General features: G+C 43.6%; 1 protein-coding gene and 2 pseudogenes across 5 annotated transcripts; 2 read left to right on the top strand and 1 right to left on the bottom strand.

Annotated features, from left to right (window-relative positions):
* Positions 1-106529: 106529 nt before the first annotated feature.
* Positions 106530-106646, top strand: LOC126261462 (5S ribosomal RNA; annotated as a pseudogene).
* Positions 106647-125725: 19079 nt separating this feature from the next.
* Positions 125726-544880, top strand: LOC126259776 (nocturnin). Of its 5 annotated transcripts, XM_049956780.1 has the most exons (7): positions 125776-125912; positions 347779-348124; positions 528688-528869; positions 532785-532850; positions 532960-533081; positions 538800-539006; positions 544111-544880. In XM_049956780.1, the coding sequence occupies exons 2-7, from the start codon at positions 347937-347939 to the stop codon at positions 544621-544623; spliced, it is 1278 nt and encodes a 425-aa protein (XP_049812737.1). In that variant the 5' UTR covers positions 125776-125912; positions 347779-347936; the 3' UTR covers positions 544624-544880. The 5 variants fall into 5 exon arrangements, with proteins under 5 accessions (XP_049812738.1, XP_049812737.1, XP_049812739.1 ...); XM_049956781.1 differs by lacking the exon at positions 347779-348124 and having other exon boundaries at positions 125726-125912; XM_049956782.1 differs by lacking the exons at positions 125776-125912; positions 347779-348124 and adding an exon at positions 371775-372048.
* Positions 256941-257058, bottom strand: LOC126261205 (5S ribosomal RNA; annotated as a pseudogene).
* Positions 544881-576716: the final 31836 nt, after the last annotated feature.

Raw genomic sequence — 576716 nt, 5'->3', positions numbered from 1 at the left:
ACATAAGGCTACTGGCCTCCCTTTTGTTGCTATTCCTTTGATATATGTTTATTTCATTTGTTTATGTATTTAATAATGTGTGTTAGAGCGTGTTTATGGTCCAGCCGTAGGAATATTTATTTAAATTAAAGTTACTTAAATGAAAATCTAGTATTTTGTACGTGTTTCAATATGTTGTGAGTGCATGTTGGCTTGCAGACATGGAGGGAGCGCCCTAGCCAATCACAGCACTCGATACTAAGAGAGATGTATGGGGGTTGGGGAGGAGTATCGTCTCCGCAGAGGACTCAGCAGTATTTGGCCTGTAATGCGGCAACTACGAATCCCAGCCCCTAGACAACGAAACCAGCCAAAACTTTTAATAGTGCAACTCCGAGCCGGAGCGTACGTAGTTGAGAGCCACCACAATCTTCATCAGTATTTTGATATCCCACAAGATGTATCTTGTTGTCAGTACTTCCGAGTCACCCTGTGCGACTGGTTTCGAGTTGGTGGAGGCTTCTGTTTCCTCGAATAATGTCCTAACTGTTTCCTCATCTACTAGCGATTTACCCAACACCTTCCTCAGGCAGTGTTTCGTTGTTTTTAACATAAGAATCCGAATAATCTTTCTAGGTAAACCTCGATTATTTCTTGTATTTTAGTCAAACACAATCAGGAATTGTTTGTGGAGTACCGATTTGAAGACTATTTCTCAGAACCTTTGAAGAGATTGTTATGTAACTTCGATTGGTGAAATATTATCTTGATTCTCTTATTAAAATTTGCTGAAAGCCTAAAATCCGGGTTCGAGCCCGGTCAGGTACAACTTTTTATCATCGTCATTCTGTTCCACAGCTGATGGTTGTCTGTATTCGTAATTTGCGAATGTTCAATGTAGTCCATACCGGAGGTAGTCGCCACAGTACCTGATGCCTCCATGTCCAAAGGAACACTGCATCGTAATTCGGAATAACACAGGCACTACAATATCGTATTTTTTACTGTTTGTCTTGACTTCAGGGCCCAAAATACGTTACGAAATTCAGACAGTACTATGACAGTTCCTAGGCTGCGTAACGGTACGTAGCCTACGTATGGAGAATGCGTAGTTTTGTGAATAGATGGAAAGCCACTTCGAGTAGTGGGTGTTTTTCTTGTACATTACATTCCGCAGGGAGGTGTCGTCCTCTGAGTCGATTAAGTCCATTCAACGAACGGGGTGTAACGTTGAACTTTAGATTTCGTTGGATACTTGGTGTTGTTACTGAGCGCGTAGTATTCTACCGGCAGCCTTTCCTGTTGGGCCATCCGTTTCGCTGATTCTAAATCATGGACAACTGATTTGTCGTTAGCCTCTTCTGGACATCGAAAATTACGAATAAAACGCAGAATACATGCCATTACGTGCAGTATTTTCCAGTAAGAACTATATTTTGACGCATCAGTGGGACATTAATAGCCACAGCTTCCTAGTACACTGGTCAGCCAGAACATCATGACCAAAAACATACACTATTGGCCATTAAAATTGCTACACCAAGAAGAAATGCAGATGATAAACGGGTATTCATTGGACAAATATACTAGAACTGACATGTGATTACATTTTCACGCAATTTGGGTGCATAGATCCTGAGAAATCAGTACCCAGAAAAACCACCTCTGGCCGTAATAACGGCCTTGATACGCCTGGGCATTTAGTCAAACAGAGCTTGGATAGCGTGTACACGAGGCATCACAACAACGTTTCACCAGGCAACGTCGGTCAACTGCTGTTTGTGTATGAGAAATCGGTTGGAAACTTTCCTCATGTCAGCAGGTTGTAGGTGTCGCCACCGGCGCCAACCTTGTGTGAATGCTCTGAAAAGCTAATCATTTGCATATCACAGCATCTTCTTCCTGTCGGTTAAATTTCGCGTCTGTAGCACGTCATTTTAATGGACAGTAGTGTACTACCAATATAAACCGGTGTAGGTGACAGCGGCGTCATATGAGGAGGAATGCCTGCTAGACACACGCACGGTGCCTTTAGTTTCAGTGAGCGTGCTGTCCGTCGATGGAATGGAGAAGGCACGCGATCTATCTGAGTTTGACCGAGGGCAGATTGTGATGGCCTGGAGGCTTGGCACGAGCATTTCGGAAACTGCATGATTTATCGGATGTTAGAGGAGTGGTGTGATGAGTGTCTTCAACACGTGGCCAAACCAAGGTGAAACTTATAACGATATGTTTACGTAATGTGTATACATAAACATACAGTTATAAATGTCCCCGTTCGTAGTCTCTAATTATAACAATATGTTACTTTTGTGCTGTAACATATAGCTATAATCAGCGGTGGAAACATATTTGCGAACGCCGACCGTGTGCGGCTGTTTCTTGTTGGATCGTCTGATCAGTCGGAAGTTGCATTGCAGAGGAGAGTAAATGCCTATTCAAAATATAATTATTTTGGATAGCTCAACATGAATTTCCTAAGGGACCGTAGTTTATCATGCATTTACCAATAGAATATGGCGCGGAGAAAATATTTCGCCGCATGCAACTTCCGTCCGAACTCGACGAAAGAATTCGTGACTGTGAACTCTCTATTTGGCAGAAACATAAAGAAAATTAAATAATTTCATGAAGAAGTGAGACATAGATTCTATAGTAAATGAATAGTCCATACACCAGCTCCATTTAACTCTGAATTTATGGCAAGTAATAGACAAACTTACACTGCAATGACGGATTTAACATGGATGCCGTTTTGACTGGCACTTCTCTTAATGAAAACAATTCCTTTGACGTTTTCACATACACGTCGCACAATAAATGTACTGCTAGGCACTTTTAGTATTACACATTTACTTTACACTAGAACAATATTAATTTTGACAATAATAATACGGCGGCAAGGCATGCGCGTCCGACACAAGTTACAGGAGACAAGAGAAAAATGAGTAACTGTTCATCGAGAATATCTCGTACATCTAAACAAAATGTGTAAAAATGTTCTTCTTCTGTCCGTTTTTCGCGCCGCGGTTTTCAAAGTCAATAACTCACAGCATCTCTGACGGCGCTTCGACAATAAACAAGTTACATCACAGGTCGTTCACCTTTTACATTTTCGCAACATTATTTGCTAACTGTAGCTGTTGCCGAGCGACTGCTCGATTAATGAATGATTTAAAATGATAAGGCAATCACATAATGTTACAAACTACGCCCATATGTCGTGGGTTTGGGCGTCCATCCCACATTACAATATCGGACGTCGTAGACTGGGCAGACTGGTAAGACAGGACAGGCCGCGACTATGGCCGAACTTACATTTGACATTAATGCGGACGGAGTACAAGTGTGTCTGAACACACAGTGCGCCAAACGCTCCTAACGATGGTCCTCCGCATCCGGCGACCTGTGCAGGTGCCAATGTTAACACCACGACTCCTGCAACTACCACTGAAACGGGCACGGGACCATCGGCATTGGACGTTGGCGTAGTGATAGTGCGTTGCGTGGTCTGATAAATACCGATACCTTCTTCATCGTGCCGATGGGAGGGCGCGAATCCGTCGTTTTTCAAGGGACAGGTTTCTTGACACCTGTACTGCGGAACAGAGACAAGCTGGCGGCGGCTCTATTATCCTCTGGGGAACGTTCACATAGGAATCCATGCATCCAGCAGAGCAGGTGCACTACACCATGATGGCCAAGGGGTTTCGTGCACTGGTTGCAAACCACGTACACCCCTTCGTGACGATCATGTTTTCCGACTGCAGTGACATTTTTCAGTAAGATAATACTCCATGTCACAAGGCCAGGAGTGTGATGGAGTGGTTCGAGGAACACAGTAGCGAGTTCCAGTTGATGTGCTGACCTTTCAACTTGCCAAATCTGAACCCGATCGAACACATCTGGGATGTGATTGAACGTGGCGTCAGAGTTCATCGCCCCTCTCCCCGGAATTCACGGGAATTAGGTGATTTGTGTGTACAGATGTGGTGCCAACTCCCTCCGGCGACCTACCAGGGCCTCTTTGCTTCCATGCCACGATGCGTCGCTCCTGCTGTAGGTGTCCAAGGTGGACACACCGGCTATTAGATAGGTGGTCATAATGTTCTGGCTAATCAGTTTATATCTTTGGTGTCTCTGGAAGGTAATCGTCAGAGACTTCTTGTTGAGGCTAAAGATCAGTTGGTTAACCATGGAAGTCCATTCCGCTGTAGCATGGAAGACTTAATTTCCCCATTGATGATCCACGTGATACCAAATCTGATGGATTAGTTCCGGCAAGGCAATGTCGCCATTGCGATGGTGCCAAATGTTTTTGATGTTAATTACTCTATTACCGACAAACGTATTCCATTGAGCTGGATCGATTCGTATCCAGCTCTTCCCCACCATGGAACCGCTCCACTCATTTGCGTCTGCGATGTCAAATTCAAACGAGTCGTAGAAATATTTTACAAGTTGCGGAAGTAAAGCTGTGAGGACGGGGCGTGAGTCGTGCTTGGGTAGCTCAGATGTTAGAGCACTTCCCGCGAAAGGCAAAGATTCCGATTCCGAGTTCGAGTCTCGGTCCGGCACACAGTTTTAATCTGCCAGGAAGTTTCATATCAGCGCACACTCCGCTGCAGAGTGAAAATCTCATTCTGGTTAAGCCATGTCTCCGCAATATCCTTTCTTCCAGGAGTGCTAGTTCTGCAAGGTTCGCAGGAGAGCTTCTGTAAAGTTTGGAAGGTAGGAGACGAGGTACTGGCGGAAGTGAAGCTGTGAGGACGGGTCGTGAGTCGTGCTTGGGTAGCTCAGTTGGTAGAGCACTTGCCCGCGAAAGGCAAAGGTCCCGATTTCGAGTCACGGTCCGGCATACAATTTTAATCTGCCAGGAAGTTTCATATCAGCACACACTCCGCTGCAGAGGGAAAATCTCATTCTGGATTTTCGACATTTCTTAGTATTTCCAGATTCCAGTTCTTTGCGTATTGGTTCTTCCCAACTAGTCTCTTAAATTTCAGCCTATTCTTCATCATTGCTGATTGTGCTCTGAGTATATCTGCTCCTGTGCACACTCACATTCCAATGTCTGATTCCACAATCTCTATCTGACCACGATGTAATCTCGCCATATCTCCAGGCGTTTTTCCAAGTATACCTCCTTCTCTTGTGATTCTTAAAAGAGTAATCGCTATAACCATCTGAAGTTTATTGCAGAACTCAATTATTCTTTCTCCTGTCTCATTCCTACTGCCAGGTCCATATTCTCCCGTAACCCTTTCTTTTAATCCCTCTCCTACTACCGCATTCGAATCCCCCATGACTATTAGAATTTCATCTCCGTTTACGTACTAAAATACTCTTTCGGCATCCTCAAAGACTTTCTCTATCTCTTCATCATCTGATTGCGACATCAGCATTTATAGCTGAACTGTTGTTGTCGGTACTGGTTTGATGTCGATTCTGATGAGGACTGAACTGTCAACAGTACCTCGCTCTCTTCTCTACTTTTCTATTCGTAACGAATCCTACTCCCATTTCAACATTTTACGCTGCTGTAGGCATTACATTATACTATTCTCGCCAGGAATAGTTATATTCTTTCCATTTCACTTCACTGACCCCACAACATCTAGACTATTAGCACTTCCTTTTTCAAATTTTCTACCTTCCCTAAAAGGTTCAAACTCCTGACATTCCACGCTCCGACTCGTGGAACGTTAGCCTTTCGTCGGTTATTCAGTCTTTTTCTCATGCTCACTTCCCCCTTGGCACGCCCCCTCGTAGATACGACTGGGAGACTTGTCCCGAATCTTTTGCCAATGGAGAGATAATTACGACACTTTTTCAAATACAGGCTACATGTAATGTGGATATACATTATGTGTTTTAATGCAATGGTTTCCATTTCCTTCTGCATCCTTATGCCGCTGATCATTGCTGAGTCTTCCGCCTTCTAGGGGCAGTTTCCACCAGCGGCAAGAGTGCACCCTTAACGTCTATCCGCTCCTCCGCCCTCTTTGACAAGATCGTTGGCGGAATGAGGGTAACTTCTTATACCGGAGATCTTCGAGCGTCATATTTACTGGTTTTTATTCAAAATTTAAGCGGTGGCAGGTTCGACCACTGGACTGGGGGACGCATTACTAATCAAAGACTCTACATATATTACAAGTGAATAATAGCTCGTATCGACCTGTGAATGTAGTGGTAGGATAGCAGCTCTCATAGCATACCTGCCTCATTCCTTCAGTCGCGAACTAACAGCCAGTGTATTACGATACAGAAACTGACTATCAATAAATTTTTTACAAGGATAAACGAAAGGCCTAAATAACACAGTTCAGAGAAATCATGAATAGCAGCCTGATAACCATCAAAATTGGCTAATACCTTCTACAGGAATTTCCATTACCTAAAAACCAAAATTAACGCGAAACTGGTGAAACAATGATGGCATAATGAGCAACATGAAAGCGTTAAATGTTTTTGTGATGTCTAGTTCCGTTGGATACAGCATTCCATGCTCATCTACCCTGTGTAGGTCTACTCATCAACGGGAAACTACTGCAGCCTACGTCCTTTTGAATCTGCTTTCAGTAGGCAGGCCTTGGTCTCCAGCTACAATTTTTCCCCTTGTACTATCCTCCGTTACCTAACTGACAATTCTTTGATGCCCCAAGATGTGTCCTATGAACTAATCTCTTCCTTTAGTCAAGTTCTGCCCAAAATTCCTTCTCTCCCCATTTAGAATCACTACCGCTTCATTAGTAATCCGATTTATCTATTTAATCTTCAGCCCTCTCTAGTAGCATGGCATATCAGGGTAACTCTCTTCTTGTCTGAATTATGTATCGTCCACGTTTCAGGTCCTCACAAGGCTACACACCAGACATAGATGTTAACATTCCTCTTTTTCAGACATCTTTTTTCTAATGTTTCTAGCCTCCATTTTATATCAACTTCTGCCATCATCATCGGCTGCCCAAATAGCAAAACTCGTCTAATAGTTTTAGAGTATTATTTGCTAATCTAATCCCTTTCGCGTCGTGGAGTGACCAATCTTACAGGAAAATATATTTGTTAGTGTCATAAATTACCTTAAAATTACAGTAGTTTTAGAGGCAGCAGGTTTAGGCCACAGAACTGTCATGTACAATAAAATATTGAAATTACTGTGAAGTATGATTATCAGCTGTGAGGTTCTTTCACATAATTTACATGAAAATGTTACCTGACTGATCTGACTAGAGGAAGCTGTGAATCTGCATATCTGGAAAAGGACGAAATTAATTAATTGGTGGTTGCTAGGAGTTGCTGCCAGTGCTTGACTAGCCCCATGAGCAAAGAGCATTTAAAATTGTGGGTGAATAAACTCCAAACAATAACACCGAGAAATGTACTCGACATCATAATTACTATGAGCATGAGTCAACAGACGTAACAAACGAAATCTGCTAACAATTTGTATAGTGGCTGTACTTGAGACAGTGTCCTTGTAGCGTTAGGCAACTTAAATTTGAGCATAACCCTTCCCCTGCTTACAAAAAATTATTTCTAATGCTCTGCACTAGATACGGCTGAAGCGCCCTGCTAAACCCGCAGGACAGGACAAGTAGTAGGAATTGTGGAAGGGGGCCAGAATGAGCGGCTGTCAGTTACACTCCAAACATAACACTTTATTTAGTTGTCCAAACATTACAGCGCAACTTCTAAGCTTGACTATCGACAGAAAAAGTCTTCAATTCTAAAACGGCTGAAGGCCCATGAATTATATACAACTGCTTTTTTTTAAACCTTAAATAGTGTTTAAGGCCAAGCGATGTAAGACTTGACTAGTCAGACAGATTAAGTTTTTAAAAGCGGCTGAAGGCCCATAAATTTAAAACAACATAACTACAATAACCTTTCAAATAGGTAGAAGGCCCAAGCTTTACGATCAATAAGAAACCTTATTTCGAACGGCTAAAGGCCTTTGTTTACAAAAACTGCTACCAATTTTCCAAGGCAGAAGGCCCAAAGTTTTTAACCTTAAATAGTATTTAAGCCCAAGTGATGTAAGACCTGATAAGTAAGAATCCAAAATTTTAAATCGGCTGAAGGCCCATCATTTTAAGAACAACACAACTACAATAAATTTTCACCAGGCAGAAGGTCCACAGCTTTATCTTGAAAGAATGTAATACTTGATAAATAAGAGCCTTAAAAGTTAAAGCGGCTGAAGACCGATGCTTTTAAAAGCAATACAATAAGTTTTCAACAGACAGATGGCCCAAGCTTTATCTTCACAACGTAAGACTTACCCAACTTAGAAAAACTTACTTTTAAAACGGCTGAAGGCCTTTGTTTTTAAAAACACAATTACAAGCAAACAAATTCCAACCTTCGGCTATGAGCCATTAAAAACACACAATTAAACGCTAATAAGAAGGCAGTATAGGCAACGGCGCTCAGAAGTTTCCAGAGGGCTCGGTCTGCCCTTGAAATCTTAACGTTCGCTTAGGTGAGACAAGAAGTCGGCCCAGCAATACTCGATCCGCCAGCAACACAACCGAGGGACTGTCAGGGACCCACTGACAAGACGACTTGCTAACCACTGACCAGTACACGATAATTCCAAAGCCAAAACGTTACAGACATAGCCGCCCACAACCAAATATACATTAAGCTGTCAAAACTTACACGCCATGTTGGACAGCGACAACAGGTGAGGAAAGGACACTGCCTGAATTTACCTCAGCGACCAGGGCAGGTAACCGGAACACTAACGGCCACAAGGCAGAAAATTCTGCTGGTGCACTTAAATTTCAAATCGACAAATATAATTAATTCCACCACACAGCGGCTAAATCTTCACTAACTCGAACACTCGCTGTTGCTCCCAGGAATACCAACAACAACGAACCACCAAGAAACGGGACAACGTGACCAGACGTGGCCAACTTTCATGTCCAGGGTCGATGAGCCACGAACCTCGCAGCACTCGGAACAGCAAGATGGTATACAGTGCAAATATCAATACACACCGCTGCTGCCACACGCAGAAAGAGGAAGAACAACGGCATCACCGCAATAACCGCGGGAAACCAAACGCAGAGTAACAGACAATTTTTAAAGCAACGCATAAGCCGGGATCAGCACAGCTTAACGGCTATGTGGTTTGTTGCAAATGGTAGCTTAATTCATAGCTATTTTTACTGATACGCTTCCTGACAAGTTCGAATTGTTTCCTTTTGAACGTCTAGGCGACACTCATTTTCTCTCCATGTCTTCTCTCACCGCAAGCGTATTCTTCCCGTAAGAGTTCGCACATCATAAATGAACCGAAAAAACTTTATCCTTAACGAAACTCCACAGAAAACCAAGAGTGTTTATTTCTGGCGACAGTGTCGGCCATAATTTGAATCATCTTACCGATCCATCTGTCTGGAAAGATTTCATCCGAGGACTGGTGAACAAATAACCCCAGTGCGGCGGTGCACCATATTGCTGAAGTTCCTGTAACTGAGGTGCAACGTAAAATTCCACCTCGTCCACGTAAACGGTTGCAGTAACGGTAGGCTCAGCGAAAAAGGGCGGCCTAATACGAGAATTTTGTTATGCGTTAAAGTCATACTACTGATATGGCGCGCGCCGCTATCCTGTGATCTTGTTCAGAGCACGCACTGTAATCGATTATAGTTCGCTGTCCTAGTGCGGGTGGCGCTCCAGTGGCGATTGGCGTGTGTTTGTGGTGGCCGGCGAAAAGCGAGAGGGTAGTTGGTTTCCGGGTATTGCACGGAACGTGAAGTTCGCTCTGCCTGACCTGCTAGTGACTAGCGCTAAGGCTGTTGTGCCTCGCAACATGAGCAGAGTAGTCTGGGGCGGAGGCGACTCGCCGCTGTGCTGGCCATGCGGTGGTGATTAATTGGAGTCGGCGTACTCGTTCTTCCTGCCTGTCTGATGTGGAGGTCCGGTGGGGTCCTGTGATACTCTGGCCCGGAGACGAATAGTTGCTGAATTTTGGAGTCTGCCAGGTTAGGGTGTGAGCTCGGTTGGCTCGTCAAATTTTCCCCTGGAAGCTCCAGCAGTGGTTTCTGAACTTCATTCTGATGTGGAACGGCGTTGTTGGAACTTTTTGCTTTGTGTGTGTGTGTGCGTGTGTGTGTGTGTGTGTGTGTGTGTGTGTGTGTGTGTGTCGAGTTGCGTTCATGTATGGTATATTTGGCATTCGATGTGTTAGGTAAAGTCTGCCTAAGAAGGGCGGTTTTGTACAGTATATACATAGCGAATTACTGCTGCTTGGTATATGTGGTCTTCTGGGACCTGAACAACACGATCTCGTCAATTTGGTTGTGTAACAGCATTTAGTGGTTCAAATGGCTCTGAGCACTATGGGACTTAACATCTGTGGTCATCAGTCCCCTAGAACTTAGAACTACTTAAACCTAACTAACCTAAGGACATCACACACATCCATGCCCGAGGCAGGATTCGAACCTGCGACCGTAGCAGCCGCGCGGTACCGGACTGAGCGCCTAGAACCGCTAGACCACCGCGGCCGGCCAGCATTTAGTGGTATGTTCTGTATTTTTCTCAGTGTGTTGTTATTAACTTGGTGAAATAGTCGCGTTTGGTGTCGTTAAGGCACTTCTAAGACTGTGGTTTGACTATTCATGTTCGCTTGGCATTTTATTGTTTCGTTGTGAGAAGCGAGAATTGTTTGAGATTTGCGTGTGTTGGCTTCCGGCACTTATTAAGAGCGCCCGAGTTAACGGCGCCGTGGTTATCATGAGCTGTCGGGATGTTATACAGTATTTTTGAATTTTATCTTGTGTTGATATTATCTGTCGTGTGTTACAGAACATAACCAAGGTGCGTAAGTGATGGGCAGCTGTGGGAGGCATGTCGGCGAGCTCTCAGCGGTTTATTTCGGGGGCCGTTTCTAGTGGGAAGTCTACGAAGTGTTGAGAGCTCGCTCGTCTGTGATTGCGTTGGTAGTTGCCCTCGCCATTTGGTTGTATCAAATTATTATTTTGTTATTATATTTATTGGTGTGTTGCGCTTCTTTCATTTTATGGTGCCAAGCGCCGTTATCTTCCTCAAGGTTTTTTATATAAATCATTTTAAACTGTAATGCCAAGTTAATCTATTATTGGATTTTGTCTTTTGGGTAAACTCTAAAAGCACTATTGTAAAAGGTTCTTTGATTTTATGGTGGCAAGCAGCCGTTATCGTTTTAAAGCTCACTCTCTTAACCATTTGTTAAGTTCTGTAAGTTGTATAAATTTGTTGTTATTTAAAAGAGTTTAGTGTTGGCAATTTAATAAATTGTGTACAGAGTCTGCTGTTTGGATATTATTGGGTGGAACTCCTTGGACCATTGCCCTATAAGAATACACATTTCACTACAGATTCAGTTTCGGTCTGTCCCCTACCTGCTATACCACGATATGTGGGTTCTCTGACCCCCGGCCCCAGACATTATGCCTCTTTACATGTGAAAAGTCACTTCATCGGGAAACACACTTTATTTAGGCAGTCATGATCAGCATTGATCCCTCTGTGTGATGCATCGATTTCCGCTCACTGGCTTAAAATGATGTCCGCCCAGTATGAAGAGTTTCTTCACTCACTGCAAGGGTTACCTCTTCTTGGCTTGACGCAGCCAGTATATTTTAACTTCGATGCTCTTCACATCTGGTGTATCTCGACCGTAGGCACTCTGGAGTTGTCGCTGAAATGTAATAGGCGACAATGTTTCATGAAACAACAAAACACATTGTGAGTTCTCCCGCATAGACGCCACTGTGACTGCAGCACTCTTAAATTCTCCTGCCTATAATAAGAGAGACACAAAAGAAACCGAAGTACATTTAGAACTGTATCTGTATACCATTTGCAATTCTATGGCTTTAGCTAGTACAACTCATCAGAAATACGTTTTTGTTATCAGCTGTGTTACCTATACTCTGCGGTGATGTAATGGCTAGCACACCTGTTTAGTAAGTAAGGATACCCGGGTTCAAGTCCCAGCTGTCGCATAAATTTTAATTCATTTCTTCAGCTTCACTTATTATCGTAACTTTATGTTCACCTTGTACGTGCAGAGCCTCTTCAAGCGTGGCTGGCTGCACTGCTACATGCTGACAACTCCCCCCTCCCCCCTCCCCTTCCCATCACTCCGACCTGTCAACTATGAGGTAATTTCATTCGAGCTGCAATGAACAGCCTTCAGCAAGTACTGTTAGGTGCGTCTTTGCACCATGCTGGGGGTAGAGTATCGCCAGTTAGCGACGCTGACGAAAGGCTGACTAACGGCGTCGACTCAAACGCTGAATTTAGGATCCGCGCTATCGCACGTCGGTGATTGACAAACTGACAGTAAATCATAGAAGACATCACTCTCCAGCGTCCGTCAGCAAACAGGCAGCAAATTGACCGCAAGACCATGAAATTAACAAGGTAGAAATAAAACTGTCAGGCTTCAAGCATATAATGGAATAAAGCTACAGGTAAGCATAAAATACTGTAGTATTTCCAATACAGTTTGCACATACTGAAGTCTCGGGCCTGAATTTTCCTAGTTTAACGGGACGCTCAGAATCTCTGTGGCAATAAGTGACATCGTTACTCATTCTTTTCGTTAATCTTAGTTCTCTCCCATGTGTCTTTACTCTTCTTCTTGCTTTGTGAAACTATTTCGAAGACAAAGCATCTCGGGTCTCATACCAGGAGAAGAAAACAAACATTTAATACTGTTTTTAGGCTATCACAGTCCTTCAAAGGCTAGAAACAAAGAACCGTCCGAACGTATGCTCAAGGAAACCTATTAAAGTACTGTTTAGCGAATGGGTGTTACTGTGAATCGTCAAAATCTGGCTAACGTATGACCCCCCCCCCCCCCTCCCTCTGAAGCGTGTCTCCGACGAATTGTTTTTCGAGTAGGCAGCCCAAGGAAAGCTGTTACTTCGGTTCTGTGGTGTTCTGTTTTTCTAAGCGCGCTTGCCGGAAAAATTCTCGTATAGTCGTTCCACGATTCTTCCTTGTCAAAGAATGAAATGAATTCATGCATCGGCGAACGATTCAGTATAAAAGGGAAATAAAGTTACTGGAAAAGATGAGTACTGGAGACGAATAAATGAATCCCAAATGACTGCATCAAAATTTGCATCTTTGACATTCTCTAAAATCAAGAGCATCTTTTGGAGAACTACATTGCGATTCCAACCTCTCAGATGAAAGTGAAAAAACTATGTCCTGGTCGAATTATGGGCACAAGCGTAAAGGAAGCAATTTTTGAAGCGTATGGGTCCTTTTTCTCCCACCCACCGAATCATCCCTTGCTTTGATGTATTCTTGTGCCAAAATGGCAGGGAAACCTTCCAACTGGAAGTTTACTGTAAAGGCCACTTTCCATCGTAAATAAATCACCCTTTCCGGTTATAGTAGCTGGATGTAAACTAGTTCATAGTTGAATCAATGTATGTACAATCGGGTTATATTGTTCTTTGTTCTCGCTGCATGCATGGAGACACGTAAATTTGCAATTGAAGTATGATGAGTTAAAAATATTTGCATTATAAAATTTCGAACACCTAACAGACATTATCATAGATGAATACAACAAAACTCAATGTTTACATACGCGTGTCATTGTTATATACACAAGCACTGGCGAAAATGGAAGTGACAAAGTTAGCTTGGTCAGACAGATTGGAGAATTCACTGCCTATAGCCTTTCTGAAGGCAACAGTCTCGTACTCGCCAAAAAAGAAGAGCTTTAACCTCGTATTGAGCAAATACAGAAATATTACGAAGACAAAATGCTAAGTTACTTAAATTATATGTATATGGTCACGTGAACAACTTTACGTGCATTTTGCCGGCCGCGGCGGCCGAGCGGTCCTAGTCGCTTCAGTCTGGAACCGCGCGACTGCTACGGTCGCAGGTTCGAATCTTGCCTGGGGCATGGATGTGTGTGATGTCCTTAGGTTAGTTAGGTTTAAGTAGTTCTAAGTTCTAGGGGCCTGATGACTTCAGATGTTAAGTCCCATAGTGCTCAGAGCCATTTGAACCATTTTACGTGCATTTTACAATATACAGTATGTTGCTTTTAAGCATCATCGTTCGTAAAATACTGAATTGTTTCTCCTCTGCTGAAAAAAGGTTTAATTTCGTACTATTGTTGTTATGGTCTTCAGTCCTGAGACTGGTTTGATGCAGCTCTCCATGCTACTCTATCCTGTGCAAGCTTCTTCATCTCCCAGTACCTACTGCAACCTACATACTTCTGAATCTGCTTAGTGTATTCATCTCTTGGTCTCCCTCTACGATTTTTACCCTTCACGCTGCCCTCCAATACTAAATTGTTGATCCCCTGATGCCTCAGAACATGTCCTACCAACCGATCCCTTCTTCTAGTCAAGTTGTGCCACAAACTCCTCTTCACCCCAATTCTATTCAATACCTCCTCATTAGTTATGTGATCTACCCATCTAATCTTCAGCATTCTTCTGTAGCACCACATTTCGAAAGCTTCTATTCTCTTCTTGTCCTAACTATTTATCGTGAATGTTTCACTTCCATACATGGCTACACTCCACACAAATACTTTCAGAAACGACTTCCTGACACTTAAATCTTTACTCAATGTTAACAAATTTCTCTTCTTCAGAAATGCTTTCCTCGCCATTGCGAGTCTACATTTTATATCCTCTCTACTTCGACCATCATCAGTTATTTTGCTCCCCAAATAGCAAAACTCATTTACTACTTTAAGTGTCTCATTTCCTAATCTAATTCCCTCAGTATCACCCGACTTATTTCGACTACAGTCCATTATCATCGTTTTGCTTTTGTTGATGTTCATCTTATATCCTCCTTTCTAGACACTGTCCATTCCATTCAACTGCTCTTCCAAGTCCTTTGCTGTCTCTGACAGAATTACAATGTCATCGGCGAACCGCAAAGTTTTTATTTATTCTCAATGGATTTTAATACCTACTCCGAATTTTTCTTTTGTTCCTTTTACTGCTTGCTCAATATACAGATCGAATAACATCGGGGAGAGGCTACAACCCTGTCTCACTCCTTTCCCAACCAGTGCTTCCCTTTCTGGTTTCTGTACAAATTGTAAATAGCCTTTCGCTCCCTGTATTTTACCCCTGCCACCTTCGTAATTTGAAACGCATTAAACAGTTTCTTGTTGGTACAAAGCATCTAACAGTTCCAAATTTTACAGTCGAATACTCTGAGGACAAAACCTTCATCTCCCCTTCGGTCGATATTCCGGCCAGTGACCAAACCTGTCATATTGTACATCATTCAGTGTCACAGGAGCTGCTATTTTCTTCTTCTAGAATGCTTTTCCCTCCAGTTATGGCCTGCCACTCTTCCTCTTTCCACAAGACTGCAGTGCGTTTGCAGTGTCCATGGCTAGAATTCGCTAAAACATTTGTATAGTAACTTACCTTCAAGACTTACTCTTCCGTTCATAAGCAGTATTCGTTGACCAGAATAAAACTGAAATTACAATTAATTTAATACCTTAAGCTGCTGACGGGTGATTATATCTATCAACGGGGACAGGTGAAAATGTGTGCCCCGACCGGGACTCGAATCCGGGATCTCCTGCTTACATGGCAGACGCTCTACCTATCTTTTTTTATTTAGCTGATCCCATTTTGTTCGTTATAGTTCGTTCTCGAGCACGCTAAGGTACCGCGCCGGCAATCCATCTGAGCCACCGAAGGCACAGAGAATAGCGCGACTGCAGGGACTATCCCGCCCACGCCTCCCGCGAGCCCCACATCCTCACCTTTTATGTCCTCATACTACATTCGTAGTGTCCCACCCCAACGCACTCATTACTCGTGGAAGACATTCTTACCAAGTCCCGTAAGACTTTGGGGAATATGTGTGCATCCGCACAGAAGAAGAAGGTCATGGCCGGTATTGCCAGAGCTATATACGTATATGGATATGGTGTACACCGCAAACTTACGCTCACATACCCTAACATGGTGTCTGCCGAAGGTACACACTATTCATAAACTCGCCACGAATTCCCCTCCCGTGCCAACCTCTTCATCTCATATTTGCAGCCAAAGTCCTAAATTATTTGTTGGATGTATTCCAATCCCTGTTTCCCTCTAGAGTTTTCACCGTGTACACTTCCCTGTTGTCTCATCACGTGTCCTATCATCCTGTCCCTTCTTCTCGTCAGCGTTTTGCATACGATGAACCATTCTTCGCCTCAGATTCTGCATTAAGCCTCCGCATTCTTTACCTTATCAGTCCACCTAATTTTGAACATTCTGCTGTAGCTACACATCTCAGACGCTCCGATCATCTTCTGTTCCAAGCGTGCATTCTCAGGAATTTCTTTCTCAAAGTGATTCCCATTTTTTTTGGCCAAGGACTCCCTCTTTACATGTAGTAGTCGACCTTGTATGTCCCCCTTGCTTGGCTGTTTTTTCTCTTTCCAGGATAGCAGAATTCCTAACTTTGTCTGCTTCGTGGTTATCAGTTTTCATGTTAAGTTTCTCGTTGTTCTCATTTCTGCTGTTTTTTATTACTTTTGTTTTTCTTCGGTTTTCTCAATCCATACCGTGTACTCCTTACATCGTTTATTCCATTCAACAGATTATGTGAATCTACTTCACCTTCACTGAGGATAGAAAATCTTAACACTGATATCTTTTCAACCCGAATTTTCATCCCACTCGTGAAGCTTTCTTTTATTTCCTTCCTTGCATCTTCTGTGTGTAGATTTCGGGACGGAAGACGTTACAGTCCGAAATTTTATTCTTGGTCATCCAGTATTATTGTCCTCTCTTCGCTCTTGTACATATCGTGTAATGTCAGTCGTCCTCTGTAGGATAAATGAGCTTAAAAGTTGCTTGCAAGCATCACTGCTCATCCAGCAACGAAACTTGAAATGTGTTGCAGATTCTGCAGAAATCATAACTTGTCTGACATCTTTATGTGGTAGGTAGTGGGTATGACGTGGAGTAGACCCCGAGCAGTTCATGTACCTCATAGGAGCTGAATTCAAACCCGTACACAAAAGAATTTATATTTGCTGTATTTTCCTTGACATATTCCTAGAGAATTGTGGTATGATACCTGACAGAGACAAGACCACTAGTCTTCACAGTAATTATATGCTCTGATTGCAGTTAATTTCATCCATCAGAAACGATGGTTTTCGAAATCGTGAACTTGTACCAGTTTATTCCCATTTTTAAGTGCTGTGGGAATTTAGATTAATATAGCATGTGATGTCTGCGCTTCTGTTGTTCTGCTTATCTTGTCCTGCGGTTATTTTATGGTTTTAAGTACAATGCCTCCTTCATTACGCAGAAATTCACACCCAAGCAGACAGTGAGAGTATCTCAAGAACATAAAATGATGACTGCTGGATACGAGAAGCAGAACAAAACGGACGCAGACATTACATACAATACTAACCTAAACTTCCTGAGCACTTGAAAATGGGAATAAATTCCTGAAACGCGTAGTGCCACATACGAAAAAAACGGAAGTGATTACTTAAGTTTTTAAATCACTCTGATTATCGACTGTGTTTTGTCAGTTCGCCTTGAATATTACTTTTATTTTGAGATTTTGGGTTCGAATTTCCACTACCGCTAACAGTAACCGGCTGCCCGTGGCATAATTTCGGAAACCTGAGCAAGCTTACCTTCAGACACTGTACGCACACTGCTCTGGCTGTAAACAACTGGTGCCACGTCCTTGGGCGCGCTCGCGCTTCAGTACGATCCCAGGGCGCTGACAGTAGGGCAGACCGGAAGCGGAAGTGAGTCGCCGGAGCCCGCGGCGCATGCGCAGTTGATTCCCACAAGGCGCTCTTGGTGAGACTGCGTTCCGCACCCAGAGGGAAGGCTGGCGGCAATTGTGTCCCACGGCGATGTTTACGGAACACGGCAAGCTCTGCCAAGGGCCGCTATCAAGGACCCTCGCGACGGAACCCTTCAACTGCGACTGCTTTGTCTGAGCCAGTCTCGTGCTCCGATTACGTGTAGTGTAACAACAAAGCCGGGACGAACTTTCAGGAAACATTTATCACACGTACAGAAAGAAACTGTATTATATGCAAATGGATCCGATAACGTTTTGTATCTACACTACTGGCCATTAAAATTGCTACACCACGAAGATGACGTGCTACAGACGCGAAATTTAACCAACAGGAAGAAGATGCTATGACGTGCAAATGATTAGCTTTTCAGAGCATTCACACAAGGTTGGCGCCGGTGGCGACACCTACAACGTGCTCATACGAGGAAAGTTTCCAACCGATTTCTCATACACAAACAGGAGTTGACCGCGTTGCCTGGTGAAACGTTGATGTGATGCCTCGCGTAAGGAGGAGAAATGCGTACCATCCCGTTTCCGACTTTCATAAAGGTCGGACTGCGGTTTATCGTATCGCTACATTGCTGCTCGCGTTGGTCGAGATCCAATGACTGTTAGCAGAATATGGAACCCGTAGGTTCAGGAGGGTAATACGAAACGCCGTGCTGAATCCCAACGGCCTCGTATCACTAGCAGTTGAGATGACAGGCATCTTATCCGCATGGCTGTAACGGAACGTAACCACGTCTCGATCCCTGAGTTAACAGATGGGGACGTTTGCAAGACAACATCCATCTGCACGAACAATTCGACGACGTTTGCAGCAGCATGCACTATCAGCTCGGACCATGGCTGCGGTTACCCTTGACGCCGCATCACAGACAGGAGCGCTTGCGATGGTGTACTCAACGACGAACCTGTGTGCACGAATGGCAAAACGTCATTTTTTCGGATGAATCCAGGTTCTGTTTACAGCATCATGATGGTCGCACCCATGTTTGGCGTCATAGCGGTTAACGCACGTTGGAAGCGTGTATCCATCATCGCCATACTGGCGTATCACCCGGTGTGATGGTATGAGGTGCCATCTCGGTCACCTCTTGTTCGCACTGACGGCACTTTGAACAGTGGACGTTACATTTCAGCTGTGTTACGTGGCTCTACCCTTCATTCGATCCCTGCGAAACCCTACATTTCAGTAGGATAATGCACGAGCGCATGTTGCAGGTCCTGTACGGGCCTTTCTGGATACAGAAAATGTTCGACTGCTGCCCTGGCCAGTACATTCACCAATTGAAAACGTCTGGTCAATGGTCGCCGAGCAACGGACTCGTCACATCACGCCAATCACTACTCTTGATGAACTGTGGTATCGTGTTGAAGCTGCATGAGCAGCTGTACCTGTACACGCCATCCAAGCTCTGTTTGACTCAATGCCCAGGCGTATCAAGGCCGTTATTACGGCCAGAGGTGGTTGTTCTGGGCACTGATTTCTCAGGATCACTTAAGACTCAAAAACAAGAATTTGAATTTTAAAAGGCAGAAGGCTCATCTTAAAACATTTCTCTAAATTAGGCTGAAGGCCCAAACAATCTCACGCCTTAAGGGAAAAACAACTTTAACTTAAAATCCGCTGAAGGCCAATAACTTAAGGCTCAAACCAAGAATTTGAATTTTAAAACGCAGAAGGCCTTATCCTAAAATTTCTTTAAATCAGGCTGAAGGCCCGAACACTCTCACGCCTTAAGGGAAAAACAACTTTAATTTAAAATCGGCTAGAGGCCATACATAAACAAACACCAAGGACAAATAAGAAAAGGTAGCACATCAAACGGCGCTCAGAAGTTTCCAAGGGATGGCCTGGAATTCAAACATTAACGCTCGCTTAGGTGAGACAGGCAGTCGGCCCAGCAATTCTCGATCCGACGGCAACCCAACCGACAGACAGTCTACGAATCGAGCAACAGGATAACTTCTGCTCCACCCGACCAGCACATAACAGGGAGTTCAATGGAACAACGGAGAAGGTATCGGCGCCCACAACGAATTACACATTCGGCTGTCAAGCTACAAGCCATGCTGGACAGCCACAACACGACGAGGAAAATACGCTGCCTGAATTTACGTCAACGGCCACGGCAGGTAACCGAAACGTTAACGGCCACAAGGTAGAAGATTCCGCTTGTTCACTTCAATTCCAAAATAATCAAGTTAAGTTCAACTCCACAGGAGGGCGGCTAGAATTTCGCCAACTTGAAAACACGTTGTTGCTCGCGGGAATGACACAACAGCCCACAACGAAATCCAAACGACACAATGTGAACAGTTGGGGCTGGCTGGTAGATTAAGTAAAGACTCAATTTTCGTGTCCGAGATCGATGAGCCTGGGACCTCGTAACAATAGGAACAGCCCCTCACACTCCAACCACGTGTGGACGCCGCCAGCGGCGCCGTCCAGACACTCGCCACGGAGACTTCCTCGCTGCTCCACGCCAACCGACCGGACAGTTCATGTGTGTCGCCAGCGGTCGGCGAGCACTGGCTGTCCGCAACTCACCGGTGCTCCGCCCCCTCCCCTCCCCCCCCCCCCCCTCCCACCTTCCGACGTCACAGCTGCAGCGTCACGACTCTGCACTGTTGGTCCGTCCCGAACTACACTCCTGGAAATGGAAAAAAGAACACATTGACACCGGTGTGTCAGACCCACCATACTTGCTCCGGACACTGCGAGAGGGCTATACAAGCAATTATCACACGCACGGCACAGCGGACACACCAGGAACCGCGGTGTTGGCCGTCGAATGGCGCTAGCTGCGCAGCATTTGTGCACCGCCGCCGTCAGTGTCAGCCAGTTTGCCGTGGCATACGGAGCTCCATCGCAGTCTTTAACACTGGTAGCATGCCGCGACAGCGTGGACGTGAACCGTATGTGCAGTTGACGGACTTTGAGCGAAGGCGTATAGTGGGCATGCGGGAGGCCGGGTGGACGTACCGCCGAATTGCTCAACACGTGGGGCGTGAGGTCTCCACAGTACATCGATGTTGTCGCCAGTGGTCGGCGGAAGGTGCACGTGCCCGTCGACCTGGGACCGGACCGCAGCGACGCACGGATGCACGCCAAGACCGTAGGATCCTACGCAGTGCCGTAGGGGTCCGCACCGCCACTTCCCAGCAAATTAGGGACACTGTTGCTCCTGGGGTATCGGCGAGGACCATTCGCAACCGTCTTCATGAAGCTGGGCTACGGTCCCGCACACCGTTAGGCCGTCTTCCGCTCACGCCCCAACATCGTGCAGCCCGCCTCCAGTGGTGTCGCGACAGGCGTGAATGGAGGGACGAATGGAGACGTGTCGTCTTCAGCGATGAGAGTCGCTTCTGCCTTGGTGCCAATGATGGTCGTATGCGTGTTTGGCGCCGTGCAGGTGAGCGCCACAATCAGGACTGCATACGACCGAGGCACACAGGGCCAACACCCGGCATCATGGTGTGGGGAGCGATCTCCTACACTGGCCGTACACCACTGGTGATCGTCGAGGGGACACTGAATAGTGCACGGTACATCCAAACCGTCATCGAACCCATCGTTCTACCATGCCTAGACCGGCAAGGGAACTTGCTGTTCCAACAGGACAATGCACGTCCGCATGTATCCCGTGCCACCCAACGTGCTCTAGAAGGTGTACGTCAACTACCCTGGCCAGCAAGATCTCCGGATCTGTCCCCCATTGAGCATGTTTGGGACTGGATGAAGCGTCGTCTCACGCGGTCTGCACGTCCAGCACGAACGCTGGTCCAACTGAGGCGCCAGGTGGAAATGGCATGGCAAGCCGTTCCACAGGACTACATCCAGCATCCCTACGATCGTCTCCATGGGAGAATAGCAGCCTGCATTGCTGCGAAAGGTGGATATACACTGTACTAGTGCCGACATTGTGCATGCTCTGTTGCCTGTGTCTATGTGCCTGTGGTTCTGTCAGTGTGATCATGTGATGTATCTGACCCCAGGAATGTGTCAATAAAGTTTCCCCTTCCTGGGACAATGAATTCACGGTGTTCTTATTTCAATTTCCAGGAGTGTAGTTCTCACAAGGGGAGGCCGCCAATTGTGATATTCAGATTCGATTCACACTGCGCATAATAAAATACTAACATAATTGAGCATACAGCATAGCATCACAGAAAACGTAATATGTCAAAAACATAGACAGTGTTCAGAAGCAAAAATGTACACAGTGTAAAGTAGTCACGATGTTGAGATATCATATGGCAAAAATGTTAAAGTCAACTGGTGTTTGTTATATCTTAACTAATTCATAGTGCATACAAACAAAACAGGAAAACAATCATACATACGTAAAAAAATGGAAAATATGCACGGTCTGATGTGTAACGACAAGAAAAGCGACCTGCTAACCTTACCTTCTCGGGCACTTGCCAAGAAAAAATACGACAATCATCAGTAAGTAGTCACATAAATATAATTGCATAAGTGGTCAAAAAATTTTAGGAAATGGCATTACAGTGTGATAAATCATAAAGTATGTTCATTCAATAAAAGGTTTGATGTTCGACATGTGGTGGTTCCCTTTGGTTTTTCTGGTTCTCAAAGTTTCGACGTGTTCTACATTGGGGTGAGGAATGCTGCGAATTCGATATGGACCTGCATATAGAAGCTCAAATTTACCTTTTCCTCTATTGGATAAATAGTGTGTACGTACTAGTATCTTCTGTCCAATGTGAAAGTCACGGCGTGTACAAACCCGGTTTTGCTGTCTTCTCCGGCGCTCTGCGGCACGTTTCATGTTGTTCCGCGCAATATCTATTATTTCATGGTGTCGTAGTCGACGAGATGTAGGAAAGGTTACTAATTCTTTAATTTTGTTAGGTGGCTCAACATTTTTCAGTATAACAGACGGAGATAGCATAGTAGATTCATTTGGTATGGAATTAATTACATCTTGGAATGAGAGTATGTGTGTGTCCCAATCAATATGTTTTTTATGGCAGTATATTCTACAGTTTACCAATTTCTTTCATTAATCGTTCACAAGGGTTCGAAGAAGCATTGTACCTGGATATATAGATCGGAGAAATGTTTCTAGCTCGTAACATACGTGTCCATATAGCAGATCGAAACTGTGGACCATTGTCGGAAATTACTTTCAACACATGCCCTACATGAAATAGAAAATGTTTTACAAATGCTTTCGAAACAGTTTTAGCAGTAGCTTTGCGTAACGGAGTGAAGGTAACAAATTTTTAAGTGAGTTCAACAGCGACAAAGATGTAGCAAAGACCTCTATTAGTTCTGGGAATCGGACCAAAAATGTCTACAGCGGCCATATGTCTCAATTTAACAGGTACAATGGGATGTAATGGAGGAATATGTGAAGTCGTGTCTGATTTAGCTTTCTGGCAGATTTTACTTGACGCTAAAACTCGTCGAATACGTTTCTCCATGTTGGTAAAATAACAGTTCTGTCTCAGTATAAGAAAACATTTTCTAGCTCCGTAATGTGCGTAACTTAAATGAGTATACCAGATTAATTTGTTTACAAGTTCGTCAGGAATGCATAATAACCAATTGTTGCTGTCAGGGTGAGAGCGGCGAAACAGAATGTTATTGCATACTGTGTAATGATTTCTAATGGTAACATTATTCCTATCTTGCCAAAGGTGTTTAATTTCTTTCCACACGTTGTCTTTACTCTGCTCTTGTGCTATGTCTTGTAATGACGACGAAATGAAATTTTCAAATGCAACTGGTTGAATGTACATGACGCTGAAATTTGCTTTGCAGAAGTTGGTTGCGATGTCTTGCTGATTGTTGCTAAGAGAACGGGATAGTGCGTCTGCTACAATATTTTGTGTACCGGGAATGTGAACAATTGTAAAATTAAATTCTTGTAAATAAAGTTTCCACCTGCTTAATCTGTCGTGTGTAAATTTAGCCGAAAGTAGAAACTGTATCGCTCTATGGTCTGTGTAAACGGTGGTATGTCTTCCATTAAGAAAATGCCGAAATCTCGTAAATGCCCGTACAACACATAATGTTTCAAGTTCTGTAACAGAATAATTTCGTTCAGCAGGTGACAGAATGCGACTCGCAAAGGCTATGTTTTTAATTACTGTAGAACCATCTTCTTCAATTTCCTGAAAAGTATGTATGCCTAAAGCGGTGTTAGAACTGTCGGTGGCAATTGAAAAATTTCTGGTAAGATCTGGGTGCGATAAAAGTGGTGCATTCAACAAAGCTTGTTTCAGGTTCACAAATTCAGAATGTGCTTGCCTATTCCAGGACCAAATAGTGTTTTTACCTGTCAGTTGACATAATCTAGGGGTGTCTAAAGCAGAGTAATGAATAAATTTACGAAAAAAGTTAATTAGACCCAAAAAACTGCGTAGTTGTTTCCTCGTCGTAGGAACAGTAATGTCACGTAAAGCTTGAAGTTTTTCCGGGTCAGGCGTAATGCCCTCTGCTGAAATTATATGTCCAAGAAATTTTATAGAAGTTTTACCAAAGTGCGATTTACTGAGATTAACTGTGAGTCCTTGTGCACGAAAAGTTTGCAACAGTCGTTCAAGAATCAGATTGTGTTCAGACCAGTTAGCTTCTGCAATAAGAATGTCGTCTACATACGTTGTGATTCTGTCTTTATGTTCTGTCGGAAGTATTGTATTCAGACCGCGAATAAAATCTGCTGAAGAAATTGTTAAACCGAACGCTAATTTACAAAATTGATAACAGTCACCAAAACAGAGAAATGCTGTGTACTTTCTGCAGTTCGGATGGAGCTGAATTTGACAAAATCCCGATTTCAAATCTAATGTGGAATAAATAGAAGTACCATGAAATTTCTGTAGAAGTTCTTCTAGTGTCTGTGGGCGATCTGTTTCATTAATAATAATGTCATTGATGTGACGCGAATCAAGTACGAGGCGAAGTGAACCATCCTTTTTCTTAACAATATGGAGCGGGTTTATGTACGGACTAACTGCCGGTTCAATATTACCTTGGTCAAGCATAGCTTGCAATTCTTTCTTAACTTGTTCTCTGTTAATATACGGAATGGGATAATGCTTGGCTTTAAATGTGTCGTGCTGTTTAACTTGAAATTCATACATAAAACCGGACATAGTACCAGGAACGTTGTCAAAAACTGGAGCTTGCTGTAAAAGAATTTTGTGTAGTTGCGTGCGTTCGTCGTCTGTATTTGCACTGTTCTGTTTAACTTTATCAGAAATTATCTGTATAACGTCATAGTCGGCTTCGTCTGGAGTATTATAGTTGTGTACGTACGTATCTGTGAACAATGTGGAATTACAGTCTATGTTACGTGATGCGGAAATGACCTCTGTACGATTAATTGTTTGTTCTTCCGCAGATAAAGAGTACTGAAATTCTAAAGCCAGTTGTACATTTTCATCCTTCAACATTAAATAGGAATTTTGAAAGCCAATAATGGCATCGTGTTGTACCAGAAAATTCGTACCTAAAATAACGTCTGTTGTCAATAAGGGAACAATCCAAAAATTTCAGTGAAATGTATGACCTGCAATACAAAATGATAAATGTGTCTGTAATTTTACATATACTCCTTTACTAGATACTGCTCCTTTTACTTTCGTTTTGCCTAATGGTAACGTAGGATAGGTATTCTCTTTGTTACATTCGTTTCTTCATTTATAACTGACATAGGAGATCCAGAATCGATTACTGCTGAAAATTTCGGTGATCCAATTTTAACTTTGATGACAGGGTGTGAAAAGGGTTTTTGAATAACTGGTCTTTCCTGCAAAAGAGTGTCTCGGATGTCGTCAAAAGTAATAACATTTTCATGAACAACATTCTGCGTGTCAAAAGTAGTGCTTGCGTTGCTGGAAGATGCGACCTGTAGAGTATCTAGTCAAATTCCATCTGACGTGTCATTATTTTCGGGAGGATGCTGTGGCATTTCCACTATTTGTACTGTTCTGTTATTTCTTCCTAACGTATTACGTTCTGGATGATACCTACTGTCTGGTTCATTCATGATAATATGTTGTTGCTGATGTTCTTGCTGCTGATAAGATAGACTGTTATAAAATGTACGCTGAAAATTGTGCTCATTATTTTTACGTCTGTCGTGATAATCATTTCTATACGGCGCGTTGCGATAGGAATTGAAATAGTGTGTTTTCTGTATCTACTGATTTCCTTGTTGCTGTACGTTACTATTTGTTGGAGCTGACGCTATACGCGTACGCGGCGAAACATTAAAGCTTGGTTGACTTTGCCCATTACATTGTTCGTTAGGTATGCTAACCGGCTGGCTTTCATGCTGTTACGGTGAAAAACGTCTATTGTTACCAAAATGTGTTTCCTGTTGCTGACAATTTTGTACATACTGATGATTACAATTTCATCTGTTATTAATATTACGTCGATAGTTGTCATTTCGGGAGTGTTTAAAGAGAACTGTCACTTTCGGTAAAATTTGTCATATCGGGTTTTCTTTACTCATTTCTTAATCCTAGATAGAGCAATAGTTGAAGAGCCGTTTTGATAGATATAAAGGATAGTAGAAGAGAAGACAGCAGTGCAGAAAACTAAAGATGAAACAGCACTACTACGGCTCGGGGCCCTGTGCACGCTAGGGCACATATTCATTAAAGCGTAATGAATCCCCTGAGGTCTATTACGCGCTGCAAATAAATTTTATCTTTTGCGTTACAGGCAATGCCGGTGAAAATTCAAATGCAAATTGTTGTATCCATGCCAATTCTAGTTTCTGCATTGCAGCCAATGCCGGTGAAAATTCAAAAATAAATCGACATATCCAGTTCAAAGCGTGTACCTGTGCTCTGTCGTTTTCAATTACCTTAGATTTTCTTACGGATAAAAATTGCTTATAATCAACGTTATCGTCACTGAATGTGTGAACAGGTTCACGATTGCATAAGAATCTGTTTGTCTGTGTCTTTTCGGATTTTAAGTCGCGTACTCTCTGTAAATTATCCAAGTTACACTGGCTGTGTGAGTGTGACAAATGATCGGAATGTGCCGTATGCTGTGACGTGTTAGTGACTGAAACATTTTTCATTTCTGTCACTTTGATACGTTCGTCAATTTGCTTGTTCTGTTGTTCACATTTCTTATCGACTTCCACATCCAGAGTGTGTGAAAGTTCTGGTGACTTTAAATTAAACTCGTCGCGTATCTGTGTCGCGTTTTCTGAACATTGTTCAGTGACTGCATTAATTTCGTCTCTATGTGATTCTGTTGTGGCTGCATGTGTATTACTTAATTCTTGAGCAACAGATATAATTTCTTCACTACTTTTCCTAGCACAAGCCTCAATTTCCACACGTAATTGTTCTTTAGTATCATGACATTGCACGGCAACGGCTGTAATCTGTTCACTAAGCTGTCTGGAAATGTTGTCTAGTTTTTTATTAAGGTTGTCATGTTTTTCATTAAGTTGTTTGAAATTTTCATTAAGGTTGTCTTGTTTTTCATTAAGTTGTTTGAAATTTTCATTAAGGTTGTCTTGTTTTTCATTCAACTGTTTGTAACTGTTGTCTAGTTTTTCATTCAGGTTGTCATATTTTTCATTAAGTTGTTTGAAATTGTTTTCTTGTCTTTCATTCTGTTGTTTGGAATTTTCATTCTGTTGTAGCAATATTGCCATAATTTGATCCAAGCCAATATTACCTACTCTATTCTCTGTGCTGTGTGATGGTGTATCTGCAATTGTCACGTTTTGTGTATCCATTTGGATATTCTGTGATTCTTGAAAATGTTTGCTAATCGGATGTGCACTGTTAGTCACTACCTCGGAATCAAATAAATCTGTCCTACTTTGAGTATACTGTTCATTTTCGTTAGAAAAATTTGTCTGTTCATTACATAAATTTTGCAAACCGGGTGTGTCAAGCTGGGCAGCGTTCATTGTAACAGAACGTCCCGCGTCATCAATAGTCGTTAAATTAACAGACGACACAATTGAATTTATCTGCTCATTACTAGGATCAAAATCAATATTAGTGGTCGGTACGCACTGATTGTCTGTAAACGGAAGATTGTCATCATTACACCGAGTGTCGCAAATATTATCGGTCAAATTATTAGAGTCGGCTAATTCGCTCATTGCACATCGCGGTGTACTGTTAACAGTTTTTCGCGGCATATTTACACAAATCAAAATTATTCACAAATGAAACAAGGACAATGCAAAATATAACAAACGCAAATACAACAAAGAGCAACAAATTGCCGATGATCTGTGAAAGCAAGAATGACAAATTAGTAAATGCGTAGCGCCAGATGCAAACTACATTTAAGTAAATAAGAGCAGATATATGACTACTTCTCAGAAGATTCACAAAGAAATACGATCCTGGCCGGATGTCGCCAAGTGTAACCTCCCCACAAAAATTATTTTAAATGTTAAATGGAAATGTGCCAAGCGTAGCCTCGCCACAAAAAATAATGATTAAATGAATTTTTCTAATATTATGACCTCTGAACAAAATCCCCCCCATGAACCATGGACCTTGCCGTTGGTGGGGAGGCTTGCGTGCCTCAGCGATACAGATAGCCGTACCGTAGGTACAACCACAACGGAGGGGTATCTGTTGAGAGGCCAGACAAACATGTGGTTCCTGAAGAGGGGCAGCAGCCTTTTCAGTAGTTGCAAGGGCAACAGTCTGGATGATTGACTGATCTGGCCTTGTAACAATAACCAAAACGGCCTAGCTGTGCTGGTACTGCGAACGGCTGAAAGCAAGGGGAAACTACGGCCGTAATTTTTGCCGAGGGCATACAGCTTTACTGTATGATTAAATGATGATGGCGTCCTCTTGGGTAAAATATTCCGGAGGTAAAATAGTCCCCCATTCGGATCTCCGGGCGGGGACTACTCAAGAGGATGTCGTTATCAGGAGAAAGAAAACTGGCGTCCTACGGATCGGAGCGTGGAACATCAGGTCCCTTAATCGGGCAGGTAGGTTAGAACATTTGAAAAGGGAAATGGATAGGTTAAAGTTAGATATAGTGGGAATTAGTGAAGTTCGGTGGCAGGAGGAACAAGACTTCTGTTCAGGTGACTACAGGGTTATAAATACAAAATCAAATAGGGGTAATGCAGGAGTAGGTTTAATAATGAATAGGAAAATAGGAACGCGGGTAAGCTACTACAAACAGCTTAGTGAACGCATTATTCTGGCCAAGATAGATACGAAGCCCACACCTACTACAGTAGTACATGTTTATATGCCAACTAGCTCTGCAGATGACGAAGAAATTGAAGAAATGTATGATGAAATAAAAGAAATTATTCAGATAGTGAAGGGAGACGAAAATTTAATAGTCATGGGTGACTGGAATTCAAGTGTAGGAAAAGGGAGAGAAGGAAACGCAGTAGGAGAATATGGATTGGGGCTAAGAAATGAAAGAGGAAGCCGCCTGGTAGAATTTTGCACAGAGCACAACTTAATCATAGCTAACACTTGGTTTAAGAACCATGATAGAAGGTTGTATACATGGAAGAACCCTGGAGATACTAAAAGGTATCAGATAGATTATATAATGGTAAGACAGAGATTTAGGAACCAGGTTTTAAATTGTAAGACATTTCCAGGGGCAGATGTGGACTCTGACCACAATCTATTGGTTATGAACTGTAGATTAAAACTGAAGAAACCGCAAAAAGGTGGGAATTTAAGGAGATGGGACCTGGATAAACTAAAGGAACCAGATGTTGTACAGAGTTTCAGGGAGAGCATAAGGGAGCAATTGACAGGAATGGGGGAAAGAAATACAGTAGCAGAAGAATGGGTAGCTTTGACGGATGAAGTAGTGAAGGCAGCAGACGATCAAGTAGGTAAAAAGACGAGGGCTAGTAGAAATCCTTGGGTAACAGAAGAAATATTGAATTTAATTGATCAAAGGAGAGAATATAAAAATGCAGTAAATGAAGCAGGCAAAAAGGAATACAAACGTCTCAAAAATGAGATCGACAGGAAGTGCAAAATGGCTAAGCAGGGATGGCTAGAGGACAAATGTAAGGATGTAGAGGCTTGTCTCACTAGGGGTAAGATAGATACTGCCTACAGGAAAATTAAAGAGACCTTTAGAGAAAAGAGAACCACTTGCATGAACATCAAGAGCTCAGATGGCAACCCAGTTCTAAGCAAAGAAGGGAAAGCAGAAAGGTGGAAGGAGTATATAGAGGGTCTATACAAGGGCGATGTACTTGAGGACAATATTATGGAAATGGAAGAGGATGTAGGTGAAGATGAAATGGGAGATACGATACTGCGTGAAGAGTTTGACAGAGCACTGAAAGACCTGAGTCGAAACAAGGCCCCCGGAGTAGACAACATTCCATTAGAACTACTGATAGCCTTGGGAGAGCCAGTCATGACAAAACTCTACCATCTGGTGAGCAAGATGTATGAGACAGGCGAAATACCCACAGACTTCAAGAAGAATATAATAATTCCAATCCCAAAGAAAGCAGGTGTTGACAGATGTGAAAATTATCGAACAATCAGTTTAATAAGCCACAGCTGCAAAATACTAACGCGAATTATTTACAGACGAATGGAAAAACTAGTAGAAGCCGACCTCGGGGAAGATCAGTTTGGATTCCGTAGAAATACTGGAACACGTGAGGCAATACTGACCTTACGACTTATCTTAGAAGAAAGATTAAGGAAAGGCAAACCTACGTTTCTAGCATTTGTAGACTTAGAGAAAGCTTTTGACAATGTTGACTGGAATACTCTCTTTCAAATTCTAAAGGTGGCAGGGGTAAAATACAGGGAGCGAAAGGCTATTTACAATTTGTACAGAAACCAGATGGCAGTTATAAGAGTCGAGGGACATGAAAGGGAAGCAGTGGTTGGGAAAGGAGTGAGACAGGGTTGTAGCCTCTCCCCGATGTTATTCAATCTGTATATTGAGCAAGCAGTAAAGGAAACAAATGAAAAATTCGGAGTAGGTATTAAAATCCATGGAGAAGAAATAAAAACTTTGAGGTTCGCCGATGACATTGTAATTCTGTCAGAGACAGCAAAGGACTTGGAAGAGCAGTTGAACGGAATGGATGGTTTGTTGAAGGGAGGATATAAGATGAACATCAACAAAAGCAAAACGAGGATAATGGAATGTAGTCGAATGGCTCAAATGGCTCTGAGCACTATGGTACTCAACTGCTGTGGTCATAAGTCCCCTAGAACTTAGAACTACTTAAACCTAACTAACCTAAGGACAGCACACAACATCCAGCCATCACGAGGCAGAGAAAATCCCTGACCCCGCCGGGAATCGAACCCGGGAACCCGGGCGTGGGAAGCGAGAACGCTACCGCACGACCACGGGATGCGGGCGAATGTAGTCGAATTAAGTCGGGTGATGCTGAGGGTATTAGATTAGGAAATGAGACACTTAAAGCAGTAAAGGAGTTTTGCTATTTGGGGAGCAAAATAACTGATGATGGTCGAAGTAGAGAGGATATAAAATGTAGACTGGCAATGGCAAGGAAAGCGTTTCTGAAGAAGGGAAATTTGTTAACATCGAGTATAGATTTAAGTGTCAGGAAGTCATTTCTGAAAGTATTTGTATGGAGTGTAGCCATGAATGGAAGTGAAACATGGACGGTAAATAGTTTGGACAAAAAGAGAATAGAAGCTTTCGAAATGTGGTGCTTCAGAAGAATGTTGAAGATTAGATGGGTAGATCACATAACTAATGAGGAGGTACTGAATAGGATTGGGGAGATGAGGAGTTTGTGGCACAACTTTACCAGAAGAAGGGATCGGTTGGTAGGGCATGTTCTGAGGCATCAAGGGATCAGAAATTTAGTATTGGATTGCAGCGTGGAGGGTAAAAATCGTAGAGGGAGACCAAGAGATGAATACACTAAGCAGATTCAGAAGGATGTAGGTTGCAGTAGGTACTGGGAGATGAAGAAGCTGGCACAGGATAGAGTAGCGTGGAGAGCTGCATCAAACCAGTCTCAGGACTGAAGACCACAACAACAACAACTGAACAAAATTGGCTCCCATTTATTGTCTGTGTGCAGAAATGCATTCACATTTAATGTTACCACAAAATTCTTTTCTCATTTAATGTCAAGTTCGAAACAGAAAAATTCCTAAACACCAAAATAATAAAAAAGTTTTGTAACCTGATGAATTTTATGAGGACAGCAGCGCTAACCTTCAGCCCTATATTCTGAATAAAAAAAGCAAAAATTCTTACCTCAATAAAACTGCAATTATATCTGCTCTTAATTAGTCATTTTTCGACACAGCTTTGTGCAATGCTGGCGTATTCTTTTTTTTTTTTATTCTTGGAAGCAATGATAATGCATTGGAAAAATTCTTTAAATTGAAATTAATGCTTTTCTTTAAAAGAGTTACTTTATATTATAAAAATTATTATTGGAGCATTTCTTAGAACAAATTAAATTACAATTAACATACATTATTAAATATGCGCAAGGCTGCTTCTTTACCTTCTACAACAATACTCATCCTCCAGAATCCTGACCAGAGTCGCGAGCAGAGCACATAGCCGACGCATGCCGACTCCCGCCGACTCACGCAGATTACTACCGACTCGCTACTACTGTCGACTCGCGCAGACAAGCGCAGACTCGCGACAAGCAACAACTAACTATAAACTACTCTCTGGTCAGAGCTTCTGTCATGCCTCGCCCATCGCCGGCAAAGCATACGTCTTACAACGTGATCAGGACATGTGGTCCCTTTGGAATTCCATGATGAACTGGTTGTCGCTGCGTCTTCAGTACTCAACATCTGACCAGTCCATCTTCACTCGAATGTGAGTGGCGGACAGTGATTGGTTCGTGCGTCACCGGTCGGAAGCCGAAAGAGGGAACGGATCGCACGGCTGGCTCCATACGCCTTAGCAACAGGCAAAAGGTGCTACCCAATGTTGATAATACTGCCGCACGGAGTGGGCGCGCGGTTAGAGGCGCCATGTCACGGATTCCGTGTCCCTCCCGCTGGAGGTTCGAGTCCTCCCTCGGGCATGAGTGTGTGTGTGTGTGTTGTTCTTAGCATAAGTTAGTTTAAGTAGTGTGTAAGTCTAGGGACCGAAGACCTCAGCAGTTTGGTCCCTTAGAAATTCACACACATTTGAACTTTTTTCCTTGTTGATTAAACTTCTTTTCCTGCCCAGTCCGGTCTGTTGCTCCAACGTTAGGCAAGTTATTGACTCCTCCAGGGGAATAGCTTGCAGGGTGAAAAAAAATGTCAGTGTGCATTCTGTGTGTTTGCCGGGAGGGTCTCGTCCAAGACATGTAGGAGACCCTGGCGGTGGTTTTCGAGCACACTGGGTGTAACCGGCTGCAAACAGTGGCACATGTCACCAAGAATGACGCAAGAATTTCCGGTTCTGAGGCCATCCTCAGTTCCTTTCGGGGGATGGATGATTTAGTGAAGGCAACCAACATCGCACGCGAGGTCCAGGCTAAGCTGACTACCACTCATCCAAAGTCGATCGTGGTCTTCCGATTTGCAGCGGAGTGGAATGTCTTAACTAGAGGCTGAGACCATTGAACGACGGTGTCGGATGCGTATTTCTCTACCTCCGCTATCAGGTGGGAAATTCTAGGGTTCCCCTTAATAGGTCGGCGTGCACTACACGCAGTAAGTGGCTACTAGGGTAGAGCACTTGTCCACGAAAGGCAAACGTCGTGTGTTCGAGTTCCGGTCTGGCATACGGTTTTAATTTGCAAGGTTTTTTAATATAACGACATCTCGCAAAACGCTTTAACAATGTATCATGGTTAAGTTACTTAACGGGATGAAACAGGTCACGATACAAATACGATTTCTCAGGATGTAAAGTCACACGCATAGGTTTTCTACTCTTTTAGCAGCTAAGCGACGGCAGAAGTAATTTTTCTGTAACATCTAGATGTTGCGGCGATGGCGTGACGACGCAAAAAATAGCAAACAGATCCGAATTCCTTGGATGAAAACGAGGACCGGCAGTTGCCAAGTAGGTCGCGTAGAGTCTCCTTCCCTTTTTCCTATTTTTCCTCCTCGTTCTCAGCCCGCGACACCACTGGCGTCTTCACAGTTAACACCAACTCTGCACCTTGTTCAAGAATATTATGAAATCAGGCAAGTGTCACACAGTACGCAAATACAAGTTATTAACCTACTCTTATATGCGTTAGGAAATACTTTACTGTAAGACTAAGCCATGATCAAATTTTTCATATGTGGAACATATCAGCAACAGTCGACGCTACAATAATTACTGCATTTTAGTACGAGTGTATTCGCTGCCGTCGGCTTATGCCGCTTCGCATCTGGTTAACACGAAATCAATTAGATTACTGTTAAATTTCTGGAGGGGCTATTAAGGATAGGAGTCTAGTTCTCTGGGGGGTGTTGAACAGGCTTCGGTATGTCTGCTAGTGTATGCCTTTTTCAGCAAGATTCAAATTTGAGAAGCACGGTCATTTGGAAATCGAGTAATATTCTAATGCCATCACACATCGTCCAGCTCCTGATCTTTTTGTGAACAACATCGTCTCCCACGAAAGAGGAATAACCGGCAGTGGTTGCTGCACCCGTTAGAAGAAATGACAAACGTTCTTAACCTACTACGAGACGGTACAAATAAGGCCTCGGGTTTTCCTACTTAAAATGACTGTAGATAAATTACGATTTTTGGCTTTAAACCTTGTTCTTTGCAATTTATGTTACAGTAATTGCGTGGTAGTAATAATGGCTATTCTTCTTCTGTGCAGGCTTGAAATGAACATGGTGCAAGAAAATGGAGAAATCATAGTGCAAGACTCTGGCACTGTGATAAAGTGTCCTTTTTATAAAAAATGGAAAACGATTGAACAAATTTATGATGATATATACGGTATACTGGGTGATTACTGTCTTTAGTACTCCACTGTCAACAATTGCGTTGCTGCATTTAAAACATGGCATTTGTGAACCGAAGATAAAGAGCGTCCTGAAGTTCAAGTAGCATACCCGGAAACGGGGGATGCTGTTTATTCCATGAGCCTGGATGATCAGAATATAACTGCTAAAAATATAGGAGAGGCCCTGGGCATATCTCGAGAACGTGTGGGTCATATTCTTGGGATTTTGGACATGAGAAAGCTCCCAGACAAATGGGTTCGCAGATGTCTCAATGCAGACCAAACACATGAACGTGTGGTTGCTTCACAGTCCATTCTGGTCCAGTTTCGCCGGAATATTGGGAGATTTTTGGATTGTGTCGCAACATGGATGAAACATGGATTTGATCCAAAGACCCAATAACAGCCCAAACAATGCAGAGACAGTGGTCTTCCACATCCAAAGAAGCTTAAAAGACTAGCTGGCATGGAGGTGGAATACTACTTACTAACTACTTATAAACGGTGAAACTATCACGACAAAGTGCTGCGTTGAACTTCTTGTCAGACTGAAGCAACAATTGCTCTCCAAACGTCGAGTAGAGCTGAGAAACGAAATCTTGTATCTGCGACACACTGCCCGCCTCACAAGGCGGCCTTGAACGCATCAAAAACTGGCAGATCTTTACTTTCAAATCATCAAACATCCTCCCTCTTTACCTGACTTGGCTCCCTCAGTCTACTACCAGTTCCCAAACCTCAAGAAACATTACAAGGGGAGACGAGTTTTGAACCACGAGGAAGCCAGAAAGGCTGCAGACGAGCAGTTTTCAGTACAATCGCTTTTTCGTAATGGGATTAAGAAGCTGGGCCGAAGATGTCATCAATGTGTTGAGCTGAGGCGGTCAAATATTGCGTAAGTAAACTTTTCAAACCCATAACAGCAGTTTATGTTTATAAAACAAAGGACTTACCAGCATCCTCCAATCAGTCGTCATGCAATCATGCAATTTGACTTAGTAAAGTGTTTCTTGCATCTGAAACGGTAAATAAAATATGTTCACTGAAAAACCTAGATGGAGTAGTTGTGAAATAAGATGCCCGAAACATCGACAACAATGAAGTCTGAACACGATCACTGTAACAAGATAGAAAAAATCATTTATACTTCTGACTCACATAATTTTATGTCATGCGTAAGGAATCAATTGATGTTCGAAATAATGCAACAAATATTCGAGGTGCTCTGAGTCATTTAACAAAATGCTTATGCCGCAAAGCGAAAGACATCAAAATTCTGATTCGAAATTTGCGGATGTCCACCTCTATTCCTAGGGCTAATGTTGGTTTCTATCCATACTATAAATTCGTTTTCACTATTGAGTAATTTCTTGAGCAAATTAAGGCTTGGTCTTACGGCTTATCTTAGTAGATAGATTTAAGAAAGGCACATCTACATTTATAGAAGTTTTATATCTAGAAAAAGATTCTGAAACTCTTGGCTGGAGTAAACTGTGTGACATTCTGAAATTATCGAGGGTATAATACAGAAAGCGAAACGCTACCTGCAACTCAGTTCATCAGCCTGCACCTAGAGCAAACAGTAAACGAAACGAATGAGAAATTTGAAAAGGAAATTAAAGTTCAAGAAGAAGAAATGAAATTTAAAGATTTTCTGATGACATTATTTCTATCAAAGAGGGCAAAACATTTGGAAATTAAGTTAGACGGAACTGATAATGTCTTGTAAAGGGCTTATAAGATGAAAATCAAAAATATTTTTTAAAAAAGGGAAAGGAATGTAATCGCATTAAATGAGGCGATGCTTAGGGAATCGGATTACGAAATAAGACGTTGAAGAAGTAGATAAATTTCGCTGTTTGAGCAGCAAAATACTTGACAACGGTAGAAGTAGAGAGATAGAAAATGCGTACTACCAATAGCATGAAAAGTATTTTTGAGAGAGAGAAAAATTTTAATGTTAGAAAATATTTTCTGAAAGTACTGTGTGGAGTGTGCCATTATATACCAGTGAAAAGTTGCCGATACAGAGTAAAAACAAGTGAATAACAGAAACTTTTAAATATGATGTTACAGAAGAATGCTCAGTTAGATGGGTAGCTGAAGTAACTAATGAAGGGATACTACGCCGAACGTGATAGAAAATAACTTTATGGTACAACTTGATCAAGAGAAGGGTTAGGTGATAGGACACATCCAGAGGTTTCAACGAATTTTCAATTTGGCAATGGAGGACTGTGTAGCTATGACTGCGGGGAGGGGTGGGATTCAAAAAATGCAGAGTTAGGCCAAAGGATGAACTACAGTGAACATGTTCAGATGGATGTAGGTTGGGGTAGTCATGCAGAGATGGACAGGCCTGCACATGACACAGTACCACGGAGAGCTGTATAAACCAACCTGAAGACTACAATGTCATTCATTCCGCGTTATTCGAGAAGAAGAAGGAACACTGATTGGGGTTTAGCGCACCGTAGAAGGTGAAGAAAGTAAAAACGGAGCACAATCTATGATTGTAAGAGGATGGCGAATGAAAACTGTCTTGACCTTTTGAAAGGAGCCATCCCCGCATTCGCAGTACGACGATTTGAGAAATCAAGGAAAATGTAAATCCCGATGGTAGCATGGGGCTTCGAGCCCCTTTGTACTTGACTGTTAGCTCAATGGGTTAACTACTTTTTTGTCTCTGCTCTCGTATGTTACAAATTTTATCACGAATATTCAGAGAAAGAAGGCATAATTCCGTCGATGAGCCTCCCTGTGCAACGTAAACTCGCATGAAGTCGACGGCCACAACAGAAATGTTTTTCAGGCGACGAACACGAGCGTTCGCGCGTACAGCGCAGTTTCGCAAACTACATTTACCTACATACGGTGCATGACGGAGGGTACCTTGTACCACTACTAATCATTCCCTTTCTTGTTCTACTCGCAAAATAGACGAGGTAGAAAACAACTGCCTAGATATTTCTGTACTAGCTCTGTTCTCTTACCTTGTCTTCACTATCCTTACACTATATGTATGTTGGCGGCAACAGGATAGTTCTGCAGTCTGTCGAAAATGCCGGTTCCCTAAATTTTCTCAATAGTCATTGACTATTTCGTGAAAAGAACGTCTTATTTCAGGGATTCCCAATTGAGTTGACGCAGCATTTCCGTGTATTCGCATGTTGATCGAACCTAACTTAACAAATCGAGCACCTGCGATGCTACCATTTCTTTTCAAGTAATTAGTCCTTACCTAATTGGAAGTGACCTGCATTTGATCGTACGGTATCGGACTTTGCAGCACTAACGATCGCGTGCAGTAATTAACCACTGAAACTTTTTACCACAGTGCACCTCGTTAAACGGCTGTTCACGCAAACTACCACAAAAATAGATTTGATTAATTTGCAATTTTTGGTTGCGTAGAGAAAGGAATACTATCTCAGCTGTTAACCGATTCATCACTTTGAAATAACAGTTTTTTAAGGATCCTTAACATGTACCATGAAACAAAATACTTGAGTCTGTTTGCACTTAAGGACATAAAGCAATAAATCTTCAAAAATACAAGAAGCTATGGATCGGGTTTAAATATTTTTGCTGCCAGAAATTGATCGACGTCTCAAATGTAATTAAATCCTACTGAAATGCGGTGAAACCTGTTATATTTTGCTTTTGTTTTGACCTAAGTGTCTGAGTTTTGAATGTACATAGCATTCATTCATTCACTGCCGCGATATTTATTTACATTTTATTCGCGTATGATTGCAGGCATTTAAATGTTTATTTGTTTAACCTGGCAACATTGGAGGCCATTAGGCTCTCTCTTGCATCCAACCATTAATTCTACATTCTACATATTTTGCATTACATACATTGCAGTAAGTATGTTATTAGTTACATTTAGAAACACAGAAATTACAACCCAAGATAGATGATCCATGAAACAGCTGTCTGATGCACCACAGCCTCTTGCTGCCTACATAACCCCCTGAACAATCATGGTCAGTTTGTGTAAGGTAATATAGTTCTAACACAATAAAATTTAAAGCCCAAACTCGTTGACAACTTAAGGGGCTCCGGAAAGGCTCAAAATCATGAAAAGTTCAGTTTTTACTTTCTTGCGTTTTCTGAATCTGCAGACTATTACCTTTTAATAGATATATAATTTATTCAATTCCGAAGACTACAACTATTTTTAAATTTTTTTTAAATGTGTTCTGCATGGGCGTGACCCACTGTGGCGCTGTTAAACTGCTGTCAAATGGTGTTATTATTAACGTCCGTGTTCATCAGGTACATTTTAGTGATGTGAGATAAAGTATGTGTTGTGGCTAACCTGTGATGGTTCAATACATATCGCTGGTGTGATTGTCGATTGTTTCATGTTTATTTACTCTGTCGTTATCTCGAAAATATTCGTAATTAATTCTGTTTCTTGAGTCTCTGTTTTGTTGAAGTATAATAATGAGTAAAATTAAAGTTATTAGAAATCCTCTGAAGGCTTTTAAGAAAAGGAGAAATGTTGGAAAGCCAAAGGTATGTGTTATTACTGTAAACAATAAAGACGATAACCAAGTGAGTGAACCTAACCTCTCAAGTACACCTGCCCATAGCAGTCAAAGTGGGAAAGAAAATACTTCACAGAAGAAGCTTGGTTCAATGAGTGAAAACTATGAATGTTTTATGGGCGAATCGGATGTGAATGAAATATTTGATATGTCGGTTCTCAAAGGAATTTTTTCAAACTGTGTAAGATGTATTCATTGTAGTGAAGTTGGTCTGGAACTCTCCATAATAAAGCACGTAGGACTTGCTAGTGAAATACAACTGAAATGTGATAAGTGTGCATACATGACCACCTTTTGGAACAGTGTTGCAGTAACTGCAACTGAAGAAAATCGTAGCAAAATCTACGAACACAACATTAGATTTGTTTATTCCTTGCGTTCAGTTAGTAAGGGTGCCACTGAAGGTGCAATTTTCTGTGGCATCATGAATCTTCCAAATCTCCCAACCAAGTTTACGACCTATAATAAATTAATAGGGTCTAAAGTAGAAGATGTCTGTATAGAATCTATGAAGAACGCTGTGGAAGAGGCAGTAATGGAAAATAATGGTAACAGAGATTTGACTGCAGCGTTCGATGGTACCTGGCATAAACGGGGACACACATCTCTTCATGGTGTAGTATCTGCCACCAGTATGTATACAGGGAAAGTTTTAGATGTAGCAGTAATATCAAAGTATTGTAGATGTCCACAAAAATATAAAGGTACACATGAAAATAATTGCAAAGCTAACTATAGTGGCAGTAGTGGAGGAATGGAAGTGGCTGGTGTTGCCAGTATATTCCAGCGTTCTGAGGCGTGTGATAAAGTGCGATATGTTAATTACCTTGGTGACGGTGATTCTAAAAGTTTCAAACATGTTCAAGGACTGAAGCCCTATGGTGATGATGTTGTAGTGCAGAAATTTGAGTGTATTGGACACGTACAGAAGCGAATGGGAACAAGACTTCGGCGACTGAAAGCTTCGTACAAAAAACAAAAACTCAGTGATGGTAAAGGGTTGGATGGGAAGGGAAGGTTAACTGACAGTGTAACTGACAAAATACAGAACTATTATGGAATGGCTATTAGGCAAAATACACAAAGTGTCGACGAAATGAAGAAGACTGTTTGGGCTCTTTTTTTTCATACTTCTTCAACCGATGAAAATCCCCAACATAGCTTGTGTCCCAAAGAAGAAGACAGTTGGTGTAAATATAACAAAGGATTGCTAACTGGTGAAGTGTACACTCATAAGCATAGTCTGCCTCATGCAATAATGGAGGTGATAAAACCTATTTTCAGAGACTTAGCAGCACCTGAACTGTTGAAAAAGTGTATTCACAGAGAAACTCAAAACCCCAATGAAAGTGTAAATAGTGTTATATGGTCGAGAATCCCCGAGACTGTATTTGTTGGAATAGAAACACTTCACTTTGGTGTGTATGGTGCTGTTGCGACTTTCAATGATGGCAACATTGTAAGGTGCAACGTATTTAGAAATATGGGAATGAAGATAGGTTCTAACATGGTACGAGCGATGCTTGCTTTAGACAAGGAACGCCTTCGAGCTGCAGACAGGGCTGTAAAGAGTCTAGAAATACAAGCAAGAGTAAACAGGAGGAAGAACAAGAGGAAGCTGGAGGAGGAGTTTGCACAGGATGAAGATAATCCGTCCTATGGACCTGGAATGCACTAAAAAGTTAATCCAATCTTTGTCGCTCGATTCCCAAAACTTTTATTTTCTCATACTAATTACATGTTTTCTAAGGATCTTCCAAACATATTTGTTTCAAACTTTCAGTAAATGTTACACAGTACCTTCTGCATAATTTAACACAGCCTTTTTCCAAAAAACTGTATATTTTTGAATATATAAATAAAACATTGCAAAAAAATGTTGTGAATTTTCATTACAATTGAAAAAAATAATCTTTAATAACTGAACTAAAATTTTGTAAAATCCCTGTGTTAAGTTGTAGCCCATATTCCAATAAAAAATCTGTAAAAAGTTCAACTTCCTACCTCAAATACTTTGTGAGGAAAGATGTAATTTATAAGCGTTATTTTAACATTGCAAGTATAGGGCGTTCCGGAGCCCCTTAAGGCATTTTGCCAGATTTTGTAATTCACAGGAAGACTAACTAAGCTGAACATTAAGAAAATCAATATATTGAAAAAATTACATTTTAAATTCAATTTAGAGTCACAAATACGTGTTGCAGAGGAAAATAGCTTACAGATCATTCTCTGCTCCTTTCACGTCTGTATAAACAAAATAAAATGAGATTCAATGAAAAATTACCCTACTGAATTAAATATTAATGTTAATGAAGTATGGAAACATTATTCCATTTGAGTCCATAAACGTATCACAGCACTGCACTGAACAGGTATTTGAATGTTTTGTAGAGGCAGTTGCGTTTAGATTCCGTAAATTTCTAGTTGTTGTTTATAGGGCCCCTAGCTCTGACTTCAGAGAATTTCTGCTCAAGCTAAAGAGGGTTCTTGGTTCACTTTATAGGAAGTACTAAAAATTAGCTGTATGTGGTGACTTCAACATTAATTTTGTATATGATTGTGCAAGAAAAAGGATGTTGGTAGGTCTCCTAAACTCATATCATCTGATGCAGACTGTTTTTTCCAACCAGGGTCCAGGGGAATAGCAGCACAGCCAAAGACAGTATTTATATTCATTCTTCACTACTAGATGGGCATTTTGTTAGTAAAAGGGTGAATGATCTTTCAGACCATGATGCACAAATTTTGACAGTGAAAGGCCTTTGTACTCAAACAAATGTTACATATAATTACAAAATATGTAGGAAAACCAATACAATGGCAATAGAGAGTTTTTTAAACCTCTTTAAGGAACAAGAGTGGCTGGATGATATATTGCTGGTAACATAGATGACAAATATAACGCTTTCCTTAACACATTTCTCATGCTCTTTGAGAGTTTCTTTCCATCACAACGTTCTAAACGGAGTATTAGCAGCAAAAGGCAGCCTTGGTGGCTGACTAGTGGGATAAGGAATCATGTAGATTAAAGCGGGAATTATATCAAAATGTTAGAAGTAGTTACAATCAAGCTATAGTAGCCCATTACAAACAGTATTGGAAAGTGCTTAAAAGCGTTATTAGGAAGGCGAAGAGTATGTGGTACGTGAATAGAACAGCTAGTTCACAGGATAAAATTAAAACCATATGGCCAGTTGTGAAGGAAGTGTGTAGTCAGCAACACAAGGTCGACGATATAAAGTTAGTTTGTAGCAAAAATATTTCTGTTGCTGACAAGTCAGATATATATACAGTATTCAACAAACATTTTCTGAGAATTGCTGGTGAATTATATAAAAATTTATTTTCTGCAGGGAATCATAACTCTCTTAGAAAATGCCTTTCCGAGATTGATCTCTGAAATACTCTAATGCAATACTGACAAGGGAGATGAGTCGATGATTAAATCATTGAAGACTAAGGACTCTCATGGATATGGTGGAGTGCCTATCAGAAAATTAAAGTACTGTGCTGCACGTGTTGGCTCTGTATTTAGCCATATGTGTAATTTTTCCTTTAAAAATGGTCAGTTTCCTGAACGATTAAAGTACTCGGGAGTAAAAAGGGAGAAAGCGACAATGTAGACAATTTTAGACCTATTTCTATGCCATCAGTGTTTGCTAAAGTTATTGAAAATGTTGTTTATATAAAGATAACTGATCTTTTATATCACGTAATTTGCTCTCAAGTGTACAGTTCGGCTTTAGAAGTGGTTTAAGAATTGAAAATGCTGTATTCTCTTTTCTCTGTGAGGTACTGAATTGATTAAAGAAAAGGTTTCGAACACTAGGCATCTTTTTTGATTTAACTAAGGCGTTTTATTGTGTTGATCACACAATATTGCTCCAGAAGTTGGACCATTATGGAATATGGGGAGTAGCTCACCCTTTGGTTCACCTCTCTCTTTTACAACAGACAGCAAAAGGTCGTTATTCACAATGTTGAGAATGGCTGTGAAGTGGGGTCTGAGCAGAGCACGGTCATACATGGGGTGCCCCAGGGATCAGTGTTGGGGCTACTCCAGTTCCTTACTTATATAAATGACATATCTTCTGGTATTACAGGTAGTTCTAAAATATTTCTGTTTGATAGTAAAGGATGTTGTGTGCACCAATGGCACTGGTTTAAATAGTGCAGTTCACGACGTAAGTTCATGGCTTGTAATAAATAAACCAACGCTAAATCACAGTAAGACTCAGTTTCTACAGTTTCTAACACAATACAACGAAAGCCGACTCTTTAATTTCACAGAATGGGCATATGATTAGTGAAACTGAACAGTTCAAATTTCTAAGTGTTCAGATAGATAGGAAACTGTCGTGGAAAGGCCACGTTCAGGATGTTGTTCAAAGACTTAATGCTGCCATTTTTTCTAGTTGAACGGTATCTGGAATAAGTGACAGTTCGATACGAAAATTAGTCTACTTTTCTTATTTTCATTCGCTTATGTCATATGGTATTATGTTTTGGGGTATCTCTTCCCATTATCAAAGGATGTTTTCGGCTCAGAAACGGGCAGTTCGGGCAGTAAGTGGTGTATGTTCGCGAATCTCTTGTCGACCCCTGCTCAATAGTCTGGGTATTCTGAAATTGCCCCCTCAATATATATATTCTTTACTGTCGTTTCTTGTTAACAATATCATCTTATTCCCAAGAATTAGCAGCTTTCACTCAGTTAATACTTGGCAGAAATCCAATCTGCATTTGGATCTCACTTCCTTAACTCTTTTGCAGAAAGGTGTGCAGTATACTGTTGCACTCATTATCAATAAGCTACCACAATAGTTCAAAAATCTTAGCACGAATCCTCGGGATTTCAAATCGAAACTGAAGAGTTTCCTCATGGGCCACTCCTTCTATCCTGTTGAGCAATTTCTTGAAAAATTAAGCTGATTCTTATGTTAAATTGTTAACTGCGTTTACTTAAACTTATGGCTTGACTTTTTTTGGGTTCATAAACATTTTAATTTATCTGTTATTACTTTTATGTTGTAATGTCATGTACTGACACGTTCCATGACTTGAGATTTGATCCTCAATTTGGTCCTACCGAACTAGACGTGTAAACAAATAAAATAATAAATGAATAACAGTCTATTCATGTTAGAGTGTATTCATAATTATTTGCGATGTCCTATTCTAATTCTTGTTAAATTGTCTTAAAAGTGACATCATAAAATACGCCAGATGCCTGTACGATTGAGTTGCACTTTTTAAGCATGCTAGATCTCATTTAAGAAACCTGCCTTCTTCGAAGCCTTTTATTTCATCTGATCAATATACATGCAACATACCACATATAATGTAAGTTTTATGAGGGATTTTCAGCAAAAAAAATCGTTGATTGTTACTGTGAAAAATAAAAAGCTAACGTCATTGAATTGCGAGAAAACACAAGATACAGAGCTTCCATTGTAGGGAAAAAAAGGAAAAAAGTAGACTGAATAAATAGAAAAAAACCATTAGAAGTAAATACAGAATAATTACCAATAATACAGACCTATAATATTACAAAATTTTATTGGTTAGCTATAGTTTTGCTTTTTATCAGGACATGATGAAGAGTAGTTCGCTTAATCGCAATCCATTACATCGTTTCTCAAACGCCAAATACCCCCAGCTCCCGAAAGTATACGAAACAAAGACCCGTGTACACACAAATACAAATGTAAAGTAAAGAAATCGCTGCAGACTGCGATTTTCACTGTGAGTCACCCATTTTAGCTCAGATTCAAAATGTGAATAGTGTATCTTAAACAGCGGAAAAACGAATATGTGTGCGTAACATCAGTGATCACCACAGCGTACTCATGATGCGGACGGCATTTTGTTGCCCTTCTATGGCTCAATATATGGATATCTAGCGATTAAAATGGAAACTGAATGATGTTTCAAATTTGTCTTTTTTCGTAAATAAAGCTTTACGAATGTTGACTCAGCGTAACTCATGAAAAAGTCCCAAGATCAATGACACATCGAAAGCGGGATCTTGAGAAAGGAAGGTCCTAGCGTCCCGTTGACGAGGAGGTAATTATAGAGACCAGACAAGAGGTACAAAGGTACAGCTGGTTACTTCTAAATGCCACCAGCCTCGTCTACATAAGAAACTAAGGATTCTGGTAAAAACATTCCAGCAGTTCCTATGTTCTTATAGTAGGAAAACTTTAATTTCATATGTAACAGACAAGAATAAACTTTTTGCAAAATACTTATAAAAGTTTTCTCTGTTTCGATGACGGATATGAATCAGACTTGTTGGTAGCAACGTTTCGTCGATATTATCGAAATATCTGTGCCAGGCCGTGATAGTTTTTATCTTTGCTCTCGTATATTTACACCAGACGCATCGCTAGTTTTATCCGCCAAAATATCAGCAGTGGTCCGAAATGGTGCTATAATCAAATATATGCTGCTTCTCGTATTTTACATGAGCTTTTGCAGACGTTTGTTATCTTTTAGTCTTGAAGCTGTTCCTTTGATTTTTAATGAATGAAAATATTTAGACACTTATGAAGATTCTTCTGAAACTTTTTGATTTGCACTCTACCCAGTTCATCCAATCTTCCTGTGCATGCCACACCCCTTCCCCCAACCCCAGCTACCACCCACCATCCCAACATCGTATGCTAGCAACCCGGCACATGGTGCCACAACATAAGTAGCAAGAAGATTTTGAATAAAAACCACGACAGTTTTAATGAATATTACAGACATTTTTCTTGGAGTTTCTACGAATACAGATTTCTACTGTAGTCAAACAAGAATACGATGTTCAAACGACATATGGCAATGTAGCCGGCTGACGTGTTGAATTAACGATAATATTTCGACAGGTGCTCGCAACGCGTTTTCCTGCCACAAATGCAATGAGAGAGCAGTGCAAGGGAATGTAAACCACCGATGGCGGGGCTACGCCGACCAAAAACGTAATATGGCAATTGCAAAAAGACAGCACACAAGGGACGAAACACACACACACACACCGTAAACAACCAGCACCATCACATAATCAGAGGTGACCAACGTCAGAAGTTATCAGTAGTGAATATTAATCACCAACGGGTGGGAAAGTAGTGTTATTTACGTATCCCTGTTGTTTGACCAGGGAGGGAGCAAGATACCACCCAGGAATTAATCAAAAACCTCTGTCTTTGTTTATAATATCACGTGGTAATTTATTCTCAGCTGCTTCCTTACTATCTCTATAGCTGAAAGGGCACACCAGAATCTGTGTTGTTAACCCATAAGATGACAGGTGGAAAGGAAATATTCTGCAGTTAGATTTCTTTGTATCTTGAATATGTGAGGTACCTACGCTCGATACATCGGTCCTACACGATCCTGATTGACCAGTAAACGATATGCCAGAACTAAAAGACATAACATGCTAAACATTTGTATGGCATATAGTTGCGTGCATGTTTACCAATGCGGACCAGTAGGACGCATCGAACATATGTACAGAAAAAGGGTGATGCGAGTGGCCATGACATTGCTTCACTAGGAAGGGAATGTAACGGAAATGTTGCAAAATTTTACCTGGCAGACATTCGGTGAAACATGCCGTACATTTCTAGAATACCCGTTTACAATACTCCAATAACTGTGATTCACGGCAGAAACCGGAATACGAGTATACTCCTACATCAATCTCTGTAGATACCGCGCATAACGAATTGGGCAAACAACAGTTTTAATTTAACCGCCTGTCATCTTCTCTCTAAGTGAATCTTCGTAAAACTATCTACCAAAACATCTCAGAAATGATTACCAAACCAACTAATTCCTAACAAGCTCATGTACTGTGAAAACCGTGACTATTCTGAATTATACAAAGACCTAATATGATTTCCCAACATGGTCTACAAATTGAAGGTAACTATTTTCAGTGCTACCCTGAATGTAATATGACTGCTAAAATAAATGCCCAACTAAAGTTACAAAGAAATTTCTGGCCCTAGATTGTATTTTCACTTACTTCCTGTCTTGATAAATATCTTTACAGATTTCTCGAAAGCAGTGCACAGCAAGCAACATTATAACCTGTGGCTGAAAATTCCGTACCACGAAGTGCAATGTGTGTGCGTATATAATAAACTGAATGAAGGATGAAAATTTTAGCTGTTAAGTAATGACTTGTGAAAAAATTCAAATGAAACTCTAGATTCACAAGTAAGCTTTAAAAATCAATTGAATGATCAGAATAGTATTTACATACCATAACTTTAAGAATTAACTTTAAGCGAGGGGAATCTCATCTTCCCATCAGAGCAATCTGTGTGATAGTTCTACTATCTGAGCTTCGCTACTACAGTGCTATGCACTTGCGTGCTTACCTTCATTTCTTAACATTTCATAAAAACTCACAAATAACCTCATTAGCTTCTCTGCACATAATTACATCAAAACTATTCATACACGTAATTCCATTTATCTCATATCACATTTATAAATAAAATTTCCTTGGCATTTTTCAAACTACACCTCTGCTGCTCTACACTGCTCAACTAAGAATGTGTGTAACTTTGCTAGCGCCCTCAGGCAGAGGCGGTGTAGCAACACAAAGTTATTGAAGCAATAGTCAGAGATTACTAAGCAACATAGTTTTGCTCTGTGAGATATGTATATAGATATTTACTTAAGAAACAAAATTTACAGAGTGGCCAAAATAATATGCATACCTCACACAGTTTAAACGGAGGCTACAAGTTGTTTTACTGGAGAATGGGCTGGGATAAACCTTTTGCATAGTACAATAAAAAATAGCATAACACGCACTTCCCAGCAGCATGCAGCGTGTAGACGTGGAATATGTCATCCATCTTTGTAGTGGAACAACAGATTAGATTAGATTAGTTTTTCGTTCCATAGATCCGTGCTGAGGAGATCCTCGTGGATGTGGAACATGCCAATTCTTTTTTAAGCTGAAATAACAATACTAATAGTATGAATATGTACAATACATCATTTGTTTCTATTAAAAAATTCGTCAATGGAGTAGAAGGAGTTGGCCACTAGTAAGTCTTTCAGGCTCCTTTTAAACTGATATTTATTTGTAACTAAATTTTTTATGTTTACTGGCAAATTATTGAAGATGAGTGTTCCTGAGTAGTGGACCCCTTTTTGAACTAAAGTAAGTGCTTTTAAATCCTTGTGCAGATCATTTTTGTTCCTGGTATTGTATGTATGAACTGAGCTGTTTGTTGGAAAAAGAGATATATTATTTAGAACAAATTTCATTAATGAGTAAATATACTGAGAGGCAGTAGTTAGTATACCCAGTTCTTTGAAGAGGTTTCTACAGGACGTCCGTGAATTTACTCCGCAAATAATACGTATTACACGCTTTTGGACTCTAAAAACTTTTGTTTGACTTGAAGAGTTACCCCAAAATATTATACCATATGACATTATGGAATGAAAGTAGGCAAAGTATGCAAGCTTTTTCATTTTTATGTCGCCTATGTCTGCTGACATTCGAATTGCAAATACAGATTTGTTAAGGCGTTTCTGCAGTTCTGTGGTGTGCTCTTCCCAACTGAATTTATTATCAAGTTGTAATCCCAGCAATTTAAGACTGTCAACCTCTTCTATCTGCTCTTCTTCGTATTTTATGCATATGCTGGGTGGAAACCTCTTACAGGTTCTGAATTGCATATAGTGAGTCTTTTCGAAGTTTAATGTTAATGAGTTGGCTTTAAACCATTTATTAATATCCATGAAAATATCATTAGCAGATCTTTCTAGAACTACACTTGACATACTATTTATTGCAATACTTGTGTCATCTGCAAACAAAACGAACTCTGCTTCTGGCAGCGTAAGTGATGAGAGATCATTAATGTACACAAGAAAAAGCAATGGCCCTAAGATGGATCCTTGTGGGACACCACATGTAATTTCTTCCCATTCTGATGATGACTGATGATTTAATTCACTAGTCCCTTGCACTGACACCCTTTGTTTCCTGTTAGTGAGGTATGACTTGAACCATTTTGCATCACTGCCCGTGACACCATAGAATTCTAATTTACTTAAAAGGATGTTGTGGTTCAAACAATCAAATGCCTTTGACAAATCACAGAAAATACCTGCTGCTTGTAATTTGTTATTTAATGAATTAAGTACAATAAACAAACAGCGAATACAAAAGACACTAATCATGTTTGCCATGATTCCTGTAGGCTATGTGTCTGACTTATCAGTGTAATGAAATGTGAAATGATTTGGGTGAAGGTCACGGTTAAAGCAGGCTCAGACATGGTAATTGGATGTCTGGCTCAGCAGCTGTTGTGGCTGAGCACCTGAAGGATAATTTGGAAAATATTTCGAGTAGATTTCCCCACTATGTTATAGTTCTGGGTGGAGATTTTAATTTGCGGGATATAGACTGGGAGGCTCAAACGTTCATAACGGGTGGCAGGGACAAAGAATCCAGTGAAATTTTTTTAAGTGCTTTATCTGAAAACTACCTTGAGCAGTTAAACAGAGAACCGACCCGTGGCGATAACATATTAGACCTTCTGGTGACAAACAGGTGGCTTGCGGAGTATGGATGTAGATGTAGATGTAATTAACCCATGAATTTCTAGTCATAGATCGACATCGAGGGAAGGCAGTTAGAATGTAACAGCGAGTCGACAATGAGTTCATATGAGGTGCAGAATAATGAGTTCAGAATGACGTTCCCGTGCAAACCAACATGGATTTTGAAAATGTCGGTCATGCGGAAGCCAAAGAGCAATTTTCACGCTTGACATCCCGAAAGAGACGGAACAAGACAATTACGTATATGCATTAACACACTGTCAAAAGAGAGTACATGTTCTTTGTTTCGTGCAGACATCTTTCTTTTGCGGTACAGATAACAGGTGCGTCACAGTAGGCGATTGAAATGGTGCGGCAACTGGAAACATACTTCAAATTGAAATACGACGGTTAGTACGCTTCTTGTGGACGAAAAGTCTAAGCTGCACACAGATTCATCGTGAAATTCTATGGACTAAATTCGGTGTCACGTATGCCCTTAGTGAAATGATCCCTACGATTTGACGAGGCCCCACAGACGTGCTTGATGCCGATCTGGAAGTACAGAACATGCACCATGAGATTACGGTTTCTCCAGCAAGCTGGAAGAATACCTGGACGGGAAACAAATTTTACAGCGATGAGGACAGTGGCTCACCAATGACACAGTGGCCTAGTTGAGGATTTCTGGCGTCATGAAACTGAACGACAAATTGAAAGCTGCGGCCACTGTTTACAGAGTCTTGGTGAATATGTACAATGATAGTGTAATAATAGCTCTGTCAATTCGGAGCATTAAATAAGAGTTTCTTGGCCTGTAATAATAATGTGTGACTTATTTTTTGAAGTACGATCATATGGGGAACAAACAAAATTTGTTACTGTACTGGGAATTTATGGTGGTGAGGATGCTTGAATGGACAGTCGTCACACGTGTAGCTGTAACATTAGGGGTGCCCCAGGTTGATTCAAATGGCTCTGAGCACTATTGGACTTAACTTCTGAGGTCATCAGTCCCCTAGAACTTAGAACTACTTAAACCTAACTAACCTAAGGACATCACACACATTGATGCCCGAGGCAGGATTCGAACCTGCGACCGTAGCGGTCGCGCGGTTCCAGGCTGAAGCGCCTAGAACAGCTCGGACAAACCTCTAAGAAAATATTACATAACAGTAACCTCAGATTTTTACAGATTATTTAGTTATCTATAACGAAATATTCCACACTAGTGTGCAGAACTTAGGTATGAAAGTAACTTGCGCGTAGTGTATCACTGCCAAGTAAGATAACTCGATGAAATCTCTGGATCATACACAGAAAGAACCATTACACTGTAGTACAGAAAGGAACTGAAAGAAACACGCAACGAGACGGACAGGAATGACACTTTTATTCAAAGGCAATAATTACATAGAAGTCATCGCGATTTATGATGATCCCCAGACGTGACAAAAGGCAGGAATGGTTCATAATAGGGTGTGTGATCACCATGGACGGCAGTGCATGCTCTCTAACGTGCTCAGATGCTGGCTTCACGGATGGTAAGGAGTTGTTGTGGTAGGGCGCTCCATTCCTCCACCAGTGCCGTTGGTAATTCCTGGATGGACGTTGCTGTAAGTGAACGTGCTGCAGTACGTGTTCCCAACACATCCCCCACGTGCTCGATGTAAATTTAAGTCGAGGAACCGGGAAACAAGTTCATTCAGTGAACATCCTCTTGTTCCAAAAGTTCCTCCACTTGAGCTGTTCGATGTGGTCGCGCATTGTCAGCCACAAAACAGAAGTCAGGGCTTAATGCCCAGTAACAGTGCAAAAATGCCCCCAGCAGAAATTCTGTACAACACGGACGTCAAACGAAGGCAGTTTGGCAACACTGCAGTCACCTCTCTGACAAGTCTGTTCATTCAGTACTCAGTCCGTGTGCTGCCCGGTTACTGAACAGGATAGAATTTTGTGCTCCAGAACTCGAGTCTGAGTCTACATATACTTTTGTTTTCTTTTCTAATTTTAGACTGTGTGATTTCCTACCTGACTTTGAAATACACCAATGAGCTAATACTTAATACTACCACAAAAATGAGGGTATAATTGTATTTATCGGTCCACTTTGGAGGATCTTGTGTACAACATCGTACACAATGCTAAGGAGAGGTGGGCAATTCTCGTCGTAGGTAAGATGCACAGGAGTGTAATTGACTAGCGAACAAAATATCACAGTAAACAGAAGATTTACTTACCTTAGATCTCTCCAAGTGTATCAGCATTCGTTACAAATAATGCAGCAAGAAACAGAGTCCATGTATTACAATGTCAACAAGGAAGAGTCTCTCTGTAGTAAGCACAAACTATGGTGTTGGAAATGAAATGATCGTATGGCCTTCATTGGCCGGGATATCCCTTCGGGGTTCGGCCGCCGTATTGTAAGTCTTTTTAGTTGACGCCACTTCGGCGACTTGCGTGTCAATGATAATGAAAATGATGATGAAGGACATACAACACCCAGTCCCCTGCCGGGAAGCGAGCCCGGGCCCCCTTGCGAGGTACGCGGTAACATTACCGCTGTCCTATTTTTTTTAATTTCATTTTGTTCTTTTTCGTTCGTTGCATCTGCTAGTGGCAGACGTCGCAAGACACCCGTTCCAGTTCGTCATTGATCCATTAACTCTGTTGTTTTTATTACAGAGAGCAGCTAACCCTCTGGCCGAACACGCTGAGTTACCGTGCCGGCAACGCTGCTTTGGCGGCGTATGGGGTTGGAGCCGCTACTAGACTTCGTCTGCGTAGCGTCACGTGGCGAAGTGGCTCCGAGAGCAAGTGGGCAGAGCGGCTGCCCATGGCCGTCTTACATTGCAGCGGTTGAGACCGCTTGTTGTATAGAGCCACTGGAGGCGTGACTCACAAGGGCTCAAATTTGGCAGGTCGCTTGTGTACAACCTAAAACGAAGGAATCTAAGTTATTTTGGGTCAACACCCCCGCAATTTTGAGAAAATCACCCCTAAAGGTTATGATGAGCAATCGACTCAAAATTGGCAGGATCGATAGATAATTGTATACAGAGCATTTTTCATCATCAGGTAAGGGATCCGAAAACGCATACTTTTCCAGAAATCGAGGTAAGAATCTTTTACAACTGCCGCTTCTGTACCCACATGGTAAATGCTTTTGCCGACAGTACCGGTAGCTCAGCGTGTTCGGTCAGAGGGTTAGCTGCCCTCTGTAATCAAAAAACTGAGTGAATGGATCAATAACGAACTTCAACGGGCGTCGGGTGACGTCCGCCACGAACAATTGAAACGAAAAATAACGAACGAAAAGAGATTACAAAAAAAAAAAAAAAAAAAAAAAGATAGCGCAACGGCCAAGGTAACTGGCTGGGAAGCGGAGAACCCGGGTTCGAATCTCGAAGAAACTTAGCGGGTATTCTTCCTTTCATTTGTATTTTTCCATATCTCAATTGATAGGGATGTTTGCTGTTGTGGTCTTCAGTCCTGAGACTGGTTTGATGCAGCTCTCCATGCTACTCTATCCTGTGCAAGCTTCTTCATCTCCCATTACCTACTGAAACCTACATCCTTGTGAATCTGCTTAGTGTAGTCATCTCTTGGTCTCCCTCTACGATTTTTACCCTCCACGTTGCCCTCCAATACTAAATTGGTGATCCCTTGATGCCTCAGAACATGTCCTACCAACCGATCCCTTCTTCTGGTCAAGTTGTGCCACAAACTTCTCTTCACCCCAATCCTATTCGATACCTCCTCATTAGTTATGTGATCTACCCATCTAATTTTCAGCATTCTTCTGTAGCACCACATTTCGAAAGCTTCTATTCTCTTCTAGTCCAAACTATTTATCGTCCATGTTTCACTTCCATACATGGCTACACTCCATACAAATGACTTCCTGACACTTAAATCTATACTCGATGTTAACAAATTTCTCTTCTTCAGAAACGCTTTCCTTGCCATTGCCAGTCTACATTTCCTTTACTACTTCAAGTGTCTCATTTCCTAGTCTAATTCCCTCAGCATCACTCGACTTAATTCGACTATATTCCATTATCCTCGTTTTGCTTATGTTGATGTTCATCTTATATCCTCCTTTCAAGACACTATCCATTCCGTTCAACTGCTCTTCCAAGTCCTTTGCTGTCTCTGACAGAATTACGATGCATGCTCAATATACAGATTGAATAACATCGGGGAGAGACTACAACCCTGTCTCACTCCCTTCCCAACCACTGCTTCCCTTTCATGTCCCTCGACTCTTATAACTGCCATCTGGTTTCTGTACAAATTGTAAATAGCCTTTCGCTCCCTGTATTTTACCCCTGCCACCTTCAGAATTTGAAAGAGCGTATTCCAGTCAACATTTTCAAAAGCTTTCTCTAAGTCTACAAATGCTAGAAACGTAGGTTTGCCCTTCCTTAATCGAGCTTCTAAGATAAGTGGAAGGTCAGTATTGCCTCACGCGTTCCAACATTTCTACGGAATCCAAACTGATCTTCCCCGAGTTCGGCTTCTACTAGTTTTTCCATTCGTCTGTAGAGAATTCGCGTTAGTATTTTGCAGCTGTGACTTATTAGACTGATAGTTCGGTAATTTTCACATCTGTCAACACCTGCTTTCTTTGGGATTTGAATTATTATATTCTTCTTGAAGTCTGAGGGTATTTCGCCTGTTTCATACATCTTGCTCACCAGATGGTAGAGTTTTGTCAGGACTGGCTCTCCCAAGGCCAGTTCCAATGGAATGTTGTCTACTCCGGGGGCCTTGTTTCGACTCAGGTCTTTCAGTGCTCTGTCAAACTCTTCACGCAGTATCGTATCTCCCATTTCATCTTTATCTACATCCTCTTCCATTTCCATAATATTGTCCTCAAGTACATCGCCCTTGTATACTCCTTCCACCTTTCTGCTTTCCCTTCTTTGCTTAGAACTGGGTTTCCATCTGAGTTCTTGATGTTCATACAAGTGGTTCCATTATCTCCAAAGGTCTCTTTAATTTTCCTGTAGGCAGTATCTATCTTACCCCTAGTGAGATAAGCTTCTACATCCTTACATTTGTCCTCTAGCCATCCCTGCTTAGCCATTTTGCACTTCCTGTCGATCTCATTTTTGAGACGTCTGTATTCCTGTTTGCCTGCTTCATTTACTGCATTTTTATATTTTCTCCTTTCATCAATTAAATTCAATATTTCTTCTGTTACCCAAGGATTTCTACTAGCCCTCGTCTTTTTACCTACTTGATCGTCTGCTGCCTTCACTACTTCATCCGTCAAAGCTATCCATTCTTCTACTACTGTATTTCTTTCCCCCATTCCTGTCAATTGCTCCCTTATGCTCTCCCTGAAACTCTGTACAACCTCTGGTTCTTTTAGTTTATCCAGGTCCCATCTCCTTAAATTCCCACCTTTTTGCAGTTTCTTCAGTTTTAATCTACAGGTCATAACCAATAGATTGTGGTCAGAGTCCACATCTGCCCCTGGAAATGTCTTACAACTTAAAACCTGGTTCCTAAATCTCTGCCTTACCATTATATAATCTGTCTGAAACCTGGCAGTATCTCCAGGCTTCTTCCATGTATGCAGTCTTCTTTTATGATTCTTGAACCAAGTGTTAGCTAAGATTAGGTCATGCTCTGTGCAAAATTCTACCAGGCAGCTTTCTCTTTCTTTTCTTAGCCGCAGTCCATATTCACCTACTACGTTTCCTTCTCTCCCTTTTCCTACTACCGAATTCCAGTCACCCATGACTATTAAATTTTCGTCACCCTTCACTATCTGAATAATTTCTTTTATTTCATCATATATTTCTTCAATTTCTTCGTCATCTGCAGAGCTAGTTGGCATATAAACTTGTACTACTGTAGTAGGTGTGGGCTTCGTATCTGTCTTGGCCACAATAATGCGTTCACTATGCAGTTTGTAGTAGCTTACCCGCATTCCTATTTTCCTATTCATTATTAAACCTACTCCTGCATTACCCATATTTTATTTTGTGTTTATAACCCTGTAGTCACCTGACCAGAAGTATTGTTCCTCCTGCCACCGAACTTCACTAATTCCCACTACATCTAACCTTAACCTATCCATTTCCCTTTTTAAATTTCTAACCTACCTGCCCGATTAAGGAATCTGACATTCCACGCTCCGTTTCGTAGAACGCCAGTTTTCTTTCTCCTGATAACGACATCCTCTTGAGTAGTCCCCGCCCGAAGATCCGAATGGGGGACTATTTTACCTCCGGAATATTTTACCCAATAGGACGCCATCATCATTTAATCATACAGTAAAGCCGCATGCCCTCGGGAAAAATTACGGCCGTAGTTTCCCCTTGCTTTCAGCCGTTCGCAGTACCAGCACAGCAAGGCCGTTTTGGTTATTGTTATAAGGCCAGATCAGTCAATCATCCAGACTGTTGCCCCTGCAACTGCTGATAGGGATAGGAGGGTTAATAAGGTAAGTAAGTCAATAAGGAATAATGATAATAATAAGGTAGGTAATCTAACTTTCCAACGCCGTGAGTTAGTAAAGTATTAAACTTTTAATCCTTGTCACATGAAAACAACTCCGAGTAAGAGTGCTGCGAATTCCTCACGAGAGATCACAGATAGCCAACCGCGCGACGCTTGTTTACAGCGAGGCACCGGACAGAATGCACGCGGGGAGAGTTAGGTTGTCCCCGTTGCCACTTCGTCATATCATAGTTGTGAACCTGGAAGAGTGAAAGTGACCAGCACGAGCCTTATACAGGGTGTTACAAAAAGGCACGGCCAAACTTTCAGGAAACATTCCTTACACACAAATAAAGAAAAGATGTTATGTGGACATGTGTCCGGAAACGCTTAATTTCCATGTTAGAGCTCATTTCAGTTTCGTCAGTATGTACTGTACTTCCTCGATTCACCGCCAGTTGGCCCAAATGAAGGAAGGTAATGTTGACTTCGGTGCTTGTGTTGACATGCGACTCATTGCTCTACATTTCAGTCGAAGTGTTCGTACGCTTGTCAACAACAGATTCGGTGCCCGATGGATTGGTAGCGGCGGACCAATTCCATGGCCTCCACGCTCTCCTAACCTCAACCCTCTTGACTTTCATTTATGGGGGCATTTGAAAGCTCTTGTCTACGAAAACCCGGTACCAAATGTAGAGACTCTTCGTGCTCGTATTGTGGACAGCTGTGACACAATATGCCATTCTCCAGGGCTGTATCAGCGCATCAGGGATTCCATGCAACGGAGGGTGGATGCATGTATCCTCGTTAACGGAGGACATTTTGAACATTTCCTGTAACAAAGTGTTTGAAGTCACGCTGGTACGTTCTGTTGCTGTGTGTTTCCATTCCATGATTAATGTGATTTGAAGAGAAGTAATAAAATGAGCTCTAACATGGAAAGTAAGCGTTTCCGGACACATGTCCACATAACATATTTTCTTTCTTTGTGTTTGAGGAATGTTTCCTGAAAATTTGGCCGTACCTTTTTGTAACACCCTGTAGAAGTCCATCGGAAAGAGTTGTTTTCCGTCATTAGGCTGCCGCGAACCTCGCGGATGCATATAGTGATTTTTTCATTGTTAATGCGCCGAAGAAACATATGACGAGTACTGTATGTAGTTTGTAGTAAGTAGCTCGTCTGTTTTGCCGTATTAACCAGTTATTGTTTGTTGTGTCATATCTTTCAGGTGCATAATCTGAATAATGGAGGATGTACACCCTTCGACTAGCGTTGTAATATATATTTGGGAGCCTGTCACAGTATTACCGACGCTGTGTTTTGGTTTGTAAAAGTGTTGCAAGACAGATGCATTATCAATGCACTACTGGAAGCAGGCAGTTCTGTTTCTCGGCGTTCCAGATTGATATGAGCGGTTATCTTCGAGCGATTTTTGGAGCTGACGAACGACGTGACTTTTGTTGATACTGAAGTACTATACCATGAAGGTTTCTAGGAAATTTGAACCCGGGTTTACCGATTCCCAGCGAGTTACCTTAGCCGTTGCGCCATCGGCGCTGTCGCCAAAAAGCGTTTACCATGTGGGTACAGAAGCGGCAGTTGTAAAAGTTTCTTTCCTCGATTTCTGAAAAAGTTTGCATTTGCGGACCCCATGCCTGATGATGAAAAATGCTCTATTTACAATTATCTATGGATCCCTCCAATTTTGATTGCTCGTCATAACCTTTAGGGGTGATTTTCTCAAAATTTCGGGGGTGTTCACCCAAAATATCTTGGAGTCCTTCGTTTTAGGTTGTACTCAAGCGACCTGCCAAATTTGAGACCAGTCGGTTGGCCGTGTCTGAGGCCTTCCCCCTGTCAGTAGGCGCGCACCATTGGGTCCGCCAGACCCTGCGCGACCGCTGTCGTCATCAGACAGGAGAGCAGGAGAGCTTCTGTAAAGTTTGGAAGGTAGGAGACGAGATACTGGCAGAAGTAAAGCTGTGAGTACCGGGCGTGAGTCGTGCTTCGGTAGCTCAGATGGTAGAGCACTTGCCTGCGAAAGGCAAAGGTCCCGAGTTCGAGTCTCGGTCGGGCACACAGTTTTAATCTGCCAGGAAGTTTCATTTGTACTGTTGTCAGTTCTGCCCAATGACAGGTAACAGGAGGGATGGAAAGACCCACCTCAGTTGGACAGCTGTGTTAGAAAACTATTATGAAATCGTGCAAATTTAAATTAACCAAAACTTCACAGATGAACAAAAATTAAACGAAGCCAAAATTAGTGTAAGGAGAGCCATACATGAAGCGTTTAACGAATTCGAAAGTAAAATTCTGTCTTCCGACTGGATAGAAAATCCTAATCAGTTTTGATCTTTTGTTAAATCATTAAATGGATCGAAGTCCTATACTCAGACACTATGTGACCATAATTGTATTGAAATGAAGGATGGTACACAAAACACGGAAACATTAAACGTCTTTTCTTTCAAAAGCATTTCACAGAGGAGGATCGCACAGTAATTCCTTCTTTAAATTGTCGCGCGAACGACAGAATAGCTGGTATCGAAATAATTGACCAAGGGATAGTAAAACAACTGAGGTCGCTCAGCAGAGGAAAGGGCACTGGATTTGATGGGATACCAGTACGAATCATAAAAAAATATGGCAAATAACTTGCCTCTCTTTTAACAGCACTGTGCTGTAGATCTCTGGGGCAGCGAGATGTTTCTCATGACTAGAAATTAACTAAAGGTCATTCACGTTTTGCAGAAAGTTCGTCGAACAGCCACATAAACCTATAAGCCTACATTAGTCTGTTGTTGAATTTTGGAAGATGATTTATACTCGCGTATTGCGACATTTGTGGAGACGGAAAACTTCCTCTGTAGGATCAAAATGTGTTCCGAAAAGAATGGTCGTGTGATACCCAGCCCTCTCTGTTCGTCCACGAGACTCAGAGGGCGGTGGAAGCCGGCCGCCAGGTGGATGCGGCTTTGCTTTCCTTCCGCAAGCGGTTCCGCACACTGCCGCCTGTCGAACACAAGAGGAAGTAATGAATATAAGACCAACTGTTTGTCTCGCCTAAGGGGATTCTAGCAAGCGGGACATGACTGGTGTGGTAGGTGCCAACTGGCAATCGGCAAAGGCAAACGAAGCGTATTCCATACAAATAGACAGATATACTTATTATTTTATGGTGTTGCAGTTGCGGAGCGATTGCTGGAAGTGATTGCTTTGTGGCGCCGGGTGATGGGGCAGCGGCGTTTGTTTAGCACTCCCGCCGCCGCGATATGCGGCTACGCTTGCGCCAATGTAGACGCGCCTGATTTGTTAACATGCGAATATCGAGAGCGCCGGCCGCGGTGACCGAGCGGTTCTAGGCGCTTCAGTCCGGAACCGCACGACTGCTATGGTCGCAGGTTCGAATCCTGCTTCGGGCATGGATGTGTGTGATGTCCTTAGGTTAGTTAGGTTTAAGTAGTTTCTACGTTCTAGGGGACTGATGACCTCAGATATTAAGTCCCATAGTGCTCAGAGTAGTTTGAACCATTTGTGTAGTGAGAGCACGGTAGGAGTAGACAGGCGAAGGAAGCTCCGGGCGAAGGAAGCTCCAACGATTGCCTGTCCTATAATTATATGTGGCTCTGGAGGCGACTAGGGGTTATTCTCATAGAACAGCCGCAGCATCAACAACGGCAGCTCAACATTGTCGTCGGCTGCATTCTTCGTCGGTCGCACAGTTACAACATCGTAAGACTGTGACTGTTAACTGACAAATATAGTAATGTAGAGGCTTTACCCAGCAACATTTCTTGCACATATTATGAATAACTTGAATAACTTGAATAATAACTTGCAATATTTAAAAATTGTAGGGCACCTGCGTTGTCATTATCCTCAGGCATTATTACCAAGCAAGGTGCCTTTCCTTCTCATGCAGTCACTGAGTGTCGTAAGAATATGAAAAGTGATTAACTATTTACTGCCAGTTTGTGTGTTTGCTAAAAAAACCAGTTTCAGTCTAAATTTTCTGCCGCAGTAACTGTTCACTCTTGTAGTGCGCAACCGAGGCTACTTAAAGAAAAGTAAAATTTCACTGGCAAAACTAATAACTAAAGATACAGCACAAATTAAGGGTGCGCAATTTCATTTAATCTGTATTTAGTTTAGCGAGTGACTTCTGCTGACCTGGTACGTATTTTATTGTTATTTTAAAAGTAAGACCTATAACTCATTTTCTTAAAGTAAATTCAGTTCAAAATATTTCAAGAATAAAAATTAAAGTTGCTTGTCTTTTTCTAAACTTGGCGTTACGTTACACTGAGGTTACTGAAAGTTATTTATTTATTTGTCCATTTTACATAACGAAGTTCAAGTTATTTAACTAGTAATTCCATTGAAACCTCCTTAAAAATTTAGAATTTCAGAATAAGTTAACTACAGACTCATTGCTTTCTGATTCATTTATTTTCTCGTGAACTGTTGTGTTGTGGAAAAGCGTGACAACCTTCCGTTGGCACTCCGGTCATTATTTGCTTGAATTTCTTTGCCATTACCTTTCTTAAGATTCTGGAGATTCATTGCCCTAGCGGGCTGGCGACCGTATAATTATCTCTTTTTTTAGCTAATCAGTGTTTTATTTGTATTATTAGTGATTTTTGTAGTAAACATTACGTGATATCCTTTTCCCTCCCTGTGCGGTTCGTGAGCGATTGCAATATATTCCACCCATTTCAAAATTATTGTCAGTATTTAACTTAAATTTAGAATAGATTCTTCCTTCAGAAGAGTTTGTTGTACACTTTCCTCAAACCAATCGGCGTTATTTTCCTTCCGTAACGATACCGGTACTCACTGTGAAATTTCATTAGGCATATGCGATCACGATCAATTACATCGCAATCCAGTAGATCGATTAGGAAGGGGGAGGCTACAAGTTCCACAAAATATTTAAGAGTATACGTGAGGAGAGTCAACAAATACATAGCTTCCAGCTGCGGGAATCTCGCAAAAAGACCATGAAGATAAAATTAGAAAGTCGAGCTCACATGGAGGCGCAATCTTTCTGCTCCCGAACCATTCACCACTGGGACAGGAACGAGGGGAAGAGACAATGGTGTACATAGTACCCTCCTCTACACACTGCAGGGTGCCTTGCGTTGCATAGATTTAGATTAGATGTAATTTATTTTTAGCTCACTGATTATTTCTGTCACATCTGTCCAGCTGAGTTGAAGGATAAGTCATCATCATTAGTCTTCTGCTATTTAACAGGTCCTTTGTGTCTTCATTTCGTGCAACCCATTGCCTCCTTCTTAACGTCGATGTATATGCTGCCATCCATCACATCATCCATGATTTTAAATCTCTTCCTCCCTCGCCTCTTTATCCTTTCACATACTCTTCTAAGACAGTTTATACAAGTCCCCTTCTTCGTTCTTAGTATGTGTCCAGTCCAATTTTGTTTCCTCCTTTTTATTACATCCAGAAATTGTCTTTGCTCTCCAACTATTCTCAATACCTCTTCATTTTTCACTCTATCCATCCAACTTAATCCTTCCATCCTCCGCTATGCCCACTTTTCAGAAGCCTCCTCCCTCGCTCCGTCTTTCTTCCCCAGTGTCCAGGTTTCAGCGCCATACAAGAGGACACTCCATACAAAAAAATTTTGTTAACCTTTTCCTTAAGTCTTTGTCCACATTGCTGCATAAAATTCTCCTTTCCTTACAACGTGCCTCACTCTCCGAGGCTATTCTGGTTTTAATTTCTGTCCAGTCCGCTTCTATTCTGCTTCCAAGGTATCAAAGCTTTGCACATGTTGTAATACTTTTCCATTCAGCATTCTCTGTAACTTTTTCCTTCATCCTAATACCATTGCTTTTGTATTTATTTTCATTCCATAAATCTTTCCTGTAGCTTGAATGGTATCCACTATATCCTTAAATGTTTTTGATCTGTTGCTAGGAGGACCATGTCATCCGCAAACCTCAAATACCATATTCTCCTTCCTCTCATTTTTACCACCTTCTCATCTAGTGAACAGTGATCAATAATGTTTTCTACGTACAGACTGAAAAGGTCTGGAGACAGGCAGTAGCCTTGTCTGAATCCGTTTACTAGTACCATATAATTCATACATTTTTCTCTCATTTTTCACTGCAGTTTTTCGATTTAAACATAATGAGTTTACAAGTCGTCTGATTTTCCTGTCTACTCTCATTTCCCTCATTATAGTTGCACGCTTATCCCAAGCCACATTATCGAAAGCTTTTCTCAAGCCTATAAACTACATATATATGTCTCTTCCCTTTCCACTTATCCTGTCTCGCAAGAGCCCTGTAGCATCTCTTATGCCTGTATTCCATCTAAAGTAAAATTTTTCTTCGACTAGATTCTGTTCCTTTACATTTCCCAGCCTTTCATTAATGATTCTTAATGTAATTTACACTGCATGTGAAATGAGGCTAATTGTCTTGTGCTGACTGCATTTCATGGTTTCTTGCTTCCGTGGTATTGGTATAATTACTGTTGTCAGGAAGTCCTCCGTCCATTCAACACTATATATGTATTTTGTTACGTAGCATCAACATCTGTCTTACACGTTCTTGGTTCAAATATTTTAGTATTTCGGCTTGAACTGTACGTGTATCTATTGCTTACAGCTGTTGCACTATTTCTTCTTCCATTTATTGATCCTTTCCCGTCATCATTTGCACTGTTCACAGATTCAAGTGCCACAGTTGTTGGTTTGTGATCTGTGTTATATAGCTCTTTTAAACAGTCTTCCGAGATCTGTAGGATATCATGCCGATCTTTGTATAGTAAATTTCGTCTATAGTGAGAATTTCCATAGTAGCACTTCCTGACCTTTTTTTATCCCATGTTGTAGTCTTTACTCTGATGTACAGTGAATCATATCTTCGTTTCCTCTCCAGTTCTTCAACTGAGTCACATTCCTCTTTAAGCCACTTTTCCCAAGTCTGCTCTATTTCTCTACACAATTCGTTATACAGTCGTCGGTACATTCTTATTTTATCTTCATTGTTTTATTTTTGAATTTTCTTCTCTTGTCCATCTTCGAAACCATTTCCTCAAGTGATAGCCTTTCCGTAATTCTTACTCTCCCAGATCTTATCTCCTCCAGGTCCCACTTCTTCACCGTGGCAGCCTTTTTCAGTTTATTCGTGTTCATTTCCGTATCTGACGAAAGTAATTAATGGTTGCTGATAATGCGCGCAACTTCTTGATTCCATTTCTGTACCCTTCTCCCTCCAGTATAAAATTAATTTGGGTTCTATATTTACCTCCTGGTGATTTCCAAGTGTAGAAGCTTTTCCCGTGATTTCTAAACCCTGTATTAGTCACTACCAGCTGTCTTTCCCTGCACAATTCAATAAGCCGTTCACCTCTATCATTCCTTCTTCCAAGACAATGACAGCTTACTACGAAGGATATGTGCTGTTTCCTAATATGAGTTGTTTAATAAACTTTGAACTAGGACATTATTAGGTAGATCAAAATTAGAAAGTAAAAAAAAATTTACCCCTATACCCACAATTCAACTCTGGAACTTGGTTACTCTAATGTAAAACTCTACTCATTGCGCTAACTGAGCAGCACACCTACAGGGTACTGAATGAAGATACTTGGCTCATATGTGACTGCAGTGTTGCCATATTGCCTGCATTTGACGTCCATTTTGTACAGAAGATATACAGACTACGTAATTTTGATAGCGTTCGACCTTGCTCATTTTGGTTTTTCTGGTACACAAGGTGCCACAAACCTTTTGGGTCAAATTGTAAATGGTGATAGTGGGTGCACACCCGAATGTATTGAGATAGGGAACCAATGGTCGGAAATGCATATTGATCGTGTTATGGACATACACAGCGTATAGCGCATAACAACAACGTAGCTCATCGTGGTAGTCCAAAGCGACGCTCTCTAGTCTCAATGCACATATTACAACAGTGCATGCAGTTCTGCCGCTTTCTCGCAAAGATCCCTGGTGTCAACGTATGGGCAGGCGTTGTCCAAGACCACTTAATTGGAACTTATTTGCTGCTGGTCCACGTTACTTGATGTACCTGCGAGACGTGCTGCCACAGGTCTAGGAGACTGTACCCTTTGTTTTACGCGAACGGATGCGGTTTCAACACGACCGTGCTCCAGCCCACTTCGATTTTATTTTCGGCGTTGGATGGAAAGGGGACGTCCTGTCTCGTGGCAAGCGCGATCACCAGGTATCGCACCTCCGGACTTTTTCCTCTGTGGTTACGTCAAGATGTTGTTGTATGAAACCCCTGTAGAACGCATGAAGACGTGCTTGCTACAGTCCAATCTGTCTGTCTCCCGGTAGACACCAGGGATCTTCGAGAGGATACGGCGGAACCTCATGCACCTTTACCATGCGTGCATTGAGACTGCAGGTAGTCACTTTGAACAATCTACGAGCTGCATTATTGTTATGCGGTGTAAACGGTGTTTCACCATAACACAATAAATACACTACTGGCCATGAAAATTGCTACACCACGAAGATGACGTGCTACAGACGCGAAATTTAACCGACAGGAAGAAGATGCTGTGATATGCAAATCCTTTTCAGAGCATTCACACATGGTTCGCGCCGGTGGTGACACCTACAACGTGCTGACATGAGGAAAGTTTCCAACCGAATTCTCATACACAAAAAGCAGATGACCAGCGTTGCCTGGTGAAACGTTGTTGTGATGCCTCGTGTAACGAGGAGAAATGCATACCATCACGTTTCCGACTTTGATAAAGGTCAGATTGTAGCCTATCGCGATTGCGGTTTATAGTATCGCGACATTGCTGCTCGCGTTGGTCGAGATATAATGACTGTTAGCAGAATATGGAATCGGTGAGTTCAGGAGGATAATACGGAACGACGTGCTGGATACCAACGGCCTCGTGTCACTAGCAGTCGAGATGCCAGGCGTCTTATCCGCATGGCTGTAACGGATCGTGCAGCCACGTCTCGATCCCTGAGTCAACAGATGGGGACGTTTGCAAGACAACAACCATCTGCACGAACAGTTCGAAGACGTTTGCAGCAGCATTGGCTATCAGCTCGGAGACCATGGCTGCCGTTACCCTTGACACTGCATCACAGACAGGAGCGGCTGCGATGGTGTACTCAACTGAGGTTCTGTTCACAGCATCATGATGGTCGCATCCGTGTTTGGCGACATCGCGGTGAACGCACATTGGAAGCGTGTATTCGTCATCGCCATACTGGCGTATCACCCGGCGTGATGGTATGGTTACACGTTATGGTTACACGTCTCGCTCACCTCTTGTTCGCATTGACGGCACTTTGGACAGTGGACGCTACATTTCAGATGTGTTACGACCCGTGGCTGTACCCTTCATTCGATCCCTGCGAAACCGTACATTTCAGCAGGATAATGCACAACCGCATGTTGCAGGTCCTGTGCGGGCCTTTCTGGATACAGAAAATGTTCGACTGCTGCCATGGCCAGCACATTCTCCAGATCTCTCACCAATTGAAAACGTCTGGTATATGGTGGCCGAGCAACTGGCTCGTCACAATATGCCAGTCACTACTCTTGATGAACTGTGGTATCGTGTTGAAGCTGCATGGGCAACTGTACCTGTACACGCCATCCAAGCTTTGTTTGACCCAATGCCCAGGCGTATCAAGGCCGTTATTACGGTCAGAGGTACTGATTTCTCAGGATCTATGCACCCAAATTGCGTGAAAATGTAATCACATGTCAGTTCTAGTGTAATATATTTGTCCGATGAATACCCGTTTATCATCTGCATTTCTTCTTGGTGTAGCTATTTTAATGGCCAGTAGTGTATTCATTTCCGACCATTGGTTCCCTATTTCAATATAATCGGTTGTGGACCCACTATCACCAGTTTCAATTTGACCCAAAAGGCCTGGGACACTCTGTAAATAGAAGGTAGAACAGGCAAGATACAGGAAGGAAATGTTCCGCATCCATTTGAAAGGAAGCGTCCCTACATTCGCTTTAAACGGTATGGGGATCAGCAATAAACCTAAACCTCGGTGACGGGACGGGGATTTGAAGCGCGCCCCTCCCAGACATCTGGCCGATATCTCGTCCGAGCGTCAGCTCGGTCAGTCCGAGTTCAAGTTCCTTGTAGGCGGCAGCTCCTATCTGCCGCCTCGGTCAGTTCAGGGGCCGTCAGCCGGGGGTTATCAGCTTCACGCAGGCCCCTGATGTGCAAAAGTGTAAGTGATCCTCGAGTGGCAGCGTTCCCACGTGTTATTTACAGCCAGCACATTACTTAGAAAGCAAGCCACACTTGTCGGCCCGCGCTAAGACCATTACGCAACGAGAGTAGAGTATTGTCAAAAGACACCACTATTCCGCGTGCTCTGCAGACACATTTCTGCTGCGGTACTGATAACTGGTGCGTCACTGTGTGGTAAATCATGTGCTGTATCTTTTCATCCGTGCTATTTTCAATGTCTTCTATATCGTTGCTTAGCTTTCGTATTCCACTTGCTATGTTTTGTCATTCTTTGTTACTGCATTTATCGACTGACTGAATCCCATCAAAGATCTCTATACTTCCTGAATGTAGAAGTCTGGGCCCTGAGCATAGAACTGCAGCTTGTCTGCAGATTCATGTGCTCTGCATCGTCCGCCACATTTTAGTTTGGCAAACATATTTCCATCGGTTTGTACGTGACAAAATATTGCATACTGATTTCTTGTTTTGAACTTTATGTTCAAATGGCTCTGACCACTATGGGACTTAACATCTGTGGTCATCAGTCCCCTAGAACTTAGAACTACCTAAACCTAACTAACCTAAGGACATCACACACATCCATGCCCGAGGCAGGATTCGAACCTGCGACTGTAGCAGTCGCGCGGTTCCGGACTGAGCACCTGAACCGCTAGACCAGCGCGGCCGGCGAACTTTATGTCAATATTTGATGTAATAGACTGATGTAGGAACGGAATCGAAAAGTATTTTATTTTCATTTTCTAGAGATACAGGGTGTTTCAAAAATGACCGGTATATTTGAATCGGCAATAAAAACTAAACGAGCAGCGATAGAAATACACCGTTTGTAGCAATATGCTTGGGACAACAGTACATTTTCAGGCAGAGAAACTTTCGAAATTACAGTAGTTACAATTTTCAACAACAGATGGCGCTGCAAGTGATGTGAAAGATATAGACGACAACGCAGTCTGTGGGTGCGCCATTCTGTACGTCGTCTTTCTGCTGTAAGCGTGTGCTGTTCACAACGTGCAAGTGTGCTGTAGACAACATGGTTTATTCCTTAGAACAGAGGATTTTTCTGGTGTTGGAATTCCACCGCCTAGAACACAGTGTTGTTGCAACAAGACGAAATTTTCAACGGAGGTTTAATGTAACCAAAGGACCGAAAAGCGATACAATAAAGGATCTGTTTGAAAAATTTCAACGGACTGGGAACGTGACGGATGAACGTGCTGGAAAGGTAGGGCGACCGCGTACAGCAACCACAGAAGGCAACGCGCAGCTAGTGCAGCAGGTGATCCAACAGCGGCCTCGGGTTTCCGTTCGCCGTGTTGCAGCTGCGGTCCAAATGACGCCAACGTCCACGTATCGTCTCATGCGCCAGAGTTTACACCTCTATCCATACAAAATTCAAACGCGGCAACCCCTCAGCGCCGCTACCATTGCTGGACGAGAGACATTCGCTAACGATATAGTGCACAGGATTGATGACGGCGATATGCATGTGGGCAGCATTTGGTTTACTGACGAAGCTTATTTTTACCTGGACGGCTTCGTCAATAAACAGAACTGGCGCATATGGGGAACCGAAAAGCCCCATGTTGCAGTCCCATCGTCCCTGCATCCTCAAAAAGTACTGGTCTGGGCCGCCATTTCTTCCAAAGAAATCATTGGCCCATTTTTCAGATCCGAAACGATTACTGCATCACGCTATCTGGACATTCTTCGTGAATTTGTGGCGGTACAAACTGCCTTAGACGACACTGCGAACACCTCGTGGTTTATGCAAGATGGTGCCCGGCCACATCGCACGGCCGACGTCTTTAATTTCCTGAATGAATATTTCGATCGATGATCGTGTGATTGCTTTGGGCTATCCGAAACATACAGGAGGCGGCGTGGATTGGCCTCCCTATTCGCCAGACATGAACCCCTGTGACTTCTTTCTGTGGGGACACTTGAAAGACCAGGTGTACCGCCAGAATCCAGAAACAATTGAACAGCTGAAGCAGTACATCTCATCTGCATGTGAAGCCATTCCGTCAGACACGTTGTCAAAGGTTTCGGGTAATTTCATTCAGAGACTACGCCATATTATTGCTACGCATGGTGGATATGTGGAAAATATCGTACTATAGAGTTTCCCAGACCGCAGCGCCATCTGTTGTTGAAAATTGTAACTACTGTAATTTCGAAAGTTTGTCTGCCTGAAAATGTACTGTTGTCCCAAGCATATTGCAACAAACGGTGTATTTCTATCGCTGCTCGTTTAGTTTTTATTGCCGTTTCAAATATACCGGTCATTTTTGAAACACCCTGTAATTTATAGCAATCATATTGTAGTTTGGCAAAAAACGAAATATGAGCATCTATGGCTGGCACAATTAGACAGCTGAAATTTGGAAATTTGTGGTAAGGTCTTATGGGACCAAACTGCTGAGGTCGTCTGTCCCTCAACCTACACACCTCTTAATTTAACTTAAACTAACTTATGCTATGAACAACACACACACCCATGCCCGAGGGAGAACTCGAACCTCCGACGGGGGCAGCCGCCCGGACCGTGGCGATTTCTCAAACTGGGGAACAATCAAGAATGAGGTGCCGCAAGGTTCGGTTTTGGGTCCTCTGCTGTTCTTAATATATATTAATGACTTGCCATTCTATATCCACGAAGATGCAAAGCTGGTACTTTTTGCAGATGATAAAAGTATAGCTGTCACACCCAACAGACAAGAATTAACTGGTGAAATTGTAAACGATGTTTTTCAGAAAATCATTAAGTGGTTCTCTGCAAATGTGCTCTCATTAAACTTTGACAAAACACAGCACATACAGTTAAACACTGTAAATGGAATGACACTATTAACAAGTATAGACTTCGATCAGAAATCGGTAGCTAAAGTAGAATATTCAAAATTTCGAGGTGTATGCATTGATGAGGGGTTGAACTGGAAAAAACACACAGAAGATCTGCTGAAACGTTTGAGTTCAGCTACTTATGCTATTGGGGTCACTACAAATTTTGGTGATATTCATCTCAGTAAATTAGCTTACCACGCCTATTTTCATTCTCTGCTTTCGTATGGCATCATATTCTGGGGTAACTCATCACTGATTAAAAGAGAGTTCATTGCACAAAAGCGTGTAATCAGAATAATTGCTGGAGCTCATCCAAGGTCATCCTGCAGACACTTACTTAAAGAGCTAGGGATCTTCACTGTAGCCTCAAAATATATATATTCACTTATGAAACTTGTTATTAACAATCCGAACGAATTCAAAAGTAATAGCAGTGTACATGGCTACTACACTAGAAGAAAGGATGATCTTCACTACTCAAGGTTAAATCTAACTTTGGCTCAGAAGGGGGTAAATTATGCTGTCACAAAAGTCTTTGGTCACTTACCTAATAGCATCAAAAGTCTGACAGATAGCCATATAGCATTTAAAAGGAAATTAAAGAATTTCTTGATGGCAACTCCTTCTACTCATTAGATGAATATTTGAATGTAGTGGGTAATTTACCTAGGCCCCACAAAAAAATTAAAATATTAAGTGTCATGTAATATTTTGTGTAATATAATATCTTGTACAGACACCTTTTATTAACCTGACACGTTCCGAATCATTACGAAGTGTCGTATTCATGATATATGGATCAAGTACTAATCTAATCCTCAGACCGCTCGGCTACTGCGCGCAGCAGACAGCTGAAGTTCAGCACCCAGGCAGTATAGAGATCACTGGTGTGAAACGACACGGCTACTGGAATCATGCTCCAAAGTTTAAGTACACGGGACAGTACGATTCTTGTGAACAAATGGTCTAAATTACACCCAGATTCGACGTGAAACTCTGGCGTCCCTCTGTAGAGAAATGGCGCTGACAGGGTGACAAAATGAGCACAGACATGGATGATCCTGATACACTATCCAGTCCACATCTTGCAGCATGCACCATCTGTCACGCAAGCAAGAGGTCTTCTAACGATGAATACTTTCACACGGCAGTTCTCGAATGGACCCAGTACCAAGGAGTGTATTTCTATCGTCGGGCAATTGAACAATTCGTAGAACGTTCCAAGTGTTGTTTACAGAGACTTGGTCACTATGCTGAAAAATAGTGTCAAGACATTGTGTCACTTTGGAGTGCAGTGTAGCATTCAATAAAAGTTACCTGGCCTTTAGTGATTATATAAAACTTACTTTTTGACGTCCCCTCGCAACAGGAAATTTAGGTCGCACGCTCTGTTACTGACTCATTCTCTCTGTCGACAAACGCTATCTGAGTGGGCTAAAAAAAAACTAGGTTGCTTCGTGACGATGAGCGTGGGGAGAGAAAGAAGGCTGACCTCTTTACTCTTATTGCCAAGTGTCTGGATTATTTCGTAATTCCAAATATATACCGCCGACGTAGGTACTATTTCCACTTCATTCAATATGTGAAACAGCCAATATATCGGAAATATCTTGCAAGTTCTCCTCTGGTTAATTGCTGACCATTTACAAAATTGTATTAGCTCTGTGATTATGATATTCAACTTAATTACAGACATTTCATATGTACACATTGTATAAAATATTAAGGAATTATTCAGTGATGAAGAAAGAGTTGCCGATTAATAAGATTTTCGTCTGTTAGATACTCGAGCGCCGTATCACTGACCAAGTAGTACAAGATTTTTGTGACCATACTTTTCTATGCGCAGATCTCAAATTGTGCAATGGACAATGTATTTTATTCTTCCCCTCCGCAGTTTTCTAGCTGTGACTGTTGCTTCAAAATAATCTTCACAATAAAATAAACATACTCTCGTGTTGTTATTAGTACAAGCTGCTGCCTAAACAGTTGTCTAGAGATGCGCTGACGACACAGTAACTTATTTCTTTTATCTGATTCTAATCAGCGTATACGTGATTCAGGGGTTTCATAAAATATCATTAACGGTGTCATAACAGTAATCAAAGACGACTTGTCGTACACTTCGATACTTGGTGTTGGAGTGTGGCATCTTGGCTGCGAAAACTTACTGACTAGTAATGACAGTTGTCAAACCGAAAGGAACGTTAATATATTTTTGTATGGCTGATCTTCAAAAAGGGCATTAGCTTTAAGGAGTATGTTACCGTAGTCACAGTAACATAAGTGGTCACCCTTATTGGTTTGACTGTAGCGATAGCCGGCTTCAAACACGAGAAAAAACATCATCTGGCTAGCGCAATTGAAAGGTGCAAAAATGATTTACCAGAAACGAGATGACAACATGCCAAATAACATCTGAAATTAACACACATCTGCAGCAAAATATATCATCAGAAACTATCTACCACGAACCGCATACTACAAATATTCGTGATATAACGATTATTTCAAAACCGTTGACTCCATGACTGTTAAGACACCACGGAGTAACTTCGATGGTACTAGAGGGAGCTCTAAGGGAAAAGACTGTAGAGGAAGACCGAGATTGGAATACATCGAGCAAATAATTGCGAACGTAGGTGGCAAGGGCTACTTGTAACGGATACATCGGTGTCACGAGTAACAGTATTTTTTTTTTTGCAGGCATTAGTAATGGAAAAAGTCCTGCGGCTACTACAATTGTGGGTTACTTATTGAATACCTTTTTTTAGTCATCAATCTTCTCACTGAACTGATGCGGCCCGCAACGAATTCCTTTCGTGCACCAACCTTTTCATCCCAGACATCCCAGAGTAGCATTTGCAAACTACGTCCTCAATTATTTGGCCGATGCATTCAAATCTCTGTCTTCCTCTACAGTTTTTTCTCTTAGAGGTCCCTCTAGTACCATGGAGCTGCCTCTAGTACCATGGAAGTTATTTCGTGTTGTCTTAACAGACGTCCTACTATCCTGTCCCTTCTTATTGCCAGTGTTTTCGACGTATTCCGTTTCTCGCCTATTCTCCAGAGAACCGCCTTGCTGCACACCTTATCAGTCCACCTAATTTTCATCATTCTTCTGTAGCACCACATCTCAAATGCTTCGATTCTCTTCTGTTTAGCGGTTCCCACAGTTCATGTTTCACTACTATACAATGCTGTGCTCCAAACGTACATTCTCAGCATTCTCAGATTTTTCTTCCTCACATTAAGGCCCATCAGGGTGTATACGAGGACAAGGAGAAAAAATTCCCGGATTTTTCCCGGATCTCCCGGTTAAAAATACATTTTCTCCCAGGTGAAAATACGCTTTTGCCATGTTAAGTGACAGTATAATTTCCCTCGGAACTGTAAAACTTATCCTTCGATAGAATGTGGTTTTATACAGCAGCGTAGAATTTCCCGGCACTTTAGAAAACGATACTCGGGGAAAAAACACGTTTTGGAAAGATATTTGATGTGCAGCAGCATGTACGCTGCATATGTTCGTATTACGAAAGTATAAAGTCGAATTCCACCAACAGGAAAAGTTAATGGTTTAAATTAAAATACATAGTGTTGCTACAAGAAAAGCAAAGCTTTCGCATATAATATTTGTCTCGAAGATTAATAAGCTACAAGAGAAGCTAAGCTTTTACTTATAATGTTGATCTACTTAGCGGATGCTACACTTAAAGATACATCACACAAATACGCCAGCAAAATTTTTAATACAGGCATAAATCTCTGATCTTCTGGGCTCGAAATTCTTCCAAATGGCCCGTCATCAAAGAGTTGATTTTAAAAGAGACCAAACACTCTGTGATTTAAGAAATCCATCGTACATTCTCGCACATAGTTCATCTTGCGTAAAAGGAAATTTACTTTGAAAATAACGCTTTCCGAACAATAATTCGCAATATTTTCCCATGACCTGTTAGAAATAGATTCATTTCAGAAGTTGTCAGAGAGCGCCAGATAAGAGGCGTCACCGCGCTTGCGCAGCTACGGTGACGTAGGAAGCTCGTATGTTCGTACGGGTAAAACATTAAAACATCTTACATTATGTCATACGAGAAACAAGACATCAGAGGATACGCCAAGAGCGTCAGAATTTCGTGAACCATACCAAAATGCATAGTTCGCCTTACAGTGCACATTCGTATGTCCAGATTCTCAATGACGTAGGCATCGACCACATACGAAGCTTTTCAGTGTGGTTTTCGGGACGTAAATTTTCTTCGAGTACCAGTACTGTATTATCTCATGTTTGGTTCTTTACTATGGCATAATACCATACGTGCTAGAAGATGAAAACGTGCACCTGAAATGCAGCGGACAGTTGAAACTAGCCAATAGTGTGGAATAAATTGACTGCCTCAGGAGGAAAGCTTAATAAAAGCCAAATTTATTTATCAAACCGACAAAAATAACTTCATTGTTCTGCAAGGTGATTAATGCTTGACTGTTACAAAGGTGGAAATGAAATATAATCTGAAACTCTTTATTGCCTATTAGCTAATAACTTGCTTTTCTGTGTGACATAAAATTAAATATAGGACACCTAAAACCAGTAAAGACAAGAGACAGGCAAGACAGTACACATTTCTTCAATCCTTAGGTCCCAGCGATCTTTCTCTCTAATCTTGCTACAGCTTTACGTGGCGTGCTTTCCTTTCTACGAAAGGACTGTTACCTTATCAAAGTTCGTCAAACGTTTTGCTACATGAAAAATAGAAATGTCGTTGTCTAATACTGAAAAAGCTGTTAATACAAATCGTACCAAAGACTGGTTTGGTTTCTCGATCTGATTACGTCTATTTTGTCACTGTGTGCTGGAGAAAACAAAATAGGCCTTTCTAATATTTCAGCAATTGTAACACATACCATATAAGCGAGACTATTTTGGCAATAATGATAATTTTTATAATACGTCAGAATATGATTCACGAAGTACCAATACGAAACACCTATTTGGCCTACTACAAGGAAAAAGCTTTACGTTAGGAAATAGTTTCACATTTCATTCATACGCGCCAGTTTGTCATGCACGAGATCGAAAAGTAGTAGAAAGAAATTTTTGTATAAATTTGGAATCGTCATATTCTTCCATAATTTGTGTGATGTCCCCGTTTCTTGTCCTTCTTCGTTCTAACAAACAGTCTTGTCATCACTAATTTTGTAACTATTCCTACCACTGTCAAAACTAATTCCCCGGTTAACTTCACTAACCCTGCCACAATCACCGGTTTAGTTATCCAGCGATTATTCTCCGGTTAGGCGTTATTACGTGTTCGTACAATCCGTTTTCCGCGCTACTCCCAGAATGGAACATAAGCGGCTGCTAGCCAGGGACTACAACTGGCCCTGTCTCATGTAGCGATCTGGCCAAAAGATTTCTGTCAAAATTTCGTTTTCTTGGATACACCGAGAAGATAATATGTAATCTTTCATACCTGTTAGTCGTTTATTTCCACTCTGGTAGTCTGAATCTACGGATTTCGCTAGTAATCATAACAACGCTGGACATTCGGAAACCGAATCAACCACATAAACAAGCAGCACTTGGCATTGACCGGTTCGGCTTTATTCCGCTCAGCTCGTATAGCCCCCTCCCGTTTTGTCTGCAGGAAAGTTTATTTCTAGATGTGACGAGGATTCCCCTGGCAGAGACATCACGTATACTATGCACGCATTCAAAAATCAGCTTATAATTCATTCAGAAGTCAACTTACAAGGGAACCTCCCCATCGCCCCCCCCCCCCCTTCAGATTTAGTTATAAGTTGGCACAGTGGATAGACCTTGAAAAACTGAACACAGATCAATCGATAAAACAGGAAGAAGTTGTGTGGAACTATGAAAAAAATTAGTAAAATATACAAACTTAGTAGTCCATGCGAAGATAGGCAACATCAAGGACAATGGGACTCAAGGTGCGCCGTGGTCCCGTGGTTAGCGAGAGCAGCTACGGAACGAGAGGTCCTAGGTTCGAGTCTTCCTTCGAGTGAGAAGTTTAATTTTTTATTTTCAGTTTATGGGACAAACTCTTATGATTTCATCACTATTTTGGGAGTGATTATCACATCTACAAGAAAACCTAAATCGGACAAGGTAGAAGAATCTTTTTACCCATTCGCTAAGTGTACAAGTTAGGTGGGTAGACAACATATTCCTGTCATGTGACGCACATGCCGTCACCAGTGTCGTATAGAATATATCAGACGTGTTTTCCCGTGGAGGAATCGGTTGACCTATGACCTTGCGATCAAATGTTTGCGGTTCCCATTGGAGAGGCACGTCCTTTCGTCTACTAATCGCACGGTTTTGCGGTGCGGTCGCAAAACACAGACATTAAACTTATTGCAGTGAACAGAAACGTCAATGAACGAACGGACAGATCATAATTTTGCGAAAATAAAGAAAGTAAAATTTTCAGTCGCGGGAAGACTTGAACCAAGGACCTCTTGTTCTGTAGCTACTGACGCTAACGACGGGACCACGGCGCTGCTGAGCTCGCATTTTCCTTGATGTTGGTTCAAATGGCTCTGAGCACTATGGGACTCAACATCTTAGGTCATAAGTCCCCTAGAACTTAGAACTACTTAAACCTAACTAACCTAAGGACACCACACACACCCATGCCCGAGACAGGATTCGAACCTGCGACCGTAGCAGTCCCGCGGTTCCGGACTGCAGCGGCAGAACCGCTAGACCACCGCGGCCGTCCCTTGATGTTGCCTATCTTGCATATGGACTACTCAGTTTGTACATTTTACTATTTTTTTTCACGGTTCCATACAACTTCTTCCTGTTTTATCGATTGATCTGTGTTCAGTTTTTCAAGGCCTATCCACTGTGCCAACTTATAACTAAATTTGAGGGGGGTGCGATGGGGAGGTTCCCTTGTTAGAATGTGTTCAAAAATCAGCAGGGGTGCGTTTCAAAATCATACGAATAATCGATACACCGACGTGCGCTGGATGCTAGGTGCTTTGTGAAACAAGGTTTTTTTTTTTTTTTACCTCCAGAATATGAATTTGCCCCCTCCCCCCGTAATAGCCGCACGGTTCAGATACCCCTGTTTGCCCGACTCCCCACTAGATCCGGGCCTGCTGCACACACGTGAATCTGGCAGCTTGGTCGCGCCAGTAAAATTTTTCCGGGTACCATGTGGATGGTTGCTGCTACTGCTGCTTTCACAGCCAACAGCCACATTTCTGTAGCCAGAAGAGGGAGAAGGTACTACTCACACGCCACTCAACTGCGCGTGTGCACGAGCCCGCTCGTAACTGATTAAATAAGTCTAATGTAAACAGTTGTGACGCCACGGTCATCGAAGGCAATTTTTTTGTTATGAAGCATTGCATTGTCTTCCGAAAGCCTTTGACACATTTTGCTGTTGGCAGACGCTTGTACGATAATTTTGTTATTTTATATGGCGCACTTCCTTCGCAATTTAAGTTTTATTTTCGTTTTTTTCTCTCATTCATATTTTGTTGCTGCAGTATTATTCTGCAGTAGAGGGATACAGTAATATCCTTTGTTAGAGTAACGGTTCTTACCAGTCAAAATTACAAAAATTTAACTGAAAACTAAAACAACGAAAAATTCCCGGAATTCTAAAAAATTCCCGTATTCTTCCCGGTTTTCTCCTGGATGAAAAAATTCCCGGGTTTTTCCCGGATTTCCCGTTTGTCCCGGGTCGTAGACACCCTGCGGTTATGTTTTATACTAGTAGACTTCTCTTGGCCAGGAATACCCTTTTCGCCAGCTCTAGTCCGCTTTCTATGTCTTCCTTGCTCGGTCCGTCACGTGCGATTTTTCTGCCAAGATACGAGAATTCTTTAACGTCATCCGTTCCGTGATCAGCAATCATGATGTTAAGTTTCTCGCTGTTCTCATTTCTGCTACTTCTCATTACTTTCGTCTTTCTTCGATTTACTCTCGTTCCATATTCTGTACACGTTAGGCTGTTCATTCCATTCAGATGATCCTGCAATTCCTCGTAACTTTCACTGAGATAGCAATGTCTTCAGTGAACCTTATCATTCTTAATTACACTCTTGAACCTTTGTTTTATTTCCGTCATTGTTTCCTCGGTGAATACACTCCTGGAAATTGAAATAAAAACACCGTGAATTCATTGTCCCAGGAAGGGGAAACTTTATTGACACATTCCTGGGGTCAGATACATCACATGATCACACTGACAGAACCACAGGCACATAGACACAGGCAACAGAGCATGCACAATGTCGGCACTAGTACAGTGTATATCCACCTTTCGCAGCAATGCAGGCTGCTATTCTCCCATGGAGACGATCGTAGAGATGCTGGATGTAGTCCTGTGGAACGGCTTGCCATGCCATTTCCACCTGACGCCTCAGTTGGACCAGCGTTCGTGCTGGACGTGCAGACCGCGTGAGACGACGCTTCATCCAGTCCCAAACATGCTCAATGGGGGACAGATCCGGAGATCTTGCTGGCCAGGGTAGTTGACTTACACCTTCTAGAGCACGTTGGGTGGCACGGGATACATGCGGACGTGCATTGTCCTGTTGGAACAGCAAGTTCCCTTGCCGGTCTAGGAATGGTAGAACGATGGGTTCGATGACGGTTTGGCTGTACCGTGCACTATTCAGTGTCCCCTCGACGATCACCAGTGGTGTACGGCCAGTGTAGGAGATCGCTCCCCACACCATGATGCCGGGTGTTGGCCCTGTGTGCCTCGGTCGTATGCAGTCCTGATTGTGGCGCTCACCTGCACGGCGCCAAACACGCATACGACCATCATTGGCACCAAGGCAGAAGCGACTCTCATCGCTGAAGACGACACGTCTCCATTCGTCCCTCCATTCACGCCTGTCGCGACACCACTGGAGGCGGGCTGCACGATGTTGGGGCGTGAGCGGAAGACGGCCTAACGGTGTGCGGGACCGTAGCCCAGCTTCATGGAGACGGTTGCGAATGGTCCTCGCCGATACCCCAGGAGCAACAGTGTCCCTAATTTGCTGGGAAGTGGCGGTGCGGTCCCCTACGGCACTGCGTAGGATCCTACGGTCTTGGCGTGCATCCGTGCGTCGCTGCGGTCCGGTCCCAGGTCGACGGGCACGTGCACCTTCCGCCGACCACTGGCGACAACATCGATGTACTGTGGAGACCTCACGCCCCCCGTGTTGAGCAATTCGGCGGTACGTCCACCCGGCCTCCCGCAGGCCCACTATACGCCCTCGCTCAAAGTCCGTCAACTGCACATACGGTTCACGTCCACGCTGTCGCGGCATGCTACCAGTGTTAAAGACTGCGATGGAGCTCCGTATGCCACGGCAAACTGGCTGACACTGACGGCGGCGGTGCACAAATGCTGCGCAGCTAGCGCCATTCGACGGCCAACACCGCGGTTCTTGGTGTGTCCGCTGTGCCGTGCGTGTGATCATTGCTTGTACAGCCCTCTCGCAGTGTCCGGAGCAAGTGTGGTGGGTCTGACACACCGGTGTCAATGTGTTCTTTTTTCCATTTCCAGGAGTGTAGATTGAATAGTAAGGGTGAAAGACTAAATCCCTGTCTTACACCCTTTTTAACTGAATACCAATAGACATAAATATGTTTGAATAGATCCAGAAGAAGCATGTAAATGTGAAGCACGGCAGCGTTCCTGTGATGTGGTGCGCGATGTTGCACGATGGTGCTGGGCCATTTGGTTAGGCTATAGGATGGAACTGCGTCAACATTCTGGGTGATCATCTTCACCCAGTGCTGAAAAGTGTGTTCCCTGGTGAACGGCCCGTGTACCAAGACGATAATGCTTCATTCACACTGATGAAATAGTCCGAAACAAGTTCAGTGAACATGATAATTAAGTAAAATTCGTCGTGTGATACTATTAATCCTCTAACTGAACCTGTGTTCTGTCGATTTCCTCCTCCAAGCACATGACGAGCTTTTCCATCCCACTTCGGCTAGAAGCTACAATTTATTCAAAGAGACGGCCGAAAATCTGACAACAATTTTTTCGGAAGTGCTCGGTTTATTTTTGTGCAACAACTATGTTAACTAAAGGAGAATGTCTCTGGGCCACCGACCACACTTTATGCAAACGAATATCAAAAGGCAGCATAGTTTTGTTTCTTTCTTTTAACAGGTTTTCAGATTATGCCTTGCGGTTCTAGGCGCTACAGTCTGGAACCGAGTGACCGCTACGGTCGCAGGTTCGAATCCTGACTCAGGCATGGATGTGTGTGATGTCCTTAGGTTAGTTAGGTTTAATTAATTCTAAGTTCTAGGCGACTGATGATCTCAGAAGTTAAGTCGCATAGTGCTCAGAGCCATCTGAAACATTTTTTTTTTTTTTTTCAGATTATGTTGTCCAATCACTGCACGAGAAATGTATGTAGACAACATCTTGCATTTTATAGTAACATTTCATTTTTTTGTTTTCACTAAAGGCTACTGGAATAACTATTCAAGAACCAGCATTACCACGTGGCAAATTTGTAAATGCCAATAATCATTGAATTCTTTTTCCTCCTTAAACCTACTTCGGTACTGATATGTCCCGGTGTCTACTACATTTAGTATTTGGAAGGCGTTAGGAATGATTCTGCATAGTCACCTAACGAATTAAATAGATGTGCACGGAATTCCTGGCCGACTTCAAGACTGGTTTGAAGAGTTCCTAGTAAACAGGATGCAGCATGTCATTCGTACAATGAAACCGTCTTTGCTTTTATAGGAATTTTCCCCAAACCTCGCTGGAGCTTCCTGACATATTAGACAGGGTTACAGAGTGCGACTCGGTTGCGAAGATTAGTCTGTCGAAAGAAGACTCAGACATATGAGTCGAGAGGGCTCGCCTCACGTCACAATACAAACCTTTCGTTTCTCAAGGCGTCGCTCCTATTTTCAAAGCTCCTTGGAATCCAGAAATTCTAAAAATCGTATCCAGTGCAGGGGGAAGGTTAACCATACTTCTCTCCCGTACTCACATATTTCAAAAAAAAGGCGAAGGTCAGCCTCGAGAGCACTCACGACTCAGGAAGATCTTGGCAATCTACCTGCGAAAAGAAAAGAAATGCTATATTAAAAACCTGTAATTAGGCCAGCGAGTGGCATATCACCAAGTAGAGGAGTATTTTTTTTTCCTCTCTGCGCCTACAAGCGAGACTGTTACGCCGAAGTTCACTAAAATGAGGAAGCTTGGTCGTTTTACGTACTACATTCACTAATACCGGGGCAAGTGTCTCACATATTGTCATAAGACTAATTAAAGAGATAAAATGCAGGCGAGTTTCTTGTTAAGTATAGTGTTATTCCAGACGACCACGTGATTTTCTACCTACTTCTTCCAAATGAGTTGCAATTCAACGAATGCCTGGGAACACGGTTTTTTTTTATCATAGTTACAAAAGTTTTGTCGTTCTCAAAGGGAATGCCTTCTTCACGCTAAGAGGAGTGTTGAAAGGTGCAGTGGTCGTCTCCACGGCATTTCTGGAGACCGAATATCTCCTCTGTAGGATTCAACGTTGCTTCTGGAAACAACGATCTTGCGAAACCTAGCTTGATCTGTTCGTCCGAGACACCCGGAATGTAGCAGATAACGGCTCCCAGGGCGATCCTGCGTGTCTTGACTCCCTGAAGACATTACATGTCGTCCTGCACTGTCACCTAATGAATAAAATACGAGCGTATGGGATGTGAGGCCAGCTGTCTGACTAGATTAAAGAGTTCCTAGCAAACAGAACACAGAGTTGACACGTAACAGCAAGTTCGGCCATACTCCAAGGGAGATGGCATGTAGAGTTCAGATCTAGATGTGGATTATTGAGAAGTGATTTTGGAACAATGCTTATGTCGACTTGCATAAACATATAAAACAAACAATTCTATATTGAAATCCAACACTCAGTTCTTTCGATGTATGAAAGATCTCACCTACCCAGGAAGCCGCGAGCGCTAGCAACCCTCTTGCGGGATTCGGGGAGGCGCACCGGGAAGGGGTGGTTACAGGCAGGGCATCAGACCATCATTTACCACTAACACTGGCAAATCCATAATAGTAGCCGTTCCCGTAAGAACAACCGGTTGAGGCCACCAACAAGGGCGGTCAAATAAAAAGTGAGAAAAAAAGTAAGCTGTTTAGTATCTCAAAAGTAACCACCATAACAGTTAATACGTGAGAGACAAGACCGTCAATGCCGTAACGGAAAAATGACAACCAAGGCAGGCATCTCTTCGTCCGAAGCTATTCGATACCCACGAATGTCTTTCTTCATGGCTTCAGAAATGTGGATATCGCGTGGGGAGAGGTCGGAACTGTATGGAGGATATGTTAAAAGCTTCCCACCGGACCTTCTGCAGCGTAGTAACATTGGCAACGTGAGGGACCGTCCACATGTTGTTAAGGTTGTTTTGACTCCAATGCAGTTTTTGCTGGGAAACTCTTGCACATCCTCCATACACTCTCGAACTCTCTCCACGCGACCTCCACGTTTCTGAAGCCTTGAAGAAATACATGCTTGGTTGTCGATTTGCTTCGGACGAAGACATGCATGCCTGTGGACAGTCATGGTTCCATAGGCAACTGTAACCGTTTTGTCAGAAAGGCATTGGCCATCTTGTCTTGCAGTAGGATAATTGTATTACCAATTATAATAAACGGCTCTCTTACTTCTTTTCCATCTGTCTCGTTTTAATTTGACTGCCCCTTATTCATCTACATCTACATCTACACGGATACTCTGGCAATCACATTTAAGTGTCTGGCAGAGGGTTCATCGAACCATCTTCACAATTCTTAATCATTCCAATCTCGTATAGTGCACGGAAATGGTTCAAAATGGCTCTGAGCACTATGGGACTTAACTTCTGAGGTCATCAGTCCCCTAGGACTTAGAACTACGTAAACCTAACTAACCTAAGGACATCATACACACCCATGCCCGAGGCAGGATTCGAACCTGAGACCGTAGCGGTCGCGCGGTTCCAGACTGTAGCGCCTAGAACCGCTCGGCCACCCCGGCCGGCAGTGCATGGAAATGACGAACACATATATCTTTTCGTACGAGCTCTGATTTCCCTTATTTTATCATGGTAATTGTTGTTCCCTATGTAGGTAAGCGTCAACAAAATATTTTCGCATTCGGAGGAGAAAGTTGGTGACTGGAAATTCGTGAGATGATTCATCCGCAATGAGAAACGCCTTTATTTTAATGATGGCCATCCCAAATCATGTATCATTTCAGTGACACTCTCTTCCCTATTTCGCGATAAAAGAATACGTGCTGCTCTTCTTTGAACTTCCTCGCTGTACTCCGTCAGTCCTATCTGGTAAGAATTCAAAATGGTTCAAATGGCTCTGAGCATTGTGGGACTTAACATCTGAGATCATCAGTCCCCTAGAACTTAGAACTACTTAAACCTAATTAACCTAAGGACATCACACACATCCATGCCCGAGGCAGGATTCGAATCTGCGACCGTAGTGGTCGCCTGATTCCAGACTGAAGCAAGCGCCTAGAACCGCTCGGCTACAGAGGCCGGCTGGTAAGGATCCCACACCGCGCAGCAGTATTCTAAAAGAGGACGGACAAGCGTAGTGCTGGCAGTCTCCTTAGTTGATCGGTTACATTTCCGAAGGGTCCTGCCAATAACACGCACTCTTTGGTTAGCCTTCCCCACACATATTCTATATGTTCATTCCAATTTAAGTTGTCCGTAATTATACACTCCTGGAAATGGAAAAAAGAACACATTGACACCGGTGTGTCAGACCCACCATACTTGCTCCGGACACTGCGAGAGGGCTGTACAAGCAATGATCACACGCACGGCACAGCGGACACACCAGGAACCGCGGTGTTGGCCGTCGAATGGCGCTAGCTGCGCAGCATTTGTGCACCGCCGCCGTCAGTGTCAGCCAGTTTGCCGTGGCATGCGGAGCTCCGTCGCAGTCTTTAACACTGGTAGCATGCCGCGACAGCGTGGACGTGAACCGTATGTGCAGTTGACGGACTTTGAGCGAGGGCGTATAGTGGGCATGCGGGAGGCCGGGTGGACGTACCGCCGAATTGCTCAACACGTGGGGCGTGAGGTCTCCACAGTACATCGATGTTGTCGCCAGTGGTCGGCGGAAGGTGCACGTGCCCGTCGACCTGGGACCGGACCCCAGCGACGCACGGATGCACGCCAAGACCGTAGGATCCTACGCAGTGCCGTAGGGGACCGCACCGCCACTTCCCAGCAAATTAGGGACACTGTTGCTCCTGGGGTATCGGCGAGGACCATTCGCAACCGTCTCCATGAAGCTGGGCTACGGTCCCGCACACCGTTAGGCCGTCTTCCGCTCACGCCCCAACATCGTGCAGCCCGCCTCCAGTGGTGTCGCGACAGGCGTGAATGGAGGGACGAATGGAGACGTGTCGTCTTCAGCGATGAGAGTCGCTTCTGCCTTGGTGCCAATGATGGTCGTATGCGTGTTTGGCGCCGTGCAGGTGAGCGCCACAATCAGGACTGCATACGACCGAGGCACACAGGGCCAACACCTGGCATCATGGTGTGGGGAGCGATCTCCTACACTGGCCGTACACCACTGGTGATCGTCGAGGGGACACTGAATAGTGCACGGTACATCCAAACCGTCATCGAACCCATCGTTCTACCATTCCTAGACCGGCAAGGGAACTTGCTGTTCCAACAGGACAATGCACGTCCGCATGTATCCCGTGCCACCCAACGTGCTCTAGAAGGTGTAAGTCAACTACCCTGGCCAGCAAGATCTCCGGATCTGTCCCCCATTGAGCATGTTTGGGACTGGATGAAGCGTCGTCTCACGCGGTCTGCACGTCCGGCACGAACGCTGGTCCAACTGAGGCGCCAGGTGGAAATGGCATGGCAAGCCGTTCCACAGGACTACATCCAGCATCTCTACGATCGTCTCCATGGGAGAATAGCAGCCTGCATTGCTGCGAAAGGAGGATATACACTGTACTAGTGCCGACATTGTGCATGCTCTGTTGCCTGTGTCTATGTGCCTGTGGTTCTGTCAGTGTGATCATGTGATGTATCTGACCCCAGGAATGTGTCAATAAAGTTTCCCCTTCCTGGGACAATGAATTCACGGTGTTCTTATTTCAATTTCCAGGAGTGTAATTCCTAGATATTTAGTTGAATTTACGGCCTATAGAAGAAGAAAAAGAAAAGCAGAAAAGAAGAAGCAGCGTAGAAGATATATGAAGGATGTTACGAAAACGTTTATTTTGAGAAGATGAAACGGGGTTATTGCTAAAGTATGCAGCTGTCAAATATTCTTTGGAATTGAAAGGCCTAAAACATCTGTTAAAAAACTGAGGTAAGAAAGCTCTCACAAGGAAGCAGGTTAGGGAGACAGACCTTTTTCTTTTATAAATGCACAAATCAAAGTACAGAAAAAAAATTTTACACAGTCGAATCTAACTGCCGGTTTATGGTTATGTTGTTTTTCCTCTGTCTCCAGTCTTATGACATGGAATATTAAGGATTTGTTCTAGTTTTGGTGGTTTCTGTTTTCTTTCATAAACTTCTACAAATAATAAACGAAGTTCCATTCGTACGACTTTCCTCCAGCCTTAATCCTTTCTTTCAAACTCCGTGACCTCCTGCTGCCTCTCTCTCTTCTTTACAAGTCACGTAGCTTTTTACACCTCATGTGGGATTATGTCCGGTATATCATTGTAAATAATCCTTATTTGATTACGCATTTCCAACAATGATTTTCTCTTAGTTTCCTTACAACATTGTGCTTGGAAGTCGAGCGGTGAAACAACTACGTTCTCAGTAGCTGTAGATACACTTGCCGGATTTGAGACTGTGGACGACAATGCACTAGAGATGGGCAAACTCGTTCATCCTTGGGAACTAGTTCACTGCTGATCGTTTTTTTTTTGGGAACCGTTCATTTTTACTCGTTCACCGTTCATTTGTGCTTCGTGTATGGTTCTTACGAAAAACTGAAAACTAGTAGTGTAGGTGACTGAAGGATGGAGGGCACCAAGAGGGGGCACTTGCCTCCCCCCTGGAGAGTAGAGTTTTTATTCATTACAGAATTCTTACACAGTTTTAGAAGTAATTTCTGTGATTCTGCAGAACCTCTCGTTTAGCAAACCGTAGCCTTGCGTGGCTGATCGCAGGGGAATGATATAGGGTGGCGCATGGAAAACCGGCCTCGGGTACAGACTGCTCGCCAATTACGGACGATGTGTTGCCCGTTGCGAGCAGATAGAACAAACACACAAACGTGTAATAACTAGTCAGTGAAGAAATAACAAGCTAATGCAAGCAACAATTGCGAAACAATCGATGACGACGTGTAGAGAGCTGGAGAAGAGAACATGAAAATCTCACGCGACGCGCATGGGCTATAGCTCATGTAGTCTTGTAAACCTGTTGGTGGCTGTTTCCCAACTTAATAGACCACAAGTGTCTTGTATAAAATTCTTCGTTTCGACTTCCACTACATAGCTACGCTACGTTGTAAACAATAATCGTTTACACCCTAAGTATACTTCACGTTGTCTCTGAGTTCGTAGGTGAAGTAGAGACTTTATGGAAGCACAAAATAAGATGTAGTTTTCTCATACTTGCGTCACAAGCTTAGTAAAAATTAGACTTTTATGTTGCATTATTAAAGTTAATGCACCAATAATAATTATTGTTATTATTAAGCTCGCAGTAATAAAGTTTTTGGTTTGAAAGCTCCTTCTGAACAAATGTTTTTGAGATAATAAGTAAATACGATTTTAAGGCAATCTATGTCTTTTCAAATGGAGAGGCACCGCTTTTCCTACTGAGCCAAAATGACCCACAACCCACTTTTTTTTTCAAAGAAACCAAAGTAGCAGGTAATGCAAATTGGAAACAACCGCGTTACATTATCAGGGGAAAACGAACTGTTTCACAACTGGGTAAGAGTTTGATTAAAAAGGTTTCTGGAAATTAGATGTATGTATATTTCTGTATCAAACACTAAGACCTGACTGGAATTGGAACAAAAGTTTCTTCTCAGTCACTTTAACAATCGCCCACCTTGCTTTGTGTTCTCCATCTTGCTACAATTAAGCAGCCGTGGGAGCTTCTGAAAACGTGGCATCGTAGCTTATGAAAGTATAGGGCAAATGTTTGTCCTCTGCTGCAGAATTGGAACTCGCAGACAATGTGTGAGGCTGACTGAAAATTTTATGGTCTTTGTTGAAATAACGCTGCACGTGCCAAGGTTATCTTTCCATTAGGAACGCAGCCGACGGATTACACAGTTAAGGTTGAGTACCACTTGCATTGCAGAGCTCCCGTACCCAGTAAAGTATCCAGCGAATAGTATTAGCGAAAATTTTACTGATTATTCACTGCCGGCTCAGTATTTTCTCCTGCCCGTCAGATATTTCAATCAGACACGGTTCATGTTTTGCAGTTAATGTGTCGACCAGCAATAACATTTTATGGTGCTCATTTAATAGAATACAGAGAGATCAGCAGCAAAGCTACGTGCACCCAGCAGAATTCAGTGATGAATAAAACTCACCTTAAAAAATGTTTGCTGTTCAAAATGGTTCAAATGGCTCTGAGCACTATGGGACTCAACTGCTGAGGTCATTAGTCCCCTAGAACTTAGAACTACTTAAACCTAACTAACCTAAGGACATCACAAACATCCATGCCCGAGGCAGGATTCGAACCTGCGACCGCAGCGGTCTTGCGGTTACAGACTGCAGCGCCTTTAACCGCACGGCCACTTCGGCCGGCTAATGTTTGCTGTTATTAATGTGCAACGCATTTTGAACCATGCAAGGTTGATCTTCAGATGCTGCTTATTGCCACATATACTTTGATGTTTGTTCTTTCTGCGCCAGCTCCGTAATTTTAAACTCACTTTTAAGATACTTTTATAGCTGGAAGTATAATCATATTATAGTTCCGTTTTTATTTATTCACACATCGCTTAAATTATCACACAGACTTTTTTAACCTAACGGCTGATAAACACAAAGAACATAACAAAGATGTACAACACAACAAGATACCGCAAAGAGCTGCTGCCTATTTCAGAAACCATATGTTTTCGTTGGCTTGTTACAAGTAATAATGTATACAGCTTGCTGTGGCAAAATATTTTTGTAAAACTGCTGGAAAATTAGTAATTATGAAACTCAATTATTTTTCAAGAAATGTTTCCGCTGTTGCAAATACGCACAACCATCAGCTCTTTAAAGGAATGACGACAGTGAAAATTTGTGCCGGCACGGGGACACGAACCCGGATACGCTTTACGCGAGCGGTCGCCTTAAAGGTTTTGGCTATCCATACACGACTCACGGCCATACCCAAACTTCGGTATGTCATCACTCATGCGTCACAGCCTGTACTCGTACACTTATTGTAAATCCCGTACAGGGGGAAGACGTTTTAATTGAAATAAAATGTCATATAAAAAACACCTTGAGCCGTCTATACTTCCAATTTTATTTTATTTTTGCTACTAGTTTCGGCGTTACATTGTGCCATCTACAGACCCCCTGCCGACGTGTAGGAAGAATCCCACTTCTTGTATAATCTTGTTGGACCTACAATGGGATTCTTCCTACACGTCGGTTAGGCGGCCTTACGATAGCGCAGGGTAACACTGAACCTGGTAGCAAAAATAAAATAAAATTGGAAATATAGGCGGCTAAAGGTGTTTTTGATTTGATATATTACATTAAACACCTCAGATCTCGCAACCATCCTGTATAAAAATGGACTTACAGAGTTTTAATCGACAGTCGCTGTCTTGTATCGGCGTATAAACATGATAATCAGTGCTTATGTTGTTAAGAAGTACGACGCAATGCTCCTTCAAACATGCATGTATGCATGCATAGTCCAAGGAACATTGCACTGTGCTTCTTAAAAACACAGGCACTGCAATAACATACAATTGTTTTATCCCTAAATATGTCATGCAATGCTTTTAGGGAGTGTAAATAAATTTCCAGTTCTAACAAAACATCGAGGTTGTTCTCCTCACTTCTCGTCTATAAAAACTGTCTTGATTCTCATTTGTGTCATTTACTGTATGTCCAGAAGTGTGTATATAGTTAGCCACTGCTGGTTTATCAAGATGGTTCAGACGAACTGCAACTATGTACTACTTTAAATGTATGAGAAAGCTCTCGTCTGCCGGGCCACTGTGCTAACTTGTTTCTTAAGCCAGAAGACATCACGACGTCGATATATCTAAACGAGGTGACTATTTTGTGGAGGAGCAGTTCCTAGATGTTGTATACTGTCGTACTTCTTTGTTGAAGTTTCTTTCATTACTGTGCTGCTATGAGCTTTTTCCTAGTTTTAAATTAGCTGATCAATCAGATTCTCTTAATAACTACTGTTGTTTAAGTTTTTAAATAAGTTGGTTATAGGTATCTCTAGAATATGATTGTAATGTCAAGATAATTTATGAAGTATTCATCTTCGTATTCAGTTATGATCAACATAGCCCTGTGTAATATTTTGAATATACAGAAAATCCGCTTCATTTGTACATATATAAATATCCTTACGCGACAAACGTAGTGTTTTAAGGATGTTTTTGTAACAGGCACTAAAATGATCAAAATCGTATGGAAGAATATGTTGTGACTGAAATAAGAACCCAGCTGCGTTAGAAATAATAAAGATACTGAGCCGGAAAGTGGCTTTCGTTTATCAGTGAACATTCGGACAAAGCCGCGGGAATAACAGTTTCCATCAACGAGGAGATTCTTCATCTTAACTCACTGAGAAGTTTCATTCGTTCCTTTGACATTACACTGAGGTGAAAAAAGTTGTGGATATCTCCTAATATCGTGTCACACCTGTTGCCCGGCGCACAGCAGCAACTCGTCGTGGCGTGAACTCAACATTCCGTTGGAAATACCCAGCAGAAATATTGAGCCATGTTGCCTTTAGGGTCGTGGTCGTCCATAATAACGAAAATTTTTACCAGTTCAGGGTGTTGTGCAGGAACTGACCTCTCGCATATGTCTCATAAATGTTCGATGGCATTCATGTCGGGCGATCTAGGTGGCCAAATCATTCGCCCGAATTGTCCACAACATTCTTCACAGCAGTCGCGAACAAATCTGGCCCGGTACCATGACTTCGTTGTTCGGAAACCTGAATTCCATGAATGGTCTCCAATACTAAACGTCACCTCGTTTAATAGTCTCCAAGTAGCTAGGTATTGCCGTTTTCAGTCAATGAGCGGCTAAGTTGGACCAGAGGACCCAGTGCATTGGATGTAAGCACAGCCCACACCATTGCGGAGCTACCACCAGCTTGCACAGTGCCTTGTTGACAGCTTGAGTCCATGGGTTCGAGGGATCTGAGCCACACTCAAACCCTATCAAAAGCTTTTAACAACCGAAACAGTCACTCATCTAACCAAGCCACTATTTTCCAGTCGTGTAGGATCCAAGCGATATAGTGATAAACCCAGAAGAGGCACTGCAGGCGATACCGTGTTGGTTCAGATGCTTCAAATGGCTCTGAGCACTATGGGACTTAACATCTGAGGTCATCAGTCCCATAGAACTTAGAAGTACTTAAACCTAACTAACCTAATGACGTCACACATATCCATGCCCGAGGCAGGATTCAAACCTGCGACCGTAGCGGTCGCGCGATTCCAGACTGAAGCGCCTGGAACCACTCGGGCACAACGGCCGGCTTCTTGGAGTTAGTTTTATTTATTTTTCCTTGCCGAAGCTATGGAAAACTGTAACTGTTTAGTATAGACATGCCCAGAATATGGTAAAAATCTAATACTAGTTGCAAATTTCTTTCAGGTTGTTCTTACGATTTTGAAAACAAGTAAGTACATAGTAAAAACTATTTCATTCAGGAAGACACACTGCATGAATTCTCAGGCTGAGCAGTTTCCTTGGCTTCAGCCGTGTCATTGACTACGTGAAAAAGACAAAAGTGGCTGCGTGTAGCACCTCCGGACAGGGAGATAGTGAAGATATTTTATGGACTACTCGTGAAAGTGAGGGTCATGGCTGTTTAACCAGGAGAAAGATGAGCAAAGAATAGAATCTGCACTATGTAAACTCTGCAGTAATCTTGTCATTCGTGTTACTGGCCTCATAAGGTTACGCAATGAGTTGCCAACGGCGTTTCTGCTACAGGATGTAGTCGTAATAAGATACAGTGCCTGTAGCAAATTTCTTAAATTATTCCATTAAAAATACGATGTTATGTCCAGACTACTAGCAAACGTCTGTGCACCTTCCGTAAATTGTTGGCTTGTTGACACACCCGTAACTAAACTGCATAGCTATTTTCAAATGAAAGCAATCGCAGCGGTCGCCAGGATATGCCACATAAATTACAAATGAAGTTCAAAAATCAGTTTTTAGTTAATCGAATACTAGCTTCTTATCTGTGTTCGCCGGCGTTCGAGTATGTCACATATATTGGAAAAGTGTTACCTGATTATCTGCTGTTTTAAACTATACTGTAGGGAAGCAGCCTACTCACGCCGCAGTAAATTCACAGCAGTCTTTCCATTGTGTGCCAGCCAGTCCGCTGTAACTAGCTCTGACGTCATAAATGTTGCGCAGTACTTTAAAAATCAAGTAAATAATCTAAAATGTTTCTAGCATGTCAGGAGTAATACTAAATTAATATGTGTTGAATATCAGTTCGATAACTTTAACCATTTTCGAAATTTGGACGTTTTTCTGTAAAAATCATTGGCGCAACAGAAAAGAGCTAGAGACTTCAAAATTTATAATTAGATTCCTCTTTCATAATAATTTAATAAAAACAGTACTTTGGATTTCACAAATTAAAATTTTAGTTGAAATTCAATATTTTCTGGCTTTTGTCTTAAAACTTAAGGAAGCAAGATAGATTAAGTAGGCTAATAAATAAGGCTAGGATGTTTATATTTAAGTAGATTGGAGATCCGCTACAACTATGAAGATGTGAGAAGTTTCATTTGAATACCTATAAAACTATAGCGATAGCGTATCTCCAAAGGGCCAGTTCAGAGCTCGTCTACTGCGTGCAGTGTAATTAAATTAATTCTCTCGCCCAAAATATTTAACTTAGCCACGTCAAAATTTTATTATCAATACTTACCTGTGTGCTGAATGCACATTTAAATTAAGAGCTTCATCGGCCATCAGCAAAAGAAGCTATGATTTATTCGGTAACCTAAAGTGGTGCATTACTAGCCCAGCGGCTAGTCGGGAGAGCCGATTTGATCAGGCGTTCCCTTAGCCGTCCGCACCGCGGCTTTATACAGGGTGTTTCAAAAATGACCGGTATATTTGAAACGGCAATAAAAACTAAACGAGCAGCGATAGAAATACACCGTTTGTTGCAATATGCTTGGGACAACAGTACATTTTCAGGCGGACAAACTTTCGAAATTACAGTAGTTACAATTTTCAACAACAGATGGCGCTGCAAGTGATGTGAAAGATATAGAAGGCAACGCAGTCTGTGGGTGGGCCATTCTGTACGTCGTCTTTCTGCTGTAAGCGTGTGCTGTTCACAACGTGCAAGTGTGCTGTAGACAACATGGTTTATTCCTTAGAACAGAGGATTTTTCTGGTGTTGGAATTCCACCGCCTAGAACACAGTGTTGTTGCAACAAGACGAAGTTTTCAACGGAGGTTTAATGTAACCAAAGGACCGAAAAGCGATACAATAAAGGATCTGTTTGAAAAATTTCAACGGACTGGGAACGTGACGGATGAATGTGCTGGAAAGGTAGGGCGACTGCGTACGGCAACCACAGACGGCAACGCGCAGCTAGTGCAGCAGGTGATCCAACAGCGGCCTCGGGTTTCCAATCGCCGTGTTGCAGCTGCGGTCCAAATGACGCCAACGTCCACGTATCGTCTCATGCGCCAGAGTTTACACCTCTATCCATACAAAATTCAAACGCGGCAACCCCTCAGCGCCGCTACCATTGCTGCACGAGAGACATTCGCTAACGATATAGTGCACAGGATTGATGACGGCGATATGCATGTGGGCAGCATTTCGTTTACTGACGAAGCTTATTTTTACCTGGACGGCTTCGTCAATAAACAGAACTGGCGCATATGGGGAACCGAAAAGCCCCATGTTGCAGTCCCATCGTCCCTGCATCCTCAAAAAGTACTGGTCTGGGCCGCCATTTCTTCCAAAGGAATCATTGGCCCATTTTTCAGATCCGAAACGATTACTGCATCACGCTATCTGGACATTCTTCGTGAATTTGTGGCGGTACAAACTGCCTTAGACGACACTGCGAACACCTCGTGGTTTATGCAAGATGGTGCCCGGCCACATCGCACGGCCGACGTCATTAATTTCCTGAATGAATATTTCGATGATTGTGTGATTGCTTTGGGCTATCCGAAACATACGGGAGGCGGCGTGGATTGGCCTCCCTATTCGCCAGACATGAACCCCTGTGACTTCTTTCTGTGGGGACACTTGAAAGACCAGGTGTACCGCCAGAATCCAGAAACAATTGAACAGCTGAAGCAGTACATCTCATCTGCATGTGAAGCCATTCCGCAAGACACGTTGTCAAAGGTTTCGGGTAATTTCATTCAGAGACTACGCCATATTATTGCTACGCGTGGTGGATATGTGGAAAATATCGTACTATAGAGTTTCCCAGACCGCAGCGCCATCTGTTGTTGAAAATTGTAACTACTGTAATTTCGAAAGTTTGTCTGCCTGAAAATGTACTGTTGTCCCAAGCATATTGCAACAAACGGTGTATTTCTATCGCTGCTCGTTTAGTTTGTATTGCCGTTTCAAATATACCGGTCATTTTTGAAACACCCTGTATATAAGAACGCTGCGCGAGGAAGGAAGGCCCCAGTTCTCTCCAGACGCTGAATAGCACGCCATCTGTGTAGGGAGTCGCGTCGCGTCGGTATCATTGCTACAAACAGCCTCGGATGCCGTATTAAGTTACTCGAGATACGCGTAACCATGAAATCATTTTCGAGTGAAGTGTTAATTCTGGGTTGACTTTAATTATCGATCTTCAGTTTGCGTATTGTCGTATTTTCACGTGCCGCCGCGGGACAGACATTCTACCATTATTTAGCGTGGCGTTTGATGAACATTATCATCAAATTATGGCGAGCATTCATTTAAACATTTAATTTGGACATTTATAATTGCATCAGCGCATTAGACTCTGAACTGATCTGTTAGTTAGATGGTGTGGATTCTTTTGTTTTCATCTGTGACTTTCAGAATACAGAACGATTTTTCAAGACCGTTTTTGATTATAAATCCCGGACAATCTCCTAATTCCTCAGAGCTATAAGCTGTAACTATAAGTGTATTCTCAGATGAAGTGGGCACTAGGAATTCCAATTACAGGCTTCACGTTTTGCTAATCACTTTCTGGTTGCCAATATTGTAGTTAGAGAGCCAGTGTTGAGAACGGCGAAAGACAGCATAAATAACATTCTAAATAATAGGAAATGCAGTGTTTCTACATTTTACAGAATTTTTAAACAGCGACATATTTTCCTACCGCCGCCCCACATATGGTGCAATAATAGGAACATTTTTAACAACAATAATTCCACCCGCCGCCGCACATATGGTTAAAACGGCAGGGAATGCAGTGTTTCAAACATATTCAAAGAATTATATATACAGCAATTATTTTCCTACCGCCGCCCCACAATACGTTCCCAGGGAGTATGTTCAGTTTATCTGTGGTATTCAGCCGTGTGACATATCTTAGGTCCAGAAACACGGTGACAAAATAATAGGCGCCCTGCACTGCTCATTCTCATGAGATGGTTGGACACAATGACCAGCTCACATAAGAGACAAATTTCACTTCATACTTTCGAAGTATTCCAAATTAACTAAATACAGGAAAGGAATACCAACAGGTCGTTTCAGAACATTTTTAAATATCACCTTCTCATCCCTTGTCGATCCCCATCCCTACGAGTAGTAAAAGGAAGGAAGAACTGAAAACTTTCTACAGGATTGAAACTTTGTGCCGGACTGGGATTCAAACCCGGGACTTTTGCCTTTCGTGGTGCTCTACCAATTAATCTACTTGAGCACAACGCACGACCGACCACCGCAGCTGTACTTCCACCAATACCTCCTTTCCTATCTTCTAAACTCCACAGAAGCACTCCTCTCTAACATGCAGAACCCAGTACGAGTCCCGGTCTGTCAAACAGTTTTAATCTGTCAGGAATTTTCAAATCAGCGCACAGTCCCCAGCTGCACTGCCACGTCTGATGCCTGCAACGCGTTGAGGACATTGCGCAGGCGCCGCTCGTGATCAAATACAACAGCACACCCGGAAGGTTTGGCTAGCATCTGCGTTTATATCCTAGCATGCATTTCTCGCGTTGTTTCCATGTTTTTGGCCAACCCCTGTACGCTCAGTATCGTTGATTCATACAGGATGGGGCAAATAAAAGTGTCCCTGACGACTGGATAAGATTGAGCAAGAATGTATGCACATAACCACACACCCATGCCCGAGGCAGGCTTAGAACCTGCGACCGTAGCAGTCGCGCGGATCCGGACTGAAGCGCCTAGAACCGCTCGGCCACCACGGCCGGCAGCAGCACGGTGGTACTCACAGTGGAACAGCGGGTGTCCGTTGTGGAAAGTTATGGAAACAGGGTGGTCAGTTGTTTGCTGAGAAGTTTAATAGTGCCAAAGTGCCAGCTAAGAGCGCCCTGCAACACTTAGTCCGAAAACGGCGTCAGACAGAATCTGTTTTGAACAAGTCAAAATACGTTCCTAAACGTGCCCGCACACCAGAAAACGTGGCTGCAGTTCACCAGAAAAATGCATCAGAATCCTAGCAAAACAATACGACGCCTTTCGCAAGAGACTGACATATCACGTCGATCATGCGGACGAATACACGTGGACTTTCAGTCTGGTCGCGGCCGTAGCTGACCACCCAGGTCACCTGATCTGTCAGTCAGCGATTACTTTGTGTGGGCAGCCCTCAAGTCTAAGGTATATCGCAACAATCCTGGCAGTCTTCGAGAAAAGCAGCAGAACATTTCGGATGAGACTGCAGAAATTCCAGCAGTCCAGCTTCGATCCGCCTTCAGCAGCCTTTTGACCAGGGCCCAAAAGTGCGAAGAAATGAATGGTGGTCTCTTTCAACATCTGCTGTATTTCCTTTCCTCTGCTGCATTTCTTTGTACCCTGGAACTCTGTCCTCCAGGTCACTTTTGTTTGCCCATCCCGTGTGATCGAAGGCTTTTACGGCCGGAGTTAATTTCATTTACATTCATCTGGGTGCGTGACCCCGTCAGAAAGCTCTAAAAGCTACTGACATCGCCTATTATTGTAGGCAGAAGTCACCTGTGTGGCTAATTGCTGGCTTCTGGTTGCAGCATTAGACAGAGTTATGTTGCTGAAGGGGGACAAACTGCAAGAAACGATCCCTGAGAGCATAAGGAGCAAAAAAGTCCATATATACGAGGGTTGTTTTTTAAGTAAGGGCCGTTTTTATTTTTTAAAAAAGATACAAATACTTTTGTAAAAAAACTTTTATTTTCTGATTCTACACACTTTTACCTATTTTTCAACATAGTTGCCTTGTTTATTTAAGCACTTGTCATACCGTACAACAAAGTTTTTAATTCCCTCTTCAAAGAATTCGGCCGCCTGCTCCGACAGCCGAGAGTTCACGGCCGCTTTCACTTCATCGTCGTCATTGAAGCGCTGCCCGCCAAGATGGTGTTTCAGGTACCGGAAAAGGTGAAAATCGCTAGGAGCGAGGTCGGGGCTGTATGGTGCATGGTCCAAAACTTCCCAGCCAAAAGAATCAATTCCGAGTCTTTTGAGAGGTGTGAGGCCTAGCGTTATCGTGCAGGAGCAAAAATCCTTTTGTCAGCATGCCGCGCCTTTTGTTTTGAATTGCTCTGCGGAGCTTCTTTAGAGTTGCACAGTAGGCATCTGAGTTGATTGTCGTTCCTCGTGGCATAAAGTCCACTAGCAAATCACCGCGCCGGTCCCAGAACACAGTTGCCATAATCTTGCGCTTTGACAGCGTCTGTTTGGCTTTGACCGTGACGGGTGAGGTTGTGTGTCGCCATTCCGTCGATTGTCGCTTGCTTTCTGGAGTGATATGGGATACCCATGTTTCATCTCCAGTGACAATTTGACTCAACATGTCATCCCCTTCTTCCTCGTAACGAATCAAAGAGTCCAATGAAGTGGCAAATCTCTCCTCTGTGAGGAGTCTGGGTACCCGCCGAGAACACAGTTTCTTAAAGTTTAGGTTTTCAGACACAATTTTGTACAAAACCGATCTTGAAACTTGTGGAAATTCCAAAGAAAGAGTGGAAATTGTGAATCTTCTGTCCTCACAAATCTTTGTTTCGACTGCAGCCACCAAATCATCAGTGATCACAGAGGGCCGGCCTGAGCGTTCTTCGTCACGGACGTTTTGACAGCCATTTTTAAACTCTCTAACCCACTGACGCACTTTACCTTCACTCACTGCATTCAAGCCATAAACGACTGTTAACTGACGATGAATTTCTGCAGCTGATAGGCTTCTCGCGGTCAAAAAACGTATCACTGACCGTATCTCACACGCGGCGGGCGATTCAATAATCGTAAACATTATAAAGTAGCACAGCGCTGCGTACACGTCAGCTACGGAGCTGCAACTTGCATCAGTGTGAACGGGAAGAATGCCGGCAAGTGGCGCGGTGGCTTGTTGCGGCGTCCGCGCTAACTACGGGACTATACGCGCGAACGGCCCTTACTTAAAAAACAACCCTCGTAGATGCATTTCAAGGGAGGTACACCCCCTCGAAAGTGGAGAAAAAAGACCTTTGACAGTGTAGGCTTCAGTGGTAGAAAGCGCACATGAGAACATATCAGGCTAGTGGAGTGTTCTGTCTGTGCTATTGTTTTAGCTCCGTACTCAAGAAGGCAGTAAGCTGGAGCACCGTCACGTGTTAGCCCAGCAGCCACATTACCCTTCGTACGAGAAAGGTACGTATTGGATCAGGAAGGAAGGTCACCCGAGGAAGTGCACATACGCCTCATCTGTTGAGGCACCACGTCACTCTCCACTGGCTGGATAGAGGCTCATGAATATAAACACAGTATCAATCAAAAGCCCCAAATATCACTCCGATGAAGTTTGCTGTGATAATAGCTGAAACATCGACAGTTTGTATCACGTTGTGCCGTTCACACACCCACAAGAATTGTATTTAAATTGTTACAATGGCGTTTACATAAATTTTTGGACAACATGGTTGTGGAGAGAAGCAGCGATTAGTATGATTAATCAATAATTCAAGAACAGTTTTAATCGCATTTATTATGCAGTCGACCAATGGTGTAAACGCCCAGAAGATGACCCCTACGTCGGGTTGAAACCGGCTGGTGGTATTATAACAATAAAAAATGCGATTAAGACTGTTCTTGAATTATTGGCTTTTACATAACATAAGGAGAGTCACATAACTAGCTACTCACCTGTGAACGTGAAATGCGCTCCGTCGATGTTCGGCCAACAAATGATAACTTGGTACCATTAGACCAAAGGTAAATATATCAGCTGTCTTCTTGGGCACTCATAGCACTAACTGCCCGTGTAGTATCAAATAAGTTGTTGTCTGCTATATCAAGATGATGTAAGGTAATTTCAGGTCCTTTTGTTTCCACAGTTATTTCTATGTTACATAAACCATGACTTTTATATATTATGTGACATTTTAAAACACTGAAACTTCCTGGCTCATTAAAACGGGGACTCGAATCCGAAAACCTGCCTTTCGTGGGTAATGCTTTTACCAACTGAGCTATCCAGATATGGGATTCGTTCTCCAGCCCTGCATACATTTTTAACGTATGACAATGTTTAAAAAACAAGAGCACTACGCTTCAGAATGAAAGATTCATTGTGAATGTTATTACCCTGTTTGTACACTGAAGGAAACATATATCGATGTATACATCCATCCACACTGCATAACTTATAAAGGAAGCAGGAATCTGCAGTGGTGGCTATGTACCATCAGTACTGCTCGCAGCACCCCTGAAAAGATCTCGAAACTGAAAAAAGAAGGATTACGTATTAATCGAACACACCCAAAATCCTTTCGTCTTGCTGGCGGTATTATTCTGTTTGCCTCAATTGCAGATATAAATCAGGATCTAATTTAAGAATGATTTAGGTCATAAAATCAGTACCATAAGTCTAAAATAAAGTGCAGGATAGTCAAAGCAAAACCAGCCCGTCAACTATTTCGTGCACCTTTAAGTGCTCAACCCAACCTACACAATCTGCCTTATATGCAAATGATGTAAATTGGTTTGCGTATTTTGAGATGATAATGTAAGTTGGGTTACCTCTAGGTGCATGAAATATTTGCCAATCAAATTTTATTTCGCATTGTGTTCAAAAGGTCAAATAGAAAACTGATTCACAAAACCAATTAAAGATTTTTATCTATTTAGAGCAGCTGAAGACTAGTAATGCTTCTGGTATACTGAACAGACTTTTCAAAACTATTGATCCGTTCAGAAAGATATCATGGGCAACTGCAAAATTTTCTTAATGTTTCCTTCAGCCAGCACCAACCCAAGTTGGCCAGGCCAGTACGCCATCTAACGATCAGAATGGCAAACAAGTTGAGCCGATACTGCGGATAATATGGCACACCTGGAATCTATTGCTTCTCCTCACTCTAGTGAGAAACCTGAATCGTTAATTCAGCATTCAGCATCATGACCCCACTGAGGAAGGATCATAACGTCATTCGGACAGCACAATTCAGCCCTGCAAGAACAAGTAAATGATCCACAAGCACACCTATTAGCCCACTGACACGGCAGAAGGGCACTAAGCTGAAGCCTTGAAAAACACTTTTGTGACACAGTGGCAAAGAATGCTGATGAACCAAGGAAACGACTGAAAATGGTCATCCGCAGCCAGACATAATATGATTGCCTCATATCGACAGTAAGACACTCAGGCTTCCAGACCCACATGCAGACCAGTTACAGTGAGCCAGCTACAACGCTGACCCTGTGACGTGTTGCATACCATACGCCAGATTATATATAATTTCGATATAGCTGCCCGTCTGGTTTACTGAACCTGGCCACTGTGAGCTGCCATCATCTCATCCACTGATGTGAAGTCTTCAGAACTTCCACCTCTGGTTACTGACAGCCGAACTGATTATGTTTCACGCACCTTCAATCTGTTGCTGTATCCAGGAGATGTGCTAAGGGCTGTTGTCTCTGACGTTCATCTGAGGGCAGATATCAGCACCCATGGCCTACCTCTGGCAGAGAAGCATGCCGTAACTCTGCACTACCATCCACACCACGTGCACAGCTGCAGGTGTTATTCAATCACATCCCTTCGATGCCGACGAAGGTGCCCTAGTAACATGCAGTCCACCATTTACTACTCGACACCACTGTACGATTTTCGCCTACCACCTGCTGCTGGTTGGTTGGTTTGGAGATTAAAGAGACTAAACTGTGCAGACGTAAGTCCCTTATCATCTGCTGCCTGTACGACATTGTGTTATTATGTGAGCTGCCACAATGGACACAAGAATTTTCTGTGCACGTGCATCTGAGCATTTTACTCTGCATATTGTGTGCGCAACCTTCCTCGCTTCTGCTTCGGAGAAGATGTTTCGGTTGTAACACTAAACTTGAATAAATGTATGTCTTGCTAATGTTATTTCATTAGTACACAGAGCACCAAATGCCCTTCACCACTGCATCAAATGGTTCAAATGGCTCTGAGCACTATGGGACTCAACTGCTGTGGTCATCAGTCCCCTAGAACTTAGAACTACTTAAACCTAACTAACCTAAGGACATCACACACATCCATGCCCGAGGCAGGATTCGAACCTGCGACCGTAGCAGTCGCACGGTTCCGGACTGCGCGCCTAGAACCGCGAGACCACCGCGGCCGGCACCACTGCATCCATGATTGCTATACTGGAACTATAAGGGTCTCAGCCTCACTATGCTTGTGCTGTGTTTGTAATGCAAAGCTCATAATTTGCTTTTATTGCCATTTGAGTTGTGAAAGTGAAACAAAGGCTTTTAATGTGAAGATCATTGAAGAACTGAGGAACATGCATTGATTAACGGCAGAATGCATGATAAATGTTAAAAAAGAAAAAAAGAGGAAAAGAAAAGTCTCATAAGGAACAGATCGGAGTGGAAGACGTAACAACGAATCTAATTAAAAGAGAGAATACGTAGCCAAGCGAATGGGTGGACGAGAGAACATTTAAACTACACTGCTTGCCATTAAATTTCCAATTGGATGAAAGGTACGTTAAACAGGCCTGAAGTGTACCAGACTGTTTGATAAGTAAATGAGTAGCGTTTCAGCATAGCTGCACTACGAAGGTATGGGTGACGTCATGTGCACTGTGTGTACAAGGGATGATTACGTAGCATGATTCTCAATCAGAGGCCTTTTTGTGATAATATCGTATTACACCTCACGCAAGAAATGTCTACCTGCATGTGTGGGAATTTGACAGCAGAAGGATTGTGGCCTACAAAGTTTGTGCTGTATCGTCCCGAGATATTGCCGCTCGTATTAGTAGGCATCCCACAATTTTAATGGTAATATGGAGTCGTTAAGTTCACGAGCGCCATATTCAACGGCACACAGGATCTCAACTGCCCCAAACATCCAGGGTCGAAGAGGACAAACATAGTGTTCACTCGTTAAAGTAGGGTATTTATGTACCTTGAGCCACGAGAAGTATTAATTTGAAGTAAAGGAAGTATCCACACGGACAGTGTGATGACGTCTGGAGCACCATGAGCGAGCACAGTTGTAGCTTCCCTCGAAACTGCAGTGGATAGACAGTCACGCCCACAGTTGTGCACCTAACGACAACAATGGGCACTCGAGTTCCGGCTAGGACGGACGTATACGTGTGTGGAGTTTCCGAAAAGAACTAATCACAGACTACATTCGTCATCACGATGCGGGGCTAGCGCCTGGCGTGATAGTTGGAGGTGGCACTGAGTACGCAACACAATCACCACTGGTTCCCATAGCTGGTAATTTGGACAGCAGGCGTTACCTTTCTGACACACAACCGGTGCCTGTGTCTTGTGCTCGAGGTGTCAGAGGCCTATATCTTTATAAGACAATTCATGCTGCACTTCCTGTCCCGACCTACCTTCGTACGGATGGTGTTCGACTGTTCCACTATTCCACTGTTGACATAATTATGACCATGGGTTGCCGAGAGATTGGCAAGTCACCAGTCGCTAGCCACTACGTTTGATGAAGTCTGGCACAGAAAGGAAGCAGCATCGAATGACTTAGCCGAATCTGTCATCCAAGCTCAGTTCGATTCGACGCCCTTTTGAGTTAGGGACATCTCTGTTGCCAGAGGTAGCAGCTGTGTGTACTAAATTGAGGTGACAAGAGTCTTGGAATCCTCCTAGCATCGCGTCGGACCTCTTTCGGTCCACCTACTTAGCTGGGTGGTTACGTGCTTGCCTCCCATACAGCTGGCACCGGTTCGATTCCCAGCCGGTTGGAGATTTTTTCAGCACGTGGACTGGGTGTTGTATTGTCCTCATCATTTCATCCTTATCACCGACGCGCAAGTCGTCCAATGTGGCGTTGACTGAAATAAGACTTGCACTTGGCGGCCGAACTTCCCCCGTTGGGGCCTCCCGACCAACGATGCCATACTCTCATTTCTTTTCATTTTCCCGGCGTAGTGCAGCAGCTCAAAGTGACACGAACAAGTCATTGCAAGTCCACTGCAGAAATACTGAGCCATCCATAGCTGCGAAAGTGTCGCCGGTGCAGAATTTCGTTCACGAACTGATTTCTCGATTATGTTCAACAAATGTTGGATGGGATTTACGTCTGGCGATCTGGGTGGCCAAATTATTCGCTCGAATTGTCCAGAACTTTCTTCAGACCACTCACGAACAACTGTGACTCGGTGACGTGGAGCATTGATATCCATAAAAAAATCCAACATAGTTTGGGAACATGAAGTCCATGAATGGCTGCAAATGGTCTTCAGGTACCTAGACATAACCGTTTACAGTTCAGTGATACCTTCAGCTGGACAGAGAACCCAGCTTATTCCATGTAGACACAGCCCACGCCGTTATGGAGCCAACACCAGATTGCACAGTGCCTTGTTGACAAACCGGGTCCACCGCTTCTCGGGGGCCTGCACGACACACGAACCCCACCATCAGCTCTTACCAACCGAAATCGGGACTCCTCTGACCACGCAACAGTTTTCCAGTCGTCTAGGGTCCAACCGATATGGTCACCAGCCCAGGAGAGACACTGCAGGCGATGTCATGCTCTTAACAAAGCAACTCGCGGTGGTCGTCTACTGTCATAGCCCATTAACGCAGCATTTCGCCACACTTCCGTAACAGGTATGTTCACCGTCCGTCTCACATTGATTCTGCGGTTATTTCACTCAGTGTTGGCTGCCTGTTAGCACCGTCAACTCTACGCAAACGCCACTACTCTCGGTATTAAGTGGAGGCCGTCATCCGCTGCGCTGTCCGTGGTAAGAGATAATGCCTGAAATGTCGTATTCTCGGCATTCTCTTGATACTGTGGATTTCGGAATATCGAATACCCGAATGATTTTCGAAATGGAATGTGCTATGCATCTAGCTCCAACCATCATTCCGCGTTAAAGGTCTATTAATTCCCATCGTGCACCCATAACGATGTCGGAAACCTTCTGACATGAATCAGCTGAGCACAAATGACAGCTGCACCATTGCACTGCCCTTTTATGACTTGTGTACGCGATACTGTAGCCATCTGCACGAGTGATACGGCTATAGGGCGGGTACGCGTTCTTCTCCTATAATATTGCACGGCATTGTAGTATCATATGTAAACAGTAAAAATTTGTTAAAGTTCTTCACTGGCCGGCCGGAGTGGCCGAACGGTTCTAAGCACTTCCTTCTGGAACCGCGTGACCGCTACGGTCGCAGGTTCGAATCCTGCCTCGGGCATGGATGTGTGTGATGTCCTTAGGTTAGTTAGGTTCTAGTAGTTCTAAGTTCTAGGGGACTGATGACCTCAGATGTTAAGTCACATAGTGCTCAGAGCCATTTTTGTTCTTCACTCACGCCCGGGTTCCCGGGTTCGATTCCCGGCGGGGTCAGGGATTTTCTCTGCCTCGTGATGGCTGGGTGTTGTGTGCTGTCCTTAGGTTAGTTAGGTTTAAGTAGTTCTAAGTTCTAGGGGACTTATGACCACAGCAGTTGAGTCCCATAGTGCTCAGAACCATTTGAACCATTTTTTTGTTCTTCACTGGCAACGAGAGACGCTAAGTCAATGACCAGGAAACTGCCAGCAGGGGCAAATGGTGAGCAAAACGTGGAAGCGCTTGTCTCAAGTGAGACCGGCCAAGCACTCAAGTCTGCAAACGAAGGACAATGAATGGCACCATGGCAACAGACAGATGCCGTCATAGTTCTCATAGAGGACAGTCTCACAGAAAAGTCCAGTTATAACCCAACAGTTAATTTTCAGTCACTCATGCGTCAGAAAAGAATGTCCAATCGCAAGAGAAATCTATTACAGATGATATCATTGCAACCCCACCGCAGCACAGAAAACGCCTGCGTAAATACGACGTCTTTGTCATTCAACGATCTCAACTGCAGCTGTCCTATGATTTAGGGTAGACTATGTCAGTCGATCCTTTGCTCTCCTAATCATCTACGATCTTGTACGGAGTTGCAATTCTCGCTGGAGGTACTCTGCGTCTGCTGCACGTTGCAGTGTCAACTTCTAGGTCGTCACTGATGGAATGCAGAGATCGCCATCAACCTGCGGGATGCTTGACAGTGGGACCAGGAAGTTGTCCGCCATCCTTCATTGTGAGTGGGAGTCACTGCTGCTGCTCGCCCCATTACCACAGCTGACACCTTGCTATGTGACTCTGTCTCCTTCCTGGAGGCCACCTCGTCTACACGACAGGGCTTACTTCAGGTCTGGTTGGAAGACAAGTCTCCTGGGCGCCTGTCTTCGACGTCAATGAGAGCACTTTGCAGATTAGTTCAGTGAACTGCTGTCCTCTGGCATCCACACTGGGTCACGCCAGCTTCGACGCCTGATGAGCACCGACCGGGCATGACGTAACGGCTGTCACATGAGCCATTCTTTTTGCCAAGGGTGAGAAATACTTTTGGCTTGGTGGCCACTTAGTGGAAGCAGAGGTTGGTGGAGGGCCGCACTCTTGCCTGCTATTGCTGACAGCGTCCGTGCACTGCGAGCCCGACTGAGCTGCCAGCGCCTGTATTCCTGAATAACAAATGTACCGCTGTGAATAATGTTCCCTGGCGATCTTGAGTGTAAACAAATCCGCATCACCGCTCAGCTCGATCCTGACGACTGTAGGGCCAGATCCCTAAAGTACTAAATTTCACATCCTGTACACTCATCACCTACTAATTTAATCAGGTCTTCGTCCTAAGAACTTCCCTGTTGTATAAAGCACTCTCGGACTGCTTGTCGCATCAATTCCGAGTAAAACCTCGAGCTTTCGACGTTTACCCCACTCCCCCTCCATCTCTTGTGCCTCCTTTCAGTGTCTCTGCGCTCCCTCCTGCCCTGTCTTCCCTTTTCCTCTCCCGCCCCACGTGTCTCCTGCCTCTTCGTGAACCCATGGTTGCCCCTCCTCTCTTCATCCCGCCACTTCCTCAGCTGCCCCATGCTCTCCCCTCCTTTTCCATCCTGTCTGAACTTTCCCTCGGCGGGTCCCACCTGGTAGTTTTACTCTTCGTCGTGTGTGCTCGAAGTGGGTTTTAAGTGTGTTCTTTCGGAGTGTTTTTAATACTGTGGCCAACTTTTAACCTGTGCATTCGCATTCAGTGTCTTCTCTGTGTTTCAAGAATCGCCAACTGTGTTTTTTAACTTTCTGGTGACTTTTTTTAACTGTCCCCCATGAACGTCTACATGTCCATGTCTTTTTACCTCCATTTTCTCCCCTTACTCTGTTTTATGCTCCCCTTTTTTATCTCCTTATGTATATATCATTTTATTCTTGTTTTAGTTGTCGTGTCTCTCGGCTGAAGAGCGGCGGATTGTGCCGCTGACAGCCCACCCCTGCCGATATGGGGCAGGGGAATGAAATCACAATAAAGAAAAAAAAAAAAACGTTTACCTCCATCGTCTTCGCGATGAGCAACTGTAAACACTGTTGCTGAGGTGGCCTTAGATAGCCCAAAGACGGCTTCTGCTTGATCAGTAATTACGTCCTGCTGTAGCAGATGGCGTCTGCGTCTGCACTGGTAGCGACACTGCTGCCGCCGTAACGTAAACGTCGCAATAAATATATCTGGCTCTTCTCTGCATCAAGAGCTCGCTTCCATGCACCGCTATTATAACCGCCGTCACGATTGAATATTTTCTCGCGCATTATTATTTCTACAGCCTCTTTAGTTAAAAAGCCCCAGTATTTGGGAACCTGGTACAAAATGTTTCTTTCGCCAAACAGTATTTCATGTTTGTTTGTGAGATTGTATTCAGTACCTGCAGATTTCTCCAGTTCTCGAATTTTAATATGGCGTTGATGTTGTGCACAGCGGTCGGAAACGGTGCGGATGGACTGAAAGATGTAATTGCTTCCGTATTCACAAGAGATGTTGAAAATAACAGATATCGTGAGACCGAAACTGTCCTTAACAGGGAGTAGCATCTCCTTGCTCTTCTTAGGTTTTGGGGAAGATGAGGATTGGGATGACGACGTATCAGATCTATTTGCCGACCCCCACGCCAACAGCGCAGTCGTTGACACCATCTGCAACAGCGTGACGTAATTACCGACCAATCGGAAGCTGTCTTTGGTCTATATAAGGCTACCACAGCAGCAGTTTTGGCAGTCAGTTGCTGCTGACGAAGACGATGGAGGTAATCGTCGTAAGCTTGAGGTTTTATCCTGAACTGACGCAGCAAGAAGTCCGAGAATGTTTTAAACATGTTTTATTCCTCCTACACACACAGTAAGAAAAATTTAATTTTCTGTTCTTACTGGTGTTGCATCGGAAACGGCCTTGCCGCAGTGGATACACCGGTTCCCGTGAGATCACCGAAGTTAAGCGCTGTCGGGCGTGGTCGGCACTGGGATGGGTGACCACCCAGCCGCCATGCGCTGTTGCCATTTTTCGGGGTGGACTCAGCCTCGTGATGCCAATTGAGGAGCTACTCGACCGAATAGTAGCGGCTCCGGTCAAAGAAAACCGTCATAACGACCGGGAGAGCGGTGTGCTGACCACACGCCCCTCCTATCTGCATCCTCAACTGAGGATGACACGGCGATCGAATGGTCCCGATGGGCCACTTGTGGCCTGAAGACGGAGTGTGTACTGGTGTTGCAGTTTCCGCAGTCAGCAGTGTACTTTGATCGGTTCCAAGAGGTTAGCAAAGACACAGAAGACGACGGAATGGAAGGTGGATACACGACAGCAGTAAATGTGACAGGAGCAGCAACTGATCCATATGATTCGAGAGCGTAAAGCAGGGAGGAGTCTGACGAAAATCTTTATCTAGCAGTGGACCTCGAGGAACGGATTATAAGGTATTACGAAAAGAAGAATTAAAAAGGTTTCCAGAATCTGCCAGGAAATTTCAGTTAAATAGGTTGTTTGCAGTACGGTAATATGTTTATGTAGGCTTTGAAAACATGAGGCCCTTTAAGTTGTTCGTTGTACTCCGTATTGTCTTAAACTAAAGCAAGGCTGGTAGCGTTAAGATTACAACGGGAATTCCACTGCTAAATGCAGAAGAGAGAGACGATAGGTGGAAAGAGAACATTGAAGGCCTCTGCAAGGGGATCCAGTATTAGAATCAGAATTTAAAAGAGCTTTGGAGGTCTTAAGGTCAAATAAGGCAGACGGAATGGATAACATGAGGTCCGAATTTCTAAAATCATTGGGGGAAGTGGCAACCAAACAACTATTCATGTTGGTGTGTAGAATAAATGAGTCTGGTGATAAAGTATCTAACTTTTGGGGAAACATCATCCACGCAGTTCCGAAGATAGCAAGAGCTGAGAAGTACGAGAATAACGCATAATCAGCTTCAAAGCTCATGCGTCCAAGTTGCTGACTAGAATAGTATACAGCAGAACGGAAAAGAAAATTTAGAATGTGTTAGATGACGATGGCTTTGACTTTAGAAAAGGTATAGGAACCAGAGAGGTAGTTCTGACGGTACTGTTGATAATGGAAGCAAGACTAAAGAATAAAGCAATACACATTCGTACAATTTATCGACTTGGAGAAAGTGTTCGACAATGTAAAATGGTGCTAGATATTTGAAATTCTGAGAAAAACAGGGGTAAGCTAGAGGGAAAGAGGGGTATTATTCAGTACGTACAAGAGGCAAGAGGAAACAATAAGAGTACAAGACCAAGATGGAAGTGCTCGGATTAAAAAGGGCATAAGACAGGGATGCAGCTTTCGCCCCTACTGTTCAATCTGTACACCGAAGAAATAATGACGTAAATAAAATAAAGGTTCGACTGTGACATTAAAATTCAAGATCAAAGGAGATGAATGATAAGATTCGCTGATCACACTTCTATCCTGAGTGGAAGTGAATAAGAAGTGCAGGATCTGCTAAATGGAATGAACAGTGTAATGAACACAAAATAAGGATTGAGAGTAAATCGAAGAACGACGAAAGTAATAAGAAGTAGCAGAAACGAAAACAACGAGAAGCTTAACATCAGGATTCGTGGTTACGAAGTGGATGAAGTTGAAGAATTCTGCTACCAAGGCAGCAAAATAATCCATGACGGACGGAGCAAGGAGAACATCAAAAGCAGACTAGCACTGGTAAAATATAGGCCTTAATTTGAGGAAGTAATTTCTGAGAATGTACGTTTGTGGTACAGCATCGTATGGTACTGAAACATGGACTGTGGGAAAACTGGAACAGAAGATAATCGAAGCATTTGAGATGTAGTGCCACAGAAGAACGATGAAAATGAGATGGACTGATAAGGTAAGGAATGAGGAGGTTCTCAGAAGAATCGGCGAGGAAAGGAATACCTGGAAAACACTGACAAGAAGAAGTGATAGGATGGCAGAACAGTTACATTTACGTGGATTCTCCGCAAATCACACTTAAATGCCTGGGAGAGGGTTCATCGAACTACCTTCTCAATAATTCTCTATTATTCCAATCTCGAACAGTGCGCTTAAAAAACCAACACCTGTATCTTTCGGTGCGAGCTCTGATTTCCCCTTATTATATTATGATGATCGTTTCTACCGATTTAGGTCGGTGTCAACAAAATATTTTCGCATTCGGAGGAGAAAGTTGGTGATTGAAATTTCGTGAGAAGATTCCGCCGCAATGAAAAACGCCTTTGTATCAATTATGCCCATACTACTCCCTGTATCATGTCAGTGACACTCTCTCCCATATTTGGCGATAATACAAAACGTGCTCTTCTTTGTACTCCGTTAATCCTATCTGGTAAGGATCCCAGACTGCGCAGCAGTACTCCAAAACAGAACGAGCAAGCACATTGTAGGCAGTCTCTTCAGTAGATCTGTTACATTTTCTAAGTGTTCTGCCCATAAAACGCAGTCTTTGGTTTGCCTTACCCACAACATTTTCCTTGTGTTCTTTAGAATTTAATATGTTCGTAATTATAATTCCTATGTATTTGACTTTGTAGCCTTTAGATTTGCCTGATTTATCGTGTAACCGAAATTTAACGGTTTCGTTTTAGCACTCATGCGGATGACCTCAGGCTTTTCATTATTTAGGGTCAACGGCCAATTTTCGCAACAAACAGGTGTCTGTTCTAAATCGTTTTGCAATTTGTTTTGACCTTGTGATGACTTTTTTAGACAATAAACACCGCGGAATAACTTCCACGTTACTAAAGAGATCTGTAAAGTGTAAAAAACTGTAGATGAAGACAGAGATGGGAATACATCGAGCAAATAATTGAGAACTTTTGTTGCAAGTGCTATTCTGAGACGAAGAGTTTGGCACGGGAGAGGATTCGTGGCAGGCCGCATCAATACAGGTAGAAGACTGACGACTCGAAAAACAGTTGCTAGCTACACGCACGCAGGGCGACCAATATAACTACTTCTTTGATACATGGGTTCGTGTCAGTGCAAAACTGCCGCAGTGCATGTCGCACTGTAAGTTACAGAGGCAGGGTCCCTAACGCCAGCTTACTCTTTGCCAGCACCGTGGCAACTTGGCATATTTCGCCAAGTGGTTTAGTCCTAGCTAATAACATGGTGCAACAAGACGTTCAAAATTGTTAGTATGAGAGGACTATACAAACTCGACAAAATCAAGGTATAACTAAGAAAAGAGAATGGTTTGAAACATAACCCCATTTCAAGAGGTATGTAAGAGAGGGTATTTCGAAGAAGATACAGAGAAATAAAGGAAAATGTTGATAGAAGAATAAACCTTCATTGCTAATAGTATTCCTTTACTACCTACCTCTAACGTGTTTACGAGTCAATACAGTAATATTGGGCTCAAATGGTTCAAATGGATGTGAACACTATGGGACTTAACATCTGTGGTCATCAGTCCCCTAGAACTTAGAACTACTTAAACCTAACTAACCTAAGGACATCACAAACATCCATGCCCGAGGCAGAATTCGAATCTGCGACCGTAGCGGTCACGCGGTTCCAGACTGAAGCGCCTAGAACCGCACAGCCACACCGGCCGGCTCAGTAATATTCATATAAATAAAACTATTACCAATGAACAGACACAACTTACGATTACGTAGGCCTTTGTAAGCCTTTGGATCGGCTTCTTTTCGGAATATTTACAACTCTCAGAACACCATACGCCTATCCAGCTCATCTTCATTTGAGTCTTGAACTAAAGTAAGCCTACATGGTCTCAGTTTCATCTTTTTGTGGATCCCTTGTAGGCTTGTTCTCGCTATTCCATACTCCTTGGAGATTTAGCCGGTGACTAAACAAAACATTGGGCGACAACATTAAGATTCTCTTCTGTATTAACAGACTTTGTGAATTGAAGGTGTAGGGAGAGGGGGGGGGGGGAGAAATGAAAGGAATGGGAAGCAACTAATGTAATAAGCTGCCTCAGGACATTCTGCGGAACTAGCAGCGATGTGTGCCGAACGGGGACTCGAACCTGAGATCTCCTGCATACTAAGGCAGTTGCTTTAACCTCTGTGTCACCAGCACACAGTGCTTATCGCAAATGCGCGGACTGTCTCGGCATGCTCCCAGGTCGACTTACATTTCCACCTAGCTTCTTAACCTATTTTCAGTCCCCATTCATGTCCTCCATGCTAATTTTAGGCTGGAGGCTGAACTTAAATGTGCATCCGCACTAAAGATGGTGGATTCATTGCCTATCAAGGCGGATCAATTATATGAAGGAATGCCAGAAAGTCCGTGTGTCGCAGTGGTTAATGGAACCGCCTGCTAAGCAGGAGATCCTGGGTTCGAGTTCCAATCCAGCACACATTTTCATTCGTCGCCTGCTGGTTCAGCATGAGGTTTCCGATGCAGGTAAAATTACTGGTTTCTTCCCTTTCCTTTCCTTCCTATCACTCCACCTTCAATTTGCATAGTATGTATCACAGCTGCGGATTCCGAGTGCTATCTGTTCTTTAGGGCATGTCGTTCTGTTCATTGATTCTCAGATAACAACAAAAAACATAACCTCAGACTGCTAATATCAACTGACATATCGGTACTACAAACCAGTCAGGTTCACAACCGACTAGCTCTAAGCTAATCAAAACGAAGTCTAAGGTTTGCAAGTGACAAAAGAGGCCCATTCTTCCTTTAGTTATATTTAACCTTAATTCTGACGTTTAGCACTATTCCAGATACGGGATACCCCTTCCGTCACATCTGATGGACGTGGTGGAGCTATTGTACTTCCTAGCGAGAGCAGGCACTGCCTCTATTGGTAAATTCCACAGACTTCACTGTTATCTGAAGTCGGCCACAGAATGTAATAAGATTTGACCCTAAAACATATCTAAAACGCGCAATGGGATCTCACTAAACGACTTCGGTACTGTTGATAAGGGAAAGAATTTCGTTAACAGTGTAAAAATACTTTTCAAGCACGACAGCTATACTGGTTGGTCAAAGGTGGTGGGGAAGAGCAGGCGCAGGCACATAGACGAAAAGACTATCGAACATACTCCATGAAAAAGGGCACTTCATAACACGAGGTATATTCTCATCGAATTATAACCATCGTTTAACAAGCAGAAGTCACCTTAATATTATAGCGCCGTACGGGGGTTGATTTCTTAACAAATTCTACGGACATTATTCTGTCAGCAATGGTAGCGCGATAGGAAAGATGAGACATGGTTGCTCCTACGAAAACATCAAAACCTCAGGCACTCGGTACAGCAATGGAAAACATTAGCAGGTAGGTTCATAAATAATTTCTACGAAATACGAGGTGCTACCGTCAAACCTGGCTCGTGATCATTCATTCTACCCACGAGAATCTGTACAACACAATGAAGAAATTCTATCTGGGGGTGACTAATGAAAAAACAAGTCGTTCTTCCAAAAACTAGGTTGAATGACCAACAAAGTACACCCACACGAGATTCAGTTTCAATACTCTCTTGACGACTGAATTACTGCGCGAATTAATTACGAAACAACTAACTGGATTCTTAACCAAAATGTTTTACCCAAAGAGAGCTCGAGAGTAGCACTTCAGGATGTGACTTAATGATCCCAAAAACATTTTAGAACATTACAGACGCTGAACTTTGGTGCAACCTCCTTGAGCGACCCGCAGCGCCAAAGGCATCGCTTCATCGGCTGGATGCTTAAAATGACAGCTCCCGTTGTTCAACCTCCTAAGAATTTACCGAACAAAAATTCGACAGCAGTTTGGTGTAAAATTCCACAATTCGCTCGTTGGTCCGACTGACTAATCGCAAGACGAACTTTTAATAATAACGACACAAACTGTTGTTTCCAGTCTGGTCACGTCACAAGCCAGCTTCGAAAGCTAAAATTTAATGGATGTTCCCACGCTTCTACAAAGAGGATTAATTCTACACTACTCAAAACAATGAAGGGGCGACGCGCGTGGTAGCCGTGCTGTCTCAGGTTCGCGCGGCTCCCCCCGTCGGAGGCTCGAGTCCTCCCTCAGGCGTGGGTGTGTGTGTTGTCCTTAGCATAAGTCAGTTTAAGTTAGATTAAGTAGAGCGTAAGCCTAGGGACCGATGACCTCAGCAGTTTGGTCCCATAGCCCGTACCGCAAATTTCCAATTAAGGGGCACTTGTTCGAAACCGTGCGACGTGAAAGTTTGAAATTTGGCTCAAAGGTGCCTACAGCCTACCTCTGTAATGGTGCAAAAGCGTGACGCCCTGGGACGTCCTCCTCGAGCTCGGCGGCGCTCCAAACAGCTCCAGCATGCGAAATAGGCCAGAGATCAGGAGTTCATACGAGGTGTAAGGTGGGTTAATGACGACACATTAGCACCAAATTTTAACCCACTTCTGCCCAAAGCCAACTTGGACGTGTCATATGATAAGAAGGTCGTCACACATCCTCTCCTTTTGACGCCTTTGCGATGTAGGTCAGACCCGCGACGCCCAGCGTTGAAATCACGTGGTTTAGGTTTAGTTATGGGTGGCAGAGGAAAATACACAGAGCTTGTTAGCACGTGGTTAGCACACTAGACTCACGTTAGGGAACACGACACCCAGCGTACTCCCAGCCGTGGTTTCCCTAAATCGCTCAAGGCAAATGCCGGACTGGTTCTTTAGAAAGGGCACAATGTGCTTCTCCATCCTTTTTTAAGCCGAGCTTGTGCTCCATCTCTAATGATCCTGTTGTAGACGAAACGTTAAAGACTAATCTGCTCCTCCTCCAGTGGAAGACAATTACAGATTTCGAAAAAGTAACCTTTTAATTGTGTTGCGCAGAGTACTATCGCACATGCAGTCTCAAGTAACCACACATTCATACACCACAGAGCTAACCGTGATTAGGTTATGGGTAAAGGGTAACACTGAATGTTGATATATCTACATCTACATATATACTCCTCTAGCCACCAAGCGGTGTGTGGCGGAGGGCACAATTCGCGCCAAAGTCATATTTCCCACCCTCTGATCCACTCGCGAATCGCGCGAGGGAACAACGACTGTCTGAACGCCTCAGTACGAGCTCTTATTTCCCTTATCTTTGAATCGTGATCATTGCGCGATTTGAAAGTTGGTGGTAATAATAAATGCTCTACATACTCGGTAAAGACCTGATTTCGGAATTTAGTGAGCAGCCCCTTCTGTTTAGCGCGCCGTCTATCTGCAGGTGTGTCCCTCTTCAAACTTTCTACGAGATTTGTAACGTTCTCGCGATGGCTAAATGTACCAGTCACGAATCTTGCCGCTCTTCTTTGGACCTTCTCAATCTCTTGAATCAGACCCAACTGGTAAGGGTCCCATATAGACGAACAATACTCCAAGACTGGACGAACTAACGTATTGTAAGCTATTTCCTTTGTTGAAGGACTGCATCGCATCGGGATTCTACCAATAAACCGCAATCTAGAGTTCGCCTTACCCCTTACTTGTGTAATCTGATCATTCCATTTGAGACCATTTCGAATAGTCACACCCAGATACTTGACGGACGTTACCGCTTCCAAAGACTGGGCATTTATTTTGTACTCGTGCATTAATGGGGATTTTCGCCTTGTTATACGCAGTAGGTTACACTTCCTAATATTGAGACATAACTGCTAGCCATTACACCACGCATTTATTTTCTGCAAATCCTCATTGATTTGTTCACAACTTTCGTGTGATACTACTTTCTTGTAGACTACAGCACGATCGGCAAACAGTCTCAGGCCGCTGTCAATACCATCAACCAGATCGTTTATGTAAATCGTAAAAAGCAAAGGACCTATTATGCTGCCCTGGGTTCCACCTAAAGTTACGCTTGTTTATGTTGAAATCACACCGTTCAGGACGACATACTACTCCCTGTCTGTTAGAAAACTTTCTATCCAACCGCATATGTCATCGGATAAATTGTAAGCGCGCACTTTTTATAGCAAGCGACAGTGCGGAACTGAGTCGAACGCCTTTCGAAAGTTGAGAAATATGGCATCAACCTGGGAGCCGGTATGTAGACCCTGTTGTATACCATGCACAAAGAGGGCCAGCTGTGTATCGCAAGACCGCTGTTTCCTAAAACCGTGCTGGTTTCTGCAGATGAGCTTCTCACAGTCCAGAAAGGTCATTATGTCTGAACACAAAATATGTTCCATGGTTCTATAACAAATCGATCTCAGTGAAATTGGCCGGTAGTTATGTGCATCCGATTTTCTACCATTTTTATAGATTGCTATGACCTGGGCCTTCTTCCATCCTGTGGGACTATCCGCCGTTCAATGATCTCTGATAGATGACGGATAAGAATGGTGCTATATTTGTAGCATAGTCAACATAAAATCTTACGGGGATACCGTCTGGGCCAGATGCCTTCCTCGCGTCTACGGATCTTAACTGTTTTACAATCCCAGATACACTAAACACTATGTCAGCCATCCTTTAGTTTGTTCGATAATTGAAAGGGGGAATGGTGCTGCAGTCCTCTATAGTAAACGAGTTTTTGAAAGGTAGGTTTAGAATTTCGGCCTTCTGTTTATCATCATCAGTTACTTTACCCGTACTGTCAGCAAGAGAAGGTATTGAATTATTTGTAGCGTTCATAGATTTTACGTACGACTAAAATTTTTTGGGGTTATTTTTAGAATTTACAGATAAAATATTGCTTTCAAATTCGTTAAAAGAATCTCTCATTGTCCTTCTGACAGTTGCTTTCATTTCGCATAATTTCTGTTTGTCAGCGGGGCAGTGACTACGTTTAAAACGACTGGGCAAAATTCTCTGCTCTCTCAGCAACTTCCGAATATGTTTGATGTACCGAGGTGGATCCTTTCCCTCCTCTGTACTTTTGCTAGGCACATACTTCTCCAGCACATGGTGGACAATACCTTTAAGTTCCGACCAAAGATGCTCAATATCTTTTTGTCCCGCTGTGAATGTTTGGTAAAAGGAAATAAAATCAGTCAAGTTGTTTCCCCATACAATTCTTTTCCCAGGCATAGTTACACGATAACTAAATAGCAAAAACTCAGTCTTCTGGACTAAGTGGGGTCAAGTTTACCATTAGAAATAATACTTTCATATAAGAAGGCTGAGACAGATGCCTCTCGAACTGATTTATGGGCCACCCCGTATTGCACTGAAAAACATTTAGAAATAACTACGCCTATTCGCGTGATTTGGCACATGAAAAAAATGGCTCTGAGCACTATGGGACTCAACTGCTGTGGTCATAAGTCCCCTAGAACTTAGAACTACTTAAACCTAACTAACCTAAGGACAGCACACAACACCCAGCCATCACGAGGCAGAGAAAATCTCTGACCCCGCCGGGCTGGCACATGAGTAGCCAAATTTTTGAAAAAGTCAGAACTGGCGAAGTGAACATCGCCGGACGCTGTGGCCGAGCGGTTCTAACCGCTTCAGTCCGGAACCATGCGGCTGCTATGGTTGCGGATTCGAAACCTGTCTCGGGCACGGATGTGTGTGATGTCCTTAGGTTAGTTAGGTTTAAGTGGTTCTAAGTCTAGGGGACTGATGACCTCAGATGTTAAGTCTCACAGTGCTTGGCGCCATTTGAACCATTTGAAGTGAACATCGAGAGAAATATCATGAACACGAAACTGAAGGTACATAAAAAATCCATGGTCTGAAACAGTTGAATTTGATGCTTTCTTTCATGACCAACACAACCAGGAGTCACCTAAAAAGCTTGGTGCGTGGCTGCATATGAGAAGAACTTTTGCTATTGTATTCTTAGAGTGAGGAGTGAAACCAGCCTCACATGAACACAGATACAAGTTTGGCCTCCAGTGTAATCAAAATAACATCTCTCAGATCAGAACGATATATAATTGTCTAGGCTGAAAGGTCTCGTTTCGTTGTGGAATACATATAAAATTCTCCTCAGATTTCATGAACTTATAAATTATCGGATAATTTAACTGTAAAAGAAGGTTCATCTCGATTTGTTGACAAAAAAGTAATGGTGCTTATGTGTCAAATGCCTGGTTTTGTTGTAGGTCTAGACATTACGCATGAACACGAATAGACGATTGTGGGAAATTGGCTACAAATCATTCAGGTAACTCGTTATGGTCAATAGTTGCGGGATATCGAAAGTTTGCGCCGCTGTAGGGTCAAGAAAGTACTTAGAGAAATACCTACTTCACCATACGGCAGTAGAGGATCTTGATTTGAAATAGAAAATGAAAAATACACTTTTCTTCGATGTACTGTGAAGTCAGTGTACTTTTCCTATGCTTTTCTGCTGAGTAGATTGCATCCCTGAAGTGCGATTCCGAAAGGTCTGAAAAATATCCATCTGAGGCTACCATAACGTCGTTTTCCTACTCAAAACGTTTTCCAGCTGCGAATTTGATTGGATCTGGGAAAAATTGGAAGTGAGAGGGCTTAAATCTCTTAAATAGGGTGGATCGTACAATAATTCGCTCATAAAATCACAGAGTTCATTTTTTTTTTATTACGGAAGTACCTTCCCGAGCTCGTGTATTGTCTTGAAGGATGTTGTTTCGCCTTTTGCTTCCTCAGTCCAGCTTTCGTCATACGTTTTTATTCATCCATGTTGTCTAGAAAACAGCATTCACCAGTTATTGTACTAAGCTTTTTATGCTACTCATAAGAGAAATCCACTTATAGTCCAATAACCATTGGTTATAACCTTTCCGGCAGATGATTTAGTTTTTCTGTGTTGGGCCACTGTTGCCATCCCACTGGTAAGATTGCTGTTTCGCACCTCGAGTGAAATGGTGAACCAGTGAAGCATCATAGATAACAATCATGCACAGTTTTTAAATACTCATTACAGCATTTGATTTTGGTCTGTGTTCCATAAATACGCCACTCATCCTGCCCAAACCTTTTCCGTAGTAATGTCTTTCCTCTTATATAAGTGAGGAGGAAGACGTTGCAAGTACTTTTAAACGGCGATGCTCTAGTGCCATATTGCGCTCTTTGTCGATGAATTTCTGCCTTTACAGTTTCGTAACGCCTTTGATGTGGATTATTTACGAGACACGTTCGAACACTTTTCAATTCAGCCAATAATTTCTCTTCTGGTGAAATGGAGAAGCAGACTCGTTATATAGCTTCACCCCATGTTAGTGAATTTTCTTTATAGTTAAACTGTCCAAAACGAAGATTTTTGTGGAAGTAGGATACTGCAGTTTATGATATGCAACAATACTACGAGTACATTAAGAGTATCTGTAACGGAAATGTTCAACATAACAAAGTGACAGTTGGCTTACGTAATTTCACTACACATACCAACCTAATAGTAGTACAATATTAAAATGTGGCTCTGCCACACACAATCATGATATGATCACAAGTCACGCAGTGCGTTAGGAGGGGTAAAACATACAAATATCTTGATAAAGAAGAACGTTAATATTTAACAACGTCAAAAGTAATAACACCGTAGGAATAACGGCCAAGAATATTTTTTTTCTGTGGATGCTGCATGAAGCGCACTTTTTACGCGTATATTCCACCAAACCCGTATTTTTATCTTTTTTATGTTTTACACATATATAAAATTGGTTGTATGGGACTGGTTACTTACAGCGACGTGGTATTCAACGTAACGTAAAAATTACGCCTGTCTTCTGTTCTACAATACACATAAGCAGTATTCATTCAATTCTGCATAGATTGGAAAATCCTAGAGGAGCTCGACATCTCCCCTTTGTAACTAACAAACCCAACAGTGAACAAAAACTATATTAACAACTTCGAGGAAGCTCTTCTCAGTAATTAGACAATCCAGAAAAAAAGCCAGCCATAGGCTTAACATGCAATAAAAATCAAAATTCGTCAAAGATAATAAAATGTGATCATAGACAATATTCTGACGTAAAAAAAATGAATGACAGAGCAAAAGAATATCATCGATCATAAATAACGTCAAAAACGACGTAAATATACAAAACATATATAGTATAGGTAATATTTACTTTTATATATATATGTGTGAAACTTAAAGACGAAAGTAACCTTTCAATGATGTGTCACAGCGAAGTAACAGATCTCGATGGAACTTGGACCACAGAAATAAATGCTACAGTTTAGTACAGAGGGTAACTGAAAGAAATACGCAATGAGGTGCAGAAAACTGATACTTTTATTCGAGCATGGTAATTGCAGCCCAAGGCATCGTGACTGCTGATGGTCCACTGGACAGTGCAAACAACGGGTGTGTGATCACCACGGATGGATATTCATTCTCTGTAACGAGCTCCCATGCTGGCCACAAGGTTGATCAGAACTTCTTTTGGTAGGGCGTTCCATTCCTTCACCATCGCAGTTGACAACTGCTGGATGGTCCTAGGTGCATGTTATCGTGCCACAACACGTCTGCCCAATGCATCCCACACGTTCTCGATAGGATTTAACTCGGTGGGGGGTGGGGGTGGGGGGGGGGGGGGGAGGATGGGCAAGCCAGTGCATTCTCCAACTTGGATTTCAAATTAAAGCCTCTCTCAGTAACGTGCTATCATTCCATTATTTCACAAGTATCAATAACCACCGGAACGCTGCTAAACGAAGAGGCAGACGAAGCACTTCAGAGATCTTTAGATCGCGCCTAAGTTGGATGGTGGGAGAAGTGGTTCGGCTATGAGATCAGAGCTGGATAAAAAGCCTTGGAGGACAGTCATGTTGTCTGCTGCTATCGGTTATTAGTTAAGACTTTATTAGCAATGTACGGTTATTTGGAGCTTATAGTTGAGAACAGCGTGACAGTAATCACAGAAATACGCAGTTCGTTATTTTGTTGAAGAATAGAAATTATTTGTGACTCTACAGTGGAACGTGATTGTGCAGTTTCTCGTGTCCTGCTTATAAAAAAAGCGAGTGGCATCCCGTATAAACAAATTGATTGGAAATTTAATTATTTCTGAAGTAAAAGTTCTTCGCTAAGAGTTTCTTGCAGCCTCGAGATAACGGATTCACAACCTACGCGCTGTTCTCTGCGCAGGGGACAACAACTGCTGAAGATTGCAGGTCGGAGAACATTTATTAGAACTTATCCATACCACTCAGGGCAGTGAAAGCAAACGCACCTCGCGCATACTAAAATCTTAGTACAAATGAGATCAGTGACACTTTATCTGTGGTAAAACAGAGTGAAACCTTCCCGTCTATAATAAATGAAATTTAACTTACTTTCCATCTAATGAAAGGAAGAAAGAGAATTGAACTTTCAGTGTCTTGCACCTTTCCTGTCTAGACTTCCTTTTGACAACGCGTCTGATCTGATAGTCCTTAGCGTACACAATGTTGTACGCCTTGTGCCTTTAGTGGTAACAATATTAATATGACTTATCAAAAGGAGATTATTTCGACGTTAACACATAAGCTTACGCCGTGGCCCCTAGTACGGGTCTGTCTATGCACTGAACCTGAGAACATACATATATATTTTCCTTACCTTTTATTTTACTGGATCGACTCTGATTAACGTCATCTGAATATACTCACTCTGATCTATTGTTGACAATTATTTGGGTGCGCATTCATTTACTGAGATTGCAAATACGTGAGCTAAAACTGTTCTTATTATTCATTTGCTTTTTTTTGTTGAAGTTACTGGTGAAAATTTCAATGCCATTATTAAATTTAAAAAAATTGAGAAAACTCAACAAAAGTAGAATCTTGTGGTTACTGGGTTCAATGAAAAATAATACGATATTGACTGAGATAAACTGATCTATTCTGAAAATGATTGAATATAAATTTTTAGCTCTTTATAATGATTCAACTTATAAAACTTTAGTTCGGGGATCGTTTACATAAAACAAGTTAAAAATCTAAAAACGAACTTACATTATGCAGTTGGTGCTTATATACCTTTGATGTTTTCATGCCGTCGATTTTTAATAATTCATAAATAATTACCAATTATATAATTATGGTATTCTTCAGGTAATATATAGCTGGTGGCGAACAGGCACACCGCCCTTTCTCTACACACAACTTCACTGCACAAAGGTTGACTCAAGAGTGTTCTGTCGACAATGCTGCGCGCTTCTCGCCGCGCTGCCTATGTATCAATGCGCGGGCTCTCCCGCCAACAAAGAACCTGGTGCGGATACGTCACTGTCACCATCGATATGCAAAGAACTTAAATGAATTTTACAAAACAATTTTCTTAACATTTTTCTTACACACTATAATTGCTATTTACATATTTCTTAGCTTATAAATATTGTCCGTTGCCTGGTTGATTTTCTAATGACATATTTCAAGAGGAGGTATGAAAGAGAGAAATATTTTTGAGGGAAGAGATTTATTATACGTACGTATATATGGGGTGATTCGCGAAGATATACAAATATTTTAATAGATTTTTCTAAAAGTAAAACTAAAGAAAAAACTTCATATTAACGTAGGCGTTGGCTCCATGTTAGCGAAGTTGCTAAATTTCAGGGAAAATCTTTTATTTACTGTAACTCCGTAACTTAACATTTGCAAACCTACGTTTGTGTGAAATTTTTTCTTTAGTTTTACTTGTAGAATAACATATTAAAATACAGTAAAACTTCGTTAACACGAATCCGGAGGGACCGAAAAATCAGGAGTTCGTCTTAAAAAAATTCGTGTTAAGTGAAAAACACAGATTTGAATAAGTATACATGTACAGCAATACACTAATGCGTAAGACATTACACTATCAGTCACTTTATTGTAGGCTTATAACACCATAAAGTGATTGTAAAATCCAAGTACTCACAAATTATGTACGTTACTTTCTTGGAAAAAATTCGGTGATGGTTCGATGACGTTCATGGGAACGATAATATTTTGTTATTTCACAACCAATTGTAATGATAGCGTCCGTAAAACCAGTAGTGACGTCGGATGTTGAAGCGAACCGTTCTAAACAGTCCAAGGCTGTAAACATCTCCTGACGGGTAAGTGGAATGATACCTGTATTCTCTTCCTCTTCACTTTCTTCTGATGGCTCTTCTTGCACCTCGTTCACAGCTTTTGGCACATCCGATTCCACAGAAGCACATCGTCGTCTACACTAATAAATTCTTCGAAAGCAATCCCAGGGTTCGCAACGCCCTGCAGAACTGTCCATTCATCAGGTGAAGTGGCATCTTCCAACTCGTGGACATCTTCAGTGTTGCTATGTCTCCAAGCTCTGTTAAAGCACCTCCCTATATGATGTGGCGATACTGAGTTCCAGGCTGCTGCGATGGCTTTTACTGCGTCAAGCAGATTCCAATTTCGGGTCGCACTATTGTTTTCAGCAGCACTAACTGCAGCTCTTACAAGTCGCTTACAATAAGCTCTCTTTTTGAGAGAGATTATGCCTTGGTCCAAAGGCTGAAGGCGGCTTGTGGCGTTGGGTGGAAAAAACTGAATCTTTATGTTGGATAGGTTCAGATCATGAACGTTATGGGCAGTACATCTGTCCAATGTAACAAGAACATGTCTATTTTGAGCAATCATTCGACTGTTAAAACGAAGAAGCCACTTGCGAAATGATGTGCCATCGATCCAAGCCTTCTTGTGGCGAGAGTAGATGCAAGGTAAAGTGTCCATATTTATGTTTTTAAAACAACGTGGTTTCTCGGATTTACCGATAACCCAGGGACGAAACTTCTCACTGCCGACAGCGTTACAGCACAGTACAACAGTCACACGTTGTTTGCTTCGTGCTCCACCGTGACACTTATCACCTTTAATCCCCAGGATGTGATTTGGAAAAAGATTGAAGAAAAATCCAGTTTCATCCATGTTAAACACATCACACGAGGAATACTTTTCCCTCACTCGGTTGAATTCATGCAACCAGCTGTTCGCACTTTCTTCATCAACTTTATTTGCTTCACCACAAATTTTTACAGATGAAATTGAATGTCTCTTTTGGAACCGATACAACCAACCAGCAGAACAACGGAAGTCTTCGATGTCCATATCTTTAGCAGTATCATTTGCTTTTGACTGAATCACAGGGCCAGTTAAAGGTATGTTAGATGCACGCATATGATTGAACCATTCTAGCAGTAACGTCTCGTTGCCTTCATACTTGGCGGTACGAAGTTGTTTAGATTTGTTTGCAGAACCTAATGCCGCAGCATTAATAATTTTTTCTCGATTCTTAATAATCGTAGGTAAAGTAGATTTAGGTATTCCAAACTGCTCTCCAATTGCTGTTTTCTTGGTACCATGGTCCCCTTCATCTAGAATCTTAAGCTTTAACTGTACATTTAGAGCAGTCTGTTTCCTCTTCGTCATTTTCGCGTGCTACAGTACCGGTTGTAACTGTACTTTTATTCAGTATTCCAACTCGATACGGCTACGACTAACAGAACACCTGTCAAATCTGGCACTGAGTACATTCCTAAATGCTGCCGCACACGTTGTTGAATGTCTTACAATGTACGCCGGTCGATGTGGCCGAGCGGTTCTAGGTGCTTCAGTCTGGAACCGCGCGAACGCTACGGTCGCAGGTTCGAATCCTGCCTCGGGCATGGATGTGTGTGATGTCCTTAGGTTGGTTAGGTTTAAGTAGTTCTAAGTTCTAGGGGACTCATGACCTCAGATGTTAAGTCACATACTGCTCAGAGCCATTTTTTTTTCTTACAATGTACAGCATACGCTGATTGTTGAGGTGATAATCGCGGCTACCAACTACAAGACGTTAAAAATGAGTCAATAATAAGTATAACTAGCTTTGTAGCTACATGTCCCACATTCATTTCGGAAAATAAAATTACGCTTTAGAATACTCTAAGGTCGGAAGTTTGTGTTACAGTGATATTTAATTACGCTAGTAGAAACCCTTGGGTGGCAGAAGAAATATTGAATTTAATTGATGAAAGGAGAAAATATAAAAATGCAGTAAATGAAGCAGGCAAAAAAGGAATTCAAACGTCTGAAAAATGACATCGACAGGAAGTGCAAAATGGCTAAGCAGGGATGGCTAGAGGACAAATGTAAGGATGTAGAGGCTTATCTCACTAGGGGTAAGATAGATACTGCCTACAGGAAAATCACGAGACCTTTGGAGAAAGGAGAACCACTTGCATGAATATTTAGACCTTTGATGGAAACCCAGTTCTAAGCAAAGAGGGGAAAGCAGAAAGGTGGAAGGAGTATATAGAGGGTCTATACAAGGGCGATGTACTTGAGGACAATATTATGGAAATGGAAGAGGATGTAGATGAAGATGAAATGGGAGATACGATACTGCGTGAAGAGTTTGACAGAGCACTGAAAGACCTGAGTCGAAACGAGGCCCCCGGAGTAGACAACATTCCATTAGAACTACTGACAGCCGTGGGAGAGCCAGTCCTGACAAAACTCTGCCATGTGGTGAGCAAGATGTATGAGACAGGCGAAATTCCCTCAGACTTCAAGAAGAATATAATAATTCCAATCCCAAAGAAAGCAGGTGTTGACAGATGTGAAAATTACCGAACTATCAGTTTAATAAGTCACAGCTGCAAAATACTAACGCGAATTCTTTACAGACGAATGGAAAAACTGATAGAAGCCGACCTCGGGGAAGATCAGTTTGGATTCCGTAGAAATGTTGGAACACGTGAGGCAATACTGACCCTACGACTTATCGTAGAAGAAAGATTAAGGAAAGGCAAACCTACGTTTCTAGCATTTGTAGACTTAGAGAAAGCTTTTGACAATGTTGATTGGAATACTCTCTTTCAAATTCTGAAGGTGGCAGGGGTAAAATACAGGGAGTTATAAGAGTCGAGGGACATGAAAGGGAAGCAGTAGTTGGGAAGGGAGTGAGACAGGGTTGTAGCCTCTCCCCGATGTTATTCAATCTGTATATTGAGCAAGCAATAAAGGAAACAAAGGAAAAGTTCGGAGTAGGTATTAAAATCCATGGAGAAGAAATAAAAACTTTGAGGTTCGCGGATGACATTGTAATTCTGCCAGATACAGCAAAGGACTTGGAAGAGCAGTTGAACGAAATGGATAGTGTCTTGAAAGGAGGATATAAGATGAACATCAACAAAGGCAAAACGAGGATAATGGAATGTAGTCGAATTAAGTCGGGTGACGCTCAGGGAATTAGATTAGGAAATGAGACACTTAAAGTAGTAAAGGAATTTTGCTATTTGGGGAGCAAAATAACTGATGATGGTCGAAGTAGAGAGGATATAAAATGTAGACTGGCAATGGCAAGGTAAGTGTTCCTGAAGAAGAGAAATTTGTTAACATCGAGTATAGATTTGAGTGTCAGGAAGTCGTTTCCGAAAGTATTTGTATGGAGTGTATCTATGTATGGAAGTGAAACGTGGACGATAAATAGTTTGGACAAGAAGAGAATAGAAGCTTTCGAAATGTGGTGCTACAGAAGAATGCTGATGTTTAGATGAGTAGATCGCATTACTAATGAGGAGGTATTGAACAGAATTGGGGAGAAGAGGAGCTTGTGGGACAACTTGACTAGAAGAAGGGATCGGTTGGTAGGACATGTTCTGAGACATTGAGGGATCACCAATTTAGTTTTGGAGGGCAGTGAGGAGGGTAAAAATCGTAGAGGGAGACCAAGAGATGAATACACGAAGCAGATTCAGAAGGATGTAGGTTGCAGAAGGTACTGGGAGATGAAGGAGCTTGCACAGTAGAGAGTAGCATGGAGAGCTGCATCAAACCAGTCTCAGGACTGAAGACCACAACAAACAACAGGAACTGAAACAGAGTTCGTAATTCGCCTTAACCGAAATTCGTGTTAACCGATAAAACATACCATAAGAACTAATGTATTCCTCGTGGGACCAATATTTTTTTCGCGTTAACCGCGAGTTCGTCTTATGCGAGTTTGCTCTAACGAGGTTATTCTGCATTTGCATATCTTCGTGAATCACCCTGTATATCACCCTCTCTCCCTCTCACTAACTCTCTTTTTCAACTTGCTGTTCTACAGATTTTTGAAACTGCAACTTTAAATATGGACACCCTGTAGCACCGGCGCACTTAACGCACGCTGCGGAGTCAAAGAGGGCGCGTAAAGAGACGACCGAGACCGAGAGTCCCAAGTCCGCGGCTGTGGCCCGCGGCTTTTATCGCCGGTCGCGTGTCTGTCGCGCGGCGGCAGCAGTAGCGGCGGCAGCGGCTGTTGCTCCGCGCATGTGCGCCGCCGCTCAGCACCGCAGCCTCCCCCACGCCGGCCGAGCCCGCACTGTGCGACCAGCCGCCTGTCTGAGCGTTCTTCCGCCGGCCACACGACTACTGTGTTCACACCGCGTGTCCGTGTACCACCTGACTCTCGAGCTGCCATGGTGAGTACCTCTTAACTGCTACGCGCGCTGACGCACGCTGCACTGGTCGCTCGGAAGTGGTGGTCGTGTAGGGACCAGCGAAAATCGTTCGCGATGTTATCTACACCTGTACCGCGCAAAACGCTGCGAAGTACATGGAGTTAGTATTTGGACTGCTTGCCGTTCCCCTCGTGAATGGAGGGCGGGAAGAACAACTATTTAAATGTTTCTGTAGGCGCTGTAATTAGTAACAATCTTGTCTTCGTGCTCCCTGCGGTAACAATGAAAAAGGCATTTAGGGATTGTAGTACATTCCTAAATTCCTCGCTTCATACTGCTATCTCGAAAGTTTTTAAATTGCCTTTCCCAGGGCACTACGCGTCTACTTTTAAGTGTTTGTCAGTCCATGCTTTTCAGTGTCTGATGCTCTCTCGTAGGTCAAACAATCTGTCAATAACGCCTCGCCATACGATAAAAAGAACACATCGACGTTTCGACCTATTTTCAAATGTCGTCTTCGGGGCTTCTATATTTGCACGATCGTTTCGACACATCGACGAGGACCACTGAAAGTAGAAACGGTCTTAAAGTAGAATAAGAGACACCGTTTCAACTTATTCTCAGTAATACTCGTCGAAACGTCAAAACGTGTTCGTCACTAATAAATCCCCGAAGAGAACCGTTGAAAACTGGTCGAAACATCAGCCTGTATTCTACTTTTGCTTTACACCGCGTCGTAACACTCAAAAAGATTTTTAACCAGTTTTTTTTATGAAAACAGAAGTTATTTAAGCTAAACTGCAATGTCCTTCACTCTGAGGCGTGACAGTACATTCTCATTAGTATTTGCCATGCAATCGACAGCGCTGGAGTACCACTGTCTCACCTGAAGAAAAAAGTGAGAAGGAATTCGCCCGTTATTTACTCATAGAATCGTCTTAGAGTTTATCACAGAAGCATTGGAACAATTTGGAAATCATAAATCTGGTGTCTTAACTAGATTCCTCCTGACTGCAAGTTCGGTTGCCTTGACCACAGTGCCGGAGAGTCTGTTGAGTTACTTGTTTGCAAACCGCTTCCAGCCGAGGCGCACTGAGTAACCACGTGGTCTAGAGCGTTTCTACTGACGTTAGGCTCTGCTAAATTCGCCATATTATTACTCTTCAATTCTTGTGACGGATTCCTTACCTGTATCCTAGTGACTGTTTATATATTCCCATCAGCCAAAAAATTTTTCAAATACTTTTCATTACTCTACACCACGCAAATGTTCTATTAACAAGATTTACTACAAAGGTGCGGCAGCCATCTCATTTAAACAAAGAAATCCTGCTTGGACAAGACGTTAACGATTTAAACTTTCTACTAGTATTTCACCGTCACAGTCGTCCAAGGAAAATGTGCAACAATGTGAAGAACATATGTGACAACCGTCATCAGTCTGGAACCGCGCGACCACTACGGTCGTAGGTTCGAATCCTGTCTCGGGCATGGATGTGTGTGATGTCCTTAGGTTAGTTAGGTTTAGGTAATTCTAAGTTCTAGGGGACTACTGACCTCAGAAGTTAAGTCCTATAGTGCTCAGAGCCATTTGACAGCCGTCATCAGCAAAAATTGCTTTTCCCAAATATGCTTCCAACGTTCTAAATCCAGAAATATACCTTCTTAACGGTGAAATGCAGTTGTTATGAAAAAGAGACACGTTTTCTAGAGATCTGTTTACGGTGTGTTGAGCACATGTCTGTTCATAATAAATCGTGAAGTCAATCTCTTGGCATATTTACTGCATGGCATGCTTTATTCCAGGAGAATTACTGCTGCAAGACTACATGCTTACTATCTGTTTAGCGTGTGATTTCATTTCGGCTACCGATAAACCCTAATTCCTTTGACCGTGGAGCCGATCTTTCTTTATCTTCCTTATGGCCCCAGGTGTGTAATCGTTAAAGAGCCTTGAAGTTTGTATTGACTTCAGATTTTTTTTCCTGCCCTCCTCAAAACTCTGACGGAAGTAATAAATGTTGCAGTTAGCGCGTTTATACATATCACTGTGTACATTAACGAACCAGCAAATAATCAGGACGATCTGCAAGGAAACTGAATAAGAAGTTAGCGCCGTATCACTGCGATAACGTATTATCGGCGCTTGTTTCGGTCCAGCCAATTGGGGCTTGGACCAGAAAGATTATTTCGGAAGGAGGAGTTGAGGGGGATGGGCGGGGGGAATAGTGGTGAAGGGGAGGGGAGTGACTCGTCGTTAACTATCACAACAGTCCCTAGTCCTTCAAAATGGTTCAAGGTTCAAATGGTTCTAAGCACTATGGGACTTAACATCTGAGATCATCATTCCCCTAGACTTCGAACTATTTAAACCTAACTAACCTAAGGACATCACATACACCCATGCCCGAGGCAGGATTCGAACCAGCGACCTTAGCAGCAGCGCGGTTCAGGACTGAAGCGCCTAGAACCTCTCAGCCACAACGGCCGTACCCCTAGTCCTTGATGTACATGAAGATCAAATGGCTCGGATTGAGTAAACGGATCATGTATACTTTTGAAACGCAACGCGAATTTAATTTTAACCCGCCTTGGCTTGAGCTACGATAGGTGCCCCTCACTGAATTTTATGACGTATCTTTCTGCGGTGTTTGCACGGGAAGACAGACGCGATGTGAAAGGGCCAGTGGCCGTGTCGCCGCGCCGCGCTCGAAACCTCGCAGCTGGCAACCAGCTGTTGGCACGTGAGCGGCGCGTGCCAGCCGAAAAGCCGCCTACCTGCCGCCGCATGCAACACAACTTCTTTGTTCCTCGCCCCAGTAACAGGATGTCAACGCACGGCCTTCGGCAAAGACGCAACCTGCAAGTCAGACAGTGATTACTAGAAGACAGTGGCTTTCTTTAGTGCAGTCTGCAAAAAAGATATAGTACTGTGCGGCAGTGTTATACAAATACAAGATATCCCAGAAATCTCTTCCTGATTACAAACATGCGTAAGGCAGAAAATATGGAACACAGTCACGTATCTTTCATCTTGCAGTTTTTGTGTATGCACACGCACACACACACACACACACACACACACACACACACACACACACCATAATTAATAAATTTCGACGTGTGCTCCTTTCGTTGGTCGAAGGATTTCCAGATACACTCCAAATCCACCCATGTGTCAGCCATTTCGCGAGTGATAGGTGTTATGACGTCAATAATTCTGCTCTGTAATCATGCAGTATCATTCATTGGTGTTTGGTAAACCCAGTCCTTAGTATAACCTCAAAGGAAGAGATACAGTGGTTCTAATGTCCAGTGATCGCAGAGGCCAGTTGAAGGGACCACCACACCCGATCTATCTTCCCGGAGATGTTGTGTCCAAAGACGCAACAACATTTAACTCCCAATCAGACGACGCACCATTTTGTTGGAAAGTTAAGTCCGGAATGCAATTTTGTCATATGATGACATGGCTGGAGACCGTGGCTGTTATTTGAAGACAAATGTCGATGGTGCTGAGGCAGCAACCAGCCACAAATTTATTTTCAGTTCCTTTATTCAAAGGGTACCGTTACTGGTTTCGAATCGTTATGATTCATCTTCAGACGGTTCTTGCTTTCATTACAACGTCTTTTTACAGATTAATTGTCCTAAAATATAAATAACACATAATTATAAGCACGCCACACATATGGTTGCGTTATAGATTTTCATTGGCTGTGACTTATGTGAAATGTCGGTTTGGAGTGTTTGTTTGCATTACATTCGTCCAACAGATGTGAATACATTTCCATTCCATTCTTATCGTTGCAAAGTATAAATAATAATAATAATAATAGTAATAATAGAGAAACTCCATAACAAAATACGGACAAAAACCACAGATCCACTTCACAGCAACCCACACAACATGCATTCCAAGCCAAATCAGTGTGCCACAGAAGCCAAACCTAAGTATGCTACTCTTCCATACATAGGCCCACTATCATACCAAATAGCAACCTTATTTAAATACAAAAATATCACAATCAGTTTTTCCACAAATAATAAATTACAACAAAAAGTAATCCATGATGTAAATACCTCCAAGGGTCCCTACGGTATATCAGTAATATACAAACTCAAATGCGATACATGCACAAAACTCTACATTGGACATACAGGTAGAAGTTTTGAAGTTAGATACAAAGAACACATTGATGCTTTAAGGCTTGGCAACTTGAACAAATCTGCATTAGTAACTGATATTGGTGAAGAAAACCATTCAGTGAGAAACATTGAAAACAACTTAAAAATTTTACATCTAGCGGAAAAAGGAGCCACTATGAAAACATTAGAAGAAATTGAAATACACACACACAAAAACAGCACCCCAGACTATATCCTTAATGAGCAAGCCGAGTTAGCTAACACCTCTTTCGAAAAATTATTTTCCACCCTCCAAAGCAAATAATATTCCTACGCCTATCTGCAGATTAAGTAGCAAATTTATGGTACTACAATTCTCATGATGCTAAATGTAAATAAATGACTTACTATCTTATCTAAACAGTACTCAAAAAATGGATCAATTTTGTAATTAATGTAACAGTATTCACTCTAAAGCTCACAAAATCAATGTCTCTCTGTACTAGTGTAATAGCGTTTCAGTTGCATAAAAGAATTTATGATATTTTTCCAAAGATCTTCATGATGTTACGATATATCATAGCATCTTTGTCACTCATATGTTTGTAAGCACCTTGTATTGTATCAAAACACTTGGTACGTGCTAGAAATCTTTTCTGTGACAAATCTGAAGTGTTCAGCGAGAACAATTTACGTGTGCAACGATAAAATGCAATAGGAATGTATTCACATCTCTTGGACGAATGTAATGAAAACAAACACTCCAAACCGACACATCATGTAAGTCACATCCAATGAAAATCTATAACGCAACCATCTGTGTGGCGTGCTAATAATTATGTATTATTTATATTTTAGGACAATTAATCTGTAAAAAAAAGTTGTAATGAAAGCATGAACCGTCTGAAGATGAATCATAACAATTCGAAACCGGTAACGGTACCCTTGGAATAAAGGAACTGAAAATAAATTTGTGGCTGGTTGCTGACTCAGCACCATCAACATAAGTCCGGAATGTCTTGAATCTGTGGCACAACAAATAACTGCAACATATCAAGGTAGCTGTTGGCTGTGATTATCGTTTCACTGAAGAAAAATGGTCCTCTGATTTTATTGTGCATAAGACTGCAACACACGTTCAGATTCCGGCTGTCTCTGTCGGTCTCAAACAGAACTTTGTGATTCTCAGACCACAAGATATTATCATTGTGTCGGCTGACAACACCAGTGAAATGAAATGTGATCTCATCTGTGAAAAGCGCATATTTCAGACAGTCATTGTCTTCCTCAACCTCAGCCAGTATGGCAACAGTGCAGTCATAACGAGTACTGTATTCCGTTGGTTGGAGGGAGTCCACGACCTGGACTTTGTGTGCACGGAAAAAAAGTTGTTTGTGTACGATGCGGTGCACTGAAGTCTTCGGGATCTGCAACCCACGTGAGACTCTGTGGCCTGACTTGGTGGTACTTCTCACGAAAACGTCTTTCACTGTCTGACTTGTCTGCACACTAGGTCCAAATCTGTCTGTTCTAGGGAGATCACAGACGCAATCTTGATGCTTATAACATCTGGTGGCTGTCTACGGTATAACGACTAGAATTTTCTCTGGATTGTTTTTGGTCTCTGTATCTCGTGATGCCAGAGAACACATTGCGCTCTCCCCTGGTTTGAGTACGTGTTGATTGCAAATGGTGTCCGATTTCGCTGTTGTTACGTCACTGTGCCCTGTAACAAGTAAAATAACAGTAATCATGCATGTACACAAAAACTTGATTGTGTCACATGCTACTCAAGATAAAAAGTATTTGTCTATGTGTCATATTTTTGCCTTACAAATGTTTGTAATGGGGGAAAGACTACTGGGACACCCCGTTTTGCTGGAAACCCGATTTTCTTTGACTTCTGCAATAAAATCACTGTACAGCTTCATTGGAAACGACCTGATTATAATTTATCCTACCATTACGTCGATTTCGTTGCACCCATATCCCTATATCTTCCAGCTCACCACCAGTACCTCTAAGACTGTTTAGCATCTCTGTTTACAATGCCGCCGTAAAATGTGTGGTACAATGGTGATCGTCAAGCTTAAAATATTAAGAGCGACAGACAAATATCTTTACTAACTGAGTGTTAGCAGCAACACTTCTTTGGCCTTTTATCGTTCTACTTCTGTGTGATGGCTACCTACGTACAGGTCCCCAAACTATGTATGCACTCCTCGAAACTAAAGAGTTTGGTGCCGTATACACTGAAGTGCACTGCCTCACAAACTTTCTCAGGTATTTTGTGTACACCTGAATCACTGCATTAACATTTCCGTTATTTATTGAACATTTCATTCTTGTGCCGTATTCCTTCTTCATATCATGTGGCATTCCATCGACTTCACACTTGTCTCGGATTCTTCTAACTTTTAACAGTGAAGGTTCCAAATTCAACTCTCCAACGACGCCTAACCGTATTCATATTCTCTCTTTCCAGCAACACTTTGGCATCCAGTTATTTCTTGAAACGATAACGCCATGTTTATTTCCAACCCTGCAACAAAAGAAGGCGTTGCCAAGCTTTTCCCTGCTTTTTGAAACATTACCCAAAAAAAAAGAATTCTTCGTATTTGCTTTAATTAAAGAGAAATCTACTTATTCTGTGTTTAACATTTTTTTGCAACATCCGAACATAATAAAAGCGATTCCGTTTGTCCTAGTTCATTGCAAACCTTGTAGATAAATGCGCCTTGTCATTATTTTTCCGAAACTGCTTACTCAACCACTCGAATTATTTTCCGAAAAACCAGAACATATGCTTGCGCCGCCGAATTGTAGTTTGGTATTTCCCTAACCATATTCTTTATTTTCCCACCTAGCTACTTCGTAGTGCTTACAAGTGAAGGTATTCTATTAATTTCCGTCCTCGCTACATTTGACCAGTTCGGTAATTAAGTTTTGGTTTATCACTACGCACGAACATATTCGCTGAATCCGACACATTGTAAGTCCGTGTTTCTTATTGTGCCAATGTGAGTAAGCGTTTTTCTTAAGTTATCGATGTCGGTGTAGCCCGTAGTAACGTCTGTCATTCCACGGTAACAGACTGTCGTGTCTGACAGGGAAAGTAACCACCACTTCCGAGCTTTAAATAACCTGGCAGCGTCGCTTCTCTGTCGTACGCCATGTTGCAAGTGTTGCTTCTGCTTATGCTGTAAATACTAAATGTTTAATCACTGTGCTTCAGCGGGTGCCTATTCAAGGACACTTATTCCGTCAAATCAAAGTCATCAATTCTGTGCGCAATGTATTCTGTCTAAACTGCCCATTCGTTTCTGGACGACACACGCCGAAGGCACCATTGTTTGATTTCTACAAAAAACAATGGTATTCATTTTTCAATGCAATATTTATTTTTCAGTCTAGCGATTATTGAAAATTTAAGTACGTAAGTGGGACTTGATATAGTGTTAAAGTATAAATGCAGATGCTTTCACCAGTTTCAAGCTAGTGACTACTTTCAGGTTCACGAAATCTTTCCGAAATACCATTGAAGATTTTTATACGTTTCCTAATTGAAAGCTTCACTCCCTTTTTTAGGCCAAGAAAGGTCGTTAAACGGAAATATCATCAGATCAATAAATATTGTTGATCATGCATTTCACTTACTTATCCGTGTTCTTGTTTTAAGTTTATGAGTTTCACGTATACAACGACTTAATCGTAGATCCTCTTACGGGTTTTCTGATTTAAATGAAACACAGAATTCTGGAAATATAGGAAATGATTGGCTTTAACGAATGGGTATTATTATGAAACGTGAGAACTCTCTGAATTATAAATAAGAAAAACTTTCCTACCTTGTTTCCATTTCCAATACTTTTTTTTTTTTACGCATGTATAAATGAAATATGCACAGCTGTGAATGGAATGGATTCTTGTGAAGTCGTAAAGGTAATGTTGTGAAGATGGAAACATATGTTTTACCCCAGTTCTTGTACTGTTTTAGTAAAACATTGTTGCGATGAAGCAACAGACAAGTACATCGTAAACGAGTAATTATTGAGTGGAAATATGCCACAGTGTTCGAAGTCATGCTCACATGAAGCATTAAAAGACAGCAGTGCGTCTTGTGGCCTAGTTTCGTCGCGGAGTGAGAACAAGAGCGTACCCAGGATCCAAACTAGGGGAGGGTGAGGGCGGTGGAGGGGGGAGAAGGGGGGAGGGAGAGGAGAGACTCGCCATTTCATCCAGCCTAAATTTCCTCCGCCTCAGTATATATTCTCAACCGGCCTGAATGGCGCCTTTAGCAAACAAGATGCATTACCTCGGGTAGTTCGCGACGTACTGCTTCCTTGCCAGCGGCTTGTACCAACGCGTACAGGGATTCCCCAGTCGACACGACCTCGTTAAATGGTTTGTGCGCCCAGTGGCTTTGTTGTTGTATCCGTGCTAATGTGTGTGTTGTGTTACGTGCTCTGAGCAGAGGTTAGCGTCAATGCCTGTACTTCTTAGTTGGAGGGTAAGTCTGAATGATGTGGCTGTTGTCCGGTATAGAAATAGCGAACAAATTACTGCACGGTAGTCTCGCACCCGCAGTTACACCCCGCGATATTCGACAGCAACTCCTGTCAGCAACAAGTTACTCCACACAACACAGCATGTCACTCCGGCAGTTGCGGTTTTCATCGAACCTAGACAGTCAATAGTTGCCGAAGTATAAGAAAAAAATTGCTGTTGACAGTAATAATTAAGTAAGAATGAATACAGCCTGCGTTTAAATTACAGATAAAAGGCTACAATGTAGTAAACAAATAAAGAAATAAAAATGTATTAAGGAAACTCAGCAAGAAACTGGAAGAAGTCAAAAGTAATGTCGATAGATGAAAAAGGAAAAAAGTGGGAAAACTACAGAGGGAAAGCTTACTTGACTAAGCACATAAAGTTTATGGTTGGTTGGTTTGGGGAAGGAGACCAGACAGCGAGGTCATCGGTCTCATCGGATTAGGGAAGGACGGGGAAGGAAGTCGGCCGTGCCCTTTGAAAGGAACCATCCCAGCATTTGCCTGGAGCGATTTAGGGAAATCACGGAAAACCTAAATCAGGATGGCTGGACGCGGGATTGAACCGTCGTCCTCCCGAATGCGAGTCCAGTGTCTAACCACTGCGCCACCTCGCTCGGTAAAAGTTAATGCCAGAACTTTAAACACAAGACTGAAAGCAATAGCAGAATGTTTACTGGTGGAAGAACAGTTCTGTTTTAGAAAGGAAAGATCAATTACAGAGGCAGCTTTTATTTTTCGACAGTTTGTTGGAAAGCAGAGAGAGTTTAACAAAGAGCCACAAATTGCTCCTACAGATTTTGAGAAGGCTTTTCATAATATGGCTAGAGAAGACTTACGGAGAATAATACAGCAGGAAAGTTACTCATTACAGCTTAGACTATATCAGCTATCAAAATTCTGTATAAAGAAACATAAGCAACCTTAGATATGGAAGTATAATGGAAAAAATCGCTGTTCATAGTAATAATTTGAGTAAGAATGAATATAGCCAGCCTTTAAATTACAGATAAAAGGCTACAATATAGTAAACAAATAAAGAAATAAACATGTATTAAGAAAACTCAGCAAGAAACCGGAAGAAGTCAAAAGTAAACAGATCACAAATAAGTAAATGGAGCGAGTCATGGCTGTAGCTTATGCCCCACACCGTTCAGTGAATACGCTGACGATGCAATTCACAGATGGCATTCTAGCATAAACACTGTTGTATAACTAAATAAGTCGGTAAAGCTAAAATAACTTGCTAATGACCTTACACTGATTTTTTCAGGAGAATATTATTTACAAAAAGTAATTTATGAACTAAATAACATACGTAACAAACATAAAATGAAACTTTCTGCTTAATTTGAGTCAATGACTTTTGTGGAAAACATTCTGTGAGAGCTGAGATAGTAGGCAACCGAGCAACAATTGAACAGTTAACATACGATAACTATCGTGGATCTAAAATATCGTATGAATACAAAGAATACATCTGTAGAACAATTACTAAAACTTTTAAGCATAAAAAATGGAAAGAAACAATACTTAAATTTAATGACAGTTGCGTTGCTAACAGTAAAACATGGAAGTTAATCGTAGGTACTGAAAAAAATACAAAAACAAATGCAAACAATAGAAATTAGATTTCTTATAACCATGATGTTGAAAGCAATTGAAACTTAGGAAGGTGAAAGTTAAATTGAGTGAAAACAAAAGGAATGAACATCTACAAACAATGGTTGCTGAGGGACTACCATGTCAGATAAACAATTTCTAATCAAACGGGAAAATAGTCCCTGCAGACAGAGAAAAAGTTTGGAACAGTACCGGGCTACAATTGTCCTAATATAGAAGTGCACACGAAGACGAAAAAGAACTCATAGAATTGCCTTGCCACAATGACAACTCAAAAGTCCTTGTACCTACAAGGGCTCTGAAATGAAGTGACCCATTCGTGGGGCAGACACGGTAACAGCGAGATAACATGCGCTGTTTCTGATCACCCTGCGCTCAGCAGCCGCGTCCCTAGGTAGTACATTGTCTGAGCACATCCCAGTCACGTGATACTCCACACTGCTCCATTCGTCGTCAGCACAGAGGTGCTCACTCTGCAGCACAGTGACTATGCGTCTGTAAGAGTAGCACCGGTACCCATTTCCTTGATGCAGTCTGACGTCGTTTCTGTCGCAGCACACCGAACTATACAGGGTGATTCAAAAAGAATACCACAACTTTAGGAATTTAAAACTCTGCAACGACAAAAGGCAAAGCTAAGCACTATCTGTCGGCGAATTAAGGGAGCTATAAAGTTTCATTTAGTTGTACATTTGTTCGCTTGAGGCGCTGTTGACTAGGCGTCAGCGTCAGTTGATGCTAAGATGGCGACCGCTCAACAGAAAGCTTTTTGTGTTATTGAGTACGGCAGAAGTGAATCGACGACAGTTGTTCAGTGTGCATTTCGAACGAAGTATGGTGTTAAACCTCCTGATAGGTGGTGTATTAAACGTTGATATTAACAGTTTACAGAGAATGGGTGTTTGTGCAAAGGGAAAAGTTCTGGACGGCCGAGAACGAGTGATGAAAATGTAGCATGCATCCCGCAAGCATTTGTTCGCAGCCCAGGAAAATCGACTCGCAGAGCTAGCAGAGAGCTGCAAATTCCACAATCAACTGTATGGAGAGTCCTACGAAAAAGGTTAGCTATGAAACCTTATCGTCTGAAATTGGTTCAAGCACTGTCTGCAGCTGATAACCTGAACGTCAACTACCCGAGGCGATGGATCGGCCGCCAGGCAGCCCGTGACAGAGCACTTCATCACTGGCCTCCAAGAAGCCCTGATCTTACCCCCTGCGATTTTTTCTTATGGGGGTATGTTAAGGATATGGTGTTTCGGCCACCTCTCCCAGCCACCATTGATGATTTGAAACGAGAAATAACAGCAGCTATCCAAATTGTTACGCCTGATATGCTACAGAGAGTGTGGAACGAGTTGGAGTATCGGGTTGATATTGCTCGAGTGTCTGGAGGGGGCCATATTGAACATCTCTGAACTTGTTTTTGAGTGAAAAAAAACCTTTTTAAATACTCTTTGTAATGATGTATAACAGAAGGTTATATTATGTTTCATTCATTAAATACACATTTTTAAAGTTGTGGTATTCTTTTTGAATCACCCTGTATTACACTAGGAGAGCACTCGTCATTGTACAGCTTACTTTAAAGGGACACAAAAGTTGATTCGTTTCCAGGATATGTATTTCTTTTGTCAACTTCTAACAACAATGTCTTCTCCCACATGTATAAAAACAAAATTCGGAAGGTTGAATTAAAGGCGTAATCAAAATCGTAGACACATTCATCACTTAGTATTAATACCAAATTTGGCAAAGTGCGACGTTCGTGCAGCTAGGGAGGGGAAAAGAAAAACTAAATCTCACATAGAAGAATCATGACAACTATGCTTTGAGGAAATATTTTTTTACAAACATGTTTAGTTTGGACCTACATGCACATGTTTTAGTCGTGTTACTTCCCAAGTAAACAACCACAGAACAAGTTTCAATTCACAAAAACCGAGAGTGCGGCGTCGTGGTTTGCGAGAAAACTTAATGATGGAAGGATGACACCAAAACATCCGTAAGTCATAGCAAAGCAGTCATCAGTAGGGGGCAGCTAGATTCCACTGTCCTGTCACGAGGAAGACGTGTACAGTCTTCATTCGGCGAACGATATGTCAGCGGAACTACGGCCGTTGCGTATAAAGGCATTCTGGCCTGTTAGTGGCAGAACTAGGTGATTCCCCGGGAGTGGCGAATGTCGGTATTTTCCGGCGCAGAACTAATGTAATTATCCATGCGAGATGCAAAAAATGTAGTACCACTTTTCACCGTATTTTTAAGTTTATTCTACCCATATTAACATCTCTGTTAATGTCTACTGTTGATCGTTACGAAAACTGCACCACGTTATTTAAAACAAACGGCGGCAGATGATATTTTACGTAGCTTGCTTACTGCAGGGCTAAGCGTGGTCGCTTACTTCACGCTGCGCGAAGGAGCTAAAGCGTCCTTCCGGTGTGGAGTTTTACCTCGCCGAAATTACGTTCAAGATCTCCAGCAACTTTTCATTTTCTTCGGATATGAGTAAAACTTTTGCAGACAGCAACGAAGTTGGAGAAGAATGTTAAGAGTGACTCAGGGGAAATGCGGAACTTACTACTTGTCTTAAACACACATGTATTTGATACTTCAATAATTTATTCAGTCTTCTACGTCTTTACTTTTCACATAGGCCCTAACCTAAATACCTCTGAACCCTTGTGATGGATTTTTCATCACATATTGTGAAATTTGTCCTTACCAAAAGGTTTGCTATCAGCTGAAGTTAACAAAGCAGGACCCGTCAGTTTCATCGACCACGGTCATTATGTAACTAATACACACAACGCACTCCATTTCAATCAGTGTTCCCCGCTACATCGTATAGAGCAAATTACTCCTGTCTAAAGAAAACTTCGATGGTACTGATCTTCACATATTTAAGGTGGTCATTTGGAGTTAATAGAATGACCAACATTTTTCTGCTGTGAGTGCTAATGAATGGAGTCAATACTTTAGAGTTAGCTAATACTAATTTACTCGTACGTAACAGGATAGTTGAGAGAGTAGAGTCAAAATAAGGCAGTCGCAGCGGTGGTCGACCTTGAAACACGGCCAGCTGTGTCCGGTTCCATTGATGGCGCCACCAGTCAGTGATGGCCGCGTTTATTTTCACATTCATCCCGTCTGCATCTCAGAAAATGCCCTTCTAAGACACCCTTCATTATTGGGGAGTGAAGATAAGTCTGCTAAGAAATATATTTTTAGTAGTTCTAGTACATATACACTGACATCTAATACAGAAGTTGAAGACTGTCCATGTGACCACAAGTAGTTTAGTAGCTAACACTAATATTTTCAGACAGTTCATTGAAAGAAAAAGATTAAAATGATGTATGAATCTGAAAAATGAAATCGAAAATGAGATCCCATTCGACAAATCTCTGTTTCAGGTATGTGTTAACTGTAAAACATATGTGTCATATATGAAAAATAAGTAAAGCTTCTAACAAGTTTTAAAGAAAACTAAAGAGTAAAAACAAATTAGTTCTCCATTAGACAATCCTGAAAACAGATCAGGTGGAAACTTCAATTACTGGTCGACATTAGCTATTGTCTGGCACAGAGCGTTATAAAATAAATCAAATTGCATCAAAGAAAACCGCGCATCGTTGCTTGATGATCTTTTTAGTACCCAGAAGTGCCAAACGATCAGTTAAATTCAAAACGTTATGTATAAAATGTTGCCATATCCATTTAAGTAAACAATTAAAATGTTTGTAGCTGTAATCGATTGTGACTGTTTAAAAAATGTGAAGAGATTTTTCAGAGACCCAGTCATAAAATTTGTTGACGACTTAAATTATGTAATGAAGCAACTCTTTTTAATTTATTGGCTTTCGGGACGTGCCCGTTCAGCTATCTCAAAACTGGAAATGTTATATTACAGATTATAGTTTTTTTGACAATTCGAAATAGACATTAGTTTAAGTCATAACTTGGTACGAAGTTACGTAGGCTTAACAGAGACTGCTTCTGACATAAAACAAGTTTCACAACCGTGGTATACTGAAATGAGTAAACAATACGAAAATCTAACGCAGGACACGTAGGGATAGTGTGCTATAATAATCCTACAGGTAACACAATAAGAAATGATAAATCGCCGTTGGTACACATTTGGGATATTCCCAATTAAGTCCGTGTTAATGACTGTATATCTAAATGAACAATAAAATGTTCTTTTTTATGTCCTGCAAGAACAGTTTCAAAAGCTGCGGATAGAGAATTAAATATCTGTGCAGGTCTGTAAGTACCATCTGTACAGAACGGGAGAACAGTTTACACGAACCAGATTTGAGTAATACAGCTATACGCATAGTTACACCATTATTCAGACACATACACATAGGAGGTATATAGTGACATACATTTAAAGGCTGAGCGTTCCATATTCCGCTGAGTAGCACGTGGGAATGTAGTCAGTTAAATGAGCTTTGGTATTCTAATTACCAAGAGCATCAGATTAGCAGCCCAGGCAGCAGTATCTGATACTGGCACTGTTAACGAACTCGTACAGTAGTTTATACGTTGACATATCGTTGGATGAATGAAGCAACATGTTTCGGGGTTTACACATCACAGATGGTACAGTAAGTCGAGCAGCAGACATTGCAAGTGACTGACAACACCAGGATCCACACATGGATAGTTGGGTGGAAGTAACATTTGATTTGACCGCCATCTTGTTTCTGCTGCACAGTAAAGTTGATTGTGATGTTGTGTTTAAGTGTCCTTCGTAAGTATTTGTACTGTGGTCAATAACATACAAGGTGCCATAGCAATTGGGGTAACTGAGCACACTGGAAGAAGACACGCATTTCATATGAAAGTAGCGAGTGATCACCAAAAACATTTTATGTAAGCAACTAACAAACGAAGTGAACTTCACGTTTCTTGTAATGGCCATTTTCGCAGCAGCTGTATATAAATTGCAGCTGTTTCAAATAAAATGCCTTTCTTGCATACTGCTCATCGAATTTTTTTTTTTTATTTATGCACCCAGATGCGTATAACCTACTTGAACCAAGTTTTTATTCTGAAAACACGCTAAGGCTGTGGATCCCTTTAAAAATAAAATTTGAAAAATATACTTACCTTGGTTTCATTTTCAGTGCAATTTGGATGTTTTTTTAGGAAGTAAGCAATCTGAGTTGTGCTCAGATTTCTTACGAGTGTATAGTTTTGTTAACGTACGCTGGTCCTGATACTGGTTCGCTTTTGCATAATATTTTGTCTGGCAATATAAACTCAGCTACTACATTACCACAGAGGGCTTGATGATGGCGTTCAAAATGGTTCAAATGGCTCTGAGCACTATGGGACCCAACTTCTGAGGTCATTAGTCCCCTAGAACTTAGAACTAGTTAAACCTAACTAACCTAAGGACATCACACACATCCATGCCCGAGGCAGGATTCGAACCTGCGACCGTAGCGGTCTCGCGGTTCCAGACTGCAGCGCCTAGAACCGCACGGCCACTTCGGCCGGCGATGATGGCGTAATGGAATGCCAAAACCGGTATAAACTGGAATAAATCAGAGATGAAAATACGGCTGTCGGTTTATTTATTGCTGGTTATAACGAAGTGAATATTCGCTCATATTAGGTTGTCCTTATCTTTCCTCACAGAATGGACACAGAACGATCCAAGACTGTGCAGAACAACTTTAATATCTATGCGTCGCTCCTTTACTTGCTTTTATATTGCCATTGTAGCCTGACGATGAGGTTTATTCATCTAAACGCGTTGCTTCATTAAATAATTTAAGTAGGCATGAAATTTTGTGAATGGTCGAAACTCTGAAGAACCTCTAAAACTAAAATGATATTTTGTGAGAATTAATTTGATGCGTTTGCGCACGACTATGAACTGCCTTCAGATGTCCCAGTTTAATTTGCGAATATGGTTTCCTTTTTATAATAATTTATGCCGTTTTTCACATTCCGTCAATAGGCGGCGGGCTCTTCAACATTTAATTAAAGCAATTGACATACACAAAATACATGTTGTTATGAATAAAAATTGTGTTATGATTTCGATGAGGTGATGTGTGTGGTCTTCATAAGCTATCAGGGTAACAGATTCTGGGATTCCTGGAAACATTTTCTGTATAGGGAGTTTGCATAATGTTGAGATTGGAAAGGAAGCGTTGCGAGAAACAATAAGGGACACGAAAGCTAAGAGAGATGGTATGTAGGTGATAGGCGGCGTTGGAAAATGCTTTTCTCAGGAAAAGTGCGGTTTGGAGCTTTTATTTGGGATAAGAGGTAGGATATGTTGTACCTGAGAGGATGGGTGAATTTCGGAATATTTCGTGAGCTGGGAGGAAGAGGCGATTGAAATTATCCTGGGAAAGTACATGGATTTGGAAGGTAAGTAGAATACGATGATGGAGGCTCGGCTGCAGGCCTTGATTCTGAAGGATGAGGACATGGCTGTCAGTTTTGATGGAGAAAACGCCCAAATATAGTTCCATGTACTAGGACACATGAGAAGTTACATGGAACTTTTTTTTTTTTTTACTTTCCGAGAGCCGTTGTAAAGCCATGGACTATTCAGCTAAATATCATGCAAGTTGGTACTGAGGCACAGGTAATCCAAATTAAAAATATTTCGGATTGGATTTGCATTTTGAACAGTTGTCTTACAATCGAGGGAAACGTCTTGAAAATCTTGGTGAGAACCAGGGGGTAGCAAATAATTTTAATTCATTTCCGGAACAATATGTGCCAGAAAAAAGAGATGAAACTCTAGTGTATGTACAAGTGAATTTGTTTATGTGTATACACAGCAAAGTGGAAGACTTGTTCGACATGTGAAGCTTACCTACGCCCCTGCATGTCGCAGGCAGTGCGATCGACAGCGACTTGTTTGACACTGCTGTTTCATAAAGTCAGATTTTCACATACACTATTTTCACCAACGGCAATCGGCTGTGCCTCGGCCTCTGTCGTCCAGAAAGTCTCCACTATTTGCAGTGTTATCGTAATCTAAGCTTGCTGCATTTTAGTATAAGCTCTGCATTTTGTGTAATGATGTGAACATGTATACGTGTCGCACGGGCAGCAGCAGCAGCAGAATTTCTCTTTTGTCGCTGCTGCGGTGCGACCTTTAGTGTGTTTGTTGCCGCCGTCCACAAGGTTCCCCATCCGCCTCAAGGTGTCAGTGCACCGGGGTTACCACACGCGGCTTCCCTCGCCGCGCGCTCGCTGCGGTTCTCCACAGGTGCAGCCGCGACTCGGCGTGTTGACGGCGTATTTCGGTCGCGACGCGCCACTCACGCTTGGCGTCGCGCACGCCCGTCTGACGAAACACTTTGGCACGGGACGCCGCCCAGCGGCGACGCCTCACAACAACCAACCGCGCGAGGTTATTTCCGTAGTGACCTTAACCTTTCGCCCAACATGCGACTGATGACTCGTAGCTATACCGCATGCCATTTGCACCGATTCGGCAAATGTCTGGTGATACACTATGCATACTTAGAAGTTAGTATGAACTCATGTAAATTGTAGTTGCAACGAGATCCACAGCTGAAATAAATATGTTCGTTTTACTGGTTCTAAGATATCAGTAGTGTAAAAGACCATGTAAAAGAGTATTCTGACACGACTGGCAGTGCAGCAGTTTATTTGGAGGAATATTCCCCCTTAATGCGAGACACTAGTATTTCTATTGCATGTAAATGACAACAAAGGCCGCTGGAACTTGTTGCAGTAGGTAACGACACTTTGCGGTAGGTGAGCAAAGTACTGGCACTTGTATCTTTGGCGTTACATGGGTCTTGTATCCGATAAAAGTCACCAGTTCCGTGTGTCGTATATGGTACGAGCCAAGCGAAGAGCATGTGTAATAGAAAACCTAAATAATACCCCTAACCTGAATAGTCTACGACAAAATTTTCCAATCGCTGTTTCAGTCAGAAAATTGTTATAATATGGTGACATTTCAATTCCAGCATAAAGATATTGATATACATACAACGGGGTGATAATTAGGAGTCAAATTTCTTATGCTAAATTTTGAATTACAGCTTCGTGGAGTGACAATTAGACGTCATATTTTACGTTATTTACATATATAGTTGATGGCGTGTGTTTGCTAACTTACGTGCAAAATGCTGTATATTTCTTCTATGGTGAGAATTAGATCTAGAATACCAGTATGGAAAATAACTACTTACATAGTTGAGGAGGGCCGGAACAAAAACCGATAAATCCGCATTTGCTGTTAATACAGAAAGTAACAAATAGTGATCTCTAAATGGATCCACAAGCTATAAAAAGAAGAAACACACCATAAAACAATTGGTGTCGCGTCGTGCTCAAAATTATTTTGTGGCAGCATGCATTATTACTCCCTTACCTCCCCCCCTACAGCCTGAAACGTCTCCTTAGAAAAATTAATGAATTACTGTGCTGATAAACCTCTACGTTATTTGATTTTCAAACAGCCTAGCAGAACTGAACGTACTCAGACATTTCTCTCTTTACTTATTCTGATCAACACTAAACTGACACACAATATTTTTAGCGCAATGCAATCTGACTTTCAACAAGCCCTATAAAAGAATGGCCCTGACTAACAATAACCTGTAACTTTCATGAATCACTTACCTCACAAAAATCTTCGTTAGTCGAACTACTGCAATACAGCGAGCGCCAATACTGCCAGCTAAATAAAAGATTCTAACTACTGAAGGCACTAACTACTGATAGGCATAGTTAGTAAATGAAAGATTTTGATAGAGAACAAACAATGTATTTACCTTAATAATATTCAAAAGTCATCATATAAATACATCAGTTCATGATATCCAGTATTACAAATGGACACACGTCCAGATCGTCCGCTCTCAAAATTCTGCCATCTCTCTCCCCACATCCACCACTGCTGCGGCTCACCTCCAACTGCGCAATGCTACGCGCTGTTAACAGCCAACTGCCCATCACTACAATAGCAGATTCCAACAATGCAAACCAGCCACAAACTGCACACAGCACAGTCAGTGATTTTCATATAGAGCTCTACATGGCGTTAGCAACATAAAAACCTAAACAGCCTACTTACAAGCTCAAACACGCAAAAGTGGATGTATCAGGTTTTGTTCCAGCGCTCCTCAGTTCTACACACCATTTACACGGTGGTAATAAGTTTTGCTGATGCTGGTAGCTTTAAAACCACCCACATTTTTACAGCCTGTAATCTTCAGACAAACAAAATTGTTTCTATTTCTCTGTCTGAAAGAGAAGAAAAACAGATAAATAGGAAGGACTGCCGCGAATGGGCTTTGTGCGGCACACCGCTTTGAAATATGTACGGCCAATGTGAAGTTTTGATTGTAGCCCAAATATATGAGTTTAATGGGTTATAACATGAAAATGTGTACACAGCCAAAAGTATGCATTAGTGAAAAAGACAAAAATTAAATCATATTTTCTTCAAAGTTACGGCAAAGTATTGTCTTTCAGAATACTCACGTATGCGACCTGCACGTTTGACTGGTATAAAAGTCGCGAACAAGACAACTTCTTACAATTTTCTGCAGATGGAAGAAAAATTGCATATCGCAAATCCTATGGAAGAATACAAAAATCTTTGTAGCAAAGAAAACAGTCACACTCGGAGAATTTTAAGTTTCTTTCAAAATCTGTATGATTTATAACAGCAAGACTGGTCTTGAACGATTACTGTAGCTACTCAAGACACGAAAAAGTGATGTTCTCAGGCTGCATATGTCATTAATACAGTACAGGGTTTGCAGGCTGGATCATACGAGTGTGTTGGTTGATTTACCTCCCTACCATTATCTCTATTGGAATAACTCGTTGTTTACAGATAGTGAAAGTGGAACCGTACCGAAACTGGCTCCTAGATCTGCGGTGGTGGTAAAAGCCATGTTACCTTAAAGAACAGTCTCATAGGACATAACGTTTTGTTAAATACGGGAAAAAACTCCCACATAAAAGACGCCTCTCCTCTCTTGCGGTAAGGAAACGGTAACATTGCAGACGTCATACAGCGCCAGCTTTGAGGGAGGCTGGATTGACCTAACAGCTTGCTATACCCTCGTCAGTTCCATTAGCACAAAAATATTTTTATCACTCTAGTATTTCTGTTGCGTGTAAATGACAACAAAGGCCGCTGGAACTTGTTGCAGTAGTTAACGACACTTTGCGGAAGGTGAGCGAAGTACTGGCGCTTGTATCTTTGGCGTTAGATGGATCTTGTATCCGGTAAAAGTCACCAGTTCCGTGTGTCGTATACGACACGAGGCAAGCGAAGAGCATGTGTAATAGAAAACCTAAATAATACCCCTGACCTGAATAGTCCACGACAAAATTTTCCAATCTGTGTTTCAAACAATTAGGAATAAATGCTCTTTTTTTATTTTGCTTTGAATGTATTTCTTTTGAATGTTGATTTGTACTATTTCACTTAAGGAAAGATAGGAACGAGGTTGCATATGTTATGGGCATGAGGTAATAATTTCAGAGCGCTGTTTATTTATAAGAACTCCCACCTTCGCAGTAGATACCTGTCCGTGCAATGCTAGCACAGCACTTACATCTTCTTGCTGCTCGAGATTTTCTGCCATTAGCAACCGCTAAATATCGAAAATGAGTGTCTTTTTTGTGGTTGTTTCGTATGTTCAGCCCTACTTTCCGTTCTGCTTTCCGTTAACAATCAAAGTAATAAAAATAATATAAATAACAATGACTATAATAAAGACAATCATCAGTGACAGGTGTTTTGTTGTCATCATTTTCCTGCTCTGATTTTCGAGAGCCACTATTAGCTTTGTGATAACTTCATATACCGGGGCAAAAAGAGAGAGCAAAGATATTCCCCTGGGTTGTTGCACCCCTGGCGATATTCGTGTTAGTTTACTGTTATGTTCAGTGAATTATGAAATAGAGGTGAAGCATAAACGTTTTCCCATCGCACGGTGTCAAAAAACGTAACACAGTATGCGCTGCTTTTTCAGTCTAGGGACGGTACTTGAATCGCGACACTGAGTTGGAACTTTTTTACGTCCTTGGAGATTATGTCGCAGTCACGTGAGAAGCCAAATTATTCCATTCGCATTAACGAGAGGAGAGATATCTCCCCCACACACAGCGATAATTACGTAACTAAACTTTTCATGAGCTGACAGTTCTCATTATTTGCTTAACTGCGATCGTTCACTAATCTAGGTGTCCATTTGAATTCAAAATCTAAGCTGAGAGGAGCAGAAATAATATCTTCACAAAACTATGACAACCAACTCTTTTCATCTGTAACAGTTCTTTACACCCGAATGCCGTTTCCGTAGACTATTCTTATAGGTGTGTCCCAAGTGAGAACGTACGGAACTGCAACTGGACTTATCCCAATTGCCGTCACGATGTGCAGGACGGGCTAGGCAGTAAAAAAACTGTTTTTCTGCATCGGTTGGCGCAAAATAAAAAACACTACGAGTCAGTAACCCACGTCAGTAGCAGACGGTAACTGAACTCGTGTGGGACTACTTAGTCCTTTTCAGCGAAGAAGCTCATCACGGATTTGAGAAGTTAAAATAATTTTTCACGGTAAATATAATATTCAGATTGCTTCTAGAAGTAGTCCGCACCTATGCTCAAGCAAATACCTTCTTCTTTTGCTTTGGTATTACTCCCGTTTTTCTGGGTCTCCTGTGTATGGTGCTCGCTTTTGTTTGGGTCAACATTATTCTTCTTCTGCGGGATGGTGTTCATCATTTCTCTACAACGGCATCACAATCAAAGATCGGAAGAAATATTTTGCACTACTTTGAGTGTGCTTCAGTATGTGAACTATCAACGTGTCATTTTAGTGTGGTGGAGATCCAAAGTCAATACGAAATTTGTCTAGACATGTAGGGGAAAATCTCCTATCAGTCACATCTAGACTGGCCGATGAACGACACGAATGACAGCTATCTCGTCGCGAGGATTTGATCCCTCTCTGACTCACCCGCATCTAGCGAGTTAGTGTTGTACGCGATGTGAATATTTGTAGGCTACCTGTCTGCAGGCACAATACTGAAACATTCCCCAAGAGGGAACGTAACTTTTTATTTCTTTCAAGAATGACAAACAGAACTGTCGTCGTCGACTTTCAGCACCACACTACATTGCTAGGCATGATGTTATCAGAGACAGTAACCTTCACCGGAGCTTTGAAGATACTTGTTTACGTAGCTGTTGGGGGGCCACAGTCTGAGACTCAGAATAACGGTGCACCTCGGGATTTTTGACATACGCAAGTCATTGACAGAGGAGAAAGGAGTCATAAGCAATAGGGTGGAGACAATATTCTCGTAATTCTAGCTGTATGAGATCAAACAGTCGAGATGTAGAATGACGTCAGTTATTTTGCTCCTGATTATGAGCATGTGACGAAACGGGTTGTTTTTAGACGTACTTAGCTTTGATACAGGTTATAGTCTATGAATCGACCATCTGCTGTCTCGTCTCGACAACAATTTCTTGTGGTATTTAACGCTTTATGACTGCACGTCATTAATGAAGTGTATGTCTCCAGGCTCACCTCATTTAAGGAATAATATGATAAGAGAAAAATTTTTTCTGTAGTCACTTCCAGAAGATGAAAGTCGTAATATTCAGTTGTTGATTTTTTCGTTAACCAGGCAACCAAAGATGATATTTAATCAGGAGCTCAACCAAAACTGGTGAACCTCTGGTTTGTACATTAGCAGGTATACGATATGATTCAGCTTCCCCTACCGATGTCGTTTTATGCAACCCTCAATGTTGTATCTGGCCTTCAAAAACCATGTGCGAGATTTCCGTATTCTCTCGCTCGCTACACGCAAACTGTTTGTCCTACAGAAAAAATGAACAGGAGCTTTTGTGGCAAATTTAATATCATTAAATTTTGTACTGGATACTATTTCGCTATAGGCCGTAGTTTTCGAGTTATTCAAGAGAAACGTACAAAAGTGACCTTCAAACGCTCCCCCACTCTCGTACTCAGCTCCAACCAGTCAGGATTTCTAGTATGTTATTCACGGCACTCTCTCCTACCACTATACAAAAATTTGCGAGTACACGAATTGTTTCCCTCGTACGAACTTTTTTGCTCTTCATTGATTGGCATTATCACGTCACCGGCTTAGTCGAGTACTTACAAAATGTAAAATCGACGTTTCTGTAAATTTTATCTCACAATTTTGTGAATTTTAACATCACAATATAAACAATCACGTCATCGTATTCGTCAGGCCTTCTGACTACAAAGCTGCTGTGCTTGTAAGCGTTAAGTTTGGCTCGGATTGTCAACGTCATTACTTTTAGTCTAGCGTTTTAAAAAGTCCTTTTTCTTTCATTTCCATCAGGAGCAAGTTTAAATTAATAACATTAACGAAATGGCCCACTATGTTGGTGGCGTAATAGCCCAAACAATGGACACCAAAAAAGTTCGGTTATTGAGAATAGTTTGTGTAATCGGAAATTTTTATGCAGGATAGGAGGAAGTGCCGCAAAGAACATACTAGAAATACTGACTAGCGAGGGATGAGTGTGGGGGTGAAGGTGCGTCTGAAAGTCAGTTTTGTACGATTTTCTCGAATAACTCGAAAAGGGTAGCCTCGAGCGGAAACGTATACCAGTGCAAAATTTCCTACAAAAAAAGTCCTGTTCATTTTTTCTGTAGGACAAATAGTTTGCACATGGCGAGAGAATATGTTAATCTCGTGCGTGGTTTTTGAACGCCAGACACAGTGCTGTAGGTTGCATAAAATGACATAGATAGGAGCACCTGGTATTTAAAATTGAAAGTTTTCAACATTCATGTACCCTTTGATTGTTTTCAGGTAATCGGAATGTGTATTCCTCATCCATATCCAATTTACAGCTCATGCCAACATCCAACATTTTAATCACGAACTTTCTTCCAGGAGTGCTAGTTCTGCAGGGTTCTGTAAAGTTTGGAAGATAGGAGATGAGATACTGGCAGAAGTAAAGCTGTGAGGACGGGGCGTGAGTCGTGCTTGGGTAGCTCAGTTGCTGGAGCACTTGCCCGCGAAAGGCAAAGGTCCCGAGTTCGAGTCTCGGTCCGGCACACAGTTTTAATCTGCCAGGAAGTTTCAAAAACTTGGAGGTTTGCTGATGATATTGTAATTCTGCCAGAGATAGCAAAGGACATGGAAGAGCAGTTAAAAGGAGTAGACAGTGTCTTGAAAGAAGGATATAAGATAAACATTAACAAAAGCAAAACGAGGATAATGGAATATAGTCGAATTAAATCAGGTGACGCTGAGAAAATCAGATTAGGAAATGAGATACTTAAAGTAGTAGACGAGTTTTGCTATTTGCGCAGCAAAATAACTGACGATGGTCGATGTCGAGAGGATATAAAATGTAGATTGGCAGTGGAAAGAAAAGCGTTTCTGAAAGAGGAAAATTTGTTAACATCGAGGATAGATTTAAGTGTCAGAAAGGCTTTTCTGAAAATATTTGTTTATTTGTATGGAGTTAGTTATGTATGTAAGTGAAACATGGACGATAAACAGTTTAGACGAGACGAGGATAGAAGCTTTTGGAATGCATTCCTACAGAAGGGTGCTGAGGATTCGATGGGTAGATCACGTAACTAATGAGGAGGTACTGTGTATAAGTAGGGAAAAAAGGAATTTGTGGCTCAGCGTGACTAGAAGAAGGGATCGGTTGGTAGAACATATTCTGATACATAAAGAGGTCACCAATTTGTTACTCGATTGACGCGTGGGTGGTAAAAATCGTAGAGGGAGACCAGAAGATGCATACAGTAACCAGATTATGACGGATGTAGGTTGCAGTAGTTTCTCCTAGATGAAGAGGCTGGCACGGAATAGCGTAGTATGGAGAGCTGCATCAAACCAGTGTTGGGACTGAAAACCACAACAACAATGTATCAATAATTCATGTATACAAGAGAAGTTCATGTAATACTAATGACGGTGCGTGGCATTAAAACTAATATGCTTCTGGAGAAGTAACCAACTACAGGATAGCTTCACTATATGAAAAATCCCTTACGAAACATGTTAATAGTTTCTAACACTGTTATTTTAGTTCACCAAGAACACCACAAAATGGGTCTTCAATTAATCAAAACTACTGGTACGTGTTTAACAAACGAAGGATCACCAGGTTCAATGTTACGTGGATGAAATTGCAGTAAATACGCCTCAGTAAACTGCAGCACCAAAGGATTTAGGGCCTGGCCGGCTGTAACCTTCCGTCCTTGAAGGACGGGATGATCACTGGTAAAATGCCACACTGACTCACGGTCCTCCACACTCCATCCCACACGAGTAGGAACACGGGATATGATGCGCAGACGGCCGTAGACGATGTGGGCATTGAATCCGGCGTTGTGATAAACCCGTGTCGCGCTTATTATAGAAGTTTAGGATCCAACTCTCGCAATATCTCCGCGACGTATCGCATTTTATGGACAATAAGACGCACTTTTTTCTTGGAAGATTCAGGTGCATCTTATACTCGAAATTTATATAAAAATGCCCAGCGTCTTATTTAAAATTCCCGCCAATCTTTAAAATGGCCATATATTCGATGCCGTGGGGAACCTATCTATCTCTAGCTGGCAATATTGGATTCAGCTGGCAAGAGCAGTGCACCGATGCAACGAACATGAGCTGCGGGGATTCCCAAGCTTGCTACCACTGTCTCACTCCCGTACCGCGTCACAAACCCAGAACGCTCTGCAGCCTATGATGCGTCATTGCAGTCTACGGTGCCAGTGAACCTGAACTGAAAGTGATCTGTGTTAGCTGTAACATTACAATATTTTTGTTAGTAGCAAGTCTCGTAATGGCAAAAAATAAAAGGTATTCATATGATGCGAGCTATAAATTGAAGGTAACAGCATATGCAAAAGAACATGGAAACAGAGCTGCTGAGCGTCATTTCGGCCCTCCAATAACAGAATAAAAACATTCGCGACTGGTAGGCTAGAAAATAAGAACTGAAAAAAATGAGGGAGACTAAATGTGTAAACAGAGGACTGAATGCAAAGCGGCAGTTCGGTTTTACAAACTAAGAATTTTTTTTTAGTCTGGCTTTGCAGTCTGATAATGAAAATGGTAAAAATGCTTTTTTTTTTTAAATTTATTCTAAATTAAGGTGGGTCTTAAAGTCCGTAGCGTCGTACAATCAGTAAAATACGGTACATGCAAAACGATGTATGTTTCATTAAACACAAATTTTATTATAACAACATCATTAAATTAATTATATACAGTATCACACATCATTTCGGCGGGAAAGTTCTCGGTGTTACAGCAAAGTATCTGCATCACTACAAGGACAAAGGTAAACTGTGTTGTCCTCTTATCTACGGCGGATGTAATACCGAGAGAATTCTATTCTTGGATGCCCCCACAAATGACTTGGTTGCTACCACGTCTTGATATTTTTGTCACATTATCAGATTTTATGGCACTCGGGAGATTCTTAATGTTTATTTACCGCCGGTAACGGACTGTACACACAACTAGGGCCGGTCTCAATGTTCTCCATTCTGTAAAGTTCCATCAACTCTCGATTACATGTCAGACGTCATGTAAGTTCTCCCGCTTCGATACAGATTGGAAAGGCTTTCGTAATGGAACATTACCATTCTAAGTTCATGTCAGTCAGCCACTTAATAATAGTAATGTGTTATGTGGAGTGCAGTCCTTCAGTGCTTCCAATATTCCCTTAAAGGTCTCTGCTGCATCTTTCCCTTCACTATTCAAGGCAAGACCGCAACAAAAATGGTTCAAATGGCTCTGAGCTCTATGGGACTTAACTTCTGAGGTCATCAGTCCCCTAGAATTAGAACTACCTAAACCTAACTAACCTAAGGACATCACAAACATCCAAGCCGGAGGCAGGATTCGAACCTGCGATCGTAGCGGTCGCGCGGTTCCAGACTGTAGCGCCTAGAACCGCTCGGCCACCCCGGCCGGCAGACCGCAACAGGGTGACAACAAAATCCCTACTGCTATCTGTCATTACTGGAGGTTACTTGTTATGAAACTAGAATATGTAGGAAGCAGATTAGACTCGGTAATCCGAAAAAGCGATGTTGTAGTTGTTCCTTCAAATCTGCATGCACAAGAGTATTTCTGTAGCAAAAGGTTTTATAAGGGGCAGTCAAATGGAAACGAGACACATGGAAAAAAGCAAATAACCTGTTTATTATTTCGAAAGTTATTGCCATACCTGTTCATGCGTTTATCAAACTGTGAGTCAAGGCGGTCAGTGTCTTCGTGGTAAAATGTTTGCGGTTGCCTAAGGAACCATGGAAATTGGAAATTTGTGGTAAGTTCTATGAGACCAAACTGCTGGGGTCATCGGTCCCTAAGCTTACACATTACTTAATCTAACTTAAACTTACATACGATAAGGACGACACACAGACCAGTGCCCGAGGGAGGACTCGAACCTTCGACGGGGGCAGCCGCACGAACCGCGACAAGACGCCCAAGGGCGCGCGGCTACCCCGCGCGGCTTAAGGAACCTTGGTTCTACATGGACGTACACCTCTTCATCCGAAGCAAATTCGAAGGCCACCAATGTCTTTCTCCAGATCTTCAGAAATACAGAAATCGTATGCGGAGAGATCGGGACTGTATGGAGGATGTGCAAGTGCTTCAGAGCGAAACTTCTGCAGCGTGGTTGAAATAACCTTGCCAACCTGTGGGCCTGCCCCATTCGATTTCCATATTTTTGGAGCCAGGTCATCGATTTGCTTCAGACGAAGATGTGCACGCCTGAATGCAATCATGGTTCCGCTGGCAACCGCCAACATTTTTGCATAAGGGCACTGACCCTCTTGTCTCGCAGTGGGATAAATGTATTCACAGTTATGATGTTTACTTGGGAAGTAATAAGCTGTTTCCTTACAGTTTTTCCAGCTGTTTCGTTTTCATTTGACTGACCTTCAGGTAATGATTGATATACGTAAGGCAGATCAACAAGAAGAGATTACGAGGGCGAATATTGAAATACATAACAAAATCAAGGACGTTATATATAATAGGTGTAGGCATATATTGGAAATAGATAGAGGACGACATTGGACCGGTCGAAAGACTGGTGATTATTTAAAAAGAAGATGGTCATAGAAGTTGGAGGGTCATGCGCTGAGCTGCACTAGTATTGTTTAGTATGCAAGGGACGAAGCGAACGCCTATACACTGATTTAGGGGAAAGGGAAAGTACGCAAAACATAAATCTGGATGGTCGGAGGGGGATTTGAATCATCATCCTCCGGAATACGGGACCAGTGTCTTATCAATGCGCCACTTTGCGCCTCAGTAGCTACATACAATGCAAACTGTCTACAAAAACCGGCCTTAAAAATACACTGAAGAGTCAGAGAAACTGGTAGAGCTGCCAGAAATCATATAGAGCCCCCACGAGCATGCAGAAGTGCCGCAACACGACGTGCCATGGACACGACTAATTTCGAGGAAGTAGTGCTGGAGGGAAATGACACCATGAATCCTGCAGGGCTCTCCATAAATCCGTAAGAATACGAGCAGATGGAGATCTCTTTCAACAGCACTTTGCAAGGCATCCCAGATATGCTCAGTAATGTTCATGTCTGGGGAGATGGGTGGCCAGCGGAAGTGTTGAAACTCAGAAGAGTGTTTCTAGAGTCACTATTTAGCAATTCTGAACGTGTGGGGTGACGTATTGTCCTGCTGGAATTTCCCCAATCCGTCGGAATGCACAATGGACATGAATGGACGCAGGTGATCAGACAAAATGCTTAGGTACGTGTCACCACTGCGAGTCATGTCAGGAGTCCCGTATCAGTCAAACTGTACACGCCGCACACTATTACAGAGATTCTACCAGCTTGAAGAGCTCCCTGCTGACACACAGGGTCCATGGATTTATAAGGTTATCTCCACATCGGTTCACGTCCTTCCGCTCGACACAATTTGAGACGAGACTCGTTCGACCGGGCAGCATGTTTCCAGTCATCAACAGTCCAATATCAGTGTCGACGGACTCAGGCGAGGCGTAAAGTTTTGTGTCGTGCAGTCACCAAGGGTACACGATGTTTCGCATGCTCAAACTTGTTGATGGTCCCGCATTGAAATATGCAGCAATTTGCGGAAGGGTTGCACTTCTGTCACTTTGAACAATTCTCTTCAGTCGTCGTTGGTTCCGTTCTTGCAGGATCTTTTTCTGGCAGCAGCGATGTCCAAGATTTGATGTTTTACCGGATTTCTGATATTCACGGTACACTCGTGAAATGGTGTCACGGGAAAATACCCTCTTCATCGCTACCTCGGAGATGCTGTGTCCCATCGCTTATTCACCGATTATAACAGCACGTTCAGACTCACGTAAATATTGATAACCTACCGTTGTAGCAGCAGTAACCGATCTAAGAACTGCGCGGACACTTGTCCTATATAGGCGTTGCCGACGGCAGAGTCGTATTCCGGCTGTTTACATCTCTCTGTATTTGAATGCGCATGCTTATACTAATTCCTTTGGCCCTTCAGTGTTTATGCATACATGCCTGTGCAAATAAGACTTTAACTTGTCAGCTATTGACTTTCCGGCTGAAGCGTTTGGGGAAAAAAGCGTGGATAAATATAAGTTATTACTGTCGATCGTTTGCTTTCGCATAGAAGTCCAGTGCCCAAAGTGGAGCGTAACCCCTCCCGGTGATCTGAGATAACGGTAGGAGTGGAAAGGAAAGAGGAATTATTTTTGTACTATGGCTTTTAGTTGATGGTCAACGCCCTTGCCGCATTGGTAACGCCGGTTCCCGTCAGATCACCGAAGTTAAGCGCTCTCAGGCTTGGCTAGCACTTGGATGGGTCACCGTCCAGGTCTGCCGCGTACTGTTGGCAAGCGGGATGCGCTCAGCTCTTGTGAGGGCAATTGGGGAGCTACTTGATTGAGAAGTAGCGATACCGATCACGAAAACTGACAAACATCCGGGAGAGAGGTGTTGCTGACCACTTGCCCCTCCGTATCTGCAGCCGTTGACACCTTAGGGATGAGAATGCTACGGCGCCCGATCGTTAGCATTGGTACTTCACGGCCTGTTGAGACGATGTTTGCTTTTTTTTTATTTATTTGATGATCTCCACTTCTGTTTGTCTCCTCCTCCATCTGCACTTCAAGGCTTAGGTGCCTATAGCTCATCTCGCCGTTCAGCGTCCGTAGTCCATAAAAAATAAATAAATAAATAAAACCTCCAGCTCCTTCTTGGCCGACCTACATCTCTTCTTGCTGTAGACTTGTACTTATTTACAGCGACTGGGATTCTGTCTTCATCCATACCCTGTTGTCTCCATTGTTCTTGCATTCCTCAATTTTCTCATATAAATTATAAATCCCCGTTCTGATCGAATGTCATCATTTGTTATGTGGTCCCTACTTGAAGAGCCTTTGAAATTTCTTAAAAATCTCATTTCTGCTTACTATATGTCATTTTTATCTTTTTTCTCTCAAACCAGTATTCGCTGCCGTAAGGCAGTAAGAGGACTGCTGTTGTTTCATACAGTTCAAATTTTGTGGTTTCGGTAACTTTACCTTTTAAAGTTTTGTTGATAGTTCCATATATATTTGTATGCTGAAATTTGTTGGTTTTCTTTTCTATGTCTTTGTCTATCTGCAAACTTGTGTCACTGCCTGAATAACTGAGACTGGAGTACTTTGTCTTCAGTAACAGTCTTAGCGAACTGGGAATTTTCTGTAGTGGGCCATAACTTTCCTTTTAGTAGCAGATATTTTTAGACTGTAATGTTTCACTCGTTTTGGTCCCAATTCATGTAACTTACACACAGAGTATTCTGTAATACAGTTACTTCATCTTCAAACAACATAGCATTTAGCTGGTAGTTTCTCTTCAGCTGCATACCTTCATGGACTTCCTTCTTCAAGTTTATTATGAAGTCTTCAGTACATACATTAAGAACAGTCGGTGACATACTACATCCGTGTCTAACAAGTTGTTTTGGTATTGCCGTATCTCCTATTGCAGTTTCTGTAATTACGATTACTTTGGTATGTTCAGATAGGCTTGTCATTATCTGCTTCAGATGCATGGGGTATCCTCTCTTGTCCATTATTGCCAACAGTCTATTTATAATGACCGAATCAAAGGCTTATTCCAAGTCAATTAAAACAACATATGTTTCTAAACTGACTTCTCTTCGTTCTCTTAAAATTCTCTTTATGCTAAAGGTATTATCGCCTCTCGAGCGTCGTTTCCTAAACCGATTTTGCTCTTTTCCCAAACATGCATCTGTTATTACTTTCAAACGATTGTTTACTATTTTGGGTTGAATTCATAAGCTGTATTCGTAAGAGTTATACGCTTGTAATTGCCACGTGCGATTCTTCGGGCCTTTTTTTAAAAAACAGGCATTTCTTAGGGGGTTTTCCAGCCGTCAAGGATTTTGTAGTTTCGCTAGAATTCATTAAATAATATTAAGTGTTAGTTCGCACGGCGTCCATCCATACTAGATAAGTTGAGCTTTTATTCCACATGGGACACAACTTTTATGATTTTTCAAGCTTTTCAGAATCTGTTGAACCTCATCTAGCGTTACTGAATCAAATGTCTTGTTGTAATAGGGTGTTAGTTATCCCTTTGCATTGCAGCGGTTTCTGTTTGCTCTGTTCTAATTTAAGTTCTGTCAGATGTTGCCGGCAGGAACCGTTTACGGCACTTGCCTTGAGAAACTGGGTCGCTGGGTGTGTAGTGACAGCGGAGAGCTTTGGGCTTAGAGGTAGATGAGTCACCGACCGCCAGTTGCCGCTCGTCTGCCTAAAGGAGCAGGAGGCGGCCTCGACGACGTCTGCCAAGGTCTCGAGCGATTACCTCTTGAACCTGCTGGACCGGTCGCGGAAACCCCTGCATCATCCACACAAACAGCCCTAACGTGGGAAATGTGCAGCCGAAAGCGAACGCGCTCCCAAGGACTCTTCTTCTCATCCGGTTTCGGCTGACTGTCAGGTGCAGGATCACGCGCGAAGCCGGTCAGGGCCGTTGGCAGGGGCACCGGCTCGCAAATTGTATACCGGCCCAAGCGGAATCCAGAGGAATCTTTGAGGAAGGAGGAGGTGGCGGAAATAGCAGTGGCACTGTGGCGTTTATGCCACATATCAGCCTACGTTTTGTTGTGTTTTATCGTACGAGATCTGAAGGCCCACACTCTTGTAGGTTAAGGCGCGTACACACTAGGCCAATGAAGGCCAGCGAACGACGGAGACTGTATTCGGCCGAACGCTGGTCGCCAATGCACTGTCGTTTTGCTTCTCATTCATACCACTCGAAGGGCCTCGTTCTCAGGGGTTCGGTCACGTGTAATCCCAATTGGCTCTGATAACTAGCCGACGTCGCTCTGGTTTTGTTATTATTAGAAAGTAGCGTTCTAATTACAATTTTACCGGCCGGTATTACGCGTGAAGAAGAGGATTTAGCAGTCGTCGCATGTAGAGCATTTATTTTACTGAAAGAAGTTGATCATCAGAAAAAGAAGAAGAAGAAACGACGCTTTTAAGAAGTAGGGAACAGTGTGGTGGGGCGAAATTAATGTCTCACCTTAAAGCTGAATTGTAATATGGGCTAATTCATAATTTTTCCCCTACAGATTTCAAATTCTTATTGAATTATGTAGGCTCTAAAATTTCCAAAAGTAATACCTCTTTTACTAGAGGTGTACCTACAGCAGAATCTTAATAGTCACTCCCAGGTTTGTTTATTTCTCGACAAAGACATTTGTTTCACATAATGCGTATCACGTTCTGATAGCTGTGTTATTTACCTCCAAGCATCTAGTCTTTTGGGTTTGTTTTTATAATCGCAGTTCGTAGGAACCGTGAACACTCCCTTTCACGATAAAGCTTTATGAGTTTTAATGCTCATACCATATTTCACTCCATACTGCAATATTTTTAACCGCAGTAAATACGCACCCTTAGCGACAGCAGGCACTGCCTGAAGGGGAAACAGCGACTGTTGAAATTAGGAAGTCGCACTCAGTATGTTTTATTGACTGGTTTCGCTCTTTAATTTAACAGCTAACTACTGTATCTTAAACTATAAATTCCAGAGTTTTTGATTATGCTTTTTCTAGATTAAAGAGGGAGACCGGTTATTAATACATCCTCGCCCCGACTTTTTGCTGTCCTGAAAAACATAAACACACACACGCACATGTTTTACAGACACAACAAATCGCTACTGGACCGGCGAACATTCGACGTGGCGACCACACTACGAGAGTACGAGAGGGGTCCAGCGCCAACCAGTCGCCAATCTTTGATGTTAGCACCAGCAGAGCGAACCGCAAACAAGGCCAAACGATTCGTTGTCTCCCATTTGTAGCCACTGTACACTAAGCAAATCTTAGCCAACGAAGCGGTAGGCAGTCGTTCGTCGGCCTTCGCTGACCTAGGGTGCACGCACGAGCAGTTAAGAACGGTGCACCTATCCATCCCACAGTGTGGCAGACGATCGTGAAACGTGGGAAAGACGTTGTGAGTAGAAGCAGTATCGCGCTAGAGCGAACAGAGAGAGAAGTTTCTGTATGTCCATCCTTTTAGCAGGACGTCTCTGGGACAACGGCCGTTTACTATCGTGACAAAATGGCCAGTGTGGCTCTTTTGAAATTTGAGTACATCGATATGATTTTTAGGTTTGATGTAGTTCAAAGTCCAAGATGTGTATTCGTTACAGTACATTTACTTATAAGTATATGCAATTTAAATTTTGTTGTATTTTTGCGTGGTTACTTGGTCTTCATTCGTATGAGTACTTTTCGAGTGGGTTGCTGGTCAGGAATCTGACGTGAACGATGCTGTCACTGGCCTCTAGTTACGTGTTTGGTGTAGAACTGTGTATGTTAAATGTCGCTTTCTATAATATGCAATTACTTTAGTCATATAGGTGGCATTGATTATGTACCTGTCTTCTATTTCGCGTAGACCTGCATTACATTACCTTAAATTCTATTACATACGACTCGTGGCATTGCCAATGTTTTTCTTGTACTAGTGTGTGTATTGCCAACATACAGATAGATGTCACTCGTTAACAGTGTACGTCTGATCGAAAAATTACAGTTACTTACGTTTTAATTATGAGCATGGTGTGTGGCCTCCTCACTGATCAATTAATAATGTGGGCTGACTTTGACACGATTTGAATGACTGGAAAAATTTTTCCTAATTGCTGACATGGACTGGCTTTTCGTTTTAATGACATCGAAAGACGGAAGTGTGTGCTAAGTACAATGCATTTTTTCATAACTATATATTTCATTTTTCAATTACTTTCTCGTAACCACTTATGTTTAACACACAAAAATACTTTTCGAGCGGTGTGGTACTCAGTAAGCTGTTCTGGTTTCTTTCATATATATATATATATATAAATATATATATATATATATATATATATATATATATATATACACTCCTGGAAATTGAAATAAGAACACCGTGAATTCATTGTCCCAGGAAGGGGAAACTTTATTGACACATTCCTGGGGTCAGATACATCACATGATCACACTGACAGAACCACAAGCACATAGACACAGGCAACAGAGCATGCACAATGTCGGCACTAGTACAGTGTATATCCACCTTTCGCAGCAATGCAGGCTGCTATTCTCCCATGGAGACGATCGTAGAGATGCTGGATGTAGTCCTGTGGAACGGCTTGCCATGCCATTTCCACCTGGCGCCTCAGTTGGACCAGCGTTCGTGCTGGACGTGCAGACCGCGTGAGACGACGCTTCATCCAGTCCCAAACATGCTCAATGGGGGACAGATCCGGAGATCTTGCTGGCCAGGGTAGTTGACTTACACCTTCTAGAGCACGTTGGGTGGCACGGGATACATGCGGGCGTGCATTGTCCTGTTGGAACAGCAAGTTCCCTCGCCGGTCTAGGGCCGGCCGAAGTGGCCGTGCGGTTAAAGGCGCTGCAGTCTGGAACCGCAAGACCGCTACGGTCGCAGGTTCGAATCCTGCCTCGGGCATGGATGTTTGTGATGTCCTTAGGTTAGTTAGGTTTAACTAGTTCTAAGTTCTAGGGGACTAATGACCTCAGCAGTTGAGTCCCATAGTGCTCAGAGCCATTTTTTCGCCGGTCTAGGAATGGTAGAACGATGGATTCGATGACGGTTTGGATGTACCGTGCACTATTCAGTGTCCCCTCGACGATCACCAGTGGTGTACGGCCAGTGTAGGAGATCGCTCCCCACACCATGATGCCGGGTGTTGGCCCTGTGTGCCTCGGTTGTATGCAGTCCTGATTGTGGCGCTCACCTGCACGGCGCCAAACACGCATACGACCATCATTGGCACCAAGGCAGAAGCGACTCTCATCGCTGAAGACGACACGTCTCCATTCGTCCCTCCATTCACGCCTGTCGCGACACCACTGGAGGCGGGCTGCACGATGTTGGGGCGTGAGCGGAAGACGGCCTAACGGTGTGCGGGACCGTAGCCCAGCTTCATGGAGACGGTTGCGAATGGTCCTCGCCGATACCCCAGGAGCAACAGTGTCCCTAATTTGCTGGGAAGTGGCGGTGCGGTCCCCTACGGCACTGCGTAGGATCCTACGGTCTTGGCGTGCATCCGTGCGTCGCTGCGGTCCGGTCCCAGGTCGACGGGCACGTGCACCTTCCGCCGACCACTGGCGACAACATCGATGTACTGTGGAGACCTCACGCCCCACGTGTTGAGCAATTCGGCGGTACGTCCACCCGGCCTCCCGCATGCCCACTATACGCCCTCGCTCAAAGTCCGTCAACTGCACATACGGTTCACGTCCACGCTGTCGCGGCATGCTACCAGTGTTAAAGACTGCGATGGAGCTCCGTATGCCACGGCAAACTGGCTGACACTGACGGCGGCGGTGCACAAATGCTGCGCAGCTAGCGCCATTCGACGGCCAACACCGCGGTTCCTGGTGTGTCCGCTGTGCCGTGCGTGTGATCATTGCTTGTACAGCCCTCTCGCAGTGTCCGGAGCAAGTATGGTGGGTCTGACACACCGGTGTCAATGTGTTATTGTCATCCTTCATGAGACACTACATCCTTGCGGGCTACTTAATATCCCTGTGTGTGATTGTTTTTCATGGCAATACACGATATATGATGCATTCGCATATGAATGTTTGCATCATGAACAATTTCCTTGTGGGTATCTTTCATACGTTCTATGTATGTGGGTCTTAAATTCGGTTTATACCAAGTCTCGGACGTTCATTTTATAGATATGACATAGTGTATGCCCCTCATCTGTGTACACATAAGCATTTGATACTTCGACACGACACATAGATCATGTTCCTTCGTTTTAGTTATTTGTGGGTTATTGTTTCCTTCCATTTATCACCTTTTACAGTTATTTTGTCTTACAGTAAGTTATTTCAAGGTTTTGCAGATGATGCATGTCCGGCTATCAAATGAAAATCGTGAATAGTACTTAAAGAAGTTTTAATAGATAGTATAATTGTACAATGTACTGAGTGGAAATTCGTGATGGTACATTTTAGATATGTGACAATGGATGTATCTGTTCTTTCTGTCAAATGTAAGGTGTAAATTCATTTGTAGAGTCTTGCCTTTGTTCTCATTTTATCTTATTCTGTTTCTATGTAACTTGACCGATAAGTTGATAATGCCATCTTTAATGTTTTATGCATACAGGCCTGAAGATGACACAATGAAGTGTCGAAACTGGTAGCGACAAAATAAAATGATATCATAAGGACGGCTGTAGGTGTTTTTATTTCTACATCTACATCACGTGAGAGAGAGGTGTTTCACCCACTAAGCTTTGACAATTTTTTTCACTGTTTAAATATTTCCGCAGAGTTCCAGATACGCTGGTGACCTTACCCGCACTGGCAAGTTTCTACCTATAACTTCAGCCAGTCTAAATTGACGCTACAAGCTTAAAGAGTTCAGTCAAGACTGTAAAACACTGGCAGGCTGAATCAGCCAATCACAAGCGCCCACTGAGGAGCACGACAGTTAGGCTAGCTCCCTAGGCAGTTCGTGAGTAGCTCTCATACGGACATTATATATACCTTACAAGTACTGTTATCATGTACCGAAATGCGAACAACAAGTAGTCTTCGACTGGTATTCCGACCGTCAATACGTGCGCGCCTCATACTGTTCTCAAGTCGCGTAAAGATGAATTAATTCTTAAATTACCTACGAAAACGTAGGTCTACGGTACTGTACAAAGGCGTGTGGAGATATTTCTTGAACGTTGATGGTGCTTGGTAAGTTATTATTAGAATCTGAGATCTCTGACGAATACACTGCGCAATAGTGTTACGAATTATATACGTGTACGTAACACATGTTTGTAAACAGATTATCTGACTGAAGAACATTACTATGTTTATTTGTGGGTGGGTTAAGTGGTAGGGAGGGAGGGGGAGGGAGTGTCTGTGTGAATCTATAAGTGCACAATTCTCCCTCCTTGTAATACTGTAAGAAGTATTAGATCAGGTTCCGTCATATGTTTTGCAGCAGGAAGACGTAACTGACCTCAGACTTGGGAGGTCACGATGCTACTTGGCCTCCGCGACCTAGCAACAGGTGGCCACAAGGGCGGCGAGCAACACTGTTTTTGTCTAAACTGGTTATCGTCCACGTTTTACTTGTGTACGAGGCTACATTTTAGAAAAAACCTTTATAAAAGACTTCCTAACACTTAAATATACAAGGTGAAAAGTATTTAAACCGACAAACTCTGGAAGATTGTGGGGGACATCAAAACAAATATTTTTCCCTAATGTCATTTTTTCCTATGAGGATTATTTAAACCGGTGGAGGCCGTATTACGCTCTTCAGTTGTAGGCAACTGCTGTCCACCAGTGTAGTAGTGCATTTGTTTACTAATGGAGCGATACACCTGGAGTGAGTACACTGATATTGTTGGTGCGTACTACGTAGCGCACCACAACGGACGAGCTGCACAGGGGGTTATCAACAACAATATCCTAATCGCCATATCCCACATGATACGACCTTTGCTGCTGTGTACCAACGTCTGCGTGAGACCGGGTCATTTAGTAGATTACCTGGACAGGGGCGCCGTCGCACGCTAAGAACGCTGCAATTTGAGGAAGCTTTCTTGCAGCATGTGGAGCGGTATCCTTCAATCAGCACTCGTGCAATTGCACGTAACATGGGGACGAATCAGATGAATGTAAGAACAGTCCTTCGAGAGCAATTGTTACGTCAATTTCACTTACACCGTGTCCACAACCTGGATCCAGTTGATTATCCACCCAGCGCACAGTTTTCGCAATGGTACCTGGAACAGTGTGAAATGCATCCTACATTACCATCCCCTGTGTTGTTTACCGATGAAGCAACGTTCGGGCGTGATGGAGTCTTCAACATGCACAATTCGCATGTTTGGAGTGAGGATAACCCACATGCCACAGTTACTAGCGCTCGTCAAGTGCGGTTCCTCGTTAATGTGTGGATGGGTGTTGCGGGGACAGTTTAATTGGGCCGTATCTGCTACCTAGGCCATTAAATGGCAGGCAGTATTACAATTTTCTCGCCAGAGCATTGCCAGAATTGCTGGAAGACGTCTTGCTCCCTACAAGACAACGCATGTGGATCCAACATGACGGGGCGCCGGCACATTTCAGTCGTCGTATGCGTCGATTCCTGGACCGACGGTTCCCAGAAACGTGGACTGGCAGAGGTGGTCCTGTACCATGGCCTGCTCGATCCCCAGATATGTTCCCTCTGGACTTTTTTGTGTGGAGAGAGATGCACAACCTTGTTTACGCAACTCCTGTTGCACCAGAAGAGGATCTGGTTGCCCGGATAGTAGCAGCAGCAGGAACAATTCAGGATACTCCTGGGGTTTTTGCCCGTGTCAGACAGAACATGATCCGACGGTGTAACCTTTTTTTACGTGTCAATGGAGGCATTTTTGAAAATCTACTGTAATTGAAATTGGGTTGTTTTAATCTGTTGTCTTTTGGTCATAAAAAATGGAGAAGTGTTAGTTGGTTTAATTAATTTGCCGCCAGATAAATCTTCCTCTACCGATTTAAATACTCCTCATATGAAAAAATGACATTAGGGAAAAATATTTGTTTCGATGTCCCCTACAACATTCCAGAGTTTGTCGGTTTAAATACTTTTAACCATGTATAATAGATGTTAACGAATTCCCCTCTTTCAGAATTGCCCGTCTGCATTTTTTATCCTCCTACTTCGGCCATCATTATTTGCTTTACTGTCAAAATAGCAGAACTCGTCTACTGCTTTTGGCGCCTAAGTCCCTCAGGAGTCAGAATCACGCCTTTTTATTCGACTACAATCTCTTACCTAACTTTACTTTGGTGATGTTCATCTTATAAATTATTTTCAAGACTGTATCCATTCCGCTAAAGTCCTGTTCCAAGTCCTTTGCTGTCTCTGACTGAATTACACTGTCACCGGCAAACCTCGAAGTTTTTATTTCTTCTCTGTGAACTTTAATTCCTTTTCCAATCTTCTCCTTGGTTTCCTTTGATGATGAGGTCCCATACTCCGAGGAGCGAATGGGACGATGCGGGTCCCCGCACCGCCGGCTAGGCAAGGTCCTAACAGAGATGGTTTGCCATTGCCTTCCTCCAACCGTAATGGGGATGAATGATGATGATGAAGACGACACAACAACACCCAGTCATCTCGAGACAGGGAAAATCCCTGACCCCGCCGGGACCCGTGCGCGGAAAGCGAGGACGCTACCGCTAGACCACGAGGTGCATACTTTAGTTTTCTTTGCTTAATGTAGAACTGTATAACATCGGGGGATAGGCCACAACCTTTCTTCACTCTTCGCTCAACCATTGCTTCCATTTCATGTTGTTTGACTATTATAACTGCAGTCTGGTTTTTGAACAAGTTTTAAATAACCTTCCGCTCCCTGTGTTTTATCCCTGCTACCTCAAAAATTTCATAGTCCAGTCAACTACTTGTATTTTTAAATTTACAAATGTTGTGAAGTAGGTTCACCATTCTTCAATCTTATTATAAACACTTTTAAAACATTAGGTACTTTCTGCGCGTCCTACCTGTGGTAAAAAATGGAAATGTCGTGTGGCTAGGGCCTCCCGTCGGGTAGACCGTTCGCCTGGTGCAGGTCTTTCGATTTGACGCCACTTCGGCGACCTGCGCGTCGATGGGGATGAAATGATGATGATTAGGACAACACAACACCCAGTCCCGGAGCGGAGAAAATCTCCTACCTGTGGTGAAATACACGCATTCCGGCACTGCAGCAGAGAGTTGCTCGCCGCCCTTGTGGCCACCTGTTGCTAGGTCGCGGAGGCCAAGTACGGCCATTAAAGTAGCATCGTAACCTCCCAAGTCTGAGGTCAGTTACGTCTTCCTGCTGCAAAACCTATGAAACTTTTCAAATGTGGTGATACAGTGGAGTTATCAACATTAGACAGGTAGACTGAATAACTAAAGAGGAAGTGCTGAGTAGATTTAGGGAGAACAGAAATTTGTGGCACAACTTGACTACCAGAAGCGATCATTGATATAACACATCTTGAGGTACCTAGGAATAGGCAGTTTGATAATGAAGGAAGCATTGGGGTTAAAATTGTAACGGGAGAGCAAGAGACGAATACAGGTCGAAAGGGATGTAGGTTGCAGTAGTTATTCAAGAGATGAAGAAGGCAGCACAGGATAGTGTAGCGTAGAAGCTGCATCAAAGCAGTCTTTGCACTGCAAACAACAACAACAACAATAACAACAACACAGTCGAGCATCGAGCTACAGTAGTAATCGACGCTGAAATTTAAATGCTGATTATGTTTAGTAAGAACCACATCTCTAAGTTTAATTAAACACATTTGTTTTCACAAATCAGGGAAAATTTGTGTGAACAGCAATAATACTGGGTTGGCGCATAAGTTCGTAGCGATTTTCAAGTTTAATAAATACAACTGATACTCAGAACAGAGACTTTAGTCATCAATTATGTATTCTCCTTCACTGTTTACGACAGTCTGCTAACGCTGGGATAGCTTTTTGTCTCAGTAGCTATAGGAATCAAGTGGTTCTGAGGCGAAGAACTCGTTGAGCCACGTTCGGAGCCCGTTTCCATCCGGAGAGGAAGTTCCTTGAAAATTGTTCGGTAGAGAGCGGAAAAGGTGAAAATCTGAGGGCACAAGATCAAGTGAATGTAGTGGGTGTCGAATGATTTCCCAATCCTGACTCCTGTATAGCGTTTTTTGTCAGTCTAGCACGTTGCGAACGGGCGTTATCGAACAGTAAAATTACTTCACGCGGCCACCCTGATCGTTGTTCTTGGACTACGTCTGCAAAACGTCTCATTTGTTGACAGTTAATGTCCACAGTGATGGTTGATCTCGGGGAAGTAATTCGTAGTGCACCACACCGTCACTTTTCCACCAGATGCTTAACATTATCTTTTGTGGATGTGCTCGGGTCTTTGTACGGAGAGTTGCTGCTATGTTTGAGTTCAAGCATTCCTTTCTTTTCCTTCAATTAGCATAAAAACACCACTATTCGTTACCTGTAACGACATATGACAGGAATGGTCGTTGTTCACAAGCCAGTTTTTGTGATTTTGGTTGGAGCATCCGATTTTTGAACCTTCCCCACAGCATGCAAATGTCGCACATTTGCCAGTTCTCGAGTACTCTGACGTGAATCGTTGTGGATTAATGCATTTAAACGATCTTCACCAAACCCTGAAGGTCTTCCTGAATATGGAGAGGCACTAATATCAAAGCGATTCCTTACAACGAGAAAACCGTTTTCTTGCCGTGCTCTATTCAATGGCATTATCCCCACAAACGGCACAAATGCTTCCGGCTGCTTACGCTGTAGTCACCGCTCTACTGAACTCAAACAGAAGAATAAGGCGGAAATTTTCCGATTTCTTCACTTGGCACTCCATCTTCTAGGGTCCATAACTTCACTCATCATCTCCAAATGACAAAAATGACAGTACATAAAATCAAATAGCAGCAGTGAACTACAAATAAAAATGACGATCGATAAATAAACCCATAGCGACCGGAATACCAACATGCAAAACAAAGACCCTACCAACTTGTGCACCAATCTAATATATAAGCAATTGACTGGACAGTTAATTGCTAGCACAATGGTAATGTACGAGGGTGAGTCAAATGAAAACCTTAAATATTTTTTTAAATATAATTTATTGTGCAGAAGTGGTACAAAGCTGTATCACTTTTCAACATAATCTCCCCCACACTCAATGCAAGTCCTCCAGCGCTTACAAAGTGCATAAATTCCTTTAGAAAAAGATTCTTTTGGTAGTCCGCGCAACCACTCATGCACCGCGTGGCGTACCTCTTCATCAGAACGGAACTTATTTCCTCCCATTGCGTCTTTGAGTGGTCCAAACATATGGAATCACTTAGGGCAAGGTCTGGTGGGTATGGTGGATGAGGAAGACATTCAAAATGCAGGTCTGTGATTGTTGCAACTGTTGTACGGGCAGTGTGGGGCCTTGCAATGTCATGTTGCAAAAGAACACCTGCTGACTGCAATCCACGTCGCTTTGATTTGATTGCAAGCCGCAGATAATTTTTGAGGAGATCTGTGTATGATGCACTGTTGACAGTGGTCCCTCTAGGCATGTAATGCTCCAACATGACGCCTTTTTCGTCCCAAAAGAGAGTCTGCATAACCTTCCGTGCTGATGGTTCTAGTCGAAACTTCTTTGGTTTTGGTGATGAGGAATGGCGCCATTCCTTGATCGCTCTCTTCGTTTCCGGTTGGTGGAAGTGAACCCAGGTTTCGTCCCCAGTAATGATTCTTGCAAGGAAGCCATCACCTTCTCGTTCAAAGCAACAACACGTCGTTCTCTCATTTCAGGAGTCAGATGCCGTGGCACCCATCTTGCAGACACTTTGTGAAACTGGAGCACATCATGCACAATGCGGTGTGCTGACCCATGACTAATCTGTAAACATGCTGCAATGTCATTCAGTCTCACTCGGCGGTTTTCCTTCACTATGGCTTCAACTGCTGCAGTGTTGTGTGTAGTCACAATTCGTTGTGCCTGACCTGGACGAGGAGCATCTTCCACTGAAGTCACACCATTTGCGAACTTCCTACTCCATTCGTAGACTTGCTGCTGTGACAAACCTGCATCACCATACTGAACCTTCATTCGTCGATGAATTTCAATAGGTTTCACACCTTCACTACGCAAAAACCGAATAACAGAACGCTGTTCTTCCCTGGTGCAAGTCGGAAGTGGAACGGCCATCTTTATACTGATACTGCGAAAGTATGTGTGCATCAGCACTATGCTGCCACCTACAGGCCATTCTGCACGCTGTTTGTAGCACGCTTACCAACTTACAGGATAGCGGCGTGAAATTTCGTTTTGTTATTAGAAATTTAAGGTTTTCATTTGACTCACCCTCGTAGTTCAACCACACCTCACCAGAACTGTGCCTTTTCTTTGGGTCGTCTGCATAGTGGCAAACTACACGTCAGAGAACACGACAGTTCACACTGCATGAATGACAGATGGCAACTTTCATAGCCAAATGGTCGAAGGGAGTCCAGGTATCGTTTACCGGACGAGCGGCGATGCAAAATCATAGGAAGATTAGTATGAAGGCTTTCACGACCGGATGACATATCTTCTGGTGAACCTTCCGGGATGTAAGGTCGTGGTCCATGAAACTCTTCAGCTCCTAACGTTTTTAGACCAACGAAGAAAATTTGTCATGTTCTCCGGTCTGTAAAAGATAAACGCGCTCCTCTATCAGCCAGTGGCGTATATAAAATTCCGTGTACATGTGGAAAAGTTTATATTGGAACAACAAAAAGAAGCGTAAATACACAGTTAAAAGAACACAGAAGTCTTTGCCGATTAGGAAAAACAGATAAATCGGCTGTAGCAGAACACGCTTTTCAGTCAGGAAATCATCAAGTGAGGTTTTCCGAAACAAAAATTTTATCTACGACGACGAACTATTACCCACGGCTTTGTAGAGAAGCAATTGAAATATATAAACATAGGGATAATTTTAATCGTAAAGAAGAGACCTTGAAACTAAGTGATATTTGGACAGTAGCACTACAGAATTGCTAGACAGTTTTATCCGTGACGAGATTACGATCGATAGTTAAGTTTTATCTCTGACAAAGATTATCTCTGCATATCACGTGTAACTCTGGTCACGCCCACTTTCTACGATATATAAGTCGCTCTCAGACGTCCGACCCGTCAGTCGGCAAGACTCACCGGAGGAGAAACACCCCTCTGAAGATGTCCAGCGCAGCTCTGGACGAAACGTTAGGAGCTGAAGAGTTTCATGGACCACGACCTTACATCCCGGAAGGTTCACCAGAAGATACATAGGAAGATTGCTGGATTTCAGATGAGGAGCGCAAATGAAAAATTGTGCTGTTTTTTTTTTTCTCCCTGGACTGCCAACAGTATCTAAACGAAGAATTGCTCTTAATACAAGTAACCAGTGGTATCGAAGAGGTATGACCCTCGGCGATGACCAATTTTGTTGTTCTGCGTTGGAAAGAATTAGTCAGTGATCACTATAACATTCCTTGCCCTTGCAGCCATGACAGCTGTACTTTTACGTAAAGCATCTTACGTTACAGAAACTTAAAATGGAACCCAGCACAAATTATATTCGCAACTGCCAAAACAACTGGGCAAACTCTGTAACGAATGAGCTCAAAGATGATTCCAAAATTCATGTTACAATACCACCCCAAAGGTGTAAGACCGCTAAGCCCGCCAGTGAAAAGATAGCCGCAGTACTTCTCGATGAGACCGTAACAGGCCAAAAGTTCTAATACCTGGAAGTAAGTTCATGGTGATGCATTTTACGTATAATAGCAGTCTTTGACGTCATGCAAAACTACAGATCGGTATCTGCGACCAAGAAAGGGTATCACATGCAGGTTTTCACACAGCGTTTAAGTTCGGTGAATTCCTGCTTTTGGCTGACATGCGACCAGCGGAGAGTGTTACACCCTGACTAGCCAGTGAGGTTCGGCTTGCGCGCAGAAACCCGTAACTTTAACAGAGTAAGTTTGTTAAAGAGGGCATCAAATAGGACTCTGCAAAAGGGCTCTTTTGAGTGAACTCATTACGACGTATTTATTAAAATAACGTATCTATAACGTTTGTAAAGTAAAAAAAGACATGAACAGCCTGAATCACTTCGCACATTGTCGGGCTGCTCAAAATGGTTCAAGTGGCTTCAAGCACTATGGGACTTAACATCTGAGATCATCAGTCCCCTAGACTTACAAATACTTAAACCTAACTAACCTAAGGACATCACACAAATCCATGCCCGAGGCAGGATTCGGACCTGCGACCGTAGCAGTAGCGCGGTTCCGGACTGAAGCGCCTAGAACCGCTCGGCCACAGCGACCGGCTGTCGGGCTGCCACGAACAATGCTTCAGGAAGTGATCTGGCATGGCATTGTTCGTGGAGTGTGTCCTCGGCCGCAGCAGTTTCTGCATGTCTGCGAGATCAGATACCTATCAGGAAAATTATTTATTCATCGGTGTGCATGAGAAGTATTTATTATCTAGCGTGTGGAACATAGAGCGTTGATCGTTGTGGCCACACGACTTTATGATTGTAGTTCTGTTGTGTAACCAACGCTAACGTCATGAATGAAATAATGGCATCACTTGTGTAGTTTCGACTACGTCACTTAAGTCTCTCTGTACTTGAAACGCCGAGTCCCATATAGTAGCAACCCATTTCAGACAGCAGTACTTGATCAAGAAACGACTGCTCGCCTATCACTATACTGGGACAACTGCGTGGAGTGATGACGCCATGTTTGTACTACTGCAATCGTATTCGATGCGTTATGACGACTGCGACACCCACCGAGTCCTCCCTCGGGTATGGCTGTGTGTGTTTTTCTTAGCATCAGTTAGTTTAAGTAGTGTGTAAGTCTGGGGACCGATGACCTCAGCAGTTCGGTCACTTAAGAATTCACACACACACACACACTCTTCACCTTCCACTGTCAGACTCAGTGAAAACTTCCACGAAAATTTTTCATCTACCCTCAGTCCTAAGAATTTAATATAATCGGTTGCAATAACTGTTTGATCACACTGAGACAGTAAAGTTTCACTTTATAGCAGTGCCAGGAACTGTATGCATTTGCGTTTTGTTTTCAGTTATGCGTTAGTTTTTTCTTTGACAGCCACTTGCTTATGTTGCCTGCTGACATCTATATCATTTACATTACTTTCCACGTCCTTCAGAAGACAAAATGTGGCCTCTGCAAAATGAAAATAAATTGAATCATATGTCATGTCTAGTGGCAAATCGTTGACATTTGTCAAGAAAAGCAACAGACTAGAACAAAACCCTGTGGCGCCCCCATTTCACTTGACCCTAGTCAGAGTCAAATCTCTTCCCTACTTGTTGACACTGGAGGACGACCATTTGATCCCTACTTTCCACTGTAAGTCGAATTTCCGAATGATGTAGATTCGAACTGCTACTGCTAGTATTTAGTAATTCACTTTACAACAAACTTCGTAAATCATTTGCTTGCAACTGTTTGCGTGATATATTCTGCCCCTAAGTACCAACACGAGCAAAGAGTGAATTATTCATAAAATATAATTGCGATAAATATTAATTTATTAGTTTCCATTACTAAACTTACTCTCTTCATTCTATGTATTTCGACACCTTTGTTTGCCTAACAACTACAGGTATATTTCCGCTTGCAGGAGGATATTCACGTTTCGGTTTAAAATATGTACGTTGAAACAACTTGTTGCAGGCACTTTATCATTCACACTGAGCATTTCATTCTCTGTCATTATGAGAGAACACAATTTCAACATTCAGATATATCTTAAATTTAAAATGTGATATGACGAACACAGTACAACAACTTCCCATTAACTTCTCACATCTACATCGCCAAGAAGAACAAAGATCATACATACACCAAGGAAATTTTTTTACATGACATTTGAATTACGTATCCATAACCTTTTCTTTCAAATTATGTTTTAAAAGCTTATAATTAAGAATTTTAATGTCGATTACTTCAAACCGAAATGAGATTGAATAGGTAAACTTCGAAATGAATCCAACATACGAGAAATAATTAAGATTCTTGAAAAATAATAAAATTAATATTATATATATTAGATACGCATTTGAGCAGATATTCTGTTTATAATTGTACAAAACTGTATTATTGGTGTCATCAAAATATACGAATGCGAAATTATAATTTCGAACTTTTGTGTAATGTATAGTAAAATTTGGAGTACCGGGTGATCAAAAAGTCGATATAAATTTGAAAACCGAATAAATCACGGAATAATATAGATAGAGAGGTAGAAATTGACACACATGCTTGGAATAACATGGGTTTTTATTAGAACCAAAAAAATAGAAAAGTTCAAAAAATGTGCGACAGATGGCGCTTCATCTGGTCAGAATAGCAATAATTAGCATAACAAAGTAAGACAAAGCAAAGATGATGTTCTTTACAGGAAATGCACAATATGTCCACCATCATTCCTCAACAATAGCTGTAGTCGAGGAATAATGTTGTGAACAGCACTGTAAAGCATGTCCGGAGCTACGGTGAGGCACTGGTGTCGGATGTTGTCTTTCAGCATCCCTAGAGATGTCGGTCGATCACGATACACTTGCGACTTCAGGTAACCCCAAAGCCAATAATCGCAGGGACTGAGGTCTGGGGACCTGGGAGGCCAAGCATGACAAAAGTGGCGGCTGAGCACACGATCATCACCAAACGACGCGCGCAAGAGATCTTTCACACGTCTAGCAACATGGGGTGGAGCGCCATCCTGCATAAACATCGTACGTTCCAGCAAGTGTTTATCAGCCAGGCTGGGGACGATGCGATTCTGTAACATGTCGGCGTACCTCTCACCCGTCACCGTAGCAGTTTGCTGTCCAGTGCCATCTGTCGGACATTTTGTGAACTTTTTTTTTTGTTCTAATAAAACCCCATGTCATTCCAAACATGTGTGTCAATTTTTACCTCCCTATCTACATTATTCCGTGATTTATTCAGTTTTCAAATTTATACTGACTTTTTGATCACCCAGTATATCAATCAAACATTCCTTTAAAGCACAGACATGTGCTATACGTAGCGAAAGATGAAGTACTGACAAGTTCCATTACCAGATGCAGATGCTCTTGCCATCGTAACACAGTTTCATTCGAGTTCTTCCTTCAACTCATACACTAAGAGGGGTATTATGTGCTGTTAGGCAATATAGAGCCATAATACATTTTCCTGCGGCATTCCAGGTGAAACAGCTTTCAGTTGTCGAGGGTAATAAATTCTCTTCAGCGTTCCGCCTCCACCACTGTGACGGACCGCCTAACCGCCCTCAATTATCGATTCAGCGCATCGGGCGGCGCTCTCGACCCGTGCACCTCGCCCCGTTTCCCGTCTTCGGCCTCGGCTGGTGCCCCAGAAACGTTGTCGAGGCCGCGCGACCACGAATAGCACGCCAGCCCGTGGTTAAGTCTTCGAGCACGCGGAACTGTTTTTGTCAAGCCCTACCCTTCACGTGTAAGACAATCTCGACTGAACCAGAAGGTCTCATAAATATGTCTACACGTTTCTTGTCGTTTGGCGACTGGAGGTTGTTTGACCAAACAGGGTTCTGGACCGAGAATGATATTGTAAGTAGACTGTTTAGGTTTATATGTTGGTAACGCCACGTAGCGCTCCGTACGAAAATCACTGGCTGTGCTGTGTGCAGTCTGTGGCTGGTTTTCATTGTTGTTTGCTATTGTAGTGTTGGGCAGTTGGCTGTTAACAGCGCGTAGCGTTGCGCAGTTTGAGGTGAGCCGCCAGCAGTGGTGGATGTGGGGAGACAGATGGCGGAGTTTTGAGAGCGGATGTTCTGGACGTGTGTCCATCAGAGTCAGTAAATTTGTAAGACTGGATGTCATGAACTGCTATATATATTATGACTTTTGAACACTATTAAGGTAAATACATTGTTTGTTCTTTATCAAAATCTTTCATTTGCTAACTATGCCTACCAGTAGTTAGTGCCTTCAGTAGTTAGAAACTTTTATTTAGCTGACAGTATTGGCGCTCGCTGTATTGCAGTAGTTAGAGAAACGAAGATTTTTGTGAGGTAAGTGATTCATGAAAGGTATAGGTTATTGTTAGTCAGGGCCATTCTTTTGTAGTGATTTTTGAAAGTCAGATTGCGTTGCGCTAAAAATATTGTGTGTCAGTTTAAGCAGTCATTTATAATTCTTCTAAGGGGACGTTACAATCTAAACGGTTGAGAGAATCTGCCGCAGTTTTTTACGCTGTCTGCAGGTACTTTTACACATTCGTTGTACTGAACTTCTTCGTACTCCTGATCTCAGATATGCACCAAGGCACACTTTCTTTTTTTGTCCTTCAAGGATCTGGCCTGTCAGGAAATTAATGCTCAATTGCATCATCTTTTGTAGAGTCTTCCAATGCTAGTCGTGCGACGAGTGGTACTCATGTGGAGAATTATGTTGCCCTCCATGCGTTCTACATGCTCCTCGACTTAATTTTATAGTCCCTAATAGTATCCGTCCATGGTCTGGCTTCGTATTGTGCATTATTCTGCCTATCCTACCATAACATAAACCATTTCTTAATATTTTCATTTCAGTTGAAACTTCTTTATTAAATATTTTACTTAAACTGCTGAGTGAAACTGAATGCAAGTGAACGTACTTTCTCTTTACTTATTCTTATCGTGTCAAAACTGACACACAATATACTAGCGCAACGCAATCTGACTGCTCAAAAAATGATAACCTCGCTTCAAATCATTAATTCAAAAGAATGGCCCTGACTAAAAAGAAATCTTAACACTAATCTATACATTTCATTAAGCACTTCACAAAAATCTTCATTACGCGAACTACTGTAATAGAGCGAGCGTCAATACTGCCAGCTAAATAAAAGATTCTAACTACTAAAGCCAGTAAGTACTAATAGGCATGTGGTTAGCAAAGGAAAGATTTTCTTGCAAACCAAATAATGTATTTTTTTACCTTAATAATGTGACATCCAGTTCAGACACAAACATAAATCGTCATTGACATCCAGTACAAAGATATATAACCATGAATAATATTCAATCTTCAAGTCGAACATGTACAGATCGTTAGCCTACGCCAACACTTCAGACTTCTACCCTCCATCAATGCTAACTTCTCACATCTAACATCCATCACTGCTGGCCGTTCACCTCGAAATGCCCAACAGTACTTCCGTCACTGCTGGCGACTAACTTCCAACTGCCCAACACTGCTGGCGACTAACTTCCAAAAACGGGTCCAACCAGCCACAGAGTCTATTACAAAGAAAGTGCAGTCAGAGATCCAATGCAAAGCCCTACACAGCGCTGCCAACACAGAAGCAGCCCACTTACATGGCAACACAGAAGCAGCCCACTTACACACGTATCTCCTTTCATTAATATCAGTTCTCTGAAAAGCTCTCACCGCTATCGGTACGTATTTCTGCGCTGACAATCCACAGGCAAAAAGTGCTTCAGTAGACTGGTTTCAATAAATTACATATGTTCTCAATAATTGTAATGTATCGGTACGAATTGTCACCATACCATTTCTGCACAAAATATCCACATTCAGATAGCAGCCACTGTAATTGTCCAGTGTCATCTTCTCATTCAAGAAGAGTCTGGCAATATATTACTTCTTCCTTTAGACATCTCGTGACAACCATGACGAGAAAAATCAAGAAACTGTAGGACACAGGAGGATTACCAACAATGGTTCCTGTTGGACAACATTCGCGAATGAAACAGGGCAACCACAAGTATGAAAAGGTCCCGGACGTAGACACTGTTGCAAGTCTGAGAGTATCACTAAGATGTTGGACCACGATCAGGTGGCAAGCATGTCAAACTCCCTCTGTTTTGTCGTTGAAAACTTCTACCCATATTTTTTAATTCCAGGAGGTGCAACCAAAGACAACCAGTACTTGCTATTTTATACAGGAACGAACGAGACCACAGCCCCATTCTCTGACGTTGATGGGGGCCCTATAAGGGTCACTTCGTCTGGCACCGCGCACAGAAGGGTGTATGAAGGTGGTGAGTGAGTGTGGCGACCACCACGTGTGCACCACACACGTCTCGACGCATCGGACAGCGTGTTTTCTGCGGAGACACGAACTAATACCCTGGATAGCAAATCAATAGACGACCGTTCTGTTCCATGCGAGCGTCTGTTTGACGTGGTAATTGAGAACACGCATATTTCGATTAGGTGTGAAGTCGGCGCCAGCTGTCATTCGCGCCTTTGGATGAGCCAGTGTCTGCATGTAGCGCGGTGTATCAATACAAGGCTTTCCATGTATACGAAGAATACACACTTGATGCCTGTCTTCGCACAGTAGTTGATGATTTTAGCCTACAAGACAACGATGTTCGATCACACAGAACTCATCATAGCGGAAGACAGTTACAACATCAAGTATTCCAGCACATAGAGCGGTGAGCGCTATGATCCAAACATAATCAGCACGTTACTATGCTGCAAGCACGTTACTACGCTAAGTTCTTCTCCTCGTGTCCATTAGATATTGGGAGAATCTTTGAGAGAAAAATGGTTTTCACCTTCTAGGATAAAGGTGAAGCTGCCGTCACCGCCAAGATTGGTTTGAACACCACAGCGCGTTACTGGGAATGCTTCTATTGCAGATGGTGTGCCATTTTTTGTGGTAAGTTCCTATTGGACCAAATTGCTGAAATCATCGGTCCCTAAGCTTACACACTACTTAATCTAACTTAAACTAACGTACACTAAGGCCAACATACACACCCATGCACGAGGAAGAACTCGAACCTCCGCCGGCGGGAGCCGCACGAACCGTGGCAAGGCGCCCAGATCTCGCGGCTATCCCGCGCATGGTGTGAAATTGCTTTCCTCCAACTTTTCAGCTGACCACCCAGACAATTACAGGGGACTTACAGTTTAACTTAGTGATAAGTGACTGGGAACGTTTGAGTGTGTAAACCTGGACCTTTAGACTGTTGTAGTCTGGCATTTTCGGTTTTTTCTCGCTCGCTCCGATGGAACTATTAAATGTGATCATTAAATTCAGCTCACATCGCTATTTGTACTGTATTACTTTTCTGGTACACAGATTACGTACTGACGTTACTTGTGCGAAACCCAAATGATACATCGGGCCGGCCGGGGTGGTCGAGCGGTTCTAGGCGCGCAGTCCGGAACCGCGCGACCGCGCGACCGCGCGACCGCTACGGTCGCAGGTTTGAATCCTGCCACGGGCATGGATGTGTGTGGTGCAGGAAGAAAGACCGCACTGCAGTTCCTTCTCTAAATCCTCGCACAAACGAAAAAATGGCTGACATCGAAATAAGTGTCCAAGGAATAGAAAAGCAACTGGAATCACTCAACAGAGGAAAGTCCACTGGACCTGACGGGATACCAATTCGATTCTACACAGAGTACGCGAAAGAACTTGCCCCCCTTCTAACAGCCGTGTACCGCAAGTCTCTAGAGGAACGGAGGGTTCCAAATGATTGGAAAAGAGCACAGGTAGTCCCAGTCTTCAAGAAGGGTCGTCGAGCAGATGCGCAAAACTATAGACCTATATCTCTGACGTCGATCTGTTGTAGAATTTTAGAACATGTTTTTTGCTCGAGTATCATGTCGTTTTTGGAAACCCAGAATCTACTATGTAGGAATCAACATGGATTCCGGAAACAGCGATCGTGTGAGACCCAACTCGCTTTATTTGTTCATGAGACCCAGAAAATATTAGATACAGGCTCCCAGGTAGATGCTATTTTTCTTGACTTCCGGAAGGCGTTCGATACAGTTCCGCACTGTCGCCTGATAAACAAAGTAAGAGCCTACGGAATATCAGACCAGCTGAGTGGCTGGATTGAAGAGTTTTTAGCAAACAGAACACAGCATGTTGTTATCAATGGAGAGACGTCTACAGACGTTAAGGTAACCTCTGGCGTGCCACAGGGGAGTGTTATGGGACCATTGCTTTTCACAATGTTTATAAATGACCTAGTAGATAGTGTCGGAAGTTCCATGCGGCTTTTTGCGGATGATGCTGTAGTATACAGAGAAGTTGCAGCATTAGAAAATTGTAGCGAAATGCAGGAAGATCTGCAGCGGATAGGCACTTGGTGCAGGGAGTGGCAACTGTCCCTTAACATAGACAAATGTAATGTATTGCGAATACATAGAAAGAAGGATCCTTTATTGTATGATTATATGATAGCGGAAGAAACACTGGTAGCAGTTACTTCTGTAAAATATCTGGGAGTAAGCGTGCGGAACGATTTGAAGTGGAATGATCATATAAAATTAATTGTTGGTAAGGCGGGTACCAGGTTGAGATTCATTGGGAGAGTGCTTAGAAAATGTAGTCCAGCAACAAAGGAGGTGGCTTACAAAACACTCGTTCGACCTATACTTGAGTATTGCTCATCAGTGTGGGATCCGTACCAGATCGGGTTGACGGAGGAGATAGAGAAGATCCAAAGAAGAGCGGCGCGTTTCGTCACAGGGTTATTTGGTAACGGTGATAGCGTTACGGAGATGTTTAATAAACTCAAGTGGCAGACTCTGCAAGAGAGGCGCTCTGCATCGCGGTGTAGCTTGCTCGCCAGGTTTCGAGAGGGTGCGTTTCTGGATGAGGTATCGAGTATATTGCTTCCCCCTACTTATACCTCCCGAGGAGATCACGAATGTAAAATTAGAGAGATTAGAGCGCGCACGGAGGCTTTCAGACAGTCGTTCTTCCCGCGAACCATACGCGACTGGAACAGGAAAGGGAGGTAATGACAGTGGCACGTAAGGTGCCCTCCGCCACACACCGTTGGGTGGCTTGCGGAGTATGAACGTAGATGTAGATGTAGATGTCCTTAGGTTAGTTAGGTTTAAGGAGTTCCGAATTCTAGGGAACTGATGACCTCAGAAGTTAAGTCCCATAGTGCTCAGAGCCATTTTGATGCATCAGTTCTGCATCTACATCTGCATGGATACTTCGCAAATCACACTTACGTGCCTGCAGAGGGTTGACCGAACCACTTTCACAATAATTCTCTATTCTGCCAACCTCGAAGAGCGGTTGGAAAAACGAACACCTATAATCCGTGAGAGCTCTGATTTCCCTTATTTTATTATGATGATCGTTTCTCCCTAAGTAGGTCGGAGTCAAAAAAATATTTTCGCATTCGGAGGAGAAAGTTGCTGAATGAAATTTCGTGAGAAGAATCCGCAGCAACGAAAACGCCTTTGTTTTAATTATATTCAACCCAAATCCTGAGTCATACCAGTAACACTCTCTCCCATATTTCCCGATGATACAAAATGTGCTGCTCTTCTTTGAGCTTTCTCGATGGACTCCGTTAATCCTATCTTGGCAAGGATCTCAGACCGCGCAGCAATACTCCAAAAAGAGGACGGACGAGCATACCGTAGGCCGTCTCTTTAGGTCTGTTTCATTTTCTGAGTCCACCTGCTTAGCTGCGTGGTAACGTGCTCGCCTCCCATGCAAGCGGGCCCGGTTTCGACTGCCGGCCGAGTTGGAGATTTTCCCCGCTCGGGGACTGCGTGTCGTGTTGTCCTTTCCTCATTTCATCGTGATCACCGACGCGCAAGTCATCCAATGTGGCGTCGACTGAAATAAGACTTGCACTTGGCGGCCGATCTTCCCCGATGGGGCTTCCTGGCCAACGATGCCTGTCAAAGAGGTTAAAACAACAACCAGCTACAGACTGATAATATAACTGAAACTGGAGAATTTTGTCACGATGGTAGACTGGAAACTGCAGTGATATGTTCATAATATGGTCGGTCTAAGGCGCTGCAGTCAGGGACTGTGCGGCTGGTCCCGGCGGAGGTTCGAGTCCTCCCTCGGGTATGGGTGTGTGTGTTTGTCCTTAGGTTAATTTAGGTTAACTAGTGTGTAGGTTTAGGGACTGATGACCTTAGCAGTTAAGTCCCATAAGATTTCACACACATTTGAACATTTTTTCTTCATAATAATTTTCTCTGTTAATATTCATTAAATTGTCTCCGACCGAGGAACTCTTCACTGCCTAATGGTTAAGTACATTCGTCATACAGAGTGGAATATGAAGTATATCTATTTCTTTGTGAGGATGAGCTCTAAATGCGGCTGTTACTGAATTGTAACTTCTACAACCTGAACAAGAGATTAGAATCAGGGAAGCAAAACGGAAGATAAGTTCGATGCAAGAAAAATGTTAGCTTTTCACTTCCTGTTTTACCAGATGAGTTCAGCAGCTGTCTGTCGAATATCTCCATGGCAAGCCACAGAACCTTCACCGATTTTTCCTATCACTTGCGATGTGAGACTGTGTAGAATATTTTTTGAAACTCGAACTAGGATCGGAAAGATGTGTTTCAAATATTGATCAGAAATTAAAATAGGCACAAAAAATTAATATTTGCTTCCCCTTTCTTTCTTACAAAATCTTGAAGTCGAATTGCTCGTCAGTGAAAGCTACGGCTACAACACGACGGAAGCAGTCCCCCAATTATGCAACAGCGGCTAGCCGGATTCAGGGGTATTCATCTGTTAGTTGTATGTGCCTCGCAAGGGATCAGCCATTGTCGGGATTTTACTTTTTAAGCAGCTTCCATTTTATATGGGCAGCTGAAATTTAGGACGTGGATGTTAAGTTAGTTTAAGTACAAACTACGGCAGGTTCTGACATGACATGAATGACCATTCCCTCCTAATTTCGATCACATTTACCGAGCGAGATGGCGCAGACGGTAAGGCTCAGGACTGGCATTCAGAAGGTACACTACTGGCCAATAAAATTGCTAAACCACGAAGATGACGTGATACAGACGCGAAATTTAACCGACAGAAAGAAGATACTGTGATAGCAAATGATTAGCTTTTCAGAGTATTCACACAAGGTTGGCGCCGGTGGCGACACCTTCAACGTGCTGACATGAGGAAAGTTTTCAACCGATTTCTCATACACAAACAGCAGTTGACCGGCGTTGCCTGTTGAAACGATGTTGTGATGCCTAGTGTAAGGAGGAGAAATGCGTACCAACGCGTTTCCGACTTTGATAAAGGTCGGATTGTAGCCTACCGCGATTGTGGTTTATCGTATCGCGACATTGCTGCTCGCGTTCGTCGAGATCCAATGACTGTTAGCAGAATATGGAATCGGAGGGTTCAAGAGGGTAATACGAAAAGCCGCGCTGGATCCCAACGGCCTCGTAACACTAGCAGTCGAGATGACAGGCATCTTATCCGCATGGCTGTAACGGATCGTGCAGCCACGTCTCGATCCCTGCGTCAACAGATGGGGACGTTTGCAAGACAACAACCATCTGCACGAACAGTTCGACGACGTTTGCAGGAGCATCGACTATCAGCTCGGAGACCATGGCTACGGTTATCCTTGACGCTGCATCACAGACAGGAGCGCTTGCGATGGTGTACTCAACGACGAACCTGGGTGCACGAATGGCAAAGCGTCATTTTTTCGGATGAATCCAGGTTCCGTTTACAGCGTCGTGATGGTCGCATCCGTGGTTGGCGACATCGCAGTGAACGCACATTGGAAGCGTGTATTCGTCATCGACATACTTGCGTATCACCCGGCGTGATGGTATAGGGTGCCATTGGTTACACGTCTCGGTCACCTCTTGTTCGCATTGAAGGCACTTTGAACAGTGGACGTTACATTTCAGATGTGTTACGACCCGTGACTCCACCCTTCATTCGATCCCTGCGAAACCCTACATTTCAGCAGGATAATGCACGACCGCATGTTGGAGGTCCTGTACGGTCCTTTCTGGATACAGAAAATGTTCGACTGCTGCCCTGGCCGGCACATTCTCCAGATCTCTCACCAACTGAAAACGTCTGGTCAATGGTGGCCGAGCAACTGGCTCGTCACAATACGCCAGTCACTACTCTTGATGAACTGTGGTATCGTGTTGAAGCTGCATGGTCAGCTGTACCTGTACACGCCATCCAAGCTCTGTTTGACTCAATGCGCAGGCGTATCAAGGCCGTTGTTACGGTCAGAGGTGGTTGTTCTGGGTACTGATTTCTCAGGATCTATGCACCCAAATTGCGTGAAAATGTAATCACATGTCAGTTCTAGTATAATATATTTGTCCAATGAATACCCATTTATCATCTGCATTTCTCCTTGGTGTAGCAATTTTAATGGCCAGTAGTGTAGTTTAAGGCGAATGTCGGGATGTTTCTTTTAGAAAAGTTCACTGCGCTTTTCCTGTTCCATCCATCCTACATGCGATGTTGGGCTCTGTTTCTAATGACGCCCTCGTAGATTCAGTGGTAGAACAAAAACGTGAGAACACCGCGAGAAATGCTTGCTTGAACATAAATGAAGACACTGGCCCGGCCTACAGGTTTCTTTCTTGCATTTGACCACGAACGGCACCAGTGCAGCGTCCTCAGTGCGCTGAAAATGCCAGTCGTGGTCAGAAGAGTGTTCTATGCACTCGTGACTACATTATGTCCGACTAAGTCAATTTTAAACTGGGCAAACTGTCGCTGCACTAATGTTGGGTGCTTCCGTAACGAAGATAGGCGAAACATTGGGTGTTTCAAGAGACATCTTACCGAAGATATTATACCGCTCACTGGGAAAGCGGAAACACATCATCCGCTATGTCACAACGCGGACGAAAGTGTGTGTTGATCGATCGTGGCAGACGGTCATTAAAGAGGATTGCGACGAAAAATCAGAGGAAGACAACTGCAAAAGTCACTGCAGAACTGAATGTGTCACTCACGAACCCTCTCGGCGAAGGAGCTCCATAAGCAGGGAATTGCAGGGTGGGCTGTAATTCAAGAGCCGGTCATCACTCTTGTAAATTACCGTAAAAGGGAGATGATGTACCGAAGGCATAAAACCTGGATTACGGAACAGTGGAAGGAAGTCATATGGCCGGATGAGTGTTGTTTCACACTGTTTGCAAATTCTGGCTGAGTTTACATCTCAAGAGTTAAACATGGCGGGGGGGGGGGGGGGGGGTCGGTAATGAACTGGGCATCCATATTGTGGTATTCAAGGGGCTCGTAGGTATTCTGCAAGGCAGTATTAGTGCTAGTATCATGTGATCATTTTGGCCGAACAGGTCCATCCCATGGTACAATGTTTGCTCCCCAATGGTGCTACTGTATTCCAAGCTAAAAGGACCCCCCGTTCACACAGTTCGCATCGTCCTGAAAGGGTTTTGTGAGCACGACGATGAATTTTTGAATCTCCCCCGGCCACCATGGCCACCAGATCTTAATATCATTGAGCCTTTCTAGTCTGCCTTGAAGAGAAAGGTGTGTGATCACTGCAGACCATCAGTCTTAGCTGAACTTGCCACTGTTTTGCAGGAATAATAGTTTGAAAACGACCCTCTTTCTTTGAATGCGAAAGGTTTTCCTATGCTGTATTAGGCATGGTAATGTGCTGTGTTTTTGGTGTTTCCAAATTTTTGTCCAACCCCTGTAGATCGTTAAATCCTTTCTTCGCTCTTCCTTTTACTTCCACCAAATATAATTTTAATGTCAGTGATAATGTGTGGCACAAAACAGAGGTATTATCTCCACTTCAAAATGTGATATAATACTGTTGATCGAAACTCTGATGAGAGCTTGTAGACTGCCTACGTCAACACCCGGGGACGACACATTACTTGAAATGGTTCAAATGGCTCTGAGTACTATGGACTATGGGACTTAACATCTGAGGTCATCAGTCCCCTAGACTTAGAACAACGTAAACCTGACTAACCTAAGGACATCACACACATCCATGCCCGAGGCAGGATTCGAACCTGTGACCGTAGCAGCAGCGCGGTTCCGGACTGAAGCGCCTAGAACCGCTCGGCAATCCGACCGGCTGACACATTACTGCCACGGCACATGACGCGGATACAACACGCTCTGAAAGGAATCAAAGTCTCAACGCTGAGATTTCGGTGCCAAGCAGATCTGGGACTGTACTGTTTATGGTCACTGTGCGGAAATACCCCGAGTTTAATCTCAAATCTATGTGAACTACTCGTACCTATCGACTAAGGTGTAGGTTACACCCCGTGAGCGAAGCGTTGATTGGGATCCAATCTTTTCTAGTCACCGTTTAAAGCTTAGTCATTTGTCCAAAGTAGAACATTATCCAGAATTAATTTTCACTCTGCAGCAGAATCTACGCTGATCTGAAACTTAGTGGGAGGTTAAAACTCTGCGTCGGATCGGGTCTCGTGTTTGAGTCCTTCCTGCCAGGAAGTTTCAAATACAACCGTCACTCATAGATGTTTGGGTTGTTGTTGTGGTGGTCTTCAGTCCTGAGACTGGTTTGATGCAGCTCTCCATGCTACTCTATCCTATGCAAGCTTCTTCATCTCCCAGTACCTACTGCAACCTACATCCTTCTGAATCTGCTTAGTGTATTCATCTCTTGGTCTCCCTCTACGATTTTACCCTCCACGCTGCCCTCCAATGCTAAATTTGTGATCCCTTGATGCCTCAAAACATGTCCTACCAACCGGTCCCCTCTTTTTGTCAAGTTGTGCCACAAACCCCTCTTCTCCCCAATTCTATTCAATACCTCCTCGTTAGTTATGTGATCTACCCATCTGATCTTCAGCATTCTTCTGTAGAACCACATTTCGAAAGCTTCTATTCTCTTCTTGTCCAAACTATTTATCGTCCATGTTTCACTTCCATACATAGCTACACTCCATACAAACACTTTCAGAAACGACTTCCTGACACTAAAATCTATACTCGATGTTAACAAATTTCTTTTCTTCAGAAACGCTTTCCTTGCCATTTTATATCCTCTCTACTTCGACCATCATCAGTTATTTTACTCCCCAAATAGCAAAACTCATTTACTACTTTAAGTGTCTCATTTCCTAATCTAATTCCTTCAGCATCACCCGATTTAATTTGACTACATTCCATTATCCTCGTTTTGCTTTTGTTGATGTTCATCTGATATCCTCCTTTCAAGACACTGTCCATTCCGTTCAACTGCTCTTCCAAGTCCTTTGCTGTCTCTAACAGAATTACAATGTCATCTGAGAACCTCAAAGTTTTTATTTCTTCTCCATGAATTTTAATACCTACTCCGAATTTTTCTTTTGTTTCCTTCGCTGCTTGCTCAATATACAGATTGAATAACACCGGATAGAGGCTACAACCCTGTCTCACTCCCTTCCCAACCACTGCTTCCCTTTCATGCCCCTCGACTCTTATAACTGCCATCTGGTTTCTGTACAAATTGTAAATAGCCTTTCGCTCCCTGTATTTTACCCCTGCCACCTTCAGAATTTGAAAGAGAGTATTCCAGTTAACATTGTCAAAAACTTTCTCTAAGTCTACAAATGCTAGAAACGTAGGTTTGCCTTTTCTTAATCTTTCTTCTAAGATAAGTCGTAAGGTTAGTATTGCCTCACGTGTTCCGACATTTCTACGGAATCCAAACTGATCTTCCCCGAGGTCCGCTTCTACCAGTTTTTCCATTCGTCTGTACAGAATTCGTGTTAGTATTTTGCAGCTGTGACTTATTAAACTGAGTGTTCGGTAATTTTCACATCTGTCAACACCTGCTTTCTTTGGGATTGGAATTATTATATTCTTCTTGAAGTCTGAGGGAATTTCACCTGTCTCATACATCTTTCTCACCAGATGGTAGAGTTTTGTCATGACTGGCTCTCCCAAGGCCGTCAGTAGTTCCAATGGAATGTTGTCTACTCCCGGGGCCTTGTTTCGACTCAGATCTTCCAGCGCTCTGTCAAACTCTTCACGCAGTATCTCATCTCCCATTTCGTCTTCATCTACATCCTCTTCCATTTCCATAATATTGCCCTCAAGTACATCGCCCTTGTATAAACCCTCTATATACTCCTTCCACCTTTCTGCCTTCCCTTCTTTGCTTAGAAATGGGTTTCCATCTGAGCTCTTGATGTTCATACAAGTGGTTCACTTCTCTCCAAAGGTCTCTCTAATTTTCCTGTAGGCAGTATCTATCTTACCCCTAGTAAGGTAAGCCTCTACAGCCTTACATTTGTCCTCTAGCCATCCCTGCTGAGCCATTTTGCACTTCCTGTCGATCTCATTTTTTAGACGTTTGTATTCCTTTTTGCCTGCTTCATTTGCTGCATTTTTATATTTTCTCCTTTCATCAATTAAATTCAATATTTCTTCTGTTACACAAGGATTTCTATTAGCCCTCGTCTTTTTACCTACTTGATCCTCTGCTGCCTTCACTACTTCTTCCCTCAGAGCTACTCATTCTTCTTCTACTGTATTTCTTTCCCCCATTCCTGTCAATTGTTCCCTTATGCTCTCCCTGAAACTCTGTGCAACCTCTGGTTTAGTCACTTTATCCAGGTCCCATCTCCTTAAATTAGCATCTTTTTGTAGTTTCTTCAGTTTTAATCTACAGGTCATAACCAATAGATTGTGGTCAGAGTCCACATCTGCCCCTGGAAATGTCTTACAATTTAAAACCTGGTTCCTAAATCTCTGTCTTACCATTATATAATCTATCTGATACCTTTTAGTATCTCCAGGATTCTTCCATGTATACAACCTTCTTTTATGATTCTTGAACCAAGTGTTAGCTATGATTAAGTTATGCTCTGTGCAAAATTCTACCAGACGGTTTCCTCTTTCATTTCTTAGCCCCAATCCATATTCACCTACTACGTTTCCTTCTCTCCCTTTTCCTACTACCGAATTCCAGTCACCCATGACTATTAAATTTTCGTCACCCTTCACTATCTGAATAATTTCTTTTATTTCATCACACATTTCTTCAATTTCTTCGTCATCTGCAGAGCTAGTTGGCATATAAACTTGTACTACTGTAGTAGCTGTGGGCTTCGTATCTATCTTGGCCATAATTATGCGTTCACTATGCTGTTTGTAGTAGCTTACCCGCATTCCTATTTTCCTATTCATTATTAAACCTACTCCTGCATAACCCCTATTTGATTTTGTGTTTATAACCCTGTAGTCACCTGACCAGAAGTCTTGTTCCTCCTGCCACCGAACTTCACTAATTCCCACAATATCTAACTTTAACCTATCCATTTCCCTTTTTAAATTTTCTAACCTACCTGCCCGATTAAGGGATCTGACATTCCACGCTCCGATCCGTAGTACGTCAGTTTTCTTTCTCCTGATAACGACATCCTCTTGAGTAGTCCCCGCTCGGAGATCCGAATGGGGGACTATTTTACCTCCGGAATATTTTACTCAAGAGGACGCCATCATCATTTAATCATACAGTAAATCTGCATGCCATCAGGAGAAATTACGGCCGTAGTTTCTCCTTGCTTTCAGCCGTTCGCAGTACCAGCACAGCAAGGCCGTTTTGGTTATTGTTACACGGCCAGATCAGTCAATCATCCAGACTGTTGCCCTTGCAACTACTGAAAAGGCTGCTGCCCCTCTTCAGGAACCACACATTTGTCTGGCCTCTCAACAGATACCCCTCCGTTGTGGTTGCACCTACGGTACGGCCATCTGTATCGCTGAGGCACGCAAGCCTCCCCACCAACGGTAAGGTCCATGGTTCATGGGGGTAGGAGATGTTTGGGTGGATTCAGAAATACTGATTTAGGATCCTCCTCCATTCCTCAGTGTGTGGGGTGGTAATCTGTGTCGTGTAGCACCTTTTTGTAGTTTCTCCAGTTTTAATCTACAGCTCGTAACCAATAGATTGTGGTCAGAGTGCACATCTGCCCCTGGAAATGTCTTACAGTTTAAAACCTGGTTCCTAAATCTCTGTCTTACCATTATATAATGGTAATTATATATTGGTTGGTTTTGGAAGAGGGGACCAAACAGCGAGGGCACCGGTCCCATCGGATTAGGGGTGGATGGGAAAGGAAGTCAGCCGTGCCCTTTCAAAGGAAACATCCCAGAATTTTCCTGAAGTGATTTAGGGAAATCACGGAAAACATAAATCAGGATGGCCGGACGCAGGTTTGAACTGTCGTCCTCCCGAATGCGAGTTCAGTGTGCTAACCACTGCGCCACCTTGCTCGGTAGACGAGTGTGATGACTGCTTGTGGAGAGAAGGGTTTGTGTCGTTAATCGTAGAAAAGAACGAAACGCGACGCCGACACATACCCACTTCTCTCTAAAGCACCACGAATGTCACAGAGCACACGGGCACCACTTAATGGACCGTTCCCCAGAAACAGTGTCACATGCTGCCACTCGATGAGACGCTTACAATAAGTTTAGAAATAAATCCAGGACTTTGATATTCAGTCTGGCGATCAGTAACTGATACCACAACACTTTCTCGAAATCTCACTGATGAAAATTGCATAGACCACTAGATACGAACTATTTATGGCTGGTTAAGTTAGCACCGAATTAGGGTTATTTAGCAACCATCTATGAAGTGAGGATGCTCGACTTGTAACAAACTGAGTCGGCTCGTAGAACGTGGCTTGTCAAGTCGTCACCAGTGTAATCTAGTTTGTTGCGGCTTGCGCTACGGTTATTTTTTTCTACAGTGCATACGCTGGTTGCGATGCGCGCGAATTTACGATAAGCAACAGTTTTTGAGATTACCCTTGATCATTTTCTTTCAAGTTTTGCACACGGAGAGCAATATAGCGTTCTGAAACTACTCTAAAGAGGCGACGACAAAGATAGTGTCATGGTGATGTGTCTGCAGCGTGCGATACTCGTAAATGTCATATCTGTACTGTGCGATGGTCTTAACCACCATCTGAACAACGCTTCATCATCTATCAACAGAGTACGTAAAACAGAAAAAGTGGACAGTTTAAGATACCTTGGTGAAGTAGTAGAGATTAAAAATAGCGAAAAAGAAATGTCGACGATAGCATGAATAGGACTATGTTCTGTACACAAGTAAATGTTTCAGGATGACAGGAAAGGCTGAGCTGAAAGAAGCCGGGAAGTGTGAGCATAGAGCCTTCGCCTAAAGATTGGTCCTAAGACACCAGACGAATAGTATAGACTTCGAGGTAGAGAAGATTTATACAGTAGTAACGAACGGCTGGTGGAGTCAGTAAGGAAACGACGACTAAAGTTCTACGGACGTTTGCACAGTATGGATGCAAACCAACTAAAGGAACACATTTCTAATACACTGAACAACAGTTCTAAAATCTCCGACATATGGTTCAAGGTAGAAAGGTAGAAACTCAAGGGCATTGGACAATCGGGAAGATATCTGTAATCGATCAAAGTGCAGATCTCTGATCAGTAATCGAAAGGGTTTAAACAAAGGACAGAAGCAGGACAGCGGCTGGATGGAGGAAAGAAGACAGGCGGCCAGAGGAAGAATGAAACGCATTTGATCCGCTTAAAAGGCTTACGGAAATGCTTATAGTTATTGGCATGATCTGTAATGACCCTAAGCGGAAAAACAACAAAACGTCTGAAGATACTTCGTATGATCATAAATCAGCTGAGTACACAACGTTGCTAGGGTATGTATTTATTCTAGTTTTCTATTATTCGATCTCTCCTTACCTCTCTTTGTGTCGGTCTACTCCTTCCCCATCTCTGCTAATCTCCTCCTCCACCTCCACAACTCTACTCTCTGTGCTTCTCCTCCTGCCCCTCTCCCCATCCATCTCCTTCTTCCCCTCACTCTGTTTATCTCCTCCTTCCTCTGTCTCTGTATATCTAATCCTCCCTCCTCTCTCTCTCTCTCTGTCCATCTGCTCCTCCCCCACCTCTGTCCATTTGCTCCTTCCCCCCTTGAACGATCTACTCCTCTCTCCCTCTAATTCCCTCTCCTTCTCCCCCTCTCTCCCCACTTCCTCCTCCTCCTCCCTCTATCCCTGTATATATCCTCCTCCCCCCTTCTCGCTTTCCATTTCCTCCCGCCTCCTCTCTATGTTCATCTCCTCTTTCCTTTCTCTGACCATCTCCTCATCTCCCCTCTCTCTCTCTCTCTCTCTCTCCATCTCCTCCCCTTCCCTTTTTCTATTTTCTCCTCTCCCTCTCTCTGTCCATCTCCTCCTCTTCCTTTTTTCTATTTCCTCCTCTCCCTCTATTTGTCCATTTCCTCCTTTCCCTCTCTGTGCCCATCCCCCTTCCAGTCTCTGTTCATCTCCTCCTCTTTCATTTCTTTGTCGATCTCCTCTGTCTGTCCATTTCCACCTCCCACTCTCTGCGTCCATCTGTCTGTATCCGTCTTCTCCTCTCCCCTTCTCTCTCACGCTATCACCCCCATCCCAGTAGAAAGATGGTGATTCTTAACCCACAAAGTTTCTTTCCAAACTGCAACTAATATGTTCACCGAATTTGGCTGAAATCATTCCAGGGGTTTACGATAAGCTTTTTACCCGCGGATTTGGCCGCGTACACTCATTTCTAATATATTGCACCTACATTTAACGTATTTTGCACACATTTTTGCGCATATTTCAAGTGTGTCTCTAGCCAAGTACGTCCTACAGTTTCATTTTCACGGTGCTCAATGTTTTTGAGGTGGTATCTCCTGAACTACATGTCGTACAATGATAAAATTTTGTAGGTTCATCGTGTGGTTTATGTGGCTACTGTCTGCGAAATATGTTGTGAATAGAGTTAGTAGTAAAGTAGCAGTAGACTAAAACTTTAAGCATGATGTGGCAGTTTTTCCCGCAGTTCAGTGTTCCTGACGTCACGCTTCCTGAACTGTGTGTCATGCGATGATTTAATTTTTTCTAGTTCATTTAATGGTGTATATGAATATCACCTGCAAAATATGTCACGAATACAGTAGTAAAGAAGTTATGAATTAAAACGCCATGCTTCGTGCGGCAGTTTTACTGCACGAACAGCGAAAATGTTTTAAGTGATAAACTTTTTTCTTTCATCATTTTGTGGATATTCTGAGCGAGAAAAAGTTTCGCAAGGGTTTGAAATTATGTGTAAAGTGTGTTGCACGTCACTAAATGCTTTCATTCTCACATAATGGATGAATAAAGTTTGGTTTTTCACGCGTCATGGGCTACAATGCTTTTTCAACCCCCATCCCCACCACTTCGCTAGGTAGGTGGTGCTTACAGCGATTCTTTCCAGACAATAAGTGACGTGTGAACTGTGGTGTCACCGCTAGACACCACACTTGCTAGGTGGTAGCTTTAAATCGGCCGCGGTCCATTAGTACATGTCGGACCCGCGTGTCGCCACTGTGTGATCGTAGACCGAGCGCCACCACACGGCAGGTCTCGAGAGACGGACTAGCACTCGCCCCAGTAGTACGGACGACATTGCTAGCGACTACACGTACGAAGCCTTTCTCTCATTTGCCGAGAGACAGTTAGAATAGCCTTCAGCTGAGTCCATGGCTACGACCTAGCAAGGCGCCATTAACCATATCTGGAGAGAGTCTCACTTCTATTATCAAGAGAAATGTACCACAAGGAATTAAAGTTAAGTATACGAGAAGCTCCGTTCTTTTCTTTATAGCTTTCATCACGTATCCTGTTTCAGACTTCACGCCAGTCGGCGTGTGTGTACGCGTGCCTTTCGGCTACCCGTCACTGTGGACTGGCTGCCCTGTCAGTCCACTACATGAACCAAGTTTGGTTGAAACTGGTCCACTGGTTTAGGGAGAGATGTGGAACATACATACATATACAGGGTGGTCCATTGATCGTGACCGACATATCTCACGAAATAAGCGTCAAATAAAAAACTACAAAGAACGAAATTTGTCTAGCTTGAAGGCGGAAACCAGATGGCGCTATGGTTGGCCCGCTAGATGGCGCTGCCGTAGGTCAAACGGATATCAACTGCGTTTTTTTAAATAGGAACCCCCATTTTTTATTACGTAATCGTGTAGTACGTAAAGAAATATGAATGTTTTAGTTGGACCACTTTTTTAGCTTTGTGATAGATGGCGCTGTAATAGTCACAAACATATGGCTCACAATTTTAGACGAGCAGTTGGTAACAGGTAGGTTTTTAAATTAAAATACAGAACCTAGGTACCTTTGAACATTTTATTTCGGTTGTTCCAATGTGATACATATACCTTTGTGATCTTATGATTTCTGAGAACGCATGCTGTTACGGCGTGATTACCTGTAAATACCACATTGATGCAATAAATGCTCAAAATTATGTCCGTCAACCTCAATGCATTTGGCAATACGTGTAACGACATTTCTCTTAACAGCGAGTAGTTCGCGTCCCGTAATGTTCGCACATGCGTTGACAATGCGCTGACGCATGTTGCCAGGCGTTGTCGGTGGATCACGACAGCAAATATCCTTCAACTTTCCCCACTGAAAGAAATCCGGGGACGTCAGATCCTGTGAACATGCGAACCATGGTATGGTGCTTCGACGATCAATCCACCTGTAATACCGGTTCAACCGCGCGCGAGGTATGTGCAGACATCCATCATGTTGGAAGTACATCGCCATTCTGTCATGCAGTGAAACATCTTGTAGTAACATCGGTACAACATTAAGTAGGAAATCAGCATACATTGCAACATTTAGATTGCCATCGATGAAATGGGGGCCAATTATCCTTCCTCCCATAATGCCGCACCATACATTAACCCGCCAAGGTCGCTAATGTTCCACTTGTCGCATCCATCGTGGATTTTCCGTTGCCCAATAGTGCATATTATGCCGGTTTGCGTTACTGCTGTTGGTGAATGACGCTTCCTCGCTAAATAGAACGCGTGGAAAAATCTGTCATCGTGCCGTAATTTCTCTTGTGCGCAGTGGCAGAACTGTACACGACGTTCAAAGTCGTCACCATGCAATTCCTGGTGCATAGAAATATGGTACGGGTGCAACAGACGTTGATGTAGCATTCTCAACACCGACGTTTTTGAGATTTCCGATTCTCGCGCAATTTGTCTGCTACTGATGTGCGGATTAGCCGCGACAGCAGCTGAAACACCTACTTGGGCATCATCATTTGTTGCAGGTCGTGGTTGACGTTTTACATGTGGCTGAACACTTCCTGTTTCCTTAAACAACGTAACTATCCGGCGAACGGTCGGAACACTTCGATGATGTCGTCCAGGATACCGAGCAGCATACATAGGACACGCCCGTTGGGCATTTTGATCACAATAGCCATCCATACATCAACACGATATCGACCTTTTCCGCAATTGGTAAACGGGTCATTTTAACACGGTTAATGTATTACGAAGCAAATACCGTCCGCACAGGCGGAATATTACGTGAGACCATGTACTTATACGTTTGTGACTATTGCTACAGCGCCATCTATCACAAAGCGAAAAAAGTGGTCCAACTAAACATTCATATTTCTTTACGTACTACACGTATATGTAATAAAAATGGGGGTTCCTATTAAAAAAAAAACGTAGTTGATATCCGTTTGACATATGGCAGCGCCATCTAGCGGGCCAACCATAGCGCCATCTGGTTTCCCCCTTCAAGCTAGACGAGTTTCGTTCTTTGTAGTGTTTTCGTTTGATGCTTATTTCGTGAGATATTTGGCCCAGTCACTATCAATTGACCATTCTGTATATACAGACACATATAAACGTACCTCCGTTTTTATAAAATGTTTAGATTAGTAGACTGTACGGCACAACATCTAGCGTATTTCGGAAACTTAGAAAAGCCGTGTTCATTCCAACGACCGTGATCAGCCACCAACTTTTAGGTCCAGCGTAGTCTAGTACCGAGGAGCAACCGGTAAGAAATGAGATCGACCTGTGGATCTCGGCAGAACTCGACTGGCAGGTTAGCTTCCGGCCTGTAACACTCACGTGCGCCTCTCGGCCGCACGTGAGGCGGATCGCCACGCCGCTACTCTGCCGCGTTCCGGATGGCTCCGCCTGCCGGCGAACCCTTTATCGCGGCGCCCCGCACTCTGTTCCTTGTACCACAGCGGCGCGCTCCTGCTGACGTAAAGCTGCCCTGCGTTACATCACAGCTGGCGGGGGGCCGGGCCACGTCGCCCCTGAACTTCCCTATCTTCTGAAGCAGAGTATCAGGAGCGTCGTGGAAGCAGTGTTTCGCTACAGCCTATCCGGAACAATGTGAGGCGCTTCTTAACTGGGCGTAATGAAATGTGTAGCCAAGGACTACATCCTAAGACACTTTCTATTAACAGCACATGGGCTACGGAAGCTCTAAAGTGCAGGGTACCTCCCGTTCTGGACACAAGAGGATGCGATAGTATTCTACAAGGAGTCCTTATACCATCTGCATGCAACGTCGATTCTTCCTGGTGTTGTAGTCACTGCCGCGAGTGGTGCTATATGTACTGAAATTATTAAACGGGTGGCAAGAGATTTACTGTGGTGGGAAGGACTATCAAAGTCATTATGAATACTTACAATAGTGGTGACAATTACTGCTTATCACTTTAGCAATTGAAATACACTACTGCCCATTACAATTGCTACACCACGAAGATGACGTGCTACAGGCGCGAAATTTAATCGACAGGAAGAAGATGCTGTGATATGCAAATGATTAACTTTCCAGAGCATTCACACAAGGTTGACGCCGATGGCGACACCTACAACGTGCTGACATGAGGAAAGTTTCCATCCGATTTCTCATACACAAACAGCAGTTGACCGGCGTTGCCTGGTGAAACGTTGTTGTGATGCCTCGTGTAAGGAGGAGAAATGCATACCATCACGTTTCCGACTTTGATAAAGGTCGGATTGTAGCCTATCGCGATTGTGGTTTATCGTACCGCGACATTGCTGCTCGCGCTGGTCGAGATCCAATGACTGTTAGCAAAATATGGAATCGGTGGGTTCAGGAGGGTAAGACGGAACGCCGTGCTGGATCCCAACGGCCTCGTATCACTAGCAGTCGAGATGACAGGCATCTTATCCGCAAGGCTGTAACGCATCGTCCAGCCTCGTCTCGATCCCTGAGTCAACAGATGGGGACGTTTGCAAGACAACAACCATCTGCACGAACAGTTCGACGACGTTTGCAGCAGCATGGACTATCAGCTCGGCGACCATGGCTGCGGTTACCCTTGATGCTGCATCAGAGACAGGTGGGCGTGCGATGGTGTTCTCAACGACGAACATGGGTGCACGAATTGAATGGCAAAACCTCATTTTTTCGTGTGAATCCAGGTTCTGTTTACAGCATCATGACGGTCGCATCCGTGTTTGACGACATCGCGGTGAATGCACATTGGAAGCGTGTATTCGTCATCGCCATACTGGCGTATCACCCGGCGTGATGGTATGGGGTTCCATTGGTTACACGTCTCGGTCACCTCTTGTTCACATTGACGACGCTTTGATCAGTGGACGTTACATTTCAGACGTGTTACGACCCGTGGCTCTACCCCTAATTCGATCCCTGCGAAGCCCTACATTTCAGCAGGATAATGCACGACCGCATGTTGCAGGTCTTCTACGGGCCTTTCTGGATACAGAAAATGTTCGACTGCTGCCCTGGCCAGCACATTCTCGAGATCTCTCACCAACTGAAAACGTCTGGTCAATGGTGGCCGAGCAACTGGCTCGTCACAATACGCGAGTCACTACTCTTGATGAACTGTGGTATCGTGTTGAAGGTGCATGGGCAGCTGTACCTGTACACGCCATCCAAACTCTGTTTGACTCAACGCCCAAGCGTATCAAGGCCGTTATTACGGCCAGAGGTGGTTGTTCTGTGTACTGATTTATCAGGAATTATGCACCCAAATTGCGTGAAAATGTAATCACATGTCAGTTCTAGTATAATATATTTATCCAATGAATACCCATTTATCGTCTGCATTTCTTCTTGGTGCAGCAATTTTAATGGCCAGTAGTGTATGTTCCTGTCGGCCTCCGTCAAGCAACAGGCAATGACCATCGTAAATGATATTCAGGAAAGTGTTGGGTCCGAAAGCCGACACTCTTATGTTTGTTTGTCACCAACATAATGGCAATACTTTCAGCTGACAACACAAGCTACTAGGCGTCCTGAGTGTTGCCTGAGCGTGTGGGGAGGCTGCCGCCCCAGCACTTCCCTGGAGTTGTTTGACGTAGGCCGACAGGAACATACTTTAATCGGTAAAGTGATGACGGTTCGTTATTTTAACAAAGGCTGGACATTCATCATTGATGTTGATTTGTATCAACCGAGGAGGGCTGAAAACTTTGCCTAGCCTCGCCTACTGTTGTTCTTCTGCGTTCTGTAACTCCCTGCCTGATACGACACAGCATTTATAAACACTATAAGTTGCAACTTAAAAGTTGCGAAAGCAGTTGTGTGGGTCTTTAAACGACTTAAATAAAGACAGGTACAGTGTACTATTGAAAATTTCATTCAGTTCTATATTTTGCTGGCTTTAACACCTGTATGTAAACACCTGTTGTGCTGTATGAATTGTCAACCAATTGTGCATTTCGGATACCGCTAACCTGGTCATCTCTTCGCGTGCTACTGTCTTAAGCACCTATAAAGAGTTGTTCAAGGTCGGTGGGACAACATCATGATTCACCAACATATCTTCTGGATCCAGTATGAATGATTACTTTAAGGTGTCCATAATAATCTCACACGTCATATTCCGTGCAAATATGGATATCTTGCGTCAGCCAAAGCCAGTTCGCTCTCTCTCTCTCTGTCTCTATGTGCGTTGGACTGGACATATTCGCAACGTAAGACTCGGACAGAGAAATCAGTCTTCACTGGGCGAGCACAGCTTAACAGAAAGCACATTTTCGATTTCGAAAAGACGTCTGCCATCTTTTCAGCTAATGGTCTCTGGGATAGCATTATTAAAGTAGACAATCGAGATAAGAGCGTCTGCGAATCGTTTTCATTGAGATAAGCATTTTCCTTCAGCTTCGCCTTGGTCACCGGTCTTTTAAGCAATAAGGGGAGAGAAGCTAACTTGTGTTCTGCTAAATTGTGATCTGAGTCTATATCTGGTTCTCGGTACGCCTTACAATATTGTATCTGATTTCGGAATTTCTGCCTGACCACGATGTAATCTAACTGAAATCTTCCCATATCTCCCGGCCTCTTCCAAGTATACGTATACTCGGAAAAGGCCGAGAATCTTAAACAGATTCTTGAACAGAGTATTCTCTCTTACTAGCTGAAATTCGTTGCAGGTCTCAATTAATCTCCCTACTCTCTCACTCGTAAGCCCCTATCCTACCGCAACTCTTTCTTCTACTGCTTCCCCTACAACCGCATTTCAGTCCATGAGTATTAGATTTTCATCTCCCTTTACGCACTCAATTACCCGTTCAATATCCTCATATATTTTCTCTCTCTTCTCATCTTCAGCTAGCGACATTGGCATGTGTTCCTGAACTACGGTTGTCGGTGTTGGCTTGCTGTCGATTATGATGAGAACAACCGCGTCACTGAACACACTCTCAGCTCTACCTTCGCAGTCATGGCAGTCCTTATTAAGAGTCAAGTAAAGATCCTCCCTTACCTTCCCACCAACGACACAGGAAGTCCTGCCACAAACTTGGCAGTTTTTCATTACGACCTCTCTCTCTCTCTCTCTCTCTCTCAAACACACACACACACACACACACACACACACACACACACATGCGGCTCACTCACACGGCGATCTTATGCGGCAAGAAGCTCGTGAGAATTTTTTCTAGGTCACCTGTTGGTTGCTTTAGATCAGTGGTTCTCAACCTGCTGACAGGTAAAATGAAATATTCTGAAGGTAAAAGCGATTCGATTCTGTTTCACTAACAAAGCTACATTATTTTCAGAAGTTCATTATTTTTATCACAATACTTTAAGACTCTTAATACTGATTATGTAAGTTATTAATCATTATTTTTTCCTCAATTCTTAGCACCAATGCGTTGGAGGTTACAGGTTTTTCACATAACCCACCCACCACACACATAGTATCCTTCGTTCCGTACATCAAATGGCTCTGAGCACTATGGGACTTAACTTCTAGGGGCATCAGTCCCCTAGAACTTAGAACTACTTAAACCTAACTAACCTAAGGACATCACACACATCCATGCCCGAGGCAGGATTCGAACCTGCGATCGGAGCGGTCGCGCGGTTCCAGACTGTAGCGCCTAGAACCGCTCGGCCACTCCGGCCGGCCTTCCCGTACATCGCTGATGACAAAAGTGAAACATATACGTAACAAATGCTAAATATCTCAAGAAAATGTCTTCTCCAAGTTATAGATAGTACCTGCAGTAGTCCAGAATCTGCTTCACTACTCGCTTCGAAACAGATAAATGAATTAATTGACAGTAAGACGCAGCAGTAACTTCATAAGAATTACTATAGTGCAGTACACAGTATTATTATCATCATGACTCACAAAGCATTAACGCCCTCTTCAGAAGTGAGAAGTGCAGCCATCAAGTGGTTTATGGGCAGTAAGTACAGTGCAAACATTTTAACTTGGTTGATTTTTAATGAGGTTGCAGTATGTGGTCAAGCAACTGCCGCAACGAAGAGGAGTAATACAAGGGAAGCACGTTTCGTAACAAATGTCTACCCTCACTGTGGATAGTCAGCTTTCTTATCTGAGAAGGAGTCATGGGTTGCACTTGCAATGCACCACGAATTCCTTTGTCATTCATTTTAACCACCTGCTCCCCACCCCCACCCCCCACCCCCACCCCCCACCCCCACCGCCCCAACACACACACACACACACACACACACACACACACACGAAGACTAAATATCATTCATTTTTTATCATTTTAAAAACAAAAGTGTTCCAAGAAAAGTCTTTCATTCTACAGTTTAATTAGATGCTAAAGTTGACGAAAATGTGAGGGAGGGGAGGGAGGGGGTAACAGATTCCAGTGGGAAGGGGAGGGCGGAGGTGCTAGCTAATGTCTGATTGCACTCAGCAGTAATGATCTAAGAAAGGTTGGGAACCACTGTTTTATGTGAACCAGCGCAGATACATAAATAATAGGTACCTGTGTCGTCCGCCTTTGTGAACATGGGCACCATTAAATCCCATGGTAACACCTCATAAACGAGAATACCTGATCATCTACCTGAAAGGTGCCTTCTTGACATGAGGGATGTTCTGCCTCGTGTGGTTTGTCACGTACTCGCAATGTGCTATCGGTGTTTGTGTAAATAAAATCTTAATCGTTATCAAAGTTTGAACAAAAGATAATAGAAACAAAAATGTCTTTCTTAGTAAGTAGTACTCAAGGAGAATCGCAGGTATAACACCAGGGTGAAATATCCCTTACGACGAGCGCGTAATAATTGATAATGGCTGTTTGCATGAAATGTGCTGTTTCATTTAATGTGTGACGGCTGAGTCATTGGTTCAGAAAACATATCGAATCGGCAAGAGAAAGCTGCTGCCAAATGCCGAGGACTTTCCGGTTTCATTCATCATGCGGTGCACCTTGATGTCTTCCTGCAGCCGACAGCGGAGCAGATAAGGCGTGCAGAGTGCAGGCAGGTGAAGGCCCACCCGCTGCCTCGGCAGTGGTGTGTGCAAAATACCGACAATACAGTATACTCTCAGCGAGGGCAGCGTAATGAAAGACGATGTTTCCGCCTCCGCAATATCCTGCCTCAACCTCCCGAATATGTGTCCTTTGTTTTACTCGACGAAACACTAATGGTAGCACGTGATAATTACCGAACCATAATATGATGTTATCAAATTGTACACTGAGCTGTCCGCCTGCGTAGCGCAGCGGTAACGTTACTGCCTACAACGCAAGGGGGTCCGGGTTCGAGTCCCGGAAGTGACTGCGTGATGTGTGTCTAACATCATTATTGACACGCAAGTCGCCGAGGTGGCGTCAACTGCAAAGACTTGCAACACGGCGGCCGAACCCCGAAGGGGATATCCCGGCCAATATGTGCCATTCGATCATTTCATTTTTGTGTACGCTGAGCTGATGAAAGTCAACGGGTAGTGATGTGCACACATACAAATGGGGGTAGTATCGCGTACACGAGGTATAAAAGGGCAGTGCACTAGCGGAGATGTCATTTGCACTCGGGTGATTCATATGAAAAGGTTTCCAACGTGATTAATGACGCACAACGGGAATTAACAGACATTTAACGCAGAATGGTAGTTGGAGTTAGATGCACGGGACATTCCATTTCAGAAATCGATAGGAAATTCAATATTTTGAGATCCACAGTGTCAAAAGTGCCGAGAATACCAAAGTTCAGACATTACCTCTCACCACGGACAATGCATTGACAGACCGCCTTTACTTAACTGACGAGAGCAATGGAGTTTGCGTAGAGTTGTCAGTGCTAACAGACAAGCAACATTGCGATGAACGTATTTGTTAGGACAATACGGCGAAATCTGGCGTTAATGAGCTATGGTAGCAGACGACCGGGGCGAGTGCCCTGGATATCAGCAGGACATCGCCTGCAACGCATCTCCTGGGCTCGTGACCATTTCGGTTGGACCAAGACGGCTACTGGGAAACCGTGGCCAGGGCAGACGAGTCCCGATTTCAGTTGGTGAGAGCTGATGATAGTGTTCGAGTGTGGTGCTGCCCTCACGAAGCCATCGACCCAAGTTGTCAACAAGGCACTGTGCCGCGTGTAAATGGAATTAACTGGGTTTTCTGGTCCAACTGAACCGATCACTGACCAGTAATGTTTATTCTCGGGCCGGCCGCTGTGGCCGAGCGGCTCTAGGCGCTTCAGTCCGGAACCGCCCGACTGCTACGGTCGCAGGTTCGAATCCTGCCTCGGGCATGGATGTGTGTTACGTCCTTAGGTTAGTTAGGTTTAAGTAGTTCTAAGTTCTAGGGGACTGATGACCATAGATGTTAAGTCCCATAGTGCTCAGACCCATTTGAACAATTTTTTTTTAATTTTAGGATACTGGGAGACTATTTTCAGCCATTCATGGACGCTGTTCCCAAATAGCGATGGAATTTTTACATACGCCATGCCGCCGGGACACAGTTGTTCCCAATTGGTTTGAAGAACATTCTGGACAATTCGAGCGAATGATTTGTTCTCCCCGATCGGCCAACATGAATCTCATTGAACATTTATAGGACATAATCGGGAAGTCAGTTCGTGCGCATAATCCTGTACCGGCAACACTTTCGCAATTGTGGACGGCTGTCGAGGCAGCATGGATGAATATTTCTGCAGGGGACTCAATGAGTCCATGCCACGTCGAATTTGTTGTTCTATGCAGGGCAAAAGGAGGTCCGACACGATATTAGGAGGTATCCCATGACTTTTGTCACTCAGGTGTATACCCTAACTGGAATGTGTACTACGTCTTAACGTACAGATACCAGTAGGTATCAACACACTGTATTAATTAACTAGTCAGTCTCTTGGGGTGCCGATTCCCGTTAGCAATGCGTTCCTTAAATGGTGTCAACATGTGAATGTGAACCTGTTGCTACAGTCTCTGTGACCATATTTTCTCTATTTCAACAAAGTATATCAGATGTAAGCCGTCATAATTTTTTAGATTTTTCCAGGATAGAACCCATGGAAGGACAAAAAAATGGCTCTGAGCACTGTGGGACTTAACATCTATGGTCCTCAGGCCCCTAGAACTTAGAACTACTTAAACCTAACTAACCTAAGGACTTCACACAACACCCAGTCATCACGAGGCCGAGAAAATCCCTGACCTCGCCGGGAATCGAACCCGGAAACCCGCGGGTGGGAAGCGAGAACGCTACCGCACGACCACGAGCTGCGGACGATGGAAGGACAGTCAGTGCTACAATGTATTGCGTTTATTAATTGAGGACGTTACTCAATAAGTGAATCTGTGATGATTATGGTTATCTTTATTTTTATGTTAGCGACATTTTTCGGCCACTACCATTATCAGATCAAAAACCTAGAACTCCTGACGCAAACTTCAATCTTAACTGCAGTAATATCTAAGCCGAAGTAGAGCGTGGACGTCCCGCTTCGACAGAGCTAAGTGAAGAATCCCCTTTCCCTGCTTTCCTTATGAAGTATCAGCTACATGGAATCGACACTAAACTTGCTGTTCAACATAGGTACTTTAAACTACGGCCTTTAAATGAGTATTTTTGAAGTCACAGAAATTTACGCCCATGAAAGAAACTGCCAAAGGATAATGCTCAACTTTAAGGCTTTTTCCCAGTGAAAAGCATTAATAAATTATTATTTCAATTAATGTCATAGAAGTTTTGGGTTGGTACCTAGGTTCGTAGCATTTCTCCGTAAGTTCAACAGACACGTCTGATACACGTAACGGAGAATTTGGCCATCAACAGTGTAGTCTTCTTTCCTTTTTCCGAGAGTATGCCAACGCTGGGATACCTTTTCGATTCTGCGACTGCAGAAATCACGTGGTTTTGAGGCGAGAAACTCGTCGAGTTTTGTTCGGAGAACATTTTGATCCGAAAGAAACTTCCTTGAACGTTGTGCTGTAGAGAGCGGGAAAGATGAAAATATGAGGGTGCAAGATCAGGTGAATAAGGTGGGTGCGGAATGACTTCCTAATCCAACTCTGGTACAGTGTTTTTTGTCAATCTAGCAGTACGTACCCGAGCGTTATCGTGGAGTAGCATCACTTGAAGCGGTCTTCCTGGTCGTTGTTCTTGAACTGCGTCTGCAAGACGTCTCAGTTGTTGGCTATAAATGTCAGCAGTGGTGGTCACTTCTCAGGGAAGCAATTCGTAATACACTACAACGCCGCCGTTCCGCCAGATGCATAACATTATCTTTTGTGGATGCGCGCAGGTGTTTGTACGGGGAGTTGCTACTTTCTTTGGGATCAACCATTTCTTTCTTTTCATTACGTTAGCATAAAGACACCATCTCTCACCAGCTGTAACGAATGGTCGGTGTTGTTCCCGATCCAACTGATGACGAACAAGCTGAGATGACGAACCGCTGATTTTTGTGGTTTTGGCTTAGAGAGTGGAGTACCCACGCACACGATATTTGAACCTTCCCTATTCCATGCGAATGTCGCGCTATAGTGCAACCATCACTGTTCATCACATTTGCCACTTCTCGAGTACACTTATGTGGATCGTTGTGGATTAATACGTTTAATGTAGGTTGATTCTTACAAAGAGAAAGAGAGTAACCAGCCACTATTAATAATGCTATTTATATGATATGCAAATCTTATAAGTGCTGCGCATACTCTCCATTATTTCAAAAATACAATCCTGGAACGTCGAAACAAAATTTTGCGGAATTTTCGATGTAAGTACGATAACCGCTTACCCAAAAATGGTTCAAATGCCTCTGAGCACTATGGGACTTAACATCTTAGGTCATCAGTCCCCTAGAACTTAGAACTATTTAAACCTAACTAACCTAAGGACATCACACACATCCATGCCCGACGCAGGATTCGAACCTGCAACCGTAGCAGTACCGCGGTTCCGGACTGCAGCGCCTAGAACCGCACGGCCACCGCGGCCGGCTAACCACTTAACCTCACGTATTTGTTTACTCTGTATTACATCGTTTCGAGATTAGTTTGAAACGTCCCCTTAGAAAAATTAACGAATTACTGTGCTGATAAACTTCTACGTTATTTGATTTTCAAACAGCTGAGGAAAACTCAACGTACTCTGACAGTCCACACTTATTCTGATCATCACTAAACTGACACACAATATTTTTAGCGCAACGCAATCTGACTTTCAATAATCCCTACAAAAGAGTGGCCCTGACTAACAATAACCTATACCTTTCATGGATCACTTACCGCACGAAAATCTTCGTTACTCGAACTACTGCAATACAGTGAGCGCCACTACTGCCAGCTAAATAAAAGATTCTAACTACTGAAGGCACTAACTACTGATAGGCATAGTTAGAAAAATGAAAGATTTTGATAGAGAACAAACAATATATTTACCTTAATAATGTTCAAAAGTCATCATATATGTATCTATCAATTCATGATAACCATTTTTACAAATTTCCTGTTTCTGGCGGAAACACGTCCGGATCGTCCACTTATAGTGACGTATCAAAACTCTGGCATCTCACTCTCCACATCCACCCACCACTGCTGGCAGCTCACCTCCAACAGCCCAACGCTACGTGCTGTTCACCTCCAACTGCCCAACACTACACAAGCGAATATTCCAACAATGAGTCCAACTAGCCACAGACTGCACACACCACAGCCAGTGATTTTCATACAGAGCGCTACGTGGCGTTACCAACATAAAAACCTAAACAGCCTACTTACAAGTTATGTTCACATGGGGTGCTTCTAAGATTGTTTTCTACCATAGGGCACCAACATACCAAGAATATTTCGCTATAGTGGAAGAAGAAAAATTGAAAACTGACGATTATGTAAAGCGCATCTTGTGAATTTTGCGAACAGCCGTCTGATGATGAACATCGCAGTTCGAAACCGGTTACGGCGCTATTTACTTAAATGAATAGCATTATTAATAGTGGCTGGTTGCAGTCTTCTTCTTTCTAAGAATCAACCTACGTTAATTGTACATAGCCACAGTCTCACCATGTCAGTTTTAAACAAAATAGCATTAATGCATTTAAACGATCTTCGTCGAACCCCGAAGATCTTCCGGAATGTGGAGAGTCACTGATGTCAAAACGATCCTCCTTAAAACAAGAAAATCTGGCTGCCTCCGCTGTCGTCAACCCTCTTAAACTCAAGCTCCACTCACTGTCTCCAGGTAATAAAATGACAGTATTTAAACTCAAATAGTAACAGTGAACGACAATCAAAAACTGACAATCGATAAATAAACCCATAGCAACCGGAATACTAACATGCAAACAAAAACACTATGAACTTATGCACAAATCTAATAACAATACGAAAAAATGTTTATCACCCTTCCGTTTTCCAAAGTGAGGAAGAGGGCAGGTGGAGTACAGGGTTATTCATAAGTATCTCCGGGATTTCAAAAGACGACTGAGCAAGAACTAGCAGACATACAGGAAAAAGGCACACACCAGTGGATAGCGCAGCTCTCCTAGTTTATAACTAACATTACAGGTGCTCAATATGCTACAGTATGTGACCCGATAAACATCAATAAATACTTGTAATTCATTGACGCGATTTATAAGCCAAGGCTCAACGGGAGCACAATTTGCAAATCTGTTCATTGGGTTGCCTATTCCACACCGGCGAACTAGTTCGATGCGACAATACGGAGCAGAGGGTTAACAATGAAATTTGAAGACAGTACAACCGAGAGGTGCAATCTGTAATTATAAGATTTATACAAAACCATTAGCAACTTTACCTAACCAGTGGGACATCGATACATGGTAACAGCATACAGCATACAGCACATTGCCGCTGATAACTTGTCGGGGAACATATACGTCCAAATGGTAATTAAAGTCTCAAGGAACTTGTACTTCTTCGATGTTCGTCATTTACAATTTTCAGTGGAAATAACTGTCATGTTGCTTGTATTGTTTTTTTTTTCGGAAAGAGCTTAAATATTCACTGATGAAAAGATTTCCCATGTTAATGGGGCCACACGACGGCAATTAACAGACTTTGATGGCGGAATAGTAGTTGAAGCTACACGCGTGGGTCATTCCATTTCGAAAATCGTTAGGGAATTCAATGTTCCGAGATCCACAGTGTGAAGAGTGTGCCGAGAGTACCAAATTTCAGGCCTTACTTCTCACCGCTGACAACGTATTGAGCGACGGCCTTAACGTAACGACCGAAAGCAGCGGCGTTTGCGTTGAGTTGTCACTGTTAAGAGACAAGCAGCAATAAATGCAATAACAGAAGAAATCAACGTCGGAAGTACGACGAACGTATTCTTTAGGACGGTGCGGCGAAATTTGATGTTCAGGGGCTATAGTGACGGACAACCGAGGCGAATGCCTTTTCTAACTGCATGCATCACCTGCTGCGCCTATCTCGGGGTCGCCACCATATCTGTTGGACCCTAGATGGCTTCAAAACCGTGGCCTGGTCAGATGATTCTCGACTTCAGTTGGTAAGACCTGTGCAGCACGGACCTCACGAACCCATGGGCCAAAGTTGTCAAGCAGGCACTGCGTAAGCTGGTGGTAGCTCCATAACTCAAAAATTGTTCAAATGGCTCTGAGTACTATGGGACTTAATTTCTGAGGTCACCAGTCCCCTAGAACTTATAACTACTTAAAACTAACTAACCTTAGGGCATCACACACATCCATGTCCGAGGCAGGATTAGAACCTGCGACCGTAGCAGTCGCGCGGTTCCAGACTGTAGCACCTAGAACCGCTCGGCCACTCCGGCCGGCTAGCTCCATAACTGTGCAGGCTAGGCTGTGTTTGCATGGAATGGACTGGGTCCTCTGCTCCAACTAAACCGACCATTGACTGGAAATGGCTGTTTTCGGCAACTAAGAGACCATTTACAGCCATTCATGGACTTCAAGTTCCCAAACAACGATGGAATTTTTATGAGTAACAACACACCATTTCTCCAGGCCACATTTGTTGTGATTGGTTCGAAGAACATTTTGGACAATTCAAAATGGCTTGGTTCAAATGGCTCTGAGCACTATGGGACTCAACTGCTGAGGTCATTAGTCCCCTAGAACTTAGAATTAGTTAAACCTAACTAACCTAAGGACATCACAAACATCCATGCCCGAGGCAGGAGTCGAACCTGCGACCGTGGCGGTCTTGCGGTTCCAGACTGCAGCGCCTTTAACCGCACGGCCACTTCGGCCGGCTTGGACAATTCGAGCGAATGATTTGACCACCAGTGTCGCCCAATATGAATCTCATCGAACATTTATGAGACATAATTGAGAGGTCAGTTCGTGCACAAAATCCTGCTCTGGCGCCACATTCTCAATTATGGTCAGCAGCATGACTTCCAACGTCTTGTTGAGACCATGCTACTTCGACGTGCTGCACTACGCCGGACAAAAGGAGACAGACACGATATTAGGAGGTTTCCCATTCCCTTTGTGACCTCAGCGTATATGTTCCTCATGTAAATAAGTGAGGTCACATCCTCGCCTGGGAGCGAACTTGCACTCGCTTTTGCTCCCACGTTGTTACGGTCTCGTTTTCCTCCTACTTGTGCTAGGTTAGTGTTAATGGGTCATTCCTGTAAATTTTCGGACACTGGCCCCACCCCAGGCCTTAAGGTCTTGGGTACGATAACCTACAAACTTGGTTCACCTTTGGTGTTTCTGGAGGGGACTTTAACTATCGTTCGGTACGTGCAGAATGTTGTTAGAGCCGTTGTTTTGCCGTTTTTGCAACAGGAAGGTGATGTTTCTTTTTTCCAACAGCGCAATGGTCACCCACACACTATCCGTGAAACTCAACTTTCTCTACAAGATGCGCTTAATATTCCGTGACCAGCTCAGTCTCTGAGCTTGTCTCCCATCTAGCACGTGTGGATTATGATGGGATGAGAAGTGATTCGTGTGACTCCACAACTCTTCCAGAACTACTTGAACAGGTCGGGCTGGCGTGGAATAACCTATCCAGGAAAGCTTCGCCATCTGTATGATGGACTGGATGCCACCCGTGCAGACTACACTACAGACTAATATGGGTGTTTCAGCATGGTTCGATAACTTGTTCCTCTGAACTGCTTGTGCTATTTATATGTAAATGTCGCCATTTCATGTACTCCACATACACTGTTGCAACCATAAATCACTGCCCCAAGCAACAGCCAAGGTAAGCCATATTGAACCTCCAAACACAGCTTGTACATCACAGGTGAAGTTCAGACGGAGTCCACGAAAAACATTTGGTCCCCCAATCAATTGCTGTTTATTAAATTGTCCAGCCAAGTCAATATCAATTGCTTTTAAGCTTCGATACACACTTCTAAGAGAGTGTATTAATTTTTTTCCGGCAATGTAGTTACGGGAAACTTATGTGTTCTCGTGATTCCCTTTTGTGGCGTACATAAGAGTCGATCAAAAAGTTTCCATTTGAGGGCATTACTGCAGTGTGTATGTAACGTAGCGTGACTATGACGCAGGTATATAAGCACCGACATGGAGGCAAGGGATTAATGTGGCGTTTGTGTCTTTCCAACATGTGTGCGGTACATATGAAAAAGTGAATTACGACGACACAGATTATCACCCCACACACTGAGAAAAGGAGAACGATCCTAAACCAGTATTTCTGGATCTATCAAAACATCTGTGAGGGACGGCTGTATTTGAAACTTCCTGGCAGGTTTAAGCTGTGTGCTGGATCAGGACTCAAACACGAGACCCGGTCCACCACATAATTTTAACCTCCTACAAGGTTTCAAGTCGTAGCACGTTCCGCTGCGGAGTGAAAATTCGTTCTGGATAATGTTCTGCTTTGGACAAATGACTAAGCTTTAAACGGCGACTAGAAAAGATGATAACCTAAACCTTAGTCGATTGGTTGGTTGGTTGGTTGTTTCGGGGAAGGAGACCAGACAGCGAGGTCATCGGTCTCATCGGAGTAGGGAAGGACGAGGAAGGAAGTCGGCCGTGCCCTTTCAAAGGAACCATCCCGGCATTTGCCTGGAGCGATTTAGGGAAATCACGGAAAACCTAAATCAGGATGGCCGGACGCGGGATTGAACCGTCGTCCTCCCGAATGCGAGTCCAGTGGCTAACCACTGGGCCACCTCGCTCGGTAAACCTTAGTCGATAGATACGAGTAGTTCACATAGATTTGAGATTAAATTCAGGGTATTTCCACACGTTACAGTCCCAACTCTGCTTGGCAACGAAATCTCAGAGCTGAGACTTTCATTAGCTGGCCGCTGTGGTAAAGCGGTTCTAGGCGCTTCAGTCCGGAACCACGTGGCTGCTACGTTCGCAGGTTCGAATCCTGCTTCGGGCATTGATGTGTGTGATATCCTTAGGTTATTTAGGTTTACGTAGTTCTAAGTCTAGGGGACTGATGACCTCAGATGCTAAGTCCTATAGTGCTTGGATCCATTTGAACTACCAAATGCGTCCAAACAGGAATAACATACTGTTGTTCTTATCATTGCTGCAGAAGGACAAACAGAGGTAGACATCCATCGGAGAATGAAGAATATGTATCGGCCAGCAGGTCTGTCGAAAACCACCTTTGCGGGTGGTGCGCAAGTTCCTTGCTGCTTCGTGATGAGAGACGTCCCTGCATATCGAAATGTCGTAGCGCAGAAGTTAGGCACACTCAAGTAGGAGACACTTCAGCACCCGCCCTATAGTCCTGAGTTCTTCCACGCAATTACCACGCCTTCGGCCCCTCTGAAATGCTCTGAAGGGCCGACAACTCTTTTCGGACGAGGATTTGCAGCTGACAGTTACGGACATTTCCACGCAGCAGGACACAGTGTTTTACAAAACATGTATCTTCAACCTGTTGCGTCGGTGAGATGATTACTTCAATGCTCACGACGATTTTGTCCGATTGGCATACCGATCCTGAACTGTACGGCCTTCGAATGGTAACTTTTTCATCACCCCTTTTAAAAACACTGACAAAGTTGTTTCACACCTGCTACGTCCACTTCACAGTGGCCTCCAATGAGACCGAAACCGGTTGCGACTTGTCAACAACTAAATTAATTGCAAGTGAAGTTGTGCGTATGATCAGTAGCTTCCGGGTCAAGTAGGAACTCGCCACTTTCCACGAAGGAGCAGCTGACCCTTAGTTTTAGTTTTTTTTTTTCCTCATCGAGTATTCACTACAGATGTGGGGAAAAAAGGACGTGGATAAATTAGTTTGAAGCTCTAATCTAGATGGCAGGGAAATAAGCAATTGCTCATGGTTGAGCCAGTCACTGTACTGAAACTGCATTTTCTTGCCGGGTGAGTGATGGTAGCGGTGCGAATGACGGACTTCCTTGCTCCAGCGGGCGCTTTGAGAGACAATGGACTGGTGGGGTAACCTAGAGACGCGGCGGACAGGCAGTCCTCCTTGGACGGTGGCAACCTCCCATGCTGCCTCTGGACCGGCCGGTGATCGCGGCCTCCGCAGTCGCTCCCGTTTCTCTTTCGACCGTGGCCCACATTGCGCTCCACTCGCGTAACCATGGATACCGCCCCGTGTGAGGCTCGCTACACGTGAGACGGCGAAGCCCGCACGTGGCGGCGGTGAACCAATCAAACAGCGCAAAAAACTCCAGTTACGCGCCTAAAATGGTTCAAATGGCTCTGAGCACTATGGGACTTAACTTCTGAGGTCATCAGTCCCCTAGAACTTAGAACTACTTAAACCTAACTAATCTAAGGACATCACACACATCCATGCCCGAGTCAGGATTCGAACCTGCGACCGTTGCGGTCGCGCGGTTCCAGATTGTAGCGCCTAGAACCGCTTGGCCACTACGGCCGGCTTACGCGCCTACTGACATCTACCTGCGAGCAGGGAGTGAAGCATCGTAACTAATACGAGGGTCACTACAAAAGAAATGCACACTATTTTTTTAAAGCCATCTTTTATTCTGCATATTTTGAAAGTTTTACAGTGTGTAGATGCATCCTTTAGGAACAATATTTTCATTTCTCCACATAATTTCCACCCCTCTCAACTGCCTTACGCCATCTTGGAAGCAGCGCCTGTATACCCGCACGGTAAAATTCTGGACTAACCTGTTGGAGCAACTGTTTGGCAGCGTGCACAAGGGAGTCATCATCTTCAAACCTCGTTCCACGAAAAGAGTTTTTCAGTTTTCCAAAGAGATGATAGTCACCCGGAGCCAGGTCAGACTGTAAGGTGGGTGTTTCAGTGTTGTCCATCCGAGTTTTGTGATCGCTTCCATGGTTTTTTTACTGACATGTGGCCGTGCATTGTCGTGCAACAGTAAAACATCCTGCTTTTGCCGATGTGGTCGAACACGACTCAGTCGAGCTTGAAGTTTCTTCAGTGTCGTCACATGTGCATCAGCATTTATGGTGGTTCCACTTGGCATGATGTGCACAAGCAAGAGGCCTTCGGAAGCGATAAACACCGTAGCCATAACTTTTCCAGCAGAAGGTGTGGTTTTGAATTTTTTTTTCTTGGATGAATTTCCATGATGTCCTCCATTGATTGCCTCTTCGTCTCTGGTGAAAAATGATGGAGCCAAGTTTCATCACCTGTCACAATTCTTCCAAAAATTCATCTTCACCATTCTCGTACTGTTCCAAAAGTTCGCTGCATACCGTTTTTTTTGTTACTTTGTGAGCCACTGTCAACATCCTGGAACCCACCTGACACAAACCTTTTTTAACGCCAACACTTTCAGTATTTTGCAAACACTTCCTTCCCCTATCCCAACGTAGCGTAACAATTCGTTCACTGTGATGCGTCTGTCAGCAGTCACCAATTCGTTAACTCTCTGCACATTGTCTGGAGTGTGTGCAGTACGAGGCCTGCCGCTGCGAGGACAATCCTCAATATTGCCGTGCCCGCTTTCATCACGTAACCTGTTTGCCCACCGACTAACTGTACTGACTGCGATCGACAGCAGCATCTCCATACACCTTTTTCAACATCTTGTGGATATTTCCCTGTCTCGTTTTCACAGCACAGAAATTCTATGACAGCACGTTGCTTCTGACGAACGTCAAGTGCAGCAGCCATCTTGAAGACATGCTGTGACGGCGCCACTCACGGGAACAGGTTGAACTAAGTTTGAAAACAAGCGGGAAGAATGTAGCTACACACTGTAAGACTTTCACACCTGCAGAATGAAAACTGTATTTTTACAAAAATAGTGTGCATTTCTTTTGGAGTGACCCTCGTATTATACTTTGTAAGACTATTTCAAAGTCCTTCACCTGACTGAAGATCTGACTTGAACTATTATTCTGAACTTTGTTAGTCACAAGTCTTTGCTAGTTGTACTCATCGGAAATGAAGGGTATGGTTGCAGGTGCGACGGCAGTCTCTGTTGATCTAGTGGCTCTGTCCGCCGCAGCTGTCCAAGTTCACGGTAGCCTGTAAGAAAACTTATTCCACCGAAGAGATACAGCGGATCCTGCCGGTAGTTCTATGACAGATCCGCAAAATATTGCTAAAATGATCTAGCTGTTAGCGTAGGTTCGAAGCAGGTTATCGATTAAATTAAGCATTCAGTGGCCTAACAGTTTAAGCAAGTTTCATACAGGACTGACTTCAGTAAAAATCACACAAAGTCTCTGACGATACCTCACGTCCACGTAAACTAATACGTGGAAAAGGAAATTAAGTCAGTTTTCACCTTTAAACCACTTGAAATGTAATCAGCAAATCATACAGCTGTTTTCTTCAAAGAATTCTTCCAATACAATCTCCTTATATGTAATTAAAATGGTTTACACGAAGGCCAACAGTGGCTCTCTCTCCCCAAATTCCTAAAATGTCCGCACTAGTGAATGACTAGATCAGGAAGAGTCCTTGGTTCATTACTGCAGTCACTCACATCGACTTTCCCACAGAGTAATACAACAGCCAATGATGTTATACATTGTGGCAGCAGTTAAAATAATTACGTGGTGTTAATTTTTTTCGGATGACGATTGAATACTTCACTGATCCTACCGAGTCGTACATCTTAGTTCATGCAGTCATTTTCCTGTTTCTTAGATACAATGATACATTATAACTAATAAAAATAATATAGTTACTTTTGCGACTTGAATAATTTGCACCATACAGCAGCGTCTGTGGCTCATAGGAGCTGTTTAAAGCGACGAATTCCAGTCTCTAAATTTCACTGCAACATCGCATACTATTTTGTCGTATTCTCTCAGACACACCTACCGTGTGGCTTGTCCTGGTGGAGGTTCGAGTCCTCCCTCGGGCATGGGTGTGTGTGTTTGTCCTTAGAATAATTTAGGTTAAGTAGTGTATAAGCTGAGGGACTGATGACCTTAGCAGTTAGGTCCCATAAGATTTCACACACATTTGAAAATTTTTGTACACACCTACCATCTGTTGTACAATGAGATAGGCAGCTGCACCCTTCCGTGTTTTATTGTGATTTTATATAACGACGTCACTAAATAAGGGAATAATATCGGTGTGAGGTCCGGCGGTAATGCTGGCTCTGAGACGAAAACTCCGCTTTCAAACTAAAGATGAGAGTGTATTTTGTGCAGATACCAAACAATATTGAAACTACGAAGTGACTCGAAAACAGGATGTAAAGCATTCAGTGAGTGCGGCATCACATCTCGAATGAGCACAAGATGATGAGCTGACAGCAAATTCAGCTGATGTGTGGATCACCTGTAACATACACTGTTACTGCTACTGTCATAAACATCATCAACATTGACAGAGGGTTCATATGTGAACAACACAAACTGTAGGAAACTCGGCACTACGGTACTGTGCGGATTACTTTTCGGTTTAAAATCATTTGGCTGCACACGTTGTTAATGAAGGGGGAGCAATTGCTGCTACACACTGTATGCTTTTAGATGTGCATTTCGTTCCTACGTTCGTGGGTGCTTCTTGCTGAACATTTTCCCCACACGATCCAATATCGTCTCCTTGATTTCTATTGTGCGGAGTCAATTGCTTACACATACGTGTATACGTATACGCGTTTTAACCCACCTATTGTACTCAAGACTTGCTCTTCCTCTACATTTTTTACCCCTCACATTTACACTCATTTCCAAACTATTCCTCGAGTCTTAGGATTTGTTCTTTCAACCTATTTCTTCCTTTAGTAAAGCTGTGCCATAAAACTATTTTCTCCCCAGTTAGATTTACTCTTCATTAGTCACTCGATGTACCAATGTAATCTTTAACATTCTTTCGTAGCATCACATTTCACAAGTGACGGAGCGTACAATTTGTTGTCCTCTTCACTTAACCGTAATAGCTATTGCTCTGAGTAGCTAACATTCCTCTCTTCTCCCAGTTATCGATTATGCTAAACAGTTCTATTAGAATATTTTTCTTTGGTTGTAATGTAAATAGTTAAAGCAGAAAACCTGTTTTAAATATTCCCAAACCCGTAGTTTCCGGTTAGTTTGGTTCGAGCTGCATAATAATCAACAGTTCTACAACAGTTAATTTGCTCGCTGGAATAGGGGATTAAATATGAAAAACAAAACTGAAGTACTGCGTTCCTACACCGAGAAACAAGGGCGAATTACACTGGTCAGCGAGAACATTATGACCACTTACCTGAGGGCCGGTATGTCATCCATTGGCGCGCAGAAGAGCAGCTACGCGTCCTGGCATGGAAGCAATGAAACCTTGGTAGGTTACTGGAGGGAGTTGGCACCAGTCATGCACTCAAAAGTCACCTGATTCCCGTACATTCCGGGGAGGGGGGCGATGAGCTCTGACACAACGTTCAGTCACGCCCCAGATGTGTTCGATATGGTTCAGATATGACGAGGTGAGGGGCCATCACGTCAATTGGAACTCGCCATTGTGTTCCTTGAACCACACCATCACACTCTTGGCTTTGTGACATGGCGCATTATCTTATTGAAAAATGCCACTGTCGCCGGGAAACATGATGATCATGAAGGGGTGTACGTGGTCTGCAACCAGTGTGCGATACTCCTTGGCCGTCATGGCACCTTGCACGAGCTGCACTGGACTCATGGATGCCCACGTGGATGTTTCCTAGAGCATAATGGAGCCACCGGCAGCTTGTCTCCGTCCCGCAGTACAGAGGTCAAGGAGTTGTTCCACTGGAAAATGACGGATTCGCACCCTCCTATCGGCATGATGAAGAAGGTTTCGGGATTCTTCAGACCATCGAATGCGCTCCCGTTGCGCCAACGTCCATTGCCGATGGCGACGATCCCATTTCAGTCGCAGTTGCCGATGTCGTGGTGTTAAGGGGCTCCGGAAAGGCTTAAAATCATGAAAAGTTCAATTTTTACTTTTTTGCGTTTTCTGAATCTGCAGACTATTACCTTTTAATAGATATATAATTTATTCAATTCCGAAGACTAGAACTATTTTTAAATTTTTTTTGAAATGTGTTCTACATGGGCGTGACCCACTGTGGCACTGTTAAACTGCTGTCAAATGGTGTTATTATTAACGTCCGTGTTCATCAGGTACATTTTAGTGATGTGAGATAAAGTATAAAACCTATTTTCAGAGACTTAGCAGCACCTGAACTGTTGAAAAAGTGTATTCACGGAAAAACTCAAAACCCCAATGAAAGTGTAAATAGTGTTATATGGTCGAGAATCCCCAAGACTGTATTTGTTGGAATAGATACACTTCACTTTGGTGTGTATGATGCTGTTGCGACTTTCAATGATGGCAACATTGTAAGGTGCAAGGTATTTAGAAATATGGGAATGAAGATAGGTTCTAACATGGTACGAGCGATGCTTGCTTTAGACAAGGAACGCCTTCGGGCTGCAGACAGGGCTGTAAAGAGTCTAGAAATACAAGCAAGAGTAAACAGGAGGAGGAACAAAAGGAAGCTGGAGGAGGAGTTTGCAGAGGATGAAGATAATCCATCCTATGGACCTGGAATGCACTAAAAAGTTAATCCAATCTTTGTCGCTCGATTCCCAAAACTTTTATTTTCTCATACTAATTACATGTTTTCTAAGAATGTTCCAAACATATTTGTTTCAAACTTTCAGTAAATGTTACACAGTACCTTCTGCATAATTTAACACAGCCTTTTTCCAAAAAACTGTATATTTTTGAATATATGAATAAAAAATTGCAAAAAAATGTTGCGAATTTTCATTACAATTGAAAAACAATCATCTTTAATAACTGAACTAAAATTTTGTAAAATCCCTGTGTTAAGTTGTAGTCCATATTCCAATATAATCTGTAAAAAGTTCAACTTCCTACCTCAAATACTTTGTGAGGAAAGATGTAATTTATAAGCGTTATTTTAACATTGCAAGTATAGGGCGTTCCGGAGCCCCTTAACATTGGCACATGCATGGGTCGTCGGCTGCGGAGGCCCATCGTTAACGAGTGTTCGGTACACTGTGTGTTCAGACACAATTGTACTCTGCGCGTAATTGAAGTTTGGTGTTAGTTCGCTGCCTGTCCAGTTTTACCAGTCTGCCCAGCCTACGACATCCGACATCTGTAATAAAGGGTGGCCACCCAATCCCACGACGTTTGGAGCTGGTTTCACGGTGGTTTCGCCACGTGTTGAAGATACTCACAGCACTCTTCGAACACCCAACAAGGCGTACAGTTTCCGAAATGTTGGTGGCGAGCCTCCAAACATTACGCTCACTGATACTGCACGCACCGTGCGTGCTCTCTGACTAGCAGTCATTCCTCGCAAGGTGATGCTACTATGGGCTGAACGGGTTTATATCGATAGCAAATCGGTGGTCATGATGTTCTAACTGATCAGTGTATTTAAGCTCGACTGTTAACGGGGTACATCTATGTTACGAAGGAAGCAGTTTTGTTAAAAACTCACATTTCCATTCTGATTTATTTTGTGTAGTTTAGTTAAATGTATGTATACCTACATTAGCAAAAAATTCTTTGAATGTTTTGAGTATTCACGGGAAGAATGTCCAGTAAATAAATAACAGACACATCATCTACTGAAATATTCGTTGCTGACGAGATTATACACTTCCTGTTAGCATTTAATGCAAGTACAAACGGAACACCTGATAAGGTCCGGCATTGGACACGCTCTTATTTAATCGATATTCGAATGCAGTGATCTTATAAACAAGGAAGAACGATGTTTAAAACGATAAATTTGTCATGCCAGCTAGCTACAAATTAAGCATCTTAACTCTGCAGGGCGATATTAAGTCAGAGCTCCGGGACATAACACGGTGAATCTTCAATGAGACGTTTCCCTGCAGCAACATCGTAATTTTCAGCGCATTACTTAATGCAATTTCCACCGCGTTACTTAATCCATTAAATTACTCGTGCGGAAATTCCATCCGAGGTCTTGATGCCCTTCACGGTAAAAATGTTCTTGGATGAAACTTTCTTGTAAACCATGCTGTAGAATAGCACACAGTGCACCGTCTTCAAACTTTCTTTAAACATGTAACGAACTTTAAATGCCTGTAATATAGATTACGTGGTTCATCAATTTTATATATAAAAAATCGAAATGGTAATTTCAGTGTAGAGGTTGCGGCTCTACCGATTTGACGTAAGCTGTGGCTGCTTGTACTGCCCTGTGAACAACAGTCTCCGTTTGAATTCGGGTGTGTATGTGTTAAAATCGAACAACAACAGCTGTCACAAATTTGACGAATCTATATGACTCGGTTTAAAGGGTACGTTACTTAATGTTGTCGCTACTACAGTTCAGTGTGGTTTTTTATTTTTATTTTAAATCTTTCGATTACTGATTCTCAACAGTCCATCTCATCCGCTCCCTCTCACTGTCATCCGCGTCAACCCACACTCTCTGCCCGTCACCTCCTGACCCTCTGTCTGTCCATCTGCTCCTACCCATATCTCCATCCATCAGCACGTCTCCAATCTGTCCATCATCTTCCCCTCCCCCCTCTTTCCATCTCCTTCTCCTCTCTTTTAAATAGCTCCCCTCCACTCCCCCTCACTGTCCACCTCCTCCTGATCCTTTCTTTGTACATCTCCCTCCCCCTCTCTCTATCTCCTTCCCACCCCTCACTCTGCCCATCTCTTCCACCACCCTGCCTCTGTCCATCTCACCCTCTTTCCTTTCTCTGCCCATATCCTCCTCTCCCCTACCTGTGCCAATCTTCTCTTTCACCTCTCTGTCTTTCCATCTCCTCCTTCCCCATTTTCTCTCCATATCAGCGCCCATACCCCAACAGGAGGCTGGTGGTTGTTATCCCCACAATACGGCTTTCCAGATCGTAACTAACATGCGTACCAAATTTGGTTGAAATCGTTCCAAAGGTTTAGGATGGGCTTTTTACCCATGGCTTTGCTCGAGTACGCACGCGTCAAATATTTTTCATTAATATTTAACATATCTCTACACTTATTTCACCAGTATGTGTATCGAACTTGGCCCTGCTGTTTCATTTTCACGTAGTTCAATGTTTATGATGTCGTATCTCCTAAACTATCTGTCGAACAGTGATATAATTTTGCAATTACATTCTGTGGTGTATGTGAATAGTGACTGAAAAATGTGTCCCCAATACAGGTACTGGTAAAACAGTAATAAATTAAAACGTCATGCCCGATGCGGCAGTTTTAATACTTGAACAGTGTCTGGGATGGAAGCGAGAAGAAGTTTCGTAAACGTCTGAAATTATGTGTAAAGTTTGTTGCAAGTTACTAGATGCGTTCATTCTCAAATACTGGATGAGTAACGTATCGGTATTCGCGCGTCTTGGGCTACACTGCTTTTTCATTCCAACCCCTTTGATAGGCAGGTGGTCTTTACCACCACAGCTATACTTTTCACGCATTAAGTGATACGTTTGCCAAGTTTGGTTGAAATCGGTCCCATAGTTTAGGAGGAGATGCGTAACATTTATATGTACATAAATGCATATGTGCATCCATTTTTATAATATGAATGGGCATGGGTTTGACTGTCCATAACTGCATCTGGTGCCTCATTTCCCGAATACAAACTGCTAATGTGTTAAATCATAGGTTTAGGCAACTTGTCATATGATCCTTGACTAACAAAAGTAGAATTCCATACTCAGGTGCATATTTCATTAACATAAATCTGGTAGATGGGTTGAAGAATATCTCATTCAGCAAATGGTTTCCACATCTGCCTCCTAACCAAAAGACTTGCGTTCAAGTCCCAGCTGTGGTACTAATTTTAATTCGATACTTCAGCTTCCATCCTTACGGAGGAGCTAGTTTCTTGTTGATGCCTTTCTTTTTGCCCAGGTTGTTCCTCCTTCTAAACTGATACGGATGCCACAACAGTATGGTCATTGGACGCCCGCCCGGTTGGCCGTGCGGTCTAACGCACGGCTTTCCGGGCGGGAAGGAGCGCCTGGTCCCCGGCACGAATCCGCCCGGCGGATTTCTGTCGAGGTCCGGTGTGCTGGCCAGTCTTTGGATGGTTTTTAGGCGGTTTTCCATCTGCCTTGGCAAATGCGGGCTGGTTCGCCTTATTCCCCCTCAGCTACACTATGTCGGCGATTGCTGCGCAAACAAGTTCTCCAAGGGGTTACACTCGTCTGAGACGTTCCTTGGGGGGTCCACCGGGGGCCGAACCGCACAATACCCTGGGTTCGGTGTGGGGTGGTGGAGGGGTGAAGTGGACTGTGGCAGTCGTCGTGGGGTTGTGGACCATTGCGGCTGCGGCGGGGACGGAGCCTCTCCGTCGTTTCTAGGTCCCCGGTTAACATAACATAACATAACATGGTCATTGGAAAGATTTCTGACCACCACAATCAGTTGATAAAACTGCAAGAGATGTATAGCTACAACAACAAGGCATAGACATTAAAATCTGGTGAGCATGACGAGACCAGATAGCAAGGCCATAGCAGGATTGCAGTTGGAAACTGTTGTGTTGCTGATATCTTCGTACCCACCTGTTGTCGGTCAGACGAGGCTCAGCAAGTCAGAAATTCAACCTGGTTCCTTCAAACCACAAATTGATTGCCTTGACCAATTCATTAGTCTGCTTGGCGAAACACGCCGTTTACGAATTGGTGTATGTGTAGAATGAAGTGACTGTCTTGTTCATCTAACAATAATTGAAAAGATTTTACAAAAAAGCTCGGCAGTTTCTCTTAGTACCTAAATCGTGTTCATCACAGTAAAATCCTCAGGGCTTTCTTTTTATTCTTTCGAATCATATTTAAGAAATTAATCGAGTTTGAGAAAAAGTCTTTTTTTTCAGACATAAATGAGGAAAGTAACGTCATAGTGAAACGCATAGTGTTAACTGGTAATTAAAACGTGTCAAACGCTTCTGGGAAAATGAAAGGGAGCTCTCGATTGGTTTTAGAACCTAATCTCCCACTTTTCGTAGGCAATACACTTGCAGCTGATCGCTTGGATCACAGTTATACATTACTGTATCATTCATTCTCAAATCAGTAACGACATCCTATAGAATCGTAACACAATGACCTGTTTCGCTACTGCTTAAAGTTTCTTACAAGGGAACCTCCCCATCGCACCCCCCTCAGATTTAGTTATAAGTTGGCACAGTGGATAGGTCTTGAAAAACTGAACACAGATCAATCGAGAAAACAGGAAGAAGTTGTGTGGAACTATGAAAAAATAAGCAAAATATACAAACTGAGTAGTCCATGCGCAAGATAGGCAAGAACAAGGAAAGAGCAAGTATTGGAGTGCCGTGGTCCCGTGGTTAGCGTGAGCAACTGCGGAAGGAGAGGTCCTTGGTTCAAGCCTTCCCTCGAGTGAAAAGTTTAACTTTTTATTTTCAGTTTATGTGACAAACGCTTATGTTTTCATCACTTTTTTGGAGTGATTGTCACATCCACAAGAAAACCTGAATCGGGCAAGGTAGAAGAATCTTTTTACCCATTCGCCAAGTGTACAAGTTAGGTGCGTCGACAACATGTTCCTGTCATGTGACGCACATGCCGTCACCAGTGTCGTATAGAATATATCAGACGTGTTTTCCTGTGGAGGAATCGGTTGACCTATGACCTTGCGATCAAATGTTTTCGGTTCCCATTGGAGAGGCACGTCCTTTCGTCTACTAATCGCACGGTTTTGCGGTGCGGTCGCAAAACACAGACACTAAACTTATTACAGTGAAAAGAGACCTCAATGAACGAACGGACAGATCATAACTTTGCGAAAATAAAGGAAGTAAACTTTTCTCCCGAGGTAGACTTGAACCAAGGACCTCTCATTCCGCAGCTGCTCACGCTAACCACGAGATCACGGCGCTCCTGAGCTCACACTCTCGTTGATGTTGCATATCTTGTACATGCACTACTCAGTTTGTATATTTTGCTTTTTTTTCATAGTTCCACACAACTTCTTCCTGTTTTCTCGATTGATCTGTGTTTAGTTTTTCAAGGCCTATCCACTGTGCCAACTTATAACTAAATCTGAGGGGGGTGCGATGGGGAGGTTCCCTTGTAAGAACTGTAATTGAAGCTAGACCAACATCTCATCGAACTTTGTCATTATGTCTTATTAATTACATCCAGCTGTACATCCGAATCCATTTGGAAATTATCCCCACTTCGTTTAATCTTTCCACATAATAAGACAAGATTATAATAGTAATTTCATTTCATGTAACTGTCGTGGGTTTTTATAGTTTAAATGTGAACCTCATCGTAAATATTCCCTTGCTTCTTGTAGCGAAACCGTGTGACTATACTTGTGGCATACCATGTCTTTACCGACGGATGTTCTGTGCTAGGCCGGCCGAAGTGGCCGTGCGGTTAAAGGCGCTGCAGTCTGGAACCGCAAGACCGCTACGGTCGCAGGTTCGAATCCTGCCTCGGGCATGGATGTTTGTGATGTCCTTAGGTTAGTTAGGTTTAACTAGTTCTAAGTTCTAGGGGACTAATGACCTCAGCAGTTGAGTCCCATAGTGCTCAGAGCCATTTTGTTCTGTGCTAGTTTGACTACTTCGATCTTTTCATTTAAAGTTATCAGGTCACAAATAGGTACAACGATGTATCATTATCACCGTCATCAAAGCAGCGCTCTAAGATTATGACGCATTCCATTCCTAATTGGTTTCCATATCTTTGTTTTATTAAGGAGACTGAAAATATGATTGTGACTGATCTATAGCGATAAGAGTCTCTACACGTTATCTTGGGTAAAGGGACCTCATCTACTCGTTGCTAGTTCCACAAGTAGCCTTTAGACGCACAGGCTGTTCCACCACATCTCAATATGTCGAAGTGCGCAGTTGCGATGGTACTGCGCACGACTGTGATCTCTAGCAGATGATTCTGGAACTCTACACACAAACTGCTGTTCACATTCGCATCAGGCGATGCGCCACGTAGTTTTAGCGAAGATTTGTTTGTTCGAACCCAAACACTTTTCTTGTCGGCGCAGTAAATGTGTTTGTGAAAAGACGAGCCAAGGCATGAAGTATAGGCAAGGCAGTGAAGCAAGTGGGTACAGCTATCTGCAACAAACTCAGATTTATTTTAATCTACTCACGCTTCCCGAAGGCTTTTGCCGTGGTTGTAAAATATTCCTTTTACACTAATGCTACAACTCGTAAAAAAATTAACCGTATATAATTTTATGTAGTATGCAGAAAAAAGGAAGGAAAAGGAAGGAATGTAATCATAGCAACAACGTTGTTAAGACTGACTTACATGCTGCCACTTATTATCTATTGGCATTGCTGATAACTCATAAGTAATGTTTGTTTTAATACCAGTTAAAGGAATTGGAAAAGAAACAATACTGCAATTAAGAAAACGAATCAAAACAGTTACAGCCATTTCCAATAGTACCACTACTACTTCTAATTCTTATCAGTACACTTTCTAGTAGGAGTAGTTGCAAACGCCTAATATTACCACTCTTGAAAAATGAACACATTTTCCTTGGTGATATAATTTATAATGAATATCATTACAAAACCTTGAATGAATTTGTCACTCTGCAACGGAATGAGCGCTGATATGAAACTTCCTGGCAGATTACAACTGTATGTCAGACCGAGTCTCGAACTCGGGACCTTCGCCCTTCGCGGGCAGGTACTCAATGATTGACTTACCCAAACACAATTGGCAACACCTCTTAAGCTCTTTACTTCTGACAGTACCTCATCTCCTACCTTCTAAAATAGCCTGTGAAAGGCAAAGGTCCTGAGTTCTTTGTCTGGCACACAGTTTAAATCTGCCAGGAAGTTTCGTATCTGTGCACACTTCGCTACAGAGTGAAAAATGCAGTCAGGAATCATCGCCCAGGCCGTGGCTGAGACATGTTTCCGCAATATTCTTCCTTCCAGGAGTGGAGAAGGTCTGTGAAGTTTGAAAGGTGGGAAATGTGTGTTTTTGTTTTTTTGTTTTTTTTTATTTTTTTTTACTCTTGACTTCGTGGTTTAATAAAACACCCACAAAAACTAAACATAATTTATATTTCGTAATTTTAGGAATAAAACTATTTAAACAAGAAATTTCGTTTTCATTTGAACGTTTTATTAGCAGCTAAAGTTGGTGATGTTGGAGACATGGAAGATGAGGTGTAGGAGACAATTACTGGTTAGCATCTGATTGCACCCACTGAGCAGTCGTCTCAGGAAGGTTGGGAACCGCTGACGTATGTCCTGCTTTCACCGTGTCCCAGGCTGACGATCAATACTTTACATAACGTGACAATTATTGAACTACATCAAATAAAATCGTCATAACTTCTGAACGGTTTGCGTTAGGACGTTCAAACTGCCCGGTTGGTCGCGGGGCATGATGGGAATTAGTACGGTTTCGTTCAGCGACGAAGCCCATTTTCATTTGGTAGGGCTTTGCAATAAGCAAAACTGCCGCATTTAGGGGATTGAGAATCCGCATTTCGCGATCGAGAAGTCTCGTCACCCTCAACGGGTGACTGTCTGGTGTGCAATGTGTAGTGTGCAGTGTCCAGTCATGGAATAATCGGTGCGATATTCCTTGATGGCACGGTGACTACCGCACGGTACTTGTAGGTTTTGGAAGACGACTACATCCCCGTTATCCAAAGTGACCCTGGTTCCGACAAGATATGGTTCACACAAGACGGAGCTCGACTCCATCGAAGAAGGAGAGTGTTTGATGTCCCCACTGGCATGGGCTTCGATTGGCCGCCATATTCTCCGGATCTGAACACATGCGATTCCGATTTGTGGGGCTAGACAAGGTGTACAGCAATAACCCTAAAACCATCGTTGAGCTGAAAACAGCCATTCAGGAGGTTATTGACAGCATCTCTGTTCTTATACTCCAGCGGGTCATGCAGAATTTCGCTATTGGTCTGCACCACATCTTCGCCAATGATGGCAAGCATATCGAACATGTCATAACCTGAATCTGAATATCCGTAGTGACGTTTACATGTCGAATAAAGTGTGTACATGCCGTAGTTTGTAACTAATTTACGTTTTGTTTTCATATAGTTCAACAATTGTCACCCTGTATCTTCATCATCATCACCAAGGGCAATAGCAGTAAAGTCCTCCTATGTTAAGGGGTCCTTGCGTCTGCGTTTCAGGCGGTCCATCGCTTCCTCCTTAATGCGTTGCCGTCCAGCAAATAGTCCAGTATCTGAAATATCTTCTTCCATTGCCTCCCCTTCGCTTCGCCATATCCTTCTAAGACTGGTTTATAAGCACCTGCTTCTTTTTGACACTCTATACAGTTTCGTTTCCGTCTTTTTATCACAGTAATGTTTTCTCTTCTCTCCGAATCTCAGTAAGCCCTATCCATGCAACTATGTTTTACATCTTCCGCCACGTCCACATCAAAAATGCCACAAGCTTTCTTTTATCTTCCTTCCTCATTGTCCACATTGCAGCACCAACACGAGTACAATCCTCTCTTTCCCTCAAATCTTTATCCACACGGCTGCAAAAAACTGCCTCTTTCGATATTGGCATCCTTGTTTTAATTTATGCACAGCACTTTCATTCGGTTGCTATGCTGCTTCCAAGGTGATTAAAAATTTCCACTTTTTTTTCTCCATTCAGCATTATGTTTTTCCTTTATCACTAGTGGGCAATGCTCACTCATGTTCCTTACGAAAAAACTGAAAAGATTAGGAAACAAGCAACAGCCTATATTTGTTTTCCTAAATCAGTCCGTCTCATACCTTCTTCCCTCACTCTCACTGCCGCTTTTTGAACGAGTTTATTTACGTCGCCTTATTTCTAGTTTAGTGTTTCTTCCTTCCTTGTAGATGGAAGTTCATCCCAAGTCTTTTCCACTTCTACAAAACACCCTTCTCAATAAATATATCTCACAAAACTCACAAGATTCCTGTTGCATGTCTTGTGCCTGCATTCTTCCTAAACCCAAACTGCTCCTCAGCCAATTTACCCCCATTACCTTTTCCATCCTGGACATAACATTGGCTGCAAGTGAAGTGAGGCTGATTGTTCTGGGCTCCCTGCGTTTCTTTGTTTCCCGTTTCTTTGGTATTTCTGTCGTTGCCACAATCAAATTCTCCACTGGTCATTCGCCACTTTCAAGTTGTTGCATAACTTCAGTATTTCTGTTATTCCTAATTGGTACAAAAACTTAACTATTTCTTCTGGCATTTTATCTGTACCTGTTTGCTATCCCAATTTTCACTACAGTTTTTGCGATCTTTACCTCATTTACGTTGGGGTACGAATTTATAGGTGCAGTTCCTTGATTAATTTTCAAACTATCTGCATGTTATCGCCTAGAATGCTGGAGAGCTTTATAATTTCCTGCTCAGTGTTGGCTTCTGTTCTTAACCCTCTGATAAATTCCTCCTCAAGTTGTTTTTTGTGGCCATTTTCCGCAGCAAGTATAATAGATATTCGTGGGTTTAGTCTGGAAAAAATACTATTTTTACTCACACTTGTGGTTTCAAAGCAGTTAACACCATAAAATTTAAATGAATAAAATGTTGTACCTATGTTTCTGTCTGACAAAAATAAGCGTTTCGTCTCATCTGGTCACATGTGAAAGGGCTCTTTTTCACTACATTTTCAAAAATCGGTATACGGGATGGTCAGAAACACTCTGAAAAGCTTGTAAGATGCGCTGAGAAATAATTGTTAAGAAAAAATTCGACACGTTGCGCCATTTCCGAGTTAATTAGTATGTAGTTAGCCAGTCAGACTCTCGGGAGTGAAAATTCAAATAGCCCGCCACAAACAATTAGTTTAAGTTGTTATCTTAGCGTAGATGATAACGCACGAGACTGCTCAGCCGCTGGTGTGGGTTCGATGCTCACTGACGTCCCACCTCCAATTTCGTATCGATCTCTTGTTCGGTTTTGGGAAATCAAAGTAAACGCACGTTTCGCGACACCATCTTTGGTCGGTTGCTTGAATATGCGCGCATACGTCTCTACAAAAAATGGTTCAAATGGCTCTGAGCACTAGGGGACTTAACATCTTAGGTCATCAGTCCCCTAGAACTTAGAACTACTTAAACCTAACTAACCTAAGAACAACACACATCCATGCCCGAGGCAGGATTCGAACCTGCGACCGTAGCAGTCCCGCGGTTCCGGACTGCAGCGCCTAGAACCGCACGGCCACCGCGGCCGGCACGACTCTACAATCATTGACACTAGTCAATATAGTTATCCGTCTTGATCGCTATTTTTACTTTTTATTTTATTTTTTTAATTACTGACCTAACATGTTGAGGCACAGTCATCTTAAGAATCACTTTCAAAACCTCGGTACACTGTATATTGTCAGTTAGCTAGCCTATTGTACACGCACATATGGGAACAGGCAGGATACAGTGTATCGAGATCTTGAAAGGGATTCTGAAGACAGCTGCGGGCTACACAATAAGGTGTACATAAAAAAAATCGCGATCAAGGAATGTTAGCAGTATGTTAGCGGCGAGAAACAATCAATGCGTTCTGTGCGTGATAGCAATGGAGATACTATCGAAGACAGTGCTGCCAAAGCAGAGTTACTAAACACATCCTTCCGAAATGCCTTCACAAAAAAAGACGAACTAAATATTAAGGAATTCGAATCGAGAACAGCTGCCATAAATATCCTCGGAGTAGTGAAGTAACTTAAATCACTTAATAAAAGCAAGTCTTCTGGTACAGACTATATCCCAAGTAGGTTCCTTTCGGAGTATGCTGATGCATTAGCTCCATACTTAACAATCATATACAACCGTTCGCTCAACGAAAGATCCGTATCAAAAGACTTGAAAGTTGCACTGGTCACACCAACATTCAAGAAAGGTATTAGGAGTAATCCACTAAATTACAGGCCCATATCGTTAACGTCGATATGCAGCAGGATTTTAGAACATATATTGTGTTCGAACATTATGAATTACCTCGAAGAAAACGGTCTGTTGACACACAGTCAACACGGGTTTAGAAAACATCGTTCCTGTGAAACACAACTAGCTCTTAATTCACAGCAAATGTTGAGTGCTATTGACTTCGGATTTCAGATCGATTCCGCATTTCTGGATTTCCGGAAGGCTTTTGACACTGTACCACACAAGCGGCTTGTAGTGAAATTGCGTGCTTATGGGATATCGTCTCAGTTATGTGACTGGATTCGTAATTTCCTGTTAGAGTGGTAAGTAATGGAAAGTCATCGAGTAAAACAGAAATGATTTCTGGCGTTCCCCACAGTAATGTTATAGGCCCTTTGCTGTTCCTTATCTATATTAACAATTTTGGAGACAATCTAAGCAGCCGTCTTCGGATGTTTGCAGATGACGCTGTCGTTTAACGACTAATAAAGCCATCAAAAGATCAAAACAAACTGCAAAACTATTTAGAAGAGGTATCTGAAAGGTGCGAAAAGTGGCAGTTGACTCTAAATAACGAAAAGTGTGTGGTCATCCACATGAGTACTAAAAGGAACTCGTTAAATTTCGGTTACACGATAAATCAGTCTAATCTAAAAGCCTTAAATTCAACTAAATACCTAGGTATTACAATTACGAACAACTTAACTTGGAGGGGACACACAGAAAATGTTGTGGGGAAGGCTAACCAAAGACTGCGTTTTATGGGCAGGAGACTTGGAAAATGTAACAGGCCTACTAAGGAGACTGCCTACACTACGCTTCTCCGTCCTCTTTTAGAATACTGCTGCGCGGTGTGGGATTCTTACCAGATAGGACTGACGGAGCACATCGAAAAAGTTCAAAGAAAGGCAGCACGTTTTGTATTATCACGAAATATGAGAGAGAGTGTCACAGAAATGATGCAGGATTTGGGCTGGAAATCATTAAAAGAAAGGCGTTTTACGTTGCGACGGAATCTTCTCACGAAAGTCCGATCACCAACTTTGTCCTCCGAATGAGAAAATATTTTGTTGACAACGACCTACGTAGGGAGGAACTATCACCACGATAAAATAAGGGAAATCAGAGCTCGTACGGAATGATATAGGTGTTCATTCTTTCCCCGTGCTATACGAGACTGGAATAATAGAGAATTGTGAAGATGGTTCCATGAACCCTCTGCCAGGCACTTGAATGTAATTTGCAGAGTATCCATGTAGGTTTTTATTGATTATTAATACGGATAGAATGTACATCAGGGAAAGGGTGGAGAGTGGGGAGATGTCTAGTTGTTTAGTGGACTGGATTCTTTCGTCTGGAAGTCATTCGGATGCAGTCAGGGAAGCAATTAGAACCGTCCGCTCCACGTTCTCTGATCTGTGCCCTTTGCCTCCCCGTCCCATTGGGAAACATGGTTTTTATCCGCGTTATGTAGTCCCACGGGACGTCTAAAAGGAGCTGAACATTGAGCGAGGTCAGTTAATCTGCCGGAAAACGATCCCGCGGCCTGAATGCAGGTCGAGGCCGGAGACGCAAGTCGGGCGGCCTTGGGCGGGTCCAGGCGGACAGCGCCCGCATCCATCTCGCTGCTGCATTTCCCTGACAGCGGGTCTGCGCAGCAACGCATTAGCAGCGCTGAGCTGCCTTCACACGCGCCTCCGCCGCCGCGAGCTGGCCCACGTCCGAATCTGGGTCGCTCGCGCAAGCCGCTTGCCCGTATGCTGCGGATCTCAACTCGACTGGAATGGTAATGACGGCCTGCGACACGGAATCGCCGAGTACAGTTGCTGCCGCTCCGCTCCGTAGCCCCATTATCTACAGGCAAGAGTTCCAGGTACTCTCCTTGCAAAGTGACTGGTGTTCTCACCGCTACGATCAGAGACTTGCACTCCATGGCTACCCAGTGGCGAGACGAAACAACGAGGAGTAAGATTCTGGTTCTTTCGCTCATACTATTACGCGAAAGCGACAGATGTCGGAAACAAATGGCGGTGCATATGGGAAGATTAAACCTAATATTCCGAAATTAAGAACGGTGGTGAGACAATACACTGCCGTTTGTAAAAACTAAAACATTCAGAAGTAATGGTCTGCAGCACGCCACTATAAGGGGACGTGTTGAACAGCGGAATCATAAGTGATTTAAATGACAGAGTGGTGGCGTGCACGTAGGATCAACAGCGCCCTCTTTTGTGTGAACGAAGAGGTCAGTGTTATGCAATGCTCAGTCCGAAAGAACAGATGCTACTGGTGACTGTGCAGCTCTCTAGAATGAAATTACAATTAAATCAATACCGATAGCTGCTGACGGGCGTTGATATACATCAACTGGGACAGCTGAAAATGTGTGCCCCGACCGGGACTCGAACCCGGGATCTCCTGCTTACATGGCAGACGCTTTATCCATCTGAGCCACCGAGGACACAGATTAAAAGGGTGACTGCAGCGACTTGTCCCTTGCACGCTTCCCGTGAGACCCACATTCTCAACTCTCCACTATCTACATACGTAATGTTCCTATTAGGTATCTGCCCATCCATTGATTACTCGCGCACACTAAGCTGACGATTCCCGTAAGAGTTCGGGCAACCTGTGCGCATTCGCAAAGATGAATGTCAATGGGCAAATATCTATTAGGAACATTACGTATGTAGATAGTGGAGAGTTGAAAATGTGGGTCTAACGGGAAGCGCGCAAGGCATAAGTCGCTGCAGTCACCCTTTTCATCTGTGTCCTCGGTGGCTCAGATGGATAGAGCGTCTGCCACGTAAGCAGGAGATCCCGGGTTCAGCCCCGGTCGGGGCATACATTTTCAGCTGTCTCCATCGAGGTATATCAACAACACCTCTCGGCAGCTGAGGGTTTCAATTAATTATCATTTAGTACGTTAGAGTACCATAATTTTATGTGTTCGTTGTTTTATAGTTGTTTAGTCTTCAAATATTGGCATCGTGATATTGTTCTGTGGTAAAGAGGAGCAGAGGATGGCGGTAATGTGCCGCCGAAACTAGTCGTGTGATAGAATAAAGACATTCTCAAGATACAGCTGTGGTGTTACTTTTCCTCATATATAGATGGCTGGACTGCGTCACCAAAGGGGACCGATGGGAAGATGTGGTCCACAGACACTGGCGGGCGCTTCGTTCACGTGTTGCTGTTGCTGTTGCTGCTAGTATGACGGGGAAAAACCTCTCGTTATGATCCCAGTCACAGCGTCACACCAGCAAACTGCTCAGTTCCAGTACGGAACCTTTGCTCTTATTCCATATTTACTTTTTTCCTGGAGTGACAAGACGAGATTTCAGAGCACAGATTATTCGTTGTCTGAGTTTCTGTCCTAATGTTCAGGAGCTCCACGCCTGGCTGACTACGTACTCCCTCACTTGGGATTTCAAGTGTCCTTTCTTACATGGGAACCTCCCCATCGCACCCCCCTCAGATTTAGTTATAAGTTGGCACAGTGGATAGGCCTTGAAAAACTGAACACATATCAATCGAGAAAACAGGAATAAGTTGTGTGGAACTATGAAAAAAATTTGTAAAATATACAAACTGAGTAGTCCATCCGAAGATAGGCAACATCAAGGACAATGGCAGTCAAGGAGCGCCGTGGGCCCGTGTTTAACGAGATCAGCTACGGAACGAGAGGTTCAAGCCTTCCCTCGAGTGAAAATTTTAATTTTTTATTTTCAGTTTATGTGACAAACTCTTATGTTTTCATCACTTTTTTGGGAGTGATTATCACATCCACAATAAAACCTAAATCGGGCAAGGTAGAAGAATCTTTTTACCCATTCGCTAAGTGTACAAGTTAGGTGGGCCGAAAACATATTCCTGTCATGTGGCGCACATGCCGTCACCAGTGTCGTATAGAATATATCAGACGTGTTTTCCTGTGGAGGAATCGGTTGACCTATGACCTTGCGATCAAATGTTTTCGGTTCCCATTGGAGAGGCACGTCCTTTCGTCTACTAATCGCACGGTTTTGCGGTGCGGTCGCAAAACACAGACACTAAACTTATTACAGTGAACAGAGACCTCAATGAACGAACGGACAGATCATAACTTTGCGAAAATAAAGAAACTAAAATTTTCAGTCGAGGGAGGACTTGAACCAAGGACTTCTCGTTCCGCAGCTACTCACGCTAACCACGGGACCACGACACTCCTGAGCTGACTTTTTCCTTGTTGTTGTCTATGTTCGCATGGACTACTCAGTTTGTATATTTTATTAATTTTTTTCATAGTTCCATACAACTTCTTCTTGTTTTCTCGATTGATCTGTGTTCAGTTTTTCAAGGCCTATCCACTGTGCCAACTTATAACTAAATACATGGGGGGGTGCGATGGGGAGGTTCCCTTGTTAGAAGATCATCATTTTTCTAGAACTAAACTTACACTCTGTACTGGAAACTGTACCGTAATGAAATGTCATTAAAATTAAAACTCCATACTATACCTTTTGTAACGTACTTTTGATACAACCACAGAAGGAGATTTTACACGTCACCACCCTCAAGCATTTATAGTGCGCTGAGGGAAACACTATGAGAGGAGAAACTGGAACACTGTTAATGATTAGTGACAAGAACATACACATTTATTGACGAATACTCAACTTTGTACAAATCGGCCCAGGCAGCAGATCCTGAAGTTCAACTACTATCCAGAAGCTAAGGCTGGATAGTAAACAGTTCTTGTCCCACTAGAATGATCGCTGAAGAAGTGCTGGCGTGGATTCTGTAGAAGCAGACGATGCAGTGAGAAGTACTCAAGTAGAAGGCCGTCCTCAAGGTAGTGGGGCCGATCTGGAACCGCCCACTCTGCTGTGGCGCCGGCGTATACCACTTCTCTGGCGGCGCCACCGCTGCGACTGCGGCAATCGCTGTGTTATACGCCGCCTATCGAGTAGGTTGTCGACCTATCGATGCCTGTGTTGCTGCTTGATGATGCATTCCGTGCTTACGACACCACAATATCGGTAATGGAAAAAAAACAGTAGCAGAGTACGTGCTTAATTTCTCAAATGTTTGAGTATAAAGTGTGTTCTGGTACAGAATGATAGTTTCATTCGGGAAAATATCTCTCAGCCTGTGGGTAAGCCGTTCTCTGGAATATCCTTTTCTCCAAGGGGGGTAGTCTGGGTTGTTAGCTGCCCGCGTACGCACTTTACCACAAATGAACTGTAAATGTTAAAATTTCTTGCTCCAGAATATAATAACTTAAAATAGCATACACCCGTTGATACAATAGTATGCAGCTTTATTTGTAACGTGTTACCTGTCATTCAACACTTCCGAACATCTTTCAACAGTCAGTCAAGCCCAAACCCGTAATCAACGTTCGTTGTGTAGAAAGAAGTAGTTTCTCACAGTTATGATGGGTTCTAATCGTGTTCAACCGACCAGTTAATCATGTACCAACAGCAGCAAGCAAAAAGGAATGATAATTATTGAAACAACATTTTACATTGACAGAACATTAACAAAGTTGCATCACCTTCAAAATAGTGTGGATTGGAACTAATGTAATACTCCCAGTTTTTGTCCCATCGGTTTTTGAAGTAAGCTGAAGATTTACCGCACGATACCGCAACTGATTTCTCTACGTTCTGGAAGTGTTTGCCTTCCACGTCCTTTCTCTTTTTAGGGGACAATAAAAAGTCATAAGGAGCCAGATACGTTGATTAGGGGAGAGTGCGGGCGACGTAACGCGTTGGTAAGACACTGATATCTTATTCGGGAGGATGGCGGTTCAAATCCATAACTGAATATCCACATTTAGATTTTCCGTAATTTCCCTAAATCGTTTAAGACAAATGCTAGGATGGTCGTGCGGTAGCGTTCTCGCTTCCCACGCCCGGGTTCCCGGGTTCGATTCCCGGCGGGGTCAGGGATTTTCTCTGCCTCGTGATGGCTGGGTGTTGTGTGCTGTCCTTAGGTTAGTTAGGTTTAAGTAGTTCTAAGTTCTAGGGGACTGATGACCATAGATGTTAAGTCCCATAGTGCTCAGAGCTATTTGAACCATTTTGAACAAATGCTAGGAAGATCCCCCTCTTCCCCATTTGTCCTCCATCCGAGTTTGTCCTCAGGAATGTTAAACCCTAATGTTCTTCCTTCTTTCATTTTTTCTTTATTTCATTCCTTCCTTCTCCTAGTCTGATATAAGATTATTAGTCTTAGTCAGTGCCAAAGCCTACAAAGTTGTTTATGAAAACGTTGAGATCAATGGTGAGCTTTCTGCCGGAGAAAACGTCTCTAGTGTTCTGTCTTCCGGATGGAGCATATGATAGGATTGGATAACGACGATGAAGGAAATACGTCTTCAATGATAAAACCCGATACAGTCGTCTAATTATTTATTTCTAAAAAGGAAAGCACAACCTGGTTTCAGAACATGTATCCCATCTTCAGATGCATCTGAAAAATTATAAATCAGTAATAATATCTACCCACATGGATAAGAAAGTCAAAGCTAAACAGAACCAACAGAAATTCATAAGAATCCTATTTTAATATATTTTAGTCTCAGTTATGGATCAATTGTCGACAAACACGTATAGGCGGTTTTTTTTCTAATCATTTATGTTGGTTCTGTTTAGCTTTGATTTTCTTAACCACGTGGACAGGTACTATTATTGATTTATATTTTTGCGACCCACCTGAAGATGGGATACATGTCCTGAAACCGAGTTGTGCTTTCCTTTTCAGAAAGAAATAATTTATACAACTGCAGTAGAATTTATCATTGATGATGAATAACAGTTGTTGATGTCCCGTAAAGAGAAAGGTGTGTAATATGTCTTCTCAGAGAGATATTAGCGGCACAAACTATTTACGGGAACCACGGAATACGTAAATCAGGAAGACCGGACTGGAGTTTGAATTCCGTTTCTTCCGAATCTGAGTCCATTGGCCTAACTACTGCATCACCTCGCATAGCCGCAGCTGTTTGGAATATGATGTTTCGTGTATTACGAAGATAACAAGACTGTGCGTAAATCATGGGCCACTGCATCCCGGGTGGAAGAAATGCAAATGAATATGCTGGGCTACCCTGCTCAAAGGACCGACCTTAACTTCATCTACCATCTCTAGGAGGGTCTAGAATTACGTGATTGAAACGATCAGCAGATAGGGATTAAATTGAAAGCAGATTTGTGGGTAGATTTGTGCCAACTACGACAAAATGTCAGCTGCGGCTCGTAATCACATTATCCCGCATACCGCTCGTTTTAAGGCCTCTTTTTGCTTCTCTCATCATACACTTTCAGCCACACACCTAAAAACCGACATCGTTAACGCTCCGCTTCCGGGATTCGAGGAGGCAAGCCTGCCTCGGACCGAATGCACCTCACGGATTAACGACAAGGGCTGTTGACCGGCGAACCTTGACGTGGTTTTTAGGCGGTTCCCCATATCCAACTAGGTAAATAACAGGCTTGTACCCACGTCTAGCCTCAGGAACGAGTACACGCTACGCAAACACTTATAAAACTTCCTTACACTTGAATAGGAGATTTTCTCTAGAAGCAGACTGTTGGTGTACACAAAAACCGTCCCAGTTTGGGGAGGAGAGGGGGGGGGAGCGGAGGAAGGGAGTGTTGATATCAGGAAGGGCATCCAGCCACAAACCATCACAAACATTGCCGAACTCCATATAACAAGTACTTTCATCCGCCGCAGTTTTCGCTTATATTTATGATTCAATCTGTCAATCTGTAAAGCGACCACACCCATTCTGATGAAAAGCTATCTCAAGGAATTTCCTGTAAAACTAATTGTCATATTAATGACTTATCAGACTATTCTCACCACAGCACCACATAACGGGTGTAGTTGCATCAGCAGTTTGTACTAAGCACTATTCATGCTCTTCCGTCTACGTATGGATTGATCAGATGATGGTCACCTCATCAAAACCAGTTTATAATAAAGTCCTATCGGTATATACGCTTTATGGTGTTTTCATGTTGACATTTTTAAAATACAGAAATGATTTTCCCAAATTCTTATTTTTTCCTGGCACAAGTTTTTTGTGTACACCAATCGCTGATCCTTGGTAGAAAGCAGTGTCACCACGGCGAGTTCTCCGGAGGTGGCGTGGTAGCACCTCCGAGGCGCGGCTTGGCAAGCGGCCTAAGCCAGCAGCTGGCCGGGATATTCTGGGCCTGTAAACACGCGCACGCTTGGCGCTACAGCTCGGAAATGCTGTGTCAGAGACTTGCCCTTATTTCTGTATTTCACAAGAAACTGCTCATACCAGGCTAGCAATGGAGCCAAACACTGATTTGACAGCGGCAGAAGAGTGACGGCTGCTGATCGAGTTCGCGTCCTGCAGAATCTGGCAATCTAATGCTTTCGACACCAGGCATCTAACCAGCGAGGCAGAACAGTGGTAAGATACAGAAACCGCATTCGAGAGGACACCTAAATTTAGATCTTCAGTCGTTTCCCTAAATCGCTTAAGGCGAATGCCAGGATGGTTCCGTTTAAAAAGCACTGCTCGCTTCGTTTCCCATACTTCTTCAGTCCGAGCTAGAAATCCATCTCTAATTAAGCCCACGGTAAAGTGCCCAGGTGTTGCTATGTACGGTGACTTTTTGGTGTATAAAGAAAATTGAATAACATTCAAATAATGTTGAAAAGAATTTAAAAGTTGTGTACCATTCTGCAAACAAATCAATATTTACAGAGTTATTGCTACTATTGCACAGCTAAAAAACAAGAAGCCGGAAAATTCGTGAGTAAAATGACCATATGATGGAAGTTTTAAGGAACTGTCAGTCTAAACGACGCTCGTTTGTTGCAAAATCTTCAAAGTGTTTGAGCAGTGAACCAAGTGGGAACATTGTGCCTCCTCTGGGCTTGGCCGGACAGCTCTGCTTGTTGAAAGAAGTCGAGCGAATGCGGCACAGTTTTCGTTGAATGTTTGCTTCGCGCGTGCTTCTTCCGGCATCAGCGCGTGGCTGTCTGTTCCGGCCACAGTCGGTTTCCGAAGATCTTACAAACAAAATCTTTGACTTTAGTTATCACGTAAGCAACTAGGCATAAAAAGCCGAAAACTGAATTTATGGTATGTGAGAAATTATATCCGATATCACACAAAGCATAAAAGTGTTTAAATAGTGTGGTTGTAGCAACTTGCAGTGCAATGGGGATGTGTTCGACGCATCAAACAATTTTTGTAGAACAGAGCACTGCGTCTCTGTAACCTTGTGTCAGCACTAAAACCCACCTTTTCTGCTGAAGACCCGTACATAGATGTGAAGTATAATAGTCCTTTTGATTACTACTATTGCTGACGTGAATTGCAAGGGGAAAATTGGAAAATTCCACCACTTGAGATTGCCAAGTAACATGTTTCAGATTAAGTTATCGTGGACCAACTGTTGAATCGGTTTAATTCGCTTAAACGGGAGACTGCATGGCAAGGAAAATGATTACAAAGAATATTTAAATGTAAATTCGTAAAACTGATCGCAGAAAAGTAAGTCACAACGATTAGTTGTGCCTAGAGGCCACGTAGCACGCTGATAGCCGACATACAAAACAATGTAACAAAGCCGGCCGCGGTGGTCTTGCGGCTCTAGGCGTTCAGTCCGGAACCGCGCGACCGCTACGGTCGCAGGTTCGAATCCTGCCTCGGGCATGGATGTGTGTGATATCCTTAGGTTAGTTAGGTTTAAGTAGTTCTAAGTTCTAGGGGACTGATGACCACAGATGTTAAGTCCCATAGTGCTCAGAGCCATTTGAACCAATGTAACAAGACATGGTTTAATACAAACTGCGAAACACATAAAAAGGTTAACTAATGGGGAGTGTGACAAGACTGACTATATCATCATTCGAATGAATTAATAGCGAGCAGATTCAATACTGAGCCTCTAAACATTCTCTTCTCACGAAGCCGCGCTGGGTAGCCGCGCGGTCTGGGGCGTCTTGTCACGGTCCACGCGGCTGCCCCCGTCGGAGGTTCGAGTCCTCCCTCGGGCATGGGTGTGTGTGACGTCCTTAGCGTGAGTTAGTTTAAGTTAGATTAAATCGTGCGTAAGCTTAGGGACCTATGACCTCAGCAGTTTGGTCCCGTAAGGCCTTACCACAAAATTTCCAATTTCTCCTCACAAAGATACGAAGACACAAAGAACCGATAACCACATGTGAGATATGAGTTTAAGCAGTTTGCGATGCGAATCACAGGTAACAAGGAATCATACTTACGTAGTTAAAATTAACGAAACCGTATTGCAAGCGTGCAACAAAGCCTCACGTTACCAGCTCACCATAGAGCAATAGAGCAACCCGCAGCATTCGACACCAAGCACGTCTTGTCTCCACAGGACGGAAGACAAGAGAACTGTTAAGACCCATACTCCGCCTTTCTCAGCGAGCAGGCAGTGGTCTCATTGGTTCGCTCACCATAGCCCGAAGACGACTTTCAGGGTTCGTCATAGATTAACTTCGAAGATAACTAAGTTGTTTGTAGTCGACAGTAGGTACAGAAAAGCATCTCTGCAGTAGCCCTGCGGTAACTAGTGCGCGAAAATGACACAACTGTAAAGTAGCAAAATTAAATGTCGTGCGAATGTAGCAGCCAACTTTCAACCTTTGCTATTATTATCATGGAATACGGTATGCATCGAATGACACTATATGCTGTTCTTCGATCCTGTTCCGAAGTCATTAAGATAGTCCGTCAGGGTGAATGAACGCCACTGTCCGCCACGCTAGCTGAGTGGTCAGCGTGACGGATTGGCGTCCTATGGGCCCGGGTTCGATTGCCGGATGGGTCGAAGATTTTCTCCGCTCAGGGACTGGGTGTTGTGTATGTCTTCATCATCATTTCATTCCCATCCGGCGCGCAGGTCGCCCAATGTGGCGTCGAATCTAATAAGACCTGCACCAAGGCGGCCGGACCTGCCCTGCAAGGGGCCTCCCGGCCAATGATGTCGGACGCTCATTCCATTTCCAATGAATGCCACTCGCATGATCAAGAACACAGAAGTGTTGCTCCCTCTGTGCCGTCGGTAGCTCAGATGGTTAGACTGTCTACTATACACATACACATACACATACCATACACATTTTCAACTGTCCCTGTTGATGTATAACAACGCCTGTCGACAGCTTAGGGTCTTGATTTAATTATCATTTCATTCTAGAGAGCTGTTCCGAAAGAACAGATACCATCTTCATATATTCCCCTGTACGGGAATATACGTAATGGATGTACGAGGATAGGATGTAGACACGCCGTTGACGACATATGGAAATTTGGGTCTGGCCGTGAGTCGCGCTGGGAAAGCCAAATGTTAAGGCGACCGCTCGTGGTAAGAGGAATATCCGGGTTCGAGTCCTGGTCTGGCACAAATTTTCATTGTCACCATTCCATTAAACGGCTGAATACTGCGAATACATTGAATGTACTTTTGGGATGAAAAATGTTCAAATGTATGTGAAGCCTTATGGGACTTAACTGCTAAGCTCATCAGTCCCTAAGCTTACACCTAAGCTAAGCTTAACCTAAATTATCCTAATAACAAACACACAAACCCATGCCCGAGGGAGGACTCGAACCTCCGCTGGGACCTACCGCACAATCCGTTACTGCAGCGCCTCGGACCGCTCGGCTAATCCCGCGCGGCACATTCGCTTCGCTTCAGACCCCTGCGTCCAACATCACTACCTTCTCTGGTAGAAGAAGAATGGGGTGGCGTTGCTGCAGACATTCAGACACCTAACTGATGTTTCCCCAGCAGAGTTCAAGCAGTCACAAAGGACACGGGCGGACACACTCCATATTAATGTTCACTAATAAGTGTCCGGTTACTTTTGATCACATAGTGTACGTATAAGATAAATATAGATAAAACAGAAATCACCAAGGATGTAACACAGCGTGTCCCGCAAGCAGTCTGACAACTCGAACTCATTTTGGGACTAATTTGGAATCATACGTTTTCCTGGCGGCCATCGACACGGTGAACGGGTCTTTAATGTGTATGGAGGGCAGTGAGACACAAACAAAGCGTAGGCGACGGCGAAGTAAGGACGTGCCGGCCGCCACGTCGCGCGCGCCATGTAAGCGGCTAATTAAAATAACAAGCTCTACGTTTGGGCGCACCTCGCAAGCTACAGACTCTTCCACTGTTGACGCCTCTGCGTGCGGGTATTCCCTCATTAATTGCTCGTCTCCGTAAATAACAACACGCTACAAACGTGACAGCAAATTACAGTAATAACTGCGGGGGCAACAGGACCGCACCACCGCCGGCAAGTGGCTGTGCGTGCCTCATTAAGCGCACCTCCCAGCCCCCGGACGGAACTGATGCCAAATTAGGCTTACCATTACTGTCTCGCAATGTACAATTATCCTTACTTTTCCGTCCAGTGACGGCCAGAAAGCGTACTGTGAACGAAATACGTGTGATGATAACGAGGCTTAGTCAAATGAAAACCTTAAATATTTTTGTAAATATTATTTATTGTGCAGAAGTGGTACAAAGCTGTATCACTTTTAAACATAATCTCCCCCACGCTCAATGCAAAGTCCTCCGGCTCTTACAAAGTGCATTAATTCCTTTAGAAAAAAATTCTTTTGGTAGTCCGCGCAACCACTCATGCACCACGTGGCGTACCTCTTTATGAGAGCGGAACTTATTTCCTCCCATAGCGTCTTTGAGTGGTCCAAACATATGGAAATCGCTTGGGGCAAGGTCTGATGAGTATCGTGGATGAGGAAGACACTCTGTGATTGTTGCAACTGTTGTACGGGCAGTGTGGGGCCTTGCATTGTCATGTTGCGAAAGGACACCTGCTGACACCAATCGCTTTGATTTGATTGCAGGCCACAGATGATTTTTTAGGAGATCTGTGTATGATGCGCTGGTGACAGTGGTCCCTCTAGGCATGTAATGCTCCAAAATGACGGCTTTTTCGTCTCAAAAGAGAGTCTGCATAACCTTCCCTGCTGATGGTTCTGTTCGAAACTTCTTTGGTTTTGGTGATGAGGAATGGCGCCATTCCTTGCTCACGCTCATCGTTTCCGGTTGGTGGAAGTGAACCCAGGTTTCGTCCCCAGTAACGATTCTTGCAAGGAAGCCATCACCTTCTCGTTCAAAGTGACGAAGTAGTTCTTCGCAAGCATCAACACGTCGTTCTCTCATTTCACGAGTCAGGTGCCATGGCACCCATCTTGCAGACACTTTGTGAAACTGGAGCACATCATGCACAATGCGGTGTGCTGACCCATGACTAATCTGTAAACATGCTGCAATGTCATTCAGTCTCACTCGGCGGTTTTCCTTCACTATGGCTTCAACTGCTGCAGTGTTGTGTGTAGGCACAATTCGTTGTGCCTGACCTGGACGAGGAGCATCTTCCACTGAAGTCACACCATTTGCGAACTTCCTATTCCATTCGTAGACTTGCTGCTGTGACAAACATGCGTCACCGTACTGACCCTTCATTCATCGATGAATTTCAATAGGTTTCACACCTTCACTACGCACAAACCGAATAACAGAACGCTGTTCTTCCCTGGTGCAAGTCGCAACTGGGGCGGCCATCTTTATACTGATACTGCGACGGTATGTGTGAATCTGCACTATACGACCACCTACAGGCCATTCTGCACGCTGTTTGTAGCACGCTTACCAACTTACAGGATAACGGCGCGAAATTTCGATTTGTTATTACAAATTTATGGTTTTCATTTGACTCACCCTCGTAGTTTTATCCGTGCAGTAAAAATACTACATTTAGAGAGGTAATCATAAAGTTTTAATTGTCATCTCGCAAAAGTACTACCATCTAGCAAAAGTGCAGCTGGAAGAGACCGTAGCGGACTGGTCACAGAGGCACGATGGCCATTTGGTATTATTCCGTTAAACTGCAGTTAGATACGCCGCAGAGCTTGGAAGTTGGTGGCAACAATACCATCATCTTACCACAAACGCGTCAATGCAATTAGACTGTCGAGCGAAGAGGGACACCAACTTGATATTTCCTTGACAGTGAAAGTAAATCTTGCTTGCTTAAGATACTTTGTTGTGCACTCCGAGACAACGCTCTTAGTAAACAACCAAGTACAAATATTAAAATCTACAAAATATCGCTTATTTTGACGCTGTGTATGACTATAAATATTTGCAACATTTTCGAAAACGAACGAAAATAATTTCATATGGTGATGGCGCACAATGGTCCACATAAGTAGGGGCTCATTGGCCCATATGGCCAACTTGCCTCTTTATCTTTTTGTAAGGAAGCAATCCCGTTAACTTTAATATATCCAACGTAGTCAAAGTCTAGACCATATCGAATGGAATTTCTACGTACTTGCAATCAGCTAAAACGAAATCTACTCCGAAGGAAATCAAACTTTTATTCGTCGTCTTTCTGCCGTTTTGTGTTTAGGATCGTTCGAAATTATGAAAAGGAAACTGAGAGAGACAGTATTTCTGAAACAGCTATGAGATTAGCAGTGGCACAACGTGAACAACAACTCTCACAGAAGAATACTTTAAACACAATTATGGAAGTTCTAAGTACAAACATACTTTTGAAAGAACATTGGCTGTGTCAAGATAAATAACGCGATAAAAGTCAAATAAAGCGCAGAAAGAAAGTAGACATTCGTAAGGGGTTTCTTCACGATGAAGGAGATGAAGATGAAGATGTCATGTTCTGAGGTATCTTAAACAATTTTCTTACAGCAAACTAGGTGATGAATGAATTCTATGCACGAGTTGTAAGCGGTGGGCACATCTATTATGTGTTGAAAAGGCTGAAAGGACTTTTTTATATGTGAAGATCGTACTGGGCTTTCAAATGAAGTCTGATAAAAGTTTTTTATATCTTTTCCGTCAAACTTATTATATGCCCGGTGAACGTCATCTGCCAAAGTGTTTAGTGCCACCAGTAAAATTCGGAGGCGGTGGTATTATGGTGTGGTCGTGTTTTTCATGGCGGGGGCTTGCTACCCTCGTTGTTTTACGTGGCACTGTCACAGCACAGGCATACATTGCTGTTTTAAGCACCTTCTTGCTTCCCACTGTTGTAGAGAAATTCGGGGATGGCGATTGCATCATTCAACACGATCAAGCACTTGTTCATAATGCACAGCCTGTGGCGGAGTGGTTACACGACAATAACATCCCTGTAATGGACTGGAATGCACAGAGACCTGACCTGAATCCTATAGATCACCTTTGGGATGTTTTGGAACGACGACTTCGTGCCAGGCCTCACCGACCTACATCGATACCTCTCCTCAGTGCAGCACTCCGTGAAGAATGGGCTGCCATTCGGCACGAAACCTTCCAACACCTGATTGAATGTATGTCTCCGAGAGTGGAAGCTGTCATCAACACTAAGGGTGACCAACACGATACTGAATTCCAGCATTATCGATGGAAGACGCCACGAACTTGTAACTCATTTTCAGCCAGATGTCCAGATACTATCGATCACATAGTGTAGATAAAGCTTTACTCTCCTCTTGGATGCAGCGTGGTAGTAGCAGACGCACGTTACTGAATTTATCGTCCCAGGTGTTTGCATAATTTGGAGAAGGAACTGAAGAAAGATACGCAGTTTTACATAGGTACTGCTAAAATGCTGTCCATATCATATTTTACGGTGCTGTTACTAAATGGTTACAGTTATATGATTTACGACGATAGGCTGAGAGCGCTAAGGAACCGATGAAAAAACGCATCGTATGTGAATCGTGTCGCCTATACTGTCGTCGTGATTCTAAGTAAGTAGGACTGAAGTGATCAAACAACCGATAGTCGTACGCGTATCTTAAGCAAGCACTCACAGCTACACCGAACCATCTTGAGATTTAGCTATTTGTGTCGTGCTGTTCTGCGTCACTGTAGTAACGATTCCCTAGGGCTAAGCCTTTGCTTTTATTTTTAGATGGCAAAATTTCTCCAAAATGTTGACTTTCGTACAGGCAAGAAAGACATTTTCTGCATTCTTTGACAGTTCGTTTTTCACAATTTAGACTCTCATCCAAGAATCTGTTGGAATGTTTCACTGTTGCTCACTTTGGTACTACAACTATGTTGCTATTCTTATTTCAATTTACTTCCTTACTAACGTTCTTCTCCTACTTAACTTCACTTCGGTGACTAAACTACTTTTGCAATGCAAATACAATATTGAATCATGTACACTACATAGGACACCTGTAAACTTAACAAAATACAGTAACTTAAATTAAATTGTAGTATTACATGTCGTTAATCAGTTTACTGCAGATTACAAAACCTAATTTAGAGTGTCGTCATCTACGAGGTATCGTGGCAGCTAATAATTCTAAATTTACCTTATTATTAATTTCGCTTGAGAGCTTGCTGCTAACTCTGTACATAAGAGAAGGAAGTTTTTAAATTTTATTTTGATTATTACTTTGTACACGCGACACTGTTTTGTTCGCTTTTACTTACAAGGCTTCTCGATGCCCAAAGATATACGCAAAGGAGTCTCTCCTATCCGAAGATGATGCATTCCCTGAATCCCTTCCTTCGCTGATTTTGCTAAGATGGCATGGCGCCTTCCTTGACTTCATGCGAATTTGCACTAAAATATTAATTAACGGTCTTGTGCGATAAAATGGCTCTGAGCACTATGGGACTCAACTGTTGAGGTCATTAGTCCCCTAGAACTTAGAACTAGTTAAACCTAACTAACCTAAGGACATCACAAACATCCATGACCGAGGCAGGATTCGAACCTGCGACCGTAGCGGTCTTGCGGTTCCAGACTGCAGCGCCTTTAACCGCACGGCCACTTCGGCCGGCGGTCTTGTGCGACAAACTGGCTTGAATGAGACAGCTTTGCTGTAAAGCATAAATAAATTAGTAGCAGTATATGAAGATATATTTTCAGAATGGACGAATTTTTCAATTGACACACAACCGCCGAATTTCAATCACACTTGATAGCAACGCCCGATATGTAACTGTAGGGGTGCGATCCTTCGTTAAACAGAAACGTTGGAATTGTAGAAATTAGAAGTGCTATGCCTTCACAATAAATTTGTTGTAGGAAGCAATCATCCCTCACCGTGATTCAGTAAAATCCACATTCTTCCGTCATTTATAGCTCACACACCAGCGCCTCTATGATCATAAATCGCTTGCAGAATCCCAACAGATTTAATCACTTGGACTCACACGTTCTTTTCTCCACCTGTATGCGCCTTTCTCACTAACTACTCTTTTTCGTATGTTCTACACCATAAAATCTCATGTCAAACATCTTTTTCTTCTCCCTTCTCCTACCATCTTTCTTCAAGTGTCCACACCTCCGATTTCACGCAGATACTAATCTTCTAGGTACAACACTCCTAAACTAAAAATATAGATGCACAACACTTACACTTACATACGTACAAATTCACGAATTGCAAGTAACACAAAGCAGTAATATTAAATAAAGAAAACAAAATGCAAATAAATTCCCCAAGTAAATTCCGTCTAGTCCACGTAAATGTACAACCATCTTCGGGTGCGATATGAGGGTGACCTGTGATTGCTCTCGGTTGAGTTTGGGATATTGGTCATGTGCCAATCTCGATTCTTACCTTGCACGCCTAATATATCAGAAAAGATACTCTTAGGACTATTGCTTAGATGTAACTGGATGCTATGAACATAAGATAGTTGCAAGGATACAGATAAAGTATCATCGATACACGTAGACAAAAGCAACGGACCTCAGCGACTCAAAAGAGCAAATTACTCAATGATACCTTCTTCGATCCACAGGCAACTCTTTGAAATGGTTGCCATTTAGCTGTCGAACGACATGTGTGCATTGTTTAAGAAATTCAAAAGTTTCATTTTCAACGGTGTGTATGATCTCCTTACACGGATTTAGTTTTTTTCCTCACCTACTGTGCTGACGATGCTGAACCATCTCAACCATCTCTGTTATGCTTGTAATGTACAAGTAGCAATATACTTCCGACCGAATTGTTAGAAGATTAGGTCGCTGTTCAATGTCATTCTTTAATTGTTGCATCTCATACCGGTAAGAACATAATATACCAGTTACGTATATAGACATCACGCTTATGCATTCATGTATTAATGAAAGGAGCTTTACCAAAACTGAATGGAAGTATTGTGGAAGCTGTAGGTCAGGATGAAGATAAAAGTGTTGTGTTTAAATTAAGTAATGTTGCAATGTTGGGGGAAATGTGCTGCATGCACTGGGAAGTAGCGATTAGTGTCAATGGCTGGTTTGCTGTGAGGAACCGGTGCAAATACTATCTCCCTTTATTAAGTATTTAACACTTTTAATAGAAGGTTATAGAATTTTTTTATATATGCTACGTTTGTATATTCTGGAGTATTCGGTGTTTGTATAAACATTAGCACTCTCCGTTCGCCGGCCGTTGTGGCCGAGAAATTCTAGGCCCTTCAGTCCGGAACCGCGCTGCTGCTACGGTGGCAGGTTCGAATCCTACCTGGGCATGGATGTGTGTGATGTCCTTAGATTAGGTAGTTTTAAGTAGTTCTAAGTCTAGGGGACTGATGACCTCAGATGTTAAGTCCCATAGTGCTCAGAGCCATTTGAACATTTGAACTCTCCATTGAGTGGGTAGTTCTGACCTGTCTGAGCATTAATCTCCATGATAAACGTGATTATAGTAGCTTTCCCACGGGCATACTTCCATAGAGAAGTACACGTGTGATACAAGCAAAGTCCAATATACAGGGTGCTCTATTGATCGTTACCGGGCCAAATATCTTACGAAATAAGCGTCAAACGAAAAAACTACAAAGAACGAAACTTGTCTAGCTTGAAGGGGGAAACCAGATGGTGCTATGGTAGGCCCGCTAGATGGCGCTGCCATAGGTCAAACGGATATCAACTGCGTTTGTTTAAATAGAAGCCCCCATTTTTTATTACATATTCGTGTAGTACATAAAGAAATATGAATGTTTTAGTTGGACCACTTTTTTCGCTTTGTGATAGATGGCGCTGTAATGGTCACAAACATATGGCTCACAATTTTACACGAACAGTTGGTAGCATGTAGGTTTTTTAAATTAAAATACCGAAAGCAGGTATGTTTGAACATTTTATTTCGATTGATTCAATGTGATACATGTACCTTTGTGAACATATCATTCCTGAGAACACATGCTGTTACAGCGTGGTTACCTGTAAATACCACACTAATGCAATAAATGCTCAAAATGGTGTCCGTCAACCTCAGTGCATTTGGCAATACGTGGAACGACATTCCTCTCAACACCGAGGAGTTCGCCTTCCGTAATGTTCGCACATGCATTGACAATGCGCTGACGCATGTTGTCAGGCGTTATCGGTGGATCACGATAGCAAATATCCTTCAACTTTCTCCACAGAAGGAAATTCTGGGACGTCAGATCCGGTGAACGTGCTTCGACGACCAATCCACCTGTCATGAAATATGCTATTCAATACCGCTTCAACCGCACGCGAGCTATGTGCCGGACATCCATCATGTTGGAAGTACATCGCCATTCTGTCATGCAGTGAAACATCTTGTAGTAACATCAGTAGAACATCACGTAGGAAATCAGCATGTATTGCACCATTTAGATTGCCATCGATAAAATGGGGGCCAATTATCCTTCCTCCCATAATGCCGCACCATACATTAACCCGCCAAGGTCGCTGATGTTCCTCTTGGTCGCAGCCATCGTGGATTTTCCGTTGCCCAGTAGTGCATATTATGCCGGTTTACGTTACCGCTGTTGATGATGACGCTTCGTCGCTAAATAGAACAAGTGCAAAAAATCTCTCATCGTCCCGTAATTTCTCTTGTGCCCAGTGGCAGAACTGTACACGACGTTCAAAGTGTCGCTATGCAATTCCTGGTGCATAGAAATATGGTACGGGTGCAATCGATGTTGATGTAGCATTCTCAACACCGACGTTTTTGAGATTCCCAATTATCGCGCAATTTGTCTGCTACTGATGTGCGGATTAGCCGCGACAGCAACTAAAATACCTACTTGGGCATCATCATTTGTTGCTGGTCGTGGTTCATATGTGGCTGAACACTTCCTGTTTTCTTAAACAACGTAACTGTGCGGCGAACGGTCCGGACACTTGGATGATGTCCTCCAGGATACCGAGCAGCATACATAGCACACGCCCATTGGGCATTTTGATCACAATAGCCATACATCAAAACGATATCGACCTTTTCCGCATTTGGTAAACGGTCCATTTTAACACGGGTAGTGTATCACGAAGCAAATACCGTCCGCACTGGCGTAATGTTGCGTGATACCACGTACTTATACGTTTGCGACTATTACAGCGCCATCTATCACAAAGCTAAAAAAGTGGTCCAACTAAAACATTCATATTTCTTTATGTACTACACGAATATGTAATAAAAATGGGGGTTTATATTTAAAAAACGCAGTTGATATCCGTTTGATCTATGGCAGCGCCATATAGCGGGCCAACCATAGCGCCATCTGGTTTCCCTCTTCAAGTTAGACGAGTTTCGTTCTTTGTAGTTTTTTCGTTTGATGCTCATTTTGTGAGATATTTGGCCCAGTCACTATCAATGGACCACCCTGTATTATGAAAAGTGAACTCAGTAATAATGAGGCCTTTAAAAAGAAAAGGATGGGTTTGGCCATTTGTCTTGACGGGAAAGCATCTTGTAGTCATTGATTTCTTATACGAGGAAAACTAGGAGACGGACAGGACCGCTGAACTGGTACTGTCGCCTCGAGAATGAATGTAGCTCTTGCTACAGAACTCATTGTTTACAAATACTTTAGTGATGATCAGTGAAAATTACTTTAAATGGAACCATACTGCAAGATGAAATAGTAGATGCGGACGGGGAGTGTCACGTAAAGTCTGGTAATTTCTCGTTTGATGTTTCGCGGTTGACATTTGCAATATATGCGTCAGTTTATATTTTAATTTATTTTTACCCTTTTCTTTACTAATCTGTCTTTTCAAAGAACTATGTAAAATCTTCCTATTTAAAGGATTAGGACTTAAATCACGCTTCTCTGAGCTGCAAGTCCAGTGTCTTCCATTGTGCCAAGTTGCCCGTTGTCAGGGAACAGACTCGAATTGTGAACTATAAGCGCGGATCACTGGAAACCATCTGCTTGCATTGGGATTGCAATCACGTAAGTTTTTCATGTGGTGAAAGACCGCACTGAGGTGACATAAGTCCTGGTATAGCGGTTTGTACATGTGCAGATGATGGTAGTATCGCGTACACAAGGCATAAAAGGGCAGTGTCATTTGCACTCGGTTGATTCGTGTGAAAAGGTTTCCGTCGTGATTATGACCGCACAACGGGAATTAGCAGACTTTGGACGCGGAATTGCAGATACGAGGGTTATTCGGAAGGGAAGGAACGGTCGGTCGCGAAATGGAAACCACATTGAAAATCCGATGATATTTTGCACGGTTGTGTTGGGCAGTATCTTTAATATGCCCGTCGATCCCATTACGTCGTTCATTTTAGTTCTGATCACACAGGGAGCCTGGTGAGAAATTTCGCCTAAAGCTATGCAGCGAACATTACATAACTGTCGTGCGTTTTCTTCTTTAAGGCAATTCTCAGCCGCATTACGCAGGGGCAATGAAGATGCTCCTGCATCGTTTTCAATTGGAAATGTTTGATTACCCACAATACAGTCCATAATTGCCTCCCTCTAAGTTTCATCTCTCCTCACATGAACCCCTGGCTACGAAGACAACATTTTGGCACAGACAACGAGCTGTAGGCCAGCGTAGGGAAGTGGCGGAAAGCACTGGCGGCTGCTTTCTATAACGAGGGTATTGGAAAGTTGGTACAACGCTACGACAAACGTCTAAGTCGGATCGGCGACTGTGGAGATAAGTAGCTGCAAGTTGTAGCTAACTTGCAAATAAAACAGTTTTGATTTTCACTGTGGTTTCCATTTCGCAACCTATCGGCCCTTTCTTTCCGAATGGCCCTCGTAGATCTAGCTAGACACATGGGACATTCCATTTAGCGAATCGTTAGGGAAGTGAATATTCCGATATTTGCAGTGTGAAGGTGTGCCGAGAACACCAAATTTCAGTCATTATCCCTCATCGTTGATAACACAGTGGCTGCCGGCCTTCACTTAACGACCGAGAGCAGCGGCGTTGGCGTAGGGTTGTCAGTGCTAACAGACAAGCAACATTGTGTGACATAAACACAGAAATCAATGTGGTACCTACGACAAACGTATCCGTTAGGACAGTGCGGTGATATTTGACGTTAATGTGCAATGGCAGCTGACGACCGACCCGAGTGCCCTTGTTAACAGCACGACATCGCTGCAGCGCCGCTCCTGGGCTCACGACTACATCCGTTTGACCCTAGACGCCTGTAAAACCGTCCTTGGTCAGATGGGTCCTGATTTCAGTTAATAAGAGACGATGGTAAGATTCGAGTGTGGCGCAGACCACACGAAGCCATGGACTCAAGTTGTCAAAACGGCACAGTGCAAGGTCGCGGTGGCCCCATGCTGGTGTGAGCTGTGTTTACATGTAATGGACTGGGTCCTACACTCCAACTGAACCGATCATTGACTAGAAATAGTTATGTTTCTTTACTTGGGGACCATTTTCAGCCGATCATGGACTTCATGTTGCCGAGCAACGATTTCAAGTCATTGGGCAACATTTGTTCGTAATTGGTTTGAAGAACTTTCTGGACAAATCGAGGGAGTGATTTGGCCACCCAGATCGGTTGATATGAACCACATATAACATTTACGGGACATAATTGGGAGATCAGTTCATGGCAGCAACATCGCAGTTATGGACTAGACAGCATGGCTCAATATTTCTGCAGGGCACTTCCAGCGACTTGTTGATGCCAGGCAAAAGGAGGGCCAACGCGACATTTAGAAGAATCCCATGACTTTTGTCGCCTTAGTGTATTGCTACATAAACACTGACTGCTAAGCCGGTACTGTTGTCCTTTGAAGGGACTCGTGGAACTGTCCTGTCTAGCATAACTGCAAAACCTTTACTGAGCTGACTGCAGGCACTGAACTGTATTGACTGCAGGATCTGAACTGAAAGTGTCCATGCCACATCGACTTTCCCACCTGCTGGAGGACGGATTTCCACCTTCACCAGCACTAGGCGGAAGCAACGTCATGTCTGGTTGACAGTGATCTCTTTGGGAGATAGCAGCTCTACTGGTGGACGAGAACGACACGATGATGGGCATGGCGTGGAAGAAGGAAGAGGTCCATGTTTGTGAGCGCCATCTGGAGGCCGCTGCCCGAAACTAAGAGGCGCCAGGCGAGTGGTTGTGCTTGTGTGGTGGCAGCTTCTCGTGCTGTTTGTTGTTTAACCCTTGAGTCTGATACACAACATATAGGACAACTCAGATCAAGATGCAGATGCAGTAGCGCAGTTCGCCGTTTGTGATATAAGACAGCTGCTGTGTCCAGCTTTCCTACAACATTTATTTATTCTGACGATCTGACCCTCTCTACCTAGCATAAGACATTTGTAGGCGTCGAAAAACAACTTTCGTCTGCTCTTGACAACATGGGAAAGTATTACGAGGCCAACAGCAAAACAGTAGTCATCACTTCCCATCTCCGTGCAAATGGTTCAAATGGCTCTGAGCACTATGGGACTTAACATCTGAGGTCATCAGTCCCCTAGAACTTAGAACTACTTAAACCTAGCTAACCTAAGGACATCACACACATCCACGCCCGAGGCAGGATTCGAACCTGCGACCGTAGCGGTCGCGCGGTTCCAGACTAAAGCGCCTAGAACCGCACGGCCACTCCGGCCGGTCCCATCTCCGTGATAAATATTCTAACTACATGTTAAAATCTCGTAGCTGGGAACTCCTTTCAATCACAGGCCTTGATAGGAATGTGACCTTCAACGAACATGGTGACAGTGTCAGAACGAAGGTTGCTGGACGAAACAAATGTCCTAAAGTCCACATGCGCTTCGGTTGTCGGCTCTAACCTGAGCTACTCGGCAGGAGAATATGCTTCCCCTTTGTCGTACCAATCCTGCCACTCGCAACAGGCTGATTTTGCTCTTTAACAAACTTGTCACGTGACAGGTCGCCTAAAACCATCCCAGTCGAGAAGATCCAGGTTCTGGCCGGAATAGCTCCACCCGATGTCGTGCGGATAGTAGCAGCTAAATCCGAAAGAAGCAAAGTCAAACCGAGAACAGACACTTCATGCGCATGAACCTGTTCCTCGACGTCTTTGGAGCAGGAAAAACTTCACCTCGCCCTTAGTGTAGCCAAAGGTGGAAGAGGAACTTCAACGGTGTCAGGACAGAATTGAAAGTGATTGGGTACCACCGAATGAGCAGCTACCCCCAGGGAAACTGCCTTTAATGGCTAACATGGAGATCACTTAATCGTCTTCAAGTGGGCACTAGCCGAAGTAAAACTGCCATTCTGCGATATCAAGGATGCGTCCTGTGCTTGTGGTGTTGAGCAGGCGATGAATCGTTTCCTTCACTGCCCTGTTTACATCATCTCCTCAACCATCGCGACGTAAGAGGATCTGCCATCAGGAAGCCGAAAAAAAATGGTTCAAATGGTTCAAATGGCTCTGAGCTCTATGGGACTCAACTGCTGAGGTCATTAGTCCCCTAGAACTTAGAACTACTGAAACCTAACTAACCTAAGGACAACACACACGTCCATGCCCGAGGCAGGATTCGAACCTGCGACCGTAGCGGTCGCGCGGTTCCAGACTGTAGCGCTAGAACCTCTCGGCCACCAGCGGCCGTCAGGAAGCCGAAAAGCGGTGCACCTTGCTGAAGCACTACACGTCATTTATATGGTTGTCATTGACACCCTAGGAATAAGATGAACGATCGGAGTTCCCCCTACAGTCCACCACGAATCTTTAAGAGATGGAGCACACGATCGGTTTGGATACGAACGACAGAAAACTGATGGGGTCACCAGATGAAATATTCCTATACCCTCGTAAATAAAGTTCCCATGATGTCGACAGTAGTATTACTCACGGCTGCAGTTAGAATCCACGCACTCTTAGCGAAGGGAGGGGTGCGAAGCAAATTACGTGACATATTACTTTGCATGTTTCCTTAAAAACGGTCTCTGCTGACTCGGATTAAATCTGTTCACTGCAAAACTATTACAGCGTTCTAAGTAAAGTTTGGTTTGGCCAGGAAGACAGGATTAAAATTGTCACTACTCACATACATAGTGTCGAGGCTAGAGATATACACAAACAAATCCTTATAAGGAATGAACTCGCCATTTTATGTGTTTTTCGGTAACTACGCAATTGATAGAGCCACTCTCCAAGATGTGATCCTCTCCATTTTATGCACAGTACTATCTTATAGCCTGTGCACAAATGTTTCCAGTGCAGCTGGCAGATGCACTCCTGAGAGTCAACATGTGGACGTCGCTACTAGTGCATGCTATGGTTAGCAAAGTTACGATCTGTAACACGTGTCCAGCGGTATGCAAGAAGAGAATGGAACGTGGATTTTTCCATACGTAAATCCATTTACCAGTGACACAGAACTCTTCGAGAAAGGTGAAGTTTGATTTCAAATGCTGGAAAACATCCTAAAACGCATGTGAATTAAGAGACTCTGGAACGCGACGCGCGAGCAAAGCTGAGAGACCCGGGAATGTGTGCGCGTAGCATTCGCTAAAAGCCCGTGCAAATCCATTAGCCAAGCTATCTAGGCTGGCCGTCCTCGTCTTCTGCGGTGTACGACACTGTGCAGAAACCTCCCCGGCTGCATGCTTACAAGCTCAAACTTTTACATCACAATAAGCCTGAGGATCACCGCAGACGATGAGATTGAAGTGATGCATGGTACAGACGAAAACAACAATAACATCAATGCAGTGCTTTTCAGCTACTTTCCACCTCTATGGCAAAGTTAATCGTCGTAACTACCGAATACGGTGAAGTGAGACTCCAGGGGAAGTGACGGTACCTAAGGGACACATCAAAAGTTAATGTACAGTTGGGGGTTGCATAAACGTGGTATCATATGTCCATTATTTTTTATGGAGTCTACAGTGACAGGATGCACCTATCCCGATATGATAGCGCCTCATCGCACTGTCGTGGGGATGTTACCACATTTCTCCAAGAGACGTTTCCTGAGCTCTGGATCGGGAGGGAGGGCCTCTTCCGACTCCGTTGGATCTCAGTGCATGGGAGTTTATCAAGCACACTGTTCACAGAACAAATGCTCGAGATCTGGTAGATTTGAGACAAAGGCTATACGCCGCAATAGAGGCCACAGCATCTGTCATACTTATGAACGCATGGAGAGAAGTGGAGTACCGTTGTCCACGTTGAACTGTATCAAGCTTCTGTGTTCAGTGTTGGACAAATAAAGCTATAAACCTTAACAGGTACTGAAATATCAACAAATGTTTTTATATACGCCTAGCCTATACGCCGTGTACTACTAACAAATGCACTGCAGCAATTTACGTTCAGAAACATCTAGATGTCCACTGCAATGGAAAATCTATACTGTAAACAGTTGACAAACTTCCTACCTCGCTTCTAGCAACTTCTGCCAATAATCTTCACAAATACGAAACAAGAACGTAGTTCAAAGTCAAGAGGTTAAATTCACACAAAAAATACACGCTTCAAATTTCCAAGGAAAGAAATGTAATTTATGGACGTCAATTAACCCTCATCAAGTTTGTCGTGTTTACATAACACCATTTCTCACCTAACTACAAGTTCGGCGATATAATAAGAAGCCTCTGCCTACAGATTACACGCACGGAACACTCATCTTAGAAACGTATATTTATTTAATTAGAATTGCACATCCATCCTAGGGAATGCACCTTCCATTCTTGTAGTCTTTCCACATTTGAGGATCATTTTAGCTGGTCGCGAAGGATCACTAATTCCCACCTTCAAAATGTTAAGCACTTTAAAGCGCATGCTCCATCCCAGAGGGTACACAGCTTGCTTCATACATCCACGAGGGTTGGCAGGACAAATTTCGTTTTACGACCTGCAAGCAGCTCTACGAAATTTGTTTAATATTTAGTTCTTTCATTCAGACTGTTTCATGAACTGAGTTCCGATATCTCCATTGGCTACTTTCTGCTTCCACCAATAGCACTCTTCAGCAAAGAGCTGTTTCTGCCAGGGTTTTCCGAAGTTTTGCCTCCAACAGGTACTGAAATACAGCTCCCATCACGAGAAAATCGCTAGCAAATGGTTTAAATGGCTCTGAGCACTATGGGACTTAACATCTGAGGTCATCAGTGCCCTCGAACTTAGAACTACAACTAAACCTAACCAACCTAAAGACAACACACACATCCATGCCCGAGGCAGGATTCGAACCTGCGACCGTAGCAGTCGCGCGGTTCCGGACTGGAGCGCCTAGAACCGCTCGGCCATCGCAGCCGGCTAAAATCGCTACCCTTTGGGCCAATACAGAAAGCTCCGAACACAATCGTTTTCGAAGGATTATGGGAAGTCTGACCCACCATCTCTGGGCTGGATGAAGTCCACAATAGACAAAGCGAAGAGTCCATAACATCTGTTGCTTCGCTTAAGCAAAGTCATTGCCATACTACAACAAGAACAAGATTCTTGGTAAAATTTGTCGTAGGATTTTATTCGTCACCTGTATTGTCAGATATCTGCAAAAAAAGAAACCTGCGTTGCTGACCTATAGGGGAACATTTTTTATTAATATAAATATTGGAATACGTGACAGGGTAGGGAAGGATTGGAAGGTACGAAGACAAGCAGCAGAAACTCTCGCCATGTGCGAGCGGACATTATCTTAACTGCAGTGTAAGCCCAGGATGGATCTCATGAAGGGTAACAAAGCTGGGAGTAGAATATCGTCGACGTACTGCCAAGCCGAATGATTGCCGCGGATGACTCCAGAGGGGGCCTGCAATGAAATGAACTTGCAACCCCCAACCATTACTCCTGGTTGTCGATCCCTGTAAAGGGTGACAGTCAGGTTGGCATCCTACCGTCTGTGGGGCGTCTCCAGACAAGTCTTCTCTGGTCGTCGGGCCTGGAATCTCATTGACTCGTGTAGAATTGTCTTCAACGGTGACTCCAGCTTCGAACTGTGCCCCGATAAATAGCGAACACGTGTCTGGAGACATTCCGGATAGTGGTGGCACACCAACCGGAATGTCGCCCATCATAAGGCCCCAAAACTAGGAGTGATGGTCTTGGGTGCCGGATCTCTCGCAAATTTTGAACGTTTGGAGCTTTATCGGTAGGATCCTCCTGGATTTTGACGATCTAACACGGCGATTGGACATAATTTGACTCGATATTCAACAACTGTATCAATCAACGGCGACAATTGGCTGCATAAGAGCCAGATGTGGACCAACGCGTTATTGACTTGCTCAATTTGTGAAGCTCGTTCTCCTGAATAAATAACCCTCTCTCTCTCTCTCTCTCTCTCTCTCTCTCTCTCTCTCTCTCTCTCTCCTCCCTAACAGGCCATGAAGGTCCAACGGTACTGACCGGCTGCCGTGTCAAATGGTTCAAATGGCTCTGAGCACTATGGGACTCAACTGCTGAGGTCATTAGTCCCCTAGAACTTAGAACTAGTTAAACCTAACTAACCTAAGGACACCACAAACATCCATGCCCGAGGCAGGATTCGAACCTGCGACCGTAGCGGTCTTGCGGTTCCAGACTGCAGCGCCTTTAACCGCACGGCCACTCAGCTCATAGGCGTCACTGGATGCGGATACGGAGGGGCATGTTGTCAGCACGTCGCTCTCCCGGCCGTATGTCAGTTTCCGAGACCGGAGCCACTACTTCTCAATCAAGAAGCTCCTCAGTTTGCCTCACAAGGGCTGAGTGCACCGCGCTTGCCAACAGCGCTCGGCAAACCGGATGGTCACCCATCCAAGTGCTAGCCTAGCCCGACAGCGTTTAACTTCGGTGATCTGACGGGAACCGGTGTTACCACTGCGGCAAGGCCGTTGGCGAATAAATAACTCACTTTTTCTGAAATTGCTATCGTTTGTTTGCCTGTACATGTGCGTCACATCTACTGATTTCCGTCCCGTTTGGGTAATTTCTTCGTGGTGTGTCTCTTCTTAAATCTTAGAGTAAAAAGCGAAATGCATTTCTTCGAACATTTTCAATGACCTCTGACAGCTATATCTGAATATCTGCTAAGGATGCCATACCGCGCTGCAATACTCCAGAAGATGACGGATGAGCATAGTGTAGGCAGTCATGTTAGTAGATTTGTTGCATCTTCCAAGTATCGAGCCAATAAAAGAAAGTCTTAGGTTCACCTTCTCAACAACTTTTTTGCTGGTGGTTCTGGTTTATGTCCAACCGAAATTCAACTGAAATTTTTTAGTACTCATTTGGAGACCGCACACTTTTCATCGTACAGGGTCAACTGTCACCTTTCCCACCATGCAGATATCTTCTGGAAATCCGTATTGATCTTCTCACAAATTCATCAGACAGTAAACGACAGCATCATCTGCAAATAATCTATGAGGGCTGTTCAGACTGTTTATATAACTCAAAGTCAAGCATACAGTGATTTAGCCCCACCTGATTTTACTGACTTCGGGGAGTTATCATCTGGATGAACTGCTGATAGAGATAACGGGCTGAGTGTTGATTACTGAAGTGAGACTAACATGTGTTGTTTCCTGGAAAAACTGCAGTGTTTCAGTTACGACTTCCTGACATTCACACCTTGACACAGTTATCCGGAGACGTTATCTGAGATTCCCGAAGTCGTTGCAGACAGACGGCAGAGGTTAGAGTAGGTTATTAACGTGTTATTTCAAGTCCAGTCAACGGATCCTGGAATTTAGCTGAGTGCAACCGAATTGTTAATTAGCAGTTATCAGCTGCTTCTAGTTGTGGCTTTATAACTTTGTCTCTGTGGCTAAAACGAGACTGGAGATCATTGTCAGAAACTGTTTCATTATTGTAGTGGCGCGTAGACTTGTTACAGGACTGCCGACTGACAGTTCCTTTGTCGACAGTACAGCAGGTACTTACCGTAGTGGAATGGCGTATTCCCCAAAGAGTGAGCGTGTCGACATCAATTCGCGAGGGTTTTCTTTATTGTGTTATTGTGTCTTGCTACCAAAACGGAAGACGATTGTGACTAGGTAATTTAAGAATGTTAAGAATTCTTCGAGTCAACTGCAACTGTTGTGTCCTTGTTGCTCCACGGTAAGTGTAAATCGTCCTTCATAGATGTAAGGCAGGTGGATGAAAAAATGTTTGCTGTTCCTTCGTCTTACATCACTTGACCCTCACGATAATAATTCTCATCCTTATATTACAGCCATTGGAAAGCGTATCGGAAACCACAGAAACTCTATGCCAGTAGTTTGATAATTTCTGCACTACTGGCCATTAAAATTGTTACACCATGAAGATGACGTTCTACAGACGCGAAATTTAACCGACAGGAAGAAGATGCTATGATATGCAAATGATTAGCTTTTCAGAGCATTCACACAAGGCTGGCGCCGGTGGCGACACCTACAACCTGCTGACATGAGGAAAGTTTTCAACCGATTTCTCATACACAAACAGCAGTTGACAGGCGTTGCCTGGTGAAACGTTGTAGAATATAGCGATTGCGGTTTATCGTATCGCGACATTGCTGCCCATGTTGGTTGAGATCCATTGACTGTTAGCAGAATATGGAATCGGTGGGCTCAGGAGAGTAATACGGAACGCCATGCTGGATCCCAACGGCCTCGTATCACTAGCAGTCGAGATGACAGGCATCTTATCCTCATGGCTGTAACGGATCGTGCAGCCATGTCTCGATCCCTGAGTCAACAGATGGGGACGTTTGCAAGACAACAACCATCTGCACGAACAGTTCGACGACGTTTGCAGCAGCATGGACTATCAGCTCGGAGACCATGGCTATGGTTACCCTTGACGCTGCATCACAGACAGGTGGGCGTGCGATGGTGTACTCAACGACGAACTTGGGTGCACGAATGGCAAAACGTCATCTTTTCGGATGAATCCAGGTCCTGTTTACAGCATCGCATCCGTGTTTGGTGACATCGCGGTGAACGCACATTGGAAGCGTATATTCGTCATCGCCATACTGGCGTATCACCCGGCGTGATGGTATGGGGTGCCATTGCTTACACGTCTCGGTCATCTCTTGTTCGCATTGACGGCACTTTGAACAGGGGACTCTACATTTCAGATGTGTTACGACTCGTGGCTCTACCCTTCATTCGATCCCTGCGAAGCCCCACATTTCAGCAGGATAATGCCACGACCGCATGTTGCAGGTCTTGTACGGGCCTTTCTGGACACAGAAAATGTTCGACTGCTGCCCTGGCCAGCTCATTCTCCAGATCTCTCACCAATTGAAAACGTCTGTCAATGGTGGCCGAGCAACTGGCTCGTCACAATACGCCAGTCACTACTCTTGACGAACTGTGGTATCGTGTTGAAGCTGCATGGTCAGCTGTACCTGTACACGCCATCCAAGCACTGTTTCACTCAATGCCCAGGCGTATCAAGGCCGTTATTACGGCCAGAGGTGGTTGTTCTGGGTACTGATTTCTCAGGATCTATGCATCCAAACTGAGTGAAAATGTAATCACATGTCAGTTCTAGTATAATATATTTGTCCAATGAATACCTGTTTATCATCTGCATTTTTTCTTAATGTAGCAATTTTAATGGCCAGTAGTGTATCTGTGTTTCCTCCACAGCTTTAACTGCACCACCAAGTGGACTGCGCCTGCCAGTATAGGCTAACCGTTTTTTGTCCACGCGGCCACACTTCAACTCCTGACCTGCGGTGCAGGGAAAAATAAGTATTAATGGTTTGCTCTTTCCTCACGTACTTGGAGACACTAACCAACCCAAACACATACTACTTCTAATAGCTATAATTATTAGTCTGCAAATGAAGTAAGTACTGATGTAATTTTCTTGAGTGCACTATTCTCAGTCAGCAAGAAAAATATCTGCATTTATACCCTCAACGCCCTGTATATACAGGACGTAACAGGTGTAAGTGCACATAGTTCTATTGGTGACTGAGGACGGTGTAGCGAGCAACAGTACAACAGTATTTACATCATTTGCAGACTAATAATTGTAGCTATTACAAGTAGTACGTTTTTAGGTTGTTTAGTACTTCCAAGCACATGTGCCAAATGGAAGCCATTTATGCTTATTTTCCTATGGGCAGCATATAAGGTGGTGAAATATGGATGTTTGGACACAAAATGGATAGTCTATAATGAAGTCCCGATTCGCCATTTCTGGGAGATGCATGGACCACTTGGTGCTGCAGTTACGACCGTGCAGAAGAAATAAGATAGTAAATTATTTGATGTGTTAGCGGAAAGATCATTAGACGCAGACTTCCACCCGTAATACCCTATAGGTATACTGGTGATTCAAAAACTAATGACCCTGCTTGCCGCGAGACTGAACGCCGCCTGGTGGCGTTGAGGGCACGTGACGTCGTATGGAAAGTATATAAGCAGAATTGACAAAGCGACGATACGGCCGCAAGCTGGGACTACACCGACACAAGGAATATTGATAACGGAGAGGCTGTTATGGTCTGGCACTTGGGAACGAGCATCTCCCAATAATGTCGAAGCTGGTTGCCTGTACATGTGCCACTGACTCGAGCGTCGATGGAAAGTGGTTGAAGGACGGTGAAACCACGAGTAGGCAGCAGAGTGGTAGACATCTAGGGATCTTCACAGCACGAATATGTCGAAGGCTTACCCTCTATGTAAAATAGCACAGGCAACTATTTGCGGTAGATCTGCGTACAGAGTATAATGCTGGTCAGGCATAACATCTCAGAGCATACTGTTCGTGGCATACTGTAAGACATAGTCTGTGTTGTAGACGACCCCTATGTGTTCACGATTGGACTATGGATCAATGAAAATGTGTCACCTGGTCGGATAAATCACGTTTCTCGTTTCATCAGATCTGTGGTCGTTTACGGATGCGCCGTCATGAAGGTGACTGGCTGTTCGTAACACGCACCGTGCCACGGACAGGCCAATTATGCTATGGGAGTTTTTCAAAATGGTTCAGACGGCTCTGAGCACTGTGGGACTTAACTTCTGAGGACATCAGTCCCGTAGAACTTGGAACTACTTAAACATAACTAACCTAAGGAGATCACACACATCCATGCCCTTGGCAGGATTCGAACCTGCGACCGTAGCGGTCGCGCGGCTCCAGACTGTAGCGCCTAGAACCGCTCGGCCACTTCGGCCGGCGGAGTTTTTCACCTTGGCTACCATGCGGCCTGCGTTAGTTATCGAAGAGCACCATGACAACTGTGGAATACGTGAAAATTATTGCGGACCACTTGCATTCATTCACACTTGATGTCTCCTCGATGGCGAAGGCATCTTCCAGCAGGAGAACTGTCCGTCTCACAAGGGTGCTATAGTGATTGTGGGGACGTTAGTGATTACTCATTGATGTCTTGGACACGAGATTCACCTGGTATGAACCCTTTTGTACGCAACCAAGCAGAGATTCTGTGTGGCATGGATTTGACACGTTCTTGATAGGTTTTCGGAGGTACGTAGCACCAGATGTTTTCGCTCGGGTCAAGCAATTCCTGCAAATTACGGGCCGGAGATTTCTGACTGCGGAAATGGCGTACGTCAGCGTCCCATACATGTATACGGGACGCTAACGTACGCCAGTTCTGCTCCCAGAAATCTCTGGCCCGTAATTTACAGAAATTGCTTGACATGTTCGTAGACATCTGGTGTCACTTATTTACAGAAACCACAAACATGTCAAATCCACGCCACGCGGAATCTCTACTTAGTTGCCTACAAAAGGTGACTCAACATGCTAATGAGCAAGTGATCAATGTTTTGCTTCATCGGTGTGTATACCGTGGAACCCACATCGATGCTCATGGCTGGGTATTTCCCATTGAACCACATTTTAGGGTACGCTCCTTCTTCTCGTTCCACTCGGGTGTAGAGTGTGAGAAAAATGGCTGCCTAAAGCTGTGAGTATTCTAATTCTAGTCTGGCCATTGAGGTGCTTATGGGAGTGATACCTACGTGGCTAAAAAATATCTCTTTTCTTCACTTGATACTGGTTCTTGAAATTTTATAAGAACGCTATCACGGAATAAGTGGTGTCTTTCTTCAAGCGTCTGCATGTTTACATTTTACAGCGTTTCCGTGACGTTCTACTGTGAGTCAAACCTCCGATAATTTTTACTACCGCTCTTTGTATGTTCAATATCTTGTGTTGGTCCTATTTCGAAACACATGCCACACATTTGCGCTGTATTCGAAGATGGGACGCACAAGTGATTTATATCAAATTTCCTTTGCAGAAGTTTTGCTTTTCCCCAGTATCCTATCAACGGCATGAAGCCTACAATCTGATTTACCAACGACTGAGTCTATGTGGTGATTCCACTTCTTGTCCCTACAGATTATTACGCCCAGGTATTTGTATTAGTGCTATTTCCAATTAAGACGCACTGATACTGTACTCACAGTATACTTTGTTTTTGCACTTAGTGAAACGCCATAATTTTACATGTCTGAACATTTAAAGCAAACAGCCGGTATTTGTTTTGTTTTGAATTTTAATCCCGATCAGTAATTGTTCCTGTCCAAGTTCTTATTCCATTACGGTCGCGGGACGAAATATACCTTATTGAAAGAACCACCGTTGCCTTTATCTGAAGTATTTTATAAAAAAAATACCAAAACGGAAGTTGGAGTGAGCGGAGGGAGATCCAGACTGCACCTCACCTGTAGACACGTCCAGTATGTCAACCACTGCGCCCATTCGCCTAGATGTGAGAACATCTCTCTGCCTTGAGCTAATGAAACTAAAGAACATTGACTCATCTTTTATAACACTAAAAGCGTACATCCTGTATTGTTCAGTGATGACATACATGTCAGTCACGGAAAATGGTATGTCAAGGATAAATAAGTCGTGTCACACGGCCATCTCAGGTTCAGCTTCCGTGGTTTCCCTAAACCTTTTTCACTTCTCGATTCCTTTTAATGGCGTCATGCTAAACAGAAAATCTCTAACCTGCTTATTAATGTAATAATAAGCTTATCTGTAGAAAAATAGAAAGATGCTTGAAATGTGGATTTTGGTGATCAGATTACTTGCAAAAATATTGCATCCCTTGTGAAAACATCTCCCGTAACTGGGAAACAATTTCATCCATATTCGAGTCCCTCCTCCTCAAGAGCACATAGTAACCAAGTGAAACAGAAAGCAGAAGAATTATGCTTCCTTAATAATATTTACCAACTATATTCTGAACCCCTTTTTCATATATGAACATAACTTTGGCTCCAGTCCGCAAAAGTTACCTTACGTTTTAACAGGACTCCGCAATAACATAGACATGGTTTCAGATTGTGGTATTAATTTTTAAAGTCTTTCTATAATTTCGCTCTCTGTTGGTCTTAGCTCTAATGTGATCTAGTTTATTTATAAATGTATCAGTGCTAAAGACATTACCGTTGACATTTATTGCATGTCATATATCATCAGAGTTCGTTAATAGAACTTCTGTGATATATTGTACGTAGAGAATGATACCAAAGGTTCGTGAATAATGAATAAACGATCTCTCGCAGCAGCGAAAAATGAACGACATTACAACAGCTTCTACATTTTCGTTATATAATTGGTAACAAAATGGAAAGTTAGGGTTTAACGCGTCTTCAATGAAGCGCTCTCAGAAACACCTCTTCTGATAGTTGGCACCTTTCTGTGGAACAAGTAATCAGAATAAACCTTTTTTTCATCCCATACTGCATGTACTGCCTCTGTGTCCTTTCAGGCAATAGATTCCATGTAAGGCATCTTCAGCGACATCTAAAACGTAGAGACAGTCCACTCATATGTGATTATTTCCTTTAAACAATCACTGCTGCTAAGTTGCTGTTCCGCATCATAAGAGATTAGCAGTTTGCAGAGGCTTCTCATGTCCATTGATTACATTACCTATGAAACTCGCAGCATCATTACATATCCTCCTTCACTCAGCAGCAATTAAGAAGACAAAATGTCCTTATTTTCCAGTGCCAGTTGGTCACAGTGGATATAGCGAGAGTCTTTCTGCGAATATTTTGTGTCCTGTTGTTTTTATTTGCGTCATAAACTCTTTTGCCCCTGAAGTGTATAAGAACCGAAAGGAAAGCAATAGTTCCTTCTTGAACTTTATTATATGTCTTCACTTCCAAGTTAAGATATATTTATACCATTTTCTGATAATGTCTAAGTTAAGATACCGATCACCAAGAAGAATTTCTAGAACAACTACAATCGTCTTTCAATAGAGAGTTAGCAAAGCGCACATTTAGATTTCGCTGCCCCCGATCGTAAACTTTCCCTTCTGATCTAACGGCCTGAAACGAACAGTCGCAAGTGGAACGGGTGTTTCATCGCGTCGTTCTGCGATGATATCCGCTGGGTTTATTTATAACGTTGTTTCCGCCCTGGAATTTGGCAGAGCAGTTTGTTACGTGTGGAGGCGGCAGTCTGGTGTTATGCTTCTATGCCGACAACACACGCATTTAGAAACAGCCTAAAACTGTAGGAACAAAGCTTAAGCTATCCTCAGTAAATAAAGAACTGTTGTTTGACATTCAGCTCCTTATCATTGAACGAACTCATATTTACCTACGGATGATAATCCATGTAATGTTTTCTTAGTTTCACTAAGTCTAACTGTTCAAGTTATCTGATTTGATCCACAGATATAGTTTGTGAAAGCTTGCCTCTTTGAAAACTATGGCTCTGTTTACAGATAACACTTCTGCTACCAGCCACGATTTTCTGTTATTTACATTTTACAGGATGCCTTTCGGGAAAGGGTTCTCATTTTCAGCTGAGTCCACTGAGAAAAAAGCACGTCAAAATGAGAATCATTGCTCGATACTCGTCTTCTAAAATACAAATAAAAAAAATCGTGGCTGGTAGCAGAAATTTATTTCTAATTAAACCCATTGTTTACTTTATCATTTTCAGTAAAATCTGCTTTTTCTACTATAATAGATATTAGTTTATTACGAAGAGCTGTAATTACGCTCAGTACACCGGTTTGTGCAAAACCGTCTACAATTGACTGTTACAATGTTGAATCAATCCAGGCATGTCTTCCTTTAATCTACCAGAACACGTATCATCATACAACTTAGAGAAGACATTACCATTAGTTTTTATTGAACTGTTATCATTTGAAATATTTTCTGGCGGATAACAATTCATGAAGGCTACAGGTGTGAATTTCACCTAAAACAACAGATAGCATTATGAATGCATATGTCTCAGACGTTGCAGAATATCTGCGAAGAGACTTGTTCTGACAGGGTAGGAAAAACCGAGTCGAACTGGACTAGATAAATGTGAACGTCCTTCAGAGCAGCAAAGCTCTTCCTGGCATTTTACAACCGGCGGAAATGTCATGCTTTCAACATGCATGAATTCATTTGACGCGTATATTCTCATGTGATGTCTAACAAAATCGCAGGCAAATGATCTCGAATATTATGAGACTCTTGTTACTCTGTTTGGATAATTTGTGCAGATAAAATAAAACAAGTGCGACAGCCCAGAGGTTAAATTATTGTAACGTATAGTACATAGTTGGCCAAAGTCTAAGACGTTTGTATAAAGAGAAGCAAAGAAACCTCATCATTACTAGACGGCATATGTACATACGTACGGCGTATGACCATACAAATGTCAGTCGTCAAATTACGATGGATAATCATTGTAAAGGGTACATTATATACAACCATACGAAAAACTAATAATGTGGTTTAATATACAAATGGACAACATTTGAAAAATTTATTAAAACGTAAATAAAATAAAAACAGAGTCAGAGGTTATCATATAACTTTAAAATGTATGTGAGTGCATTGGTCATCTCCCGTCTTTTCGTACCGTGGCAACACCTAGTGACCATGCCGCTCTACCCCTCTGCACTCACAATTAGAATTCTGTCAGTCTGCTCATGTCCGTTGGAAATCAACCATGCAACTATGTTATTTGAACTAGTCTGATATTCTTTAGTAATTATGTTTCTGTCTGCAGCTCGTGATCTTGCGGTAGCGTTCTCGCCTCCCGCGCACGGGGTTCCGTGTTCGAGTCCCGGCGGGGTCAGGGATTTTTCCTGCCTCGAGATGACTGGGTGTTGTTGTGTCGTCTTCCTCATCACCATTCATCCCCATTAAGGTCGGAGGAAGACAATGGCAAACCACCTTGCTTAGTACAGCGGTGCGTGTCTCTCCCATCGTCCCCTACGCTCCTCGGAGTATGCGACTTCATCATAATCATCATGATATTTCTAGTCTGCATGTACAGTATGGTTCCATTTTGCTACGTGTGTCTTATCTGCAATTATTTTCGTGCCTTCCGCTTGCTATACGCTAACCCTAAGTGTGTCCATACATTTGCGTTACATATGTATCCACTTTTTAAATAGAGATTCTGATGAGGGCTAACGCCGAAACGCATAAAAATAGATTAATAAACGGAGGAATACTGGTTTCCAGTCTTTTCTGCAATATAATTCCTTCACCTGCGACCAGTTCAGCAGACTACACAAAATACTGTATATCTTCACTTTACTCCGGGTGCTTTCCATTGTAGCTTTCACTAACGCGATCGATATATCAGTAATCTTTTAATTTTTCGGTGGCTATATACAGCTCTCTTCTGTCAGTACTCCCGCAGGCTGATCTGAAGTCTATAAAGAGGCGACGTGTATCAGTCCGAAAGTATTTACATTTTTCTAGTATTTGTCCTCTCGTGAAGCTCTGTTCAACAACAGATCTTCCTTGACGAAACTCAGGTTGGTAATAACCAATAGCGGTTTCAACATATAGAGGAAGCCCACTAAAGAAGATGCAGCAGAATATCTTATATGCGATCGTAGTAGCGAGACTGTCGTACAATTAGAGCATACTGTGATATCATTTTTCTTGTGTATTGGGCATATGATACATCTGATCCACACATCAGTAATATTTTCATCTATTCAAATCTTAATTACAAGCTTGTGTAAATGTTTGACAATTTTTTTCTTGAATTTTTAATCAATACTGCTTATATTTCATACGTTTATGGGGCCTTATTTTTAAGCCCCTCAGGGTGGACGATACACTTTCAGAATTTTTGTGCAAACTATAACAAACGTATTCCACCTGGCCTGCAAGGTATATGAAACAGACGTAATACCCTCAGTCTTCAAGAAAAATGTACAATAATAATCACTATTCCAAAGAGGTGAGGTGGCGAATGATGTGAATACTACGATACCGAACTATGGGATTAATAAGTCATGGATGCAAAATACTGACGGCATTTGAAGCTGACTGCCGAACGATTCTACTGCCGCGAACATACATTGCGCACAAGGACCACGAAAATAAGATTCGAGAAATTAGGGCTCATACAGAGGCATATATATACAGTCGTTTTTCCCTCCCGTTATTTGCGTGTGGAACAGGAAAGGAAATGAGTAGGAGTGGTACAGGGTACCCTCCGCGACGGAATATGTATGTAAATGTAGTTACGCAGAGACGAAGAGACTTGTAGAGGACAGATTAGTGTGGCGATCTGCATCAAATAAGTTTTAGAAATGAAGACTACAACTACAACAAAGCAATAATAAGAAACAATGATGGAGTCCTTCGCGAATACTGTCCTTCGCGAATACTACAGGAGAGCAAAATTGGTGGAGAGAACCGACCTGAACTCCAACACCAAAATTCTTCCTATAAGATCACTGGATGCTCCTGTAATTGAATACTGCGTCCATCTCATAGATTGGACCCAAATCACATTTTATCTACAGATCGTAAGTCAAGAAATTTACTTACCGTGTGTGGTGTAGCTCATCCGAGAGGTGACGTCGACAGACTTTGCGTAACACGTAAGGAAGGAGTGGCAGGTCTGAAGTATAGAGGCAGCGTATTATAGTGAATAGTTGGGAAATGTATTATCTGGTTCATTTTATTGACATTGTATGTTCTGACCCATTTTGTTTACATCATGTGACCCAGGTCACTGAACTATTAATGACATCATGAATCAACCAATTTATGTATGACGTTGTCGTTGTGAGGTATCAAGCGCCATCCATTTTCCAATGACATCATCAAGATGGAGAGAATTTAATATTAAAAGAAAACTGTCAAGTTATCAGCAAATTTAAAAAAAACTTAAAATTGGCGGCTCACAGTAAATTCACACACACACACACACACCTCCCTCTCCCCCAGTCAACATCTAGTATTTTAATCACCATTAAAATGAAACAGCCCATGCTGTGCTCAAAAGTATCCGAACGACCTGAATTATTTATCAAAAGTATGTTATATATCTTAAAAAGTGTCCGAGTTGCGTAAAATGATGGAAATGTTCAATAAACGTATTATGGAATATGAGAAAGAACACAAAACTAATTGTCCATAAGCCCGCATCTCGTGGTCGTGCGGTAGCGTTCTCGCTTCCCACGCCCGGGTTCCCGGGTTCGATTCCCGGCGGGGTCAGGGATTTTCTCTGCCTCGTGATGGCTGGGTGTTGTGTGATGTCCTTAGGTTAGTTAGGTTTAAGTAGTTCTAAGTTCTAGGGGACTGATGACCATAGATGTTAAGTCCCATAGTGCTCAGAGCCATTTGAACCATTTTTGAATTGTCCATAAATAGTCAAAAATTAATATATACCTATGTAATGTACTCGTAATTAACGAATTAGTAATATCTAATTGTCAAATATGAAGTTTTCTTTAAATACTACTCTGTACAATTTCAAAAATACTAAATTAAATCGACTACAGGGTTAAGTTCGTATTGCTTTCCATCATGAACAGGTGGCGTTGTTCGTAGTTCGATCTCAGTACTACACCTGATTTAAGAGAACGTTGATCGAAGAGCATCTGTTAATAGAATTACCCTTGTAAAACGCAATATGGTGGTGGAACAGAACAGTGTATTTTCGATCGAATGCAGAAATCATTTAAGTCTCACACTTCTCTCTCTCTCTCTCTCTCTCTCTCTCTCTCTCTCTCACACACACACACACACACACACACACACACACACACACACACACACACACACACAACAAAATAATTACTCTTTAGATAGTGACTGTGCGCATTATAAAATTTGTGGATCCATACCGTTACTGCATCATTTCGGGAGGACTTAACTGGAACCAATTTTGCTGGAATATGATGCTCCTTGCATAGTAGTTCTGCCTCTGTACCGGGTGAAGGTATCTCTCCTTCTATTAATGTCTTACCCCGCTCTTAAAATTCTGCCATCTCTCTCCCCACATCCACCGCTGCTGGCGGCTCACCTCCAACTGCGCAACGCTACGCGCTGTTCACATCCAACTGGCCAACACTACAATAGTAAATATTCCAACAATGCAAACCAGCCACAGACTGCACACAGCACAGTCAGTGATTTTCATACAGAGCGCTACGTGGCGTTACCAATAATAAAAACCTAAACAGCCTACTTACAATGGTCACCCATCCAAGTGCTGGCCCAGGGCGACAGCGTTTAACTTCGGTGATCTGACGAGAAGCGGTGTTACCACTTTTTTTTTTTAATCTCATTTTGTTCGTTTTCGTTCGTTGTATCTGATCGGGGCGGACGTCGAAAGACACCCGTTTCAGTTCGTTGTTGATCCATTAAGTCAGTTTTTTTTATTACAGAGGGCTAGCTGAGCTACCGTTCCGGCTAAACTGAGCCATGGCCGTTGGCTAATAATGTTCATACTGTATACAATTATTTAGCAGTTATGCGACAACGTATTTTTTTTATTTTTAATCACGTTAATCCTATCAGCGAATTAACAAATTTTTAAATAAAACTCTTTTACTAAATGAAGCGCTGTCGGTTCTGAATTTCTCAAAAAATGGCTGTAAGCACTACGGAACTGAACTTCTAAGATCATCAGTCCCGTAGACTTAGAACTAATTAAACCTACACACATCCATGGCCGAGGCAGGATTCGAACCTGCGACCGCAGCAGCAGCGCGGTTCCGGACTGAAGCGCCTAGAATCGCTCGGCCACAGCGCCCCGCTGAATTTCTCAAATGTCTGTTGTTGCAAACAGGCAATTTCCTCCTGACAGTCGGCCGGTGTGGCAGTGCCTCGGGCATGGATGGGTGTGATGTCCTTAGGTTAGTTAGGTTTAAGTAGTTCTAAGTTCTAGGGGACTGATGACCTCAGAAGTTAAGACACATAGGGCTCAGAGCCATTTGAACCAACAGTCATCTGTGGGCTAGAAACAATCCTCGGGGAATGGTTGAGGCGCCTCATTAGCATCGGTTCAGCATCAATTTGTGGCCAGGACCGGTTATTACTCCACTATGCCTCGACGGAGAAACGAACGTGGCCTTTCTGAGGCGTACTCTGCCTGGGCTGCTTGAGAATGTGTCTTTGGCGAAACGGTAGGTTATGCGGTTTCAGCATGAAACATGTTTTAGATTTGAACTTATGTAGACCGCAACACTTGATGCAATTCGTTGCAAAGTACGATTTTTACTTTGCTTTCAAGTAGAAATTTATTCAAATATTAAGGAGTTAACTCAGTAGGGATGTCTGATGCCAGATAAGGTTTGATCGACTTAGTCTTGCCAGGTAAGACCAATACATAAATTTAAATAAATAGCAACAGTCACAGACTTTTCCGCAATGTCCCCACGTTGTGTAAAACAGCGTCCTGTTTTGGCCCGTGCTTAACGCACCACCTGAGGTTGCGTCCACTGATTCCTGCGCTGGACGCGAAGGGCCGGATGACAGGAAAACTCCGCGTGCTTAATTACCGCCGGGACACCACGCAGACGCGGCCGCCGGGCCGGCGTGGCGCGGCGTGGCGTCAGCTAACGAGCGGCGAGCCTGCGAGGCCTCGAGGGCGCCCCACTCCGGCGGCTCGCGCTGCCGCCGGCCCTACAAATACTCAACGCCGCTCGCCTGCGCCACACTTGTCACCGAACCGCCGCGCCAGACCGGCTCTCTGCTCTGCTCGACTCCAGCGCTCGAGCCCCACGTGTTTGCCGCGAATTGCTTCCGCGAGTGACGCATTCTCGACGCGCCGCCTCTGTGTCTGCCTATCCCGCCCTCGCGAGTGCCGTTGTCTTCGCGCGTTACACGCTCCCGCGAAGAGAAAGTGCGTGTGACCGCCGAGCCGCCCACGAATGGTGCAGTACCGCGTCGCGTGTGGAGCCACTTCAGATCAGTTGGTGCCGTCTACGGACCGCGGAGAACCACCCGAAGCGGTTCTCTGGACAATAGTCGCCCTCCTACGGGGACGTAAAGTACAGCAAGTAATTCAGTTTTAGCCACCCTTCTTACTACGACCCGGATTGCATGATCTCTACAGCTGTGTTCTCGACGTACCACGCCAAAGAAGACACACATCAGAGGGTAGTTCGTAACTGACCCTTACAGCGATCTGGTCTCGAAGGCTATCGAACAGTCTGTGAGCGTGTCTGCAGACAGAGTGAATGGCTAGAAATTCAGCAAGAGCTCTTGTCACCTCGTACTTCTCATTAGAATTCTGAAGTATTTGCACTGGCCAGTCCTTCAGTGTCTGCCGCTGAAGACTAACTCGGCAGAAGAGGACATCCACTTGCGAACAATCTACCTGTCTACAACACTGTCGTTATAACAGAGCCGCCCCGGCTGCGGATTTCGTAAACGTAAGAAGGATGGTGAAGACCGCATCACAGTTTATTAACAGAGTTCCCAGATTTAATTAGCGTAAGCTCTTTAAGTGCCGAAACTGTTAGAAGTCAGCACAAAGAACGTCGCTAATGTACGAGTAATATCGAAGCAGCACCCTGATGCAGTCGTAGATGGTCTTAAGAGCAGCGTTTTGGCCTAATTGTGGACGACCGTCAGTTCCAATACACAGACGGAACATCATCGCAGAAGGATTGCGAGGAAACAAGAATCTTCAGCCAAAGGCGAAGCTTTATGAACTAGCATAGCAAATAAGAACAGTCTAAATCTGGAAGATTTAACAGAAGACAAAAGCGATTGCACCATAATCAGTATATCTTTTCAAAGGAAAAATTTTCTGAGCTGCAGAAGAACGCAATGACCGAATAGCCACAATCGCCACTGTTGGTGCAGGAAACACTTTCAATTGGAAAACAGAAGAATAAAAATTAATGTCCTGTCTGGCAGCCTGAAATCTTCATCGTCGACGAACAAGCCCCAGGAATACGCGGAGACTAGCCGGAGGAAGAAAGCCTAAATTGGATAAAACCGAGAAAACAGTCTAAATTGGACCCTCCCGAAGGTGCTGCGTCGGCCTGATCATCAGCGAAGCCCCGCCGCCGGGAAAAATACTGGTCCGGCGCTGCCCCGGCTTGTGCCAGAGGGTCTCCGCCAGCATGGCCGTCGCCGCCGAATCGGAGGCGATGTCGCAGACGCCGCAGTCAATGCGCGAGGCCCTCGAGCTCGCCGAGCGGCTGGCCAGCGCCAGCCTGCTGACGTCACCGAGCGCCAAGCGCCGGCTGGCGGCGCGCAAGCTCGAGCTGGACGGCGTCGGCGCCACCGACGACGAGGGCTGCTTCGTGCCGCCGAGACACCTGCTGCTCTACCTCGTCAGGTAAACGCCACCGTCTGCTGTGCCCAAATCTCTTTCTTAGCAACTGCACTGGACACTTTTCCTACCAAAGAGGCTGCGCAGACGCCGAATCTTTACTTGGTACGTGTGGAAAGTAGTGTTCGTCCTTCAGGTTCCCACCACCAGATAGATTTCCTCCAAGTGTCAGTACTTAGCCAATGGGAAACTGACGCCTGCGCTAGGTTTCAGTGGAGGCTCACACAGGTGCTCTTCACCTTCGGTGATTTTTGGTGTATGGGTCATAGGTTGTGGTCTGTGACATGTTTCTGTGCCTAAGGTTTCGTGTCCTAACGCTTGGAAGATATAAAAGTGTAGTTAGCACTTTCAAGTTAACCTAGCAAGTCCTGTTGTTGACATGTGTCCTCGATGTGGTCAGATCCTGACGTCATCAGAGCGATCCCTAAGACCTCTGTTGATCTGGTGTCTCTGTTGATCCATTGTGGACAAGAGACAGTGGCTAGTCAAATACTACCAAGGAAAATTGCCAGAACAGCCGTATGTTTTGAGAAGTTGTTTTGTTTAAACAATCAGTTTCGGTTCTGAGTAATGCCATCTTCAGGCCCCTATGCACTCCATATATTGACAATCAGATACATCGATACTTGCATAACTGGAGCCCTCAGTATCTGGATTTCCTGAATTCGTTTTTGGAGTGTTTACTTCATAAACTTGACCAAAAAAAATGTTCAAATGTGTCTGAAACCTTATGGGACTTAACTGATAAGGTCATCAGTCCCTAAGCTTACACACTACTTAAACTAAATTATCCAAAGGACAAACACACACACCCATGCCCCAGGGAGGACTCGAACCTCCACCGGGACCAGCCGCACAGTCCATGACTGCAGTGCCTTTGACCGCTCGGCTAATCCCGCGCGGCAAACTTGACAATAACTATCTAGTTTTCGGAGTAAACACTCCAAAAACGAATTCAAGGAATCCAGATATTGAGGGTTCAAGTTAGGGAAGTATTTATATATCTGATTGTCTATACATGGAGTACTTAGGGACCTGAAGATGGTATTAATGAGATGCCAAAACTGGTTATCTAAATTAAAACAACTTCTCAAAACATACGGCTGTTTTGCGAATTTTCTTTGGTAAACGCCCCTAAAATCGCTGTGCGATGTTCATAAACAGTGCTCTGAGATACACGAGTGCAGACCGGCACAACTGGAGTCAAATTCAGACACCTTGCACTTGATACATGACTTCTCCATTATGTGAAATGAAACGTTATAAGTAGCTTCAACGTCCTAATGAATGGTGCCTACAATTGCAGCCGAAACGTCATTTTTCAACTCATATAATGATACAGTCTAATACCTAGGAATATTTTACTGAGCGCTCAGAAAGTTATTTAGTGTTAACAAATAAATGTCTATATTGCACGAAATAATAGGAAACAACTGTGTCTTGTAAGAGACAGGTCGATTCCTCTGAATTACATCAACACTTTGACATCATATCCTGTTTTCAAGTACCCCTTGAAAAATAAACTGTTACGTAAATATTAAGGATGGAAGAACGGTATTAACGTCGCAGCCTGTAAGTTCTAGCGACTTTCCCTTGTGTGTTCCTTGACATTTACCCATAAACTGTATGGAATACTTGTTCCCAAGAAAGTGGTCTCCTACTTTGATCGCAGCTGTCGATAGGTTAGAAGGAGTCGATACGTTTATAAGTACCCGATTCAGGACCAGCTGAGCCATAGTCGTCACAGCAACACTTCAACTTGAACAAATTAATAAAAGCTCCCCAGAAATATATTGTACCGCGCCAGTGGCGGTCCCTACAGCACAGACTGATTCTGATGTTACGGAAACAGCTATGTGACATATAAATCAGAAAAAATAGGTACAGGCCTAGTCCACCGCCTAATAATTGCTAGCTTCAAAATCTTCATAGCGTGAAAAACACAGGAAATTTTTTGTTTCTGATTCCACGCTTACAATTCCTTTACTGCTGCTGTCGTTTCGTCGGGGTTCGTTTGCCGGGGATATTTTTGTGAACAGTTAGTTCTACACGAAAATTGTAATTTGAACAGTACAGGCGCTATGACTACTTTCAGAGAAGAACTACTGTGGATTGTTTTCTGGCTCCAGCCTCCAGCTAGGCATGACGTTCATATCTCCTCTCTCTCCTCATTGTTCGGATGCAAAAACTACATCTTTTCGTGACCACCTCGACTGGCCAATAGTATGGAATTCCGACTCGGACGCGCTCAGTTGTATACCGTCTACCAGAACATAGGCCTTAGTTTTCAGTTTAATTCTCTTATTTGGAAACTGCTCTCTTCAGGTGCCCACATCCTCGTTCATCCCGACCAGGACCCTGTTACACCAGTACATATCGATAGAATTCAGGGAAAACACAGCTAAAGTCGTGACAGTTAAAATAGTTCACAAAAAAGTTATGGGTGAGGCACTTAAACGCGAACCATTGAAAGAAGAGAATCCTTATCCTCGAGAAAGCCAGTTGGGTCAATTTGGGGAACATGCATTCTAGTAAGACTGAGCAACAGTTCTGCTGCTTGCACCATACATCACGTGAAGGAGTGTGGACTGTGAACCGTGGCATACGGGCTGTCATATTCTCACGTTCAGCACATGAATCGGCAAGGACAGAAAAGTGCTGGAGTTGGCACGAAGTACCCTCCGTCGAGTACAGTGCAGTGGTTTATGAAGTACACGTATGTATGTAGACTTAGAAAATTGGAAGCATTATCTGTCCATGTAACGACTGGATAATTCGCTGACATAAGCGTAAATTACAGTTAACTATAATTGTTAAATGCCATTATTCGTATCGTTTGAGATTGTTATGGCCATCCACCTTTGAGCACTAGTAACAAGACAAGAGATGAGGAGGAAAGAGCCTTTTTTCAGATAAATAGTTTCTTACATTGTCAGCAAGGTCCTAGTGGTCGGTTCAAAATTTCCCTTTTTAAGATCTAGCCAATGAATTACCTACGCAGATTTGTATTTACTTAATCTGTCAGACATGCAGATTTATTTACAAATGTTCTGACTGTATTTTGTAGATATATCAGAGTTAACTCGTTTCGACACTTATGAGTCATCATCAGATAAAAATTTAAAATTACTATTAAATACAAACAGTTGCGCTTCCGTCTTTTCTGGACTTTTAGTTCAGGTGGTGACTCACTGGAGTCGATACGAATTAACTGTGATAAAACCACTAAAAGCGGCAAGATATTTGGCAATGAACGAGTGTTCTTTAATAATGTCGCGTGCTCCATTGTGATGTCAAATATCGTTTTATCTAACACAGATTTTACTCAGTACATGCTAGTGTTCGCGTATGTGAATGACGCCACAGAAAGGCTGACACCCGCGTTCTGTCGTTAATAATGTGTATTTTTATTTCGGGCACTCGCACTAAACAAACAATTTTCCACAAACCTACTCTTCACTGTGACGTGAAGGAAGACAGAAAATAAGCGTTTTATCTGTCTCACTCGAGTCTTAATGGGATACCTGGCTATCTGTTTACCAACAACAGCATCACGTTGAATGAAATGAAATCTCATAAAAATGTAGTTACGTACATCTCAGTTGAACGATTACACTGTTTTTTTTTTTTTTAATTTCATGTCTGAACCAACAGTTTTTTTAACTCTAAGCGCTAGTTATAAGCTTTGAAAGATCTAGTGCCTGAAAATAAAGACGAACATTTACTAGTAATGGACAACTTCAAAGATCGTGCTCAGAAAACTTTAATGTCAACTTTAAAGCAAATTAAATACTGCGTATCGCTAACATTATGAGTACATTTGAAACCACTGACAAATTTACCGGTGACAATTCATACGACCTTTCGCAGCTATCATTTTCTCGTGAAAAAGAGTCAGATACTTTCGTTGCGAACTGCTCGCCGCAGTTTTAATCACCGTCAATATCAAAGGAATCTAAAATTAGGACACTGACTCTTAAAATATGTCTCAGCATTTTTCATGAGCAGGACTATAAAAAACATACGTATGAACCAACTTCCGGACCTATAACTCTTTTATGCAAAAGCTCACATTTAATATTACAGTTAACCATTCACAACACATACAGACGCTTGATTACCGGTCGTCGAACCAGTATCCTTTCGTCTCATCTCGTACACAAGCACACAAGATATGCAAACTCCTGCACAAAGGATAGACAGGAGAATGGCCTACCTATTTACAGCTATATGTTCCAAATGCCACAATGCCTCTGATTGGTCGCACCTGAGAGATACTCCAATGGTTAAGACACCCGACTTACATTCTGTAAGATGGTGGTTGAAACTCCCACCTGATCATTCAGATTTAGGTTTTCCGTCATTGTCCTAAATCTTTCAAGGCAAATTCTGGGATGATTCCTTTGTAAACGACACAGTCGGCATTTGTCCCCATCCTTACACAAGCTAAACTTGTGCTTCATCGCTGATGATGGGAATTTAAACTCTCGTTTCCTTCCCTATTAACAGTCGTGAATGGTATGACTCACAGTCACAGTTCACTGATCGCATGTCCACCAGCTGTTTAAGGGCTGTAATGCCCATTAAAAAAGTGGATGACAGTAGGAAATAAAGGTAGAGGATCAATTTACTTCAAGATTTCTTGAATAATTGCCGCAGGTAATGTTTGTGTGCTTATGCTATATGAGTTTGTTTGATACTACGATGTACTTTTCTCGACAAAAGCGTATTTATTCGTTTAATAAAGTAATAACAACAGTTTCATGTAACTGTTTAAATTCGTCGTACGAACATCAGTGCGAAGTGTTGCTGCAATATCCCCGCCAACAGATTAGCCTGATGCACCGAACAACATGACAGTAACCGCAACACATTTTTCAAAAATGGTTCAAATGGCTCTGAGCACTATGGGACTTAACATCTGAGGTCATCAGTCCCCTAGAACTTAGAACTACTTACACCTAAGTAACCTAAGGACATTACACACATCCATGCCCGAGGCAGGATTCGAACCTGCGACCGTAGCGGTCCCGCGGTTCCAGACTGAAGCGCCTAGAACCGCACGGCCACCAAAACCGGCACACACTTTTTTTCGGAACGCCTTCCAGCGCACAAGGGGACATTCCTCCATTTCCCCTTCGATGGTACAATACATAGCATATTAAACACAAAGACACAAATTACAGGGTCCAGGTATTACGGTGTACTCGATCTTACCTCCATTCTCACTTTAAAGGTCCAGCTACATTGACAACAAGGCATTCAGCTTCAAATTTAGAACGGACCTGATCTCAGATAAGCAGGTTCTCATCAAACACGATATAGGTAATGAACAGATATCAACTAAGTTAATGAAAACCTTAGAGTTAATTATTGTCTAGTAAGCATACAGATACTTGGAACTTATAACTTCGGCATGAAACTAAATTGTCTTACTGTCTTATAATTCAAAGGCTCTCCTAACTCAAATTTTTCACTAACAGGAGAAAGTAAAACAATTTACCAAGTACGTAAATAAAATTTCGTATGTGAAATTAATGAAAAACTCATAATAGAAACTACATAAACCGATTCACTGCTCTTGAGAGCAATAACTTCGAGAACTGTAATCACAGAGATTTCCTCAAACACGAATGTTACAGCTATTGCGCAAAATACTTCAAGGACTAGTTACGAAAGAAATGGTAAACAAGTGTAAAATCAGGAGACTGCGGAGGAACTTCTGTGTCCGTGATGGCAATTGGCGGCGTGTTTCTTTAGTCATGTATTCGGCAACAAATAATTAGTGATCATACCGCCAAGTGACAAAAACCAAACAAAATGTTTACTTTCTGTGAGGTTGTTTTATATGCTATATGGTGAATAATTGATTAAACGTTTGTCTGCATGTTGCTGCAAGTGTTACTGACACCAAACTTGCCGACGACTAGCAAATAATCCTTGCATCATCCAGAACTGAGCAGAAAATTACCTTCAGTTATAAAAAGTAAACGGCGTCAGGATCTTCAGGAGTTTAAGACCAAAAACTGCAATTTAAATTATGAACGAGGGAACGAGTTTTCTTGTACTCATCGACGTTTCTAGGATTAAAAAAGGAAAGAAAAAAATCAAAAACAAAAAATAGTGGTTCTCAATGTCTGAGTGTTCACGACAAAGAATAAAGAAAACCATGTGGTAGAACACACAGTCTTTCAGTTCTACCATGTGCTAATTAATAGCTTTAGTCGATGAGAAGCATAAACCTAAAATGTCGACCGTAAGGGAAAGGAATACAGTGTGTTACAGCAGAAGAAGGAGTTTAGAATTAAACTTTCCGCGATCGCCGATCTCGTTAGTGAATACCAGCTCTGTTGCGAAAGTATCGGGGTTTATTGAATTAGATTTCTGTAACAGTTGTATAAAGTCATATCAGACGTCATATAACATAATTTATTTAGGAAAACGTCCAGAACAATAAAACACAGAGCTACGAAATTTCCAGTTCAAAATAATAAATATGGTCATAATAATAATTACTATTATAAACATATGTCACAAGATTTTATTTCATTTTAAGAGGCTAATTAATCGGAGAAGAAAGTTGGTGTCAGCCATGGACTTTCATAGTAACCATTTCGGACTTCGGAATTCCAGTTTGGAAAAAGTACGGGAAATAGAAACCTGAACGTGGTACATAGCTCTACAGTCCCCTTACATCAGTACTCTTTTATATTTTCAATTCACAGATCGCTCGCCTGTTTTGTATTCCCTGAATGCTTCCATAAGACAAGTTGCTGTTGTCAACGACAAATCTCATAACCGAGTGAAGTGATGTCAGTGATAGAATCCCAAGCGTTATACCCAAAAGTCTTCATGATTTTCGCAATTTAATATCACACATGGAACGGATTGCTCGATTTTGGATTGACAATATTATTTTTCCCTAAACTGAACTGACCAAAAATAGCATCCTATTTGACATCAAGAAATCAAAGAATGCTGATAAACACCATTTACGGAATAAACCATCCCAGCTGTCTCATTTAATTGTTTAACGAAAGAAATATGTAAACAAAAATGATCTACATGGTAAAAATATTTTCAGTAGCCAAGACCGCATAATTTAGTCTTTATTTTGATAGACGGTTTAGACAATTGTAACTGACATCTTCTGGTCTTAGTCTCTTTTTTTATAAAACTTGTTCCATTGAAGGTGGATCCACCAGAATGTAACATGTCACGCGAAAAAAAAAAAAACATATATACAAATGCGCGTTTTGCTGGATATTGTGCAGTTTAAGAATTAACAAGCCTCTGTGAGTGCTACGTATTCTAACATGCCCTTGTGCGCATGGTGCTTTTTAACTGTAAATGGTTTTTTTGACAAACCTATGTGCACTGTGCTGCACTGTATCCATCGTAATGACTAAGTGGCACGAGGTACGAACTCACAGTGGAACATGTTATATAACAATAAAAATTTTGAAGGCCAGAAGATGGCTATCGAAACCGACTGACAGTCAACAACAAAGACTAATTTACGCGATCTTGACTATTGAAAATTTTTTCCGAAGTAAAACATAGATCGCTCCTTGTAAGTTCTCGATATGAGAAAATTCAGTAAAAAATGACCTAGCGGTATTTTGAATCATGTTCCTCAGACGGGTAACTACTGTGCCAACTAAGCTGATAACTGAATATGGGTCCGCAAAGACAAAGGAAAACCTGAAATAGCCGGCCGGTGTGGCCGTGCGGTTCTAGCGCTTCTGTCTGGAACCGCGTGACCGCTCCGGTCGCAGGTTCGAATCCTGCCTCGGGCATGGATGTGTGTGATGTCCTTAGATTAGTTAGGTTTAAGTAGTTCTAAGTTCTCGGGGACTGATGACCACAGATGTTAAGTCCCATAGTGCTCAGAGCCATTTGAACCATTTTTTTTTTTTTTTGAAAATCTGAAATAGAAATACAAAAACGAATGCATAGCACAAGCTTCATCCATTTCCAACTCGCTTTAGAGGTAAGTCGTCCTGCTTGGTACAAGGTCGGCCAGAAAACTAAACCCATTTCAAGTAGGAACGTAGGGTTAAGTGTCCTGTTGACTCCAAAGTTATTGGACACGAACGAAATACGGTGTAGAAAAGGATTGGACGGGCAATCGGCATCGGTTAGTCCAAATGAACAGTCCTAGTATATATTTTAGCTGATTTAGATAAATCGCGCGAACGGTTCTAGGCGCTTCAGTCTTGAACAGCGCGACTGCTACGGTCGCAGGTTCGAATCCTGCCTCAGGCATGGATGTGTGTGATTTCCTTAGGTTAGTTAGGTTTAAGTAGTTCTAAGTTCTAGGGGACTGATGACCTCACATGTTAAGTCCCATAGTGCTCAGAGCCATTTGAACCATTATTTTAGATAAATCGCGGAAATTTTTAATCTGGTTAGGTGGTTGGGTATTCGTGTCTTGAACCTTTATACAACAATTTCAGTAGATTACCATCGAGCCAACGTTCTCGGCTTCATGAGCAGGCATAGTAGCTGCGCAGGAGTTGATTTGGGTTTGGCGAATGCCTAGATATCGTTATCTACCGTCACGTCTAGTGCCATCAGTGAAATACAGAAGAGATGGTGTTACAGGACTCCACTGACAGACACTATAATTAGGAACGGAGGTTAGGATTTCGTTAGTTAAGGGGCAAAAGCACAGGCAGGACGATACTGAGAAAAGAAAATCCGAAAGCCTCTCCTCGACATTCGCACTAGACGATTTAGCGAAGTCACGGAAAACTAGGAATAGTATTTGAACTCAAATCCCCCTAACGTAATGACTATACACATTCAATGAATAATAATGTCTTGTGTTAAACGTTAACTTTAAATTACTGTACTAAGAAAGGGTAGGACATGGGAATAACGCATTGTTCTTTACATACACTATCGAGTCAAAAATTATCCAGGCACCGTTATGTAATGGGGAATTGACCGTTAGATGTCACGAGAAACGGACCCGACAATGTAAAAGGAGGCAGGGGGTCATTGTGTCGTCTGTACGTAAGCCGTACCAGCAGAATGGTCGATGAGGAGAGGTCAGTGATTTCGAACGTGCACTTCGATGTCACATGAGTAGCAAAAGCAAATCCATCAAAGACATTTCAACCATTCTAAAGCTGATCAAGTCGACTGTTGGTGAGGTTATTGTGAAGCGGAAACGCGAAAGGACTACGACAGCTAAACCAGGACCAGGCGCATCTTAAGTGCTGACGGACAAGAATTGTCGAGCAATATGACTGTAAAAAACTGCATGAAATCAGCGAAGGAATTACTCTTGAGTTCCATAGTGCTACGAGACCTCCAGATAGCACAACGAGGGTTACAATAGTCGAGCAGCTCATCACAAGCCACATATTTTTTTGTAATCAATGATAATCGCTGCTTGCTGTGGTGTAAAGACGGACCCCACGGCACAGTGGATGGCTGGAAACGAGACTTGTAAGTGATGAATCGCGCTATACTCTCTGACAATCCAGTGGAGGAGTTGGGTTTGGTGAATGCCTAGAGATCGTTACCTACCGTCATGTCTACTACCAACGATAAAGTACAGAAGAGGTACTGTTACGGTATGGGGAGGGGGGTGTTTTTCGTGGTTATGGTGTGGTCCTCTTATTGAGATTAAGAAAATACCAAATGTGGAAGGACGTGAACACATTTTACAGCTTTCTCTACTGGATACAGTAGAGGAACAATTCGTAGATGGTGATTGTTTGTACCAGGATGACAATGCCCCCAGTTATAGAGCATCTTCTGTGAGGCAATGGAATGTGGACAATAACATTTTTGAAATGTACTGGCCTGCCCAGAATCCCGCCCTGAATCCAACGAAACACCTTTCTAACGAATAACACGTCGACTTCGCTCCAGACCAACCTTCCTACCACACTACCTTCTCTGGTCTCACCTCTTGAGGAATAATGGTCTGCCATTCCTCCACACACATTCAGACATCTCACTGAAAGTGGCCACAGAAGAGCTGAAGCCGTCGTTAAGGCAATATTTGGTCGCACCCCATATTAATGTCCACTAATAGGTGTCCTGAGACTTTTCATCATATGGTATATATGTTGACACAGGGCACAAAACTGATGATAACTGGTATACATAGGAAATTCTGGATGTAGAATCAACCGTCATTCATAACCAATAAGCCTTTACCAAAATTACTCTAAAAATTAATTATTTCGTGCGCAAATTGTACAGGATTGGTTCAAATGGCTCTGAGCACTATGGGACTTAACATCTGAGGTCATCAGTCCCCTAGAACGTAGAACTACTTAAACCTAAGTAACTTAAAAACATCACACACATCCATGCCCGAGGCAGAATTCGAACCTGCTACCGTAGCGGTCGCGCGGTTCCAGACTGAAGCGCCTAGAACCGCTCGGCCACACCGGCCCTCTGTACAGGATTCAAGTACGTCTCCAGGGATCAATGGATTTATCTCACTGAATGGCGAATCTACACCACCATAGTTGGAAGATTCCCTTGGAGATACAGTAAGTGACGATTTCGCAAGTTTCCTCCTTCAAATGGCTTGGGGAGATAACACAACAATTAGAATGTGATACCTGCGTCAAATTAGAAAAAGCCATCAAATTTCATAACACAGACTTGGTAAATTACAATCACTACAATAAAATGTGAAACTGCAACATTACGTCACTTGTTTCGCTGGAAGATCTGTATACATCAGAAACCACATTTATTGGATCTCACTCCTAATTATGCCCTAACAGACAAGTTCATTGAAACAGTGTGCGGTGCCCAAAACATGCTTGAAAGTTTATGGACATGTTTACCGAACGAACAACAGCAGACTCATGAGAATAGTATTTAAGAGGGTCAGTTCAATGGTTATGATTCAATGGCTGCTAGAACCAAAAAAAGATTTGGAATAAATGTACATCACATAGAGCTTTGTAAGGTTCTTCGAAACACTAGCAAAGGTTAAATTAGCGGAGAAACTACGCGATGCTATTGCCTGGACGAAAAAATTGAGTTCTATTCCGCTTCTTCGAATACTGATACGGTACGCTCAAGGATCTACCTTGTCACTGTTACGTCAGAAATAACAGCTGCTTGCAGTACACTTACTTATTTTACGATCTGCCGTCTGTAAATATCTTCTGAAACCCCGAGCAGACGTACCAGTAAGGTCATAAAACGCACTGAACCCGTCGCGTATATCCCGGATCTCAGGTTACGCTTTTTATGCGAAATGAGATTCGTCTGCAGAAGGTCGAACGTTTTTCATGAACGATTTCTTTTAAAATTCATTTAAGGTGAACCGTGTAGACATATAAAAATTTTCGTAAATAACAGCTGTAGCGTGGTTATCCCCGGTGACCAGGAAGTGAATTCAGCCTACTCACAAAGAATGGAACTCGTTTTTCCTCCTCATAAATAAAGCGCAGATATCTCGTTAGATCGCTATGGAGTTAATATGAGAATTTTGCTTCTCACAAACATTACTCATCCTTTTCGCGTTTACTGTCGGAAAACGCTTGTAGGCAAACTCTTAGCACTTCCCAACTCCTTCAAAGGCATGGGTTTGATACTGCACACGCGTAGAATTTCTATTAGTGCTTCACATACGAAATTTGCTTTGTGCGTGGGTCCTTTCTCACATCTAAAGGGAAATATTATAAATTGTAATAATTTTTCTTGCCCACCTACAACTTTTGTCTGCTAAAGCTAATCTGCATTTTTAAACGTCTCTTTTAATCAACTTGTCCCAAAATATGTCGATAGATGTCAGTCCTAGCGTCCTTCATGGCCTGTGCTATCAGGTAGACAAGTTTTGGAAAACGTGCAAAGACTATTCAGAAATCTGACAAGATGTTCCACTGGGGGACTGTCGCTGTTTACGATTGTCGATTTCTCAAGTCTGTAGAATCTTGAAACAATTTTCCCAAATTTTAGCCCAAAGTACTCAACATCGGATTATTACTATTTAAAAATAATAGAGCAGAAGTTAATTTACCGAGAAGATTTCTTTTTAAATATCATAATGCACAGGTTAGCATTCAGAAGGGATGCAATAATTCTTTGGTGTAGTCGGTGATTTTTTTTCATTCTTTTCAGTTCGAAGGGTTGTGCTATTTATTATTATTTTTCCATGTATCTATGTTGGTATTACGTCATTCAGATGTTAAGAAAGCCGCATTAAATTCGGAAAATGGATGGTTCGCTTATGGAAATGCCGTGTGGCTAGGGCCTCCCGTCGGGTAGACCGTTCGCCTGGTGCAAGTCTCTCGAGTTGACGCCACTTTGGCGACTTTCCTGTCAATGAGGATGAAATGTTGAGAATAAGGACAACACGACACCCAGTCTCTGAGCGGAGAAAATCTCCGACCCAGCCGGGAATCGAACTTGGGCCGTTAGGTACGACATGCCGTCGCGCTGACCACTCAGCTACGAGGGGCGGATGGTTCGCTTATAGCATGAGAGCACGGCTGAAGTTTAACAACAGGAAGACAAAAATGGTGCAGTGCCAACATCTTGAATGGAAAGCTGTAAAAATTAGCCAATGACATCACTTAAAAAGTTGACGAATTCGTAGACCTGGATTAAATTAAAACTGCGAGTGGGTGAACACTGAAAGAATGAAACGGATGGTTAAAAATATAACACATTTATTTTGTGAAGCTGAGTTATTCACTGAAAAGTAAATTGGCGGTTCTATAAACCGGCCTATACTGAGCCACAGCTGGAAAATATGGACACTAAATTATATGACTGACCACATGGGATAATACTTTAGTATCTTGTAAGTAAAAATCTGAAGTTACTGTCGGAAATGTTAACAAACCTCCCCCCCTCCTATAGTCGTAACTTGTTTCTAATAATACAACAGAGCTAAACGGACCTTTAAGAATGAAAGAAGATCGTGAAAACTTGATAGCACTACCTCGCGCGTGGCTAGCTTGCATATGTCTAGGCTCCCACCAACGGGTGTGTTTACACATATGCATTTCCCCTGCCCAAAGACCTATCGCATCATGGAGTAAATAAAAACAGAAACAGTGGTAAGGCCGCCAACATGGGCACAACATGGGTACCTCTCAAACAGATGTTTGTAAGGGCTGCTTGGTGATCTCAGTTCTGGTTCCAAGGATTTCATGTTAACGCAAGGTCCGGGTTGAGCGCCTTCTGAAGATGTAACATTACGCTTTAGGTAAAATTTATGGAAGGCCACCTTACCGCAGAGTTAACGATATTCGGATTGCATTTCACCGCAGTGCGTAAGAAGTGCTTTCATCGAGCACATAAACAGCTGAACTGATGTACCCGGCCCGTTGAGGCCTCGGGAACGAGCTACGCCCGGAACACAACAGATGCCCACAGCTCGGCCTCGGAGCAGACTGATGTCTGCAGATATAGCAAGGTGTGCAGTCAGAGCCAGCGGGAGCGCGCGGGCGCTGCCAGCTTCCGGTGCTCGCAGCAGCCAGAGGACGCGTGGGCGTGGCACGCGGTCCCACCTGCCGGCAGCCGGTCGGCCTTCCCGGTGCCTCTCACCACGCACCCAGTGGTGGCCACCGGGTCAAGAACACGCCGCGCCGCGCCGTGGTCCAGCCGTGGACGCCAGTCCTTCCGCCGGCGACCTCGCACACGAGCGCCGCAGTGAGCCCAGCACACCGGACACACGAGACTCCGGGCCACTGCACGGTCGGCTCATCTATCTGTTAGGCAACTTCCTGACTTGTATGAGCGGCGTTCAATAAGTAATCCAACCCTTTTTTTTCTCGGCCAACTTCGGTTGACAAGATGCGGAACTTGTTGTGGGACGTGATGGAATACTCCCGCTTCATTCCCTATAGTTTCATGAAGTTCCGATAGGTGGGCCTGCAAAATAGCGCCTGTAACGGAGGTGTGTTCCAAGCAGAGAGCTGTCATTGACTTTCTTTTGGCGGGAATCCAGAGCACCGTAAATATTCATAGGCGCTTGTAGAATGTCTACGGAGGTCTGGTAGCGAACAAAAGCACGGTGAGTCGTGGGGCGAGGCGTCTGTCATCATCGAAACAAGGTCGCGCTAACCTGTTTTTTATCTCATTTTTTCCTATATTGTTCGCTGACTTTGTTCGGGGTGGACGTCCGATGACACTCGTTCAGGTTGTTCGTTGATCCGTTCACTCAGTTTTTTTTTTTTTTTTTTATTACAGAGAGTAGCTAAACCCTCTGACCGAACACGCTGAACTACCGTGCCGGCATTAAGAATAACACCCGCCAGGTTTCTTCTAGATTCGAACCCGGGTTTTCCGATTCCCAGCCAGTTACCTTGGCCGTTGCGCTATTTTTTTTTTTTTTAATCCCATTTCGTTCGCTTTTGTTCGTTGCATCTGCTTAGGGCGGACGTCGTAAGACATCCGTTTAAGTTTGTTGTTGATCGATTAACTCAGTTTTCTTATTACACAGGGCAGCTAACCCTCTGACCGAACACGCTGAGCTACGTGCCGTCAGCCGCATACAGCTGTGACTCGTGTAGTGTTGGAACGTGCGGACACACTCATTCGAGGTGAGCGACGGATCACAGCTGGGTGCTCAAATAGACGTCTCTGTTGTTTGTGCTGACACATTCATCGACCACTTGCGGTACTCAAAGGTGTCTGCCCTCTGGATTCCTTGCCGGCTAACAGAAGACCATAAAGAGCTATGAAGGATCATCTGCGCGGAATTTCTTGCGCGTTACGAGGCTAACCGTGACAATATTTTGTCGAACATTGTCACAGGCGATGAAACATGGGTTCATCACTGTGAATCAGAAAGGAGGGAAAATTGGTTTAGATGTCCCGTAGATGCTGATCGTGACAAATTTTTGTCGAACATCGTTCAAATGGTTCAGATGGCTCTAAGCACTATGGGACGTAACATCTGAGGTCATCAGTCCCCTAGATTTTAGAACTACTTAAACCTAACTAACCTAAGGACATCACACACATGCATGCCCGAGGCAGGATTCGAACCTGCGACTGTAGCTGTCGCGCGGTTCCAGACTGAAGTGCCTAGAACCGCTCGGCCACCACGGCCGGCTCTGCAGCTGAAGATTGTCGTTGAAAATGATAAGCTCCGTTCTGTTTGCTAGAAGCTCTTCAGTACAGTCACACAGCTAGTCTGATATTCCGGACGCTCGTATGTTGTTCATTAGGCGGCAGTGCGGATCAGTATCGAAGGCCTTCCACAAGTCAACGAACGCAGCACCTGCGTGGGCGCCTGTATCTACTTCTCTCTGTCAGCTGGTTTTCATATGATCGGTTGTTTTCGAACTCCATGTTGATTTCCACACAGGCGATTTTCGGTCTCCAGAAATGTCCTAATACGCGTGCATAAAACATGTTCTAAAATTCTTCATTCTGTGAGTTATTGTTTTTTAACTGTTTATACATCATATTTTTTCAGGCGCTGATTGCGGACCAGCTCAATTTTTGCCTAAACGAGCGTGGAAAACCGCCTAAAATCACATTCGTGCAAGGCGATGTACCAGACCAACGGTCGTTAATCCGCTGTGTGAGTTCGATACGGTTCTAATTCACTTCCCCACCTCCCAAACTATCGTGCTACGCCTTATGGTACTCGAACAGTAGTTTCAGTCGCTAATTTGTGTGTTTATTGTACTGAAACATGAGTATACTGTTTTTAGTTCATGGCTACTCAGATATTTTTTTCTCATTTTACTCGTTATTAGATGTAAATGAGAATGCGAATTATTATAGAATAAAATAAGTACATGTGTGATCCAGTCTCTAATACAGTCACTCTTACAGCTGTTAACAATAGATGAAATTAGCATGTAAAGGTCTAACCAGAAGAATGCTGTGTCGGATGGGGAGACCCTGACAACTCACAGATCTCAGCTACAATTCGGAGGACTTTCTCGTTTTTTACTTTCAGATAAGGAATGCTTAGTGGTTATTGTTTCGTGGCTGTAATGTAATTTCTCTCGTTTTGAACATTATTTGAGCCACTGAAAGTCAAGCGTGACATACTGCACACTTTTGCGCCTTTCTGACGGTACGCTCAGATGCTGCAGTTTTTTATGTAATTTGAAGTGCAATGCTCCGATGTTACACCCAAGAAAATTTATTCAGTATGTTCCGGTTGTGCTTTAGCTAACGGTTGAACTTGTTTCACATTTAACGCTCGTTCCAGATTTCTGCAGCTCGAGAAAACGACGGACTATGCTCCTTGCCTCTTGAACTATTATTCTCCATCCAGTACGTAAGTGGGAAATGAGGACATGGGCAGCAAACGTTACGTAACTTCAGTGTAGTGGATTCTGTCTTCCACAGCGATCTCTCGACTAGCAGAAGACTGATGGGCAGCGCTAAGGAGGTCGTGGCTGAACAAACTCACAAATCACTATTGTAGCAGCGTTCCTGACATAGTGATCGCACTGACACGCGGTCTCTGGATGGATCTGTCATAGATCTGGAGCAGTGAACGTGCCAGTCACTAGCAGGCTAACTACTACTTCCATTTTGTTTCTTATACTAACAGACAACAAACGATTCTGGAGGCTTCTGTTCCTACGATACGAGTAATTCATTATTGGTTGACAGATAACTTGTCCTAGCATTCGCACAGATAGGGTGATGTTTTGTTCTTTTCAAAATTATCTGCACACTCTCTCTATGCGATTTTCAGTTTTCTACACTATTCAGGGTTTTGTTTGACATTACGACACACTAGAAAGTGTATGGACAAATCATGGAAGTAGATAAAACTCCGAAACCCATTTGTCAATTATCTTTAACTGGAAGAGACTTAATACTGCCAAACCATTGTTTAATACTCCTTTTAAAACACAGAGCGGATAAAAATATTTGATGATTTCATTAGTACATATTTTCACTAAGAATGAACATAAATACATTGTCTTACTACTACAGTGTCAAAGGCGGAAGTTTTAAATTTTCCCCACACACTTCTATGTGAAACGAAAGATACGTCCAAACGTTAACCACGTTTTTTGAAGAGAGCTCTAATCACTAAGAAAGTATTTGCAACAGCCAGTTATTATTTTGATTTTCTAAATTATCTTATTAATACGCACCGTTTCGGGTATTTCTATATCCATCTAGGAAAGTAACATACTTCCTGACAGAATATAAAGCTAATAAGAGCCCTCACGATTGGTCACAACACCCGCAAATTTTTCTTTCTTCTGATTAGTACGGTTAACAAATGACTTTGGTAGCTACAGTCATAAAAGGAAAAACACTATGTGATCAAAAGTATCCGGACACCCCCAAAAAGATAAGTTTTCCATATTAGGTTTATTGTGCTGCCACCTACTGCCAGGTACTCTATATGAGCGACCTCAGTAGTCATTAGACATCGTTAGAGAGCAGAATGGGGCGCTCCGCGGAACTCAGGACTTCGAACGTCTTCAGTTTATTGGGTGTTACTTGTGTCACACATCTGTATGCGAGATTTACACACTCCTAAACATCTCTAGGTCCACTGTTTCCGATGTGATAGTGAAGTGGAAACGTGAGGGGACACGTGCAGCACAAAAGCGTACAGGTCGACCTCGTCTGTTGACTGACAGAGACCGCCGACGGTTGAAGAGGGTCGTAATGTGTCATAGGCAGACATCTATCCAGACTACCACACAGGAATTCCAAACTGCATCAGGATCCACTGCAAGTACTATGACAGTCAGGCGGGAGGTGAGAAAACTTGGATTTTATGGTCGAGTGGCTGGTCGTAAGCCACACATCACCCCGGTAAATGCCAAACGATGCCTCGCTTAGTGCAAGGAGCGTAAACATTTGACGACTGAACAATGTAAAAACGTTGTGTGGAGTGACGAATCACGGTGCACAATGTGGCGATACGATGGCAAGGTGTGAGTATGGCGATGGCCCGGTGAACATCATCTGCCAGCGTGTGTAGTGCCAACAGTAAAATCCGGAAGCGGTGGTGTTATGGTTTTTCATGGAGGTGGCTTGCTCCCCTGGTTGTTTTGCGGGGCACTATCACAGCACAGGCCTACATTGATGTTTTTTTGAAGAGCAATTCGGGGATGGCGATTGCATCTTTCAACATGATCGAGCACCTGTTCATAAAGCACGGCCTGTGGCAGAGTGGTCACACGACAATAACATCCCTGTAATGGACTGGCCTGCACAGAGTGCTGATCTAAGTCCTATAGAACACCTTTGGGATGTTTTGGACGCCGACTTCGTGCCACCGACCGACATCGATGCCTCTCCTCAGTGCAGCACTCCGTGAAAAATGGGCTGCTATTCCCCAAGAAACCTTCCAGCACCTGATTGAACGTATGCCTGCGAGAGTGTAAGTTGTCATCAAGGCTAAGGGTGGGACAACACCTTATTGAGTTCCAGCATTGCCGATGAAGGGCTCCACGAACTTATGTCATTTTAAGCCAGATGTCCGGTTACTTTTGATCACATAGCGTAGACAGATGCGGTGGCATTACAACAACGCTTGGAAGTGTAGGGTATTAGCAAAACAGCTCCGGAAAACACAGTCAGTCACCATGCTAGTTGCAGGCCGAATTTGGAACAAGACACGGCCTGAAAAGATGGGTTACAATGTGCTTTGCCAAATTCCGTTATGATTTGGCAGTTCATGAGCGTCTAGTCTATGCAGTTACCCTGCACATCAGAAGTTTCCAATGCTGCTGTCGGGTGTACTTCATTTCATTTAGATTATTGTACTATGATGTAACAATAATACAACAATAAATGTAAAAATCTGTACTCATTTTCGTGCGATTATTTCAGTAGATACTCGTGGTAGAAGCTTCTGCACATTTCTGAGAAGTGATCAAGAAACAGTACGTTTGAGACCTGTGGGTAATCAAAGTTTATGTGGTATACGCTACGTCTAAGACGTTCCGTACAAAATGGTTCAAATGGCTCTCAGCACTATGGGACTTAACATCTGAGGTCATCAGTCCCCTAGAACTTAGCACTACTTAAATCTAACAAACCTGCCCGAGGAAGGATTCGAACCTGCGACCGTAGCGAAAAAAAAATGGCTCTGAGCACTATGGGACTCAACTGCTGAGGTCATTAGTCCCCTAGAACTTAGAACTAGTTAAACCTAACTAACCTAAGGACATTACTAACATCCATGCCCGAGGCAGGATTCGAACCTGCGACCGTAGCGGTCTTGCGGTTCCAGACTGCAGCGCGTTTAACCGCACGGTCACTTCGGCCGGCGAGCTCTCTTCTTTATTTTAGATTAGCTTTAACAGAAGCCTATCATAGTAATTCATATGATTTGTAACAGGTACTCACAGTGAGTCCCAGAGCAACACGAAGCATGATCATAGTCACATCTGTTAAAGATGACGTCGGTCTACCTCTTTGCTCTGTAGCTACCCTCTGATAACTTAGACTTGAGACGCTTTGTGCTCTTGCTACAAATCGTCCCCACACAAGCAGTCAGCTTTCCTCTCTGTGTTTCCATAAATGGTAACTTCCATTGTCATCTCCACATCCAATCATCAGAGACATTCCAATTCGTTCGTGTGCCTCAAGAAGAGTTAAAAAGCCTTTTTTTCCTGCATGTGAGCGGTACCGTGACCAACAAATCACTTGCGATTGACAGTAAGGAAGCTGAAACACTGTATCCCACACGTATGTCACTGCGCTCGCATTATAAAATACACTCCTGGAAATGGAAAAAAGAACACATTGACACCGGTGTGTCAGACCCACCATACTCGCTCCGGACACTGCGAGAGGGCTGTACAAGCAATGATCACAAGCACGGCACAGCGGACACACCAGGAACCGCGGTGTTGGCCGTCGAATGGCGCTAGCTGCGCAGCATTTGTGCACCGCCGCCGTCAGTGTCAGCCAGTTTGCCGTGGCATACGGAGCTCCATCGCAGTCTTTAACACTGGTAGCATGCCGCCACAGCGTGGACGTGAACCGTATGTGCAGTTGACGGACTTTGAGCGAGGGCGTATAGTGGGCATGCGGGAGGCCGGGTGGACGTACCGCCGAATTGCTCAACACGTGGGGCGTGAGGTCTCCACAGTACATCGATGTTGTCGCCAGTGGTCGGCGGAAGGTGCACGTGCCCGTCGACCTGGGACCGGACCGCAGCGACGCGCGGATGCACGCCAAGACCGTAGGATCCTACGCAGTGCCGTAGGGGACCGCACCGCCACTTCCCAGCAAATTAGGGACACTGTTGCTCCTGGGGTATCGGCGAGGACCATTCGCAACCGTCTCCATGAAGCTGGGCTACGGTCCCGCACACCGTTAGGCCGTCTTCCGCTCACGCCCCAACATCGTGCAGCCCGCCTCCAGTGATGTCGCGACAGGCGTGAATGGAGGGACGAATGGAGACGTGTCGTCTTCAGCGATGAGAGTCGCTTCTGCCTTGGTGCCAATGATGGTCGTATGCGTGTTTGGCGCCGTGCAGGTGAGCGCCACAATCAGGACTGCATACGACCGAGGCACACAGGGCCAACACCCGGCATCATGGTGTGGGGAGCGATCTCCTACACTGGCCGTACACCACTGGTGATCGTCGAGGGGACACTGAATAGTGCACGGTACATCCAAACCGTCATCGAACCCATCGTTCTACCATTCCTAGACCGGCAAGGGAACTTGCTGTTCCAACAGGACAGTGCACGTCCGCATGTATCCCGTGCCACCCAACGTGCTCTAGAAGGTGTAAGTCAACTACCCTGGCCAGCAAGATCTCCGGATCTGTCCCCCATTGAGCATGTTTGGGACTGGATGAAGCGTCGTCTCACTCGGTCTGCACGTCCAGCACGAACGCTGGTCCAACTGAGGCGCCAGGTGGAAATGGCATGGCAAGCCGTTCCACAGGACTACATCCAGCATCTCTACGATCGTCTCCATGGGAGAATAGCAGCCTGCATTGCTGCGAAAGGTGGATATACACTGTACTAGTGCCGACATTGTGCATGCTCTGTTGCCTGTGTCTATGTGCCTGTGGTCCTGTCAGTGTGATCATGTGATGTATCTGACCCCAGGAATGTGTCAATAAAGTTTCCCCTTCCTGGGACAATGAATTCACGGTGTTCTTATTTCAATTTCCAGGAGTGTACAACCTCTTACAAGATCATTCCGGACTTGGCTTGCAACCCGCACACACAACTCAGTGTCTCCTCCCACAGAGAGCTTCTGTTCCAACGCACTAACGCACAGACTGTCTGGCGGAAGTGCCACATCTACGTATTGTTTAATCATTGTCCGCTGAAAGCCATCGTATAACCAGAAGATATTAAGCAATTCCATTTTAGAACAAATTACCGTATTTGTACAATTCCTCACCTCTGCTTTCTCAAAAATCTAAAAGAATTGTATTTGTTGCCAGTTACCACGTAATTCTACTTAAGATCCGTTATCAGCTATTATGCGCACTTTGCGTCCTTACACATAAGTTTTTAAAATCAGATGTACCATCTTTGTAACAATATGTTCACTCAGCGGTATTGGCACCAACCGCCAATAAAATACTGATTTACTGTACTGACAACCTTGAGACTAAAGTGAACAGGTTATCGTCTTGACCAACTGGCTTGTACGAGGCCAGTGACTTCAGGATCGCGAGACTGTCCAAACCCTGTTGGCATTTTTCCTTTCACTATCGACGACTAAAGTTCGTCTCACTGCAGCTCAGGACTCGAGTAAGTCAATTACGTGTTTCACATATATTGCCTATAGTCTTTACCTAAAAATTGCAAAATGTGTATCATGTCAGCTATTTTCTTTGAGTCTAGGTTTTGTTTCGGACATGTTCCGCCTTGAGCACACACAAACTCTTCCTTCTTTTCTATCAAGATATTTTTCGCTGAAGTTACAGCATCGTCACTGAGATTTCATTTGCTTTCTTTTTGACACGTGCTGTGGTTTCTTTCGCTTTCTGTACTTTGTGTTATAACTGCTTTCCTTTTATAGTTCGTCATCTGCAACCACAGAAATCGTAATATAGAAAACATACTTACATCGAAAATTTACGACCGGGAATGTTAGGTTGCTGTGATTAATATTACTTTATTCTACTATTTTTTTCCATTTAAAGCGAAATCATGTTAACCAAAACAACCTAACATTCCCAGTCGTAAATTTTAGATGTACGTAAGTTTTCTATTTTCAAGTTCTCTGCACACAAGAGTACAGAAAGTAGCAGAAACCACAGAATGTGTTAAAAAGAAAGAAAATAATAAAACCGCTGATAATGCTTTAACCTATGCGGAACGTGTCTCAGTGGAAAAGAAGAAACGGTGTTTGCTCTAGGCGGAAACTATCAAAACGAATTTATTTGTAAGCGAACAGTGACATAAGAGTGAGCTACAACCTCTAGACGACATTGGTTATGCCTGCCGTGGCTACGTAAAACTAGAATAAGAAACGCAAATGATCGTCTGTAAGCGGTTACAGTGGTTAATTATGACTGTGCTACGCATTTAGGGACATTAACTCGCGTCGTCAGATAGTTCTGATCTACAGCTTCGGCATTAATGTTCATCTGATTGGCCTCAATTTGGTTATGACAGAATGCATAGGTATACATTACGATCTTTGCTAGGACATGTGAGGTTACTATGCATGTGGATGCAGCTAATAATGAATAACAATGTGTCGTGCTGCAATATCGAGAGCGAGCTGAAAAGTAATGCCTTCGAATTTCTTATGTGAAACTCTTAAAGCTTATTAAATAAAACAAACATTATTAATATTCTGCATCTTTACTCTTCATGTCTACACATTTATTTCTAAACATAGTCAACCTGATGAAGAACACATTTATCCCAACTAGAGACTAGTTGGTTGATACCGTCACCGTAGAATGTTTGTTGGCGGAGCCAGAACCTCACCTCTGCTTGCACCGCTTCATCACTATCAAAGTGAAGTCGTCGAAGGTGTTCTGGAAGTTTTGAAAGCAGATGAAAATCGAATAGCCAAGTCGGGACTGTTTGGAGGTTGTTCGACGACAGTGAACCCAAGGCGCCGGAATGTTGCAGATGTTGCGGCGCTCGTGCGTGCTCTGGAATTCTCTTACTGAAGCAGAGGGTAATCCATGTGTGGACGAACTTTGGGAATTCGAAACTCGAGTATAGCATGCTGTTTCTCAGGCACCGACGCAGTTATGTTACACGCCGCCATGTTACATGCTCAGTTCGGAGACCTGTAGCGGCAGAGGGCTATATATACGTAGACCCAAAGAATAAAGATGCAATACGTTAGTAACGTTTGTTTTATTTAAGAGGCTTTAATAATTTTCACATTAGAAAATCGGAGACATTACTTTTCAGTACGCTCTAGTACAACTTAAGCCCTCAGATGGACTTTTCGACAGTCAAGATAAACGCCCGCTGCTATAATGCACAAGTTTATCTGTAGTTAGATCAAGGTATCTCTTCTCAAGTATGTAAAAATATAGTAAAATGTGCATTAACAAAAGAAAGGTAGCGACAGTATCGACTAATAGATTCATGGTAAAATTTTGGTGCCTGTCACATAGTTTAAATACGAAGAACTGACACTAATCTTCCTCTGTACTCTCCAGACTTCTGTGAAGTGCATGGCAGAGTGTACGTAGCATTGTACCACTTGTGAAGGCTTTCTCCAGCTCCTTTCACGCATGGATCGCAGAAACAATGATTGCTTGAACTGCTATAACCTTTTCTTCGTGGTCTGTATGGGAGCGATACAGAGGGAGGTGTAACATACTCCTAGTTTTATCACTTAACGTTAGTTCTGGAAACCTTCTTAGTGGGTTTTCATGGGATAGTTTGCGTCTATCTTCAACTGTCTGTCATTTCAGTGACACGAAATAGTACAAACAAATATGAAAGGCGAATGGGCGTTTCAATTTACTAGGAGAATTTTGAAACAATCAGCACGTTAAGTACACCGCATTAAATAGGCTAGTGCTGCCTGCCTGTTGCTGAATACAGCGCTGGGCGTCCTAAGCAACGTATGGAGGAAGACGACAAAGGAACTATGGGAACACGGTGTTAGGGTCGAAGCGTATTGGTAAAGCTGACACAAAATTTCTCAAGGGCCCTCTGGGAGCAAGACGAAGTAATATTACGAAAATTTACAGAATGCGTAACTGAGATGGATTTTGTAATATACTCTGAGGCAAAAAAGTGATGCATCACGAAGGAATTATCCGAATTGGACGGAAATCGGTAGATGCGATGTACATAAACAGACAAACAAATTGTTACAAGTCCAGAAAAATTGAATGATTTATTGAAGACTGTAGCGCCTAGAACCGCTCGGCCACTCCGGCCGGCTGCCATTTCTTTGTAATCATTTGTTTGTCTGCACATGTACATCACGTCTATCGATCGAGTGGCTGCTACTGCTAGAAATTAGCTTTCGGCGTACGCTGCGCGGTTGCAAGTGGAATTTACATGCAGAGATTGACGGCGGCAATATCACAAATAGATTTTAGAGAACAGAATGCAGCGTATGTCCTACAAGTTATGGGCGAAGTGTTTAATTACCACTAATTACTCTCTGTACTCTCCCAGTGCTGTACATAACAGAAGCGGTCTTCATTACAGTTTACACAGCGCCTCAAGAATAAATCGTAAACTCACTTATCGTGAACACGAGTTTCCACTCACTGCTGCCAGCGTTGGCTGTACAGACCTGCACCTTCAGTGATAGTTGATTACAGAACCTATTTGTTGGGAAGAATTGGCTAAACTGCCTAATAGATAAATAAAAATCAGCTACTTGTCATATCTGTATTGCCATTTATGCCAGCAGCCTTCGGCCACATTAACGACTCAAAGACACGAAAATCTTTCGTACGGAGGTAAATTTCTTGAAAACCGGAAAGAATATCGCGTCACAAATTATAGCAGCTGCTGCTGCTGCGCGAGTTTTATGATCACTTGGTTCAGCAACCTCGTCCTACATACTCTGGGAACCAAAATATTTTGACATCGGTGTCTTGGCGGCCGGTAGTAGTGGCCGCTGCCAAATTTCGCAACTGCCTAAGAGATGGACTTTAAAAACATTTTCAGAACCGCAGGGTGTTTCAGAAGGGAAGGTGCTTGCAGTGGAGGCCGGTAGTGAGAGAAGAACATAACACATACATATGGGGTTACGGTACGCGAGAAAGTTTGCCTGAACGGTATCTCCCAGCTGAAAATTAAGTAAGCGGTCGGGAGATGTAGCTGTCGTTAGCTGTCTTCAAGGTCAACAAAATCGCCGAAAATACTTCAGTGTGCTGCATACTAAACTCTGAGCTGCAGTGCGGCCACAAGCATAAAATGTGAGGGCATTTGCGTTCTGCATCCAGCCTGACGGAGGTTTTACACAAGATATGTTGCAGCCGTAAAAAAGGAGTCAGAGTTTCCTTGTCTTACCGCACTGATTTCTCGACAACGGCGTGACTTAGTATTCTCAGGTAAATTCCGTTTTATAAAGAGTTTCGGTGTACCTTGTGCGGCAAACCTAAAACTGTCTAACATATGCTGCAGAATTCAAAATTTCTAAGTGGGAATATGGTACAGAATCAGTGTTTTTATATTTGCCAAGGACTTCAAAGCTACACGATTGTCATTATTTACACACACTAACTTCATCGATCAGCCATAAGCGTACTTATCAATAAAGTTATTCTGCACAAAGTTGTTTACACTGAACGAAGCTCTCTAAACTAAATGGTTTGTTATTAGGTACTTTTCATTTTGTACTTTGTTGATTTATTCATTATTAGAATCATTGTAAAAATCTTCCGTACTATATTGTCCATAGAATGCAAAATACATTGACATTGAATTCGACAATCCTGCCTGGAATAAACCATCTTTTTTTTTTTTTTTTTTTTTTTTTTTAGGAGGGGGAGTGAGTTGCTCACTTGCTTAACTCAGTGTATTTCGAAGTTACATTTCCTCGTATGCAAGTATTTCAGTATTAAAGAAAAGACCGAGCACCAGCGATATTTCCCTTATGCAAATTTCTCCTAAAGAGAGACCAGTTTGTTGATGCCGTCATTGCAGAACGTTTGGCTTTGTTGACGGAGCCACCACCGCACCGCAGCTTGTACGGCTTCATCGCTGTCAAAGTGAAGTCCTCCAAGGTGTTCGATAAGTTTTGGAAACAGGTGAAACTATATGGAGGATGATCGATGCCAGAGAACCCAAGGCGTCGAATTGTTGCAGACGTCGTAGCACTCGTGTGTGATCCGGCATTGTCATGCTGAAGGACAGGGTGTTCCACGTGTGGACGAACTCTTCGAATTCGAAATTCGATTACAGCACGCTGTTTCTCACGAACCGGCGAAGTTACGTTACACTCCGCCATGTTACACGGCCGTCTAGTGTCGGAGCGCAGCAAGTATGTAGACAGGAAGACTAAAGAAGTAGAATGTTAACAATGTTTGTTAGAGCTTAATTGGTTCACGGGCGTCGCGGCGGATTATCTTGTGGAAGCTGCACGATATTTCAAAAAATGGTTCAAATGGCTCTGAGCACTATGGGACTTAACATCTATGGTCATCAGTCCCCTAGAACTTAGAACTACTTAAACCTAACTAACCCAAGGGCATCACACAACACCCAGCCATCACGAGGCAGAGAAAATCCCTGACCCCGCCGGGAATCGAACCCGGGAACCCGGGCGTGGGAAGCGAGAACGCTACCGCACGACCACGAGATGCGGGCACGCGATATTTCAACGATACAGCTATTCGTTATCTTCTCAGTAAGAAGACGAGCGTCTGTCTCGTTGAAATATCCGCAACATTATCCGACGCGACGCTCGTGAAACAATGAAACTGCTACTACGTCGGGAAAGCCTCAAATAGTACATGTTTGTTATATTGTAAAAAGCTTTAAGAGTTTTCACATAAAAAATGCGACTGCATTACTTCTCAGCACGTCCTTGTATAATTTTTGTACTGAATGACAACCGCACCTAAAATCCACTTGCTCATGAAAATAGCTGTACATATTTCTACCACATTTCTTAATAAAATTATGCCATAAGCAATAGGCAAAAATTCTGCAATTTGTGATCAGGAAAAGTCTGAATCCATTGGAACATTTGAAGTTTTGAATCATTATACCAAAAGTGTTTTCCGATGTCCTCCTGGAACAACTTAAATGACAGTTCAAAAATGGCTCCGAGCACTATAGGACTTAACATCTGAGGTCATCAGTTTCCTAGAACTCAGAACTACTTAAACCTAACTAACCGAAGGACATCACATACATCCATGCCCCAGGGATGATTCGAACCTGCGACCGTAGCAGTCACGCGGTTCCAGACTTAAGCGCCTAGAACCGCTCGGCCACACCGGCCGGCTAAATGACAGTTAAAGTGACATTTTCGGTTACCTAAATTGGATAAGTTATGGATAAAGTCTCATCATGTTTGTTGCAAGAAGGAATATCTTGTACAGCTATAAATAACGTATGGAACTAAAGTTTCTGAGCCCAGCAGAGTATAATATAAGAGAATGGTTAGAGTTTAACGTACCGTCCATGACGAGGTCATTAGAGACGGTGTAGCGCCGTAGAGTTTGCTGGAACATCCAACGCGCTGCTTCGAAGAGTTTTACCTAACTTTGAATAGGTATCAGCCATCCATTCGCTGTCTCATCTCGGTTATGTGTAAGCCGACCACAGGCTCTTGATCGCGAAGTTTCGTCTGGTAAATCTAAGACTGAAAGTTACTGGCAGATTAAAACTGTGTACCGGACCGTGACTCGAATCCCGCACCTGGCCTTTCGTGGGTAGTGTTCTCACCGTCTGAGCTATCAGGTACGATTCATCATCCTCCCTCAAGGCACTACTATTGCCATTACTCCCCTGCAAAATTCCAAACGTCTCCAAGTCTTACGGGACTCCTGGAAGAAGCGATACCGCGGGAAAATGGCTTAATCCCAGCAAAAATGGTTCAGATGGCTCTGAACGCCATGGGACTTAACATCTGAGATCATCAGTTCCCTAGAAATTAGAACTACTAAAACCTAACTAACCTAAGGACATCACACATATCCATGCCCGAGGCAGGATTCGAACCTGCGACCATAGCGGTCGCGCGGTTCCGGACTGAAGCGCCTAGAACCGCTTGGCCACCGCGGCCGGCTTAATCCCAACAGAGGGGACTGTTTTCCGAACGAATCTTTCACTCTGCAGAGGAATACAGCTGTTACGACGGGTCGTGAGCCGCACCTGGGTAGCTCAGTCGGTAACACAACTGGTGTATACATGCTGGCTGAAGCGATTAATGAAAATGTGTACCAAGGTCGGTATTCGAAACCGGGTCTCTTGCTCAGTAGGCAGAAGCACTAATCACTACATAACCCTCGCGCAGCAGCTTTGTACAACTGGACGTACTACCCTAGCACTCATCCCTCTTCAATCCAAATTCCTGTTCAAGCCTCAGCCCATTTGGTATTCCATCTAAACTAGTATAGCATTGGAGGGGCTCTCCAATTGTACTGGAACATCTCAGCATCGAACGAAACGGGGGGTGCTGTCTGAAACCCTCGTGCTTTAATCAAATGAAACTATATTGTTCCAGAGACCTTTTCATCTCTCAAACGTCTATGCTGTATATTTTCAGACTGAAGCGACGAATGATAATTTGTACCAAGGCTGGGATTCGGACCCAGGTCTCTTGCTCACATGGCAGATGCACTAACCACTACGCCACCCTGGCACACTGGCAGTGCCCAGTTGTACCGACGACCCTAGTGAGGCACGAATGGGAATTGGGACTGAGAAGGGAGGCGTGCTAGTGTGGTCCGCGCAGGGTGGTGTAGTAGTTAGCGCATCTGCCTGGTGAGCGGGACACCCTGTTTCGAATCCCAGCCTCCGTATAAATCATTCGCCGCTTCAGTCTGCATCTGTATACCATAGTTGTTTGAGACGGTGGACTCAGGGTAGAGGCAGCAGAGTGTTACAGCACAGAGAGCTCGGTCACGCTGAACTGCTGAGTGAGGGAACGCGGCGGCTGGACCCCATCCCACTGACGCTCGAGATGCAGCCGCGGCCTCGGCCTCGCAGCTAAGCGGCGAGTCACGAAGGAGAGGCCTCGGGTCAAGGGCGGTCCGGGCAACAGCTTGCGAGGTGCTCGCTTCCCGGCCCCCGTGGTGGGAGGGACACCCGGCACTGCCGCCTCCCACCGGGTATCACCGAGCAAATTCTTGTCTCGGACTCAGAGCGCTTCGTTTTAATACGAACAGCATGCCTACGGCTAAAAATGACACAGGTGCACAAGGGGCGCTCAGAAGGTGCAAGGCCTTACAAAAAGTGCTCAGCCTGATGCAAGAATACGAGGAGGACGAGGTCAGTATTTAACGTTCCGTCGACAACGAGGTCGTTAGAGATGGATTAGGGAAGATGAAGAAGGAAAGTGGTCGTGCCCTTTCGAAGGAACAGTCTCAGCATTTGCCTTAAGCGATTTAGCGAAATCGCGGAAAGCCTAAATCAGGTTGGCTGGACGCGGGTTTGAATCGACAGAGCGCGGTGTCTCAGTGGTTCGCACATTGGAGTCGCATTCGGGATACACTGTGCGACCATAAAGATATGAATTTACCGTAGTTTCCGTAAAGTAATCAAGTGTTACGTCGGGATGTTTCCTTCCCCATTGTTGCGCAGTCCCAGCTTTTGATCCGTATTTAGTGATCTCATTGTCAACTGGACTCTACACCCTAATCTTCCCTCTTTCAAATATTCAGATGCGTGTTAATTCCTAAGGGACCAAACTGCTGAGGTCATCGGTCCCTAGATTTACACACTACTTAAACTATCTTATGCTAAGAACAACACACACACCCATGCCCGAGATAGGACTCGAACCTCCGGCGGGAGGGGCCACGCAGTCCGTGACATTGCGCCTCAAACCACACGGCCACTTCGCGCGGCCATCCTTCTTTCCTTTGGGCAGTGTAGCACTAACCATACCGCAGTAACTGTTAGATCACTGCACGCATTGACACACGTACTGCGCTAGTCTCGACTTAGACTGGCAAGGTGGGGTGGCTGTCGCTAGACACTTGACGCCTCCGCTAACATCTAAAGGTGGTCGGCAGTGGCAAACGACACGCCACTCACGTGGACAGATCTACAGGCCTTGAGTACTCTTACGGAGGCGCTGAGCAAACGCCGGCACTGTCCGGCAGGGGCAGAAGAGTGCGGCGAGATGAGCGTCCGTGGCACAGATCGCCCGCCGCCCGCGACCCAGATCGCGACAAAGGCGCCTCTGTGGCCTCTCTCTCTCTCTCTCTCTCTCTCTCTCTCTCTCTCACACACGCACACACACACACACACACACACACACACACACGCGCGCGCGCGCGCGCGCGCGCGTCAGACGGTGCTCCATCCCAGGAGACAGCGACATCTCAGCCGCGTTTCAGGTTCGTAGCGGCTTTCCATCTTGTCGTATTCCTCACCCAAAAAATGGTTGACTCCACCCTTTGAAACTGAGCTCTCTTTCTTGATTACTTACTCCCGTCACAGCCGCAAGACAGTTCCGAAGAGAATATTTGGCGTTCACCCTCTAGTAATTTTTGAAAGTTAAAATGTAGGGTCAGCAACACATTAGGCAAAATCAGAAATTTTATGCGTTTCGAAGGCACATGCGTTCGTCGTCAGAAACATCTAGACATAAGAACCTTTACGAAAGCGTTCATCCACCCAAAGCGCTCACAGTAGTGTCAGGGTATGAAAATCCCAAAGCCATGAAATACACACTGAGGTGACTAAAGTCATGGTATACTGTAGGAGGGCTGTTTAGGTTTTTATGTTGGTAACGCCACGTAGCGCTCTGTATGAAAATCACTGACTGTGATGTGTGCAGTCTGTGGCTGGTTTGCATTGTTGGAATTTTTGCTATTGTAGCGTTGTGCAGTTGGATGTGAACAGCGCGTAGCGTTGGCAGTTGGAGGTGAGCCGCCAGCAGTGGTGGATGTGGGGAGAGAGATGGCAGAATTTTGAGAGCGGACGATCTGGACGTGTGTCCATCAGAAAGAGTAAATTTGTAAAACTGGATATCATCAACTGATATATACCGGGTGAACAAACAGTCAGCATAAATTTGTAAACTTAATAAACCGGGAATAATGCAGATAGAGAGGTAAAAATTGACACACATGCTTAGAATGACATGGAGTTTTATTAGAACCAGGCGCTCCACCCCATATTGCTAGACGCGTGAAAGATCTCTTGCGCGCGTCGTTTGGTGATGATCGTGTGCTAAGCCGCCACTTTCGTCATGCTTGGCCTCCCATGTCCCCATACCTCAGTCCGTGCGATTATTGGCTTTGGGGTTACCTGAAGTCGCAAGTGTACCGTGATCGACCGACATCTCTAGGGATGATGAAATACAACATCCGACGCCATTGCCTCACCATAACTCCGGACATGCTTTGCAGTGCTGTTCACAACATTATTCCTCGACTACAGCTATTGTTGAGGAATGATGGTGGACATATTGAGCATTTCCTGGAAAGAACATCATCTTTGCTTTGTCTTACTTTGTTATGGTAATTACTGCTATTCTGGTCAGATGAAGCGCCAACTGTCGGACATTTTTTGAACTTTTGTATTTTTTTGGTTCTAATAAAACCCCATGTCATTCCAAGCATTTGTGTCAATTTGTACCTCTCTATCCACATTATTCCGTGATTTATTCAGTTTTCAAATTTATACTGACTTTCTCATCACCCGGTATATGATGACTTTTGAACATTATTAAGGTAAATACATTGTTTGTTCTCTATCAAAATCTTTCATTTGCTAACTATGAGTATCACTAGTTAGTGCCTTCACTAGTTAGAATCTTTTATTTAGCTGGCAGTATTGGCGCTCGCTGTACTGCAGTAGTTCGAGGAACGAAGGTTTTTGTGATTCATGAAAGGTATAGGTTATTGTTGGTCAGGGCCATTCTTTTGTAGGGATTATTGAAAGTCAGATTGCGTTGCGCTAAAAATATTGCGTGTCAGTTTAGTGCTGATCAGAATAAGTAAAGAGAGAAATGTCTGAGTACGTTCAGTTCTGCTCAGCTGTTTGAAAATCAAATAACGTAAGAGGTTTATCAGCACAGTAATTCATTAATTTTTCTAAGGGGATGTTTCAATACCTCCTAATATTGAGTCAGTCTTCGTTTTGCCTGGAGTAGTGATGAACTCGACTTTGCATGCACTCAAAAAGTCGTTGGAAGTACCATGCAGAAATACTGAACCATGCTCCCTCTCTACCCGTCCATAATTGCGAAAGTGTTGCTGGTGCAGGAGTTTCTGCACGAGCCGACCTCTTGATTAGGTTCCATAGATGTTCGATGGGAGTCATGCCGGCCGATCTGGCTCGCCAAACCATTTGCTCGAATTGTCCAGAATGTTCTTCAAAACAGTCGCGAAGAACTGTGACCCAGTGGTATGGCGCAATGTCATCAACAAAATTTCGATCGTTGTTTGGGAACGTGACATCCTAGACGGAAATGGTTTACATGTAGCTGAACATCCACAGGAACCGTCTGTTGTCTGCTACCATATCGCACTAACGCCAAATTTCGCCGCGCTGTCCTAAAGGACAGTTCCTCGTACGCCCCGATTGATTTCCGCAGTTATTTCCCGCATTGATGCTTGTCTGTTAGCACTGACACACCTACGGAAACGCCTCTGCTCTGTGTCATTAAGTGAAGGCTGTTGGCAATTGCGTTGTCCGTGGTAAGACATTATGCCTGACATTTTGTATTCTCTGCACACTTTTTACACTATGGTCTCGAAATATTGAATTCCCTAACGATTTCCGAAATGGAATGTCCAATGTGTCTTGCTCCAGCTGCCATTCCGTGTTCAAAGTCTGTTATTCCCGTCGTGCGACCATAATCACGAAGGAAACCTTTTCACATGAATACCCTGGGTACAAATGACTGCTCCACTAATGCACTGCCCTTTTATTCGTTCGGTACGCGATACTACCGCCATCAATATATGTGCATACCGCTATCAAATGTCACCTCAGAGTATGTCAATGATATTTCGTCGGTTCTGTAAATATCGTTTCTAGCGACTTAAGCTAAACTAAAAAAAGAAAAAAGATCATAAGTAATCTTAGTATTCCATCGGAAATTAATGTCAGAATTCAATTTTCTGCTGAGATAGCCTCTTGTATTCAGTGAATCGAATCTACTCACTTCAGTCGCCTGGACAGGAACATCTGCATAAAGGTTTTTGATATCCAGAGATACCATACATGATGTATCAGAAATATGTTTATCTTTAAAATCATTAATCAAAGTAGACTGTGTTTTTATACAAAGGACTGTTTCTAGAAATAACCATAGGTCTAATCGGATGCTTATCTTTGCTGTTTGTTGTTGTGGTTTTCAGTCTAAAGGCTGGTTCTGATGCAACCCACCGTGATAGCCAATCCTGTGCAAGCAGGATATCCCAACCTATGTGCATCTGAAACTGTTTATGCATTCAAACCTTGGCGCCTTTAGCTCCCACAAGTCCGTCCTGCACTAAGTTGGCAATTCCTTGACACCTCTGAATGTATCTAATCAATTGATCCCTTCTTTTAATCTTTGACATAGCTTCTTTTAGCGGTGTTTTGTTTTGACGGACAACGAATGTTGTGTAAAAAGATTCCGAGCTTTTCCGCTCTAACATTTTAATCATACAGGGTGTTTCAAAAATGACCGGTATATTTGAAACGGCAATAAAAACTAAACGAGCAGCGATAGAAATACACCGTTTGTTGCAATATGCTTGGGACAACAGTACATTTTCAGGCGGACAAACTTTCGAAATCACAGTAGTTACAATTTTCAACAACAGATGGCGCTGCAAGTGATGTGAAAGATATAGAAGACAACGCAGTCTGTGGGTGCGCCATTCTGTACGACGTCTTTCTGCTGTAAGCGTGTGCTGTTCACAACGTGCAAGTGTGCTGTAGACAACATGGTTTATTCCTTAGAACAGAGGATTTTTCTGGTGTTGGAATTCCACCGCCTAGAACACAGTGTTGTTGCAACAAGACGAAGTTTTCAACGGAGGTTTAATGTAACCAAAGGACCGAAAAGCGATACAATAAAGGATCTGTTTGAAAAATTTCAACGGACTGGGAACGTGACGGATGAACGTGCTGGAAAGGTAGGGCGACCGCGTACGACAACCACAGAGGGCAACGCGCAGCTAGTGCAGCAGGTGATCCAACAGCGGCCTCGGGTTTCCGTTCGCCGTGTTGCAGCTGCGGTCCAAATGACGCCAACGTCCACGTATCGTCTCATGCGCCAGAGTTTACACCTCTATCCATACAAAATTCAAACGCGGCAACCCCTCAGCGCCGCTACCATTGCTGCACGAGAGACATTCGCTAACGATATAGTGCACAGGATTGATGACGGCGATATGCATGTGGGCAGCATTTGGTTTACTGACGAAGCTTATTTTTACCTGGACGGCTTCGTCAATAAACAGAACTGGCGCATATGGGGAACCGAAAAGCCCCATGTTGCAGTCCCATCGTCCCTGCATCCTCAAAAAGTACTGGTCTGGGCCGCCATTTCTTCCAAAGAAATCATTGGCCCATTTTTCAGATCCGAAACGATTACTGCATCACGCTATCTGGACATTCTTCGTGAATTTGTGGCGGTACAAACTGCCTTAGACGACACTGCGAACACCTCGTGGTTTATGCAAGATGGTGCCCGGCCACATCGCACGGCCGACGTCTGTAATTTCCTGAATGAATATTTCGATGATCGTGTGATTGCTTTGGGCTATCCGAAACATACAGGAGGCGGCGTGGATTGGCCCCCCTATTCGCCAGACATGAACCCCTGTGACTTCTTTCTGTGGGGACACTTGAAAGACCAGGTGTACCGCCATAATCCAGAAACAATTGAACAGCTGATGCAGTACATCTCATCTGCATGTGAAGCCATTCCGCCAGACACGTTGTCAAAGGTTTCGGGTAATTTCATTCAGAGACTACGCCATATTATTGCTACGCATGGTGGATATGTGGAAAATATCGTACTATGGAGTTTCCCAGACCGCAGCGCCATCTGTTGTTGAAAATTGTAACTACTGTAATTTCGAAAGTTTGTCTGCCTGAAAATGTACTGTTGTCCCAAGCATATTGCAACAAACGGTGTATTTCTATCGCTACTCGTTTAGTTTTTATTGCCGTTTCAAATATACCGGTCATTTTTGAAACACCCTGTACATGAAGATGTAGCTTTCAGTGCCAAGAAGCCGGTAATGATCCACTAATAAAGGATAAAATAGTGTTGAAGCGGCCATTAATCCACAAGATCCTTTAATTAAGATGTGCCTTAAATTTATTTTCTCCCTAATCTGATTCAGCACCTCCTCACCAGTTATGCTGCCTGTTCGATTCAGAAAGCAACCTTACATCGCAGTGTTGCAGAAAGATACGATCGAGTTGTTCAGTTTTTCACGTTGGAGAATTTTCGGAAACGTGAAATTCTACCCGATAACGTCACAAATCTCGTCCCGCGCTGCATTAATACTCGCACTGGCGTCCTTTTATAAGGAGGGTGCAATTTTAAGATTCGTGTTCCTCGCTGTTAATCCAGCAGCCTCGTGTACGTACGCCCGGCGTGCAATGATCCGCAGACCGCGCGTTGGTCAGTGCGCTGTTGGCCGGAGCCCAGGCGAGGTCCGGACACTGCCGGGCTGGGAGAGAGGTTAAAGAGGTTCCAGGGAGGCGCTGGAATGCGGCGGCTACAGGCGCCGGCGCCACGCCGCCACCGGGAGACCACTTTCACGACAGCCGCTGCCCGCTGTTGCCGAGCAACGAGTCCTTCCGTACCACTGCGTGGCCGGCGTCGTCACGGCCTCGTACAGCACCTCACCACCTTACTTCATCCAAGAATTGAAGGCAGAACTGTAAGCAGATTACGAGAGACTTTGACTTCAAAATAAATCGGACTCTTTCTGTTTTTCCTGGCGTTTAACCACCAATATTGGATTTGTAGTTTTTCATGATGTTGTGTTTTTATTTTCCTTAGTTTTACGTTTCGTGGCAAGGTTCCCTTCACGTTACCACAGTTGGCAGAAAACCTATGGGGGGAAAATTGTGCTCCGTCTACCTGTATATCATCTAAGTTTGTTCCGTGTTTCATCGTACACTACTGGCCATTAAAATTGCTACACCAAGAAGAAATGCAGATGATAAACGGATATTCTTCAGTCTGGAACCGCGCGACCGCTACGGTCGCAGGTTCGAATCCTGCCTCGTGCATGGATGTGTGTAATGTCATTAGGTTAGTTAGGTTTAAGTAGTTCAAAGTTCTAGGGGACGGATGACCTCAGATGTTAAGTCCCATAGTGCTCAGAGCCATTTGAACCATTTTCAGCCATAAACGGGTATTCATTGGACCAATATATTATACTAGAGCTGACACGTGATTACATTTTTACGCAATTTGGGTACATAGATCCTGAGAAATCAGTACCCAGAACAACCACCTCTGGCCTTAATAACGGCCTCGATACGCCTGGGCATTGAGTCAAACAGAGCTTGGATGGCGTGTACAGGTACAGCTGCCCATGCAGCTTCAACACGATGCCACAGTTCATCAAGAATAGTGACTGGTGTATTGTGACGAGCCAGCTGCTCGGCCACCATTGACCAGGCATTTTCAATGGGCTAGATCTGGAGAATGTCCTGGCCAGGGCAGCAGTCGAACATTTTCTGTATCCAGAAAGGCCCGTACAGCACCTGCAACATGCGGTAGTGCATTATCCTGCTGATATTTAGGGTTTCGCAGGGATCGAATGAAGGGGAGAGCCACGTGTCATAACTAGACCGCGGATTTTAGGTAAAAACCTATTTTGTTCCAGAGTTCCTATTTGCATAAAAATTTGTACTTATGCATTTCATGACTATTTACATTCAATAGCGTTAATTCAACAGGACCTAAAAAAAGCCTGTTTCGACGTTAGTGCCTATTTTTGCCTATTTCGGCTTTAATATCCTAAAAAGTGCCTATTTCATCATATAAGACAGTGGCTCCAAGTTTTTCCACACTATACGACACATGGAAAAAAATATTTTCTGCCCAGCGTGCAGCAAGGTGGCTAGTTGATATGCGCTCATGCTTCGTATTTGCCTAACACTTCGGTCTTTTTTTTGTATCGCTATCCCTGTTAATACCAAATATTCTTTATAGGTGTTTTATTATCCATATGTAAAAAATAGATCACGGATCTTTAGGTTAAAACCTATTTTTTTTCCTAAGCTCCAATTTGCATATAAGTTGGTATTAATGCGTTTCATGACTGACTAAACTGAATACCGTTAGTTCTATAGGACCTAAAATTGCGTATTTCGACGTTGACGCCTAATTTTGCCTATTTCGGCATCAAAATCATAAAAAGTACCTATTTCGTTAATCTGACATAGAGTTCTTGTGTTTTCAAAGATTAGAAAAAGGAAGTAAATATAGGGCTTTGCACTCGGCACGGTAGAATGGTCATCCATCCAAGTACGCGCTGAGCGCGACAGTGCTTAACTTCAGTAGGCGAATGGGAACCGGTCAAAGATTTCAGTTATACATTAGAACCGAACGTGGGAGTACTAAATTTTATATTTGAAAATATTTCGTTCGTAGGATTCTGGCCAGCTGTGTACTTTCGCAAAGAAGCGGTTTCATAGGCCTTAAGCTGAGCACGGATTAAAAAATCACAATGTTAAACGTAGACGCCCTCTATAGCTAAATTACTGCCCTTCGCGCATTTTCTCGTTGCTGTCTACAGGCAGTCCTATCAAACTACTCTGTTTCGTGAAAGGTATTATATTGCCGGCCACGGTGGTCTAATGGTTCTAGGCGCTCAGTCCGGGACCGCGTGACTGCTACGGTCGCAGGTTCGAATCCTGCCTCGGGCATGGATGTGTGTGATGTCCTTAGGTTAGTTAGGTTTAAGTAGTTCTAAGTTCTAGGAGACTGATGACCACAGATGTTAAGTCCCATAGTGCTCAGAGCCATTTTTGAAAGGTATTATACGTGAAATTTTCCGGTTCGAAAAATAATTTGCCAGTAGTGAGATGTTTTCATCTGAAGCACCGGTAGGTTCCATTCGCTTCTCCAGAAGGGGCGGCCATCTGTCAGGTGCCTTATGTCCAGCAACATGTACGGTACTTCCCCTACCTCTCCCATGCACCGCAGTAAAAGGGAAAAAAAGTCATCGTTCACTTTTTCCCAGAGAAAACAAATCAGTATATTGTGTAGCGACCGATGTGTTAAGTATTAGTGACGTTCTAAGTACAAAATAAATTCTAGTTTCTGTGTGAGAATACTACGCCATGCCGAAAACAGCTAGCTCAAAGTCTACTCATATAAGGCATTGGCTGCAAGATTTTTCCGCATTATACAACAGATGGGAAAATTATTTTCTGCCAAGCATGCAACATGGAGGTTAGTTGATGTTTCTCTTACACTTCTTATTTTCCTGTCACTTAGGGTTCTTTTTTATCGCTATCCTTTAGTACACTCCTGGAAATGGAAAAAAGAACACATTGACACCGGTGTGTCAGACCCACCATACTTGCTCCGGACACTGCGAGAGGGCTGTACAAGCAATGATCACACGCACGGCACAGCGGACACACCAGGAACCGCGGTGTTGGCCGTCGAATGGCGCTAGCTGCGCAGCATTTGTGCACCGCCGCCGTCAGTGTCAGCCAGTTTGCCGTGGCATACGGAGCTCCATCGCAGTCTTTAACACTGGTAGCATGCCGCGACAGCGTGGACGTGAACCGTATGTGCAGTTGACGGACTTTGAGCGAGGGCGTATAGTGGGCATGCGGGAGGCCGGGTGGACGTACCGCCGAATTGCTCAACACGTGGGGCGTGAGGTCTCCACAGTACATCGATGTTGTCGCCAGTGGTCGGCGGAAGGTGCACGTGCCCGTCGACCTGGGACCGGACCGCAGCGACGCACGGATGCACGCCAAGACCGTAGGATCCTACGCAGTGCCGTAGGGGACCGCACCGCCACTTCCCAGCAAATTAGGGACACTGTTGCTCCTGGGGTATCGGCGAGGACCATTCGCAACCGTCTCCATGAAGCTGGGCTACGGTCCCGCACACCGTTAGGCCGTCTTCCGCTCACGCCCCAACATCGTGCAGCCCGCCTCCAGTGGTGTCGCGACAGGCGTGAATGGAGGGACGAATGGAGACGTGTCGTCTTCAGCGATGAGAGTCGCTTCTGCCTTGGTGCCAATGATGGTCGTATGCGTGTTTGGCGCCGTGCAGGTGAGCGCCACAATCAGCACTGCATACGACCGAGGCACACAGGGCCAACACCCGGCATCATGGTGTGGGGAGCGATCTCCTACACTGGCCGTACACCACTGGTGATCGTCGAGGGGACACTGAATAGTGCACGGTACATCCAAACCGTCATCGAACCCATCGTTCTACCATTCCTAGACCGGCAAGGGAACTTGCTGTTCCAACAGGACAATGCACGTCCGCATGTATCCCGTGCCACCCAACGTGCTCTAGAAGGTGTAAGTCAACTACCCTGGCCAGCAAGATCTCCGGATCTGTCCCCCATTGAGCATGTTTGGGACTGGATGAAGCGTCGTCTCACGCGGTCTGCACGTCCAGCACGAACGCTGGTCCAACTGAGGCGCCAGGTGGAAATGGCATGGCAAGCCGTTCCACAGGACTACATCCAGCATCTCTACGATCGTCTCCATGGGAGAATAGCAGCCTGCATTGCTGAGAAAGGTGGATATACACTGTACTAGTGCCGACATTGTGCATGCTCTGTTGCCTGTGTCTATGTGCCTGTGGTTCTGTCAGTGTGATCATGTGATGTATCTGACCCCAGGAATGTGTCAATAAAGTTTCCCCTTCCTGGGACAATGAATTCACGGTGTTCTTATTTCAATTTCCAGGAGTGTAGTATGAAATACTCTTTATGTGCGATTCTTTACTGCATTTCCCTTCTCTCTCGTATTAGGTTTCGAGTGTTAAGAAATCTCACTTAACTCAGCATGCAGATGGCATCGCACATAAAGCTAATGTTGAACGAAAGTCAAAATTGAAGCAAACTCTTTTAACCAATAAATCTGGTGAATCCCCCAAAAAAACAAGTTCTGCAGTGATTTGTGTCATGCACTTGTGGCAGCAAACATCCCCTTTCGGAAACTAGAAAACCCTATTTTCAGAGGTTTTCTTGAGAAGTACTACCATCAGTCTATTCCTGCAGAGCCAACTTTACGTAAGAATTATGTGGATTCAGCTTACAATGCTGCATTGCACAGAATCCGAGAAGATGTTGGAGAATCTTGTATATGTATTTCTGTGGATGAAACTACTGAGTCTTGGCCGTTACATTGCAAACCTGATTACTGGCAAGCTAGATCCAGATGCTCCATCCATGGCTCATTTGATTTACTCAAAACAGCTTGCAAAAACTAACCAACAAACAATAGCACAGTTTGTGAACAATGGGCTTAAGGTGCTACACCCAAACGGAGTGGATGAGAATAAGGTGCTTCTGGCCGTCACTGATGCTGCTGCATATATGATAGCAACGTTTTAACGATTAAAAGTATTCTACCCATTGATGTTGCACGTAACTTGTGTAGTGCATGGGATCAACCGCATAGCAGAGCAAGTAAGGCTACAATTTCGTAAAGTAAATAAAGTAATATATATGGTGAAGAAAATTTTTGTCAAGGCACCATCAAGAATACAGGCATTCAAAGAACAACTTCCAGATGTCCCATTGCCGCCAGAGTCTGTTGTCACCCGCTGGGGCACGTGGCTGATAGCAGCAGAATACTATAGTACGCATCTCTCAGCTGTCCAGAAGGTGGTTGAAAATATACCGGAGGATGCTGCATCCGTAACCGCAGCAATGGAGTTACTCAAAGATTCTTCTTTAAAACGGGACGTATCTTACATTAGGGCCCACTACACATTTATGGCAAGAATAATTTCACAATTAGAAGGCTCAGGGAGACCTATCTACGACAATATTTCTTTTCTTGAAGAAGTCAAAATGAGAATTAATGAAGCGCCACGTGAAGTAGGGGAAAAAGTACGGGCAGAAATGCAAACGGTTTTGCAGAAGAACACTGACCTGACGGAGTTGTGTGCAGCTGCCGACATAATTAGTGGAAAATCCTGCACTCCTGACTGCAGCATTCCTGTTCAACATGTGCCGAAAACGAAGTACGCCCCTGTCACATCTGTTGATGTAGAACGTTCTTTTTCAGCGTATAAATTGATTCTGACTGACAAGCGCCGCAGTTTTTCACTAGAAAACCTAGAAAAGATTTTGGTTATTTATTGTGAAGCCAACTATGGTCAGAATATGTGAAACTACGAATGTATTAATTAAACCATTGCCACATCTTTTTTTACGGAGATCCTTATCTTGGAGGAACTCAAAAATATTTCGTGTTATGTTCAACATTAATGTTGTAGATGGCTGTGCTCTTGTAACTGTGTAAATATTCATTCTCCTTGTTTTAATGACTAATAGGATGTTCATACTGTAAACACTGTGATATTTAATTTATTTTTATTTTCTCTGCATCATTTTTATTAGAGCCAATTTTAGGTTTTATATAGCCTAAATGAACGACTGAAGGAGCCTATTTTAGGTGCCTAAAACACACTTTTTTACGACCTAAAAATCCGTGGTCTAGTCATAACACATCTGAAATGTAACGTCCACTGTTCAAAGTGCCGTCAATGCGAAGAAGAGGTGACCGAGACGTGTAACCAGTGGCACCCCATACCATCACGCCGGGTGATACGCCAGTATGGCTATGACGAATGCACGCTTCCAATGTGCGTTCACCGCGATGTCGCCAAATACGGATGCGACCATCATGATTCTGTAAACAGAACCTGGATTCATCCGACAAAATGACGTTTTGCCATTCGTGCACCCAGGTTCGTCGTTGAGTACACCATCGCAGGTGCTCCTGTCGGTGATGCACCGTCAACGGTAACCTCAGCGATGGTCTCCGAGCTGATAGTCCATGCTGCTGCAGACGTCGTCGAACTGTTCGTGAAGATGGTTGTTGTATTGAAAACGTCCCCATCTGTTGACTTAGGGATCGAGACGTGGCTGCGCGATCCGTTACAGTCATGCGGATAAGATGCCTGTCATCTCGCCTGCTAGTGATACGAGGCCGTTGGGATCCAGCACGGCGTTCGGTATTGCCCTCTTCAACCCACCGATTCCATATTCTGCTAACAGTCATTGGAACTCGACCAACGCGAGCAGCAATGTCGCGATACGATAAACCGCAATCGCGATAGGCTACAATCCGACCTTTATCAAAGTCTGAAACGTGGTGGTACGCATTTCTCCTCCTCACAACAACGTTTCACCAGGCAACGCCGGTCAACTGCTGTTTGTGTATGAGAAATCGGTTGGAAACTTTTCTCACGTCAGCACGTTGTAGGTGTCGCCACCGGCGCCAACCTTGTGTGAATGCTCTGAAAAGCTAATCATTTGCATATCACAGCATCTTCTTCCTGTCGGTTAAATTTCGCGTCTGTAGCACGTCATCTTCGTGGTGTAGCAATTTTAATGGCCAGTAGTGTATTTTCTCATATCGAGACTAGGGACCAGCCCAACAGTAGCCTAAAATTGCGCGCAAAATCGCCTAAAAGGCACTTTCAGGGTAAGCGGTCTACCAGACCAACGGTCGTTAATCGGTCGCTGGTGTTGATACGGGTCTGACTCGCCCCCGTGCCTCCTAAGATAGGTCTTGTGCATTACGCCTACGAGCAGCAGCTTCGGTTTGCAATCGGCGCGCGCGACTACTTTGCGATTATAGCTGTGGGAATATGCTGTTCACCATATGGTAAACAGTCATCGCGACCACCTCTTTTTGTCACCTCACCGTGTTTTCAGGATGCTAGGATCCTCTGCACGTGAATTCACCTCCCTCCAGCACTATGAATTCCACGGGTCGTTCAAGTTCTGTTGGTCTGTTAGTCTGTTGAATTTACATAAACTGATTACTATCTATATTTATGCTCTCAGCTATATGCTTTTCCGTTTTAGGAGAAAATATACCATTGTTAAGCTTCAATCTGGTTTAATTCGAACTGTACCCATTTCCAGTTTTTTCAGGCTTCTAATTAACTGATACCCCCTGGAAGAACGAACAGTGTTGGTTGCCTTCAACGGCAGTTTATAAATCTTCGTCCCAAGAGGCAGAGCCAGTTGCTACGGTCGGATAACCCTGTGGCGAGTCCTTTACTACCGGCTCGGCGTTTAGAGGAAACAACATGAGGGTGTTTACAATTAGATCCAATGAATACACAATATTAATGCAAGGCAAACGGGCACTTGTCAAAACGAAACAATTGTTATTATCAAAAATCATAAACGGTTAGATCAGAAGTAGTTTCTTGAAAAGTTGTAGTAGGAGAGTAGTCGCGTATGGCTGCAGCAAGTGAAGTGATGAAGGAATTGGTCAAAAATAATTGGTCTTTGATATGTCGTGTTACAAGACACTGTTGAAGATCAGTTGGATTGATCGAGTAAGGAATGAAGACGTTCTGCAACCAGTTAACACGAAAAATATGTAACAAGGAAAAAGGCTAATACCTGAATGAATGGAAAAGACAGAAAGGTTGGTCGCATACTACTATATGTGTCACTGCTGAAAACTGTAGCTGAAGTGATTGTAGAAGTAAGGAATTGCAAGGGCAGGGCTCGAAATGAGTGCATAAGGTAGTAGCATGCAACGACTGTTCTTAAATAGAGGGAATATCCGGCAAGCGACATGGCTGGCAAACGGCATTAAATCTGGAATGAGATTTTCACTCTGCAGCTGAGTGTGCGCTGATATGAAACTTCCTGGCAGATTAAAACTGTGTGCCGGGCCGAGACTCGAACTCGGGACCTTTGCCTTCCGCGGGCAAGTGCTCTACCATCTGAGCTACCCAAGCTCGACTCACGCCCTGTCCTCACAGCTTTACTTCTGCCCGTACCTCGTCTTCTGCCTTCCAAACTTTACAGAAGCTCTCCTGCAAACCTTGCAGAACTAGCACTCCTGAAAGAAGGGAGTTCGAGACTCGGTCCGGCACACAGTTTTAATCTGCCAGGAAGTTTCGGCATTAAACCTGCCTTAGGATTGGTCCTAAGTACCTGCCCTAAATACCATAGACGGAAACAATACAATGTTACCACCAAAACAAAGGCCGTCCATGTACTGATGTATCAGTTTTCCCGCTTAGGTACCTGAAAACTTTCTATGACTGCTGAGGGTGATATGGATCCCGCTTGCTCGAATACTCTTTCAATTCTATATTTTACGCAAACATAAACGAAAAAATAAAAGAACTCTCGTATCTGTCGATAGGTTTGACGTCGTTCTGATTTTTCTCTTACACTACTTCTCCCGCCACCAAGTTGTATGCTTCGGTCCATGTTCCGTTAACTAAGCTTATTTTTGTTAGCTTCTTCGATAGGCGTCATCCTCACCCAACCAATGCAGACCTTCTTCATTTAATGCTTTATCCGCCGGCTTGATATTTGACATACACTGTCTTAAAAAAAAGTTGCGGACACCCCAAAGTAACGAGGAATTGGCCACTAGACGTTAAGTGAGGCGGACTCGCCAGTTTGAAACGAGTCGGGGAGTACTGTGTTGTCAGTAGAGAAGCAGTAACTGCAGTATAGGTTGACCAGGGGAGCTCATGTCACTTGAGTAAGAAATCCGTCAGGGACATTTCAATCCTTTTAAAGTTGCCTAAGATGGTTGTTGGTGATGTGATTCTGAAGTGGAAGCGTGAAGGGACATCCACAGCTAAATCATGACCAGGCAGACCACAAGTACTGACGGTCAGGGACAGTCGAGCATTGCGGATGGTGGTCGTAAAACATCACAGCAAACCAGCGGATGGAATCACTCGTGAGTTCCGAAATACTACCAGCAGTCCAGCTAGCAGACAGGCTGTACGTAGGGAGTTAACAATAATGGTGCACAGTGGTCGAACAGCTCCTCATAAGCCACAGATTTTTCTAGTCAACGCTACGTGTCGCTTGAGGGATTTTTTCACCTGCCTCGAGATGACTGGGTGTTTGTGTTGTCCTCATCATTTCATCATCATTCCTGAAAGTGGCGAGATTGGGCTGAGCAAAGGTTGGGAATTTGTACGGGCGCTGATAACCGCGCAGTTGAGAGCCCCACAAACCTAACATCATCATCATCATCATCATCATCATAAGTGTCGCTTGAGATGTAAAGAGCGACGCCACCGGACACTCGACGACTGGAAAGAATTATTTGGAGTAATGTATCACGCTATGTGCTGTGGCAGTCCGATGGAACGGATTGGGTTTGGTGGATGCCTGGAGAATGTCACCTGCAATCACGTGCAGTTCCAACAGCGAAATACAGAGGAGGCCGTGTTACGGCATGGACGTGTTTTCCTGGTTATGGTGTTGTTCACTTATTGTGCTTAAGAAAACGCTAAATGCAGAAGGATACGTACACGTTTTACTGTATTGTGTACTGGGTACAGTAAAGGAACCTTCTGGAGACGATACTGTATCAGCATGATAGTCCACCGTGTCATAAAGCAGCATCTCTGAGACATTTATGTAAATATTTTCAACATTTCGCGGCCCTCTCAGCAACTGTATGAATATTAATTTTAATTTTAAATACCAACAGCCTCAGTTGCAAAATTTTACTAGATTTACCGAGGTTTCAGTCGGGATAACCCAACCTTCTTCAGAATAAAAGTAACTACCGTTTGTCCGTAGTGGACATCGTGAAGCTAAAACTACAAATCTATAAATTATGGTCAGACTGTAAAAACTTATTTGAAACTGCCTCGGCCTCACTTCGTGACCGCGATGCGGCAGCCACTAGAACTGACCGTAGCGTCATGAGGCCCGCCCAGGCGTCATGAGGCCCGCCTAGGCGGACACAATACCTTGCGCCTGCGCATAAACTGTGTGATGGGTACTTGTTGGGACAAGACGCTAACCTAACTCCTTACCTTGAATTTACTAGTAAAGTGAAATTAAAGAAAGGCACAGCTGAGGAAAAGGGCATATATGTTATCCTGTGTAGAATGTACTTAGATCGACTGTCTTAACATTTATGAAGTATTCTTTGTTCATGATATGAGGAAGGCATCACGTCCTTACAACTTATGGCCTGTCTAGGAAAATTTTGTGCTTCACCTAAAAAGAACTTAGGAGTGGGAAGGATAATATAAAGCCAACATCGTCATTATTATGACTAGGTCTAATTTTTTTTTTTTTTTTTTTTTTTGGTAAATGTTTAGCATTTGCTTAGCTACGGTTACAACGCATGAACATCCTATTGACTTAGCACACATATGGTCATGAATGAACTTATGAACAAGTCTACATCTAATCTGTAACATCTGGAAATACGGACCATATAAAATAGATGGTTATTATTCAAGATTAGTATATTTTACCTGAAATGGTCTTGAATCAAGTCAAAATAAACTAATGCACGTGCCTGATTGAGCTTCATGAAGGAAGTTATTGTTATGAGTTACAGAAACCACTAAAGTAGGGGATAATGTGGCGGCAGTGTGGTACTCAATTTGTCTTCATGGAGGTGATCCACACACATACTGTAAAAACTGTGCGTGGAGCACTGCCATCATAATTCGGGCCTGGTGACCACTGCCATTGAACTTAGGGAATGACAGCCGAATTAAATTTAAAGCTCAAGTGTGACTTGGCGAACATCGCTCCAGTCATCACACTTAAAACTATTGACCGACAGAGGACAATTATGCTCGAAGCTAAACTGTCTCTTGGCGAACATCGCTGCAGTAACACACTTAAAATAATTGACCGACAAAGGTCAATATGTCCTTAAAGAACTAGTCTAAACAGTGCGAGGATTACGGGAAAATCGTTAAATTATGATATCATTTGGCGAACAACGCTCCAAAAGACATCTTTAAACGTCATTGAGTAAGATCAATTCAAACTGATCCGGCTAGTCTGAACCAAAATTTCGTATCCAGTAGATTGTGGCAAGGTGAGGTTACCCTCCCGTGATACTTATATGGATATGACTGCCATTAATTATGTTAATAAAAAGCTGTGTATGACTAGGTGATGGCATCACTGCTATCATATACTCATAATATTGACCACAATCGATCATATTGAAGGATTGTTTGGTAGCACCTATATTCTATAATGGGGTAGTGAGTTGGTTATCGTCATTCTGGTTATTACACGTGCATTCTATTGACCGACAAAGTTATTATCCGCTAATTAAATCAAGCGTTGAAACCATTCTTAACTCTAGAACGTGCATACGAATATCGGTTGACCATCTGTGTGCATGTCCATTACGGACAAACGCTAGTTACTTTCATTCTGAAGAAGGTTGGGTTATCCCGACTGAAACCTAGGTAAATCTAGGTAAAATTTTGCAACTGAGGCTGTTGATTTTTAAAATTAAAATTAACAATTGTTTGTGTACAATTTTCTGAAATGGACTGGCCTGCTCAGAGTCCCGATCTGAACCCAGTGGAACACCTTTGCGATGAGTTACAACATTTACTCGCTCTAGACCACAGCGTCCAGCATCACTGACTTCTCTGATCCAGCTCTTGAAGCAGAACAGGCTGCCGTTCCTCTACAGACATCCAGACACCTCATTGTACCCAGCGCAGTTCAAAGCTTCTTAGAGCCGAAGGCTACACACACACACACCCCATGTTGGTGTCCACTGATAGGTGTCCGGATACCAATGGCCAGATAGCGTACTTCAGTGGCACTGTGTATCAAGTTGTTCAGAGTCAGCCAGAGATGACGCTGGCAGATTGGTTTGTCAGCTACACAAGTTCATTCTCTAGATGAGGAGACAGTGGTATATACTGTCTCTCTGGGGAGAAGCGCCCGCCGTAAAGTGCAGCGACGGCGGCGCGACTTTGACATTCGCGCGACCTCGCCATTCAGGGATCCACCTTGAGGAGACAAGGTCGCCGCCGGCCGTAGTCGCCAGGGGAAAGGCTGCGTGGCCGGCCCGACACGTGACCCTGTCCGATTACAGTAGCAGTCCCATTACACCGAGCAAACTCTGCGCTCTCTGTCTCTCTCTCTCCGGTGGCTACGTGACGACTGCTTGTAGTTGGGATGGTTCAAATCGCTTTGAGCACTATGGGACTTAACATCTGAGGTCATTAGACCCCTAAAACTTAGAACTACTTAAACCTAACTAACCTAAGGACATCACACACATCCATGCCCGAGGCAGGATTCGAACCTACGACCGTAGCGGTCGTGCGGTTCCAGATTGAAGCTCCCAGAACCGCTCGGCCACACCGGCCGGCAGTTGGGATCGTCAAAGTATGGAGGCGCCTTTGTACCAGGGTAGTTAAAAATGAACGATTCTCTCAAAGACTCAAAATGGTTTTTGGAAAAATTAAAATGTAAATGTCGTGTGACTTGGGCCTATCGCCGGGTAGACCGTTTGCCGGGTGCAAGTCTTTCGATTTGACACCTCTTCGGCAACTTGCGCGTCGATGGGGATGAAATGATGATGATTAGGACAAAACAACACCCAGTCCTTGAGCGGAGAAAATCTCCGACTCATCCGGGAATCGAACCCGGGCCCTTAGGATTGACATTCTGTCGCGCTGACCACTCAGCTACCGGGGGCGGATTCTGGAAAAGTCATTCATGTACAGCAGAGCTTCCTTTATTCGTACACCGCACCTTGGAAAGCTACAAGTGGATAGGTATATTTCATCTTTCTAGATCGTCGAATGGCATTCGATACTGAAGCACTTGATCAACTACCGACCAAGATAAGATCATATGTAATAGGTTCGGACGTAGATGACTGGCCTGATAAATATTTCACTACTGAAACGCAGTGCGTTATATTTAACGCCGAATATTCTACAGAAATGAAAGTCAAGTCGGGTGTGCGCTAGAGGACTTCTAACGTTCTCAATAGATTGTCAGTATCACCTGTTAGGATACGTTAGTGTTGGCTATTGGCTGTTGACCATCGCAGTGACTCTTGACTCCCGTATGGAGGACATATAAATACGTATCTCTGGACTTTATAAGGAAATGAAAAGTTTATAACAAATAAGTCGCCAAGACTGGGTGGAACCCCAGTTCGGCTTTACAAAGAGTACTTTTCGCCAGCGGCCCCTTGTATTTACCTCTTACCAGCGTGAAGTCCCAAGCGATTCCAAAAAAGACCAGGTGGCTACTGTATATTAGAAAGGGTAAAAGAATGGACCCTCAGAATTACAGACGAATATCCTTAACATTGGTTTGCTGCTGAATTGTTGGTCATATTCCAAGATCGAATGCAGTAATTTTTCTTGCGGCAGAAAAGCTTGTACCCACAAATGAAGCACGGATTTAGAAAGCATCGCTCATGCGAAGCTCAACTTGATCTTTCTCACACGATCTGCTGCGAAGCAAGCTTGAAGGGCAACGGGCAGATTCCATATTTCTAGATTTCTGGAAAGTGTTTGGCATGGTGCCCCTCTGCATATTGTTGACGAAATTAGGAGCATACAGAATGTGTTCCCAGTTATTTGAGTAGTTCGAAGACTTACTAAGCAATACAATACAGTGCATTATCCTGGACAGCGAATGTTCTTCAGAGAGGGATATCGTCAAGGTGTCCCAGGGAAGTGTGGTAGAACCGCCCGTGTTCTCTAAATTCATAAACAATCTTATGGCAAGGTCAGCATTAATCTGCGATCATTTGCTGGTGACACTGTAGTATTTGGAAAACTATCGTTGTTGTGTGAATGTAGAGGGATACAGGAGGACTCAGAATTTCCATTTGGTGCGATGAGTGACAGCTTGCCCTAAATGCAGAAGAATATATGCTGGTGCAGATAAGCAGGAAATATAATCATGTAACATTCGAAAACAGTAGTAATGATGTACTGCTGTGATATACAAAATTACAAGCGAAAGTCTGCTGCCAATTACTACCAAAGACGGCACTATATCGTTAGGTATATATCAGTGCCACCAACGATGCCCCTGTCGACACAAAAATCTCTGAACGTTTGTATGTCACGTCTTAGTAAATCCTAGAAACAATCTTACAGCTATGTTACAATGTTTCATTTATTGAGAATTGGGAGAACAAAAACTGTCCGAAAGAACATATACCACACATATAAATATCACTGATATATCCTGTCACATACTCAACTCGTCATAACCAGTGGAATCCTCATGGGTAAAGCTCGATTCATATTCCAAAATGTGCTCACAACGTTCATTGTAAAGTACAAGGTGGAACATTAAAACTCAATTACTACTAAGGACGTCAGGTTGGTGACTGCTTTTGACAACAACGATTGGGCCCAGACATGCCCCGTGGACACTTCTGACTTGTCGTTTAATGCGCTGACACGTTCAATTCTTAAAGCGCAAAATATGTCTCTTGCCTCAACATTTGAGAACAGCCAACCTTTTTCCTCTAAATGCAATACACTCAGGCTGCCCATGCCGGAGTATATGAAACAAAATTTCAATATTCTTAGATGAAGTATGTCGATCAGACAGAAAGAAAATATAAAATAGGATTCAAAGAATATAATAATAAAGGGAATGGTTCGTCGGCGGTAGTGAAGCATAGTAAGAGTGAGCAGCAGCTTCCAGGAAGAATCAAGGACAGGTTCTCCGCTTAGTAGCTGGGCTCAACGATCGCGTCTGAAACTGGTAACATTTCCTTGAAATTCTTAAAGACTGCTGATAAGTTTTGATCCCAGAAACTGTTATCAGACATTATGTCTCTCGATTCAGGATTCCTCGAGTTTAATCACTTCTGGCAATGATCCCCGCTACATACCTGCAGTCACGACCGTCTGGTTTAATTCTATCTCCCATACTTAACTGTCAGCGTTTCGCAACAGTATCATTTTGGGCTTAGCTTGCGTCATGTGGCCACGTAAAATTGGTGTGCAAGAGAACAGAGTTGCTGCAATAGCGCTGAAGTGCAAACACAACTCCTTTACATCCTAATTATGTTTGAAACAACATGAATGATTGGCTGCGATCTAAACCCGGGTAACTGGCACTTTAATTTTGACAAGTGACTGTCTTTGAAGACGAAACCTTTAGTTGCAGTACGACCGTAGTTTTGTTGATTACAAACTGTAGTTACAATAATCATATTTGATTGAAAGCAACGTATGAGTTCCGTGCTTGGATGGCTGGTTTCGTCCATAACACTGAGGCTTGTCTAGAGGTGTACGCCCTCTCGATTTCTTTCACTTCTCAAATACCTTCTTTTTACCGCTAATTTTCTTGTAAGTAGTAGCAGTTGTTTGATCTCTCTATGCAACAAAATTTTTTGCTATTCACTGCATGTTAATCGCTCACTAGCCTACGAGTTAATTACAGCCGATGTTCATGTTTCTAGATTATGGGCTTACTTTCCACCATTTTCATTCCTGATGCAGCGTCTTGGTAGTACAGTTTGGCGATCAATGCTTGTAGTAATAAAATGAAGTACAGCTATCCCAAAATTTACTTCCGGAAATAGTTCGACCATAAACAAATCGTAAATTATTTCACATCAAGTTCACAGACTGCATCGCCTGTCAGATTGTCCCTTCAATAAAAGAGTCACGAGAGTGGAGATATTCTGCCTTTAAATTATTGTGAATTTCTGCCCTACATTAAATATATAAAGACTCAACGACTGACATAATATTTGCAAAATGTCAAGCTACAGTATTGTTTGGATGCCACTGCAGGCCCCCTAATGACTTGCTAGGTAAGTCACTTCAAAACTAGGAGGAAGGCAAGAACAAATCAATAAGACCATGGTTGGTTAAACACTGTATGATAAAAACTAATCTCTTGGTTGACAGGCGTGAATCCAGAGAACTGTTTGGGGGAGGTGTCAATTTGTTACAGTTTCCCCAAAACCTCAACCCCGAAATCTAGCTTGTTATTATTACCACCACTTTCAATTTGCCACATACGTGTACGATTATATCAAAGTAACAGTTAAATGTTTTAATATAGTAATAATTTTTTTACATCATTGACGTAATTCATCCATAGATATGAGAAATACATGTGCCACACAATCCATTTAAGAACTATATTATGAGGGCTACTCGAAAAGTAACGAACGATCGATTGCGAAATGGAAACCACAGTGAAAACCAGAACTGTTTTATTTACGACAGTGAGCTACACCTTCCAGCTACTTTTCTACATTGTTGCCGTTCCGACTTATACGTTTGTCGTACCACTGTACCAACTTTCCAATATCATTGTCATAGAAGGCAGCTGCCAGTGCTTTCGGACAACTTTCTATGTTGGACTGCTGCTTGTTGTCTGCGCCTAAATGTTGTCTTCATAGCCGGTGGGTGTTTCATTTGAGCAGGGATGAAAATCAGAAGGAGCCAAGTCCGGGCTGTATGATGGATGACCAAACACTTCCCAGCGAAAACGCTACAGGAGCATCTATATTGCACTCTCAGAGTGCGGCCGAGAATTTTTTGAAAAAGGAAACACATGAAAGCTATGTTACGTGGGCTGCATGACATCAGGCGAAATCTCTCACCAGGCCCCCATACTTGGAGGGAGACACTACCTTCTAGGCATTTTCACGTGCTCACTGTGCGCTCATAAGTGAAAACAGCGATGTGACGCAATCGATGGGCATACTAGAAACATTTCCCAACACATCAGTGCAAAGCTTCATCAGATTTTCTCTGTGGCACCCATTTCGCGCCCAATCGGATCTTATATTGCGAGTGCAGTTGTTCGGTCTCTCCACGCAAAAATTTCATTTTGTTGTTCGCTGCATATTAATTTCGCATTAGCCTACATAACTTTTTGCAGCCGCTGTTCACGTTTCTGGGTTGTTGGCTTACTTTCCACAATCTTCATTCTTGATGCAGCGTCTTCTTAGCGCAATGTGGCTATCAACGTCTGTAGTAAAAAAAATGAATTACAGTTATTTCCAAAATTTCCTCCATAAACAAACAGCAAATTATTACCAGCAAGCTTACAGACTGCATCGCCTGTCAGATTGTCCATTTAAGTCACAAAAGTCACGAAAGAGAAGATATTCTGCCTTTAAATTATTGCGAATTTCTCTTCCACACTGCAGAGATAAGGATCCAGGGTTAAATACTCAGTGAGTCCTAAAAAATTTTCTGCTATTACTTCTTCTTTCGCCTATATCAGTGACTGGCATAATATGTGCAAAGTGCCAAGTTGCACTATGGTTCGGATGCGACTGCAAGCCCCCTTAAATCTTGCATGGTAAGTCAGTTCAAAATAAGAGGAAGGCGAGAACAAAGGGGTAGGACCATGGCTGATGGACCACTGTGTGTTAAAATAAATCTCCTTGTTCACAGGTGTGAATCCAGAGATTGGTTTGCGAGATGGGGTCACTATGTGTTACAATTTCCCCCAAACCTCAATGCCGTAATCTAGCTTTTTATGATAACCACCACTTTTAATTTGCCACAGATGTCTACGATTATACTAACAATAACAGTTAAATATTTTAACATGGTAATAAGTTGTTTGGATCAGTGAGATAATACGACCAAAATTTTGAGAAATACGCGTTCGATACAATTGATTTTAGAACTATGTTAGCAAAAACTCTCACAACTTCGACCGCATCAAAATATAAAAATGTATAATCAAAGTGTTCATTCGCCATTATCAACATTTCACTTAGCTTTACAATTACGAACACAGATCTACAGAATGTGACAATGAGAGCGACTGAATGAAGGGAATGCTGCCTCATTCAACCATTTGCGCCTACTTTCTGAGAAGTCGGCTTTCCACTAATCTTTTTTCTTGGTAGCGTTCTTCCATTTCTGTCTCGGCGTGCTCACCTTTCTGTTGTTTACCCGTTCTGCGTGTGTATTCTCGAACTGTGTCGGATTTGGCGTCAGCAGCAAGTACGGTCAGTCTGTGAATGGGCACTTTTATCTTGCTGGGATGTTCCCCAAAAGCAGTCACGACCCAAAACCCACCCACCTGGACAAGAACTTGGAAGATAGAATTTATTCAAGATCCTTAGCAGTTTCCAGACGCTTAATATTTATGATACATAATTCTCTTAAAATTAACTGAGGATCTTGGAAATTTATTTACACTACTGGCCATTAAAATTGCTACAACAAGAAGAAATGCAGATCATAAACGGGTATTCATTGGACAATTATATTATACTAGAACTGACATGTGATTACATTTTCACGCAATTTGGGTTCATAGATCCTGAGAAATCAGTACCCAGAACAACCACTTCTGGCCGTAATAACGGCCCTGATACGTCTGGGCATTGAATCAAATAGAGCTTGGATGGCGTGTACAGGTACAGCTGCCCATGCAACTTAAAAACGATACCACAGTTCATCAAGAGTAGTGACTGGCGTATTGTGACGAGCCAGTTGCTCGGCCACCATTGACCAGACGTTTTCAATTAGTGAGAGATCTGGAGAATGTGCTGGCCAGGGCAGCAGTCGAACATTTTCTGTATCCGGAAAGGCCCGTACAGGAACTGCAACATGCGGTCGTGCATTATCCTGCTGAAATGTAGGGTTTCGCAGGGATAGAATGAAGGGTGGAGCCACGGGTCGTAACACATCTGAAATGTAATGTTCACTGTTCAAAGTGCCGTCAATGCGAATAAGTGGTGACCGAGACGTATAACCAATGGCATCCTATACCATCACGCCGGGTGATACGCCAGTATGGCGATGACGAATACACGCTTCTAATGTGCGTTCTCCACGATGTCGCCAAACACGGATGCGACCATCATGATGCTGTAAACAGAACCTGGATTCATCCGAAAAAATGACGTTTCCCCTTTCGTGCACCCAAGTTCGTCGTTGAGTACACCATCGCATGCGCTCCTGTCTGTGATTCAGCGTCAAGGGTAACCGCAGCCATGGTCTCCGAGCTGATAGTCCATGCTGCTGCAAACGTCGTCGAACTGTTCGTGAAGATGGTTGTTGTATTGAAAACGTCCCCATCTGTTGACTCAGGGATCGAGACGTGGCTGCACGATCCGTTACAGCCATGCGGATAAGATGCCTGTCATCTCGACTGCTAGTGATACGAAGCTGTTGGGATCCAGCACGGCGTTCCCTATTACCCTCCTCAACCCACCGATTCCACATTCTGCTAACAGTCATTGGATCTCGACCAACGCGAGTAGCAATGTCGCTATACGATAAACCACAATCGCGATAGGCTACAATCCGACCTTTATCAAAGTCGTAAACGTGATGGTACGCATTTCTCCTCCTTACACGAGGCATCACAACAACGTTTCACCAGGCAACGCCAGTCAACTGCTGTTTGTGTATGAGAAATCAGTTGGAAACTTTCCTCATGTCAGCAGGTTGTAGGTGTCGCCACCGGCGCCAACCTTGTTTGAATGCTCTGAAAAGTTAATCATTAGCATATCACAACATCTTCTTCCTGTCGGTTAAATTTCGCGCCTGTAGCACGTCAGCTTCGTGGTGTAGCAATTTTAATGGCCAGTAGTGTATGAAAAATATAAGCACTTTTAGTAAATTCTTTGTCGAGAATGGGATCATTCCCGCATGACCGCTCACCCTCTGTCTCTTGGATCCCCACCTGCTGGTTGAGGATAACCCATTTACCTAACTTTACGCTGCCACAGAACGCAGTCCGGCGTACGCCTGAGCAGCGCTGGGTAGATAACCCGCGGTGCACCGGGTGACCTTGCCGGGGACGCGCCATACCGTTATCCCGCATACTGTATGGCTGGGGGGGGGGCGGCACGCCAGTGGGCGCTGCCGGAAGGTGCCGGTCGCCGTCTCTTTCGTGTTGTGTTGTGTTTTGATCAGCAGGTATCCCACCATTGCCGGTCGCAGCGACCACAGTACAAGAGGAACAAGCAAATAGATGTTACGATAAACGGCGGAATCACCAGAGTACCGTGAAATTCATTTTGGGAGTAGCTGCTATCCGTGTAAATAGATGTTTGGATGGTTAGTTATTTGCATGAAACTTCCTGGCAGATTAAAACTTTGTATCAAACCGGGCCTCGAACCCGGAAGTCCACCTTTAACGGTCAGTGCTCTTACCTACTTGGTATCCAGAACGTAAGCAAGAAGTTATGGCGGTCGAGTGTCAGTCCGTGTAGATGATTCATTCGTTAAGAGTATTGCCTGAAAAAGGTACAGTTCCACAAGCGGTTCTTGATCCAGTACACAGGTTTAATCTGCCAGGGAATTTCAAAGTCGCACCATTCAGTTAAAGAGTGAAAGAATATGTCTAGTTACCTGCGTGCTTGATCTCTCGCTATGGTGAGTAACGAGTCACTCACGTTACAATTATTAGACGTTTTCTCGGTACCGAATTAGCAACATGCTGACCACAATGAGATTTTCACTTTTCAGCGTAGTGCGGCAGGTCAAAACTGCCAATCCGAGATTCGAATTCAGGACCATTGCCTTTCGTGGGCAATTGCTCTATCAACTCAGTTACGCAAACACGACTCGTGACCCGTCCTCACAGCCTTACTACCGCCAGTGCCTTGCCCTCTGCCTTTCAAATGGTTAAAATGGCTCTGTGCACTATGAGACTTAACATCTGAGGTCATCAGTTCCCTAGAACTTAGAACTACTTATACCTGACTAGCCTAAGGACGTCACACACATCCATGCCCGAGGCAGGATTCGAACCTGCGACCGTAGCGGTCGCGCGGTTCCATACTGAAGCACCTAGAACCGCTCGGCCACACCGGCCGGCCCTTCTGCCTTCCAAACTTTAAATGCTGACTATTTACATTACTATTTAGTTCTATGTCCATATTCCCTATCCCCTCCCAATCTCTCTCTCAAACATGTGACGTAAAATCAATCTTTTATTGACATTCAAATTATAAAAATCTAACAGGTACTTGGCGAAAGTTACTACAGTGCTGTTTTTAAGCTTGCGCTCCTCATCATGTACAGTTTACATATACGCTCTGTAGCGATGTTAAAATGTCGCATATCTTCTAGAAGAAACAATGTACAATGAGGATACTACTATCGACCAGCAGGAAACTCAGCTTTTTTAAGCACTCGATTCTTACTAGCGACGCGCACCACACTTCACCAGTTCTCCCATGTATCTGACGTTCTGGAACCACAGCAACGTCTTAATGTTTTAAAGTGTGCTTAAGGCGTTGCCATTTTTGCATACTCGCATCTGTACCTAATTACTATGCGAATGCTTCGCTCCACACACCTGCTGTTGCTCAACGCTGATCATGAGCGTGAAGTGCTAGTTTCTGATAGCTCCATATGCTGTTAAAATCCAACGTAGCTTACGGCCCACACCACTCGTAAGTTCTTCTCTGGTATTCGTGAGATGACGGTAAGAGGTTTACCTGAATCAGTATACTCGTAATAGTTTAACCCGATGTTGTTGAATGAAGACCTGAAATTGCACAACTTCAAAGATAAAATGACCACCCATCTGGATCCAACGATTTCACTATGATGAGATGCTCAGAGATATTTTTTCCTTTCTTTTTTTAAATTTATTGTCTTCTGTCTCATAGTTCCAACAGCTATTAGCTATAAGTTACCAACCATAATGTCGTTACAGACATTTCATTGTGGCCACAACGGGCAAAAAATTAACCGTTTCCAGAAAACATAACCCCAAAACAGTGTATCACCGCCTCTGGTCTTCATAATGGGCTTAATGCGGCGAGGAACACAGTCCAAAATTATCATCAGGTATGTCACATCCAGCTGAAGCCACTCGCTGAAGGCTAGATCTCATAGAGCTGACAAACAGCGTCGATTAGGATTGCTACGTTTCATCCACTGTTCCAAATACTTCCAGACATTTTCTATAAGATTATTGTCCGGTTATTTAGCCGTTCAGTGTGCTTTGGTGTCTGAGTATCTGTAAAACCAGGAATGTATGCATGCAGATCTGTTGTCATCGAAGACGGGAGTTTCCGTAGCATAATCATGAAGATATAAAAGAAAGTGTAGCACTTGTTGAGAATGCTGAAATAAACGCCTTGCCCCGTGTTCACGGTCACCTGAATGAGCTGCACCAAGTGTGGCGCAAAAAACATCACATAACTAACCACGGCTCAGATTGTATCCTCCATACACTGTGGGTTAAATGCCTCATTGGGCCGTCTGTGCATTCGACGTCTTGCATCATTTGAAAAAAGAAGCGAAATCGCGACACTTCTGAAAAAACTGCACGCCTGCAGTCAGCTGCTTCCCAGTTTCTGTGTTGTTTCACCCTCTGGAGACGTGCGGCTTTACGTACCGCTGTCATCAACGACGTTTGGAGAGGTAAGCCACTCGAAATGTTCGTTGCACGCAGTAACCTTCGCACTCTTCGCTCGGAAAGTAGTTGAGATGGATCCGCATTCACTAACAGCAGCAATTCTTTTCTGGTTTGAAGCGCTTTGCCGTTGACAAAGCGTTACACTCTTCAGCGGTCCTTCTCGGTTTGGACCTTTTTACGATCAGTGTTGTTACGCCGTACTGCCTCAGTCCGGGTTGTACGTCACTCAAGACACGTTGGACACTCCGCGTTGATAGATCAAGCCGCGAAACTGCATTACTGCCATTTTGTCCTTCTTTGGACCACAACCAGTTTCTGAAAGTCATGCACATTTTAGAAAAACTTTCATTTTAATTGTTGGATAGACCATTGTCCAGAGCAAGAGATGGAAGAGGAATTATAGCACACGATTAATCGGACAAAACCTCACTGTTAGACATACCGAAACACGTTTGATTACTGGGCAAACTTCTGCGTTGTCGTCGCTGACTGGCTGCCGCTTGCGGCCATACCTCCATAATGGTGCTTTTATAACATGATTCGTAAAATTGACTCCACAGGGTAGGCGAGAGAGCTAATGCGCTGCATCCTGGACTCGGGTAGGGGCGCTGGCCCCAGATCGAATCCGCCCGGCGGATTAACAACGAGGGCCGGTATGCCGGCCACTGAATGTGGTTTTTAGGCGGTTTTCCACATCCCACTAGGTGAATACTGGGCGGGACCCCACGTTCCGCCTCAGTTACACGACTCGCAGACATTTGGAAACGTTCGCACTATTCCATGGCTTACACTAGACGCAGACAGCTGGGGGCCACTAATTCCATTCTGGGGGAGGTTTCGGGGTGGTGGCAGGAAGGGCATCCAGCGACACTCAGCGACTAACACTGCCAAATCAATACTAACACGGCCGACCCTGCGTGAAGCGGGACAAAGGCCCCAAGAAAGAAAGAAAGACAAGCTAATCGTAAATTTTGCCGGGTCGATGTCCCCAATCCCGATCCGAGTTTATTATCTTGTTCACTTTCTGTACATACATGATAACTATGCTGTGGCCCCTCGCGTGTTCCATGATGATAATAGGGCTGCATGAAATCATTTCTGGACTGACGGGCATTCAAACAATAAATCACTGTGGCCCCACTAAGTCAGTCAATCTTAGTCCCACAGAAAATGTCTGGCAATATTTGGGGCAGTGGGTGACACGTAGCTTTCAACATCCACGTAGATTGTTTCATCTATGGGATCTAATCATCCATCAGTCACTCCAGCTGGTTATAGCATACCTGAAGAAACTTGTGGACGCCCTTCTTCTGGGAAATGGGCCATTTTGTGAAGGCTGGCGGTGATATTATACAGTATTAGCACAGTGTCTCCTAGGGGTGATTAATTTTTTGTGCAATATAGTCTGGATCGACGTTATGGGTGGTACTTTCAAGTTAATGACTGTTGGCACTACGAGACAAAAGCCAATAAATTGAAAGGGAAACGAAAAGTAACGAAGATCTCTGAGCATTTGAACGCAGTCACATATTCGGACCCAGATGCATGGATCTTTCTGTCTTCGAAGCTCTGCAGCTACAGGGCTTCTTTCACGACCCTCGAGTTAATCTGTTGTGAGTACCCCGATTCACGTAAAACTCTTTCGGCTAGGTCGTCAGTAGCTTTGCAGAACTTATGAGTGGGTTGGACCGCAGGCTACATTGGATTTCAAGCGCAGCTGGAGCTTACCATTTTAGTGCGCTGTCAGGATGGTCCTTATTTTTTCAAATTTCGTGTTTCTTCACGAAGATTCCCAAGTTTCTTTCCTTTTGTTTGAAAAAGAATTTTAAGACTTCTTTTGTTGAAATTGAAGACGAGGAATCTATACCGCAGTGGCCGAGAATTTGCATCATGCCACTACGTGTTGTTTATTACTGATTATGCGTGGGCTTGACTGCTGTCATTAAAGTGGTCCTTATATGAGTGTTACATAAAAATGTCAAGTGATTTGAGAACATCCCTCTCCATTTTCTTTTCTTTTTTTTTTTTACTTTTGGCACGGTTTGATAATATTCCAAACTCCATTATAATTAATATTAGCAACGGAATTAAACATTGAAATAAGTCTTATATACTGACATAAGTGTGTGTTTTTCAACTAGAATAAACACCCGAAATCAACCTGACAGAAATTTGAGAATTACTATATAACAGAATATTCAAAATCAATTTTAGTTTTAGCACAAATTTCTTTCCAGTTTTTTTTTTTTTTTTCAGTCAGGGCATTTTCTCCGGTGGTCTTGCACTCATCAAAAATTACTTCTTTTTGTTCATCATCGGCTGTTAACAGCTCATTGAAGTCTTACATTAACTTCACTTCATCTTTCCGCCATATCGTATTTCACCTTAAGATTTTTCGTAGCCTTTTTGGCATTGAGGCAGGAAGTGTTTGAATCCCAAGAAACAGGAACCTTATTTAAGGAATCTAAAGCTCTACTTAACTTCTTCAGCGTCCAAACAGTTAACTGAAATGTATTCATCACTGCGCTGCAGAACCACAATTTTATTCTGGAAATCCTTTCTTCCAGGACTGCCAGTCCCGCAAATTTCGTAGTAGAGCTTCTGCGAAGTCTGGAATGCAGGAGAAGAAAAGCTGTGAAGTAAAGCTGTGGAGACGGCTAGCTCAGCAGGTAGAGGACTTGCCCGTGAAAAGCAAAAGTCTCGAGTTCGAGACTCGGTCCGGCACACAGTCTTACACTAAGGTGACGGAAGTCATGGGATACGTCCCAATATCGTGCTGGACGTACTTTTGCCCGGCGTAGTGTCTGGCCTGTACTCAACAAATCTTTCCAAGTCCCCTGCAGAAATATTCAGCCATGCTGCCTGTATAGACGTCCATTGCGGAAGTGTTGCCGATGCAGGATTTTGTAAACGAACTGACGTCTCGATTATGTCCCATAAATGATCAGTCGGAATCATGTCGCGAGATCTGCGTGGCCAAATCATTCGCTCCAATTTCCCAGAATGTCCTTCAAACCAATCGCGAACAATTGTGGCCCAATGCACAATGTAACTGGAGCATTGTCATCGATAACATGAAATCCATGAATGGTGTCCAAGTAGACGAATATAACAACTTTCAGTAAATGATCGGATCAGATGGAGCAGAGGACCCAGTCCGGTCCATTTAAACACTGAGCAACCACTAGTTTCGACAGTGCCTTGTTGACAACTCGGGCCTGTGGCTTCTTGGGGTCTACGTTGTGCTGTCAGCAAAGTCACTCGCTTCGACCGTCTTCTGCCATGGTCCTCAAAGGCCATATTTCGCCTCACTGTCCTAGCGGACACATTCGTCGTATGTCTCTCGTTAGTTTCTGCGGTTATTTCACGCAGTGTTACTTGTCTGTTGGCACTGACAACTCTATACGAAGGCCGCTTCTCTCAGTGGTTAAGTGAAGGGCGTCGAACACTGCGTTGTGCGTGGTGATAGGTAATGCCTGAAGTTTGATATTCGCTGCACACTTGACACTGTGGATCTCGGAATATTGAATTCCTTAAGAATTTCAGAAATGGACTGTCCCATGTGTCTAACTGTAAGTCCCAGTCAGCGTTCAAAGTCTGGTAATTCCCATCGTACGGCCATAATCACGTCGGACAAATTTTCACTTGTACACTACTGGCCATTAAAAGTGCTACACCACGAAGATGACGTGCTATAGGCGCGAAATTTAACCGACAGGAAGAAGATGTTGTGATATGCAAATGATTAGCTTTTCAGAGCATTCACAAAAGGATGGCGCCGGTGGCGACACCTACAACGTGCTGACATGAGGAAAGTTTCCAACCGATTCCTCATACATAAGCTGCAGTTGACCGGCGTTGCCTGGTGAAACGTTGTTGTGATGCCTCGTGTAAGGAGGAGAAATGCGTACCATCACGTTTCCGACTTTGATAAAGGTCGGATTGTAACCTATCCTGATTGCGGTTTATCGTATAGCGACATTGCTGCTCGCGTTGATCGAGATCCAATGACTGTTAGCAGAATATGGAATCGGTGGGTTCAGGAGGGTAATACGGAACGCCGTGCTAGATCCCAACGGCCTCGTATCACTAGCAGTCGAGATGACAGGCATCTTAACCGCATGGCTGTAGCGGATCGTGCAGTCACGTCTCAATCCCAGATGGGGTCGTTTTCAAGACAACAACCATCTGCTCGAACAGTTCGACGACGTTTGCAGCAGCATAGACTATCAGCTCGGAGACCATGGCTGCGGTTACCCTTGATGCTGCATCACAGATTGGAGCGCCTGCGATGGTGTACTCAACGACGAATCTGGGTGCACGAATGGCAAAACGTAATTTTTTCGGATGAATCCAGGTTCTGTTTACAGCATCATGATGGTCGCATCCGTGTTTGGCGACATCGCGGTGAATGCACATTGGAAGCGTGTATTCGTCATCGCCATACTGGCGTATCACCCGGCGTGATGGTATGGGGTGCCATTGGTTATACGTCTCGGTCACCACTTATTCGCATTGACGGCACTTTGAACAGTGAACATTACATTTCAGATGTGTTACGACCCGTGGCTCCACCCTTCATTCTATCCCTGCGAAACCCTACATTTCAGCAGGATAATGCACGACCGCATGTTGCAGTTCCTGTACGGGCCTTTCCGGATACAGAAAATGTTCGACTGCTGCCCTGGCCAGCACATTCTCCAGATCTCTCACTAATTGAAAACGTCTCGTCAATGGTGGCCGAGCAACTTGCTCCTCACAATACGCCAGTCACTACTCTTGATGAACTGTGGTATGGTGTCGAAGCTGCATGGGCAGCTGTACCTGTACACGCCATCCAAGCTCTGTTTGACTCAATGCCCAGGCGTAACAAGGCCGTCATTACGGCCAGAGGTGGTTGTTCTGCGTACTGATTTCTCAGGATCTTTGCCCCCAAAACGTAATCACATGTCCGTTCTAGTATAATATACTCGTTTATCATCTGCATTTCTTCTTGGTGTAGCAATTTTAATGGCCAGTAGTGTATCACCTGACAACAAGCAGAAATGACTGCTCCGCCAGTGCACTGCCCTTTTATACCTCGTGTACGCGATATTACTGCAATCTGTTTATATACACACCGCCATCCCATTACTTTACATTGAAATGACATCCTCACAGTAGCAGCCTGTAAGGGACTGGGGAGATACACAGAAATCTGTTCAGATGCAGTGGGCAGTGTAGCTAGCGGTGCTGTTGCCCAGAGATACACGCGTCAGCCAGGGGCGGCGTCGGCGCCACAGCAGATGCGACCTGGAGATAGCGGCTGCCGGCCCTGTGTGTGTGTGTGGGGGGGGGGGGGGGGGGCGGAGCGGGTGCGGTGTGAGGCGAGTGCCCTCTCGGCCGGCAATCGGCAGTCGCGTCAGGTGCTGCGGGCGGCGGCAGCGGCTACGGGCCTGCAGGGGCGGCTTGCCAGCCGCACAGCACAGCACGTCTGCGGAAGGGAAGGGGACAGAAGGCCGTCCAAGGCCGGCGCGGCGCCGCGCCAGTCGTGGCAGGGCGCACTGGACAAGCTTACTAACAATGCTGGCGTAGCTGCAATAACATTATCTTGGCACTCTTCCATTTGGTCCGTGTTTGCATAGAAAAACAGTAATATCAGAAGTTGAGTCCGCCTTGATCCAAAACACCTTGTTATTCGTTTATTTCTTTACTATCTCAAACTAGTTTCGGCGACAAATATCACCATCATCAGTGGGGTTCATTAATCTGAAACATGCAGTAAGTGGCATGGTTGTACAAACACAGTAAAACATTGTTACATTAATACGATTCGTCTTTTGAAATATAGTTTTCTATTGATGATGCAAAGCATCTTGTTATTCGTTTATTTCTTTACTATCCCAAACTAGTTTCGGCGACAAATATCACCATCATCAGTGGGGTTTATTAATCTAAATCATGCAGAAAATGGCATGGTTGTACAAACACAGTAAAACATTGTTACATTTTTACAATTCGTCTTTTGAAATATAGTTTTCTATTGATACTCTCATACTACCTTATTTGTTGTATGTCACAGCATGTTTTAAGCAATTATTGGCGCCGTTTGCGACTTCTTTTTCTGTTCCCGTCTTTTTACTAAGCGAACATCATGCCATCTGCAACCATATGAGCGGCTGTTAGTAAGCAAATACTAAAAGGTGAACTTCGTATGTCAGCAGTATATACTTGGGGTTGTGGTAGTGTTGTGGAAACCAGTTATTTGATGTCTACTGAGCTGCTGCGTAGCTATTCGTGTATTCACGTTCGTTGGATGGTATGTGGCAGCTTTTATACACAGAAAAACAAAACTTTTGCACTTTGTTTCTGATCCAGAATATTACGCCATCTTGCTGTTCACGTGAGTCGCGAGAGGCGTATCGCATGTGGCGAGAAAGGCTATGAAGAACTGTAGCGCGAATTACGACGACTTCTATTCATTATTTATGTCTCTGAGTGTGATGGGGAAGTGGTTCTTTTGCGTGTGTGTGCTTTCTGTTCTGTGTCCTTGGTTAGTTCTCTCAGAGCGGCAAAGAGTGTGTTGTTGCAGAGTGTTGTGTTTTCATTTATTACATTTTTGCCTTCGACTATAGCCTTTTGTATGTAGTAATTTTATTTTTGTGTGTATAAATGCAGCCACATACCATCCATCGAACGTGAGTACACGAATACCTAAGCAACAGCTCAGTAAACACCAAATAATTGGTTTCCACAACACTACCACAACCCGGAGTATATACTGCTGACATACGAAGTTCACCTTTTTGTATTTGTTTATTAACAGCCGCTCACATGGTTGGAGATGACATGATGTTCGCTAACTAAAAATACGGCAAAAGAAAAAAAAGTCGCAAACTGCGCCAATAATTGCTTAAAACATGCTGTAACGTACAACAAATAAGGTAGTACGAAAGTATCAATAGAAAACTATATTTCAAAAGACGAATTGTAAAAATGTAACAATGTTTTACTGTGTTTGTACAACCATGCCATTTTCTGCATGTTTTAGATTAATAAACCTCACTGATGATGGTGATATTTGTCGCCGAAACTAGTTTGGGATAATAAACAAATAAACGAATAACAAGGTGTTTTGCATCAAGGCGGACTCAACTTCTGATATTACTGGCGTAGCTGCCCCTCTCCCACCCAGGAGTAGATCTAAGGGGGGGAGGGGTTGGAGAGGGGGTTGGAGGGGGGGAGTTGGAGGGGGAGTTGGAGGGGGGGTTGGAGGGGGGGTTGGAGGGGGGGCGTTGCGAGGTCTGACACCACCCCCAAAACTTTTTTTTTTCCTAAAAGCGTTTATTTGTTACCATGCAGTGTGGTCAGAAACATTCTGAAAACAGCACTGAAGTCAGCCAATCAGGCCATTCGCGAGCAAATTCAGACGGACAGCAAGATACGGTGTCACCAAAAGTGTTCCTCGTTGGATTTCCTAACACTGAACAAGAGAGCGATACAAAAATTGGACATGGTACGGTAGTAAGGATCGAACCCGGGCCAAAGGCTGAGCAGTCTCGTGCGCTTTCATCTACGTTGTGAGAACAACTGGCACTAATTGTATATGATGATGTTTGGTGTGTGGGGCGCACACCTGCTTGGTCATGAGCGCCTGTACAAAGTTCCATTTTCTACACAGTCAAACCTAGCCACATTCACGAATGATGATGATGATGATGATGATGAAATGATGAGGATAGCACAAATAACCTGTCCCCGGGCAGGGAAAATCCCGGACCTGGCCGGGAATCGAATCCGGAACCCTATGATCCAGAGGCAGCTACCCACTATACACTAATTGTATATGGCGGGCTGCTCGAATCTGCGCTCGCAACAACCTGATTGGCACGCATCGACGCTAATTAACAAGCCGCAGCGTATAAATTTTTTTCATAATAATTATTTTTCGGCACAACCCACCCTGCAATACCCTTATAAGCTTTTAAGACTGTTTTCGATCACTCTGCATATCAGTTTCCAAATTTCAAAACCAACGTTCGGACAATTAAGCAACATGCAAACTAAGAGTCCCGCAAATGGCAAAGAATACTAGAGTATTACAAACTACGTTTAACACAGGATACTCATCACTTTCTTACACACGGGCTTGCTAATGTTGTTCGTCTTGTGGCCTCACCCATAACATTCCAACAGGATGAGCGCCGAATCGGGGCGTGCAGTGTGAGAGGTCTGAACGTGGTAGGGAAGCTAGAAAATGTGGAAAGGAAAACGCAGAGGCCAATCCAGATATGGCCGGGATCAGCGGTGTGAAAAGGATAGAAGAAAAGATTTCTGGTCAGAGAAGTATACTATAATATCAACAGCAGCAGAAAGCTGTGCAACGCAAATAGGATTCATTACGAATAGGAAGGTAAACAGAGAGTGAGTTCAGTGACAAGATGGCCCTCATCGGAATCTACAGCACACCAACACCGAGAAAAATAGTTCAGGTATACATGCCGATGTCGCAGCCAGAAGATGAGGAGACAGAGAAAGTATATGAGGATTTTGAACGGGTAATTCAGTACCGGTACGTAAAAGAAGACGGAAATATAATACTTATGAGGGACTGCAAAGCGATTGCAGGGGAAGGAGTAGAAGAAAGGATCACGGGAGAATATTAACTTGGTACTAGTAATGAGAAAGGAGAAAGACCGAGTTCTGTAATAAATTTCAGCTAGTAATATCGAATACTCTGTTCAAGAATCACAAGAGGAAGAGGTATACTTTGTAAAGGAAGATTTCAGTTAGATTACGTCATTGTCACGCAGAGATTCAGAAATCAGGGGCACATACAGTTTCATATCACAATTTGGTAATGATGAAGAGAAGGCTGCAGTTAAAAGACTAGTCCGGAAGAATCAGTGAAGAGAAGGCTGCAGTTAAAAGACTAGTCCGGAAGAATCAGTGTGCAAATAAGTGGGACACTGAAGTGTTAAGGAATGGAGAGATACGCTTCAGGGTCTCTGAGGCTATAGATACTGCGATATTAAGTAGCCCAGTAGGCAATTCAGTTGAAGAGGAATAGATATCTCTTTAAAGGGAACTCACAGAAGTTGGAAAGAAAACCGTAGGTACAAGGCAGGTAACTTAGAAGAAACCATGGCTAACAGAAGAAATATTTCAATTGATTGACGAAAGAAGGAAATACAAAAATGTTCAGAGTTCAGTACTACAGAAATACGAGTCACTTAGGAACAAAGTACATAGGAAGTGCAGGGAAGATCAGGCAAAATGGCAGCGTCAAAAGAAAGTCGAAAAGGATATGATTGTTGGAATGTCGAATTCAGCATACAGAAAAGTCAAAACAATCTTCGATGAAATTAAAAGCAATGGCGGTAACATTAAGACTGCAGTGGGAATTCCACTGTTAAATGCAAAGGTGAGAGCGGATAGGTGAGAAGAGTACACAGAAGGCCTTTACGAGTGTGGAAGACTTACCTGGAGACGTGATAGAAACAACAGTTGATAGGAAAGGGATGAGTTATCCAGTAGCAGAATCAGAGTTTAAAAGAGCTTTGGTCGACTGAAGACCAAGTAAAGCAGAACAGATACATAATATTCAATCGGAATTTCTGAATTCATTGGGAAAGTGGCAACAAAACGATTATTCACCTCGGTGTGTAGAATGTATGAGTCTGGCGATATACCACCTGACTTTCGGAAAACGTTATCCGAACAATTCTGTAGATAGCAAAAGCCAACAAGTGCGAGAATCATGGCACATTCAGCTTAACTGCTCAAGCATCCAAGTTGCTGACAAGAATAATATACAGAAGAATGAAAAAGAAAATTGAAGATGCGTTAGATGACGATCAGCTTGACTTTAGAAAAGGTAAAGGCACCAGAAAAGCAGTTCTGACTTTACGGTTGATAATGGAACCAAGACTCAAGAAAAATCAGGACACGTTAATTGGATTTGTTGATTTGGAAAAAGGCTTCGACAGTGTAAAATGGTACGAGATGATCAAAATTCCGAGAAAATTTGGGGTAAGCTAAAGGTAAAGATGGGTGATGTGCCATAAGTACAAGAACCATGAGGGAAGAATAAACTGGAAGACAAAGAACAAAATACCCATTAAAAAGAGTGTAAGGCAGGGGAGTACACTTTCAACTCTATTGCTCAATCTATAGATCGAAAAAGCAGTGATAGAAATAAAAGAAAGATTCAAAAGTTGGATTAAAATTCAGGCTGAAAGGATATGAATGATAAGATACGCTGATGGCATTGCTATCCTCAGCGAAAGTGAAGAAGAACTACACGGAACTACTGAACTGAATGAAGAGTCTAATGAGTGTAGAACATGGATTAAGAGTAAATCGATGACGGACGAAAGTAATGAGAAGTAGTAGATATGAGAGCAGCGATGAACTTAACATTACAATTGGTGACGACGAAGTTAAGAATTCTGCTATCTAGACAGCAAAATAATCCATGACGGGTGGAGCAACGAGGACATAAAAAGCAGACTATCACTGGCGAAAAAGGCATACCTGGACAAGGTAAGTCTGCTAATATCAAACATAGGTCTTAACTCGAAGAATAAATTTCTGAAAATGTATGTTGGGAACACAGCGCTGTATGGTAGTGAGACATGGAATGTAAAAAGACCAGAATACAAGAGAATCGAAGTCTTTGATAGGTGCTGCTACAGAAGTATGTTGAAAATTATGTGGACGGATAAGGTAAGGAATGATGAGTTTCTCCGCAGAATCAGCGAGGAAAGGAACGAGCTGTAGAGGGTAAAAACTGTAGAGGAAGACAGAGATTGGATACTTCCAGCAAATAACTGAGAACGTAGGTTGCAAGTGCTACTCATAGAGGAAAAGGTTGGCACAGGAGACGAATTCGGGATGGGACGCATCAAATCAGTCAGAAGACTGAATACTCATAAAAAAGGCGTCGTATCCACACCCTAACCTATCAGCATTTTTGTTTATGTATTTTACTACTAGCTTAGTCGCGCTGCCTCGCTCGCCTAGACTGTATGGTCTGCACAGATTCTGCTCGAATTTTTATGTTGTTCACAAGTTGCAATACCGTCAAAACTTTTCACAATAGTTAAGACCATAGAAGCATGGTCTTTTGCGAATGTACTTCTAACCAAAAAGCGATTCTGATAGCTGGAGTTTAAGGTGTCCATTAAATATGCCTTTCGCGTGCTTGTGGCGATATATTCTTGAAAAACTTTCATCTCCTAACACTTCTTCTTTACATCTAACCGAGAAGTGAAATACCAGTTTTCATATATTTAGCTTTTTTTAACGTAACTAAATATGTCCTCAAAAATTTTCATCCCCTATTTCATCTCCTTGGGGGCTGAATTACCAAAAACAGTGAAACACGTATTTTTCTATTTTTAACAGAGATTCCAAACACAAATTTTCGTATATTAAAATTTGACAATGCTTTCACAATGAAATAATTTCATAAAACTTTTCATCCCCTGTTTCTCCACCTTAGCTGTGAAATTTCGAATAATCCATTCGTAAACGGTGACTACAGTATAAGATCAACACCGTCTCCTAATTTCAAGTTTCTATCCTTAGCAGTATGGGCTGGGTGATGATTGCCCCATTTCACACCCTTATGGTTTGAAATTTCCAAAAACGGTGAAACGTATATTTTTTTATTTCTAACCGAGAAGCCAAATACTAATTTTCAAAGATTTAACTTTAAAAATGTTTTCACAATGAAATATCTTCATAACACGTTTCATCCCCTATTTCACTCCCTTATGGGTTGAATTTCCAAAACAGAGAATTGATTTTTTTTATTTCTAACATAGAAGACAAATAAAAATTTTCATAGATTTAGCTTCTAAAATGCTTGCATAATGAAATATTTTCATAAAAATTTCCAACCCCTATTTCACCTCCATAGGGAGTTCAATTTCCCATCTATTTTCAGGGAATCTACAACAGATAAAGAAAGCACAGCATGAGAATTCAGTATGGTAAGATTTCAGCTAGCTACATACTGTTATTTCTCCATATTGTCACCATCATTTGTTATGCACTTTTGCCAACGATGAACAAGGGGAACGGCCCGCATCTCGTGGTCGTGCGGTAGCGTTCTCGCTTCCCACGCCCGGGTTCCCGGGTTCGATTCCCGGCGGGGTCAGGGAATTTCTCTGCCTCGTGATGGCTGGGTGTTGTGTGCTGTCCTTAGGTTAGTTAGGTTTAAGTAGTTCTAAGTTCTAGGGGACTTATGACCACAGCAGTTGAGTCCCATAGTGCTCAGAGCCATTTGAACCATTTTTGAACAAGGGGAACCTGCATGCCGGACTCGCGAAAATCTGAACCAGTTGGGGCTAGCCACTGCCACACAGCTACGGCAGCATCTATGTTTCACAAGTCGTTCATCTTTCTTAGGCCCAACCAGGTGGAAGTCTAGAAGTGTCAAAACAGGGCTTTGCTGTAGAGGTGGTAAGATAGTCCAGTCGAAGGCAATGTGTTTCATAGTCGAAAATCTGCAGTGGTGCCTGTTATTGTAGTATTGCAACTGGACTTTGTTTTCTTCTCAGGATTCACTAGACAACTGGAAATTCAGCCTAGTTCTTGACGTCTTGTAGTGTTCTGAATTGACAGTTGCTTTCAAAACATCCAAAAGCACGACACTCTACCCATTCCAGAACTCTGTTTACATTTGCCTGTACGTGATGGTGTCTTTGAGTTCTTTCTCGATGGTGTCTGCGAGTTCTTTCTCAATGAACTGTCCTTTGGATTCCGGCTCGAAGTGGTGACTGCATGCGTCATCTCTGGCGGTAATGAAGCTCGGAAAATTATTACTTTCAGCCTCTTACTGGTGCAGCAAGACCCAACAAATTTCCATTCGAAGATTTGTTCTGGTTTTGTGTAAGAGTAACCATTCACATAAACCGAAATATTCATGAAATCTTCTTGGACTATCGTCCAAGTTATGGTGTCGTTTTGTCGCAACAGTTCGACAAGTTTCCTGTTTAAGATTTTGCCTAAAGATGAAGGATACGAAACTCTGCGAAATGTTGCGACTCGACTGACAACATGAGAAGGCTGCGTCAAAGAAATTCGCCGACAAAGCATGGGCTCGGAATCGAAATATTATAAACAGAAATGTTCTGGATGGATGGCATCGGTTCTATTACGGTCGCAAGGTGAGTAGCAATATTGTGATTCTGGAATGATACCAGAGCTGCAAGATGAGTAAGGATAGGAACACATAGTCTGTTATCTGAGGTCAACATTCAAGGTAATTAATTGATACATTGAACCCGGTAAAAATTGCATTTATTTTTAATGCATTTCAAATCAAATGCTATGATGATTTAAAAAATACTGGTTCCATTGAATATGAAATAAAACGGTGGAACACCTGCGCAATGGTTTTTCTACTCTCGAACTGTTTACCTGCATAAAGCAACAGTGACCGTGGCGCGGCGCCAGCGCTGTTGAAATGCCAGCAAATGTGCGCGGCATTTTTCTGAATCATTATGAAAACGCCAGTAACTGTTTCGCGTTGATGTCACGATTAAATTTCATAAGCCTTCACGCAAAGGCTTGTCTTCCATGTCATATGACTCGTTTGGTCCCTAACACGACCCACCTAGAAGTGACTTCTCGTTAGACTGCGAAAACCGTTAGTCTTCTTCGATGTTTGGCTGGGGAGAATCTCCTGCAACTGCTCCTCCGATGTTGCCAACCCATTTACCTTGTAGACACGCTCTGTCTTCGCGGAAGACAGAAGAATTTGGCTCTGTTAAGCGCGAGGCCTGTGACTGACTTTATTTTTGTCTTCTCTACCTAGTTGTAACTTAACAGCCTGGCTCCCACTTCCTGTCTAAAGAAGTGGCCATTGTGTAAAATCCCCTCGACGCGGAACCAAGGGCCAGGTGTTGCCAAATATGCTCCATGGTGTTACCTCCCTCGCCTACGTCATAGTTTCGAAACTGCAGCTGTAAATACTGTACATTACCGTACGTACAACTGTTTTGAAACGAGTGAGAATGTTTGTATCAGTACAAGGTGCGGGGCGTAGTAACATTCTAAACAAACTGATATGCTTACAGTGCTTATGGTACTAAACAATATGACAACTGACATTTCACACTTATCTGCCCTATAGCACCAACTGTTGCCAGTCTACCACATATCAGAGCTCTCTCCCTCCACCTTGTCTAAACATCTTTCTATTCATATCATGACCCGGCCAATTCTCAAATCGATTCAATCCTATAGTCTCCTCCCCCCCCCCCCCTCCCTCCTCCTCCGGACACCATTTACCGTCATCTACTATTGAGCCGTTTTTTTATGTATATACTCTACGACAATTATGATCTTTAACCTTCCCTCATCCATCTAACCCTTCCGAGTGCAGATCCGTCAGCTGTCAATGAATACGTTTTTCCTCAAATGACATCCCGTTTATACACAATCTTCCTTGCATTTTTCATATTACTTTTTAAATTTAAAAACGATAAAACCTGTAGCAGTTCTTTTCTTCGGGTAGGCATCACCAAAAAACTTAATCTTTCAAATAATTCTAAAAACACACGTAAATTTTTCTCTTTTATACACGTATTCTATCAAGTTATCAACTAAAATCATTAGGCTGATGAACAGAAAGTCAAACTAAGCGAGGGGTATGGCACAATAATAAAAGAAATTCGGAGAATTTCGGTTATTTTCTGGGTCTACCGGTCGCTGAAGGTGTGATTCAATGATCACCCACGTTACAAAATCGCTAGAATTTAATAATCGTTTCAAGAATTTCAGCAGCTTTTTAGCAAACGAAATAGGCAAAAGGGCAGATATTTCGATATGTAGTTATAAACGAAATGTTTTCTCTAGCAACGTACTGGCGCTAGATTGAATATAAATAGGACACATACAGAGATAACTGCAACTCAGTTATGAAATACACTCCTGGAAATTGAAATAAGAACACCGTGAATTCATTGTCCCAGGAAGGGGAAACTTTATTGACACATTCCTGTGGTCAGATACATCACATGATCACACTGACAGAACCACAGGCACATAGACACAGGCAACAGAGCATGCACAATGTCGGCACTAGTACAGTGTATATCCACCTTTCGCAGCAATGCAGGCTGCTATTCTCCCATGGAGACGATCGTAGAGATGCTGGATGTAGTCCTGTGGAACGGCTTGCCATGCCATTTCCACCTGGCGCCTCAGTTGGACCAGCGTTCGTGCTGGACGTGCAGACCGCGTGAGACGACGCTTCATCCAGTCCCAAACATGCTCAATGGGGGACAGATCCGGAGATCTTGCTGGCCAGGGTAGTTGACTTACACCTTCTAGAGCACGTTGGGTGGCACGGGATACATGCGGACGTGCATTGTCCTGTTGGAACAGCAAGTTCCCTTGCCGGTCTAGGAATGGTAGAACGATGGGTTCGATGACGGTTTGGATGTACCGTGCACTATTCAGTGTCCCCTCGACGATCACCAGTGGTGTACGGCCAGTGTAGGAGATCGCTCCCCACACCATGATGCCGGGTGTTGGCCCTGTGTGCCTCGGTCGTATGCAGTCCTGATTGTGGCGCTCACCTGCACGGCGCCAAACACGCATACGACCATCATTGGCACCAAGGCAGAAGCGACTCTCATCGCTGAAGACGACACGTCTCCATTCGTCCCTCCATTCACGCCTGTCGCGACACCACTGGAGGCGGGCTGCGCGATGTTGGGGCGTGAGCGGAAGACGGCCTAACGGTGTGCGGGACCGTAGCCCAGCTTCATGGAGACGGTTGCGAATGGTCCTCGCCGATACCCCAGGAGCAACAGTGTCCCTAATTTGCTGGGAAGTGGCGGTGCGGTCCCCTACGGCACTGCGTAGGATCCTACGGTCTTGGCGTGCATCCGTGCGTCGCTGCGGTCCGGTCCCAGGTCGACGGGCACGTGCACCTTCCGCCGACCACTGGCGACAACATCGATGTACTGTGGAGACCTCACGCCCCACGTGTTGAGCAATTCGGCGGTACGTCCACCCGGCCTCCCGCATGCCCACTATACGCCCTCGCTCAAAGTCCGTCAACTGCACATACGGTTCACGTCCACGCTGTCGCGGCATGCTACCAGTGTTAAAGACTGCGATGGAGCTCCGTATGCCACGGCAAACTGGCTGACACTGACGGCGGCGGTGCACAAATGCTGCGCAGCTAGCGCCATTCGACGGCCAACACCGCGGTTCCTGGTGTGTCCGCTGTGCCGTGCGTGTGATCATTGCTTGTGCAGCCCTCTCGCAGTGTCCGGAGCAAGTATGGTGGGTCTGACACACCGGTGTCAATGTGTTCTTTTTTCCATTTCCAGGAGTGTAGTTGCTCATTTCCATAAACTAGTTTTCAAGCCTTTTCAGGCTGATATTCCGATAGGATATGCAGAAGTTACTTAGCTACTGACGCTAAATTTTTTTCTCTATCGTAACGGGAATGAAATACTTGTTCCAATGAAAACGCTGTCCGTAAGTTTTATGAAGTGAATGCGTCTGTGGTGCAAGTGAATCGAAACCTGGAGTACAGTTGCTGATCACTTTATTTCTCGATCGAAAATGTGCACATCCTGTCGCTAACGGCTGGAATACGACCGAATACAATTCCTCATCACGTGTTGCCCCAAAACTTTGACACTTTGAGCGGAAACGAACCTCGTGGACGGCTCGAGTGAGTGCTGAGATGGAGGTTTATAGCTAGTCGGGTGCTGACAGGTAAGGCAGCCACCCGCGCTCGTGTCCAGCGACTTCCAGTGGAGCATGCGCATCAGCTTCGGCTCTCCGCGGTTCGCCGCCCCCTTCTTGTGACCCGCCGCCTCCACTTCCGCCGCCTCCGCCTCCACCGCCGCCTCCGCCGCCCCCACCTGCCAGCCATGAGCCTGCTGCTGCACGCCAGACCCGCCTGCGCGCTGGCTGCCCGCTGGGTGCCGGCCGCCGTCGCCGCCCCCGCAGCCGCCGCCCCCACAGCCTCCATAGCCGCCACCTGCTCCTGCAGTTGCCGCAGAGCCGTCACCACCACCGCCAGCGCCGCCCCCGCACAGGCGCCGCTCGCCCTGCCCAGGTGAGCCCGTCATCGCTATGGCAACATACGAGGATGTCTCCTCCTGGTTCACTGGTGATTCACTGGTGACGTGACGATGCTCATTACTGTCTTGAAATAACTACTGGCGGCCACTGTACTGGCTACGTTTAATGATCACATTTTTTATTGATACTCGTTTGTTTTGATTAGGTATTAAGCAAATGTTAAATATACAATGAATTCAGAAGGTCTTTGACTCAAATTAATTTATTGACGCATTCTGATACACCATCATCAGAGACGGCTGTGTTAAGGAAAAAAGAAATTCCATATGAAAAAATTATTCAGAAAATAAGTGAACTGTGGACAGCAGTTTCATTAATATTTACAATGAACTTCAAAAGCATACAACACAAAAGTGATCAGATAAGGTTCTGAAATACAGCTCTCATATACGTGGAGCCATGTGCCAAATGGCACTGAGCACTATGGGACTTAACTTCTGAGGTCATCAGTCGCCTAGAACTTAGAACTAATTAAACCTAACTAACCTAAGGACATCACACACATCCATGCCCGAGGCAGGATTCGAACCTGCGACCGTACCGGTCGCTCGGTTCCAGACTGTAGCGCCTAGAACCGCACGGCCACTCCGGCCGGCCGGAGCCAGGTGCCAAACTGACCGCAAATCGAGCACGTTGTGGTAAGGAAAACAGTTGCTGTCAGTAGATGGTGTTAGCAGCCATACAGACAACAGTTGGTTATTAAAGAGCGTAATCATAGGAAAGGGTACAAAGAACATCGATCGTGTAACTATACAAAATTGAATGTAATGGAGGACACATGGAGGCCTAAAATTACAGAATGCTCTAAAATTCCTCGTGCAAACTTCTAGTACTTCTAGTAATATTTTGAATTGAATCCCTTGTGAGGAAACGTATAATTTCCATGCTACAACGCTACGGTCGCAGGTTCGAATCCTGCCTCGGGCATGGATATGTGTGATGTCCTTAGGTTAGTTAGGTTTAAGTAGTTCTAAGTTCTAGGGGACTGATGACCACAGATGTTAAGTCCCATAGTGCTCAGAGCCATTTTAACCATCCATGCTACAACCATTTGAAAACATATTGGTAACGCGACCACTTTTACAAGTACTGTAATTTATAATGCATGACCCAGTACATCACTTGTCTTACAATTACACTCATTAATAACCAGAGTTATAAAAAGGAAACCAAATCGGTTTTCACAAACACTGTTATTTACAGTTAAACTTAACCGTTTCTGTCCTTTTAGATGGATGGTTAGCATTCTTATCCTCTACAACTAAGGTTCGATATGGCGACCACCAAGTTCGGTGCACACATCGTACCTACGAATGATGTCGTCATACCCACGCATTATCATACCCCGTGTCTCTGTAGTCTGTCCAGCAGCGACCACAATTCGTGCTATCAGATCTTCTTTTCTCTATATAGGAGTCTCAGAAACCAAAGTCTTCATCCGAGCCTAGAGGAAAAAGTCTAATGGAATCAAAACCGATGATCATGGAGACCAAGTGACTGGACCACCTCGGCCTATCCAGATGTATCCGAATCATTAGTTCAGATGTTCCCGAATATTACGTGAAAAGTGAGCGTATGTGCCGTCATGCTGTAACCATATGTCTTGACGGACATTCAGGGGCACGGCATCAAGCGTGACGCGCAATTCTTTTTGCAGGAAGGACAAATAGCTGGGACCCGTGATGTGTACGGTCCAATCACATGACCATCCAGCACACCTGCTTATAGATTGATACCAAGTCTGTGTTGGTATCCCTGGACATGTGTGACATGTGGGTTTTCGTCTGCCCAGACATGGCTGCTTAGAAAATTTAGAGCACAATCTCGAACAAATTTGCGTTATTCTGTGAAGAGAAAGCACCTTGGAAATACTAGGGTCTCGTTGATGCAGCAGCGCAGAAAATGTGCACAAAACTTAATGCTTAGTGCAAAATCGGCTGGCATTAGTGACTGTATCCTTTGCAGGTGGTATGGATGGAGTTGTTGGTGATGTAGAACATACCAGGCAGTGCTGGAAGAGCAACTGCCCGTGTACTCGTTGACGAATTCCCTTCGACGTGATGCAGTACGTATTCTTCCAGTTCTAATGTGCGGCTTCTCCTTGGAGCACCTCAGTCACGCCTGCTGACAGTGAAGGTACCGTTTCTCGAAGCCGACGCGCAATTGTGGCGAAAACGGTATGCGATGGAGTCCGACGTTGTGGAGAACGATCTTCATAAAGGCGACGAGTAGCCCGTCCACTGCCGTGAGCTTCGTCATTCAGAATTATAGTGCAGTGTATTCTGCATACGTGTACCCAATCATGCGGCTCTAACGCTTACAGACACGCGAATGAGAATGGAACCAGGTCAGAGATGAAGGACAGACGTCGAATGATATCATCCGATCCGACATAACCACCCCTCCTCCCCCCACACCCCCGCCACGACCACCCTGTTGCATACCTAACAAACATGTTTTCAAACGTCTGTAGCAGAGAAACTGTATGTTTCAGGTCATCGGTTCCTATTCAAAATGTATGTACTTACTTCCCTCTAAGTTTGAATGGGAATTTCCGAATACCCTGTTCATGCAATGTGGATAGCAGTTTCCCTTAGTACTTACAATGAAGCACAGGAAGAAGACACACAAAAGCGGTCACAAAAGGTACGGAAAATATAGCTCTAGTGTATGTAGAGCCAGGTGCCCAAGTGACCGTAAACCGCATACGTAGTGATAATTGCCGTCAACAGATGACGTTAGCAACCATACAGACAATAGTTGGCTATCAAAGAGCGTAACATCTAGGAAAGGATACAAAGAGTATATCGATTGTGTACCATATGCAGTTGAAAGTAATGGAGGAACCATGGAGGCGTAAAACTACAGAAGCGCATATTATTTAATGCACAGATTGGAAATAAATAAACACAATCAAGATACAGACAAAAATTACGAAACGAGAGGAATTATTAAATGAAACACACATTAAAATGGAGTGTAAGATATAAATGCAGGAAGTTTATGACATTGTTTCATGAACGAGTGGAATACATATGACGTAGTTACGCAAGCAAGTGCAATATAGGCATTGATAACGTAATTTTTTAACCCAACGATATACAGCAGTAAAATGGAAAACAAATACATTCGTATCATAAAAGCACGTGACGTAACTACGTTAAAACCTAAAATAAAGTCAAAATTGATTATATAGCTTCATGAAAACTTACAAGCAAGCTATGAACAAGTTTTATTTAGTAATTCCTCTCGTTCTTTAATTTTTAACATCTAATATCCTCCATGATTTCAGTATATACATTACAAATCTGTATTTTCATAGTTTTACGACTCTATGGCTTTCAGGATCATACAGCACAGAATTGATATATTCTTTGTACCCTTCCCAAGTGGTTGCGCTCCTTGATAGCCAAACTAATCTGTACAGTTGCAAACGTCATCTCTTGGCGGAGATTGTTTTCCGTAGCACTACGTTCCCGATTTACGATCTGTTTGGCACCTGCTTACAGTTAAATGAGAGCTATATTTTCAGTACCTTATCTGTAAGTTCTCATGCCCATAGTACATACATTTTCCTGAGACATCACTTTTCAAGGTTGCTGTTGTTGTGGTCTTCAGTCCAGAGACTGGTTTGATGCAGCTCTTCATGCTACTCTGTCCTGTGCAAGCTTATTCATCTCCCAGTACATACTGCAACCTACATCCTTCTGAATCTGTTTAGTGTATTCGTCTCTTGGTCTCCCTCTACGATTTTTACCCTCCGCGCTGCCCTCCAATTCAATACCTCCTCATTAGTACTGTGATCTACCCATCTAACCTTCAGCATTCTTCTGTAGCACCACATCTCGAAAGCTTCTATTCTCTTCTTGTCTAAACTATTTATCGTCCATGTTTCACTTCCATACATGGCTACGCTCCATACAAATATTTTCAGAAAAAACTTCCTGACACTTTGATCTATACTCGATGTTAACAAATTTCTCTTCTTCAGAAACGCTTTCCTTGCCATTGCCTGTCTACATTTTATATCCTCTCTACTTCGACCATTATTAATTATTTTGCTCCCCAAATAACAAAACTCCTTTACTACTTTAAGTGTCTCATTTCCTAATCTAATTCCCTCAGCATCAACCGTTTTAATTCGACTACATTGCATTATCCTCGTTTTGCTTTTGTTGGTATTCATCTTATATCGTCCTTTCAAGACACTGTCCATTCCGTTCAACTGCTCTTCCAGGTCCTTTGCTGTCTCTGATACAATTACAATGTTATCGGCGAACCTCAAAGTTTTTATTTCTTCTCCATGGATTTTAATTCCTACTCCGAATTTTTCTTTTGTTTCCTTTATTGCTTGCTCAATATACAGACTGAATACCATCGGGATAGGCTACAACCCTGTCTCACTCCCTTCCCAACCACTGCTTCCCTTTCATGCCACTCGACTCTTATAGCTGCCATCTGGTTTCTGTACAAATTGTAAACAGCCTTTCGCTCCCTGTATTTTACACCCGCCACCTTCAGAATTTGAAAGAGAGTATTCGAGTCAACAATGTCAAAAGCTTTCTCTAAGTCTACAAATGCTAGAAACGTAGGTTTGCCTTTCCTTAATCTAGGTTCTAAAACAATTCGTAGGGTCACTATTGCCTCACGTGTTCCCATATTTCTACGGAATCCAAACTGATCTTCCCCGAAGTCGGTTTCTACCAGTTTTTCCATTCGTCTGTAAAGAATTCGCGTTAGTATTTTGTAGCCGTGACTTATTAAACTGATAGTTCGGTAATTTGCACATCTGTCAACACCTGCTTTCTTTGGGATTGCAATTATTATATTCTTCTTGAAGTCTGAGAGTATTTCGCCTGTTTCGTACATCTTGCTCACCAGATGGTAGAGTTTTGTCAGGACTGGCTCTCCAAAGGCCGCCGGCCCCTGGTGGCCGAGCGGTTTTGGCGCTACAGTCTGGGACCGCGCGACCGCTACGGTCGCAGGTTAGAATCCTGCCTCGGGCATGGATGTGTGTGTTGTCCTTAGGTTAGTTAGGTTTAACTAGTTCTAAGTTCTAGGGGACTTATGACCTCAGCAGTTGAGTCCCATAGTGCTCAGAGCCATTTGAACCATTTTTTTCTCCCAAGGCCGTCAGTAGTTCTAATGGAATGTTGTCTGCTCCCGGGGCCTTGTTTCGACTCAGGTCTTTCAGTGCTCTGTCAAACTCTTCACGCAGTATCGTATCTCCCATTTCATCTTCATCTACATCCTCTTCCATTTCCATAATATTGTCCTCAAGTACATCGCCCTAGTATAGCCCCTCAATATACTGCTTCTACCATTCTGCTTTCCCTTCTTTGCTTAGAACTAGGTTACCATCTGAGCCCTTGATATTCACACAAGTGGTTCTCTTTTCTCCAAAGATCTCTTTAATTTTCCTGTAGGCAGTATCTATCTTAGCCCTAGTGAGATAAGCCTCTACATCCTTACATATGTTCTCTAGCCATGCCTGCTTAGCCATTTTGCACTTTCTTTCGATCTCAAGATCATACAGCACAGAACTGATATATTCTTTGTACCCTTCCCAAGTGGTTGCGCTCTTTGATAGCCAAATTACTCTGTACGGTTGCAAACGTCATCTGTTGACGGAGATTGTTTTCCGTAGCACTATGTTCTCGATTTACAATCTGTTTGGCACCTGCCTACAGTTATATGAGAGCTATATTTTCAATAGTACATACATTTTCCTGAGACATCATTTTTCAAGGAATTTCTTTGTTGTTACCACGAAGACCTTTCACAATTCACTATATGTCTATTCTGAACTGTCAGCTGCCTCCTAGAAACAAACATTTCTCTATCAAGTTAAGAAAGAACACAGATGTTTGCCCCAACACAGGTTAGTAACACATAACGAGTAGACAAATGATGTCAGATGTTCGTGAGGTCCCCGTTTTGGAAAGGTAAAGAATTGCAAGAGATATGTGTAGGTGTTCGCTTGCTGCATTATCAAGAAGGTGTAGCTGCCAGAGTGTTCCTGTTACAACGTGAAACCCCTAGGCTCACTGGAGTTTGTTCCTGCCCCCCCCCCCCCCCCCTCCTCTCCACCGGTCCCTCGCCAAGGGCGACGGCCACCGCCCTGGCGCTGGCTGCGGGCCACCAGGTCGTCGGCCGCTCCCGCTCCCGCCGCCTCAGGGGCCGGTGCGCGACCTTGCCAGGACTCCTGCGCCTGCGGCCGCCCGCATAGGCCGGCAGCGCACGCCGGCCGCTGCACTCGCCAACTCTGCGGGCGGTCCGCTGTCTTCCTGGTCCGCACAGGGCACTTTGTCTCACACCCCTTCGTCGCTGTGCTAGCCGTCCAATGGAGCATAAACCTCACTTTACAATTACGGAGCTCATCCCGACAGTCGGAATACACAGTGTCACACGTCCCTCCGGAAGCTAGTATTCGTCAAAACTACCACGAGCAAAATAATTAAAGCATCACCTTTTTGAGAATCGTCTCCCAATGCGACGCAGAAGTATGAAAAAAAATGGTTCAAATGGCTCTGAGCACTATGGAACTTAACATCTGAGGTCATCAGTCCCCTAGAACTTAGAACTAATTAACCCTAACTAACCTAAGGACACCACACACATCCATGCCCGAGGCAGGATTCGAACCTGCGACCGTAGCAGCCGCGCGGTTCCAGACTGAAGCGCCTAGAAACGCTCGGCCACTCCGGCCGGCAGAAGTATGAAGTCTGACTCAAAGGTGCCAACAACCTTCCTCTGTAATGGTGCCAAAGTGTGGCGCCGTACGACTCACCCACGGACTCGGTAACACTTCAGACAACAAGGTGCCGACACATGCGAAAGAAAGGTCGGCTCTTAGAAGTTCATGAGAGGTGTAAAGCGAATTAATGATGTCAAATTGGCACAAAATTGCACTACAATTCAATCCATCCCCAACATTTGACGTGTTTCATGTTGGGAAGGTCGTCAAACCCTACCTTGCTCACAATGCACACCTTCTTTCGACACCTCTGCGGTGGAGGTCTGAACCGCGATACCCAGTGTTCATATCACGCTGGTTTCATATGGGTGGCCGAGGAAAGCTATGCAGACCCATCACCGCTCAGAATCGACAGAAAAAGGCCTCAGACGATGTCATACAGGACGTCAGTCAATCCACCCCTTCACTTTGGAGTTTGACTCTTATGCATTTGGCGGTCGAAAGCTACAGTTCGCAACGCGATGAGCAACACAATGACACTTCACAAACTATGACGCTGCTGACACACTCCGGACGATACAACCCTTCTCTAAGAACATCGTGGGGTTGCAAGCCAACTGAACGCGGTCGCACACCTTTCGAATGTACTAGTGTGAGCTGTTCTGATATACAGAGTGCAGCCACTGGGGACTCATGAAAACTATTCGATGAAATCTGAACGTGATCCGGAGCAGCAAACGGTGTTTACGCTCTTTTGGCTTTCCTTTTTCGGGCCCTCGTGTGGCGTGATTACAAGGGATGTGACATTGACACATATAACAACAAAACGGCAAGCGTTCCCTCTGAGACCACCCCCCCTCCCCCCAACCAGTTCGACCATGCATTTACAGCACGTATGTTAAGCACTTCAAAAATATACCGCATGCGAATTCTAAAGGTTGTGGAAGGGACGCCGTCACGCCGGTTCCGGTTCCTACTACTCAGTCACTGGCTGTCTCTGCACAGGTACATTTTCATAAACTGCGCATTAGTGCGTGGGTGGCACCAAGATTGTTTGCGAACTGAGGTGGGGGGGGGGGGGAGGGGGGGTTGCTGTGTTCTTAGAGGATCCTTTACCGTTTTATTCACTCATGTGCCAATGTCGCACTCCCCTGTATGCACGCTATAGCAAGTTGTGGAACAGAAGGTCTGAAAAAGCATAAACACCGTTTGCTGCTTCTGCTTCCGATCACGTTCAGATTTTTTTGTATCGTTTTGAAACATCCCTAGTGGTTTTATCCTAAGTTCAAAAGGAAACGCGGTGATGGCACTACACTCTAAAGGGGCGAACCACGTTCAGTGGGATAGTACGACCAAGATGTCCTTAGAGAAGGGTTATATCGACCAGAGGATTTCAGCAGTGTCAAGTATTGTGGAGAATGATGTCCTGTTGCTCACTGCATTGAAAAGTGTCGCTTTCGACAGCGAAATGTGTTAGAATCAACGCCACAGCGCAAGATGTATTTTCACTGACGCCCTTTATGCCACCCTGTGAGGCCTGTTAGTGTCGACACTGAGCGTGGTGTGTGTGCAATGTTTACCACGCCCACCCACAAAAGAATACTATACTCCACCCGAACAGGCCTCGAAGGTCAAAGGGCACTGACCGACCGCCGTGTCATCCTCAACCCACAGGCGTCTATGGAGCGGATATGGAGGTGGATGTAGTCAGCACACCACCCTCCTGACCATTGTCGATTTTCGTGACCGGAGCCGCTACTTTTCAGTCAAGTAGCTCCTCAATTTGTCTTACAAGTGTTGAGTGCACCCTGCTTGCCAAAAGCGCTCGACAGACCGGACGGTCACCCATCCAAGTGCTAGCCAAGCCCGATAGCGCTTAACGTCGGTGATCTGACGGGAACCGATGTTACCACTGCGGCTAGGCTGTTGGCCCACAGAAAAATAAAACTGTCATTTCATCGCTCGGCATCGCGGTTCCGACATTCATCACAGAGGCATCAAAAGAAAATGTGAAATGACAGTAGGAGAGGATGTGACGACCTTTCCACCGTGTGATACGACCGCTGTGACGTTGGACAGAACTGTGGTGAAACTTGGTGGCAATGTGACCTAATTAACCCACCTTATACCTCACATGAAGTTCTGAGCTGTGGTCTTTTTGTAGCATGTGTCGACACCTCGCCGTTTGAAGCGTCACAGAGCGCTTGGGTAACGTCGCAAGGGCGCCACATTTATGCACAATTACAGAGGAATGTTGTCGGTAACTTCGAACCTAATTTCCAACTCTTGCGTTGCGATGTGGGACGATTACGGGGCTTCCAAATCCTGAGGCGTTAATTGGTTTGTCCAATGTAGAAGAAAAATTTCCAATACTGACATGTCCGCAAACCAATACTGTTCTGGTATGGGCGGTTGAAGATTCGCAGGTCACAGCTTGTATTTTACGTACAGATGGAGCAGGATTCACAACAGGCTCGTGCGGCCAGGTGCAAATCCGAGAACAGTCGTGGAGGTGTCGCATCAGAATCGCTTCAGTATCAGTGTATGGATAGTGAATGTCGGCGACAGTGTCGTAGGACCGCAACTTGAACAAAGAGATTAACAGGTCCCGTATATTACCGATTTCTGAGCGATAAATTGCCAGCTCTATTGAAGAACGTTACCCTTGCAGAAAGAAAATGCATGCAGTTTATGCACGACGGTGCACCACCCCGTTTTTTACGGATCGTGCGATAATTCCTCACGGCAATGTTTCATGAGCAATGGATTAGTCGAAAGGTCCAGTAGAATGACTCCCCGTTCATCGGACCCGAATCCGTTGCATCTCTGGCCATGGGAACATATAAAGGCTTTGATGTATGCCCAACCCATCGACAATGTCCAGATGTTACTGGCGTGTGTAATCAATGCATGTTCCACAATCCGAATGGAGCCATTCACTGCGAAGAAGGGCTGAAGGATTTGTCAGGATGCATGGTAACTACAGGCAGGATTGCCTGCTGTGTGTACTTCTACGTAGCAGACTGTTGGGAATGAGAAGACAGACTGGCCCAGACGTTAGTAGATACTGGTTTCTGGACATATCATTACAGTAAGTTTTCTTCCAGTTTGAACCAGTACTACCTTCTGTAGTGATATACGACACTTTTGTCAAAACACCTCCATTTTTCACTCGACTGATGCGGTCCGTGCTGTCATCAGCACTAGCACAGTCGAATTTGAGATGTCCAGGAGCCTTCATAGAAATAAAGAGCGTCCATTTAGTGTGGAAAAAATAGCAACATATTGTACATTTACTGTCATTCGACGCATTTTACATTCCGCGATTTGTGATACGGAGAATACCCTCCACACACAATAGCTACAGCTAGAGGGAGCAAAAATTTCTAAAACATCGATATAGCGTTTTATATCGAAAAGGGTGTTACGATAAAAATTCTTTTAATAGAGATCTTTCATAATTGATTTATATATGTTTCTTTTTCAAGAAATTTATTTAACTTTTACAGAAAATATATTTTGCTATTTTTATTGTTCCCAAATTCAATAAAATCTATAGATCTGATCAGTTACGCTATCCTTATATTAACACAGATAAAGAGAAAATAGTTCGCAAAACTTGGTTACATTGAAGAACAGGTTGACAGAAGATATCTAGAGGTGTCAAGGTATTGTTAATTTGATAATGGAGAGTAATGCTGTGGGAAAATTTATTGTATGAGAGTTTGCTTTCAATGACGACATTAGAACAGGACAGAAAAGAGCGGACAGCTCCATCAAAAAGTCGTCATGATGAAGACAGAGACAAAAACAAAATTTAAAAAGACGAGTGAAAAATAATGGTTATTTACATCCATTACGCAGTAGAAATACCGCATATAGAAAGTGGAATTATGAATGCTCGACATAAAAAACGGAAAAATTCGGTGACATTGTCGATATATCGACTATGCGTCATATATTTGTATAAATTCGATAGTACCAGTATGAAATATAGATACATCCTATACACTGATTTAACGCCATTTCTGAATAGCTTGTGTATTACATGTGGCATCAGGTGTACAACAGCGTGGGAAATATATCCTTCCCCTTGCACGTGGTAACCCAACCGGTTTAGGTGGAGTATAGATTAAAACAATACGTCCAGAGGAAATATGTAACTGAAATAAAATGAAATGCAGAAAAACTAATCAGTGACACGACCTGTCATAGGCTGAAAGATGAGCAACCGCCTCCCGTATTTTTATTTTCGCATTTTCAGATCGTTTTAGTTCGTCCCTCACAGTGCCAAAGAGTCCGTTGTCGATGGCAGCCTTCTGGCAGCCGGTAATCAGTCACTCCATCGTGGGCCAACTTTTCACTTCAAGAAATTCTATTAATATCGCTTAACTGAGAAGCGAAGTTTCTTAACTGCTGTATTCTAACAGAAATCGCTTCCACAAACAACGTCACTAAAACGCACTGGTGCAGCCGTGCCTGTTCCGGTGGCAGCCTATTCGACTCCTGGTTTCGGTGAATTAATTTTCATCGTCAGTATTTAGCCAGCAACAGTGGTGAAGGGTGGTGTCCTCCAGCTTGTGGTCAACACAGTGTAAGATCGAGTGCTGGGCTGGATATCAAACGTTTCGCAACGCTTCGTCTAATTATTTAATGAAGTCGGTCTGTCCTTCAAATGGTGACGTTAAGGCAAATGGCTCCCCTGATGCTATTTATGAGGAGTAGGGTGTGGTTTTGATTCTATGTCTCCGTTTCACTACTGCAGTCATCTACGTAAATACTGCGTTGCACAAGCACTGCACAGTCATAAAATGTCCTGTAGCATATAGAGCTTGATGTTCATTTATCTAATTATTGACTCATTTCGAGATTTGAATGTATCTGCCAATCGCCCAGCACAGTCAGCTCTCCAAGTAAGGCGTAGTACGGTTCTCAACAGGTCCCCAAACAGCCGCCTAGTTGTCAAACCAACCGAAACATTTCCTCTCGCTGTTCCGGCGGGGTTTACCAGAGCGTGGCTCGATTATAGACTGTAGAACGCACGCTCCAATAATTCGCAAATCCAGTTTCGGCGCTCGTCGCTCTTATTTCGAAAATTTCCTGTCCCCTTGCCCGATTTCCAAAGTTGTGCCCGCTCACTGATACCGCACATGCAGCAGTCACTGCATTGCGTAAGACTCGCTAAAAGTGAACCAAAACGTGATACTTAGCAGCTGTTTGCTCTTAACGTTCTGTATGGAGCACTAAGTCTTTTACTTTCATTTATTTGCTGAATATCGGATCTGAGATAATAACCTTACAAGCCATGGGAAAGTATCTACAAGTCAAGCACATGGAGTAATTGAATTACTGGAACTCACCCTATCACAAAACTATTTCGAATTTGAGAACAAAATTTTCAAACAATTAGACTGAGTGGCAATGGGCAATTGCATAGCAGACAAAATTGATGCTCTATGTATTAACACACTAGAAGAAAAATTTTGCAGTTCAAACTGGCCCATTAAAAAAAATTATATATTACGACAGATAACTAAGCGGCACCCTATTGCTTGTAAATTTTAATAGAAATGACATAGAAATGAACCACCAAAAATTAAACACCCTAAAATAATTTTCACAATAGGAGCTGTACAAAACGAGTCAGTTGACTTTCTGGACCCCGAAATACTCAATAATAACTACTGCCGTAGGTAGGGTATATAGGAAACCTGCCGCGACAGACACTGTTATTGACAATCATTCGTGTAATCCAAAATTACATAAACTTGCATTCTTTAAAGCAATTATCAACCGAATCACGAACTTACCACCTGACACTGATGCAACACAGAAGGAAATTGAAACATTACTATACATATCACAACAGAATGCTTTTAAGCCAGCAGTAGTAACGAGACTTTATGATCAATGCACAGAAGAAAAAGCACGAAACATAAATACAGAAATAACGCTGATGAGAGAAGAAAAATCACGAAAAACGTACTTGTGTAAAAATAGGCCAAATTCCTAGAAAACTCAATAAAATATTTAAATGGACGAATGTGCAAATGGCGTTCTATACCAGTAACACTGCTTTAGAAACGAAAATACAATCAGGAAAAAGGAAATTCCCAGTTTTCCAGAACACAGGAGTTTATAAAATATCGTGCGATCATTATAATCAGTCTTTCATTGGGCACGCAGATAGGAATTTCTGAGTTAAATTTAAACAACACACGCGAAATTGTGAAAGTAATCAGTCCGCATTTTACATACACTTACGCGACCATAAACGCTAAGTGGAATAAATAGAAAATGCAATGAAAATTCTACATCGGGTACCTAAAGGAACCGTAGTGAATAATCTGGAAGAACTTGAAATTTATATCCATACAGACGCGATTCCAGACAAAATTTTAACGAACAAACGAACTAAAGCACAAATAATATTTAGAACACTTTAGTGACTTTCTAAAAGACAAAGGAAAATTTTTTTCTGCTCACGATGCCACAAAGTAGATAAAAACTGTTGAACTCTCAAGACAAAATAATATCTCTGCACGGTACATGAAAGCATAGAATAATACGATCTTTGTATGTAACTATTATAGCTGAAGTTCCAAGAATGTGAAATGTAAATTCATATTAAACATATATGTGTCAGTGGAGTGGATTGTGCTATCAAACTAACATAAGTGCAAATAAAATAAGTGTATGGAATCCATAAATTTCTAACAATCGTAAACTGCACGGAAACTACGACACAATCTCAACAGACACTCCAAAACTGTATTATGTCGCACAAAAAGGTAATTATCTACAGAAAGATACGTAAGTCATCTAACTTATATTTTATAATTTTATTCGAAATAAACTGTACATTGCTTATTCCAGGATAAGTTGAAAATAGTAAACTGCCGAAACGAGATTCGTCGTTTATGTACAGAATAAACTAATAAAACCATTGTGCAGCACCAAACAGGAAAATATTTAATATTTCGTTCTCTGACTTAACGCAAGCTGTCTGAAAAGAAATTTCGAACAACATTGTGGTGTTTGAAGTGACTTTCTATAAGAGATTCGACTTTAAATGCGACATATGAGAAACTCCAAGAGCTTTCCATCATTGGAGCAACTTCCTACCTTTAATGATTAAACACTTCCTTATTTTTTGTTTAGAAACAACCTCCCGCCGGAGGTTCAAGTCCTCTCTCGGGTATGGGTGTGTGTATTGTTCTTAGTATTAGTTACTTTAAGTAGTGTGTACGTCTAGGGACCGATGACTTCAGCAGTTTAGTCCCTTTGGAATTCACACACATTTGAATATTTTTTGTTTAGAAATTCCATACGTCACTTCGGATGAGCGGAACATTGATATCAGAAAGGCATGCAGTAGAATGACAAATGTTTCACAGGACTGACACTCGAGGATACGAAGCTCTAACATATAATACTAGAGCTGAACTGAATAAAATATTATTTACATTAAAGAGTAATTTTTATTATGATTGTTTCACAGCCCTAAGAAAACCATACTGTGAACAATAAGTCGATAAAGGAATAACAGTTAAGTATCATAAGCTAAAAGTAACGAAAAATACGGAAGGCGTATTTTCGGGAAAGGAGCTCTCTCTGAAACACGGACGAACGAACGGAGTAACTGCTGCAACCAGTATTGACCCACATATCGGAAAGGATGTTGCTCAAGCAACTTTTCCGGCCTTTCAGGCTTACTTTCGGTGAACATTTAGAGGGGATAAGTTCGAGAAATTCACTCAAGGCGACCAGCTTTTTTTTTTTTTTTAGAACAAAGTGTCAGATTCTGGCTGCATTGTCTTTGAAGAACTGATTTGTGTAACGAGCTCCCGATTGATCGCATTTTGGCGTTAGTGCCCTCATTTCAGTCACTATGAAGCAATACGAATGAGGAAAAACAGCCTGTTCTACCACGTCAGCAGTAGTAGGAAAACTTCGGAAACATATTCAGAACAGAGAAGAGATGATCTAGACCGAAAGGAAGCTGATTATCCACAGATTTGCAAACGATCTGCATAGCTGTAACTATGATTCATGCTACCGAAAGCTCGTGCTCGTGCGGTAGCGTTCTCGCTTCCCACGCCCGGGTTCCCGGGTTCGATTCCCGGCGGGGTCAGGGATTTTCTCTGCCTCGTGATGGCTGGGTGTTGTGTGATGTCCTTAGGTTAGTTAGGTTTAAGTAGTTCTAAGTTCTAGGGGACTGATGACCATAGATGTTAAGTCCCATAGTGCTCAGAGCCATTTTTTTTGCTACCGAAACTGTGATTCCTTACACCATAGACATAAACATTTTTCAACCAAATTAGTCCTAATCGGTGGTTCATTAAGTTATAGTCATCAGGTACTGATTTATAAAGTGATGTAAAATCCTTTGATAAACTAAAGTACTTCACGAGGAATCTGAAGACAAAATTACTACATGTCACAAATGTAAGATAAGGCATCGGAGATTCAGATTCGCAGGTACTTCGAAACATTCAGTGATGGTTGCGCTGCAAATAACACTAACTAATACATTGGCAAGATTATGACTGAAGAGTGCTCGCATTCAGTTTTCTTTATTGTGAAATCACATTTTCAGTTTCAGACACTGCTAAATGCAAGATCGATGGTACCAACAATGATGAATAGCTTGTTTGTCTGTCTTTGGAACGAAATATATCACTGATTCTGCGTATCAGGTATCCGAAAGTTTGTTAGTAGGTTTGTGGAGGTATGTGGCATTAGATGTCTACGCACAGGTCATGTCACTCGCGTAAATAACAGAGCGCTGATTTGCGTACGTGGTGATGACGCACGGTAGCGACCCAGATGGCTTGCATTGGATTTACATCAGGCGACGTTGTTCACCGAGACTTCAACGCGAGTTCACTATAACGCTCCTCAAACCACTGTAGCACCGTTCTGTCTCTGAGACACGGACGATTATACTGCTGAAATATGACGTCGCCGTCGGGGAAGACATCAAGCATGAAGGGATGCAGGCGGTTCGCAGCTGTCAGTGTGCCTTCGATTACTACCACATGCCCCATGCAAACGCAGGAGGATGTCTCCCATAGCAAAATACTGCTCCCACCAGCTTGCGTCCGTGGCGCGCTGCACGTTTCGAGCCGCCGTTCACCTCAATGACGGCGTTTGTGGAGACGACCATCGACCTAGCGTACCAAAAATGTGATTCACTCGAAGATCGGATGCGTTTCCATTGATCGACGGTCTAATCACGATGGTCCCGAGCCCACTGCAATCGTAATTGACGATGTCGCTGGGTCAACATGTGAACACGCAGGCGTGGTCTGCTGTCGAGCTCCGTGTTCAACAATGTACGATGGACGGTGAACTCCAAGGCACTTGTTCGTACACCAGCACTGCACTCTTTCGGCAGAGATGTCACAGATCATCATATGTCCTACTTCAGAGATCACAGAAGCCTCCGAACCCCACGTTCTGTGAAGAGTCGTTGACGTCCAGCCATTTAGCACCTAATGGTAGTTTCACTGTTCTTCTACCTCTTTCCGTATATACTCACGACAGTAACACGTGAACATTCGACCAACTTAGCTGTTTTCGGGACACTCGTTGACACGCTCTGCGTAATAATAATCTGCCCTTTGCCAAAGTCGCTTATCTCAAGGATTTCCCCATTGGCAGCCCATATATTCTCTAGGGTCATCCCTCGTCCGTGTCTGCTCCGCTTACACACTTTTGTTACAGCGTCACTTGCCCGCAACGCCACCAAACGGCATCAAACGTCACGTAGGCAGTGGCCATAATGTTTTGACTTACCAGAGTATGGGCTATCGACATATCTATCTTTTGCTCAAGGTAATGGGCAGGCAAACTTTCATCTGGCACGGCGGCAAGTGCCGAGTGGCTACAGTCTATCGCATGCAAATCTGAGTTGTCTTGCAGCAACCGTTGGTTCGAAGAGAAGATGGTAAACTGGTCCACGGAAACAGAGGTCTCACGATTTAGACTTCAGAAAGTCTGCACGCCGGTGAGCTTCCAAGCTTAAGAAAAAGGGCTAGTACCAACTGCTGGAAGGGACAGTGGTCAATGGTTGCCTATTGGGACTTAGGGAACGGACAAGGTCTTTTGTCTGCAGAGGCTTCCCGTCCTAGATTGACTCCAGTGCATCGAAACAGTCGTTTTTGTAGCAGTGTGCCTCCTCTAGGAAGAAAATGAGCCGTTTGAATTTTTGTATGAATTTAACATTTGCCGCCATATTGAGTAAATAAACAAATACTCTCACAATGATTGCATCCGAATTTAGATTCCAGAAGACTGTTGCTCAGTATGTCAGGAACCTCTCTGTTATGGTCTCTCTTATATCTGAATACTTAATCAGGGGCAAATTTCCATTTAATGTTTTGAGAACTCCGAAATAAAATTGACCATTCGTTAACTGGTTCACCAGTGAGTCAGTCATTACAAATTTGTCCGTAATCTGCAATGATGTGTACTAGATCTTACCTACCTGCAATTTCTTTCTTTGTTAGTGGCCTCTCTCAAACACACTGGACCGTGATCCCACAAGGGACGAGCCGTGTTTGGATGGTGGCATTACAGCTCGAATGCCGCTGCCCTTGGCACCACGTTCTTCATTCTATAATTCGTACATCATCTTTAAACTGCTGTAAGCCTGATCAACATCTTCTCCCTTCTGACGATCCCTTACTTCTCCTCTTTCAATAAAGTTACTGGACTCTGGCTTGTCATCTAGAATAGCCAACATTTCAGTGTTGCCACCCATCTATTTCTAAACACGTTCATCACGTATTACTTACCATAATCAACACCATCATTATCACCACCATCATTCTCATGATTATTACCACAAATTTGACATCCGCCGCTGTATGAACACATTCTTCAGACTCCATCCATCACAGTCTTCATGCGCCCATTTACTCCCGCATGTTTTCTAATGTCATCAACCCGTCTTTCATTTTGGCAAGCGCTAAATTTTGGAAGAGCGTTAGTGCTTCTGAATCTCAGAATCTTTCATAAACGCGACCAGCTTGCACAATGATCAAGAGAAGCAGAGTTTCCTCTTTCGGCAGTGAGTCTTTATATCACTCTAGTCTAGAACATCTCAGGCACTGATTCAACGCACTGATGCCAGTGCAGGTAACTGAGTAGCGGGTCCACATTTGTTCACCACGAAGCGCCCTATCAAGCTGATTACATAATGGATACCAACAGCAGCATGATGCGAATGTTCTGACTGGGTATTGGTAGATAACTTTCCTTGTTTGCACTGCCAGGTAACAACAATACTATTTTGATCTGGAAGATAGACTGTCTGATAAAAAGGATCTGTACACATATTAGCAGACATTAATATGGGGTTTGTTCACCCTCCGTCTTTTATGACGACATGAACTCTGATGAGGAAACTTTCAGTGACGTTTTTTGCATGTTTGTGGACGAATGGCAGCCAATTCTGCCCCAATCGCTGAAATTTGAGACGGTAGTGAAGTTGGACGCTGGGGTCTCGAAGTAATTCTGTATTATAATTCATCCCAAAGCTGTTACATTGGGTTCAGGAATTTCATTGGTCACAAACCATTGCCTCACACAAGCTACTTTATGACATGGTGTATTGTGCTGCTGATACAAACAATCACAGTCTCGGAACTCTTCCTCTACTAGACGCAGTACCCAATTCTGTAAAATGTGTTCATATCCTTTCGCATTCATACTTCCTGAAGTGCAATAAGAGAACCACACCCCCAAGTCATAACACCACCTCCTCTTCCTTCACTGTTGGCACTACTCATGCACTCCGGCTTTAGGCCACGAGTGGCCTACCGGGACCATCCGACCGCCGTGTCATCCTTGGTGGAGGATGTGGATAGGAGGGGCGTGGGGTCAGCACACCGCTCTCCCAATCGTTATGATGGTTTTCTTGGCCGAAGCCGCTACTATTCGGTCGATTAGCTCCCCAATTGGCATCACGAGGCTGATCAAAAAATGGCAACAGCGCAAGGCAGCCTGGATGGTCACCCATCCAAGTACCGACCACGTCTGACAGCGCTTAACTTTTTTTTTCTCGTAACTTTAGACCGATATGTGGTAAAAAAAAGCAGTTGACGCGAACATGCGACTACTTTTTTTAATTTTTTTATTTATTTTTTTATTTATATAGATATCAATGTGCGAACAGTCATAGTTAATCAAGCCTGGAAAACTAAAACTGAATGAAGACACCATCGAAGATAGTAAACAGAAATAACATGAAAATAAAGCTACCACTTCGTAGTTAGGCTTCTCAGCGACTGCGCCCACTGATAAAGATTGTTCAATATATGATCGTTTGCAGTTCGTTCTGCCCTCATCTACCACTGCCTGGAACATTCCAGCTTTAACGGCGGGCTGTGAAAGGCACTCCATAGGTAGTTTGCGAAGCATTGTCTATATCTGGTATGCCCGGAAATAGCATGATGTCTTTCTTGCAAATAGAGCCAGAAGTCAAGTAAATTCTTGTGTCCGTCACGACAAAGGTAATGGACCGCATGTCCACGTATCCAGGTGACGGAGTTGGTTCGAGTCTTGGGGTAAAATGTCTCATCCGGAAACAATAACATGCGTGCAGATATATGCTCCGGCCTAACTCGCAAGAGATAAGCCAGCATCTGCCGCACTAGGTGCCAAACCGGTTCCGCCTCTCCACAGCTGAGGCGGTGCTCGTCAGAATCTACCGTATTACAACCCACACAATTGGGAGATTCTGCCATGTTGATATTGTAGAGACGTTCTTGCGTCGCCAGCTTCCCATTAACGACTACGTACCATTGGGAAACGGCATCGGAATCAAACATGGCATCGTGTACAGTCTTCCACACCACGCGCCACCGTACGTCAGGATATTTTAGTTCGACCACATTTAGGGGGAGGCGTTGCAGCATGTCATGATATAGGCGTCGAGTTGTGGCCATTTGTGGTGTCGTGAGCGCTACACTGCAATAACTTTGTTCTAAATAGAAACGTCCCATATAAAAGAGAGGCGCTGGGATGTCCTGTAGTGGCACCGGCGCTCTTAGTGAAGCAGGTCGTAGCGCCGTCAGAAGCAAACTCGTGAGGCTCATAGGACAACGGCGCAGCAGACATAAATGTGAGCTAACATAGAGGGCAATGGCCCTATCATGGACGTTAACTAGGCCGAGATCACCTTTTTCCTTGGGGAGGGTAAGAGATACGTATCTGATCTTCAGTAACATACCAGCGGTGACGAAGTATCCCAGCGCTGCCATAATGCTACGAGCCAGAGGGTTCGGAATGGGTAGCGTTTGGTCGACATACGGTATGCGGGACGCAAGGTATACATTGGCATAATACGCCCGCTGAACGATGTTGAGGGATCGCAAGCGCTGATTTGCAATTCCGACCCTAATTTGGTTACGAAGGCGCCGATAATTGAGCGTCGTCGCGCGTCGCATGTCGTTCATGAAATCTAAGCCTAAGTAGCGGACAGTATTGGCTTTGGTTCAATTGGCTCTGAGCACTATGGGACTCAACATCTTAGGTCATAAGTCCCCTAGAACTTAGAACTACTTAAACCTAACTAACCTAAGGACATCACACACACCCATGCCCGAGGCAGGATTCGAACCTGCGACCGTAGCAGTCCCGCGGTTCCGGACTGCAGCGCCAGAACCGCTAGACCACCGCGGCCGGCCAGCGGACAGTATCACTGAAGCGTAAGGGGGCAATGTGTTCCTGCGGTAGGCCAATCCCGATGCTCAAGGCGACAGACTTGTCAACGTTGATTTGGCTACCAGAAGCTGTACCGTAGGTTGCAATCCAGTCCAAAGCCGCGGCCATATCGTCAGCTCCACGTATGACGATCATCAAATCATCCGCATATGCGGTGCAGCGATAGATGGAGCCGCCGAACTGTATCCCAGTGAGCCTGTCTCGGAGACCACACAACAAGGGTTCAAAGACCAATGCAAATAACAATGTTGAGAGTGGACATCCCTGTCGTACTGATCGGCGGATAGGCATGGGTGCCGTCAGTCTTCCATTAACAAGAACTCGAGAAGTAGCCCCATGCAGAAGGCGTGTCAACACGGTGATAAAGGGGTCGGGGTATCCCATGCGCCGTAGAACGGCCGTGAGGAAAGTGTGGCCCACACGGTCAAAAGCCTGGCTAAAGTCGTAGACGCCAGGGCTGCCGGCAAATGTCTCACCCGTGCAAGGGAGATGAGATCTCTGTAACGACATAACGCAGATCTGATGTTGTTGGGTCCTCCCAAAGACGTCTGATCGCTGGACAGGACGTGCAATAATGTGCCGCGAATACGTTCTGATAGCAGCCTCGAAAAGATCTTGAAGTCGCTGTTCAATAACGTTAAGGGGCGATAATCGCGGACAGGATTCCGTCCCTTCGGCTTATGGATGGGGACAATCAGACCTTCCAAGAACGGTGCAGGCAACGGTATACCCGGGGACATCAATTCCTGACAAATTTCAACCCAACACGGTACCAATAGTTGTTTAAATGCTTGATAGATCTCTAATGGTAATCCATCGATTCCTGGTGCTTTATGGGGAGCACCTTTACCAATGGCGTCGAGCACTTCCTCTTCTGTCACTTCTCCCAGTACAGTCGGTACCATGTCTGGTGGAACTGTACCATGGACATAGCTGAAACGGCGTCTACCGTCGTCATATCAGGGACCACTGCTGAATAAAGTTGAGCGTGATGCCCATAGAAGGCTTCTGCTATATCTGCTTGTTCTGCCACGTGTCGTCCGTCGTCCGTTATCATGTCGGTTACCAGTGCCCTACGGCGCCTTCTGCGTTCTAGGTGCACGTGATGCATAGATGGTCTTTCTGATTCTATCATGTCTGGAGCACGCGACCGTATAACAGCGCCCTGTAAATGATGGCGTGCTAAGGAGACGAGCCGCGCTTTCGCGCGATTGACTATGATCTGCCTGTCAGGTGAGGGCTCCATAGCAAGACATTCCCGTAGGACGGTGTAATAAAAGTTTTCTGTGCTCCTCCTCCATGCCGCCGCTTCCCGGCCGTAAGCCATGAAGGTGCGCCTAAGAGCAGGCTTCGCACATTCAATCCACCAACTGAGGGTCGATCGGTTACGACCACGACGCTGTAAGGACGCGTTCCACGACTCTTCGATAGTACCTTTACATGCCGGCTCGTCCAGATGGGCGATGTTCAGTTTCCAGAGGGGCCTACTGCGCCACAAACGTGCAGGTTGGAGGGCAATGGTACAAATATAGGCTGTGTGGTCGGTGAATGCAGTGGGCCAGAGCTCTGCTCCTCTCTTCGCCGTCGAAAGGGTGCCTGTGACGTAAATCCCGTCTAACCGACTTGATGAATGACTAGTATAAAGGGTGTAACCTGGAGCTGGGCCATGGATGTGGCGCCACGTGTCGATCAGGTGGAGGTCACGCACTAGCATTTCCAATTCCGCACACGGGACGTGATGTGGCTGCTGATCAGACGGTGATAATGTACAGTTAAAATCTCCTCCGATCACCATATCGTCTATACGGAACTTCGGTGATCTCACGGGAACCGGTGTATCCACTGCGGCAAGGCCTTTGCCCGGCGCTACTCATGACGAAAGGTAATGTTCTTGAAGTATTCGCCAAACCCAAGGTCTTCCACCGGTTTGCCACAGAAAACAGCGTGATTTATCATTTCAGATCATTTGTTTCCAGTCATCCATTGTCAAATTACGTCGCTCGTTACACCTCCTCAAGCGTCGCTTAGTACTTACTACAGAAATGTCTGGCTTTAGATAGTCTCTCGACCGTTTTACCCCATTTTTGTAACTCTCTACGGACTGTCATTGTGCTAGCTAGACTGTTAAAATAGGACTTTGAAAGTCACGAGTGATTCCTTCAGCCGATTTCATGCAATTTTTTACAACCACTTTCCGCAACTCTCAATGGTTCTTGTCTGTGAGTAAGCGAGATCTGCTTGGTCTTTAGCTGTGGTTGTCCCTTTGCGTTTCCATTCGATTGTCACATCACCAAGAGTCGACATAGGCAGCTATTGTAGGACTGAAATGTCTCTGATGGATCTGTTACACCCAATGACTAGCCCACGTTAGAAGTCAAAAAATGGTTCAAATGGCTCAGAGCACTATGGGACTTAACTGCTAAGGTCATCAGTCCCCTAGAACTTAGAACTACTTAAACCTAACTAAGCTGAGCACTATGCGACTTAACTTCTGAGGTCATCAGTCCCCTAGAACTTATTAAACCTAACTAACCTAAGGACATCACACACATCCATGCCCGAGGCAGGATTCGAACCTGCGACTGTAGCGCCTAGAACCGCTCGGCCACCCTGGCCGGCGTTAGAAGTCAACAAGCCTTCCTGACCGAGGCATTTTGCTGATAACACAATACTAGTCCGCCTCCTTTTATACTGGTGGTTCTCTTCTGACATTTGCATAGGGGTGTCCGAATCCTTCGACCAGATAGTACACCCGTACTTTTGAAACATGCTTGGTTATCACAATTGTTTACAGTCAGAAGAACAATGGCCCAGTGGCCTCTCTGGGGGAATCCCTAGGGCACCCCGAGGGAACGGCGACCTTCGTTTCTGTTATTGAAATGAGGCAGCCGCCAGGCGCCGACTCGACACGCGCCAGGAGACGTTATCTCATGTAAACAAAGATGCGGCCACCGGGTCGCACGTGGAGCCGAGATGGCGGCACAGATGAGCCGCGGGGTTTTGTGCTTCCGCGGCGGTCCGTGACCTCCCACAAGCGGGGCAGCGGCGTGGGTCAGGGGTCGCGCCGAGCCATTGTCGCGGTCTCCCAACACAGACAGTGAAAGCGGCGGCCAGGGGGAACCGCCGACAGCCGCCGTAGCGTATAAAACGGCGAGGGCGGCCACGCCCGGGCCAACTGCGCATGCGCCGCGAGTCTCAACAGTCTGCTCGGTTGGCCAGCCGAGCGTGAACGGTGCGCGGCTCGCTATTCCGCTTTGCTTTCGCGCAGCGCATACCCCGACGGACGGTGTCGGTGCGAGCGGATCAGCTGTCAGTCGTCGCTGTAGGCGTGACGGAAGCTCGGAGCGCAGAGAAAGTGACGCCATGTCCGTGAGCGAAGTGCTCAGCGGCGCTGGCGGCGACAGTGTTGCCAACACCGGCGCCGACAAGCGGAAGAGGCACCCGCTGCAGAGAATTATCTTGGCGCGGTAAGTGGTCGACGCTTCCGCATGTGTCTGCTGCCAGTCGGTGCTCGCAGGCACTCGTATTTCTCTCCTCTCTGGCAGGTCATTGCCACTCTGCCCAGCTTAATGCATCTAATATTGTGACCATTTGTTTGTTTGTTAATCTTCTCTGTATTCCTACTCCATTCATCCGGTTACAATGAAGTTTTGGTGAGCTGTTGTGCGCATGTCCGCGAAGATTCCTGAGGGAGTAAGAACCACCGACCAATTTGGTGAGGGTGAAAAAAGCGGGTGAAATACCAGAGTAACTCAGGAACGTCTGGAGCAATTTCAATCACATTTTGTACATACATGACCTGTTATTTGCTTAATTAAGTGTCCCCTAGGGGTGAATGTGAGGCGAGAAATTGTGACATGTAAAAACATACGATAACGATCGATATTAGTATCGAATCCATCGTTTTCGTGGTTGCTTGGCACATTCGTGACACTTCTGATAAATTTGCGCCCTTAGGAGAGGGGTTGTGGGTTCAAAAAATGGCTCTGACCACTATGGGACTTAACATCTGAGGTCATCAGTCCCCTAGAACTTAGAACTACTTAAACCTAACTAACCTAAGGACATCACACACATCCATGCCCGAGGCAGGATTCGAACCTGCGACCGTAGCAGTCGTGGGGTTCTGGACTGAAGCGCCCAGAACCGCACGGCCACCGCGGCCGGCTGGGGTTGTGGGGGTTGCAAAGACAGTGACATATCAGCATATCTCTGTAACGACTGAAACAATTTCTTGGTACATGTATCACTGGAAAAAATTACTGTGACAGCAAGACATCCCTATCATCCCTTTGGCTGAGGGCGGGGATGAAAACGGGTGACATAAAAGCGTAATTCAGGAACGCCTGTAGCAATTTCAACCAAAGTTCGTATATACGCGAATCATTTACCTAAAGTCCGCCCCCGGTAGCTGAGTGATCAGCGCGACAGACTCTTAATCCTAAGGGCCCGGGTTCGATTCTCGGCTGGGTCGGAGGTTTTCTCCGCTCAGGGACTGGGTGTTGTGTTGTCCTAATCATCATCATCATTTCATCCCCATCGACGCGCAAGTCGCCGAAGTGGCGTCAAATCGAGAGACTTGCACCAGGCGAACGGTCTACCAGGCAGGAGGCCCTAGTCACACGACATTTACATTTATTTACATAAAATACTATGGGAATGAAATAACCCAATTTTCTTAGGGGTGGGCCGGGGAAGAGAGTGAGTCACATTTGCAAATGTTAGAAAACGACCAGTTGGTATTTCTTTCACGTATACAGTTGGCCGGAATATCTTGTAATTGTGACATAAAGTCACGCAGGAAGAATGTGACCATATTGCAAATCAACAGGAGTACTGTACAATAGTTATATTGCTTACGGAATAAGAAGCCCACCGGCTGCTAAACTAATGACTTTATCTGACGCGTTTCCAGCTTTGTTACATGCTGTCTTCATACATCTGATCAGCAAGATGTTCATGACGTACTGGTAATGGGTTCTACCCGTAACGCGCCCATAAAGTCATTAGTTTATCAGCTGTTGGCTTCTTATTCCGTGACCAATACAGCAGTTCTGCAGCACTGCTATTGATTGACCGGCATACTTTAAAATAATTAAGCCTGCATGTCTTATTTGTGTTGTTCAGTGTGTCCACCAGGTGACACGAAAGAGCACTGAAGCGAGCCAATGATTTTGTCAGCCTGCGAAGCCGCAGGCAAAAAGGTAGTCGAAAATTAAAACTTCTCACTATCTATGAAGGAGAGGAGGAAAGTTCTCTGCCTGGCAGTGGATGTTTTTTTCTTGTCGAGAACGTTTTAAGTTACGCTGTTTACGACAACACAGTTTGTCCAACTTTTTCTTTTAATTAAATAATTTTCGGCAGACCGGTATCTTCATTGGACACAAAACTTACTCCGGCCACGAATTTGTTTGGATCTGGAATTAGGTGAAATTCAGAGAATGTCACATCTTGTGAATGGAATGCGTCATCCAACAATTACCGTCATCCAACAATTACTACATACTTCAAAACCCACCGTTTAAAAACTGCTTAATACATCGTTCCCGTGGAGGATTATGTTCTTCTCTCGCAGTCGAGGCCTCGTCTCAGTATATTTCCATGCATTCGATGCAGAACACTTGCACATTGTTCCCCCGTTTCTGGTTTAGCGTTTGCTTCGTAAACAATAGGAATAATCCCTTTTTGCATCCCCTACAATGCCGGCCATAACCTTTCCGGCAGATGAAACCAACGTCGTCCGCTTCGGTACGGAACCACCGATTTACCACCAGTGCTGTGGCTCTTGTTTCGCTCATTACGTGGAATGATGGACTCAGATCTCATCCACGATGCAAACTACACCACAAAAGCACTTGGAGTCCTTTTAAAGCGATATGAAGATTGCTGGTTAATTTGGTTTCGTTTATGGTCACTGCTTAGCACGTAATTTCTGACACCCATCTCGTATATCGCTTTCTCAAGTTAAGAAATGGTTCAAATGGCTCTGAGCACTATGCGACTTAACTTCTGACGTCATCAGTCGCCTAGAACTTAGAACTAATTAAACCTAACTAACCTAAGGACATCACACATATCCATGCCCGAGGCAGGATTCGAACCTGCGACCGTAGCGGTCGCTCGGTTCCAGACTGCAGCGCCTAGAACCGCTCGGCCACCCTGGCCGGCTCAAGTTAACACCGCACATAAAACGTGGCATAGTCTTTATTCCGAAAGGCATATAGCGTCATCTACCTTTAATAGTGTGAATTTTGTCGAGATTTCCATTTGTTTAAAAATTTCACATTTAGTTTATGGCTGTATAATTTTTTATTCTACTTCTGAAATTTCGGCGTTACGCCGTTGTCAAGCATAAATAATTAGTTGGTGACATGTCATGGCACAATCGTAAGTTACATGCAAGGACACCATTGTAGGGTTGTCTTTCACTTTACATCAATGAAGACAACAGCTGTTGTCACAGATATAAGTAACATAATTGTTAAGCTTGTGCTTTTCACAGTTGTGTAGGTACCTGCACAAGTTTAGGCATTGTGTTACTTACCAGAAGCCAGAGCTGTTACCGCCATTGCTGCAAAGTAGAATACAACGCTTCTACGATTATCCGTGCTTAAAGCTTATATTTCAGCCGTGACATAGCACTCGTTATTTTCGCCTAACGATGACGTAACGCCCAAATTGCAATAGAAGAATAAATAATTATAATTATAAAGCCAAAAGCGGAATATGATGTCCTTTAAACATAACTGATATATGCTGCGGAACCATGCTACAAGAAGTTTTCATCTGTTGTTTCAGATTCGAAACGTCTTTCAAAAGAAGAAGGGTGCGTTTGACTTCAGGCACCCTCTTGTTAACCGTTGCAAATAAAGGAGAATATTTCTTACAAAATTTCACATTTTTTGGATGATTTATTGTTGATGATAAACCGCCCTAAGGAAAGTATTTTATGACAGCAGCAACACCAATCCATAACTAGTCACTAAAACATTTGTTTGTTTGTCACAATATGTTTATGAACTGTTCTGAGAGCTTTATGGTTTAGTTTAGAAGCATTATGGCGGTGTCGGTTTTTCTGGACCGTTGTGTCCCAAGTGATGAAGCGTATGAGTGTATAACGTAGGCAGGTGATACACTTCCTGCCAGGTCACTTTAGAAATGCAGTGGAAAAAAAAAGCATTCAGGGCCGTCACTGAATATCCTCGGTCATGTCAGGTTCTCTGTGAAATGTCGACTTGGAAACTGAATAGCATTTGCACAAATAACCTATAGAATTAATCAGTTCGTTCCACTCGGACAATTAAAACTTCAAATATACAAAGGATTGCTTAAAAGCATGATTCAGAGCACAACGATACGTCTCATTGGTAACTGGTCTTTGTTAGTACACAACATCGGTAACTGAAATTGTCAGGGCCGGCCGGAGTGGCCGTGCGGTTCTAGGCGCTACAGTCTGGAGCCGAACGACCGCTACGGTCGCAGGTTCTAATCCTGCCTCGGGCATGGATGTGTGTGATGTCCTTAGGTTAGTTAGGTTTCATAAGTTCTAGGCGACTGATGACCTCAGAAGTTAAGTCGCATAGTGCTCAGAGCCATTTGAACCATTTTTTTTGAAATTGTCATTATCGCCTGCACACTTGCTCTGGAGCAACTAGCGTGAAATTGTTAAGCTGGCGTCTCCTGTGTAGTTCAAAAGGAGTGACTGTCCGCCATTTTTTTCCGTAGAGTTTATAATCTTGTCGTAAGCAAAAAAATCAGAATCAGGATCTGACACAGCACGTTCAGAATTTCGAGGTATCGATCATGGGTTTGCCGGTTTGGCAATCCCTTTGCTCGAGGCGATTTACAGAACGGATGAAAAGCATAAATGAAGTAGCGTTTTCGACTGTCATTAGGCCCATGACATGTTCTGTCTCTTATTATTTCCGTCTCTAAATAGCTCTTCCGTTACTCCTTAGACCCATTCGCTTGTAACTGCATACTATTTTTATTATCCAACACTTTCCAATTTAAATCTTCCTTGCAATTCCTGCACTTGTCTTTCGTTTTATCATTGATACTAACAACCTTAAGACTTTCTGACTACATTTTTTCTTATCCTATCCAGTAATATATAACCTTTGATTGACCTATGGAATTTTATCTCTGGTGCTGCCAAGGCACTCTTCTGCGTACAAGTCGTAGCCCGTGGCCAATGCACTCATGTCGAGTGCGGCAGAAGCGAAGGGTGTGAGATGAGTTTCCGGAGTTTCTGATGCCTTAAAACTGGAACCTTTCGGCTAATGGAGACTACCTTAGAGGAAATCAGTCAGTTTGGAAGGTGGAGTAAATAAAAAAACACTTATAAACCTCCAAAGCTCCCTCTGAACAGGACGGGATTTACAGACGACGACCTGGGCAAGAAACGGCATAAAACATTTGGACTTTCAGTAGAGTAAAATCTCACTGCAAAAAAAAAAAAAAAAAACATAGTATACTTAATATCTTCAATGAAACTTCAACAAACGCCAGAACGAGGATCAGAAAACTGACTGACAAAAAGGGACCCCGGAGAAAGTGAATCAGCTTGTACAGTTTTCTCACCAGTAACCTATTAGAAACTGGTATATCGTTGAAACTGAAACTTCCTGGCAGATTAAAACTGTGTGCCGGACCGAGACTCAAACTCGGGACCTTTGCCTTTCGCGGGCAAGTGCTCGACGAAGTTTCATATCAGCGCACACTCCGCTGCAGAGTGAAAATCTCTTTCTGGAAACATTCCCCAGGCTTTGGCTAAGCCATGTCTCCGCCATATCCATTCCTTCAGGAGTGCTAGTTCTGCGCCGGCCGTTGTGGCCGTGCGATTCTAGGCGCTTCAGTCTGGAACCGCGTGACCGCTACGGTCGCAGGTTCGAATCCTGCCTGGGGCATGTATGTGTGTGGTGTCCTTAGGCTAGTTAGGTTTAATTAGTTCAAAGTTCTAGGCGACTGATGACCTCAGAAGTTAAGTAGCATAGTGCTCAGAGCCATTTGAACCATTTTTTTGCTAGTTCTGCAACGTTCGCAGGAGAGCTTCTGTATAATTTGGAAAGTAGGAGAGGAGGTACTGGCAGAAGTAAAGCTTTGAGGACGGGGCGGGAGTCGTGCTTGGGTAGCTCAGATGGTAGAGCACTTGCCCCCGAAAGGCAAAGATCCCGAGTTCCAGTCTCGATCCGGCACACAGTTTTAATCTGCCAGGAAGTTTCATATGAGTGCACACTCCACTGCAGAGTGAAAATCTCACTCTGGTATATCGTTATTAAGTGATGAATTAAATGCAAACACTCATATATTTCCCGGAGACTACAAATTTTACGAATCACGTGTATTGTAGTAGTAATTCGAGCTGCTGTGTTACGTTCGTCTCTGGTTTTTACGACATTCGGCAACAAGGACATGTCACTGCTGCGCAATTAAGCCCCGTTGTCTCAAGGTCTACACAAATGCCGAGGCAGTGCTTTAACAGCATTGCTTCCCCAAAGCAAGCAACACGAAGTACGGACATTTTCCTTTATCTCTTGCAAATTGTAGACAACACACTGTGATCGATGTTAATCACCAGGGAAGTCGTCTGTGTTTTTCCGGGTAATGTGCGGCTCCTGGGCTACTTGTCAAGGTGGCGACTACTCTGCGCACGTACGAAGGACGCGGCTTTTGGCGGCCTACCAGTCACGTCTCTTCCGGGCGCCGCCGTCTCACGAGAGGTCGTTGGTTCCACATCACGGATTCACGGGAAGAGACGCCTTTCCGTTTACGTTACGGCACTGAATAGCTTTCGAAAATAGTTCGCCATATGCTGTTTCGTAACACTGTTCGGCTGACCCTTTTACTCAAACTCATGACACCAACAGCATTCTGCACAGACTGATGCGTCATCTTATTAAATATTAAAATGTACCGACGTTTTGGCAGAGTCGCAACGGCCTTTCTCACGGCATACACTTTGTAACTGTTGTGATCTGAGGTCACGCATCCGATATTACATGGGGTGTCCAATAAGTAATGCAACGCATTTTTTTTTCTGAAAGCGTGTAGGTTTTAATCAGGATTACAATACACTGTCCTAGTCTTCACTGTTTTGGCTATAAACCGTGTATTTCAACATTATCTCCATTCAGTGCGACGACCTTACGCTACCTTACTTAGAGGGCCTGTATGCCCGCGTGGTACCACTTTATTAGTCGAAGACGGAGCCAACGTCTTGCTGCATTAGGGGGAGGTTTACTATCTTTGGCCCGAAAAAAGCATGTTCTTTGAGAAATTTTTTCTCGGCATGTGTTGTAGATAACAATGTCAAATTTGGTCAAAATGTTTATTGATATGTCATCTACAAACTAGAAATTTTTCGACCGGAAGTGTCGAAGAGCAAAGGTGGAAATGCTGTCGGAACGTGACAAAATTTGCATGTAGACCCCCACGCGCGGTATGTCACAAGTCAGCCGGCTCGTCTGAAATCAAAATTGAGTTGACTTTAACGAAATATATAAGATTCTTTAGGAGTTGCACCTCGCTTAAGTTATTTGCACCATAGGAAACAAAATGGCGGCCATTTCAAAAAATAGGGTTTTTTTCATCGATTTTTCGACTTCGTCGGCCAAGTAAAAATATTTATAGTTGATGGATTGGAATAAAAATGGTACAACTCCTAGACAATTTAGTTAGCTTCGTCGGAAACAAAGAATCCTGCCAATCGCTTCAGTAGATTTGAAGTTACCACACCGCGCGATAAAAAAAAGTCATTTCGAGGAAAACGCGTTTGAAGTTTTGACTGCATGTAAGTGCAATATTATGCAACTTAACGCTCAATCTGCTATTCCGGGTCCTTCCTCTTCCTCATAGAGGGCCTTTGCTCGACCTGGGCCATCCTGCGCTGCTTCAGAGCCGCTCGTGCGGCCGGTGACAAGCGGTTTTCGGCCGCATAAATCCGGTGGTCGTCCGAATGCTTGGCGAACTGCGTCGAATAGAGTCCCAGGGTGACATCCATCGTCGTCATGGTCTTCAGAATTGCTGAATACCCTTCGTTGAAGCTGCTCACTGCCAGGAAAGTCGCAGTCTCCACAGTCTTCGCACCAGAATGCAAATGCTTGGGGGCTAACTTCCAAACACACGCGTTCAAACGTTCATTTGAATTATGTGTGTTTCCTCCCAAGCACCGGTACAATAACTCGTCCTCCGAAAGAAAAAAGCTGGTGCGTGAAAAAGGCCGATTTCAGGCAGGTGCATTTTTTTTGTTCAAACGCGAATAACAAACATTTCCGTTTATTATTCGGAAAAACGGTTTTCAGGGGTGGATTCTAAACACTTTTATGGATCGAAAACCGCAATTTTTTAAAAATCGATTTTTTTAACCAAAAGATAGTAAACCTCCTCATCAGCCACATGCTGCTTCCCGCAGAGTGATTCCTTCATTGTGCCAAACAGACGGAAGTCCGAAGGTGCGAGGTCTGGGCTATACGGTGGATGAGGAAGAACGGTCCAAGGAAGTTTTGTGAACTCCTCTCGAGTGCGCAGGCTTCTGCGAGGCCTTGCGTTGTCATGGATAAGTCTTTGGTTCAACTTCCTGTGGGTACCACAATACACTTCCGAGTTTATCGTTGAACTATGAAGGAGGGCTCAAATGGTTCAAATGGCTTTAAGCACTATGAGACTTAACATCTGAGGTCATCAGTCCCCTAGACTTTGAACTACTTAAACCTAACTAACCTAAGGACATCACACAGATCCATGCCCGAGGCAGGATTCGAACCTGCGACCGTAGCAGCAGCGCGGTTCCGGAGCGATGCCCCCAGAACCGCTCGGCCACAACGGCCGGCACCAACGATCTCCCATGAACACTACGTATTACGATTGAGCACCTGAACCTCTTATAACAGTGTCTCCGAGGATGCAAATGCAGAGATGAACTTGAGAAGAAACGCCTTACAACAAGTGTTGCACATGGCCTGGGTTCATGTGAAGGCGTGCTTCAGCATGTCTCTCCATCGAATCACGTACAAGTTCAAATATCCCAGGAGTGTCGAGAATGCAGTGACAACCGTAAACAATGCGTTTCCGGAATTCATGGATACTACAACAAGACTAGATTACACCAAAACTTTTAAATATCTCCACACAAAAATTCCAACGGGTGCAAGTCGGGTCACTGATGACCCACGATCGATACACTTATTGTTTACAGGTACTTCTGATCCAGAGTGATAATAAAACCAAACTAGGGAAGTTTAGTAGTTTGTAATTGACGGCTCACTTGCGATATTTCGAAATAAAAATAGGCTTACACATTAACAATGTTATAACACTAGCATGACTCTACTTTTGTATACTTCGTATAGGGGATACTGTTGGCTTTCGGACCTACGTTTATTAGGATTATTTATTTGCTAAACTGTCCCCTGTTAGTTCCTTTAGTTGGTACCTGTATGGCGAGACACACTGAAGAACACTGAGCCACGGTAAGTGCTCTGGCAATCACAGATTTTTGGGATTTTGTGGATGTCTGGCCGATTATATTTGCTTGTAGGAAATGAAATGCAGTGTTGGTGGTAAGATAGGCTAGGGTTGACGCTAGGCGTATTACCTGGCTGGCAAAATTTTACGGCAGCGACGCTGCTGGTATTATCGGCACAGAAACCACAGCATCGCTGAGAGAGGAGAAACTGCAGTTAGACTGTTTTTGACAATGGATAAATACAAGTACTCCTACTGCATGCGTGCATGTTATAAGAACACAAGTATTATTTACTACTCATTTAGTAGACCTCCACTGCACTCGGCCGTATACTACGCCGTAAACCTTAAATGATGATTTCATCAGCTGTGTCAGTCGGCTCTGTTATTGTAACGGTAGAACTTCTTTCGAATCGACAGTGGAAGTCAGTGTCCACGTCACCCTCTTTGATATTACCCACCTGCAACACAACCTTTCCAGATTGCAGCTCCATTAAGAAATCACTATTCCAATGTTCCTAACAAATATTTTTTACGAGTTCACAAATTTTCGCGCAGTCTTATTCAGTTTCTCCCATTATGCGTCAGTACGTTCAAAATTTCAAGGAAAGATTGATCACAGTTTTGTTAATTACATTTCATACTAGTTAGATTAGATTTAGGCCGCAATTATATGGAGATAACCGTAGAACCGAAAATCCCTTTTCTTTTAAAATATTATCCACGATATCCACAGGATTAAGTTTACGTTCCTTATCCATTTCTTTTCGGTACTCACTTGTTCATGTGTTCTCTCAATGAATTTTGGTTTTTCTCGATCATGACACTGTATTTTCTTTGCAGAAAGTCATTGTGGAAGCCTTACCTTGTAAAACTGTGCGATATGCAACATTGTCAAGTACGACAGTGTATATATCTGGGAGATTTTGAGAAAAGTGTCCCTCAATTACTTAATTCGTACCGTTGATCTCATCCATCAGTCTTTCAGTTCCTATTCTATAACGAACTTAAAAAAGACTACACCAGCGTTTCTGCTTTGAGATGGTATCACACGCGGCGATTTATTTGGAAATGATGCATACAGTAGACATTCTTCATCAGGTGCGAACAATAGTTGTACTCATGAAATATGGACTGAACGTACCACTCTCTTGGGGACCCGTATTTCCCCCATTCCCCACCCTTGGCAGATTGCAACTTTCGTTATTGCATTAGCCCCCATTTAGCTGATTGGCAAAACGAGCGCAAATGTTTTAGGCAATAGCATGCCTCCCATACTGTAGTAACATTTGAGGTTAGAATATACTGCTCGTCCCCTCGAAATAAGAAAAAATCAGATGGATTTACAGAACTTTGCTGCTCTAAATCTCAACCTCCAAACTACCGAACGTTCTGCGAATGAAGTATGATGTCAGCTGATGAGCAGAGCAGATCTCCTGAAAACGCGGCAACTGTTCACCAGACTTCAGTAGGCATAGAGACAAGCCAGCAAAACCCCAACTCTTTAAAGAATCGAACTCCCATGTGTGAAGCACATTTTAGAAATGAATTAAAGTATTAAATATTTGAAGTTAAGTATATAAGCGAGAATAAGGTTAGAAAAGGTTTTCAATTACGTTTAAAGTTTGTCGGAAGTCGCTAAATCCTCTCGTGTTTAAACCCTGGATGAATGCTCGAGGCCTGTTCAAAAAATTGTGGAACATTCGTAATTTCGCGCCAGTGGTGTGCTGGAGCGAAATGCGATGTGGATCATCGCACCGCTGTGTTTAATGTTAATTGCCGTAACTTTCATTGTTGTATGTCTGTTAGTTACTGTTCAGTGCTGTATTGAGTAGAACGGTGTGTCGCACAGTTTGCGAATTTCGAGATGGCAGACCAATGGGTCTGGATTAACTTTTGCGTGAAACTTAAGAAAAACTCTACAGACACACACCAAGTGTTGCGGGAAGCGTACGGCGATGAGTGCTTAAACCATACTCGATGTTACGAATGATTCACACACTTAATGACGGAAATCAAAGTTGACCGCCGGCCGGGTGGCCGTGCGGTTCTAGGCGCTTCAGTCTGGAACCGCGCGACCGTTACGGTCGTAGGTTCGAATCCCGCCTCGGACATGACTGTGTGTGACGTCCTTAGGTTAGTTAGGTTTAAGTAGTTCTAAGTTCTAGGGAACTGATGACGTCAGATGTTAAGTCCCATAGTGTTCAGAGCCATTTGAGCCGTTTTTTTGAGTGATATATGTGGATAACCTGGGCACAATTTGTTGCGAATAGCGTCAGTAGCAAATAACTAATAAATCAAAACTTCATGCCTGATGCTCAAGTAATACCGCGTGAACAGCAAAAATGTAGTAAGCGATAATTTTATTCCTTGAGCATTTTGCGAGGGGTGTAAGCGAGAAAAATCTTTTTAAAGGTTTTAAATTACGTCTGAAGTTTGGTGCAAGTAGCTGAGTGCTCTCATTCTCAAATACTGCATTTAGTGTAGTCTCAGTAACTTTCGTATTGTGGGTTACGCTGCTTCAAAACATGTACAGGGTGTAACATATGTAGATATTTCTGTTGCTGACTGAGGACAATGTACTGAACAACATTATATCAGTATTTACGTCATTTACAGACTATTAATTACACACACATCAAAAAAAGTTTTGTATCACCTCGGTTCGTAGAGTTCTGGAACATGTAAAGAAAATTTGATTAGAGATCAACATAAACATCACTTCCGCCCTTTATATTGCTCATGAAAACCACACATTGCATGTTGTACCGCCATGCAGCGAGACCTTCAGAGGTGGTGGTCCAGATTGCAGTACACACCTCTAATACCCAGTAGCACACCCTCTTGCATTGATGCGTGCCTGTATTCGTCGTGGCATACTATCCACAAGTTCATCAAGGCACTTTTGGTCCACATTGTCCCACTCCTCAACTGCGAATCAGCGTAGATCCCTCAGAGTAGTTGGTGGCTCACGTCGTCCATAAACAGACCTTTTCAATCCATCCCGGGCATGCCCGATACGGTTCATGTCTGGAGAACACGCTGGTCACTCTAGTCGAGCGAAGTCGTTGTCCTGAAGGAAGTCATTCACAAGATGTGCACGATGGCGGCGCGAATTGTCGTCCATGGAGACGAATGCCTCGCCAATATGCTGCTGATATGGTTGCAGTATCGGTCGGAGGATGGCATTCGTGTATCGTACGCCAGTTACGGCGTCTTCCATGACCACCAGCGGCGTACGTCGGCCCCACATAATGCCACCCCAAAACAGCAGGGAACCTCCACCTTGCTGCACTCGCTGGACAGTGTGTCTAAGGCGTTCAGCCTGACCGGGTTGACTCCAGACACATCTCCGACGATAGTCTGGTTAAAGGCATATGCGACACTTATCGGTGAAGAAAACGTGTTGCCAATCCTGAGCGGTCCATTCGGCATATTTTTGGACCCATCTCTACCGCACTTCATGGTATCGTGGTTGCAAAGATGGACCTCGCCATGGACGTCGGGAGTGAGGTTGCGCATCGTGCAGCCTATTGCGCACAGCTTGAGTCGTAACACGACGTCCTGTGTCTGCACGAAAACATTATTCAACGTGGTGGCGTTGCTGTCAGGGTCCCTCCGATCCGTAATCCGTAGGTAGTGGTCCTTCACTGAAGTAGTAGTCTTTGGCCGGCTTGAGCGAGGCACGTCATCGACTGTTCCTGTCTCTATCTCCTCCATGTCCGAACAACATCGCTTTGGTTCACTTCGAGACGCTTCCTGGCACTAACTAACAATGTGGACGCGATCGAACCGCGGTAGTGACCGTCGAGGCATGGTTGAACTACAGACAACACGAGCCGTGTACCTCCTTCCTGGTGGAATGACTGGAACTGATGGGCTGTCTGACCCCCTCTGTCTAATAGGTGGCGCTCTTGCAAGGTTGTTTACATATTTGGGCGGGTTTAGTGACATCTCTGAACAGTCAAAGGGACTGTGTCTGTGATACAATATCTACAGTCAACGTCTGTCTTCAGGAGTTCTGGGAACTGGGGTGATGCAAAACCTTTTTTGATGTGTGTTGCTATTACAAGTCGTGTATTTTTCGGTTGATTAGTACCCCCAGCTATATGTGGCAGAGCAAGCCATTAATGCTCATTTTCCCCTGGGCAGCATGTCAGGTGTAGATGTGTGGACATGTGGGTGGAAAGCAGTTAGTCTAAGTGACAAGTATAGTCCACTTGGTGGTGCGATATTTACCATGCAGAAAACATCATGTCGTAAAGTTTGTCATATATTTTAGGGAAGATTGTTCGACGCGTACATATTAAGGTACGACACATAAAAATATCTGTACTTATGGCAGTTACAATTTGTACATCTACATCTACATGGATACTCTGCAAATCACACTTACGTGCCTGGCAGCGGGTTCATGGTACCACCTTCACAATAATTCTCTATTATTCCAATCTCGAACAGCCCACGGAAAAAACGAACACCTGTATCTTTCCTAGCGAGCTCTGATTTCCCTGATTTTATTACGATAATCATTTCTTCCTATGTCAACAAAACATTTTCGCATTCGGAGGAGGAAGCTGGTGATTGAAATCTTGTGAGAAGAAATTGCCGAAATGAGAAACGCTTTTGTGTTAATAATGTCCACCCCAAATCCTGTATCATCACAGTGACACTCTCTCCCCTACTTCGCGATAATACAAATGTGCTGCACTTCTTTGAACTTTCTGGATTTTCTCCGTTAATCCAACCTGGTAAGAATTCCATACCGTGGAGAGGTACCGCAAAAGAGGACGGACAAGCTTAGTGTAGGCAGTCTCTTTAGTAGATCTGTTACATTTTCTAAGTGTTCTGCGAATAAAACGCAGTCTCTGATTTGCCTTGCCCGCCCTGCCCACAACAATCTCTGAGTGTTCTTTCCAACTGAAGTTGTCCGTAATTGTTGTTCCTAGGTATTTAATTTGATTTACGGCCTTTAGATTTGACTGTTTTCTCGTGTAACCGAAGTTTAACGGATTCTTTTTAGCATTCATGTAGATGACCTCACACTTTTCATTATTTAGGGTCAACTGTCAATATTTGCACCATACAGATATCTTTTCCAAATCATTTTGCAGTTTGTTTTGATCTTCTGATGACTCAGCTGTACATACAGTTTGTAAATGTATTACCTGTTTTACTATATTAAACGTTAACATAAGTTTATACATCTTACTGAGTAGATTATGACAGCTTTTTAAATTTTTAAATTTGGCCAGTAATTATTGTAAATATTGGAAAATCAAAATTTTGTTGGCTCTGGAAGTCGTGAGTTAGCAAACAGTTACTGCGACTGTGTAGGAGGGCCCAAATGGTTCAGATGGCTATGAGCACTATGGGACTTAACTTCTGAGGTCATCAGTCCCCTAGAACTTAGAACTACTTAAACCTAAATAACCTAAGGACATCACACACATCCATGCCCGAGGCAGGATTCGAACCTGCGACCTTAGCGTTCGCGTGGTTCCAGATGTAGCGCCTAGAACCGCTCGGCCACTTCTGCCGGTGGAGGGCCCAAGGTTAGCCGTTTAGGTAATATGGATTCCTCCATCATAACTTAATTCAAAGCAGGGACTGCACACTTCAATGGCTAGTGTCTTTGGAGAGACTAATATGCGTATTTAGTGGCTTTGACCACACTGTATATTTTTAATTTTCATTTATTGAGTCATGGACATTAGTGGGAGAGTTGATGAACAAGTCTCTTTATTTCACGATGTTTAATGCATCTTTATCTACATTTATGATACACACTAGCGCCACACCCCAGCTTCTCATGGGAAGCACTAAGTACCTCCGGTCAGACGGCTTGTCTGGCGTAGCGGTGATAAACTGTACATTCAGTTTTCCTCGTGAATTAGTTTGTCCATCCGTGAAATCCGTAATAAAATCCTTACATTTGTTACTGAGATTAGGATATACATACAGACAGAAGAAGGCGGCGAGGGACTTCAGTTCATCATAGTTGAGCCAGTTTGCATGAGGTGTTTATAAATTATGTGCACAAACCGTCGTTGTGAATCAGTCTATCTTACAGTAAAACCGTATCAAAATCCCTAAAAAAGTTTCTCATGCTAGCTTTCACATATAGACAGAATGATGCGGCGGGGGATTTTTGTTTATAACGTGTAGCGATTATTGCGTTTGTGCGTCTGGAACTCAAAGGCCACTTGAGATTTGTTTAATAGAAAGTTTTGTGAGCTTTGAACTCCTTAGATTCAGAGCTCCACCACAAGTAGACAAGAAAGGGCGAGGTTCGTGTATATGTGTGTGTGCGTGTGTGTGTTTTAAGAACTCGCCATTATATTTGCTCTTATTGATTCGAAGACCCACAAAAAGCCTAATTCCGAGCTACCATATAGATATATCGGGTGTTCCTCCTAAGAGTCATCAGGTACATTTTCTCTCGAGTTTCGGCAAATATCCGCAATTTCGTTTTTACAGTATGTAGCTGGGGTCAGTTCAAACGACTACCGTCCATGACGTCATTCATGTGACGCCCATATTCGACGGGAAGTGTCGCTCTGTTTCCCATTACAATCAAAATTATTTTTAAAAAGGAGTTTTCCATGCCCATTCGACAGAGTGGTGCCAAATTAGTCTAGTGCTATATTTGTTTTGTCGATATGCATTAACAGGGACGTAAAACACGAAAGATAGCTAGTACTACAGCAGTGACTAAGCAGCGCTGCTGCGTGGCGCGTGCTGTCGTTGCTACAGTTCTGATTACTCTTCGTGTTTTACTGTCTCTGTTGATATCATATCGATAAAGCGAATATTGCGCTAGACGAATTTGGGACAGCACTATCGAACTGCCACGTAAAATAATGGTTTAAAAATCATTTTGTTTGTAACAGGAAACAAACCAACCCTCTCCGTTGACAGTGGGCGTCGCACGAAGCATGTGATGAGCAATATTTGTTTGGTTAACTCCAACCACACGTTGCACAAAGGAAATTACAAATACGAGGCGCGTTTAAAAAGTCTGTGCAAAGTACGAGAGATGGCACCACCGGTGCGTATCGAGGTCATGTTTAGTTAGTAGCATCTTTGGAAAGAATGCACACCAAGTTTCAGCCATATTAGTGTATTTCTTTCTATTTGGCACTCGTGTGAATCAAGGAAGTCGAGTGATTCTCAAAAACTGGACGAAAAAGAATTTTGTGTGGTGATTCAACATAACTTTATGAAAGGCAAAATGCCTCAGGAGACTAAAAGAGAAGCATGATATATATTACGGTGACTTTGCACCTTCGATTAGAACAGTTTATAATTGGTTTCAAAATTTTCGGAGTGGCCATATGGGACGCTTTGTGGAGGTTAAGACTCTAGAAATCATTGATAACCTCCATGATATGGTGATGGATAACAGAAGAGTTAAGGTGCGAGAGATTGCTAGTACTGTGGGCATCTCGAATGAACGGGTACATAATATTTTGCATAAACATTTGGACATGAGAAAGCCATCCGCAAGATTGGTTCCACGATTGTTCATGCTTGACCAAAAACGGAATCGTGTGAAGTGTTGCAAGGATGGTCTGCAGCTACGCAGGAAGAATCCGCAGGACTTTAAGCGTCGTTTCGACACTGTGGATGAAACATGGATACATTACTATACTCCTGAGACCAAACAACAATCTAAACAGCCGGCCGGAGGGGCCGTGCGGTTCTAGGCGCTACAGTCTGGAGCCGAGCGACCGCTACGGTCGCAGGTTCGAATCCTGCCTCGGGCATGGATGTGTGTGATGTCCTTAGGTTAGTTACGTTTAATTAGTTCTAAGTTCTAGGCGACTGATGACCTCTGAAGTTAAGTCGCACAGTGCTCAGAGCCATTTGAACCAACAATCTAAACAATGGGTTACCAAGGGAGAATCTGCACCAAAAAAGAGACCATTCCTTCGGCCGGAAAGGTTATGGCGACTCTCTTTTGGGATTCGAAATGGATAATCCTAATCTACTATCTGGAAAAGGGTGAAACTATAACAAGTGCATATTATTCATCGTTATTGGACCGTTTGAAAACCGAGCTGCAAGAAAAATGCCGGCTATTGAACCGCAAAAAGTCCTTTTCCATCACGACAATGCACCAGCAGTTGTGGTCGCAAAATGAACTGAAATAGAATTCCAGCTCGTTTCACATCTCCCCTATTCTCCAGACTTGCCTCCCTCAGACTACTATTTGTTCCCCAATTTGAAGAAATGTCGGTACAAAGATTTTATTCAAACGAGGAGGTGTTTTCAGCAACTAATAGCTGTTTTGCAGACTTGGAAAATTCCTATTACTCGGAAGGGATCAACAAATTAGAACAGTGTTGGATGAAGTGTAAAAGCCTAAAAGAAGACTATGTCGAAAAATAATTTTTTTTTTTTTTTTTTTTTTTTTTTTTTTTTTTTTTGCACGGACTTTTCAAACGCCCTCGTATCTGCCGAAACTCGAGAGAAATGCGCCTGACGACTTGTAGGACAAAAAATGTTCAAATGTGTGTGAAATCTTATGAGACTTCACTGCTAAGGTCATCAGTCCCTAAGCTTACATACTACTTAAACTAAATTATCCGAAGGACAAACACACACACACCCATGCCCGAGGGAGGACTCGAACCTCCGCCGGGACCAGCCGCACAGTCCATGACTGCAGCGCCTTAGACCACGACTTGTAGGACACACACTCTGTGTACGCGCTACTTGTCTCTTAAACTACATCGCTGTGAGAGTGTTTGGAGCCTCGCCATCGAGAAATTTGTAGGTAAATTACCGCATAAAACTAGGCTCTCAACATTATTCGTCTGGATGTTTGGACACCGAGGATTTTGCTGTCAGAAGTAAAACTAAAGCCAGTACTGTGCAAACAGTTTTACGTTTTCCTCCCCACCTTCAGGAAAAAAGAGAAAACCACCGAATCAGAGAAGTATGTGAGAAGTACAACTTGCGATCTACGATGCATTTTACTTCCCACGAATATCTGCCTGACGGTAAAGGTACTAGTTATGATAAAGTTTTAATCGTTTAAACGAATAGTTTTATTCATTCTGAGACAACATTCACCTAAGGCATGGTTCAGTTTTCATAAAAATCTGACAACACATTATTGCAAAAGGGACCTTGTTTCAGGACCAAACACAAAATTTTTCAAGTGCTCACAAGTTTAAAGCTCGCATTCGAAACTAGACGAAATGATAGCACTATATATGGCTCGTTACAATAGCTTCGTGATGTTAAACGTTTATAATACATTCCCCTTCTTGTCGTAACAACGCTTCAGTACCTATTATGTGTGAGAATCGGCATGATGAATAAAAGCCATTTAAAAACCCTTTTTTAACGTTATCTCACCCATCCCACTGCGTTTAGTATGTGTTGCGAAAAAGGGATTTTCACTTGAGAAATAACGTACTGGATTTAATTCTGGGACACTACGTCCCGAGGTAAAGATAATTATGAAACCCTACTGCATGTATACGTAATGCTTGTCTATATAATGCCCTGAAGTCTTCCAACGAGCATTTCAGAGTCCAGGAACCCAGGGCTCAAGAAAGGGTATGCAAGGTTTGGAAGTGTGACGTAATAAGAAGGCCTAGACATCGGCAGGGATGGAGGGGGGGAGGGGGGGGGGAATTGGGGAGAGGGGTCAACTCATCAACTCATGTAGACCACCCCCCCCCCCCCCCCAATCCAAATGAACAAATTTTTGTGGATTCCCGTGTAAGAAGGAGATGCAATAAGTAAAGCCTGATTTCTAAATTCAGTCATAGATTCACCTGAGCGAATTACTGTCCCATCTGTTTACTCCCTGGAACGCACTTGTTGAATAACATTCTCAGTCACAGCGCAAAGACTGCATCGCGTCACACAAGGACAAAAGAAAGCTAGCTTCGAAACAGAAAAGAAGTTTGAAGGCGGCTGTAGAGGGTATCTCGTTCTCACCCCTTCATATTTCAAATTGTAACGAACAGGAAGAGCACATGCTATGAAAACTCTCATGCACTCCCAAATGACAAAATACTGCGTTGTTTCCCGTCAAAGGAGATACTAATGCGCACCTCATTTCATTTCAGACACGATCAAATTCTTTGAGACAATGGATGAATCTGGACTCATGTTTGTAATCAGCGAAAATAAAATACAGCAAATAACTTTCTTCAGGTACCCTGATTTTTACAGGTCGATGACTTTCGACATATATACACAACTGATAAGAAACATGTTTAGCATGTATTCAGTATTATTTAAAGGAAGCTATATGGAGGTACAGATTGTATGGTTTCGGCAGCACAGAGTGACACCTAGAGCTCATTCGAGTGTTTCGAGATGAATGTTCATCGTGGATGAGCATGTTTGACCATTCACCCAAATGGGAGCGAAGCGGTAGATACAGTGCAATGCTTTGAAGGGTACATTGTCGGTACAATACAAGTAAAGCAGACTGTGGAATCCCTGAGCATTGATCATGTTCGGCACACGATCAGAACTTAATTGGCATCGTGTCGTTCCAAGCAGACTGCTAAAGTTGTATTGTTATCTAAATAAAATGGGCTTGGATGGAAGCTGAACTACTTCTTACATTTTCTGTAGTAGAGTATTGTGATAATACACGCATCGTTGTATTTGTGTCTTGCTGTACGTTTCAGGATGTGGCTTTTTTGTGTTTATCTTCCGTAAACTTAAGCAGTAAAACACACTTCTCTCTTTTTTCTCTTTTTCTGTCTCTTTATCGAACTTATAACTGCTAAGCTTCACGGATTTTCCGTTGTTCATTATTTGCTCATCTTCTTCTCGTTGTGTCTCGTTAATTATCCTATAGGCTTTGAATGGAGGCATCTCATAGGTACTAGGGTACAAACTTAAAATAAATAGTTAGTCGGCATCATAACATCGTATCTTGCCTAAATGAACTTTGCAATGCATCTCTACCCATTATGCACAGGAACATAACAGTTCTAAATCCACCATCACGCACCATTTTGAAGCAGGACTTTCGTGTAGCAGAGCAGCAAATTTAGGCGTTTGTAGAAAGTCGCCTCTGATGATGATTTGAGACCGAAAGCAAAACGTGTGTGGTGTAAATAGACATCGTAATTATTAGCTGCACAACATATGGTAACGCAAGCCGAACGAATTATTGTACAACCAGATGAAGATAAAACAAGTCAAAACTACGTGGAAAAGGATGGGTTTGCTGTTTAGCTTTCGTAACTCATCAGTGCACTATAGTCCGATTCACGAACGATGGCCTTTCGCACTGGTCGAGCAGTATTATTGTGGGAATTGCTTTCTTGCCGGTTTCAAGCGACAGTTGCGGTACGTGCATGCACGTTCTTTGTGGTTAAAGAAAACGCGTTTCCTGCATATTATGTCTCTCGCTAACTTAGGTAAAATTTGTCGCTTATCACGAATATTAGCGATGACAACTCGCAACAAATGGAATAAAAATTCACCAAATATTCTCCATGATCACGTTTAATATTCGCACTGTATACGACATTCGCAGCAGAACGTTCAGATCACTGCTGAAAGCGCACTGGCTGTTGCGAACTGCGTGACGTAGGAGCGCAGAACAAGCCGAAGATCGACCATCTTTCGTGACTCCAACTAGAGATTATTTTCATTCCAAGTAATGGAACAAAATATTACCTGCAGCATACCTCTTCATATCACATTTGCTTGTTTTACGTTTATTCAAATTTTAATTGAGAACAGACATTTTTATTCGTTGATTTCATATTATACAGTCCTTTAATAAAGGTCGAATCAATCTTAGATATCGACGTTCATATAATGTATGTGCCGTGGCAAGAATCGACGCTGGTATAAGGATGTAGTTTCCATAACCGACAGTAGGTGGCAGAAGCGACTGAGCTTAGACAGTAGCGCACCTGGCGGCCAATTGATTAGTGAGCTTGCGAACAGCTGCTTGCAGTGTAATGTCGGCGGTTCGGTAACAGCAGTTGTTTCGTACGTCACGGCCGAATGCAAGGTTAGTGTTTGCGCAAGAGAGTGTCTGAAAGAACATTTCGTATTTTTAGGCTGAAGTCGACGTTTGTGCCAAAAAATTCTATTCATTCTATCCGCACAGAATGTAATGTGTTCTTCTGGGAGAAAGCTACACACATACCTGTTATTTTGGAGACGAAAATTGGAAAGGTGTTGGTTGTACTTCAAATATGCTTTATAGCTTGTTCTGTACAGCATGCGAATGTGATAAAATGCACTTTTGAAATAGCAAGCACTGATTACAAAGCATGCTTTTTTTCCACGAGCCTCTGAAATGAAAATCATCTTGTACTTTGCTCATTGTACTTCCTACTTATAAATTGTATATTATAAATAATTCATCAGTGCCTCAAGAAAATGCAGAAAACAAAACAGTATTCTACAAACGTGTACAGTATAAAATATATGTACAAGCTTACACCCTTATCTAATTATATCTGATAAGTACCGGTACGGAATTTTAATGGGACATTATTTAGATGAAAAATGATTTCATATAGGACGATTTGTAAAATGTGGTTTTATAGTTCAACAAACAGAAACGGTGTGGACATAAAGTTACTTTTCAATACTTTGTACGGATTGACGTGGTGTCTGAGGGAATTATTGGGGTTGTCTGTTACTTCAGCAGTTTAGGCTGCTTACTCCCATTTGTAGAAAAACAAAAATGTTAATTTTACCCCTAATGCGCCTGTCTACAAATAGTTATATATCTTGACTCTAAGCAATCGTAATATCTAGTTGGAAAAGATTTATGAATCCATTTAGGTCTTTTGAAAGACCATAGGGTCATTCTATGTCAACTCAACCAATTTGAGAAAATGTTCCAGCTGATAGTCTCAGATGTGGCTGAAGTTTAGCACACCAATGCTACCAAGTGTGGAACACTCATGTACAAAATTTTAAGTTCCCCTCCCAAAGTTCCAGAATTATGGCTTGTGAAAGAAGGTGGCGTGACCCGGAAATTGCAACCCGCACCTGGCAATCTATCTTCAGACCCAACTTCAGGTCTTAATAACTTTGGAACTATTCCGCACAGTCCAGTGAAATTTTTACAACCCAGTAACATCCACTTAGAGAACACACTCTATGAATCAAAACAGCAACAATATATTTCTGAGGGAAAATAAAGAATCCCGAAATGTGATTTAAAAAATGTAATACGTTAAAAGGTACATATTGTAGGTGACCTCTATGCCAAATATAATTCACTCAAAAAGGGTATAAATCTTTTTGTGGTGTCAACTGAACTGACATGGAATGACCCCATAAGAATTTATTTTGTAAGTGGATTCAAACATGTGGTACTGCTAAAACAAAACAAATCAAACATACAAAATATTTAGGGCATGAGAATGACACCATATGGTCTTTAAGTCTCCATGAGCCAGCGTAGCAGTCGAAACAGGAAATCAAAACCCGTTACACTGACGTGAAAGATACGAAAGGTAGCTCAGAAAATTATATCAGGAATCATTGATGAAACAGGCGATACAAAGATTAGAAGCAAGATGAAAGGGGAAAAGAATACCGATTGAATAGCGAACAAGGAAACTCTTACTTCTTCGCCAAAGGACTTCAAGTCATACACTTGTAATAGTTTTCCTTGACTGCCATATGGATCGTAAAAACTACCCTTAGTCAGCACAGATAAAAATAATTAATACGTCCACACTAAGTGACCTAGAGACATTTCTTAAAAATTATCTGAAACGGGAAATTGTTAATTTAGGAGCAGTTTATTCGAAAGACTAAGGCATCGCTACCAAGATATCTGCATACTTCTAGGATTACAATCAGTTTGCCAATGATATTAAATTCTGTCATTTATAAGGCGGAACATTTCAGCGACTTTCTTACTTGTTTGACTTACATTTACTAATCGATGGAGGCGCAAGGATGGGAGAGCAAGGTGTTGGAGGGTGGCCGGGTGCCGTGGCCACTGGCTCAGCTGGGCCATCATTCAGCGGTCGCCAGCCAGCACGTGTGCGGCACTGCAATCGACCAGGGCTCGCTCGTAAGCGTTTCCTGTCCCGCCAGCTTCTGTCGTGTGGCGCCGTGACTGGACTCCACGACTGACCCGAGTGTCCGTTTGTTCGCCCGGCGCTCGATCTATTCACTTCTATGGGCGGCCACAAAAATTTATGCGGGAGGGGACAGGATTCCAGACTTGCCATTTGTTATACCGGTATCAGAAAACTTGTGGAATTCTTGTTGATTATTACAAAAATAGCCAATAAAACTTCCCCCGATTAACACGTCCATATGTGAAGAAAGAGGAAACAAACATTAAAAACGCTTTTACAGTTAAGAAATTTTAGTTTTCTTAAAAAACTTTATATCTGATCACGTTAATGAATTTATTGTATTATTTTCGTGCCTTTCATTTCTGAGGTTGACTCGCATAATTAATTATAAAACGTGTTTTGGAAGCTACGTTTTTGGGTTGTTTGTGTAAAATGTAATCTGGGCCAGCACTCGACGAGGTGAATTTTGGAAACCTTCCAAAACAGTCACAAATTCCCCAGTACAATCTACTCTTAAGATCCTAGGACTGAACCACGACGACTTTCGTCGCACAACTTGATACAGTATTGTGCTAATTAACAACTGGCCTATTGATTTCATAGCTTTATGTCTACTTGTTGTGTTCTATTCCTATGGAAGTTGAGGAGGTTACATTTCTTGAAGTGAAGATCTTTTCGACACTGACTTTTCTCAGTTTTCCCCCTCTTTTCTAGCACAAAAAATGATATTTTCTCTTTCCGGTTGTTGCATTTCGGTCCATAGATGAGTTACAGATGAACACATCAACAAGTAGCAATACTGTGATGTTCAGAGACTACTACAAGCGCTCTGTGATTGTACAACTGAATGTGGTATCAGCAAGTCGTGACGGGTCTTCCTCGACCACAGACAAACGGTAAACTACTGTTTTAAGTTGTCCGGTGGGTGAAGTCGTCATCTTTGTGGGAATTGAAGACAAATTTGGGCATGTTAATTTTATGCTGGGAATAGTCACCGGAATTCGCGCACCACCATGTTGGAATGGCGTCTTTCTGGAGCCCAACGTAAACAATGTCAGTGTTGTGTCGATTCCCTAAGGTCTCGACACAACGAGTGGCTAGGTGCACGCGAAACTAACGCAGACGGGCGTAAATTCTGAAACAGGAGACTGGATGAAAAACTATAAAGAAAAGAAGAGAGATTGTCATCTACTTAACTTTTAATGATGTTCTTCTTGTTGAAATACATCTCTTGCATAGTAGTAAGCAATTAGCAATGATACACATGGCGCCTTGCTAGGTAGTAGCGATGGACTAGCTGAAGGCTATTTAATCTGTCTCTCGGCAAATGAGAGGAAGACGTGATACGTCTTGTCGCAAGCTATGTCGTCCGTACAACTGGGGCGAGGTCAAGTCCGTGTCTTGTGACCTGCCCTGTGGTGGCGCTACGTTTGCGAATACACAGTGGCGACACGCGGGTCCGACATGTACTACAGGACCGCGGCCGATTTAAGTTACCACCTAGCAAGTGTGGTGTCTAGCGGTGACACCACATTCCTCCCCCGCAAATCGGCGAACGGTCGTGAGATAAGGCTTCCGCCCGCCGTGGGGAGGACCCCATGTTGACGTATGCGATGAGGTGGGGAGCCTAACAACAGGCGAGGCTGTGCCACCCGCACCCGGCCATTCGGTCCGAGGGGAGCTAGGAAACGCCTGCAAACCTAGTCCAGGGTGCACGTCAACATGAGGTGTTTGCGCACGGAATGATATAAGAGGAGCCGCGGGGTCGACCTCCATGTGGTCGGAGCACCCGACGGGCGAAGACGACATCTGGTCCGGAGCGGGCAAGAAGTCCATGGCGGAGGACGGCTGGTCACGGGAAGCAAGCGGCGGCGCGTGACCCAGGGAGGCGCCATGCGGTTGCAGCAAAGCGTCCGCTGCGGGCGGCGCCGGCGGCGGCTGCGGCGGCGCGACGCCATGAGGCAAAATGGAAGGCATCGTCGGTAACACCTGGGGATGAGGCGAGCCAGTAGATGGGTCCCCAAGGCGCTGACCGGACGGCTCCGTCGCTGAAAGCAGACGGGGAGCGGCAGAACCCAGGCGACGACAGAGGCGCAGCTGATTGAGATGCCGACGCACCTCACCAGAGGCCCCCAAAACCAAATACATCGCGCGGCCGAGGCAGCGAAGAATGCGCCCTGCGAGCCAACGCCGTGAACCGCGATAGTTGCGATAATAGACAACGTCGCCAGGAGCAAAAGCAGGAGTCTGCCGCTGCACAGGAACCTGATGTGGCGGATGCAGCAAAGACATCAGAGTTCGATGAGGACGACCATGGAGCAACTCAGCCGGCGAGCGACCATCGCGGGGCTGAGAGCGATATGAGGACAAAAAGAGCAACAAAGCGTCCTCCCGAGAATGCGACTCTTTCAACTTCAACATCTGTGACTTGAAAGTCCGGACCAATCGTTCCGCGGCACCGTTTGACTGAGGCGAAAACGGCGCGGATGTCAGATGTTGAATACCATTGGCCTTACAGAACGACTGAAATTCTGCGGACATGAATTGTGGGCCATTGTCGGAAACAATAGTCTGCGGAAGACCTTTTTTGTTACAGTAAAAGCAAATAGCTTGGCGTGACGGGCAATTTTCACGCGAATGTCTAGTTGCACACCGCGGGCAAGATTTCACTGCATTTGCTTGCTTACGCGGCGCACGTGGTTGCAAGCGAGGCGGCCGCTGCGAAGTCGGGCGCGAGGGCCGCTTAGCGTCCCGTGCAGCGGGCCCGGCGGGCCGATTAATGTGACACACTGCTGGCGAAGTTTCAAATGATTCCTGAGCAAAGTCAAGTGTGTCTTGCCTGTCCAATATGTCTATCACTTGTTGCAGGGAGGGATTAACTAGCTTCAAAATCTGTTCCCTTATGCGAACATCAGAAACGTTCTGTGCAATTGCATCACGCACCATAGTATCTGAATATGGGAGGCCACATTCACAGGCAAACGCGCAGTCTCTAGTAAGTCCTTGCAAAGTTGCTACCCACTCCCTATTAGTCTGACCGGCCGTACGTTTTGTACGAAAAAACGTATACCGTTTTGCAACAACATTAACTGTTTCTTTGAAATAGGCATCTAAAGCCGACAAAATTTCCTCGTAGGTCAGAGTTGCTACGTCGCGTCGGGGAAACAATTTCACTATCACACGGTAGGTAGACACACCGACACAAGAAAGCAAAAACGGCTGCCGCTCTTTACCTTGAATTCCATAAGCAGTGAGGTGGAAGTTGAACTGATCGGCCCACTCAGTCCAGCTTTCGGTTGTGGCCTCGAAGGGCCTAAATGGCGGTGCGACAGCGTTGTGTGGCTGCGGTAGCGAAGAAACGGCTGCCGCCGCATCGGTTTGCAGCGCACGTTGACCCTGGACGAGCTGTCCAAGGGCTTCCAATAACGCCTGCGTCTGCTGATTCTGCAAGCGAAAAAATTCGGACAGTACATCTGGAGAATGCGGCGAAGCCATGACACAAGCAAATTAGAGCAAGTATAACACAAAGACTGCAACGTGGGCGCGGCACCACTCCTCGGCGCCAAAATATTGTTGTGTCGATTCCCTAAGGTCTCGACACAACGAGTGGCTAGGTGCACGCGAAACTAACGCAGACGGGCGTAAATTCTGAAACAGGAGACTGGATGAAAAACTATAAAGAAAAGAAGAGAGATTGTCATCTACTTAACTTTTAATGATGTTCTTCTTGTTGAAATACATCTCTTGCATAGTAGTAAGCAATTAGCAATGATACACATGGCGCCTTGCTAGGTAGTAGCGATGGACTAGCTGAAGGCTATTTAATCTGTCTCTCGGCAAATGAGAGGAAGACGTGATACGTCTTGTCGCAAGCTATGTCGTCCGTACAACTGGGGCGAGGTCAAGTCCGTGTCTTGTGACCTGCCCTGTGGTGGCGCTACGTTTGCGAATACACAGTGGCGACACGCGGGTCCGACATGTACTACAGGACCGCGGCCGATTTAAGTTACCACCTAGCAAGTGTGGTGTCTAGCGGTGACACCACAGTCAGGAAGGAACAGAACAGTTTGGGGACTATTTTGGAAATGCTCTGTACATCTTGACAGTCACCTGGAGTGCAGGACAACGCTGAAATCACTCCCGCGCCAACGAATAGACATACTTTCCCGTGAACTGCCTGTGTAAGAATTCGGTACCCGAGATTCCAGAAGGGGCAAGCGCCCCTTCTTGCCTCCCCTTTGAGGACGCCTATGTTCACTTCACTAACATCGATTATTGACGAAGAGCAATCAGGCTGAGCTGGAGTGGCTTGACTTGAGTGTAACCAAAACAACTTATCTACAGAGTGATTTTTTTCCACCGTGTACAAAGTCCTACCGTCCCCACATGTCATGCTCTAGCGCGCTCTCCTGCCATAGTAATCGGTAATGTTGTGTCTGATTCGCTTCTCTTGCTGACTCACTTTGTACTGGATGTGCTGCAGCTTGGTACACAATGGTTCCGTATTCCAATCAAGAGCATGCCGACATGGTGTCTAGTTTCGTCAGGCAAATGGCACCGGGCAGCGGTCAGCAAGGTAGTATCAGGAGACCTGTCCCCGCCGACAACAACCACAGCATTCAGTCTTTTAAACTGTGTTTCGCCGTTTGTCTGAGACAGGGTTGTTTCAGGAAGCAGGAAATCATGAACGTCGTACCCGAATGTTCGGACACCAGACTTAGAGGAAAACGTGATTTAACACTGTGGAAGGCGACCGCCGTGTCAGTACCACGTAGTTGGCCCGCCAGTACAAAGTAAGTCAGACGACAGTGTGGAACATTCACCATGGCGATTGTTACTATTCTTATCACTTACAGCGTGTGCAGGACTTACTAGCGACAGACTTTCACATCGGTAGCGGCTTTGTCACTGGTTTCTTCACAACCGCGATTCTAGGATTTGTGTCATCCATCTTACTCACAAACGAGTGGTATTTTCAATTTTTATAACAGTCGTCTGTGGGATAAAAAAATGGTTCAAATGGCTCTGAGCACTATGGGACTTAACATCTGAGGTCATTAGTCCCCTAGAACTTAGAACTACTTAAACCTAAATAACCTAAGGACATCACACAGATCCATGCCCGAGGCAGGATTCGAACTTGCGACCGTAGCGGTCGCGCGCTTCGAGACTGAAGCGCCTAGAACCGCTCGGCCAACAGGGGGGACCTCTGTGGGATAGTATGCAGAACCGCCATGGTATGGTGACAGCGAATCATCAGCATCGGTGCAGCGGGAATGTGTGGGCCGGGATAATAGGCGACCATATTTTGGGACCAGTGTTCCTCCCACGTCGCCTGAACGTTCGATGTTTCTTGCAGATGACTTTGCCTCCCTTACTGGAAGATGTGCCACTGATGATTCGAAGGACTATGTGGCTGTTACATGATGGTGCTCCAGCCCACTTCGCCGCTTAAGTCCGGACGCATCTAAATCGTGTCTTCTCTGGACGATGGATTGGACGAGAGGGTCCAATTGCATGGCCTGCTCATTCACCGAATCTCAACCCATGCGATTCCTGGTTATTGGGCCATCTTGAAAGTATCGTGTATGCAGAGTCCATTCCAGATGTGGAGACACTGGAGCAACGAATTCATGCTGCCTTTGACACTGTTCGGATGTAGCCTGACCGATTTGAACGTGTGAGACAGAACATACTACGACGCGTACACGCATGCGTTGAATCACATGGAAACCATTTTGAAGACATACTGTAACTGTGGCTGCATGGTACAGCGCGTATTAGACCGCAGCCTCTGTAACAATGTATGACTGAATAAATGGTCTCTAGCACGGAAACCATGCATTTCCGGACAAAGTTCATTAGACGTTTATTGTTCCGTATCCTCTCATCCATCAATCCCTAGAGTTTGTACACGATGAAAAAAAAACACCATTGTACTGGGTAATAGGACAGCTTGGCTGTTGAAGTGGAAGGGTAGCCCACAACATAGTCAGACAACAGTATTCACAATTACAAGCACCCAAGCTTTAATGATCTTCCAGCAATACAGTCTCTTAACAAATCTCAATTAAGCAAGGACATAAACTTGGTTACAAACATATGTTAACCTTCAACCAGTGAATAACCCCAATAAAGAATTACCCATCAATAAAGCGTAGATAAAGGACTGCTTTACAAGAATGCTTAAATTAAGTAAAATCATGAAAGCTAAGTTACAAATTTTATGTTAAGTTTCAACAGGTGAATAACCCCAGTCACAAACTACTTAGGAATTTACAGCAAATAAACAAGTTTGATTTGTTTAACCAGAAGGTAACTGCCAAGTCCAAGCGACCGAAGCCACTCAGAGCGGACGACCGCCCCAACGCTGGTCATCAACCGACATCGTCACGGACCAGTGGCCACCGTGCTAAACCGGTAAGCGACCGACAGCAACACAGGAGTAACAGTGACTGAAAGTCGGCGTACGCCTTACGAAACACGGCACACCCTGAAGCGGGAGCAGGCACAGCTGACTAGCGGCCATACAACCGCGAGCAAACAAATCTCACGCCGCCCGTACTAACGCGGGAAATGATAGCGAGCGACAAGACGCCACGCGCAAAGCAGCAACCGAGCCTACCCCTCGACCACAGAATGTGCCTTGTCTATGGTAATACAATTTATAGCACACAAGAAACGATTTAATAATGGCAGTAGTTCAACGCAAGATCAGTTAACAGTTAGGTCCAGTAAAGATTTACCAACGGATTTACCTTCAAACCAACTTCCGGACCACAGGCGGAAATTAGTAAACTTGGGATAAGTTTTCACCAGACCGATAAACAAGAAATCAAATTAAACAGTTGCCAAAAATACAGTCACGATACGCAAGCCCTTCAAGACCTTGCTATCTTACTCACAGGTATCATTAACGGCGAAACATACACAAATGAATGACAAGAAATTCACCATTGAAAGCAAAAAACACACCACAAAGGTTAAATTAATTAATTTGCAGACGGGCCAGTCATTGAAAGCTCAGTTCCACAAGGTTAGGACTAACCTCACTCGGCAGCAATACATTTGTGTGCGTGATAACTAGGTTGCCCAAACAGGACTCCAAAACCCGAAACAACAGGTCACACATTAGCTGTCTTGTTCTCGGATACTAGGCACCACCGGGCTAAGTCAATCGCGACGAAAAAAAAATCTCTGAAAGTATAGCTGCCTGCAGCAAAACAAATGAGTCAGGGTGCATGAACGTAAAGCACAAGCCACTGTTCCAGCCGGAGCGTAACCTTTTCAATGCACATACGGACAGAACAACACACGTGGGCATAAAGGGAGCAGCAGATGCGTACCAGGCAAACTATCCTGCGCCAAAATACGACCCACGTCACGTCCACAAACCGGAGCCCTGCTCCCGGAGCTGGTGTCTGCTCGCTGGACTGCCGCAACTCTCTGTCCCCCGGAAAGCGATGCTGACTGCCGCCTTGCTCAACGCTCCCTTCTCGGTCGTGCACAACTACTCTTCTCTTGTCACCTCAGAGTGCGGGCGCAATGTCCGTTCTCCCCTGCTGGGCGCCCCAGCCTCCCGTACTCGCACTCACTCCCTCGTTAGGACCCGCTCCGACAGGAGGCGCTCGCGATCGCACATAGTGCCAACCTCAACCAGAGGAGTAATCGATAGCGTCTTACGCCCGAGAGCCGCGCCAAGGCTCAACCATGTATAAAGGTAATTGTGTAATTACTTATAGTTATATTCGCGATACCTTACCTCATCTGTATGCTCCTGTATTGCTGAAATACACGCAGAAAGGCGGAACCTGTTTTTGACGATTCACACTCGCATTTTGCACACGTGAATAAATGCTCATGGAACGAGGTGGCTAAAGGTGTTTGCTCATTAAAAAGAACAGTTTTTTGCATGTGGGTCTGAACTTCCATAACCCAGACACTGAGGTCTCGCGTCTTTTCGTCTCGTGCAAAGCTGTTACCCAGATGACCTCTGTAAGGGCTAAGCCACGAACTAACCTGAACTGTTCCTTTCGCCGATCAGACGGAAGCACGTTCTCTTTGCAACATTCCTGCTGCCACCCATATAATTTGCTTATCACTTAGAGTTAATAGTTAGTAAACAGTGGAAGACGGAATTAGTGCAGAGTTTATAAAATGTGGTGGCATGTTTCTGAATTTTAGGGTGCTGTATTTCTATATCAAGTGCTGATTACAGAAGGAAATTCCAGATGAATGGGGAATGCCTTTCTTACATCTCTCTTCAAAATACGAAGTAGAAATGAAGGTGCAAGTTGACGAGATACAAGTGAAGCAGATACAGAATACAGATTGATCTGTAAGAGAGAATAAATAAAAAGAAGCACATTTTTCAAAGAAGCAGAATCGTTTTAGAAAATGTGTTCATTATAAAACACTTGATAATTAAAAGATGAGATATGATAATCAAATCCACATAGCATGCATAGATTATATGAACGCGTTTTATCGAATAAATTGAGTCCTCAGGTGCATAAAGCAAGTACGAGGATACGCCAGGTATATCATTCTCGTACTGAAAGACTTACCTGTATATAAAAATACAACAATAAAGATTAAAACTGGCTCAAAAAATCTTATAAAATCCAAGTAAATGAGTTCACATGGGATCACTTCCGCACTCTCCGTTTTGAGGAAGTGCAAATTTTTGGTTCGACCTGTTTTAAAAATCTCATACGTTACACGAACAACCAATTACTAATTCGCTGGTGACCAGTTAACTGCATGCGATGGCTAACGTAAACTGCAAGCCACTCTCAATAAGCTGAGCTAACTGTGCGAAGAATATACTATGACAATCACTGCAAATTATACAAAAGTAATGTCTTCTAGAGAAGCCAATTATATAAGATCGAAAACTGTCATGAGTAGATAATAAAGTAATGAAAACTATCTTGAAAATCTAATAGGTTATCTGTAAGGCCAAAATAATGTAAAAAAAAACTCGAAAAATTCCAATTTATGTATGGCACCGTAAATAGGACTTGAGAACATAAGATGATGAAAGAAACTAAAATTAAATTTTATAAACTGTGGCGGTTACTATAACCCTGCACGACAGTGAGACATGACCACAATGAAACAACAGAGAAATTTATTAAAGCATAAGATGCCTAGGACCACTAGATGTGGCGACAGCGGACCCACCAGCATAAAAGGAGGCGTGGAGTATTGTGTTGTCAATAGAGAAGCAGGAACAGCAAATGGCTCGGTCAGGAGAGTTCAGTGACTTCGAACGTGGACTAGTTGCGGAATGTCATCTGAGTAACAAATCCATAAGGGACATATCGAGCCTTCTAAAGCTGCCACGTCGACTGTTGGGGACGTCAGCGTGACGTGGAAATGCGAAGGAACGACCACAGGTAAACAAAAACCTTGCAGACTTCATATACTGACGACAGGTACCATCGAGCATTGAGGAGCGTTGTTTGGTAAAAATCGCATCAAGTCAGCAGAAGAAATCACTCGTTAGTTGCAAAGTGCTATCATCAGTCCAACTAGAACTATAGCTGCGCATAAACATTTGAAAAGAATGGGGTCGAGCAGACGGACAGTGGGTGACTGGAAACGAGAGATTTTGAGTAATGAATCACACTATATCCTGTGGCAATTTGGTGAGTGCCTGGAGAACTTTAGCTGCCATCTTTTATAATGCCAGCAGTGAAGTACAGGGGGAAGTGGTATTACAGTATAGGGGGTGCTTTTGTGGTCAGGGTACACTCCACTTATTGTGATTAAGGGAACACTAAATGCAGGAAGACGTGGACACATCTTACGGCAGCGTATACTGCTTATAGTAGAGAAAGAGTGGGTGTTTCTATCAGCACGACATATGCACTCTGTCACAAGGCAGCATCTGTGAGGCTATTTTCTCTGGAGAATAACATTCCTGAAATGAACTTGTCTTCCCAGAGTCTCGACCTGAACCCAAATGGAACATCTTTGAATGATGTATAGACACTGGTGGAGAAAGTCAGCTGCTGCGGTCTGGAGTGAAGTCGGTGGTCTAACTCATGCCGAAGGTTGAAATTCATGGTGAAAACCTTCAGCTGTGTTTTATTTTGCATGGTGCTACTAGTTTCGGTCATGGACCATTTTCAAGCTTAGCAGGAATAAATGACATGAATGTCACACCATGATATAAACGATTACAAGCTGCTGTTGCAGGTCAACCACAGTCGGTATATTGCTGACAATTTTATTGACTATGGTTGGCCTGCAAAAGCAGTTTGTAATTGTTTACATCATGGTATAACATTCCTGCCATTTATGCTAAGCTTTAAAAATGATGTATGACCGAAACAAGTAGCACTGTGCAAAATAAAATGGTGTATGACCGAAACTAGTAGCACTATGCAAAATAAAAGTCAGCTGAAGGTTTTCACGATTAATTTCAACCTTCGGCATGAGTTAGACCGCCGACTTCACTCCAGATCGCAGCATCCACCACCACTACCTTGGATTTCGGCTGCTGAGGAATAATGGTCTGCGGTTCTCCACAGCAGTTCAGGCACCAAATGAAAGTGTCCGCAGCAGAACTGGAGCAGTCATAAAGGCGAAGGGCGGACGCACCGACATTAATGACCAGTAATAGGTGACCAGATACTTTTGATCAGATAATGAACAGGTAAACGGAAAGGTAATGTGGAAACGGTGCCAGAGCGGCGGTTAGCACAACAAGCCATGAAACACGTACCACGTGGGAAAATAAACCTCGAGGTACCCAAGAAGGGATGTCTTGAGTAAGGCTGAGCCACGAAGACGGGACAGGCGTCGAGCCAAGTCCATGAAAGTAAAGATATGGTGGCATGATTATAACGATCATCCGAAAGGGCAAAAATGTCACTGTAACGGCAAATTATATCAGTATATCCGGCGATATACAGTGAGATGACGAAAGCCATGATCTTACTTTTAATGTCGTGCCGGACCTGCTTTTTCTTGGCGTAGTGCAGCCATCTCAGGGGCTCGACAAATCTATGGAAGTCCCCTGTAGAAATATTGAGCCATGCTGCCTTTATAGCTGTCAATAATTGCGAAACTGTTGCCGGTGCAGGATATTGTACACGAACTGATCTCTCGACTACATACCGTAAATGTTCGATAGGATTCATGTCGGCTGATTAGGGTAGCCAAATCATTCGCTCAAATTGTCCAAGATGTTCTTCAGACCAATCACGGACGATTGTGGCCTGGTCACATGGCGCATTGTTATCCATAAAAATTCCATCGTTGTTAGGAATGCAAACGGTCTACAAGTAGCCGAACATAACCATATTCAGTCAACGATCCGTGTTAACACACCATTCTAGAGCCACCACCGACTTGCACAGTGCTTCATAGACAACTTGGCTCCATGGTTTCGTGGAGTCAGCGCCACACTCGAATCCCATCATCAGTTCTCACCATCTGCAATAGGGACTCATCTGACCAGACCACGGTTTTCCAGTCGTCTAGAGTCCCACCGATATGGTCGTGAGCCCGGGAGAGGCGCTGCAAGCAATGTCGTGGTGATAACAAAGGCGCCCGTGGCGGTCGTCCCCTGGCATATAGCCCATTAACGCCAAATTTCGCAGCACTGTCCTAAGGGATGGGTTCGTCGTACGTTCCACGTTAATTTCGAAGGTTGTGCAGTTTTGCTTGTTTGCTGACATTGACAAATCCACGCAAACGCCGCTGCTGCCGGTCATTAATTGAAGGCCGTCGGCCACTGCGTTGTCCGAGATAAGAGATGACGCCTGAAATGTGGTATTCTCAGCACACTCTTGATACTGTGAATCTTGGAATAATGAACTCCCTAGCGATTCCCGAAATGGAATGTCCCATGCTCCAAATTTGAGCAATTTGTTAACATCGAGTATTGATTTAAGTGTCAGGAAGTCGTTTTTGAAAGTATTTGTATCGAGTGTAGCCATGTATGGAAGTGAAACATGGACGATAAATAGTTTAGACAAGAAGAGAATAGAAGCTTTCGAAATGTGGTGCTACAGAAGACTGCTGAAGATTAGATGGGTAGATCACATAACTAATGAGGAGGTATTGAATAGAATTGGGGAAAAGAGGAGTTTGTGGCACAACTTGACTAGAAGAAGGGATCGGTTGATAGGACACGTTCTGAGGCATCAAGGGATCACCAGTTTGGTACTGGAGGCCAGCGTGGAGGGTAAAAATCGTAGAGGGAGACCAAGCAGATTCAGAAGGAGGTAGGCTGCAGTAGGTACTGGGAGATGAAGCAGCTTGCACAGGATAGAGTAGCATGGAGAGCTGCATCAAACCAGTCTCAGGACTGAAGACCACAACAACAACATGCTCCAACTACCATTCCGCGTTCACAGTCTGTTAATTCCCGTCGTGTGGCTACGATCGCGCCGGAAACCTCTTCGCAAGGATCATCTGAGTACAAGTGACAGCTCCGCCAAAGCAGTGTCCTTTCAAGCTCCGTGTACCCGATACTACCGCCATCTTATGGTCGTGTCATTATTCCATGACCTTTTTCGCCCCATTATACTCGTATATTTTAATAGTGAAATAGCAGGGGAGTATTGTGCAGGAAGCTAGTTTTTCTCGGACAATAGCGTACCGCTTGCGTGGAGCCGTTGGCCGCCAAAGGGAGCGTGTTGCACGGGTCTGGGCGCGGCCCGCGAAGGCCAAGCTCGTCGGGCAAGGAGAACCAGTGCCGGTACGCATGCACCGGTTCAGTTACGTCAGCGCACGCTTACCAGCGGACCCGCCACTATAGCGGTAGCGCCGGCGTTCCCCCTCTCTTTCTCCTGCTAACAGCGGTGTAACAAAAGAGCGAGTGCTCATTCGTATGTGCAAGGTAGAAAATGGTTCAAATGGCTCTGAGCACTATGGGACTTAACATCTGACGTCATCAGTCCCCTAGAACTTAGAACTACTTAAACCTAACTAACCTAAGGACACCACACACATCCATGCCCGAGGCAGGATTCGAACCTGCGACCGTAGCGGTCTCGCGGTTCCAGACTGAAGCGCCTAGAACCGCTCGGCCACACTGGCCGGCTCGCAAGGTAGAGAAGAACTGCGTGAGCAACAGACCCAGTATCCTTTCAGAACACCACGTAAACCCAAATGACGAAGGCTCGTCTAGAAATCGAATTTTGCCCTACTACACGTGCAGCAGTTGAAGTCGCAGAGGCTTCTAGGTACGTCAATTGTCGCCGACGCTGCAGCGTGATCTGCCAACATTGGCCCACTTACCACGCTAACAAGGAGATGGTTGATGTTTGCCGCTGGGACTTGGGTACCGTACTTTGGTCATCATAAGATGAGAGAAACGCGTGCGTGGAACACTGTTAAATGTGGCGAGTAACAGGTTACTCTTGATGTTTTTCGCAAGTTTACAGAGAAGAATCAGCTTTGAAGTTTTCTGAGTAGGATATTTGATTACTGCACGCCTAGTTCAGTTTACAAACATAAACGCGATAACTCAAAAATGGTTCAAATGGCTCTGAGCACTATGGGACTTAACATCTATGGTCATCAGTCCCCTAGAACTTAGAACTACTTAAACCTGACTAACCTAAGGACATCACACACATCCATGCCCGAGGCAGGATTCGAACCTGCGACCGTAGCAGTCGCGCGGCTCCGGACTGAGCGCCTAGAACCGCTAGACCACCGCGGCCGGCTAAACGCGATAACTGGTCAGCAATAGTAGCACATATACAATGGTGTCCTTAAGCTCTTGGAAGTAGATCCCACTTATGTATTACATATCTTATTACTGTGTTACTATAAATTAAACCTTTAGATATGCTACTGGACTGACAACTATCCACGTGAATTCTAAAATTTTCCCGCCGAATTGAATGTTCAAACAAATTTCGGGCTCGCAGCCGGTCACCGTATAATTCATCCCACGATATATTGGGCACCTGCCAGCCATCTTCAGGTGAGCCATCGAAGACTTGTTCACCCGAAGATGGCTAGCAGGTATCCAATCGAAATAATGTGGGATGAATTAAACAACGACCGGCTGCAAGCCCAAAATTTGTTTGAATGGCCATCAATTTTTTTTTCTTAATGATACTTCAGCTATGTTGTTTTTATTTCAAAAATCGTGTACAGTCGTAGTCTCTGTACTGTTGTGCTCTGATTGTCGCGCTGTTAATACGTAGTGTGAAAATGGCTGACTCTGCTACCTGCTCCTTAGAGAAATACTTGCGTGGGACACTGTTAAATGTGGCGAGAAACCGGTTGCTCTTGATGTTTTTCGCAAGTTTACAGAAAAAAATTCGCTTTGAAGTTTTCTGAGTAACTATATTTACTGAACTTAGGATATTTGGTTACGGGACGCATAGTTCAATCGGTAGCGTTGTAGAATGGTAAACCTATACAAAGTGTGGATTGATGATTCGAATCATGATATGGCTTTTCATTTTTTCGTTTAATTTTCAATACCTTCATCTTTCAAATGTAAAAGATGTGCTAAGCATCTCTTATCGAATTATCATTTTTAATGAAAAATACATGCCTTTTTGTTTCTAATTAAATACTTCACACAAAACTTCAGTTTTCATTGCAAATATAAATTATTGCTTATTGATATTTTATAAAAGATTGTTAGCAAAAGTTGTTTAAATTAAGGAAACATAACAAATCACATTTTTAGGGAAAAAGAAAAATCAAATACTCTTTATTTGGACTATGTTCATTGTTTTACACCACAGATGTGGTCTGCCACGAGCCAGAATAATAAACGTCGTGCAGACATGGAAAACTATTTTCACAACATAGAGCACACCATACAAATGCTGCATTTTTACAGGTACCGCCGTACCACTGCAAATATCAGCCCGAAAGAACTGATCTGGAGCCTGGTTTTTGTCGCGAGAAATAACTAGGCGTTTAAGCTGGCGGGATGCAAAACCGCACGTCATAAAAGGAGGAAATGTGGAACTTGAATGGCTTCGTGGATTCTGTTGTTGACTGACTCGTTATCAGTGTAACAGATGACAGTTCCAGTACCGGAATTTATTTTTCGAATTCGGAAACGTAAGGAGTTCGGAGAATACCAGACGACTGACTTTCAGTAATACCTTCAGTGGCTTCAATACTTAACTGTAAGGTGAAATCCCAGCAATACGCTTTTGCGTCACACATATCCTACACAAAGAAAAATTTAAGAACTAAGACTTTTCATCACTCTTGTTTTTAATTACAATATTATGTTAGCTAAGAACGAGAGCGTGTTATGCTTTCCGTCTGTCCCTCTATGAAGTGTGCCTTATTGCTGAAGTTTTACCGGATATTATTTAATTTTCTTTAAAAAAATTAATTATATTCGAACATTCGAGGGCGGTTCAGAAAGTAACCTCCGATTGGTCACAGTGCGGGTTGTGGGGGGAGTAGCGACGCCATCTGTGCGTTCACGCACTCAACAGGTCAGTCGGCATCAAGCCGTGGTCGAGTGAACGTCGTACCTGCGCTAGTTTAGTTTTTGTGGCAGTTTGAAATGTGTGCTGCAATAGAAAACCCCGCCAAATGTGAAGTGCGTGCTGTCATAAGGTTTTTTACAGCCAAAGGATATTCTGCAGCAGCTATTCATCGTGAGCTTTGTGCCGTGTACGGACCAAGAGTTATGAGTGAAGGAGTTGTCCGTGAATGGGTACGTTTATGTAAAAGTGGACGAGAAAACGTTCATGATGAAGAGAGGAGTGGTAGACCATCATTGGTGACTGACGAACTCGTTCAGACAGTTGATGCAAAAGTTCGTGAAAATCGACGTTTCTCAATGTCGGAGTTGTCTACTGGTTTTCCACAGATTTCTAAGACTCTCTTGTACGAGATAGTGACAGCAAGATTGGGTTACCGTAAGTTCTGTGCACGATGGGTGCCCAAAATTCTTACCGACCACCACAAAACTCAAAGAATGGCCTCTGCATTAGACTTTCTGTCACGTTATGAGGACGAAGGAGAACCATTGTTAAACAGAATCGTGACCGGTGACGAAACCTGGATTAAGTACGTGAACCCTGAGACAAAAGAACAATCAAAGATGTGGGCACATTCAAATTCGCCTACCAAACCAAGAAAAGCCTCGCAAGATTTTTCTGCCAGAAAACTGATGGCAACGGTGTTTTGGGATGCCAAAGGGGTGTTGTTGGTTGAATTCATGGAACGTGGTACGACCATTAATCAAGACGTGTACTGTGAAACAATAAAAAAGTTACGACGGGCTATACAGAACAAACGCCGTGGTATGCTGACTTCCGGTATCGTTTTTTTTGCACGATATCGCCCGTTCTCACTCTGCTCGCAGAACAACGGCCCTTCTTGAGTCCTTCAAGTGGGACGTTATCAACCATCCACCTTACAGCGCAGACCTGGCGCCAAGTGATTATCACCTCTTCATGCATTTGAAGAAATGGCTCGGGTCACAGCGGTTTGATGACGACGAAGAGCTCAAAGATGCGGTCACAGGCTGGCTCCAGGCACAAGCGGGTGATTTTTATGCAGAAGGAATTTCAAAGCTTGTGAAGAGATACGATAAGTGCCTCAATCGCTATGGAGACTATGTAGAAAAATAGTGCAAAGGTGTAGTTGTAAGATGTGTATATTAAAATATTTTTATTTAACTTGGTGTATTTTTTTTAAATCAACCGGAGGTTACTTTCTGAACGGCCCTCGTATATTGTTTATTTGCTCGGCCCTTTTCACGTCGTAACTGGAACTGACCACATCACTGAATGTTAGATGGATCAGGTACGTAGATGGCCAATGCTGTTCAAGTTAATACGCCGCTAGAACTGTTGTCCTTTATTATCGCTCAGTCGATGTGTACGTAACGCACGGCATTAAACGTATCCTTACTATCGTACTTGACTATACTCCATACAACTTCCGCTCCACGTGAAACGAAATCCAATGAGATCCCCGCCAACGCAGCAAACATGGTATAATACAGGGCGTACATAAAGTCCGGAAACACATTCAATTATTTATCGCACAAGTACCAAACATTGAACTGATATCATACATATGTCATTTGAAGACAGACCATGAAAGTTGTTTTTTTTTTTTCATGTATAGCGCCACGGCGTAGTTTGCTAATTTGCCGATAGTCAGAGCTAGTCGCAAACATGGCGAGTTAAGGTGCTGAGCGAGCTGTTTCATGAAATGGCCTGCCCGATCACCAGATCTCACTCACTCCGTGTGACTTTTTTCTGTGGGGGCACACTAAGGATCTAATGTATGTACCGCTTCTACTACGTGATGTAGCAGAGCTCCGGGAGAGAATACGGGAAGCGACTGCCACAGTCGACGATGCCTTGCTGGGACGGCTACGGCAAGAATTCGATTACCGTATTGAGTTTTGTTTTTTTGTTTTTTTTTTTTTCATCGACAGACAAAAAGGCCAATGTTGGAACGATTACTTTGAAGAGAACACAACTAATTCCCTTCCCAATCCAAACCCATTCTAAGCTTGTATTCCAACGGCGTAGTCATCGACAGTACGTTAAACCCTAGTCTTCCTTCCTTCTATTCTTTCTTCTGACATTACAACGTAATTCTTTTTTTTACTGCCCAAACACACTTTCTTCTTGTAATTATCTGCCCTGTAGTCGAGATAGTGGTTCGAGTTGGGTCTTGTGAGAAACGAGAAGCAAAATATGAATCATTCGCAATTACTATTAGATACATCTGGCTGAAATGTTATGCTTACCCATAGTGGTGTTCATTGCAGAAGGACCGACTTACAGTTTTTAATGAAGAGATTTAAAGTTCAGAGTTTAATCTCAAACCTTTCCGGAAAGCCATTAACTGGAGCCACCTGACGTTTTTAATGGTGATTGATCGCTTGGAGTCAGACATGTTTATTCTATACATACCTTTTCGAAACTGTTCAGGCTCGTCTTCATATGGTGCACAGGAGGTTACATGACTATTTCATAGCGTAAAGGCTGGGTGCTGACTCTGTGACAAGAAGACGGAACATACTGTAATGTATGTCATGAGTGTGTGACTGGCTGCAGTGTTCAGTATTTATATTGAATAGACAGTCGCGGGTTCTTAAACATCTGTAAATGGTAAGTTTAATAAATGTAGGTATTTTGGAGATGGTATCTACAAGTCTTCCTTCACAGTAAGAGTGTCATCCAATTGAAACTTGGTTTCAGTACGATACTGCTTTAGTAGTCATGGTCCTGCTAGAGGTAATGTGTCCGTGCACTTCTTCAGTCTTTGAACTGCTATTTGTGGAATCAAAATCACGTTATAATTTGGGATTTTACAGTACAGAAAGAACTGCCGGAAGTGAAAGGAAAATAATGCAAAAGGAAGTCTCAGAACGACAACGAGTTGAATCCTGAACCATGATATTAGTACGCTGGTAGTTACAATCACGTCCACATTTTTGTTTTTGTATAGAGTCGCGGTCTTACGTTACTACACGAGTATAAGAAGAATTTCTGTGAGATGCACATATCGGTTTCAAAATACAGATTTCTCCCCACTTCAACCATTCCAGCAATAACGTGGTTGTTTTACGTAGGCTGGAACTTAAACAGTGGCAACTATGTTGTGGAGACACTATGCAATGGAATCTACTATTGTCACTGACAGAACACGTTCTTGACACACCTATCTTACCTCCGAGCAAATGGACTTGCCCGTCCCACGTCACCGGCGTGCGCACAATCTAGGGAAACACAGTCACTTGTGAGCCAGCGGTCTAACGTAACGGCGTCACTGTGTTTTCGAAGGAGGAACAACAGAGCTGGATCAAGATTGCATGTGCCAGAGGTCGTACAGCACGACAGTGTCATCAAGGTCTTCAAGAGGCGTGCGGGTAATCGCCATTGCCGTACAGAGCAGTGGCACTTTGGGTAAAATCCTTTAACGAAGGTCGGCAGACTGTGGCAGACATGCATCGGGCAGGTCGTCCTAACGTCTCTGAAGAAGAGGTACATGATGTTGCCGCTTCAGTGGACACTGATCGACGCCATACAATTCGTGAGTTTGCCCATGAAACCGGATTAGCGCATAGACTGCGCTTCGCATCCTGAAGGAACGCCTGGGCATGCGAAAAATTGCGTCACAATGGGTTCCGCATGACTTGACGGAAATGCAGAAATGGATGCGTTACGACGCTGCTCAGACGCACTTGGAGCGCTATGAGCGCAAAGTAGAGGCTTTCTTACACCGTATCGTAACACTGGATGAGGCGTGGGTCACATCGTACGAGCCAAAACTGAAACGCCAATCCAACGAATAGCGTCATTATGGGTCGTCGCGAAAGTCGAAAGTGCTTCAGAGCCCCAGTATGGTGAAAGTTATGGTCACTCTCGTGTACGACTGCGATAGTGTTATCCTAACGCATTACGTTCCTCCACGGCAGACCGTCAATGCACAGTACTACTGTTCGTTTTTGGAGTATCATCAACGACCAGCTTTGCGAAAGAAGCGGCGACACTTTCTGTGCAACCCACCCATTATTTTGCACGACAATGCGCGGGTGCAGACAGTGCAAGCTGTGGCTGCTCTGTTCTGTCGATGGGACTGGGAAGTACTGTACCATCCACCATACTCCCCGTACTTAAGTCCTTGTGACTTTGATTTGATTCCGAAGATGAAGGAACCACCCCATGGCATTCGCTTCAGAACTGTTCCAGAGATTCGACAGGCAGTAGACTGCTCCATTCGCATCATCAACAGAACAGGCTCTGCGAACGGTATACTACGCCTTCCACATCGCTGGCAACGGGTTCTACACAAAGCTGGTGACTATTTTGAAGGACAGTAACGGGTGCAAACATGTAACTCTTTTGTATCGGTCGTGAATAAATAGTTGCCACTATTTAAGTACCAACCTTCGTATTTAATCTTTTGCAAGAGAGCATAAGCAACCAAAAGCAACTGCTAGTGGCTCATGTGAAATGCGAGTGGGCTACAGAAGAATGAAAGCAATCGCATAGTTTTCTGATCCGTCCTTAGTACAAGTTTCTCAGTCACAGAATGACTATGCCTGTGCAATTTTAAAGTATCTTACGAATTTCTCGTAATCTACTACGAATTGTAATCAGTTCAATACGCTCACGTATTATAGCCTTAAATGATATGTTCTGTACAACCTTCCGTTAAAAAAAAAAAAAAAGTTAACTCCGTCCGAACAGGCCATGAAGACCCAACGGCACTGACTGACCGCCAAATCATCTTCAGCCCGTAGGCGTCACTGGATGCGGATATGGAGGGGCATGTGGTCAGCACATCGCTTTCCCGGGCGTTGTCAGTTTTCGTGACCGTTCCAACCTTCCGTTGGGTCACTAAATCCTGTGGAACACCAGTCGTTAAGAAACGGATTGTAAATCATTTCAAGCGAAAAACATTATCGTGGGCGAATGCGTCCGTATTTTCGTAATTTCCCAGCTATCACTGCAAACCTGATGTCCTCGATATAGATGAAACATTAACATATTTTTTGTCCTTGATGGAGAGGACTGAGCAAATAATCGCATGTAATACTATTCCTTGGCCATCACCATTGGAATATTTTCATAAGCTCCCCGCCTTGTTTGAAGTTATTAAATCAGTTTCTGGCTGAATATTGTTTCACATGCGCTTACGCATTATATCTTAACAACACCAGTGCGTAAGATGTCACACACTTCCTATACGCGCTGCTGTAATCGCGGTTAGTCGAGTAAAGTTCAGACCTCACTGACGTCCGCTGAGATTTCGCAAGGCGACCTGCAAGACGGGACCAGTTTCGCAGCGACTGCGCCTTTCTGTGCTAGCCATCAGATACGTTCCTCATTTAAGGATGTTAGTTTCCTTTTGGACTATCTTATTTGGTGGATTTCCTTAGTAGGTGAAGTAACTGTGCCTCGTTTTAGTTTGTGATTTTCACTTTAGCGAAAAATAAAATGAGTATACTGCACAAACACCCGGCCTCTTAATCGCGATGTCTAATTTACAACCATGCTAGGACCTTCGACTCAAAGATAAGTAGATAAGTAGTTCAATTACTGATGGTGAATGCGATTGTGACAGCAAGTAATTGACTGACAAGAGGAGGGAAGTTGATAACGTAAGATTCCTGATCATCTCATAGCGCGCTAATGACCTGCGCTACATCCCGAACCACTCTTCTTAGGGAGTGCAGGCGCATTTCTTATTCACAGAACAATATCGGCGCGCAAAATCTACTGGATTCTTCATGAAACAATATAAACATTCGTTCTTCACATCTGCTTTTATCCAGCATTCCGTAAATGTGGCAGCTATCTTGCGAAAAGTTTTCGAGTAGACAATCCTTCATGTATAGCGCAGCATACTCTTTCTTCTGATGTACCTAAGGCGTCTGCTGCTTCACACACTTCTGCTGCTTTACGCGCTTTCAACAGCGGATCGTTTCACATCGTATCCTGCTTTTTCTCAATTTTTAGTGTGTTGTTCCACGTTTCGAACGTTCTTGACGTGTATCATCAAGCAAAGTACAGCCACTCTTAAATCAGGCGCTAGGTTCTCGTCTGTAAAAAAAATGAATGAGTAGTTTTCTTATAAATCATCACCAACTTTGGATTATTTTTCCGTAAACAATAAACGATATTGCGTTCAAGATAATTCATGTCAAGATTATAGGAACACAGACAAATTGCACAATATGCACCAACGTAAAAAGTCATTGATATTTACGCCATGTATATGTCAAACTGAGAATTTCTCAACGTCCCCTTTTAGCGCGTCGTTTAGTGTTTTCAAAAAAAAATGGTTCAAATGGCTCTGAGCACTATGGGACTTAACAGCTGTGGTCATCAGTCCCCTAGAACTTAGAACTACTTAAACCTAACTAACCTAAGGACATCACACACATCCATGCCCGAGGCAGGATTCGAACCTGCGACCGTAGCAGTCGCGCGGTTCCGGACTGCGCGCCTAGAACCGCGAGACCACCGCGGCCGGCCGTTTAGTGTTTTCTTCGTACCATAACGGAAAGCTACATTAATGCTCGGTCCGTGACGAAGTCGTTAGGAAAATTAGGTTACAGATAAATGTCCCTTAGTCGTAGAGTTCATTAGAGCCTGCCACCCTTTACGATGTTCTAGAAAGATATTCAAAAACAACAACACTACACTGCACAAAGACTCACGAGGTATCCACGAGATAACGATACACGTATGTTACTACTATAATGTGAGAACAATAGACTTCGCCTTTAGTGTCCTAGTCAGAGGCAAAGTTTAGAGCAGGCGTGGGCAACCTTTGGCGTCCAGCGGACCCGAGTCATATACTAACTTAGCTCGCGGAACGCCTCACCACGTGACAAGACGGCAGCGCTCCTAGAACATCAAATCAAAACTGTAGCGTCCGTGACTTTCATGTTTATGGGGTTTCACATCGATGTGAGTGGCACCCCTGTGCCGTTATGCCACGCCAACAAATTATGTCTCAGACACATTTTTTATGTTCACCCGTTCTTCAGATGTTTACATTTATTTACGCACCGTGAACACTGTGTATTAAAAACGACGTTTTATAACAGCTGTCTTAGAAACTTCCGTTGCAATATTCTTCATCGCCATTCGTAAAAAAAAGTTTACCACGCTTACATACACATAAACATCTGAAGACAGGCTGTGAGACATCTAGAAATGACATCACAAAAAAACCGCCTATAAAAGCAACTGGCTGCCGCTAATTCATTATAAATTACCTTTAGTTTCAACAATTACAATGTTCTGACATGTCTACAACGGACGAGAATTATTTACTAATGTTAATACGACGAAAATAGAAAAAAAAACAAATATGGCAGTAAGACAAGTGATCCCAATCGCCAAGCAATTAGAAGTAATTTTGCGATTTTTGGCCACAGGGAGGTCATTCGAGTGCTTGTAGTTTAGTTCGTTAGTATTTATAAACACTATTAGCTGCCGTTTTTGAAATAGTTGTCCAAAAAATTAAAAAATACTTTTGATGACTAAACGCAGAGACATGAGTTGTTTCTGTAACACTAAAAGTATTAACCCATCATTTCTTTGTTCATTTTAAAAAGTTTACTAGCTTAAATCGCTTAAACTTAACGCATTTCTGTTGTATTATACAAAAGCCAAATTGGAAAATGCGAACAGAACGGCAAGACGTGTCCCGGGCGGAGTACAATGAGAGCGCCTCGCTCCGTCTCCCACGAATTTCTTCCACGGGCCGGGTTGGAACCAATCGCGAGTCGGTTCTCCGAATCTGAAAGCATAAAGGAAATACCAGAAGTTACATCCATATCCGACAGACGGATCACTTTGCAACATCTTCACGCTGAATCGATAAACCACTGAGGACAAATCTGAATCTTTGAACTGAGACAATGACAGACATTAAGGCGTCCATGTTTTGTGACGTTTTTTGATGCAGCGGTGTTCATAATGGCCGGCACATGGTCTCATGGTGTAACGACAACTTGCTACAGTAACTTTGCAATGCCGATCACGGATGTGGTGTCAAAAGAGAATAATTCGCACTGAGAAAATACACAGCTAAGCCGAAACATTGTGATCACTGCCCTGTGCGAGAACAAATGCCGCCTGTTGGCAGTGCCGACGCATGACGCGGCAAGGAAAGTATGTAAGCAGAGCAGAGACTGTTGGAGAATCATTCTATCGACGATGTGGGTCGCAGATGGGGAACTCGACTGACATACGCAACTACGACAAAGGTAAGAGTATTGTGGCCTGTCTCTGGGAAGGAGAATCTCGGAAGCGACGAAGCTCGTAGGCTGTCCGCGAGTTACTGCATTGAGCATCTATGGGAAGTGGCTGAAGGGCGGTTAAACCACGAACAGGCGACAGCGTGTTGGAGGCCCACGCCTCTTCTTAGTAAGTGGAGGTCGGAGTCTCGACGGCTATCTGTTGTACAACTGACGACAGTGTACGATGCTGCTGCAGGCATAGGCGCTCCGGAGCACACCATTCAGCGCTCGTAGCTGACGCTGAGTCTTCGCAGCAGACGACCACTACGCGTTCCCGTGTTGACCCCAACAGATCGTCAAATTCGATGGCAGAGTGCACCGTATCATGGACGTTGTACTGTAGATCGGTGGAAACTTGTCATTTTGTCGAAAGAATCACCTTTCTTGTAACACCATGTCGAAGGTCCACTACGTTTTCCCATGCTTCCCATGTTGACCGAAACCTATAGTCAGTTTCAAATGGCTCTGAGCACTATGGGACTTAACATCTATGGTCAACAATCCCCTAGAACGTAGAAATACTTAAATCTAACTAACCTAAGGACAGCACACAACACCCAGTCATCACGAGGCAGAGAAAATCCCTGACCCCGCCGGGAATCGAACCCGGGAACCCGGGCGCGGGAAGCGAGAACGCTACCGCACGACCACGAACTGCGGACATAGTCACTTTCAATTGCGGTGGAAACGACCTCATCGAGAATGGACCGTAGATCAATGAAACATGTCACCCGGTCGAACGAATCGTGTTCCTTATAACACGTACAAGTTCGTGCCCGCATACGCCGTCATCCAGGCGAACGGCATCTACCCGGACGATAATTGTCCTTGTCATAAGGCCAGAATAGTGTTTCAGTGGTTGTTTCAGTGGTCTGAACTCACGTTGACGTTTTGGTCACACAACTGGGACGCTATCGGGTGCCAGCTCTTCGTCCACTAAACACTTGCCCGTAATTTATAGGAATCGCGGGACCAGTGCGTAGATATGTAAAGGTAATTTTAGATGACAAGTCGAAAAACGCAACAACAACATTTAACGTTAGTATCACAAATCGGAGGCACTGAAGTTGAAACCAGCGAATTCCACCCTCATTTAGGTCTTTCTTGCCGGGGAATCCCTGAATCACTGCTTTTGACAACAGATTTCTTCAGCGTCTCGAAAGCCGATTCGTTCTGCGGTCACTGACAAATGTCAGCTATTACTTTTTCCTGACGGCTTCACGATCGACGGAGCATTAAACCATGACAAAGAAATAGCCTATCGTGTTTCCACGGCAAACGAATAGTTCTAAAGGCGCACTACAAGCCCAGGTGAATAATTATCCGGCCAACATAGAAACGGCCTTGATATCAACAATATGTTGGTGCTACGTTGGTACAATAAGTCAAGCGTCAATTTGACCTATATAATTGTTATGTTTATACCGCTGTTAAGGAGGATGAGTTATGTGGTTATCGTTCAGATAGTTACAGGAGATTATTACCAAATAATATTACACTTGTTGCAGCTGGGATTCACAGTCATAAAAACATTTTGACGGACATCATCTTTACGCCAGTGACTGTCATAAGTTTTTATTACACATTATTGCAATCTCGGCCTTAGGCCATTATCAAGTGATATTACAGCTTTAACCCATGTCAACGTAATGTAAGCTGACACATTTGTGTGTCGTTGTCAATCCTGTTAAATACATTCGTGTCGTTGTTACACAGTGCGAGCACACGTATTCAAACATCATAAAACAACATAATCTGTAAATGCACATGTTCGTTAACCCATCACTGGTCACACATGAATTAGACCCCAACGCACCTTGTAACAACGACACGAATGTATTTAACAGGTTTGACAACGACATACAAATGTGTCAGCTTGCATTACGTTGACATGGCTTAAAGCTGTAATATCACTTGATAATGGCCTAAGGTCGAAATTGCAATAGTGTGTAATAAAAACTTATAACAGTCACTGGCGTAAAGATGATGTCCTTCAAATAATATTACGTCGTCGAAAAATGGAAATGCTCTCAGAGTTCCTGAATGCTAATGAGATTCTGCTCGTAGCCGTACTTCTCTTGAACATGCCCCAAAAGTCAATATCGTCTCACAGATATAGTCTTATGAAATCGGGTCGACCTTCTTGGAGCACCCTGTACGTCTAATTGGCTGTCAGTAACTGGAGAAGAAAATGGCTGCATGACGTGACACAATATTATTTTAATATTTCCAGGTCGCAAATCTTGCGAATGCCGAAGACATTAATTATACGACGCAGAAGCTTGGAGAAGAATATAAGAAATGGGACTCTCACATAACTGTAGGCTAAGAAAAGAATAAGGGACATCCAATGAAAGTGGAGTTCGTATAACTACTACACTCTAAGGCAAAAAAAAGGTGCACCACGAAGGAATCATCGAATGGAACGAAAGTCGGCAGTTGTGTTGCACATGTACAGCAAAACAAATGATTAAGCATTGAGAAAAATTGGCTTATTTGTTCGAGATTAAGAGCTACAAAAAATGGTTCAAATGGCTCTGAGCACTATGGGACTTAACATTTCAGGTCATCAGTCCCCTAGAACTTAGAACTACTTAAACCTAACTAACATAAGGACATCACACAAATCCATCCCCCAGGCAGGATTCGAACCTGAGACCGTAGCCGTCGCGCGGTTCCAGACTGCAGCGCCTAGAACCGCTCGGCCTCACCGGCCGGCGAAAGAGCTACACGAACTGAGCAAGCCAGTAGCGCTTTGGCCCACCCTTGTCCCTTATACAAGCAGTTACTCAGCTTGTTCTTGATTGATAGAGTTCTTGGATGTCCTCCTGAGGGATATCGCACCAAATTATGGGCAGCTAGCGCGTCAGGTCGTAAAAATCCTGAGCTGCTAGGAAGGCCCTGCCCATAATGTTGCAAACGTTCTCAGTTGGCGCGTGATCCGGCGGCCTTGCTGTCCAAGGTAGTGTTTGGCAAGCACAAAAAGAAGCAGTAGGAACTCTTGCCCTGTGTGGGCGGGCATTATCTTGCTGAAACGTAAGCCAAAATGGTTTCTTTAGACACGTCTTCGGCCTCAGGTCTCATTGACTGGAGTAGAATTGTCTTCAGTGATACGTTCCGCATCGAACTGAGTCCCGATGAGTAGCGAAGACGTATCTGGAGACGCCACAGAGAGCGGTGGGCTACCAGTCCGACTGTCGCCCGCCCTGAGGGCCGACAACCAGGAGTTATCGACTGGGGTGCCGTTTCATTTCATAGCATAACCCCCTTGGTTACCATCCGCGTCACTCTTACAGCACAGGGGTACGTCGACGATATTCTACTCCCCAGTTTGTTGCCCTTCAGGGCTTACATTTCAGCAAGATAATGCTCGCCCGCACACAGCGAGAGTTTCTACTGCGTGTCTTCGTGCTTGCCATACCCTGTCTTGGCCAGGAACGTCGCCGGATCTCCGCCTAACTGAGAACGTTTGCATCGTAATGGGCAGGGCCCTCCAGCCATCTCGGGATTTTGACGATCTAACGCGCCAGTTGGACAGAAGTGGGAACGATATCCCTATGAAGAACGTTCAACAACTCTGTCAATCAATGCGAAGCTTAATAACTGTTTGCATAAGGGCCAGAGGTGAACAAACGCTTTATTGACTTCTCAATTTGTGAAGCTCTTTCCGTTGAATAAATCATCTTTTTCTTTGAGTGTACGTAAAATATGGTTGAGCAAAACCATAAGAAATGACCTTAATAAGATTATATATCATAGATATTGAGGGTATCCCCCATTATACCTCACAAATATGAAACAAACGCAAAAAAAACAGAGGAAAATATATGGCTATGCTGGGATTATCGCGAATGGAGCATATCCCATATAAAACCATAAAAAAAGAGATGACAGGAGATACTGTTGACAGGAGACAACGAAACTGGCTGCTGTGATATAGAGATCTTAGAAGCTTAAAAAAGAAAAAGTGACCTATAAAAATGTGAAATTGGCTCCAGTTCCGAAAGACAGACACGAAGAACGAGGGCATCATGGGGACGAGAAATACAAGGGGCCATGGACGGAAAACATCTGATGTCTGACGATGTACATAGACATGCACTCGATGCAGGAAATGCCGAATGAAAGATCCTGAAAAAGTTTGCACCGCTTTCATAGTAACAAAATATATAACATTATCGCCAATTGCCTATTGCATTTGAAAATTGCCTGTGGAATGACAGTTTTCTTCTTCGTTTTTGCATAAAACTCACCGAGCGAGGTGACGCAGTGGTTAGCACACTAGACACACATTCGAGAAGTCGACAGTTCAAATCCCGCGTCCGACCATCCGGATTTGGGTTTTCCGTGATTCCCCAAACCAGTGCTTGCCAAAGTCGGGATGGCTCCTTTGAAAGGGCGCGACCGATTTCATTGTTCACATTTGAAACAATCTGAGCTTGTACTCCGTCTCTAATCAGCTCATTGTCATGTTAAACCCTAATATTTCTTGCTTCCTTCTTCAATGAAATTCTAGTTTTCGATACAGGAGGAGATTAGCAGTCTACAACTGTGCCAAGAATACATAGGAAGCCTCACAGCAGCAGTGGAGATCACGGCTACGCGTCCTTACAAGGAAACATTCCTGTCCTCGCTGAAACACTCTGCCTACGGCCTTTTTCCCCGTGACTCCAGCGCTATGCGCACACTCTCTGCCGTTTTTAGAGCCACTTTCGTCAGCCGTGACTATCAACGCAAGTACGTCCCGTTAACATGGAATCTGGCGCAACGCTGCTGGGAAATTGTGTACGTGACGCCCTAGAGATCCATGCAGCGTTACCGCTATGTAAGGATGCGTGTGGTTGGCACTGAGGAAACACAACATGGCAAACGGCATTTTTCTAGCGGCTCAATGTCTCGGCTGCCGAGTGGCTATTAATAGTTGCGTTCTTGAGAAACGAGAATGCGGAAGATGTTCTCAGTATCACGTTCCCAGCTGCACGTTCAAAGTAATCCAGATGAGTGTTACTGAAATAAATCTGAGAACAAGTGGTCAGTTAGGGGGAAACGTATGAAACAGTTCAGGAACACATCTCACATGTAACCTCACGTAGCACTTCGCTCGAAGACGCGAATTACTTAACTGGACTCGTAGTTTATGTGACAGTGAAGAAAGGAGGATATGGTTTAACGACTCGTCGACGACGACATCATTACTGACGGAACACAAACTCCACAAAGAAAGGATAGGGAAAGAAATAGGCTGTGTCGTGTTCAGAGACATTGTTCTGGAATCTTCAGTATTCCCATCGTTCCTGGCAGTTTTGTGGGACACGAAGCCGTAATTTTATGTTATCTCAATTAACTGGCTCCTCAGACTGCGCTGTACTACAATTAATTTTGTTTCGCATTTTCATTTCTGTACACTCTGCTACATCGTCAGATGTTTCTGAAAACGAGTACATCAACGGAAAATAAGGCCTACCTACTTGGTTCTAGATCCTGTCGTTAAGTATGAAACATTCTACTAAATGAAAAGCACCAGTTTGTTCTACAATATTACTTTTATTGTTAACCGGTTTTCGGCTTACAAGGCCATTTTCAGACATTTACTGAGTATTATCAACAAAGAAGTTACAATGTTTGCAAACAACATTGGAAGAGAAGTAACATGTCTAGACTGAAGTAGAAACATACAGTAAGTAACATCTTTGACAGTGTGGTTGTAACGCAATGAAAAAATAAAAATTGAACAGTACATAAATAACAATGGAGTAGACAGGAAAACCTTTAACACAAAATAGGAATAGCATACCTACATAACAGTTTCTATTAATAAACAAAACTAATAAAATAAAATAAAATTAGTTCTAGACAAGGCTACATCAGGGGGTATGAAACATGGAGAGTGATAACCAATCCAATTAAAAGAAGAGATAATTATCAAAGTAACTACAGAATACATAAAGAACTTAAGCAATAACAATAAGATAAACAGAAACAAATAAATGCAAGAAAATGGAGGCGTTTGAGGGAACCTACAGTAAATGCAATTTTTGAAAGTGTGGCGGTACTGCATTTTAACATTAACATTATAATCCAAACGGTGGCTGTATAGTTTGTTTTAAATAAATGAACAAAGTAAAATAGGAACAATATTTGATGAGAAAACTACAAGGGGTGTTAAACATGGACAGTAATACAAGTACCAGCTAAAAGAAAGCCTTAACTCTTGAAACTACAGTCTATATGGAATACAAAGATAACTTCAACAAAACAAAAGAACTTAATGAATACAGGAAAATGGGAAGATGTTACTTACTGAATGTTTCTACTTCAGTCTAGACATGTTATTTCTCTTCCAATGTCTTCTTTGGTGATAATACTCAGTAAATGTCTGAAGATGGCCTTGTAAGCCGAAAACCGGTTAACAATAAAAGTAATATTGTAGAACAAAAGCAAACTGGTGCTTTTCATTTATTATAATGTTGTTCTACCAAGAACCGACGGAAGATTCTGTTAATATGAAACATTCCTTCGTTGCAGATGACTGGGAGACGGAAATATCTGTGATAATTTATACTATTTTAATAAAGCAGTCTAGATCGCTGATATATTAATTTATGAATGGCTCATAAATAAAGCAATATAGTAATCGATCTACAGGGTGATTCAAAGAAACGTTTACAAACTTACATGGCAATGGGGCATACAAAATCGATCAGTAATCACAAAGGCCATCCCGAGCAACAAAACCGCCTTGCAGGTATTTCGTCACATGCTACAAATGGACGCCCACTACACGAGATGCCCCTGACATCGACACTGCATTGAACGGCGCACCCTCACAAAGATACCTGGTGTATCTCGAAGACATCCTGCTGCTGCCACAACAGTACTGCCCACTAGGTCCTCCGCCGATGTAACAGGTATTTTATACACAAGGCCCTTCACATACCGCCACAGGAAAAAATCGATTGGTGACAGATCGGGTGATAGTGGTGGCCATGCGACTGATCCGCCGCGACCAATCCTGCGGCCGGGAAAGTTTTCCTGCAGATGTGCCCTGACTTGCCCGCTGAAATGCGCGGGGGCTCCGTCGTGCTGAAATCGAATGCGACGTCGAAAAGGCGTAGAACGTCTTTCAGCATGTACGGCAGGACCTCTCGTAGGAATACGAGATACGTGCGACCGTCAAGTCGGTCCGGGAGAATGTACGGTCCAATTATCTATGTGCCACGTCAGATTGTAAACGGTTTTTTTTTTAAATCACTCTGTAGACAGCTTCATTCTCAAAATAGCTGCAATGATCGCAGGCATTCGGAAAATTTATCTCTTGTATTAATTTGTACTACGACCAAGTGTGAGAACACACAAAATCTGTATCGTTGTACCATGCTGATAATGCGTCTTTATTAAGAAAGCTACAACCGTGTCTTTTTGTCGATCGTTCAAATCTTCTGTACATTTTCTTTTACATTCGAATTGAGCCACTATGGATTACGAGTTAGCTCTTTGCTTTGATGTCCTTCCAGTACCTCTTGTAAGTAGGCTGTTTAGGTTTTTATGTTGGTAACGCCACGTAGCCTTCTGTATGAAAATCACTGACTGTCGTGTGTGCAGTCTGCATTGTTGGAATATTCTCTATTGTAGTGTTGGGCAGTTGGATGTGAACAGCGCGTAGCGTTGCGCAGTTGGAGGTGAGCCGCCAGCAGTGGTGGATGTTGGGAGAGAGATGGCAGAATTTTGAGAGCGGACGATCTGGACGTGTGTCCGTCAGAAAATGGAAATTTGTAAGACTGGATGTCATGAACTGATACATATATGATGACTTTTGAACATTATTAAGGTAAATACGTTGTTTGTTCTCTATCAAAATCTTTCATTTGCTAACTCTGCCTATCAGTAGTTAGTGCCTTCAGTAGTTTGAATCTTTTATTTAGCTGGCAATATTGGCGCTCGCTGTATTGCAGTAGTTCGAGTAACGAAGATTTTTGTGAGGTAAGTGATTCATGAAAGATATAGGTTATTGTTAGTCAGGGCCATTCTTTTGTAGGGATTATTGAAAGTCAGTTTGCGTTGCGCTAAAAAAATATTGTGTCAGTTTAGTGATGATCAGAATAAGTAAAGAGAAAAATGTCTGAGTTCGTTCAATTTTGTTCAGCTGTTTGAAAAACAAATAACGTAAGAGGTTTATCAGCACAGTCATTCATAAATTTTTCTAAGGGGATGTTTCACTCTTTAGCGCAATACTCAGTCCGGTCTTCCGACAGATAATCCCTTAGTCTTTTGAGTTATTTTATCAGCATAAAATCCCACTAGCTCTTCACCATTCGTCTGTATTCATTATTATCCATGATTTTGCCCTCTGAGTTACTGACTTCTGCTTTAGGTCTTTATCACATTGTTGGAACCACCTTAATGTCTTTGCCTTTGGCCTTATGAAATTTCAGATTTTCTTTGTCAGACAATCATCGTACTTTGTGAAGATGTGCCCACAGAAAAACGACCTTTCCTTTTAATTGATGATGTTACTAGTTCTATCCTTCTGTAGACTTCCTCGTTTGATCTCAAACGTATGTACCCATGAACCTATCCGTTGCCTAAAATCTTTCTTAATATCCTGCGTTCTCGTTTGACTAAAATATTGTGTAGTCCTAACCTGTTCAAAGTCAAAGCCTCCGAAGTGTATAATCCTTCCGGGTTGACAGAAGCGCCATAGTGTCTTAGCTTAGCTCCAATGTTCAGCGAATTTTTATTATAGAAATTTTTCGTCGTGTAATATGCTCGGTCCAATTTGCAGCTCCTGAGATACATCGTTTCTGTTTTAAAGGTATCTAAATTTCTTCACGATATTAATCTTCCCCGTGGGGTAAAATTCTCTATTCTGGTATATCACTGGCGTTTGTCATGTATTCTGTCTTCTCAGAGGAGACCTGTAATGCTACTTTTTCAGTTATCTCCGCAAGTCGATCAATTTTTATTATTGCTGCTGATGTCTAGGTCATCTGCAAAGGCCAAGCAATCAACATTTACCTTTTTCGGTTTGGGCGCCATCCTGAACCGTTTTTCAATCCCCTCTTCTTGGTTCAGTGTCCTCCTCCATTATCTAATGGCTTTTTCCAAAACACGGTTAAAAAGATGTGGAGCAGTCCATTACTTTTTCTGACTAGTTTTTATTTCAAAGGGGGTTCAAGATTTCCATAGCGATTTTCATTGATTGTTTGGAGAGATTAGGTTCGGATGGCTCCTTCTCGATAGTAGTGACAAGCCCCGAAGCTTGAAGATAATTTCTCCGTTTAATGCACCTTCAGAACCGTGGCTGTCTTCACCTGTAACCATGACAAGGGACTCTTACAAGGTATGTGACGTTGGCCAGCAGGACCAATATTGTTTTTTTGAGACGTGGTGCTATTCTATCACCCGCCCATTATCCACGTTTGTGACAGGAAGAGCCTCGATTCTCAATATTGGAGCGTTGCTGTTCATTACACTGTTCTACAAAAAAAACCTTTTTTTCTATTTCTGATAAAGAGTATTGTGATCCTAGTTGTAATTTGAGTGCTGAATTGAAAACTGTTTTTGGTTTTTTTCTGTCAGGGATAGTTTATGAGTAATCGCAATTTTATTTCTCTTTTCAGTTTCTGATATAGTGCAGCAAACGTGAGGTGAAATTCGACAAACAAATGCACATCTTTATGATGTTATAAGTTCATCACATTAATGGAGGGTGGGATCTAACATATAACACAGTAACCTTTGTGTATACACTTTGAAGCATTTATTTGACATGAGAAATTACAGAAAATTGACAAACAATGAGCCACTGCCTTGTAATGCACATCACTTTTTTCTCTTGTATTGTGAATCTTTCTTCTCTCGAATGATATTCCAGGAATAATCTGCTAACATAGAAGGTACCCACTTCCCTTCATAGTGCCTTTCTATGATAGAAATGTCTTTATGGAATCTTTCCGCATGTTCATCCGATACCTCTGTGAAGTAGTCCAGATGAGAGTCCATCATATGTAGCTTTCAAAGACATATTACACCCCAAATCCTGATTTGCTTTGATCATATCCTTCACCATTGCTTTGTAGTTAGTAGCTCTTCTTCTTCCGAGGAAGTTTTCCGACATCATCTTGAAACAGTCCCATGCGGTTTTTTATCAGTTAAGCATGCTTCAAAATTTGCATCTTTCTGCAGCTCTCTGATTTGTGGGTCCACAAATACACCTTCCTTTATTTTTGCAGCTGAAAGACGGGGTAATGTGGTAGCTAGATATACAAACCCACAGCCTGTTGGATCCATGTCCTTCACGAATTGTTTCATCAGGCCAAGTTTGATGTGAAGCGGTGGAAGTAGTATATATTCAGGAGCTACCAGACTTTCACTTTGTACATTCTTTTCGCCAACTTTCCCTCTTCGCCTAGGCCATTTCTTTTTCACGTAGTGAGAATTTTGGTCTCGACTATCCCACTCGCAAAGAAAACAGGCATACTTTGTGTAGCCTTGTTGCATTCCCAGTTCCATAGCAATTACCTTGAAATCTGCACATATTTTCCATTTGTGTTCATTGTATTTTAATGAATTTAGCATTCTTTGTACGAATTCGTAATTCTCTTTTGTCAAACTAGCGTAAGATACTGGAACAGAGGGTATTTTATTTCCGTTATGGAGCAAAACATCCTTCAGACTTGTTTTCGATGCATCTATGAAAAGTCTCCACTCCAGTGAAATATAAGTGAAGTTCAGCACTTTCATCAGGCCAGCAACGTCATTGCAAAATGTTAGTGCTTCGTCAGTTGAAAAATAAGAAATAAAGGCATGTTCTCTGTGCCTGAACACACTGATTTTAGTACTTTGGTGCAGTAGATTATACTCTTGTAATCTCGAACCAAGCAGCTGCGCCTTTTGTTTACTTAGTCCTAGATCACGTACTAAATCATTTAAATCTGCCTGTGTTAACAAATGTGGCGATAACTCACTTGTGCAGTGATATAAAGAATCATCATCTGTGATTTCTTCAGTACTACTTATTTCACTGTCACTCAGAATTTGACCTCGAGCTCTTAAAGGTACTGGAAGGTTGTCGGAATGCTGAACTGGCATTCTCGCTGAAGGCAGATCTGGGTAAACAATGTTCCTCTTCGACTTTTTGCTTGTAAAACCCTGAATTTATGTTAGACAGAAATAACAATCAGTAACATGGTCCTTAGGCTCCCTCCACACCATGGGAACAGCAAACAACGCCACATTCTCTTTACCTTTCCACCACTGAATTAGTTTGCAGTAACATGTAGCACAACAGAAATGTGGTGCCCATTCTTTATCTTGGTCTCCTACCTCTACTCCAAAGTAATGTTTGTATGCTTTCTTTATGACTGAAGAAATTTTCTTCCTATTTCTGGCAAAAGTGAACTTCCCACAGATGTAGCAGAAGTTTTCCGGCTTATATCAACATCCACGATAACGTGGCATTTCTGCAAATTTAAAAATACCACTTTGGTAATACACCTGTATTAAATTAATAGTAGGGAACTAGAGGAACGCTGATGTGTAAAAACAAGCAGTAGTTTTACCTTCAACACCAGGCTCAATCAGTTTACACACAGGAACTAAAAAATTCAACCGTGCTCAGAAATATGACAGACAGTCACTTGTCAGCCAAAACACCCACTTGTTAAGACTGACACAAATTGCGGCTAACACCACTGTTGTAAACTCGATGCAACTGCCCCTAGGAGGCGTGAAGCTTTACTGCCGAGGCAGCGACCGGCTGTCGCCGTTCGAGTTAATGAGATGTTTCAGGTGGTCTTAATGATATAGGTGTGGCAGCGGTAACCTAATGATGTCTGATTCTTCCCACCTGCTGTTGCACAAGAAATTATCACGTTCTATCACTACTGGATGCAGCAACATAACCGTATTTCTCTATAACGTCTCTGTGTTTGCCATGAATTGTGAATATACGTATATATACGAATTACATAAAAAGTATCCCTGACAACGATATTTTGTTTACATATTTGAATTTCCCACGGTAAAATGGTCTAGAAGCACATACTTTAATATCAGAAATAGAACCCATGTCGAACAGTGTTATTAATGATCCGCTAAAATGTTTGTTGTACGTTTTGTAACCTCATCCAGCCGTAAGAGGTGTAGTGTGTGTTGTTATTCTACAAATGGTCCAGCATTTCTCAACATACGAACTAGGACTGCTTTCTGCCTTCAATACAAGCTCTGTCTTAATTTTTGTATCCGCTAAAAAAATAATATTAAATTTAAAATGGCTAACTTTAAGAAACGTATTAACCAAGTTGTATGTATTTATTGATTTGTGACCCGTGAGATGATTTCCTCACAAAACTGCGCGAGTTTCTATTGCACTGAGCAATTTTCAGTGGAGAAACGAACATCGGTTTTGTTTCGATCCATCCATTGACCGGGAACTTTTGGAGTACCAGAGTCCTTTAGTAGCTATTTTCTTGTGTAATCAGAGCCTATATAAACAGTCTACGCTGTCGGCAATTTCATTTACTCCATTTTGCAAGTCATTAAACTTGAAATTTATCTGCGATTATTGATTAATTACTGGAAAGACGTACACCTCTTGTACTATATTCAGATGGAGAAATTGTTACAGCAGATATCTACATTGGAAACCTGGAAAGCAGCCATTTTGGAATTCGGGAGAACACGATAAGTAAAGTTGGCGTACCATAGGCAGACCTTCCGCTGGTTAACGCAGACATTCATATTGCAACGGCACAGGTCGTGTCCCGTTGACTACGACAGTAGGCCTAAGTGACATATAGTTTTAGCTGAGTAGGCCATTTTCAGTTGCTTGCTTGTTACCGTTGCATGTAATACTTCAGAAGCAAGTGTGGAAACGAAATGCGTAAAACGCTGACTTTGTGCCAGTATTGTGTTTGGCCATGGCGCTGCGCTTTTCCGCCAGTTTCCTAATTAGCATTCTGAGCGCTGGCCTGTGTCCAGACACGTACGGGAAGTCTTCTCTAGTGGCTGCTTTTCGACTCGCAGGTGTTGCGGCTTTTCAGACCGCATAGTGGCCTGAAAACCGATTGTTGAGCGATGCAAATGAGAGGATGACAGAACCGTAGCGGGTAACGTGCAGAACAAATTCCATCGAATGGAAAACTGAATGATTCACTGCTTCCTCGGCGATTTGCGTCTCATGGGTATTGCATATTTATGATGCAGGTGTTCTGTTGGCCTCGCTCCAGGACGTATCTTGTTAGGAGAATCTAATGGTCCTGCTGATCGCAGCTAGGAGATCTGCGTCGGCTGCCAGTTACAGTAATTACTATGCGATGGAGACCGTCTAATGGAACGATAGAACCCGCTTGTACATATGTATAGCACGCATTCCGTTCTAGGTGTTGATAGCTGTCCGTTATTCAAATGTAACTGTTATTACGTCGCTGGTAAAGTATGTCATCCGGTGGAGATGCTCCTTTTTTTTTTTTTTTTTTTTTTTTTTAACCTTGCGGGACATTCTGCATGTTCTACCCGAGTACGTTTGTTTGAGAATGGGTAAATGATTGAAACCAGCTAAACCCGAAAGTTATGGCAAATGAAATACATCCTAAGCAGGGAAACAATGTTCTAAAGCAAAATTCATTTCGGTGTCGCACTTAAATATACAAAAGACTCGCATGTGTGTTACATCGTGATCGTTCTGACTGCGGTCTCTCTCTTTTGCAATCATTGCAGTAACTTTATAAAAAAAATATGCTTATTTTATTCGTGGCACCCAAGCGGCTGTTGGACCATTCCGAGGTTGTTACAATTAGTCACAAGTCAAGCAATTACACACAACACGTCATATTTTTGGCCAGATACTATCGTACCAAAAGCAAATTAAAACTTGTTGCAGTCCCCAGATGCGACCAAGGTGTCTCGGAAATATTCGTTGGTTATCGAACCCAGAACCCTTGGTACGACGTTTTAATGCCCTACCAAATTCCCTCGGAAGCTGTATGAAGTAGTTGCTCATACTAACGCTTTGCTTGTGTTCCATAGTTCTGGTGTTACTTTTAATTAACGTTTACGCCCGTTCTGCTGGACGGCAGCACGTAGTACGAACTAAATCAGAGTTCTGGTTGATACTCTATCGCCGTACAACGTTTGGTACCGATCTGAGTGTCTGACATGTGGAGATTTGGGTGTAAGTGCCACCAAACCCGTAAATGGAAAAATCAGTACTGCGATCGTCCGGATGAATAGTGCCTTATTTTCATTACTTTGATGGGCGCAAAAACTGGGTCTCAGAAAAAGTCTCAAGTCATTTTAGAATCCCATCAGACATTGATAAGCTCCGAAATCCGTTGGCCGTGAGCTCATATTCTTCTTGAGGGTAGACAGCGTATGGTACTACTGATCAGGACGTATTCAAAGTGAGTAGCGAGCATAAAAAGAAATGTTATCTCATTCGTTTAAGAATTAAATCACATTAAGTTATAGTCGTATATAAGGTTTTCTAAATATGATGGCTCTCAGCTTCTCTCTACAACATTGTTTTTTTGTCACTTTATGTACTTTTTTCAACAAACAAAGATAAACACATTAAATAATAAGGTACAAAAGAAAACAGCCAGATAAACTGAAAGAAATTGAGTCGTAGTTAGTAATTGCTTTCAAATGGTTCAAATGGCACTGAGCACTATGGGACTTAACATCTGAGGTCATCAGTCCCCTAGAACTTAAAACTACTTCAACAAAACTAACCTAAGTACATCACACACATCCATGCCCGAGGCAGGATTCGAACCTGCGACTGTAACGAGTAATTTCTTTAAAGGTAATGTTAAATCAAATGTATAGTGCCTCCTCTTTGTAATGATGTAATCTTCAGAGTTATTGCTTTGTATTATTAGCTATGCGTTGGAATTTCTTTTAGTTTTCTAAAATTGCTACCTTTCTTAATTTATATTGTTACACTTTACCAAGAGGATGAAGAATACAATTCCAAGTCAGAATTTTAATTGAAAGCCATTAAATAGGGAGCAACACGTCTGGTGATCAGAATGCGGTTTTCACTCCGCTGCAGAGTGAAAATCTCATTCTGGAAACATCCTCCAGGCTGGGGCTAAGCCATGTCTCCGCAATATCCTTTCTTTGAGGAGCGCTAGTTCTGCAGGGATCGCAGGAGAGCTTCTGTAAAGTGTGGAAGGTAGGAGACGAGGTACTGGCAGAAGTAAAGCTGTGAGGACGGGGCGTGAGTCGTGCGTGGGTAGCTTAGATTGTAGCGCACTTGCCCGCGAAAGGCAAAGGTCCCTAGTTCGAGTCTCGGTCCGGCACACAGTTTTAATCTGCCAGGAAGTTTCATGTAGTGGACTGACAAGGCAGCCAGTCCACAGTGACGGGTAGCTGAAAGAGCACACGTACACACACGCCGACTGGCGCGAAGTCTGGAACAGGATACGTGATGAATGTGATAAAGAAAAGAACGTAGCTACTAGAACACTTAACTTTTATATCGTCCTTTGGTATACAGCATTCTTGATGATACAAGTGAGACTCTTTAGATTCGTGAAGTAACTAATGGCGCCTTGCTAGGTCGTAGCCATGGACTTAGCTGAAGGCTATTCTAACTGTCTCTCGGCAAATGAGAGAAAGGCTTCGTCAGTGTAGTCGCTAGCAATGTCGTCCGTACAACTGGGGCGAGTGCTAGTACTTCTCTCGAGACCTGCCTTGTGGTGGCGCTCGGTCTGCGTTCCTGACAGTGGCGACACGCGGGTCCGACATGTACTAATGGACCGCGGCCGATTTAAGCTACCACCTAGCAAGTGTGGTTTCTGGCGGTGACACCACATTTCACGTCTTCTGATAGCCGGCCGCGGTGGTCTAGCGGTTCTAGGCGCTCAGTCATGAACCGCGCGACTGCTACGGTCGCATGTTCAAATCCTGCCTCGGGCATGGATGTGTGTGATGTCCTTAGGTTGGTTAGGTTTAAGTAGTTCTAAGTTCTAGGGGACTGATGACCACAGATGTTAAGTCCCATAGTGCTCAGAGCCATTTGAACGTCTTGTGATGTTAGTACGGAACTCACTTCGAGCATGGAATCGTCTTTTTCATTTTTTTTTTAATTTCATGGCAGCTTTTGCTAACCCCCCCCCCCCCCCCCAATCTCTCTTTCTCTCTACAAATGTTTCCTGGAATTCAAACAAAATGGTGTCATGTCTGAAGGATAAAGCAGCAGCGCTGAAAAGTTTCCAGAAATGATTTCCTAGAGGAAGATTCCTCGCTGATAATGCGGCTCGCTAGTACTGCGAATCCGCGTGAGCTGAGTTGAATGGGGAAAAGCACGTGACACCGAAGGGCTAGTCCGCGTTGGGCGATGAGACACCAGCGGGAAGCAGCGAGGCCACGAGACGGCCTGTCGCCGGGTGAGTCACCATCGGATGAGAAAATCGTCACGCCGAGTCGCGAGCTGTCATGGCGGCCGGATACACAACTTATGGGTTTCGGCCGGCTGGTCTACCACCGCCGTTGGAACAGAATGTTACTTTCAGATATTCGTGAGGTCATCGTTCGTTCTCGACCTTCGTTTGATACAGATTACACGGAGGAATAAAATACAAACTGACATGTTGAGATCTTAGCTGTGTAAAGATACACAAAAAGCAAAGAAAAAATAAAACAGCAACCAGACAACGATAATAATGGTATTTATTAAAAACGAATAGCGTCATTATTGGTTTTGAGCTATAAACTTCATCATCAAACGTCTGTTCACGTCTAAAATTTCGTTTAGCGGTCTACGAAACGCTTCATAAACTGATAACAGTACCATAAAATTATCGACGTTTCCGGTATATCAAAAAACGTTTTGGCTAATACTAACGTTGTTGTGAGCGCACTGCAAATGGTATCAGCTCTCCAGTCTTCTGACAAGTTTGGTTCCGCTCGCCACGAATGTGCCAGTCTCTTCATATCAGAGTAGCACTTGCGCTCTGCGTCCTCAGTTATTTGTTGGATGTACTGAAATCCAATAATACGAGGGGCGTTCAGAAAGTAAGCTCCGATCGGTCGCGAAATGGAAACGACTATGAAAATCCGATAAAGCTTTGCACAGATGTGTTGGGTAGTGTCTCTAGTATAACCCCAGTTAGCATCACGTCGCTCTTCTCATTTCTGAGCTCGCAGTGAGTGCGTAAAGATGTCTAGAAAATAGTGTCTGCCGCCAAGTACGAGGGCCTGGTGAGAAATTTCGCCTGAAGCTATGCAGCTAACATTACATAACTGTCGTGCTGTTTCTTCTTCAAGACAATTCTCAGCCGCATTCTGCAGGGGCAATGAAGATGCTCCTGCATCGTTTTCAAATGGAAATGTGAGATTACCCACAATACAGTCCGCAATTGTCTCCCCCTGAGTTTCATCTCTGGTCACATGACCCGCTGTCTTTGAAGACAACATTTTGACACAGACAACGAGGTGTAGGCCAGCGTGGAGAATTGGCGGAAAGCACTGGCGGCTGCCTTCTATGATGAGGCTATTGAAAAGTTGGTACAACGCTATGACAAAAGTCTAAGTCAGAACGGCGGCTACGTAGAGAAGTAGCTGAAAGGTGTAGCTAATTGTTACAAGTAAAACATTTCTGATGTTCACTGTGGTTTCAATTTGGCAATCAATCGGAGCTTACTTTCTGAACAGGCCTCGTATATCAAGGCAGACACAAAACATCTTCCACTGGTTGGGTCAATATCATCATCGTCATAATCCTAACATTTCTTAGCCCCACAAACTAACAACAGCACCATAAAATAATAGAGGTTTCCGGTATATCACAACAACGTTTTGGCTTACACTGACGTCGTTGTCAGCACCCTACAGATGATATAAGCTTTTCAATCTCCTGACTGGTTTCATGCCGTCCGCAACGAAATGTACCAATCTCTTCATCTCAAACACTTGCGCTCTGCGTCCTCAGTTATTTGTTGGACGTACTGCAATCCAAAAATGTATTAATGCGCATGCAAAACATCGTATACAGTTGGGGTCAGTATCATCATAGTCATTAGCCTGACATTTTTTAGCCTTTGGAAGGTTTTTGCGGTTTAAAGTTAAAGTATTTCCAAAACTCAGAATTGCGCACAACAGTGTTACTACAAAATTTATTACTGAGGCGCCCTGTCATGGTCCGCGCGGCTACCCCCGTCGGAGGTTCGAGTCCTCCCTCGGGCACGGGTGTATATGTTGTCCTTAGCGTAAGTTAGTTTACGTTAGATTCAATAGTGCGTAAGCTTAGCGACCCTTGAACTCAGCAGTTTGGTTCCATAAGACCTTACCGCAAACAAACAAAATTTATTACACAATCCGTTTCAGTCGTTAATGGACCATCTTCTGGTTATTTTGGAATCGTAATCAGATGTGATGCAACTCGCAACCATCACAAAGCATCATGGAACAAGCCAATCTATATTAACGACATAGGAGACAATCTGAGTAGCCCTCTTAGATTATTCGCAGATGATGCCGTCTTGTAAAGTCATCAGATGACCAAAAGGAATTGCAGAATGATTTAGATAAGATATCTGTATGGTGCGAAAAGTGGCAATTGACCCTGAATAAAGAAAAGTGTGAAGTTATTCACATGCATACTAAAGAAAACCGCTAAATTTCGATTCGCGTTAAGTCATACAAATCTGAAGGCTGTAAATTCAACTAAACACCTAGGGATTACTATTACAAATAACCTAAATTGGAACGATCACATAGATAATTTTGTGGGTAGAGAAAACCAAAGACTGCGATTCATTGGCAGAACACTTAGAAGGTGCAACAGATCTACTGAAGAGACTGCTTACACTACACTTGTGCGCCCTATTTTGGAGTATTGCAGTGCGGTGTGGGATCCGCATCAGGTGGAACTGACGGATGACATCGAAAAAGTTCAAAGAAGGGCGGCTCGTTTTGTATTATCGCGAAATAGGGGAGATAGTGGCACAGACATGATACGTGAATTGGAGTGCCAATCACTAAAATAAAAAAAATAAAAAATAAAAATTTCTTTTCTTTACGACGGGATCTTTTCATGAAATTTCAATCACCAATTTTCTCCTCCGACTGCGAAAATATTGTGTTGGCACCCACCTACATAGGGAGAAATGATCATCACGATAAAATGAGAGAAATCAGGGCTCGCAGAGAAAAATTTACGTGCTCGTTTTTCCCGCGCGCCGTTCAAGAGTGGAACGGTAGAGAGACAGCTTGAAAGTGTTTCATTGAACCCTCTGTCAGGCACTTAATTGTGAATAGCAGAGTAATAACGCAGATGTAGATGCACTTGTAGAACCTGTCTACTTAACTCTAAGTCAAAAGCACATGTAACATCTCGGAATTCAGTGGCAAAACACCTGGTAAAGATGAATTAATAACATTCGGTCTTCAGATCATATCGTCAAAAATGTATTGTGTACTGAAGAGCGCACGTTAATTCAATTTTGTCGAATGCTTCGTGCTTTTGCCTGAGAGTTAGCGAGGTTGGCTTTTACCATGGTGATTTAAGGTGGTTGCGAATTGTATTACATTTGATTACGATATATAAGTACACCAGAAGATGGTGTGTAATAAATTCTGGAGTAATGCAACTGCAGCCAGTCATGAGTTTTCATCATTTCGTAAAAGCTGTAGATCGTCGTCTCCTCAGCGTAATATTAAGCCATTTTACTTCTTTAAACATCGTTAATCCACAAAAGGCAACAGTGGACTCACAGAAATGAGCACAGTGCTGCTCATACGACTGTTATTGTCGCCTTAACCAAAATCTTAAACGTGGCTGCGAAACAGCAACAGCAATTAATAAACCTTTGTTTGCAATTGGTTAGCTGATTTTTCGACCTGTCGCCTTAACCCTCTTTCGTCGTGCGAACTTTGTTTCACGTTGTTGTGTAGATAGTTTCCTACTCATACTATCCAGATTCAGACGTGTGGTGGAAGAAACTCTATGTACGAGGAATGTTATAAGTTGACCTCTTTTTTTTTCGATAAATCTCTCTTCATTTTGGATGGAACAGCGACCAATTTAATGCGAGGTGCTGCTGGGGTGAACACCGACTTCGAGAGATTTTTGCGAGCATTCTTCATGTCTACACGTTTTGCAGCCCTCTGCCGCTAAACGGCTCCGATGTAGCGCGTAACAGGGCAGTGTTAACGTACCTGCGTGCTGTAATGGAGTTTCGAATTCGAATAGCTCGTCCACACATGAGCAACCTCTCCATCAACATGACAAAGCCAGATCATGTACGAGCGTTGCGATAACATTCATACGCCTTGTGTTCACTGTCGTCGATCATCCCCCATACAGTCCCGATGGTTGCAACATTATTTTCTGCAACATTTTTAAGCTGGCAACGGCCTTGCCGCAGTGGCTACACCGGTTCCCGTGCGATCACCGAAGTTAAGCGCTGTCGGGCGTGGCCGGCGCTTGGATGGGTCACCATCCCGCCGCCGCGTGCTGTTGCCATTTTTCGGGGTGCACTCAGCCTCGTGATGCCAATTGAGGAGCTACTCGACCGATTAGTAGCGGCTTCGGTCCAAGAATACCGTCCTAACGGTCGGGAGTGCGGTGTGCTGACCACACGCCCCTCCTTATCCGCATCCTCCTCGGAGGATGACACGGCGGCCGGACGGTCCCGGAAGGGCCACTTGTGGCCTAAAGACGGAGCTTAAAAAAAAAAAAAAAAAAAAAAAAAAAAAAAAAAACATTTTTAAGCTGTTCAGTAATCTGCTGTTGCACTTATATTACATAACATTTTTCACTACCTGACAGTTGTAGAAATTCAAGATTGACAGCTAGTTGTTTGACCTTTGAGTAAACAAGATCTTAGCCCGCCCGTTTGGCCGTGCGGTCTAACGCACGGCTTTCCGGGCGGGAAGGAGCGCCGGTCTCCGGCACGAATCCGCCCGGAGGATTTGTGTCGAGGTCCGGTGAGCCGGCCAGTTTTTAGGCGGTTTTCCATCTGCCACGGCGAATGCGGGCTGGTTCCCCTTATTCCGCCTCAGCTACACTATGTCGGCGATTGCTGCGCAAACAAGTTCTCCACGTACGCGTACACCACCATTACTCTACCACGCAAACATAGGGGTTACACTCGTCTGGTGTGAGACGTTTCCTGGGGGTCCACCGGGGGCCGAACCGCACAACACCCTGGGTTCGGTGTGGGGCGGCAGAGGGGTGAAGTGGACTGTGATAGTAGTCGTGGGGTTGCGGACCACTGCGGCTGCGGCGGGGACGGAGCCTCTCTGTCGTTTCTAGGCTCCTGGTTAACATACAACATACATAAAAGATCTTGAATTTCTACAGCTATCAGATAGTAAAAATGGTATTATAACATAACGTGCTAATGACTCACCCTGTGCATCAGGAGGGCGACAGAAAATGAGTGTCCGGAAGGTGCAGTGATCAACCTTCTATGGGCTGTGTGTATTTCTCCACAAAATGGACATCGTCGACACTCGAGAAATGTTCAAAACAAACCATTAATTCTTACCGTGAACACAGAATAAAAATGGCGTGCCACAGTGATCACAAAGGTTCGCTTCATCAAAATCTAAGTAGAACTGCTTGGGAGTTAAAAAACATGCATGACATTCAACTAGGTATCCACTCTTAAAGAATGTATATAGTATCGTATTGGTTTAACGGGGTGATGAGAACTGATAGAATGTGATGGCATACAATCAAATGCGAAACAGTCTGTAATGTAACCTATCTTGAAACGGAGTATTCTCCAACGCCTAGCCGCAGATAGTGCGATAATATGTTTTACGGGCAAGAAAAAAGCAAACATCCACAGGCTGAATTTGTCTAGTGTTTCCAGGTGATACGAACTGCGCTATCACACACTTTTCAGGAGGGAGTATGATTTTTGTACGCAAACCAGGATTTAAGCAAAAAGAAATTATTTTGACCAGCTTTTGACCAAAAGCAGTGCTCATACCATAGTTGTAGTTATCTTACGCCCAGTTTCCCACTCTTGCTTGCTGTGACGTAAATATTCCCTTCTGCCTTCCAAGATCACGCACGCGAGAAAGAATCGTAGGGGGAAGAGCACGTCTAACTTCTCGCAGCACAATAAATAGCTTTCTAGCATAATTGTACACGAACGCGTTAAGGCACTCATAGCTGATCTTGGTACATCTCTGTTGGTTTCGCTAATTTCTACGGTTCCTTTCTTATGCATTTCTTCTTCACATCTCGATTTGTCGGAGTTGTAAACAAATTACTCACTGAACGATGGGGTAAGTTTGTTTATCTCACCCACATATTTTCGGGTAGATTTACCCGCTCCTTAGACAACGATTGTCCTTTACTACGTTTCACTGGAGACGGGATTTGTGTCCACGGTTCCCTTCATATGCATTTCTTCTTCACATCTCCATTTGTCGGAGTTGTAACCAAATTACTCACTCAACGATGGGGTAACTTTGTTTATCTAACCCACAAATTTTCGGGTAGATTTACCCGCTCCTTAGACAACGATTGTCCTTTACTACGTTTCACTGGAGACGGGATTTGTGTCTCTTTGTTCGACAAGAACGATGAAACACATGGCTTTACACCAGCTCCAGTATCATTTTCACTTGTTAAGCACGTATCGCCATCATTATACTTCTCATGCACACTGCCCGCACAGTCGAGCGTATACGACACCACACATTCCACAGACTCATCATGCAGAAACGCTGATAACTCATTTGCCACTTCTTTCTCACTCTGCGAAAATCCTTGTGTTTCCTTCTGACGAAAAGTCAACTTCGACAACCGTTGTTGTAGATATAATACAATGTTTTCTTTGTTTCTCGTTGCCATTGTTCTACTTTGTATTAAAATCACTAGCACTGTAGCGAGTTAGTCGTCGACTAAGCAGTTCAACTAAGCTCCACGACCTCGTACTGTGCTCATAATTGATACCTACAATCCCGTCCCCTGTTGTCATTAGCAGCCCATATTATCGTTGCATGGTTCACAATATGTGGGGCGTCGAGTGCTGTAAAAATCATTGGCCATCTGCGACCTCACACTCAAGGGGTTCCTTGTCAGACAATGGCGTTTAAAGTGAACACACTTCTAATAAAGGGAATATTCAGAAAAATAAACAAGTAAGACTTTAAAAAAGCATATGACAGTATAGACCGAGAATCCCTTTTTGAAGTATTAGAAGAATTTGGACTAGATCAAAAGACAACAAACATCATAAAAGAAACACTCACGGAGACCAAATCCAAAGTAAAATTTATGGGAGAATTGAGCACAGAATTTCAAATAGACAGAGGAGTACGAAAAGGAGATGTACTGTCCCTAGTGCTCTTCAATTGTACTCTTGAAAAAGTTGTTAGAGAATGGAAAAAAGCAGGTGCACCAGCACACAGACTGGGACCAAGACATAAGGGCATAGAATTACACTGTTTAGCATTTGCTGATGACATGGCACTGATCGCACAAGTCATTACCGATGCACAGAAACAGCTAGAATTATTACAAGAGCAGGCAACAAAAATAGGATTTCAAATTTCATTTGAAAAAAAAAAAATTTATGACTGACCTCAAAGATGTACCTTCTGATCTCAAAATTGGTAATAACTACATCTCTCGAGTAAAAGAATTTAAATATTTAGGTGAATGGATTGCAGAAAATTGTAATGAAAAGAAATTTGTCAGATCAAGAGTCCAGAAAATGGAGACGGTGTTTCAGTTAGCAAAAAACGTTTACAACAAAAAGAGTCTCTCGTGGAACTGCAAAATACGACACTACACAACAGTAATTAAACCCGAAGCTCTCTACGCATCTGAGACACAAAACCTTCAACACAGGACACTGAAAGAGGAATTAGAAGTGAAAGAACGTAAAATAATGAGGAAAATCCTAGGACCAAGAACTAAAGATGGTGTGCATTATCCAAAACCCAATGCAGAAATATATAAAAATATCTCTAAAATAACAGACACAATGCGCATGAGAAGAATCCAATTCATGGGGCATTTAGAAAGAATGGACTCAAACAGGTTAACGCACAAAATCCATACGTTTTTAAAGAACAAAACTACAAGACCGAACTGGTACAAACAGACGGAAAAAGACTTGAGAGAATTAGGGTCTCCAAATCTCCATGACAGAAATGAAATCAGAAAAATCACAAACACGGGGTTTTGCAGAAGAAGAGAGAAAAATTAACCGACATACGTAGTCTACGCAACGAAAGCTAGCCCATTCGTTGCTTATGAAGGAATACTGGGCGACCGAGCGATGTGGCGCAGTGGTTAGACACTGGACTCCCATTCGGGAGGACGACGGTTCAATCCCGCGTCCGGCCATCCTGATTTAGGTTTTCCGTGATTTCCCTAAATCACTCCAGGCAAATGCCGGGATGCTTCCTCTGAAAGGGCACGGCCGACTTCCTTTCCCATCCTTCCCTAATCCGATGGGACCGATGACCACGCTGTCTGGTCTCCTTCCCCAAAACCAACCAACCAACCAATACTGGGCGAAAATGAACGCCAACAAATGTTGGTTACGCGTGGTCCTAACAAGGGAACCTCCCCATCGCACCCCCCTCAGATTTAGTTATAACCTGGCACAGTTGATGGGCCTTGAAAAACTGAACAAAGATCAATCGAGAAAACAGGAAGAAGTTGTGTGGAACTATGAAAAAAATAAGCAAAATATACAAACTGAGTAGTCCTTGCACACGATAGCCAACATTAAGGATAACTTGGAGTTAGGGCCGCCGTGGTTAGCGTGAGCAGCTGCGGAACGAGAGGTACTGGGTTCAAGTCTTACCTCGAGTGAAAAGATTATTTTTTTATTTTCAGACAATTATTATCTGTCCGTACGTCCGTCCGATGCGTAGTATGGGGACGCTACACCTAAACAAACATCGAAACAAACAGAGCACAGGGAAAACTGTGCGACTGTGAAACTGTTGCATTCATTTGTTGCAGTTTATGTGACAAACTCCTATGTTTTCATCACCTTTTTGGGAGTGATTATCAGATCCACAAGAAAAAATAAATCGGGCAAGGTAGAAGAATCTTTTTACCCATTCGCCAAGTGTACAAGTTAGGTGGGTCGACAACATATTCCTGTCATGTGACGCACATGCCGTCACCAGTGTCGTATAGAATATATCAGACGTGTTTTCCTGTGAAGGAATCGGTTGACCTATGACCTTGCGGTCAAATGTTTTCGGTTCCCATTGGAGAGGCACGTCCTTTTGTCTACTAATCAAACGGTATTGCCGTGCGATCGCAAAACACAGGCTGTAAACTTATTACAGTGAACAAAATGGTTCAAATGGCTCTGAGCACTATGGGACTCAACTGCTGAGGTCATCAGTCCCCTAGAACTTAGAACTACGTAAACGTAACTAACCTAAGGACATCACACACATCCATGCCGGAGGCAGGATTCGAACCTGCGACCGTAGCGGTCGCGCGGTTCCAGACTGTAGCGCCTAGAACCGCTCGGCCACTCCGGCCAGCTACAGTGAACAGAGACGTCAATGAACGAACGGACAGATCATGACTTTGCGAAAATAAAGAAAGTAAACTTTTCACTCGAGGGAAGACTTGAAACCAGAACTTCTCGTTCCGCAGCTGCTCACGCTAACCACGGGACCACGACGCTCCTCACCTCATATTATCCTTGATGTTGCCTATGTCGCGCATGGACTACTCAGTTTGTATATTTTGCTTATTTTTTTCATAGTTCCACACAACTTCTTCCTGTTTTATCGATTGATCTGTGTTCAGTTTTTCAAGGCCTATCCACTGTGCCAACTTATAACTAAATCTGAGGGGGGTGCGATGGGGAGGTTCTCTTGTAAGTGATCCATCCGCGAAGAAGAAGAGAAGAAAAACAAGTAAGAAAGGTTATAGTATTTTATTTTCTGTGGTATGCAGCTCATTGGCGACGGAGCACATGCTCGTACCGAGCAGAGGTGGAGAAGGCAACGGCCATCCTGGAATTCTTGTCAAGTGATTTAGGAAAACGGGGTTCTGCATCGCTCTGTCCGGATCTGGAACCTGATCTTCCCGAAAGCCATCCAGCGTGTTTACCCTTGCGTCACATCGCAATTGACTTTATTTTTACGCGGAAAACGACGACGCCGAGGAGGCGAAACTGCGCACTGTTGTTTGAGAAACCAGCAGTGTTTATGCCTGGCCATTGTCTCGGTCGCTCGGTGTGTTAGTTCCTTCCAGGAAGGCAGCGAGTGGAGTGGCGCGCTCCGTGCTCCTAGCAGATTCCTAGCTCCCCCCAGATGACGGCGTGCGCGGCGCAGCAGTATTGCATAAAGGCCTTGCGCGAAGCGAGGAGCGATTCACTTCGAAACAATTCGCGACATTCAGTCGGTTTTCGTCGATAATATCTAAGGTGTTGCGCAAAGAGGCGCCGCACTGACTCACACACACACGCCTGAGCAACATTGATGGAATGAATCAAACAGTATTATAGCCTTAGCTTGACAGTCTTCGAGGTTCGCCCGCGTCTCGTGGTCGTGCGGTAGCGTTCTCGCTTCCCACGCCCGGGTTCCCGGGTTCGATTCCCGGCGGGGTCAGGGATTTTCTCTGCCTCGTGATGGCTGGGTGTTGTGTGCTGTCCTTAGGTTAGTTCGGTTTAAGTGGTTCTAAGTTCTAGGGGACTGATGACCATAGATGTTAAGTCCCATAGTGCTCAGAGCCATTTGAACCATTTGAATCTTCGAGGTTCTTGGCATTAGAATAACCACACATCCCTGAACATTACAGTGAGCTACTCACAAACGCTTTGTGCATGATTCTTACAAGAAGACAATAATAAAAATACCCTGGAAATCACAAGAGAAACTAGAGATCGTTGGAGCGTATTTGCTGAACAGCTTAGCGAATATCTGTGTCTCTCAATGAGACAAAACACTGTTACTCTCAATCATAAGCCAATGTGCAATTGTCCCTGTGCAACCAATTTATTCTCTATTAGGCGAGAAGTATTACGATTACGTGAATTTATGGCAAACTGCACTGAAGCGCCAAAGAAACTTGTATAGGCAAGCGTATTCAAACACAGAGTTATCTAAACAGGCAGAACACGGCTCTGCGATTGGCAACGTCTACAAAAGACAACAAGTGTCTGAGCAGTTGTTAGATCGGTTATTGCTTGTGCAATGACAGGTTATCAAGATTGAATTGCGTTTCAATGTGGTGTTATGGTCGGCGCACGAGCGATGGGACACAGCATCTGCGAGGTAGCGATGAAGTGGAGAATCTCCTGTACGACAGTTTCACGAGTGTACCGTGAACATCAGGAATCTGGTAAAACATAAACTCTCCGATATCGCTGCAGCCGGAAAAAGATTCTGCAAGAACGGAACTAACAACGACTGAAGATGGCTCTGAGCACTATGGGACTTAACTTCTAAGGTCATCAGTCCCCTAGAACTTAGGACTACTTAAACCTAACTAACCTAAGAACATCACATACATCCATGCCGGAGGCAGGATTCGAACCTGCGACCGTAGCGGTCTCGCTGTTCTAAACTGTAGCGCCTAGAACCGCTCGGCCACCCTGGCCGGCAACGACTGAAGAGAATCGTTCAACGTGTCAGAAGTTACAATCGGCAAATTGCTGCAGATTTCAATGCTGGAACATCAGCAAGTGTCAGCGTACGAAACATCATCGATATGGGCTTTTGAAGCTGAAGGTCCACTCGTGTAGCCTTGATGACAGCGCGACACCCTTGCCTCGGCCCGTCAGCACCGAGATTTGACTGTTGATGACTGGAAACATGTTGCCTCGTTGGACGAGTCTCGTTTCAAATTGTATTGAGCAGATGGACGTGTACGGGTGTGGAGACAGCCTCATGAATCCATGGACTCTGTATGTCAGCGGAGTACTTTTCAAGCTGGTGGAGGCTCTATAATGGTGTGGGGCGTGTGCAGTTGGAGAGACATGGGACCCCTGTTACGTCTAGATACGTCTCCGACAGGTGACACGTACGTAAGCATCCTGTCTGATCACCTGCATCCATTCAAGTCCACTGTGCGTTCCGACGGATGCGGCACCCCGCATGTCCAGAATTGTTAGAGTGGCTCCAGGAACGCTCTTCTGAATTTAAACACTTCCGCTATCCACCCAACTCCCCAGACATGAACATTATTGACCATGTCTGGGATGCCTTGCAACGTGTTGCTCATAAGAGATCTCGACCCCCTCGTTCTCTTACGGATTTATGGACAAAACTTCAGGATTCAAAGTGTCAGTTTCCTCCAGCACTACTTCAGACACCAGTCGAGTCCATGCCACGTCGTGACGTCGTGTTGCGGCTCTTCTGCGTGCTCGCGGGGGCCCTTCACGATATTAGGCAGGTGTACCAGTTTCTTTGGCTGTATACCAACTTGCTATTTCGAGAAACGGAAGTGTTTACAGAACAATGTACAATCATTTAACTAGCACTATAATTAACTTACGAAGAAGAATATTTTATGTTTAGTTCTTATAAGCTAGTGAAACTACGTAATGAAACTCACAACTAAAGAATGTACAAAGTTTCCACTTTGGCTGGCGTCATAGTCTCGTTGTATTTATGTAGTGACAACATTTTCGCCATATGAGGATCAGACGCTCCATTTGATATTTCTGTATACGTACATGAGTATTAACGATGTATAATATTTAGCAAACTGTTGTTCCGTTCTTGTTCGTGATACATGCCAAGACGCTTCGTAACTCCTGAAAATGGCTGCATGCCGAAATCGTTTGCAATAAACTGAGTATCGGAAAGTCGTCTAGTGAAAATGTTGTCTTTTAATAATGTACGTTTTCTCTGCCTCGTGATGACTGGGTGTTGTGTAATGTCCTTAGGTTAGTTAGGTTTCAGTAGTTCTAAGTTCTAGGGGACTGATGACCATAGATGTTAAGTCCCATAGTGCTCAGAGCCAATAATGTACGTTGTGACATAATATACACCTGAAAATTAGCTACCATGTATGTGCGTGCTTTTGGAAGTTTTATAATAATAATAGTAATGTTAATAATAATAATAGCCCCAAACATTTTGAGTGGGTATTATGTTGATAATTATCGCGTCACGTCCATCTATGTGCAATTGAATGGCATTATCAGACGCAGGGTTTTTTTAGCTGCTACTCTATATGAGTGCTGGGTTTGGCAGAGCAACAGCTACAAACCTTGCAGACATCTCTTTAGGGATTATATATTTTGACTACTGCTTCACAGTACATTTAGTCCATCGCGAAGTTTGTTGTATATAATGCACTAAAGTTCAAAAGAAATAATTTTGTAAATAATTACGACACCAGTAGAAAAAAGACATCCATTACTCCAAAGTTTTAGCGCCAAAGTGGTGCGTGTGCCGCTACCAAAATTTTTGATCACCTACTCAATGATATAAAATGCCTGACAGGCAGCTAAGTTAAATTTGAAAAGAAACTGAAAAAGTTTCTCGTTGACACTCCTCCTGTTCTGTGGAAGAGTTCATATTTCTGTAATGCACAAAATGTGGTGGGTAAGAATTACCCACTACAGTATTTAAAAAAATGTTGTAAATTGTCAGCATGTAGCTATATATTTACATATTAATGTGTAATGTCAATGTAAAATGACTAGGTACGCATCACTACGATTAATCGTACTAATGGTTCATTTAACATTAAACGAAGTAACTAACTGATGATACCTTTCAAACAATGAAGCCGGTTTTACTCTTTTTCACATAGACGGAGCTAACGTGACAATTACAAAAATGGTTCAAATGGCTCTGAGCACTATGGGACTCAACTGCTGAGGTCATTAGTCCCCTAGAACTTAGAACTAGTTAAACCTAACCAACCTAAGGACATCACAAACATCCATGCCCGAGGCAGGATTCGAACCTGCGACCGTAGCGGTCTTGCGGTTCCAGACTGCAGCGCCTTTAACCGCACGGCCACTTCGGCCGGCGTGACAATTATAGTATTACATGCATCTCATGTCTACAATGTTGATGTATTCTGAGTGGATTTATGAACTTTGTTTCCAGTGCTAAATAAATACAAAAAATAGGAGGAGTGACAATAGATACAGTCTGTCGAACAGATTACATACTTACAGCGTGGTATTGTATGTATACAAGCGAATGACATTGCCCTCCAAATTATTTCGCTAGAAACAGTGATTTTGGAAACTGTTAATACCCCGCGGGATGTTTTCCTCACGAAGACTTTCCAAATATTTTTACTCTTCTGCAGTGATTTTTCAGTTTTTTTTTCTTTTTTCGTCTAAGCAGAGTGACAAGCAGAAGCGCTGAAGGGCGAAGTAGCCATTCGACCGAGAAACGCTCGTCAGCACAGCGGCCATTAAGAAATCCGGGTGTAACATTTCTGTCGTTCTTCGATCCCCCAGGACAAAAAGAACATTCGAAGAAAAGATTTTGCTGCAGTCCTTTCTCGGGGACACCAACCTGGCATGCATTCCAGGGCGTATTCAGGGGACTTCATTCACCCACGAAATTGGTTGCCCGTGGCACTGTGGCGGGCAGTTCCGCGATGGACGTCGATCAGGCTCCGCGCTGGTGCGGAGCGAACCAGCCGGAGGATTGGCTGCGACCAAGGACGCTGCAGAGGCATTGCTTGCTGCGTCAGCCCAACTGCGCACGAAACAGTCGTCAAGAACCTTTCTCACATTCGCCTCGCGAATCGACATATAGGTAGACTACCTGTACGATGATCTAAGCACGGTTTCTAAGAGAACCAGCAACTGTGCTGTCTCCATCGTGTGTTTGTGGAAGTAAGAAAAGAGTTCCCGTTATTTACCAAGGAAACTGTGATATACGAGGGGCGTCCAATAAGTAACGCAACACTTTTTATTTTTCTGAGGGCAGGTTGGTTTGATTCAGGAGTCCAGTATACCATATTATTCCTCACTCTTTTGGCTACAGAATCCTATTTTCAACATAGTATCCGTTCAATATGACGGCCTTACGCCATCTAACTGGCAGGGCCTTTATGCCCCCATGGTGTCACTCTACTTGTTGACGTCGGAGCCAACATCTTGCTGCATCAAACCTCCCATCATCCATGAACCTACTGCGGAGTGGATCCTTCATTAGGCCAAACCAATGGAAGTCGGAAGGTGCGAGATCCGAGCTGTAGGGCGGATGAGAAGGAACAATCCAGTGAAGTTTTGTGAGCTTCTCTCGGGTGCGCAGGTTTGTGTGAGGCCTAGCGTTCTCATGGAGAAGGTGAAGTTCGTTTACATTTTTGTGGCGACGAACACGGTGACGTTGTTTCTTTAATTTCCTGAGGCTGTGTGCGGCCGACCGGCAGTCGGGTAATTGGACAGGTTGGCACGACCGTGTTGTATTGAGGACAGTTGCTTCGCCCAACGACTCACCGTGCTTTTGTTCAGTGGCAGGTATCCGTAGACATTCTGCAAGCGCCTACAAATATGCGATGCTCTGATTTTACGCCAAAAGAAGCTGAATGAAAGCTCCTTGTTTGGAACGCACCCCCGTTTCAGACGCCATTTTGAAGGCAACGTATAGCTCCGCCAGCTATCGAAACTTCATAAACTATACGAACTGAAGCGGAAATGTTCCACGACGTCCCACGACAAATTTCGCGTTTCTTCAACCGAAATCGGCCTAGAGAAAAAGTGTTGCATTACTTAATGAACGCCCTTCTTAGGACTAGATGATACCACTAGAATGAAATTTTCACTCTGCAGCAAAGTGTGCGCTGATATGAAACTTCCTGGTAGATTAAAACTGTGTGCCAGACCAAGACTCGAACTCGGAACCTTTCCTTTTCGCGGGGAAGTTCTCTAGAGCATAATTTTTTCCTTCTAGGCTCGCACTACTGCTGCAGTAGAATGGCTCAAATGGCTCTGAGCACTATGGGACTCAACATCTTAGGTCATAAGTCCCCTAGAACTTAGAACTACTTAAACCTAACTAACCTAAGGACATCACACACACCCATGCCCGAGGCAGGATTCGAACCTGCGACCGTAGCAGTCCCGCGGTGCCGGACTGCAGCGCCAGAACCGCTAGACCACCGCGGCCGGCCTGCTGCAGTAGACTCCCAGTAGTTTTACGAGCTGGCCCAACCAGCCCTTGAGACGGATTTCACAGCAGCAGGTTGCTTTCAAGTGAACTATATACTATATACTTCGGAAATGTCCGAAAGAACAGACACCATATCCATATAAGTTCATACAGTTCTGGCAATACCGGCCACGGCCTTCTTCTTCTGTGCGGATGCACACACATGACCCGAACTCTTACGGGACTTGGTAAGAATGTCTTCCACGAGTAATGAGTGTGTTAGGTAGGTACACTACGAATGTAGTGTGTGGACATAAGAGGTGAGAATGTGGGTCTCGCGGGAGGCGTGCGCGTCATATTCCGTGCAGTGGAACTATCCTCTGTGCCCTCCGTGGCTCAGATGGATAGTTCGTCTGCCATGCAAGCAGGAGATCCCGGGTTCGAGTCCCTGTCGGGGCACAGATTTTCACTTGTCCCCGTTGATATATATCAACGCTCGTCAGCAGCTGAAGGTATTAATATATAATTCTAATTTCGTTATAGACGGCTGCAGGTCATCAATGGTGTCTGCTCTTTCTAACATGTCCGAAAGAACAGACACCACGTCCATATAAGTATACTATCACGTGCAGTCATGTTGTTAATTCGATAGTATAGCGATGTCCGTCAGGTTTCGGCCTCGTAGGATGGACAGTATGTCGTCATACGTCAAAAAACAAATTAGTTGCAACTGGAGATGTCGTGTTCATTGCTACATTTTACATGTACATATAAACTCGCAATTTCTTAATAATGAAGAAACTAACTCCGTAGATGCTTGACGTTGTATTCACCATCTTTCCGGAAAGGGCGGTTGTCGTGCCCGAGACTTGCGCCATTGTATGTACAGTAACTCTGATACTCAAGCATCGACACAGAAGATTTATTAAAAATCTTAAAAAATTAAAAATGAAGGAGTGAGAATGAAAATAGATCGCTCGCCGCAATACGCTTCAAATCTCAGCTGCTAGATCAACTCTCCAGACTGGCAGAGGGAAGTATCAAAGTTCCTGTCCGCAGCCCGAGGTCTGGTGGCTAGCGTTGCTTCCTTTGGATCACGGGGTTCCGGGTTCGATTCCGGCCGGGTCGGTCATTTTTCTCTGCCCGGGGACTGTGTGTTTGTGATGTCCTCATCTTTTCATCATTATCCTCATCATTCGTGACAGTGGCTACACTGGACTGCGTAAAAATTGGGACTATGTACGGGCACTGATGACCGCGCAGTTGAGCGCTCCACAAACCAAACATCACCCAAGATCCTGTCTGGCGCTTAGGCTCTAACATGTCAGAAATATACTGCTAAAATAGAGAAATTAAAAAAAAAATTTGAACATAGCTGCCGTTCAGCAACGTTGAAAGTAGATGAATGTTTTGAGAAAACCAGCCAACCAGTTGCAGGTATACAATTTATTAAAATCCCTTGACAATGGTTTCAACAATTATAAAATTGTCTTCTTCAGATGTACATCGACACGTGAAATCATATATCGGCGACGACAGATTTCAGAGCGAAGCAGCTCATGTCAAATAGCATGGTATGTGTGACCACCAGTAAAACCAAATAAAATCCAATAGAATTGTAAAGTCGTTTAGGGTTAACCCAGCTCAAACTGGAATGATTTTAATGGATTTTATTTGGGTTTATTGATTGTCACAATACCGTGTTATCTGACATGACCTCCTTCGCTCTGAAATCTGTCGTCGTCAATAATGTGATTTTAAGTGTCCGTTTACTTCTGAAGCAGAAAATATTACGATTGTTGAAAGCATGGTGAAGGATTGTTAATAAACCTTTTTACCGACAACTAGTTGGCTGATTTTCTCAAATCATTAAGAGATTTTTAAGTCTGGAAAAAGAAGCATTGTGCAGTTCGGACTAAAAGACGCCTCACAACTAAAAGCTTGCTTAAGCCATGTAAATGGTAGCTTGTAAACAATTTTCACGTGGCAACTTAACGACGCGTACGCAGTGCTCGTAACACTTCCACAGAACCGGCCGTCCTATGTACTCAGAAATCCGACACGCGGTTGCGCGGATCACACACTTGGTTACGTAAAACCTGCGGGGGAATGCGGCTTCTTTGCGGCGTGTGCCCTTCACCTCGTCGCGCCGCTTCGCGTTCCGAACACGTTGTCGACCGTGACCACAGACCGGGGGCACCCGCCCAGCGCTTTACCCCGCCTCACTGTTTTCCTGGTTCCCTCTCTCCGCTGTTTCCTGGCTCCCTCTCTCCGCTTTTCTTTCCATTCTTGCCGAGCGTTGGAGAAGAATAGTTTATACCTGAGTATGAAGTAAGAACGAGGATAGTTTCATAACACTGGCAGATTGCTATGAAAGAGCCGATAAATTTTATTGCTCCTCACTAGTAATCATGATCCTTGTAAGGTCGTCGGCACACGGAACGCGCTTTCGAATGTCCACGATGAGCGTGCCGAGTTCGTCGCGCTACTGAACGCTCAGAATTCAAATGGCTCCGAGCACTATGGGACTCAACATCTGACGTCATCAGTCCCCTAGACTTACTAACCTAAGGACACCACACACATTCATGCCCGAGGCAGGATTCGAACCTGCGACCGTAGCAGCAGCGCGGTTCCGGACACAAGCGCCGGCAACGCTCACAAGGGAACCTCCCCATCGCCCCATCGCACCCCCCCCCCTCCCCCCTTAGATTTAGTTATAAGTTGGCACAGTGGATAGGCCTTGAAAAACTGAACACAGATCACTCGAGAAAACAGGAAGAAGTTGTGTGGAACTAGGAAAAAAATAAGCAAAATATACAAACTGAGTACTCCGTGCGCAAGATAAGCAACATCAAGGAGAATGTGGGCTCAGGAGCGCCGTGGTCCCGTGGTTAGCGTGAGCAGCTTGCAGAACACGAGATCCTTGGTTCAAGTCTTCCTTCGGGTGAAAAGTTTAATTTTTTATTTTCAGACAATTATTTTGCGAAGCTGCAGGTACATAGAGCAGTATTGCTTACGTGATTGTGTGTCAATTGTCATAGTTCAGGCACTCACACATAATCAACTTCGCTCTCAAAAATTCCAGGACATGTTCATATTTGCTTGGACATATGCAGGATTTGACGGTCTACACACGGAAAAATTTGAAAACGTTAAAAACATATGTTTTGACAGAGCACAGGGAAAACTGTGCGACTGTGAAACTTGCATTCATTTGTTCCAGTTTATTTGACAAACTTTTATGTTTTCATCACTTTTTTGGGAGTGATTATCACATCTACAAGAAAACCTAAATCGGGCAAAGTAGAAGAATCTTTTTACCCATTCGCCAAGTGTACAAGTTAGGTGGGTCGACAACACATTTCTGTCATGTGACGCCATGCCGTCACCGGTGTCGTATAGAATATATCAGACGTGTTTTCCTATGAAGGAATCGGTTGACCTATGACCTTGCGATCAAATGTTTTCGGTTCCCATTGGAGAGGCACGTCCTTTCGTGTACTAATCGCACGGTTTTGCGGTGCGGTCGCAAAACACAGACACTAAGCTTATTACAGTGAACATAGACGTCAATGCACGAACGGACAGATCATAACTTTGCGAAAATAAAGAAAGTGAACTTTACACTGGAGGAAAGACTTGAACCAAGGACCTCTCGTTCCGCAGCTGCTCACACAAACCACGGGACCATTGCGCTCCTGAGCTCGCACTATCCTTGATGTTGCCTATGTTGCGCATGGACTACTCAGTTTGCATATTTTACTTATTTTTTTCATAGTTCCATACAACTTCCTGTTTTCTCGCATGATCTGTGTTCAGTTTTTCAAGGCCTATCCACTGTGCCAACTTATAACTAAATCTGAGGGGGTGCGATGGGGAGGTTCCCTTGTCAGAAGCGATGCGACTTGTGCATACGGTACGCGTGTCTCAGCGTGGTATACACGATCGCAGCGCACTCCAGCAGCATTTGTCGGCAGCAAATGGCTCGCAAATGACACTGTTTGCGAAATGAATAGGCGTTAAATGCCTACGTCAACTCTTAAAATGGACGTTTCCTCCCTTGTGCAAACGCTTGTCATGTCGTTCTGTCTGTAGTATACATAAATAAAAATTTCACTAACTATGAACATAGTATAAGACAAAAACGAAAATACCATGTCCAGTCAATAACGACATTGGCTTTTAATAGTCCCATTACAAATACTCTATGCAAAGATATACATTATTTCATCATTTTCACATTTCAGTGAAACCATAACGTCATTCTAATATGATCTCTGTTACTATTTACTGTCGCTATTTGCGACATGTGAAACGCAGAGCTTGAAACAATGAAGTGCAAAGTACGTTACTGCAAGTAGTGCAAGCTGTTTTGTAGATAGCCGCGTGGTCTAGGGAGCCTTGCCACGGTTCGCGCGGCACCCCTCGTCGGAGGTCAAAGTCGTCCCTCGGGCATGGATGTGTGTAGTGTCCTTAGCGTAAGTTACTTTAAGTTATGTTAAGTAGCGTGCAAACCTAGGAACCGACTACGTCAGCAGTTTGGCCCCATAGGAACTTACCACAAATTTCCTAAAATTTTTCTTGTAGCTAAAGCCAGTCGAACAAACTCAATCCTTAGAAAGACCGCACTGATATTTACATAAATCGACTGTTATAGAATATTCTTCTATTAAACGAATAATAAAGTATCAGAACCTATTACAAACGTGAAGGGTAGTAAAATATAATCGGATAAAGTGGGATGCGAACAGCAACACATCATATTGTCACATTACATGTTTGTGTCTCTACTTTGCATTTCACCATCTTCTGCAAGCCTTAATTGTACATATGTTATTAGCTAACCTTTAATTATTAGCAAGAACAATGCGTTTTTGATGGATCCTCAATATTTCGCCGTCTTGAAACGGCCCTACTTTCATAATAGGTACACAAGTTACAATAATTCTTTAACCACCAAAATGACGTTTCCCGTCATTCTTTTAGAACAAATCATAGAATTAACGGTGGGTTTCGAGAGATCCGCAATGTTTTGGAGCTTAGAAACGGCATATATGCATTCGGGCTTCAATTGAAAGCCAAAATGTCGCGACTCTGTACTGAACAAAGAGGGCGTCATTTGATGTAAGTGGCGTTCTTCCATCTCATTGGTCTATGTTCAAAAGCACGTTCAGAATATCAGACAAGCTAAATATTACCGTGCAGTTTGGGAAAGACTCCCCAACGTGCTTTTTCCACGATATAGCGTCAGAAACTCGGCACGCTAACACTCAACGTTCGAATGCACGGTTCGTGTGCCGGCGGATTAAGGCTTTTGTTTGGTAAGCTTTCAACAGACACGTTATTTGCCGGCGTCTAGCTGTAGTGTTCAGTGGTGATATACTGCTCAGAATGGAAATATAGGAAAACTCGGTCGGTAAGAGCATTTTCCGCGAATAGTAACGTCCTGGGTTCGAGTCCCACAAGCCACGTTACTGTATGAGGCGGATGGTGCTACTACTACCACCACCACCACCACCACCACCACCACCACCACCACCACCTTTCCACCCTTTCCTGTTACATGGGTGCTTGCGAAGAATGGTTGTGGGTAAAACTTCGTATGACATTTAATTTCTCCGATTTTCCCATCATGATCATACACTCCTGGAAATTGAAATAAGAACACCGTGAATTCATTGTCCCAGGAAGGGGAAACTTTATTGACACATTCCTGGGGTCAGATACATCACATGATCACACTGACAGAACCACAGGCACATAGACACAGGCAACAGAGCATGCACAATGTCGGCACTAGTACAGTGTATATCCACCTTTCGCAGCAATGCAGGCTGCTATTCTCCCATGGAGACGATCGTAGAGATGCTGGATGTAGTCCTGTGGAACGGCTTGCCATGCCATTTCCACCTGGCGCCTCAGTTGGTCCAGCGTTCGTGCTGGACGTGCAGACCGCGTGAGACGACGCTTCATCCAGTCCCAAACATGCTCAATGGGGGACAGATCCGGAGATCGTGCTGGCCAGGGTAGTTGACTTACACCTTCTAGAGCACGTTGGGTGGCACGGGATACATGCGGACGTGCATTGTCCTGTTGGAACAGCAAGTTCCCTTGCCGGTCTAGGAATGGTAGAACGATGGGTTCGATGACGGTTTGGATGTAGCGTGCACTATTCAGTGTCCCCTCGACGATCACCAGTGGTGTACGGCCAGTGTAGGAGATCGCTCCCCACACCATGATGCCGGGTGTTGGCCCTGTGTGCCTCGGTCGTATGCAGTCCTGATTGTGGCGCTCACCTGCACGGCGCCAAACACGCATACGACCATCATTGGCACCAAGGCAGAAGCGACTCTCATCGCTGAAGACGACACGTCTCCATTCGTCCCTCCATTCACGCCTGTCGCGACACCACTGGAGGCGGGCTGCACGATGTTGGGGCGTGAGCGGAAGACGGCCTAACGGTGTGCGGGACCGTAGCCCAGCTTCATGGAGACGGTTGCGAATGGTCCTCGCCGATACCCCAGGAGCAACAGTGTCCCTAATTTGCTGGGAAGTGGCGGTGCGGTCCCCTACGTCACTGCGTAGGATCCTACGGTCTTGGCGTGCATCCGTGCGTCGCTGCGGTCCGGTCCCAGGTCGACGGGCACGTGCACCTTCCGCCGACCACTGGCGACAACATCGATGTACTGTGGAGACCTCACGCCCCACGTGTTGAGCAATTCGGCGGTACGTCCACCCGGCCCCCCGCATGCCCACTATACGCCCTCGCTCAAAGTCCGTCAACTGCACATACGGTTCACGTCCACGCTGTCGCGGCATGCTACCAGTGTTAAAGACTGCGATGGAGCTCCGTATGCCACGGCAAACTGGCTGACACTGACGGCGGCGGTGCACAAATGCTGCGCAGCTAGCGCCATTCGACGGCCAACACCGCGGGTCCTGGTGTGTCCGCTGTGCCGTGCGTGTGATCATTGCTTGTACAGCCCTCTCGCAGTGTCCGGAGCAAGTATGGTGGGTCTGACACACCGGTGTCAATGTGTTCTTTTTTCCATTTCCAGGAGTGTATTCCAAAAAGTAGGCAGGAGAAACTAATAATTAATTAATATGTTACCCCCCCCCTCCGCCCACCTCCCCCTCCCCCCGCCACCGCCTTCCCACTACAGGGTTTGGTAAAAGTGAACAAGCGATATTGATATGCGCAAATATCTTAAAATATCAAGTGACTCGCATTGACAAAAAGTCTGGTAACCTCTAGTCTACAATCAAAGATATTTTCTTTGTCTGAAGTTCAAACTGGACATTTTCATACTAATATTAGCATTCAAAAACTACGTTGGTAAATAAGAGGGACTGAATACATTTGATTATAATTCTGTATTACACTGTCCAATCACATTAGTGCACCGAGCGAGGTGGCGCTGTGGCTATCACACTGGACTCGCATTCGGAAGGACGACGGTTCAAACTCGCGTCCCGCCATCCTGAAAAATGGTTCAAATGGCTCTGACAAGTATGCGACTTAACTTCTGAGGTCATCACTCGCCTAGAACTTAGAACTAATTAAACCTAACTAACCTAAGGACATCACACAGATCCATGCCCGAGGCAGGATTCGAACCTGCGACCGTAGCGGCCGCTCGGCTCCAGACTGTAGCGCCTAGAACCGCACGGCCACTCCGGCCGGTGGCCATCCTGATTTAGGTTTTCCGTGATTTCCCTAAATCGCTCCAGGCAAATGCCGGGATGGTTCCTGTGACTGGGCACAGCCGACTTCCTTCCCCGTCCTTCCCCAATCCGATGAGACCGATGACCTCGCTGTTTGGTCGCTTCCCCCAAACAACCCATCCCCAACGCACATTAATGCGACCACCTGTCAAAAGCCTGATGAACCGCATTTTGTAGCGCGATCTTCTGCTAGACGAGCAGAGTGACATACTAAGCGAAGAATCTTCCATCGCATCACTTAATAGCGATGAGGACACTGAAAAAAAATCGCAATTTTACTTCTTATTCGAAGAGCAATCTAAATCAGTATTCCAATTCTTGCTGTACGCGTTCTTCTTCTTCTTCTTCTTCACCAGTCTCCATTTCATGGGTCCACATCTCTGTTTCCAGATCTGTTCGATGTTATGAGGCATTTTTGTAATTCTTTCAACCTAAGGCCACTTTCTAAATTTTGTTCCTAAAGAAATCCCTATCATGTGGGTCTATTGTGTTAATGTTTGCTTGTTTGATGTCATTTAGGTCTATGTAAATAATACTGGTCGTCCTTTCAGCTTCATAATTGTGTTAATGATTTGCTTTATCAGTCTATCTCTGTCTGTTGTAGCCCATTGTGGGTATTACGTTGTCAAGATGTTCATAGATTTCTTGGTTAGGTCGTGGTCTCTTGTATTCTGTTTATCTTGTTATCTTGTACTTCGGCCAAGTATATTTCTAACATTCTTCTTTCTGTTCTCGTAATTTGGTTTATACCACCTTTCCGCGTTAGTGTTACTGTTCGGGAACCATACAGACCGTTAGGTCTCACTACTGTATTATAAAGTTTAATTTTCTTGTCCCACGATACACCTTTTTTCTTGTATATATCTTTGTTGGTCTGGACTGCAGTGTTCTTCCTATTTGTTCTTATGTCTCCACAGTCCTCTTCCTTGTTTAATGCTTAACCACTCACCCAAGTATTTGAATGAACTGACTCTCGATTGTACAAGCTGGCATATAGTCGCGAATTAAACAATGATCCAGAAAGTATAATACAATTTTACCCGCGAATAATTTTCGTGTATTCTACCACTCCTCTGCTGTACATTTTTGGAGCACTAGCAATGACGTCATTTGTCGTACAGGTTTTGTTACTAAGATAAACTAAAACCATTGACTGTATGAGATTCTTTTCTTATCTAAGAATTAAATCTGTATCGGCACTACTCTTTGTTTTTTTATATGGCGTAAGCGATTTCAAATTTCCAATCCATTTTAACTGTTCACTGTTCCTTACTTGCTATATGATCATATTACTGAGCGCTCTGCACGTAGGCGTAAAGGTTCTACCGCAGTTACCGACGTAGTATCTCATACATTAACACTGTGGAGTGAATGTGGATCAGTTGTCATAGGCTTCGTTTGGACGGAGTACAAATTATAAGAAACTGAATGATGTTCTGGATGGTACCGACAGGGATGTGGACCCATGCGGATTCCAGAGACGTGACCAGCTGCGCTAGGTTTCTCGGTTGAGGATTCGTGGCCCGAAAAGCCCGATCGAGATGGTCCTACAGATCCCTGATTGGGTGTAATTCCGATGAATTTGATGGCCAGGGGAGTACGGTGCTCTCCGAGCCACGGTCGTGCACTGCGAGCTGTACATTGTCCTAATGGTACATGCTATCGTACTGAGGAGAAACAAACGGCAAGTAGGGGTGGACATGGTCCCCAAGGTTAGATACATACTTGTGTTGACCCATTGTGCGTTCCAGAATGACGAGATCCCCCAGGGAACGCCACGGAAACATTCTCCAGATCGGGACGCCTCCTCCTCCAGCCGACGGTTGTTACCGAGCGTTTGCTTTCAACGTTTCCCGCCGCACTCGCCCATCTGACCCATGGAGCATAAAACGCAGCCGGTCGGAGTGGCCGTGCGGTTCTAGGCGCTACATTCAGGAGCCGAGCGACCGCTACGGTCGCAGGTTCGAATCCTGCCTCGGGCATGGATGTGTGTCATGTTCAAATGGTTCAAATGGCTCTGAGCACTATGGGACTTAACATCTGAGGTCATCAGTCGCCTAGAACTTAGAACTACTTAAACCTAACTAACCTAAGGACATCACGCACATCCATGCCCGATTTGTGTGATGTCCTTAGGTTAGTTAGGTTTAATTAGTTCTAAGTTCTAGGCGACTGATGACCTCAGAAGTTAAGTCGCATAGTTCTCAGAGCCATTTGAACCATAAAACGCGATCCATCTGGAAAGGCCACCTGTCGCCACTCAGTGGATGTCCAGTTGCGCTATTGGCGTGCAAATTCCAGCCTTCGTCGCCGACGAACAGCAGTCAGCATGGGTGCATGAACCACACGCCTGCTGCGGAGGCCCATACGCAGCAACGTTCGCTGAATAGTCGTTGATAGCCCCTTGGTTCATCTGACGGTCAGTTGCTCAACAGTTCAACGCCTGTTCTCCCGTACACATATCCGCAGCCGTTGTTCACCCATGTCAACTGTGGTGCGCCACAGATACCTCGTCGCCAGTTTTCGATAGCGCCATTTTTCCACGCACGGTATACTTTAACCACAGCGGCACGCGAACAGTTTACAGACTTAGACGTTTCGGAAATGCTTCTACCCTTGCCCTGAGAGCCAATGATATGCCCTGTAGGACCTCAGATACATCTCTCCGTTTCAACATTACAACTATCGCACTGTTTTCCGTGTCGCCAGCCGGCCGGTGTGGCCGAGCGGTTCTAGGCGCTTCAGTCTGGAACCGCGCGACCGCTACGGACGCAGGTTCGAATCCTGCCTCGGGCATGGATGTGTGTGATGTCCTTAGGTTAGTTAGGTTTAAGTAGTTCTAAGTTCTAGGGGACTGATGACCTCAGCAGTCCTATAGTGCTCAGAGCCATTTGAATCCGCGTCGCCCCCAACCCTCCACTGCTAGTGCTGCCACATGCCGTCTGTGAGTGGTTGTTGCACGTTGACATCGAACATAGGCGGTGGTCACGTTATGTGACCGCACCGTGTGTGACAGGTTCTGGTGGTGAAACTTTTAACTGCTGTGCTGTGTGTCCTGTGATATGACTTTATGACGGATTCAAAAAGACTGCCGCACCGATACACGAACCTTGCACGGTTTGTTCTACCCTCATCATCTGCATTCGAGTACCGCCAGCCTCCAAGCTCCAGTCTACTAGTGAGCTTCTTCTAATCTTCCAAATTTATGAAAGAAGGGACGTAGGAGATCTAGCTATCGTTTCTGCCAGAAATACTGTTCTAGTTCCAAAACTTTTTCGTTCCTTGTAAATACGTTTCTTTGTATTCCTTCGCCGGTTCCTCTTCAGTCATTCATGTTAAGGGAATTCCATCGTAGTTTCCATCCGGTTTAGTTAACGGGGAGAAGTGAGTGTACGACTTTCACTGGAGACAGGAACAAACGTAGTGGGCCAGAAGGGTCCGGGTATCTTCGTGGAAGCCAGTTAGAGTGTCGCTTTTAACTGACCTTTTTTTCACACTGGTGGGGGAACTAGAGGCAACAGCCTCTCCTAGTCCGGGAGCCAAATGTTCATCCCATTCACGTATTTAAGACCAGACCACATTTTTAAATAAAACAGCTTAATATCAAATTTACGCAGTTAATTTACAAAATAGCGATACGATAAAGTTGTACAAATGGTTCAAATGGCTCTGAGCACTATGGGACTCAACATCTTAGGTCTTAAGTCCCCTAGAACTTAGAACTACTTAAACCTAACTAACCTAAGGACATCACACACACCCATGCCCGAGGCAGGATTCGAACCTGCGACCGCAGCAGCCTCCCGGTTCCGGACTGTAGCGCCAGAACCGTACGGCCACCGCGGCCGGCTGATAAAGTTGTACACAGTGTATGATATTATGATTAGAATTGTATGAGAACTAAAGGATCGTATAAAATTACTCGTACATTTACCAAGAAATTGCGACTCCTTGCATATACCGTTTTGTACATAACCGCAGACTTCCAGAATTTAAATGTACCCCCTCAGTCATAAAATTTTCGAAACTGGAATACTAAAAAGCAGAGCAAAGTTAAGATTGTGGTTTTAATGATCAGGTGTCCTACACACAGTCTCCTCATATGAGTACAATGCACGGAACATTCGTACAATCATCTGAAATTGTCAGAAAAGTTATTTTTTGGGATGATGTTCATCACATTGACTTGATTATGGGCTTCGTCGTCAAAGTGTTGACCTTCATGTGAATTTACGCCCTTTGTCGTTTTTTTTGAAGGTTCGTACTGATAAAGTCAAGTCTTGACGCCCATGATTATTATATAAAAGAATTGTCCGCGTTTTACGTTTCAATCAAGTCGTGCCAGGCGTTCAGGCGTCGTTGTTTTTGTTCGGGAATCAAGGAGTGCGCTTTTCTCTTCTTCAAAACGTTATAGAGAATGTCTTGATAGGAGCTGACGTCTCTTTGGAAGCAATGCCTTCTTTGCCTTTGATATCTGCGTTTTATGTCCTTCTTGCATCGTCCGTCATGAGTTTCTTTTTTGCTACCAAGGTAGCTGAATTCCTTAATTTCGTCTACCTCATGATCACCAATTTTGATTATAATTTTCTCACTGTTCTCAATTCTGCTACTTTTCATTACTTTTGTCTTTTTCCGGTTTATTCTCAATCCATATTCTTTATATTAGACTGTTAATTCCATTCAGTAGATCTTTTATATATACAGGGTGGTCCATTGATAGTGACCGGGCCAAATATCTAACGAAGTAAGCATCAAACGAAAAAATTACAAAGTACGAAACTGGTCTAGCTTGAAGGGGGAAACCAGATGGCGCTATGGTTGGCCCGCTAGATGGCGCTGCCATAGGTCAAACGGATATCAGCTGCGTTTTTTAAAATAGGAATGCTCATTTTTTATTACATATTCGCGTAGTACGTAAAAAAATATGAATGTTTTAGTTGGGCCACGTTTTTCGCTTTGTGATAGATGGCGTTGTAATAGTCACAAACATATGGCTCACAATTTTAGACGAATAGTTGGTAACAGGTAGGTTTTTTAAATTAAAATATACAGAACGTAGGTACATTTGAACATTTTATTTCGGTTGTTCCAATGTGATACATGCCTGTGCATGTGCATAAGATGTGTGTCGCGCAGTGCTTGGCGTTCTGCAGTGTCTGGTCACAACATGTCCATCTGGATAACCAGCCAGCATATTAGAATTACCGAAAACATTTTAAAACATATTACAATAAAATATAATAGTGGCTCAAACGAAATGCTGCCATCTGTCATGTAGTTAACAGTAACATTAGGGCGCTTTTAGGTTTACATGGTAACTTGCACGGAAGCCCTTTCTGTTAAGGAACGAATATATGACGCAGGACACAAATGGTATCCACGGAAACGCAAATAAGCTAGTGTTGTCGTTTTGTTGTTGTGTTACCGCCATCTCCACTCGATGCAAATTGGCTAATAAACGAGCGAATGAGTCAGCTGCAGTAAGGAGCCCTGCCGGCAACGACATCAACCAAAAATTTACCAAGTGGCGCCAGGGTAAAGTTCTAGTTTCGGAGCGTAAGACGAAAATTACCCTTAGTTTCTACACTGCCGGAAAAATATTGCAATATCCTCAAGAGCTGTGATCAGTGGCACGTGGCATACTATCTGCGTATTAAAGGATTGCAGAGGTATTGTTTCACGTGTCACGGCGCTCATGGGGCCTTTCTGTGAGCCCTGCGTTTTGACTCTGCCGGATGTAGCTGTGCTGAGTTTGGTCGTGAACACTGGTTGCAACATTTGTTCTAGGATACAACCACATCTCGCCAGCGAGTATTTATGCCTATCGAGCAACTAAGGCCATTTGAACAGCGTCGTATTGTGCGGGAAACTCGGTGGACGAATCGACGGATTACTGCGCATGTTAGGCACGATTTACCGGTGGTGCGGCGATGCTTACAGCAGTGCTACCACACCCAAAGACGGGGTTCTGGACATCCGCGTACTTCAGGCGCACGTCAAGAACGACAAATTTTGCGAGAAGCGGCGTCGGGCCAAACATCATCCAGGGAGGAAGTCTGGGCGCGTCTTACACGTGATGTGTCACGAAGGCCCACGGGGGCCACTGGGAATCGTGTGCTTGCAGCATCATTAAGAGCAATTGTGCCCCTGGCCAGCTCGACAACGCCAAGCACAGTTACTTTCCTGTCGTGAAATAGCTGACTGGAAAGTGGAATGGCCCTCTGATGTCTTCAGTGATGAGAGCGGGTTCTGTCTGTATGCGAGTGATGGACGTACACGTTTACCACCTAGAACTGATGAGTGCCCAATTCTTACAGGTCCCACCTCAGGCTTTATGATGTGGAGACGACCAGGTACGCATCAAGTGTTTTTACAGGGGATAGTAGCTAGTGTCTGTTATACTTCACAGTTCGTACTGCCATTTCTTCGACAGCAAGATATTGTGCTTTTTGAGTAGGTCAGGACACGCCCGCTTACGGCAACTCCGACGCAGCGTGCTCATCGTGGTGTACAAGAACTGCCCTGGCCAACAAGATCATCAGATCTCTCGCCAGTTGAACACGTGTGGGAAGTGATGCTGCAGGAACTTATTCTTTCTCCAGAGCCTGTAAGAACTGCAACAGAACAGTCAAGATGTGTGGGACAATCTGTCGCAGGATGCCTTTTAGAACCTTTACAATCTTTGGCGTGCGGGAATACACAGATGCATTGCCAACCAGATGGGAGTGAGAGGGAGAAGGGGGGGGGGGGAGGGGGGGAAGTTTACACTGTGCATCGATGCGACTTTTTGGGCATCCTCCACTGTGACGCGTGTGTTTCATATGGTCTGAATTTGTTATTATACATGGAAGCGCCAAAGAAACTAGTACAGGCATGCCTATTCAAATACAGAGATATGTAACCAGGCAGAATACGGCGCTGCGGTCGGCAACGCCTATATAAGACAACAAGTGTCTGAGCAGTTGTTAGATCGGTTACTGCTGCTACTGTGGCAGGTTATCAAGATTTTAGTGAGTCTGAACGTGGTGCTGTAGTCGGCGCACGAGCGATGGGATGAAAGTCAGGAATCGGTAAAACATCAAATCTCCAACATCGCTGCGACCAACTACGACTGAAGAGAATCGTTGAGCGTGACAGAAGTGCAAGCTACCCGCAAATTGCTGCAGATTTCAATGCTGGGCCAGCAACAAGCGTCAGCGTGCGAACCATTCAACGAAACATCATCGACATGGGGATTCAGAGCCGAGGCCCCACTCGTGTACCCTTGATGACTGTACGACACAGAGCTTTACGCCTCACCTGGGCCAATCAACACCGACAATGGAGTGTGTATGACTGGAAACATGTTGCCTGGTCGGACGAGTCTCGTTTCAAATTGTATCGAGCGGATGGACGTGTACGGCTGTGGAGACAACCTCATGAATCCATGGACCCTGCATGTCAGCAGAGGACCTTTCAAGCTGTTGGAGCCTCTGTAATGGTGTGGTGCGTGTGCGATAGGAGTTATACGTGACCCCTGATACGTCTAGATACGACACTGAAAGGTAACACCTACGTAAGCGTCCTGTCTGATCATCTGCATCCATTCACGTCCGTTGTGCATTCCGACGAACTTGGACAATTCCAGCTGGGCAATGCGATAGCTCACACGTCCATTATTGCTCCAGGAACACACTTCTAAATTTAAACACTTCCAATGGCCACCAAACTGCGCAGTCATTAATATTATTGAGCATATCTGGGATGCCTTGCAACGTGCTGCTCAGAAGAGACCTCCACCCTCTCGTACTCTAATGGATTTATGGACAGCCCTGCAGGGTTCATGGTGTCAATTCTCTCCAGCACTACTTCAGACATTACTCGAGTCCATGCCACGTCGTGTTGTGGCACTTCTGCGCGCTCGCGGGGGCCCTACAGCATATTTGTCAGGTTTCTTTGGCTCTTAATTGTAATACTCCTACAGTGATGTACTACCTGTTACGTCACTTGATCTTGCCCTCTTGTTGCACTTTTTTTCCGGCAGTGTATATTCATTCCTGTAAAAAGTAAAGTCTTATAAAATCGGCCGATACTTATTACAAAATTCTGCATTTTATCATAATAATTATTCCTTGGTATTTCGGTATGGCCATAAGCATTCTTGAGCATAACTTGTGGACTGTGTACCAAAACTAGGTGCCAAACTTTTGGTACGCGTCGCTTCTGTTTAGCCATATCTCGTTCGCACAACGGCGCTGTCCGTCAGCGCTGACTGGTTGCAGCGTGATAGTTCGTCTGAATTTCGCGCGCGCCTTTCACACACGGCGCGCCTCCGAACAATAGCTGTCGATAGACAGATAGCTGCGAATTGTGCGCCGCGGCCGGTGACGCTGCGAGTACTGTGCCCGCCGCGGTGACGACGAGTTGTACCTGCCGCCGCGCCGTCAGCATGTTCGGCCGAGTCTCGGCGCACGGAATGGGTTGGCTGGTATTCGCTGCACGTAGGCGGAACTGGCGCACCGTCGGCCTGCTGGTGGCACGGCGCCCCGAAGACGCGGGGCGGAGGGTCCGCGGAGCAGCCGCCAACAGGTGATGGCTACCAGCTAACAGGCTCTGCTCGTGCTCCTTGCTCATTATAACTCTGCAGCTATTAACGTCGTTACTGTGTGTTATTACTTTTAACTGACACAGCTTAATCTTATTATTCAGTTATGCTAAGCGTTTGTGTGTCAATATCTCAGCTACATACGTATAATAACTTCATCTTACACGATATGTTTCCGCTTCCAGCTGAAACATCCCCAACTGTTTTTTTTTCTTCTTCTTCTTTATTGTGATTTGATTCCCCTGCCCCATATGGGCAGGGGAGGGCTGTCAGCGGCACAATCCGCCGCTCTTCAGCCGAGTGACATGACAATTTAAAATAAGAATAAAATGTTACATACATAAGGCGATAAAGGGGAACTTAAAACAGAATAATGGGAGAAAATGGAGATAAAAAAAATAGACAAACACGGAGACGTTTATGGAGGACAGTTAAAAAAGTCACCAGAAAGTTAAAAAACACAGTTGGCAATTCTTCGAAACTCAGATAAGACACTGGATGGACATGCACAGGTTAAAAGTCGGCCACAGTAGTAAAAACACTCCGGAACAACACACTTAAAACCCACTTGGACCACACACGACGAAGAGTAAAACTGCCAGGCGGGACCTGCCGAGGGAAAGGGCAGAGAGGATGGAAAAGGAGGGGAGAGCAAGGGGCAGCAGGGGAAGCGGCGGGATGAAGAGAGGAGGGGCATCAGTGGGTACACAAAGAGGCAGGAGACACGTGGGGCGGGAGATGAAGAGGGAAGACGGGGCAGGAGGGAGTGCAGAGACACTGAAAGGAGGCACAAGAGATGGAGGGGGAGTAGGAGGGGGAAGCCGTTCAGGAGGAGGGAGGGGGAGGAGAGGTAGCCCTGAGGAGGAGGCAGGAAGATGGGGTTAGAGTTGGTAGGAAGGGTAGATGTCAGGGCGAAGCTCATCATCTGGGAGTGGTAGATGGTGGAAGTTGCGTTGGGAAAGGAGGTGGAGGGTGTGGAGATGGAGAGAGGATGGGACATAACGGTAAGGCGCGGCAACTGGTTGGGGGTGGAGAGGAAGGGAGACACCAGGGGGTGAGGGGGATCAAGGCGGCGGACAATATATAGTGTGCAGATGTGTTCAAGGAAAAGGAGAAGGTGGGAGAAGGGGATGAGGTCGTAGAGGATGCGCTTGGGGGACGGAAGGCGAATGCGGAAGGCGAGGCGGAGCGCATGGCGTTCGAGGATTTGGAGGGCTTTATAGAACCGGGGAGGGGCGGAAATCCAAGCTACACTGGCATAACAGAGGATGGGGCGGATCAAGGATTTGTAGGTGTGAAGGATGGTGGAAGGACGCAGACCCCACGTCCGGCCGGACAGGAGTTTCAGGAGGCGGAAGCGGTTGTGAGCTTTGTTTTGGATGGTAAGGAAAAGGGGAGTCCAGGTGAGGTGGCGGTCGAGTGTGAGGCCAAGGTATTTGAGGGTAGGAGTGAGGTGGATAGGACGGCCATAAATGGTGAAGTAGAAATCATGGAGGCGGAAGGAGCGGGTGGTGCGGCCTATGATGATCGCCTGGGTCTTGGAGGGATTGACACGGAGGAACCCCCAACTCTCTTGTGGTTCCCTTTTTAGGTACTCCACGTCGACGTGTGCTCGTAGATACGTATCGTCGGTAGGTTTTCCGGCTTTGCTTCCCGACGTGACAGCGACGACTCTCCGATGAGGTGCGGGCCTTGTGTTTTGCTATTACTGCGAGTCTTGTAAATGTCGCTTTTATTTAGTAATTTGCCCGGCTAAAACTCTCCCCTTTTATGATTAAGACAGCCTGCGCCCCCTTTCGGATGGAGTGGGGACGTCAAAGAGTCACAAAAGTTCATATTAAGCAGTCCGTAAAACACGTAAACGTTCACTTCAATTAGCGTGTTAGTTAATGCCTACACTTTCCGCTAGATGGTGCTGACTTACTGCTGAATAGCTTTGGTTCCGTAGAACCTTCACTGATTAGTACGTGGTAAATGAAATAAGTACAACACTCTCGTATTTCGCTTTCACTCTATCTTCAAGGATTAAGATGGCGATGGTTGAAGGCCTATTTGAAAGGTTCCTAGCCTGGAGGAATCTAAATAGTCCGCAAATGCCGATATGCACGCGCTCTACGTCCAGATTCGCAACTAACGGCACACGACACTTTCAAAAGTCCACACGTTAATATCTGAATACCGGCACCGCTAAATTCACTCGTATCAGCAGATAATTTGAGTTTCTGTCGTCTATATGTCCGTAAAGTTCCGATCTACCACTAAAGTCCCAAAATCGCCTTAATACTCCGCTGCTACCAACAAATGGTTCAAATGGCTCTGAGCACTAGGCGACTTAACTTCTGAGGTCATCAGTCGCCTAGAACTCAAAACTAATTAAACCTAACTAACCTAAGGACATCACACACATCCATTCCCGAGGCAGGATTCGAGCCTGCGACCGTAGCGGTCGCTCGGCTCCAGACTGTAGCGCCTAGAACCGCACGGCCACTCCGGCCGGCTGCTACCAACAGTCAGAGATCTTACACTACATCACTTTTAATCTCCGTAATATTCTAACAGTTTATCGTGAATCCTAACACGATTAAGTCCAATCTAATTATTATCTCGCTGACTGACACAGGTTCCCCGCCATTTAACGAAACAATCAAGGAAAAAAGGCGGCAATAATGACGATCAGGCCTTTTTATAGGTTTTTCATCACAAGAGTTTAACGTCACTGCATTCTCCATGACGGAGCTTCCGTGGCTTTGCTGTACTTAGACGTTAAACTATTTGCTGGTATACTATAATTTTGATCTGCAATTACCGAACTCTGATTCTACACTTTTTTCCCCTCTAAAAATTCCATTCTTAATTTTAAATTATTCTTTCTATACCTTTTATCACTGCATACTGAACCGAGGTGTTACACAGCCTTTATTCCGTTTCGTTGGCGTCATTAATCTCTTCTTACCTTGAGCAGATTTTTCCATTTATAATTATCTATGATGCACGATGTCCTCGACATCTTACAGTTTCATTGGCTCTGTGGCATTCAGCCAGGTCAACTTGCATAACATCATAGCCACGCCCGCGATCTATTCTGGCACCGTTTCGACAGGTGACGCCACACTTAATACGAGCTAATTAACGCAGCAATCTCCACTCTGCCATGCAGTGCATCACCCTGAGGCTAACGTGGCTGATTTACACATATGCTAATCTCCCAGAGCGAAGTCTCCTGTTCAATGTTTCACTAAGATGTCTCTTTTTTTCTGGTAATGGTTATCTGTTCCTCGCCTACTCTTTCCAGTATCTATTCATTTCCTAACTCATTGCTCACTTAACTCTTGAAGTCATGTAATAACACGGTTCAGATACTTTCACTGTCTTAATCTCCGGTATTCTCGCAGTCCTCGTCTTAAAGCTAACAGAAGTTGCGCTTTCGTAATTTACGTGCTACAGTACACTGAGACGACAAAAGTAACGGGTTAGCGGTATGTGTGGTGTCACCGCAAGGCACCACACTTGCTATGTTGTAGGCTTCAAATCGGCCGCGGTCCGTCAGTACACATCGGACCCGCGACTCGCCACTGTTGACGCTAGCAGACCGAGCGCCGCCACTCGGCTGGTCTTACGAGACAAGCTAGCGCACTGGCGAAAAAATGGTTCAAATGGCTCTGAGCACTATGGGACTTAACATCTGAGGTCATCAGTGCCCTAGAACTTAGAACTACTTAAACCTAACTAACCTAAGGACATCACACACATCCATGCCAGAGGCAGGATTCGAACCTGCGACCGTAGCGGTCGCGCGGTTCCGGACTGTAGCGCCTAGATAACTTTCTAATTACCTGAGATATTCCATATACATCCCGCCAAGTATAGTTCATTGATCCTCACGTCCGCCTACGTGATCAACGCCTGCAATTATCGGCCACACCTCGTGATCCGACTAAAGCCGTCGGCACACGGACCGTGTTGTCGAACGTTAACACTGAGCGTGCCAAGTTCAACGTGCTGCTGAACGCTCAGGAACGATGCGACTTGTGCATACGGTACGTGGGCCCCAACGTGGTATACGCGATCGCGACGCACTCCAGCGGCAGTTGAGGGATGTTTATAGTTCTTAAATCACACTGTTTACTCAACGGGCGCGCGTAAAATTCCCACACTAGCTCTATTAAAACGCGCGTTTCCTCCATCGTCCACGAAAAGGAAAGTACCATGTCCAATCAATAAGGACACAGGCTTATAAAAATTCCATTACAAACAGTGCGTTACAATCGATTAAATATCGGGCATGCAGCCGCGCAAATATTTCGGCCGCGTATCGTCCGGCCATCCTCAGAGTGAGTCATAAGCTCACTCTGAGGATGGCCGGACGATACGCGGCCGAAATATCAGTGGAGGAAATTTTATTTGCGCTGCTGCATGCCCGAAATTTAATCGATTATTCATTACGCCGCGAGAAGTTGAAAACGCACTGTGTGTTACAAATTTGGAATACTTCTGCGCATAAGATAAACATTATTTCACCATTCCCACATTTTAGTAAAACCCCAAGGTCAGTCTTACTTGATCATTGTTCCTACCCAGTAGCAGAATCTTTGCAACATGTGAATTACGATAGCGTAAAAGAAAAAGGAGCAAAATATCTTTATACAAGTAGCGCAAGCAGTCCTGTAGATTAAGCCAATCGAAAAAAGTCACCCCTCAAAAAAAGGTGAACTTATATTTACATAACATCAGATGTTATAGTATATACTTATATTAAATTAATAATAAAGTATCAGAACCTAATAAAAACGCTAATGTTACGAAAAAAAATTTGGAAGTGTCAATACACGAACCACCGCCCCATCAGACAACTCTTGACAGGGTAGTGACGCTACTCATTACGCTAAACCAACAGCTGACATGCAACACCTAATCATATTATGTTACACGTTGCTGAAAACGTTAATCATAGATATGTTACTAATTGAAATTTAATTATAACAAATTGTACCAAGAACAATGCGTTTTGGTTTGATCTTCAGTGTGTCGCTGCCTTCAAATAGCCTACTCTCATAATACGCAAGTTACAATAATTCTTTTGCCACGAATGTGATGTGTCTTATTATTTTATTGGAATGAATCACACTGTTAACAACGGTTTTTCCAGTGATTCTCAATTTGCTAGTGCTCAGAAACGGCACATATACATATAGGCTTGAAATGAATGCCAATATGGCGCCTCACAACTCTGTACTGAAGGGAGACAGCGTGCTTGTGACGTAGGTGGCGTTGTGACATCTCATTGGTCAACGGTCAGACGCACGCTCAGAATATCTGACATGCCAGATATTGCTCTGCACGTTCGGAAAGAATCCCGAGCGTGCTATTCCATGCTGTGACGTCAGAAACTCGGCACGCTCAACGCTCAACGTTCGGATGCACGGTCCGTGTGCCGACGGCTTAAGAGTCAAATTGCGCGACTCAGCCGGGTCACCCTTTTTCCATGACGCCCATAGTTCCGCCTCATACATAACAGTATGTACATAAACAGATAACGATAGTATCGCGCACACAAGGTATAAAAGGGCGATGTATTGGCAGAGCTGTCATTTGTCCTTAGGTGTTTCAGTTTCGTACCTGAGTATGGCCGCACGACGGGAAGTAACAGACTTCGAACGCGGAATGGTAACTACAGCTAGCCGCATGGGACATTCCATTTCGGAAATCTTTAGGGGATTCAATATTCCGAGATCCAGACTGTCAAGAGTGCCCAGAATATTAAATTTCGGGCATTACCTCTCACCACGGACAATGCTGTAGCCGACGGTCCTCACTTAACGACCGAGAGCAGCGGCGGTTGCGAATAATAGCCAGTGCTAACAAACGAGCAACACTGCATGAAGTAATCGCAGAAATCAAAGTGGGACGTACGCGAACTATCCATTAGGCGTTAATGGGCTATGGCAGCAGATGACCAATGCGATTACCTTTGCTGACATCGCGCGCAGCGCCTGTGCTGGGCTCCTGACCCTACCGGTTGGACCCTAGACGATTGGAAAACCGTGGTCTGGTCAAATGAGTTCCGATTTCAGATGGTGAGGGCTTATGACAGGGTTAGAGTGTGGCGCAAGCCCCACGAAGCCATGGATTCAGTTCGTCAACAAGGAACTGTGCGAGCTGGTGGTGGCTCTGTAATGGCGTGGGTCTTCTCGCCCAACTGAACCGATCATTGACTGGAAATGGTTATGTTTGGCTACTTGGAGACCATTTGCAGCCATTCGTGGATTTCAGGTTCCCAAACAACTATGGAATTTCTATGAATGTCAATGCGCCATGTCACCAGGCCACAACTGTTCGCAATTGGTTTGAAGAACGTTCTGGATAATTCGAGCGAATGATTTGGCCACCCATGGAACATTTATAGGACAGAATCGAGAGATCAGTTCGTGCACAAAATCCTGCATCGGCAACACTTTCGCAGTTGTGGACACCTAAGCCGCAGCATGGCTCAATATTTCTGCAGCGGACTTCCAAAGACTTGTTGGTTCGATGCTAAAGGCGAGTTGCTGCACTACGTTTGGCAACAGCAGGTCCGACACGATATTAGGAGTGATCCTCCTAGTTATATTCACACTGATCGTCACTGTTTTACTGTCTTCGTTCCACACGTACTCTCACTGTCCCGTACTGAGATCTTACCGTTGTTCATTCTTGCGTATGTCCTGTATGTGCCCATTAGCATTCGCTGTCAGCGCTATACATTCTTACGGCACATATCTAGAACGTATGCTGACGTACATTTCCAGACACGAGAGAGAAGACATGAAGCCAGCGGTTGAACTAGTCTTTGAACTGATCACCTCTAAAAAGAACACGTTCTTCGTAAGACAACATGGCCAACCAAAACAAACAAATAAATAACATCCACCGCTGGCGATCGGCTGATCAAAGTACAACGGATTTATCTAGTGTGTCTTCGTAACATCTTATCACAAATAACAAAGTTCAGACTGGGCTGTACCAAAACTGAATGGTTAATATACGCTATCTGAAAAAAATTATTACTTTTACATTTCATCAGAATTACCCGAAATCTAGCATTAGTGAAATCTGCGATTTCGTTGTCTATTACTTTTTCATTTACGCAGTCGAAACCGGTTATAACAACGTCGAAGGGATAGACGACTTATAGTCGTTACAGGCGATAGTCGCACAAACCAGGCTTTTGCTTTGTTTTTTGACAAAAATTTCGTATCTGTAAATTTTAGGCTGCCATAGAGTTAACACTTCAGAAACTATCAGAAATTCATTACACCTACAGTACTTGCAAAACAGTATTTGTGGAAAGGAAGTGAAGAAGATCTTTGCTTATGTTTATGCAGTACGTACAACAATAAATGCCAGCAAAATATAAAAACGTTCAATAAGTGAAGAAAGAAGTAGCAACAATATAAATTGTTCGATAATGTTCCCCAACATGGTCTTGGATAATGAATGGGAGATACAATGTTGGGCATGTTTAAAGCTTACTGTAACTTCATTCCAGTTACTATATTACAAAAATTAATCAACATTAGCAAAATGATTAGACAATATTCTATACATAAATTACACGAAGGCCTACATTTTATCCCACGTTTGTCTTTGCAATGTAGTCCAAATGTGATGTACTGAATATAATGTATTGAAAATATCTAAAAAAAAATATTAATCATAAATAGCGAATACACTATTATTCCATTTCTGTTCTTTGAAAAAATAGCACATATTGCAATTTAATTTTCTACAGTCACGGCAAAAACAGTGTTGTCTGTTTTTAGACAATTTTTTTAACTTTAAAATGAAATACAGTAACGCGTACCAAAGTACACAGTCCTACTTAAGGTAATCAGTTATCTTGTTTTATTTAAGATGTGCATACGCATTTTGCATTTGACGATGCATTCATAGTTCTGCATAACATGAGAGATAAAGCGTTAAATTGTTGTTAGTAATACCCAAATACGTAAGAAACAAAAATGAACCTTGGAATTTATAGCCGATGTATTTCTCCGAAAATGTAATAAAAAAACATCGCTTTATATTATAAGTGACAACGACTGATGTTGTGCTAAGCGTTTTTTTAATATAGGGTTTACCTAGGATTTGCACGTAACCGTTAGATTTTGCTGTTACAGCTAGTACGTCGTTAAAATCGATGTCGCTATAAACGGTATCGAATGTACTTATTTTTCCCAAGATGACCAGTTTTATGTAGGACTTTCAAGCAGTAGAGTTAGACAGTTCTATTAGTATGCGTTAAATTTTGGAAAATGATGACAGACCCTTTCCCGTGCATTTGGCTGTGCAAGTGTATAACATCGCAAGTTGTCCTATAACCAGGAAATTAGATCTTTATACAGTTGCAGAACGACAAAGGGTATATTAGAGACTATGTCTTCAGTTATTTGGTCATTTAATTACTTTTTTCAGCTGTGAATTGCAACAGCTGCTATTAAATACTTAACCAACAGTAATAAACACATAATTTAAAAGTCAACTTTGGTCTTACTTTAGGAACATATAATTTAATGATGCTGGAATTAGTACTAATGAGCTACTTACGAAACAAGTTTCGTACGGGACTATGAACTTAGTGTCCCAGCAGAGACATGTTCTGACAAAATGGTCTAATATTGTCAAATGATAAATGTAGCTAGTCACGAGCAGGTTGTGAACAAAACACAACTTACTGCAACTAAAATCATTGTCATTTATACTTGAGTGTCACTTGTGCTGCAGCTACCCTATAAATTGAACCCTATCTGTTTGTTTAATGTTCATAAATAAGACGCCATAGTTTAAACTGTCGACCTTAGCAGTGTAGTGGTAAATCTCGACTGTATACTGTCTTCTCGGCTTAACTTATTACTAACTGCTTTTCGACTCTCGAAATTAAATGCTGTGGCGTGACGCTGACAATCTTTCGCCACTTAACGTAAACGAATGCAAATCATATTTTATTATTCGTGTCATTTGATACATGAATTTTGCAAATGAATTCTAATGTTAGGAATTACGCGGTAAAGAGGTGTTGGTAATCTTTTGAAAGCATACTTAAACGTCTACTTAGAAGTGGCTCAGCAGTTTGCATAAGGCCGAAGAACGGCATATTTTAAGTACATTTTTTTTATTGCACGTGTATTCATTTACTCGTTGAGATACGTATGGAACACGTCAAACCAGCTCAGACGTACGCTTGACAATGGCAAATAGCCGAAACGAGTTTTACTACGAGTAAATAAATACGCAGTACAGCAAAAAACTTATGCTTAAAATAAAACTTAACAACGTTTTTCTGCAAATATTTGTGGCCCGTATCAAGGTTCTTTCGCTAGGTTTCAATTCACTTGGCAGCCGTAGAATTACTGCATTGCAGGGCTGGTCATGCCGTAGTCTGTGTTGGTCATGCGAGAGAAATCCTTCAGCTCTTACTGAGACTCCATGGAGCTGGGAGTGGATAAAACGGGCTGCGTTACAACCAAGGGAAAACTCTGTAAAAAAAATAAAAAAAAATAAGAAGAAAGGTGGTCGCTAACAAGGATTTGGAACTTTTGTAAATTGTTGATCAGACAACATTTTGCCACTCAATTATACGAGGGTATTTCAGTAAATAATGCTCCAGCATTACTTGTATCAACAACATCATTATCATACGCTGCACACAAGCTTTTATAGATGTTCTTCATGGTTTCTTTTTCCGTAACCAAGAATTCTACTAGGGGACGTATCTTATAACGAGTGCGTTGCGTAGACGCCATTTTGATGTTTCACTACGGTTGTGCCAACTTTCGGAACTGTTCGAAACTTCGCCCACGTGCAGAAGAAACATCAAACTGGAATTCTCAAGAGAACTGGGTCCACAGCCACTGCGTAATTACTGAATGAAGTTATTACGCGTATGTCTGTTACAAAATATTTATTGCGACTGCAGTTTCAACATTTCGTCGTTGTCAAGTACTGAGTGATTTTAAAACTAACACTTGACGTTGTAGAGTGTGCTTTAACAGCCCGCAATGCTTGACAAGATGTCGAAACTGCGATCGCAATTTTTTTTTTTTTTTTTTTTTTTAACAGCCATACGCAGAACGATTTCACTCAGTAATCAGGTCTGAAGTAACTATTAGGATGTTTTCCTGCATGTATTAAATGGCATAAAAAATTGCGCATTATTTATTAAACGACCATCATAGGTAAACTGAGCTTGTCATTTACCGTAGTATAGGTGTGTGCCAGAATCACTACTTGCCATGAGTAACATTTCAGCAAGAAGATTTGTATCGTAGGTGCCCACAAATGTGAAATATGCTACGGGCGCCACAGAAAGGATGTCATTTTGTAGGTGTGCAAACGGTGTTTGACTAATGTCGAGCCGGCCGGGTGGCCGACCGGTCGCAGGTTCGAATCGTGCCTCGGGCATGGATGTGTGTGATGTCCTTAGGTTAGTTAGGTTTATGTAGTTCTAAGTTCTAGGGGACTGATGACCACAGAAGTTAAGTCCCATAGTGCTCAGAAAATTAAGAACTCAACTTATTACGATGTATTATCACTAAAACTCTCGAACATGAACGAGGAGGAATGGTACCAATTGCGTGAGGAAATATTACAAGATCTGAGTCGCACTGAGAGTTGTGCGATGTGTAGAGGAAGATCCTGTTTTCGGTAACGTGCGTCCCCGCTCCAGTTGTTTAAGGAGACGACTTAGAGGATTTGGAATTATGCTTTCGATCACAGAAGATTTGGGAAGAATGTGGAAGCAAATTCAAGGTGCCATTGTCAAAGGAACCATCCCTAAATTTGCCCTAAACGGTTCAGGTAAACCACGGAAAAAATAAATCTTGATGATCGGATGGCTAATTGAACCGCCTTCCTCCCGAATGGGAGGTCAATGTTCTTACTAATCAATGGACCGCGTCTTGGTACAGAAAACAACATCCGTGTCATCAAGTAGTTGGGCTGCTGTTGCAATGGAATTTAAGTATGGCTGGAAATGTTTCTAAAGTAAAAATAGAATAAAATCGCTAATTGCTTTTCTGCTAAATATATCCATATTCTTTTAAAGATAATCTGTCGTTAATTTCAGTATTTTATACGTTTAGTGTAGCCAGTATGTACCAGAGTGATCAAACTTACATACCTCGATTTATCGTTTACTAATTTATAAGAGATGGTAAGTTGACCATTAAAGTAACGGATTACCGAAACAAACTGTAGGGACTGAAAAAGGAAATCTTAAAAAAGGTTGAAGTACATTTGCACACTCCATTACTGGCGATGTGTCACAGCTGGTTAAGCTGTCTGCTGGTCTCTGTCATCTTATTAGAAGTGCTGAACGGTGTGAAATGCGTGACATAACTAGCACGTGTAGACATCGTGGCCACACTGAAGCAAGTATTCGGGATCAACAAAGACGAAAGTGATGGAGACAGATAGGAAACAGAACAGCAGTTTGAATAACGATAAAAACACCAAGAGACGCAGGGGAAGCAGTGAAGGTATTCACTTATTTAGGATGAAAGACGAATAAGACTACGCAGGAAAGTAAGACGCCGGCACTGGTGTGAATTAGGTGATTAAAACATTTTGCGCAAGGAAATATAGAAGTGAAGGTAGAAAGAAATGGACGGAATCAATCGCAGGAATGATCGACAGTGACCGTATGTGAGAAACTATCCTCATTCTGGACAGAGTATCTTCAGAAATGCAGTCAGAATAGACGGGTTGCAGCCAATACGCGATAAATCTACACGAGGTACTTGAATGTCGTAGCGTATTTTACGTTGTGCGGGTGGATCGGTAAGACGTCGTGGAAGGCCAGACGGCATCGTCCTCAGGTAGTGCGTCTCGTACGGACCTTGACATTTGCTTCATTATTTTGAGCTAACAGTGAAGGTCCCACAATCTTGATGCCCTTGGCTATGGTGTCGATTACTTGGAGACGGTATACACTCTTCACTATTGCCGCGAACGATTGGCGAAGTCGACAATGGCCCTATATACTGCGCAGTAATATATTCGACTGATAATCATATAAGGAATAGAAAAGCTACCTAAACGCTGTTGTCGAAATCAGACTGAAATTAGAAAGTCGTAGGTAGCGTAGTAATGCTTCTTAGAGACCCAGTGCGTCTGCTCTGATCTGTAACTCAATATCGTATCCGCTCCTTTTATGGCATTGAGTGTTGCAAGCTGTACGATGACCTGTTGCGGAACTAATATATCCTGATGACTAGCTACCGAACGAAAAAGTACAGAAACAGTTACGTGAAGGTTATACATATAAACTTCCTACATCTACATCTGAATCTACATACGACCATTCGATACGTGGTGGAGGGTACTTTGTACCACTAGGAGTCATTCTCTTTCCCGTTCCACTCCAAAATGGAGCGAGGAAAAAACGACTGTCATTATACCTCCATAGACCCCTAATTCCTCTTATATCGTCTCCGCAGCCCTTACGCGGAAAGTTCAATGGTGGGAGTAGAACTTTTGTGCAGTTAGCCACAAATACCAGTTCTCTAAAGTTTCTCAATAACGTTTCGCGGAAACCTCATCTTCCCTCTAGGGACTCCCATTTGAGTTCACGGAGCTTTTCCGTAATACTAGCGTGTTGATCCAATTAATTACAAGTCTAGCGGCGCGCCTCTGAATTGCTTCGACGTCTTCCTTTAATCCGACCTGGCGGGTATCCCAAACACTCGAGCATTACTCATTAATCTGTCGTGTAAGTATTCTGTATGCGACCTTCTTTATAAATGAGCTATACTTTCCTAGAATTGTCTCAATAAACCGAAGAATACCACTAGTGTCCCCTGCTACCGACCGTGGGTGCTCGTTCCGTTTCATACCGCTATGCAACATTGCGCCTAAGTATCTATCGACATGATTAACTTAAATTTGTCTACATTTAAAGCATGCTGCCATTCATGACACCAAATACGAATTGCGTCTAATGCTGTACCCTTCTACAGTCACTAAATGACCACATCTCCCCGCTTACTAACATGTCAACAAAAAGAGTCGCAGATTGCTGCTTACTCTCACTGTCATATCGTCTATGAATGTAGAGACGATACCCTAGTCTCTGATAAACATTCGCCGTCCAGGACAACGCACTACGGACCGATGACCTAAGCAGTTTGGTCCCTTAGGAATTCACACACATTTGAACATTTTGACAACGCACTAGGTTCTATTACTTAGGAAGTCTTCGAGCCATTCGCATATCTGAGTAAATATAGAAGTAGATGCTCGGACTTTCGTTAAAACTCTGCAGAGGATACTGTGTCGATTGCTATTCCGTTGCCCCCTCATCCTTATTCGCAGCATATCGTGGAAGAAAAGGGAAATCTGAGGAGGAGGAGAACAGTGTTTAACGTCCCGTCGACAATGAGGTCATTAGGGAGGAAGCACAAGCTCGGATTAGGGAAGGATGGAGAAGGAAAGCGGCCGTGCCCTTTCGAAGGAACCATCCCGGCATTTGCCTTTAGCGATTTAGGGAAATCACGGGAAACCTATAAATTAGGATGGTCGGATGCGGGTTTGAACCGTCGTCCTTCCGAATGCGAGTCCAGTGTGATATCCTTTGCGCTGCCCCGCTCGGTATAAGGGCAATCTTAGTCCCGCACGAGCGATGCTTTCTTAATCCTTTCTGATTTGTGGATATAAGCTTTTATGTCTCAAGTAAATCTATTATATTCGAACTTAGAATATGCTGAAGCGTTCTGCAGCGAACCGATGTTAGCGATACTGGTCTGTAAATTTGCAGAGTCGCCCTGCTACCCTTCTTATATACAGGAATTATCTGCGCTTTATACAAGTCGCCTTGAACTTTGAACTGGACGAGAGCTTACTACCAACTACGTTACTATCTTCTTACCAACCACCTTGCTACCAACTGTTTTGACGTACCACATAAACTAGAGCGAACACCTCATAAATTGGAGGTTCATGGTGACTAAACTCTTCTACATGTAAATGTGTACTCCGCCAGTCACTGCGCAGTGGGAGGCGAGTAGTACTTCATATCCGTATTAGTGGTTTCATGTTATATACCGTTCGCATATTAAGCGAGAAAAAAATGACTTATGGCTCGGCATGGGCCCCACTTTCTCGTATCTTGTTCTGGTGATCCCTGCGCGAGATACACGATGACGTCAACAGCATTCTCGCGCCATCTATGGCGAACACCGATTCTCGAAATTTGCTCAACAGTGTTTTCACGAGAACAACGTCACCTTTCTTCCAAAGATCGCCATTTACGTTCCCTGAGTTCTCTGTCACTCTTCCGTATGGGTTTACCAACCGGATAAGAAGCTGATGCTTCAGTCTGGAACCACGCGGCTGCTACAGTCGCAGGTTCGAATCCTGCCTCGGGCATGGATGTGTGTGATGTCCTTAGGTTAGTTAGGTTTAAGTAGTTCTAAGTTTAGGGGACTGATGACCTCAGTTGTTGAATCCCATAGTGCTTAGAGCCATTTGATTTGAAGAAGCTGGTAGCACGGCCCTGAATTCGTTCGATACAGGCTGTTACACCTACTTGATAACGACTCGAAACACTAGAGCAATAATCTAGAATTTTCGCACTAGCGTCTTGTACGCGATTTCGTGCACATATTCACTGCATTCCTCCAGGATGCTTCCAACAAATCTAAGGATGCGTTCATTCAGGGCTAAGTTTATACATTCACCTCCCCTAATGCTAACCATATGTATTCGTCCCATCTAACTACGTGTCGTAGTGTTGGACCTAAAAATTTAAATGATGACACGGACTACGGTGATTAATCAGTAATTTTGTAAAAGTATAAATTTGTATTAAGCAGATGCATTTGTCGTCAAACATATAATGCAGCACGAAGGGAACTCGCTGCCACCGAGTAGTTGCTGTGATCAGGTGTCTTGCTTGAACGCAGCTTGAGTACAGTATAGTCACAGGGCCGTGTAGGGTTAGGCAACAGCTGTGGCAAATTATTTATTTGTTGAAACTTCCGGGCAGATTAAAACTGTGCTCTTGCGCCTTTTTTTCCGTTATAGTTCGCTGCATTTGTTCGGGGCGGACATCGTATGACACGCGTTCATTGTGTTAGTCCATTGACTAGTCTTTATTATTATTATTATTACAGAGGGCAACTAACCCTCTGACCGAACACGCTTAGCTACCGTGCCGGCATCAACTGAGCTACCGAAGCGGGAGTCACGACCCGCCCTCAACAGCTTTACTTCCGCCAGTACCTCATCATCTGCCTTAATCTGCCAGGAATTTCCATATCGGTGCACACTCCGCTGCAGAGTGAAAATTTCATTCTATTTATTTATCGTACGGCGTGTCCACATATAATGAACATTTCAGTCGTAAAAAAAAGCAAGTGTGATGTCACAAATATATTACAGACGTTAAACTACTTATACTATCTAATTGTTCAGCCCACTCTGTTGCTGCCGAAGATAGTTTGAGCAGATTCGCCACGTCCGTTTGACAGGCTCGTTTTTGGCACTCTTGAATACAGTGGAAGACTGTCTGGCACTTTGCTTCACAGTCGCATTGGAGGACAGGCCGCATAGCCCATTTAAACTGTAAATCCGCACTTCTACAAACCTTGTACGTATTCTGTTGACAGTTTTTCAGACGATACGCGGCAAGTCAAACGCACAAGGTTTATTAGCCATGTTGTTAGCACTGTACTGCTGTAAACATTACCCATTCCCCCCACCCCCACGTTGTACGGTGAAATTGGTGGAGTGCAGATCCTCAGCTAACCTGATTGTAGGCTACACCAGCAATGGCTTCGTGGACTCGTGGACGGGCAGTAGCGGGTCACTATTGATCTTCTATTCACGTACCAAGGCTTCTTGCTGGCGGAGTTGCGGAGAAGAAATGTTGCTGAATGTGGCAAAAATAGATGGCAATACAGATTAGGAACAGTTTACAATGATTTATCGATAAGTTTTACCACACTTTTAACTGGAGTACGAACGGTGCATGGTAACAAAGGGCATCGTTCACTTGCATAGATCTGTCTACAAACCGTGGTATGGTCTTAGAGCCAATAAACGATGGATAACATCACTTAAACAATGTCTAGTTGACTGTTCTTGGCGGCGGCTGTAGATGAGTAAGAAAAAAACAAACCCATAGCCGCGCGGGGCAGCCGCGCGGTTTAGGGCGTCTCGCCACTGTTCGCGCCGCTCCCCCCGCCAGAGTTTCGAGTCCTCCCTCGGGTATGGGTGTATGTGTTGTCCTTAGCGTAAGTTAGTTTAAGTTAGATTAAGTATTGTATAGCCGTCCGCTGTGACCGAGCGGTTCTAGGCGCTTCAGCCTGGAACCGCGCCGCTGCTACGGTCGCAGGTTCGAATCCTGCCTCGGGCATGGATGTGTGTGATGTCCTTAGGTTAGTTAGGTTTAAGTAGTAGTAAGTCTAGGGGACTGCTGACCTCAGATGTTAAGTCCCATAGTGCTCAGAGCCATTTGAGCCAAGTATTGTGTAAGCGTAGGGGGATGATCTCAGCAATTTGGTCCCACAGGAACGTACCACGAATTTCCAACAAACCCATAATGTTCGAATACACCACTAGTAGCGTCCTGCTTGACACAGTCACGTCGTTTAAATATCTGGGCATAACGTTGCAAAGCGATATGAAATGGATCGAGCATGTGAGGATTGTGGTAGTAAAGGAGAATGGTCGACTTCGATTTACTGGGAGAATTTTAGGGAAGTGTGGCTGATCTGTGAAGGAGACCGCGTATACGACGCTATTGCGACCTGTTCTTGAGTGCTGCTCGAGTATTTGGGATCCGTGCCAGGTCGGATTAAAGGACGACATCGAAGCCGTTCGGGGGGCGGGCTCCTAGATTTGTTACCAGTAGATTCGAACAACACGGAACTGTTACGAATACGCTTCTGGAACTCAAAGGGTAATCCATGGTGGGAAGGCGACTTTCTGTTGGAGGAACACTATTGAGAAAATTTAGAGAACTGGCATTTGAAGCTGACTGCAGGATGATTCTATTGCCTCCGGTACACATTGCGTCTAAGGACCACGAAGATAAGATACGAGAAACTAGGGATCACACGGAGGCATATAGATAGTCCTTTTCCCCTCGCTGTGTTTAGGAGAGGAACAGAAAAGGAAGTGACTAATAGCAATACAAGGTCGCCTCCGCCACGCACCGTACGGCGGCTTGCGGAGTATCTACGAGGGGCGTTCAGAAAGTAAGCTCCGATCGGTCGCGAAATGGAAACGAATATGAAAATCCGATAAAGCTTTGCACAGATGTGTTGGGTAGTGTCTCTAGTATAACCCGAGCTAGCATCACGTAGCTCTTCTCATTTCGGAGCTCGCAGTGAGTGCGTAAAGATGTCTAGAAAATAGTGTCTGCCGCCAAGTACGAGGGCCTGGTGAGAAATTTCGCCTGAAGCTATGCAGCTAACATTACATAACTGTCGTGCTGTTTCTTCTTCAAGACAATTCTCAGCCGCATTCTGCAGGGGCAATGAAGATGCTCCTGCATCGTTTTCAAATGGAAATGTGAGATTACCCACAATACAGTCCGCAACTGTCTCCCCCTGAGTTTCATCTCTGGTCACATGAACCGCTGTCTTTGAAGACAACATTTTGACACAGACAACGAGGTGTAGGCCAGCGTGGAGAATTGGCGGAAAGCACTGGCGGCTGCCTTCTATGATGAGGCTATTGAAAAGTTGGTACAACGCTATGACAAAAGTCTAAGTCAGAACGGCGACTACGTAGAGAAGTAGCTGAAAGGTGTAGCTAATTGTTACAAGTAAAACATTTCAGATGTTCACTGTGGTTTCAATTTGGCAATCAATCGGAGCTTACGTTCTGAACAGGCCTCGTATATGCATGTCTTGAGGCACTGCCCTGTGGTAATGACTGAGTGGATGCATCTCTCTGCTTATGCGCACGTTTATTAGATGTATGTCCAGTTGGGAAATGTTTGTGTGCATAACATAGCTCTTGTCGTGTGTGCTCTCTTTGTAGCTTAGCCTTAACTAAGTTGCGCCTGAATCGTAGGCAGCTCGACACTCTTCTATGTAGGCCTTGTCCCGTATTTTCTGGAGGACATAGCAGATAATACAGAATTGTTTGTTTTTACTATGGCTGTTACCTGATATTTATCCACTTGTAAATAGATCTTCCATTCATTGCACCAAGTGAAAAGTTATCCAAGTCTTTCTGCAATTGCTTCGCGCATACGACAGCATTCTCAGAGTACGATCTGACAGAGTTGGAAGAGGAGATCAGTGTTTAACATACCGTCGGCAACGAGGTCATTAGAGACGGAGCCCAAGCTCGGATTGGGGAAGGATGGAGCAGTAAAACGGCCTTGGCCTTTCAAAGGAACCAACTGGCCATTTGCCTTAAAGGATTTAGGGAAATCACGGAAAACCTAAATCTGGGTGGCCGGACGCAGATTTGAACCGTCGTCCTCCCGAACGCAAGTCACACGGATCACCTCTCACGGATCAACCTCTCTCAGTCCGTTAGAAGGCCACGTTAACCCGTTGTGTACTTGTCGGTGCTTATATATCAGCATCGGAGTCGCAATGGGTTGCATATAAGCTGCATCAACGCCCTCGAAAGGAACCCTTTTAATCGCCCCTCATAACTCGAATAACTACCTAAGTTCGACGAAATTTGAGCAGCACGTATATAAAGTAATCCCATCCGTTCGATGCGAAGCGATGGTCAGGAGCACGGAATTTTAACAGAGTAACATCGGCTTCAGAGCTTCCTCTGTCTCTCTCTCTCTCTCTCTCTCTCTCTCTCTCTCTCTCTTTCCCTCACCTAACTGAAATTGGAAACATTGGTCGTGGGAGTAGTGAATGAACGCGCTGTTGTCAAAAACAGTTGAGCAAGGGGTAAATCGCGCACTGGGTGACCTTTCGCTCGCAGCCTTAAAGGTCAGCGCCTACTGCCTGTACCCCTGCCTGCCTCCTGCACTCATCCAGAGCACAGTTATTTCTACTGCCGGGAACACCGCACTGTCAGCCACGCGACTATCCTTCCCACACAACGTCAAATATCCTCGCGAAAGAGGAAGTCACGAGTTGAGCTTTGCTCTATGACTTCATAGGTGACACATTTCAGTGTAACTGCCTCGATATAAGGGGAGGAGCGGGGAGGGGGGGGGGCTCTCAAATGTGGACACAGGAGGTGACGCATGGAGCATTCGCTAGTGGTGGGGATTCAAATTTTGATTTATATTTTCTGTCGTTTCCCTAAATGATTTGAACCCTTGGATGCTTCGAAAGTCTTACACTCCGTTTCTTCCGGCTACCCTGTCCATTTTGGGCTTAAATTCTTAGCACGGCACTTAGTACTGCACTTTTTAGCGCCCCAGTAAAGTTTTAAGTTCATCGGATAAGATGCAGTGCAAGCATCGATGACAAGCTGTCATATAAGCCTCAAAAATTAAAGTAGCGAAACTAACATAGCACTAGATATGGTGGCAGTAATCCACGTTTCCGTTAGAATTCATCATCCAGACGACAGAGGAAGACATTGGCAAAACATCGCCACTGAGGCCTAAGCTAGATACCAGGGCGCAATACTCATGACGATAATGACGAAGCCTTTAGTGATTCCAATCGGTAGTGCAACGAAAATCCACATTTTGTACATCGCTTTTCGCCATGTGCACAGTTCATCTACATCTACATCTACATCCATACTCCGCAAGTCACCTGACGGTGTGTGGCGGAGGGTACTTTGAGTGCCTCTGTCGGTTCTCCCTTCTATTCCAGTCTCGTATTGTTCGTGGAAAGAAAGATTGTCGGTATGCCTCTGTCTGGGCTCTAGTCTCTCTGATTTTATCCTCATGGTCTCTTCGCGAGATATACGTAGAAGGCAGCAATATACTGCTTGACTCCTCGGTGAAGGTATGTTCTCGAAACTTCAACAAAAGCCCGTACCGAGCTACTGAGCGTGTCTCCTGCAGAGTCTTCCACTGGAGTTTATCTATCATCTCCATAACGCTTTCGCGGTTACTAAATGAGCCTGTAACTAAGCGCGCTGCTCTCTGTTGGATCTTCTCTATCTCTTCTATCAACCCTATCTGGTACGGATCCCACACTGGTGAGCAGTATTCAAGCAGTGGGCGAACAAGTGTGCTGTAACCTACTTCCTTTGTTTTCGGATTGCATTTCCTTATGATTCTTCCAATTAATCTCAGCCTGCCATCTGCTTTGCCGACGATCAACTTTATATGATCATTCCAATTTAAATCACTCCTAATGCCTAATCCCAGATAATTTATGGAATTAACTGCTTCCAGTTGCTGACCTGCTATATTGTAGCTAAATGATAAAGGATCATTCTTTCTATGTTTTCGCAGCACACTACACTTGTCTACATTGAGACTCAATTGCCATTCCCTGCACCATGCGTCAATTCGTTGCCGATCCTCCTGCAATTCAGTACAATTTTCCATTTTTACAAACTCTCGATACACCACAGCATCAACCGCAAAAAGCCTCAGTGAACTTCCGATGCCATCCACAAGGTCATTTACGTATATTGTGAATAGAAACGGTCCTACGACACTCCCCTGCGGCACACCTGAAATCACTCTTACTTCGGAAGACTTCTCTCCACTGAGAATGACATGCTGCATTCTGTTATCTAGGAACTCTTCAATCCAGTCACACAATTGGTCTGATAGTCCACATGCTCTTACTTTGTTCATTAAACGACTGTGGGGAACTGTATCGAACGCCTTGCGGAAGTCAAGAAACACGGCACCCACCTGGGAACCCGTGTCTATGGCCCTCTGAGTCTAGTGGACGAATAGCGCGAGCTGGGTTTCACACGATCGTCCTTTTCGAAACCCATGCTGATTCCTACAGAGTAGATTTCTAATCTCCAGAAAAGTCATTATACTCGAACATAATACGTGTTCCAAGATTCTACAACTGATAGATGTTAGAGATATAGGTTTATAGTTCTGCACATCTTTTCGACGTCCCTTCTTGAAAACGGGGATGACCTGTGCCCTTTTCCAATCCGTTAGATTTCATCATCCAGACGACAGAGGAAGACATTGGCAAAATATCGCCACTGAGGCCTAACCTAGATACCCAGTGCGCAATACTCATGACGATAATGACGAAGACTTCAGTAATTCCAATCGGTAGTGCAACGAAAATCCACATTTTGTACATAGATTTTGGCCATTTGCACAGGGCATCTGCGACCCAGAATGTTGTAACTCAGCCCCCCTCCCCCCATTGTCTGGTCGGAACAGACAGTATCTAAAATAAAATTCGACTATTGCTGCAAGATTTTCAGGTAGCTATGTATGTGTGCTTGCGATGAGCCTTTGCACATCCCACCCGTGCGATGACATATTAGCGAAACGGTGTACTCCCATACGAATGCGCGAGCAGCGCTGCGGTGCTCTAGGCACTGGACTCGCAATCTACATCTACGCTGTCTACATCTACATCTAGAGCTACATCTACACTCCGTAAACAACCGCGCGGTGTGTGGCGGAGGGTATCTTGTGTACCACTGTCACTCCTCCCCCTTTTTCTATTCCAGTCCCGAATGGTTCGCGGGAAGAACGATTGATGATAGCCCTCTGTGTGGGCTCGAATCTCATTTGTTTCATTCTACGACTGCTAAACAAGCTTGCTTTGTTTCGCCCTAACGGGTAGAAATTCCTCGGTCTCTCAGTGGCTGCTGCCACCGGTCACAAAGGCGCACTGTCGCCGTACCGTTGTGGAAGTAAAGGCTTCCGTCTGCCGCAGAGTCATTGTCTGGCGCGCTCATCTCGCATGTGTGCTGTGTGTGTTTCTGAGCGCGAACAAAGGAGTCCTCGCGGCGACACACTATTGTTCGCCGCAGGCGCCTCTAACCTTGTCCTCCGAGCCATGCAGGCACTGCGGGATACTCCTTCCTGTTCTCTGTTTTGTCTGGTAGAACCAAGTACCCAAGCACACTCATAAAAAAACGAGCTCTTATCGTATTATTCTTCTGAGTTCACCGTCATATTTCCGGAAGCGGCTGTGAGTTCATGTGATTGCGACAGAATTATTTTTCTTTGTTGTTCCCGTCAACACAGAGGTCACCAGGCAAAGAGTCCAGTTACTCGAGGAGAACTTACAGACTTTGCTGCAACTTTTCTGATATTGGTGATAGCAAAACTACAGACAACCTAAATACCAACTGCTGCGCGGAGTAGCCGCGCGGTTTGAGGTGCATATCACGGATTGCGCGGCCCTCCCGCCGGAAGTTCGAGTCCTCCCTCGGGCATGGGTGTGTGAGTGTTGTTCTTAGCATAAGTTGGCTTAAGTAGTTAGCAAGTATAGGGACCGATGACCTCAGCAGTTTGGTCCCTTAGGAATTCACACACATTTGAACATTTAAATAGCAACTACTAGAAAGGAACATGAACGTTTCTCCCCCTGGAAAGAGAGTCAGTCACTGTTCCACCTCAATAGTCCTTTGCTATTGGCTGAACAAAAGATTAAAATTTGGCTTTGTTTTGAGTCCACACTATCTGATCAAAAGTATCCGTACACCGTTGTGTAATTCGGAATTCACCACTAATGTCCTGAGAGATGGACCTACCACTGTAAAAGGACGCGAGATGAATTATGTTGTTAGTACAATGGGTCGGTCATGAAAGCTGCCTCCTGGCCCAATGCATTATTACGCTACTGACCATTAAAACTGCTACACCAAGAAGAAATGCAGACAATAAACGGGTGTTCATTGGACAAATATATTATACTAGAACTGACATGTGATTACATTTTCACGCAATTTGGATGCATAGATCCTGAGAAATCAATACCCAGAACAACCACCTCTGGCCGTAATAACGGCCTTGATACGCCTGGGCATTGAGTCAAACAGAGCTTGGATGACGTGTACAGGTACAGCTGCCTATGCAGCTTCAACACGATACCACAGTTCATCAAGAGTAGTGACTGGCGTATTGTGACGAGCCAGTTGCTCGGCCACTATTGACCAGACGTTATCAATTGGTGAGAGATCTGGAGAACGTGCTGGCCAGGGCAGCAGTTGAACATTTTCTGCATCGAGAAAGGCCCGTAACATTCGGTCGTGCATTATCCTGCTGCAATGTAGGGTTTCGCAGGAATCGAATGAAGGGTAGGGCCAAGGGTCGTAACACATCTGAAATGTAACGTCCACTGTTCAAAGTGCCGTCAATGCGAACAAGAGGTGACCGAGACGTGTAACCAATGGCACCCCATACCATCACGCCCGGTGATACGCCAGTACGGCTATGACGAATACACGCTTCCAATGTGCATTCACCGCAATGTTGCCAAACACGGATGCGACCATCATGATGCTGTAAACAGAACCTGGATTCATTCGAAAAAATGACGTTTTGCCATTCGTGCACCCAGGTTCGGCGTTGAGTACACCATCGCAGGCGCTCCTGCCTGTGATGCTCTGTGATGCAGCGTCAAGGGTAACCGCAGCCATAGTGTCTTAGCTGATATTCCATGCTGCTGCAAACGTCGTCTAACTGTTCGTGCAGATGGTTGTTGTCTTGCAAACGTCCCCATCTGTTGACTCAGGAATCGAGATGAGGCTGCACGACCCGTTACAGCCATGCGGATAAGATGCCTGTCACCTCGACTGCTAGTGATACGAGGCCGTTGGGATCCAGCAAGGCGTTCCGTATTACCCTTCTGAACCCACCGATTCCATATTCTGCTAACAGCCATTGGATCTCGACCAACGCGAGAACCAATGTCGCGATACGAAAACCGCAATCGCGATAGGCTACAATCCGACCTTTATCAAAGTAGGAAACGTGATGGTACGCATTTCTCCTCCTTAGACGAGGCATCACAACAGCGTTTCACCAGGCAACGCCGGTCAGCTTCTGTTTGTGTATGAGAAATCGGTTGGAAACTTTCCTCATGTCAGCGCGTTGTAAGAGTCGCCACCGGCGCCAACCTTGTGTGAATGCTCTGAAAAGCTAATCATTTGCATATCACAGCATGTTCTTCCTGTCTTTTAAATTTCGCGTCTGTAGCGCGTCATCTTCGTGGTGTAGCAATTTTAATGGTCAGCAGTGTAGATACACACTGCATGCTCCCTGAGTGGGATGCGTTCCTGTACGACCATAATTACACTGTTCTAGGCGCTATAGTCTGGAACCGAGCGACCGCTACGGTCGCAGGTTCGAATCCTGTCTCGGGCATGGATGTTTGTGATGTCCTTAGGTTAGTTAGGTTTAAGTAGTTCTAAGTTCTAGGCGACTGATGACCTCAAAAGTTAAGTCGCACAGTGCTCAGAGCCATTTAAAACCAATTGCACTGTTTGTCCGAAAACGCTATTACAATGTTCCTTCCTTATTTTAATCCAGAAGAGATAGGTCTCTGCCTTTAATGACCTCAATGATAAGCTGGGCGTCCTTTCCAGCCCATGCACTACTGAGCACTAATTGCTCACCTCTTCCCTTCACCTACATTCGGTCTCTCTCCTTTTACGGTACATTCCAGTCTGTAATTTATGACGCATTGTAACATTTTAGCATCGCGCTGTCCACTTTAGCACCATCTTTTACAAATAATATTCTTTCCACTGCTGCTGTGCCACTCATCGTTGTAATTCGCCTAGGAGTACACCGCCATTATCTCCTGCTCCTGTTGTAATAGGAGCTCGCATATTGTGACTTCTCTTGAGACCGAACAACGTATGGATCAACATGGTTTCCACAGGCAACGGTAGTGAGAAAAGCTGCTTGTTATGTTTGTTGGTGAGATCGTAAGGCAGTGGTTAGCAGAGCTTAAGCTGAGGCCGTGTTTCTTAACTTCCGGGAAGCCTTCGATACAGTTCCGCTCCGTTGCATAGTAAACAAAATACGCTCGTGTGGAATATCTGAAGAGAAACACTACTGGCCTGAGTGTTTGCTAGCACACAGAAATGGCTCTGAGCACTATGGGACTTAACTTCTGAGGTCATCAGTCCCCTAGAACTTAGAACTACTTAAACCTAACTAACCTAAGGTAATCACACACATCAATGCCCGAGGCAGGATTCGAACCTGCGACCGTAGCGGTCGCAGGTTCCAGACTGTAGCGCCTGGACCGCTCGGCCACTCTGGCCGGCCAGAACCTAGTATGCCGTGTCAAAATGATTGGTAGCGTCCGGCATGCCCCAAGGTACCGTGATAGGGCTGTCATTGTTCTTGGTATACATGAAAGACTGGCAGATAGCGACTGTAAGCTTATCACATTGTCCTTAGACCAAGCAATTGTTTAAAGGGCGGTAATGGCGTTAGAAACTAGCTACGAAATGCAGAAAGAGTTGGGAATGATCACCAACCATTACTACCCTTAAGAAAACGCTAAATGACGAAGGATATGAGCACATTTTGGGGCATTGTGTACCGCGTACGGTAGAGGAACAGCTCGAAGACTATGAGTGCTTGTACCAGCATGACAATGCACTCTGCCAGAAAACAGCGTCCATAGGGCATTGGTTTCTGGATAATAACGTTCCTGAAATGAACTGGCATCCCAGAGTCCCGACCTAAACCCAGTGGAAAACCTTTGGGATAACTCAGAATGTCGACTTCGCTCTCGACCCTTCCATGCAACATCACTACGTTCTCTGGTTTCCGGTCTTGAGGAAGAGCGGACTGCCATTACTCCAGACACGTAATTGAACGTGTCTCCAGCAGAGTTCAAGCCACCATAAAGGCGAAGGATGGACACACCTCAGTCCCCATCTTATTCTGTTACTCGCTCCTGTGAACGGGAACGCGTTATGCAGGCCTTGGTGTCACTCGCGTCCATCTAGAAAAGTTTTTACTGAGTTGAACGAAGGCGATGTTGGCCTGATATATTCGACGATGCCCTTTGGTTACACTGACTAAAGGATCCTTCTAAGAAATACCAAATTAAGATAACCTGAAGATGCCTAAATAAGGCGAAACGCGTCGTTGAAAAGTAAAGAACTAAAATTGCAACCAAGACTGTTTTTACCCAATACGGTTAAGAAAGGATAGAACGTGATTTTTACCGGGACTTTGAGGAAGTTTTGACATGCAGTACGACGAGTCCTGCGTTGGTGTCACCAGAGATGAGCACGGGCAGCTTCCAGAAATAGGGGAGAGCGTTCCAGAGCGCGATACGGCGCGCGACCGGTGCCGCGCTGGAGCCGTCCAGGAATAGCGTGGGCAGCTGGCTGGCTGGAGCTACGTCAGCCACGGCGCGTGTCCGTGCGGCGGGCGCTTTCATCCGGTGCGCTGGCCGCTGACGACAACAGGACGCTCCGCTGCCCACCGCACCGGCCTTGTTAGCAGCTCAATGGCAGCCCGCCCCGGCACGCTCAATGACGGATGACGTCACAATAACGAGGTGCCACTTTGTCTATCGATTTCACAGTGTGACGTGGCGCAGCACCTGTTGTCTGCACGAGGGACCTGCTGTACACTACAGAGTTTCGTCACCCCTCAGTCAGTACTGTGGAAAATGCTATGCTTCACTAGTCACACTTACTTCTCAACCAGTTTTCCGTAATACACCGGCAGAAAAAAATCCCAACATCAGGAAGGAGTTGTACGGCGTAAACGAAAGTTGGCAGATGTGTTCCTGCATCAGAAAGATGACGTCTATTCAAATTTCGTGCCAGTCTCATAAGAGTGGCGGTAGTAGCGCCGCTATGAGGATGCAAATCAGGTTTGCTTTAAATACGTGCTGTAACGGTCGTGAGCGTTAGTAATCTTTAGATTGAACTTGGTGAGTTGCTGTTTGAACGTGGTCGTGTAATAAGGCTACGATAATCTGGATGTTCCATCTGCGATACTGCAGAGAGACTTGACAGAAATGTAGTCATTTTACATGACTGCTGCCAGCTGTGGTCACTAGAATGTACGGTTGCAAGAAGACCGGGCTCCCGACTGCCAAACGGCACTACCAAAAGGGAAGACCATCGTATTCGGTGCATGGCTCTGGCGCATCGCACTGCGTCTGCAGCAGCAATTTGAACAGCAGTTGACACCACAGTGACACAACGAACAATTAGCTCAAGGACAACTGCGAGCCACACGCCCTGTAGTGTGCATTCTGTGGTGTCACCGCCAGACACCACACTTGCTAGGTTGTAGCCTTTAAATCGGCCGCGGTCCGTTTGTAGACGTCGGACCCGCGTGTCGCCACTATCAGTGATTGCAGACCGTGCGCCGCCACACGGCATGTCTAGTCTAGAGACACTCCCTAGCACTCGCCCCAGTTGTACAGCCGACATTGCTAGCGATGGTTCACTGACTACATAAGCTCTCATTTGCAGAGACGACAGTTTAGCATAGCCTTCAGCTACGTCATTTGCTACGACCTAGCAAGGCGCCATATTCAGTTACTACGAATGTATTCTGAACAGATAATATTGTGAATCATGTACCGTCAAGAGTGACGTTCATCATTAATGGATTAAAGTTAAGTATCAAACTAATTATGTCCGCTTTCTGAATTCTAATTTCTTGTCATGTTCCAGACCTCACGTCAGTATAGTCCTTCCCTCCTCACGCCAACCTGCGTGAGCTAAAACGCGTGCATTTCGGCCTCCACTAGTAACACGGTGTTGGCTCTTCTGCCAACACAACACATTCCACTGATCCCTAACCACCAATATTTGCGACCTCAATGGTTTGAAGCGAGAGCTCATTCGAGGCAGGGTGGAGGTCTGTTGTGTTTCCTGTTGAAGCTGGTTGTGCCTCGGTGCCAGTGATGGCCGTGTGTTGGTTAGAAGAAGGCGAGCGGGGGGCCTGCAACCAACCTGTCTTTATTGTATTGCATGGAACTGGGGATCTAGAAACGACGGAGAGGCTTCGTCCCCGCCGTAGCACTCAGTGATTCGCAATGCCACAGCAGGCTACAGCAGTCCACTCACCCCACCGCCGCCCCACACCGAACCCAGCGTTGTGCCGTTCGGCCCCAAGTGGACAGTGGACCGCCCCCCCCCCGCCCCCCCCCCCCCCCCGGGAACATCTCACACCAGACGAGTGTAACCCAAATATGTGCGTGGTAGAGTAATTATTGTGTACGCTTATGTGGAGAAAATGTTTGCGCAGCAATCACCGACATAGCATAACTGAGGCGAAGTGAGGGAAACCAGCCCGCATTAGTCAAGGCAGATGGAAAACCGCCTTAAAAACCATGCACAGACTTGCCGGCACACCGGACCTCGACACCAATCCGCAGGGCGTATTCGTGCCGGGGGCCAGCACGCCTTCCCTTCCGGTAAGCAGTGCGTTAGACGGCACTGCTAACCGGACGGGCACGTGTCTTCATGCTAGACACGCTGGACGTACAACTGGAGTTACGGTCTGGGGTGTGATTTCGTATTACAGCAGGAGTACTCGCGTGGTTATTACACACACCCTGACTACAAATTTGCATGTCAGTCTTGTGTTTCGACCTGTTGTGCTGCCATCCATGAACAGCATTCCAGGGGCTGTTTTCCAATAGGATAACCCTCATGCATATACCGCTGTTGCTACGCAAAAAGCTCTACAGAGTGTCGACATGTTGCCTTGGCCTGCTCGGTCAGCAGACGTGTCTTCAACCGAACACGTATGAGACATCATCGGACGACAAATCCAGCGTCATACAGAAACAGCGTTAACCGTCTCTTTACTGAACAACCAAGTGTTACAGGCATGGAACTCCATCCCATAAACAGACATCCGGCACCTATACAATACAATGAATTCACGTTTGCGTTCTAGCATTCAACATTCTGACAATTGCAGCGGTTATTAACGTACCAGCATTTCGCATTTTCAATGGCTTACCTCGTGCATACATTAACCTGTGACCTTGTAGTGTTAATAACTATGTTGCCTAGAAAAATGTATTCCCAAAATTTTATTACTGTACATCAGTTAGTTTTGGTGTTGCCATTTTTTTTTTCAGTCAGAGACCGTTGGGTCTTCCGAGACCTGTTCGGACGGGGAGAGAGTATAAAGTGACCTACTCCGACGCACAACTAGTACTATCTACGACTGGACGATGTAGTGGTAATAAATCACGTACTCAACCGTCCTCATCAATCAGTCAAAACCATATCCCAATGATATTTCCTGAGATTAGACTTCAAGCACATACAGAAAAAGCAGCAGGGAACTGTAATTCATCATAGTTAAGTCAGTTGGCACGAAATATTTATAAACTGTGTGCAAATGGTTCAAATGGCTCTGAGCACTATGGGACTTAACTTCTGAGGTCATCAGTCCCCTAGAACTTTGAACTACTTAAAATTAACTATCCTAAGGACATCACACACAACCATGCCCGAGGCAGGATTCGAACCTGCGACCGTAGCGGTCGCGCGGTTCCAGACTGAAGCGCCTAGAACCGCTCGGCCACTCCGGCCGGCAACTGTGTACAAAAACCTTCCTTGTTAAACAGTCTATCGACACGGCGCAACAAAATCAAAGGGTAACGTGTTTGAAACCCCTCAATTTTCTCCTGTTCCTGAGCAGAAGTTTGAAATTTGACTCAAAGGAGTCTTCAACCTTCCTCTGTAATGATGAAAAGCATGGCCCCCTGTGACGTCATCTCGGGCTCGGCGAAGCTTCAAACAGCAAGGTGTCCACACATGCGAAAAAAAAGATCAGAAGTTCTTGTGACATGTAAGTAGGGTTAATGACATCACGATGCACCCAGTTTCACTACACCTTGGACGTGTTTTACGACGGGAAGATCGTCACATCCCACTTACCCACATTTCATCCCTTGATTTGACACCTCTGTGATGGAGGTCAGAACCGCAGTGCCCGGCGAAATCTTGCGGTTTTGTTATGGGTGGACGAAAAAAAAAAATTTTCAGACTCACCACCGTTTGTAATCGACGTGAAAAGGTCGCAGGAGGTGGCGTAAAAATCGTCAGTGAAATCACCCCTTTTCTCAGGGCGTTGATTCCTAGACGTTTTGAACAGCATTCCAGGGGGTGTTTTCCAACAGGATAACGCTCGCCCATTTACCGCTGTTGTTACCCAACAAGCTCCACAGAGTGTCGACATGTTGCCTTGGCCTGCTCGGTCAGCAGATCTGTTTCCAACCTAACACATATGATACATCATCGGACAACTCACACATCCGAGAATCTGGTGTTTGAAAAAGACAGTTTACTGTGCAACGTGTAGCAGAACAACATTCTCAACAGCCTTTGACACAGCAATTCTTGTTATGGTATACAGGATGGAACCACAAGAAACCATTCAGAAGTATTCGACAAAATCTGAGTGTGGTCTGGAGCAGCAAAGGATGTTTCATGCCTTCTTTACCTGATCATGACGGACATGTGGGGTATGTCATTGACACGTGCATGAATAAAACAGCAAAGGGTATCTCTAATATTCTCAGTTCGGCAACACGTTCAGTGTCACCGGTGCAACTTTGTTGAGGACTTTGAAAATGTACCGGCACGGAGGCAACCCTTGACCGATTCCTAGGCGCCTGAGGGTAGGCAACGCTTTCAACACCCCTTAGATTCTGCGTGCCACTACAGCAGCACCGGCGCGTTATTCTTGTCGATATCGAGCGGCGGTGTGCCTGAAATGTTTGCCTCGGTCACCCTTTAAGAAAACCGCGTGATTTAAACGCTGGGCGTTGCAGTAAAATCTGACGGCCTCCTCACCATGGGACACATCCTAGGTGGCTTGGGCAGATTTATAGTGAAATTTGTTTGCTAATATGACATCATTAGCCCACTCTCATAAACTTCTGTGCTCTGGCCCCTATATTACATGTATCAATATCTTGCTGTCTGAAGTGTCGCCGAACCCGAGGGTGACGATGCAGGACGCCACGCTTTTGCGCCATTGCAGAGGAAAGTTGTACACTCCTTTGAGTCAAATTTCAGTTTCTGTCCGGCATTGGGAGACAATTACGAGGTTTCAAAAAAGCGACCCTTTAATTGTGTAGCGCAGTGTATTAACGAAAACTTTATTAAATCGCTACGGTAGATCCAGAGATTAGCTTCCACACAGACAGAATAACGCGGCGATGGACTTAAAATTAGTAAACTGTATAAACCATACATACTGTGTTTCTGGAGGAACAGTAACTATTTCACAGGTGCCACTAGCACCTTTTGTGTGGCTTCCTTTACAGATATATCACATGCTTTCACGTGTATCTCATGAGCGCGACGATATGCGTTTTTTCATAAATCTCGTCTCTGTGAATGAACACTGGAGATACCGCATGAGATAAAAGTAGCTCAATCTTTACAATCACATCTATAAAATTAATGCAATTTCAGATACAGAACGAGATTCACACATAGGCGTCCAAACATGTTTGCGTGAAAAGTGAAAGAATAAATAGTTTGCAGAATGAGGTGTTTATAAAAAGAAAATAACTTACTTGACAAACACGGAAAAGTTTCAAACGGAGGTTCCAGCCCCAACAAGATGATAATGAGATGTATAACCATAAATAGTGCATTCCTAAAAATATACCTTGTATAGCTGCCTCTACGAGCAAATAAAAACTATTTTTTGACAGCGCGATCGCAATTTCTTGATGTAAAGACTCCATAATAACCAGTGGCATATCGCAAAAAACGTCCTTTGGATCACGCCAAATGTACTTTGACAGATTTCAAACAAAACGCTTATAATTTACTCACATTCTTTAATTAATACTGGAAAATAAAATACAAATTTCACAGTATACGTAATCGAAATAAATTCTATCAAGTGGAGGCCGGCGACGAAAACTTCCTTTTCATAACTTACGGCTTGTGATATCATTTCATTTAATATCATTAATTTATCTGGTTTTGGCCACGATCAGGCAACACCACGGGAGACGAACGTTGTGGCAACGTCCCTCTACCACGCAATGTGACTACATGAAAGTAAAGGACGTGTCCACTGTGGCTTTTCAGGTCTGAATTGTTTTAGATTCTTGGTTTGTCCTTTATGAACAAAATTTCGATTATTACTATTCACCTATATACGAAAGATCTAATAAAACGGATGTCTCACAATTTGCGTAGGCGGTTAAAAAGAATGGGATAAGATGGATGAGCACCCCTCACAAGCCACATATTTATGCAGTCAGTGCTGAGCTGCGCTTGAACTGGTGTAAAGTGCGACGCCACTAGAGCTAGAAATCGCGCTTTGCATACGATGAATGGTTTGGGTGTGGCGAATGCCCGGAGAACTTTACCTGCTCTGACGTGTAGTGCCAACAGTGGAGTACGGAGGAGGCGATCTCGGCTGGGGGGGGGGGGGGGGGAGCGTGTTTCTCTTGTTTAGGAAGTGGTCCCCTTACGGCGCTTAAGGAAACGCTAAATTTGGGCGGATATGAACACATGCAGTATGTGCTGCATACAGTACAGAGTTCAGGAACAGTTCAGAGACGATCACTAATGAGCATGACAGTGCACCCTGTCATAAAGCAGCAGCTGAGAGGCAATAGTTTGTGGACAACAACATTCTTGAAATCGTCTAACCTGCCCCGAGTCCCCACCAGTAGAACACCGGTGTTAGACTGTCGATTTCGCTCCAACACCACTGTCTTCTTTGGTTTCGCCTTTTGAGTAATGAGCAGTTAGTGGTTCACAGACATTTAAACACCTCTAAAGCGTCCCCCACAGAGGGTAGGCCGTCATAGAACCGAAGGGTGGACACACCCTATATTAACGTCCACTAATAGGTGTCCGGATACTTTTGATCAAATCGTCTACACTACATTTGAGAATAACTATGCAGCGAAAAGTACGTAGTAGTGAAGAGTATAAAATGGAAGGATGGTTTAACCGCAACAGGTAGTGTGGCAAATTTATATAACTTCAGAAATGCAGTGTGCTCTTGTTAATGACCCCCTGCCCAGCAAATCTTTACGATCTTCTGGAATGGTTTTGTTTATAAACGACTTTTCTGCTACCAGTCACGACTTTTTTATTTATATTTCACACGGCTCGTTTCGGGAAATGATTCCCATTTTCAAGCGAGATTTTCTCTGTCACATCACCCTTTTTACGTAATGTTTTTGATGTGTGAGTTTCTGCTTTGTTCTGTTTACTTTACTGCAATGAATAAAAAACGCGCAATTTTGAGTTGGTTATCGATCTTTATATGTAGTTAGCGGCGAAAAAAATTGTTCAAATGGCTCTGAGCACTATGGGACTTAACTGCTGAGGTCATCAGTCCCCTAGAACTAACTAACTAACTAACCTAAGGGCATCACACACATTCATGCCCGAGGCAGGATTCGAACCTGCGACCGTATCGGTCGCGGGGTTCCAGATTGTAGCGCCTAGAACCGCTCGGCCACTCCGGCCAGCAATTAGCGTCGAAATTTGGAAGAACCTGTACTTACAGTTTTCGTGTGATCCATTTGTGCAGAATCTCTCACATGTTAAACGGCAGATACATAATACAGGACACCATGTGGAAAAGTAGAGCAAATGTCGAAGAACACCACTGACTAAATAAACGGGATAAAATGGATGAGTTAGAACAAATGGAGATATATTCACATCACAGAAAACATGAAGATAAAATATTAAACGAAAAACCTTGAAGTGAATCAGTGAATTTCTTCAGATGCTTCGACAGTATACTTAAATAAAAATGGTAAGACACATAATTAAAGCACCGTTGTAAAATAGATACAAGCAAATTATGATCTGGATTCTTAAGACAAATGCCCTGTGTACAAAAGTATGTTGTACTCTGTGGAAGACCTATAACATTATCTCTGTCGACTGCACTTAAAAACATCTTTTTAACTTTGTGCTGATCTGGGCCCACTGCGTCGTGAATGTCATATAGGCACATTATGTATTACGCTATGAGAACAAGACGCTGCTACGTTCGATTATATCTTTTATTACAGTAGGCCTATTTCAGCGTGATTGCCATTTTCAGGATAGCTGTGGAAACTGTTTATGTAAGTTATTCTAGATGGATACTGTGCACAGAAACTTGTGCGTAATAGTTAACGTATGTGAGACTCTGCACGAACGGACCGTAAGAAAACTGTAAGCACGGGTATTTCCAAATTTCGCCACAAACTACATATAGAGATCGATAACCAAATATAAATTGCGCGTTTTTTATTCATTCCAGTAGAGTCAATAGAACAAGGCAGTATTTCACACTCAAAAACATTACCTAAAAATGTCATAGCACACAGAGAGGATCATTTTCCGAAACCCACAGTGCGAAAAATAAGTTCAAAAATGGTTCAAATGGCTCTGAGCACTATGGGACTCAACTGCTGTGGTCATAAGTCCCCTAGAACTTAGAACTACTTAAACCGAACTAACCTAAGGACATCACACACATCCATGCCCGAGGCAGGATTCGAACCTACGACCGTAGCGGTCGTGCGGTTCCAGACTGTAGCGCCTTTAACCGCTCGGGAAAAATAAGTAAAAGAACATCATGACTGGTAGCAAAAAAGTTACTTATAAACTAACCCACTGTTTTCACAGTTCCATGCTTTCACAGATTTTCTGGAAGTACTTTGAAATGACCAATGATAACAATAATTATTATTATTATGACGAGCGTAAACAGGATTCCCTGCTCGTGCTAAAGTGTAAAGTAACACTCGCCGATATCACTGCTGTGCTTTGCGAAACTCGGCACTACGCTCTTCGGACGCGCGTGTGTGTTTACGCGAGCCGCCGGTAGCGGTCACGTTGGCGCACTCCGTGAGGGGTCCGCGCAGTGGAGGGGTTAGGCGGCAGCAAGTGACGTGCTGTGACGTCTCGAGCGCGCTCCGTCCGGCAGGTAGTAAAAGCGCGCGCCGTCGCCTGCGGGGCAGTCTGCTAGCGGCCGCCGACCAGCCAGGTTCATGGGCATGCTCGACGTCGACTCGCACGTGGCGGCGCCTCCCGCGCCCGCCTCCGCGCCCTCGGCCGCCGCCCTCTGCTGTCAGTTCCTCACCGCCGGGTAAGCTCTCGTCCGTGGAGGAACCGCTCACTGCTGACAAGGCAGTCGGGATGGCTGCAGAGCCTTGCAAATCAGGGATGATGAAATGCGGTGTATTAAGTCACTTTTTAGGCGCTGCTGACGATATATTTTGAACAGGTGGTGCCCCACAGCTTGTAAATATTTGAGAAAAAAAGATATTCAGAATCACTAAGACCTGTTGATATGCATTAACTATTAGTTTCACTCTGCCTGCCGGCGGGGTGGCCGAGCGGTTCTAGGCGCTACAGTCTGAAACCGCGCGATCGCTACGGTCGCAGGTTCTAATCCTGCCTCGGGCATGGATGTGTGTGATGTCCTTACGTTAGTTAGGTTTAAGTAGTTCTAAGTTCTAGGGGACTAATGACCTCAGAAGTTAAGTCCCATAGTGCTCAGAGCCATTTGAACTTTTTTTTTTTTTTTCAATCCGCCAGTCATCATCAGGTAACATAAAATTATGTACATCACCCCGTTTTCTCGCATACGAAAGGCACTGTGAACCATAATGTTTTAAAGCAGCAGTAAATGAAAAAATTATTAAAAATAAAATAATTAAAGAAATACGTAGTAATACTGCCAATACCAAACGAAACCATTCTGTCCATTTTTACTACAAAAGAAAATGTAAAATTCGTTCAAGTTTCTTTTATTTAGTTTTCTGTTCTGTGCTTTTGCATACAAACTGCTTGTTACCTTCAGCGCACAGGACATATCTTTTTACTATTTGTAGTCCGTCATAGTCGAATTATCAGTGACCGTCTTCTGCTGAAATTATATTTTATTGTATCGGACAATAAATCATTTAAAAAGAAGTGGTTCGACGATAAGTGACGTGAAACTTCTTGGCAGATTAGAATTGTGTTCTGCACCAGTCTGCCACAGAGTTTTAATCTGCCATGAAGTTTCAAATCAGGATACACTCCACTGCAGAGAGCAAATTCATCCTGCAGTTCCTGACGTCTCCTTCACAACCGATTTTTTTGTTTTTTCTTCAATACACGCCGCTCCAATCTACCCGTCAATCCCCCTCGCACAGACAGGCTGATCATCTTACCACAGTGACAAAACTGAACATCTCTTTCATTTCAATAATATGAAAGAAAAAAAAAACATTTGTGGAGACAAGCCGGCCGGAGTGGCCGTGCGGTTCTAGGCGCTACAGTCTGGAACCGCGAGACCGCTACGGTCGCAGGCTCGAATCCTGCCTCGGGCATGGATGTGTGTGATGTCCTTAGGTTAGTTAGGTTTAAGTAGTTCTAAGTTCTAGGGGACTGATGACCTCAGAAGTTGAGTCCCATAGTGCTCAGAGCCATTTGAACCATTTTTGTCGAGAAAAATTTCCCCTTCAGTCAACAAACCGATCTCCCCCACTTGTATCTTACAGTAGTAGTTTCTCGTTTCATTCACGAGTAGAGTATGGTAACAGTGATTGCTTGGCTACCTCTAATCTAACTTCTACAAGCTATGGATAAATATTCTATGGTTGTTAGGTATTTAATATTGCTGGTTTCACTCTCTCAGGCAGTATTCAAGTACATGTCGTGTAAGACTTCCGTCGCTGTGTTTCGTATACATTTCGCTTTGGCAACACCAGTACAGTCATATCGATAAAGCAAAGCCTCTCTTGATGTACTGTGACAGTTAATTTGATCAGTTAATTTCGAATCAGCATCGTGTTGTTGCGTATAAGGGCCTTGGGTAATGTGACTGACTCCAGCTGAATGATTACTTGTGTACTCATACACAATACCGTTACACAAATATTATGTACGTTCTCAGTGGAAGTTATGGCTCACTCCGACCTTTTTTTCCCATGATATCAAGGCAGCTTCAGTCGTTTACATACAGCCAGAAGTATGAAGGAATGTTTAGAGTTTAACGTCCTTTCGACTTCGAGGTCATTAGGGACAGGGCATTAGGGAAGGTCGAAGGAGGGATTGGCCATGAACTTGCTTAAGAAAAGATTCTGGCCTACAGAAATGACACGTGTTAAGTAAGTGAAACAGGTTTATGTCGTAATATAGCCTATCTGAGGTTGGCTGTCATATTTGCATCCAGCCTAAAAAGAATTTTGTATATGCGTATTTCAGGGGAAATATAGCAGTATGGCTAGCTATCTGTACGCTGAATAAATTTCGCCAGTTTCATCCAACTTCCGAAGGAACATGTGTCGTACTTCCTACTTTAATAATTAAAATGTAAGCCAAATTTAGTCGTTAAGCTGTTCACAACATATGAATATACTGCGAGTTATCTGCAATTGTATAAGAGAAAAGGAAGACAGATTATTTAGAATCATAACGGGTTGAAACAAATACTGTAATACCACAGCTGTCGTTAACGACAAATGTGCCGTTTGCTCCTTAGCTGAAAGACTTTCACACTGGTATAGATCTGTAGGCTTTAACGCCCGCCACTATGCGACATAAGACTTCAGATCTGTTAGCCCCTTCCTCCAGCTTCAAATCTTGTCCACCTTAGTGGTGCAGTTCTCCTGGGAGCTTAACTTCACGCTCTCACTTAGAACTTCAGTGTGTAAGGAAGGGCCCTGCGGAATATCCCTGCAGCATTGAGCAGAACAGCTCCGAGTATTCCTTTGTCATCTCACACTTGTTGCTTTGATGGCAAGGTAGAGTACTTGAACAAATAACAAGCTAATGTAATATCTTCTGCTTTATTACGTGGTACAAACCATCACCACCAAACTTAGGTTCGACTAGCGAGTTACCCATAAAGCCAGACTACTGCGTACCGAACTTTATTGCTGAGTCGTTATCGCATGTTGGCCGTTGCACATACGGCAACCGTTAGCCAGTAACATCGGACTTAATAGCTGCCATCAAAGCCAATCATGACGCTATTGCTGAATGGACTCCCAGTTTCCGCGTAACTGCGCTGTGAAAGCTAGAAGAATTTTCTTTGATCTCACGTACAGAGCAGTGTTACAAAACAGCGACGCAAGGAATACGTAATCGTGAGACCTGCTGTTCGTGATCCGGATTCGTAGTCCTCTACATTTTGCACTAGCTTCGAAAATTCCAGACCAAAAACTGGTAATAGAATAATCATCATTTCCTTAGGTATCAGTCCCACAGAAATCTAGGCGATACAGTTAGGCAAACAGCAGCTCGCACAGAGGCCGAAAAGTTCTTCTCGCTGTCCATCCGTCAGTAGAAACAGAAAAAACATTAGTACGTGTTACAATACAAACCACACTATGCCAGGTAGTGGTTTGTAGAGTATAGAAGTCAATATAAGAACTCTGCGCAAGTCCTAGAAGTGGATCAATGTGTTATGTAACCTAGTTGTTAACGGGCTGTTAATACTTACACACACACACACACACACACACTCAAAAACAAACATTCCGTGCAATGTGCAATGCTTCTAATCAGTGTGTTTTCTTTTGAGGCAGTTGTTTCCCCAGCTTCTTCCACGCAATGCTGTACAACAAGGGATCCGTAAAGCTCTCCCTCCCTCCCTCCCCCCTCCCTCTCTCTCTCTCTCTCTCTCTCTCTCTCTCTCTCTCTCTCTCTCTCTCTCTTAGTCGATTCCAACTCCCCGTGACCCCATGAACTAAAGCGCTCCAGTTCTGCCGTGTATTATCTACAGAAGACTTCCCACGTTGGAATCCATTACTCCTGTGATGTCATCAGTCCATCTCATCACATACCGTCCTCTTCTCCTTGTGCCTTCGATGATACCCACTATTAAGGGCTTTTCCCATGTGTCTTTTGATGATGTGCACAGTAGATCAGTTTTTGTTTCAGTGTCAAGACCTTGCAAGGAGGAACCTGGGTTTATTTGTCTTAATATGGACCTATTCGTTTTCTTTACAGTCCATGCAACTCTTAAGGAATTTCCTCCAACACCATAATTCAAAGGAGTATATTCTCTGACGTTAAGGCTTTGTAATTGCCCAGGTCTCATATCCGTACAACACATATGGAAAGAAATTTGTACTTAAGAGTTCGGTTTTTCTACTCATTTGCGACTCTCGAGAAGCAAGCTCGTTTTTCGTAGCACGAGCGGACGCGCGGCGTATTTTGTATGCGCGCAAAGAATAACAATATTTTATTTTATCAAGGTATATATGTTTGATCTAAATCGCAGTTTAATCTCAGTTTAAACAACAATAAAATAAACTTACGTTAAATGAGCAAAAGCACTGTTTAATTTAATAACAAAATAAAATTCATTATATCACTCTGTTCCCACATACAAGTGATATCCCACGGTAATGACCCACTGGAAGCATTAAAGAGCGCGGTGCATCAGATCCAAGCCAACCACTTATTCGATTGCTGATTATCACTTAGATAACTGCCTCTTTGTGGGACTGTGCTGCTAACTCGTAATCTGTGTCATTTTCTTGTACGGATCGTAATTTTTTCTCACCTAGCTCGCTGTTTGTTTAATACTACTGATGCTCACTAGGACGTATAACAACACAATTTATCACAGTGTTAGTTGAACGAATATACACTCCTGGAAATTGAAATAAGAACACCGTGAATTCATTGTCCCAGGAAGGGGAAACTTTATTGACACATTCCTGGGGTCAGATACATCACATGATCACACTGACAGAACCACAGGCACATAGACACAGGCAACAGAGCATGCACAATGTCGGCACTAGTACAGTGTATATCCACCTTTCGCAGCAATGCAGGCTGCTATTCTCCCATGGAGACGATCGTAGAGATGCTGGATGTAGTCCTGTGGAACGGCTTGCCATGCCATTTCCACCTGGCGCCTCAGTTGGACCAGCGTTAGTCCTGGACGTGCAGACCGCGTGAGACGACGCTTCATCCAGTCCCAAACATGCTCAATGGGGGACAGATCCGGAGATCTTGCTGGCCAGGGTAGTTGACTTACACCTTCTAGAGCATGTTGGGTGGCACGGGATACATGCGGACGTGCATTGTCCTGTTGGAACAGCAAGTTCCCTTGCCGGTCTAGGAATGGTAGAACGATGGGTTCGATGACGGTTTGGATGTACCGTGCACTATTCAGTGTCCCCTCGACGATCACCAGTGGTGTACGGCCAGTGTAGGAGATCGCTCCCCACACCATGATGCCGGGTGTTGGCCCAGTGTGCCTCGGTCGTATGCAGTCCTGATTGTGGCGCTCACCTGCACGGCGCCAAACACGCATACCACCATCATTGGCACCAAGGCAGAAGCGACTCTCATCGCTGAAGACGACACGTCTCCATTCGTCCCTCCATTCACGCCTGTCGCGACACCACTGGAGGCGGGCTGCACGATGTTGGGGCGTGAGCGGAAGACGGCCTAACGGTGTGCGGGACCGTAGCCCAGCTTCATGGAGACGGTTGCGAATGGTCCTCGCCGATACCCCAGGAGCAACAGTGTCCCTAATTTGCTGGGAAGTGGCGGTGCGGTCCCCTACGGCACTGCGTAGGATCCTACGGTCTTGGCGTGCATCCGTGCGTCGCTGCGGTCCGGTCCCAGGTCGACGGGCACGTGCACCTTCCGCCGACCACTGGCGACAACATCGATGTACTGTGGAGACCTCACGCCCCACGTGTTGAGCAATTCGGCGGTACGTCCACCCGGCCTCCCGCATGCCCACTATACGCCCTCGCTCAAAGTCCGTCAACTGCACATACGGTTCACGTCCACGCTGTCGCGGCATGCTACCAGTGTTAAAGACTGCGATGGAGCTCCGTATGCCACGGCAAACTGGCTGACACTGACGGCGGCGGTGCACAAATGCTGCGCAGCTAGCGCCATTCGACGGCCAACACCGCGGGTCCTGGTGTGTCCGCTGTGCCGTGCGTGTGATCATTGCTTGTACAGCCCTCTCGCAGTGTCCGGAGCAAGTATGGTGGGTCTGACACACCGGTGTCAATGTGTTCTTTTTTCCATTTCCAGGAGTGTAGAAGAAATAGGTATGGGTAATTGTAAAACAGCAATGGAATGGTACAAGACAGTCTTATTTGTGGTCGGCGCAGTTTATACATAATTGCGCCGCTCGACGGTTAATAGCTCCAGGAAGACGTCTACACAACAATACTCCTTCACTTTCTGGGACAAAAATGCAAGGGGAAACAATATGGGACCTAACCGGATTACCATCCTGCTATTTACAGTCACCCGATGATAAGTCCATATCTGAAAGTTCTTTCTTGCTGCGTGACACTTGTCATAGACGGGATGTGGTTGCGTGGTCCTCTTCCCTTACTTCGGCGTTATTTCCGGGTAGAGCAAGAAGCCAACAGCTTTCACGTACGTGTCCTGGTTAGAACGCAGGTGCACCCCACTGCTGTTACCCACGGTGACTGTTGAGGACTTTTTCTGGTTCAACGAGAACCCCGTGCCTCTGACTTGCGTAAGATCTTTCAGAGTTTCCATTGCGTGTTAAGTAGATAGCCCGAGCTCTGAATCCTTGCGCGTTTAGAGCGAGCAGATATGTTTGCGTAGCCTCCGGCCGCTGCTGACGATCTGGTAAAGCTCTCAATGGGGCCTATGAACTCGAGGTTCATCTCTTTGCAAAATTCCTGCGGTCCTTGATAAGGCAGACTGGCAGATAACGTGTTACGTCAAGTAAGCTCCCGGCAACCGCTGCCCCCGCGCTGACGTCACTACGGCTGTTGTTGCCAGCTGCGAATCCGTCCAGTCTGAAAGATATGGAGGGGTGAGCGCGATATATTCGTCCGTACAGCAGGCCCCCCTGCTGGCTCTGATACAGCGGCGAGGGCTGCTGTTTCGTTCATCTGACGTCATCCTTGGCTGCCGTTGCGACGTTGGCCTGTTCATTTCCGCATAGCGGGATATTAGTTACATTGCGCTGTTTAGATCTCGCGATTGTTTTGATGCGCGTACTTCAATGCTTTACCAAGATCGCCAGTTATGAGATGCAAACAAATGGATAATATTGACTTGTGTGTCAGTGATCTATTCGAATGAAATTTATGGCCTGGAGGTATTCAGGGTGGCACAGTATTTCTTATGGGCTTACCGGCCTATTGCAATCCTTGCAGCGCTTCAATGAATTCATTTGATATCTAATGCTATGCCTGCTAGATAAGGAAACCATATGGTGGTGCAGTGCTCTTGAGTCGGTTGCTCTTGCTTCTTGTACGAGATTTCCTGCATAGATGCAGTGCACTTTCCGAAAACAGTTTCAACAAATTCTTTCAACTACCTTACCTATTACAGATTTGAAATGTTCATGCTGTTTCCAAATATTAAGCGATGTTATGCACACAAGATATTCATCATGAAATTTGCAATTAGTAATTCAAAAAATGGTTCAAATGGCTCTGAGCACTATGGGACTCAACTGCTGAGGTCATTAGTCCCCTAGAACTTAGAACTAGTTAAACCTAACTAACCTAACGACATCACAAACATCCATGCCCGAGGCAGGATTCGAACCTGCGACCGTAGCGGTCTTGCGGTTCCAGACTGCAGCGCCTTTAACCGCACGGCCACTTCGGCCGGCAATTAGTAATTCGTCGAAATGAAAGTTTATGGTTCGAGATACCTTTTCAAGTCTCAAAAAATCTATTATGACTATATGCAGACTAAATCCATAATGAGGTTCGCCGAATCGACAGTGAGGTTCCCCCAATTTGTTCGATGCTAAGGTGCTATTCCAACACATGGAGAGCCTCTACAATGCCGTTCGAGTTTATGGCAAATAAGAAGTGGACTGAGGCCTGAATGGGAATTTGGATTGAGGAGGGAGGCATGCTAGGGTAGTCTGGTGCAAAGCCACTGTGCCAGGGTGGTGTAGTGGTTCTTGCATCTGCTTAGTGGGCAGTAGATTCGGGTTAGAATCCCGAACTTGGCACAAAATTTCATTCGGATCTTCAGTCTGCATATATACCCCAGTAATTTGTCGACTGAGTCGCATATCTTCGTAGATATTCCATACGATCGCATTTTAGTTACTAGCCGACATGTGGCACAGTGTCGACCGTCTTGTGGAAATGCAGGAAGGTGGGACGAGCACGTAAGATCGGTAGTAGCAGAGAAGGTGAATGGTGGCCTTCGGTTTATTGGGAGAATTTTAGGAAAGTGTAGCTCATCTGTGAAGGAGACCGCATATAGAATATTAGTGTGACCCATTCTTCAGTACTGTTATAGTGTGTGAGATCCACACCAGATCGGATTAATGAAAAATATCGAAGCAAGTCAGAGGCGTGCTGCTAGATTTACTTGTGGTACGTTCGATCAGCATGCAAGTATTGTGGAGATGCTTTGTGAACTCAAATGGGAATTCCTGGAGGGAAGACGCTCTCTTCGCAAAGCACTATTGAGAAAATTTAGGGAACCAGTATTTGAGGCTGGCTGCAGAACGATTCTACCGCCGCCGACGTACATTTCACGTGAGAATCACGAAGATAAGAGAAATTAGGGTTCATTGGTGACATATCGATAGTGGTTTTTCCCTCGCCCCATTTGTGGATGGAACGGGAGAGAAATGACTATTAGTGGTTCAAAGTAGCCTCCGCAATGCACCATGCGGTGGCCTGCGGCATATGTATGAAGATATAGATGTAGAAGGAAGCTACCTGTTCACTTGCTTCTACTGTAGCTGCTGCTTGCGTGAATAGCGCGAGCAATGTATATGACGATAATTTTACATGAATCAGTGCTGGTTCTTTGAGATAAGCTTAGAATATGCTCTAGAATCCTGCAGCACATAAACTTTACCAGTATATTCTATAATTCTGAACATCCATTCATTTACTCTTTTGTAAACTGGAGTGACCTGCCAGCTGTGAAAACTAGTTCATTCAGAGGCACAAAGATGGTCGCGCTTCACATTAACGTTATTATCTATCAGTTTATAAGCCTGTTCTTCTTCCTTCTACAAGTGTTAGTCGTTTATCTGCTACCCAATCGAAGCCCGTTATGGAAACTGTGTTTTGTGAAATCCAATAAATACTTCTGCGAACACTGTAAGACCTGTCACTTTACGCTCGTCGCCTGGGAGAGTCAGTATGTGGATCACAAAAAAGTGGAATTTCATTTCCTATTGTGTAGCGCGGTGAGAACAAGAGAAACCTTCTAAAGACAAATCATTTTCTGCTTGAGCAGCACAGACAGCAGTTCAGTCTGTCGGGAAAATCCCTGTTTTACCTGTAGGGATGATACGGACGCTAATGGGTCCCCACTGCTGAATAGCGTGCTCCGAGTGGGGAGATGACGGTTGTGTGTCACACACAGGAAACGCTCCTCTGATAGCACGCCCTACTTCGCGATAGAGAATTAAACGTTGCCTCCGATGGAGGTACCACAGGATATGCTGTGGATGTATGTAGAAACCTAAGTCCGTGAATTACGGGGAACGACAGAAAGTTCTGAAGATGTTCAAGCCAGCTGTTTCACCGTTAATATCAACGGCAACGTGGAAATTCCACACACTCATACCGGGAGAGCGTTTAAGATACTGACCTTGTATTTGGGAAGAATGGGGCTAAAGTCACCGCTTGGCCTTACCAATTTACCCACGATTGGTTCCTCTCTATGTCGTTTCGGGTGACTGACGTGATAGTTCCTTAAAAATGGCATGTGCCCTTTCTTCGCCCTAACCTTCTCCAACGGACGTAGTGCGGTGTTTCTAACAACTTCGCATCCATGGAATTTTCAATTTTTACCTCATATAGAGGATATGTGATGGTGACAAGGCAGTAGCTACGCATCTGAGAGGTGTGCTGCAAATGTCAGGATATAATGGGCTCACTCCAAGGGGACTGCAGCAGGAGAACCGGTTTGGAAAATGGATACGTGATGCACGTTTATGCAACATGCTTGTGCTTTTGTGACATAACTGGAACAGTGCTCATGATGGTTAGAAGGCGTAACATACGACAGTAAATAAACGTGTTCAGTAGTACTTTCTTGCTGTTCGGCACTGGAGTCCTATTCGGGAAAGCTTATTTTGAATTCTGCCCAGTGCATCCTTATCTGCCTGTCATGCCTCCTTTGAGTCACAAAACGTGAATTGCAGACTGATTCCTCCAAGCCTCATCCTCGTACCCCCCAACGCTAGTAATCCCAACTGATCATTCTACTCATCACATCTAATAATTGTTGTAGTCTTGAAAGACACGTGAATATGCATCAAGCACTGTGTCTAGTTCGCTAACCCTTTCATGTGGTTCGACAGTTGTCAGGCGTCTGAGGTTAGATACCAACAGCGACTTGCACTTCTCAGCTTATAGCCTGACAAATTGCCTTAGCGAAGAGGTCAGACCCTCATAAGGACAAGCAGCTATAAAATCGTCAACTGATGCTCACAGGAAATCACTCAAAGGTGTCACTGAAGCATCCAAACAGTCAGTGTGGATCTAAGCTCTGAGTTGGCCAGCCCTATCAATCGTCAAATCTACGAGGGCAGTTCAATAAGTAATGCAACACATTTTTTTTCTGAAACAGGGGTTGTTTTATTCAGCATTGAAATACACCAGGTTATTCCCCAATCTTTTAGCTACACAACACTATTTTTCAACGTAATCTCCATTCAATGCTACGGCCTTACGCCACCTTGAAATGAGGGCCTGTATGCCTGCACGGTACCATTCCACTGGTCGATGTCGGAGCCAACGTCGTACTGCATCAATAACTTCTTCATCATCCGCGTAGTGCCTCCCACGGATTGCGTCCTTCATTGGGCCAAACATATGGAAATCCGACGGTGCGAGATCGGGGCTGTAGGGTGCATGAGGAAGAACAGTCCACTGAAGTTTTGTGAGCTCCTCTCGGGTGCGAAGACTTGTGTGATGTCTTGCGTTGTCATGAAGAAGGAGAAGTTCGTTCAGATTTTTGTACCTACGAACACGCTGAAGTCGTTTCTTCAATTTCTGAAGAGTAGCACAATACACTTCAAAGTTGATCGTTTGACCATGGGGAAGGACATCGAACAGAATAACCCCTTCAGCGTCCCAGAAGACTGTAACCATGACTTTACCGGCTGAGGGTATGGCTTTAAACTTTTTCTTGGTAGGGGAGTGGGTGTGGCGCCACTCCATTGATTGCCGTTTTGTTTCAGGTTCGAAGTGATGAACCCATGTTTCATCGCCTGTAACAATCTTTGACCAGAAATTGTCACCCTCAGCCACATGACGAGCAAGCAATTCCGCACAGATGGTTCTCCTTTGCTCTTTATGGTGTTCGGTTAGACAACGAGGGACCCAGCGGGAACAAACCTTTGAATATCCCAACTGGTGAACAATTGTGACAGCACTACCAACAGAGATGTCAAGTTGAGCACTGAGTTGTTTGATGGTGATCCGTCGATCATCTCGGACGAGTGTGTTCGCACGCTCCGCCATTGCAGGAGTCACAGCTGTGCACGGCCGGCCCGCACGCGGGAGATCAGACAGTCTTGCTTGACCTTGCGGCGATGATGACACACGTTTTGCCCAACGACTCACCGTGCTTTTGTCCACTGCCAGATCACCGTAGACATTCTGCAAGCGCCTATGAATATCTGAGATGCCCTGGTTTTCCGCCAAAAGAAACTCAATCACTGCCCGTTGTTTGCAACGCACATCCGTTACAGACGCCATTTTAACAGCTCCGTACAGCGCTGCCACCTGTGGGAAGTCAATGAAACTATACGAGACGAAGCGGGAATGTTTGTAAAAAATTCCACAAGAAATTTCCGGTTTTTTCAACCAAAATTGGCCGAGAAAAAAATGTGTTGCATTACTTATTGAACTGCCCTCGTAGATTAGTCTTCGGTAGCTGAACATCAGAAACTTGGTAGCAGACAGTCGTATTCACTCGAGCCCATCCCAGGTGGCATGCAGCGGAGCAGGTTGCACGCTTCAGGCTGCCAACTGATCTCAGATCCCACTGACTTACGCCACCTACTAACTGATGACAACTGGACATTGGATAGGCAGGGGAATTGTGTGTCCCCGTCAACTCCATAACTGGGATGCTGCATTTGGGTATCAGAGATAGGCATCGCAGCCAACCTCCTGGGGTCCCCATTATCCAGGGCCACTTATTTGTACGTCATCGCCCTTCTCAAAGTTACCCTCCCTCAAAGCGGCCTCCTCCCAAATGCCAACAGGAGACCGATTTGATACCGCGAGCCTAACGTCCCCTTTGGGTCCTCGGCTGCATGGTTTTACTCTGATGACAAGAAGTCAGAACACATGTCGAAGACGCCTCAGGACGCCGTTAGAGCCTCTACTACTTTGAAGAAACACCAGCGCTTGCTTCAGCAGCTGTTGTCTCAAAAATTCTGTTGCTGTTATCAAATGACGCAACTGTACAGCGACCAAATCCGTTTATGCCGTTGTTTGCGAGCACTGTTTCGAGTGGAAACTTTTCCTGGTGCTTTAGTGCATTTGTCCTGTAACTGAAAAAGTGTAGATACTAGTTTCGAGAATCTCTTTATCTGAAAACATTGAGCTTTGAACGTGGCATCTGAAAGATTTTATAAGTTTACTATCTACCATGCCGTTCGCAATTTTTATGTAAGAACTTGATCACCTGTCACATGTCGTATATAACAAGAAGATAGCAGTTCTTAGTTGTTAATCTGTACCAGCGACATTCCTGCGATAAGATACAGCAAGATAAGAATGATGATGTTGTGCTTTCTCTCCAACAAACTGGAAGAGCTGACAGAAATAACGCAAATTACTTCTTTGCTAATTGAGTGGTTCCATGGATGCTGATGTAAACGCAGTTATCTTTCGAAGAATTCCATTGAAGATGACGGCTGAATAGCTAGTAAAGTTTTATATTTTTATGTCGCATTATCTGAAACTTCTCGTAACAACTTGTCTTATTGTAACCTCTTTTACCTCGTGCGTATGGGGAAAAATAGACGCTGTATCATAACGGATAGCGAAAACTGACGCGTGTATCAATATATGATGGTTGATGCATAAACTTTGTTCCAGTACATTTGTCCACAAACGAAGCGTTTCCGAAATAATTGCAAACGTATGTAAACATGGCTAATGGAATGTAGTTTAATTAAATCGGGCGATGCTCCGGTAATTAAATTAAAAAACGAAACATTTACAGTAGTTGATGAGTTTTGCTATTTGGCCAGCAAATTGACTGATGATGGCCGAAGTAGAGAGGATATAAAATGTAGACTGGTAATAGCACAAAAAGCGTTTGTGAAGACGAGAAATTTGCTAACGTCTTTTCTGAAAGTGTTTGTCTGGAATGCAGTCTTGTACGGCAGTGAAACTTGGACGATAAGCAGTTCAGATAGGAAGAGAACAGAAGCTTTTGAAACGTAATGATGCTGATGAAATGGGCATATCGCGTAACTAGTGAGGAGGAGGTACCGAATCGAACTGGGGAGAAAGCGAATTTGTAGCACACGTAACAAAAAGAGGGGATTAGTTGATTGGCAGTTTGGTACTGGAGGAAAATGAGTGGGTAAAAATTGTGGAAGACGACTGTGGGATGAATATCGTAAGCAGGTTCAGATGGATGTAGTTTGCAGTAGCTATTCAGAGACGAAGAGGCTTGCACAGGATGGACCAGCGCAGAGAGCTGCATCACAGCAGTTTTCGGACTGGAGACCATAAAAACGACGCTTACAAGCTGCCACTGACTTCAGTTTGAAATATTGCCCTACTTAGGGCAAATGAGTTTGAAATATAAATTCTCCGTTTAATTGCGCTCTTCAAATTTCATCCACAGCCTTTTTTGACAAGAAATACGAAACTACTTCAGCGCGTTACAGGGTGTCCCAGGAGAAATGGTCAGTATTTAGGGATATGATAGTGACGATCAATCGAAGCAAAAAGAATTCTCGTAAACGTAGACTCTAAAATGCATAACTTTAGAGCTATGAGCACTTATTCATCTTCGCTACGGTGAAACATATCTCTTGTACTGAACAAGTTCTCATATCTCTTAAGTCATGTATTTTAGGGCCCATGTTTATCGACAATTTTTCCTTGTTTGGTCCATACTACCTCCCTCCAAAATATGGAAAGCAAAGAGCTCGCAGTAAAAGATTCGTTTCACACCAGCGAAGGTGAAGAAAATGAGCCCTTTTTTATTAGACTTTTTCGTTTCGAATAATCGTTCCTGTCATATCCATAATTGTGACCATTCCTCCATGACCTTTTTTCTTACAAAGTACCGCACATTCGTTCCTGTTGAAAGAGAATTTCTAAGAGTTTGCTTCGCATTTGTATGCAATACTGCACTCATCTATGCGATGACTTACGAATTCTTTCAAACACCGCCGGATCTTATTATAAACTTTGGCAGGATTATAGAATTCGCTGCTCCATTTCTTCAGTCTAATTAGCGGGAGTAAGTATCACTTCTGAGACGATCAGGTGCTCTAGGAGACATCCCTGGACCTATCCATCTCGGACCACACTGGTGCCTTAGATGTCGTCTTTCATCAGCAGCAAAATATAGCCGTGTACAAAATGGCAAGTGCCACATTCCCCAACCATTGTCTGTAGTGAAATTTGAACACTGCTAGAGAAGATCCTGGTCGAAATACATTTCTGCTATCTGGAACACCACTTCTGTGGTGGCTCTTGTCCTCACTTCGGCAGTTACCTCGCAAACACCTCGTTTACTGGCTGTTGTTCACTGGTATGTCTTTGCTTTTATTACAACACTAACGAACGTGGCGTAGCTTCGCAGTTGTAAAATGTGTATTGGAACTGTATACGTGCTAATCTCCTTGTCCCCCCCCTCTCCTCCCCCCCCCCCCCCCCGCGTCTGTCGCTCTCTTTCTTTCTCCCCCGTCCATTTCCTTCTCCCACTCTGTCCATTTCCTCTCCGCCCCCCTCTGTCTGAACTTCACGCTTCTTTATTGTTATTAAAAGCGAAGTCGCTTAACATAGTCGGTGAATCGGTTGGTATTAGTTGTGAATGCGGTGTGAGACGGAGCTTTCGAGCTGCTGGATTTGTGAGAATAGTAGCTTCAATGACAATGCTTCGCATAATTTCAATATGCGAACGGGAAGCAGTACAAAGTGCAACACGACTCAGATCCTGTAGTAGTATTTTAGTCATAAGCCAGTGGGCAACTTACCTGTTTCTTGAGCTGGTCACTGTGGGTGGTTTTGGGTCTCGGGGTGATGTGCTTGGGTTGGTTGTGCTTGGGTGGTTCTAGATCTCGGGGACTGATGACCTCAGATGACTTAGAGCCATTTGAACCATTTGAACCTGTTCTTTGTTAAAACCGACTGCGAAAAAGAAAAGGAAACAGCACGTTATTGCTTATCCAACTTTTGTGTAGATTTATATATGAGGAGAAAGAATACAGATGTGTGAATCAATTCATCACATTGTTTAAATGCCCTGATATCGTACTTAAAACTGACCGCGAGAAATAAAATTAAACCAAACGTTTTCACAGCACAGCATTTTCTTTCCCACAGTTGCGTTTCAACAGAAAACCGGTTCACTTTCGTTAAAAAAAAGAAAAGAAATATATCCTATGCCCGCCCGAATACTGAGCAGAGCATCGTGTAAAACGTTGGAGTAAACATTAGAGCATCATTTAAAAATTAGAAGAAAAACAGTCAAGAACTTTTCGAGACTACTGGAAACAAGGTTAAGCAACATCTTGTTTTTACTTCGATACTTTCATTCGCGCCACAGTTCTCGAATAATGATGATACATCCTGTACATAAACATCCACACGATGCTACAGATGCTACATTAAAGTGTAGATTCCTCTGTAAGTGGGGCAGGAGAGCTGCTTTGCAGGTCAGTGAGTGGGACATAAGGGCAGATCACCTCCATCAAGGCTACGCTAAAACGAAATTATATTCAGATTTATCTCCTCGTTGACCGTAAATTATTGCTCTTGAAACTTGTCCATCAGTCTTCCCTGCGAGAGGTTAGGCACAACGCGTCCGCTAAGGATTAAAAGATAAGCCGACACGGGGAAATCTGGGCTGGCTCAACTTAGCTAAAGTGGAGGGTGGCCAAGCCTGCATACAGGTCACAGTCCGCAAATACACAATCGGGTCACGGACGTGAAGCTGCGGGCAGCGTGCGAGGAGAATCGAATAGCAGACAACAGCGTGCCACCTTTATTCCGTTGTTTACACCTTTATTCGTGGGAACAAACCAGGTGGTAGGGCTCGATCACAGTGCCTGCGTTTCAGACCTGCCAAAGTTACACCGTTTATCTGAGTCTGCCTTGCACTTTACATCGTTCGCTCGTGGTCGATTAAAGGATATTAGGACAGAATTATGACTCTGTCATTAAGCGTTCTTATGTGAGAAGAGATCCGTCCCTTCATGGTGAAATAAAATCGTTCATTTGTGCCACCTTCGTTTGTTTAGTAGAGAGTTAATACTTTGTATCAGCTGCAAAAGCAAGATGAAAAAATGGCTCTGAGCACTATGGGACTCAACTGCTGAGGTCATAAGTCCCCTAGAACTCAGAACTACTTAAACCTAACTAACCTAAGGACAACACACACATCCATGCCCGAGGCAGGATTCGAACCTGCGACCGTAGCGGTCGCGCGGTTCCAGACTGTAGCGCCAGAACCGCTCGGCCACCAGCGGCCGGCAGCAAGATGAATTAATTAATAAATTTCAATAAGTAAATCCACAGAAAGTACGTTATTCTAGACGCACTTGGAATTATTTCTAGTAAGATAATGCTGTTGGTAACATATTCTCTCATCATTATATTTAATTGACTCGTAATGTACGTGACGTATATCCTCTGCCGACATCGATCAATGAATTCATTGTAAGTCTTCCGTATAAGGAAGCACTATGGGGTAGCACATTCAAAACCTTCAATTTTTGTTTTTCCTTTAATTTGCTTCGAACGAATACTGGTATCACTCCTTTAGTAAAGACATCTTTACACATTTGAGCTCCTGCTCCATCTCCTAATGATTTTGGTGACCAGTAGACATTGAATTCGAAGAATCCTTCTTTTTTCTGTTACTGCGATAAACTCCGTTAAGTTTTATTGGGTTTCATAAATTTTTACGATAACATGAGACTGTTGTTAAAGGCTTATCTGTTGTGACCTGTTATTTCGGTCTCTTCATGCACAGAAATTTATAGATAATTTCTGTGTACAGTACGAGGAATTTTTCTTGTTGTTCTTGACACATTTTTTCGAAGTTATGCTCCTGAAAAACTAAATCGTTGTACATTAGTAAACCATCATTGCATGCCATAATATTTTGTTCGTTGACAGTCAATGCAACAGTGTATTCCGTTGAAATCGCTGAAAACAGCTACCGGTCTCTTTTCTCTACATCCCTCCTGTTCTCCAGGAGCGCGTAACGCATGCACCAATTAGACATAATGAGCGAAAACGCTGCACAATTTAAGACAATTATGTGCCAGAAATAATAAAATGCAACTGTTTTACAAGAAACGTGAGCATAATGGTGTAAATCGTTACCGAAATAATTTAAATGATGTATAGATCAGACAATTTTAATATTAATAATTCAGTTGGCAAAAAGCAGTAGATAGTGCAATTTCTGATTTTTTAATGAGTGTTATCCTTACTTTGTAATTTTCAGTCCTCCTGGTTACATGGTTGTGTTAGTTTCCTGAACATGTATATATAGTTGTTGTTTTCGATGGCAAGTTGTTTTATAAGTTGGGAGAGAGATGCACATTTTTTAAAACTACTCGTAGAGTGACTAAGATAGAGCGCAGATTTCTTGTAAAGTAAATCTCTGAATGTCGTTCTATCGTCCGTTAAGGAATCACCCATCATCTACAATAGCATAGATATTCCATGTAATTAACTCGAGCAAAATATGCGTTCGAATAATGTGATGAAATATTTTGTAATTTTTCTATGATTTTTTTATTTTTTATTTGAATGTAGGAACTTACAGGCGCTCAACGTCGAGGCTATCAGCGTCCTCCTTTAAACGTAGTCCAGACACTACCTTGCCGACAGATGCCAGTGATTACATGATTCCCGACGTTATACTGTTAATAAATACTAATCGCCATTTCAGCGTCCAATTCAGAGAGCACCACCAATATTGTTTATAATATTACGATACTTATTTTTAGTAGGCAAGGCTGACGCAGAAGCCAGAGAACTTTTATATTCCCAGTTTTCCAATCAGTGAAAAAATATTCGTACGTAGCTGCCCTGCAGATTGTGCAGAGAAAAAGGATACGTTCGCCTTGACGTTTAGTACACGACCCCGCTAACGAGCATCAATTGACATGGTGAAGCTAGCAGACTTCATCATTACGTCAAGAGTAAACCGTTGTTTCATCCTGCCGATTAACCTCTGCGCAATGTATCAGCGTAAGACATTCGCGGGCGGATGTTTACTGCGGCAGTTTTAAAGAAACATAAACTAGAAGACGAACCAGTAAACTGTGCCGTTGCTGCAAGACGGTCTGCCTATTTTGCGACACTCCTTCTGGCCGTTGATCAAATTGGAAAGAAGCAGTAGGGTAATGTACTGGTTACTCCACCAGTTGAAAAGAAGTCATTTCGCTGGCCGAAGTGGCCGTGCGGTTAAAGGCGCTGCAGTCTGGAACCGCAAGACCGCTACGGTCGCAGGTTCGAATCCTGCCTCGGGCATGGATGTTTGTGATGTCCTTAGGTTAGTTAGGTTTAACTAGTTCTAAGTTCTAGGGGACTAATGACCTCAGCAGTTGAGTCCCATAGTGCTCAGAGCCATTTGAACCATTTGAAGAAGTCATTTCTATCCAGTTTATTGTGATTGACAGAAGGAGCGGTCAGCAAATTGTCAGAACGTGTCGCTAAAGGATTACTGATGGGCGAGCTGGTTTCAGGAATTTGCTGCATCTTCGATTGACGTTTTGCCTCGGTCACTGTTTCTCGTACTCAAACTATTTTCATCCGAGCAGAGAAAAGCACGGTGGCTCAACTGTTTCCGTTCTGCCTTTGTAATTCATTTCATATTTTTTTCAAATCCCTTCTCGTTGAGTACCTGTTGTGGAAGTGGCATTAACAATAATAAATCTCAGGATAATCGATGTAGCCTCGCCAGGAATAAAGGAGCTACATAGACAAACAAATAATGTAGTCCCTATAACGGGCAGTTGTTGCTAATAGGGTTCTAATTTGTATAATTAAATTCGCTCCCGAAGTATACAGCCACTGACTTGAATGTCTCCTACTGCAGAATCACCCGACGCCCTATAAAAATGTTGTGCCCTACTGAATAGCCTTAATACAGCTATAATTTCTGTTCACGGGCAATGACGATCACCATCAGGGCTCTATTGTCAGATATAGTGACGGTCTAAGCTTTACTGCTAGTGACACTTACAATGCTGTCTTCGACATTGTCCTGCACGCACTGGTGCCCTCTCGGCACAATCCTCTGTCGTAGAGAATAAATCATCTATGGCTGCTCAACTAGCAAAAATTCGACTTTTTCCGCACTAACATGATTTGGGTAGCAGCGTTTGAAAGCTACGTCTGCCCTTCTGGTTAAAGCAACAACACAGTCTTAGTGACGACTGGGAATCAGAATAGAAACAATTCGGAAGTTATGCAATCGATACAGAATTCACATTATTTCCAGCAGGGACTGGAAATGTAGTTTGCCAGTCCGTTCGTGACTCACGCGATAACACGGGGACTAGAACGGACAGGAAATTTGTTGCAGGATGTATAAAGTTGGTCGCCCACTTCAAGCAAGAAGCTCATATTTCTTACTTTCACGGCCATTACTTTGCATGTTATTGCGTCAGTAAATTAACACAATAACTGACATTGTTTTTAATACCAAACTTGTTTTATTCTGCGGAATCACCAACTGATAACAAGAAATATTTGTATCTCGCTCTCAAAACGTTCCCATCCACCTGTTCGGTATTTGGTTCGAAATTCAGTGTTCCGATACAAGTGCCGAGTAGAGGTAACTGTTAACACCAGACAGATGCCTACGTGTGTGTATTCCGTTCTGCTGTGCATAATGTAGGAAGGTGTCACGTAATCGCCACAAACACTTAACGTACTTGCACCAGAGACGTACGTTTATTCGCCATGAATGCGAACACAGCAACATGTCATTTTTGGCTAACAATAAAGTTAGAGTATTTAGGAACGTGACTTAGTTGGAGTAAATTTTGGAACTCTCAGAGAAATTAGTTTTTCTTTATTATCAGGACTAATGGACGTAAACAATAAATATGAGCCAAACCTTCCAGTTCAAGAACCTTCAACATCGCAGCGCGTCAGCAATCGTTGGTTAATATATTAAAAAACTAAAAACCTGCCTCGATTGCGAAAAAAGCACCTAGTGTTGTTAACTCAGGTTTCGGCATAGATAACTACTTTGTCAATGATTAAAAGGACACCATAGCTATACATTTATAAACGAAAAAAGAAAAGGAAAACACTAACAGTACATATGTACAAAGTCAAAACCACTACTTAACTTAATGGTGTACGCTCCACTTCACACCGGCCTATGTTCGATGGGCCATGACCCGCCATAAACTGCCAACTTTATTGTTCTGAAGAAGGTGTAGTTATCTACGTCGAAACCTGGGTTAACACTTAACACTAGGTGCTTTTTTCGCAATCGAGGCGGGTTTTTAGTTTTTTAATACCTTCCAGTTCATATTGTTCTACTTAAATTATCCTTTACGTCGTTGGGCCTTCGCACGCACCACGAAGCATTAGCTTGTGCTCATGTTTGTGTGTGTGTGTGTGTGTGAGAGAGAGAGAGAGAGAGAGAGAGAGAGAGAGACGTACAGAATTCTCTCCATAGTTTTGATCCCTCTCAGTACGCGATTTGTGAGATCTTCCGGGTACTTGAATGTTCTGCAGCAATTTATAATTGTTTGCTCCGTAAAGGCTACTTAGTGAGCACCTGCCTTGATGATTTGTCCGACGTTGTTTTCGGTAAAGCAAGTCAAACGTATTCGAAGTTTCGTTTCGCAGCGTACTGTACGTTAGCCTGAAACTTACTTGTAGATTAAAGAGTGTACGTGGCAGGGATTCGAACCCGGACTCCGGCTTTTCATGTGTAACACTCGTACCAAATCGATAAAGCCTTACTGCCCCACGCAGCTCGTGAGTGTGAAGGTACTTCTCCTACTCTGACAAACATTAACAAGCTTACCTAACTGGATTAGAGCTTGTGGCAGAAGGAATGAGCTGAAGAATGGTTCCGAGGTAACCTATAGTTTTTTCCGAGAATGAACCGTTATCTCTGAAGCACTCGACGATTGCTAGCATAACAAGTTGAGCAGGTAGGTTTCTGATGAGTTTGGGAGAACGAAAGACAGGTAAGGTCAGATTGAAGAACTGAGTCGGGCAGTAAAATGTGTGAGGATTGTGTGAGGATTTTGCAGGGTCGATTCGACACACGTCCACGCGCACACTTTCTTGTTGTGAACAAACTGTCTTCTGCATATGATAACGATTTCCATCAAGCGGAGCCAGTGTTGTGTTTTTGCCAGTGAGAGTGAAGTACCAGGGGGGAGTAGCGGATCCAGTGTTGTGTTTTTGCCAGTGAGAGTGAAGTACCATGGCGGGGGTGGGGGGTGGGGGTATCAGAAAGAAAAATGCACGTACCCCTTTACTCCTGGTTTCAACTCAGACATAATCAGTTGGCACTTTTCTGTCATTTCGGTACAGCATTACGTGACTCATACATGAATCTGACAAGTGAGGCAATAAATGACAATTAGTTGAAACCCTCAGCTGCCGACAGGTGTTGTTGCAAGGGATAAGTCCCTGCAGTCGCGCTGTGCATCTGTGTCCTCGGTGACTCAGATGGACGCCGGCACGGTAGCTCAGCGTGTTCGGTCAGAGCGCCGGTTGGCCTCTGTAATAAAAAACTGAGTGGAAGGATCAACCACCGAACTTGAACAGGATGTCTTGCGACGTCCGCAACGACCAAACACAACGATATATATGTATATGTATAACTTGAACAGGATGTCTTGCGACGTCCGCAAACACAACTATATATATATATATAGCAGGAGATCCCGGGTTCGAGTCCCGGTCGGGGCACACATTTTTAGCTGTCCCCATTGAGGTATATCAAGAACACCTATCGGCTGCTGAGGGTTTCAATTAATTACCATTTATTCTAGAGAAGCTGCACGGCCATCAATGGTATCTGTTCTTTCGAGAGCAGTTGCTGTCTTCATATAATGTGAGGCAACATTTGTTTCTAGGAGCAGTAAAATGTTCTTCAGAGGGGAATACCTCGTGAGATGACTGGTCACTGAGTCAATATGCTCTCGTGGACGGCAGCAGTTCCTGCTCACTTCCGATGAAATTTCGTGTTGAGAGTGGCGTGATGCACGTCACTCCGTTTTGTGAAAGGCAGCTAGCGGGAAGACTTGCCTAGCATGGCTGATGCAGCGGAGGAGACCCGTTTCACTGTTCCCGGAACGCTCGTGCTGCGTGGACCGCTCCCGGCGAACGCCATCTCGGGCGAGCGCCGAAGATGGTTATCCAGCTGCATAGCTGCGCGGGGTCAATTTCAACGTTACGGGAACAGTTACCCAGCGGCATTCCTTTGCTATATTAGCGGTACTGCCTGAGATAATCAAGTGCATTTACAAAAATTAACAGAAACAGAAAAATCAGTACCTGTGTATTGAACGGATATTTTATTAATAATTTTTGATATCGTAGCGGAACGAGAGCGATCGTATAAAACAGTTCAGCATAAAAACAGTCCAGACTGCAAAAAATATTTATTTAGTAATTCCAGTAACTTATTTCGGTCTAAGCGACCATCGGCGGACTGGAAGCTCTGAAACGTATAACGAAATAGTAAATAAATAATTTTTACGATCTGGACTGTTTCCTATTATACTGATATTTGATTGAAAAGTGACTAATTATGAAGGTAATGAAATTGACTCCTGGTAGTGGAATTTCATGACGATTATTTGGTACAAGTGGCCACTTCGGCCTGTTAAATCCCAAAACTCTGCCACAGTGTCTTGTAGAGTGAGATAATGCTACACTGTGACGCTTTCATAGGACGGGAACGTTGAACTCAACAAATGGTTCAAATGGCTCTGAGCACTATGGGACTAAACATCTATGGTCATCAGTCCCCTAGAACTTAGAACTACTTAAACCTAACTAACCTAAGGACATCACACAACACCCAGCCATCACGAGGCAGAGAAAATCCCTGACCCCGCCGGGAATCGAACCCGGGAACCCGAGCGTGGGAAGCGAGAACGCTACCGCACGACCACGAGATGCGGGCTAAGGAACTCAACAAAGCTATGGGTGTTGTTCGAAAGAAGCTGTACCTCTATTCATACACACAATCATTCGCAATGACACACACAACGCTAACTTGTAAAAAGACTTAATCATCCACATTATAAAAATAGGTTGATACTAAGTAAAGGACAGGAACCGTACCTCGGTGTTTCGGTGCGCGACGAAAGGGGACGAAACGTTTCAAAAAGGTTCAAATGGCTCTGAGCACTATGAGGCTTAACAGCTGAGGTCATCAGTCCCCTAGAACTTACAACTACTTAAATCTAACTAACCTAAGGATATCATACACATCCATGCCCTAGGCAGGATTCCAAACTGCGACCGTAGCAGTCGCACGGTTCCGGACTAGAACCGCAGGGCATCCGCGGCTGGAAACGTTTCTTTGACCCAGTGAAGAGACAGGATTTAGGATACTCGGTTACAGGTTTATGATGTATGCCCACTTCGTACTGTACAGTTGCGGACAAACAACCCAAAACGAACGAAATGTCTTACCCTTGCTAAACTGGAAAGCTGTGACACTTTAAAAATACGCGCCATACCACTAGTACAGCCCAGACAACTCTTTTCCTAGAGCAGTGATCGTTCAGTCCGTTGCCCGGACATCCCCCATGAATAGATTCAAAGTTAATTTCCATCTCCGTCCTTAACCAGTCAGACCGTACGGACTGTGTCCAACGATGATTCAGTAAAGATGCATTCTTTCAATTTCCACGGCACAACATTTCTGACCTGCTGGTTTTGTATCGGCACGATTTTACGTCCGAATCTACCAACAGCTGTACTTAAACCATTATTTCCGCTGTATCCCTTTCCAGAGGAGTGCTACCCTCGTAGGATTGTGAGAGGAAACTCTGGAAGTAAAGAGGCCTATATTGAAAAATTTAGGCTTTCACTCTGCTGGAACTGTTGTAAGTAGGCTGTATAGGTTTTTATGTTGGTAACGCCACGTAGTGCTCTGTATGAAAAGCGCTGACTGCTCTGTGTGCAGCCTGTGGCTGGTTGCACTCATTATTGGAATGTCCGCTAGTGTAGTGTTGAGCAGTTGGAGGTGAGCCGCCAGCAGCGTGAATTTTGAACACCTTAAAGGTAAATACATTGTTCTCTATCAAAATCTTTCATTTGCTAACTATGCCTATCAGTAGTTAATCCTTCAATAGTTAGAATCTTTTATTTAGCTGGCAGTATTGGCGCTCGCTGTATTGCAGTAGTTAGAGTAACAAAGATTTTTGTGAGGTAAGTGAGTCATGAAAGGTATAGGTTATTGTTAGTCAGGGACATTCTTTTGGAGGGATTATTGAAAGTCAGATTGCGCTGTGCTAGAAATATTGTGTGTCAGTTTAGTGATAATCAGAATGAGTAAAGAGAGAACTGTGTGAGTACGTTCAGTTTAGCTCAGCTGTTTGAAAATGAAATAACGTGAGAGTTTTTCCAGCACTGTCATTCTTAATTTTCTATGGGAAAGTTTCACTGTGTTGCTGTTATCTTTAACTGAACGGAAACCCTAGTCAAACGTTTTGTGCAGGTTAACAGCTCGCCGCAAAAACAAAATCTTCTAACTGGCTGCGGTTACATAAGTGATGAACGCTGTGAAACGCGGCAAGTCCTTGTGTAAAGCCGAAGTCCGTCGTAATGTTATGAGAAATCCCGAAAGCTACAAACGCCAAATGTAGTCCGATTTCGCAGCACATGTCATGTAACTAAATACTTCTTTTCCCAAAATGTTTTTCTTGCTAATGCTTCTCTGGATATTATATCCTCTCTACTTCAGCCATCATCAGTATTTAGAGGCCCAAATACCAAAACTCATGGACTGCTTTTAGAGTCTCATTTCTTAAACTAATTCTGTGAACAGCACCTGATTTAATTCGACTACATTGTATTACCCTTTCTTTACTATTGTTGATGTTCATCCTATTCCCTCTCGAAATTACTCCTTCGCTTCGTCTTCTGCTTGCTCACTATACAAACTGAATAACATCCGTTCTCAACTACGGCTTCCGTTTCATGTCCTTCGACTCATAACTGCAGTCTGGTGCCCGTAAAAGGTGTCCTCGTTGAATGACTGGGAGAATACAGGAGGATGTCGACAAAATTTCCGCTTGGTATGATGAATGGCAGCTAGTTCTAAACATAGAAAATTTAACTTAATGCAGATGATTGGGAAAACAAACTCTGGGTTCGAATGCAGTATAAGCAGTGTGCTACTTGACACAACCAGGTTAAATATCTAGACGCAACGTTGCAAAGCGATATGAAAAGGAACCAGCGTGTGAGGACTACACTGGGGAAGGCGAATGGTCGATTTCTGTATATTGGGAGACTTAGGAAAACGAGGCTCCACTGTAAAGACACCACATATAGAAAGCTAGTGCGATGCATTCTTCATTACTGCTCGAGTGTTCGTAATCCCTAAAAGATCGGGTTAAAGGAAGTCACCGAAGCAGATCACAGGCGGGCTGCTAGATTTTGTTACCACGAAGGTGCTTCGTGAACTCAAATGGGAATCGCTGGAGGCAGGGCAACCTTCCTTTTCGAGGAACGCTATTGAGAAAATTTCGAAGACGGCTTTTGAAACTGACCGCAGAGCGATTCTGCTGTCGCCGAGGTACATTTCCCGTAAAGAGCACGAAAATGAGAGACATTAGTACTTGTACGGAGGCATAGAGACAGTCGTATTTCACCGAGCGAGGTGGCGCAGTGGTTAGCACACTGGACTCGCATTCGGGAGGACGACGGTTCAATCCCTCGTCCGGCCATCCTGATTTCGGATTTCCGTGATTTCCCTAAATCGTTCCACGTAAATGCCGGGATGGTTCATCTGAAAGGGCACGGCCGACTTCCTCCCCCGTCCATCCCTGATCGGACGAGACCGATGACTTCGCAGTTTGGTCTCTTCCCACAAACAACCCAACCCAACTAACGGTCGTTTTTCCGTCACTGTCGCCAGGAAGGGGATGGATACCCTCCACCATGCACCGTACGGTGGGTTTCAGAGTATGTATGTAGATGTAGACGACGGTTCAAATCCTCTCGCGATTTGTCCAAGTGGCCCCAGGCAAATGCCAGGATGGTTTCCTTGGGAGGTCACGAACGACTTCCTTCCCCATCCTTGAAACATTCAGAGCTTGTGCACCGTCTCTAATGACCTCGATGTCGACGGGATTTTAAACACTAATCTTCCTACCTTCGTTTTGTCTGAGTTTACTGATTTCAGCTGAACAACTTTCTTGATCTGGTGCGTGTGGTCGGATGACTTCTTCGACTACCCTCGATCAGTCCTCGCCGTGAGCTAACGCCTTCTTCCTTGTCTGTTGCAGGATGGGCAGCTTCACTTCGGCGCCGAAGATCCTGAACGAGGACACGCAGGACAGCGACGTGCAGCTGCCGGAGCGGCTGCCCCGCGAGGAGCTGCTGGAGCGCTGCCGCCAGCAGGTGGCGCCGCTGCCCGCGCTGCTCAAGAGGCGTTTCCGCCGCCTCGGCTGGAGCCCCGACCCGCAAGGTAAGCGAGCACACTGCAGTCGCTGTCTCGCCCCTCCGGCGTACACTCCAGGCAGGCCTGATAAGGAGGCCTGGGTGGTGAGCGCTCGCGGAAAAATGGAGCTGTCAGACGTCATTATGCAGTGCAGGGGCAGTGCAAACTGTGCGCTGTCTTCAGAGGAATGGCTGTGTGTTAAAAAGTTTATCGCAGTCTTAGACGCAAGCGTATGTGCTTGCACCGACATTAAAAAGGTCGTGGGATACCTCATAATGTCGTGCTGGATTCCTTTTGCCCGGCATAGTGCAGCACCTCTATGTGGCATGGACTCAGCAAGTCGCTGGCAGTGCCCTGCAGAAGTATTGAGCCTTGGAGTGTCTATACCTATCCATAATCGAGGGAGTGTTGCCGCTGCAAGATTTTATGCCTGAACTGACCTCTCGATTATGTCCCACAGATGTTCGGTGGGTTTCATGTCGGGTCATCTGGGTGGCCAGATCATTTGCTCGAATTGTCCAGAATGTTGTTCAAACCAATCGTGGAGAATTGTGGCCCGGTGACAGGGTGCATAGTCATTCACGAAAATTCCATCGTTGTTTGGGAACATGAAGTCCATGGCTTGCTACAAATGGTCTCCAAGTAGCCGAACATAATCACAGGATCCAGTCTACTCCATGTAAACACAGCACATACCATTATGAAGCCACCAGCAACTTGCACAGTGCCTTGTTGACAACTTGGACCCAAGGCTTCGTGGGGTCTGCAGCACACTCGAACCCTATGATTAGCTCTTACCGATTGAAATCGGGACTCACCTGACCACGCCACGGTTTTCCAGTCGTCTAGGGCCCAACCGTTATGGTCACAAGCCCAGAAGAGGCGCTGCAGCCGGCCGCTGTGGCCGAGCGGTTTTAGGCGCTTCGGTCCGGAACAGCGCTGCTGCTACGGTCGCAGGTTCGAATCCTGCCTCGGGCACGGATGTGTGTGATGTCCCTAGATTAGTTAGGTTTAAGTAGTCCTAAGTCTAGGGGACTGATGACCTCAGATGTTAAGTCCCATAGTGCTTAGAGCCATTTCAACCATTTGAACCTTCAAGACTCCGTCTTCCGCACATATTGTGGACATGAGGCAGCTCATCCATTCCATCAACAGGCATAAAAATACCTCAACTCAGAACCCTTGGTCGAGATGTGATCATACCTATTGAGGTATGGATGAGCTGTGGTAGACTTCCGGATGTGCTGCTCATCGATTCCCGCATGATGGGCGTGAAAGTGGAGCTTTCTGGATTCTAAATCGGTCGCATTTGAAATGGAATGCAATAAATATAGCTGTTTGCATAAAGGAATAAATAAAGACTATATACCATTTATTTTTTGCCATGGTTAGCCATCTAAATGTTCAAAAGGGTGTGAATTCCTAATGGACCAAACTGCTGAGGCCATCGGTCCCTAGACTTCACACTACTTAAACTAACTTATGCGAAGAACAACACACACACACGCATGCCCGAGGGAGGACTCGAACCTCCGGCGGGAGGGGCGCCGGCCGCGGTGGTCTAGCGGTTCTAGGCCCGCAGTCCGGAACCGCGCGACTGCTACGGTCGCAGGTTCGAATCCTGCCTCGGGCATGGATGTGTGTGATGTCCTTAGGTTAGTTAGGTTTAAGTAGTTCTAAGTTCTAGGGGACTGATGACCACAGATGTTAAGTCCCATAGTGCTCAGAGCCATTTGAACCATTTTTTTGGAGGGGCAGCGCAATCCGTGACATGGCGCCTCAAACCGCGCGGTTAGGCGTCTGAGGCCTCTTCTGTACAAGAATAATTTTTTAAAAAAGTAGTGTGTGGGCAGTTCGGGTTCATGCCCAAGGCTTTTCATGAAGACGTCATGATAAAATCATAAAAAGTGTTTCGTACTCTTTGTATCCCGCCTGGAAGGCGGCGCGTGGGTCTGCTCCTGAAAACCGAAGTGTAGGCCGGATGTAGGAAGCTAGGAGGAGCAGTCGAAGTCACACTTCGGCACTGCGTATAATTTAAATCACCTTTACTATAGGAAGAATATGAATACATAACTTTGCATTGAGGAGCACGTAGGGGCGAAGCCGGATGTATCAAAGCTCACAGAAGTTACACAGGCAAAATCTGTAGTGGCTCGCCCACTATGAAATAGAAACAATGTTGCTTGGTCGTCTACTCGGAATCAAATGGGCTGAATCTGGAGCGGCGCTCATACAGCTGCACAGCGCCGGCTAGAGTGCGCTGTCGTCAGTGTGTGTCGTAGTGCCAACCTAAGAAATCGCACCTACGCCGTGGCATCGTAGCTATCGATAGCACGGGAACTGATATGTAGTGCAATCGTCAAATCTTTAATACGATGGTTCCACATAATAGTACGATGGTTGCACAATAGACAAATCGCAGTTCGCAGACCGCGGTTCTCCCGTTCATTTCACTGACCTTGATGGGGCAGGCCGACCGCAGCTAGTCTGGGCCGCATAGGTCCTTGTATCGTAGCCGGCGGCAAACAAGGTCACGTTCTCGACAATGAGCGGCAAACGAATGAAACGGCCCACTCGGCGTGGCAACTTGCGAAAGAAGCCGCCTCAGAACGACCAAGTAAAATGAATCATCTAAAATGCGTCTGAAGGCTACTCTTCGTACGTCTGCTGTGTCTGTATTAAAGCTAAGTGCTAGGCAACACTCCATAGCCGGCCGAAGTGGCCGTGCGGTTAAAGGCGCTGCAGTCTGGAACCGCAAGACCGCTACGGTCGCAGGTTCGAATCCTGCCTCGGGCATGGATGTGATGTCCTTAGGTTAGTTAGGTTTAACTAGTTCTAAGTTCTAGGGGACTAATGACCTCAGCAGTTGAGTCCCATAGTGCTCAGAGCCATACACTCCATAAAACACTTCACCACCTTTTTTCCTATCTTTCGTATCCAACGGTCAATAGAAAATATTGTTTTTAAAAATAATATTTTTTCCGATTAGAATTACTGACGATCTGTATTTTTTAGCGTGGCATTGAAATTTTAAAATTATAAAATTTTATAATTTTTTAAGTAGTTCCATTCCGAAGGCCAGACACCTGAGGGACATAGCGCCAGGAAACAGAATCAGAACATCAGTTCAACTGCATTCTGACTGGAAATAGTTCAGATTCTTTTCTCCCGCCACAGTAACGGCAGTTTTGCAGTTAATTTCACCTACTTTTCTCCGAAACTAATGACTTTTTGGTGGAAGTTCGGTTTTGGCAAAAATATTATTTTCATCTCTTTCCTTGACATGTCTTGCCATTACACTGGTATCGTCAATGTACACATTTTTCTTTAAATTAGAGCCTATTAAGTCAAATCTGTCTATCTGCGCAATGTGTGCATAAGCTTCCGAATAACAAAAAAGGAGTTTCTAAAAACTCTTCTTTTTTATTACTGTAATTATGTTTAAATAGTTATACATCATAATAACTGACATGTCAAGGGATATTTCAATAGTCAAAATAACGAAGAGAGTAGGTAAGAAACCCCATAATCGCACAGTAATGACTACGATTTATTTTCTTTTTGGTGGGATGGGGAGTGGGTAAGTGCAAAGGAAACTGTTTTTCTTCAAGGTGAACGCTGTCAGCATGAGTAATGTCCTGCAAAAGAATAAATAAAAAGAGTAAATTTAGAATTTCGACGATACTTAATAATGAGATGAGTTGGGCACTATAAGTGAAAAAAAAGTGTGGTTCTAAATTATAGAACATTCGCAATTCATTTTTATTTATAAGAAATATTTCTCGCATTTAGCAACTGAAGAGTCGATTAATGTCATTTTGAACTGTCAGTGATAATTCCAGCAGATTATTTTGTCCCTGTTTCATGCCTCGTGTATATAGTTATAGAGCCTACAACGATTTTTGAAATATATAGTAGCTAATTTTTGTTTTTGTTTCGCAGCTTTCGAGGAACCTGTCAACAACCCAGACTGCATAAGAGTCTTCCAGTGGAACGTCTTGTCTCAATGTGAGTAGTAACTCCCATACGAAGTTAACATTACACATATTGCAAGATAATTACCCGATACACTTGAATATTTCACCTGTTACTGAAAATATCCGTCCTCAATTTTCAGCTCTTGGACAGACGAACGACAACTTCGTTTGCTGTCCCGACGACGCACTGGAGTGGCATAGGCGGAGATACCACATCGCCGAGGAGATCGTACAGTATTGCCCAGACGTCATCTGCTTGCAGGTTCGTTTCCCTTCTCTGAGTGGTTACTAAGCTAATCTATAACTATTTCCTCTGTACTGCCAATCACTGCAGATCTCCTTAGCACACAATGCAGTTTCCATTCGCTCGTTGAAAAGTTAGCAGTCTTGCAGAACAAGATGAATTTGGCGCGGGGGCAGTTATTTCCGTTTATCGTATTATGTGGCTAGCCATAATCGTCATTTTAAGCATCACGGAAACTGGTCACAGATGACATACAACTGAGGCGTGACGTAACAAGCGGCAACTAAAGCCTCCAAGCCTTCCTTGTCCCCGGTAACACGGGTGTTAAAGGTTGTGAATTTCAGCAGACTCATATGCTTGTATGTCTGCCTCACACAATTGTTGAACTCTACACTGGTATGCAGATAATGATTTATCATGTCAATAGGGTATATATGCAGTTACGGAAATGGCTGTATTTTCATTCATTTAGTGGCTTCAACTTCCAAATATATGGTGTGCTTCTGTTAATACTGGAGACATCTTTATAAACACAGCTAAATTCTTTATAGGCACGTCTTTTGGGCGCTACTGGATACTTAAATATGGTCTGTAGCACTCGAACCATAATCAGTGAAAAATGTGCGCATAAAAAGTTTTCGATCGTGAATACTTTTCAGTGCAGCTATTAGAGACATATCAAGATTTTACCATGTGCGCTAAGACTTGTCTTGAAGCCAGTCTTACCAAAGAAAAAGGTCATTGCGTCGAAACTACGGAGTATATAGATTTTTTTGTTTTCTCGTTGCAATATGCTTCCCGGTTTCACTTAACTCAGACGGAAACATTATTTTACCTAGTTAATACACTAGTTGAAAATTTTGGATAAAATTACACACTAGCAAAGTTGTATGCTGGCTAGCGCCCAAAGGACAGAATCATTTTTGTACTGATTACCAACACAACACATTTATTTCTTTTTTACATCTACAGACATAGCTCGCAAGTCACCGTATGGTGTACGGCGGTAGTAATTATCTTTTCTGTTCCACAACCAAGTGGAACAAGCGATAAACGACTGTCTATATGCCTCCGAACGAGCTCTAATCTCTCTTATCTTGTCTTCGTGGTTATTACGCGAAATGTTCGTTGGTTAGCCGGCCGAGCGGTTCTAGGCGCTACAGTCCGGAACCGCGCGACCGCTACGGACACAGGTTCGAATCCTGCCTCGGGCATGGATGTGTGTGATGTCCTTAGGTTAGTTAGGTTTAAGTAGTTCTAAGTTCTAGGGGACTGATGACCTCAGATGTAAAGTCTCATAGTGCTCAGAGCCATTTGAACCATTTGACCTACAACGTCATCAGTAAACAGCGCAAATTTCTGCTCACTCTGTCGGTCAAACTGTTTATGTATACAGAAAATGGTGGTTCTATCACATCTCCCTAGAGCGCTCCTGACGATACCCTTGTCTCTGAGAAGCATATGCCGTCTCGGACAACGTATTGATTTCTGTTGTTTGAGAAGCTACGAGCCACTCACATACATGGCACCCCACTCCTTATTTCGGACCTTCATTAACAGTCTCCAGTGGGGCACCGTATCAAACGATTTCCAGAAATCTAGGGATACGGAATCTGACTGTTGCTTCTCATCCATGACAGCTGAGTTTCTCCCGAAAGTTGATTTTTCAAATCCGTGCTGATTTATGGACAGACGCTCTTCTTTCCCGAGGAAATTTCGAACTTAGAATATATTCAAGAAATCTGCAGCAAACCGATGATAAGGATGTTGGTCGGTAATTTTTCGGGTCCGTTCTTTTAGTTAACAGCTATCATGAACATGTTCAGTGACAGGGTGCGGATGTTGCGGATCCCGATTCCAAACATTATGGCAATTAACCGCTTCTGATATATTAAAGGTTGTCTCTGAGAATAAACATCTTTCCTGGAATATGGAATTCATGTAAATACCCGGCAGCATATCCGTGGCAAATTGTCGGCGGCATGGTTTGTCGTTCGGCCTCAGACGCTGCAGAATTTCCCCTTTTTAAGCAAACAAACGAAGGCGCTGGTGTACTGCACGATGCAGTGTTGCTCAGGGTACATTAAGTTGCCTAGACACCTGCTGATGCCCTCCACTGTCTCTTCGAAACACTACGTCGTGCACCGCCACAGTGTTTCAGAACACTTCCAGGTACCAAAAACTTATCATACCATAGCTCAATTGTTTTCACATAAACTGAATCACATCCATACAAACTACGATAATTTCTTTGCACAGTAATCGGCGTTTATTTTGTTTCTGCAAACCGCGTTATGCTTTCGTACGCTGCTGCGGAAACGCCATTTTCACTTCATGAGATCATGCTGCACACTGGCGACAATAGGTGGCAGGTCTGACGTGGGAATATAAATTCCTTGAGGGCCTCTAACACGTGGTGCAATTTCATTATCATGTCTACCGTAGTTTTTTTCCCTGGGCCTTTGAAATGTGGGTGGTCTGATAGGGACACCCCTGCATTACTCTTCTCATTTCAGATGGAATATTTATGAAATCTGCTGAACTTCTGTGGTTCTCTTTGAAGCGACTCTCTCTCTCTCTCTCTGTCTCTGTGTGTGTGTGTGTGTGTGTGTGTGTGAGAGAGAGAGAGAGAGAGAGAGAGAGAGAGAGAAAATTTATAGCGCATGGGAAGATTCTAGGAGATTTCTATTAAGCAAAGTTTTCACGGTTGTCACGGTAAAGAAAATTAATGATTATTGTACATTTCCGTGACGGGCGAGAGAAACGTTCATAGACGGCAAGCATAACCAAAATATATAAGAAAATGAAATAAATTATTACTGATAATACATGCGAATTAAGCATCCGTTTACGTCTCCGTCCAATAATATCGTGGGGCAGAAGACCATCAGGCCACAGAAACGCCTGCCAATGTCACTGTTCTACAGTAATTGATCCATCAGCTTAACATTATGCTTACGTAAAGATACACGCAAGAAATGAGAAGAACTAATCGGCAATTCTATCTCAGAGTGGCTCTATTTAGGATATTCAAATAAGTAACGAAAGAAGTCATTTTACCCTCAAACAATTCGTCATAAATCCTTTCTTTACTGGCTGTGAGCAGAATCATCATCATCATTTAAGACTGATTATGCCTTTCACCGTTCAGTCTGGAGCATAGCTCCCTTATAAAATTCCTCCATGATCCCCTATTCAGTGCTAACATTGGTGCCTCTTCTGATGTTAAACCTATTACTTCAAAATCATTCTTAATCGAATCCAGGTACCTTCTCCTTGGTCTGCCCCGACTCATCCTACCCTCTACTGCTGACCCCATGAGTCTCTGTGGTAACCTTGCTTCTCCCATGCGTGTAACATGACCCCACCATCTAAGCCTGTTCGCCCTGACTGCTACATCTATAGAGTTCATTCCCAGTTTTTCTTTGATTTCCTCATTGTGGACACCCTCCTGCCACTGTTCCCATCTACTAGTACCTGCAATCATCCTAGCTACTTTCATATCCGTAACCTCAACCTTGTTGATACGGTAACCTGAATCCACCCAGCTTTCGCTCCCATGCAACAAAGTTGGTCGAAAGATTGAACGGTGCACAGATAACTTAGTCTCGGTACTGACTTCCTTCTTGCAGAAGAGAGTAGATCGTAGCTGAGCGCTCACTGCATTAGCTTTGCTACACCTCGCTTCCAGTTCTTTCACTATGTTGCCATCCTGTGAGAATATGCATCCTAAGTACTTGAAACCGTCCACCTGTTCTAACTTTGTTCCTCCTATTTGGCACTCAATCCGTTTATATTTCTTTCCCACTGACATTACTTTCGTTTTGGAGATGCTAATCTTCATACCATAGTCCTTACATTTCTGATCTAGCTCTGAAATATTACTTTGCAAACTTTCAATCAAATCTGCCATCACAACTAAGTCACCTGCATATGCAAGACTGCTTATTTTGTGTTCACATATCTTAATCTCACCCAGCCAGTCTATTGTTTTCAACATATGATCCATAAATAATATGAACAACAGTGGAGACAGGTTGCAGCCTTGTCTTACCCCTGAAACTACTCTGAACCATGAACTCAATTTACCGTCAACTCTAACTGCTGCCTGACTATCCATGTAAAGACCTTTAATTGCTTGCAAAAGTTTGCCTCCTATTCCATAATCTCGTAGAACAGACAATAACTTCCTCCTAGGAACCCGGTCATATGCCTTTTCTAGATCTATAAAGCATAGGTACAATTCCCTGTTCCACTCATAACACTTCTCTATTATTTGCTGTAAGCTAAAGATCTGGTCCTGACAACCTCTAAGAGGCCTAAACCCACACTGATTTTCATCCAATTGGTCCTCAACTAATACTCGCACTTTCCTTTCAACAATACCTGAGAAGATTTTACCCACAACGCTGATTAAAGAGATACCTCTGTAGTAGTTACAATCTTTTTTGTTTCCATGTTTAAAGATTGGTGTGATTACTGCTTTTGTCCAGTCTGATGGAACCTGTCCCGACTCCTAGGCCATTTCAATTATCCTGTGTAGCCATTTAAGACCTGACATTCCACTGTATTTGATGAGTTCCGACTTAATTTGATCCACCCCAGCTGCTTTATTGCACTGCAATCTACTGACCATTTTCTCCACTTCCTCAAATGTGATCCTATTTCCATCATCATTCCTATCCCATTCTACCTCGAAATCTGAAACATTGCTGATCGTATTTTCACCTACATTGAGCAACTCTTCAAAATATTCCCTCCATCTGCCCAAGGCATCCACAGGATTCACCAGCAGTTTTCCTGACCTGTCCAAAATACTTGTCATTTCCTTCTTACCTCCCTTTCGAAGGCTGCTAATTACACTCCAGAATGGTTTTCCAGCAGCTTGACCCATCGTCTCCAACCTGTTTCCAAAGTCTTCCCAAGATTTCTTCTTGGATGCTGCAATTATCTGTTTGGCTTTGTTTCTTTCTTCAACATAACTTTCTCTGTCTACCTGAGTTCTAGTATGTAGCCATTTTTGATACGCCTTCTTTTTCCTTTTACAGGCTGCCTTGACTGTGTCATTCCACCAAGCTGTTTGCTTCATCCTACTTTTACACACCACTGTTCCAAGACATTCTTTAGCCACTTCTAGTACTGTGTCCCTGTACCTTGTCCATTCCTTTTCCAATGACTGTAATTGACTACATTCAACTAAGTGGTACCTTTCTGAGATCGCTGTTATGTACTTGTGCCTGATTTCCTTATCCTGAAGTTTCTCCAAAAGACACAAATATTCACTCACGGTAATAGATGTTATCACAACAATCAATGGGGTGTGCTTTTCTAAATAAAGTCGACTTACACACTTCAATTGAGTATCGTATATTTAACCAAATGCAGAGGTACATAGAAACAGATTCTTACACTTGTGGTACCCAACAGAGAAAAGCGCCACAGGCTGGCAACAATAAATGAAGTACATAATCATCGCTTGTTCCGTGACCGATACTGTACATTGTTCATTTCCGCTTGGCTTTCTTAGTAAATGTGTCTGTCCAAACGATACCATCATGACTTTAATTACAAAACAACAGAAAACATTGCTATAAATTACAGTATTAATACATTTCTATAAATTCGGTTTTGAAATCACTTTGGGGGCAAAGCATCAATGTCTTTTATAAATAATGATCATATATATAGTTTTATCTTCTACGCGTACTGACGGTTTCGGGCTTACTTGTGTTGCAGGAGGTGGACCACTTCAGCTTCCTGACGAAGGTGCTGGGCTCGCAAGGCTACAGCGGCATCTTCTACCCAAAGCCCGACTCCCCGTGCCTCTACATCAAGGGCAACAACGGGCCCGACGGCTGCGCCATCTTCTACAGGCGCGACAAGTTCGAGCTGCTGCAGTCCGACTCGCGCATCCTCGAGGTGTGGCGCGTCCAGAGCAACCAGGTGAGTCGATTGTGCAGCCACTGTAACGGTTCCGTTCATAGCCTGCAACACTACCACAGCACAAGCGCCTCTCCATACTCAAAAGGTGTCTTGTGGCGTTCACTGAGGAGACAAAGGTCGTGGGATAGCAGTATGCACATCTACAGATGGCGGTAGTATCGTGTGCAAAAGGGCAGTGCATTGGCGAAGCTGTCATTTGTACTCAGTTGATTCATCCGAAAAGGTTCTCCACGTGATTATGGCCGCACGACGGGAATCGACAGACCTTGAACGCGGAATGTCAGTTGGAGCTAGACGCATGGAATATTCCATTTGAAGTCGTTGGGATATTGAATATCTCGAGATCCATATGTCAATACCACATTTCATGACCTAGTAGACAGTGTCGGAAGTTCCATGCGGCTTTTCGCGGATGATGCTGTAGTATACAGAGAAGTTGCAGCATTAGAAAATTCCATTGAAATGCAGGAAGATCTGCAGCGGATAGGCACTTGGTGCAGGGAGTGGCAACTGACCCTTAACATAGACAAATGTAATGGATTGCGAATACATAGAAAGAAGGATCCTTTATTGTATGATTATATGATAGCGGAACAAACACTGGTAGCAGTTACCTCGTAAAATATCTGGGAGTATGCGTACGGAACGATTTGAAGTGGAATGATCATATAAAATTAATTGTTGGTAAGGCGGGTACCAGGTTGAGATTCATTGGGAGAGTCCTTAGAAAATGTAGTCCATCAACAAAGGAGGTGGCTTACAAAACACTCGTTCGACCTATACTTGAGTATTGCTCATCAGTGTGGGATCCGTACCAAGTCGGGTTGACAGAGGAGATAGAGAAGATCCAAAGAAGAGCGGCGCGTTTCGTCACAGGGTTATCTGGTAAGCGTGATAGCGTTACGGAGATGTTTAGTAAATTCAAGTGGCAGACCCTGCAAGAGAGGCGCTCTGCATCGCGCTGTAGCTTGCTCGCCAGGTTTCGAGAGGGTGCGTTTCTGGATGAGGTATCGAATATATTGCTTCCCCCTACTTATACCTCCCGAGGAGTTCACGATTGTAAAATTAGAGAGATTCGAGCGCGGACGGAGGCTTTTCGGCAGTCGTTCTTCCCGCGAACCATACATGACTGGAACAGGAAAGGGATGTAATGACAGTGGCACGTAAAGTGCCCTCCGCCACACATCGTTGGGTGGCCTGCGGAGTATAAATGTAAATGTAAATGAACAATGCAGTGACGGACGGCCTTCACTTAACGATCAGGAGCAGCGGCGTGTGCGTAGAGTTGTCACTCCTAACAGACAAGAAACATCGAGTGAAATAACCACAGAAATCAGAGTTGAAAGTACGGCGAACGTATCCGTTACGACAGTGCGGTGAGATTTGACGTTAAAAGGCTCTGACAGCAGATGATATACGCGATTGCCTTTGCTTAACAGCGCGACATCGCCTGCAGCGCGTGTCCTGCGTACATGACCACATCTGTTGGATCCTAGACGACTGGAAAACTGCTGGTCAGATGAGTCCCGATTTCAGGTGGTAAGAGCTGATGGTATGGTTCGAATATGTCGCAGACTCAACGAAACCATCCACCGACCCAAGTTGTCAACAAGGCACTGTGCAAGCTGGTGGTGACTCCATAATGGCGTGATCTGTGTTTAAATAGAATGGACCGGGTTCTCTGGTCCAACTGAACCGCTCATTGACCTAAAATGGTTATTTTCGGCAACTTGGAGACTATTTGCAACCATTCATGGACTTCATTTTCCCAAACAACGATGGAATTTCTATGGATGACTATGCGCCATGTCGCCAGGCCATAATTGTTCGCGATTGGTTTGAAGAACAGTCTGGACAATTGGAGCGAATGATAGGCCACCTAGGACGCCCGACGTGAATCCCATCGAACATTTATGGGACACACAAATTCGTGTACCAGCAACAATTACACAATTATGGGCAGCGTTAGAGGCAGCATGGCTCAGTATTGCTGCAGGGGACTTCCAACGACCCGTGGAGTCCATGCTACGCCGAGTTGGTGCACTGCTTCGGGAAAAAGGAGATCCGACACGGTATTACGAAGCATCCCACGACTTTCGTCGCCTCAGTGTAAAAGACCTAGAGTTATTCTAGCAATATCGTTTGTTTCAAGTGTTAGTTCTTTCTGGATATTCTGTCTGGTAGCTGTTTGGACTAACCCTTAGAAATAATGGTCTTCCATATTCCAGTGCAATTCCAGTTAGAGGGACCAAAGTAAACTGTAACCTTGCTACCTTTTGGTCGACACTTAACTTGCAATCATCAGTAATGGACCCAAAATACACCCTTCTGGAAGGTGGGAATACGGGAGTGTTCGATAAGCAAAATTGTACCGAAGGCTTTTCATACCACCAGTTGTCTCAGAGTGTGTGGCCTGGTGGCTAAGTGAGTAAGTGTCACAGTAAAAAATCCAAAGTTACAGAATTCAATACAAAGTCGATTCAAGAATTTTTTGTCAGTTAATGTCCCTTTCATCTCTGGCACTGTTTTTTTGTTTGTTTATTTTTGTTTTGCTGTAGGGCGCAAAAAAATAACTGGGGTAATACGTGCACAAGTCACAACTACAGAATGCGAACACAGAGATGAGTTACTGTGCAAGTCCGTACATAGATCAGTTAGACCATGCAGCGTGGTGTACAAAACCAGCTTTGGGTTGAAGACGTGTGTGGTGTCGTTGGTTCCGCGACAGCTGAGTCACTTTTGGGCTTCCTGTGGACCGTGCGGATTACTATTTCTGCTTTAATACCAGCTTCATCTGACTTTTCTGTTGTTTTCATTCAGTGGTATTTTCACTACTTCTCTTCCTATTTGCATTGCTCTGTTGTAGTTGTCTCCATCTTATGTCATTTCTTTATTGCTTTTCCTTGTTTTCTTTGTCTCCTATCTTTGTCAAATCCATGCTGTTATAAAGATACTGGATTTTATCACGAAAGCTAGCCGATAATGTGGTGTTGCCCAGTTAGTTGTCTCTTTCTTTCTCCCAAATCCTCCATTTGTAAAGGCTGATTTTTGTATTTATGTGTGTGAAAGCTGAATGATTTCTCATAAGATACAGGCGTTTGATAGTGACCTCCTGTAGATTTAATTCATTCTAGATGTTTCTGTAGCCTTCTATTTGATTAAAAATGCACTTCCCTTTCATACTCACAACTCAGCCCTAAGAATGCTGGAGATGTTCAATTCCGAGTATTTCTTCAGACAGTAAGTCATGTAAGTTCGATCTGAAATTGATCGAGACATTCCAGGGGTATGCCTTACATGCCTTATAGATTAAAAGCCGTCGGGGCTGTCACAAACGAGTCCAGGAAGTCCGAACGCCATCAGTTAGACTCACTCTCAAACTACCCCTTAAGTGGCTAGGGATGCCTTATCACAACAGTATGTTTTGTGGCCAAATGTTTCACGACAGTGGTACGAAAACTCCCTAGAAATTAAGTAATGGATTTTTGTCGGAATTTTCAGAGCGAAAGGAATAGTGGGATATCGACAAATGGGTTATGAAACTGACCAAGGCGAAATCTAGCTTTGCAAAAAATATTTAATTGCTTGAAGGAAATCGGGCTAATTAAGTACTACTTAATTAGTGATTTTACAGCAAATTCGAATATTTTACGAATAGCTGGTGCTACCTTCATAAATGAAATGTCGAAAAGTTCAAGTCTTCAAGGATTAGCTACTGTTAGCATAACAAGGTACGCTGGCGTAGAAATTGCGGAAATCTTTCTTTCCTGTTGAAAGAATAAAATAAATATCGAATTACAGCATAAACTGAAGCTCTCTGCTTTCTGTTGATCTCTATACTTTTACTAATAAGAGAATACCGGCCGATATTTAAATATATCATATTTCGTGCTTTCTGAACAAAATTTATATTACACGAGATTGGGAAGAACGATCAAATGTTGTGTGAAATAATTTGTCTAAAAGTAGGAAATAAAACATATTAGAGAAACATTTGTTGTGAGTTATATGAATGTGTGGCTGCAATGCCTCTTTCTGCTATAAGTTATATGAGGATTCTATTAAGTTCGTGAAGTTAAATTTCGTAAAACTATCTTTCATAAAACCTCGTAAGAAACAATTACAAATAAGCAATATTATATTTGCAGGTTGCCAAATTAAACTTTAAATTCTGATTGAAAACGAGCGCCAGGCTGCCTACAGATAATATCAGATGCGATAGCGCAATTATATTTATGCAACGAGACACCTAACCTATAGTAAATCGTATCACTGAAAATCTTGTGATTTGATGCTAATTAATTTTGATAGTATTTTTAAATAAGTTCTTCTGCTCCGGCTTCGTCGTATTTTCTGTGGAAATAAAAAGTTTAAATGCGGTGCGTAATGGCGACCAACTTCCTCAGTTAAAGATGATCGCAGCTAGCTCCACAGCAGCTGCAAAAAATGCTACACAAACTCTTGCGTTATAACAATTGTGGCATGGACTCTTAAATGATTACTCTGCACTCCAGATTAGCTTATTATATTTTCGTAACTCTTTTACACATCAATTATGTTCTAGTAATTAAACGAGAGCAAGACAAAAGCTATCGCAATACAATCGTACCTTCGGCACTCAAACAATAGCTAAGACACAAGAAAACATCAGAAGACGACTAAGTTCATTGTCTTCCAGTCCTTTTATGATATAACAAAGATTATAGTGTTCAGTTCTTTAGTTTACACATATGATCTTTTATCATGGAGAATAATATCTTTTTTCTATTATCAGAATCGATAAATTGTCTTTAAAGTTATTTCGTCACATTGTCTGTACTCACAATTTGGCATTAAAGTTCACACAATATTAAGCATGTATAGTTCTTTTGTCGTTATTTATATTGTTCATGTCAAATATATGGAAAGGGACACTACATGGCCTAGCTGGCAATGAATCCACCTTAAATGCGAATGCACAAATACATCAGACGGCCTGTCGGAATCGCGGAAGAGCGATATCGGAGGAAATGGCAATTTATATATAGTTGTGAGTTACATTTTTGGTAAAAAAATCTTTCATGTTCAAACGTTAAAGGAGTGTGTGTTTGTTGTTGCGGTGCAGGTGGCGGTGGCGATGGTTCTGCGCGTGCGCGAGACGGGCCGCGAGGTGTGCGTGGCGACGACGCACCTGAAGGCCCGCCAGGGCGCTCTGCTGTCGACGCTGCGCAACGAGCAGGGTCGCGACCTGGTGCAGTTCGTGCGCGCCCGCGCCGCCGGCCGCCCCGTGCTGCTCTGCGGCGACTTCAACGCCGAGCCGAGCGAGCCCGTGTACGCGACCGTGCGCTCCTGCCCACACATGCGGCTCGCCAGCGCCTACGCCGACGGCGCGGAGGACGGCCGCGAGCCGGCCTACACCACGTGGAAGGTGCGCGAGGAGGGCGAGGTGTGCCACACCATCGACTACGTCTTCTACAGCAGCGACGCGCTGCGCGTCGAGGCGCTGCTCGACTTCCCCAGCGGCGACGAGATCGGCGAGGGCCGCGTGCCGTCCTTCGCTTACCCTTCCGACCACTTCTCCCTCGTCTGCGACTTCCGCTTCGCGCACGCCGACGCCGGCGCGGTCGCAGAGTCGTAGTCGCAGCGGCGGCCTCTCACCTCGGCAGCCAGACAGTGCTCGTTTATTTATTTTTTTAAAAACGTGTTGTTGTGCACCCACTATTTATATATTTTTTACTAGATTAGGCTGAACGAGCGTGGACGGTTTTATTGCACTCGGGACTGCTTTCACGGCAGCGGACGGCAGTGTGCGACGTGAGTGGTATAAGTTGAAGTCGAAACGGCACATGTATAACATTATAAAAATGTCTTTCAATAAAATATTTTGTACATACAGTAGTGTTATTTCTTCTTAAAGACCTCGCAGTCCTACTCTCATAGCACCCTTAAATTGAGTAGCCACCAGACCGAACCGACAAAGCCTTCTACGACCGGTGAATACTCATTACTGTAGAACACTCAGTATAATGTTGTTTTTTGAAACTGAACTACACTTCTCGAACAATCACGATATACACACAAAAACAAATAACTTGTAGACGACCATTCATCAAGAGCGTCGGTGAGGTCCGTCGGAGCTGGTCCTAGCTCGGCGAGGCACTGACTGTACTGCTGCAGCACTGGCCTTATAAAGCCGGCGGAGTACTACAACTTTCCCTGTATCTGTGAGGTGACCTCTGCAGAAAAAGGTTCGCATTAGTCTGTAGCAAGTTCTGTTTGTTTTGAAGAATTGTTTTCCTCTTGGTTGCACCTGCAAGTGCTTGTGTATGTTATATGGTACACAGGGGTGTCTTGACTGTAGTCTGCCTGGCAGGGGCCGTCTGTGGCAGACGTAACAACGACAAAACAGTGAATTATTATTTTAAAAAAGAAAGTTTTCTCTATTTTATGTGACACTCTTTAGTAATACCCGAAAAATAAATATGGATAAGAGGAATTAACTGGGGTGCCGTTAATTAAAAAAGCAGCCAAGTAAAAAAAAATTATAAGCTTAAATTATCACACGCCACAGATAAATTTACCACTGAAAGAGAAACATTCATAATTCAAGATTTTGTCTAGCCTGGAGTGGACTGACGGCACACATCGTTTGTTGGCCGTATGCCAATCATTAATATTACACATTATGCACAGAAGTGCTGCCTGGAAACTGCGTTTACAGATCGGCTTAAGGGGACCACACCCTGCCTATCTAACCCATGTTAATTTAGGCAAGTGTTTGACGCATTTCTGAAAAAAACTATTTGGTGCAGGACCTCATATTTTTACTGTATGTTACATGATGCTAATAGTCAACTGCACTAAAATCTACTTTATCCATTTTACAGGTTTGAAGAAATACTTTTTTTAATTTATTAACAAAAAATATTAAGTTTTTTCTGGAGAAAATATTTTTTGTCAACTTTCTAATGGGCGAATATTAATGAATGTAGTACCAGTGGTGGCTTTTTATGTTATGCAGAGTCTCTGAAAATTTAATTCATTTATCCATGATAGTTTTTGATCTAGTGGGGCATATGTACTGAAAATTTTAGTTTCGGGAAATTGACTTTAAAGAAAAAACTTTTGAAATTTGTTACTTACAGCTAATTAAGACTGTCCTGTTGCATATGATGGCCCTTATTTGGCCTCTAGCAAGTCTTCCAGCTTCTTTTTCACCTTCCTGGATGTTTGTCTTGCTTTCTTAGCCATATTACATGCAGACCTGTTTGCATTGGCTATCCTCATTTTATCGCAATGTTGCAGCCCAGTGATCATATTTCCACTAAGATTAATTCCCAGCTTTTTCAGTACCCAACACTTTTCAATATTACCACAACTGAATGTAATAACAGCATCATGAACTCCTTGTTTCATTGTATGCTTGCCTAAAAATACAGTCTTAAGATGGCAGTTCCAAATTATGCTGTTGAAACATTCATTTGGGTTCTGTGTCTGCCAATGCAGACATTTCCTTAGAAGGTCAGGATGAGCCAAGTCTCTGAAAATTGCTGTAATTGCTGCAAATTGCTGTAATAACAGCAGTGGGAAAAGAATGCTGGTCAGAATAAGATTCTCCAGTTGCCTGAGCTCTATTGTATTTGCACCACAAATTTTCTCCTGATGGACACAATCCATGACATGGCTTATCATCAGTAGAGGACTTATGGAAGAATATGGCCCAAACTTCTCTCTTCATTGCCTGCCCATAGTATACCTGCAAGCTCTCTATTTCAGTTTTAGTTAACTGACCCTGTCCGGTCAACAATTCTCCATCTTCTAATTTTTTCCTCCCATATCAACAGTTAGTTTTCTCAGCCTTGTTCCCAAACGTTTTTGAACATGGCCTACACATTCTATTTTGCTAATAATGGCATCTCCATATGGCTTAAAGTTCACCACATTATTGTATGCCTTACTGTCGCCATCGCCCAAACATTTGGTGTACCGTACGCCTCTTGTTTCTACGGAGTGATGAAATATTTGTTGTACTCCATGAACTTCCATACCACCACTTGTTCCTCTAAAATTAGCCACACAGTTGTGTTCTTTATGTTCATTGTCTTTACAACATTTGCAATATTTAGACATTATCTCCACATCTAACACTTGTAAATTTTTTCTCCTATCTACGTAATTATGTAACTCTCAATTCGTTCGATTAATCAATCATTCATGATAGGAAACACAGTCATAGCTCAGTCACTCAAAATGATTCTGAAATTTTACTTGTTAGAATGAAAGCAGGCGATGATTCTTCTTCTCTGCAGGCTCGTGCTTTGCGGCAGTCTGCTAATCTGTACAAATAAAATGCCTCGTATTTTTGGGAGCGTTGTATAATCAGTCGGGAAACCTCAGATCAAGCGGATATTTGGCTTTGATGAAGTTTAACCTTCCGAAGAAATAATGGAGCTCTTGGATTATTAAATGCAGGTTCGTATCCAGTCTTTCGGAAGTTCCCTTCTGATTAATAACTACGCAATATATCGATGAATATCATTAATTCTCAAAAGTCGAATACACACCTTTTGTGTGAAGGAGCCATATATATGTATTTCACTTTTAATCGTACAATTTCGTATCCGTTATCTTCTGTCACAAATCTCAATAATCAGATTACAGTTCTTCAAACAAAGCTCAGGCTAATCGGCACGAAGACAATCTCGGAAGCTCTCTTTCTTTTTTTTTTTTTTTCTAACAACCACCAGAGAGAGTACTACAAAGAATACATATGCGCTCATGGCATAGTTATTGTATGAACTACTTTTTGCATGGATTCTGCGAGTATGAAGATAGAAAATTAGTAAACGTCATTCAAGGGTAGAATTGTATCTGAATAATTCATCGAATATAAAGAGATATTACAATTGCCCCTCGCAGCGAGCAAAGTTAATGATAATACACTTTGCGAGCTAACAGAAAAAAATTTGTTGGGTTGTTTATTCAAAAGAGGAATATTTTGAATTAGTAGAATTTTGCTATAGAGAGTATGGGTAACATGTTAAGACAATAAGTTACGAGAATACCTAAGCTGTAGCTTTTACATGTACCGGGGTATACCCGCATCCCGAGTACATAACCAGGGAAGATGTAGATTGGTGTAATTACGGAAAAGGTCTACCCATTTGGGAACTGGCCTTCACAGGGAAACCCTGGAAAACCCGGAAGAATAGACCCCAGCTCAGGTATTAAAGAAGATAGGAAAGCTTAAATCCAGTAATTTTGAAATATATAGAAGCTCTATAGATTAGATCGAAGGAAAAGTGCCTCATAGCCAAAAAAAATTTTACAATATTTCTAAAAAAAAAAAATTTCAAAATTCTTCTTTCGACGATGTATCCGGCGATCTCGTTGTGAAGTCGATGGAACAGGAACACTGGATACGGACACCGGGTAGGCGACGTACATCGTTTGGTGGAGGCGGCACGGAGGACAGGCGATGGCTTATAGTACAGGATAGAAGCTGGTAACGTGCCGTAGAAACAGGAAGATGATCTCAGGAACAGATGGTCAGGGACGTGAACATGAAACAGGTTTAAAGTGGAATAAGAAAAGGTTCTGACTGAATAAATCCCTGTAAGAGAGGTTGGATTAAGGCAACGAAGTCCATATTTCATCGGTGAACTCAAAATCGGAGTGGATTCTTATATTCTTCCGTTTGTACTAGACTGGAACATCCATCAGTCCTGACAATCGCGAAATTTTTTTTTTGTAGTCCTCAATACTAAAGTTGTTTTGCATTACAACTGCTGATTGTCCAAAACATTGCCAAATAGACTGTGGGCATTTAAATTTTGTTGTAGCTCATATCGAATGTATTCCTCTCAAAAAAAATTTTAATCTTATCTTCGTTTTGTTACAGTGCAGGTGGAAGTAGAGCATTGAATCTGTCCGAGGTTTGCTTTCAATTACGAAATTATGAATAAAATTTAAGTTTACACCTGATGAAAAATTTTAAACATAGGCATACGACACTGACTCCACAAAAGGAATAATTTGAAAAATTTTCATTATTCTTGTAATTAATTGATTTATCGATCCACTTGCAAATAAATATCATTAATGATGACGTATGTTCATTTAACAAATCATCCAATCGCAGAATCTTCTTCATCCTCTCATGAACATTTATGGAAATATATTTCAACAATTATGTCCATAAGATGAAACACACAAATTGCTATTCTTAAAAAGTTAATTAAAATTCTTAAATTAATTCTCCTGGTAAAGAAGGCATAATGAAAAAATCTAAAAATTATAATAATTTTCTCTCGTGCAACCAGAGAGTTTCTTCAATTGTTTTCAACAGTGACATTATCGACTGTTGCTTCATTTCACAGTTCATTTGTTTTCTTGCGCGAACAGCGCACATCATACTCACAGCGTATTTACCTACATATCCCACACTGTTCAAGTTTCACACGCAATTCTCACATAAGTGCCGTGTCTTGAGGAAATGTAGATGCACTTTCATTGTATATCACTGTGGCTTCTGCTCATAGTCCACACTTACAAACACTAGTAATTAACATATTCTTCTACCTATCTTAAAATTTTTGTGTGTTAAACTATCACAGGAGTAATCTCACTGTCTCTTAACCTATCACAGGAGTAATCTCACTGTCTCTTAACCTATCACAGGAGTAATCTCACTGTCTCTTAACCTCTAGACCAACATAAACTTCTTGATATTTATATACACATTCGACTCATAGTCAAATTCCACTCTAAATTCTTCTCCATATTTGGTATCACAGATCTACGATCCTTCAAAAAATTTCTTAATATCATTATGCGGGAATAATCCCTTTATTCTTTTCGATTCGGGATATGCCAACAAGTATGATCCAGGATTTGGTATATTTACAATAACATATTGTCCGGTATAAATAAGATTCCATTTCTTTATGTTCTTCATCAGTTTCGAGGAATGGATGTGTCGCCTCAATAAAACCTTTTCTCCAAGATGAAACGTCTGAATCCGGTGAATCCGTTTATCATATGTCAATTTACGTTGTATTGCCTTTTTAGTTAAATTGACAAGTGCGAGTCGAATCTTTTCTTCCCATTTTAAATTCTGGTCTTCATACTTTTCGTCCGTTGCCTCCAGGTTTTGGAACGACTAAGAGCGGAGAACAATATGGACTAGTTGATGGCTCAATCAAGTTCCATTCTAACATTCTATTTATCTCCCTTTGAACGGATCGTTTTAAACGCCAGGGGATCTGATAGTGCGTGTAACAGTAAGTCTGATGTGGCTTCACTTGTCGGTGACAAATATACCCTTTAATAATTCCTGGTTTCTCATCAAAAATCTCTTCATATGCGTCTAACAAATAATGAAGCTGCTGCCTTTGTTCTCCGGTAAGCTGATTTGATTCACTAGCTTTTATCATTGTTGTTTGGTTAAAGTCCTCCTGTTGTATCAAATCCTTTGAAAGCTCCTTCCAACGACCGTTTGTAGTGTCAATTAATTGAATTATGGCACCGCGACAATATTTCTCATGCACCGTTTCCTTTCTATTTAAATCCAGTGCTATCTCTTCTCCATTTAATCTAAATTTAACTATTCCTTCCAAAAAATCAATCTGACAATCGTACTCCTGCATACTCCCAATACCCAGAATACAGTCCACTAATAACTTCTCCACTACAAGGAACGTGCATTTTATTGCTACATTTCTCATTTTCATCTCTAATTGTGTTTGTATTTTGACATTGGGAGAGCGTGCTCCAACAGCTCCGATGATTTTGCAGTTCTGTACTGGCAAAATTGGTACCTTCTTCTTCCTAATAATTCTCCAAAAAAGAGCGCCTAAGATGACATTGGCGGAAGCGGCGGTGTCCAATATCACATTCGTTGGAACTTCCTCTATTTCAACAAATACTTCCGATACCGGAACACTCGATCTGTCATTATGACACGTTATTAAATCCTTTGTTAACTCTTCGGTCAACAGCTCACCATCATTATATCTTAACAATTGTAATTTTACTGTTTCGCCCCTAACAGATCCCCTGACCGCTCCTCCGGGGCACGATGCGGTCACGTTTAGTTTGACTGACTGTTGGTCCGATTGGTATTTGTCTCTTCAGCTACTTCAGTGATTATCGGTTGTTGTGGTGAATTCGGTCTATATTGTCTTGCTTGATTTGTGTAATTATTGTTGTTGTTCTGCTGGTGTTGGTAGAGCTGTCTTGTGTTGTCATACATTGGATTATATCGATTAAAATTCCTATTGTTCCTAAAATAGCCCCTCGCTGCACCATTACCAAAGTTTCCATTATGGTAATAATTATTGTTTGCATTTTGTCCATTTCTAAATCTCCTCGGAGAGTGTAGTTGGTTATGATTATTGTTACCACTACCATTACTGCCATTCCCATTCGAGTTGCAGCTCGGATTCGCTTCTATTACACTTCTTTGATATGACATTTCTCTTGCCCTTTTATTGTCCTCCTCAATTATATCAATATGATCAAGCGTAGTCATAAATGATTCTATATCCTTATCATTTATATATAACAGCTGATTCCTTATACTGGTGGGTAGTCTGGACTTGAGAATTCTAAGTATATCCGACAAAGGAATCGGTACATCCCAATACAAAGATTTATTGATGTATTTCTCAAAATATCTCTTTAGAGATCCTCTAGAAAATGAGAAAGGCTCAGGATATAATACTTCCTGCCTAAGTCTTTCTTGTACTCCAGCAGACCAATATTTTGCTAGAAAAGCCTGCTCAAATTCTTTGTAACATTTACAAGAAGATGTTTGTTCGGATGCCCACAATGCTCCTGATCCTTGTATATATCCTGATACAAAACTAATCTTTTGCCATTCTGTCCAAGATCGTGGAAATAGACCTCTGAAACTTCGAATGAAGACTACAGGATGGACATTCTTTTTGTCAGGGTTAAAGATTTGAAATTGTCTTTGTTTAATCTTCTCCTCAACGGTATTACGATTCCAAAAACCCTCCTGTTCGTACTCTTCCCTGTGGCTATCCGTTATATCGAATCTAACTGGTGACGTTCCGGTTCTGTCTACATCGGATCTTGACGTGGACGGGATGTCACGCGCAGATTGAGAATTTTGTTTCCTACTTCTCGCTGTTTCTAAATCCTCCTGCGAGAGATTTAGTGATCTTTCGATATTTTCTTTCCAACGCGAGAATTCTTCGCCAAGTTGTTCTCGAACTTTCTTTAACCCTTTGTTGAAAAAATTCTCCTCCGAACTCTCTGAAATTGACTGTAAAGCTACTTTCACAGTTTCTTCTATGGTTTCCGAAGGAAAATTTTGCCGCTGTAATGTCATTTCTGAAAACTTTCCCGCAAGTACATTCATTCTATGTTCCACTGTCTCCTGTTTTTCCTTCACTTCGTCAAATTGCTTCTTTAGATTATCTTGGGATTCTATAATTTCTGGTATCATAGCTACGGAACACTGTATGTCCTCTTGAGCTTGTATTACTTGAGGAAACAGTTCTACTTGTTTTTGTATCGTGTCAATTTTGACGGATACATATTCGGTTAGTTCCGCTTTTAATTTACTATTGTTTTCTTGGCATTGTTGGCGGACCTGCTCAATCTGAGCAATAAGATTCTGTTCGGTCCTTTCTGCCTGTTCTTTTATTTCCTGTGTCTGGGTATTTAATCTCTGATCTAATTCGGTAAAGGTTGCTCTTAACTGATTTTGTAATTCTGTTTGATTTTCGGCTAATTGATTTTGGAGTTCATTTTGTATAACGGATAAGTCTCGTTTTACCTCCGCTTGGCCTTCGGCTAATAGAGACAACTGTTGCATAATAACAACTAACGTGTCAACAACAGTCTGATCAGCTGTTGTATGAATGTTTTCTGAACCAGCGGGATTATTTATATTGCTACCGCTAGCCACAACAGTCTCAGAATTGCTATCCGTGGCCTCTGCTTCTGCGCAAACAGCTGAAGGCTGTTGCACGTCTCGTTGCTGATTCAATGACATTTTAAATGCCGCTCTAGTCAATAACAATAAATAACTATCAATATCAGGTTCTAATCACAAAATACAGTTTCAAATTTACTGTCGTAGACACACTTAACTTTCAAATTACTTCACAGATGGTATCAAGTTCAATGTCCAGATACGAAAATCACACAATATACAGTTCTACAATCTAACTACTATCTGGAAAAAAGTTCTTTCTAAATTGATTTCAAACTAATTTAACTACAGGATAAAAAAATTAGATTTCTCTGGCCTTTTTCTGTAGTCTCGGTGTTGTCCAATAGTTGAAATCGTTTCTTGGTATCAGCAATCTTTTACTATGGGCACCGTATCTCACTTCATGTTCATTACTTCTCGTTCTCGTTGGTTTTCATGAAACAAAAAATACATATATTATATAACAATCCAAGAGAGTCCTGTCACACTGGCGCCATTGTAAATTTTTTCTCCTATCTACGTAATTATGTAACTCTCAATTCGTTCGATTAATCAATCATTCATGATAGGAAACACAGTCATAGCTCAGTCACTCAAAATGATTCTGAAATTTTACTTGTTAGAATGAAAGCAGGCGATGATTCTTCTTCTCTGCAGGCTCGTGCTTTGCGGCAGTCTGCTAATCTGTACAAATAAAATGCCTCGTATTTTTGGGAGCGTTGTATAATCAGTCGGGAAACCTCAGATCAAGCGGATATTTGGCTTTGATGAAGTTTAACCTTCCGAAGAAATAATGGAGCTCTTGGATTATTAAATGCAGGTTCGTATCCAGTCTTTCGGAAGTTCCCTTCTGATTAATAACTACGCAATATATCGATGAATATCATTAATTCTCAAAAGTCGAATACACACCTTTTGTGTGAAGGAGCCATATATATGTATTTCACTTTTAATCGTACAATTTCGTATCCGTTATCTTCTGTCACAAATCTCAATAATCAGATTACAGTTCTTCAAACAAAGCTCAGGCTAATCGGCACGAAGACAATCTCGGAAGCTCTCTTTCTTTTTTTTTTTTTTTTTCTAACAACCACCAGAGAGAGTACTACAAAGAATACATATGCGCTCATGGCATAGTTATTGTATGAACTACTTTTTGCATGGATTCTGCGAGTATGAAGATAGAAAATTAGTAAACGTCATTCAAGGGTAGAATTGTATCTGAATAATTCATCGAATATAAAGAGATATTACACACTTTACCAGTGTCTACACTCGTGGCAGTCACTACTCCATTCAGAGAAGTATGACCTCTTGTCTGCCAACTTCCATAAAGTGCAACTGCAATATCCGAACATCCATCATTTTCTTCCACTGCTTCCCTAGCAGCCAGTTTCATGCTTTCCTCACCGACCTCACATACAGCTTTCTCTATTACTGCAGTCAGTTTTTCAAATTTATTTGGTGGTTGATATAAGTTCATCACTGAACAAAATGTTCTCCCTGCAGCCATGCCCTTGCACATGGATCATAAGGCATAAACTAATCTAGTATTGATTTCAAGGGCGACTTTCCTCTGGTTTTGAAGAACTCATAAATGAAATCACAGCTGAGCATTTAGTGCAAATTAAATCCAAAGCAATTGCTAGGCCTTTTCTCCCAGTGGCACTCTCACAAATTTTCACACTCTATGGCTCACCACACTGTCTACATTGTACAAATTTAGAAATTACATTCCGATAATATTCTCAAATTTATAATAATGTTACAGCACCACTTTTCACTTACAGTAAATTCGTTGTAACTCTCTTGAAAAGGTGAGAGCTTCTTTGATGATTCACTTGCTGAAGAACTACAATAAGAAACATCGTTGCCAAGTGACATAACATCTTGTGCAGAAAGCTTTCTAAACTTGTTTCCTCTAAATTGTCGTTTCTAGCAAATGCCTTTACGTTTCGTCATCGTCAGTAAATACAACAAAACACACGTAAACAAACACTGCAAACGGAAGCATAACAACTACTCGCAATCACACTTGAACAAAGCTAACCGCGTGTTTGAAAGCGTGTTGTTTACAAACAGCAGAAACAAAAGAATACCGACCGTTGCATTCCAAGGGTAGCCAATACCCTCGGGAGTAAAAACAAAGTCCCTAACGGACAATGTAGGGGATATAAAGATCTAAAATATAGGCAGAAAAGTGGGTGACAGAAAAGTGGGCCTGGCACATAAACACACGTGGTAGGAAAATGCTCTTTAAATGCTAGAAAAAAAAAATTTCAGCAAAATCCTTTTCAGAGTACTTGAATAAAACCTTAATCTATTGAAATATGATGAAAACCGAGAACCGATTTTTTTCGACCTGAACCACGGTGTGGTCCCCTTAACAGATCTCAGGGACGCACGAGTGGCTGCTACAAATTCTAACATCAGTAATTTTAGGCAGTGGCCAGCAAGCGATATGTCGGCAGTTATGCAGTTCTCCTAGCTGAAACAGAAAAATGGGCATGCAAGGTTAATGTTTTTGAAATGAAACATTGGTAAATAATAACAATTATTCATACCTGTATATAGACAATACTTTTACATAGATAAACACTTTACACCCCTTGAAAATATCTTTCTAGTACAAAATCATTCGAGAGAGCGATCATTAAGGGAGCGATCGACAAGAGCGGAGTCATCAGTAGAGTGACAGAGGCAGACGCCGCTCGTGTTTATAGATGAGTAAACAACTGAAGACAACTTTGCTGCCTTAGTCTCTTCCTGTTCTGGAAGCCTCGTAAGTGCAAAAATGTTCGAGAGACTTCAGTGCGCTCCTTTCCGGCTCCGCTGAACGCATACAACTTGATTGTTGGCGCCGCTTACGCTGCGTCTGATGCATTATTTGCCAATTAAAAAATGCAATTCCTCTCTCACATTTAAAAAATTAATTACAGTTTCACATGATAAGACAATTTCAAAAGAACGCACGGAATTAATACGAGGGCCGTTCAGAAAGTAACCTCCGGTTGATTTAAAAAAATACACCAAGTTAAATAAAAATATTTTAATACATACATCTTACAACTACATCTTTGCACTATTTTTCTACATAGTCTCCATAGCGATTGAGGCACTTATCGTATCTCTTCACAAGCTTTGAAATTCCTTCTGCATAAAAATCACCCGCTTGTGCCTGGAGCCAGCCTGTGACCGCATCTTTGAGCTCTTCGTCGTCATCAAACCGCTGTGACCCGAGCCATTTCTTCAAATGCATGAAGAGGTGATAATCACTTGGCGCCAGGTCTGGGCTGTAAGGTGGATGGTTGATAACGTCCCACTTGAAGGACTCAAGAAGGGCCGTTGTTCTGCGAGCAGAGTGAGGACGGGCATTATCGTGCAAAAAAACGATACCGGAAGTCAGCATACCACGGCGTTTGTTCTGTATAGCCCGTCGTAACTTTTTTATTGTTTCACAGTACACGTCTTGATTAATGGTCGTACCACGTTCCATGAATTCAACCAACAACACCCCTTTGGCATCCCAAAACACCGTTGCCATCAGTTTTCTGGCAGAAAAATCTTGCGAGGCTTTTCTTGGTTTGGTAGGCGAATTTGAATGTGCCCACATCTTTGATTGTTCTTTTGTCTCAGGGTTCACGTACTTAATCCAGGTTTCGTCACCGGTCACGATTCTGTTTAACAATGGTTCTCCTTCGTCCTCATAACGTGACGGAAAGTCTAATGCAGAGGCCATTCTTTGAGTTTTGTGGTGGTCGGTAAGAATTTTGGGCACCCATCGTGCACAGAACTTACGGTAACCCAATCTTGCTGTCACTATCTCGTACAAGAGAGTCTTAGAAATCTGTGGAAAACCAGTAGACAAATCCGACATTGAGAAACATCGATTTTCACGAACTTTTGCATCAACTGTCTGAACGAGTTCGTCAGTCACCAATGATGGTCTACCACTCCTCTCTTCATCATGAACGTTTTCTCGTCCACTTTTAAATAAACGTACCCATTCACGGACAACTCCTTCACTCATAACTCTTGGTCCGTACACGGCACAAAGCTTACGATTAATAGCTGCTGCAGAATATCCTTTGGCTGTAAAAAACCCTATGACAGCACGCACTTCACATTTGGCGGGGTTTTCTATTGCAGCACACATTTCAAACTGCCACAAAAACTAAACTAGCGCAGGTACGACGTTCACTCGACCACAGCTTGATGCCAACTGACCTGTTGAGTGCGTGAACGCACAGATGGCGTCGCTACTCCCCCCACAACCCGCACTGTGACCAATCGGAGGTTACTTTCTGAGCCGCCCTCGTACAAAAATACAGCGTTTCTTACATAGGTTTAGATAAATTGTTTTAGTTTTGAGGCTTAAATTTATTTACACGTAAAGAGAAACGTTTCTACTGCCTCGATAAATGTTAGACAACGTGAAAGCAATATGCCATATATAAATGATCAGTTGTATTGCTAAAGTAAGACAGCCAATTACTCACAATTATTTGGGCTTTGTTGTGTACTGACTTTTGAAATGAGTAGCTGTTTATTCATTACTCGAAATTTAAAGGAGAAGTTTTTCTGTTCCTCTACTTATGTATATTTGTTAGTGCCAATTACTGAGAATGAGACGTTATGTTTAAAGTTAAATCCCTTCTACAGTCAAAGTTAAAACGTTGGCTCAACCAGCTATTTACAACGAAAAAATACTAAAATTTACACGTTTCCAAGATCAAGTCTTCTTCATCAGAATTGCTAAATAAGAACCTCTAAAAGTGATCAAGATGAAATATAAATAAGAATAGTAAAATAACACGGTCACTTCTCTTGCAACAGCGTCTTCTTAAGGTGTACATGCACCTCAACGTCAACCGATAAAATAGACTAAAATGAAATGGCGACGGTTGTACTGAGTACTGGCACCTTCACACTAAGAGACATCCGTGTGCACAACCCGTCACAACCGGAAGACTAACACATAAGTAGCGGAAGTAAGTACTTTATGATACCAAACACGAAATCAAAAAACACTAAAGAACAAAGATAACACATAACGTGCCGGGAAGCTCACAAATTTAGATACTGTCAAGAACAGAACGTCACCAGTATAACCATAATGAAAGTGGCTAAACGTAGGCGGATATTAAAGAAGATGTACAAAGTCTTTGAAGAAGTTTTTTTTTGTGTAACCTGTAAGTTGTCATTTAATGTATTTTGATTTTTCACGCTATGTATAGTATTCTCAAATCGTTCTGCACATGCAGTTCCCCTTCTTTATCCTGTATACACAGAACTGAGAGATCGTCATCACTTCCCAACATAGGATGGCCGGTTTCATGAATATGCACGGTTGTGACTGGCTTTACGAAATTACTTAGCCCAAAAGCGTTCCTACGTTCGTTGTACCTTAACTTGAAGGACCTGCCAGTCTGACCGACGTAGTACCGTATTTGCCAACCTCATCTCTTACATTAAAATTGCACAAAGAGGGTCACCCTAGTAGACCAATGTTTCAACTTTGACTGCATCAAGCGCAACGTTTACCATCGTTATTTGAAAATACGTTGTTAAATATCAGTTGTTCGTTATTGTTAAAATTTTTGCCATTTACAAATCATTGCCTTGCCTCATCTGTGATGTAGAAAGTGGTTTCTGAGACGCAGTCCATTGTAGAGCTCGGTTCCTTCCATCCAAATCCAAGCGTGCTGGGAGAAGGGCAGAGGAAATATCACAAGGAAATATTTGGGAACGGATTACCAGTTGGGGTAATTTCCTTACAGAACGGAAAACTAATCAAAAACCTTAGCAACTACACTAAGTTAATTCCTAGTCTCTATATTTTTGTCTGGCGGTGTAAGTCAGCATAAATAGAGCAGATAACTTATTGACATTTTCCCGACGTCCCGCCCGAAGTCGCAACATTACCACCTACCCAGCCAGCAGAGCAAAACCAATCGTGATGCTACCTGATAGATTGCTGTGGGCAATGGATGACCTCAATCTTTACAGCATGACTAGCTTGAGGACAATAGGGAACTGTCATTCATCGTCACTGTTAAGCTCAAAAATGGTTCAAAAGGCTCTAAGCACTATGGGACTTAACATCTGAGGTCATCAGTCCCCTAGACTTACAACTACTTAAACCTAACTAACCTAAGGACAGCAAACACATCCATGCCCGAGGCAGGATTCGAACCTGCGACCGTAGCAGCAGCGCGGTTCCGGACTGAAGGGCCTAGACTCACTCGGCCACAGCGGCCGGCCACTGCTAAGCACAAATCATAAACAAGGAAGTATTCATCAAGTCTATTCAAAGCAGAAAGGCTAGTTAGCGAAAACGAAAATATACAATAAATAAAATAACTTAAATGCGGAACAAATGGTTAGAAATCTCTTAGGATAGTGTTTTGGACTAAACCAAATTGTTTAAAGCTCAAACAAAATGTTTATTCAAGAAATATGCGCACAAATATACGAATGGTGGCCTTACACAGATTTGATAATTCGTGTAAAAATAATTAATTAAGCAGTGAAGATGTAGTCATTTAGTACAAACAGAACTGTTATATAGATCAATCATCATGCGCAAATAAAGTTCGTGCAGCAGCACATCAACACTCGAAAGTCATCAGCAAAATTTTAAACTTCGTCAGCGCTAAAAACTCAGTAATAGTCGCTACGAAAACCAAAATTCATTTATTACCATTACTATCGCAACAAATATCCAGCACGTTCATCACGTTATTATCAAGTGTTAAATACAGCGAAATATTATGCTTCAGAGCAGTCTTAGCGTAAACAACGTTACAGTTCCCATGGTTACACCAATATTTCTGGGTCTCGTCGGAATCTGGCCGCCAGTACCACTCATCAACCTTTCGCCATGAATGCTCACGAACAAAAGACTATGTGTGCCTTTCTGAAGGCGCCTTTAAGCTTTTAATCACGTTATGACTAATGAATTCACGTTACGTATTTACAAATTCTTGTTACATATTAATTTTATATATTTACCTCGGAGAAGATCAGCTTGAATTTCGGAGAAATGTAGGAATATGCGGAGCAATACTGACCCTACGACTTATCTTAGAAGATACGTTGAGGAAAGGCAAACCTACGTTTATAGTATTTGTAGACTTAAGGAAGACTTTTGACAATGTTGAATGGAATACTCTCTTTGAAAATCTGAAGACAGCAGGGTAAAATTCATGGAGGAAAAGGACATTCACAATTTGTGCAGAAACCACATGGCAGTTATAAGAGTGGACGGTCATAAAAGGGAATCAGTGCTTAAAAAGGGAGTGTTATTCAATCTGTACTTGAGCGATAAAGGAAACAAAAGAAAAACTTGGAGTAGGAATGAAAGATCAGGGAGAAAAAATAAAAACTTTAAAGTTTATTGATGACGTTGTAATTCTCTCAGAGACAGCAAAGGAATTGGAAGATAGTTGAACAGAACGGACAGTACCTTGAAAGGAGGAAATAAGATGAACTTCAACAAAAGCAAAAAAAGATTATGGAATGTAGTAGAATTAAATCAGGTGATGCTGGGGAAATTAAATTAGCAAACGAGACACTTAAAGTAGCAGATAAAATGTAGACTAGCAATGGCAAGGAAAGCATTCCTGAAGAAAAGAAATTCGTCAACATCGAATATAGATATAAGTGTTAGAAAGTCTTTACTGAAAGTAGCTGTATGGAGCGTAGCCATGTATGGAAGGGAAACATAAACGATAAACTATTTAAACAAGGACAGAACAGTAACTTTTGAAGTGTGGCACAGCAGAAGAATGCTGAAGATTAGGTGTATACAACAGATAGCTAATGAGGACGTACTGAACAGAACGGGGGAGAAAAGAAATTTGTGGAACAACTTGACTAGAAGACGGGATCGATTGACAGGACACGTTCTGAGACGTCAAGGGATCATCAATTTAGCATTGGAGGGAAGTGCATGTGTGTGAGTGTGTGTGTGGGGGGGAGGGGGGGGGGGTAAGAAATGTAGATGGAGACTAAGAGATGAATACAGTAAGTACATTCAGAGGATGTAAATTGCAGTAGTTATTCGGATATAAAGAGGCTTGCACAGGATGTAGTAGCATGGAGAGCTGCATCAAACCAGCCTTCGGACTGAGGACTACAACTACAACATGTGCAAACGACCGCCACTCAATTGTGAAAAACATTTACACGTTATTACAGAGGAAAATCTCAAGGTCAGATTGCGAGCTCTCATAAAAGTATTTGTACGTATTTACAATAGTTGTGAATAAAATACAGTAACACCTTGCCACATCTAGTACCACAACATGTTCAAACATCAGCTAAAAGTACACATATCTCCCAAATAATCAATGCTCGTGTGCCAGAATTTGTTTGCTAATGGTCTGAAATACTCTTGCTGATGCCATGCTGGGTTTGTTTGTGAAGAATTGGTAGTATTGGCACAATCTGCGCATAAATTTATTAAATTGTTTACATAAATGCCTAATTGTAAAAGTAACGTGTTGTGGTTGTTGTTGATGTCATCAGCTTCTGTATGTTAGCCGGCCGGAGTGGCCGTGCGGTTCTAGGCGCTACAGTCTGGTACCGCGTGACTACTACGGTCGCAGGTTCGAATCCTACCTCGGGCATGGATGTGTGTGATGTCCTTAGGTTAATTAGGTTTAAGTAGTTCTAAGTTCTAGGGGACTGATGACCACAGCAGTTAAGTCCCATAGTGCTCAGAGCCATTTTTTTCTGTATGTTAATGCGATCATAACTGCGTATTGCTTGACTGGGTCATTTGGTAACTATTTTTGTAGACTATTTTAGTTAAAATATTTATAACTTCTGTAGTTTTATGATTTAGGATCTAGTTTAACCTGCAATGAGCCTGTATCATCTTCACGATTTCTTTCTCGTTTTCCCATCTGTCTGGCGTGTTATGCTAATAACGCGTGTTACGTATTTTTCGTAAAAATACCATTAGTCTCCTGCTTATTTCGCGTTATTGGAGCGTCTATCTTGCCGCGTCCGTTATGTGACCAGCCCCGTTCCAGCGCTTGCATTTCCCCAGCAACAGCTGAGACCAGGGAGAGTCCCTCAGTGTACCAAGCATATCCGCTTCTTCACCCCGGCTAGCTCTTTGGCCAGCCAGCCGCACCATAAAATATATTCATCACTGACTTTCGTTTAGTAAGGCAGTCACTCAAAATGTTACAAATGTAATTTTTTTTAAATACTTTTCTTTCCCTACCCTTAAAGGCATCGCTATACCCATAGACATAAAAGTGTGGTCGTCACTTTGTGATATCCTGCTAACAGCTAACAAATACTGGGTGAAAGAGTTGTTCCACTGAATTTTGTGTATTGCTCTGCGAGCCGACTGCACGCCACACGCCTATGCTACTTTGGTAAGAGCAGCGTATGTCACCACCCTTTGCATTCAAATCTCATTATTGCGCATGGTCAAACATGGCACCCCTCCTTCGAGCTGTTTCCCACAGTTTTTACCAATGGAAATGGAAATGAGCGTTTGGCGTCATTGGCCGGGAGGTCCCTTAGGGGGCAGGTCCGGCCGCCTTGGTGCAGGGCTTATTACATTCGACGCCACATTGGTCGACCTGCGCGGAGAAAATCCCCGACCCAGCCGGGAATCGAACCCGGGCCCGTAGGACGACAATCCGTCACGCTGACCACTCACCTATCGGGGCGGACAGTTTTTACCAATTAGAACACCTTACGGGCTCGACAAACTTTTTATTAATATTTCGTAATCTCCTTTTATAAGTTCATAATCCATAGAGGACAGGTGATTACTACGGACAACCCCGCATCGTGGAGATGTGCTGTTCCACTCTGATAAGGCTGCCTCGCCTTTCATTTGTGTTTACCATTCAATAAACACAAAAATTTGTTGACTTTCTGATACTCTGTTACTCATTTGTGTCCTTCCCCCCTGACCCTAATTCTTTAACACCTTCCAAGTGAAACACCTCCAGTAGGTTCCTTTGTCCGATGCTGCTGCGTTCAAGGAGACAATACGGTCTTTCAGGTAAGCTATCATTTATCTGGAGACAACGGAAGGAAATTACACTTAGAGCAGCCTGTCCGATAGTCAACATTAGTAGTATTCCAGCACTTCATTTGGCTATCTCTTCGACGTGATTCAATTGAGACTAACGTACTTATCATTAATTTAACACTCGCCTCGCATTGCCGAACCACTTACGAATTGCCCAAGGCTACGCATAAAAAAAAAATAATAAAACAAACAGAGCCAGCTACAACTTGTAGTGCCGTACCGTAGCAGTTTTAAACGATACGTTGTGTACAGTAAAGGCAGTCCTTGATTAACAACTGTATCACCATTACTTTTTTGTTGTGGTTGAATGTAGGCGTAACGTTACCCGGGCAGATTAAGTCTACTCAGAAAGATATCGCGACAGGAATCCATCTTCCCGCCGGATGTTTTCTGGTCTTCTTATGACGCTTCAGGAAACGGGAAGTTTCAACTCAAGGCAACACAGTCGTCATAGACTAGCACAGAAGAAGCCGCTGAAGTTACTTCTCTCGCTTCTGTTGCAATGAATACACATTTGAGCACAAGCCAACTTGAACAGGCGTTTGGTATTCCTAAAACCAGTGTACATAGCATTCTAGCGTTTCACCAGTTCCATTCTTACCATGCACACGTATACCAAGAATTGTTTGTGACTGAATTACAGAATCGTGTTCATTTCGCTCGGTGGACACAGCAGAAAATCCTCTCAACCATAACCTCTTCTCCGATGTTCTTTTTACCAATGAATGTCCCTTCTCAAAAAAAGGACTGTTAAATACAAAGAATACGCATTACTGGTGTAGCGAAAACTCACGAAGATTTAAACAGGGTGAGCGTCAGTGTCAACGAACAATTAAGATCTGGTGTGGGATGCTTGGTATTACAATTATTGGCTCGTATTTTGGATGAAACGCCGCTGAAAAGCAGAATGCTTATATGGTACCAAAATGTTCAAATGTGTGTGAAATCTTATGGGACTTAACTGCTAAGGTCATCAGTCCCTAAGCTTACACACTACTTAACCTAAATTATCCTAAGGACAAACACACACACCCATGCCCGAGGGAGGACTGGAACCTCCGCCGGGACCAGCCGCACAGTCTATGACTGCAGCGCCCCAGACCGCTCGGCTAATCCCGCGCGGCTCTATATGGTGCCAACACTATGGATATCCAGTATATAGTCCAAGACGGGCACGTCGTGTTCTTAACCGAAGGTATCCTGCCATATTGATTAGTCGGGAGGAACAGTGGTTTGGTCCGTTCGATGTCCTGAATTAACTACTCAGGACTTTTTTCTTTAAAAGACATTGTCCATCTTGATATACCACAACTCCAGAGAACATCTTGCTTGCTTGTTATTCACTTCAGCAGGCAACACTGGAAGCAGCGATGAATTCTTTCATCGAACGTGTGGTCTGGTGTATCACTTTCAATGGTTACCTGGAAAAATGTGCACGGTCTGATGTGTAACGACAAGAAAAGCGACCTGCTAACCTTACCTTGCCGGGCACCTGCCAAGAAAAAATATAATCACCATCAGTAAGTGGTCATATAAATATTTGTAAATGGCATTACAGTGTGATAAATCATAAAGTATGTTCATTCAATAAAGGGTTTAATATTGGAAATTGGTGATTGCTCTTGGTTTTTCGTGTTCTCAGAGTTTCGACGTGTACTACATTGGGGTGAAGAATGCTGGGAATTCTATATGGACCTGCGTATAGAAGCTCAAATTTACTGCATCTACTCTTTCCTCTGTTGGATAAATAGTGTGTGCGTACTAATATCTTGTGTCCAATGTGAAAGTCACGGCGTGTAAAAACCTGTTTTTGCTGTCTTCTCTGGCGCTCTGCGGCACGTTTGATGATGTTGAGCGTAATGTCAATTATTCCATGGTGACGTAGTCGACGAGATGTAGGAAAAGATACTAATTCTTGAACTTTGTTAGGTGGTTCAACGTTTTTCAATATAACAGTCGGAGGAGATAGAATAGTAGATTCATTTGGTATGGAGTTAATTACATCCTGGAATGAGAGTATGTGTGTGTCCCAATCAATATGTCTTTTATGGCAGTACATTCTACATAGTTTACCAATTTCTTTCATCAGTCGTTCAGAAGGGTTCGAAGAAGCGTGATACCTCGATATATAGATCGGAGAAATGTTTCTAGATCGTAACATCCGTGTCCATATCGCAGATCTAAATTGTGGTCCATTGTCTGGAATTACTTTCAATACATGCCCTACATGAAATAAAAAAAAAACGCTTTACAAATGCATTCGAAATAGATTTAGCAGTAGCTTTGCGTAACGGAGTGAAGGTAACAAATTTCGAAGTGAGTTAAACAGCGACAAAGATGTAACAAAAACCTCCACTAGATCTGGGAATCGGACCAAAAATGTCTACTGCGGCCATGCGCCTCGATTTAACGGGTACAATGGGATGTAACGGAGGAATATGTGAAGTCGTGTCTGATTTAGCTTTCTGACAGATTTTACATGACGCTAAAACTCGTCGAATACGTTTCTCCATTTTGGCAAAATAACAGTTTTTTCTCAGTATAAGAAAACATTGTCTGGCTCCATAATGTGCGTAACTTAAATGAGTATACCAAATTAATTTGTTAACAAGTTCGTCAGGAATGCATAATAACCAGTTTTTGCTGTCAGGGTGAGAGTGGCGAAACAGAATGTTCTTGCGTACCGTATAATGGTTTCTAATGGTAACATTATTCCTATCCTGCCAAAGGTGTTTAATTTCTTTCCATACGTTGTCTTTGCTCTGCTCTTGTGCTATGTCTCGTAATGACGACGAAATGAAATTTCCAAATGCAACTCGTTGAATATACATGACGCTAAAATTTGCTTTGCAGAAGTTGGTTGCGATGTCTTGCTGATTGTTGCTGAGAGAACGGGATAGTGCGTCTGCTACAATATCTTGTGTACGGATATACGGAATAGGATAATGTTTGGCTTTAAATGTGTCATGCTGTTTATCTTGAAATTAATACATAAAACCGGAGATAATACCAGGGACGTTGTCAAAAACTGGAGCTTGCTGTAAAAGAATATTGCGTAGCTCTGTACGTTCGTCATCTGTATTTGCGTTGCTCTGTTTTAATTTCTCAGAAATCATTTGCATAACGTCATAGTCGGCTTCGTCTGGTGTATTATAGTTGTGTACGTATGTCTCCGTAAACAGTGTGGAATGACAGTCGGTGTTACGCAATGTCGAAATGACCTCTGTTCGATTAATTGTCTGTTCATCTGCAGATAAAGCGTGCTGAAATTCTAATGCCAGTTGTATTTTTTCATCCTTTAACATTAAATAGGAATTTTGAAAGTCAATAATTGCGTCATGTTGTACCAAAAAATTCGTACCTAAAATAACGTCTGTTGTTAATAAGGGAACAATCCAAAAATTTGAATGGAACGTATGACCTGCAAAACAAAATGATAAGTGTGTCTGTAATTTTACATCTACTCCTTTACCAGATACTGCTCCTTTTACTTTAGTTGTGCCTAATGGTAACGTAGGATAAGTATTCTCTTTGTTACATTCGTTGAATGTTTCTTCATTTATAACTGACATAGGTGATCCAGAATCGATTACTGCTGAAAATGTGGATAATCCAATCTTTACTTCAATGACAGGGTGGGAAATGGTTTTTTTGTATAACTGGTTTTTCATGTAAAAGTGTGTCTCGGATGTCGTCAAAAGTAATAACATTTTCATGAACGAGATTCTGTGTATCAAAAGTATTGCTTATGTCGCTGGAAGATGCAACCTGTACTGTATCTAGTCAAATTCTTTCTGACGTGCTGATATTTGCGGGAGGATGCTGTAGCATTTCGACTATTTTTACTGTTCTTTTACTTCTTACTGACGTATTAGATTCGGGATGTTACCGACTGTCTGGTTCATTCATAATAACCTGTTGTTGTGGTTGACTCTGCTGCTGATAAGACCTACTGTTATTAAATGTACGACGAAAACTGTGCTCTTTACTTTTACGTCTGTCATGATAGTCATTCCTATACGGCGCGTTGCGATAAGAGTTGAAATGATGTGTCTTCTGTACGTAGTGTTTCCTTGCTGCTGTGCGTTACTATCTGGTGGGGCCAACGCTATACGTGTAGGCAGCGACAGTGTTGCCAACTCTAAAAAATCCAAGTCGCTAGATTCAATATCAAAAGTCGCTAGAAAGTCGCTAAAACTGATTTTACTAGGGATGTACTGAAAATTTCGTGCTGTGAATGGTGCAGTAAACCAATGGGGGGGGGGGGGGGGGGCGGAGGTAATAAAATATTAATACAAATTGTCTCGTACGTAATTGTTATATTGTCTTAATTAAATGACGCATCACTTGCAACAACATACGTATAAAATACGCTAACGTTAGTTAAACATGTTATCATAATTGACGCAACACATAAATTGTTGTTTCAATCACAGTAGTCAAATATACTAGAAATAAACAACTATATTGGTAACAAAAAGAAAGCAAGAACTCAAATTAGGTTACAAAATATATACATACCGGTATGTGAGCTATTCATCGTCGTCACTCAGAAGATCGAATAACTCTTCTGTTTCATGCTCTGACAGAACTGTAGTTGATGTAGAGGGTTGAACGTCGCTCAAAAGATGATGTTGCAGTTCGACTGGTTTTGTCGCAAAAGAGTAACTTTTGTTCGTTCCAATAAGCTCCAATAGCGTCTGACGGTATGTCAAAAGATGCACAATCTTTACTTTGTTTCTTCAGCTGGTCTCTCGATATGATCAAAACATTAATTGTCTTTAACGATAATCTGTTACGGTGTTTAGTTTTTACAATGTTCATAGAACTGAATATTCTTTCCACTTCTGCATTTGAATGCGGTAGGCATAGAACAGTCAATGCTAGCTGTGAAATCAAAGAAAAAGGATTCTCCCCTACGGCATTTTTATACTGCAAAACCTCACTCCAATATCGAACAGTGTTAGTAGTGTTATCCCACCTAATGAAGTTGATATTAAGCCATTCTTGCAGCATACCGTCTATGAAATCACCACTAAAACCCAATCCTTGGGCTACATCAGCTACAGCATTATTTTTATTCACTTTAGTGTTTCTTTAACATTCAACATTGACATTTTTTTCAGGATCGTAACGTTACTTGGCAGTCTTTGTTGAATTTCTTTATGAGTTTCAGACTAACCTGAATGCATCTCTTCTTAAAATAAACTTCATTTTCTTCAGACAAACTTGACTCAGACAATTTCTGTTCAAACATAAAGCCAAGGTTCGGATTTGCGTACATACATTCGCTTGGAACTGTCGTTGTCAACAAATCAACAGTTGGAAAAACCATTTTTTGTCCGAGTGACTTCAAGTGTATCTAGTAATTTAGTGGGGCCATTGTCTTCTCCTTCAAAAGCTTTTATTGCTATTTGTATGTCTTTTAAAGCATGTTTAAGGTAAAACATGTAAAGATGATTTGAGTCGTCACAATACATCTTGTACAAAATATCGGCAGTGTAACAATTGTCTTGAACCATGGCAAGTGAAAAATGTAGCTTTAGTTCTTTCCACTGCTCCAGAATTCTTCGTATTGCTGGTTCAATTGAAAGCCAAAGTGTTGCACAGACCTCCAAAATTTTTAGTGGCTGTTTTCCACAATTTATTGTCCCATAAACCTTTTTGTATTCCTCTTGTCTTTTGGGTGAAATGGAGAATCAATTGTAGGTTTCCCGTACAAGAAATTGTAGGTTACCCGTACAAGAAACTCTGTGTTTCTAGGTATGGTATTCACTGAGGCGTGCGAAACTGCAAGCTGAAGAGAGTGACAAATGCAACGGATCAATACCAAATGCTTCAAACCATATTCTCTCTTGAGTTGTTCGAAAAACCCATTGTTTACTCCAACCATTGCAGAAGCATTATCTGTGCCAATTCCTACCATATTAGCGACTGGAAGTTTGAGATCTTTCAAAGAATTCATAAGAATAGCAGCCAGATTTCTTGCATCTGCAGTTTCTACTACAGCGAGTTTGAGAAATGCTGATCTAATGGTTTGGTTGTTTACACTATAGTACCGTATAACGATACCTAGCATTTTAGATATTGATACATCTGTAGATTCATCTATTAGTACACTGTATTTTTGGTTACCTATATCTTCAACCAATGATTGCGAAAAATATGGAGCATAAACTTCAGTTATAATGTTAGTGCACTTTGTTCGATGTAATTGCATGTTTTTAGCGCCCTCATCACCGGAAAACATCTTGTACAGTATTCCTAAATTATCTACTGCTAAAATAGAACAATATTCATCAATAAATAAAGAAAGGGCGCCGTCCACTCTGCTTGCTATTCTAACTGTAGTTTTCGGAACAATTTTCACGGGTAAGGTGGTTTTTGTTTTTTTTTTAAACAATTTTTTGTTTATGCTTAATAGTTTTCGAATGCTTTCTAATATCACCCAATTTAGCATAAAACTCTGTTGCACATACTTGACATCTTGCCTTGGATAAGTCTCCAACGACCGGTTTCAGCCACCCATTGAATTCAGGTTCTGCTTCCCACGCATCGCGATATTTTTGATCGTACTGCTTCTTCTTCTGCGGTAAATCCATTATGTAAGCCACCACAACAAAACTTTCACCAATTTATAATCACTGAAAATACATTAAAACTCAGGCGAACTAGAGGTCATGAAACAATCTACTCACTCGGTAACTCGATATCAGTCCTATTGTTCATTGTTTAAAACGTAATAATGTCTGAGATAGCCCAACCGAATTGTACTTGCGTTACCACTGTGCATGTGGTAATAATTTGACTGCGAGTTAACATTTCGAAAAATTAGAGGTTGCTGGACAGAAATGTATTTTATTATACTTAATATTACGTATGTTTTTTTGTCAATTCGAAAAATAAAGGGAGTTCAAAAGTTGAAGAATTGTAGATCGATACGCTATCGACGATAACAGGTTAGTGGATAATGAATAATGAATTGTTCTATAGTCAAGGTTTTCTTACTCTGTAGGCAATTCCCACATTCAGGTTTACTAAATGCTGAACAATGCTACGTGATCTGCTAAGAACTTTATTTAACTTAGTAAATCTAGAACAAAGTCAGTGTAGTACCCATTCTATAGTTAAAATCTTAGTTTTGTTAATGAAATTACTGGCGCAAAATAGCTTTGATTTGTACCTCAAAAGTCGTCAGTACTCCAAAAGTTGCCAGATAAGTCGCTAAATAATTTTTGTCGCTAAGGCGAAGACAAAAGTCGCCATTTCTAGCGACAAACTCGCAAAATTGGCAACAATGGGCGGCGAAACATTAAAGCTTGGTTGAGCTTGCAAACCACATTGTTGGTTAGGTATGCTAACCGACTGGTTTTGTTGTTGTTGTAGGGAAAACCCTCTATTGTTACCAAAATGTGTCTGCGATTGCTGAAAATTTTGTACATACTGATGATTAAAATTTTGCCTGTTATTAAAATTATGCTGGTATTTCTTCTCATTTCGGGAGTGTCTAATGAAAACTGTCACTTTCGGTAAAACTTGTCATATCAGGTTTTCTTTACTCATTCTTAATCCTAGGTCGATCGAGAGTTGAAGAGCTGTTTTGATAGATATAAAGAATAGTAAAAGAGTAGGCAGCAGTGCAGAAAACTAAAGAAGAAATAGCAGTACTACGGCTCGGGGCCCCGTGCACGCTACGACACATATTCATTGAAGTGTAATGAATCCCTTGAGGTCACTTACGCGCTGCAGTTAAATTTTAGTTTCTGCGATACAGGCCAAGCTGATGGAAATGCGAAAGCAAATTGTTGTATCCGGTCCAAAGGGTGAATCTGTGTTCTGTCATTATTAAAAACCTTACATTTTCTCACGGATAGAAAGTGCTTATAATCAAAATTATCGTCTGTGTATGTCTGAACAGGTTCAGGATTGCATGAGAATCTATCTCTCTGTGTCTGTTCGGATTCTAAGTCACGTACTCTCTGTAAATTACCTAAATTATACTGGCTGTGTGAGTGTGACAAATGTTCGTAAAGTGGCGTATGCTGTGACGTGTTAAAGGCTGAAACATTTTTCATTTCTATCACTTCTTGCTGTAAAGATGACACTTTTCTACGCAATGTATTATTGGACGAACCTATCTCACTGATTGCTGTAAGTTTTGGAATTCGGGTGTTTGATTGAACGTAACAGGTGACATATTGTCTGATTTAGTGTCATTGTTATTTTCCATAACGTCAATAAGACTGGCCAATTCATCAATTTTTTCAGTCAGTGCCTTTACGTGATCGTCGTTTTTAGTATCACAAGTATTAATTTGTTTTTGCGTTTTACGTGTGGTTTTGTTTAATTTCTTAACGTCTGCTTTAATGGCATGTTCAGTAAGCTGTTCAATAGAGGTATCACGTTTTTCCTTAATTTGTTTAAAGTTCTCATTAGTTTGATCGACCTGTCATGTTTTTCGTTCGACTGTTTGAAACTTTCATAAAGTTGTTTGTACGATTCAGTAAGTTGTTTGAAATGGTTGTCGTATTGTTCATTGAGTTGTTTGAAATTGCTGTCGTATTTTTCATTCGACTGTTTGAGATTTTCATTAAATTGTAACAATACTGCCGTAACTTGATCCAAGCCAAAATTAGCGACTCTTTTCTCTGTGCTGTGTGTTGGTATATCTGCATGTGTCACGTTTTGTGTAACCATTTGGTCATTGTCTGTTTCACAAGAAGGTTTGCTAATCGGACGTGCAGTGTGGGTCACTACATCGGAATCAAATAAATCCGACGTATTTTGACTACATTGTTCATTTTCGTTAGAAACATTTATCTGTTCACTGTGTAAATTTTGCAAGTCAAGTGTGTCAAACTGGGCAGCGTCCATTGTAACGGAACGTGCCGCGTCATCAATTATTAAATTTTTTATGGACATAATTGAATTTGGTTGCTCATCATTAGGATTAAAATAATTACTAGTGGTCGGTATGCACTGGTTATCTGTAATTGGAGGATTATCATTATGACACTGAGTGTCGTTAATATTAACAGTCAAATTATTCAAGTCGGCTTTTTCGCTCATTGCACATCGCGATGTACTGTTAGCAGTTTTTCGAGGCATTTTCACAAGTCAAAGACAAGCATAAAATCAAATAAAGACAAAGCAAAAATGGAACAAATACAATAACAACAAAGAGCAATAAACTGCCGATGATCTGTGAAAGAAAGAGTGACAAATTAGTAAATGCGTTGCGCCAAATGCAAACTACATTTAACATTAAGTAAATAAGAGCAAATATATAACTGACTACTTTTGAGAAATTCACAAAAAATTACTATCCTGGCAGGGTCGCCAAGTGTAACCTCTCACTATATATATATATATATATATATATATATATATATATATATATATATATATATTGTAACCTAGCAGCAGTTTATTATTCCATAACCTACCAATAATACAATGTGACTAACCTCCTAATAAAAAATGTGACTCATATATAACCTTTCAATAATTAACTGACTGTGAATCTAAACTGGTAAAATTGGATGTCAGCAGTGCTGCGTCATGATCCTGAAAATTCATTCTGCATAAACTGAAAAATCTTACCTCAATGAAGTCACCGGATAATGCGTATATATCTGCTCCTATAAGAAATTTTTTCTGGCGCAGCCCAGTGCAATGCTGGCCGATAGATCTGTCATGTATAAAAAGAAACAACTGATTTTTGTTTACAATAATCGGGATGACCATGGATTGGAGAAATTAGTAAATTCCTTAAATTGAGATGAATGATTGTCAAAAGTTAATTTTTATAAGAAATATTATTATTAAGAGATTTTTTTAAAACATTTACATGGGACTTGATATAACAATACTACTTATGCGCGAGGCTACTTTTACCTTATATCGCTCAGGCTCCGCCATCGCTCCCCACGACCGGCGCAGCCAACTCGATACTGCAGATTGTTCGCTACTACTTACTCCTACTGCTACACAGTTCCTACTGCCGCCAACACTGCTCTCTGGTCTGAGATTCTCTTATAGCTTACATATCACAGGAAACACATGAGCAATCCTTTGAAATTACATCTGCTCGAGTACGCTAGCAATAAATTCCTTAGTCATGGACCTCTTACAGGGTGTGCCAGGTCAGTCGAGCATCGGGACGGACCTGCGCTGGTCTACACTTATAGGGGCCAGTCTGGCAGCAATGTTATAAGTATTCTACATAAACTTGTACTTTGTTTCTATGTACTTGTGCAAGCTATATTCCGCCTCCAGGGACACAACACCAGAGCTGGACGGAACGGCAGACTGGAGCTTGGAGATCATATGGTCTGCCTGAAGGAGGGCAGTGACAGTGGTCTGCAGCAGGTCCAGGAGGGGCTCTGTTCCACTCGAGTCTAGGGCCTTGTTCACTTCCCACCTGGTGTACCGGGGTCCGGGCGAGGCGTTCGTTACGGGAGGCGCGGCAGCGCCAGAGACAACGGCGGGTGTTTGCCATCCAGCAAGCACCACTAGCGGCAAGTTGCGGCACAGCCTCCAGGATGGCACGGGTTCGAGTCCGGTCCTGTCCTTGGAGCAGCGGCGGCCTGAGGGCCATAGGCGACCACCTTCATCCCATGGTCGGACAGAGCAGGCCAAACAGGGTAGAACAGCGCTGCGGGCGGCACGCCAACACTACACTGCACCCATCGAATACTGTAAATTAGTTGAATAACGAAATGCTACTGAATACTGCTGTATCACTCTGCACTGCCTCTTGACGCTCTTGAACTTGCTCGGCCTACTGACGAAATACAGCATGGTGGGTCCCGGCTTCAGCTCGGCCATTTGGAGTCCCGGGGTCGACCCCCTGGCCCCGCAACAGAATGATTACTGGACATGAATGGGTGCGGATGATCAGATAGGATGCTTACGTACATGTCACCTGTCAGAGTCGTACCTAGACGTACCAAGAGTCCCATATCACTCCTACTGCACACGCCCCACACCATTACAGAGCTACAACCAGCCTAACAGTCCCCTGTTGACGTGCAGGATTCATGGATTCATGAGGATGTCTCCATACCCATACACGTCCATCCTCTCGATAGAATTTGAAATGAGACTCGTCCGACGAGGCAACATGTTTCCAGTCACCAACAGTCCAATGTCGGTGTTGACGGGCCCAGGCGAGGCGTAAAGCTCTGTGCCGCAGTCATCAAGGGCACACGAGTGGGCTTTCGGCTCCTAAAGACCATATCGCTGATATTTCGTTGAATGGTTCGCACACTGACACTTGTTGACAGCACAGAATTGAAATCTGCAGCAATGTGCGGAAGGTTTGCACTTCTGTCACGCAGAAAGATTCTCTTCAGTCGTCATTGGTCCCATTCTTGCATAATCTTTTTCTGGAGATTTGATGTTTTACCGAATTTCTGATATTCACGGTACATTCTTGAAATGGTCGTACAGGAAAATCGCCACTTAATCGCTACCTCGGAGATGCTGTGTCACATCGTCCGTGTGCCGACTATAACACCACGTTCAGACTCACTTAAATCTTGATAAACTGTCATTGTAGCAGCAGTAACCGATCTAACAACAATGCCGGATTCTATCCGTGCCACTGTAATGGTGAATTTACAACATGTGATTGTTACTGACAGTGCCTGCTAACACTCGATCGAAAAGGACCACCAAAAATACACTCCTGGAAATTGAAATAAGAACACCGTGAATTCATTGTCCCAGGAAGGGGAAACTTTATTGACACATTCCTGGGGTCAGATACATCATATGATCACACTGACAGAACCACAGGCACATAGACACAGGCAACAGAGCATGCACAATGTCGGCACTACTACAGTGTATATCCACCTTTCGCAGCAATGCAGGTTGCTATTCTACCATGGAGACGATCGTAGAGATGCTGGATGTAGTCCTGTGGAACGGCTTGCCATGCCATTTCCACCTGGCGCCTCAGTTGGTCCAGCGTTCGTGCTGGACGTGCAGACCGCGTGAGACGACGCTTCATCCAGTCCCAAACATGCTCAATGGGGGACATATCCGGAGATCGTGCTGGCCAGGGTAGTTGACTTACACCTTCTAGAGCACGTTGGGTGGCACGGGATACATGCGGACGTGCATTGTCCTGTTGGAACAGCAAGTTCCCTTGCCGGTCTAGGAATGGTAGAACGATGGGTTCGATGACGGTTTGGATGTACCGTGCACTATTCAGTGTCCCCTCGACGATCACCAGTGGTGTACGGCCAGTGTAGGAGATCGCACCCCACACCATGATGCCGGGTGTTGGCCCTGTGTGCCTCGGTCGTATGCAGTCCTGATTGTGGCGCTCACCTGCACGGCGCCAAACACGCATACGACCATCATTGGCACCAAGGCAGAAGCGACTCTCATCGCTGAAGACGACACGTCTCCATTCGTCCCTCCATTCACGCCTGTCGCGACACCACTGGAGGCGGGCTGCACGATGTTGGGGCGTGAGCGGAAGACGGCCTAACGGTGTGCGGGACCGTAGCCCAGCTTCACGGAGACGGTTGCGAATGGTCCTCGCCGATACCCCAGGAGCAACAGTGTCCCTAATTTGCTGGTAAGTGGCGGTGCGGTCCCCTACGGCACTGCGTAGGATCCTACGGTCTTGGCGTGCATCCGTGCGTCGCTGCGGTCCGGTCCCAGGTCGACGGGCACGTGCACCTTCCGCCGACCACTGGCGACAACATCGATGTACTGTGGAGACCTCACGCCCCACGTGTTGAGCAATTCGGCGGTACGTCCACCCGGCCTCCCGCATGCCCACTATACGCCCTCGCTCAAAGTCCGTCAACTGCACATACGGTTCACGTCCACGCTGTCGCGGCATGCTACCAGTGTTAAAGACTGCGATGGAGCTCCGTATGCCACGGCAAACTGGCTGACACTGACGGCGGCGGTGCACAAATGCCGCGCAGCTAGCGCCATTCGACGGCCAACACCGCGGGTCCTGGTGTGTCCGCTGTGCCGTGCGTGTGATCATTGCTTGTACAGCCCTCTCGCAGTGTCCGGAGCAAGTATGGTGGGTCTGACACACCGGTGTCAATGTGTTCTTTTTTCCATTTCCAGGAGTAAATAACTGTAATCATTAGTAACCTGAGATAACACATAATACACAAGAGCATCATTTTTAAAGCACTTGTGATCAGAAGTTTTCAGATTTAAAAACGAAATTGGGATGGACATGGCTCTTCCTTGGTAGGACCGTAATATCAATTCCAACTTTACTGCAAAACTATAACACACATACGCACACTCACGCAAACGCAACTCACACACACGACGTGTGTGTGTGTGTGTGTGTGTGTGTATGTGCTTATGTGTGTCTATTGTTGACGATGGACTTCATGGCTGAAAGCTTTAATTGTGAGAGTGTTTTTGTTGTGCCTATCTGCGACTCAACATCTCTGCTATATGGTGAATAAGCACATGTACGTACTTTCACACATATAAACAACAAATAACTAAGCAGAACATAAAGTTAACACAAAATCGTCTCCCATATAATGCAAGTTCACCTTGCAATACTTTACATAAAAATGCACAATATTTTCAGGGCACATATACAGTATAGCAAAAAAATTGATGTTTGGTTTTCAGGTACAAAGAATTTCGTATGACAAAATAATTTTTTGTAAGATGCTTATGCTGCTAGGTCGTACTA

The sequence above is a fragment of the Schistocerca nitens genome, chromosome 5 (genome assembly GCF_023898315.1).
Source record: "Schistocerca nitens isolate TAMUIC-IGC-003100 chromosome 5, iqSchNite1.1, whole genome shotgun sequence".
Lineage (NCBI taxonomy): Eukaryota > Metazoa > Arthropoda > Insecta > Orthoptera > Acrididae > Schistocerca > Schistocerca nitens.
Note: the sequence above shows the minus strand (reverse complement) of the source record. Positions and strands in the feature narration are given on the sequence as shown.

Excerpts from the sequence above, each read along its gene's own strand:
- LOC126259776 (XM_049956780.1), top strand. The coding sequence starts at position 347,937 with ATGAGCCTGCTGCTGCACGCCAGACCCGCCTGCGCGCTGGCTGCCCGC. Across the intron at positions 348,125-528,687 it reads GCGCCGCTCGCCCTGCCCAG|GATGGGCAGCTTCACTTCGG; the intron begins GTGAGCCCGTCA and ends TGTCTGTTGCAG. Across the intron at positions 532,851-532,959 it reads GTGGAACGTCTTGTCTCAAT|CTCTTGGACAGACGAACGAC; the intron begins GTGAGTAGTAAC and ends CTCAATTTTCAG.